The 576,716-nt window shown below is 44.5% G+C and overlaps 3 protein-coding genes and 1 long non-coding RNA gene across 4 annotated transcripts; 3 read left to right on the top strand and 1 right to left on the bottom strand.

Moving 5' to 3' along the window:
* Positions 1 to 154,997: 154,997 nt before the first annotated feature.
* Positions 154,998 to 166,225, bottom strand: LOC121288185. Its single transcript, XR_005945329.1, has 2 exons — positions 165,660 to 166,225; positions 154,998 to 159,269 (listed from the first exon to the last, which is right to left on the bottom strand). It is a non-coding gene; the product is annotated as an uncharacterized LOC121288185 (long non-coding RNA).
* A 15-nt stretch (positions 166,226 to 166,240) lies between these two features.
* On the top strand, positions 166,241 to 549,955 carry casz1 (castor zinc finger 1). Its single transcript, XM_041206599.1, has 24 exons — positions 166,241 to 166,440; positions 199,309 to 199,435; positions 298,651 to 298,706; positions 384,659 to 384,770; positions 432,805 to 433,353; positions 439,955 to 440,750; positions 448,409 to 448,450; positions 449,971 to 450,006; positions 460,948 to 461,019; positions 473,380 to 473,436; positions 478,005 to 478,095; positions 486,773 to 486,937; positions 495,060 to 495,232; positions 496,154 to 496,995; positions 501,644 to 501,776; positions 503,590 to 503,653; positions 505,171 to 505,328; positions 506,737 to 506,859; positions 508,994 to 509,311; positions 514,148 to 514,346; positions 521,408 to 521,579; positions 525,752 to 525,900; positions 527,728 to 527,935; positions 543,519 to 549,955. Exons 5-24 carry the CDS (start codon positions 432,849 to 432,851, stop codon positions 544,553 to 544,555), a joined length of 5,340 nt encoding a protein of 1,779 aa, XP_041062533.1. The 5' UTR covers positions 166,241 to 166,440; positions 199,309 to 199,435; positions 298,651 to 298,706; positions 384,659 to 384,770; positions 432,805 to 432,848; the 3' UTR covers positions 544,556 to 549,955.
* Positions 405,133 to 405,759, top strand: LOC121288477 (keratin-associated protein 4-12-like). Its single transcript, XM_041207018.1, has one exon. It carries the CDS (start codon positions 405,133 to 405,135, stop codon positions 405,757 to 405,759), a length of 627 nt encoding a protein of 208 aa, XP_041062952.1.
* On the top strand, positions 415,933 to 421,341 carry LOC121288476 (early nodulin-75-like). Its single transcript, XM_041207017.1, has 3 exons — positions 415,933 to 416,015; positions 419,025 to 420,449; positions 421,272 to 421,341. Exons 1-3 carry the CDS (start codon positions 415,933 to 415,935, stop codon positions 421,339 to 421,341), a joined length of 1,578 nt encoding a protein of 525 aa, XP_041062951.1.
* Positions 549,956 to 576,716: the final 26,761 nt, after the last annotated feature.

Here is a 576,716-nt window from a genome sequence, read left to right as displayed (position 1 = left end):
AAGGGAGAAAAAGATGACAAAATATTACGGAAATAACTGATCGTTTTTATGCCAGTTCTGTTATCATGTTGTTTGGTTGCTTGATATGTATTGATAGTTTATATAATGGGTGTTATTCTTCAAAGGAAAATGAAGGATTATTGCTTTAAAGAAATGATGACAGAGGAGATTTTTATAATTATGTTTGAATGTGCTTTCCCCTGTTTCTGACCCCAACAGTTTTGCTGGTAATCAAGATGCTGCTCTACAACATAACATATGGCAATGGGTATATGAATCGCCATTAAGAAAAGCAACATTTTTGAAGCATTTTCAAAACACAATCTTCACATCAAAGGATTTCTGAAGATCAGTAACTCACTGTCATAAGTGAGGTACTCTATTTATCCTGTGGGAGTGAACAGTCGTTGGAATCTTTGCCAGCTTTTAAATTAATAATAGAATGTTGTGCGAGCCCAACTGCTAAGTGATAACTCATACTTATACATTGTTGTTAGTTTTCACTCCTGTAAATGATCCCTCTACTAGACATTGTTCAATCCAACAGGATAAAGAATGCTCTTGACCTGACTCTGGGCTTTGGGACCTGTACTTAGGGAGAAGCCCTGAAAAACACAGGACCAGAGGGTATTGGCATCAAGACCAACACTTTTCATGTTTTTAAATAGCGAGTTCTCTAATGGGATTGCACTGATAGTTTCTTAGATTTTTCTTCAATTCAGTTGAAAGGACCTTTTAATTTCCTCTCGTTCCCCTGTGGTATGGTTTCCCGTAGCTGGCAGCTTTCCAGTCTCTCAGTTAAGTGTTCATTCTTCATGACTGAGCCTAAATGGTGAGCACTGGCAGGCTGTTGGACCATGAGAATGTTTCGGCTGAACCAGCGCTTTTCCTTACTGCTGTTTGGCAAAGTAAAAACCATTCACAATGGCAACACTTTTAACGATTTTGCGCTGTACAGGAATCAGACCAATTCTTCTCCCCTTCCCAGTTACCACACCAATGAACTTTTAGACAGGGATTTCTGGATATACCTCAGAGGGGCTGGGTTTCCTCTGCCATCCTGTCCCAAGTCGGGGAAAATTGTGGGGGTAATTGGGGGGGGCAAAGTCTACTGCCATCTCCCTCGCCCCAACCTTAATTTCCCTCTCCCTGGACTATTGCTGGTTGCTGCCTTCTCTCCTGTCAGGGTCTTGGCTCTTTCCCTTGGAACCACCTGCACCTTGGCCTGCCAGGTGAAACTTGCTTGTAGCCCCTGAGGAAGATGCGGAAATCTCTCACTTGGTAATTGCTTCTACTCCTTCCATTCTCAGCTGCGCCACTAGGTGGGATATTGTACCATGGGAATATTTCAGCTACTTCAAATCCTGAAATCAGAAGGCCAATAAAATATAGGCATCTGGATGGTTTTTGAAAGGACCATGAAGTGAATCGCTGAGAATCTGAATGAAGTGACCAGAAGAGGGGATTCTTGTGGAAAGAAAAACGTTAATAGATAGCTAGTAAGTCAGGTTTCTAAAGATCATTTGCACAGAATTTCATAATCTTATTCTTGTTGTTTTCCTGTTCATTTTTACTCTTACTGGGTTCATGTGCTGTCAACCCTTGCATAAAATCTAACGGTCTCCCCCCCACCCTGTTATGCCTTACCTTTGTCAATCAGAAGCTAGCTTCTCAACTCCTTTAATTTAAAGCTATTTTCTTGTTTGCAAGGACAGCGTAAATCGAAGCAGCCTGAACTTCACAAATTTAGCGCTGAGCGTTTCTGTCATCGTTCCAGCTTCACTACTCAATCAGTGCTGGACTCCCGTGTGGTTGGTGCTAAGGATGCTGTCCCTGGACTATCAACAGCTGGGGCTGATCCAGACTTTGAGTACTACCCAGAAACGGAAGAGGGAATGGCAGTGCTGACGCCATGATCCCAGCCACCGCTGATCTTGAGTGTGTGTGCAATGGATTGGAACCCGGCCAGAATGTCCCAGCCCCTCCCACTGGCAGAATCTTCTGGTCCCGCCGGCGTGAATGGAAATTTCAATGGCACGCCAAGAGGGAAGCCGCCGAAGTGGGGCCTGGAAGATTCCGGTCGAAGGCTCCACTCTTGCCTGTTCTTCCTCACGCAGAAATTTCCTGATCACATGTACCTCAGCCAGAGAGGTGTGAAGTAGGGTGCAGAGAATTTCCCAGGGAGAGAAAATTAGTCACTTGAGGCTCAATGGCACCTTCTAACAGCTAGTTTGAGAGACTAGTGACGGAAACCTGCCTCCCTCTCAATGTGCCCTGTGGGGGTCTACTCATCAACAACAACAGCTTGCATTTATATAGCACCTTTAACATAGTAAAACCATCCCAAGGTGCTTTGCAGAGGCGTTTATTTTTACCATTGCCTGGAGATGTTATTTGATTGTGAATTCTTTTTCAGGATAATTACATAAACACACAAGTTCTCTCAGGACAGAGTTAAGGAGGTGGGCCCATCAGTAACAATTACACTCACAAAATGTAAAAGTATGAAAAAGCAAATCAAAAAACTGGAGCAACCTGCCCACTTGCTGCTTATTGGCAAACATATTAACATTTGCTCTTTGAAATGAAGCCAGTGCAGGGAAAGATTCCACCGGAATGGATTTTCTCATCGCTGCCATAAATTCTACATCTCCTGCTCTAGACTTTGAGGAAAATTACTCCAGACTCACCGATGTGGAACCAATCGACATGAATTACAATAATGTAAGATCTGTTACATTTGTAAGATCTTTTGGGTCACCTCACCTGAACCACCCATCATGAGCTAGAAAGTAAACCTATTTTTGTAAGTTTCCTTCCAAAATTTCTCGTCCACCTCCTTCAGCAAACAAATTCTTTGATTCCTTGGGCACTAACTGGCCTCCGCTAATTCATTGCTCTGTATGTAGGAATCTAGACAGTGAGTGTTGATGGGCTATTTGATTGTGGCAGGATTGATTATCCTGAACCAATGGCCCGTACTTGTGTGAGCCTCTGAATAGGGACCCTATGCAGTTCCTAGTGTCTCTGGTGGAATGAGTGACTGATCTCCCCATTCTTTTTTAAATTCATTCATGGGGTGTGGCTGTCACTGGCTAGACCAGCATTTATTGCCCATCCCTAACTGCCTTCTCAGAGGGCATTTTTAGGAGTCAACAATATTGCTGTGGGTCTGGAGTCACATGTAGGCCAGACCAGGCAAGGTCAGCAGACTTCCTTCCCTAAAGGACATTAGTGAACCAGATGGATTTTTATGGCCTCAATTCCAGATTTTTATTGAATTCAAATTCCACCAACTGCCATGGTGGGATTCGAACCCGAGTCCCCAGAGCATTACCCTGGGTCTCTGGATTACAGGTCCAGCAACAATACCACTGCATCATTGCCTCCCCCAAGAGCAGGGACCCAGACACACCCTAACACCTATCCCAGCTGAGATTGGAAATCCGGTACTGCCCAGGGAAGTTATTCCTTTTCTAATTCATTGCAATAATACTTCCCATGGAGCAGACTATTCCTTTCTGACCTTACCCTTTCCAAATACCGTGCCCCTGGTTCAGGCCCACTCTCTGGTTAGTAACTTTGGCCAATTTTTAATCATATTCACTCCACTCCCAACCATTAGCTGCAGAAATGTTCTCCCCACTTGTCCGATCGATCTGATTTCAATACTGTCAGCATTACCAAGGTCACCATCAATCAGCCTTCTGTATTATTTGGAACCTGCATAAAAATTGTATTTGCAAATGCTGAAGATGCGTTTTTTTGTCAGGAAAATTAACAGCTAGTTGAAATGTTTAATTACAGTTTGTTAGAGTCCTGAGCTCTGTTGTAATTCATAACAGTGCTCACCATTGTCTTTGGCCCCTGCTTAATGCTATCTACCCGCTCTTCTGTAAATCCTCAGACCATCATTTAAATGTTCCCATCCTAAGGCTGCCGTTGCCTGTGATTTGTATTTGGTCAATCGGTATCACAAAGGGATGAACAAAAACTTGATCCTTGAGGTGGTTTTTAAGCAGCATCATAAAGGAGGCGAGGCAGAGGGAGACATGGAGTACTTTGGGGAAGGAACACCAGAGTGTAGGACCTGGGTGATTGAAGGCATGACTGCTAATACTGGAGAAACCTGAGAGATTTCTCTTAAAATGTAACCATAATTCTAATCGATTGGATATTAAAGTGTCAAGGTTTGAAATTAAAGGCCCCTTTTTGGTTAGCTTGCTGTTTTCCGATGGCAATGTACATGATTTACCCATCACCCTCCTTGACTCCCTGGGCTTTACTGCTCTTGGTTACTCCAGTTTCACTTTGTTCTCCTGCTGACCAATCGGATTTTCTGGGCACCTTGACAATACCTGAGGGCACTACACATCTCCATTCAACTCTAGAATCAACTCTATTCGCCACAATACTTTTGTATGTTGATTTGCTCAACCATTCCCTCAGCTCCACCTTTGATGCCTTGGTCTCCAATAAAGACCTTATTAACTCCCATCCTGCTGGTTCTTCCTGGTGTTTGCCCGCCACCCACCTCCCACCAAATTTTCTCCCTCCAGTTCAAGGGGCACAGACTTCAGCATACAACCGGTTTAGCCAACCAACACTGTATCTAGATAGACCATTTTAAGGACTTTAGACCTCATTCTCCTCTTCCAAAACTACCTACTGCTCCAGGGTCATCCTGAAGATAAGCCTAGGCTTGTTGCTTCACTCTCAACATTAACTTTAAATCCCTCTTCCTTAGTCCCACCATCCTTAGCTCCAACAATAAGTGCAAGGGGTTTATGGTCTTCCTTGGCACCAAGATTGAGACCATTTTTTCTGCCACTGCAGCATCCCCCTTCCCCTCACCACACCTTCGCTCATGGCTTTCCTAGTCGCTCTTTCTCTCTCTAGTTTCTCTTACCTCTTGCTTCATCTCCATCTCTTTTCTCCAGTATTAGCAGTCATGCCTTCAATCACCCAGGTACCACGCTCTGGTGTTCCTTCCCCAAAGTATCCCATGTCTCCCTCTGCCTCGCCTCCTTTATTATGCTGCTTAAAAACCACCTCAAGGATCAAATTTTTGTTCATTCTTCCCCAGTGCTTCTTTCTTTGGATTGATGTCCATTTTTGGATTATGCTTTTGTGAAGTGCTTTGGCGTGGTTATCTATGTTAAAGGTGCTATATAAATGCAAGTTGTTGGGAGGATACAACAATTCCACCTTGTGCATGAACGAAGCAATCCCACCACTATTTTGTACAGGTGTGCAATGTGAACGCAATGAATACTCTGAGTTATTTCCATGATTCGAACAGGTGAAATCTTTGCTATGTGCATGGTTAATGAACCCCCACACATAGGGAATTTGACACAGTTGCATTAACCAGTGGATTAACAGTAGTGCACTGAGGAAGTTTAATCAGCTTCTGTTGAAAGGATGACACTAAATGGGCGATTTTCTGACTTTGTGCCACAGGTAGAGGGCAAGCCCATTTGGAAGTGGATTTCACAAAGTCATGCACAGATTCTGATATCGCTCCTGATGGGTGAGATTCCCTGTCAGCACTGCAAAGTCGGAAATTAAATCTTAATCATATTTGGCTTAATGTGGTGATGGGTTAACAGATGGATGGAAAGCAATGGCATAAATCTCCTTCCACTTGCACAATTCTAACTGAATTGGAGAGATATAAAATGATCATGTTAGTGAGCAGTAATATAATTTTTATTGTAAAAGTATGACATTAATGGCTTCCACTTGTCTTTTTTATTGTTACTTTTCTAAACTTCAAATTTTTTTCAATAGATTGTCATTCTCCATGTGATGAAGATCTAAACTCAATTGCTAGCTCTTCTTACATTTAATATATTACACATGTACTTCTGACGGTCAGATGTGGCCATGTGCACCTCAGTCTAACTTTACTATCCAAATATTCACTGGACAGAATGAAACCTCCACCCCTCAAGGTCACTGGGCAAAACTGGGGGCCATGCAGTGAATTTATTGAAAACTACTCTTGAATGTTTGAAAATGATTTCTCCCATTGAACGCTATTACTGACCTGGCATGTTCCTCCAATCCACAAGTCAATCAGAAAATCACCATATATATATTAAAATATGGAAGGAATCAAAAGAATGGGAATCATACAAAGGTCACGTAAGGATAATTAAAAATAATTAAGAGGTAAGAGCTCGATATGTAAGTGATAGCAAGAGAGATTGTGTTATGGCATGGCTGATGGTAAATGTCGAGCTGCCCAAATCCCAGAGGGAAATTTGAAACAGCTGTCAAAATGGTTTTTGCAATTTGTATAGTACAAGGAGAGGTTCTGAAATCAGATAAGGATGTCCCTGACTACTTGTGATGATTTTATAGTAAACATTTATTAAAAGAAAATAGAGAAAGAAAAAACATAATTCCACTTAAACATAAGAATAGCTTCACACAGTAAACATTACTTTAAAACAGTTCCACAAGATCTTAACTTAATTACCTCAGAATTAACCATCCCCTTTTCTCTTTATTTCAAAACCTATAGAACTCCAGTAAAGTTTTCCCCACCGTGCCTTTTTACCTTGGGGTGTCCTCTGAGGCTGACAGCAACTGGTTCTCCTGGTCTGCCTTGTTCACACTGTCTTCTGGGAGTTCTGACCAGCTATCCTGCTGTCGTCTGGGAGATCTAAACAGCTGCCCCCTCACATAGGCTTCAGAATTTCCTTAAATGCATTTCTTCCCTTTGATCTCTCTATTGTCTCAACCAGTCTCTTTAGAAATACTTTCTTCCCAGACCTGATTAGAGTCTTCTTTACTTCAACTCTCAGGTTTTTTTAAAAAAATAAACTTACCCTATCTTTACCTTATTTACTTACACCTTTTTACAACCTGCATATATTCCCCTTTGAATTAGAACAATTCAATTCAAAACTACTAATGTTATTATTTTATGTAAAACTCTGATTGAAGTTCCCCTTGGTTCACTAACATATCAAAACTACTTCTTACTGTTGGCTTTAATCTCTTGCAGTCACTCTGGCTCTTACTCCAATTCCCATATTTACAACCCCCAACAGCCTGTCTTCCAGTACATAAGAAATATGACAGGGTCATGACAGAAGAAAAATGTTACAATTTCTTGTTTTCTTGATACCTCCCCTCTTTTGTAGAAAATTAACTGTCATAATTCATTTTCTCAACCTTTTTCCTATTAATTACTACTTATCTCTATATACTATACTATTACATTATAAGATGCATGTATTAACATGATAATATGCCCAAGGTTTCAGTAAAAATAGAGTTCATTTCAGCCCCTTTTCCCAGGTTTTACAAGTCAAATCTTCCTTACACTTGAAACCTTGATAATGCATCTGCAATTAGGTTTTCTCATCCAGCCACATATATAATTTGCAAGTTAAATGGATGTAATAATAGATTCCATCTAAAAAGTCCAGCATTCCGGTTTTGAAACTTTTCCCAAAATCTTAATGGATTATGGCCAGTGTAAACAATTGTTTCTGATGAATTGTTGGCAACATAAATTTCAAAATGTTGCAATGCCGGTACCAAACTCAGTGGGGAGAATTTTCCCCCTGTCGGGAGGTAGTGCAGGGGCGAGCAGGAATGGGCCCAAACCCCCATCGGCGCCCCCGATCGGGTGCGCGCCGCCATTTTACGGGGGCGGGCCAGTTAAGGCCTGCCCAGTGTGACGTGCACCCAGAAGCGCTGAGAACTCCTTGTGCGGGCCGGTGGGGGGGGCGGGATGGGGGTTCCCTGAGTCGGGGCCTGCAGTGTCACATGAGCTGGGAAATGTCAATGAATTTGTAAAAAAAATTTTATTCCATTTTTAAACACTTGATGAAACCTCATACTGCCCGTGATGAGGTTCCATGAACAATGCAAAGGCTGCCTGAGCTCTCCACCTGTCCCGTCCGCCTTAAGGTTGGACAGTCAGCTCAGTTTATTAGGTTAATTAGTTTTTAACAGGCCTTAATAGGCCTTTGACAGTTCAGTAGGCCTGCAGCTGATTCGGCTGCCCGCCCACCGAGCTGAAAATCTAAATGATGCGCGGTGACATCGGGACACACACCCGACATCACCCCACGTCATTTTATGCCTCCGCAAGTGGGCCCCGCCTCTGTTTGCTGAGCCAAAAATTCTGGCCAGCGTTTCCTTCTCAATGACGGAGTATTTTCATTGATGAATATTTAACTTCTTTGAAAAGTGTTCCAACAGGCTTTCCAATACCTGCATTCACCTCCTGCGACAATACAGCACCAATACCCACATCACTTGCATCAATATCCAATGTAAACTGCTTGGCATAATTTGGTGTCACTGAGACTGGTGGTGTGGTCAACACAGTTTTCAGATTTTTGAATGCATTTGGCACGCTGATGTCCAGTTGAACTTCTGATTCTTTTTTAAGAGTTCGGTTAATGGAGCAACTGGTGCTGCTAAAATTTGGAACGAGCTTCCTGTATAAACCACTCATGCCCAGAAATCGTAAAACTTCCGTTTTCATTGAAGGCGCTGGGAACTCATCAACCGTCTTTATTTTTACATCTCGTGAGGCTACCTTACCATGTCCAACAGTATGGCCTAAATATGTGACCTGTGCTTTCGCAAATTCATGCTTAGTTCACCACCAAATTAGCTTCTTGGGGATGATCGAGCAGTTCTCCCAGATGCTGTCAGTGCCCCTCCCATGTTTGACTGAATATCACCAAATCATCAATGTATACAGCACAGTAACTCAGTCCAGCAATAACCTTTTTGTTAGTCTCTGGAAGGTTGCTGGTGCATTTTTCATGTTACAACAGCTGAAACTTCATTTATCTTTTCCGATAGAGGTACCTGCCAATATCCTTTCAGCATGTCAATCTTTGTAATGAACTTTGATTGTCCCACTTTCTCCATGCAGTCTTCCAAACGTGGAATAGGGTCTGAATCCACTTTTGTCACTGCATCACCTTTCAATAATCTACGCCCAGTCTTTGTGTTCCATCCGGTTTCGGTACCATCACAATAGGTGAACTCCGATTGCTGCAACTCAACTCAATCAGGTCATTCTTGAGCATAAATTCAATTTCTTTTTGCATTTGTGATCATTTTACTGGATTCAAGCTATAAGGATGTTGCTTGATTGGAACAGAATTCCCCGCATCTACATCATGTACATCTACCTTTGTTTTTCCCAATTTATCCCCACAGATAGTTCTATGTGACTGCAGTAGCCTCTCTCAAGTCACTTCGATTCTTATCTGGAAGGTAACTCAGTATTTAATTCCAATTTTTAAGCGCTCCCTCATTGCCCAATTGAATTCGAGGAAAGTCAGTTTCGGAATCTTCCATCCCTACTTCCTTTTCCTGATTCATCACTACTAATAATTCATCTTTTTGGTTATCCTCCCTGTCAGAGTACTTCTTCAACATATTGACTTTTTCTTCTATCTGGAGTTCTTACTAAATAATTCACTTCACTTAATTTCGTTTCAATTTGGTAAGAGCCACTAAATCTGGCTTTTAATGGTTCACCTGATACTGGCAACAAAACAAATACTTTTTCCCCATCTACAAAGCTACGAGTCTTTGCCTTCCTACCTGCTTCTGTCTTCATCACCTGCTATGATATTTTTAAATGCTCTTTAGCTTATTCACATGCTCTGTTCAATCTTTCCCTGAACCTTGATGTATAGTCCAAGAGTGTAGTTTCTGAATAAGCTGTGTGGTATAACTGCTTTATTTTCAAATCTTTTTGCTGTAACTCTATCAATTTCCTTGAGCTAAACACTTCAGTTTCATTCTCCTCCATTCTCTCTTCCCGAACAATCTTATTAAAGATAGTATCAGCTAATTGCACTTCAGGTTCTTTGCCCTGTCTTCTGGACTCCTCCTGTCTCAACTTATTGAGTCTGTGATCGTGTTACTACACCGTCTGGAAACAAACCATGATGTTCTTCCTGCAGTGCTTCTGTGGATTGTTTTTCCACATGTCATAAGAAACAGTCAGCATGGATTTTAAACGTAGAGTCAATCCTTACCAGTTCCCTGAGATTCTTTGATGAGGTAACTGAATGAGTGATAAGGTACCAATCCAACCATTTAATCAATGGTGCAATTACTCTCATTCTTTCAACCTTGGTTCTATTGAAACATGACTGACGATGGCTGAATTGAAGCGAAGGATGACTTTTAATGGAAGACAATGAACAGATGAGCTTACAGACACATAGGCCAGAATTTTTCCGTCAGCGAGTTGGGGGCGGGGCCTGCTCACTGACGTGAAAATGACACGCGATGATGTTGGGAGGAACCCCCAATGTCATCCCGCCCCATTTAAGTATTCAGGAAAGTGGGGGCACAGCAAAATCAGCTGTCCGCCCACCGACCTGTCAATGGCCAATTGAGGCCATTGACAGGATAACTAAGGCAATTAAAGGCCCTGCCCATCTAACCTTAAGGCTGGCGGGCAGGCCAGGAGCCCCTGCGGGTTTCTGAACAAACATGAAACCTCATCCACCGGCGGGATGAGGCTTCATGTCAGTTTTTAAAAAGTTTAATAAAATTTTAGTCATATTTATTAACATGTCCCATCTCATGTGACATTGTCACATGAGGGGGACATGTTAATAGTTTTTTTTATTTTTCTATTTTTTAAGTTTATCCAGCTGTCAGCACGCTCCCTGAGACAGCACTTGGTCTCAGGGAGGTGTGCGCACTCTGACAGTTGGGGGAATCCCTCCCCCTCTCGCACAGGAAGCGCACAGCACTTCCTGTCAGGTAGCCCACTGGGCGGGGCCTTAATTGGCCCGCCCACTCAAAATGGCGGGGGCCCCGTTTCGGCGGCGGAGTTTGGCTGTCCACCTGCCTCTGAGTCGGTGGGGCCCGCCCATTGGGGGCTAAATTCTGCCCACAGGTATTGGAAGACAAGTTATAATTCTGCATTAGAACACATAGTAGTAGAGGCAGAAGTGATATTACATGGAGAATGAAGGAGAGGCTGATTTACTGTGTTAACTCAAGGGGTTGAATATTCCTATAAATTTTGAGCGAGAACATCCAACAGTTCACACACTGGAAACCTAAATAGTGGCATTGTTTTACACTGCATACAAATTTGATCAATTAACTTTTGAAAGCTTTCCCTTTGACAGGATAGACATTGAGAGATTATTTCCCCTGTTTGGGGAATTTAGAACAGGGGGGGGCACAGTCTCAGGATAAGGGGTCAACCATTTAGTACTGAGTTGAGGAGAAATTTCTTCACCTAAAGGGTTGTGAATCTTTGGAATTCTCTACCCCAGAGGGTTGTGGACGCTCTATCGATGAGTGTATTTAAGTCTGAGGTAGACATGGTTTTGGTCTGTCAGGGAGTCAAGGGATAGGGGGAGTGGGCGAATAAGTAGAGTTGAGGCAGATCAGCCATGCATGTATTAAGTGGCAGAACAGGCTCAAGGGGCTGAATGGTCTACTCCAGCTCCTCTTTATTATGTTCTTATCATTACCAATTTACTGGGCAGGTTCTTCCCCCCATCGAGGGGGGGGGGGGATGTGCAGGAGTGGGGGCGAGGGGGTGGGTTCCCGATCAGCGCCCCCGGTTGGAGAAACGCCACCATTTTACATTCGCGGGCCAATTAAGGTCCACCCAGCATGACGTCCGCCAGGTTCCTGTGCGGGGGGGGGGGTGGTGGGGGGCGGGATTCCCTGAGTTGGGAGTGCGCTCTTTCCCGCGCGCAGATCTCCCTGAGGCAAAGTGCTGCCTCAGGGAGATCGGCTGAGGCTTGAAATATTGAATAAAGATCAGAAAAAAACATTACTGACATGTCCCCTCAATGTGCCACTGCCACACGAGCTGGGACATGTCAATTTATTTCATTTGGACATTGAATACAAATTTTAGCACCCTCATGAAACCTCACCCCGCCCGTGGATGAGGTTTTCATGTTTGTTCTGAAGCCCGCCTGAGCTCCTGGCCTGTCCGCCAGCCTTAAGGTCGGACGGGCCTGTCCATTGGTGGATCAATTACTTTATTAATGGCTGTTGACAGCTTGGTGGGTGCATAGCCGACTCGGCTCCCCGCCCGCTGACCTGAAAATGTAAATCACGCGGGGTGACACTGGGACACTTGCCCGACGTCACCCTGCGTCATTTTACATGTCGATGAGCAGGCCCTGCCCCTCACCCACCGACCAGAAGGTGCAGCCCACTGTCTCTTCATATGCACCAGAACAGGCACCAATAGCTAACCTTACAACTGACTTGTTTTTCCTTCACACAAGTGTGTATGGTAGGACACGATCATGATGCATTTGACATTATGATGCAAGTCCAGGATTGCAAAAGAGTCAATTGATGCCCAAAGAGGGTTTTATTGAAAAGATATGTTTTCTTTGTAGAGATATGGCACTGTGTAGATCGCCACCACCTGCAAGTTCCCTTCCAAGCCAAACACCCTCCTGACTTGGAACTATATAAATAAAGAGATACTTGCATTTATATAATACCTTTCACAACATCTGGATGTCTCAAAGTGCTTTACAGCCAATAAAGCACTTTTGAAATGTAGTTGCTGTTGTAATGTGGCAGGCAATTTGCACACAGCAAGCTCCCACAAACTGCAATGCGGTGATGACCAGATAAATCTGTTCCTGTGATGCTGATTGTGGAATATATATTGGCCAGGTCACTCGGGAGAATTCCCACATTTTCCTTCGAAATGGTGCTTTTTATGTCCACAAGGGCAGACAGACTGAAAGACAGAGTCTGACTGGCCTTTACGAACATAAAGACAAAATAAGGGCAGAAATAGTCGGCCCCTTGAGCCTGCTCTGCCATTCAATAAGACCTCATCAGAAAGACAGCATCTCTGCCAGGGCCGTACTCCTTCAGAGCTGTACTGGAGTGTCAACCTTGACTTTTGTGCTCCAGTCCTGGAGTGTATTTGAGCCCATAGCCTTCTGACTCAGAGGCGAGAGTGCTATTCACTGAGACATAACCGAGCCACACATTGCCTTCTGTCGCCGGGTCTAAATCCAGGAACAGCCCTGTATACCTGCAGCGGTTCAAGAAGATAGCTCAACACCACCTTCTCAAGAGCAATTAGGGATGGGCAATAAATGCTTCCTATGCTAGCAATGCTTACATCCCACGAATGAATAAAAAAAGTTCATTTTTACCACCATTTCAACTGCATCACACTGGAATCAGCACACCTGCTGGTATTTATCACCGGCGCTCAAAAATACACTAAAAAAATTCTGAACTGATTGCCAACTGCATTTCGTCAAGGAAATACGTTGTTGACATCCATAAACTGCTTGAACTTTGCTCTTATGGTTTATGACATCCTCAGAATTGCTTGATTGAGTTACTGCTCTGTAACTCACTGCCAACTATCTGTTATTCTATATTTATCAGATTAAGCCCCAGAAGCCATGCCTTAAAGGAGCCTTGTTGCCTCCTGGAGCAGTTTCATGGATAAATGCCGAGGGCATTTACAACCACTTCTTCTCACAGCAGCAATTTCTCCTCTACGCACAATGTACTGAACAACTCCTTTTCCCAATTAGTTTTTCAGATATTGCTGTAACCCTCCTTTCCCCCAATGTGATTGCATGTGATTGTAACATGACAATGCTGTCTTGTCAGGATAATTTTTACAAATTAGCTCTGAACTTCACGTGACAGGAGCACATATAGAGAATTCAAGCCTGAAGGTTAGCATGCCTGAATCACCTGACTTCACAATGTCTTGTTTGTTTTAATGGTGTTAAATCATATGGGCAGAATCATCAAGGACAAGACCCCAGCTTTTCAGACATGACGATAGAGTTGTGGCTTCTGGAGGTTGGTAGATGCGATAAATATCTTATTTGGCACCGAAAATTGCTCTCCCCACAGGCAAACTGATGGCAATGCCCAGCAGGTGGTATCACCAGCACCATGAAATACAGGGCTGCATCTGGAAGTGATCCTGGCAGTCACTGAATGTTATGTCCATTCAGCCCCTCAAGTCTGCTCCGCCATTCAGTAAGATCATGGCTGACCTGTTTGTATTTCGAGTTGCCCCCAATAACCTTTGATTCCCTTGCCCAACAACAATCTGTCTACCTCTGCCTTAAGATATTCAGTGACCCCACCTCCACTGCCTTTTGAGGCAGAGAATTCCAAAGTTGCACAACTCTATAAGAGAAAAAAAATTCTCCTCATCTCTTCCCTAAAAGGGCGACCCCTAATTTTAAAACAGTGCCCCCTAGTTCTGGATTCACCCACAAGAGGAAACATCCTTTCCACATCCACCTTGTCAAGACCATTCAGCATCTGAAATACTTTCAATCAAGTCAAACTCCAGTGGAAACAAGCCCAGCCTGACCAACCTTTCCTCATAAGACACTAGACTCATTCCAGGTATCAATGTAGTAAACCTCCCCTGAACCACCTCCAATGCATCTACATCCTTCCTTAAATAAGGAAACCAAAACTGCACACAGTATTCGAGGTGCGGTCTCACCAATATTCTGTATAACTGAAGCATAACATCCTTACTTTTATGTTCACTTCCTCTCATAACAAAGGATAGCATTCCATTAGCCTTCTTGATTACTTGCTGGACCTGCATACTAACTTTTTGTGGCTTACGCACGAGATCACCTCGATCCCTCTGCACTTCGGAATTCTGCAGTCGTTCTCCGTTTAATTAATACTCTGCTCTTTTATTCTTCCTGCCAAAGTGAACAACTTAACATTTTCCCCACATTATACTCCATCTGCCAGATTTTTGCCCACTCACTCAACTTATCTATATCTGTCTGCAAACTTATGTTTTCATCACAACATACTTTCATACCTATCTTTGTGTTGTCTGCAAATTTAGCAAACCATGCCTTCACTCCCCTCATCGAAGCCATTGATGCAAATTATAAAAAATTGATCCCGCAGTGCAGTCCCCTACAGGACTCCACTAGTCACATCCTGCCAATCAGACAATGACCCATTTGTACATACTCTATTTCTGCCAGCCAGCCAATCTTCTATCCATGCTAATATGTTACCCCCTACACCATAAGCTTTTTTCCACAATAACCTTTGATGTGGCACATTATCAAATGCCTTCTGGAAATTCAAGTACAGTACGTCTACAGACTCCCCTTTATCCACCGTGCATGTTACTCCTTTAAAGAACTCTAATAAATTGGATTTTCCTTTCACAACTTCATGCTGACTCTTCCCAATTACCTTGTGTTTTTCTAAGTGCCCAACTATAACCTCCTTAATGATCGATTCTAACACCTTCCCCATGACAGATGTCAAGCTAACTGGCTTATAGTTTTCTGCCTCCCTCCCTTCTTGAATAGAGGGGTGATATTTGCTACTTTCCAATCAGGTGGAACCTTTCCAGAATCTATGGAATTTTGGAAAATTAACACCCTCATTAGCCACCTCTTTTAAGACCCTAGGATGAAATCCATTAGGACCTGGAGACTTGTCAGCCTTAGCTCCATCAATTTGCTCAGGACACTTCCCTAGTGATTGTAATTTCACCAAGTTCCCCACTCTCTTTCTTCTCCTGATTTACAGCTATTACTGGAATGTTTTTTGTATCTTCTATAGTGAAGACAGAAGCAAAATATTTCATCCACCATTTCCTTATTATCTACTATTAACTCCCCTTTCTCACTCTCTAGAGGGCCAACACTCACTTTACCCATTCTTTTCCTGTTTAATCACCTGCAGAAACTCTTGCTATCCATTTTTACATTTCTAGCTAGCTTCCCCTCATACTCTGGGCAGGATATCCCCCCGTCGGGAGCGAAGTTGAAGGGCAGGCGCGCTTCCGATCAGCGCCCCCAATCAGGGGTTCAGTGCCATGTTACATGGAAAGAGTGCATTCCTCTCCCTGAGGCTAAGTGCTGCCTCAGGGAGATTGGCTCCAAATGTAAAAAAGCCAGAAGTAGAATAATAAAATTTTCCTAACATGTCCCCTCATGTGACACTGTCACATGAGTTGGGACATGTCCATAATTATTACAAAAGCATGAAACCTAATCCCGCCGGTGGATAAGGTTACATGCTTTTTCTAATTCCCGCCGGGGCTCCTGGCCTGTCCGGTCGGACAGGCAAGTCCACTAATTAGCTAAATGACTCTGTCAATGACCTCAGTTGGCCATTGAAAGGTTGGCAGGCCCGCAGCTGATTTTGCTGCACCCCTGCCTACCAGAAAATTTAAATGGGGCTCGGTGACATCGGGAGTTCCACCCAACGTCATTTTATGCATCGGATAGCAGGCCTCGCACCCAACCCCCCCTCCAACCCACCCCCCCTACCCCCGATCGCCGACGGGAAAATCCTGCCTTCTAATTTCTTTCTCCTGATTAACCTTTCAGTCATTCTCTGTCGTTCTTTATATTCTGACCAATTATCTGACCTGCCATTCATCTTTGCACAGTTATATGCTTTATCTTTAAGTTTGATGTTTTCCCTAACTTCTTTAGTTAACCACGGATGGTGGGTCCTCCCTTTAGAGTTTTTCTTTACGGTAAGAACGTACTTATTTTGAATATTCTGAAAAATCCCCTTAAATGTCTGCCACAGCTTCTCTTTTGATCTATTCCCTAGCCTAGTATCCCAGTTCACTTCAGCTAGCTCAGCTTTCGTGCCCACATAGTTGCCCTTATTTAAGTTTAAAATGCTAGCCTTAGACCCACTCTTCTCCCTTTCATACTGGATGTAAAAGTAAAATTAAATCATATTGTGGCCTCTGCTACCTTTACCCTGAGGTCATTAATTAATCCTATCACATTACAAAATTCCAAATCTAATATAATCTGCTCTCTGGTTGATTGCTGCTCTAAAAAACTATCTGAAAAGCATTCTGTGAACTCATCCAGGCTACTATTGATTTTTCCAGCTTATATGTAGATTAAAGTCACCCATGGTTATTGCCCTTTATCACAAGCACCCAATATTTCCTCTTGTATACTTTGTCCTACATTTTAGTTACTGTTAGGGGGTCTGTAGACCACTCCCACTAGTGACTTATTTCCCCTACTATTCCTTATCTCCACCAAAACCGATTCTAACATTCTGATCTCCTGAATCAAGGCCATCTCTAATTATTGCACAAATGCTATCCTTGATTAACAGTGCTACCCCTCCACCTTCACCTAGCTTCCTACTCTTCTTGAAGGTCATATACCCCTCAATATTCAGGACCCAATCCTTGTCAGCCCAGTGCATGGAAAATATACCCACCTAGCCTCCTTAGAAAGACAGTTCCTCCAATTCTACAGCTCTTTCACAGGCTGCAGAAGCATAACTTTGTGATGGATAGCCCCAAAAGATGCTGGGAGAAACAAAAAAATGCATGATTAAGTGAAAATGCATAAATATACGACATGTTAGCATACTGAGCCAACAGATTAGAACGATTCCAGGTTTGACTGGTGACAATTGGTCTCAGTCAGGGCAGTGGTTTTGGGGTGAGGGGAGGGGTTTGTGGGGGGGGGGGGTGAGTTGGGGTTGGTGATGTCACAGATGGCCTCAGCAAGCCTGGTCTTGGGATGATGAATCAGCCGGCCAGTGACCGTGTACTGGGACAGTGGGGCTGTGAGGTTGTTGGTTGGGGTTGTGATCCAAAGCAATGCTGTCAACAGTGGAATCACTTGCTAGCACATATGATAAATCATTCCTGGAGTGAGCACCAGTGAACTCCAGGTATCTATAGGATTGGATCCCAGCACAAACAAACTACCATCAGGAGATGAGGAGAGAAAAGGACGATAACTAACAGGGAAAAAGAATAGACTGGCAAACAATAGCAAATATGAAAGTGCATTAATTATGAATTAAATCTAACTTCTTATGTCTCTGCCTATAGCTGTCAAAATGGTTGTGTGATTAAGCTGCTCATAGGGATGAACTTTTTCGATCATGGTTTCGTTGAAATAATTACTATCATATTCTGAAAAGTTTTTGGATAAAAGCTCAATTATTGTCAGATATTTGCTTTAAGTAACTGGACAAATCTTCCATAGTTGTGCTAATGTCTTTTTTCTCAGATTAATGGGATGTGGGTGTTGATGGCAAGGCCGGAAATCCTTAGGCCTGAATTTTACCCTTGGTGGGCAGGTGCGATCGGTGGGCCTGCAAGTGATTGGGAAATGGGCTACCATCCGCGATCGGCTCCTGACAGCCATTTCACACTGGCTGGCCGATTGTGGCCTGCCCAGCATGTAACTCAACCTCCCAGTGCTCGGGAAGGGGTAGGGGCCTGTCAGCTGCCAGGTCCAATGGAGACCCAGCGGCCAGTTCAAAAACTGCACAGGCAGCTCTTTGAAGCCTGTCAGGGAAGAACGTATCCTCTGCGTTGTGAACACTGAAGTTATGTCAGCAAGTGCGGCTGGAGACGCCAAGCAGGAGGTCAGGTCGGTTGGGGACTTGCCTCCCCCACAACAACCCCCCCACCCCCCCCAACCCCCACCTACGGTTTTCGGCTGAGTGCTTCATGTGGTCCTCCTGGAGGAGGTGGTTGCCACGAGGGACCCCCTTGTCCTTAGAGATGGTAGAAGGAGGCACTGCACCTGACAAAAAAAGTGTGGGAGCAGGGGGCAGCCCAGGTCAGCAGCCACAACATTGTGCAGCGGGTGCAGTGTTGCAAAAGTTTAACGACCTACTGCGCTCAGGAAGGGTGAGTACCGTGTTGGCACAGATCCATGTGTTGAAGTGTTAAGTTCTGGCTGTTCCCCCATGAGCTCAGGGTTGTTAGAGTCTGAGCGCCAACTCTCAATGACGCCAGAGTTGGCCAAGCGGGTGAGCCCTGGCTGCTTGGGCTAAGTGTCTTGCGGCTTGAGAGTCACGACTCAGATGTGCCCTGGGAGGTGTCACTCAGCTGGGGTTGGCCAGGCTGCAATGGGGCTGCAGGTAGAGAGCGGATTGATCAATGCTCCTCTGTCCTTTCAGGAGGACCGCCAAGGTCATCAAGGCCAACAAGATACAGAGTCAGCAAGCTGTCTGCAATGCTGCTGCCAGCGAATGGGGCACACCGAGACGTGGCACTCACAAACATAAGTTTAAGGCACATGAGCGCAAGAGGGTCTGTTTGTGTAATGTCTTGTTTACATTTTCTGGCCTGGGAATTAACAACAGGGAAGGTGATATTAATTTTTTTGGATTGTCATAATTAGATAAATTTTGTTTTTGTTGTAATGACCTGAGAACGCTTCACCTTTGTATTTATTTGGTGCAGGGTAGGCCCATATGTAATGCTGGACATGAGTAGCTCTAAACTTTATTGCACAGATACCGAGTAGAGTTTGGGTTCATTTCAGATATCCGGGTTGGGGGTGGCAGGTGGAAGCAGATCTTTGGCAGCCTAGCTGATGGAGCGTTGGATCAAGGCATCCCTGCCTCCCTGAAGGATACAGAGGTCTGCCTCCTCTGCTCCTCTTCTGACTCATTACTGGATTCATCCTCTGTGGCCTGTGGAGCTGCGTCAAGATCCTCTTCCTCCAATGGGTCCCCCCTTGATGCTGGTCTGCCTCTGTTCTTGGGTGGCAGAGAGGCGTCATAAGCCACCTTTTCAACGGATAGCCCTTGTCTCCCAGCAGCCGTCCACCCAGTCAGGCTGGAGCGCTGAAGACCCTCGGCACCTGGGAGTGTACGAGGATATAAGCATCATGGGAGCTGCCAAGGTACCGTACACAGACTCGCAAAATCTGCGTCTTGTGGTGACACACTATCTGGACATTCATCTAGTGGAAGCCCTTCCTGTTGACGAAGGTACCTGGCTGACCTGCTGGTGCCTTGATGGCCACATGTATGCAGTCGATGGCACCCTAGATGTGGGGGAACCCAGCAATCGCTGTAAAGCCTCTGGCTCACTCTGCCTGGCTGGCCTCGTCCACACAGAAATGAATAAATGTCATTACCCGCCTGAACAGAGCTACTGTCACCAGCTTGACGCCCCTACAGACAGCTGATTGGGAGACTCCACACAGATCCCCCACTGAGCCCTGGAAAGAGCCGGAGGCATAAAAGTTGAGGGTCGCTGTGACCTTCAGAGCCACTGGCATGGGGTGTCCACCCACACAGTCGGAGCTGATCTCAGGCCCAATCACCTGACAAATGGAGGTCATGGTCTCCCTGGAGAGGCAGAGCCTCCTTCGGCATTGCACCTCAGACATATTGAGGTAGCTGCATCGCTGCCTGTAAACCCTGGCAGCAGGATAGTGGTGTCTTCTGCGGCCCCTCCCACCTTGGACTACCTGCTGGCCCTGCGGCCCTTGTGCCTGGGCCTCTCCTCCCACAGGTCCCTCTCCTGGAAGCTGCACTGGGACACCCGGCCTCCTCTCCCTTCTGCCCCTCTCTTCCTCCTCAGAGGAGATGCCTCCAGCGGAGACCACAACCCCCATTACCAGGAAGGGTCCTGATACCTGGAAGGGTCCACATGGTCACAATCCTCCGGAGGCCTTGGAGACACAAATAAGCCCTGAACTGAAGCCTAGAAATGCTAAGAATGAAGCTGAGAACTGAGGTGAAGCTGTCAAGTTCAAATAAGCAACCAGCAGCAAACTATCCCCTAAGCTCCTCACTAGTCACACTGGCAATAAATCGCACGGGCAATGTAAAATCAGCTTCAGTTGGGTTTTTAATGGTCTTAAGTGCCTCTTAATTGATGGTGGGCGCAGCTCCGACACCCGTGTGTGCGCCCGCTGACCTGAAAATTGTGCATGTGCGGGATGACATTGGGATGCTCGCCCGATGTCCTCTTGCGCTATTTTACGCCCGATCGGGTTGGGCACATGCCCTCCCGCAAGGCATAAAAGTCTGTCCTTGGTTACTCTGAGAAAGTGGAGGTAGTCGGCGACCTACTTGAACTGGACCAACTTTGTCCAACCAAAGGCTTTTTCGGTGTCTTCAGATGGCCATTAAGAGTCAAGCATCTTGATGTGGGACATGAATCACGTACTGGCCAGGCTCAATAAGGACGGTAGTTGAATTAGAGGTTAATTGTTGAGGTAGATTGCTGTAGATTGGCAGATGCTTGTAAATCCCCAGCTCGTGTTGCAGGAGTAATGTCCTTTTTCACACTTCCATTTAACCAGTACGCAGACAGTGGAGGAGAGCGCACTACCGGTGGCTCACCAACACCTTCTCAAGGGCAATTAGGGATGGGCAACAAATGCTGGTCTAGCCAGCGATGCCCACATCACATGAAAAGAATATATTAAAAAAGGAAGAATGCAATATTCAGTGATTTTGCCAGAAAGAATGTTAGTTAGACAGCTCTTTGCCTGAACTTGTAGATTTAATGTTTTCATGGAAAACCTTTGGGTTTGGTCAGGCGATGATGCGGGAAGTTGGTAACAGGTTGAACACTCTGTGCCTGATCTCCCCCTGAATTCTGGATGATAGTGTTTGACAACTTGTACAAAAGTTAAATCTATACTTATATGTAAATGGAGAGACAAAGGATAGATTTGAATTCTGAGGCCTTCAATGATGTACTGCTTGTGATCTAAAAGTGTCCTATCGCCATCCTGAGATTAGTTACTTGTGCTGTGACAGTTGACAGGAATGTGCAAATAGGTGGGCAACAAAGTCCAAATGTGGGAAAAATTTCAAACTGGTGGTTATTGCAAATTATATTTTGCAAAGGAAACATGAACTGCCCAATAAAGACAGACGAGAATGTTTAGTCCCTTGATCCTGTTCCGCCAATCAGTAACATCATTACTGACCTGTGACCCAAATCTGCTGACCTGCATTTCCCCATATTTCTCAAGCTGATTCTCTGGAAACGGAAAGGTGAGCATTGAATAGGGGAAGAACCACCGACTCACATTCACATCCTGGGTTTGAAATGCTGTCAATGAATTGGCATATCCTGGGTATGATTTTGCAACGTGCAGCAAATAGTAAATATTGCTCTGAGATTTGAAAATGTCACCCTAACTCACTCATGTTGATAAACAGTTACATATTCATTGGCACTTCTATTTTTAAAAAGTGAACACTTTGCTTTTGTTAGTCCACAAGTTATTAAATGACTCTTGAAAAAGAGTGATCCTGGAGAAGACAGCATCTCCTGGGAGCGTCATATTATTGTGCTTAATGTTCTCAAGAGCCTAGAGGACTAGGTCTCCTGGTGGTGTGGAATCTTGCAATCTACATGGCGCGTGCATACCTCCATACATGCTTTGGCCTTATGCCATTTATCATAAATACGATAGGGAATTCAGGAAGAACTTCTTTGCCCAAAGAGTGGAGAGAATGTGGTACTCGCTACCACAATGAATAGTTGAGGCAAATACCATAGATCCATTTAAAGGGAAGCTGTATAAGCACATGAGGAAGAAAGGAACAGAATGTTATGCTAATAGAATTAGATGAAAAGGGGTGGGAGGAGGCTTGTGTGGAACAGGAACATGGGAATAGACCAATTCTATGTAATTCTATTGGAAAATACCACAGCTTTCATATGGTAAAGACAAACATTAATGCTGCGACTGCAATGATTGAGATTGCTCTCTGTTCTCCCATGTGTTCCCTTCACCTCCCAGGAGCAAGAGATAAAGCAACAGGAGGAGCATTCCCCCATATCAAAGTGAATCACCTATCTCACAATATTGAGAGGAATAGCAGGGTTCACAGGGTTAAGTAAAGAGCACTGTTGTTGAGGTGGGAGTCTTCAGAGAGGTCCAAGATGCTATGTGAAGGTTCAACTACTCTGAACACTCTGCAGGCTTTTCATTAGGGGCTCGGGGTCTCAGGGGATCCCTTTGAGGAAACAATACAGGGTTATATGCATGATGTGTCCTCTTCATTTAGTTGTAAGCAATGCATTGTGCAGCAAGGTCTGGATGTTTTGAAGGAGCCTGCAGCTTGAACAGGCTGGGAAATGGAATTGACGCATGTTTCTCCAACTTGGAATCTGAAGTGGAGAAAGTGTTAGCACATGTTGTAACAGACTCAGTAAATTACAGCTCACCAAAACTGAAATTTAAACCCATGTACTCATCCTGAACTCTTTTATCCCATTTCCTAAGCTGTATCCGTGACATATCAAGGAAGGCAACAACAGATTCTTAGCTGGCATATAGGTTTGTGATAACTGTGAAAGCGCAGATATAAAGACCAAGTACACTGAGGCCCTCTCTTAATCTGTCTGAACTAACATATCTTCCATTTACAGAACAATTACAATCCATATTTTGGATAAGCGATTTGTGGAATTTGAGAAGTTCATATCTTCGTTGCTCTTCAATGGAACACCTGCTTTCATTTTATAAGATTTCAGTTTACAGCATGTTTCTAATCAGTAAGATTAAAGATGAGCTTTGACTTTAATGAATATTGTTGATGAAACCTGGAAAACATGTTTCGTCTCTTTCAGGTTTCTTAATCCATTTCATTCTTGGTGTTGAAACCTTCTTCCCGTGCTTAGTGTTCAATTAAAACCTAATGTATTTTGATAGAAACTCATTTACTCTTTCACACATTCATTAAACAATCACTTATTCATGTTGGTTTACCACAGGAACTATATAAAGTATGAATTTAATTGGGATATGGCTCGAATCTTGTACGCCCATTTTGCTCATTCAATGTACTGTGTGACACTTAGTAATTTAGGATGTGAACAATGAATTGAGTAATCTAAGTATAAATGGATTTAGTTAATGACTTTAAAATATTTAGAGTGCATTTATTTCAAAATTTGTTCCTCATAATCAACTCCTTCCATAGAGATTTGCTCAACTCTGCCCATCACGTATCCTCTGGCCCATGAAATGTCCTCTTCCTCTCTCTACCACCAGTGACACTGGAGTTCGCACCCACCCTCTCCTCTCCGGGATTATCTTCTTGAGCTTATTCACCTTTGTACGTCACTCCATTCTTTCAAAACCATCCTTTCCTGACTGTTAAATGTTTTGTTAAGACCATAATGATGAATTATGCAAAATGACGAATGGCAGAAGGAGGTGATTACAAAATGATATCTTTGCGCAGGCAGTTTCTGTTATAAATGTGAAGATAAAACTGATAGAAAATTACAGCACAGCAGGAAGCCATTTGGCCCATCATTACTTGTGCCAGCTCTTTGAAAGATCAGTTGTGCTTAGTTCCACATTGCCGCTTTTTGTCCATAACCCTGTATGTTCGTCATCCTCAAGTACCTAGCCAATTCTTTTGTAAAACTATTTATAGAGTCAGTTTCCCACCACTTTTTTCAGGTTGAGTGTTCTGGGTCCCAGCAATTATCTGAGTGAAAATAAATTCTTGTTATCTCCTCTCTAGCTATTTTTCCAATGATTTTGAATCTACAACTTCTATTGATCCACTCAGCAAAGGGATTTCTTTTTACTCTATTAAAATCTTTTTTACTCTATCAAAACATCTTATCATCTTGAAAATCTCTATTAGATCACCTCTTAACCTCCTCTTCTTGAGGGAGAACAGTCCAAACTTTATCACCTCTCCCCTCTTGGAAATATAAAATTTTGAAGGGAATATGAATGCTGATGTGTGCCCTTAATCAATTAACCCATCTCTAATAAAAGCAAAATACTGTGGATGGTGGGAATCTGAAATAAAAACAGGAGATGGTAGAAAAACTCAGCGGGGTTGGCAGCACCTGTGGCAAGAGAAACAGTTAAAGTTTTGGGTCTGTATGACTCTTCTTCAGAGCTGAAGGGAGGCTGAAAGGTGATGGATTTTATACTGTTGAAGAGAGGGGGTAGAGCATGTGGAGCAAAATAGACGGTGAGGGATAGGTGGGAGCTCAGGAAAGACTTGACAAAGATGTCATGGGCACAAGACAAAGGGAGTGTTACTGGCAGTGTTAAAGACTAAAGATGGCGCTATTAGTGGCAGGAAGGAAAGATAGTAGAATGTGTTAATAGCACATAAGGGTCAGCGCACTCTGAAAGCAAAACATAAGAACAAGTTACAAATGGCCGGGGGGGGGGGCGAGGCGGGGGATGGGAACAAAACTTTAAAAAGATTAAAATGGAGGGCAGAGTTCATGGTCTGAAGTTCTGAACTCAGTGGTAAGTCCAGGAGACTGTAAAGTGCTTAATTGGAAGATGAGGTACTGTTCCTCCAATTTGCATTGGTCTTCACTGGAACATTGCAGCAGGCCAAGGATGGACATGTGGGCATGAGAGCAGGGTGGTGATTTAAAATAGCGAGCGACAGGACCCCACCTCTATACCCATTTCACCAGAAAACAATATTTGGTCATAACTCTCCATATGTAATTGCATTGAAGATTGACTAGTACTTTAAAAACCTGTAATCCCACAATCCCATTGTCATTCATTTCAATAAGAAGTAGGCATCTTGCTCATTTTTCAGGAAGAAAGAAGAATTTTGACTTTAATATTGGGGATTTCTCCTCTTCATTAAATATAACAAAATTGTGAAGCCACTGATGTGTTGCATGGTGGTATTATTATGCCCTTCCTGTTTTAAAATTTCATCAGGTGTTCTAATATTCATTCTGAGTGAATCAGCAGTATTTACTTCGCAAGCATTTACGTGTTAAGAGGTCAAAAGGAATGAATAATCAGCATAACATAGCAATTGTATTGTAATCAAAATTTCTCAGTTGAAAGTTGTCACAATTCGGGTCAAACTGATATCTCAGGTTGTTCAACCTGAGACTTTGTTCATTTTGTGTTTCTGTCTTTCTGTCCGCCTCTGTTCCTTTCCCTATCACTCTCCTCCCAAATTTCTTTGCCCGCTTGCCTATCTAACTTTCTCTACGTCTTCCTCTTGTGGCTTCCTTTTCCCTGTCTGCTTTCCTGTTCCCATCTGCCTGCCTGTATCTTTTGCCAAACCCTGATTCATTTTGATCAACAACAAAACTCACTTGGCCTGGGACAGAGGGCAACACGGGAAATTCGCTCTCCTGGAAATTCAGACATTTGGCAGTAATTTCGTTAAGTTTTAAATTACTATAGCAGAAAATCTGAGAAAATGGCAAAAGGGGTGTTACTAAAATGCCACCTGGGGATCCAAATGACCCATTTGGCCTGAAATGTGGGACTAAGGAAAACTGACCCCTAACTGAATGGGCAGGGAAAACCTGTTATCAGCTTCTAGCTTCCTTCCCCCAGAAAAGGATGTGGGCTGGAGAACATCATATAAGTATTGGACCTTCTCTGAGGTCAGTTTAAAAACAAGGTTGAGCATCTCAACTTTCAAGTTCATGTTATGAATGAGAGCCAATTCATATCATTAATGCCAGCTTTGTTAGCTGGCATAACTGAAAATGGTGCTGTTTTCATGTAATACCCTGCTAATAAAAAAGAGGGCATGTGAGACTGGTAGCACCGACTTAATACAAGCTCCTGGAGACAACAGAGTCCGGCTAGTGAATCAAAAAATAATGCTCGACTTGTAAATCTGCAACTTGCAATACCTGTGACTGAGTCTATTTTAATTTCTTGTGCTGTAACAGAGCAAATATTAGAGAAAAAAAAGCATGTTTATACATCACGCCTAGCAGAAAGGGCTCAAAGTATTTTACATACAGTTAATTGCTTTGAAGCACAGTCATCTGTTTAGTAGACAAATATCAAGGCACTTTTAATGCAGAATAGGATCTTTAAAATAGGGGTGACAGCTGTATAATCCATAGCTTGTTTTAGTTTAGGTTATTTTCCTAATTTATCTAAATTGATTCAGTTTGAATATAAATGAGACCGCCAAACGCTTACGGAATTTCATATATGAACAAGAAGTGAAATTCTATGTTTAGGCTTTGTACATTTGAATTTAGAGCTAACTTTACATTTGAACTGTAATCTTCTTTTAATCTTGCTCTTTTGGACTAACTATAGGACCTATTGAGCATGTACTGTGGAATGAATCTATGCAATCCAGACTCAAAAATAGTTAAAGCTGTGGTATTCCGCTTGCATTGATTTCCTTGTCAATTTCAGGTCAATTTCATGTATTCACAATCAACCAACCAGGGATCTCCGAGCACTCAAATTGATTTTGAAGAAAGACCACCAGTAAATAATTCACAACAATAAAATTTAACAGGAAGATGATTGGGACGAAATGATTTCAGAAAGTTCAAATAGGGGACAATGTGCCTTTTATTTGCAAAAAAAACCAAATATTGGTCTGTAAAGCGGCGAGAGAAGAAATTGGAGTTTAAGTATGTAAACGTACAGAAAAAATATTCAACTAAATAAACCGTACTGCATAAAAATGGTAAGGGAATGTGACGCGTACTCTGGGTGTAGATGCAGTTTGGATGAGACTGCTCCTTTTTCCAACTGCAAGACCCCAAAAGGGATTGAGTTTAGCCCAATTGCTGCTGGCTCTCAACACAAAATTCAACAACTTGGCAAATTTTGGTGATAAACTGGCAACATTGGCAATTGGCAGAGGCGCCATAGGTTGGTTCCTGAAGGAAATGGAAGAAATGAGGTTTACTGAGAAGTAGCACACTTCTGGGATTGGGGTAAAATGGGGCCAATGCTAAGCTAACCTGGTCAGTGCTTCACATTGACAGTGAGGGGCAGAAGTTCCTCCATTTGATAAGTTTCTTAAACAATAGCTGTTTACAAAGTCGTGGAATGTGAAGATAACACTGATGGATTATTCACTCATATTTAGTAACTTGGAGTTTGTGATAAGAGGAGTGAAGGTCAGGTAATTTCTAAACATTATTTGAACTCAAAGGCTAAAGTCGTTTTATATTCATTTCATCTGTACTTCAAATATTTGTATCTTTAAAGTTTGATTTTTAACAAAGGAAAAGGTCATCTACATTAATATTCATCTGTACATATCGTGGGTGGCTGATCATTCAAGTAAAGCAGGCATGGGAAAATGCAATAGGGGTAAGGTGCAATTAGATATTTAATATAATACCAGATAATCATCAGCATGATCCAGGGTGGGTTTTTCAATTATATGCAGAAACATAATCGGCATATGCTATAGAAAGAAATCTCCCATGGTTTTGCTCATAATGAATCAGATAATCTAAAGACAGGAGTTTTATACCGCGTGATGTACCATTTCTTATTTTCCCAAGAAAGAGCAACATTTGCTAAGGGAACAATATTTAATTGTTGCTAAGTAAAGACAAGTTTAGGTTACTCAGAATTTCTTTGTTGTTTGGCCAAGGAACCTTTACAATCTGTAAAGTGTTCGTCAGATTCAGCTCCAAATCCCTGGCACCCAGTACCTGGCTTTCCCTATCTTTTGAAGAGTGTTTTCATCTGTAACAGTCTGATGTCTGCAGTCTAACATCTGTGTGCACCAACATACTGATTTTATTGTGACTAATAGTTGCATGTGGCATTGCCTATGCTGAGTCATAGGATATGTTGTCTTATTCCATGTAAAGTACAATATGTTATTAAATTCTGTTTTTAATTACAGTGCTGTGGAAGTGCGTGCAATATTTTTGCGCTTGGGATCAATGATTATGTGCATATGTGTGCTGAAACTTTAAATCAGTCGCTTCCACTGTCACTGGATGTTCATTTTACTGTTCAGTCAATGTTATCCTATAACCTCTTTTAAAGCCTAAGTGCAGCAGAAGAGGGAAGGGAAGGTGTTACAAGGAGGTGGAGGTAGAACCTGCATGTAGCGGTGCTGAGAATTTGAGCAGCGTGTAGGCTGGTAGTGCTCAGAGCTTGGGACTTCTGGGGGTGGTAATGACAGTTTGGAAGAACTGGAATGGAGTTTGCAGGATGTGAGAAGACTGGAAGGATTGATTATGGCGTTTAGGGTCTGGGAGGAGTAGGAGAGGTGTTATCACCAGGTGATAGCACTCAGAAGGACTTTGGGGAAAGAAAGCGAGAGTGTGACATCTGGGAGCTCTAGGAAAGAGGTGCTGGGTAAGGTGATGGTAAGAGCATGGTCTTAGGTGTGGTAACCATGGAATGGTGGTGTAGATGTGTTGGGACATTGGGAAGGGAGAGTGGTAGGTGTGAGAATACAGTGGAGGGTTCCGTGAACATGAACGCAGTTGGAAGGCAGAGTGGAGATTGAAAATAGTGCAATGTTAAGTGTTTTCTGGCCACTGAGTCAGCAATAAGGAGTGGAGGAGAAGGGTATGGATGCACAACATGAGAGAAGCTAGAAATCTTCAGCAAGAAGTGCTGACAGTTGGTAAGAGACTACAGTAAGCAGGGAGGGAGATAGGTACAGGCACTCAGGGTAAGTGAGGTTGTGAGTAGTAAAAGGGGGAGAAAGTTAGTGAAGTCTCTCCGCTGCCCAGAAGTGTACCAACATGTTGCCCCAGCAGTGGTCTGAGTGTCCCTTGCCATTGCCATTCTCCCACTCTGACTGCACCGCTAGATACTGCGATGGCTCTCCCACAATTCATGGAGTCCAACCCAAACTCATGCCTTGAATCCCAAGGCCTGAGCTCCCCTGTAGAAACCGTGTTCCTGATCATTGCCAGGATCCACCTAGAGGATCCTTAAACATGCTTTCAACATAAGGTAGCAGGGAAGCCGGAAGACAGTAAGAGCTCTAATGTGGATTATACTGTGGACGAGGCTGCGGCACCAGCTGTCTTTGAGGGTCGTGAAAGGGAAGTCTCCCTTGTAAATGTACAACAGCAACGTCTACCTTTCAGGACAAGCTTGGAGGACTCAGAGTTAAATGATTAAGCTATGTTTAACCATCATAAGAACATAAGAAATAGGAACAGGAGTAGACCATTCAGCCCCTCCAGCCTGCTCCGCCATTCAATAAGATCATGGCTGATCTTCTTGTATCTCAGCTTCTACGTTCCCATCTAACCCCGATAACCTTCGATTCCCTTGCCTAACAAGAATCTATCTACCTCTGGCTTAAAAATACTCAATGACCCGGTCTCCACCACCTTTTGAGGCAGAGAATTCCAAAGTCGCACAGCCCTCTGAGAGAAAACACACACAGACACACACACACACAAAATGGTAATAGGGTGACAGTGTAATCATGCAGGAAATAAAGCACGACAGAAAAGTGTTGCCGCAAGGAATCATGCAGAAAGTGAGCGTACATGGAAAACTTCTAATACATTATAGATATACAGAATTGGCTGGGAGAAGGTATCCAGCAGTAACTGAATTGAAGGGTTTAGATGATATTATGAACCATTAGAATAACCCTTGAATATGCTATAGATGCCATCTGAAGCTAAAAGTAATTCCCACTCAATTCTCCCTCCCAAACATCTGCTTTTTAGACTGAATATATAAATAATAAGTGAGTGTGGTGCGTTTTAGTTTGGGACATTTCGCTAGTTGGTCTTTTTCTTTAAAAGAACCTACTTCACTGTCACTTTGAATTACAAGATGTTCCAGTTAATTATAACCTTGACTGCTGCTAATTCAGGTAAACAGCTCAATGTCTTGGGTGTAATTAGTTTTGGTGATTTATACGGCTAAAAACTGGAAAATCCTCATTCCAATATTGGCACACGTGACTGGATCTGTCTTGCCTCGTTTCACAAAATTCATTTTTTTTCAAGGTCCAAGTGTAAACTTGGCGCCTCTCTGAGCCCCATAACGTTACACGTTTGATTTCCAATTATTATAATTTTGGATGGAGTCAATAAGTGACCCAGATAGTGAGACTGTCTTGATGGGATGAGTTGTGGTAACGTGGAAAGAAACTCCTCACCTCATGTACATTCAATTCATCGATGGACATGATTCTCAGCAGGAGACTGGAAGAATTCAGGTTGGGACTTGGCATCAAATGCAACAAGCCCAGACCGAGGCCCTTGTGAGCCTTGGCGGGGAACTTAGCGACTTTAGCTTAAGACTCTACAGCATGAACTTGCATTTCTTTAGTTTTCTTCATGTACTTTACAAGCCGGTGGACCTGAATCATGAAATCAAAGGGATAAAGAGGTTTTGTGGGAGGTGGGAGTTGGGGAAGAAAAGACATGTGGAAAGAGAAAGGTTTTAAGGCTGTTGTGAACAAAGAACAAAGAGTTCCAGAGGGCAGGGGTATAGTGGCTGGATGAGCAGTGCTAATGGTAGGGGAGAAAGAGTGGAGAACAAGGAATAGGACAGTGTTGGAGAAACCGAAGGGTTGCGTAAGAATGAATGGTTGGAAGAGATATGGTGCGGTAAGGCTGCTAAGGGTTTTGGAGGGAGAGACCCTAACCAGGAAAGAATGGAAGAAATTGAGTCTTACTGAAGTAAACATTCTGCTAACAGAAGGTAGAGATAGGAGCAGAGGCAAGGTACTTCCAAAGAAAGCAGTTCACATGTCAGGGAGAGAGCTGAGCCTGGGGAGAGAGCTGAGCCTGGGGAGAGAGCTGAGCCTGGGGCCTGGGGAGAGAGCTGAGCCTGGGGAGAGAGCTGAGACTGGGGCCTGGGGAGAGAGCTGAGCCTGGGGAGAGAGCTGAGCCTGGGGAGAGAGCTGAGCCTGGGGAGATCACTAAAATTTTGCAACTCTAGGCTTACACGTGGCACCCAATTTGTGCAGAGCAAGCTCACACAAACAGGAATGTGATATGAGCAGATAATGTGTTTTCTTTCATGATGTTGGTTCAGCAATAACTATTGGCCAGATGGCTCTTTAGGAACTTGGAGAGGTGAAGGGAACGGATAATGGGTTTTGTGGACAAGAAACAGTGAGGATTGGGGGAAAGATGAAGCAAAGAACTGTGCATTGTTGTTAGTAGAAAGACAAGAGAAGGACGAAAGGGAAAGGGGAGCAGTCAGATGAGGTAGGGAGAGTAAAGTAGATGATTTTGATTCCTGCCGTATTGAAGTCCAGGATCTCCTTTGCATTCAACAGGAAGAAATTTTAAACCCATGTTTCTGTAATTTTCTATTGGAATACTGCATTCAATTCTTTTAATATGCCATAAAAGCATACATGTATTGGAGAGGAAGAAGATTGATCCCAAGTACAGAGGGAATGAACAATGAGGAAAGATTAAAAAGCTCAAGTTGCAAAGTCGAATGATTTATATAGCATAGATAAAATAAACTCAAACTATCACTAATCCAGGAACGCAGGACCACCTCAACCTGATCCATATCAAATATATTTTGTGTTGTCTTTCATATATAACAGCTAGGACATCATACTTATGAGCATAAATGTTTCATAAGTAATACAATGTGAAAAATATCACCAAATTAATTCATGTGCTTCGATACTAGTACAATGTGTGAGCTTGCTCTGCACAAATTGGGTGCCACGTGTAAGCCTAGAGTTGCAAATCTTTAATGATCTCCCCAGGCTCACCCCCCTCCCTGATTATGTGAACTGCTTTCTTTCAAAGCACATTGTGGCACCACAGCCACAAACATTTACTCCCTCCACCCCCCGACACACAGTAGCAGCAGTGTGTGTACCATCTACAAGATGCACTGCAGGAACTCACCAAGACTCCTTCAACAGCGCCTTCCAAACCCATGACCACGACCTTCTAGAAGGACAAGGGCAGCAGATAGATGGGAACACCACCACCTACAAGTTCCCTCCAAGCCACTCACCACTCTGAAATATATCGGCCGTTCCTTCACTGTCGCAGGGTCAAAATCCTGGAACTCCCTCCCTAACAGCACAGTGGGTGTACCTACACCACATGGACTGCAGCAGCTCAAGAAGGCAGCTCACCACCACCTTCTCAAGGGCAACTAGGGATGGGCAATAAATGCTGGCCCAGCCAGCGAAGTCCACATCCTGTGAATGAAAAACAAAACCCCAGCAGTTCTCTTCGCAGAGTGTGGGATAAGGTGCAGCTTGCAGCAGGTCACTCAATAAGACAAAAACTTCACCAGAGCATCTTCCACCATCACCCTCTGGCATAAAGCAGCAGTGCAGAGGAAACTATCCCATGGCCATCATTCAGCACCATAGAGAAAGCAGGAGACCACGTTAGATGGCCAAAATGTAGCAGAGAGAGTGCGTGCTGAGGGGCCAGAAAATTAGGAGTACTAGGCATCCCTGGTGTTGTACCCCAGAGTTCTCCCCTCAGTGTGTCTTCTTTCCAACATGGAACAGTACCAGATTGTCAAAAAAAAACCTCATCTGGTTCACTGATGCCCTTTAGGGAAGGAAATCTGCCATCCTTACCTAGTCTGGCCTGCATGTGACTCCAGACCCACAGCAATGTGGTTAACTCTTAAGTGCCCTCTGAAATAGCCTAGCAAGCCACTCAGTTACAGATGGCTAATTGTCACCGCCTGCTTAAGGGCAATTAGGGATGGGCAATAAATGTTGCCTTGCCAGGGACACTAACATCCCAAGAACAAATTTTTATAAAGCATCTGGAAAGTGTTAAGAAGATTCTTGATTTCACACCATGGCAATGGTAGAACTATAGGCACCTTGATGTGCAAAATCCAAGAAGGAGCCAAGGCAAGTTCAACTTTTTCTTGACAACCTGCTCAACGAATCCATTAGGAAAAGTTCTAAAGATCTTACAGAGAGGCAGTGGCATGTGCTGAGAGACACAACAACAATAGGAACAGGAGAAGGCCAATCAGCCCATCGAGCCTGCTCTGCCATTCAATGTGATCATGGCTGATCGAACACTTCAATGCCTTTTACCTACACTATCTCCATAATCCTTTACGTTATTGTTAATCAGAAATCTATCAATCCCTACCTTAAACATACTCAATGACGGAGCTTTCACAGCCCTCTGGGGTAGAAAATTTCAAAGATTCACAACCCTCTGAGTAAAGAAACCTCTCCTCATCTCGGTCCTAAGTGGCTTCACCCTTATTATGAAATTGTGTCTCCTGGTTCTAGGCTCCCCAACCAAGGGAAACATCTTACCTGCATCTACCCTGTCTATTCCTTTAAGTATTTTGTAGGTTTCAATGAGATCACCTCTCATCCTTTGAAACTCTAGAGAATACAGGCCCAGTTTCCCCAATCTCTCTAGTAGTGGCAGCTGCTCATTTCTCCACTTTACTCTGTACCAGCTCCTGCTGGTGTAATGTTCACCAGCAGTGATGTCTGGCTGTGAGGTCCAGAGGCCGGATTCATAGACGTAGGCGGTCAGTCTTTTGAATCTCTCTCAGCTGAGCAACTGAGTCAGCCATCAAACCACCCTGGCCTCAGCCAGGGAACAGTTAGGAATAAGGTTACATGAAGGGCCAAGGCAAAGACGTTTGTAAGTCACATGGGCAACTTTGAAGCATAGTAGCAGACAACAGCTGTATGAGTACTGTAACACCACATATACTGCAATGTCACTTCCGCACACATCAGGAGCACTATATAATTCACCAGATAAATTACATCATTTGGCTTATATCCTGCTTTGCCCCCTCTGATGTGGTGTAAAGGAAACAACTTTCATCCAAAATGATACCAAATTGATCCTGGGAAGTTTTTTGTTTTGGTTCAGCTAATCAGGTAGAGGAACTAGTGGTTCCTGTACTGTAAATATGTACCACATACATTTATGTTGCACAGCTGTAGATTGGCTAAGAAGCTATGTACACTGAGTCCATTCCATTATTGCTAAGGTTTGGGCACTGCTGGGTGCCAGCTTAGGAGCCCATGCTGTATCATTAACACTGTGGTACTCTATTTGCTTCCAGCTCTGCTGTGCAGAAATGTTTAAATATTATCCAAACTGCTGTGAGCAATTTGCTAAACTCCTTTTATTAGCTCCTGTGTTTCCGTGCTGATCGATCCTTAACCAGCATGTTTTTTTCATTTAGTATTGCAAGCATGGGAGGAAATATACACAATGGTTTATAATGTAAGATCCATTAGCACTAACTCAGTTTTCCTCACCAATAGACCCATATCTGTGTTTCAGCTTGCTAACACAGAGGGGCAAATATGGCAGATAATGATGTTTAATTGTACAATATCTATTGACTACAGGTTAATGAGCCTCGTTACTGGTTATTAGGTCTACTGAATTGTGCAGACCTACGGAAATTTGTTGACAGGTTTACAGATGTTAGTTACGAGTGGGAAAACCCGTGTGAAATTCACCCTCTAGAATTGAGAGCTAGCCAATAATCTATATACAATAGTACTGTGGACGGTACATGTTTGAAGATACTGCTGTCTGATTCGAGTAGGATCCACAGCTGTCTCTGTTTTGACGGTGAATGCAGATTATTTCTGACTGGAACTATAAATCATTATTGAAGTCCATGCGTTAACACCATGCCTAGGAATTTAACCTACCTTTTATTTTGTGTAATAATGCATTTAATGTGCCATTGCTGGTAAGATATCCTGCCAGGAAGAGGTCACATGTATATCTGCCATACACACTTCAGAAGTTACTTCCATTGTTAACGTTCTGCTTCCACTGTCAGTTTCTCATCAAAACTGGAGCAATGCTTTTTAACAGTTTATTGATGCTTTGTGATTGGGCTTTTTAATGAGCTTACCTGAATGAATTTATCACTTGCCAAAAATGTAAATAGGACTCTAACAGGACTTAAAGACGCCCTTGGTACAGGTGAGAAACTGGTTGACAAGGCAAGGGAGTCTTGCATTTGGTCCACAATGGATCAGACACAACAGAAAAGCACAAAGAACTATGCAGAAATAGAGATGGGAGGAGATATGGACCAATGCTGTTTGTTAACTTTGTGAGTTACTCCATTATACAACTCACCAAGACTGGGAAGAAATCCACCTCATTGAAAGGTAAACTTCTTCCCCAGTGACGTGCAGCGGATCCATTTATGGCACATATAACTATATAAAACAGTCTTTAGGGTAATGCACATCTGTCACACTTCAGTCAACATACTTCAAAGTGCCAGAAGAAAGACAGTTATTTCAGGCTTTTGTTTTCTCCCTGTGATGTGCAGCTGAGAATTTACAATCACCTGCCAATCTGCAAACTTCTCTCACTTAAACTTATTTTTAATTATTGTATAATTACATGTTTGACCTGATGGGGACAAGCCAAACTAGGCTCTGCTGCACTTTGGAAGCAGCATGTTCTACATGGTATCACACTTCCGTTGTTCTAGCTACGAATCATCAAATACTTAAAATGAACAACGATCCTCTAGTGTGCATTGCCGTACAAGCTTTGAACACAGAGCCCTGTCTACATATGCTACACAGACAATTGTACTGTATCAATCATTGACAAGATGTATTGTTACTTTCTGAATGATGCATGCAGCACTTTTCCCTTCTATTGATTCCTCCAGTAGCAGGGAGTGGACTAGTCCCTGAAGATCATGCTCATTGAATGCACAGTTATGTTCCCTGGGTCTGCTTTGTTTGAGGTTGTGCTTGTGCCAATGCAAAGAGTGATTCTAAACAGAATGCTGTTCAAATCTGTTGATATTTGGGGGTTTTCTGGGAGCATTGTCACCACAGGGAATGCAGAAGTTCAAGTCTAGGGTACATTACCACCTTCTCAGGGCAACCAGGGATGGGCAATTAATGCTGCCAGTGCCTGATGTCCATGTTCAAAAAAGCAACAATTTTTTTTAAAGAGATTAGTACTACAGCACTGAATTTATATTCAGACATTCAATCAAACCATTTCCAGCAGACTCTTAGTATGCAAAAATTACATCATATTGCCAGCACAGCAGATTTAAAGGGTTATTTCTTCCCCAGACACAAGCCAATTGAAAGAAATCAATTATTTTTTTTAGCGAGTTTCTATGGCAAAGGTCACCAATACAGTTAAGGATGTCTGTCCAGAGTAGAAATTGGTACATGGCTTACATGCCACTAAATAGTGTTAGCACTGTGCTAATGCTACTTAGCGGCACAAAGGTAATAGAATTTGTCCCTATGGTGAATACATTAGTTTAATGAAAGTTTGAAGTGTACATCGGGTGCAGTGAATACCCTGCCCGTCCATTGTCATTGGCGGGCAACCTGATGGCCTTTGGCATTTGGGCTTCATTTAATAAAGTGAGAAAAGCACTGAAAGGTAGCTGGAAATCTGATGGTTCATCTGCACAGCCAGGCTGGTTTAGAGACCTTAAGTGGAAGATGGGGTCAGGCTTAAGTGGAGGGGTGGTGTCAAGCAATAAGAAGGTGATTGAGGCGGATCATGGAAGGATTAGCAGCAGGAAGTTGAATACTTGTGCTCCACCTGGCCCTACGAAACTTAAAAGTTAAAACAAAAAGCTGAACATCGTTTTGTTATGGGTGATATCTGCCAGGCAGACCAAATCCACAAGGGAAACTTGGCCACGCTATCACAACGGTCTTGCAATTTGTATTTATTACGAGAAGATTTGTGCACTGAATTCAAAAGTGATGAGTCCACGAGCACCTTTAGTGACTTCAAAAATTAAATTAAAACATTTATTAGGAAAAGAAAAAAACCAATGAACACACGCAAGAGACAGTTATTCAGTCTTAACAGTTCCCAAAATTCTTAATTAAGCAGGCTCCCAACTATACACCCCATTTAGGGCAACAGTCCAAAATAGATTTGAAGTTATAAACTCAATCCAGCAAGGTCACCACACACATCCACTCGACATTGGAATTCCATAAGGTTGTAACACAACTTTATTTTCTGGAACAGCATCTCTTTCTGAAGACTGGCTAGAGCTTCTTCCAAGTTTGTCACACCGTGTCAAAAACAGAATTACCTGGAAAAACTCAGCAGGTCTGGCAGCATCGGCGGAGAAGAAAAGAGTTGACGTTTCGAGTCTTCATGACCCTTCGACAGAACTCATGAAGACTCGAAACATCAACTCTTCTTCTCTGCCGATGCTGCCAGACCTGCTGAGTTTTTCCAGGTAATTCTGTTTTTGTTTTGGATTTCCAGCATCCACAGTTTTTTTGTTTTTGTCACACCGTGTACCTTTCAAGATTTTACACAGCCACACCCCACATAACCTTCGATCTTTCTTTATATATGTTTCTCTCTCTTTACTGTGTAAAGTCCCATTGTCCTACGTATCTTCAGAAATTCACTTTTCCCATAATGTAAAAATCTTTCATGTTGTCAATATGGCCTCTTTCCTTTTGTGAAAAATAAACATAATAACCTTGCCCTATTTATCTTGTTGGTTGTAAACATCCTACCATCCCCTTCACTCATCTAAAAAATGCAAATTTCGTTCACACCTTATCTGTGGAACCCTTATCCTAGCTTATCCATCTTCATTTCAAACGATTGCTTTACACTTAACTCTTTTGATAATTTCAACCTTGCAGTGCATCTGACTCTAATTCAATTAAATCAGTTGCACAGACAGAACCATCGACACTCACACCCATTAGCCTACAATAATATGCTATGGTATAGAATAGGGACACAGTGGGAAGTGGTATTGTCATTGGACTGGTATTCTAGGAACCCAGGGTAATGCTCTGAGGACCTGAATTTGACTGCCATGGCAGATGGTGAAAGTTGATTTCAATAAGGAAAATCTAGAATTAAAGGTCTGATGATGACCATTGTTGATCGTTGTAAAAGCCCTTCTGATTCACTATATCCTTACTTGGTCTGGCTTACATGGGACTCCAAACACATAGCAATGTGATGGTTGACTCTTAAAATGCCCTCTGAACAAGGGCAATTAGAGATGGCCTAGCAAGTGATGCCCACATCCAATGAATAAGAAAAATATTATAGCTTTGTGACAATGTGACCACTCATTTGGGGATTGTATAGTGTGTGTTCCACCCAAAATTTAATCAGGGTCTTCAACATGTCATAGGATCTATATGCATCAGACTCCAATTGGCAGTTTGGCACCTAGATCGAGGCTAGTCCGAAAATCGCAATGGGTGAGCCTCAGGCAGAAACTTGCCATTAAAATTTGTTTTTCCAACATTCATCTCATTACTGTATTAAAATATGTGAGCCAAACATCACCCACTAGTCTTGATGCTTACTTCTATACAAGAAGAATTTCCAAGCAGATTGTCCCAGGTGTACGCAGTGACCTTGGTGCAAGAGACATGGGAAACCTTAGGAATAAGATGAAGTTACGCCAAAAGAACAGGAATTGGCCCACGTTCACTTTTGAGATTTACTTCGATGGAATTAGCCATTACAAAAATAGCCCCATCATTAGCATTCTTCCCTAGTCCTTTGTAAAACAAAGGCAAGACTGCAGGTTTTATATGTTTAGAAGATCAAAGTAATTCATTTTTGACACATAGTTAGCATCTAAGTGTGGCTTTGGTGTGAAATAAATAGTTTATTGCATTGTGCTTTTGATCAGCATGTGAAGTGCCTTATATCCTTCAGGGTATCTAGCACTAAGTTGTGCCCCCTCCCCGCCATTGCTGATGGTAAACTAGACTGTTTGCAACCACCATGTCCTATTTGAAATAAAAATGGAAAATGCTGGAAAAGCTCAGCAGTTCTGACAGCATCTGTGGAGAGAGAAACAGAGTTAACATTTCGAGTCCGTATGACTCTTCTTTCTCAGGTCCTATTTGACCCTGAGCTGAGCTTCAGACTTCACATCATCTCCATCACCAAGACCACCTGCTTCCATCACCATAACCCCTTGTTTCAGTTCATGAAGAGCGCAGGAGGGCATACCAGGAGCAGCACCAGGCATACCTAAAAATGAGGTGTCAACCTGGTGAAGATATAACACAAGGCTACTTGTGTGCCAAACAGCATAAGCAGCAAGTGATAGACAGGGCTAATTGATCCCACACCCAACAGATCAGATCTAAGCTCTGCAGTCCTGCCACATCCAGTCGTGAATGGTGGTGGACAATTAAACAACTCACTGGAGGAGGAGGCTCCACAAATATCCCCATCCTCAATGATGGAAGAGACCAGCACAGCTGAGCAAAAGATAAACCTGAAACATTTGCAACAATCTTCAGCCAGAAGTGCAGAGTGGATGATCCATCTCGGCCTCTTCCAGAGGTCCCCAGCATTACAGATGCCAGTCTTCAGGTAATTTGATTCACTCCATGTGATATCAAGAAATGGCTGAAGGCACTGGATACTGCAAAGGCCATGGGCCCTGGCAATATTCCAGCAATAGCACTGAAGACGTGATCCAGAACTTGCCGCGCCCCTAGCCAAGTTGTTCCAGTACAGCTACGACACTGGCATCTACCCAGCTATGTAGAAAATTGCCCAGGTATGTCCTGTACACAAAAAGCAGGACAAATCCAATTCGGGCAATTACTGCCCCATCAGTCTACTCTCGACCATCAGTAAAGTAGAAGGGATCATCAACAGTGTTATCAAGTGGCATTTGTTTAGTGATAACCTGCTCACTGATGCCCAGTTTGGGTTCTTTCAGGGCCACTCAGCTCCTGACCTCATTACAGCCTTGGTCCAAACATGGACAAAAGAGCTGAACTCCCGAGGTGAGGTGAGAGTCATTGCCCTTGATATCAAGGCAGCATTTGACCGAGTGTGGCATCAAGGAGCCCTAGAAAAACTGGAGTCAATGGGAATCAGGGAGAAAACTCTCCGCTGGTTGGAGTCATACCTGGCACAAAGGAAGATGGTTGTGGTTGTTGGAGGTCAGTCATCTCAGCTCCAGGACATCACTACAGGAGTTCCTCAGGGTAGTGTCCTCGGCCCAACCACCTTCAGCTGCTTCATCAATGACCTTCCTTCCATCATAAGGTCAGATGTGGGGGTGTTCACTGATGATTGCACAATGTTCAGCACCATTCACGACTCCTCAGATACTGAAGCAGTCCATGTCCAAATGCAGCAAGACCGGTACAATATCCAGGCTTGGGCTGACAAGTGGCAAGTAACATTCACGCCTCACAAGTGTCAGGCAATGACCTTCTCCAACAAGAGAGAATCCAGCCATCGCCCCTTGATGTTCAATGGCATTACCTTCACTGAATCCCTTACTATTAACATCCTGGGGGTTACCATTGACCAGAAACTGAACTGGAATAGCCACATAAATACTGTGGGTACAAGAGCAGGTTAGAGGCTAGGAATCATGCGATGAGTAACTCACCTCCTGACTCCCCAAAGCCTGTCCTCCATTTACAGGGCACAAGTCAAGAGTGTGATGGAATACTCCTCCCAACTTGCCTGGTTGAGTGCAGCTCCCACAACACTCAAGAAGTTTGACACCATCCAGGACAAAGCAGCCCACTTGATTGGCACCTCATCCACAAACATTCACTCCCTCCACCACCGATGCACAGTAGCAGCAGTGTGTACCGTCTACAAGATGCACTGCAGGAATTCACCCAAGGCTCCTTAGACAGCACCTTCCAAACCCATGACCACTACCTTCTAGAAGGACAAGGGCAGCAGATTGATGGGAACACCACCGCCTGCAAGGTCCCCTCCAAGTCACTCACCATCCTGACTTGGAAATATATCGCCATTCCTTCACTGTTGCTGGGTCAAAATCCTGGAACTCCCTTCCTAACAGCACTGTGGGTATACCTACACCACAGGGACTGCAGCGGTTTAAGAAGGGAGCTCACCACCCCCTTCTTAAGGGCAACTAGGGATGGGCAATAAATGCTGGCCCAGCCAGCAAAGCCAACATCCCATGAGTGAATAATTTTAAAAAACCCATTGCTGAAACCCTCATGCATGATTTTTCTACTTCCAAACATGATTATTCCAACGCTGTCCTCCTGATCTCCTATTCTCCACCCTCCATAAACTTGAACTCATCCGAAACCGTAGCCTCACACCAACTTCCAATCACCCATCACCCCTTTAGTTGCTGATCTACTTTGGTTCCCAATCCATCAATGTCTCCATTATGACATTCTCATTCTCTCGTATTCAAATCCCTCCATAGCCTCATCTCTCTGCATCACTGTAATCTCCTCCAGCCCTACAACTGATAGAATCATAGAGGCATAAAAGGGCATAGCACAGAGAGAGGCCATTCACTCCATTGTGCCTACATCAGCTCTTTGGTAGAGCTACCCAATTAGTCCCACTCCTGTGCTCTTTCCCATTAGCCCTGTAATATTTATTCCAATATTTATTCGATTCTCTTTTGAATGTTACTATTGACTCTGCTTCCACCACCTTTTCAAGCACTGCCTTCCAGATCCCAACAAATCGCTGAATAAAAATGTTCCCTCATGTCATCAACTCTCCAATAACTCTGTGTTCCTACAACTCTGGCTGTTTGTCCATCCCCACTCCCTGTACTGCATCATTGATGGTCGTGCCTTCAACTGTCTATACCCTAAGCTCTGAAATTCCCTCTCTAAATCTCTTTGCCTCTCTCTCTCTCTCCTTTAGGATGCCACTTAAAACCGACATCTTTAACAAGTATTTAGTCACGGGTCGCAATTATTTTTTATCCTTTCAAGTGTGTGCCTTGGGCTAGGCCAGCATTTATTGCCCATCTCTAATTGCCCTTGAGAAGGTGGTGGTGAGCTGCCTTCTTGAACACTATAGTTCATGTGGTGTAGGTAAAATAGGTACAGGTGTAGTGCTGTTACAAAGGGAGTTCCAGGATTTTGGCCCAGTGACAGTGAAGGAACAGTGATATATTTCCAAGTTAGGATGGTGTTTGGCTTGGAGGGAGCTTGCAGGTGGTGGTGTTCCCAGGCATTTGCTGCCCTTGTCCATCTAGGTGGTAGAGGTCACGGATTTGGAAGGTGCTGTTGAAGGAGCCTTGGTGAGTTGCTGCAGTGTATCCTGTATATGTGTGTTGGTGGTGGAAAGGGTGCCAATCAAGAAGGCTGCTTTGTCAGATGGTTTTGAGCTTCTTGAGTGTTGTTGGAGCTGCACTCATTCAGGAAAGTGGAAAGTATTCCATCACACTCCTAGCTTGTGTTTTGTAGGTGGTGGAAAGGCTTTGGGCAGTCAAGGAGGTGAGTTACTCATTGCAGAAATCCCAGCTTCTGACCTGCTCTTGTAGCCACAGTATTTATATGACTGGTCCAGTTTTGTTTCTGGTCAATGGTAACCCCCAGGATGTTGCTGGTGGAGGATTCAGTGATGGTAATACCATTGAATATCAAGGCGAGATGCTTAGATCCTTCCCCATTGGAGGTGCTTATTGCCTGCCACTTGAATGTTACTTTTCTACGCTCCTATGTTTCTACGAATGTTACTTGCCATTTATCAGACCAAGCTGGTACTATTTCATCCTTTGGCTGGGTCCCAATTTTTATCTGATAATGTTTTGTTCATTAAAAGTGCTATATAAATACAAGTTGCTGTTGTTGTATGAAGTATCATTCAGTTTATGTGAGAATTTCCACATCAAAGAATTAACCAAAAAACTGGTTTTGATAACTCAGCAGACAACTTCTGCCACATGTTAGTCGTAATGTGTATAGAGTATATGTTTATGATTTTTCTATAAATGACAAAAATTCCCCCTTAGGTCATTAAGTGCATAAGTTTGAGACAGAGCATCAATTCTTCCAGAACCTGGTTGTTGGTGTCCAGTGCTGTGTGAAAAAGGAGCAGTTTAAATTCAGTTTAGAAAGAAAATTTGACTGACCAAAATTAAGGAGGGTCATACTGAATCCATAGGCATTTTTAAAAAGGGCAATTAACCCATTATAAATCTGCTTATTTCTATGCATGACTGCTAAGATGTATCTGTGTGGGAATGTCTACTATTCAAAGAGAGGTTGTTAAAGCTGGTCAACAATTTACTGCAAATGGGGTAAGTGGTAATACCTTCAGTACACACCTCTATGAGTACATACGATAGAAAAAGGTACAGTATCTGGATCAAAGGAACAAGAAACACTTACAGGAACAGCTGTTAGACTCTTGAGGGAGAAGGAGCTTTCACGTAGGTAAACCAGGTACAAATCCATATTCTGCACTCATCAGTCACCACGTTTTCCACTATCCATCCTGAAGACGCCCACACATTCTCCAAAATTTGTTTCTGATTGCTTACAAACTGGATTCAAAGATTCTTTCTCCAGTCAATTAAAGCAGAGGCTATTAAAGAATTACCTGATCATATCAATGAAGCAATTAGGACAATTTCCTTTTTTTATTACTCAGAGCTTTGCCTGCCCTGCCCCTGAACAAAAGCCCTCAGCGTAACCCATGGGAGTAGAAGCTGCTCAAATTCTCTCATCGCTGGTGTCTCCGGGTAATCCTTCTTCAGTTTTGGGTGAATGACAAGTCACAAATGTCTACTACACATCAAAGTGCCACACGTTGTCACATCTGACACTTGGTTCTGATTGGCTCAAATGCCAAGAAAGATTATGATAGAAAAAAAGAAAAGCAACTAAAAGTCTTGTAATGTAAAAAAAAAATCGCTCTTTTCAAGAACAGTTTTGGATAGAAATAAGGAAAATTTCTAACTGCGATTAAAAAAATAAAATCAGAGACCGGCATTCAGGATTGCTATTCAGCTTTAAGAAGTCTACTCATACAATGCAAGCCAGCCCAACAGTCACACATCTGTGTTACATTGTTTAACCTGTGCCAAAGGGAAGGAGCCAGCGAGAATGTGAAATTTGGCGTGGAACCCATAAATGCCACAGAAGGGGTGTAGCATCGTCAGCAAATAGCTTGTCCCAATGTTCAGCTCCCTTGATAATGAAGTGGCCATTCCAGCCTAAATCAGGACCCAGGAAACATCTAGGCTTAGACTGAAAAATGGCAGGTAATAGTCACACCACGTAAGTGCCAAGGGATGGCCATGCCAACAAAAAACAAGTCCAGTCATCTCCAGCCTGTCCTTCAACAGCATCAGTCTCCCACCATTAACATCCTGGGGTCACCATCAACCAGAGTTCACCATTGTGGGAGCAGCATCAGTGCCAGGACTGCAACATTTCAAAAAGGCCCAATACCACCACCTCAGGACAGATAGGGATGAACAGTAAATGCCTGCTTCTCAGTGCCACCCACTTCCCAAGAACAAATAAAAGACATACATACAATTTTAATGTGGCTTACACTGACCACGAATAGTTTCTCAAACCTGCCTGATTCCTTTACGACAAATGGGCCTGTACACGTGATCTTGTGATGTGTGTTCACCACTTATGAGGCTGGCACATTTAATGGATTCCTATAAAATTGTGGTTTTTATATTATACAGAATTAACTCTGCCATCATCACCAGTCTCTGTCTCAGGCCCATTATATGAGGAACATCTATGCTCCCAATCTCTACTCCTGGTCTTAGCCCCAGGAATATCCCCATCCCTGCCCTCATTTTGGGAACTCATTTCTGCTGGATCAGTATATACTGGAATATATGAATCTCTCTGTAATATGGACAATTATTGGAATTCATTAACATTGATGAGATACTTTGGGATTTGTGAGCAACCCCTGAGTTCTATAAACAATGGTCATATTGTAATATACACACGACTTACAGGAAAAGTAAGAAATATGCATTAAGAACAAATTGCATTACATCCATTTCCCTAAACAATGTACGTGTACTGAGTAAGCCAGTCATGGAGTAAGAAAAGAGAATGCAGAATTAAGGTCAGAACGGGGCCAATTTGACAGAACTCTCCAGAAAGTAAAGGTTTTCCAATGTCCTTCACCGCCTGGTTGCTTGCCAACTCATGTTGGATTTAAACTGATGGTACTTTGACCACATTTTAAAATAATCTCAACCAAAAAAACGATGCCATTACCTGCTTTGGTGGAAATGAAGTAGTATTCCGCAATGTCAGTTAATGTATGCTAATGCCTCTCCGCTAATAGGGAGCAGAGATTCAATTCTATTCAGTGATTGAGGGGCGGAGTGCTTTCAAGTTATGAAATGCATATATATCCTCTTTACATGGAAACTTTCAGTCACACAGATATTCGTGCTTTAATGTTCTGTTTAATTAGCAGTGTGAGTGCTGCCATATAATAAAATTCAAGCCCATTAAGTTTTCATATATTACTATTAATATTTAATATGGTTTTATTATATGTAATGCAACATACATGGTGGTATTGCCTCAGGCTATCACTGAGTGTTTCACTCAAGGCCCTCTCCCAATGTGTCAGTTGTAATTCGGATCAAAATCAAGTACTATAAATATTACATGTGGGTCAGTAAGGTTTTACAGACTTTGATTTGTTGTGGTTTAACCTCTTAACTGCCACAGGGCACTTCTGAAGAACACAATGAAATGTCAGGCGACACTGTACATAGGCAGATACCACCTCTCATTAGCATACCAGCTCCGGATCTGAATTAACTTTCAGCTCATAAGCTCATCAGCAGTATTTCTGATACTGAAGGGTGCCTTCATTCACTGGAGTGGTGAAGGACCAACACTGAAGACTGTGTTGATATTTTTCCCATTTTTGCTGGAAAGGAAAATGTAAATGAAAACATGTAAAACCATCACAACTAAAATCAAAGGGAAGACTTTCCTAAATTACCTCGGCCATATGAATGACGAGATTCCTCTAGAAATATTTATATGGAGCCTTTTGCAATAAGAATGATTGCCACCACCAATGCCACACAGTGAAGAGAGATACAATCTAATATCAATCTCTCTAATAAGCCTGTTTGCAGTTAATAATTAATAAAATCAGCGAGCAGGAATCTAGCCTGCAAAGCTTTGAGAACCACTGGAAATGGCAGTGAGGTTAAGTGGAAGACTGCAGAGTGTGACTTAACCAGCAGACTGTGCTTTGTACTAATACACTACAGCACAAAGCATTTGATACCCTGATCCTCTACAAAGTGTGGTTTCAATCTCAACTGGGTTCTCAATGGGAGGATGCAGAGCTCCCAGATCAATATATGTTAGTCTCAGGGCTCCCACTCCTGATCAGCCTTTTACCAAGGTGCTCCCTTGTTAACTGTAACGTTTTAATGTGTCCTTTTCCTGGACCCTGCCAAAAACCAAATACAATTATGGAAGCATTACAATTTTAAAAGTATTTTAAGAAATAATAAATGATGTACAAGTAGGTATTATTGATAATTAATATATAATGAAGAGCCCTTTGCTCCCACATTATCATTTAACAAGAGAAGCTTTGCCTGGATAAGCTGGTGGGGGAAGTTAATTCTGCACTGAGTTAACTTTAAGTAAAACCTATTTGTTTACAAAGGAATTCCTGTTTTATTCAGGAGACCTGTTGTCTGTTTCTAGTAGAAGTTGGGTTAAAATCAGGCAGCCAAAACAATTGGCACAGGTCTGTTTTATCTTCTAATGGTTACTTTTAGAGTAACATTGGGAAGTGGTATAAGCTGTGGTGTACTGTTCCGGGTTGGGGGAAGGGTTAAGCAAAATTTGCAGCTGTGTAAAAGAGAGAGTGTGAACTTCCCCAACATGAGTGATGTTTTCTAATTTAACATGAGGTATTTTGAATAAACTATTTCTGGAAATAAAAGCGTAGCAATGGTTCTCAGTTTGAGGCAATGGTTCTCAGTTTGAGGCAATGGTTCCAGTTTGAGGCAATGGTTCTCAGTTTGAGGCAAGGCCGTGGAAGTATCAGGAACTCACTTGATTAAGCTGTATTTCCTTCTCAATGCTGTGATGGTTTAACATTTGGCTAGATGCAACAGATTTTTCCACTGGACAGCAATGTCTAGTCATATTTTTTTTTCTGAGCTGGGTCAATGCCTTTCAGATTAGAACATTGTGATCCCTTTTACTAGCACCTCAAAAACTCAAAATTGATGTCAGGAGTATTAAGCACATACAGGGTGTGGCTGGCTATTGTTTCAATACAAACACGAAAACATGATGTCCAATAAAAACAGTAAATGCCGGAAATACTCAGCAGGTCTGGCAACATTTGTGGAGAGAAGTACAGAGTTAATGGGCTGGATTTTCCTGGACCTGGAGAGACAGCATTGTAGGCTGGGGTGCTGGGAAAATAAGGAAAGCTTCATCGCATTCCCGCTACCTAGGATCCTTCCTGAGCCAGCATGGAACTGGTTGGGATTCCCGCTGCACAGAGGTGGGGAGTCAATTAGGGTGATTAAGGCTCCAGTTAGGGCAGACTTTGCGCTGATGTCAGTATTTTAAGGCCATCAGGGTGCATCCACCTCCCTGCTATAGATGGAGAATGCCAGCTCATTAGAGGCGTCGTTGCTACAGCAAGCTGAGGGGACATTGGAACAGGAGGCTCCATGCCCCAGTGACAGCGCTGCTAGCAGGGTCTGCCTGACATGCTGCCCAAATGATCCCTCCGAAGGGGATTCTCCTCCTCTCCAAGGGGCCCATTTGGTTAGCCCTCACCAGTTTTGAATTTCACGAAAGCCTCCATGTTGAGGGACACCTGGCAGTTTTCCAACCTATCTCAGCAGCACCCCCCTCTCCCGAAGGGTCTGCCAAGGCTCCTGAGCTGCTGGCTGTCTAATTGGGCTGCCAACATTAAGAGTCTGCCTGTCATCTTTAATAGGGCAACGAACGTGGAGGTAGCCAATCAGGAGGCCATCTCCAGGAAGACTGCCCTTGGGGCCACACTGCTGGCAATGCAGGCTTGGAACCCCCTTTCGCCCTGACATTGAGGCCTCCGAGCCCATGGGAAAATCCAGCCCGTTGTTTCAGGTCAGTGTCCCTTCAGGAGATCTCGTGGTTCAGTCAGTAGCACCCCTGTCTGAGCCAGATGCTCTGGGTTCATATCGCACTTCAGGGTGTGTCAGCCACAGAAGGAGCATTCATGACGCAGTTCAAACAGTTTGATAATCAGCCTGCTAATCCTTCAGACACTTCCTCACTATTACCCAAAGGGAAAAGAACCTGAGTGTGAGAATACAAAACAAATAAAACAGTGACCTTTCATCAGAACATGATGGTTTTGTTACTATGAAATCCTACAGGATGTTATATTTCATTGAAATATTTATTCTCACTAACTATACCCGGCAATGTGTACCAATTATGGAGCTGTTATCAAAATAGATTTGACTCCTGGAAAATGAGCACTGTTCTTAAGCTAAAAGAAAGAACTAAAGAGCAGAATCCACTTGAGGAAGCCAGCAATATCTGACTGGCGCGCTCTAGTTTCAAACAAATCCAAACCGTGGTTGCCATCGTAGGCTTGAGTCAAAGAGATATTAACATGACTCAGGTTCAGCACCTTTAACGCTACAGAATAAATAATAAATTAAAAAAGGGTGATGTTTCTGAGGATAGAGTGGGCCATTATAGTTAGAAAGGTGGGGCCTCTGTCACAATCTGACATGCAGTGTCGTTCACATGTGAATTGTCTCTGGGCAAAATATTGGTGTCTAAAAGGCTTGAGTCTGCCAATTTGCCACCCACCAGCAGAAAAACATTGTGTGGTTGGTTTTGGAAAATACAAATCTTTTCAAAACATCCAGATCCCACAACTGTTTTTCTTCAAAAGCAATGTTATAATTAGTTAAGCCCCGACGCAGAGAGTTGTATTTCACACACAATAGGGCATTTTTACCCTAAATTTCCAGCCAAACTTGGATACGTATTAACTTTCACTGCTAGTGAATTTCAGGCATAGGCTATCCAACTGCTCTGGCAGTGATTATGAATAATCCATAAATGAATCATGCCAGCCAGAGAGAAATATACCCAGAGAGTTTGCAGGCTTACTTGGCATGTACAACCTTGCATGGGCAAACCAAGCTCCAGAACTCAACCAATTGAAAATTGTTTTATTCTTTAAGTTAGGGGGTTGGAGGTTACAGGTGGCCTGATTTATTTCCAAACTTGTTCTGCAGGATGCAATAGAACAGTGAAAAAGTTAATGACATTTACATTTGTAAATTTAAATTAGGTGTCAAACTGGACTACAAAATAGAATCATATTTGCTGCTGTGATCTGGAATGTGCTGCCTGAAAGAATGAGGGAGGCAAATTCAACAGTAACTTTCAAAAGGAAATTGGATAAATGCTTGAAAAGGAAAAACCATCAGGTGAGCTCAGCAGGGGTGGTGGGGAAGCTGATCGGCGCCCGTGATCGGGGCTGGACAGCGATTTCACGCTGGCGGGCCAATTAAGGCTGCCCAGCGAGAGTTGTGCATGGTGGTGCTTAGCGCTAACCTGTATGGAGGGGGGAGGAGGAGGGCGAGCATGAACTTCGCTAACGCACATGGGTGCACGCTCTGTCACATGAGCAGAGACAGGTTACTAATTCAGTTTTACAATTTTTATTTTGTTTTTATTTGCTGTTGGAAACCTCATCCTGCCCGTGGACAAGGTTTCCTATAAAATGCAAAGGCCGCCTGGCCTTTTCCCCTGCCAACCAGGTTGGATGGGCAGTGAAAAATTTCATTCAATTGCCCTTTTAATGGCCTTAATAGGCCTTTGAATGGTCAGCGTGCGCTGCCAACTCCGGCACGCGCCCACCCAACCAGAGGAAAGTTATCCCCAAGGATTACTTCAACTATAAGATTTCTTCTGGGAGAAAAGAGACACTGAGGTAGATTTTCAACTGGTCACCTGGTTGTAAAGCTGGCTTTGCAGATCAGTCGGTTGTTATAGAAACCATATGAGTTTTATTTCCATTGATTTTAATTGCCCACAATGCTAGGACTTCAAGTTGAAAACTTACCCCATCTTGCAGTTACTGCTTCTCTAACACCATTTTACACAGACAGAGTCTCTATTAGGGGTGAAGTTCAACTTCAGCATGGAGCACAAATTGGTTGATAGCCAACAAGGTTGCAGAGATGAAGAGTGTCATTGCATTTTGCCTTGCAGTTCATTGCTTTTTTGCTAAATGTCTCTCCTCTCGCCTCCTCTCCAGACAATGCTGTCTGTTGTTGGGATACAGCTCCAGGGGCATTGGCAACCCATCACCTTAGCCGCTATTTTTATTATTTATTCGTTTACGGGATGTTGTTACATTTATTGCCCACCTTATTGAACCGCTGCAGTCCATGTGGTGTAGGTACACCCACAGTGCAGTTATGAAGGGAGTTCCAGGATTTTGACCCAGCGACAGTGAAGGAACGGCGATATATTTCCAAGTCAGGATGGTGAGTGACTTGGAGGGGAACTTCCAGGTGGTGATGTTCCCATCTATCTGCTGCCCTTGTCCTTCTAGGTGGTGGAGGCTGCAGGGTTTGGAAGGTGCTGTCGAAGGAGCCTTGGTGAGTAGCTGCAATGTATCTTGTAGATGGTATATAGATGGTACACCCTGCTGCCACTGTGCGTCTGTGCTTGTCCAAGTGACTATTGTTTCTGTTTGAACCTGCTTACAATGAACAGACAATCAGCCTAATCTGATTGTTCCTCATCCAACTGACCTCGTCTCAAGGATTGGCCCTTACAATCATCAGCAAAGGTGTCAAGTGAGGACATCCGATGTAAATGGACTGCATGCTGCGTGCCCATCATCTCTCGTAGATGGAAGGATGCCAACACGATTGTTCATACGATGTCTGCTTTCCAGAGAGGATCACTAATTGCTTTCCTTGTTCTGAACCCAGGAGCATTGAAACCAATTCCATCCCCCAACCCCTAGCCTGGCTGGGATTGACATCTTCAGAGTCAGACCTGGAAATGGACTTGGGACTTATTGGAGTGTGTGACTCTGTGAGAACATTGTGCTGTCCATACCCAGAGTTGTCTAATGGCTCTCCTCAGTTACAAAGCCAGAATCCAAGGTTGAAGAGCAAAAGTCAGTAATGTGACTGCAAAGAGTACACACTCTTACAATTAACTTACGATCTGAAAATTTCAATCTTATCTCAACAGGACGAACAATTTTACTGGCAGGGGTTTTAGCTCCAAGCTGAATATTGGTGAGGGGGGAGCTAGAGGAAGAAATCATTTTTTGACAGGTATGAAATATTGCAGCTTTTCAGATCTTATTGAAAAAAACCGCGGCATGCTCACACAGCTTGTCATCATCCTTATTGCTGCTGGTAATAAGAAGCAGGGCCACTGATTAACTCTGACTGAATAAGTCAAATTCTGTCTTTATTAATGGCTTTCTGAGATTCCTAGTGGTGTTCACAACCTTGACGTTCTAATTGACCCTGAGCTGAATTTCCGACCTCATATCCTCTGCCTACTTCCAAAACTTAGTCCATCTGCTTCTGAAAACCTCGTCCCTGCTTTTTGTTTTGCTTCCAGCCTTGGTTATTCCAATATTCACCTCCCCTCTTCCACCCTCCATAAACTTAGGCTCATCCAAAGTTCTGCTTCCCGTATCCTCATGCACCAAATCCCAATCACCTGTTTTGCCTGTGCTTACTGGCCTACATTGGCCCCTGGAACCGTTTCTCATTTTTAGAATTCCTCCCCGCGTCCAGACCCCTCCCTGCCCTCACTCCTCCCGCCCTGCGACCCCCCATGTTCCGCCAAATCTGGACTCTTGCGCATCCCCAGTTTCATTTGAACCACCATTGGCAGCTCAGAACCTGTCTGCTGTCACCAGAAGGGAATTTCAAGTTTTGGAGTCTTTCAGGAACAAAGCCTGCTGTTAAAATGCAGTAGGGTGAGTTAGAACACTATTATTTACACTAATAGCTTTTAAACTATTTGTGTAGGGAGCTTTCTACGAAACTGGCACAATCCTCAGGAACCTCCTCACAAACTCTGACACACTTTCCAGGGACTTCCTGTCATGACTTCTGACAGTCAGTATCAACCACCCAAAGAGAGGCTATCATGACAGACATGGGTTTGTATCAAAATACAACAGTGGAATTAATGTGCAAAGAAGTTGATAATTTTAGAAAATTGAACATGAATCTGTAAACCTCACAAACACTCTGGGCTGGACTTTGCCATGAGCCCGATGTCAGGACCCAATGAAGGCCCTGCTCTTGTCAGGAGTGAGACCAGCAGAGCCAGCTTCCAGGAGGTGACCTCCTAATTGGGTGCCTCCCCGCTAGCTGTCCTATTAAGGATGGTAGGCAAGTTACTGATGCTGCTGGCCGAATCTGAGAATCAGCGGCTCTGGAGACTTGGCAGCACTACCCCACGCCCACCCACCCCCCCAACACCCCGGAAGAGGTGGGCACTGCTGATGCAGGTCAGCAACTGCGAGGGCACCTCAACATGGAGGCCTGTCACTGGCCTGAACTCCATGGAATAAAAAAACCAGGACGTAGACCGGTAAGACGAGCTAAGGGTTGGGGAAACCCCTCTGCTGGATTGACCTTGGCTGTGACTGCGGCCTTTAATAAACAAAACCCGCTTACAGCCTCCAGCTCCAACAACACCCAGCCTCCCTGCTGCAGGCCGCCTTCACTGAGCTGCTGACTTCCAGCTGCTCCGCCAATGGCAGAGAGGCTGCAGGATCACCCCAAATTGGGGTATTAACTATGCAAATTGGCTGCCCACCTCCACGGTGCAGGAGGCCAGTTAGTTTCCCAGCTTGACCCCGGCTCCTTAGTGGCAGGAATGTGTTCGGGAGCCATCGATGCGGTTTCCCACGTTTTCCCGGCCTCCTCGACTCCAATCCCACCACTATGGGGCTGGGAAAATTGAACCCTTTGGGTGCCAGGAACCCTCCTTTTGGAAACCAAGGATCTACCCAACGGAGATTTATATTTACTCATTTCAGAACCGTAAAACTGCACAAAACTACAGTGCCAGCATTGAACTTGCAAAATATTAAAAAATATTGGATGAAAACACCAGAAAAAGAAATGAACAGGTGCCGACAGGCACAGCTGTAAACACCTGCTCCTGAGTCAAAATAAACAGATGTTCAACAAAGGCAGAACCAGGATCCTAAAGGATTTTTGCATAGCAGGCAATCTCCTCATCTCCAAAATAGATCAAATGAAACTAATTTCTAGTTTCTTTTAGGCAAACATGGTTGACATGAGTTTTTGGGCAGGGATTGTAATCAGTCTCGGTGCACTGGCACAGAATTAAATTTCAGTTCAAATTTTGCCCCTTATATTTTTTACACGTAGCTCAGGGACGTACTGTATCGCAAACATGAGCAAAGTCGGACAGAATGGCCAGTTGGAAGGTGCCTGCAAGAAAGCTGCTTAACTCGTTAAACTTAGTACACCGTGTGTCTTGTGGGCTAATTAACCTGCGGAGTGCACTGTTTCAGTGAGAAGTAAAAGGAAAGTCTATGACAAGCCTACATGTTAGGATCTGCAGATTGTAAAGGCCGTCAGACTGCTTCCTGGGCAGAGCAGTGAGCCACCAATCCCCAGAGCGTGAAGACAAACCCTGATCCAAGAGGTCTTCATGGGCACAAAAGGAGACACTGGAAGGATATTCAGGTGGTGTCAGATTTAAAGAAAAATGTCACGGTGAGAATCAGAATGAATACTTTCAGATTGTCACTTGTGTTGGTAGCTATTGCAAAACATCAGTGAAATTAACAGGAGTAAACTCCTGCAGTAAACACAATTAGGAGTGTCCCTTCCCTGAATGCTCTGATGGATGATGGTGAGGCTTTGAGATCCTCATTTCAGATCATGGTAACTGTTCCCATTAATTTTCTGGGAGAGAGACTCCAGGGATCCATTAATAAGTGAGCCAGTGGCAGTGAAATGTGACAACGCACTGCACCTGAACAGAGCAGTGCCCACCTCAGTCTCCAGAGGGACAAGTTCCTGGAAGCTCCAGAGTGAAGGATGGCTCCTAAGTTGCAGCCATCTCTTGGCTTGTACCAACCTTAGGATAATCACCGGAAAGTCTCCCGAAGTAAGCAAGTCACTGGCGGAATAAATCAGGCTAATCCTGGGAGGTGGGCCTGACTGATTGACTCTGCTTAAAATAAATGGTTTACACTCGTAACAAAGCATCAAAATGTTACCTAAATGCATCACGTTCATCTGCTAATATTGCAAACTTATATCCGAATTGGTACATGTATGTGAATCTCTTCTCCTCCCTCTTATTTTCTGTTCTCATTCTTATGTTGTCTGGACTGATTCTCATTTCACTAATTCAATCTGGTTCTCTTTGTTTAAAGCAGCAACACAGTGAATGTGTCACAAAACTCAGCCTGAAGCTACAGCTTGGCCGGGTGTACGTAGATATCATGTTAAGCCAGGGATGGATCTGCACAACAAGTAAACTGGCCCATGTGTGTTTTTTGTATTACAAATGAATAACTACTTGGTTAAATTGCCATGGTTTTATTTGTGAACTGCATGCCTTGCATTTGATGTAAATTTGATTGTGATTAATGTCAAAAAGCTGGATATGTGATACAAACCCTCCTGGGGGAGGTGGTGCTGTAGTGGTTTTGTAGTGGGTAGAAATCCAGAGACCCAGAGTAACGCTCTGGGGTCCCAGGTTCAAATCCCACTACGGAAGATGGTGAAATTTGAATTCAGTAAAAAAATCCAGAATTAAGAATCTAATGACAACCATGAAACCATCGTCAATTGTCATAAAAACCCACCTGGTTCACCAATGTCCTTTAGGGAAGAGAATCTGCCATCCTTATCTGGTCTGGCCTACATGTGACTCCAGACTCACGGCAATGTGGTTGACTCTTAAATGCCCTCCGAAATGTCCTAGCAAGCCACTCAGTTCTCAAGGGCAATTAGGGATGGGCAATAAATGCTATCCTAGCTGGTGATGCCCCCATCCCATGAACGAATAAAAAAAGTAAAAGCAATTAAAGGAGAAAAATGCTACAAATGGGCCAAATGTAACTTTATTGTTCAGTAGGGGCAATAAAGTCTGTAAAAGGCAGAAAACCATGCGTGAAACAGGCCTGGAAGATGTTCACAATCTCTCCTTGATCTCTTGTTGCTGATTGTTGTGAGTGACTGGGTCAAAATGGAGAAGGCTGCATTAAACAAGGATGGACAGGCCTCTACAGAAAATTGAACGTGGTTGAGAAGTACAGAAAGAGAAATAGTACAAAACATCAGAGGATACAAGCGGGTCAAACAGTGAGAAATGGTGAAGTGGAAAAGAACGAGTGGTGAGAGACTGCAAAAAAGTAAGAAAGTGAGGAAAAGCACACTTGTTCTGTTTAGTCTCAGTCTCTCACTGTACACTCTTTCACTTAAATCTAAGTTATTAACAATTACTATGGGAAATCTAGGGGTGGAATCCAGCTCCCACCCACTAAATTATTTGCTACAGTATTAATTTAAACTTTTGATGCTTCTGTGGTTGATGGATTGTAGCAGCTATTGTCACACGCTAATGTAATGAAAGTTATGAAAATGTATTTAAACAGTTAAAAACATGTTAACTTGTCAACATTTTTCAACATGCTCTCGGAGTGAAATTGCAGCTTTGAAGTGTCTGGGTTGAATAAATTGAGGCTTTTGCTGGTGTTCTCTTAGTTGAATTCTCCCCTCATTGCTATTGACTGTTAGAAGGGTAGTGACCCAAATTCCTAAATTATTGGGGAACTGCCCCAATCAACTCAGGCACTGACCTGCTACTTTGAACCAACATATTCCTCTGCCCATACAGACCGTTATCATTGGCCCTTTTCCAAGATTTGACACAATGTGGCAGTGCCCTATAACTGTAGCTTTTGACAAAAAGGCAAATGCAAGTTATTCCTAGCAGCTGCAATATTCTGGTAGGTATTCCCTGAAAGTACCTAAAGGGCACTGAATACCAGATAACTCCAACAAGATCATCTGAACAGTCTCTTTCCAAAGGAGAAAGGTAAATGTATTTTTTTTAAGCTTAGGCATTCTTGTAGGGAGGGAGGGTAATTTTCCAGATATATATCTACTTAGGAGGTAAAACTCTCCAGTCAGTCCTACATAATTTGGAGGAAGAACTAGGGAAAGCCACGAACACCGGGTGTGTTTCTTTGGGATTTTTGTGGCTCCCTTGTCATAGTTACAGCAGACGTGTGAGTCAGCTCATGTAGAGATCCACCCCCTTTCTGTTTAATCATTCAGTGAGGAGGCAAATCCTTCTGTGTGCTACATGTTGATATGTCCAATCTGACATTGAGTTAAGAGGGTATTAATGTTCATGGTAGCGAACTCTGTTACGATAAAAAATAATTAAAAGTCAATAAGTGATTAAGTGAGTAATTAGAGGTAAAATTGGTTAAGCGCATCACTGGGTGCAAGTAAAGGGGAAACAACAGCTATGTTTGCAGCCGGGTGTCTTTGGAGAGGGAGCACGCGGTGTCCGCTGGCACGATTGAGGCCCTTCATGGCCAGGGACTGGAGTGTATCATTGATCCCCAGAATCACATTTTAATTTAAAGTTTTGTAAGTCTCCCATTAGATCTTGCTTTTAATTGCAGTATCTCTTTAAGGGGCTATCCCCCTTCATTTGTTAATTTGCTAATTTAATCTCTTTGTTTATTTGATATACTCAAAAGAGTATAAAGGGGGAACAGGTGGTGATCTGAGAGGGAGACTTATGTCGGTGGGAATAATGCTCTATCTGGAAGAAACCAAGCCTTGGTTTCTTTATTACCAGCCAGCCATTGGAATTTAACAAACCATAGTAATTTAGGAGAATGGGATGAATGAAACTGGTCTCTAATCTGTACCCAAGATGGTAATGACAGACATTTTGAGTTTCTGTAGCTGCCTTTAAGTTCAGCATTAGAATCATAGGGGTGGCATCTTCAGGTCGTTGGCACAGGTGGGCACTGCAGTCTGGGGCCCGGGAGCGGCTGGGAAACGGTCTGCCATCTACGATCGGCACCACCCCCACCCCCCGACAGCAATTTTACGCAGCGTGGAAGGCGCGCTGAGAAGCTCAGTGCTGCCAGGATAGTTGGGGGGGGGGCGGGGGCGGGATGAGTACGAGCACAAAAGCCGACCGAAATATTGCGGGAGCGCACGATGCTGTCAGGACGCTCGGCTGATGTCATCGTGCACTGTTTTATGCCCAGCTCGGTCAGGCACGCGCCCACCCTGCGGGACATGAAATCCTGCCCATAGAATTGTAGAATAGTGCGGCAAAGAGGGAGGCTTTTTTGGCCCTTCGAGCCTGTGCTAGCTCTTTCAAACGGCAATTCCCACTCCCACATAAAAGGAGAAGGGGAAAAGCTACAGACGTTTTCAAAATTCTGAAAGGTTTTGAGAAGATAAATAGTGAAATTTTGTTCCAACTAGTTGCTTTTAACTGTAATCTTTCTCCTAGTATTTACCCAATACCCTTTTGAAGGCCCCTGTTGATCTTCAGTACCCCAACTTGAGAACCTCTCATTGTCAATCATGTATTAAAACCAAATAAAAGCAAACTACTGCGGATGCTGGAAATCTGAAACAAAAGCAGAAAATGCTGGAAAATCTCAGCAGGTCTGGCAGCATCTGTGGAGAGAGAAACAGAGTTAATATTTCGAGTCCATGAGACTCTTCTTCGGTTTATTTTTATATTTTTTTTGAAAAATATACTTTATTCATAAAATATCTGGAAGAACATTCCAAACCATTTCAAAATCACCATCCCATAAGTACAATCAGATTCAACATTTACACATGTATCACAAGGTGCATCAATACAATCAATGAATATTATAATCATTTCAACATGGTCAATGTAGACAATCAGACAATGAGATTGGAGTTATCAACATATACCATGTTGCACTCAGGTGCTTCAATACAATTATAATACAATTAGTATTCAATGCAGACATTCATTTTGAGCTGTGCAGCCTGAGGGGCTCTCAACAGTTCCCAGCCCCTCGGTGCACTGCGGCAGAAAGGTCTTAGACAGTGACCTTTCCCCATTGCGCCTTTGCAGCGGCTGCCCCAAGCTTTAGTGTGTCCCTCAGCACATAGTCCTGGACCTTGGAATGTGCCAGTCTGCAACACTCGGTTGGGGACAACTCTTTGCGCTGGAAAACCAACAAGTTTCAGGCAGACCAAAGAGCGTCTTTCACCGAGTTGATGATCCTCCAGCTGCAGTTGATATTTGTCTCGGTGTGTGTCCCTGGGAACAGCCCGTAGAGCACAGCGTCCTGTGTCACAGAACTGCTCGGGATGAACCTTGACAGAAACCACTGCATCTCTCTCCAGACCTTCTTTGCGAAGGCACAATCCACAAGGAGGTGAACAACGGTCTCTTCCCCACCACAGCCACCTCGAGGGCAACGTGTAGAGGGGGTGAGACTCCTGGCATGTAGGAAGGATCTTACAGGGAGGGCCTTTCTCACCATCAGCCAAGCTATGTCTTGGTGCTTGTTGGAAAGGTCTGACGATGAGACATTCTGCCAAATGACTTTATCAGTCTGCTCAGGGAACCATCCCACAGGATCCACCCTCTCCTTTTCCCTCAGGGCCTTTAAGACGTTACGTGCTGACCACTGCCTGATGGACTTGTGGTCAAAGGTGTTTCTCTGCATAAATTTTCCCACGAGGGACAGGTGGTATGGCACGGTCCAACTACTTGGAGCATCCGCGGCAGCGTGGCCAGACCCATCCTTCACAACACCGGGGACAGGTAGAACCTCAGCATGTAGTGACACTTGGTGTTTGTGTACCGATGGTCTACGCACACCTTGATGCAGCCGCACACAAAGGTGGCCATCAGTATGAGGGCAATGTTGGGCACGTTTTTTCCCCCTTTATCTAGAGGCTTGTACATCGCGTCCCTGCGGACACGATCCATTTTTGACCTCCAGGTAAAGCGAAAGATGGCTCGAGTGATCGCCATCGCACAGGAGTGTGGAATGGGCCTGACCTACGCCACGTACAGCAACAGCAAGAGTGTCTCACACCTGATGACCAGGTTCTTACCCGCAATGGAGAGGGAGCGTCGCCCCCACTATTAGAACCAATTGTTCAGCCTACCTCTTCATCCCTGTTACAATTTCTACACATCCATGCAGTATTCCCTCTGCATGCACCACCTCAGAGTCACACTATTTCTTTCTTAAAAATGCCAATTCTAAGTTACATCACCTTGGACAGGTCCATGGGCTTTTAGAACAAAACTGCAGCTTATTGGGAGGAGCTAACCTTGTATTGTTGATTCTCTTATTCAGACTCAGCCACATGAAGTAATGAATGAGAGAATTTAATGAATGCAAAGAATTTCGATGCCCATGCTGATTGTTCAGTTTTATGTCTGGCTTTTCTTAACTTCTTGCTGTCTGACAGAGGCAGCCTACCTACCGTTAGGGGCTTCTGAACCAACATAATGTATTAGCATAGCACAGAACCATAGAAATTACAGCAAAGTAGGCTAATCAATACAATATATCAATGTCAATGTTAGCACTTCAAATGGAGTTATCTACTCTAATCCCATTTCCCTGCCCTCTATTGTTTTATATTTGTCCTTTTCAAATATTTATCCAGTTCCCTTTAAATGATGTTATTGTCTCTACCTAAGTAATCACTTGAGATACCACAGCCCATGTTGTAATAAGTTCTGTGTGAAGAATGTTCTTCTAACTTTTCTCTCATTCTTCAATTGTTAAGCCTGTATTTATGATTTCTTGGTGCTGATTTGCCAACTAGTTGAAACAATCCTTCACTATTTATCCTCTCAAAACCTTTCAGAATTTTGAAAACCTCTGTAGCTTTTCCCCTTCACCTTTTCTGTTTCCGTGAAAAATGTTTTAATTCTTCAAAGCTCTCTTCATATATAACACTGCTCATTTCTGGTGTAACTCCAGTGAACCATGATGTTCCCTTTCCAAGGTTCTAATATTCTTCCTATAACAGATGTCACAACTGCACATGATTCTCTAACTGTGACCTAACAATATGTCTTCTACAAATTTAACATCACTTTCTGACTTTTATAGTCAGTCTATAAAACTCAATATCCCATTTGTCTTTTTCTGTATGTTGACCTTTTCTATGTGAGCTTCCGCCTTTAAAGACCTATCTATCTGTACGTTGAGACCTCTCTCTTCCTCGTCCCTGTTAGGAATCTAAAGGGTGATATTTTTCCAGCCTCTGCTCCCATTTCCCCTAGCTCAAAGGTCAGGAAAAAGGCCTGAAGACCCACTTTGCCAAGTCCCCCCACGTTTTTTGTTGCCTTCGGATTTTGGGTCTTCACTTTGCCTGAAGTAGGTGGATGCCCAAGGACCTAAAGTCAAACAATTGGGGGAGGGATGGGAGTTTTGGCATTCCCAGACCTCCCTTGCCTCTTTTGCCCACAGCTGGCCAGTAATTTTCAAGGTGTCCAAAGAAACTAGAATCTGTTTACAAGTGAAGCACTCACTCTCGCTGATCACTACTTTGAGTGACCCATGCTTTTTCAGGTGCATTTACAATTTCTCTGAGAACAGTGTACCAGGAAATGTTCCTGCTATGTTTATAATGTTGTTAAAAAAATGGGGACCAAATGAATTCTTCTCCCTTTGGGATCTTAGACCTATCAACTGTTACTCATCGGGAGCGTCCATCTCTCATTTTAAAGTGTGATCTATTTTGATTAATACCACTCTCAAAAATAAACCCATCCCAGCACCATTCAGGAAATGAGCCTGCAATTTGTGTTAGTTAATTGTAAGAGTCATTCCCACCATTGCCTCAATGTTGGCAGCTTTGTGATTCACCTCCTTCAATGTATATTGGGGAAAGATACACTGGTTTACCTTCATATCTAACAGAACGTGGTGAATAAAAATGGCACATAATCAGAATTGTATTTAAGAGGACTGAATACACATTCTTGTACAGGAAATAGGGAATAGGAAAAACTTGCATACAGAGGGGATTTGCAGAGCTGCACACACATAAACTGAACTGTAATTGCTTTTGACAGAATGAAAAGCAACATTTACTGTTCCCAAGAAACCAACAGATAAGGGCCTCCTGTTATCCTACAAAGTGAAGCTTCTCTTCCTTCCAGGATGCTCTTGTTTCTTTACATCACGCACAACCTGATCTCTTGTTTCCCTTCTGTCAGCTGAAGATGAGACTCGGCACAAAACAGTAATGATAAGGGGTGCAGGGTGGGACTGACACAGCAGAAAGGGCAGGCAGGACATCACAAATGCCTTGTTAACATACAGGTACATTCACACAGTCTGAAAAATGTACTGAAATCATCATTGCTTTATATGTGAAAATCCAATCTCATTCATTATCATCCTCCCAAGGGCACTTAGTGCTTAACCATTTGAGACTACAGCAGCAATTTGTGTTTCAAGATCAAAAATACAAGACTAAAACATTTTAGAGTACTCAAATTATATGACAAATTAATAAAATCTTCTGGCTTTTTGTAATATGGAGAGGCACAAGATGTAATTTCCCCAATGTTACCTGATGCAAGAAATGCTCTTTCACTGTTCAGTTAGTAAGATTTCTGTGTCCAATTTTCCCACGTATGTAATACTCATCACATGAACTATACCAAAAATGATCAATATTTCAATGATGACAGATTTGCAACTATAACCTGAATGAAATTCTTAGATCTGAAGTTGTTTGGGTACATATACTGCTTACTATTTGGTCATTTCCATTACCAGACTGCACTCACACTGTTTTAATTAACAATGCTGACAGCCCAATAGGCAAGAACTCATGCGATCTGACAAAACATGCTTCAGAATTTTCTTGTAAATCCAACCAGACTTCAATCCATTAATGCATCAGTGTTTAAAAGAGCTAAGATTTCACATTTTAAGATGTTACTGTATCACTCATAGGCTGCAATAGATTAAACAAGGAATATTGGGAGATTCTAATGATCATGAACTGCACAAGGTTCAGGCACAATCTTATTGAGTGGCAAACAGGCTCAATGGGCCCGTTAGCCTACTCAAGCTCCTATTTCTTATGATCTTAGTACCAAGTCCAATCATTTATTACTCTAACCGCACTTGAAATGTTATATATAATGTGTTTTACCAATGTTCTTCCCTTTTGTGTCTGCAGATAGTGATTATAACCTACTGACTAATCCAGTGCTACTTAATGGTGCTGCCTGTAGGAGGTGGTTACAGCTGATGAATGCCACTGATTTTTCTTGGGCAAAAAGTTGACATTGTAATTGGTGATGCCAGGACTAAATTGTGATCCCTGAGCAGATGCACCTTCTGCCTGGGCCATTCAAATGGGGAGACTAGATGGCATAGATCATCAAGTTGCATAGCCCTTGAGTTTGTGCAGTTCCTCAACATGTCCTGCCATTCATGTGGTAGAACCAGGGTTCATTGAGGTCAATGCTGTCAGTTAGCATCACTCCCATTTCCTGGCATTATGAATCGAATCAGGATACTCTCATGGACCTTAAAGCTGAAGTAAGCTTTACTGCTGATGGTCCCCGAAGTGCCACTCACTCTGGAGTGACTGTAGTTCTTTGAAATGGTCAAACACCACTGCCATCATAGGTCTGTTTGGTTTCTTCGTTCTAACTGAAACAGTTTACAGGGTGCTTCGCACTTTCTCAAATGACTCCAGGACTCTGTGAATTAGGAACAGTGCTTAGGAGGCAATGCTCTTTTGCACACAGTCCCTTCTTGAGGAGGAGGAACAATAATATTAAAAATGTTTAGGATCTTTAAGGATCCAGACCATGATGGACACCTGGACCCTCAAATGTGCCTCATGTGAGCTGACTGGATGGCCAGCACATCTGTTTTTACTAAATGCATTGGCTCATGAAGTCCCAGGCTAGGGATAAGGAAACTCACAATGTGACTGCCCTGTTCTCTGGTCACATTCTCTTTGACATGGTTAGGGTACCATATCAAGTTTCCCGCCCTTTTTGCAGGAGTGCGCTGGAAGGACCATGGATCTCTATCACTCTTGGTTTGATTTAATCAGACATTAACATATGAATATATGATTTAAGAGTAGGTCATTCGGCCCCTCGATCCTGCTGCGCCATTTGATAAGGTCAAGGCTGATCTGATTGTGGCCTCAGCACCACTTTCCTGCCTATCCCCCAATAACCTTTGACTCCCGGGTTAGTCAAGAACCTATCTAACTCTGCCTTAAAAATGTTCAATGACCCTGCCTCCACTGCTCTCTGTGGAAGAATCCCACAGACTCATGCACTCTGAGAGAAAAAAACTCCTCATCTCCACCTTAAATGGGAGACCCTTTATTTTTAAACTGTGTCCCCTAATTCTGCCCTTTCCCACACAGGGAAACATCCTTTCAGCATCCACCTTGTCAAGTCCCTTCAGGATCTTATATGTTTCAATAAGATCACCTCTCAATCTTCCAAACTCCAATGGATACCACCCTAACCTGTCCAATCTTTCCTCATAAGATAAGTACTTCACCTCAGGAATCAGTCGAATGAACCTCCTCTGAACTGTTTCTAATGCGATTATGACCTTTCTTAAATAAGGAGACCAAAACTGTACACAGTGCTCTAGAGTACACTAGATTTGGTCTCACCAATGCCCTGTAAAACTGTAGTAAAACTACCCTACTTTTATTTTCCATTAACCTTACAATAAACAACAACATTTCATTTGTCTGCCTAATCATTTGCTGCACCTGCATACTGACCTTTTTGTGATTCATGAACACCCAGATCCCTCTGTACCTCAGAGTTCCGCAATCTCTCCCCATTTAAATAATATGTTGCTTTTCTATTCTTCCTGCCAAAGTGGACAAGTTCACACTTTCTCATGTTATACTCTATCTGCCAAATCTTTGCCCACTCACTTAACCTATCTAAATCCCTTATCAGACTCCTTATGTCCTCTTCACAACTTATTTTCCAACCTATCTTTGTGTCATCAGCAAATTAGGCACCTATACATTCCGTCCCTTTGTCCAAGTCACTGATGTAGCTTGTAAATAGTTGAGGGCCCAGCACTGTGGCACTCTGTTTGTTACATAGCCAACCTGAAAATTACCCATTTATGCCTACTCTCTGTTTCCTGTTATCTAATTTCTGGCAGTCAATCATACAAACCCTTCCAAATCAGAGGGATCAGCCAGGAAACATAGAATGGATACAAAGTTACAGCAATATTGATACAACTCCTAGGGTATGAGTCTCCCTATCTGTTCCCCCTTGGCAAGGCAGCAATGGTCATGTAGACCAGAGCTGAGAACTGGTGTTGATGAAATCCAGGGAGAGTGTCAGTGACAGCAAAGTCCTTAGCTATGCTCAGGGAGAGCTGACCAGATGCACTGCAGGAGGTAGAGGATTGGCATGAGTATTGGCCTCTGGTAGCCACGTAACTGATGGTACATTATCAGAGCTGGTGTCACTCAATTAGTGAGAGGCCCTGCCAAAGTGGAACTTACAGCAAAACCTGTGTCCAACAGCTCAATGTTGCATTCTAAAGATACCAGGCTGCATTTTCCCAGCCCATTGGAAATGAACTGGGGGACAGGAAGGCTGGAAATATATGGCTAGGGAAGGCATGGGGAAGGGAACCCATGCCTCCCTGCCACCATGGTGTACTGCCAGTGGTAGGAAATTTGGCAGTGTGGCCAATTGAGCCTTGTGAGTGACCAATGAAGGGCCACTTCTTACCCCCATGGACATTTTTGCCTGCCTCTCAAGCGCCACCCGCTGGGAGGAGAGTGCGGCAGGTAAACCCTGGTGATCTCCCAGGGGGCTCTGGGTTGCAGAGAACCTCCCTAATGCGCGAGGGCCCCCAGGCAACAGCTCCCAATAAGATAACGCCTCCACTTTAACAAGTTTACATGAAAATGGACTTTGGACAAATGCTGTGGAGTGTTTAACTTGAATACATGAATGCAGCTATCGTAAAAGGAGGGATGTGAGTGAGTTGCAGACACGGCTCGATTTGCTTGGTGTTGCAAAATTTCATGTTTTACACAAAAACATATTTGCACTACAGACACACAGCTTGGAGTGTGACCCTACCCCCTCATTTTTCACTGACATTTGGAATGAGGTTGAGAAATGGACTGAAGCTGTATTCATTCTGAAACATAGGCACCAGCGCAAGTATATTACACTTTCACGAGTATGATGATATAAAATATTTGTGATGTATTGTGAAACTCAAGTCATTGTACTCCAGACCCACCTATTGGCCACCCAAATTGCTGAGTGTTGTTTTGTGTTTTCTCCTCACAATATTAACATTAGAGTAGATTGGGAGAAGCTACTTCTGCTAGCTGAGGAGGACCAGGAGACATAGTCAAAAAATTGGAGCCAGGTCTTTCAGGAGTGATATTGTGAAAAATGTGAACGCCTTCACACAAAGGTGGTAGAAGTTTGAAACGCTTTTCCCAATTGACAATTATTGCTAGGTCAATTGTTAATTTTAGATTGGATACTAATAAGATTTTTGTTAACCAGTTAAGGCAACAGCAGGTGTATTAGGGGAAGTGATGGCAAAGTGGTTTTGTCACTGTTCTGTAAAGATCTAGCATAATGGGTTCAAATCCCACCACAGCACAGAACTCAAATTCAATGAAAATCTGGGATTGAGAGACTAATGATAACCATGAAATGATTGTTGTAAAAACCCATCTGGTTCACCAATGCCCTTTAGGGAAGGAAATCTGCTGTGTTAACCTGCTCTGGCCTCCATGTGGCTTCAGACCCACAGCAATGTGGTTGATTCAGAAATGGCCCAGTAAACCACTCAGTTGTATTGCTGAAAAAAGAGGCCTTACCCTAAGGAAAGAGTCAATGTCTTGACCAATCAGGGTCAAGCTGCCTGGTTTAACTTTCAAACAATGCTTGGCAATTAACTGTCAGCCACCATCACTGGTACATTCTCCATGACAATGCCATTTGCCAACCAATCAGCACTCTCTTCACATATAGTATAAATTGTTGTTTTCCCCTTATATTTGTATTCTTGTGACGTGTCCTGATGAGTGCAAGACATTAAGCTTAGGCATGTCTGTTTTCAGCAATACTCAAGTTCTGTACTACCAAACAACCATTTGTATACTCAGTTGTATCAAAACACTAGAAAGCCAATAAAAAGGAACAAAATCGAATAGACCACCCTGCATCAGCTTAGGCACTGGAAACGACTACAGCAAACTCAGCCCTGTCAACCCTGCAAAGTCCTCCTTATTAATGTGTGGGGGCCTGTGCCAAAATTGGGAGAGCTGCCTCACAAACTACTCAAGGCAAGATATGCCCAGCAGAGGTGGTGGCACAGTGGTATACAGTTGGGGGGGCAGTTGGGAGTCCTCAACATCGGCTCCAGGCCCTATGAAGTCTCATGGTATCAGGTCAAACATGTAGTTGATCACCATGTAGTATCCCCCACCCTGACTCAGCTGATAAATCAGCGCTCCTCCATATTCAACACCACTTGGAGGAAGCACTGAGGGTGGCAAGGGCACAGAATGTACTCTGGGTGGGGGACTTCAATGTCCATCACCAAGAGTGGTTCGGTAGCAACACTACTGACCGAGCTGGCCAGCTCCTAAAGGACACAGCTGCTAGACTGGGAACCAACAAGATGGAAAAACATACTTGACTTCATCCTCACCAACCTACTTGCCACAGATGCATCTGTCCATGACAGTATTGGTAGGAGTGATCACCGCACAGTCATTGTGGAGACGAAGTCCCACCTTCACATTGAGGATACCCTCCATCGTGTGGTGTAGCACTACCATCGTGCTAAATGGCATAGATTTTGAACAGATCTGGCAACTGAAGACTGGGCATCCATGAGACGCTGTGGGCCATCAGCAGCAGCAGAATTGTACTCGAATAGGTAAACTCACGGCCTTGTTAATTTTTAAAAATTCATTTATGGGGTGGGCATTCCAGGCCAGCATTTATTACCCATCCCTAATTGCCCTTGTTAAGAATCAACCACATTGCTATGGGTCTGGAGTCACGTGTAGGCCAGACAGGGTGAGGACAGCAGATTTCCTTTCCTAAAGGACATTGGTGAACCAGATGGGTTTTCACAACAATCAACAATTAGACTTTTAATTCCAGATATTTATTGAATTCAGATTCCACCCTCTGCCTTGGTGCAATTCAAACCCAGGTCCCCAAAGCATTTCCCTGGGTCTCTGGATTACTAGTCCAGTGACAATACCACTACACCACTGCCTACCCTGGCATATACCCCACTCTACCATTACCACCAAACCATGGGATCAGCCCTGGTTCAATGAAGAGTGCAGGAGAGCATGACACAAGTAGCACCAGGCATACCTAAAAATGAGGTGTCCACCTGGTGAAGCTACAATACAGGACTATTTGCAAACCAAACAGCAGAAGCAGCAAGCTATTAGCAGAGCTGAGCGATACCATCAGATCTAAGCTCTGCAGTCCTGCCACATCTAGTCATGAATGGTGGTGGACAATTAAACAACTCACTGGAGGGGGAGGCTCCACAAATATCCCTTTCATCAATGATGGAGGAGACCAGTACATCAGTGCAAAAGATAAGGCTGAAGAATTTGCTACATCTTTAGCCAGATGTGCTGAGTGTATGATCGATCTTGGCCTCTTCCGGAGGTCCCCAGCATCACAGATGCCAGACTTCAGTCAATTCGATTCACTTCACTTAATATCAAGAAATGGCTGAAGGCACAGGATACTGCAAAGGCTATGGCCCTGACAATATTCCAGCAATAGTACTGAAGACTTGTGCTCCAGAAGTTGTCGCACCCCTAGCCAAGCTGTTCCAGTTGCAACACTGGTACAACAATGTGGAATATTGCTCAGGTATGTCCTGTACTCAAAAAGTAGGGCAAATCCAACTTGGCCAATTACCGCGCCATCAGTCTACTCTTGATCATCAGCAAAGTAATGGAAGGGGTCATCAACAATACTATCAAGCGGCACTTGCTTAGTAATAACCTGCTCACTAACAATCTGTTTGGGTTCCGCCAGGGCCACTCAGCTCCTGACCTCATTACAGCCTTGGTTCAAACATGGACAAGAGAGCTGAACTCCCGAGGTGAGGTGAGAGTGACTGCCCTTGACATCAAGGCAGCATTTGACTGAGTGTGGTATCAAGGAGCCCTAGAAAAACTAGAGTCAATGGGAATCAGGGGGGAAAACTCTCCGCAGGTTGGAGTCATACCTAGCACAAAGAAAGATGATTGTGGTTGTTGGAGGTCAGTCATCTCAGCTCCAGGACATCACTGCAGGAGTTCCTCAGGGTAGTGTCCTCTGCCCAACCATCTTCAGCTGCTTCATCAATGACCTTCCTTCCATCATAAGGTCAGAAGTGGGGATGTTCACTGATGATTGCACAATGTTCAGCACCATTCGCAACTCCTCAGATACTGAAGCAGTCCATGTCCAAATTCAGCAAGACCTGGACAATATCAAGGCTTGGGCTGACCAAGGGGCAAGTAACATTCACACCACACACGAATGACCATCTCCAACAAGAGAGAATCTAACCGTCGCCCCTTGATATTCAATGGCATTACCATCACTGACTCACCCACTATCAACATCCTGGGGGTTATCATTGACCAGAAACTGAACTGGACTAGCCATATAAATACTGTGGCTACAAGAGCAGGTCAGGGGCTAGGAATCCTGCAGAGAGTAACCCACCTCCTGACTGCCCAAAGCCTGTCCACCATCTACAAAGCACAAGTCAGGAGTGTGATGGAATACGCTCCACTTGCCTGGATGAGTACAGCTCCAACAGCACAGCTTGGCACCACCCAGGACAAAGCAGCCCACATGATTGGCACCACAGCCACAAACATTCACTTCCTCCACCACCGATGCACAGTAGCAGTAGTGTGTACCAGATGCACTGCAGAAACTCACCAAGGCTGCTTAGACAGCACCTTCCAAACCCATGACCACTACCATATAGAAGGACAAGGGCAGCAGATACATGGGAACACCACCACCTGGAAGTTTCCCTCCAAGCCACTCACCATCCTGACTTGGAAATATATCACCGTTCCTTCTCTGTCGTTGGGTCAAAATCCTGGAACTCCCTCCCTAACAGCACTGTGGGTGTACCTACACCACATGGACTGCAGCGGTTCAAGAAGGCAGCTCACCACCACCTTTTCCAGGGCAGCTAGGGATGGGCAATAAATGCTGGCCCAACCAGCAAAGCCCACATTCCATAAAAATGAATTTAAAGAATGGAATTAGATCAAAGATCAACCCTGACCTCATTGAATAAGAACAGACTTGAGGGGCTGAATGTCCTCCTCCTGTCCCTGTTCCTACGTTTCCTCTGTTCCTAAATGACCCCCTCACCTTTGCTTTGTGAGGACATATTTTCATCAATGAAATTCCGGTGTGCTGATGAGAAACTGCGCTGACAATAACCGGAAATGTTTTCATGCATTTTTACGGAGTGGCATGACTTAGCAGAATAAAATAGCCTTCTGTGGGCACAGATGCTCCACGACACTGAGACTGAAAGGGTCTCCAGTTCTTCTCGATACCCGGGAGAACTAAAAAGAAATCAGCTCCCATTACGTGCTGTCCTCTTGAAGCGATGCTGTGGCTTCAACTTAGTGGCTGCCAAGAGCTCTGGGCATCTTTCAGCCTGCTTGGTTCTAAGTCACTGAAGCTGAATGACGATATTTAGAAGAGGAGAAGTTTAACCATTCTATAAACACATGGTGTTATGAGATTACATCAATTTGGTTTGCTTACCATACACTGTTTATGTAGTAATATTTCACCCCTGGTGTCCAGCGATGCTCAGCTTCTTGAAGGAAAGAGCTCAGCTTTAAATCATCCATTTTCCCTGTAAACTTCTGGTGCCAAAACCAACAGTTCCTGGATACTTACAGAAGCAGAAAACATGTTCGAGCGCAGCTCAAACAGACCTTACATGGTGAGATACTGGGCATCGTGCAGCTGTGACATGTTCATTGCCTGTGCATTGGTGAGAGAGAAAATAAGGGGGGGAGGAGCACCGTGCACAGACAAAGTGCCAGCTTAACGCTTGGGGAGACTTCGCCCCCTCATCAGCCTCCATTCCTTTGACAGCCTCCCCTCCATATTACCTGCGACCTTTAAAAAGTTCCTTCTTTCATGAGGCATGGGTGTCACTGGCAAGGCCAGCATTTGTGGTCCATTCCTAATTGCCCTTGAACTTAGGCCATTTCAGAGTCAACCACATTGCTGTGGGTCTGGAGTCACACACAGGCTGGGCCAGGTAAGGACAGCAGATTCCCTTTTCCTAAAGGATATCAGTGAAGCAGATGACAATCAATGATAGCCTCGTGGTCACCATTACTGTGATTAGTTTTCAATTCCAGATTTTATGAATTGAGTTTAAATTCCACCCGCAGCCAGGGTGGGATTTGAACCCATATCCCTGGAGCACAGTGGTCCTCTGGATTACTAACCCAGTGACAATACCACTATATCACCTTCTCCTCCTGCCTGTGGAGAAGCCTGCCATGCAAATCTGTGCAAATGATGTGTAACACTGAATATTCACTCAGACCAGCATGATGCTCATAGCAATTTCAGGGTCATATACAGCAAACCCCTTCCATTGGCCAAGGTAAACTGAACCACATCACCTCTCCTAATTCTCTGTTCAGGTTTAGCAAGGGACCTGATGTACATCCATCTCTCTTGTTTGGATTCAAAATGCTGGGGCAGTCGGTCTGAGTAACCCAAATGACACAAATGATAGGATACAGTGAGGGAATGCCCAGCAAGTGGCATTGGAGGAGACAGCACAGGTGAGGGTGTTGTTTTTATTGCAACCATTTTGCCCAGGCACCCTGCTCAAATGGCCCCAAGTTTTAGGATTTAGCAGCGTCAGGTGTAACGCCAGCAGATCCATCCAACACAGGGAGGTAAAGGATCGCCTCCAATCAGCAAGAATGCAATCGATGGCTGTAAAAAACTTGAGCAGTTTTCATCCAGTTCTCAAGCAGTCTGTCCCTGATTTGGCATTAATTTGCACTAATTTAGCAACAGTAAGGAATTGCATTTATATAGCGCCTTTAATGTAGCAAAACGTCCCGAAGTGCTGCACAGGAGAGTGATCAGCCAGAAGTGAGGCAAGCACACAGCCCACAAGGCCAGCTGGCGTGATAAACAGAAACATTCCCCTCGTACCGATGTGAGGGAAGCTTTTAGAACATAAGAACATAAGAACTAGGAGCAGGAGTAGGCAATTCAGCCCCTCGAGCCTGCCTCGCCATTCAATACAATCATGACTGATCTCATTTCAGCCTCACCTCCAATTTCCCGCCCTCTCCCCATAACCTTTCAACCCGTTACTAATTAAAAATCTGTCTATCTCCTCCTTAAATTTATTCAGCGTCCCGGCATCCACTGCTCTCTGAGGTAGTGAATTCCACAGATTCACGACCCTTTGAGAAAAGTAATTTCTCCTCATCTCTGATTTAAATCTACCACCCCTTAGCCTAAAACTATGGCCTCTCATTCTAGAATGCCCCAGAAGGGGGAACATCCACTCCACATCTACTTTGTCTATCCCTTTAGCTTCTTATTTACCTCAATTGGATCTCCTCTCATCCTTTTAAACTCTAGCGAGTATAGGCCTAAACTGCTCAATCTCTCCTCATAAGACAAGCCCCACATCTCTGGAATCAATCTAGTGATCCTCCTCTGAACCGTCTCCAATGCAACTACATCCTTCCTCAAGTAAGGGGACCAAAACAGTGCACAGTACTCCAGGTGCGGTCTCACCAATGCCTTGTACAGTTTTAACAACACTTCCCTATTTTTATACTCTATTCCTTTAGCAATAAATGCCAAAATTCCATTTGCCTTCCGTATTACCTGCTGTTCTTGCATACTAGCTTTCAGATTCAGATTCATGCACGAGGACACCCAGATGCCTCTGCACTGAAGCATTCTGAAGTTTCTCTCCATTTAAATAATAAGTCGCCTTTTTATTCTTCCAACCAAAATGGATAACCTCACACTTATCCACATTAAACCCATCTGCCAAATTTTGGCCTATTCACCTAACCTGTCCATATCCATTTGTAAATTTCTTATTTCTTCATTGCAACTTACTTTCCCACCAATTTTGGTGTCTTCTGCAAATTTAGCTATAGTACCTTCTATCCCTGAATCCAAGTCATTAATATAGATTGTAAATAGTTCGGGCCCAAGGACTGAACCCTGTGGCACCCCACTAGTTACAGCTTGCCATCCAGAAAAAGACCCATTTATCCCGACTCTCTGCTTTCTGTTGCTTAGCCAATCCCCTATCCAAGTTAATATATTACCCCTAACTCCGTGTGATCTTATCTTGTCTATTAATCTTTTGTGTGGCACCTTATCAAGGACCACCAGGAAGTCCAGATATACGACATCTACAGGATCCCCATTATCCACTTTGCTTGTCACATCTTCAAAGAACTCTAGCAAATTAGTCAAACACAATTTACTCTTCTTAAAACCATGCTGACTCTGATGGATTGCATTTTCACTTTCCAAATGTCCCATTACTACTTCCTTAATAATGGATTCCAACAATGTCCCAACGACAGACGTTAAACTAACTGGTTTATAGTTTCCTACTTTCTGCTTCCCCCTCTTTTTGAATAATGGTGTTATATTAGCATTTTTCCAATCCACTGGAACCTTTCCAGAATCCAGGGAATTTTGGAATATTATAGCCAATGCATCCACTATCTCTGCTGCCACTTCATTTAAGACCCTCTGCACTACCTGTTACTATTGGGGTAGCACTCGTGTCCTCCACCGTGAAAACTGAGGCAAAATGTTGATTAAGCGTCTCCGCCATTTCTGCGTTCCCCACTATTAACGCCCCAGTCTCATCCTCCAAGGGACCAACATTCACTTTAGCTACTCTCTTTCCTTTTATATACTTGTAGAAGCTTTTGCTGTCAGTTTTTACATTTTGCACTAGTTTTCTTTCATAATTTACCTTTCATCTTTTTATTATTTTTTAGTAACTCTTTGTTGATCTTTAAAAGTTTCCCAATCTTCCAGCCTGCCACTGACCTTTGCAATTTGGTATGCCTTAGTTTTTGTCTTTATATTATCTTTAACTTCCCTGCTTAGCCATGGATACTTTATCCCCCTCTTATCATCTTTCTTCCTCTTTGGAATATATGTTTTATATATATATATGTATATATATATATATTTTATATTTGGGATATATATTTTTCTGAAGTCGAGAGTGTTTTAAGGCACATTGGTTTAAAAGAAGTTCAGAGGGAGCTAAACTCTGCATCCAGTGATACTGTAGCTAAACGGAGAGTGTTCAATGTCAATACTGAGTGGAAGAAGTTGAAGTTTTTTTTATTCCCTGACCTCCCTCATCTTCATTAATACAACATTCAGCAAAAAGAAAAAAAATTGTAATAAGCTCAGAAAAATGCATCTGAGCACTGCTGTCCGATAACGAGCACAGGAGAGTTTGAATAACTCCGAACCCGCTGTATTATGATGCTCGGGTTCTATTGCTAAAATTATGAGGTCTTCAGCTTTTGAAGGAAATTGCATTATGTTAAGTAAATCATTTTGATATCAAAGCCTAAGTAGGTCAACAAATATCTCCCTTCAGGAAATACTCCAAATGCATCTAACATTAATTTTTAAACAAAATATATAGCTGAACACTTAGATACAAATACAAATCTTTGCTGTTGACCTTGTGTTTTCAGGAGGTGAAGGCTTCCATGAGAATCTTCTCCACATTTACAGAGCACATCTAATTTGCTGATGTCACTTAAAGCATTAGGTTAAAATGGCAGATAAATGGATTTGCGTTATTATTTTCAGCATCAGTGAAATGGACTAAGAAAACCACACAGAGAGGACAAGCTCTATTGTGATTGATAGGTGTCTAAAAGCTACCAGGAACAAGGTCACTATATCCGACACTATCTATCTGACAAAAAGCGCTGTGCACTTGGAAACTTGTCTGAGGAGTGCACAGTTTCTCAATAGCTTTTCATGAAAAACCTGTACACAGGTAATGAAATAATGTTTATAAAAGGATAAATAAAAAATGGAAAAACTCAACAGGTCAGACAGCATCTGTGGTGAGAGAAACAGAGCTAACGTTTCGAGTCTGTATGACCCTTCTGCTTTTATTTCAGATTTCCAGCGTCTGCAGTATTTTGCTTTTAAAAAAGGAGATTTGGGAAACACCATAGGTTTAACAAAAAAACACTGGACTTAATTCAGGGGTGAACCTAGATTATCCCCTCCTTATTTGAGGGTAAGGCAATAGGTAAATAAGTAGGGAACTTTTGCACTGGATTTCTGACACTACAGTGCCCGGTCAACTTTCTGTCATTGTGTCTGACAAGCAGTGGTGGTATTTGCAGGAACATGGATGGACTCTTTTCAATGGGGTGGTAATGATTCTGTTATTATCACATTTTTGCCATTACTGTCTCAGCCCATAGAAACAGGGAAAGGGATAGAAGTAAATTTAAATAGTCAAGCAGAAGTATTTTAATGCATTGCAGGATTTTTCTACTCCCCAATCTTGTATTTTTGTGGGGATTTCTGGGTTCTTATTATCTTTACCATTTACATTTCTGCCACTTCACAAAGATATTGCTGGTCCCCCTCAGGAAGGCTTCAAATTCCCTTCTGCCAGGAAAGTGATGGGGAGCAATGGAGGAATGAAGGGAGGTGACTACATAGGAGATACATGGCACCTTTCTTCCAGAGCCTCTACAGCTAAGGATTAAGGTTCCTCCAATATGTGTCATCCGAGAAGCCGAATACTGGAAGACAATGAGGAGCAGAATGTCTTTCTGGCTGCAATGCATACACTTGCCCTACTGACACGGGAAATTCTCAACTCCCGTATCAGGGACCCCTGGCTGAGACTGAGGATTTTGATCCTCGATGGCTTTTGCACGAGGATAATTTGAATGAAAACCTGCAATGTGGGCAACCTTGGCTTTAACAATCCCCGCCCCTTCCCCCAACCTTGGCTTTAACAATCCCCGCCCCTTCTCCCAACCAAACAGGAAATGGTTGAGTGAGAGGTTATTATGAAAATTGTGAACCAACACCCAAACCAACGCATTCTTAGCTACCACAATATTAATAATGGTGAGTAATTTGCTTGACAGATTCCCTGATTAAGAGGTATGAGCCTGCTGAGTGTATGTAAATCAGGGTCCTATGATTCCACTATTTGATGATTTTTTAACTTTTTTATATTCATTCATGGGAAGTGGACGTCACTGCCAAGCCAGCATTTATTGCCCATCCCTAGTTGCCCCTGGAGAAGGTGGTGGTGAGCTGCATTCTTGAACCGCTGCAGTCCATGTGGTGTAGGTACACCAACAGCACTGTTAGGGAGGGAGTTCCAGGATTTTGACCCAGTGACAGTGAAGGAATGGCCGATATATTTCCAAGTCAGGATGGTGAGTGACTTGGAGGGGAACTTCCAGGTGGTGGCGTTCCCATGTGTCTGCTGCCCTTGTCCTTCTAAGTGGTAGAGGTCTCAGGTTTGGAATGTGCTGTCTAAGGATCCTTGGTGAGTTTTTGCAGTGCATCTTGTAGATGGTACACACTGCTGACACTGTGCATTGGTGGAGGAGGGAGTGAATGTTTGTGGATGTGGTGCCAATCAAACGGGCTGCTTTGTCCTGGCTGGTGTCAAGCTTCTTGAGTGTTGTTGGAGCTGCACTCATCCAGGAAAGTGGGGAGTATTCCATCACACTCCTGACTTGTGCCTTGTAGATGGTGGACAGGCTTTGGGGAGTCAGGAGGTGAGTTACTCACCACAGGATTCCCAGCCTCTGACCTGCTCTTGTGGCCACAGTATTTATATGGCTGGTCCAGTTCAGCCACCAAAAGCCATCAGACTAGTTGCTAGCAGTTCAAATGGCCAAGGTAATTAACAAGAATACCTTCTAAGTAAGAGATTCCAATAGAGAGAAGGACTCACCCAACCTGTTCCAGCTTCAAGCTCACCTGAGAATCAACCTACTAGAAATTCAACTGCAAAAAACCTCACAACCTGCTGTGAACCCTTCACTTTACAAGACTCACGCTTCGACTTTAATGCATTGAAACCATCCAAGAAACTATAGGCATGTCACATGGGAGCCAGGGATCATAAACCAGAGATTGAGGTAATTATAAGCTGTAATATTACATTACCTTCACCTGTATCTAATCTTAGTGTGTGTGAGGCATCACATTTATTTCAGGATTTGAATGTGAGAATAAATAACCTTCTTTATTGTTAAACCCACAAAAGCTTGCTGCTGGAATTATTTAATTGGGATACATAGTTTTAGGGTAAGAAATACACACCACCTATCATCACAAACGTACTGATTATGAGCAGTAAGGGAATACAAACATTCTGTCCGTGAAACTCCATTGCGAACATCTAAATAGTTTGGAACTCCTATCCGTGAGTCTCAGTAGAGATTGAAACTTGTGAGGGTGTTGTTCATCCATTGTCTCAATTTCTGCCTAGTTTTGATCAGATTATGAATTCTGGTTGGATTTCTGCAGCTTGTGCATCTATTCCAGTCACCATGTTTCTACACATGCAAAATGTAAACCAAATTCAAGGTGACTTGTAAAAACATGTGGACATTTTCTACAGAAACTCTTACAGTTGTAGAAGATGATGTTGGCATTTTCTTCACTTACAATCCACTGGAAGGAGAGGAAATTAGCTTTCTGTATTTGTTCATGGGATGTGGGCATCACCAGAGAGGCCAGCATTTATTACCCATCTCTAATTGTCCTTTAGAAGATGGTGGTGAGCCACCTCCTTGAACCGCTGCAGTCCATGTGGTGCAAATCATGTACTAGCTAGACTAAGATTGGCAGATTTTGTTCCCTAACCAGATGAACCACATGCTTTTTTTTATATCAATCCAAATAGTTTAAATCTATAAAGTTGAAAGAATCCACCTTTGTGGATGGGGTGCCAAACAAGCGGGCTGCTTTGTCCTGGATGGTGTCAAGCTTCTTGAGTGTTGTGGGAGCTGCACTCATCCAGGCAAGTGGAGAGTATTCCATCACACTCCTGACTTGTGCCTTGTAGATATAGTGGACAGGCTTTGGGGAGTCAGGAGGTGAGTCACTCGCTGCAGGATTCCTAGCCTCTGACCTGCTCTTGTAGCCACAGTATTTCTATGGATAGTCCAGTTCAGTTTCTGGTCAATGATAACCCCCATGATGTTGATAGTGGGTGAGTCAGTGATGGTAATGCCATTGAATATCAAGGGGCGACGGTTAGATTCTCTCTTGTTGGAGATGGTCATTACTTGGCATTTGTGTGGCATGAATGTTACTTGCCACTTGTCAGCCCAAGCCTGGATATTGTCCAGGTCTTGCTGCATTTGGACATGGACTGCTTCAGTATCTGAGGAGTCGTGAATAGTGCTGAACATTGTGCAACCATCAGCGAACATCCCACTTCTGACCTTATGATGGAAGGAAGGTCAGGGTCCATGTTAATCTGCAAACTGCTTGTGTGCTGGCTGTGTTAGTGAAGTAAAATTATTAGAGTGGATAGTTCTATGAGGCATTAAGCAAAAACATGGCTCATTAAAAACTACACATCATCCTGACTCGGAACTATATCGTCATTCCTCCACTATCGCTGTGTTATGACCGATGCAGTTGGTAAAGCTGAGTTATTTAAAAATCCCAGAGGGAAACTTCAAACAACTATCATAACCTATCATTTTAAGTATTATGTTTGAGATGCGACTCTAAATTCAGGAATCAGACCATCAGTTCTCGAGGTTTTACATTAAACTAAGTGAAACATCTTATTAATTTACACAGGTTAAAATATATGTACACATGGCTGCAAATTATTACTATCATAACTTTTAACAAATTCCCAAACTAATCTCCATTAAGACAACAGCAACCCATCGACTTAACCAAACAGCAGGCAAAGTATTTTCACCTGACGAGTTCAAAATGAGGTTCCTTGCAGACACAGTTGGAGGCTTACAGCTCCCTTTTAATCTTACATTGCCTCTGCTCTGTACACCCGAAAACTGCTGAAGTTATACCTACCTCCACTAATTGAATTCAAATTCTCATTGTCTCACCAGCCTCTTTGAACTTCACCTTTTAACCATGAAACCCTTTCATTGTACCAACTTGATTAGTAATATAAACATATGGCTTGGTAGCTGCTAGCTAGGTGCCAGATTTCACCACCACCCCCCCCGACCTTCTTGAATGCTCTATTCAAAAAATGCAAATGCACGCTATCTCTCTCCCATGTCAAAACTAGTACCCATCAAAGCACACAGACTAGCTGGTTTAATCCAATTAAGACACACCCACAGGCTAAACATCTATTTTAAAAGAAAAATATTTTCCAAAATATTACATACATTAATAGCTTCATGACAGGCTGGGACAAAATCCTCCCTAACAGCACTGTGGGTGTACCTACACCACGTGGACTGCAGCAGTTCAAGAAGGCAGCTCACCACCATCTTCTCAAGGGCAATTAGGGATGGGCAATAAATGCTGGCCCAGCCAACGAAGCCCACATTCCATGAATGAATTTTTAAAAATGTCTACAATTCACACACTGAGTTTAGGAGGCAATACAATTAAGCCCATAAAATGTATGACCCACTCAACAGGACACACAAAATGTCTATAAGATCATCACTGTTTGCTGTGCCTTGTTCAATGTGGGTTTAAAGGAGAGCATTGCTACAATTTGATGATGAGAATCTACATGCAATACAAAGTGGAGAGAGTTGGGGGGACAGGGGGTGGTCAGGAGCGTCAGGTAAGTGAGGAGGGGCTGTGATAGCTTGGAAACATTAAAAACTGTTGGAATTTTAACACATTGGGAATTACTGCACTTCCAACATTCACACCACATAAATAATTGACAAACGCTGCTTCTATCCCTGATTACTGTAACATTATTTTTTCTTAATCTTGCTTAGTGTGTGGTTTATAATGCATTTAATATTGAGCCTGATGGAACAATTACAAAGTTTCACCATCACCAAAATATTAGCACAGCATGCAAATAATCAATAAAAATAAAAAATACTTTCATGCATTTTATTTCAGATGCATATTGTCAATGTTAAGATTTTAGAAATCAATGACGCAAGAATATAAATTATATTCTCTCATGAAAATCAGTGCTGAATGTTTCTACCTTTGTTCTTTACTCCTGGTAATCCTTGTACCTTGTTTCTGCTGATCCTGTGACAGCAGGAAAAAAATCATTGGCATTAAATGAGGAGCCACAATGGTGACCACGACAGGATCCCCAGTGCTCATTGGGTGAGAAGGATGGCACCACCTCTCAAAAGGTCTCTGACAGTTTAAGGAGGACCCCTAGAATTACTGGACCCTAAAAAGCCAACATTTTGGCAGGAAAATGCAGAGCTTGTGCTGGGTCACCCATAACTCAGTTTAACAAAGTTTATCCGATGCCCTAGATACAAGATGTCAGCGTATAAGGCATTGTCCAGCATAGAGAACATGGCAGTGGCTTTGACCACATCAAGGGAATCCTTTACAAAGAGGTGATTTCCTTGATTTTAAGCTGGCAGTATTCACGGGCCTCAAGTTTGGTTTTTCACTTCATTGCAGATACAATACTGGGGACTTGGTTTGTACTCAGCTTATGCTCGGTGCACACACCAACTCCACTTGTGATGCCAACTCTACTTGTACTTGGTGACTGTATTTGCGATCAATACAATCAGCTGGCATGTTAATGCAGCCAGCACAAGCACTGCACAGAACTATGCGAATCCCATCCACACTGGTGGTATCTAGGCTGCAGAGCATTCAGAGCTTTGATCCAAGAACTTTTTGTCAAATTACAAAATGAAAGAACAAAGGAAGAGGTTGCATTCGTATAGCCTTTTCATATCCTCAGAATGCCCCAAAGCACTTTACAGCCAATTAATTACTTTTGAAATGCACTCATTTCTGCTGTGTGAGAAAGCACAGCAGCCAATTTGCACACGGCAAGGTCCCAAAACAACAATGAGTTAAATGATTGGTTAATTAGTTTTGGTTTTATTGGTTGAGAACTAAATGCCAGCAGGACACCAGGAGAACGCCCTTGCATTTCAAACATTAACACTGCATCTTTTACTGCCACCTATATAGGGCCTCATTTTAGCATCTCATCCAAAAAGCCACAACTCCAACAATGCAGTATTCTCTCAGCAACAGCAGCAAAAAATTGCCTTTATATAGCACCTTTAACATAGTAAAATGTGTCAAGGTGTCTCAGTGCTGCATTGAAATGTTAGCCTAATGTGCTGAAGTGTGGAATGTGGCTTCGAACCGACAATCTTTGCACACGAAGCAAGATTACCGCCACTGAATTGGGGCTGACAACATCTTTTATTTGCTAATGAACTTCTCTAACTACTTCCCATGCAATGCATCTAGGTCCTTTTGTACCCCAGTAAGTCCAGTGACTGAGTTGTCTGTCATTAACCTGATCATCTGCTCCATCTCAGCTCTCACATCACTCCTTAATAATATAACTGTTGCCATCCTTCCTGCCTCCTCTTTACTCCAACATTCTTTACTGTTCTTAAGATTATCTACACACATATTTATTGTTAGCTATTTGTATTTATGTCCTTTTGTATTAATCAAATAAATCATGCTCACCACCACCTTCTTAAGGGCAATCAGGGATGGGCAATAAATGCTGGCCCAGCCAACAACGCCCACATCCCATGAATGATTATATATGAAAACGATATCAAAGGTTGATTATTTCATGTTCCCTTAGGTTTTTGACTTATGAATCTCCAGAACTCATTTTTGAATGATTACAACGAACAAAAACATCTCTGTCAATGCCCAATGGTTCAAAATACAAGTTAACTCATCCATCAATTGATCTTAGTTAAGGATCGCAACTCTTCAGGTACTGAATGCTAGTGTTGTTGCACATTATTGTAACTGATCAGGAAAAAATATTAATTTTTTAAAAATTATACTATTTAAAATTTCTTTATTCTTTTATTTGTTACCCATGTCTAATTGCCCTTGAACTGAGTGGCTTGCTGGATTATGTCAGAGGGCATTAAGAGTCAACTGCATTGCTGTGGGGTCTGGAGTCACATGTAGGCCAGACCAGGTAAGGATAGCAGATTTCCTTCCCTAAAGGGCATTTGCGAACCAGCTGGGTTTTCACCACAATTGATGATAGTTCCATGGTCACCATTACTGAGACTAGCTTTATATTTATTAACTGAATTGAAATTCCACCGGCTGCTGCCGAGGGATTTGCACCCATGTCCTCAGAGCATTAGCCTGTGTTTCTCAATTACTAGTCCAGCCACATTACCACTATGCCACCATCTCTGCTTCATAGTGTTTCAACCTTAGAGAATATAGAAGCCCAAGGATGGCATACAATTAGGAAGAGAGAAAATAAAAGTCAGAACAAAAGGAAGGTTTTAGAACTTTACTTTTCTTACAGACTATTTACAGAATATTTTGGTGGTAATACCCAAGCATTGCAATATAAGGTATTACTGTAATAGAGTGACACCTGATGCCCCAGACACGTTATTACTGTAATATCAGGATATTTATCAGTATCACTGTGTGCAACTAAAGTCTCAAACCAATGAAATAAAAACAGAAAATTCTGGGAATACCGGGCAGGTCTTGCGGCACTTGTGGAGAGAAATAAACAGAGTCAATGTTTCAAGGCAAGGACCTGACAGCAGCACAGTCATCACAGTCTGGAAACATTAACTGTGTTTCTCTCTCCGCAGATGCTGCCAGACCTGCTGAGTAGTTCTAGCACTTTTTGTTTATATTTCAGATTTCCAGCATCCGCAGTCAGTTTGCTTTTGCCTCAAACCTGCCCAGGGAACGCAGAATTCCTTTGTCCATCGCGTTCTCAGTCTGTGTGTGGTGTTCCCGGGTGAGGTTTAGCAGTCAAAATCAGACATTTTCCAAAATGTCTTAATGTGTAACAGGCTGAAAAGATCACCAATTACTCTGTAAGACACTTCTATAAGATACTGATGGTTCCCTTCAAAACTTTCTTTCCAAATTTGTGTACAATGATGCTCAACAGTGACACACCTGATCAGTTATGAAACCGCAGCAGGAATGACGATAAGCGACTTGTGTATTGTTTACAGAGTGCAGCTCTTTTCTTACAAGACAAAGTTCCAATTCAACCTCACCTCTGCATTAATAAGTGCATCTGAGCTACTCTTAAACTTTTAAAAGTATTTCAAGTTTGTTGAGCGATTAAACTTTCAAAAAACAAAAAAGAAGCATTTGCTTTTCCACCTCACTTACTTTTCTCTTTCTCTCCTGACTTTCTGGGCATGGTTCTACAGCACCAAAACTTTGTTCAAGTGGTCGTTCTTAACAAACGAGCAAGTGTCATTCAAGCTATTCTACTTTCGTATGCATTGCAGCTGAGCTGTCTCCTGTCCTCACTCAATTTCCATGTACACAGCAAGAGCTGGCTGATGTCTTGTTCGAGCCAAGGGATGTTTAGGTTAACTGCAATGCCACCTGTACTGTCCCAGCTGCAATTGGCTAGCTCAACAAAACTCAAGATTGAATGGGGACCTGGCTGGTCTGTGGGGATCACTGCCACAGTAGTTGGCACTGCTGAATCATCAAGTCTTCATATTTTAACAAGGTGCCTGCACTGCACACTCAAAACAGGAACTAAAAAGTCACTCGGTTGTTGCTGCTTTTGAAATTTGGCATTCTTACACCTGTCCCGAAGTCTTAAAAAGTGTTTAAAAAAACTGCTGACAACCATGTTTCGAAGGGCTGGTACCATTTTAGCTTCAGATGAAAGCACCGACATGGCCATCTTGAATTAAATACATTTCTATCAAGTAAATGAATAGTAAGAGTAAACATTTGTGTTTTCAAAATAATCTGACTTTGGTCTCAGCTTCAGGGATCTTAACATCAAATTACTGCAAAACTCAATCCAAAAACCTGGGAAGATCATCAGCCGGATAGCACAAGAACATCCCAGAATTGCTGATAGGATAATGATTTTATCTACATTCTCACTTTCCACTTTCATCATTCTGAGTAGTTTACCTAAGGGAGGTATTGATTGAATTTTCCCTTTTCTAAACCATTCTCTGCCTCATACTTCTCTCTTCAATTCTCCCATTCTTCAGGTGGTCCAGAAGTACCCTTCTGCTCCTCTTCTTGCTCTTTCTCCTTCTAACACCCCATTCAATAATCAATCCCAAATCAGCATATGCCCAACCCATTTTCTTTTTTTGTTAACATCAATAAAACAACATTCTTCCTGTCTCATTGTTAACTTTTCCTCATTAATCTCCTTGTTTATCCACCTTACTTTCTCCAATCCCATAGCTCTCTAGAGGCCTCACTTTCTCTTTACTTAGTTCCCATGTTTCCAATGTCAAGCTGTTTTAAAATCCATGAACACACACTATTATTCTACCTGGGCTAGAATAGACAGTCTCTCCCATTGCACCTTCCATTGTACCTTGACATTACCAGGAAGAAAAATACTCCTTACAAATCTAGAATGGAACCCAGATACTGATCCCAATGCCAGGGTTTGGATGTTCCTCACTGGACTCTTTGATACCAGTATTACAGCACCTAACTGTGCTGACTGATTTACTCAATGGTACAATCACAGTGGGGTCTAGGAGTGATTGGAAACAGGTTTAAGCCAGGGTGACTTGCATGGACAGCCAGCAATTTCAAGCTTTATTTGGAAAAAAACGCCTCAGAAAGATTTGAAAGTGGGATATCGAGACTGAACCAACTGCTCATGAGAATTGGCTAGAATCAAAGTAGAGAAAAGTCACAATGGTTGTTTAGCATTTGCCAATATCCGAATACTTATTTTTATTCATTTATGGGATGTGGGTGTAGCTGGCGAGGCCAGAATTTATTGCCCATCCCTAATTGCCCTTGAGAAGGTGGTGGTAAGCTGCCTTCTTGAACCGCTGCAGTCCGTGTGGTGTAGGTACACCCACAGTGCTGTCACGGAGGGAGTTCCAGGATTTTGACTCAGCAACAGTGAAGGAACGGCCGATATATTTCCAAGTCAGGATGGTGACTGGCTTGGAGGGGAACTTCTAGGGTGTGATGTTCCAATGTGTCTGCTGCCCTTGTCCTTCTAGGTGGTAGAGGTCATGGGTTTGGAAGGTGCTGCCTAAAGAGCCTTGATGAGTTCCTGCAGTGCATCTTGTAGATGGTACACACTGCTGCTACTGTGCGTCGGTGGTAGAGGGAGTGAATGTTTGTGGATGGGGTGCCAATCAAGTGGGCTGCTTTGTCCTGGATGGTGTCAAGCTTCTTGAGTGTTGTGGGAGCTGCAATCATCCAGGAAATTGGAGAATATTCCATCAGACTCCTGACTGGTGGTGGACAGGCTTTGGGGAGTCTGGAGGTGAGTTACTCACTTCCTGCTCCCTAGGAAGCTGAGTATGATTCACTGTGGGTTTAAATTCCCTTACTTACTGCATAACATACTTTGTTGTTTTTCTGACTATCATATTGCTCGTGTTTTTGTTTATTAATTCTGATTGCTGTTTTGTGAAGCAAAGTACCATTTGTACAGGAAAAAATGCCTCATTTCCTGACCTTGAACATTTTCATACTCTGAGTGGCAGTGTAACAACAGAATTAGATCAGATCTCAATACACAACACACTTAAATGATACCCCAGCAACTGGGAGTTTCATATCAGAGATGACATCCAATGATCCAATTTCTCAAAGTTTGGGTGTTGAGTAGAATTGAGTTTGGTACCATGAATAAATGAGGAGGTGACCTAGCATCGGAGGTGACCTAGCATCACTCAGAGCTGTGGACCAAATAGCATCAGTGACTCGGAAGGAATTCTAGAAATAATTTTGATAATTTTAGGCAGCCTGATTAACCCTTCATGGAAAAATGTACAATACTCTGAGCTTAGCCACAGGCAAAGCTCACTTCCTGAAAATGAAGTGATTTGGTGTGGAATCATATGATGGACTCCAGTCAAATCAAACATTCTTTCTATTGAGATGTGCATAGCTTAATAATATCATCCAGAGGCAAACACTGCCTGGTAACACAGCAGCAACATGAGCTGAGAGCATTGTAACAGCAGTTAGGGATAGACCTTTCCTAATTACCCTTGAGAAGGCATTAGTGAGTCATCTTCTTGAACATCTGTGGTCCATATGGTGTAGGTACACACCGGGAAGGGAGGGAGTTCAAGGTTTTTGACCCAGCAACAATGATGCAGTGATATAGTTCCAAGTCAAGTTGATGTGTTTATTGGAGGGAACTTGCTGGTGGTAGTGTTCCCATACATCTGCTGCCTTTGTCTTTCTAGGTGGTAAGGTCATGGGTTTTGGAGGTACTGTTGAAGGAGCCTTGGTGAGTTACTGCAGTGCATCTTGTAGATGGTACATGCTGCTGCCACCATGTGCTGGTAGCAAAGGAAGTGAATGTTTAATGTGTTGGATGGGGTGCCAATCAAGTGGGCTGCTTTGTTCTGGATGGTGTGGAGTTTCTTGAGTTTTGCTGGAGCTGAACTCATCCAGGTAAGTGGGGAATTTCCTATCACACTTTAAAGCAAGAAAAGGGAACATTTGATCCCAGTGGACTGATGATGAAGGGAACACCACTTTGAGGAAGTGGAGTTGTTCTTTGCTGTATAGTGCAATTGTACCTCATGTTAGCCAATGATGAATGAAAACAGTCAAGTGGAATACAAGTCTCTATTTCATTGCAGTAAAAGTTGATTTAAAAACAAAACACCATAAAAAAATTAAAATATGTCTTCTTGCATTATAACAAGATTTCTTCCTATGCAATTTGAGAGAGCAACAAAATTGTTACCGCAAGATATGTCTTAGAATTTTAATGCCTTCTACCGCTGCACTATAAATCTTAGCATAATCAATAGGAATGCATTCTATAATGGGCCAAGGTCTATATTTTTCTACATGTGACAAGTCCCTGTAGGTGTGTATATGATCACTGACTAATTCCATTAAGCAGATAAAATTTCTAAAACCACAAGCATTTCCACCCATAGTCCATTACTTATTTTCCATCTTTTTACACTAGCCAATGCCCCAAATGATGTTTGATAGAAGCAGGAGGGCAAGCAGCTTCTGGACTCAACACTGGGCTATACAAACCATTGAAGCCCAGGTTTGATTCCCTATCTATACTGAATTTAGCTGGAGCACCAACAGAGATTCCACAGTAACTCCGGTACTCTGGGTTAAAAATGGAAAAAAAAAATCTCTGCTCTAATTTGCTGTTCAGTGACCTTTATGAGGAAGAACAGAGCCACATATGGTTATAGAACCATCTATAATTGAACAGCTTGCCAACACTGTCTAGGTTGGCACTTAGACAAGGGACTGTACATGTGGAATCATAGCTCAGCAAGATTTTGCTTCATCAAGAAATCATTTGGCCTTTATTTAATATCTCATACAATATCAGACATGCACCACTGATAGGCAACCAATATGGTTCTCTGCAACGACCACATGTTGATGGTAATGGTGGCCATGAAACTATTGGAGTCTCATAACAATTCATCTGGTTCACTAATGTTCTCTGGGGAAGGAAATCTGCTGTCCTTACCGGTCTGGCTTGCATTTAACTCCAGACCCACATCAATGTGTGTTATAGAGTTGATCTTCAGACATCTTTTCTTAGTGGAAACATTTGGTTTTATTTATAAGACAGCAGCAGCAACCACATGCATCCATCAAACTCCATAACTAAAGAACTATACCCCTTTGTAAAGGTTCCCCTCGCTGTTTACACATTGGTTTACACGGATCATATGATCATACATCACAGGATTATTCTTAAAGCTACAGTCCAACATTTCCAAAAATATAATGACTATATTTCTCCCCATTAAACTTTTCTGAAAATTTTGTATTTACAAGGATCTTTATCTCATGACATTTCAATATTAACAAAGTACATGAAACTATGAGTTCAGCTTTTCAGGTGGTTTCCTGATCCGTGTGGAACATCGTAGCTCCATGACTTCAGATTCTTTTGTAGGGAACACATTCACTGGAACCACATTAACATCAGGTACCTCATTAGGAACTTGCAGTTCAGTGTCTTCCATTCTAACAAAGACATTAGGCACGTCTGTCCTTGGTCGAACATCTTCAGCAGGAACCACTGGTTCAGTAATGCTTACAGATGGAACAATATCCCTCTTTTTCTTAAATGATCCACATGCTGATGGGTGATCCAGCCCTCCACTTCCACATCTTACGACAATAGTCCAGTCACTGAACTTACTTTACCAGGTAACCATTTCAGTCCTCCACCAAAATTTTTTACATATACTGCTTCTCCAACAGTAAATTGTAGCTCACGACTATGCAAATCATGAGTTGCTTTTTGGTTCCCTTGACTTTTCTCCACCTTCCCCTCCAAATTGAGAAGTATTAGGCTCAGTCTTGTCCGAAGACAGCACCTCATCAGTAATTCTGCAACCTCTTTCTACGTGTCTTCTTCTTTCTACCACTGAGTTTAGTCTCAGCTTCTTTTTGACTTCACTGTTGGCCAGACTTCTCTCAGATGCAATCTTAGCTTGCCTTAGTCCAGTAGCTGAGCACACACCCGACATCACCACGCATCATTTTATGTGTCAGCAATCGGGCCCCACCCCCTGCTCGCCGACAGGAAAATGCTGCCCCAGATTGTTGAATTCTTACACGTTCCTTTTTCACCCTATTGTGGTCCTTGGACTCTCCAGGCTCTTTCTGAAGTACTTTGCCTTGTTCCTTTGTCAAGCCAGGAACTCTTCCAGCTTCTTTTTGAAATCTCACTGGCCAATCAAGGTTAACTTCCCTCATCCAATTTCGACTTTGAAAGCTTGGCCTTCACCTTCTACCACCATCACTGGTAGCTGTGCCGATTGGTTTCTATAATGAACAGTTGCTCTGGTGATACCTTTAACTTGGATTTCTTCGCCTGTGTACGTTTTCAACTTGGCAGATGGTTGTTCCAATTTTAATTGTTAATCACCTTTATTTAAATATATGAAAGCGTGTTCTCCAATACAGTGAGAGAAGCGCCCATGTATACTTCTAATCTTAATGGTTTACTGGTCACTTGCACCGTAATGAATATTGGCTCTGTCTTCTCAACTTTCATGTTGAATAGTGAATAATTGTCAGAACTGGTTGTTTCTGGCTCTTCTACACTATAGACTTCATTGGTCTTCGTTTGTTGTTTGGAGGCCCGTTTAAATCTCACTTTGCACTATCTCATTATGTGTCCGCTTCCATGACAAAAATAACATTCTACTCTTTTAAATTGCCAATCGCTAGAACACTGATTGTTTCCATGTCAATGAAAATTATTTTTCGATTTAGTTGCTAAGCTGTTTCTTCTCATTTTTCAGTTAGTGTGGGGGTTGTTTCCCGCTTCACGTTTTTCATGTCACTTTCGGCTGACTGTTCCCACTGACTAGGACAATGGTGCCATTTTGTGCCCCATGAATTCATTGTGAATCCCTTACAGGGCTTTCCATTACCAGCGCTATTTCTAATGCTTTCTTAAAATCAAGATTCACTATCAGCCAGGTATCTTTGCTGAATATTGTCTTCCTGCACGCCACATGGCATGTCATTCAGCATTTCACTGAAATCACAATATTCTGTTAGTTTTTTTAATTTCACCATGTAGGTAGCAATTGTCTCACTTGGGGCTCTATTCTGTGAATTGAACCCGAACCTCTGCATTGTGGTTGAGGTCTTGGGTTGAAAATGTCCCTTACTGAGGTCTACTAATTCACTGAAAGTCTTCAAATCTGAGGCACTGGGGGGTCATCAAGCTTCAAATTAAACCATAGGCTTTGCTCCCCCAAATACTCAGGAGGATCACTCTCCTCTTTACTTCCCCTGTGATTTTGTTTGCGTGAAAGAACACAAGACGTTCTGTATACTGAGACCAATCACCTGTGGCTGGCTCAACCAAACTGTGGCATTTTGGATGAGTATATCTTCTATTATTTTTAATGAACTTAGATACTCACAATCACTGGGCGAGGTACAGCACCAAATCTGATTTATCCTCATTGCCAGTTTGTTTTAAAGTTGAACTTCAGACAACTTTTCTTAGTGGAAACATTTGGTTTTATTTATAAGACAGCAGCAGCAGCAACTACACATGTCCATCAAACTCCACGACTAAAGAAGTACCCCCCTCTTACACATTGGTTTACACAGATCATGTGATCTTACTACACAGAATTATTCTTAAAGCTACAGTCCAACATTTTCAAAACTATAATTACTACAATGTGCTTAACTCTTATCTGCCCTCTGAAATGACCCAGTAAGCCATTCAGTTGTCTCAAAGGTAATCAGCAATGGGCAATGCTGGCTCATGCCAATGTTGCCCACATTTCATAAATGAATTTAAAAAAAACAACTAGATATATTTGGAGGACACAGATATGACATATACATTGACTTTAGGCCAATCAACCCATATTAACAACCAAGTGGTGCAAGAAGCTGCATAGTTACATTTCATTTCCCTTTCCAATTGACATTTAATGCCTTTCTAATACAGTTCTACCTAATACATTTCTGTCTGAATGCAACTCTCAGTGTAGTTACCTTTCTATCAATAAAGAGCAGCAACTGATAAAGCTACTCTAAATGTGGAGTCTACACTGAACTGAAACGCTTTTCTGGAAATATTAAGTGACATCTGCTATAAAGGGACAATTTTGCTATAAAAAAATTACACAGAGTACCTTTCCTTCATATATAAAATATCTAATCAGATCCAGTGTAACTTGTTTTTTTCATATATGTCCTTTTAACTCATGTAAGAGAAACAAGAACTTTTATAGCATCTTTCAAACCTCAGAATGTCCCAAAGTCAATTTTACAGCCAGTGAAATACTTTTGAAGTGTTGTCACTGTTGCAATGTGGGTGTGCACTTTTTGGGAACTCGCACAGGTATGAAACAGATTTCTGGAGGGGGCCTCACTCCTTGGTATTTTGGGTGAGTTTGATCATCTCCCAAGTTATTGTGCCATGTTGGCACTGTGTTGGCATGTAAGGAGGATATATGTAAGTTTGTCAAAGAGAACACAATCCCCTGCTTCACCAAAGTGGGATTGGGCAAATAACGAGGCAAATAAAAGACATTAGAAGGACACTGGCTGGAATTTTCCGGTCCCCATTGGCGTCGGATATTATGGCGGGCGGGGTGAGACAATATGGCCAGAAGGCCAAAAACTGGTTTGCGATCAGCGGGCTGCATTTCCTGTCACTGCACATCAGGAACATCATTTTAATATGTTTGCATCTAATTATAAGCCCTGCTCGCTGGAATCATCCCCCACCACCCCCCTCCACCCCACACAGGATCATCTGGGCATGATGCCAAGGTGTTTCACAATTGTACATAAGTGACGTGCACTTGGCAAGTTGCACTTCACTCGGGACTTTGAAGTCTGTTTGCCTACCTTGCTTCAGGCAGCACTCACAGTCATCAGCGCCAGGCTTCACAGGCAGCACTACATCACTCTTAGAGGGGCTCACGGGCAGGTCTCTACCCACCAGACCAGCCGTAAGGTTGGGGTTGGCTTTTCAGTAGCTGCAGGGCTGGGGTTTGCTTGGGGAAGGGGGAGAAGTGGCCTTATGCAAGAGAAGAGGCTGCAGGGTGAGGGCTGTACAGGGGAAGGAAGGTATCCCAGGGTGTGTGTGTGTGGGGGGCACATGTTGATCTGTGCAAGTGGCCTCAAGGCGGTGAGGGCGAAGGAGGCAGCCTCCAGAGGAGATGAGGCCAGATGGAGATGTGAGGGGGTGTGAGAGAGAGTGAGAGGTGATGTGCCTTGAGCTGGCAGTGAGTGAGATGCCGGTGAATGTGTGATGGGCTTGTGAGTGTGTGAGTTTAGCCTTATAAGATGGTTGTCTTACCCTGGTGGCACGGCTGAGGTCATTCATCCTCTTTCTGCACTGGATGGCTGACCTCTTACGCGCAGCATTGGCACTGACCACCTCTGCCACCACGTCCCAAGCCAGAGTGGTGAGATTGATGGGTCTCCTGTGACCAGAGCAGGGGCAGAGGACATCACAGTGGGGCCTCCATGATGTCCAAAGGTGCCACAGGGATGTGTCACTGAATTGGCTTTTTCTTGGCTTTTGGGGCAGTCCTGGGCTGCAAGTATTGAGAAGCCGTTTAAATATGGTGCCCTGCATGAGAAAGTGGCAAGGTAATGGCATGGTGGGCAAATTGGAGGCTGCCTGCCAGTGGGACAGCGTGTTTCCTGGGAATGTATGATTAATGAGACTGGAATGGATGATTAATGAGGCTGGAATGGATGATTAATGAGGCTGGAATGGGACAGTACAGCGCAAAACCTACCATTGTGGCTAGCTGGTAAAATGGCTTTTTTCCCACGTGCTACTGCACTTTGTGCAAATCCGGGACGATTCTGTCCATTCTCTTCATCGTCTACCATAAACTCCATTCCTTAGCCACCAATTCTCAGATCCCACCCCAGGCCATTGCCTTAGGCTGTTCTGAAGAGCTGAGGAGTTCTTCCTGGTCTCCTGACCAATATTTACCCTTCAACCAACATCACTAAAACAGATTAGCTGGTCATTACCACATTCCTCTCTGTGGGAGCTAGTTGTGTGCAAATTGGCTGCCATTTTTCCACTTTGCAACAGTGACTACACTAATTCAAGAAGTAGTTCATCAACAGCGAAGCATTTTAAGATGTCCTGCTGTTTCTTTACTTTACAGTAAGTCTCTTGGAGATATGGAGGATTTTGGTAGAGAGAATAGAGCAAAGCTATTTCCTCTGGTTGGGAAGTTAGTGATGAGGAGTCATAATTTAAAAAGATGGGAGGAGAGTGGTGAAAGAGATCAGGTAAAACAGAAGGATTTTTTTACATAAGAAATACAGCACAGAAAAGGCCATTTGGCCCAACCTGTCCATACTAGTGTTTTTTCCCCACTCAAGCCTCCTCCACCTTTTCTTATCCAAATTGATGATAGTTTCATGGTCACCATTACTGTGACTAGTTTTCAATTTCAAGTTCCACCAGTTGCCACTGGGTGGGGGTAGTAATCCAGAGGCCCAGGCTAATTCTCTGGAGGCATGGGTTCAAATCCCCCTGCAGAAGCTGGTGGAATTTAAATTCAATTAATAAATTTGGAATTGAAAGTTAGTCAATTGGTATAAAAATGCATCTGGCTCACTAATGCCCTTTAGGGAGGAAAATCTGTTGTCCTTACCTGATCTGGCCTCAGTGTGACTTCCGTGTCCACAGCAATGCAGTTGACTCTGAGTGGGGCCTGGCAAGCCTCTCAGTTGTATCTAACCACTACAAAACCAAAAAGGAATGAAACCAGACAGGCCACTTAGCATTGACCCAAGCACCAGAAAGGACAATGGCACATCAGCCCTGTCAGACACATGGGAACACCAGCACCTCCAAGTTCCCCTCCAAGCCACACACCATTCTGATTTGGAACTACATCACCGTTCCTTCACTGTTGCTGGGTCAAAATTCTGCAAGCGCATGGACTGCAGAGGTTTAAGAAGGCAGATCACAACCACCTTCTCAAGGGCAATTAGGAATAGGTAACAAATGCTGGCCTTGCCAGCGATGCTCATATCCTGTGAAAGAATATTTTAAAAATTGAACTCGTGACCCCGGAGCATTAGACTGGACCTCTGGATTTTAGTCCAGGAGTCTGAGGTGAGGTAAATGCAAATGAGCTACTCAACAAACATTGCCACGTTATTTGACATTGCAATGCACTGAGGTGCAGATTTATACACAGTCAAGGAGAAGCCCTAAGGGTCATTTTTATTTTACAGCAAATTAATAAGAACAGGTGAGGAGCATATAGACAAGTTTTGGGTTTGTGAGGAGGAATCACAGACGACCGGCCAAGAATTCCAGATAAACACAACTTTAGAGGATATTTCAAAGCTCCCTGAGATCGGGCAGACATTATTTTACAGACATTAAAAATTAAATCCATTCTTCCAAAATCTCCCGGCTTAACTTACTTCTTTCAGATGAATTTGTTCAAAGGACCATTTTTTTATGCCTTAGAAGTTTTCTCTGCCAAAAATCTTCACTTTATAATCACAAAAATTATCTGCCGGGAGATATTGAGGCTGATAACCCTAGTTCTGGACACACAGATAACCATAACAATGTATCCTGGTAACCTTTCTGTCACAATCAATACAACCCAATCCAGCAGTGAAGCTGCCACATGTTAATGAGCTCTGAGCAGGCCGTCAGCCAGGCCAACACAATCCATTGACTTCACTTCATTTTTTTTGAACACCAAGTGAATGAATTTGAATTCCTCTGCTGGCGGACACTCCCACTACCCTTTCAACTTTTTCTTATTGAGTCGTGTGGTAGCACAGAACTTGAGCATTGTTGAGCAAAGGCATTTTGTTGAAGCTTTTTGTCTTGCACTCATCAGAACAATCGCAAGGATACCAACGCCAGGGGAACCCCCAACATTGTTCTGATGGCTACAAGATGAATAACTTGGACAAAATGCCTTTTTACTTATTTGCTGGGAATTTTGTGTGTGTCAAATTATAAAACATTAGCACTGGAGAAAGGATTCCTTTTCTAATTCTGGCACTCAGAGGGTAAATTTTCTGACTCTGTGCGCCAAGCCAGTGATCATGCCCCATGTGTGGAGATCAGAAATCTGTGTGTGCGGGACACATGGTTTAGTGGCTTGTGGTCAAAATCATGTGTCTCCATCAGGGCAAAGTTGGAAAATGACTCTCTTATTGTCAACATTGAGTGTCCCTGTGTCAGTTAGAGCACAGTGAAATGGGGGTAAAACTCCCTCCACTTAGTCCTGACATTGTTTCTGTGCCCTCACCTTAGAGGGGACATTATTGTGGCCTGTATCACACCATTGTGCTATCTATGAGTGAGACTGCCAGCTGCTTAGAAATATGGATGGTTTGTGCTGTGGGTTCGTACCCTCTAGGAACTGGACTGATGACTTGAGCCCCACCACCCTATGACACAGCCTAGTGTATCTCACCAGGCCACCATGACATAAATACATTACCCACAGGATTCTAATATGTCAACATTTAGTGATAATTATATCGGGGTGGACCTGCGCAATCCAATCAGTGGTTTCATTTAACAGGCTGACAAGACCTGACATGGGGATATTTTCACTTGCAAGTAAGAAATTCTAGAATGTACAAAATTCCAAATAACACAAAACTGTAACATGAAGCTATTTTTCATTCACACTTGCCTTCCTAATCAGGAATATATTTGTTAGAGGATTTTGGAGAACCAATAGTTTGTAGGAAATGTTGTACATTAGTGTTGCATATTATTCGTATATTAGCAGATGAATTACAGCAAGGGCAGAATTTTGCCCTTGGCGTGTGGGATCGGGGGGGTGGGATTGGACTGGGTGCCTTTTAAATCTGGCACCCGGACAACTTCCTGCCCGACCCATCACGAGATTTGACATGGACCTCGAGTCTGCACAATTAACTAGCCAAACATCATGCGATTCAGCGGGTTTATCTGCTACGCTCTGCATCAGGAGTCTCTCCGACTCCCCACCCCCGCCACAGGACTTAGTCCCGGAGCGGAAGCTGCTGCCCTTTATTTCTAACATATCAGCCAAGCTACATCTTTCTTGTGCACTGTGGTGATGCCATCCTTAAGTCACCTGTGACTCAGTGAATAGTACCCATGCCTTTGAGTGAGAAGGTCACAGGGATAAAAATCACGGTTGACGCTCTACTGCAGCACTGAGGGAGTGCTGCGCTGTAGGAGATGCCATCTTTTGGAAGAGATTTTAAACCGAGGCCCCATCTACCCTTTCAGATGGATTTAAAAGATCCCATGGGACCATTTGGAAGAAGAGCAGGAGAGTTTTCCCTGGAGTCCTGGCCAATATTTATCCCTCAATCAACATCTCAAAAACAGATTATTTGGTCATTATTACATTGCTGTTTGTGGGAGCTTGCTGTGTGCAAATTGGCTGCTGTTTTTCCGACATTACCAAAGTGACTTACACTTCAAAGGTGTTTCATGTGTGTAAGGCGCTCTGTGATGCCTCGTGGTTATGAAAGGTGCTATAGAAAAGCAAGTCTATTTTCTAATGTCTTGTGCAGCATTGTAATGCCACTGACCCCTTATGGAGACACAGAAATTCCAGCCCAGATATTCAGGTCATCATGATTCAGGCATTGCCAACTCCATATCTGAGCTATTTACTTGAACCCCAATAACACTAATTATGTTTCTCTGTTTTTCTCCCCTGTATCTTTTAATGCTTTTATTTTTGAAGTTTTTAAAGCTCTCTGTAACATTCCTTCTTAAATGCCATGATTTAATGCTGTTATCGAAACTATTATGAGTCATGTGATGTTACAATGTCACAATACATTAGCAGCCAACATGCAGACTATCATTGCCTCGTTTGTGCAATCAGTTCCTCAATTAAGTCAACTTCCTGACCACTGTGACCTCAACAAGATGAAAAACTAAACATGGTTTGGGTAGCTGTATGCATTAGGTAAAATGAGAAATGCTTAAGAATGTTTATCCCTAAGATATTACAGAGTGAGTTATTACTTTGGAGAATTTAATGTCTGTGAAGATTCAGAGGACATTGTTAAACGACTGAAACTTCACTCTAGCAATTTATGGGATCATCTGAATTCTAGAATTTCCATGACCTGAAAACATACTCCAGTTTGTTTAATATTGTGAATGCAACACACATCTAAGAGTTTATACATCAAAGACACTAAAGTGATAAACTCATTCCCAATCCAACAATAAAACTACACTTAGTAGCATCTGATGCTACTAAGTTTTAAATCAAAAATCAGATGAGTAACACCTCACTTATTTTATGCTATCCTCACCTATCCAAAGTAAGTAGTTAAATATTAAAAGCTATAATTGAATTATTGTAGTACCAAATTATGACATTATGCGAGATCAGATTGAAATATTTAACTCCCTCCCACATGTCTATTATGTTTTGGTATTTTTCATTCTTTCCATCAATTAAATGTTATAGGTAACACGGTCATCCCACCTCTTATGGAATGTATTGTAGCAATCCAAAGTTAGCTTTCCTCTTCTTATGCAATCATCCCACTGGGCTGATTTTTCAGACCCCAATGAGGTCAGGAACGGGGATGGACAGGGCCCAAAGGATACGAGACCAGCCAGCAGGCTGGTTTCCCATTACCGACACCAGTCATTTTGGCCAAGGTGAGCTCTGGGTTCGGCAAGACTGTCTTCCCCCACTGGGTGGGTGGCCAGTCAGGCTCATTAACAGCCTCGTTAAGGGCAAATAACCTCACCAGGAGAGGCGGATGATCCCAAGGATGCCTCAGGGTCAAGGTGCCCTCTCAGGACTTGTACACAGAACGAAATATACAGGGTCACCACTGCCAGACCATCATAGTGAAGGCCCCATCTTCTTGTTCGTGTGTGTGTAAAAGATCCCACATCACTATCTAGAAGAGCAGGGGAGTTCTCCCTGGTGTCCTGGCCAATATTTACCCCTCAATGAACATCACACAAACAGATTATCTGGTTATTGCCGCATTTGCTGTTTGCTCTGTGCAAATTGGCTGTCTTGTTACATTACAACAGTGACTACACTTCAAAATGTACTTCATTGGCTATACAGCACTTTGGGAGGTCAGGAGGTTGAAAGGTGCTATAGAAATGCAAGTCTTTCTTTTTTCTGACTTTTGGTTTCTTAGAAAAATATTGAACAGGTGCGCTGAAAATAACTGTATTTCACTTCCGAGATCAATCACTGGGATATTTTGTAATAAATACTTTAAAATACATCCATTAGGTGCTGAAATTTCCGAGAGATGTTTTGGATTAGTGAGCGGAAGGATTTACTATCAGCTGAAATGAACCGTTAATTGGCAGTTAAGGGCCAATCTGAACATCTTAATTTCTTTTGCACATTACTCAGGGATTTGGAATACCACTTGCTCACAGTGGAAAAAGCAATGTCCAGCCCTGTCAAGAAGTATAAGCCAGATTCAACATCAGTGGACTTTCTGGTCCTCTCATATTTTGCCAACACTCTCAGTTTTACTATTGATTTCCTGCTATTGTTTTAATGTGCACAATTAACAGAAACAGAAAGGGAGAGAGAGAGAAAAATGTCTGTCTCTCACTTCCTTTCCTTTCTATCCATTAAAACAACAGCACAAAAATCAATAAAATTGTTAATGAAATCATCATTGTTGATAATATTGTACCCCTGAGTACCAACCCATCATGTGTGGCAGTCAGTGACTATGCAACAAGCAGGTAGGTTGTGCTCCAATTATTTTACATGTGAAACCCTTTGAAGATGTGAGCATGTGAAGGGTGTTAGTTCCAAGTTTAGAATGTGCATCGTGCTGTCCAACAGGCAATCAGGTGCTCTAAGAGTGAGCAAGGGGGCGGTCTAAGCCAGCGGTCAATGTACAACCAGTTAACAGGCAACATTTTATGGGAGGCAATGCTTGAGCCATCTATGGGGCAATAGCATGATTAGGTAATCTTACTCTGGCAGCTTCCACCTTCTTCCCATCTACTCCCAGATCCTGTAGATGGTGCATACAGCATTCGATCTACTTGCTGGCTTCTACCAGGCATGTTACCCTGTGACAAGGGTGCCTTGGAGTATCAACTGGACAACCCACCTCACCCTCACTTCAGGAAGCAGCACCTCCACTTCATCAACCAACAAACCAAGGTTTCAGCTGCTGCACAACAAGACCTGGCCCTAGATGTTATACTCCTGATAGCCAGTTAGTGAAGGAAGAAACCAGGATCAGTCTTTACTTGGAATAGATTTTATTCACAGAGTGAAACTTTACAGGTATATATCTCTTGCCTTCACTATCCTCCTGTGCCATAAGTAACCATCCAATTAATACGCTCCCCCTGTATGTACTTATCCTCAATTGACACAATTAATAATAGGTGCTGTTTCCTCCCTCCACATTTACCTTGTCCTATCTAGGTTTTTACCAGACTTTTTGCCTCCTACAACTTATGGAAAAATTGAAAAGTATATTTAATATATTGCAGCATTGATTACCTTTAAGCAGCCATGTTTCTTTAAGTGTTGGCTACTGCCCTAATGGGACCATTCACTCAGGCACATAATTTTTCCATTTCCTCTCTTTGCACCCCCAACCCCGATATGAGTGTTAGGTCTTTGGAAAAAAGGAAATAGGTGAAGAAAGATTTTTTTCATGAAGATGATACTCTTTTTATTTTATCTGTACATTATTGAACAGAATGCAGGATGTGATGCATAATGATTACACTTGTGAGGAAACTCTTCGGAACTCTCAGAATTCGTACAATTCTACAGAATCTATAATGAGAAATACTTGCATTTGTACAGTCCCTTATGACATTTCAAAATGTGTCACATTTTGGAGCACAGTGACTGTTGTCGTGCAGCAACCATTTTGGACAGAGCAAGAATAAAGAGGGACAGGACCAAATTAAAATCAGTTTTTGTTGACACATTTTGTCCATGGGTGTCACAGCTCAATCCCTTAAACCTAAAGGTATTTTCCATAGTTTCCTGTTGCCTCCAATATTTTCCTTCATTGCGGAATTCTGTTAGCAGCTTACAGTGCTGTTCTCACCGGGTGTCTAATAACACAGTTGGGTTATTAAAAGAATATTTCTGCCTAGCAATTATTCAAGAATTTGACATGCTGTTACCAAAGTTGTGGAGTCATTTCTAATACTATAGCAGAAAGCTTTGTTTGCACTCTCCTACTATATGAGCTGTGGCTGTTTTTTGTAAAGTCACAGGCACATGTGACAAAGATCCTCTTCAACCCAAGAGACAGATTTCTCCCAGATTTTGACATGCTGGAGCACCATCCTTGTGTGTGGTGTCCCGGTTGCATGACACATCAAGAATGTTGCATCAATAAACTAATTACAAATAAAATGCCATGATCCTTTTAATTGAAGTTTGCATAAAGAATTACATTTTATGGGTAATTTGCCCCCACAACTGAAGCTATTTCCAGTCAAGTAATTTACACCTCACCCATTTACCTGCCAAACAAGAGAACTTCACACAACAATATAGAACAAGGTGCTGCAAAGCATTTCAAAATATTTGGCAGGACAGTCCTACGGGTAGCCATTAATGGTGATAAATGGCCAATAGGAATGAATGCAATTATACAGCACCTCATCACAGGGTGGGATTTTACTGACGTGTCTCGGCAGGGTTGGGGCTGTAAAATGTGGTGAGCCGCTCAAAAGCCCATTGGCTTCGGTGGGATTGTAAAACTCGGCCCTCATAGTATCTTACAGCACAGGAACAGGCCAGTCAGCCCGATAACCTGATACCAGCTCTTTGAAAGAGTTACCCAATGAGCCCCATTCCCCTGCTGCTTCCCTGTAGCCCCTGCAAATTTTCTCCTTCAACAATGTATCCATTTCCTGTTTGAAAGTTACTATTGAATCTGCTTCCACCACCCTTTCAAGCATTGGAATTCCAGATTGTAACAAAATTCTCTTCACTTCCCCCATGGCTTCTTTTGGTAATTATCTTAAATCTGTGCCCTCTGGTCCCCAATCTTGCTGCCTGTGGAAACAGTTTCTCCCTATCTACTCTGTCAAAACACTGCAGGCTTTCAAACCCCTCTATCTCCCTTCAGCCTTCACTGCTCTGGGAAAACAGTCCCAGCTGCTCCAGTTTCTCCTTATAACTGGTGTAATTCCTGGTATTCTAGTCAATCTTCTTTGCATTGTTTCCAATACCTTCACAACCTTCTGAAAGGGTGGTGGGCAGAATTGGATACAATATTCCAACTGAGGCTGAATCAGTGATTAATTAACTTTTACTTCCTCACTCCTGAGAAAAGTCTCAAACCATTTTACATAAAGTATATTACTTTCGTTTGCTAGGTGGTAGTCATTTTCTCGCTTAACAATAGATGACTCACCAATTACAGCAATTTTGCAAGCATTGGTTGAGGGAGGAATGCTAGCTACAGTTCTGAGGAACTCCCTGTTTCTTTTTTAAACACTCCAATGGAAATTACCTTCGCTTGCTTTGATATTTCATTGAAGGGTGGTACCCCGACCAGTCCGGGACTTTGTCAGTACATGACTGAGCGCCAGTTTAGATTAAAGGCTCCTGTCCTGGAGTGGATTTGAACCCATAATCTCCCAACTGAGAGGTGAGAATATTACTAAGGCTAACTGCCAATCATTGACACTTCATTCACTGCCTTTCATTGTATAATTTATTGAAGGAGGAGATTGACTGTAGAATTCCAGAGGCTTTAATCCTGTCCACTCATGCTACATCACTCTGGACAGCGCTCTTGACATGGTGATATTGTAGAAGTGCTCAAGTGGACAGCATCTAATTAGCAGGAGGCTGGCAAACATTCATACCAGAACTAGTGCAGCTCAGGCACAAGCCTACACCAAACTGCTAGGAAATTTGTTTCCAAGCCCAAGGTATGTGGGGTGAACCATGACAACAAAGTGTTGGGATCCCCAACCCCCCTCAGAAACACACGGAATTGGCCCTGGACGGTCTATATTGTAATTGGGCCAGATTACCAAAATATAAATGACTCACACAGTTTCTGTGCGAGTCCAGCTAGCTTCCCTGTGTTAATAGTATGTAAATTATATTGTTAAGGTAAACACATAAAGGGCATTGATTAAGTACTTAGAGCACTTATAAAGGGAGACTGCTGGGACACTGGGTTGGTAGGTAGGGAGCAGACATATGTAATGCTGCGTTCTGTGAATAAACCCGTTATCAAGAAAAAGTAATAGTCTCTAATTTCATACTTCAACTGGCCTGGGATCGATATAACACCCTGGGCCTGGGGCCCTCCACCCCCCACACAGTGCTACTCATTGGCTCCCTTGAAGAAGCCAATACAACTCTTCCCACTGGCATACTGGCCTCAGTTATGCTGGTTTCTGTGGAGGGAGATCACACCTCTAGCCCTGGCCCTTGCTGCCATGGGGAAGGGGTGGAGGAGATTCCAATCTTTCAAAGGCCCCACAGGCTCTGGTAGCAAAGCCCAGGAGCTGCTGTATTCATGTCCTAGTCTTTGGTCATATTCTCAGTGGAGTGGTGGTGTGAGTGTATTAGGAAGGCTATGTAATTTCAGCCCTTGTAAGATGAAAGTATAAAATAAATCTCAGATACATAATTAATAGTAATAACAATTTGTTGCTGCTTTATAGTGTTCACATATATATATAAACGTATATATATAAATGTATATATATAAACTGTTGATAAAAGGCAGGGCAATGGGGAAAGAGCAGGGGAGTGGAACTAATTGGATAGCTCTTTCAAATATCTGGAATAGGCACTGTGGGCCAAAGGCCTTCGACTGTGCGTTATGCTATGCTCCCATGATTCTTCCGCCTAATATATTATGTAATTTTGCAATTCAGCATTTATTTCAATTGATGATAACAGTGGGAGGAGAATGGTGTGTAACATACTGTTCATGTCACCTCGCTGCATCATTTATGGTGGCTATGCTGATTTCAGGGACTAGCCATATAAATACTATGGCTACAAGAGCAGGTCAGAGGCTAGGAATCACGCGGGGAGTAACTCACCTCCTGACTCCCCAAAGTCTGTCCACCATCTACAAGGCACAAGTCAGGAGTGTACTAGAATACTCTCCACTTGCCTGGATGAGTGCAGCTCCCACAACACTTAAGAAGCTTGACACTGTCCAGGACAAAGCAGCTCGCTTGATTGGCACCACATCCACAAACATTCACTCCCTCCACCATCGATGCACAGTAGCAGCAGCGTGTACTGTCTACAAGATGCACTGCAGGAACTCACCAAGGCTCCTTCAATAGCCCCTTGCAAACCCACAACCACTACCATCTAGAAGGATGGCAGCAGATAGAGGGGAACACCACTACCTGGAAGATCCCCTCCAAGTCACTCAGCATCCTGACTTGGAAATATATCGCCGTTCCTTCACTGTCACTGGGTCAAAATCCTGGAACTCCCTCCCTAACAGCACTGTGGGTGTACCTACACCACATGGACTACAGCGGTTCAAGAAGGCAGCTCACCACCACCTTCTCAAGGGCAACTAGAGATGGGCAATAAATGCTGGCCCAGCCAGCGAAGCCCACATCCCATGAATGAATAAAAAAAATAAATACCAAGCTATTGGAATGGTGCAATGTCTGTGGAGGCCCTGACACTCATTTTCAGAGGTGGGCTTAGACCCTCTGCCCCTCCTCTGCTGATCTATTCTTGGGGGTGTTCCAAAAAGGCAGAAATGGACCTGGACAACAAGCACAGATACATTGTTCACGTACTCAAGGCAGCATGAATTGCCCTGGATTCCTGCTTCCATTTGCACCTGTATTGTTCATGTTGGATGCAAAAACAGAATGCTTTAAGAATCAGGAAATGGGCACAAGTCACAATCTCTTGCACTCGCTGTCTCAACAGAAGCTGGAGGAGTGAAAAGGCAAGTGACCTTAGAGCCAGTTGACCATTACTGTCCACAAGCGGTTAGGCCGTGCATCCAGCCTGCAGTTGTGGTTCACTTACACCCCGTTAGCTGGTCGGATATGCACTAACATCTGGAATGTTGGTGGAAGCTGATTCCGTAAAGAATTTTAAAAGGGTGTTGGATGTGGAAATTACAGGATTATGTCTGAAAACAGAGATGTAGGCTATTGTAAAACAACATTTGTTGCCCAAGAATAATTGCCCTTGAGAAGGTGGTGGTGAGCTGCTTTCTTGACATACTGTAGCCTGTGTGGTGTAAGGATACCCACAGAAGCTGTTAGGGAGGGAGTTCCAGGATTTTAACCCAGCGACAGTGAAGGAACAACAATATATTTCCAAGTCAGGATGGTGTGTGGCGTGGAGAGAAATTGCAGGTGTTGCTGTTCCCATGTGTCTCTGCCCTTGTCCTTCCAGGTCTGGGGTTCATAACCTATAGTTTTGGAGTCGCATGCGGCTCATTAAGGACCTTGTGTGGCTCAAGACCTTGATCGATCAAACCCATTTTGATGGTAATTAACTGGCTTGCTTAGTTTTTTAAACTTTAATTCACATTGTAATTGTGACAGCATATCATTTAATTAATAACTTTTTTGTAAAAATTTTTAAGATGTTGTTGAAATGTGCCTCTGTCTTGATTTTTATTATTATTGTCATTTGAGTAACAACATTGCGGCTCTTGAGATATTGCATTTTAAAAGAATGGCTCTCTTGTAATTAAGATTCCTGACCACTGTTCTGGGTAATATCGGTTGTGGGTTTGGAAGGTGCTGTTGAAGGAGCCCTGGCGAGTTGCTGCAGTGCATCTTGTAGATGATGCACACTGGTGCATGTCTGCCATTTCTTTATCCTATGCATGCTCATTTTCTTTAAGCATAAATGTAAAAAGAACATAGCAGCATAGGAGCATAGGATTTAGGAGTAGGCGTAGGCCATGGGGCCCTTCGAACCTGCTCCACCTTTCGATAAGATCATGGCTGATCCATTCCACTTTCCTGTCTGCCCTTCCATAACCTTTGACTGTCTTGTCTGTCAAAAATCGGTCTAACTCTGCCTTGAATAAATACAACGACCCAGCCTCCACTGCTTTCTGGGGAAGAGAATTCCATAGACTAACGACCCTCCGAGAGAAAAACTTTTCCTCATCTCTGTCTTAAAAGGGAGACCTCTTATTTTTAAACTGTGTCCCCTAATTCTGGTCTCTCCCACAAGGGGAAATATCTGCTCAGTCTCCACCTTTTCAAGTCCCCTCAGGATCCTATGGGCAGGGTTTTCTCTCGGTGTGCAGGTACGCGCCCAACACACCTGAGCGTAAAATGATGTCGGGCGAGCGTCCCTATGTCATCGCGCACTCGCACGATATTTCGGCCGGCAGGCGCACACAAGAGCCAGCAACACACCCGCCGACAATGAAGAGGCCTATTAAGACCATTAACACGGATTCTTCGCTGTCTGTCCAACTTTACGGTCGGCGAGCAGGCGAATTGGCCAAGCGGCCTTTGGATTGTTGAGGGAATCTCCTCCGAGGGTGGGATGAGGTTTCCGATATTAATTTTTAAAATGTATAAAAGGGCCGGGGCAGAATTTTTATAACCTGTATGTTAGGTGAGCGAGTCCGATGCGCAGACATTTTTTTTCGCAATTTAATATCTTTATTTGATGGGTTCAGATTCTTCAGTTCCCTGAGGCAGCTCTCTGCCTTCAGGGAGCTTTCATTGCGCGCTCCCCCACGCGCTGACTTCAGTGCTCGGCTTCCTCCCGCCTCCCACCCCCAGCAGCGCTGAGCCTTTCAGCGCACATTTCACACTGCCGGGCGTCAATTGGCCACACAGCGTGAAATCGCGGTTAGAGGCCGATTGCTGGCTGCTGGCTCTTTCCCAGCCACTCCCAGGTCTGCTCACCACACCCACCCAATGACCTCAAAATTCAGCCCGAGATGTTTCAATAAGATCACCTCTCACTCTTCTAAACTCCCATGGGTATAGGCCCAACCTGTTCAACCTTTATAAGATAGGCCCCTCATCGCAGAGGTTTGCTTTGTTTCAGGTTATTCATTGAAATCTAACTTCCATCTTTGTCCCTTGAAGGACACCATGTTTGGAATGATTTTACTAACATTTAATCAATGAGGAGCTTGACCCACTGACCAGGAATATCAGGAAATCACTGACACACGATCTGTGATTTTTCCACATATGGTGAGAACAGTGTGGACAGCATGTCCTCAATTTCAGAAAATACCCATCAGCCAGTCAAAGCTCCTAGTTAATATTGCCTCAGTAATCTCAGCTCAGCAGTAGGTGAAGGCACTGCCCATTCGAGCATAATGCCACATACAGCAGGAGGCACCAGCTTCAACTTCCGGTTCAATGTACAGGTGCATGGAGTACAAGAGGGCTGTACCACATCCCAGTAACAGGCCAGATTATCAGGAGAGAAGAGAAAGGGAAGGAAATGAGAGAAACGGTATATAATTTCAGTAGCTACATGAAAATAAAATCAAGGATGCCTTAGAAATTATAAAAACGCAACTGTGATCCAGCCAGTGTTAATGAATTCCAGTAATTCTATAAATTACAGCATTTCATTAAGTGGTAGAAAATATTTGGCAGGATTTCTGGAAATGAGTAAAGGAATTAGAGCTCAGCTGAAATGGCCCTAATGGTATTTGCTTTACTGCTGAAAAGTCACACAAAATAGCAACTTAGCTTTTATGAATTTTTTCCCTGCATTAATTGTTGTTTTAATTGTTAGTTATCCACTTATCTGGGTGGTAAGGCTTAAAGCTTGCAATTGAGACGCAAGGTCAACTGGGAATCAATGATAAAAATGCTCAAAGCAGATGATACAACCATTTAGACAATTTCAATTGTAAGAAAGGAAAAATGCTGAATCATTACTCCTTTACTCTGAGTAAGGTTATGGTGTTGGAATGTAGCCAATGTGTCCATATGTTTCTTTAGTTATGAGTGAATCAGCCTAATTCAATTCAAATCATTCCAAATAAGAAGAAAAAAAGGAAGCTTTCTTCAGCTGATCCCTCTCCCCTCACTGCCAATGTTACTAAAAAGCTGCAAATCCCAAGTGAGCCTAAGCCACTGATCTAACTTTTGTTATTACTAATTCCTAGTCAAACATCCCAAGAATTTTCTTAGTCTCCTGGAATCCCACAGACAGTCTCCACCAATTCTGTCCGCAATTAGCTTTTCATACTCCACCCCATTCAGCACCACTCACCATGTTTTGTAGTCTCCTGTTGGTTACCCAAGGTAAGGAGAGCCTGGTTTAATCCTGGGGAGATGGTAAACTCTTGGGAGATTCCATAATTGTTCACAAAACTATGAGAAAGTTTTGGAATCTTTTGCGCCATTGGCCTTTTTCTATTGGAAAGTAGAAGGGTAATTAGTCAGGAGAAGAGTCCACAGGGAGAGCCCTCACTAATAATCCTCCCAACTTGTTGTGTGGTTCCCTCTTCACCTACCTGCTTTGAGTATGAAAGTCTATCAGTGATGGAGGGTTATAGGCTACAGAAAAGCCTTCTCCATGGTTTCTCTCACCAGGATGCTGAGAATCATAAATGTGCTCCTTGTGACATCTTCCAAATGTACCTTTTATTTGCAATTACATTTTGAAGAGATGAGTTGAGAGAAATTAACTAATTTTGCATTGGAAAGGAGGTTTATTCAAACATTTTATAGGGAGGAAAGCTGAAAGGTCAATATTTAGTAATAATAAACATGATTGTAAAAGTACAAACGTTTTTTTGAATTATCTTAACTGTACTCCCAAAGGTCAGAATAGTGCCTTAAAATGTAGTGGAAACAGTTTCAATAGCAGCATTCAAATGGGAATTGGATATAAACCCGAAAAGGAAGCATTTACAGGATTACATGGAGGAGCAGGGAGAGGGGACTAAATGGATTGCAAAGAGCCAGGAAAGATACAATGGGCTGAATGGCTTCCTTCTTTATTACAAGATTCTATGATTCAAGTATTGCTGAAAAAAGAGACATGTTGAAGCTTTTCGTCTTGCACTCATCAGGACATTTGCAAGAAAGCCAATAATAAAGGGGACTATGACTCTATAACAGTTTTCCATGATTCAATGTACTAGCAAAACATTTTAACACAGCATCAATAAGGCCTCCCCACTCATCAACACCATTTGCTTTTCACTTAGGCACTTTGAAACAGCACTGAGAAACAAGAATAACACAAAAACTCCTAATAGGGGTTCATTGCATTCTTCTTGATGCTATTTAGGGACATAAAGCCTGTCTCTGATCTACCAAATACAGGGCACGGGATAAGATTTAAAAATACAACATGCTAAACCTGCTTGTTTCTTCTCTGGGCAGAAGTCCCAATTCCTGTCTACAAAACATGCAGGCTCTGGTGTGCCTATTGATATCACAAGAAATCTACATCCAAACAACCTAATAAACAGCAACCATTCCCAGACTGTGGTAAACTTTATTACACTGTCAACGAAAACCCACAAAATATATGAAACATACTCTGACTTCTCAAACACTCTGAATATACCTGTAGCACTAACTTGCTCTGTACAGAGACGCCTACAGTACATCTGCTGGCTCCTGTTACAGTGTCATAGCTACACCATTACACAACAATGGCAATCTTAATCATAAGTGAAAATATTATTCTTGTCTCCGCCTCCTGGAAGATTTATAATTCACCAGGAGGTCACCAAGAATAAGACAAAGAAACACACCCTGATCGCTAACATCGCCAAGGAAACCAATTCCTTTCATGTTACTGCACTAATACAGCGTTTATATAAAATAAAAATAAGTTTTTGACCACCTCTTGTGAGCTAACCTACGGGCAGTTGCAATCACATGACCATTTGAAATGTTTGCATTCCTTCTGATGTCCAACGCTCTGCCATTAGCAGCCGAGATTTCAGCTGCCTGGGCCCTAAGCCCAGGAATTCCCTTCTTAAACCTCCCCCCGCCTCTGTCGTTAATCCTTGAAGATGCTCCAAACCTCTTTGACCAAGCTTTTGGTCAATTCCTATGTGCTCAATGTCAGATTTTGCTGGATAATGCTCTTGGTGAAACAGTTTGGGACAATTTCCTGCATTAAAGGTGCTATATAAATGCAAGATACTGTTGTTTGGTTGTAGTATTACTTTGTGATGATTTGGCCAGAGTTCTTTTTGAGGAGCAGCTTTCTTTTAAAGTTTGTGGGAAGGACCTGAGAAAAATCTCAACTGTCATCGGTTGCTACTTTATGGGTGGGAACTTGCTCGTTGACTTTGAATGCTGTGATTGAGCTATGTGATGTAAACCCTCGTCTGTTATTGGTCTATGAAAGCTCTACTCATCAGTTATTGATAGTCAAATGACAGCGTGATAACATGCAGTGATTTCCACAGATTTTTCTTGGACTACAAAAAGGAAATTTACATATGTGAACGGATCACAAGCAGAAAATAAAGCCTGCACTTATATAGCACCTTACCACATATTTGGATTGTCCTAAAGTGCTTCACAATCAATAAATTAGTTTTGAATCTGGCTGAAAAGAGAGACATGTTAATGAAGCTTTCGCCTTGCACGCATCAGGATAAATGCAAGAATGCCAAATTTCAATCACAATTTTACTACAGGAGAAAAGGCTGCTGATTGGTTGGCAAGTCGACTTTGATTGACCAAGATGTTGCCATGGAGAAAGCAACAGGGAACAAAGTTGCCTTCTCCATGGCAACACCTCAGCCAGTCAGTGTCGACTTGCCAACCAATCAGCACCCTTTTCTCCTGCAGTATAAGTTGTTGTGATTGTTTGAAATTTGGCATTCTTGCATTTGTCCAGATGGGTGTAAGGTGAAAGCTTCACTAACATGTCTCTCTTTTCAGCAAGATTCAAGTTCCATCAAGCCACAATTACTTTTGAGGTGTAATCACTTTTGGGAGTTATATTTTTTATATCATATTCATAAAATTGATAGAGATATTTAGTAAAATCAGATAAGCAGTAGGATAGCAGGAAGTAAATAAATAAGTTTAGTAAAATATCAACACATTAATTGTATTCTTTTTACTGATGAAGAACCACAGGAAATATGCTATTACTTAAATAGCATTTCACCTTTTTAACACTTTAAAAATAATTTTGCAATATGATTTAACTTGTTAATAATCAATGAGTAACTTATTGCCTGGTGCATTCCTGGATTTACATCACTTGTACACATCCATAATGTTCCTGAATTAAAGACCTTTCATACTCAGGAAGTATTCACACGAGTACCAGTAAAATAACTCCTATATCCTAACCGAATAAAACAAACAAAAAGAAAAGATTATACCCAGGCTCATTCATTGCTCAGGCTAGAAGCTGTGTCTTATATGGCAATGATTGACTGAACCAAAGAAACCCAAGGGAGGCTAACAAAACCCTTTAGCAGCTATTCCCCTTAGCATGAGGGCCCAGAAAGATTCCTGCATTCTGGCGTACTCTCGCCATAACTCCAATGGTGGTCTTCTACAACAGCCAGAAATTAGGTCAGGGCATGGATCCCCAACTATTGTCCCCATTGTTGTAAAGCAATGGGCAGGGACTCTGAACATCGGACTTCCTGCACCCTCATCTTCAATGTTACCTAACATGTGGTCAATGAAAGTATGTCTTTTCAGATCAGGTGTAACAGTCCATTAGGGTGTTGGTGAGGGGTTCAGGCTGGAGCCAAGGCCTTGAAAGGCAAAGGCAACCCAATTTTCTTTAAGCTTTGAATCCACTTTCTTTGCCAGGGATGCCACTGGAGGCAGCATAAAGTTTTCAGTGTGGTAATCCTTCCACCCAGACTGGTACCTTCTATCAGACTTTCTTGTCTTCCCAGTCTGGTGGGTGCCTTAGATTCACCTTTAGAAATTGTGTGGTGTCTGCCATTGACAATTGAAATCTGAGAACTTCCAAAGTCTACTGGTGTCATCAGCAAAGGCTCCAACTGGGCATATCTAGGCATTTACTGCTAAGATGCGCCAAACTATGGAGTCCGAGGGGCGATATCCATAAGTTTACAAGATCCAGCAAACACCTACCCCGGCATCCCCGATCTAATTAAGAATGGAAAAATCGTTCTTTCCACATTGATCTGAAGAGATGACACAAACCGACATCAAAAATCTTTTCTTTCATTGGCAGAAAACCAACTGCTCACTTCATTCAACAGGAACTCTTCTGTTTGATAGTTAGAAGGTGTTCATTAGCAAAACGAAAATTTCACTATGCAGAACTGTGGACAAGACTGCCCTATAGATCCCACCAAACAACTTTTACAGATAGCATGTTCCTCTTTATGAGTAAATACATTAAAAATATTTAACTAATGGGATTAAAAGGATAGTGACTGTATGGATATGAAATTCGCTGAGGGTCAGAAAGTGAGGAGGAGTGGTAAGCAGGTATTTTTCAGACTGGGGGGGTGTTCCCCAGGAATGGGTATTAGGAACATTGCGCTTTTGATATATATCAACGACCTGGGCTTGGGTATGCAGGCTATAGTATCAAAGTTTGAAAATTACATAAATCTCAGAAATACAGTAAACTGTGAGTAGGATACTAAACAGACTTCAGGAGGATCAGCTGTTGAAATGGGCAGACACATGGCGATGAAATTTAATGCAGAGATGTGCAAAGTGGGACATTTTGGCTAGAAGAATGAGGAAAGGCAAATAAACTGAATGGTACAATTTTGAAGGGCGCACTGGAACAGGGAGGCACAAGGCAGCAGGGTAAGTTGAGAAGGCTGTTAAAATGCATATTGGACCCTTGCTTTATTTATAAAGGGGTAGAGATTGCAAAGGCAGAGAAGTGATGCTAAGCCCCTATAAAACACAAGTTAGGCATCAGCTGGAGCATTGTGTCCAATTCTGGGCACCACACATGATTAAGGATGTCAAGGCCTTAGAGAGGGTGTGGAGGAGATTTACGAAGGATGAGGGACTTCAGTCGCATAGAGAGACTGAAGAAGCAGAGAAGGTTAAGTGGAGATAAAAACAAAAAAACTGCGGATGCTGGAAATCCAAAACAAAAACAGAATTACCTGGAAAAACTCAGCAGGTCCGGCAGCATCGGCGGAGAAGAAAAGAGTTGACGTTTCGAGTCCTCATGACCCTTCGACAGAACTTGAGTTCGAGTCCAAGAAAGAGTTGAAATATAAGCTGGTTTAAGGTGTGTGTGTGGGGGGCGGAGAGATAGAGAGAGAGAGAGGTGGAGGGGGGTGGTGTGGTTGTAGGGACAAACAAGCAGTGATAGAAGCAGATCATCAAAAGATGTCAACGACAATAGTACAATAGAACACATAGGTGTTAAAGTTAAAGTTGGTGATATTATCTAAACGAATGTGCTAATTAAGAATGGATGGTAGGGCACTCAAGGTATAGCTCTAGTGGGGTTTTTTTTTAAATAATGGAAATAGGTGGGAAAAGGAAAATCTTTATAATTTATTGGAAAAAAAAAGGAAGGGGGAAACAGAAAGGGGGTGGGGATGGGGGAGGGAGCTCACGACCTAAAGTTGTTGAATTCAATATTCAGTCCGGAAGGCTGTTAAGTGCCTAGTCGGAAGATGAGGTGTTGTTCCTCCAGTTTGCGTTGGGCTTCACTGGAACAATGCAGCAAGCCAAGGACAGACATGTGGGCAAGAGAGCAGGTTGGAGTGTTAAAATGGCAAGCGACAGGGAGGTTTGGGTCATTCTTGCGGACAGACCGCAGGTGTTCTGCAAAGCGGTCGCCCAGTTTACGTTTGGTCTCTCCAATGTAGAGGAGACCACAATGGGAGCAACGAATGCAGTAGACTAAGTTGGGGGAAATGCAAGTGAAATGCTGCTTCACTTGAAAGGAGTGTTTGGGTCCTTGGACGGTGAGGAGAGAGGAAGTGAAGGGGCAGGTGTTGCATCTTTTGCGTGGGCATGGGGTGGTGCCATAGGAGGGGGTTGAGGAGTAGGGGGTGATGGAGGAGTGGACCAGGGTGTCCTGGAGGGAGCGATCCCTACGGAATGCCGATAAGGGGGGTGAAGGGAAGATGTGTTTGGTGGTGGCATCATGCTGGAGTTGGCGGAAATGGTGGAGGATGATCCTTTGAATGCGGAGGCTGGTGGGGTGATAAGTGAGGACAAGGGGGACCCTATCATGTTTCTGGGAGGGAGGAGAAGGCGTGAGGGCGGATGCGCGGGAGATGGGCCGGACACGGTTGAGGGCCCTGTCAACGACCGTGGGTGGAAAACCTCGGTTAAGGAAGAAGGAGGACATGTCAGAGGAACTGTTTTTGAATGTAGCATCATCGGAACAGATGCGATGGAGGCGAAGGAACTGAGAGAATGGGATGGAGTCCTTACAGGAAGCGGGGTGTGAGGAGCTGTAGTCGAGATAGCTGTGGGAGTCGGTGGGTTTGTAATGGATATTGGTGGACAGTCTATCACCAGAGATTGAGACAGAGAGGTCAAGGAAGGGAAGGGAAGTGTCAGAGATGGACCACGTGAAAATGATGGAGGGTTGGAGATTGGAAGCAAAATTAATAAATTTTTCCAAGTCCCGACGAGAGCATGAAGCGGCACCGAAGTAATCATCGATGTACCGGAGAAAGAGTTGTGGAAGGGGGCCGGAGTAGGACTGTAACAAGGAATGTTCCACATACCCCATAAAGAGACAGGCATAGCTGGGGCCCATGCGGGTACCCATAGCCACACCTTTTATTTGGAGGAAGTGAGAGGAGTTGAAGGAGAAATTATTCAGCGTGAGAACAAGTTCAGCCAGACGGAGGAGAGTAGTGGTGGATGGGGATTGTTCGGGCCTCTGTTCGAGGAAGAAGCTAAGGGCCCTCAGACCATCCTGGTGGGGGATGGAGGTGTAGAGGGATTGGACGTCCATGGTGAAGAGGAAGTGGTTGGGGCCAGGGAACTGGAAATTGTTGATGTGACGTAAGGTGTCAGAGGAATCACGGATGTAGGTGGGAAGGGACTGGACAAGGGGAGAGAGAAGGGAGTCAAGATAACGAGAAATGAGTTCTGTGGGGCAGGAGCAAGCTGAGACGATCGGTCTACCGGTCTCGAACTCAAGTTCTGTCGAAGGGTCATGAGCACTCGAAACGTCAACTCTTTTCTTCTCCGCCGATGCTGCCAGACCTGCTGAGTTTTTCCAGGTAATTCTGTTTTTGTTTAAGGTTAAGTGGAGATTTGATAGAGGTGTTCAAAATTATAAATTCAGAAACGATATGAAGCTTGCAATGGCTTTCCTTCTACAGCTTTTCCAAAAATTAGTCATAGTTGTCCCCCAGCCACACTGTTCTTGTGTTACTACTGGCTAGAATAAACAGAGCACAAAGTTTCACTGTCTGGGTATAGGACAAGTATTGCTGGCCAACAATGTTCTCTAGTGGGTTTATAATCATATAATAGTATAGTACAGATGGATGCCATTCAGTCCATCTTACCTGTGCTGGTCCTTTAAAAGAGCTATCCAATTGTTGAAGATACATGTGTGAGATTGACTAAATTAACTTACCACTTATTCACCTATGAATTATTGAGCCATCCTCACTCATATAATTTAACCGTATTGGATGTTTTATCAGACATTATCCTCTATTATATAACGAATATTAAACAGATTTGCTTTCTGGTGCAGATTTAGATATGTGGAAGAACAGTTTGTTGCACATGGTTTCTTAATGTTCATTTTGAAGGCAGCATTTCAAACAAAATGTACAATGACAAAATGACTAAATCAAAAAACCATACAGTACACAGGTATCAATTAATACCTTTTGTTATCGTAGATCGCTCATCACAGAAGATGCAGAGTCCATCAAAGAAATTTGAGCTAGACTTAACAAGTGTCATGGCATTGTGAACTCACTCAAAAAAATATGGAGCAGCCAAAACATCTCAATTACAACAGAAATCCACCTTCGGAAAACCCTTTCTATGAAGAAAGGTTGGACAGGTTGGGCCCATACCCATTGGAGTTTAGAAGAATGAGAGGTGATCTTATTGAAACATATAAGACCCTGAGTGGATTTGACAGGGTAGGTACCGGGAGCATGTTTCCACTTGTGGAAGAGACTAGAACTAGGGGACACAGTTTAAGAATAAGTTGTCTACCATTTAAGATGGAAATGAGAAGAATTTTTTTTCTCTCAAAGTGTGGCTAATCTGTGGAATTCTCTTCCTCAGAAAGCAGTATGGGGCTGGATCTCTGAATTTATTCAAGGCCGAGTTAGATGGACTTTTGACAGACATGGGAGCCAAGGATTATGGGGGCAGGTGGAAAAGTGGAGTTGAGACCACAACCCAATCCGCCATGATCTTATTGAAGGGCAGAGCAAGTTTGAAGGGGTGAGTAGCCTTCTTCTGCTCCTAGTTCCTATGCTCTGATGTTCCCTTGCGTGGCCGGTAACAATGTACGGGCTGAGAAAGCTGAACCATCAAGGAGGGTGCCAAGGCTCGAGTAAGAGCATTTGAAATGAAAGGGCTCAGATGGATATTACGTGTGTCATGGATGGAGAAGCAGACAAATGAGTGGGTGCTCGAGAAAGCTGGTGTTAAGAGGAACTTGTTTGAGGCAGTGATATCAAGGGACCGGATATATTTATGGACTCGGGATGTGAACAGGAGGAGAGAGCTTGGAAAAAGAGGTAATGCAAGGCTAAAACACCCGGAAAACATGCACAAGGAAGGCCCAAGGACATGGACTGACCTCTCTATGGCACAGGCAGTGAGGGCAGCGGAGAATAGAAATTGGAGAAAGATTACTCATAATGTGGCCAACCCTTAGAAAATGGACAAATGAAAGACAAGACAAAACAATACCAAGATCAGCAGATTTTGAACTAGATTTTTTCACCATTTCCCTACCTTTTGTTCTGGCCGCCATGAACACAAAGGCTTATGGCGTACTGCGTCAGCAGGTGGCATTTCTTGATTGTCAAAAAAACCTCTCCATGTTTTTTAGAAGATGGTTATCATCCACCTGCCTTCCTGCCTCAATATGTTCTTCAGCACCCAGAAGCGAAGGCCTTGAGTGCGAAATTTCCCAGGGCCATTATCATTCCTTATAGATCACTCACCAACTGCAGGTTACCTGACAAAATAAGCCTTTTTTTCTAACATCACATCATGAAGTAGTGAAAATACTTGGCTGATGTCAGTGTACACCTTCCTCAGTCAATAGAAAATGCAAATAGTGCAAGAGAACAAGAAGGGGAGTGAGAAGGATGTTTTTTTCCGGAACAAGTTGGTATGATGCAGAATGCACTCCCTGAAAGAGCGGCAGAAGCATATTTAATAGTAACATTCGAAAGGGATTTGAATAAATATTTGAAAAGGCAAAGTTGCAGGACAATGGTGAAAGTGCAGGCAGGTGAGATGGCTTGGATAACACTGTCAAAGAGTTGGCACGGACACAATGGGCCGAGTATCCCCCTTCTGTTCTGTATTATTCTTTCAGAGAGAAATTGGGTCAGTTTTTCACTTGACTTCTAGCAAATATCTCATTCTTCTGAAAACAATCCAAGGTCACATTGTATAGAAAGTGTCAGAACAGGGTGACCCAAACAGAGCTACACTTCCAGTTCTGTTGATTCAGATAACCCGATTCCACTGCTGTTTTGGATAGGGGAAATATCCGCACACTAATATTACTTTTGTCCCCTGTGCTATGAAGGAAAGAACTTGCATTTATATCGTGCCTTTTGTGGTTTCAGGAAATCCTAGAGTGCTTCACAGTCAATGGGATACTTTTGAAGTGTAGTGACTGTTGTAGTGTAGAGAAATGTTTGCTACATGGTAAATAGGCACCGATGCTTGAAGGCAAAACTCATCATGTCAGAGTGTTATCTGCCATTACTTTAAAACCAAGATGATTAAAAGATATAGAACAAGGGATGCCCATGGTAGGTCCATTATTTTCTATTATGGTCTGTTGAATGTCATGGGCTGTACCCAAAATATTTAATCTTTGTTAATACACTAATGGCTACTGGATAAAAAATTCGAAAAGGATATCTATGTACTTTCTCCTCGTCCCTGAAGAATATCAAACAGAATTTCCTATGATATCCTTCTTATATTCCAGGCCATATTGTTCAACTTTGACCAGTATTATTTTAAGACATTGATGTCTGAGGTCCCAGAAGGACACGTGCCATAATATTCTGAGTGCTTGATAGTCTACATTTATAGTTATCCTTTTAACATTCAATCCCATTAGTGGGACGAAAATTTCATTAAAAAATCTAAAACATCAAAAAAAACCACTTAAATAAAACCAGAGCACTGTCTATCCTCACTGATTTGTGGCAAAATGGTTCAGATAAAAAGATGTGATGAAGGGGAAAGAAAGACTTGCATTTATATAGCACCTTTCATGACCACAGAATGCCCCAAGCTTCTTTACAGCCAATAAAGTACTTTTGGAGTGTAGTCACCGCTGTAATGTGAGAAACACAGCAGCCAATTTGCACACAGCAAGATCCCATAAACAGCAATGTGATAACAACCAGATATTCTGTTTCTGTGAGGTTGATTGGACAGTGGAGGTAAATATTGACCAGGACGCCCGGGATAACTCCCTTGCCCTTCTTCAAAATAATGCCATGGGGTTTTCTTTACATCCAGCATATAGGGGGGCTTTGGTTTAACATCTCATCCAAAAGCACAGTACCCCTTCAGTACTGCATTGGAGGATCAGCTTTGATTTTTGATCTCAGGACTCTGAAGTTGACCTGAACCTTCTGATTCAAAGGCAAAGCACTACCCACGAAGTACAACTGATCATACTTGACAAATTAAATATTCAGTCTAAGCCGATACTAGGCTCCAGCTACGGAAAAAAAGTGAGGGTGCATTTTTAACCTTTCTCTAGATGCTGAAAGGCCTCCTACTAAGTATAACACTTGGTTTAAGTGGGGGGGAGGGAGACAACATTGTGTAGGGCAGAATTTTTTAAAAAATATGCCCACAGGTGAGACAGTCCTGCTGAATGTGGTCCGGCTTTCTGCAGTGTAAAGCACCGCTCTTCAAACTGAAGCTTATCTGCCCAGTTGGACCACTTTACAATGTGAAACCTGGATCGCCCTTGGGTTTTGCAGGACCCTGCGGAAACCACGTTAAGCCTCTGCTGACAGGAGTAATTACAGCCCGTGTCGGCAGGGGGAGCTTCGAGAATGACAATGACGGAGCAACTTGAATCTGAATCTTATTCTAATGTTCACACTGAGCTTGTATCAAGTACAACTGATCACAAAATATGTTGCCAATATCGCCGGCTAACAAGAAAATTTAAATTGACAAATACCTAAACAATAGGTGATCTACAGACGTGCTGTGCGTTAATATTTCCTGTGAATCACACGATTTAAGAAAAAAACTTTTGGAAGATTTTAACATATTTACAGATGGAATCTAATTAAAGTATTGTATTGCTCTCGAATAGTATACATGCAACTGCATTGAAATGATAAAACTGATTATATTAAGTGTAATCTAAACGGTTTCAAAAGCTTTGATCTATATTTAGTTAAATACACCAAGGTTTTAAGGTGACCTTTTTTGTCGTTTAAACACGATTTGCAAGTTAATTTGGCTTCTTCGGGTTGCCTGTTGTGTAAATCAAACAAACTAGGTGTGGTTGCAAAACGCTTTGGATTCGGTACGTATAGAAGCCGGAATAAAGCTCCTTAAATTCACAGCCCCTGATTCTTGGTGTGAAATATCTGGATATAGGTAGCCTATATATAAAAAAAAACTTTTATTCTGCAGACAGACGCTCTTTGATTCAGGTTTTCACGAAGTCTGCTACTCAGGGTCAGAATTTTACTCAGATTACTCTCCTTACAATCCTAGTAGGACAGATTGACGCCCCGGTTAATGAACATCAATATTGTTTAATGACAAGGGATGGAAGGGTTCAATGGAACGCCAGACAGTTCCAATCCATGCTGTCACTGTCACTGCCCTCACCATTAGATAAAGAGGGGCGAAATGAAAAATAGCTGGGGGAAAAAATTATAACAAGGCACAGTAAGTAAAAGGGTAAACGACCATAATCACATTTCTGCTGCTTTTCTGTTGTTTTAATATCTCTAGCCAAAGGCTTCAGAGCGCCGAAATAACAAGGAATTCATTCTAATTTGTGATAATTGTCATGAAGGCACTCTGATGTCTTTACTCCGAGGGTTGAGAGAATAATAAAATGCCGATGCCATTAACATCTCGCTGAGTTAAAATCAAACTAATTTGTCACATACTTTCTCAGAATAATAATTATTGTTTGGTTATTGGGGGCGGGGGAGGGGGAGGGGGGTAAGATCTGGAGAGATACCCAGAGTCTATTTACATTACAAAGTGATTCCAGTCACCGAGGCCAGGCTCTGCCAGGAAAATGATTTGATTCATCAGGAATTCACCTTGCCATTTACAAGATGTTGGGACAGACGGGCGTAAGATGCGCTGCTGAGAAAACATAGGATTTCACTTGAGAAATGCGAAAAGACAGCAACTTTCTAAAGGCCACCGTCCGCTCTATCAGGCAGAAAACAGCTGAAAGCGTAATTATCCTCCCCCCCCCAACACACACACACACACACACACACACCACCCCCCCCCCCCACCCCGCCCCCAACCACCTCCCCACACCCACTCCCCTCCCCTCCCCGCCTCCAATCCTGGTTCCCTCCCCGCAGCCAAAACAATACATGAGGCAAGCCTTGTGTTAAGTCAAACTTCATGTTAGGTGTGGATAGATTAACGCTGATGCTCATTAGTCCCTATACACACAAGACTGTCTCGAAAAGAGTTACACACAAGACTGTCTAAAATATGAACGAAAAGTAATTCAGGGCATGCTGTAATTATATGGGGACTGTGACTGTTGAACGTTGGCTAATGTATTTGAAATAACATTATTGTCTAAGCGTCGTGTCCCATGAAAGCGCCGCACATGAAAAGGCAGATTTGTTTTCCAGAAACAGGAAAAAAAACCTAATTGGAAATCCAGTGCACAAATGGTTACCATAGCAATTAAAGGGTTAAGTTTGTCCAAGTGAGCCTCGCAATGTTTGGCTGCCAGTTGTCTACTACTTTCAAGAATTATTTCTCCTCCCAGGAGTCTAATAAATGCAATCAATATGAGTATTGCACACAAGGCCTTGGAATATTATATTAATGTGCTGTGCAGTGACATTTCTTTAGCCAGAATTATGAACAAATTATAGGGAAAAGACCGAATTGGTATTTATCAGTTCTGCTTTTTTAATAAACGAATTCATAAACTTGATTTAATATTACCAAGCGGAATCAGTTGGAATTGATACATTTTAACACTAACGTGTTGAGTGTAAGTTCAGCAACAATAGGATTAGCTGGAGAGAGATCATTCAGGTTAATGTTTGGTAAATGAAAGGCTACAGAGTAATTAAAGGGTATTGGGCAGTTAGTCTTTCTTATTGTAGACACTGGTTTTGTTGTCATTTTTTGATGATTTCTGGCCTTTCCTCAAATATCTTCGCTGCTGCTCAATGTGCGAAAAAAAACAGGAAACAAAAAAAAGAATCGATTTTTCGACCTGCACTTGAACTCTCCTGAAACTGAATTTTCAATAGGTACAACGACCTTATTTTTCCCTGTGAAACTCCTCGAATGCTGGAAGAACAGAGATATTGATATTACCAGAACCATCTCTAAATAGCATTCGGGGCCACAGTTTGCACATCAAAGTTAAACTCCGGGAGTGGATGCGAGGCTGGATTGTAAAGTTAGAACCTGCAGATCCTGAAATCTATCTCCGAATGTCTGCAAAAAGCTGTAAAGTGGAATCCATCCTTTTATCCTCCATCTATTTAAACAGAAGTGTCATTGGGCTGTATTTAGCTGTGCTATTGATCCGGAAAGAATGGACAGCGCACATTGTGGGGCTGATCGGTGTACCCCTGACTAATGGAAGAAATAATCAGATCTGCCTTTGAATTAATCACGAAATTAACAAATGACTACACGAATAATTTGATAAACCAATCCCTTGGCTGCCCATATTTTGTTTTTAAGCCCTAAATACTGCAGCTGGTGTCTTCAAGAGACCGCCCCCCCACCCCCATGAGATGGAACTGTCACAAATACCCATTACCTTTCAAATCAATCAACATTAAATGAAAAGTACACGGATGTTACCAAGTCACTAGCTAGTCGGCAGAGCCTTTCAAATGTTAAGTTTATGTTTTAATCAAAGAGTACCTTCAACTAACACTTAATTCTGCTGGATTACAATTAATAAGGGTGATAGTGTTACAGTGCTGTACAGTCACTTCATGTTTCACTTACAGGCGCCGTTTTGGTATATTAAATAGATTATTGCTATGAAAAGCATTATTCATTTTTTTTCCAGTGGATTTGGGATAGCACTAGTCCCCTCAGCGAGTAAAATGAATTTGGGATTTTAAAAATAATTCGGGCGTATCGCCCGGGGGTGAAGGATCCAGGTTGAAAGTAGGCGGCTGGACAGAGGCTGATTTATGCAGCAATTTAGCACTCACAGCACCTGACACTTCAAACAAAGAAAGTCAGCCCCCTCCTCTCTAACTTTATAGCAGTAGAAAATGTCCCCCCCCCCCCACCCCCCCCACGCCTCCTCTTCCTCCTCCTCTTCCCCCTCCCCCTCAACCCAACCCTCCCCTCAGTGACCGGATTCCCAATTTAAAATCAGGAATCTCATAAACGCCAACTCGCTGATGTGAAATAGGAGGCAACTTGCAAACAGTACACAAACCCGCCAGAGCAGCTGGCTGCCTCGTTGTTAAACGAAACCTGCAAATAACTAAAAGCTGGAATCCGCGCCCTGAGAATTGCAGGTGAAACTTTTCTAAAAATAGGACAAAAAAGGGAGGGGGGGTGGTTGGGGGACATCTTTCAGTTTGACTGAATTTAATCATTTGACCCCCTTGACCAGGTAGATTTGATCACAGCCCCAAATGATTGTATAATTAAGAATATTACAGATGACCTGATCAAGGTCATTTACCCAATCCCCAGCAGATACATAGTTATATATATTTCCAAAAGACGCAGCCGAAATGTTCTGTCCGTCAACTTGGAAAGAAATGTTCGCAATTTAGAAATCTTACGTGTTTAGGTCACCAGATTGAAGTTTTACTATGTGTTGTCAGATGCTTCGGACGATGAAATGAGTTGTCTAATTTTAAACACAGATGTATGCCTCAGAAAGATTCCCTCTTGCCAACAAAGTGACTGGCTGCAAAATGTGTTTTTTTTTGCGCGAGAGGTGGGGTATTATTTATTTACAGTTGATGAGGAATTTGCTTGGGAGAGAAGTGTCTGATCAGCGTGTATCCGAGCCTCGAATTGTCCATTTCAAAAGGGGAGGTTCATCTGACATGGACATTTGCCCAGGCACCACCTGTCGAGTCATCTGTCAAAAGTTGAAAACGGAGCTTAGCAGCACGAATATGTGGCCTTTCAACACAAAAAGACTGGGCCCCAAAGCTGTGAATAAATTCCAGATAGGACCAAAAAAAAAATGGGATTCAAATCCGACTCGATGCCAAAATACCTCTCGCCACTTTGCGACCACCACACTCCAGGGGTGTTCGCGTCCGAACGCTCGTTTAATTGTGAATTTTGTCCTTTTATGGATTTTTTTTCTCTCTCCGGAGCCTGCTTTTAAAGAGGCAGCCACCAGCTTACACCATAGGAAGCTGGGAGAGAAAATATTGTTCCCTTTTCGCCTAACTAAACTTCTACACCAGGTTAAAGAGATGACAACATGAGGGGATAGGAGTTTTACAAAGTCAGGATTTGAAAGTTTTCCATAGAAGAGGAACATTTGTGTGTCATGTAAGTGTGTGTTTAGAGCAACTGTCCTGAATCTCATTGAGTAGGCGTTTGGCATTTTAAAAGGCATCTTGAGGAAGCGTGCCGGCTGATATCTTTATGGGACATTGCAGAAAGGCTCAGAAATGACGAAGTGGCTCTTTAAAAGTATTTAATAAACAGGCGTTTCTGAGCCCAGCTTTCCCTCTCTCTGGACGTCAGCATATTGAAGTTCAGAAAGAATCCCAAGCTGAAAGTTTATAAATAAGCCTTCTATCAAGTTCTGCAACAGGTGTGACCTACCCCCCCGTCCGAAAACTGCAGGGTTTAAACCAGCTTCAGATGAATATCTCCACACTTGACACATGCAGTGAGCATATTAACATTTGCCAGTTACACAGAAGTTTAAGAGGGTGATGGTCTATCAGTGCCAGATTCCAGATGACAGATATTGCTGCTTCGCCTAGGTACTGACTATGGTGGTGAATTGCTGCAGAAGGATTATTGTTAACTCATTTTTAAATAGTTTCTTTTTTCAATAATTAAGGCTAATGTCTTTGGTGCCACCATTTATTATGTTGATTCAGCTTTTCCCGTGCAATAGCAAACAGAAGGATAGGAACATTAACTTGAAACGAGGGAGCTGGAGGAACGCTCCCTGTAACAATGGCAATAATTATGGAAAGTTTTCTGTCCCCATGAAATTAAGACTAGCGTTTTCAATAACAGAAAAATGTTTCTGTTTAGATGGGAACTGGTTCCTCCTTCGCTGTACAGGCGTGTGTATTATCTCACATTCCTTTTAAGGCCATAACAGAGTTGAGTTGATCTTGTCAGAGTTAGAATATCTTAAGTGTTCTCCATCTCAATACTGCAAGGTGAACATCGCTTCAGCCTTTTCAATGTAAACTGTATGAGACTTTCACACATGTCATTCTAAACAAGTGGTGTTAAGACGCAGTTAGAGGAAATACTGACTCTCACCCTATAGTTCAACCAGGCTGACCAGGAATCTCTTTCTTTTTGCACAGACTGGAATCAGTGTGATCAGGACTCATTTTCTTGTCATTTCACCTGCTTATCAAATAACAGTTGCTGTTGCTGCTGAATTGCTCAGTCAACCTACTGCTTATCACAACATATCAAACAAAATCTATATGGTCGTGGGCTTGAGTTTATCATCAGGAGCCAATCCCAGTATCATAGGATTGTAGCTGTCAGTCTGGTGGTAATAGGAAGCAAAGAATCCCAGTTTCAAAATGAGGAATGGTTTGTGAAGTGTGTGAGAGGGTTCTTGCTACTAAACAGATTTCCTACAAAATGTGAAGCACTCATTTGTAAAAGGGTGAATAATGGAAATGAGTCACCTTGGTGTATATTCCTGATCCTCCTTGGAAAGTCACCAGAGTGACCAATGCACAGAGAAGCTCCAAGAAAACCATAGAAATGTACAGTACCAGAGGAGGTCGCCTGAACCATCAGGCCTGTGATTGGGATACACAAGCATTTAGAGAATCTGACTGAAATCGCCACCATTTGGAAAAAAGAGAAGACTTGGTTGAGTGCTTTTGGGATCAGAGATACAGTGAGAATGGATGTTATGTTGAATGAATTTCCCCAGTGTCCTGGCTTTTGAACACATTTGGTTGAAGGATCGCATTTCAAATTATCCAATTATTAATTGTAAGAGCTTTGCAAATTCATCTAAATTATAACACTATATAATACTCATAACATGAAAATGCTGCATGCAGAGTGTTTCAACAATGTTTTTATGAAAATGAGGGTTTATGTACGGATATCAGTGAGATGGTATGGTTGCTTCTCATTGTCTATCCTTGTGTACTTCCATCCAAGGTGAGATAGCTAGCCTACTTAGCGCTGCACATTTGGGGGTTGTACTCTGCTCCCAGATCCTGGCTTGCAAATCACATTATTTCATGGATACCTGGGAAAGTCTCTATAGGACTGTGGACCCCAGTTGGAGGATCATTGCCAAAGTCCACAGCATGTGTTCTACTGATCCCACAGTCATGTCAGAGTTCAGCCTGGATTAAAAATTGTAACTATGTGATCCATGTGATGTCAGTGAACATAAAAATGTGAATCTTAAACTTAAAACAAAGCTAATTACATTGGTATGAGGGGCAAACTGGTTAAGGTTGATTGGGTAACTAGACTAAAAGGTATGATGGTCAATGAGCTGTGGGAAACATTTCAAGAAACAATTCAAAATTTTTGACACAAATACATTCTATTGCAAATGAGCAAGAAAGATCCATCCTTGGCTCACTCAGGAGGTTAAGGATAGTATTAGAAACCAGCAAATGGCCATCAAAGAGATTATCAAAAGGGAAAAAATAGAATATGACAGTAAACTAACCAAAAATATAAAAGCAGATCCTAAAAGCTTTTATAAGTACATAAAGAGGAAGAAAGTAGCTAAAGTAAACGTTGGTTCATTAGAAGCCAAGACAGAAGAAATTATCTTGGGGAATGAGGAAATGGCACAGGCATTTGTGGGAAGAATTATCCCCCTGTCGGAGGGGGAGTGCAGGAGTGGACGCAGGCAGGCGTGCCTCAGATCGGCGCCCCTGATTGAGGGCCAATTAGGGGCTGCCCAGCATGACATCATCCAGGAAGTGCTATGCACTCCCTGTGCAGGTGGGTGGGGGATTCCCTCAGCTGGGAGTGTGTTCTTTCGCACACGCACACGGAAGAGCGCACTCATCTCCCTGAGGCTAAGTGCTGCCTCAGAGAGATCAGCTCCGCATTTAAAAATGGTAAAGGAACAAAAACAAAATTTCCCTGACATGTCCCCTCATGTGACACTGTCACATGCTTGGGACATGTCCATCACTTTAACTCTAACTTTTATTAAATTTTTAAAAACCCTCATGAAATGTCATCCCGCCAACCTTAAAGTTGGATGGGCCATTATGGTCCATCAATTATGTCAATTACTTTTTAAATGACCTCAATAGGCCATTGACAGGTCGGCGGGCGCACAGCTGATTTGGCAGCACCCCTGCCAACCTGAAAATTGAAATGACGTGGGGTGACGTTGGGAGTTCCACCCGATGTCATCCCACATCATTTTACGTGTCGGCGAGCAGGCCCCCCCCCCACCCCCCCGCTCACCGACCTAAAGATCCTCGCCTGTGTCTGTCTTCACAGTAGGAGACACAAGTTGCATACCAGAAATAGAGGATAGAGAGAACCAGAGTTAACGCTTTGAGTCCGTATGACTCTTCTTCAGCTCTGAAGAAGAGTCACACAAACTCGAAACATTAACTCTGTCTTTCTCTCCACAGATGCTGTCTGACCTGCTGAATTTTTCCAGCATTTTTTGTTTTTATTTCAGATTTCCTGCATCCATGGTATTTTGCTTTAATCAGAAGTAGAGGGTAACCTATGGGCTAAAAAGAGTGGAAAAATTAAGGTAATTAATATCAGAAGCGAAGAAGTATTGGAAAAGCTTAAGGAAGTAAAATCGGACAAATCCCCAAGACCTGATGGCCTGCTCCCTTTGGTACTAAAAGAGATAGCTGCCAGCTACAGTTTTCCAAAATTCCTTCGTTTTTGGAATGGTCCCATAAAATTGGAAATTGGCAAATATAACACCACATTTCAAGAAAGTAGGAAGTAAGAATACAGAGGCTATTTGCCAAACATCAGTTGTTGGGAAAATGCTGGAATCTATTTTTAGGAAGTCTTAACAATGCACTTAAAAAAGCATAGTATGTTTCAAACAAGTCAACGTGGTTTTACTAAAGGGAAATCCTGTTTGACAAATTCATTAGAGTTTTTTAAGGGTGTAACTAGTAGGGTAGATAGAGGGGAACCAATCAATGTAGTATACCCGGATTTCCAAAAGATATTCAATAAGGTGCCACACAAAAGGTTAATGGACAAGGTAAGAGCTCATGGAGCAGGGGGCAATATATTAGCATCGTTAATGGGCAGGAGGCAAAGAATGGGCATTTTCAAGTTGGCAGGCTGTGACTAGTGGAGTGCCGCAAGGGTCAGAGCTGGGCCTTCAGCTATTTATAAGCTATATTAATGACTTGGATGAAGAGACAAAGAGTAATGTATCTAAGTTTCCTGATAATACCAAACTAGGTGGAAAAGTAAGCTGTGGGGAGGACACAGAGAGGCTGCAAAGGCATATGGACAGGTTAAATGAGTGGGCAGCACCTCCTGGTGATGGCAGACAGAGTATAATATAGGGAAATGTGAAGTTATTCACTTTGGTCGGTAGAATAGAAAAGAAGAATATTTTTTAAAAGGTGAGGAACTTGTAAATGTTGATGATCAAAGAGCCTTGGCTATGCTTGTACAAGGAACACAGAAAGTTAGCTTGTAGGAGCAGCAAGCAATTAGGAAGGCAAATGGCATGTTGGCCTTTATTGCAAGGGGACTAGAGTACAGGAATGAAGAAATCTTGCTACAATTAGACAGGACTGGTGAAATCCCATCTGGAATACTATGTGCAGTTTCGGTCTCCAAATTTAAGGTAGGACATACTTGAATGGAGGTGGTACAGCGAAAGTTCTCTGCATTGGTTCCTGGGGTGAAGGGGTTGTCCTGTGATGAGAGGCTGAGTAAATTGGATCTATGCTGTCTTGAGTTTAGAAGAATGAGAGACAATCTCATTGAAACGTACAAGATTCTGAAGGGGTTTGATAGGGTGGACGCTGAGAGATTGTTTCCGCTAGTCGGGGAATCTAAAACACAGGGGCACAGTCTCAGGATAAGGGGCCGTTCATTTAGGACTGAGATGAGAGAAATTTCCTCACTGAAAGTGTTGTGAATCTTAGGAATTCTCTACCCCTTGTGGGTGCTCCAGGATACATTTAAGCTTGGGAAAGACAGGAGGGATCTGGGGAGTGGGCAGGGAAATGGAGTTGAAGCCCAAGACCAGCTACGATTGTATTGAATGGCGGAGCAGGCTCAATGGGCTGTATCCGGCTCCTTGTTCTTGTGAGATAATTGATCTCACTGGCTATATGAGGCAAGGTCATAAATGCATTTAAAAAGAACACATTTAGGGTGTAAACACATAGCAACACGATCATTCTCCCCTCGGTGTGGCCTGGGAGGTGCAGGCACAGGATTGTACCTCCCATTAGCAAAAAGATGACTTGCCGTTCTTGCAACCGCAAGAGATGCCATGTGGAGGGGAAGTGAGTGGGGAGTGGAAAATCAGAAGGCCACTCGCTCTGCCTGATGACTCACTTCCTGAGAGGAAGCCACTTGCCTGTCCTCTCATTCATGGCATGAAGGTGAAAGAAACAAATCATTTAGAAAAGAATAGTAGCTCCCCCGCCAACCCCCATGTAATTCTAAGGTACACACATGCTGGATTTCAACCGAGCATCTTGAGCTGTAAATTACTATTCAATATCCACTGTATATCTTTTTGCCAAGAATACAGAGCTAATGTTCTCACAGCCTATCTGCTATGTGCTGTAGATTGTCTTTTTCACTTCCCAGCAAAATGTAGTAATTGAATCTAATAACAGTATTTTACAAATCTTTTCATTGCAGGTAAAAGGACACCAATGACTTTTCTGGAGTATGCACATTCTAATATTTCAGTATCAATTTCTATTCAGTCAATTTCCTGAAAAGTGAGTAAAATTGATGGTAAGGAGGTTATACAAACACATAAAGAGTACACACAGACCCTTTGACATGTAGCTATGTACAGTATGTGTAAAAAAGCTCCCTGCATCAGTACAGCACATAGAGAAGCAGATAGAAAATTTACTCGTGAAAGCCAGTATTTGTAAAATGTAGACAGGTGAAACAAAAGAGATGTTGCTTCTCAGCGATTACTCAGCTTTTCTATTCAACAGTGTCAAAGGCTAATAAATATTTCAAACTAATGTGTATCAATGCAGCTTCTGTCCTATTTGGTGTCTGTTCTCTCAGCTTTCAGGCAAGGACAGGTGCAGAGGATGAAAAGGGATTTCATTTCTAACCAGCTTTTTGTGACACTAAGAAAATCTGAGACCATAAAACCCCAATCCCTAGACTTTTGGACAATAATCAATTGCAGCTCAGGCACTGGCAGCAACATGACAATCATATTTTCATATATAAACCAAGGTTGAGCAAAGTAAACTGGCATCATTCATGATATATTCTCCCAATGGCAAAAAAACAAATACAATAAAATTATACCCCAGCGTTATTTAATTAAAAAGTGTGAACGATGAAGCAGAAACGAGTCCTGGTCCCAGTTCCACACACTCACGCTTACACACACAAATGCAATCTGTCTCCCAGGATCACTTTAAGGTCCCTTTGTGCAGATGACCGTTATTTTTCTATATTTCTTTTTTCATATTGTTGCAAAGACAGCGCACAGATTAACTGCCATTCTAATGCTACCATAATGTAATACCGTACAAAGCTTATTAATCGTGAAGAAATAGCCCTGCTGAATCAACAGTATGCTTTTAATACACTCAATGTCATTGGCAATGGGGTGGGTTGATTTAAAAATGTAAAGAACTGTTTAAGGAGGCAGTGCTGAATTCTTGTTTAAGGATTCTACCGAAATAAAGAGTTTGACCTGGGAAACTGCAGTGTGAGAGATTTCTTGTGCTTTCTAAGTTTAATCCCTGTTTCAAACTGCAGTTCTGGCCCTTGTGTGTGCTAAATCAGATGACATATTGATTTAATCCTTTCATCAGTTCATATTATTGTGACATTCAGAGAGGCACTCTGCCGACTATCTTCCGAATTCTGTTTTATTATTTGACATATCTTTTTCAAAGTTACAGTAATAGAGCACATGAGAATGGAGAAAAAGATATTAATTGGCCAGTAGCTGCGGTACACATATTTTATATGGATTACTCAGCACTGCTTTCATGGAATGTTTGAGATAAGGGGGCATTTTGCTAAGTGCAATTTCCTGATATGCAAGGAATTTGTATCTCCAAGTCTCCATAGAACAAGAACCTGTGAAGAGAGTACAATGGGACTGGCAACACAAAAACAATACAGGATTGACTAGTGCGGTGCGTTACAAGGTCAAGCAGATGAGGAAGGCCATTCAGTCCAGCGCATCTCATCCATCCAGAATCTACAATCCCCTCATCGTAGTAATATTTTGTTCCACGGCTTGTGCCTCAATGTGCACAGATTGGAGAATCTTCAGACAATGATCCAATTCCATGTTGAAAGACTCGATGGAACCTGCCTCCACCACGCTCTCAGGCAGTTCATTCCAAACCCTAACCACTCGCTAAAACCATTCTATCATTCTAACAACCTCCCCCGACATTCACTTATGTCTCTCTATGTGTGAAGAATGAGCTCCTGTTGTCAAACCTGGAGTTAGGTTTTCACCAATGTGAGCAGTACCCTTTATTCACCTCCTTTAGGAATCAAAGAGTCCAAAGTTTTTCCTTGCAACTCTGTCCTTTCCCCTCCTTAAGGTTTTGAGCTCATCCAGTGCTTCTTTCAGAACTGAAGTGGACACCCCCAAGGAAGGAAAGGAAAACCAAATCTCTGAGGTAACTTATACTGCTAGATAATAAAGTTAGTCTTAACCATAATATGTACATGGCACACAATGTAAATGATTTTGTCTATGATTTACTTCAGTTAAGGAGAATTTGATGTGAAGTGTGCTTCACGTTGATACTCACTAGTGAAGTTCACAGGACAGACAGAGCCTGAATTCCACACCTTCCACTGTCCAGCTTAGTTGATCAAAATCCTCGTTTGGTTTGATTAAAATGTTCTAAGAAGCAACTCACTGATTCTGCTGAAAGACACCAGTCTCATTAATGTTAATAGCCCCTTGAAATCACTGCTTTGTGATTGTAAAATACCTAATCCCCATTGGAAAGAGATATTAACTACATTATCCACAAAAGAGTCCATAAAGTGAAAGTGGCAAACTGCTAATGAAAAATATTGTAATATTGTAATATTACAGTGCCTCTCAAGTGAGGGAGCTCTCTCTCAGTCATCTCAAATATCCATTACCTTTCTACATCAACCCGGCAACCATAATGAGGGCTCACTGATGTGAGAATGAAGTTGGTTTTAAAAAATATATATTTAATGCAAAATAAATATAAAGAAGGGAGGCACAAAGGAGGTAATTCAAATTATAAAACCACTTAAACTACACTGAGATTAGAAACTTGCAACTCTATGTCAACAGCCTGGAATTCTTTATTAGTGTTGAGTTGGGTGAAATCTGGTACTTTTGGTAAAGTTGCCAGAAGTTTTGTTCTTAATTTCTTGATTAAATTTTGTTAATATGATACTTATTCCTTGATTATTAATATTTTTGATTCAATGGACCCATTGGTGCAGTGCATTACTGGTTCAATGTGCATGAGACAAAAGTGTCAGACATGCAAGCTTCCATTCTGCTAAGTAGGTCACTTCAGCCAGGGCTTTGTTAGGAATTACTCAGCTGACAGGAGTGAAAGAAATACTTGAGTTTATATAGTGCCTTTCACAACCACTGGACTCCTCAAAGCACTTTACATCCAATGAAATAATTTTGAATTGTAGTCACTGTTGTAAAGTGGAAAACCTGGCAGTCAATCTGCGCGCAGCAAGCTCACATAAACAGCAATGTGATAATGACCAGATCATCGTTTTTGTGATTTTGTTCGAGGCATAAATACCGGCCAGGAGACCGGGAAGAACTCCCTGGCTCTTCTTCCAAATAATGCCGTGGGAGCTTTTACAATCCAACCAAGGATGCAGATGGGGCTTTGGTTTAACTTCTCATCTGAAAAACAGCACCTCTGACAATGCATTTGTCCCTCCACACTGCACTGGAGTGTCAGCCTTGACCTTGGGCTCACATCCTAGAGTGGTACTTGGAACTGGAAGCTTGTGACTCAGAGCCAAGAGTGTTACCAACTGAGCCACAGCTGACACAATGAAGAAAATGAGTGTGATTAGATAACTTGTAATCCTCTCACACACTTGATTCTAAGAGATCATAGGCATTTTGAGTGTGTATAGAAATGTGGTTACAGACAGCATTTATATGAAGAAAATGCAAAGTAGTAATCTCAAGAGGGTCCCAAGACAATGAAAGCTGATCTCAGCCACTGCAATGTTGGTGCATTCCTACAATTAAACCTAGAACCCCTTGGTTAAGGTAGAGGAAGATCATCCAGGGTTCCTGCTCTTGACTGCTATTCAATGACTCCTGCTGGATAATGCGTATAAATGAATGTTGGATGAAGATGGATCAAGCTGAGCTGCCAAAATACCCTGTCTAGGCTAGCACATGAAGGATGGCTCGCTAGACTAAATTGCTGGCAAAACTCACAAGACTCAGAGGAGGGGAGTAGAGAATTAAAAATAAAATGGCATTTACATTTGATATTTAGTTCTAGTTAAAGCTGCATTGTTCCATAAAGAATAATATTTGATTTAAAAATGCAGCATTAAAACAGTGCTGTCACCAAATCAGTAATTCTCACATGTGCTACTCACAGTCCACAGTACAGATGTCAGAACCTGAAGAAAGGTCATCGACCTGAAATTTTAACTTTGTTCCTCACTCCACAGATGCTGCCAGAGCTGCTGAGTAATTTCAGCGTTTCCTATTTTTAGTACAGATTTCACATCTAGATGTCCCAATTTACACTTTAAAACATCTTGACAAGGGGGCCAGTTTCTCTCGAAAACACAATCATAAACTTGTTCTTTACAAGTCTATAGCCATATTCCACAGTCAAACCCTTTCCCAGTAATATCTACTTTTTTGTACTGTTCATTTCATCATTAGGTTTGCTTCATCTATATAACCACTTGACATTAGGATTTCCAATTAATGTGTAATTCTGCAATGGTTAATAACTGTCTTTAATACTTTCCAGTAGCCATTTTTCTGATAAAACAAATACAAAGATTTGCTTTCAGCAACTAGACAGTTTCTGGCAACAGATTATTGCCTTCATTCATAGACTCCTACCAAGAAAAATCAGAGTTGGATGGGAACACTTCACCGCATCTGAATTAGTGCCAGCTCTCTGAGTGTCTTTCTCATCCTCTTTGGCAAACAGTTTACATTGGTGGTATTGGAGTGAATCAGATAGGGACTTCATTCCTAACTAATGTGCCGATGTTAACCTTGCCCCATCATTCTTATACCTGGGGTGGAAACACATTTGTCTAATCGCCTGCCAGAGTATTCGTTGCACATGAATCCCTATTGCAGGTGTTTAAATTCCTCTGGTAGTGGACGGGTTACTTTTCAGGATAAAATTCCTTTGTGTGGTCTCTTAATGCTTGGTTATCTGAAATGGGTGAATCACTGTGTTAAAATCGTGCACCAAGGAATTTTCCGTGAATGTGTTAAGTAGCATGTCACCAGAAAAAATGCAACCACACTAAAATCCTTGATCTCAGTTGGCTATATTTGAACTACTTTAACATCAAGATCAGAGAGAGAGTCAATCTGGGCCCCTGTTACTTCCTGAGTCAAAAAAAAAGTGTCTCTCTGGAGTCAGAGCAAGGTTACAAGGAGTAAGAAAATAAAAATTATGTTTTAAAAAGCGGAAAAGCTCTCCTCTCTGTCGTAGCAGTGCAGTAGAAGGAGAAGTTATTAGCCCAGTTACACTTTATCCAAGCAATCCTGCTGTTTCTGTTGTACTTAGCACATCAAACATTTCATTGTAAATCTAAAAGTTTATTCTTTAATAACCTATAGTCAACAAAACTTTCAAGACTATAATTTAATATTCTAAGTTTGTTCAAAACTTGCCCATTAAAATTATTCAATTGAATCAGAGCCTTGCAATTCATGGTCAGCCACCTGCTGTGTACCCAATTTGTCTAAATTATCAGATCTCAGCACTAATCATTTTATATTATTCATTTGCAACATAGGGAAAAATATTAAAATTCGTGTCTTTCATGAACCTGCCAACTGCCATTTGCAGCTTTGGAGAAATCATTAGCAAATCCTTTTTTACCACATGATGACTAATTCCATCCAAAATACACCAATTTTCTTCAGATTCCTTATTCTCAGTACACAAACCTCTCACAGTGCAAATGCCAAGAAATGCCTTCACCTCCATCTTCTTTGATGTGGCAATAGTTTATTTTTCAGTCCTTTTGGAGACAGGTTCTTCATGGCTCTCCTCAGTCCATCCAGCAGCCATCATCTCATTGCCTTTGATGGATTCATCTGTACCCCTTTACCTGTTGACATTCTTGGCCTCAATATTTCCTCTGATTTAAATGGAACTCTCACAGCTGCTAAAGCAGCTCTAAGGACTTTAGTTTCTTTTCAGACCAAACACTTCCCCTACAAGATCACTTACCTCTCTACCTAGCACAAATCCAACCAAGACTTGAATACTGCTCGCAGATCAAGACAGACTCTTGATGCACCCACAGCGAAAACTTGGTTTATAAAGTACAAAACACTTGTATTGATGTAGTGCTTTTCGTGACTACTGGCCATCGCTAAGTGCTTAACAGCCAATAAAGTGTAGTCACTGCTGTAATGTAGGAAATGAGCAGCCAACCTGTGCACAGCAAGCTCCCATAAACGCGATGTGATAATAACCAGATAATCTGTTTGTATGATGTTGATTGAAGGCTAAATATTAGCCAGGACACTGGGTTTAACTCCCTTGCTCTTTGAAATCATGCCATGGAACCTTTTACATCCACCCAAACTGGCAGATGAGGCCTTGGTTTAACATCTCATCCAAAAGACAGCACCTCCAACAGTGCAGCAGCCCCTCAGCACTGGACTGGAATAGGTGATCATTTTTGCCTCTAGCTCATTTGCCCACTCACTCACTCTCTCCTTCTCCCACTAGTATCTTTCCTGAGACGGGCTTTGTTCCTCTGGACTCATTTCTCCTGCTCTTCCTAAACTTGAAATACACCATCCTTTAATGGACCAGTTAATTAGACAGGTTGTATAATGGGGGCCAGTCCACTGCTGCCTGTTCTCTATCCGACCATGACAGTTACAACCCACCTCATTCTTCCACAGGATCTCAAAACTGTGCAACTCTGTCATTGACTCTGTCAACATGGCATCATCACACCACTGCTACATTTATCTTAACCTTCTCTCCTACTCTTTACAGCCCTGAGAGGGTTCAGTACTTCAAATCTTTGCTCTTCACTCACGTTTCTTAGTAGAGAAGATATCACTGAACATTACTGACTGGGGCAAGAATTGATTACGGCTAATTATTAAAACAAAGGGGTTTTCTCTGTTTTAATGACAGTGTGCTCTGCAACTAAAATAAGTTAAGCAACGTTTCTATATTCTCACAGGTTTTAACTAGAGGCCAGTGCAGTGAACAATTATCGGATGACAAAAATGATTCTCCAGTGAAGTTGGCAGATGTTAGCAAATACATGGCCAACAACCACCCATTGGAAACGTATTTTTATTGCATAGATGAATCTGTAAACATGAATTTGTGCCAACAACAAGATGTTTGACAAGTGTTTCTGGGAGTGGAAAGGTTGAGTAGAAAGGCCCTATGTTCTTTGGAGTTTAGAAGGACCAGAGGCAATCTCATTGAAACATATCAGATCCCGAGAGGGCTTGACAGGGTAGATGCTTAGAGGTGTTTTCCCTCTGGCTCAAGAGTCTAGAACTAGAGGTATATTCTCAGGATAAGGGTAGACCATTTAGGACTAAGGTGAGGAAAAATTTCTTCACTAAGAGGATTGTGAATCTTTGTAATTCCGAGAGGGCTGTGTATGCTGTCATTGAGTAAATTCAAGACTGAGATGCTTGGGCAGCAAGGGAGTTGGGGATCATGCAGGAAAGTGGATTTTATGTAGAAGATCAGCCTTGTTCCTACTGAATGGTGGGGTAGGCTCAAGATGCTGAATGGTGGGGTAGGCTCGAGAGGCTGAATGGTGGGGTAGGCTCGAGAGGCTGAATGGTGGGGTAGGCTCGAGAGGCTGAATGGTGGGGTAGGCTCGAGAGGCTGAATGGTGGGGTAGGCTCGAGAGGCTGAATGGTGGGGTAGGCTTAAGATGCTGAATGGTGGGGTAGGCTCGAGAGGCTGAATGGTGGGGTAGGCTCGAGAGGCTGAATGGTGGGGTAGGCTCGAGAGGCTGAATGGTGGGGTAGGCTCGAGAGGCTGAATGGTGGGGTAGGCTCGAGAGGCTGAATGGTGGGGTAGGCTTAAGATGCTGAATGGTGGGGTAGGCTCGAGAGGCTGAATGGTGGGGTAGGCTTAAGATGCTGAATGGTGAGGTAGGCTCAAGAGGCTGAATGGCTTAATCCTGCTCCTATGAATCACAAAAGGCTAGTGTGCAGGTACAGCAGGTAATGAGGAAAACTAATAAAATGTTTTCACTTATTGTGAGGGGAATTGATTACAAAAGTAGGGAGGTTATGCTTCAGTTGTACAGGGCATTGGTGAGAGCACATCTGGAATATTGCATACAGTACTGATCTCCTTATTTGAAGAAAGATGTAAATGCATTAGAAGCAGTTCAGAGAAGGTTTACTAGACTAATACCAGGGCAGATTGTCTTATGAGGAAAGGCAGGACAGGTTAGACTTGTACCCACTGGAGTTTAGAAGCGTAAGAGGCAATTTGATTGAAACCTTTAAGATCCTGAGGGGTCTTGACAGGGTGAGTGTGGAGGGGATGTTTCCTCTTGTGGGAGAATCTAGAACTAGGGGTCACTGTTTAAAAATAAGGGGTGGCCCATTTAAGACAGAGATTAGGAGATATTTTTCTCTCAGAGGATAATGAGCCTTTGGAACATCCTTTCTCAAAAGCTGATGGAAGCAGCGTCATTGAATATTTTTAAGGCAGGGGCAGATAGATTCATGATTATCAACGGGGTGAAAGGTTATCAGGGGTAGGCAGGAACGTGGGGTTGAGGTTACAATCAGATCAGCCACGATCTTATTGAATGATGGAGCAGGCTCGAGGGGCTGAGTGGCCTTCTCCTGTTCCTCATTCGTATATCGGTGTGTTTGTATTTCTTATGTTCATGAGTTAAGTAGAAGGAGTTTGCAGTCAGTGCTTCTTCTTTAATGAGGCAGCATCACTAATAAAGCAGGACTGTATCAAACCTCTCATTTGATTTCATTCATGTCTAAGGTCAGTATTAAGGCTGGGGTTAGATCAACACATTGTTATTTTAATATTTTTCTAAGGTTAAAACTTAGTTTTATGACTGAGGTATAACTGTTAGGGTCCTCCATGGGTTCCACAACAGCTTCCATTGCAGCATAAGGTGTTCCATGATAAATACTACACTTCTATGCAAGAGCACAGCAACACAAAGTGTAAGCTATACTACAGATGGGAAAACGTGTTCATGAAAACCTATGTATTTCAAGCAACCATGTGTAGACGCAAAAATGAAGCTGTATTCATTCTGTATCAAAAATCTTTAATAGTTAACGCATTTATAAGGTAGCTGATAAAAATTAGAATGACATTTGAATAGTAAAATAAAAATTATTAACAGGTACAAACAAATTATGCTTTCTTTTAATTTGGTTGAAAGTCTTCAAGGTCACAACACACAAGGTTATCTCACATAACTTTTACTTTGCTTGATGCTAAATGCATTGGCATCTACATTCCTCACTTTTGAAGTGCTTCTTTTTATAGCTCTTAAAAGATGTCAAATATTGCCTGTTTGTAACCTTTTAAAGACACAGTTCTCATTATCTGGAGACCATTTTTGGGCACATGTGGTGACATAAAAGGCGAGTTTCCTTAATCTTTCCCAACCTCTTGCCTGGCAGTTGGTAAACTGCGATGTGTACTCTGCCAGCATTGGATTCTGCTGGAGTGGAATGTCCTTTCCTGACATACTCCCAGGCTCTCTGCTGATTTGTGGCTATTGATGCCGAGCATCAATGGAACATAAATTAGCACGGACATTTTTTCTTGTTAAAAATTAAATGCGAGATGAAGAAGAATTAACACTGACCTCCTGGAGAGAACAGCGGGTGTTGGGGGGTGGGGGGGTAGGGAGGAGGTGTTTTGGTACAAAAGATAATACTGGACCCTCAATATGCTGTAAGGAGGGTAAAATAAAACATGATTCTTTTTCAAATTTGGAGTATCTGAAAGCTCCACACAGTTTGGAGTCTATCTGGCACCGAACTCATGAGAGAGACTGATCAGATTTATGATGCCGTTGTTTTGTCTGAGGTTCTGCCTCTTCATCTGTCATTGTGCGAAAACCCGCCCTTTAATATTTATATTTATTCTGATTTAATCATTTCTATTCCACGTTTAATATTCAGAACGCTGTCAATCCTTGAGCCTTTTAATTCTCACTGGGTTTGAATTATTCAGAAAAAGATAGGTTTACCAGCAGTGGTAGTTTCTGTCTGAACTGTAACCAAATAAATCCCTCAAATTAGGAGACAGAGGTTGGATGTTTTGTTCTGTTAGTAAAATTAAGGAAAAACCTGTTTACTGATCAGTAATTATAAAGCTGCCATAGTTTATTCAAAGACCTTTCCTTGAACATATGGAACAAAATATATCCCAGAGGCTCTGACTTTTCAACTGACTATCTGTTTCATTAGATTATAACCCTTTTCTTTTAATCCCATCAGTCTGTTCCATCTGGGAGCTATCATAAGAACATAAGAAATAGGAGCAAGAGTAGGCCATTCAGCCCTTTGAGCCTGCTCTGCCATTCCATAATACCATGGCTGATGCACTATCTCAATTCCACCTTGTGTGCTATACTCATATCCCTTAATTCCTTTAATGAGAACACAAGAGAGTTTGGTAAAAGGTCATTGATCTGAAACATTAACTCCACAGATCCCGTTCAGTATTTCCTGTAGTTTCTGTTCTATTTAAGAGTCAACCACATTGCTGTGGATCTGGAGTCATATATAAGACAGCCAACATTAGAGAACCAAGAATCCAATAATGGTCACCCTTACTGATAACTAGCTTTTTATTTCAGATTTATTTAATTAATTGAAATTAGATTTCCCCAAGTGCCATGTTGGGATTTGAACCCATGTCTCTAGATCATTAGTCCGGGCCTCTCATACTAAGGTGCCCTCTTGTGTAACTGTGTTACATTAAAGTCTGATTGGATGAAAAAGTGCAGGGCAAAAACTGAGTAGATGGCATTGAACAAGCTGGGTGAGGTAACATTTATTACCCATCTCTAACTGCCCCTTGAGAAGGTGATGGTGAGCTGCCTTTTTGTAGCATGCAGCTCATGCAGTGTTAGGTACACCCACAGTGCTATTAGGGAAGGAGTTTCAGGATTTGGGCTCAGTAATGATGGAAGAACAGTCAAAAGAGCCTTGGCAAGTTGCTGTAGTGCATCTTGTAGCTGTTACACATGGTGCATTGGTGGTGGAGGGTGTGGGCAGATAGAAACAGAATGCAGTGCTAAATCGCTGAATAGTCAGATTACACACCTGTGGCCATTGTAGGCTCAGTTGGTAGCTCTCTCACCTCTGAGTCAGAATATTTTGAGCTCAAGTCCCACTCCAGAGACTTAAGCTTAAAAAGCTAGGCTGACACTCCAGTGTAGTACTGAGAGAGTGCAGAGCTGAAAGCTGCTGTCTCTTGGATGAGATGTTAAACTGTGGCCCTGTCTGTCCTATGAGGTGCTTGTAGAAGGTCCCATGGCATTATTTTGAAGAAGATCAAGGGGGCAATCCCTGGTGTCCTGGGCAATATTTATCCCTCAATCAACATCACCAAAATAGATTATCTGGTCATTATCACATTACTGTTTGTGGGAGCTTGCTGTGCGCAAATTGGTGGCTGTATTTCCTGCATTACAACAGTGACCATGAGCCTATGACACATGGGAAACATTCACAACAGGAAATGGTGTAGTTAAGATACGTCAAGATAGTGTCTGAGGATTGGGTTGCAAGCAAAGATCAGGAAAACTCAGAAAAGCATGAAGGAAAGCAAACAAATGGTTAACTTCAATACAAAATACTAAATGGAATAGAAATAAATAATCCTGAGCACTAGTTTAAGATAAACCATGAATGCTAACTGATAAAAATCTATGAAGGATGTTAAGAAACTTTTCATCACACAATCGGTAATTATTATTTGTAATATTTTAGATGGGGTAGTGGAAATCAAAATATCAGAAACATTCAAGGGCAGGTGGATGCAGTGGTGAGGCTCATTCCGTAGGTTGTTATGGAAGTATGAGTTAGATGGGTTGAATGGCCTCTCTCTTCTGTACCTGACCAGATTGATAGGATATAATCTTTTCATGCTGTGTGAGAATCCCAGTGAAAAGAAATTAGGCTAGTTTGAAGCCAAGTCCCATTGGAGTCAATTTTAGTATCGGGTGTTGAATTGTTGAATGATGGGCAGGGTTGGGGTAGTGGGAGGACATTTGTTTGGGAAAAGGTTCAGAGGCCTGAACCGTTTTGGTCATTGGTCCTCATTATTTGATGACAAGCGAGCTGCCCATGAACCTTTGAACATTGAGTGAATCCAAACTGTTCGAGACATCTTTCCAGCAGGGATCACTGCTGAGGTTTTCCCTCGCTGGTTTGGGGAAAAACCAAAAGATCAGTTGTGGTGTTCCCACCATTACCCCAGCTGCCTCAGCACAGGCCAGATAGCAGGATACTAAAACAGAAAATGCTGGAAAATCTCGGCAGGTCTAGCACCATCTGCGTAGAGAGAAACAGAGTTAACGTTTCAAGTCTGTATGACCCTTCTTCAGAGCAGAAGAGAATCGGAAATGTGATGTAATTTATACTGTTAAAGGGGGCGGAGCAGGTGGAGCTGGATAGAAGGCCAGTGATAGGTGGGGACAAAAGAGGGATTGACAAAGATGTCATGAACTAAAGGACAAAGGGAGTGTTAATGGTGGTGGTTAGTGCTAAAAGAGGTGCTGATAGTGGCATAAAGGTAAAAAAGCAGAATGTAATATTAGCAGAACAAGAGTAGCATTTTGTGAAGGAACAACATGGAACAAGTAACAGATGGCTCTTTAGGGGATGGGGTGGAGCTAAGGGGCACAAAATGCTACCCTTGTTCTGCTATTATCACATTCTGCTTTCTTACCTTTATGCTACTATCAGCACCTTTTTTAACACTAATCGCTACCATTAACACTCCCTTTGTCCTTTAGTTCATGACATCTTTGTCAATCCCTCCTTTGTCCCCACCTATCACTGGCCTTCTATCCAGCTCCACCTGCTCCGCCCCCTTTAACAGTATAAATTACATCACATTTCCGATTCTCTTCTGTTCTGAAGAAGAGTCATACGGACTCGGAATGTTAACTCTGTTTCTCTTTCCACAGATGCTGCCAGACCTGCTGAGTTTTTCCAGCATTTTCTGTTTTTGTTTTAGGTTTCCAGCATCAGCAGCATTTTGCAGATATTGGGAGATCCCTCCTGTTTGATCAGCTCTTGGAAGCATTGTATTCAACCTATGCTATGTCTGACCTGACAGTAATTCACCCTGACATTAGATGCAAAAGTTAAATAATGTTCCAACTGATATCACTGATACCTTTCACCTTGATGAAAACAAAATAATAGGCTTCTGTTGACTTTTGTTTATACGGAAATAAAATTCAAAGTTTTATGCAAAATTATGCATTTTCTGAACAACAACAAAGTCAGCCATTTTTAAACTTTTTTTATCTACAATAGTCTATGTCTGTGGTCCACAATAATTAGGTAATATATTCAAAAACAAACTCTCAGTAACCCAATCCTCAAGAATCAAGTTGGTGGTTCCCTGTGTAATGGTAAAAAGTAAGAATATCTCTCGAACTAAAGGGTGGAATAAACAAGACCAAAGATACGGTTGTTAAAGATAAGTCACAACAATGATCTAACATCTAAGTTAATCCAAACAAACATTAGTAAGGATGGTGATGTCCTGTGGTGCAGTGGGTTGTGTCCCTGCCTCTGAACCAGAAGCTCCTGGTTCATGTCCCACTCCAGGATTTGGTGACCATTGAAGGTGAGTTCATAACACAGCCAGACAGGTTGATTATCAACTTGTGAACCCTTCCAACACATGCCAATGGCAGGTGGCAAGAGCAGGAGAGATCCCTGGTCACCCATGAGATGGGAAGAAAATTGAAGCCTCTGTCACTGTTATCCATAGCTCCAGGCATGTAAAATTGCATGTTGCCATAGCGACTCGAACTCCTTGGCGGGAGATGGCCGTCTGCACGGCCAGTGAGGACCAGATGGGTGCCAACGGCATGGGATACAATCCCCCTTCTGGCTAGGATGGATTCGGAACCCACCTCCTTGTCCAACCTGTGGGTCAGACCTGCCTTCAGCCAGAGAACTGAAGATGAAAAGGGATGGTGAACCATATAAGGGTTATTTAACATGACAATCGAAAGGTAGATTATTGATTAGCATAAAACAGATCCAAAACATTTTCAACTATGTACAAGGAAGAGCTTTTAATGGATATCGTGACAAAAATATAGGGAATTGGGAAATGGCAGGTAGTTAAATTAATACTTCACATCAATGTCCACAAATGAAAACTGTGAACATGTTTGAAGTCCAGTGAATCTTTAACACATGGAGAAATCTTAGGACTCTCAGCAACAAGCAAAAGTAAACAGGGATTTGGAGTAAATATCAGTCCGGGATATCGTTTTGATATTCCAACAGAAATAGACTGGAGAGTTACAGACTACCTTGCCTTACTTTGGTCATAGAGGAGATGCTAAGGAGGATTTTATGGGATATTTTCAATGTTCATCTAAAAAGCAGAATCCATAATGGGTAAACAATATAGGGCGGTATTTTCCCATGTTCCCACTGGCAGGATCAATGGCGGGTGGGGGGATGGGGGAGAATTCGGTGGGAGGTCCAAAAATCGGTGTCACTCCAGTGTGAACTTACAGTGGGATCTTCCAATGCCGCCCGCCATAGGGGATAAGAAATCCTGCTGGAGACCATGTGACCATCCCGCTAATGGGATGCAAATGAAGGCCTGACCAGAATCGCCCTCCCCACCCCCCCAAGCCCGATTCTCTGTTACGCCAGTGGGAAAACACCTCGGCCCAGAACAGTCAGGACTTATCTTTAGGGCCTTGCTCAGCTCATGGGCATCCAAGAAGAAGATGATGGAGGCTAACTGCTTCAGGACCCTGGAGGAACACGTGCATCACACGGTGGGTGGAGCCTCATCCACACGGCTTCTCCGCAAAGCAGCTTTCAGAAGGCAGGAGGTATCCACACAGCAACTTCGACGTCACTGAGGCTTCGGACTTCCAGGGATTTCGGCAGTGACTCCAGCATTCTTCCAGGGACTTTGGTATGGGAAGGAATGAGTGGGCGGTGGAGGAGATGGTGGGGGAAATGTCAACACCTGAAGGTGGGGGGATATCCAGGTGAGTGTGCTCACAGGGAGGGGTTGGTCAAGTCAATATCGATGGTTCCGGGGGAAAGGACATGGGTGACTGGGGGAGAGGAAATGTTGGGGGAGTTCATGAAGAATGTCACAACTACCATGGTGGCCAAATCAAAAGTGGGCAGAGCCTTGTGTTGGACGGGCACAGGTGCAGCATGTGAGTGGGATCAGTGTGTGGGCGGAGGTGCAGCTCAGCTCAGATGGACGACTGAAAGAGACCCCCAGCAGGCAGCACTGAAAATGCTCTGGACAGTGAGATGAGTGTGATGGATGAAGGCTACACATGCATGGCAGAGTGCTCACACAAGGCTCCGAAAGGCCCTGCCACACACACTTTTCCCTCTAGAATCACTTGTGGTCTGGCTGTGTGCAGCTGAACTCCTAGTTGTCGGTGGGGGAGGAAGGGGCTAGGCCTTGTGAAGCCTATATAATGACGTCAAATGAAAGCAGTAAACATTATGCAGTGGGAAAGTGAATATATTTGCAGATTAATCAGTGACAGTAGTGTGTTCACCTACACAACCACTTGTGATCAAAATGTTGGGATTTATCTTGGCCTAACAATTCTGCTAGGTGCTGCCCTGACATCCGCAGCAGGGGTGGAGACAGTCTGTGGAGTTGTTTGCCTGTTACCTTTGATGACTTGGGCGGATGTCCTCTGGAGAGCTGAGGCCTTGAGGGCCCTGGCTTCCTTTGGCTGTTCTGTGGGCCAGCTGCTCCCTCTGTGGAATGACCACTGTGCCTCCTTCACCCTTCAACAGACATATTTGACCCTAATTGCCCCAGAGAAGGTGGTGGTGAGCCGTCCTCATGAAGCATGACACAGTTACACTGTTGTTAGGGAATTCCAGGATTGTAACCTAGTGACAGTGAAGGATCGGCAAAATAATTCCAAGTCAGGATGGTGTATTTGACTTGGAGGGGATCTTACAGGTGATGGTGTTCCCTTGCACCTACTGCTCTTGTTCTTCTAGGTGATAGAATTTGTGGGTTTGGAAGGTGCTGTCGAAGGAACCTTGGCAAATTGCTTTAGTGCATCTTGTAGATGGTACACCGCAGCCACTGTGCACTGGTGGTGGAGGGAGTGAATGTTTAAGGTTTATTGATTAATTATAATTTAGTTGGGTTTTCAGAAGGTACTGGATAAGGTTCAATGTGAGGCTTTTATAGAAGATTAATAGTCATGGGAACAATGGAAAATGAATTAACTGGGTTGAAAATTGGAATGGTAATAGAAAACAGAACATAATTACAAATGGAGAAACTTCCCTCGAGTATAATTACTGAAGCAAGTCTGGATTCTTTGATGTTTGCAATACTCAAAACAGATATGGAGGAAGGTACTTTGTCCAATATTAGATACTTGGTCCAATATTACATAATATTACATTTACTACTGATATCGATCTTTCTGACCAAATGACTAGTTTCTTGAGAGAATGAGGACATTGGAATGGATAAGGTGATAGAATTCCAAATGGAATTTTATATAGATAAATATTAGATATCACAGGGTAGGACAGGAAAATTGCATTCATCATAGATTGGGTCTCCATAGCACAACCTGGAAAAAGAAAAAGGTTTGTCCATTGTCCTTATTGACCATTTATTGAAATTATCCAGTATCAATGAGCTATCGACAACTCTAGTTAAGTACCTAGACCTACTTCAAGAATATTCAATCATAAATTGAATCATTTTATTCTAACTTTGTCTGTAGCGTTGGTTTAAAAGAGGCTTGTTCATTGTTCTTTCAGGCACTTGGACATCAAATGGGAAGTTTATAGGTTGGAGTGGAAATATTTAAAATATTGGAATTGAAATTTTGGAAACCTACCTTCAAAGAAGTGATTCATAATTATTGGCAAGTAAACTAACTGGAGTCATGTTAAAAATGTTCCCATCTAGTAAAAATAGCAAGGCTTTACCTTCTTGAAGGTTTTACTTTCGGTTAGTCGCATTAGCTGGAAGCTGGAAAGGTGACAATGGAAACTTCATGTGAGTATTTTGAAGAAATATCACTGTAAGGAACAAACGGATACAGGGACAGCCATTTAGACCTTTGGGGTTATTCCTCAATCACCTTTTCTCATTCTATGTTCTCTTACATTCTTACTTTCCAAGTTGACCTTGTAATTAATAATGTTAAACCACTTGTGATTCTTTTTTGGAATTAACCTTTCAATAGGAAAGTTTCAATGCATATGGCAGCAAAAATAATTTTACTTGATAAAGGTGAAGGAAGAGGCGAGTGCTCTGAGAGTAATGCCTAATTAAACACATGAGGCAGATATTTGAAGCGATGGAAATTTTGTTTCCCAGTTATTACCACATGCAATGCTGCAATCTCGGCACTGAGGGTACTTCAAGCAATGTTTATATGTCACTTTGCAGGTTCCAGGATAGGTTTAGCAACAGCAGCAATTGTATTTTACCAGTAGTGGACAAAAAACATTCATTAAGCAAACCAGGAGGAAACAGGTCCAATTAAATTGCATATTCCAATCTTTTAAACAGTGAATAACCTCATGACTTTAAGTCACAGTTGGAACAGCCATTAATACTGTGGACAGACTAACATAGCGGCCAATGTGATTTTCACTTTGTACCTGTTCACTTTCCAATCCTCACATGAGGAACCAAATTGTCATTTTGATTAAACAATGCCACTGATTGGAGTAAATTGTAGAATCAAGTCCCGAAACCTGCCCCCGTCGAATTATTTACAGTGTGTGCCTCCCTGTGGTGTTCTTTTGTGTTTTATCCCATGAGATTGTTGTGCCTCTCACAGAATGTTTACACATTCTTGATTGTGAGTTTGTGGTTACCCTGTGGTAGCTGTGTCACTGGAAGAAGGAGTCATATCCAACTGTACAACTGGACCATGGCAGCAACGTTAAGGGGCAGGGAGGGTGATGGGGCAAGGACAATCCCGGCAATGGGGAAATCAATATCTTACGCTGGAGCACCGGTGCTTGGAATACTTTAAGCCACCACCTCAGAAACAGCCAGTGTGTGTGCTGGGGGAGCCTGGCATGTGGCTAATGGGAGGTTTTTTTCTTAGAACCCTCCTTCTCTTCAAGTGCTTCCATACAACCAGTGGAGTTCTGGTATATGCTGGGATTTCAGCAGAGAGATGCTGAGATGAATTCAGGCACTGACTCCAGCAGGAGAGAGGCTCCATTGAATCAGTAAGGAATGGTTGTATAGAGTCCACCACCATGTTCCTTCAATGCTGGTTGCAAACTGCTGTGTGTGAAAACTAGGATTAGAATATCAAATGTGTACAAATACAATGCCATTCTGCCACAATCTGCTTTACCATATCTTTGTTGTTTATGAATTTGGTGACAATTCTTCCATTTTACCCATTGCCTCCAGCAGGTGACCTTGCTAAGTCTAAACTCTACCTGGACAAATGATGTTTGGTTGATAGCCAGATTAGATGCAAGCAAGTCAAGCTTGAATATCAGAGAGTTCCCATTTTATCAGCATTCGTCACAAAGCTTAGAAGCCAATTTCCAGAGGGGTTACAGTGTCACAGGGCCTTTGGCATCTCACAGTATTGTCAAAACTTCAGCTTATCATTGGGAGTTTACAAACCACTGTGTTGTGCAGTTACCATCGGGGAGCACTGAATGGAAATGCACCACCCAGGGACGAGGAGGTGGAAACTTCTGTTATGTTCAGCCTTTTATAAACCTCAGAGTCAATCAGGATCCCCTAGAAAATATTATATTTATTCAAAGGATGTTGTTTGAAAGAATTTTTAAAACATCTTTTCACAGTCTAGTGGGCAGGAAATACTGGAGCAGTCAGTATACCCGCTTTAGTCTTGAACCAGCATTCACACACATTTAGTTAAACAAATAGAAGTCTTGAAAATCTGGGGCTGATTCAGTGCAACAACCAACAGACGTTCACCCGTTCAGCATATCCTTCTCTTCCAATCTCCCTCATGTGTTTTTCTATTATGGTTCTTTATCTAGTCTCCTCATTTGAGCAGAGAACGCAGATTTGCAGACAGCATTGCTACGTCATATCTGTTTGGGTAGGTACTCCTGGTTGCTATCAACCACCAGGGTGTTTCCATCAAATACAATAAAGAAAAGAATCACAAATTAAGATGGTTGACTCAGAACTTGATTTCTTGTGAGGAAACCTGAAATAGGAGTCAAACCTGAGTCAAAGTGATCAGGCTGAAACTAAAGTACTAAATATTTCCAGGGCTAAACCAGGATTTGTCAGGAACCCATAACATCTGGGACAAAAGGTGGAAATTGAAAAGAATGAATAAAGTCTAGGGAACTAAAAACCAATTGTGGTAGGGGTGGGTCCAAAAGCCAAATGAACTCACCAGGAACATTAGCCATTGGGGTTGGGGTGAGGGGGTCAATGGCTATAAGTTTATAAGATCATAAGATGTAGGAGCAGAAGTAGGTCATTCAGCCCATTGAGTCTGCTCTGTCATTCAATGAGATCATGGCTGATCTGATCATCCTCAACTCCACTTTCCTGCCTTTTCCCCATAACCCTTGATTCCCTTACTGATTAAAAATCTGTCTATCTCAGCCTTGAATATACTTAATGACCCAGCCTCTACAGCCCTCTGTGGTAAAGTATTCCACAGATTCACCACCCTCTGAGAGAAGAAATTCCTCCTCATCTCTGTCTTAAACGGGTGACCCTTACTCTGAGATTATGCCCTCTGGTCCTCCACTCTCCCACAAGGGGAAACAACCTCTCAGCATTTACCCTGTCAAGCCCCCTAAGAATCTTATCTGTTTCAATAAGGTCGCCTCTCATTCTTCTAAATTCCAATGAGTACAGGCCCAACCTACTCAACCTCTCCTCATAAAAAATCCCTCCATACCTGGGATCAACCTACTGATTCTTCTCTGGGCTACCTCCAATGCCAATATATCTTTCCTTAGATAAGGGGACCAAAACTGTTCACAGTATTCAGTATGTGGTCTATAGCTTTAGCAAGACTTCCCTATTTTTATACTCCATTCTCTTTGAAATAAGGGCCAACTTGTTGAACTTGTATGCTAGCTTTTTGGGATTCATGCATGAGGACCCCCAAATCCCTCTGTGCTGCAGCTTTCTGCAGTCTTTCTCCATTTAAGTATATTCAGCTCCTCTATTCTTCCTGCCAAAGTGCATAACCTCACAGTTTCCCACATTATATTCCACCTGCCAAGTTTTTGCTCACTCAATCAACCTGTCTCTATCCCTCTGTAGACTCTTTATGTCATCCTCACCACTTGCCTTCCCACCTATTTTTGTGTCATCCGCAAACTTGATGATAATATATTCACTTCCCTCATACAATGTATATTGTAAATAACTGTGGCCCCAGCACTGATCCCTGTGGTACTCCACTAGTTACAGGTTGCCATCCTGAAAATGCCCCACTTATCCCAACTTGCTATCTTTTATTAATTAGTCAATCCTCTATCTACGCTAATATACTACCCCCAACACCATGGGCTCTTATCTCTTTAAGTAGCCTTATGTGCGGTACCTTATCGAATGCCTTTTGGAAATCCAAATATATTATGAGCGGGATTTTTAGCACCCGTCCACAGCTGGGACCTTCCAGTCCCACCGCAAGTCAATGGACTTCTGGCTGGGGCACCGCCTCACCCCACATCGGGTCCCACCCGCAACAGGGCCACAAAATCCCGGCCAACATCTACTGGTTCCCCTTTATCTATCTTGCTAGTTACTTCCTCAAAGAATTCTAATAACTTTGTCAGGCATGATTTCCCCTTCATGAAGCCATGCTGACTCTGCTTGATTAGATTGTGCATTTCTAAATGCTCTGCTATTACATCCTTTATAATAGACTCTAACATTTTCCCAATGATGGATGTTAAGCTAACTGGCCTACAGTAACCTGCTTTTTTGTCTCCCTCTCTTTTTCAATAAGGGTGTTACATTGGCAGTTTTCCAATATTCTGGGACTTTTCTGGAATCTAAGGATTCTTGGACGATTACTGCCAGAGCATCCATTATCTCTGTAACTACTTCCTTTAATATCCTAGGATGCAACCCATCAGGTCCTGGTCAGTTCATCTCAGCATTTGGACCCACCCCTACTACAATTGGTTTTTAGTTCCCTAGACTTTATTCATTGTTATCAATTTCCTTTTGCCCCAGATGTTATGGTTTCCTGACAAATCTTGAAATGTTTAGAACTTTAGTTTCAGTCTGATCACTTTGTCTCAGATTTGACTCTTACTTCAGGCTTCCTCACAAGAAATCAAGTTCTGAGCCAACCATTTTAATTTGTGTTAATTTGTCTTAATTTCTCTCTCCACAGACGCTGTCAGACCTGCTGAGTTTTTCCAGCACTTTCTGTTTCTAGTTCAGATTGCCAGCATCCACAGTATTTTGCTTTATCTTAATTTGTGATTCTTTTCTTTACTACAGTTGACGGAAACACCTGGTGGTTGATAGCAATCAGGAATAATTATCGAAACAGATATGATGTGGCAATGCTGTTTGTAACTCTGTGTTCTCCTTTCAAATCAGGAAACTAGGTGAAGAAATATAATAGAAAAACACACGAGGGAGACGGGAAGAGAAGGATATGCTGTAAGGGTGAGATGAAGTAGGATAGGAGGAGGCTTGTGTGAGCATAAATACGCCAGCACAGACCTGTCAGGTCAACTGGCTTGCTTCCATGCTGTGAATTCTATGTAATTCTAAGTGGCCACTCTGTGACAGTTTCACATTGAGCGAGTCAATAGAACAGGAAGTGCAGCCCAGAATCAGCCTGGTGGGGGCCTAAGGCGTTAAAGATGGGAACAAAGTTCAACAACCTGTTTCTGGGAGATGTGCGGTTAAAAAGTGCCAGACCGGGTAGTTTTCACCCAGTGACCCTTGCTGGAGGTATCCTGTGGAGGTCATGTGAAATGGCTCTGATTTTTATTAGGCCTGTGTCGTTGGGCTGTGATATGAGTCAAGTGGAAACTGATCCAATCTTCAGCAATGTCATCCGTCCAGCACATTGTTATTTATATGTGCATTTGAAGAATACTAAAATAACAAGCATCAACTTTGTAATCAAAATGTGACATGAGTTTCTTCTATAATGTTGCTAATGAGAGGCTGAGGTAAAGCTAGTTATTTTGAAGTAACATTGTCAGAGTCTTGACTCATTTAAAATAATTATAAGTTTAAGACCCTTTTTTTCATTATGTTCAAGCAATGTTCAAAGAAATGTTTGTGTTTTTTTTTTCATCACTGTTGCAAGTCCAACCCTGTTACGCTAGTATTATCTTTTTTTTCTGCAAAATTTCAGATGATGAAAAGGCAGACTTGGAATTCATAAATGTTGCAGGAAAGGAGGCTTAATAGAATCCAGGAGCAACGTATCTGGATTCAAACCACCTCTTCAAGGCATCCAGCTTTATCCATCGGCCCCACAAAAAGAACATTTCGAATAAAGAGAACCCTTCCAAAACTAAACGTGCTGTACTATAATCCTGGCCTCAGACACAAAGTCATATGAAAACATCAGAAAGGAGGGTGAAGAGGGAAAATGCCACTTTCTCAGCCCCAGCTAGGAGGTTTATGGGTACACAAGATGAAATGTAGTTTAAAGTTAGCCTTTGATAGCGGATACCAGTCAAATGTCAGTTGATGCAGAGACTGAGAGGGACACTCACAGGAATGTATGGCAGACATCTGTTGCCAACGCTGTATCCTTGTTGACAGACAGGGGCAATTTTGATCAGTTGTGTGAAGTTTCGGAAAAGGGAGGGACCTCAAGCAATTAAACCAATTAGAAAGAGACCTGAATTTTAAGGCTGCTGTTCAATCAAATATTTGCTTGGATCAGTCATGGGGGTGGGGGACTGGCAATAGCCCATCCTACCCTGCTGTAGCTGCCCTGTCTGCAGCCCAGTCAAACAATGGCGTTAAAAGTGGCCAATTGTGCCCCCGATTGGCATTAAGTGGCTCACAGCCTGAGAAGGATAGGCACACAAAAAGTACCCTAAAATAATCAACTTAGCCAAATCAAAAGAATCTGTTGTGCACTCGTTTCTGGAATTAAAGTTCCAACAAACACCCAGAATAACAGGAACTTAAGAGGAGAAAAGTTCCAGTTTACTATCCTGCTGCCCCAGAACTAAAGAACTTTAACTGACACAAGTGCCACTGGCAAGAGTTACGATTTATTACTACTTGATCCAGATTTAATCTTGAGGTTGCAGGACCTCCACAATTTTGAAATTTAGCTGTAAGTGGTTTCCATAAAGAACGCAAACAAACTCTGCTCCCAACTCTGTTTAAAGGGACAATTTTATCATGTAAAGTGTCTTAGAAAACATTTTTGCCAAGTTTGAAATGTGTAGAAAATTGTCAATAGTACTGTTTTTAACATCGTAGGTACAATATCTGGCACACATTCATAAATTTACAAATTTTAATTAAAGAACAAGCTTAACAAAAGTTGCTAATGTTTGCGTGGAAGATGATATTCTGCTTCCAAGAGCCACTCACTTCGTTTTTAAATGGAAGCCTGATTTTTATGAGTTATCCATTTCTTTTCTTGAAATTGGACAGCAGTGATTTTTATTGAGCTTGAGGTCCAGCATGTGAATTTCAACATTCTGACCCTGTTTTCAAATGTCTCCATGCCCTCTCGCTATTCCATCTTAGCGATCTCCTCCTTGCATATGCCTTCCAATCCAATAAGACTGGACTTTTCCTCATTCCCTCTATTACACCATTCATGGTCACTTATTCAGTCACCACACTCCTACGTTCTGGCATTGTCTACCCAGCTTTCTCCATCTCACCACCTACTTTCAAAATCCTCCTCAAAAGCCTTAGTTCTCCATCTGAGTACCTCCTTTTCCTCATGCTTGGTGTTCACTGTATTTTTTCGCTCTTATTGTGAAGCCTTCAGGGATGAGAAACAGCATTCGACGCACTGTATATATGGACATTGGTGCTGTTCTCAAATCATTGCATGTTTAATACTGGAGGTGCTAATCATCAATACGTCTTCTGCAGTTGCCTGGAATGCCAAAATAGTTAACTTTCATTGGTACATCAAATGTGGTAATGTTAGAGGCTCCAGATCTAGTCCAACGTGGTCAGATATCTTGGGCCTGAATTTCACGCTTGGCATGTGTGTGCCAAGTCAGCAGGAACGGAAACCGATGTGGAATTTGTTCCTGGCCACAGTCACGTTTCAAACGTGGTTTCACGCTGGATGGCCAGTTAAGGTCTGCCCAGCGTGAAACGTGTTTTCTCAATGGTCAGGGAGGGCCAGGCAGATGCGGGGGTTGGGGCGGGGGTGGGGGTGGGGGTGGGGGCCGGAGCCTGTCGGACACCGGGTCCAATGGCGACCAGCGGGCGCTTTAAAACCGGCAAAGGCAGCTCCCTGAAGGCTGCCGGGGAAAATCTTTCGAGTCTGTCCAGAAAACCATTGGTGAGCACCAAGACGTAGTAATTATAAACGTAAGCTTAAGGCACCATGAGCACAAGAGGGACTGGTCACGGGTGATCTTCTGTTCTGCCATGTTTTGTTAATATGTTTACTAATGTGACCATTAACACTATATATGGTAATGTCATTCGATGTGAGTGCCAAGGCCAACACGATATAAATTCCTCTTTTGTCTTAATGGCCTGAATATGCCTCACTTGTTTCATTGGTGCACCAGTATCTCAAGCTGAATGTGAGTGACTCTAAACTTCATTGCACAGGCACTGAGGGGACTTTGGGTTCAAATGAAAGGGTCATTTCAGACATCCGAGATGGAGGCGGCAGCCCTGGCATGAGGTGGAAGCTGATCTTTGGCAGCCCAGCTGAAGGAGCGTTGGATCAAGGCTTCCCTGGTGTCCCTGCCTCCCTGAAGCTTACAGAGGTTTGGCTCCATGCCCTAAACATTCTCCTCACCATGCTCCTCTCCTGATTCATTACTGGATTCATCCTCTATGGCCTGTGGAGCTGCCTCAGGATCCTCTTTGTCCAGTGGGACCCCCTTGCCAGAGCCAGATTGTGGAGAGCGCAGCCTGCAACCACAATCAGTGACACCCTCTCTGGGGGGTATTGTAGTGCTCCTCCTGAACAGTCCAGGCATCGAAAGCGCATCTTCAGTAGACCTATGGTCCTCCCTATCGCCGCCCTTGTGGAGGTGTGACTCCTATTATAACGCTGCTCGGCCTCTGTTCTTGGGTGACGGAGTGGCATCATGAGCCACTTTTTCAACGGATAGTCCTTTTCACCCAGCAGCCATTCATCCAGTCGGACTGGAGCACTGAACAGCCTCGGCACCCGGGAGTGTCGGAGGATTTAAGGGCCATGGGGCTGCCAGGTACCTTGCACAGACTTGCAGAATCTGCGTCTTGTGGTCACAAACTATCTGGATGTTCATCGAGTGGAAGCCCTTCCTGTTGATGAAGGCACCCGGCTGAGCCGGTGGAGCCTTGATGACTACGTGTGTGCAGTCGATTGCACCCCGGACAAGGGGGAACGCAGAAATCACTGCAAAGCCTCTGGCTCGCTCAGCCAGGCTGGTCTTGTCTGTATGGTAAAGAATAAAGGTCATTACCCACCTGAACAGAGCTTCTGTCACCAGCTTGATGCAACTACAGACAGCTGATTGGGACACTCCACACAGATCCCCCACTGACCCCTGGAAAGAGCCGGAAGCATCGAAGTTGAGGGTCACTGTGACCTTCAGAGCCACTGGCATGGGGTGTCCACCCACACAGTCGGAGCTGATCTCAGGTCCAATCACCTGACAAATGGAGGTTACGCTCTCCGTGGAGAGGCGAAGCCTCCTCCGGCATTGTACCTCAGACATATTGAGGTAGCTGCATCGCTGCCTGTAAACCCTGGCAGCAGGATAGTGACATCTTCTGCAGCCCCTTCCGCCTTGGACTACCTGCTGGCCCTGCGCCCCTTGTGCCTGGGCCTCTCCTCCCACAGGTCCCTCCCCTGGAAGCTGCATTGGAACACCCCGGTTTCCTCTCCCTTCTGCCCCTCTCTTCCTCCTCAGAGGAGGTGCCTCCAGTGGAGACCACAACCCCCATTGTGGTCACAACCACAACCAGGGTAAGGGAAGGCTGTCTGATACCTGGAAGAGTCCACACGGTCAAAATCCTCTGGGGGCCTTGGGGACACAAATGAGTCCTGAACTGAAGCCTAGAAATGCTAAGAATGAAGCTGAGAACTGAAATGAAGCTGTCCAATTCAAAAACACAACCAGCAGCAAACTATCTCCTAAACTCCTTGCTACTCACACTGGCAATGCTGCCGAGCCTTTTTATCCCCACCTTGGGTGAGGTTTCGTTAAAAGTGGGCTGCCCTTCTGCATGTGTGACAAGCGCAAAATTACACGGGCAGCATAGAATTGGGATCAATTGCCTTTTTAATGGTTTGAATTGGCCCTTGAATTGTTGGTGGGTGCAGCCTCTGACATGCATGCACGTGTACCTGCCGACCTGAGGATTGCTTACATGCAGAATGATGTTGGGCTATTTCGCATCTGTCCAGATTGACCGTGCGCCCGCCTATGAGACGTGACATTCTGGCCTTAGTGAAAGCTTCCTCCGACAGAGCTCCCCCCACCCCGAGATCCCAGTTTCATATGCATTACATATGAACAATATTGCATATGAACAATGGAGAGTCAAGCAGGTGTGCCTCCAAAACGAAGAGATAAAAACAAAAAACTGCGGATGCTGGAAATCCAAAACAAAAACAGAAACAGAAATACCTGGAAAAACTCAGCAGGTCTGGCAGCATCGGCGGAGAAGAGCAGAGTTGACATTACAACACCTCTTTGTTCTTTTGTCTGTGACATCTTTTGGTTATCTCCTCCTATCACTGCTTGCTTCTCCCAACAACCCGCCCCTTCTCCCCCCACCACCTCCCCCCCGCCCCCCCACCCCACACCCAAATCGGCTTATATTTCACCCCTTTCCTATTTTTACTTAGTTCTGTTGAAGGGTCATGAGGACTCAAAATGTCAACTGTGCTCTTCTCCGCCGATGCTGCCAGACCTGCTGAGTTTTTCCAGGTATTTCTGTTTCTGTTGTGCCTCCAAAACTTCCTGAGCTGCTCTCTCCTGTTAACCCTGCTCCAAACCCTGCATTCATACAAATGCAGTGTATGGTTGAACAGAGGGAAGGAGGCTTCCAAATGGATTTTAATTTCTTCCCGGTTAGCTCTGCGCACAATGTTGACTCCCTTTAGAGCTCCACTGCAAGTCATAATGGGTGTGAAATCCATATAATTGAGGTGAAGTGAGTGACTGTATGAAACTGAGTGAGATTTCCTTAATTGGCATTTAACATCTACTTAACAGTAGAAACCTAACCTGCATTTGAAACTGGCAGTATGCATGTAAAGAGTGGGAATGGCAGGGAGTAATCTTCTGAAATGTGCAAGTAAAGACTGCATTGACTTGAACCTAAAAAAAATTACGTAACTTCAGCTCTCAGTCTGTGCACACCGTAATTTTGAGCTATAAGTGTAAATAGACCTTTAGCAAACTAGGTCTTCTGAATCCCTTTTAGGTCATAATTCCAATTGAAAACATTACTGTCGACTGGTCCCAGCAGATGGCATAATTGTGATTCAGTGCAAAGATTAATTAAAAAGTGCAGCTTCTAAATAATCTCTCCAATACCTACTTGTCTTTCTTTGAACAATAATGCAAATAGTACAACACTAATAAAAGTGATTTTGCAGGAACATTATTTTTACCAAACAGTGCACAAAAGCATTCAAACTAAGACTAAGCAATTAAATTATTACAAAACAATGGTCTCACAGCAATGACGCTTTGGTCGTTATTCCATTGTTATATGAGGAAAAAGATGTCCTTGTTTATAATCTTCACTCCTTTGCCCCTGCATTCACAGGAACAGGAGGAGGCCATTTAGCTCCTCGAGCCTGTTCCTCCATTCAATAAAATTATGGCTGAGCTGTGACCATAACTCCTTATGCCTCATATCTTGTAATACCTTTGCTTCATAAAAATCTAATAACTCCTTTGCTTCATATCGTGTAATACCTTTGTTTCATAAAAATCTATCAATCTCGGTTTTAAAATTGACAATTGCTAATTTAGCACTTGGGTGTACCTACACCACAGGGACTAGAAGTGGCCCACCTTCTCAGGGGTAATTAGGGATGGGCAACAAATGCTGGCCTCACCAGCAATGCCCACATCCCAAGAACAAACAAGACAAAATGACCTGGTATCAATTGCAGTTTGGGGAAGAGGGTTCCAAACTTCCAACGCACCTCACGTGTAGAAGTGTTTCCTAATTTCACTCCTGAAAGATCTGGTTTTAAGTTTTAGACTATGCCCCCGAATTCTAGACTCTCCAAACACCAGACAAACCTCTACCTTTTTTTCATTTCCCACTTCACTGCTTAACCCTCTGTTTCATTCAGGAGAGCAGCAATCCTGGTTCAAACTACCACTGCTGCTGTGCTTCTGCCGGACACGTTTTAGTTTCTCCTCCCAAGGCACAGCACTGGTCCAGTGCTCCAATCCATGGTGCAACCTAGAACTGGCAAACTCATGCCGATAAAATTGAATAGGAATTGAAGCTGGAATTGTAACTTGGGAGCCTCTGGTTGGGAATCCAACACTTCCACAAGAATTGCATCAAGCGAGACTGTTTTGTCCTTGTTTGTTACCATAGTGTTTTGGGATCATGTTGGAAAAAATCATGGTTGTGAACCTTTGACTTATTAAAGAAGATGGATGTATTGGTGAAAGCCAAGTTTGCACATTAAAGCTGCTTAAAGGAGTTAAAGCATTGTCTTTTTGCAAAGAACTGGGTTCAAATCCTCCCAAAACAGGAGGGATAAAATGATTTTTTACTCTCTCCATTGATTGAACAATCCTCATAAATTTAGGCAGGTGGTACCTGAGCTCACTGAAGAAAATTACTCTTACAAGTCCCATTTAACTCCTGTCAGCCGACATAAGAGCCTCTTTATCTATGAACATTAGTCAAATAGGATAGAGTTTAATAGCAGAATGTGTCTTATAACAAGCACTGCTACTAGTCACTTCAATTACTTATATGTGACTCATTAACTGAAGGAACAAGTAGTCTGAATCATCATGGTTTATTATTTCACTGGCCATTGTTATCAGTTAGTTTTATGTCTTATCAAGGTGATCCTTTTATAAATGAGCCACATCTCATGCATTTCAATTTCTGTTTTGTTTTAGACCCACTTTTCTTGTTTCTGATCAGAATTTGGGCTTCTTTAAAGACCACAACATTATTTCTCATTCATTTGCATAATGCATAAGCACACAAAAACATACCTAATTCTGTAAGACTTTAAAGGTACTGCTTTATCTTTTATATCATTGGTGTCACATTTGTCGGGGGCCACTTCTCAAAGATGTTTAAATGTGTTGTACCAAATAGACCCTGATGGAGAGCCCCTCCTTTTAATTAATGTCTTTATGTGAAGTGACCTTCACTTTCTCCAGAGGTTGGCTGCCATATTAGTATGCTTGCGGTCTAGGACAGAATTGAGAGACTGGGGGTAAAAACAACTCTAGAACACTACAGCAATGCTTTTCAGCTCCCAACATTGAAGCGGGGAGTTTAGTGCTCACTGAGACATCACTAAACTAATCTTGCAGGATTTCCTAAAACCAGCTTCATGGTTAACTCCTGGTCTGAATTGGCCAGCAGGTGGGATCTTGGTATTTGCTAGGAAGGTGTGGGCACTGGGATATAACATGCAGCAGCGATTCTGAAAGGACTGAGCTCTGGGCAGCAAACTGCTTGATAACATAGAGCATCGTCAGTCACTCTCCTTCCACAGGATATATATGGCAAAGGGAGTTTTGCACGTTTGGATCCCTGGGACACCCTTGCCACAGGTGAGGTCTTCACTCTGCTGGGCAGGAGGCAATAAGTCAGAGTAAATTCTACAGTAAAGGCTAAAGAGAATGGGATCTAATGCCCTGAGTACGTGTAAAAAAAAGATACTGCATTGAAAGTGCATTAGACACAGGCTTATGTCGTAAGCTGTCAATGCATCCAACATTCCTTCACTTCTCTTCATTGGAATAAGACAGAAATACAAAAAAAATCCACAAGGGGAATACAAGGGTTGAATACACAAGATTTATTTCATGGGATGGGGAAGTTCAGAATTTTTGGGGTATTTGCTTTAGTGCTCTGTACATTATTTTGGACCCTATATTTGCATTATTTTTAATCTAAAAATTTAGTAACGCTTATTGCAGACTGATCTCTATTGCCATTAAGGATGAATTTCTTTCTTCAATTTTTACATTTTCTTTTACCCAGTTGTAGCAAATAACTTGTTACTGGAGAAAAAAATGTTTAGTTTAACTTAATTCTTCAAAAAAAAATCCTCTGAAGCAAAAAACTAGATTCAAACGGATCCTGTACAAAATTGGCTGTAATCCTTCTGTTCTCATGCAGGTCAGGGGTTAGAATGAGGGAGCACCCAGCCGAAAGGGATAATGATCGCTGTGCCCTGATGGTGACACCAAGGGTATCTAGACGCCCTCTCCACCACAAAAGATATGCCAGAAAGTAGGCAGGGCTTTCTAGCTACTTTAGTAAAAGATGTGATAGCAGTGTTGCAGAGACAGCTCATGATTCAGCACAAGGAGACACTTCAATCCCTGGAGCTTCTCACTAACTCCCAACAGCCAACTATTTTCCTTACACCTGTCACTGGGAATGCACCTAGGAGCAGCACAAGGGTAAGGCATAGAATACCCAAAACACGCCTATCACCAAGGGAAGCATTGTGCTATATACACTAATCACTTTTAGGGAATTACATTTGGTTGCATTTTATTTGCGACTGTGTTGAGAGCTTCTCTTGACAGATTAGAACAGGATATTGGTGGATCAGAGGATTGGAATCCTTGGTAGTTGAGTTAAGCCAATGTTGGTGATATGGAGAGGACTGATACATGGGCTGGATATGCTTAGTCGAAGGTCTCATGAATGGGAATCTACCATGTTGCTGCACCAATGTTTCAGAAGCAATATTTTCTGGTTGTCTGGCAGTATCTTGATCTGCTCCTGGGATGTGTGTGGTCCTTCTCAATCTCCTCCTTGTCCATCTACTCCATCGTTGAGCCTCTCTGGGTGACAGTGGTGTGTAGTGTGTAGCAGATTATGAGCGTCTCTGAGAGTCCAGAGGAGCTGCCATGGAAAATGCCTCTCATTCAGCCCAAGCTTCTGATGCTATGTCAAGATATTTATGGAGTATTAAATGCTCAGGTAAGTCCTGTATCTTTGTTCTGATGCCAGCTGTCTCCATCTTAATGCCGTCATGGGGCACCTGAAGAGGGTAAGTTTATCCCCCATCCTGTTGGCTGCCTTCTTCAGTATCCCAGATAAAGATGAAACACATGATGCTTTGTTGATCACCACAGACCACCTAAATGTTGATAAAGTTATACCTATTGGCAGTCGATGTAGGCAATAGTATAGTGTGCAGGAATGGCCATGGGCACCATCAATAACTTGGGGGCATCCTACATTGTAACCAAAATTGTTGGATCCTCTCATACAGCAGTAGAGTTTTCAGGGAAAGATAATAATGTTGCTTCTGTCAGTGATCTCCTTAATGCCACTTAACTAGTGCCGATTGGTCAGCGTTGCTGGGGTCCCTTAGAGTAGCTTGGAATGAGTTTACAACATATAAGTTCAGGATTATGGTGACCTTGACTGCTGCTGGCAGTGCCATCCCTGTAATGGAGGTTGTCATCAGGTTAGACCCAAGCAAGATGGCATCAATCCTTCACCACCACCTTCGTGAAATGGCTGCAAATACATCTCCTTCAGTCCCAGGTAGGTTGCCTTTGTCTCCATATTATATATATAATATATAGATGTGTAAGTGAGAAGGGGTGTGGCAATCCACACTGTTGCAATCAAACCTGCCTCACATCACCGCTTTCATTGTCTTCTTCCTGTAGGTCACACAAGGGGGAGAATACACTGTGAAATTCCAATATCTATAATTCTTGTTGTATTAATTATAAATCTGGCTGTCAAACTTCTGGGACAAAAATCTCCAAAATGAAACAAGCTACCAAAAGATACTGAAATATTCGGTTCTGACAAATCCAATCTGGACCCCCATTAAACACTAACGTTCCGACAATCCAGAATGTGCCTCGCCCTGCCATCTTAAATGGACAATGTGAGCACGTTGCACATTCCAGGTAGGAAAATCAGGGAATCTAGTCCCCACTAATTTGAAAATTATGTACAATTTCCTGGCTGCACAATTCACTCCATTGTCACATGTGGGGACTGAGAAATTGGCTCTGTTATTTGAAGAGTAAGTGGATAGTGTCCCTGTCTGTGAGCCAGAAGCTCCAGATTCAAGTCCCACTCCAGGACTTGATGGCCAAGGAAAGTGAGATCATTATGCGGCCAAACAGATTGATTATCAACCTGCGAATCCTTCCAACCTGTTATCAATGGCGAGCAGGAGAGATTCCTGGTCAGCTATGTGATGGAAAGAAATTGGAGTCTCTACAATCACTATCTATAGTTCCAGACTACAATACGCATGGAAAAGTGTACATTGCCACGGCATTTGGACTCTTTGGGGGAAGAGAGTGGGAGGGATGGCAGTTGGCCAGTCAGTCAGCCTGGATTGGATTGGTCCCAACAGTGCAGGATTTGATCCCTGTTCCAGCTGGGGTGGATTTGGGACATGCCTCCTTGCCCTACCCTTGGTGGAGATCGTGGCACAGTGGGTCAGACCTGTCTTTGGCAAGGGAACTCAAGGAGAAGATCTGAAGTGTGTTTTGGGTTAATTTCTATCTCTGTCTCCATGCCTCACAGTGGCAGCAGTGTGGACCATCTATAAGATGCACTGTAGGCTCCCACATTCCATGGAAGAATAACAAAATATGTAGGACTTCAGTGTACAGTCCACACCAGTTACTATCACTATTATTAGTATATATTAATATATTTAAACAATTATAGTGCCAAACAACTCACCATGCCATATAACTCTATGACAACTCATTGAAATGTTTTCAGAGCTATGAGTGTTTTTTGTTCATTCACGGGATGTGGGTTTCACTACGTGGGCCAGCATTTATTGCCCATCCCTAGTTGCCCTTGAGAAGGTGATAAGCTGCCTTCTTGAACCGCTGCAGTCTATGTGGTGTAGGTACACCCACAGTGCTGTTAGGGAGGGAATTCCAGGATTTTGACCCAGCGATAGTGAAGGAATGGCGATATATTTCCAAGTCAGGATGGTGAGTGACTTGGAGGGAAACTTGCAGGTGGTGGTGTTCCCATCTATCTGCTGCCCTTGTCCTTCTAGATGGTAGTGGTCGTGGGTTTAGAAGGTGCTGTCCAAGGAGCCTTGGTCAATTCCAGCAATGCATCCTGTAGATGGTACACACTGCTGCTACTGTGCGTCGGTGATGGAGGGAGTGAATGTTTGTAGGTGTGGTGCCAATCAGGTGGGCTGCTTGAGATGAGAATGTAGAGGAAATAGCAGAAAATTGCCCCAGTCTCCACAAAAAGATACTTTATGCAAATTGGAGGCCTTCAAATGACATAAATATACTCAACAGCTTGTCTCGAAAACATTCACTTTAGAAAGGTTGTGAAGTCTTTAGAGAGGTACAGAAAAGATTTACCACAATGGTTTCAGTAATGAGAGAATTCAGTTATGTGGATAAGTAGTTATGTGGAGCTGGGGTTATTCTCCTTAGGGAAGAGAAGATTGAGAGATTTGATAGAGGTGTTCAATATCATGAGGGGACTGGACAGAGTACATCGGGAAAAACTGTTTCTTTTGACAGAAGGATCGAGAACCACAGAACATCAAGTTAAGGTAATTGGCAAAAGAAGCAATGGCAAAATGAGGAGAAACATTTTTGCAAAGTGAGTGGTATATACTGCCCGAGAGTGTGGTGGAGGTAGGGTCAGTTGTGGCTTTCAGAAAGGAATTGGATAAACACCTGAACAGAAAATAAACAGCAGGGTTATGGGGAAAGAGTGGAGGATTGGGAATAGCTAACTTGCTCTTGCAGAGAGTCAGCATGAACACAATGGGCCAAATGACCTCCTTCCATGTTGCCATCATTCCCTGATTCTATGTTAAGAATTTAGCAGATGTTGTGAATCATTGTGTTTGCCTCAATCAATCAGAAAGCATGCTTTTATTCTGAGATTTTGACAAAGGAAGCCAGTAATCAGATTTTGACTAAGCAGAGCCAGCCAGTGATGTTGCATATGGCAATCTCTAAATTACCTCTCTAATTGCTGCACGCAATATTTGCTAAAACACCTAACCTTAATGGCATTGCAGCTATTCTTTAAAATATTTACGAGCATTTAAAGTTGGTCCTCATTTCTCAACGCCAGCTGATTTTTCAAACACGTTTTGAATCTTCTTCTAGGGGTTTGAGGCAATCTGTTGCCCACCTCGGAGTGTTGGAACTCTGAGGAATGTACTTCTTGCACCGGCTGAGGATTAAGTGCTCCTCAGGTCGCGCACCTCACAGATCAGATGCTGGGTACAGATTTCTTTGCCCAGCAACATGTAGAAGCCTCCTGTTGTATCAGTGTAACACTTCCATTTCTATTGTCAGACATAGCCGTGACCTCTCTGATCAAAGACAGCCAGTCTATTGCCAATAGTGCTGAATTACAGGCAGTTTTATGCTGCAGGCCTCCATTCACTAGGAAAGGAATCTGGTCAAACTCACTTACTTTTGACCTTCGCAGCTCGCAGATAAAAGACACTTCATCCCATTAGTCTGTCTTGGATCTTAACCCAGGTCCCCAAAGTAAAAGCAGAGTATTCTAACCCACTCAGCCTGCTAAAATCCCTAATTCTTATCATCTCTTCTCGCTGCATATAAAGCGGTGAGTCAAGTGACAGAGTAAGGCAAAAAATGTTCAGCCTTCATTCTGGTGTAACTGTCGTACCCGTCACTCTCACATCAAGCTTAAACCAGAGGATACAGATGTAAGTAATAGGATTACGAACATATATTCAATGTTATGTGTGTTATATATTTAACTCCTGTGCTGGTGCAATAAAAGTCATCATTGCACTGCTTACTTGCTCTGAACATGTACTGGAGGACCAGGTAATTTATGACCATAGCTGGCTTGCAAGTTGCACTCACTGTAATTCATTGTTTTCTGTGTTATTTTAATGCTTTTACTTATTAGTAAGGGCACGCAACTACACTCTGGGGGTTTAGACCAAGGAAGTCACCACTCAAGAGCTGGTCAGTGAGATTTTTTTAAGAGCACTCCATACATTTTGCTTTTAGCAGTGTACAGGGTTCTGAAATAATCATTTCTCTGTTAAAGGCACAGCCCCCTCACAAATATTTTCCCCAAGTGCTTGGTGCTGGACAAGCCAGATTAATGGCTTCCCCGAAGACTCGGAGAGCAGATGGGCCAAATTGATTAAGAAGGTGCCTGGGTTCAATCCCCAATCGATGCTGGATTGGCTGTGCTGTCAGGACCAACCCAGTTGGTAACAGTCTTCCCTTGCAGTCAGAAGGTTTCCACAGCTTGATGCTCCAGTGCAGGACTGAGGGAGTGCTGTTCTGTTGGAGGTGCAATCTTTTGGATGAGGTGTTAAACCCATGCTCTCAGATGGACATAAAAGATTCCATGGCACTAGTTTGAAGAGCTGAGGAGCTCTCCCTCATGACCTGATGAATAGTTATCCCTCAACCCAACATCAATTTAACAGATGATCTCATCACTATGTTATTGCTGCTGGTGGGAGCTTGCTGTGCACAAATTGGCTGCCACCTTTCCTACATTACAACAGTGACTACAATTCAAAAGTGCTTCGTTGGCTGTAAAGCGCGTTGAGAGGTTCTGAGATTGTGATAGGTGACGTGTAAATGAAATTTCTTTCTTTATAACATGGTGCTACGTTGATGACTTCCTAAATAACCTACATGTTGAGTATGTTTAAGTTTGTGCAGAGCCTCTCCCACTCCCCCATCCAAGGCAACTAATATTGCACTGGGGCAATGTTGTGCCACAAGGGTGGTAACTGAAAGGGTGCAGGTGTGATTCTGGAGTTGCCCTTCTCCTGGATGAGCTGCTGAGCCAGCTAAGAGCCTCATCTACCCTTGATATCGCTGTCCAGCCCGTTGACACTATTGGTAACCTTCAACATTATCAGCCGATGAATACCTTGCTAGCTAACCCATAGCTGGGGCTTTGAAATCAGAGCTCCTTCTGCTAAGTAGACTGCCAATTAAGGCTGGCGAGTGCCACCAACCTGGTGCTGTCTGGTTTCGAGGCACCTGCCTCCGAACCTCTGCCCAGAGTTTGAACCAGGGATTGCCTCATGAAACTGGGAAGTCAGAGTTTGGTTAGGAGAGGAGCTAATTACTAGACCCAGCCTTCGAGGCTGTGAAGGGGAAGCTGGAACAGCTGCCCAGTGACCTGAATGAGTAGTGTGAATGTCAGATAAGGACAGGGTTAGGTTTAGCTATGATGGACCCAATCTTAAATCACTGTCAGGATTCACATATAAAAAGGATGCAATGAATCACTCAAAACTGCACCCACTGAGGTGACTATGACCCTTTGCCTGTGGAACTTTGCCCAGTGAGGAATGGATGCTTTCTGAAGAAGAGAGAAAATTGTCAAGCAAAATAAAAAAGGATGGATTGTCTAAGTATAAAGTCCTTTTGCTGATCCTGATGATGAGTCTGTCACGTTCACAGCTAAGGACAAGTTAGGAAGGTGGGGTTTGTGTTCGTACAGCTGATCTCAGCTCTTCACTCCTGCATTCTGACCCTCTGTAGTAAGAAATCAAGTGAGTCATAGCCATAGTACATAAACTATGGGCTATAAACTAATCATCCCAGATTTGCACCAAGTGTGGCAACAGACGGGAAAAAGGACATTTTACAGATTTTCACGTCGCTTCCCACCTCATTAATTATGCATCCACAGGAAACACGCTGACTCGCTGCCAGGCAGCCTCTGAAACACCCACCACGCTGTTACCTCACTGTTTCCTCACACCGGGTCCCATATCTAAACTGCAGCCACACGCACAGTTTTCAATGCTTGCAGCCCAGAACTGCTCCAGTGAAGACATGGCCCCGAAAGCCAAGAAGATTTCAGTAACTAGTCACTGGACTGCCTTTTGGAGGCCCACCTTGATATCTTCTCCACCCCCACCACCCCCCACCCCACTCTGGCTGCAGGAGGTCCAGCAGTCTCACCACTCTGGCTTGGGAGACGGTGGCTGTGGTGGTCAGTGCCAACGCTGTATACAAGAGGTCAGCCATCCCGTGCAGAAAGAGGGCGAATGATCTCATCTGTGTCGCCAGGGTATGGCAACCATCTCATCACTCCAAACTCACACACTCACACACTTTCACTGGCATCGCGCTCACTGCCAGCTCAAGGGACATCACCACTGACCGTGAGCGTTGGCCGAAGCAAGGTAGGCAAATGTACCTCCAAGTCCCGAGTGAAGTGCAGCTCACCAGGTGCCAATATGCTCGGATGACCCAGCGTGAGAGAATGATTCCGGCGAGCAGGGCTTAGAATTATATACAGATGTACTAAAACATCTGGTGGCGAGAAATGTAGACTGCCATTGACGGGCAGAGCAAACAATTGCAAACTGGTTTTACGACGGCATGAAACTGATTTTTGGCCTTCCCGCCATATTGTCCCCTCACACCCACCATGACACCCGAGGCCAATGGGCACAGGAAATTCCGCCCTATATCTTTCAAACAACGGCCAACACTATTCAAACTTGAATATCTCATTAATAGAAATAATATGCATCCAAAGCACTTTTAGTTACTACTCAAGCATGAGGGGAGTGCTTAGCAAGTACGGATCAGTGAAACTTCAAGTCAAGTATTGTAGCGCAACAGTACTGAATAGCCAGGATTGTGCCATATAGTCACTGATGTGAATGCCACACATTGATTGACACTCTCATGTATGAGATGTGAGGAGTTCTGTCAATCGGGCTGTCTTTTGAAGGAGTGGATCACAGACCACCAGTTGGGAAGGGAGTTGGGGAAGGTAGACATTTACAGCAATCCATAAAAAACTGCACACCTGCCAACTCAACATGACATTGACCCCTTGGAGTTCAAAAAGTCAACCCTGACAGAAACGGTGCCAACCATTGACTAAACTGGGCTATGATGCTCATAGCGTGTGGAATTAGATTCCGGTGGAAATAAATCTCCAGTTGTTTCCACCTAGTATGAGCTGTGTTAAGTCAGGTTTTACATCGAATTAATCAGCCTCGGCTTTTAGTGTTTCAATAAAAGTAAAAAAAAAATCAACGCAAGTCTATTCACCTCCCAGCCTTTTGCAATCTGTGCCACTGTTTTCCGCTAAAAATCCCAGTCTGACCTTGTCACTTCGGCCCTGTGGAAATGCGTCTCCTATCGGCGCAGCGTAGTTGGAGGGTGGAGGTCATTCAGCTCCTTGACAATCCTCACTTGCCAAAGGAGGACTCATAGCAATGAGCAACCTTGGGATAAAAGCGAAAAGGAGGGAGAGAGAGAGAGAAACAAATAAAAGCTGCCAGTGCTGAAATATTGAGTTAAAATGGGCCAAAAAAATAGATTAAATATAAGGGGAAGGGGAGGTTAGCAGAAGTGGGGAAAAAGAAAGGACATTGCGCTCATTGGCAAATTCACACACAAAAAAAGTAACATTTTCAACTGGTAATCCCAACTCCCGGCGCGCTGCTTTCCCGACTCACTGGCTGGAAGTGGCTCAACTTCTTGTTCCATTTCAAAGGCGGCATTCTGCGCGGGAGTTCCTGACGCAATGACCACGCCCCCCCTCCCTCTCCTCCTCCTCCCTGTCTCAGTGTTCGATCTCCATGACGACGGGCAGTATCCAATGAGGGAGGGGGGAGTGGGGGGGAGGAGGTTGTTCCCGGCGCTCCGCTCCCGCGCTCCTGGAATCCAGGCCGGCTTTTGCGAGCTGCACCCGCGGAGTTGGAGAAATGGACAAAATTCAATAATACGGAAAAAAAAATCCCAACCAAGTTCAACGCGCATGCTCCAAAAAAAACCCAACCATCCTAACACACACATCGAAAAGTCACCGAAAGCTGCCCAACTGCAGGTAACGATCTCAGATCTTCCCTTATTTCACCCCCCCAACCCCCTCCTCCTCTCTCTCTCCCCCCCCCCTCATTTTTAAACACCCCCCCCCCCTCCCCAAATCAATGAATTGTTTGGGAAAGATGCCTGACAATAGCAATAGGTTTTAGAGAGGGCGAAGTGTGTCTCTCACTGTTGCTGCCAGTTTAATGTGTTCTTGCTATATTCTGTGTATCTGTCTGTGTGCGCGATCAATCAATTAGCTTTAAGTTTAAAATCATGCTGCTTTATTTTTCGACAAATAATTCTGCGGCTGGCTCTCGCATCTTTTTTTTTTAAATTTTCTCAATAACTAAAGTGGGGGTTGCAAACTTGGGGACTGCAAGGGAGGAGAGGGTAATAGTGCTCACCCCTAATTGCTGTGACTTTAATTTGATCTTGGCTTTCTGTCTATTTGTGTAATATCTATCTTGTCTGCACTGGGCACCCTTTCGATCGTTCACTCAGCTTGAGTTTAATGTCATCTACGTGGAGCTTCCCCCCCCCCCCTCTCTTCATTCCCAAATTATTAAAACCTTGTAAATGACAGGAGTGATGCGGATGAGAGCAGAGTGATGTTCCCTTTCATCCCTCCTCATGAGTTTTGTGTGATCTTGCACTGTGTAAACCTGCGATTAGCCTCTTTATTTCACACATAACCAACTCAGAGAGTTTGTATTCGATGTGTCTTCACAAGGGCTTGTGGATTAGACTGGAGACTCTTTTTGTGTGTGTGTGTGTTTGTGTGTTTATGGGGAAGGGGATGAGTTTAATTTACGATCTTGTCTTAAATATTGTAATAAGTGATACATATCTACGACAGATTTATTTTTTTATTTGTGTTTCTGGAGGGAGCTCTTAAAGAAATTGGCACTGGAAGAAGTACAATTGCTAAAACCTGACTGCGGGGGAATATTTTGCCGTGTATAAGTTTAGTGAGAGCGGTCTTGTCATTCAAGTGTGTGATGTATGTAGCGTGATCGTGGAGTCAGTTGGTTATGGAGGGTTAGGTAGAGAGAAAATAAAGGGAGCACCTATAAGATCAGCACCCCCTCCCCTCCTCCCTTTTTCCCCCTGAGTTTGGTCAGTGTAAAAGTTCATTACTATGAGGGTGTTTGTGAGTGAATCTGATCCCGTTGAAGACTACTGTATATGTTTTTGGCCGGCTTACTTCGATACAAAGTTCCGTGCGAACGAGCCGAGCGATCACAAGCCTAATTACCCTGGAGTGTAGGAGATTATTTGGTTCTTGCGCTACGAAAAGGCGAAAGAAAACAAGGTTATTTTTACAATGGCATTTTCAGAATGTGCAGCGTGATTTGTAGTTTGCGTCAGTTGGTGGGGACGGCAGAGGGGGAAATGGGGCACATTTTAGCAGAAAGCGAAAATGATCCTTTTTTGGGTTGGGGGGGGGCGGTGGGTGGGGGTTGGGTGGTGGTGGGTGGTTAACTTTCGTCCGACTATAACAGGTGCCGGAGCGGTCAATCAATCTTGGCTGGGAGCTTCCAGCGAGAGAGTGAGAGAGAGAGAGAGAGGGGGGAAAATAAGGGACTTTTAAATCTGCCCAACAAGGAGGAAATATTTGACCCGAGGCAATCCTAAAAAAAAAATCGTCCCGCTGTGTCCTCCCCCCCCACCCCTTTCACTTCTCCGCTCTTCCTTCCCCCACCTCTTTCTGCAGATCAATGAATCCATTTAAACGGAATGCCCCTTTTGTCGAAGCCAGATACCCTTGCCTGTTGTTAAAAAAAAACCCTGTTGAGCACTTTACCCAGCTTTTTAAGCAGCCAGGCAGCAAGTTGCTTTTTTAACTGGGGGAGGTGGGGGTTGGGGAGGAGGAGGAGGAGGAGAGATCGACATTAGTTTTAAAAGTTTAACCTCCATCCGCTGGAAATTGACATTGTTTAAGAGCAACTTTGTAATCAAGTTACAAGCGAACGCCGCCCTCCTCCCCTCGATGCCTTGTTTAATTTATCATTTTTAATTCTACTGATGATAATCTGCCCAGGTTTCCATGGATACATAAACTGATCGAATTTAGAACGCCAAATTTGATGAGCCTTTAAAATACATACAGCCTTAAAGGCTGTACTCTCTCCCCTGCCATCTCGCCTCATTGCTTAATGATTATGTTGTTTTTCCACCAAATATGTCATATCCATGGCGACCGTGGAGGTTTTATTGTCTTTTTCAAGCAATAGCTCACATAAGTAATTAATGACCTTTTTTTTCCCCTCTTTGAGCACAGTCAATGTCATCTTGCTGTTTTATCTTGTGTCATAATTTAAAACATTGGGCAAATATTAGCTGGATTACAAAGATATTCCAAAAGAAAACAAAATACTTTGCCAGGGAAAACTAAGTTTAAAACTAAAGCTAAATCTTATGTCCTTTCAGTGTTTTGTATTTTATTTCTTTATTGCTATTTGTATCGGGTTCATGTGCAAATACGACACAAATCTAATTTTAACCTGTTTAATTTTAATTGAAATATTCCACAATATTTCCTCCAACTGTCACAATGTAGGAAGATATTGCAACCTGTCACACAGAAGTTATAATTGTGTATAATGACTGACATATCTATTAAACAGAAATTTATTGTTAAAAGTCACTGTTCAGGATTGAGTACAGTAAGTGTGGCAAAAATAGATGTGTTTTTTTCCAACCTTTAATATTTGCTTATCAGCAATTCCAAATTGCAGTGCAGATTAGTCAGAATCACAATGTATTTTTCCAGATAATCGCAGGTACAGATAATTGGAAGTCAATAATTAAAAAGTTACATTGTCCAAGGTGCAGAAAAAAAAATCAGGGTGGAAATGGATGATTCAGGAAACCTGCAGTGTACCATAATCCTGGCCTTTCCATAATAATATTAAAGTCAACAAGAGGAGATTGTTCCACCTGGTTTAAGTTTGTGTAATTATTAATCTCAATTGTTCTGTATGTGGAATTGATATTGTGATATTATTTCCTGACCGTCACCACTCGAAATCTACTGGAGCACCATAGCGTAATGGCTAGTTAATTTAAACTCCTCACGTTGACTTACAAATGACAGGCAATTGTTGGAAAAAAGGACACTGCAGCCCGAGATGCAATCAGCTTAAAAACAAAACTGAGCTGTTGACTCTTCGGAAGGTCTTGTGCACTGTGTGCACCAACCTTATGATTTACATAGTTAAACAAAACTTGTTCATTGTTCATTCTTTCATTCTGTTTGCAATAGAGAAACGTATCTTGTACGTTGTTCCTGTAAATGAGATCTTGTGGCCTGTGAATGGTCAGACTGTAATATACAGCTAACACCACCATCAGGGGAAAAGTTAAGATTTCCCCCTGTTGCCCTTGGTCAATGTTGTTGTCTGTTTTCAAGATCTGTCCTAAATGCCTTTGAAAAAAAAAAGCATGCACTGGGAAAATGACGATTTGCCTCTTTAGAGCTAATTATCATTCTTAATAAGTATTAAAGGAATGAGACAGCATTGCTAGTATTACAGGGTAATCCTGCCATTGCTCAAGGTGAGAGTATCTTCAGGACAGAGGCTTCAACAGAGGAGGCAGACTCATGATTTCGGTAGGAGATTTTGTTTCCTGAACACAGCACAGGGTGGGGTGGATTGTTTTGATTGATTGGCAGCTGTCAGTCAATCCAGGATGATGTTGAGGAGGCAGGCAAAGCAGGGTCAAAACTTCACATCCACTTATTCAAATCCTCCTGAGCTTTCTTCTATATATCGACCCTCTCTGTGTTTCTCTCTGGGTTTTTTTTTTCTGTAGCTGTTGTCAGTTGTTTTATTTGTGTTCATGTGGATTGTTTCATATTGGAGCAGTCCAAATGATCCCAGTCTGCACTTAGTTCTCTCTATTTTTAAATGCCTTCACCTGTTTTACATTTATCTTATTCTGAAATGCTAAAAAAAACTGTTTTCAAGAGAAAGTAATTCATTCTGTGTAATATCTTAGTTAAAAAAAAAACAACTGAAGAACCTCAAACAATTGTCAACAGCCCATGTACCTATTGCAGAAACAAAGAATGATGAATTGAAAGAAATCTCTGTTTATCTCTGTTGTAAGATTAATATTACAATCCTCCAACTGACCAAGGACAGTTCAATATGTAATGTCATGCAATAGTGTCTGGTATATAGTGGATAAAGTGATTCTCTAATTACGTAGTCAAAAAAAACCTAATGTCCCAATTCACCTGCTGTGTAACTGATCAGAATGGTGCTCTAGTTATGGGATTCCTATGCTTTAAAGCAAAAAAAAAACTGAACACTAATGTGCTATTGTTTAATCTGTAAGGAGCGATGGGATTGTGCCTTATAATATTTAATGGAAAGATTATTAATAAGCAGTGGGATTATTAAGAAGCTATGATTTGAGTGCTCTCTTTGAAATAATTTGAGGAAGAATAGTGGCTAGCAGCAAACTTAGTAGGAGTGAAGTCATTCTGTGTGATAACAGCATGCTATGATGGCAAGGAGGTACTGAAAGTAGTGCACTTGAAAATAAGGCCCATGAGGTGCACAGAAATTCTAAATGCTAAGTGTGAAAACTCTGTCACATTTGTGTGCATACAACATCCAATTCAAATGACGAAAGATATAAAACTTATATTTTTACAAACCAGAGCCTCAGCACACACAGTCACATTGGAGTTCCTTTGCACCCTGTCAGATCGTCAAATCTTTCTATGCTACCTTGAGTTCTGTTTGTAAAATTTTAATGCATCTGCAATTTAATCAGATGAAAATGAATTGAAAAAAGTTTTAACAGCTTTAATCATTTATCTATGGAGTAATAGTTAGAGTGGAGATAGGGGACTTTAATAACATTAAAGTGCAATGTGCAGTCTTTTATTCCATCATAAAATTTGTTGGAACATTTCTTATAACCATGATAGAAACCAATGTCTCTAGTCATAAAGTACCTAATCTGTTTTTGCACTCATTTTTTAACTGCATAATTTAAAAAATATGTTCATTCTAGCTCAGCTATAGGGAAGCACTCAGTTTCAGTCCATTTCGAAAAATATAAAGTCAGCCCCCATTCAGGTTCACAACCCAAAGAAGCAGCAAAGGACAAAAACTGTATCAGATGGTTTTATGAGCCATTCTTTCAGTCAGTATCATGAAGACAGTATTTCCTGATTCTTTGGCTGCTGCATCATTCCAGTTTTTCTCTCCCCACTCTTCTAAAGGTGTTGACTTCAGCCAGTCTCCAGTATCTGACCCAAGTGATCACACTTCCAGTGTCACTCTTGACGGTGGAAGTTGACAAGGTGTTCAGATGCCAGGGCAATGAAAATTCGGATTCTGCCCTCACTTGACACCTGCACTATGCCTTTCCACTAAACAGCAATGAGGAGCAGGAACCCTGGCTTTGAGGCCAAAGATGCTGAAGCCAGTTATCATGACCCTGCCATGACCTCAGCTGAGAACAGCTAACTTTGTGAAGACTGGGGAGTTGAACCTGGGCCTTCCTGGTTTGTAACGCGCAGCTACTCACTGGATGAAATAGCTGAGCCACCACTGCAGCTCCCAATGTACCCTTTCCACATTGAGCTGAGTGTTCAGTATGGACTGTATCACATCACTTTCTCCATTCATTGAGGTGCTAGTTGGTGATGGTCGGTAACTCCCAAACGCAGCGAAGCTCCTGATCTTGTATGCTTTTGTGGTGACGTGTGCTTTGAACTATGTTTTACTATAAAAAGGTTCCATTGTATATGTGTAAATATTGTCACATGATTGGGAAAAGAAGTTAACAAGGTTGGCTTTTCTGGACTGTTCTAGTTTATCACTGTTCTGTGTTATATTTATTCTGGGCCTGTGGATTTCACATCATGGATATCAATTTGATAATCTTACACTTTACAAATTTCTGTAAGAAAATGATATTCTCACAGAACGATTAGTAAGAGGCCACTACACATACCATCCAATATTGCTCAAGATAGTAATTCAATCACTTGCGTAGGCATTTTCCCTCCTCAGCTTAAAAATAAATAAGAGTATTAGACATACAAATACATGCATGTGGAATCTGGATTTTATTTCAGTCACGAGAAAGGGCTACATTGCTCACTTGTGAAACAAAATACACATTCCAGTGCCGAGCATGCAATGTGCTACACCAGTGTTGACAAATTCCCTTGAGTATCCCTGTTTTTCTAGATTGCAAACACTTCAACTCCAGTTTCTGCTCTTCCTGGTATATTAATTCCGTGTTATATATCGCTCGTAAATGTATTATTTAACTATACAAAAACTTATAAATTGACTGGTAATGTGGTTGAATGAGCAGCTGCTGGCAGCCAGGTTTCTAGCAGTTACTCACAGCTCGGTTCAGCACCATGACAGTTATTAAATAAAAAAATGAAGAATACAGTTGGTTTAAAGTGCATTACATCCTATTTTCCCCAAGGACCACCCCCCTCCCTTCACTTTATTCTTCTCTCATTACATTCTGTAGGTGTTGCTTCACTCCAAAAGACAAATCATATATGGGGTTTGTCCTGACCTGACATTGCCAAGTTAACATCTAATGACATCTAAGGTGATGTGAATCACTTCAGTGTTTTAACTGAGAAGTCATTCTAACACTCTGGCTTTCCTTTCATCCATAATTCCCAACATGTCTTTGGGGTTTTCCTTATTTGTTAAAATGCATTTGCGTGACCTCTAACACTTCTGCGGCCAATTTGAGTCTTTACTGTGAACATTGAGATTGGGAATAACAGTTATTTTTTGCATTGCTTCCTCTCCTGCTAAAAGGTAGCATGTCCAGGGGGTAGTGGTGGAGAGACGGGAGTGGGGGCCAGGGTGTGGGGTGGGAGTAGGAAAAATTTGGCAAGTGGGTTATCAGGAACCAAAGGTAGAAACCAATTTAAGATGTACATTATATCTGAACCCTAGCACGCTCAAGAAGAAAATCCTGTCAACTGTCATCAAAACATTGTGTCAAGCACAAACAAAAACAAAAAGTGCCGGAAAAACTCAGCAGTTCTGGCAGCATCTGTGGAGAGAGAAACTGAGTTAACGTTTCCAGTCTGTATGACCCTTCTTCAGAGCTGAAGAGAAGGAGAGATGTGATGGATTTTACATTGTTTAAGAGGGAGTGGAGCAGGTGGAACAAAATAGAAGGTCAGGGATAGGTGGGAGCTCAGGAGGTGATTGATAAAGATGTCATGGACACAGAGCAAAGGGAGTGTTAATGGTGGTGTTAAAGAATAAAGAAGGTTTCTGATAGTGGCATAATGGTAACCAGGCCGTAAAGTGTTAAGTTTAAAAACAAGGCAGTTTACAAAATAGATAGCCTGTCACTATAAAATAATCAACAACAGTATACATTGGCTTTTTTTTTTGATTGAAGAAACAGTACTGAATGCATGTAGTGGAAATCTGTAACTCTGTCCTAAGGAACTGGAGCTAGGTAAATTGAAAACTTCAAAACTGAGATTATTAGGTTTTTGTTTGCTGAGGAAGTTAAGAGTTATGGATCCAAAGTGAATAGGTGGGGTGAAGGTACAGAACAGCCATGATCTAACCCAGTGATAGGCAACATAGGCTAATGAGTGCCCCTCCTTCATCAACGGGGCTGCAAGGCTGAAATCGGGCATGTGCGCTTACCATGACCCCTAGGGATAAGACTTTGCGGGGCCTCCTGATTGAACCATAGCGGCACTTTGATTGGACGTATAGGGAGCGCACGGCTCTCACGGTCAGTGTTATGTCCAATCAGCACACACGTCACTTCCCGTGCCCCTGCTTTGCGTGCGTATCGATTTAGTAATACCGCTAGGGAAAAAAACCACGTGGAAAGAAACCAGTGCATCTGGCGACCCTGCGCATGGATAAACCGTCCACAAAACGTCTCGCGGGCCACACTCGGAACCGTGATGGGTTGCATGCAGCCTGAGGGCCACAGTTTGCTCATCACTGATCCAACCGAATGGTGGGGCAGGCGCAATGGTCCGAATAGCTCCTGTTCTGATGCCGCATCCTAGGTTCCTACATGATTCCTCAGAGAGCTTTAATTACTTTGAAAATCTGTGTCACTCACGTTGCCTCGGTAAACCGGCTGCACTTTTCTCTTTAGATTGAAACTAGGTTGAAATGGCTCAGCATCTTGTTTCTGGGCCACGAGCAGGGAGTGCAAAAGATTTTGGATTTTGTTCCAAAGTCTTGTTCATTATCAGACCTCTGTTCACTGCAAAGAAGTTAAAGTGCTAAGTGGGAATTCCTGTTGTAGGATTCTTCCCAACATGGGAGTGGAATTTTGCTGTTGTGATTGGGGCACAAGATACTGGGCAGAAATATACCAGAGTGATCACACTTCACTGGCTTCCTGATGACAAAGACCAGTAAGAAACAGATCAGTGAAATCAGAAAGAACTCTTAGTGCACAAGGACATTTTGATACTGGTTGTAACTATGTAACTTTCTATAAAAGGCTGTCTTAATTTATAACCACCATAAAAAGGTATTAGTATCAACGGGACTTTGACATCTCAAACCCTTTCTATTCCCTCTTTTATTGTTCTCTCCTTTGCACAAATATGGTCAAATTAGTGTTGTTTTACTGCCCATCAAAGGTCCATTCTGCGCATAGTCGTATCTATTTGGAGCATTTCAGGCCTGACAAGAGAATCTTTACTGACAAACACTAATTGAGTTATCAGCAAAACAACTTTCATTCAATGGGTTTGTGACAACCCGAACAGAATTTTCAAAGCAAAATGCGTGAGGTTAGATTTATTGCACTTAGTCACTTTTGAGGTGCAGTGACCGCTCTCATGTAGGCGGATGCGGCAACCATTTTTCACAAAGCAAGATCCCACAAAACCAATGAAATGAATGACCACTGAATCAGTTTGTGGCCTAGGGAGGCTGCTGCTCCTTATGCCGTGGGACTTTTATGGTCCACCTGAATGACCAGCCTAGATAACATGATCCAAGCCTAGAGAAGAACATGAACCCACAGCTTTCTGCCTTCGAATGTGGTGACTGAGCCAAGCTGACACGATAAGCAATGGGTAGGGTGGGGGAGGGGAGGGGAGGGAGTGAGGGTGCAGTGGGGTGGGGGGGTGGGTGAGGGAAATGATGCATCTCTTTAAATAGATTGTCCCTTCCAGAGATCTTCACTCTGTGAACTGATTCTGTTCTGTTGGGCCCAGAGTCCATGTTTAGGATGGGGTTTTTGTTGACCCCACTGGGTTGACCCATAAAACACTAAATGCTGATGAAAATTCTTCGCTCAAGTGTAAAATTGAGCCAACAGAGATGAAACTTTAGACCTATTTCTAAAAATAATTTCTATTTGTTGGACAGCCTGTCAGTGACAGTTTTTGCAATAGGGTTGACAGCAGAGGCCCCATCCCCCAACACATAAGACGGCAAGTGTGTAAGTGTACTCCATTTATCTGACAATGGCTGTGATGAGACTTTAATCACTCTGGATATCACACGGTGGGATCCACCAAGAACTGCTATTGCCATTAAACCATAAATTCAACTTTTAACATAGCAGACATATCTTAACTACAACTTAATGAATCTTCTGTAACCATGCCATAAATACAGCACTAACAAAACTGAAGATAAATTTCATCTGCCCTTTAATCAACAGAAGAATAAGTAAGATATAAAAGAAAAAGATGTTCAATTTAAAGTATGGTTTCATTTCACTCAGTTTGCTGAGGGTTGTATCATTTCTTACTGATACCCTAATATTTGCATTGCTTAAGTAAAGTTGTTCTTTGTCGTAAATGATTATTTGAAACTGTTTATTCCAGTCGCTTGATGAGCTCTAATTGCATCCACATGTACTGAGGGTAAGGTCAAACCTCCTTTCACTAATATGGGCTCCTACTTACCAGGATCCTGATGCCATGCTAACGGAATCTAAAATGTGGTGCTACGTAACAATTGTTCAGCAGTTCTTGTCATCTTAAGATTGTATCACTTGAGGAAGCAACAGCCAAGTGTTCTGAAGTTTAGAGATTATGGTCGGTGAAGAGGGCAATGCCCTTTGTATTGCTAACTCTATTCAGCAAATTCGTTTTGAGCTTTCTGTACCTGAACCTTTTCTTCACTATACCGTGCAACTAATTTCACCCGCCAGTGGGAACTTCCACCAGGTTTTGATGTTGTCGAAGCTTCAGTGGGTCAATCAGACTTTTAAAAGAAAACAATTTTGTAACTTAGTAACATCACAAGTTTGAGCAATTAGTGCAAGTCGATGAAGATGAGTGGCTGTGGTTCGGACACCGATGTAAACCTTTGACTGAGCCTGTAGCTCTCTCACATGACACAATCCAAATTTCAGCTCTACAGGGCATGCAGTGCTGAATGAAGGTTAGACAGGGAAGTGACGAAGGTGAGTAAATCACCCGCTGAGTACTCCGAGCAGATAGTTTGGCAGAGGCTCTCCAGCAGTTACCTCGCTGCTTGTTTAGTTTGGGAGGGAGGAAAATACAATTACAGGTGGTGTTTCTTTTAAATGTTCCGAATCTGGTTCCCTCATATTAGCAGAAGGTCAGACACGGACGATTGGTTTATCTGCTCCAGCAGAACAATCAACATATGTGTTTTGCGAGGAACTGAATGATAGTGAGAAGGTTTGTAAATTGCTGTGGAACTGAGGCCTTCACTATCCTATTTTAATGTTCAAAATTCTAAGGCACCCACTGTTTCGGGGGCTAGATTGGGTGAATTGCAACTGTGCATTTTAGAAGAGTCATTATGAGAGAATGGAATGGGTTTAGATAGCAAATGGTTGGCTTCTCAGCTTTAGGCCACTATTCACTGAAGCTTTTCACTGGTGTAAACTCAGGGTACAAAGTGCAATGGGAGAGCATGCTACACTTCCGGGGTGAGGTGGGGGGGGTGCAGTGGTGGCGAATGTATTACCTTCAGCTGTAGGATTAAATAGTAAGTATCATTAGTTCACTGCAAAGGTACAAAAGTAGAGTCAGGCCCCACCAATAACCAATCCTGGTACAAGCACCTTCCCAGGGATTGACCTGATGAAACAGTTTGTCACTGAGATCTACTTTAGCTCTTCACAGAATCACAGACTGCAGAAGAGGCCCTTCGGCCCATCGAGTCTGCACCGACATGTGGGAAATACCTGACCTACCTACCTAATCCCATTTACCAGCACTTGGCCCATAGACTTGAATGTTATGATGTGCCAAGTGCTCATCCAGGTACTTTTTAAAGGATGTGAGGCAACCCACCTCCACCACCCTCCCAGGCAACGCATTCCAGATCCTCACCACCCTCTGGGTAAAAAAGTTTTTCCTCACATCCCCCTAAACCTCCTGCCCCTCACCTTGAACTTGTGTCCCCTTGTGACTGACCCTTCAACTAAGGGGAACAGCTGCTCCCTATCCACCCTGTCCATGCGCCTCATAATCTTGTACACCTCGATCAGGTCGCCCCTCAGTCTTCTCTGCTGTAAGGAAAACAACCCAAGTCTATCCAACCTCTCCTCATAACTTAAATGTTTCATCCCAGGCAACATCCTAGTGAATCTCCTCTGCACCCCCTCCAGTGCAATCACATACTTCCTATAATGTGGCAACCAGAACTGCACACAATACTCCAGCTGTGGCCTCACCAAGGTTCTATGCAACACCAACATGACCTCCCTACTTTTGTAAACTATGCCTCGATTGATAAAGGCAAGTGTACCATATGCCTTTTTCACCACCCCACTAACATGCCCCTCCGCCTTCAGGGATTTATGGACACACACGTCAAGGTCCCTTTGTTCCTCAGAACTTCCTAGTGTCATGCCGTTCATTGAATACTTCCTTGTCAAATTACTCCTTCCAAAGTGTATCACCTCACACTTTTCAGGGTTAAACTCCATCTGCCACTTATCTGCCCATTTGACCATCCCGTCTATATCTTCCTGTAGCCCAAGACACTCAACCTCACTGTTAACCACCCGGCCAATTTTTGTGTCATCCACAAACTTACTAATCCTACCCCCCACATAGTCATCTATGTCGTTTATATAAATGACGAATAATAGGGAACCCAGCATAGATCCCTGTGGTACAACACTGGAAACTGGCTTCCAGTCACTAAAGCAGCCTTCTATCATCACCCTCTGCCTCCTACAACTAAGCCACAGACAGTTGGCTATAGTACAGCTTGACTTTTTATTGCTCAGGTTTGCTCTACCTAGAGGGCAAAGGTTAAGGAGAGATTTAATAGAAGTGTTCAAAATCATGAAGGCTTTTGACAAAGTAACTGTTTCCAATGGCAACCAGAGGACACAAATTTAAGATAATTGGCAAAAGAACCAGAGGTGAGATGAGGAGAAACTTTTTTATCGTATGAGTTATTAGGAGCTGAAATACACAGCTTAAAGGGGTGGTGGAAGGAGTTTCAATAATAAATTTAAAAGGGAATTAGGAAAATACCTGAAGGGAAAAATGCTGTGCAATGGTGAAAGGGCAGGGAAATGGGACTAATTGGATAGTCCTTTCAAAACTCCAGCACAGAAAGGATGGACTGAATGTTGTCCTGTTCTGCTCTATCATTCAATGATTCTATAATAATAGTCATAATAGACAATTCTCAACTGTCCTGGCTGATACATATAACAGCTCTGTATCTACCAGTTTACACAGGATTCCCCAATATTAACACTGACTTTCCTTAGAAAGAAAAGTAGTAAGGTCATTGCATGGTGCTGTGTAAATCCATGTTTGTGCCGAGCCACTGTCTCACTGTACAAGCTTACCTTGTTTCATATCTTCAGCCCTTTTAGCATGAAGTGCATTTAATGGTTAGTCAGCAGGCTTAAATTCTATGCCAATCGACCTGCACAGAATTGTAAACATATTCTTAGAATTACAAATAATTGCCACGTCTTGGGTGTGTTCCTTACATAATCAGTGCCGGTATGACAGAGCTGATTGTACCTGATTTTAATGTAAATGCCAAATGGAGGGTTAGTAGTTGGTGTTCTCAGTAACCAGACTTCAGTATTAGCTGAAGCTACATGCATGAAGTTGCACCTCGACAAATGAAGCAAAGCCTAGCACGAGCTTTCTCAGGTTAGCTCATTTTATTAATGCAGTATTTGCAGTTGAAATGCCTGTAATTGGGGAGACACCACTCCTTTCTCTAGAGGTATTAACTATGGCTTAGTTGGTAGCACAATTGTTTTTGAGTCAGAAGTCTGTGGGTTTAATTCCCATCCTAGAGACTCGAGCATAAATTCCAGGCTGACCCCCCAGTGCAGCACTGGGAGAGTGCCGCACCCTCGGGAGTGCTGCCTTTTGGATGAGACGTTAAACTGAGGCCTCACCTGCCCTCTCAGGTGGGCATAAAATATTCCACAGGGCTATTTGGAAGAAGTGGAGGAAAGACTCTCCCTGATATCCTGACCAATGTTTATCCCTCAACCAGCGTCAAACAAACATTATCACTTTACTGTTTGTGAGAGTTTGCTGTGTGCAAATTGGCTGCTGTGTTTCCTACATTTCAAGCACTTTGGGACACCCTGAGATCATGAAAGATGCTATTTAAATGCAAGTCTTTACACAGAATATACAGCTCATAAGCAGGACATTCAGCTCAGCCAGTCCATTATGTCCTACTCAAGCACTTTCTGACTTTTTTCTTTTATGGACTGTGTGTTATTACAATGCACACAGCTTCTTCCTCTGTAAGAAAAGCGGTGTAGAAAACAAGGTGGTCTGGGCTACAGAATGAGCTTCAGATACGGCCAGTCAGTAGAAGACACAGCCATGTACTATCGCTTCTCAATGATAGTCCGGATAATGCGATAGGGACAGGTGGGAGTACATCCAACAAAGGCAAATGGGTCTTAGAGATAGGCAGCCCCAGGAGTCCAGCTCATAAGTTTAAGTTAAGGAGTCAAGCGACCAAGTATTTGATGTACCTGGGAATGCATCAATAAGAGCGCTTGGATAAACATGGTATGCCCAGCTAGAACTAGACTGGATTTCCTGTGCTGACAAGCAATAAGATGTGTCCCCATTAGATCTGTATTTTAATTACTCTCACATGCCAATGTACAACCCCAAAAAAGTTGCATTTATTTCCTTTCACAGCCTAAGGTTCAGCATTCTTTGAGCATCCTTAATAATATTTGAATATTAAATTTTAATTAGAAAACAGAATAATGCCTCATTTCGCATCTTTTTAATAAATGAAGTAGAGAATTTCCAATAAAATAAACGACTTAGAAAATCAATTAGTCCTGGGCTGCGTGGTCTATCGTTAACTCTGTGATGACCGAAGGAGCTCTTCTTCCTTCACGGTGAACAGCGAATCTGATGTGAGAGGACATTCTGTAATGTTGATGAGGAGGAGAACCAAATCGAGAGCATGCACATTGTATCTGCAACACAACCTCAGGAAAATGGAAAATGTTAATTCCTTTATTTATGTTGCTAAACACACTGCTGCAAGTCCTAGAGGGTTAAAGCCATGGGTCATAAATATTTGGATATCCTGTAGTGTGTATTTTATTTCTCCCTGTATATTACAAACTATTTTACTTGCTAAATTTAATTAATATTATATGCATCTGTGATTCAACTGCTTTTCTGTATCATGATTTAAACTTATTGGCAAAAGGCTTCTAAAGAAATGAGAATCTAAATTAATTTTTAACCTAGATTTATGATTAATTTATAATACTTCGCACACATCTCACTAACCCATCTAGTTTATTTTTCTTACACAGGCCGTTTATGAATCATTCCCAATATTTGCTTAAGAAAAGGTAGCTCTCTCCACCCTGACATTTGCTCACTGTATAAGTTAAGGATTTTGTTGTTCAGGGAATATTTCATATTCTTTGCCAGTTTGTGCCAATTTTGAATTATTTATCAAAGGTGGGACTCTGCAGGAGTTAATGTGCAATTCAGCTTGATAGCAACAAACCCTGCATTCTGCCAACATCCTTACATTAAAAAAAGAAATAAAAGTGATTTTCAGAGGATAGGAATTTAGTATTTTATAAAGGCGCCTGTAATTCATGAGAGTTTCACTGTCTGTGTAACACCCTCTGAGATCTCTGTGCTGCTCCAGTTCTGGCCTTGTGTGCTTCCCTGATTCATCGCTACACTATTGATGGCTGTGCCTTCAGCTGCTGAGGCCCAAAGCACCAGAATTCCCTGCCCGCACCTCTCCGCCTCTTTGGCTCCCTTTCCTCCTCTAAGATGCTCCTTTAAACCTACCCTCTTTGATCAAGCTTTTGGTCATCTATCCTACGACCTGCTTATTCCATGTCAAATTAGTTTGATAATGCTCATGTGCAGCACCTTAGGCACATTTTACTACAGTAAGTGCAAAGTGTTGTTGATGTAAAGTGGCTTTTGAAAGTATGAAGCCTTTGGGAGGTTTCATGTCTTTTGTCAATCGTTCTGTAAGATGTGGGCATCACTGGCAAGATCAGCAATTATTGTCTATCCCTAATGCCCCTTGAAAAGGCAGCGGTGTGCCTTCTCCTTGAATTGCTGCAGTCCAGAATTTTAACCCAGTGACGATGAAGTAGTAGTGATGTATGGCCCAAGTGAAGGATGTGACTTGGAGGCAAGATTGGAGGTCCTGGCCATGTCCCTTCAGGCGGTGGAGGTCACCGTTTTTGAAGGTACTTCCAAAGAAGCATTGGCAACTTGCTGGAGTGCATGTTGGAGTCATGGTGCAACGGTGGAGAGAATGGATAGTTATGCTGGTTAGATGGCGGCCTACCAAGCAGCCTGCTTTGGCTCGAATGGCCTTAAGCTTCTTAGTTGTTGTTGCAGCTGTAACCATCCAGGAAAGTGGAGAGCATTCCATCACACTCCTGACTTGTGCCTGTAGGTGGCAGAGAGACTTTGGAAAGTCAGGAGATGAGCCACTTGTCACAGAATACCCAGACTCTGACCTGCTCTAGTAACCACGGCACTTTAACGGCAATTCCTGTTGAGCTTCTGGTCAATGATGGCACTCAGGATGTTGATGGTGGGAGCCTTAGTTTCTCGCTTGTTAGGAGATGGTCATTGTCTGGCATGTATGCGAATGTTACTTTGTCACTTATTAGCCCAAGCCTGGATGTTGTGCAGATCTTGCTGCAAATGAACAGGCACTATTTCATTATATGAAGAATTGCCAATGAAGCTTAACACTGGAGAAGATCAAGAGAAAGCAAGGGAACAAATATATGACAGGTGTTTGAGCTGCACTGGATATAACATCTGCTGCTGTACAAAACCACCATGGGGAGCAGCGAGGCAGAGTTTTAAGACAGGCTATTTTGGGCTGTTCCAGGAACGTAGACCATTCAAAAAATATGTCTCAATGCAGTGCCCACACCTATCCAGATAGCTCTCACCTGAGAAAGCAGGCGACATTTGACTTGAACTCGTGGCCAAGCGATTGTTAAACTGACTGTTTGGTTGCTGAAAATTGTCTTCATAAATATAATCACATAATAAAATATGACTGCAATCTCACAAAGAAGATCCCAACTCCTCGGCCAATGTTCAAGGTAGCTCCCTTTCCCTGTGAGAGTCAAATAACGTTCACCCAACCAGCTAGACAGAGCATTTTGGGTGATGTAGAACAGAGCAGCGAGGAGCTGAACCTTCTTTAAAATCTATTCTTTAATGGGATGTGGGCTCCGCTAGCCTTTGTTGCCCAACTCTAATTGCCCTTGAACTGAGTGGCTTGTTCAGCCATTTCAGAGGGGCAATTAGGAGTCAACCACATTACCATGGGTCTGGAGTCACATGTAGGCCAGACCAGATAAGGATGGCAGATTCCCTTCCCTATAAGACATAAGTGTGGGATTTTACAACAATCAATAATAATTTCATGGTCACCATTACCAAGACTGGCTTTCACCTCCAGACTTTAATAATTGAATCTAAATTCAACTAGCTGCTGCCATGATGGGATTTGAACCCATGTCTCCAGAGCATTAGCTTGAACCACTGGATTACTAGTTGCATGACATTACCACAATACCACTCTCTCCCCCTTTGCAATGATGACCTGTTGGGTGTGTCACCTTGGCTCATTTGATAGCATTCTTACCCATGGGCCATGAGGTTGTGGGTTCATAGACCCAATCCTTGTAAGCTAGGTTGATGCTCCAGTTCTGAATTGAAGGAGTGCTGTATTGTTGCAGGTTCCATCCTTTTGTTGCAGTGGTGGTAAATTCATGTCCTGTCTATCTGCTCAGGGTGGATGCTTAAGATATAATTATTCATATAAGAAATAAAAACTTGCTGGAAATACTCAGCAAGCCAAGCGGCATTTGTGGGGAATGAGCCAGAGTAACTGTTTCGAATTGATGACCTTACATCAGAACTGGGTTCTGTATTCCTGGCATGTTCAGCTTTAATTTCGGTTTTTCAGCATCCGCAGTATCTTGCTTTTTAAAAATTATTCGAAGATGAGTAGGGAATACTTTAGTGTCTCCACACACTAACACTGCCAAACAAAAATAGATCAACTGTGAACATTGCTGCTTATGGGACTTGGCGAAGGGCTTTGGGATGTTCCAAAATGACAAATGCAAGTGTCACTATAACTAAATGTACTATATAGAGAACCCATGGCGAAAATTGTCCTTCTATTTCGACAAAAGGCCTGTTTCTTAGTCAGAAAGCTGCGAATGGAACTGAGCAAAATCGAGTTGAAAAGAATTTCACCCATTGGATATAAATGTGGCAAAGAACAGAACTAGAAGCTTAAGTATAGGATTGACATGAAATATAAAAGATGAAATTCAGGAGGAAGCTCTTCACACAGAGAGTGTGAAGCATGGACCATCACTATCACAAGGAATAGATGAGGCAAGTATGAACACATCTAAGGGGAAGCTAGACTAGTACATCAAGGAGAAAGGAATAAAAAGATATGCTCGTGGGTTAGATGAAGAAGATTGGAGGGACGCTTGTGTGGAGCACAAACACCAGCATGGAGTAGTTGGGCCAAATGGCCTGCTTCTGTGCTGTAAATTTTATGTAATTATATGAAGCTGTCTGCAGCCACAAGCAGATGCCTGATCTGGCTCACCAAAAAAGATTAACTGAACCCAGACAATGGTGACTCACAAATGTAATATATCTCTGGTGTTCATTCATAATCTTTTTTAGCGAATTATACTTTTACTCTAAATTGTGAATAGCATTTTTAGGAACAGTTGGAGTTTGCATTGACAGAATGACAGTGCAACCTGTGGCGAATATAGTTTCATTGCTGAATGTGGCTTAAAGCTACCAATTTATCCAACAGGGAGATCCTGAACTCAGATGAGTTGAGGGAAGGAAAAGAAGATTGCAAGACAATCTGGGATATTATTGGCCAAATCCTAGTGACTGCTCACTGTCTAACATAGTGAAATAGATCATCATGTTCACCTTATTGATTGGATAATAGCAAGTTATATCCATGACAAAGAGCCTACATACAAGAGGAAAACATTCAAAAAATAATAAGATACACTAAATGATCTTTGATTGGTCTGAAATACACATAATGCGGGCCAACAGGAATGTCCTGCATGATGAATCATGCCTGGTAAACGTGTACAATGAGAGTAAAGGTACAGAATATGTAACGGTGCAGCATGTTTGTCAGTGTGAGTGAAGATGCTGTGTATACGCATGTGCACAAAGGTGCTGTGTGTGTGTTTGAAGGTACTCTGTGTGTGACTGTGATGGTGCAGTGTGTGCATGTGTGTTTATGTATGATGTTGCATTGTGTGTGTGTGTGTGTGAAGATGTGGTGTGAATGTGTGTGTGTAGGTGCAGTGTTTTTGTGTGAAGGTGCAGTGTATGAATGTGTGTTGTTTTTGTGTGTGTGCGTGAGATGGTGTAGTGTAAGCTAAAGGAAATGAAAGTAAATCTTCAGCCTTCAAGTTCCCAAACTCTATCAAGAAAATGGAAAATATGTTGCATCAGGTTCTCTATTGGGGCTGCTGTGCTGCAGCCTGTATTTCCTCAGGGGAGTAACCTGTAGAGAATGGGAACACGTGTGGCTTCATTGTCCAGATGTAACACGTATACAAAATGCAGCATAAAAATGTAAGTATACTTGCACATGTATTTATGTGTGACATATATGTGCATATATACTGAAGTTATGTATACTGGGAGGGTCTGCAAAATACTTGCTACATAAATGGAACATGTACTGCACTGTATGAAAATATAGGTTCAACTTTAATTATGCAAATCAAATCCAAAACAAACATTACCACATCCCAGTCTGTTCCTGCCTAAGTCAGTGGAGACTTTGCTAGTCATTGTTATGTACCTGGTTATTTTGTGTCTGTCCTGAATGATTGTATATACTGAGGGTCTGTCAGCCGATTGCAGGTGCTGGAAGGACTCTCAGTTTGAGAATCATTTTCTCTCCCTCTGAGCTAATTGGTATTTCACTGAAGAGGATGGAGGGCAGAAGGAAGTTGATTCCTAAAGAAGATTAATTTCCAATGTTTCCTTTGCTGGAAAAGCAATGCCATGCCCAGAGGATTATCTTATTTCCTTATATTTACATGTAAGCTTTTGTATTTATTTCCTTCAAAGTTATTTCATCCTGGACAGTGCCATTCACTCATGAGGCTAAGATGACCAGGAATTCTCTCTACCATCACCGCTGTGGCTCTGTGATAAGTGGACCTGAGGCTTACCTACATAGTCCCTGGTCTCTTGTCAGTTTTCCTGCCTGTAGTGGATAAAGAGCCCCAAGGTCATGCAATAGATCACTGAGTACTCCGAGTGAGCACAGATTCAAGTCATCAACTGTGACAGGGATCCCAATCCTGGGACACACGCTAGTGGCTTGCCAAGGCGCACTCACTTTGGTTAAACCTGTTTCGATGCACCTCTGAAAGCAAAGTTTTGTATCATTAAGTGAGGTTTTGATCATAAGTTTTATTCCTAATATTACAGCAGTGATTACACTTCAGAAGTACTTAATTGACTGTAAAGCGCTTTGGGACAGCCTGAGGCCAAAAAAGGTGCTATATAAATGAATGTCCTTCTTTTTCTCTGCTGGCCCAACAATATTGAAAGCTCTGACCATTTAGTTAGGATACCAGCTGGCATGGAACAGTCAAAGTACTTCCCAAATATAACATAGGAGCTCCGAGAAACTACTTTTTTTTTATAAGTTTCCCCTAATTATTGGATTATTATAAGAATAGAGTAAGGGGTATTTGGTACAAAGACAAAAATAGCTGGAAAAACTCAGCAGGTCTGACAGCATCTTTGGATAGGAAGACAGGGTTAACGTTTCGGACCGTATGACTCTTCATCGTGAGTTCTGATGAAGAGTCATCCGGACTCGAAACGTTAACTGTGTTCCTCTCCGCAGATGCTGTCAGACCTGCTGAGTTTTTCCAGCTATTTTTGTTTTTGTTTCAGATTTCCAGCATCCGTAGTATTTTACTTTTATCCAGGGGTATTTGGTGTCTGGTATGTCTGTCCCGAGTTGCAGATAGATAATGGCACATCAAATAACACCCCTCATCCAGTGATAAACCATCAATGGACAAATACAACAAAGATTTGAAGTAATTTTCCACCATGACACCCAGCGGTCAAACTGCTCAAGGACAAGTGTCCAGTTGATGTAAACACTTGACCAATGTGAACAAAAGATTGCCAACTTTAACCCAAGTAAGCCTGCACACTAAGAAGTGAAAATATTTCAAGATAGTGTGCCCCCTTTGCTAAATTATATCTCGTGCCTTGTTAACTGGTGTGCCACACAAGGGAATGTGTAATCCCTGGTGCAGAGAAGAGCCATGAGGCTGATGCTAAGTATTAGAAGACTGAGGGCAGAATCGTCCCAGATTTGCACTAAGTGCAGGAGCTGGCGGAGGGGGGGTAAAACAATGTTTTACCTGCCAGCTGCAATGGCGGCTTTTCACCCCATATCATCCCAAACCCGCTGCATTAATTATGCATTCCCGGGATAGACACCGTTTCCATGGGGGGGATGGGCTCCAATTCGCCGGCCACGCCACCACCTCGCCTCTTCATCACGCCAGGCGGCTCATTTAAAGTCCGGCCGTGCTCAGTGCTTCCAGCCCAGGGCTGCAGCAAAGATGACATGGCCCCGAGAGGCAAGAAGACTGCAGCCCTCGAGCGCCTTTTGGATGCTGTGGAGGCTGCTGTGATGTCCTTTACCCCACCTCTGGCCACGGGAGGGGCAGCTACATTATCATTCCGGCTTGGTAGGTGTTGGCAGCAGTGGCCAGTGCCAATGTTGTACAGAAGAGGCTGGCCATCCAATGCAGATAGAGGGTGAATGATCTCACCAGTGCAGCCAGCGTATGGTAACCACCTCATCACTCTAAACTCACACACTCACAAGCCCATCACACACTCACTGGCATCTCACTCACTGCCAGCTCACATGTCCATCTGGCCTCATCTCCACTGGAGACTGCCTCCTCAGCCCTCACTATCTTGAGGCCACTTTTACAGATCAACATGTGCCCCCACACACACCCTGGGATACCCTCCTTCCCCAGTACAGCTCTCATCCTGTAGCCTCTTCCCTTGCCTGAGGCCACTTCTCCCCCTTCCCCAAACAAGCCCTGGCCCTGCAGCCGTTGAAAAGCACCTTATGGCTGGTCTGGTAGGTAGAGACCTGCCCGTGAGCCCCCCTAAGAGTGATATGGTTCTGTCTGTGAATCCTGGCGCTAATGACTTTGAGTGCTGCCTGAAGCAAGGTAGGCAAACAAACCTCGAAGTCCTGAGCAAGGTTCAGCCTGCCAAGTGCAGGGCTGGCGTTATAATGATGTTGTTGGTGTATTACAATGAGGTTCCCGATGTTCGATGGTGGGGAACACAGCCACCATTGGCGGGCAGAGCAGACGATCGCAAACTGGTCTCACTGGCCTTCTCACCATATTGTCCACTCACACCACCAAATATGCCCGACACCAGCAGAAAACCCCCACCTGAGGTATGAGGATAAACCAGTAAAAGTTGGATTGTTCCGGTTTGGCAGGGGATGAATGAAACTGGACCTTACCGGGATATATTAGAGTCTAAGCTCAAGAGAAAAGGTGGATCAATATTTCAAGTTAAACCTTGACTGCAGGACAAGGGGCAGAAGTATAAATTAGTAAAATGCAAGTTCAAGACTGATCTCAGGAAGCACTTCCTTGCTGCAAAAAGTGATCAATACCTAGAATGGGTCTTTTGAATAGGATAATGGATGCCTAAACTCTGGAGTCGTTTAAAGGCAATGAGATGTAGTGTAGAGGGTTTTATAGAACAATGAGATGGTTGGATCAACAACAGTATCCTCCCCCACCAACCACCACCCCACTCCCTCCGCCGACCCCACACACCCACTCCATCCATCCGTGCATAATTGAAGGGAAGTAAGTGCTTACGTTTACTCAATGTTTACTTCCATATCAGCTATTCATTATCTTCCTTCACTGCATCCACGAAGATCACAAGACCATTGTCCTTTCACACTCGGCATAGGTCACATGATGGGTGTCCTTTATCTCTTTGTCCATCGTGTGCTCACTTTGTGTTCATTCCATCATTCTCCAGCAGGGAGTGAATGAAGTGTTGTAGGTGCAGTTCAGTTGGACTTACCCACTAGACTGTACACCAACTCATGAGAAAATGTACGTACTAATACAGTTCTTGACTTTTATTTTAGCTTTTTAAGGTCCACTGTGTCTCAATTTCTCCAATTTGCTGTAATTCTATTTCAGAAATTCAATCTAACCTAGCCACTCACGGTTATCTATGTTCAGTGTTAAAAGTGGCTCCTATTGGTGAAATCCTGGATGTCACGGCAACTTTCAATGTTGGGCTCCAGGCAAGGAGCCATCCATTAACTCCAGAACTGGCTGTATTTTTAAAAGGAAAATCTTTTATTTCTGCACGCGATTCTGCTTATATTAAAGTTGAGTTTAAATTCCAGCTGCTTTGTTATTTTTCAAAATATTTAATTGTAGTTTTTTTTTCAAGCTGTCAGACAGTAATTATTATCTTTAGATTTTTCCATTTCCTCATGGAATTGGGTCCCTTCTTTTGGTACTTCAGCAATGTAGACAGATCCAAATCCCAATAAATCCATCAGCCCCATTTAACCATCATTCAGAGTAGCCTGGCTCTTGTGGAGGAGTTGGAAAGGGTCTCCTCTCCTTCATTTTAAAATGTTTCCTAGTTCAAATGTATGATAATAGTGCATTATACAAACAAATTAAAACTGAAAATCAAAAAAGGACACCCAGAAAACCATTCTGGTGTCATTATGTTGTCAGACTAGATTGACAGTGCTGAGTGCATTGAGTCAAGAGAAATGGCTCATAAAACCAAACAAAAAACTTTTTCTAAATTATTACTTTTAGGTAGCAGAAACCAAACTTTGTAAAACATTGCAACATTTATTTATTGGGTTACTTGTTTATCTATATTTGTTTTTGGGATGTGGCTGACACTGGTATGGCTCTATTTATTGCTCATACTGACTTGCCCTGGGAGCACTATGTGAATCATGTGGTTAGCCACTGGGTCAAACAGGGTAGAGGGCAGGTTCCCTTCCCCTGAAGGGCACAAGTGACCCAGTTGGTGTTTTATGATAATCCGCCTGCTTTCATGGCTATTTTCTCTGATGCTAGCCTTCACACCAGCAGATTTTTCATAACTTCAATTTCCCATCTTACTATAATGTGGTTCAATCTCACAGCCACCGGAATGGTATCGACAGCCATAACCATTTGTCTTCCATTAGTTGTTACCCAGTCCCGATGTGCCTACACAAGTCGCACACGCAAACCAGTTAAAAGCAATTATGCTTGACTATTGCCAGCCTCAGTCAGGTAGCAGGAAGTCTTGATTGGCCACTGACAGGAAGTTGCGATGGCCCAAAATTCATAGGAACAGGAGGAGGCCATTCAGCTTCTCTGGCTTGTCCGTCATTTAATGTGGTTATGGCTGATCTGTGACGCAACTCCATATAAATTCCCATTTAGCGAAATGTCTGTTTTTCTCTATAATTAACACCCAGTTAATAAAATCTGTAATGTGCTCTGTGAGAATTTGACTTAATTAGTGGGTGGTTCCTGTTGGAGAAAGTCAGACATTTGCTTGTTTTTCATTTAAAAGGGGGTTTTTCAGCCCCCCTGGGACATATTCATCATAGACAATAATTTTACGGTTTTGTAAAAGAAAAACATTCTGACTTCTTACACATAACTAGGATCCCATGGTAAACAGTTCATTAGGTGAGGATTTGAGGTGCATCCCTATATGTAATGGGCTGTAAAATGGTGATGTGGCATGGACAATGTCATTGAAACCCAACCAGAAGCTGAGAGTGAAAGAATGAATTCAAACACCCTGAAGGGGTGGCACTCATGTCACTTTTTGCCAGGGATGTGTGTGTGTGTGTGTGTGTGTGTGTATGAGATGGATTTTTAAAGATCCCTTTACTGTCCAGTTTTCAACTACAAAGTGAGTGAGCAGTCACCTGTAAAGCAAGCCTATCCTTTTCAATCTGAATGAGTGACCATCCTATGCAGGAATAGCACAGAAACAGAAAGCATCATCTGTTCATCCACAGTGCACCAAAACCTCTTCTTCATCAACATTAACTATGCAGCAGTCCCCACTGTGACACTCCGTGATATATATTACAACCTCTAACACAACACGTAATTTATGAAGCACTAAGACAAACTGTGTAAAACATTCCCTTTATAACTGCCCTTTCTTATAGATCCTTTTTGTATCAGCATTATACAGAGACTCTACTGTAGAGATAATTATAGAGACAATAAATATATATAATACAAATATTGACTGCAGTTTAGAATTACGGTAGTAAATTGTGGAACTGTGGATCACACGAGTTATTAAAGGGGTGTTATATCAGGATGTAATATGCATTATTGCACATTCTAGGTCAGTTATGTACCCTGAGAGGCAATGATTTAGCAGCTGGAGCTGAAACACTGCAGTCAATATTTGTTTTATTTTACAGTTGGAGTAAATTTATTTTATACATTTTATGAGCATTAATTTAAAATCCTTGTCCTTCAGATGCACGTATGGCCTCGGCCTAGCCTATCTCTGCAATTTCCTTAAGGTTTAGCTTCCTTCCTCTACCTAATGGCCCTCGAATTCTGTCCTTTTACCAAATGTTTGGGGGCCTTTACTCCACCAGAGGTGGCAGATCTTCCAGTTGCCTTTGCTGTACTCAGTGGACCATTGCTGATAAAGCTCTGTTCCTCCCCACTTCTCTGCTCATCTTTGAAAATGCATTGAAAATCCATCTGTAGTCTCTGGTCACCTCTTCCGGCACGGTTTCCACTCTTCTATCTATTTCTGTAGTGATATTCCTCACAACATTCCTACTTTGATGCCACGATGTAAATGTGTGTTTTTGTTCCAAGCAAGGGAAATGTTATCATTCATTTTAGCTACATGATGTCATTAGGAGAGGCCTCACACTCTGTGATGTCATTGGAAGAAAGCTTGCACTGTATGATATTATTTGGAGGGGACCTCACTGTATAATGGCACTGAGATAGATCCAGCACTCTGGGATAGATCCAGCGCTCTAAGATAGATCCAGCGCTCTGGGATAGACCCAGCGCTCTGAGATAGATCCAGCGCTGGGATAGACCCAGTGCTCTGAGATAGATCCAGCGCTCTGGGATAGACCCAGCGCTCTGGGATAGACCCAGCGCTCTGGGATAGACCCAGCACTCTGGGATAGATCCAACGCCCTGAAATAGATCCAGCGCTCTGGGATAGATCCAGCGCTCTGGGATAGTCCCAGCGCTCTGGGACAGGTCCAACGCCCTGGGATAGACCCAGCGCTCTGGGATTGATCCAGCACTCTGGGATGTCACTGGGCCATGTGAAAACAGCTTTGTAAGCCAATGACAAATCCATTGATGTCAATCTATGACCAAGGAAAATCGATAAATATTTGAACAAACAAGTTATTATTAGGGATGTGAGGAAATGTGGATAGGTCTTTCAGCAAATCAACATAGGCTGAATGGGCTTCTTCTGTGATAAAAAAAAAGTTTGCGATTCTATGAAAATGAGTTTGAGTGTTCTTCTGTGAGTGAAGCTGTCCTTAGCCCCTTATGTACAAGATAAAATGCAAGAAGCCAATAGCAAACTAAATATTAGTTTCAATATTGTCACAATATATGAACAAATATACACACCGAGTGACATACATAAGGAGATATACACATGTAAGGAAAGATATACATACGTACAATTGTATTTTAAAGTTTGAGAACTGCTGATTACTTAATCCTCCATTGTAAGTGGATGAAATTGTGATCTCCAAAAGAGTGAAGTTAAAGAGAATCCTAATACTGCTGTGGATGAATGTTTAATAAGGAGGTTGTGAGGACTAACAAACAAGATGGCGGCCTGTTCAGGCTTCTGTAATTTTAGCTACCTGTAGATATTTTCAAATGATTGCCAGCCCAAACAAGCTGTTTGTTTTCCAAAAATTCTTGTGGCTAAAGCAGGTTATGCAATTCAGAGTATTTTTGTCGAAACTTGGCTAGTTTTACCAGTGCATTGTTTGCAAGGCAGGACGATTATGACTTTTCACACTCATTTGATGCCAAGCTGATAACAAAAAACCAACTTATGCAGCCAGTTCCAGAGTTCACCAGATCCGATGTTTGTACATTTTTAAATGGATGAAGAACATTTCACAATATCAGCACAGTGTCCGCACCACAGTAAAGACGCAGGGCTAATCACAATGCAATGGATACTGTGGAAACATACGCCTTACAGGTATAGCCTTATTGGACCTCAGACAGTCAGCCCTCTAGCACCATAGTGTTGGTTGCATTCAGTAGGACTGCCAAGGCCTCAATAAGCCAGGTTAACCCTTTCCAGCTCAGTCCCACTGAACATAGCAATCAGTAGGCCAAGAGTGGCACTTCATTCTGAGATAAACAAAAATCCAATGAATGTTCAGACCAAAGCCACTATGAAGGAAAGACACATTTCATCCAGGATCTCAGACTGAATTCCAGAAATTTTCCATTGTAAATATTTCAATGCACCAATATCTTGCTGAGTGTTGATTTCACTGTAATGATGCACAAATGGGAAGCTACTCCAAGTGTTAACAGCTGTTGTCCCCTTGCTATCTGGGCTTCAGTAGGTGACCTGACAGATCCCTCAAGTTGCAAATAGCCTAAACTATTCCAGGATGATCTCAGGTGTTGCACTAAAACCTTCAGCGATCACATGGGCAATGGATACTGTGGAAACATACTCCTTACAGGTATAGCCTCAGACAGTCAGCCCTCTAGCACCAGTATTAACCTGGCCTGACAAGTCAAATGCTACCAACAGCTAGTAAACTGACATCTGGACTACTGGAACTCCAGGACGCAACAGATCTCTGAGATTTTTTTGTTTGCTGCACTCCAAGTTTATTACAAACATGCACATGGAAGAATTCAAAAAGCATCATCAAGGATCTAATCTGGCTCATCATTACCCACCACATAACCACACAATCTCTTGGGAGAGGCAAAAAAAACAAAATAACCTGTGGCTCATTCAGAGAAACGGTAGGATTCTTTGCCAATTCCCTGAGCTGGCTGAGTACACTCCAGGACACTGCAGTCAGCCGTGACTCATCGCAGTCTCACAACTTAACTCCTAGAGCTTTAACTGTCCTTCTGTCATGGGTACTTGTCAAGAGCTCTTTTAAAAAGGGCGGTAGCGACTGCATATCCACCCCGTGTTTCGGCAGTCTGATCCAGAGGGCATTGACGCTCCAGCAAAGGAAATAATTCCTGACATGTAACCTATGAATGATACAGATGTGCCCTCAAGTCTTGCCATCCACAGCTATTTCAAATCGTGATCACAAGCATATGGATCTCTATGGATCTGAAGTCCCTGTTGGATTCAAATCCCAGATGACCCAAATAAATAGATTCTGCTTTGCAATTCTCCATTATTCTGACAATGTTGGCAGAGTGGGGGAGGGGGTGTCGGAGTGTGGTGGGGGGAGTCCCCTATTTGGCTTTGGACTTCATGTGGGACATGATCTACCTTTACCAGCTCTGTCTGGTCTTGGCTAAAGTGTCTAGCAAAGCAAGATTACAGTAAAGTCTAATATTTCCATCCACGTCCCTTGTTAATTTCAAACCCCAGTTTTAGAAACAAAAATGTGGACCAACAATCTATATTCAAGTTCGATATATAGCCTTAGAATACCAGGAAATAAATGACTGTAATAAGATGTAAATAACTTGTAAATAAGCACTCAGGACAAAATAAGCACTAAAATTCAAAGGGGACCAATGTACTTTAATTTGTATGTATTTTTCAATGCAATCTAGAAACAGTGTAGAAAAACAGGTACCATTTGCAAATTGTTGATTGAGAGAGAAATATGTAAAAATGCACAGAGTCTGCAGATTTCCTAATCCTGAGACAAAGCAGAACATGCCATGCTCATTGCAATATTGGTGATTAAGTAAAGTAATAATAAATGGCCTAATCAATTAGTATGTTGAGGTGTACTTAAAGATCGTGAGCTGCATAGTTTTATAAAAAGAGGAAACATAATATTAAATCAGCATGATATGTCATGGCATGAAAATGTTTTGCATTACATTTTTTGAGCATGACTTCATGTAGGCACTAAAACAAACACACCCATTCCACAGGTAGTTAATAAGGTATAAACAACAGAAAAACACAAAACAGGAGGAATTTCGCTTGCTGCTTATGGCACTTTCAGTTTGAACAGGAAATGGACTTGATTCAAATAAAGAGAAAGAAACACTTTATGGTCTTTGACCAACGTTCACTTCAGTGATTATAAAATACAGTTGGTTTGAGGTGGAATTGCATGATTAAAGTTCAATGGGGCTGTTTGTCCAGAAACTGCCAGTAATTTTTTGTGTGGGATAAAGTTTGTCGTGCTAATTGCCAGAGACAATAACCATATGAATCACATTAAAAAAGGGTGTGTCTCCATAATGAGGTGCCATTGCCATGACAACCTCTACCTTTCTCATTATGTAGAAGTTAAACCAATACTTTTGTGACTGCTTATTAAATATTTTACAATCCATGTTGCAAGCCATATTAATTAAAGAACTGGTTTATGCAACATTTTTTCCCCTCATTTTAGCTGTCTTGGTAACATTTTATGATCTCAAAGTCAACAATTCTGTGACTTGTTGATAGGGGCTAAGTAAAACAAAGCTATTTCCTCATATGATGGACTTTGACTCACAAATAAGGCGAATACCTCACAAACTGCTCAGAGTGCATTCTTTACAGTCCTCTTTCTTGTTCTAAAGAAAATAGAAAATTCCTTTGAACTAATGTGCAGCAGCTTGATTTGGGAGATAAAAGGAATGGGATATCATCAGAACAAAGTTGATCTGATCTCTTGTCTGGTGCAATAGTCATCCCATCTTATAAAATTCCAGTTTTTATCGAACTTGAACAATTGTAGAGTGTTTTCAGGACTGAGATTGCTAACTCAATCCCTCACTCCCTCACCCATCATTGACTCCGAGCTAACAACGAAAACCTTTGCTTTCTATACTAAACTCTGTTTACAATAAAGTTTGAGCTTCAGCTGCTTTTGTTATGTACTTTGTAAAAAATATTATTTTGAAGCTGCAGAATGTAATCTTTTGAACTTGTTTTCCGTTTTCACTCATCCCTTGGAAGGATTTCTTGCTGTCGCACATTGACAAAGCAGGAGGATCTAGCCTATGGCAGTACCACCGGTGCCAACCTGAGATTACTGAAAAAAAATCACCTTGGCTTTTGGTGGAATGAGTCAGATTCCTCCATTGTACGCTATTTCAGTTAGTGCCTCTCTTCCAAACTGTTCAATAAAACCAAGCAATTGCACATGGTCAGCAATCCTGGGACTCGCCTTTCTCTAAGCCCACAGGCCAATCCAGTGCGTTTAACACTCTGCTCAAGCGCATCGTTCAATTCCTAAATGACAACACTTCAGCAGCATCTGTCCAGGCGATGGAAAGACTGGGTTTCTGAGAACCTAGGGATAATACTGGATATTGCTGGGCTGACGGTGTGAACCGGGCGCAGGGTATGGTCCCTGTAACAGAATGGCCGAATATCGGGTGTACCTTGGGCCTAGTTTCAGTCAGGCAGGCACCAGCTTGCACGTCTCCTCGCAGCTTGCCAGCAAAGTGGATGGAAATTGCAGCTTTCCTTTGGTACATCCTGAGGGGAGTGGGTGGTGATCAAGAAGGATTTGGATAGAAATCAACAGGATGCCTCTATTTGCACTGGGTCCCTATTTGTACATGCAACCTGTTATTGGTTTAGGTCCAAGACACTCACATTTCAGCCATTATCATTGTGGTACAGTGTGTGAGGGCACACATCACTTGCCCACACTGGATGCTTAGGTGCCTGTTTGAAGCCTGCAAAATGCGGGGTGGCATCAACTCATTCCTGTGCCCTGGCATTCTTTTTATCAGCTAGTCTCTGTATTTGTGCCTGACACGATTGTGTACAAATGGGAAGTTGCTGTTTGCGGAGCTCAGTCAGTTTAAACAGCACGATGATCTTTTAGATATATTCCATTTTCCCACAGAGGGCACAGAGACCTTGTTGTCTCCCACTTCAAACCACCTGCCGTTTTTGTTTGATGACCCTATTGTGCCGAGGAGGAATTTCAAAGTGTTACTTTCTTGAAAAGTTTGTCTACAGTCATTCTTCTCAAGTTGGTCCCCGAAAATATTTAAATTCTGAGCACGTTTGTATGGAACTACTTTGCCCACAGTTTTAAGTGATGTTAACCTGTTTATTAGTGGGTTAGTATTCGTACTAAAACGTCGAACAAATTAAACGAGTGGAATGTATTAAGCATTCATACAGTAACACCACACTTAAGCAGAGTACTTTGCACATTTACATTCTTGTAGTGTTTAATATGTATTATTTTCTATGACATATAAATATCTAGTGTCTAACCCATCATTTAACTACTCCGCATATTACCCAATATTACATTAAATTCCTGTATAAATTTATTTTTTTTTTACAAGTTGGGAAAAGCCCATTAATGTGCAAAGCTGTACTTGGGTTTGTCAGAGAGAGCGGGCTTTGTGGCTGAAGGTTTTTTTTTCTCATTTCGTACATTCTTGTGCTCTTATTCTAATTGCAACATCTTAATAAAATAATGGAATTAAAGGTATATCAGTGGGCGTTTGTGGCTGCCTCAGACTCCAGAGAGTCTGTGCAGATTTAACCAAACTGAAGAATTGTGCACCGGGTGTGGCTATTATTATGGATTACACTGTTCTTTATGCAAATAGTTAGAATGTGGAGGCCAATAATCCTCAGCCACTGATTCCTTTTTACACCAATAACCTAGTTAAAAAACATATTTGTGTTGGACATGCCTGCAGAGTAGTGTCTGCCCATGTGAGGGATTCATGTACTGTGTCTTAAAAGTGGTTCCTGAGCAATGGCCCAATGTGGAAAGAAACTTTGCTAATGGCTGCACGATTACTGCTTTGAATGCTCCATGTTCTGAGAATGCCCACTGTGTCAACACTGAGACTGATTTGAGCTCAATCCTTACAGTCAGTTTTTAGAAGCCCATTCTTGCCCAGAATTTTAGGCAGTTTCTTTGACTGATGTTTGGTCTGATTTAGAAAGGAGCTTGACCCCAGCCTGGATAGTGCAGGTGGGATTGGACCATGAGGGAGTGAAGGGATTTGGTAATGAGTGGAAGATGTGGGTGATTACAGCACATTTGGACTTTTGGGTCATCTCTTAAACTTTTTCTTTTATGGTAAAATCATTTTTTTTGTTGGGGTGAGGGCTGGATTGCGGAGACAACAAATCCTATAACCATAACCAGTATTTGTCAGTCCTAGTTGGTCCAACAGCTCAATTATTTGCTTAGCTTGGGCCTCTTGATAGAAATACTAACGAGGCATATTTTGAATAATTAATGGGTTTGAAATTTCAGGTTTCCTGTCAAAATAGTTTCCCTCTTTGATATCCCACAATCTCAGCCCACCAGCAGATGATTCAAGCTGTGTGGCTCTTTGTGGGATGGGGTATGGTGACAATATGAGCAGTTTGAATCTATCGTTATATAGGAAACACCAGTAATGAATAATTTCAGCTGATATCAGAATGATTCTGGATGGGAATCAGCTGTCAGATTCCAAGCATTTGAATTTGCTTCTAATGCAAATATTGGAGCGAAGTGATTCTGGCAAACACCAGGCAGACATAACTGCTGTCATCCATCACCATCAATTTGATAACATTACAGAGATCTAACTTACCCAACCTTTTCAGTTCTTTATATTTTTACCAATAAATTACAGATCTCAGCAAATTATCTATCAAATTCAAAGCAAAGATTGGAGTAATCTCTTGATATGCAAAAGTCCCTCTGGTTTGACACAACATCCAACTCTGGCTTCACAAATGTTTTATTTTACAATTTCCTAGCTTGTCTTGTACATCCATTACACGCAACAGTCAAAATCCACAAATCCTGTCTTATAGTTGGAGTTGGCGGAGCACATTGAGGAATAATAGGATGCCCTAGGAATTGTAGCAGAAGTGCCTCTACCTCCCAAATTGCATAGCAATGGCCAGTGCCTTGGCCAATGTGGCTGCAGCATAGCCAATCAGGACCAGGAACACCCTAACCCATGATGCTCCTCCCAGGCGACCCCACCGGTTGACACTCTCCATGCTCAGTCATTTTCATCAGCCGAATAGAATTTCAAAATACCACAATTAAGAAGTAATATTATAAAAACATTTTCCCCACAGATGGAGAAATATTTATCTGTTTGTAATCTGTCGTGGATGTAACATGGACACCAACATTGGTTAGTGCAGAGCGACCACCAATAATTTAAGACCTTTATGAGGCCTGGTTAGAACTGGTGAAGACCAGGTAAGACTTCATAGATTACAATAGATGATTTATTGAAGCTGTGTTTAAATCGTAAAGACAGTACTGAGGGATATTATTAATGGCATAGAACTAATCAATAGCCTGCTGTAATAGAAGAATGAAAACAATAATTGGTCTTAACTTTGCATAATACAAGCAGTATTTTTAAATACAGAAAATTGCTTTGCAAACACATTGCGCTTAATAGCTTTTCTGTGCATTATAAAATTAGAAGAATTGAGAGTTTGATTTTTGCACAGAGAATAATATCAAAGGTACAAATTATTTCATATCTGGTCAGGTAGAATGTTATTGGCATCATTTTCATTGGAAACTCTGCATTGGGCTGCACCAGACAATTCTCTCCAATCAGTTCCTTTGCTAAGTCTCTGGTCTCAGCCCTTAAAAAGCAAAACAAAATAAAGCTTTAACGTTCCCATCTTAAACCAATAGGAGAAGGAGTGTGTGCAGCAGCGAACAGCGCTGTCAGCATTCCCATTAACATCACCGCTTTGGCAAATTTGAAACAAAGGGGGTCACAAGGTGGATCAGGTCTGCCAACGTATGTAGGCATGGAAAAAACACCCCCCCCCCACTTCCGAACTCACTTCTATCAGGCCTTGAATGTACTGGCTGAGGTGAGGACCAGACACAATCTAATCGAGTGATGGAGCGGGCTCGATGGGTTGAATGGCCTAGTCCTGCTGTACTGTGAAGACAGATATTGTAGAGGAAGAATTTTCGGGTTGGCGAGTGGGGTCGAGGCCCATTCGCTGATGCGTAAAATGACGCGCGGTGATGTCGGGCGTGTGTCCCAATGTCACCGCGCGTCATTTAGATTTTCCAATTTGGCGGGCGCACAGCTGAATCAGCTGTGCGATTGTGCCCTCTGGTCTGAGACTCTCCTACAAGGGGAAACAACCTCTCAGCATTATCACTTTCCTGTCGTACCATCGATCCCATTTTTTTCAGCAAAAAAACCTAAACCCTCTCATTGTAACCAGCAAAGCTGCTTCTTTCTGTTTTATAATTTTGGTGCAATTTTTTTTGTAGAAAATAGGGAGAAGCGTCCCCAGCTTCGACATGACGAGCTGCAGGCATAGGAAGAGGCAAATGCCAGATAAAAAACTCCAGTCCACATGCCTTAACAACACCCTCAGAAGAGCACCCTCTATTGCACCAATATGATATTGGCATTCCTCACATCAGACATCTTGACAGTTTCCCCAGTGAAAGGGACTCACTCTCTCAGACTTCCTCAGCCTGTTTCTGGAACTACCAAACATTTTATATCCCAAAAGTCTGGGCTGGAACTTTTCTTTTTAACCTTGTTTTGATCATTTCCTCTGCTTTTACCTCTACCTCTTTTGAAGGCAGTTACAATGGATATGATTCCACAGCAGCCTGGGAACACCTGGCCCATATGGGCCTACTTCATGTAGATAATGTGAACTGGCTATTCAACTGCTGTGGAATCACGGCAGAGCCAAATCTTGTCCTCACCCAATGTCACCCAAGCACTACTCTCCAGCAGGGCATAACTTGATAACTGTCGGATACAAGATCCTTGGCTGATTTCCCACACCCCTGTAAGGATGTTACAGGAACCACTAAGTCAAAAATGTCAGAAATCGAAACAACTTTCGTCCTGCTTTGTGTGGCAAGCAACATGGTAACTTTTATCAGGAAGTTGACTTTGATAGATTGTCCAATGAGCTTCCCCAATTTATTTTGTAAATACAAAACCTCATTTCTGGACCAACTACATTAGTGTGTATGCTGTAAAGTATATTTATTAATACCACTTTTGAAGGGTGCAGGGAGTGGAATACATTTTTGTTTTTCAATGATTTGTATTTGCATAATTTATTTAGGTGTGGGGCCTGGGACTAATTTCCTACTTCAGTCAGTCTCCAGAACTGGCTCCTCCAGATCTTGCAAAGTAATAATTTATAGCAAATAATTTGCCACAGGCTCATCGAGGATTCTGATCGTGTTGACTCATAGGTGTTAGAAATATAAATACTTTAATATTTTAAAATTTCCACTTCAGGAATAAACTGAAGAAAAGAGTAAAGTGGGTCACTGCAATAAGGGGTTAGTGTGAGACCTGGTTCCTGACACCGATGCAGTTTTATTTACATTCATGTCAAACTTAAAAGTGCCAAAGGAAAAAAAAAATCCAAGTTAGAAACTGAAACTAGCTATGTAACGAGTTATTTAAAAAATTGCTGTACCTGACCATAATTTTTAACTTTAATCTCTACTAATGGGATTTTCAAAATGGCTGCTAAACCTTCTGTGGATTTGTATGTCACTTTGCATGAAGCCACAGGAAATATTACTGCGCCCTATATGTTTGGTGAAAATGAAACTTCTAAAGTAATAAGGTGAAAACGGTTTTCCTCTTTTGTTGTAGATTATAGATCAATGCTCACTGATCACAATCAGGAAGTACTCCTGAGCTTTATGGTTTCTGCAGTTACAGGGTAAACTCCAGTCAGCAGCTTGCAATTGAGCATCTTCTAATGTATCCCTTCCTTAAGTGCACATCCAACATAATAGTCCTATAAAATGTATGGAGAAACATCAGTCTTACAACAGAGCATTGAAATGCAAACACCAGAGCAGATTTTAGTTTTAAAAAATGCTCTTTTAATCCTTACAAAGTTAAAGAGTTAGTAGCCCTTTGATAATCTAATCAAAAAACATGTAGAAAAATGTTTTACTCACTTACCTTGTCACAAGGCTGCTCAGGATATATTTAATGAAATATTATGACAGCTGTGTACCAAATAGAACAGCCACTATCCTTAATTACAGGTCTTCAAAGAGGAGTTTGTAGCAATCCAAATGTATTTGTAAAGAAACCACATAAAGCTTCGTTACAATTATAATTCCTTGAATGTTTTTAAACAAGTGTCATATCGCTTTAATTTTCTTTGACAGTTTCAAATTACAATTATGGTATGCCAATAAAGAGGGATTCTGTCAATGAGGGTACAGTTGTCATAACATGTCGAAGCCACAGAAAAAAATTGTAAAAAGCTTTCTTCTGTAAAACACTCATTGTTTCCACCTAAAGTGTGTTTGGTTTAGAGTGTTTAGAATACAGCTGTTCTGTCCTTAAGACATGACAAGAGGGCTCAGTGACAAGGGGTTAATGGGCTACTTGTCCTTCACAAAGCCTGGGCCTAATCTTATACCATTCAGTGTTAGAACCTACTGCCAGCATTGTCACCTCTTTTGTCTATAGTACACCATACATGTTCAAAGGGAGTTCTGTACTGTGTTTATACTGTAGCTTAAATTGCCTGGCTTAATTAATGTCACTCACACTTTCATTTGTAACCATTCAGACCATTCCCAAATTGCCTGAAGGACTGTAAAGCTGTCAGGACCCAATAGCAGTTCTTCTACTTGTTTGTTGCTCTGGTCAATTCCTGTTAAGTGAATTATTTATTTGCCAGTACATTTTATTCACTTGCTAAGGATTCTCGTTTACACAGTTATGTGGTTGTGTTTTCAACAAAAATTGTCCTTTTAAGAAATGCTTACACTGTCCCTTTCTACAGTATGTCACCCTATTTAAAGGGAATTTTTGATATTCTAATAATAAGCAAAGATAATATTTCATATTCACCTATGCACAGGTGAAGTATTGCACTCTCTTCTGAAACTGATTGTGAACCGGATTCTGTGGAGTAGGCATATCATCCTAGTCGAATTGTTAGTGATGGCGACAGGGTTCTTACTGCTTTCCCTCTGCTTCATCATATTCTAATAATTGTAACATGGCAGAATGTAGTAAAAATTTCTTTAATAGACCTCCCAGGACTTTGTATGCTCTATACTACAGAGCAGAATGGTACTGGACAGAACTATGGCTGTAAGCCTAGCCGGAATAAGCTCTGAATGAAGTCTTTCCTGAACAAGGAATTCCCGACCAAATGTTTTCAATTAACATGGAATTAATGTAACAATTGATAGTTTTTTGGTTTCAATTTATTGTCAATGAAAGAAATGCTTGCTAACAGCATGGAATGAAGTGTAAAGAGCTGATTTCCTACCCAGATGTTCCAGTACTGTTTAGTCTTTATTTGGATAGTAGATTTACATAATTGCTGTAATTTCATTAAAAGTGACCCATGCTGCACCTATTTATTCATTTGCATAAAATAAAGCCTGAGAGTACTGTACACATGCCTATACCCCTTGGCGACCTGCCACATACCCCAGCCACACTGCACTCATGAATGACACTACCTGCTCATTATATGTGCACAGTCATTTGTACAGCTGAATCCAATAAATACATAACTCGTTTGCTAAAAACAACTGTGCTTGGATCAGAATTTCTGCAGACAATTTATAAACGATAAAGTTAAAAAGGGCCAAATTGAAATATTTGCACCTTGGCTTAATTAATCACACCGATGAAACAAATGTAAATTCAAGCTCCATTACTATACAATATTAATGTTTCACAAGAGGCTATTAGTGAAATGCTGGACTGAACATAGTCACAGTGATGAGCAGCAAAAAATGGGAGTGATTGAGAGATACTCTCTGCTTGAATCAGGACTGTCTATTAATACCTGAATCATGGAATACTATACAGTGAAAGAAGGGCCTAGATGGAGTAGACAGAGATACACTGTTTCCCCTAAGGGAGAGGTCAATTACCAGGGGGGCGTGGATTTAAGGTGATTGCTAGAAGGATTAGAGGGGACGTGAGGAAAAACCTTTTCACCCAGAGGGTGGTGGGCATCTGGAATTCACTGCCTGAATTGGTGGTGGAGGCAGAAACACTCAGCTCATTGAAAAGGTACCTGGATCAGCACCTGAAGTGCTGTAACCTGTAAGGACACGGACCAGGTGTTGGAAGGTGGGATTAGAATGGGCGGCTAGTTTTTTTGTCAGTTGGTGCAGAGATGATGGGCTGAATGGCCTCTTTCTGTGCCGTAATGTGTGATTTCTATGGTTCTAAGGTTTGTTGCATTGGAATTCTATACAACAAGTGGAATGAAAAGAGGATTGGTTGAACTTTGTAATTGGGATTGAATGTGAATTGTAAATTATTGGATTATTGCGCAGTGTCCAGGAATTCCTCCTGGTTTTCTTTTGTTAATTTGCTCATGGGATGTGGGCATTGCTGGCTGGGCCAGTATTTATTGCCCATCCATAATTGCCCTTGTTCAGAGGGCATTTTGAGTCAACCACATTGCTGTGGGTCTGGAGTCACATATAGGCCAGACCAGGTAAGGATGGCAGATTTCCTTCCCTGAAGGGCATTAGAGAACCAGATGGGTTTTTATGACAATCAGCAATGGTTTTGTAGTTGTCATCATTCCAGATCTTTATTGAGTTAAAATTCCACCATCTGCTGTGGTGGGATTCGAACCCAGGTCCCCAGAGCATTACCCTGGGTCTCTGGATTACTAGTCTGGTGATAATATCACCACCCCCCCATTGTTGGAATTCTATTCAATAAGAGTGAATGCTTGGTCCGTTGAAATCTATTTATGTGGATTTCAAAATTCTTGTCTTTGCTCACAAAACCCTCAAGGACATTGCCATACACTGTCTCAGACACAGTCCTCATCCTGATGTCCCAGTTCATATCCTCCATTCATCTAGCTCTGCATTACCTCCAATTGACCATTGGTGACAGAATCCAGCCTTCTCACTACAGCATTCAGCAACCACCCTCCCCAAGAAAGAAGCAAAATACTGCGGATGCTGGAAATCTGAAAAAGAAAACCCAGGAAACGCTGGAAAAACTCAGCAGGAGGTCTGGCAGCATCTGTGGAGAGAGAAACAGAGTTAACGTTTCAAGTCCGCGCGACTCTTCTTCGGGGCTAAAGATTAGAAATATGATGGATTTTATACTGTTTAAGAGGGACTGGAGCAGGTGGAATGAGACAGAAGATCAGGCATAGGTGACAGTTAAGGAGGAGATCTCTCCTTAGCTGTCACCTTCTGTCTCGTTCCACTTGGTGCGAAAACGGGAGGGAAATTCCATCGAACGACCCCCACGACATGATCCTGCCTCTGTGGAATTCTCCAGGAGTTGGCATGACAGGGGTTACTGGGGGTAGCCAATTAAGCCCCATAAGAGTTAGTTGAGTGCATAGTCCTGACCCCGTCTGGATTTTCTGGCTGGTGTTTGGGGTACTCATTGAGCCAGTGAAACGGTGGCACTTGCTCCATCTAATGGGGGAAGGCACTGCACTGATAAACAGCCACAACCTCAGAAATGCCCATTACTATGGGGGATGGGGTGGGGGGGAGACATTTCCCCTCCTGCCCAACAGTCCGAACCCATTCAGCTCTTCTTATGTCCCCCATTTGTGGATGGCGATCAAGGATGGTGCCTCCCATCAAACTTCAGCAGCTCCCACCCCTGATGGTGGGGCTGCTGATCTTTCGGTGCTAGAAGGTCTCCTGTTGGCCCTCCAGACCCCATAGCCCACCAACCCACCCTGAAGCGGACGGAGCTCCTGAAGGTGGCCGCCTCCTCCAAACTCTCCTCCAGCAGCCGGCATTTCCGGGTTCCTGACCCACATTTCATCCCGACAGTGCGATCGGGACCCCGGAAGGGGAATTCTGCCTGTTGGGCCACAGGGTAATCCCCGTTTTCTCAATCTCTACCACACTTTCAAAAGAAAACCTATTTTTCCACTGTCTTTAAGGATGGGTGATCTCATGATGTGTTGTAGCTGTGGCTTAAATAATAAAATTGATTTGTTTTAAGTGTCTGTAGCATTGTAATAGACTAGAAATCATATTCATGAATTCAAGTAAAGAAGATTGTACATTCAGAATCCATCCTGATTGAAAAATTAAAGTATTTTTAGAGGATTAAATGACCCCTTCTACCAGCAATTTACCTTGAGGTACTGGGAAAAACAACGCCGAATGTACATTTATTTTGAGCTGTTGTGACATTGTGAAATAGTTAGGTTTTCAGCTAAGCTGGTTTCAAAGAGAACTTACTTCAGAACACAGTTTTACCTTGACAGTCAGTGTAGTGGCAACCGTGTTCGACATAACAAAAAGTGCCAGGAATGTCTGAGCAGCGCATGGGGTGGTTTATGCAAAACAGAAACGCCCATGGAAACACCTCAACATTTGTTTAAAATAATCAACAGGGAACTGTCAGCATCATTGTGTTGCTTTAAGTCATGTTGTGTGTTGGAAACGCTGTTGTTCAGCTAAAAGCTGGCATTCTGGCTAATCTTGTACCAATCCGGTGAAAAGACACCAAAGATGAGTATGACTTTGTTTGCCAGCTTTCCCATTTTCCCATTGCGGTACTCACCTGGCCTGTCCGGGGAAAGGCGCACTCCATGACCTGCATCACCTACGTCTCTCCGAGGAGAAGCGCAGGAAATGTTGAATGACAGATAATAGATAAATAGACAACCACCCAGATGACTAGATGATGGAAATACCTGGAAAAACTCAGCAGGTCTGGCAGCGTCGGCAGAGAAGAGTGAGTCAAAACGTCAACTGTACTCTCCTCCGCCGATGCTGCCAGACCTGCTGAGTTTTTCCAGGTATTTCTGCTTCTGTTTTTGGATTTCCAGCATCCGCAGTTTTTTGTTTTTATGACTAGATGATGCATTGTTTTCAGCGCTGAGGTGAAGAGTTTCACTCCTGTGAAGATCTCCACCTAAGAGAAGTCAAGAACCAATGGCATTAATCTTAACAGCAGGAGGCAGAGTCAAAGACTGAGCAAGCTTGGTCCTTGCCTGTGTGAGAATCTAGCTAGGCATGAAGCTATCTCGTGCCAGCTTCCTTAGTTGGACTCATATGTTTTTCTAACCATGACCACTTGTAAAATTTAATTTTTAACCCCTGGTTTTGCATATTATTCCTCCTTTCCTGCATGATTCCCTGACAATCAAACTGCCCAGCAAAGGTGCTCCCAGGCAAGTACTGTGATTCCTGGTTAGGAAGTATAGAAGTAGGACCACGATAACTCCGGTTTCGATTTCTTGCAGTAGAGCTGACTGACCTCCATTTGTAACCTTCAGTGCAAACCAGATGAGGTCGAGGATTCATATTGAGTTTTGAAAATGACCCCTGGTCCTCCAGTATAAGGGAATCATAGGATGAGTACATTTGGAGACTATTCGGCCCATTGTGTCTGTGCTGGCTTTCTGTGTCAGAGCTACTCAACTACTGGGTTACCTCCCCCATCGCTCCTTGAATTGTCAGTGTGGAGCTTCGAACAGTGCGTTTGTTTAAAAGAAAATGTCCATTGAATTCATGATGACCTTTGAATCCCTCATCTTCAACTCCTAGAAATATTCTTAATTTTTGTCAGTACATTTTTTTTAACTCTTTTTTTAAATTAAATAACTAACTGTTCCTGGCTTTCAAAGGACTGCAACAGTTGCCTTTTAGTACAAAATGGAAGTAATTATCCTGATGTAATCAGGAGAGACGAAGAGAAACATGGTCCGAATTGGAAATTAAAAAGAGATGTTGGAAATGTGGAGTAAGCTCTTTATTAGAAATGCTCTGATAAAGCAGCTACATCTAAAATACTAACCTATCCTTTCCCTTTTCAGATGTTGACAGATCTGTTGCACATTTCCAGCATTTTCTGCTTTTATTTCCAATAATCAGAAGTTGCAGTAGCTGACAATTATGACAATTACTGAAATTATACCAGTCCATCCTTAAGAAAGAACTTGCATTTATGTGGCACCTTTCATATTCCTCAGACAATGCCTAAAGTCACAGCTAACGAACAGAGTAGTCACTTTTGTTCTGTGGACAAATGAAACGCCAATTTGCCCACTGCAAGTTCCTCAAGCATCAGAGAGCAAAATGACCAGTTGTTGACCAGGGCTAAATATTGACCAGGGCACCAAAGGAAATCCCTGCTCTGTTTCAAATCATTCCATGTATTCTCTCACACCCACCTGAGCAGCAAGGTGGGCCCTCAGCTTAAGAAACCAAATGTAAGACAACTTCCTGACAGTGCAGCACTCTCTAGGCACTGCAGTGAGGTGCCAAACCAAGTTATTAGGAGGAAATTCTGTCATCAATATTCCTTTGAAAGATTTACTTGCCCAAAATTAATTTTCAAATCGCTTTTGTATCTTAAGCCTTTTTGATAAATTTTAGTGATCACTGATGATCTCATCAGAGGGTCTTTGTTTTTAAAATAACATCTTAAGCTTATACTTAAGCCTAAGCTCTCTTGTCCTGCTTCTTAACACATCTAAAGGTATTGATCAAAGTTTAGTTTCTCTATCTTCTACCTTGGGTTCCCAATGTAAGGTCCCCATTGCAAGCAAATGACTGGAAATGTCCTGATCAATGCAGATTCATCCAGACCCCAGTCAGTAATGTCACAGTCTACCATTTTCTTATGGAAATATAAATATATAAGTGCACACTATCATTAACTGGGGCTTTGGTGGTTGTGCGATTTCAGTTGCACACAGCCTTCTGATCAGTTTTGGTAACTCCATCCTCCTCCGATGGTGACATCAATCAGTTTAATTTTTCATCATCCCAGAATGAGCAATTTGAAAAGCTGTCAAATGTTGGAAGTCTAACTTCAGGAGGTAAAAGTAGGAAGTGAAAAAAAGACCTTAGAAAATGCCAGGAGCAGTAAAAAGGTAATCAAGAAAGTACTTTCTGGGAACAGTGAGTTACTGTTTCTATGCATTTAAGTTTGTTATAATGGGAGTATACTCGAATAAATTACCCAACACAAGCTTTCCATAAAAAGGGTAGACTGTGACATTACTGGATGGGGTCTGGATGAATCCACATTGAACTATTGATGAGATGTGGGCATCACTGGCTAGGCCAGCATTTTTTGCCCATCCCTAGTTGCCCTTGAGAAGGTGGTGGTGAGCTGCCTTCTTGAACCGCTGCAGTCCATGTGGTGTAGGTACAGCCACAGTGCTGTTAGGGAGGAAGTTCCAGGATTTTGACCCAGCGACAGTGAAAGAACGGCGATATATTTCCAAGTCAGGGATGGTGAGTGGCTTGGAGGGGAACTTCCAGGTGGTGGTGTTCCCAGATGACAGGAAGTATTCCCTTTTACAACAGGATACCAGAGGGTGTTCAAGGCTGTTACACTGGACTAGACCTTATTACGGGGAGGATTGATGTTCTAGGCTGATGAATTCAAATGGCCAAAAGGACCTTCATCTGGAGTCATCTTGTGATGTTATAATTCTGTAGACATGGTTTAAATTCATCACTGCTGCAAATAAGCTAAAATATTATAGTACATTAATAAAATATCTAGGCATACAATGTATATAACAAAGGCTTAACAAGAAAAGATACCTTAATTTTGATGGAACAATGTATAACTTTGTGTAATTTATATTTATATTTGTGTGTTAAGAAAGATGGAACATGGTTTCAGTTTCATTTAGTTTTTTTGTGAGCTTGGTGTCTGGAAGTCTGAAGGGCCTCCAAGTAAAAAGGTCAGGTCTTCTGGATTTGTTTGTTTACATTCATTTTTAATGAGGTTTTACAACCCTTGAAGTGAAGAGATGGGTTACAATGGGGTCAGTAATTTAGTGATTTTGGGAAAAAGCACAAAATAGAAAAACTGTACTGTTGCCCAGCAACTGGGGTCCAGTGACACACAGAGAAAAATAGAAAAGAAGTTCAGAGTGTGTATGTCAGAGAGTGAAGACAGGATAAGAAATACTGCAAGGCTGCTGGGGGATTGAGGTTAGGGGACTCGTGTGTTTGCTCTGCAGGTGAAGTAATGGTGAGTTTAGTGTGTGGTTTTGGTTGTCTCAGGGAGAGATACCAGTTGGGGAAAAAACATCTAGTGAATGCTCACAAAATCCCGCTGGAAGAAAACCATTTGCAACTGGGCCAGCCCAAGCAGTGGTGTTGAGATAGCGGTAAATCTTCACTGGGCTTTTATGACTGTCAGGGTATCGCTGGGATAAAAGGACCAGTGTGAGTTTGAATCATTTTCTGGTGTTTGTATCGAGACTTTTCCATCCTTTTTGTCTGGTGTGATATAGTTCATTTTTCCTTGTTTAATGAACGTTTTGACTTTTTGTGTCATCGGTAAACTCCTGTGAATTTGCTCAGTAACTTTCCTCCCACAGTTTCTAAAAAAAAAACAAAGTTAGGATCTACCAAGCCAGGTTTCACCCTGGGATCTGACTTGGGATCAGCTGGGATCGTAACAATTTGCATAATAATGTTAGTGAGCTTAGAATATCGCAAAGCGCTTTACAGCCAATGAATTACTTTCGAAGTGAGGTCACTGTTGTATTGGTGAGCAGGCAGCCCATTTGTGCACAGGAAGAACAATGAGGTCAATTACAAGTTATCATAGCTTGATGGTATAAAAACAGAAAATACTGGGAAAACCCAGCAGGTCTGACAGCACCTGTTGAGAGCGAAACAGGGTTAACGTTTCGAGTCCGTGTGACTCTTCTTCAGACTTACAGCTCGAAACGTTAGCCAGATGTTCCGTGCCAGCTGGTGTTGTGGTGGTGTGAGTCGGACAATGTGGCGAGAAAGCCAAAAATTGGTTTCAGGACGTCGTGAAACCAGTTTGCGATTGTCCGCTCAGCCCACCGATGCCGGCCGCCCTCCCTGTCTTTGGGTGTCGGGAACCTCATTGTAATACATCAGCACGTCATTATAACACCAGCCCGCCGGACTCACTCCCCCACCCCCCTCCCCCCCCCCACTCCCCGGCTGGATTGTCGGCCCACGTTGGCGAGACGACTTGTTTCACAACAGCACTTACAAGGCCTGTACCTGGTGAGTTGCATTTCACTCAGGACTTCGAGGTTTGTTTGCCTACCTTGCTGCAGGCAGCGCTCACAGTCATCAGCGCCAGGCTTCACAAACAGCACCACATCACTCTTAGGGGGGCTCGTGGGCAGGTCTCCACCTACCAGACTAGCCGTAAGGTGCTTTTCAGTGGCTGCAGGGCCAGTGTTTGCTTGGGGAAGGGGGAGAAGTGGCCTCAGGCAAGGGAAGAGGCTGCAGGGTGAAAGCTGTACTGGGGAAGGAGGGTATCCCAGGGTGTGTGTGAGGGCACATGTTGATCTGTATAAGTGGCCTCAAAATGGTGAGGGCTGAGGGGGCAGTCTCCAGAGGAGATGAGGCCAGATGGAGATGTGAGGGTGTGTGTGAGAGAGTGAGAGGTGATGCCCCTTGAGCTGGCAGTGAGCGAGATGCCAGTGAGTGTGTGATGGGCTTGTGAGTGTGTGAGTTTAGAGTGATGAGGTGGTTACCATACCCTGGCTGCACTGGTGAGATCATTCACCCTCTATCTGCATTGGATGGCCAACCTCTTCTGTACAACATTGGCACTGATCACCACTGCCATCACCTACCAAGCCGGAATGATAATGTAGCTGCCCCTCCCGTGGCCAGGGGTGGGGTAAAGGACATCACAGCAGCCTCCACAGCATCCAAAAGGCGCTCGAGGGCTGCAGTCTTCTTGACTCCCGGGGCCATGTCATCTTTGCTGCAGCCCTGGGCTGGAAGCACTGAGCACGGCCGGACTTTAAATGTGGTGCCTGGCGTGATGAAGAGGCGAGGTGGTGGCGTGGCCGGCGAATTGGAGCCCATCCCCCCCATGGAAACGGTGTCTATCCCGGGAATGCATAATTAATGCAGCGGGTTTGGGATGATATGGAGTGAAAAGCCACCATTGCGGCCGGCAGGTAAAACGTTGTTTTACCCCCCTCCGCCCACTCCTGCACGTAGTGCAAATCTGGGACGATTCCACCGTTAACTCCGTTTCTCTCTCTACAGACGTTCCCACACCTGCTGAGGTTTTCCAGCATTTTCTGTTTTTATTTCAGATTTCCAGCATCCGCAGTATTTTGCTTTTATTGGAGTTTGAAGGCGTTGGTTGAGGGATGAAAGTCGGCCAGGATACTGAGGGAGTGCCTTACTATAATTTCAAAATGTGCCATGGGATCTCCCATGCCCACCTAAGTAGGCAGATCAGGTTTTGGTTTAATATCTCACCATCTACTGCATCTTTGGCAGAACAGCCACAGGGGCCAGTTTTTTGACATTTGCCAGAGTTTACTTAGGTTCGATGGCACCATCAGAATCCACCCCGATGAGTTCAGCTCCTGGAGTTGGGCTTAGACTCAGAACCAGCTGACACAGAGGCAGAAACATCACCACTTGAGCGAAGCAACACTTGACATTTCTCTTGATTGACATCCAGTTATTAAGGAGTTAAACAGCAGCACACCTAGCTGAGCTACTCCACGTTTCAGCTGGATTACAGCAAGCAATCAGCAAATGTAACTGCATCACATTCAACCCAAGTCCATGAGAGAACTGGTTATTTAAATACGAGTTTATGAGATTGACCTGAAATTGTCAAGTGCCTTCTGGAGAAATGGATACATTTCAGCTTAAACACTTTGAGAATTGCTGCAATATTTTGCTTTCCCCCCCCTCCACCACCACCACCACAACCCCCTCAACCCTAGCAGCTCGGTAAAAACCAATGCCGTTCTGGTTTTTTTATTGTTCATGTTGAGTTATCAAGTATTTCATCGTGTGTGATCAAAATGCTGGTTTGAAATCAAATAACCAGCTGGACAGCATCAAGATGGTTGTGGATTGCCAATCTTTCAATATTCCTCTTTATGAAGTTTTATAATGGTTATCCCTAGACTTGACTGTCCCAAAGCACGCCTGGTTAATAATGGTTACCTCTAGACATGCCTTCAGTTGCCTAGATTCCTAACCCTGGAATAGCTTCCCTAACCCTTTCCACCTCTCAACCTCGCGTTCCTCTTTTTAAGATACTCATTAAAACCTACCTCTTTGACCAAGCTTTTGGCCATCTGACCTGATATCTTCTTTTGTGGCTAACACTCCTGTGAAGCACCTTTACAGGAAAGACATCACATGTCATGACATTAAAGGTACTAGATAAATATAAGTTGTGGTTGATGTACAGTTCTCCCACAGTGGATTTATTGTGCCATTGAAAGGTCAATCCATTCTGAATGTTTCACAGCTTCTCAACACTCGAAGGGTTAACAAATATAGCTGGGGGTGGGGTGGGAGAGGGTGGGGGCTGAATTAGTAATTGCAGCAACTGGTCACCTTGGACAGAGCTAGAACAGAAACGTTTGTTTTACCCTGCGCAGAGAGAGAGCACAGATTCCAGGCAGGCGTCTGCTTCTACACTTCACTAAATGTTGCCCTGCTTTAACCTTTGCCCTTTAACCCGTATCATTCATTCTGTTTTGTGCCTTTATGGGTTTTTTTTTTAACCAAATGAAATGATCTATTTTGTTTCATGTCATTAGTTCCATCTGTTCAGAAAACAACCTTGTGCATTTTTAACATTAAAGCTGCTGCATACGCCAGAGCGTTCACAGTACAGGGTAGATGGGATCCTTGCAGCCCATGCCTCAGGTCTGAACAGCTGTCAAAATATTCTTTTTTTCCTTCGTTTTTTTAAATACAGGTTTTGTACATTTCCCCTTCTGTTATTTCTGATGCCAGATTGTATGCATTGAGCTGGGTCTGAGCAGGTTTAGAGCTAATTAAAGATTTGACAGCCGCAGCATTTGAGATTAGGTCTAATTCCATGATGGTTTCTCATTTCTCATACTCACCAGCTCAACAAATTGGCACTGGCTTCATCAGGGACATGTGGGGTGATGTTCTCCAGGGTGGGGAGAGGGTTAAGGGATTCTCCCTCAGTCTGTGGGGTGGATACTCATGCCACACCCCCCCCCACCCCGCCCCCACTCTGAGTGCCGGGGAGTCAGGAGGGAGGGGAAGAGAGCGGGAGAGGCAAAGGGTGAAGGATTCCATAATTCAGGAGAGACAAATATTAAATGGACCATAAGTATTGAAACTTTAAGATAGAGAAAATCGCTGGTCAGAACTTTACAAACTGCAATAAAGTTCAGCCTTCTTATAGAAACAGTACAGTTTAGTACCAACTGACATCTTAAAGATCCAAGTTATCCCAAATTCATTTTCACAATGCAGCCAACTGTTTAAAAGTAGACCAAAGTTCTTAAATCAGGTTAAATATGCTATAAAGTAGATATTACAAATGTATTAATAAAAGGCAACTTCCAAACTCTCATTGGTCATAGATGAAAATTGTCTTAAACCACATGAAAGAAATTCAGTAGGTTCCTTTCACTCCTCTAAAGAGTTCCCTTTGTCTTTTCTTCCCCACACTGTACTGCCTCATCAGAATATCAATTTCTTAAAATAACCCCAGTAGAAGAGACAAATTTGAGAAATCCGACTACCTTTTTGAACAAGTTAAATAGGATTGGATAAACGCAACGATTTTTCGTAGGTTGACGAGTGAACGTTAACTTGTGTTTTGTTCCGGACCCTGTTGCTTTGTGTAAAGTGTATTTTTTTTAATATATAAACGTGAGAAAATTGGTGAGTGGTCTTGGAAGTTGGGAATTTGTGAGAATTGGATGAAAATTTAAATTGCGTATTTAGCTCAGAATTGCGTGCTGTCTGTCTGGCCATCTGTCTGTGCCAAATACACACTGACTGGAGAGTTCTAATTAAAAAGACAATGTCTGACTGGGGTGGGCTGGTATTAATTCATTTGTTCTTCCTTTAATTTAAAGAGGCATTTTGCCTTTTCCATTGCAGTACAGCACATTGGAAACCTAATCTGCCTGGTGCTGCCCCAGCTCTCTTGAAAAGCTGCATCTGTTGATTTACAACATTAAAACCAAACGGATTTGTCCTGAATTAAAACAAAGTCTTGAAATGATGCAGTTGTATTCAGCCTGATCTCGAAGAAAATTCATGGATCACTCAAGATCCAAATAAAAGAAATAAAATTAAAGGTATTCTCCTTCTGCAGGTAGTTTACCTGTACAGGTGATCTCTCTGTGCCGGTGATCTCTCTGTACAGGTGATCTCCCTGTTCAGGTGATCTCTCTGTGCAGGTGATCTCTCTGTGCAGTTGATCTCCCTGTGCAGTTGATCTCCCTGTGCAGGTGATCTCTCTGTGCAGTTGACCTCTCTGTGCAGGTAATCTCTCTGTGGAGGTGATCTCTCTGTGCAGTTGATCTCTCTGTACAGGTGATCTCCCTGTGCAGGTGATCTCTATGTACAGGTGATCTCCCTGTGCAGGTGATCTCTATGTACAGGTGATCTCCCTGTGCAGGTGATCTCCCTGTGCAGGTGATCTCCATGTGCAGGTGATCTCTCTGTGCAGTTGACCTCTCTGTGCAGGTGATTTCTCTGTACAGGTGATCTCTCTGTGCAGTTGATCTCTCTGTGCAGTTGATCTCTCTGTACAGGTGATCTCTCTGTGCAGGTGATTTCTCTGTACAGGTGATCTCTCTGTGCAGTTGATCTCTCTGTACAGGTGATCTCCCTTTGCAGGTGATCTCCCTGTGCGGGTGATCTCTCTGTGTAGTTGAACTCCCTGTGCAGGTGATCTCTCTGTACAGGTGATCTCTATGTACAGGTGATCTCTCTGTGCAGTTGATCTCCCTGTGCAGGTGATCTCTCTGTGCAGTTGACCTCTCTGTGCAGGTAATCTCTCTGTAGAGGTGATCTCTCTGTGCAGGTGATCTCTCTGTACAGATGATCTCTCTGTGCAGTTGATCTCCCTGTACAGGTGATTTCTCTGTGCAGGTGATCTCTCTGTGCAGTTGATCTCTCTGTACAGGTGATCTCTCTGTGCAGGTGATTTCTCTGTGCAGGTGATCTCTCTGTGCAGTTGATCTCTCTGTGCAGTTGATCTCTCTGTACAGGTGATTTCTCTGTGCAGGTGATCTCTCTGTGCAGTTGATCTCTCTGTACAGGTGATTTCTCTGTGCAGGTGATCTCTCTATGCAGTTGATCTCTCTGTGCAGGTGATCTCTCTGTGCAGGTGTTCTCTCTGTGCAGTTGATCTCTCTGTACAGGTGATCTCTCTGTGCAGTTGATCTCTCTGTGCAGTTGATCTCTCTGTACAGGTGATCTCTCTGTGAAGGGGATCTCTCTGTGCAGTTGATCTCTCTGTACAGGTGATCTCTCTGTGCAGTTGACCTCTCTGTACAGTTGATCTCCCTGTGCAGGTGATCTCCCTGTGCAGGTGATCTCTCTGTGCAGTTGACCTCTCTGTAAGGTAATCTCTCTGTAGAGGTGATCTCTCTGTGCAGTTGATCTCTCTGTACAGGTGATCTCTCTGTGCAGTTGACCCTTCTGTGCAGGTGATTTCTCTGTACAGGTGATCTCTCTGTGCAGGTGATCTCTCTGTGCAGTTGATCTCTCTGTGCAGTTGATCTCTCTGTACAGGTGATTTCTCTGTGCAGGTGATCTCTCTGTGCAGTTGATCTCTCTGTACAGGTGATTTCTCTGTGCAGGTGATCTCTCTATGCAGTTGATCTCTCTGTGCAGGTGATCTCTCTGTGCAGGTGTTCTCTCGGTGCAGTTGATCTCTCTGTACAGGTGATTTCTCTGTGCAGGTGATCTCTCTGTGCAGTTGATCTCTCTGTGCAGTTGATCTCTCTGTGCAGGTGATCTCTCTGTGAAGGGGATCTCTCTGTGCAGTTGATCTCTCTGTACAGGTGATCTCTCTGTGCAGTTGACCTCTCTGTACAGTTGATCTCCCTGTGCAGGTGATCTCCCTGTGCAGGTGATCTCTCTATGCAGTTGACCTCTCTGTGAAGGTAATCTCTCTGTAGAGGTGATCTCTCTGTGCAGTTGATCTCTCTGTACAGGTGATCTCTCTGTGCAGTTGACCCTTCTGTGCAGGTGATTTCTCTGTACAGGTGATCTCTCTGTGCAGGTGATCTCTCTGTGCAGTTGATCTCTCTGTACAGGTGATCTCCCTGTGCAGGTGATCTCTATGTACAGGTGATCTCTCTGTGCAGTTGATCTCCCTGTGCAGGTGATCTCCCTGTGCAGGTGATCTCTCTGTGCAGTTGACCTCTCTGTGCAGGTGATTTCTCTGTACAGGTGATCTCTCTGTGCAGTCGATCTCTCTGTGCAGTTGATCTCTCTGTACAGGTGATCTCTCTGTGCAGTTGATCTCTCTGTACAGGTGATCTCTCTGTGCAGTTGATCTCCCTGTGCAGGTGATCTCTCTGTGCAGTTGATCTCCCTGTACAGGTGATTTCTCTGTGCAGGTGATCTCTCTGTGCAGTTGATCTCTCTGTACAGGTGATCTCTCTATGCGGGTGATTTCTCTGTACAGGTGATCTCTCTGTGCAGTTGATCTCTCTGTACAGGTGATCTCCCTTTGCAGGTGATCTCCCTGTGCAGGTGATCTCTTTGTGCAGTTGATCTCCCTGTGCAGGTGATCTCTATGCACAGGTGATCTCTCTGTGCAGTTGATCTCCCTGTGCAGGTGATCTCCCTGTGCAGGTGATCTCTCTGTGCAGTTGACCTCTCTGTGCAGTTGACCTCTCTGTGCAGGTAATCTCTCTGTAGAGGTGATCTCTCTATGCAGTTGATCTCTCTGTACAGGTGATCTCTCTGTGCAGTTGACCCCTCTGAGCAGGTGATCTCTCTGTGCAGGTGATCTCTCTGTGCAGGTGATCTCTCTGTACAGGTGATCTCTCTGTGCAGGTGATCTCTCTGTGCAGTTGATCTCTCTGTACAGGTGATCTCTCTGTGCTGGTGATTTCTCTGTACAGGTGATCTCTCTGTGCAGTTGATCTCTCTGTGCAGTTGATCTCTCTGTACAGGTGATTTCTCTGTGCAGGTGATCTCTCTGTGCAGTTGATCTCTCTGTACAGGTAATTTCTCTGTGCAGGTGATCTCTCTATGCAGTTGATCTCTCTGTACAGGTGATCTCTCTGTGAAGGGGATCTCTCTGTGCAGTTGATCTCTCTGTACAGGTGATCTCTCTGTGCAGTTGACCTCTCTGTGCAGGTGATTTCTCTGTACAGGTGATTTCTCTGTGCAGGTGATCTCTCTGTGCAGTTGATCTCTCTGTGCAGTTGATCTCTCTGTACAGGTGATCTCTCTGTGCAGTTGATCTCCCTGTGCAGGTGATCTCTCTGTGCAGTTGATCCCTATGTACAGGTGATCTCTCTGTGCAGTTGATCTCCCTGTGCAGGTGATCTCCCTGTGCAGGTGATCTCTCTGTGCAGTTGACCTCTCTGTGCAGGTAATCTCTCTGTAGAGGTGATCTCTCTGTGCAGTTGATCTCTCTGTACAGGTGATCTCTCTGTGCAGTTGACCCCTCTGAGCAGGTGATTTCTCTGTGCAGGTGATCTCTCTGTGCAGGTGATCTCTCTGTGCAGGTGATCTCTCTGTACAGGTGATCTCTCTGTGCAGGTGATCTCTCTGTGCAGTTGATCTCTCTGTACAGGTGATCTCTCTGTGCAGGTGATTTCTCTGTACAGGTGATCTCTCTGTGCAGTTGATCTCTCTGTGCAGTTGATTTCTCTGTACAGGTGATTTCTCTGTGCAGGTGATCTCTCTGTGCAGTTGATCTCTCTGTACAGGTGATTTCTCTGTGCAGGTGATCTCTCTATGCAGTTGATCTCTCTGTGCAGTTGATCTCTCTGTGCAGTTGATCTCTCTGTACAGGTGATCTCTCTGTGAAGGGGATCTCTCTGTGCAGTTGATCTCTCTGTACAGGTGATCTCTCTGTGCAGTTGACCTCTCTGTGCAGGTGATTTCTCTGTACAGGTGATTTCTCTGTGCAGGTGATCTCTCTGTGCAGTTGATCTCTCTGTGCAGTTGATCTTTCTGTACAGGTGATCTCTCTGTGCAGTTGACCTCTCTGTGCAGGTGATTTCTCTGTACAGGTGATTTCTCTGTGCAGGTGATCTCTCTGTGCAGTTGATCTCTGTGCAGGTGATCTCTCTGTGCAGTTGATCTCTGTGCAGGTGATCTCTCTGTGCAGTTGACCTCTCTGTGCAGTTGATCTCTCTGTGCAGGTGATCTCTCTGTAGAGGTGATCTCTCTGTGCAGTTGATCTCTCTGTACAGGTGATCTCTCTGTGCAGTTGATCTCTCTGTGCAGTTGATCTCTCTGTACAGGTGATCTCCCTGTACAGGTGATCTCCCTGTGCAGGTGATATCTCTGTGCAGTTGATCTCCCTGTACAGGTGATCTCCCTGTGCAGGTGATCTCCCTGTGCAGGTGATCTCCCTGTGCAGGTGATCTCTCTGTGCAGTTGACCTCTTTGTGCAGGTAATTTCTCTGAAGAGGTGATCTCTTTGTGCAGATGATCTCTCTGTACAGGTGATCTCTCTGTCCAGGGGTTCAGGTGTCGATTTCCTCTAAAGACAAATCAAATCCAGACTAAAATTGTAACATGGGAAGTAAAAATACAGTAGATCTGCCCATCTAATTTTTGAATGGCCAGATTACCTGAGGCAATTTATAATGAAAGAGACTGCCCATAGTGAGCCTATCTACAGAGAGGGTTCCAGTACAGGTAGACCATCTACAGAGGGGCTTCCTGTACAGAAAGTCTAACACCAAGCCTATCAAGTCCAGAAAGATGGACCTTAATAGAGGTGAGCAGCTCTTTAATTAGTGCATCTCCATTATGTTTCCTGACTGTTGAATTCAGCAAGACCCAGGGAATCAGATATTTTCACACATGATATCATTTTCCCTTGATCCTGCCGACATGCTCGATGAATTTCTCAGTGCAAAACTCTCCACTGTAGCCTCAAAACTACCTGGGGAGCCAGTCCCTAAGGTGGTGCTTGCTCGGGTAAGATTGACTGACGCTAGATCTCCTGTATTGCCAGCAGCAGCAGCTCAGAGGGCTGGGTATGTGCATCTGCTTGACCTCCCCTGCCATACTTCAGAAAAGCATCAGAAAAGAGGGAATCTCTTCAAGTATCTTTCCAAGCTGCCATTCCAGTAGTGTTAAGAATGAAGCCTTTTGCAATGATGATGCACCTTTAAGAGGTGCTGGCTGACTCCAGTGACGTCCATCATTGGGCGAGCTGTTGATGAAGAGGGCACGCAGTGCTGGCAGATCACCTACTACATGTTAAACAGGCATGTGGTCCATTTAGTCTTGTCCCCGGGACCATGTGAATAGGTGTCCCATTAGAATGCACCAAACATTTTGATGTTTCCTGAACTCATCCATCCATCGAACATGAAGTTAAATGATCATTTTGGAGAGATGGTTCTCTCTACAGAAATGGTCTGTCTTTATATGTGGACTCCTTGGTACAGGTGCTCCCTAAGTGCAGGTAGTTCCTGTGTAGGTGCATTCACTGTAAAAGATGCTCTATGTGTAAACTGCGTCTTCATGTGCAGATAGTCTCCCTGTGAAGGTGGGCTCTACGGAGGTAATCTTTCTGTAGGTAGTCTCCTGAGAATAGTGTTGTCTCAGTAGATAGTCTCACTATGCAAATAATGTTTCTATCCAGGTGTTTGCTCTGTACTAATGGTTTCCTCTCTGCAGGTGATCTTTTTTATACAGGTGGTCTCCTTGTACAGGTGATCTATTTGTACAGGCGACATCTTTGTACAGTTATTTTCTGTGCAGATGCTGCCTCTGTACAGGTGATCCTTTTGTGCAGGTGGTGTCTCTGTGAAGTGTGACCCCTCTGTATCTGGATAGATTGTGCTTTGTTTCGGGGCAGGATTCCTTTCTAACGGTGTGACATTACTAAAAATGCAGATCCTTGTTTAACATTCTAAGTACACAGCTCTCCTGTACGAAACCTAGAAAAATGGTTTCATTTTGCTAAAGTAGGGTTAGAGAATTAGATGGAAGCAATGAAATATCTCAATCTGCATATTTCTGGAAAAACATTCGGGGATCTGATACCAGTTTTGAGGTCAGTGCTGAATAGTGGGCAGTTAAGTCTCAGTCTAGTTGGACACACTAAGCACATTGACAATCAGTTCATATGTGTTAATAGATGGTAAAACCATGATATGTGGAAAAACAGGTGTACACTTATGTAAGATTTCCTCGTGTGTATGGATGTTTGGGTGGTGGGTGTGTTTGGGTGGGTCTGTGGGTGTATGTGGGTGGGTGCGTGTGTGCACAGGGATTTTTGTGTGGGTAGGTGTGGGTGTGGCTGTGTGTGTAGGCGTGGGTGTTTGGGGCTGTGAGTGGGTGTACAGAAGTGTGTGGGTGTGTGTATAGGCGTGGGTGTTTGGGGTTATGGACGGGTGTGCAGGGGCGTGTGTGTGTGTGTGTGTGTGTGTGTGTGTGTGTGTGTGTGTGTGCGTGTGTGTGTGTAGGTGTGTGTGTTTGGGGCTGTCTGAGGATGTGTAGGGATGTGTGTGGGTGGGCGTGTGTGTAGGTGTGGGTGTTTGGGGCTGTCTGTGGGTGCGCAGGGTATGTGTGGGTGTTTGGGCAGGTGTGTGGGTGTGATGTGTGGCTAGAAAGACCCTTAAGTTTTTGAAACAGGCAACTTGATCTATAAGATTGATGATAAACTGTAACAGAAGTTTTTGTAGCAATGAGTCAGATAAATGTCATTGGATGTAAAATGAGATTGTAACTGGCACAACGTATGTTGCGACAGCTTCCTGCTTTCCTTGGGTTAAGAAATCTACAAAAACACTCATTAATTTCCTTTCCCTGTTGGAAATTGACTGATATTTTACATATGTTAAGGATTATGGCTTTTATTACCACACGCGATGCATGCTATAACTCATGGCTTTGTCACACATCAAATATGACATCAACCTCACAGGATGTGACTGTGAACATGCACTTTATTTTACCGTGTGTCGAGTTTGAGGTACCATTAACCGTACCTCTGAATTTAGGATCATGGATGTCTTTGTAAGGGTGAACTGTATTTCTACATTAACTAGACAGCTGACTCCATTCAGTGCAGTGTCAATACTGAATGAAACAATGCTGGTGTTTGGCCCTGAAAAATATAGTTTGCTGAATTATATTTTCAATAAAAATTGAACGAAACTATGAGGAATCAGCTTAGACAGCTAAACTGGTTAAAATAGGAGCCCCCTAGCATAAAGATATCAATTGATTAACAATAAAAGAGTCTTGTTCTTCCTATCACAGCGATTTGAATGCTTTCTGAATTACTCCAGTCAGATTATCTGTTTGACATTATCACTCCAAAGCCTTTGGACAAAAATCAATTTGAACACTTTTTATAAAAAAAGGAATGTTTCTGCTAAGCCATTCAGAGCAGGAAGATCCCAAGGTTGACCCTGTGTTAGGGATAAAGCTGATGGCTTCAGCTTCCTAAGATCAGTCAGGACTTGCATTCCCAATGAGTGATCCAGCTTTAGTTTATACACGTGGACATCAAGGTGAAGACAGGTTTAGACTCAGTTTTCATGACCCCCCCCGACCAACCACCCTATATCTGTTAATCATGAAGAATGGTCGATTGGGCAAGAGACAAGGGAGCTGTGCCACCTATGGAAGTCTATGCCAACACCCATCACCACCTTCTCTATAGAGGTAAGGGAGGTAACAACTACCTTCTTCGTTTGCTCGCTGCTGTGCCTAGTGGTACATGAAGCAGATAAAGCGCATGCTTGTGTCTGTTTCCATGGCTAGTTCTTCCTAGAACAGGGCACTGGCCTACAGCTAGCAGAGGGTATAGTTTTGGCTGCCTCTTCACATAAAGCGAAAGCAGGAGACTCTCTCATTCTTACTGTCTACCATAGATGTGTTTGAAGGATTTACAGGTTGATAATCAACCTAATCATGAACCCAGCATCCGTGGCTATCTAGTCCCTGGAGTGGGACTTGAACCCAGGGCCTGGTTCAGAGGCAGAGATGCTGACACTGTGCCACAAAGCCGCCACATAACAACAACAATAACTTAAATTGATATAGAACCTCTAATGTTGCAGAACATCCCAAGGCACTTCACAGGAACATTATCAAACAAACTCTGACACTGAGGCGCGTAAGGAGATATTAGGATAGGTGACCAAAAGCTTGGTCACAGAGGTAGTTTTAATAAGGCATTCCTTAAAGTAAGAAAGCAAGTTAGTGAGGAGTAGGGAGGAGATTCAACAACTTGGGCCTAGACAGCTGAAAACAATGGTGCGGTGAAGGATATTGGGCATGTGGTAAGAGGCCAGAATTGGAGGAATACAGAGATCTCACAGGGTTGTAGGTCTGTAGAAATAAAAATGAAACTTGAGGCAGTAATCCAACAATTTCCCTAAGTTCTGAATATGAAGGAGAGTTCCTGAATCCAAAGACTGTGCTTCCGAGAGTGAAAAATACATTTTTTTTTCACTTTGCTGGTGAGATAATGTTTGGAATATGGGGGATCCCATTGTCCACCTGCATTGACTACAGAAAGGCAGCTTCACTGCCAGCCAGTGCATAACGGCAGCTTCACTGCCAGCCAGTGCAGAAATGCAGCTTCACTGCCAGCCAGTGCAGAGAGGCAGCTTCACTGCCAGCCAGTGCAGAGAGGCAGCTTCACTGCCAGCCAGTGCAGAAAATCAGCTTCACTGCCAGCCAGTGCAGAAAATCAGCTTCACTGCCAGCCAGTGCAGAAAAGCAGCTTCACTGCCAGCCAGTGCAGAAGGGAGCTTCACTGACAGCCAGTGCAGAGGGGAGCTTCACAGCTAGCCAGTGCAGAAAAGCAGCTCCATTGCCTGCCAGTGCAGAAAGGCATCATCACTGCCAGCCAGTGCAGAATGGCAGCTTCACTGCCAGCCAGTGTGGAAAAGGACCTTCACTGCCAGCCAGTGTAGAAAAGCAGCTTCGCTGCCAGCCAGTGCAGAAAAGCAGCTTCAGTGCCAGCCAGTGCAGAAGGTAGCTTCACTGACAGCCAGTGCAGAAAAGCAGCTTCACTGCCAGCCAGGGTAGTAGGGAGCTTCACTGCCTGTCAGTGCAGAAATGCAGCTTCACTGCCAGCCAGTGCAGAAGGGAGCTTCACTGCCTGCCAGTGCAGAAAAGCAGCTTCACTGCCAGCCAGTGCAGAATGGAACTTCACTGCCTGCCAGTGCAGAAAAGCAGCTTAGTGCAGAAAAGCAGCTTCATTGCCTGCCAGTGCAGAAAAGCAGCTTCACTGCCAGCCAGTGCAGAAAAGCAGCTACACTGCCAGCCAGTGCAGAAAGCAGCTTCACTGCCAGCCAGTGCAGAAAGGCAGCTTCACTGCCAGCCAGGGTAGTAGGGAGCTACACTGCCAACCAGTGCAGAAAGGCAGCTTCACTGCCAGGCAGTGAAGAAAGGCAGCTCCACTGCCAGCCAGTGCAGAAAGGCAGCTTCACTGCCAGCCAGTGGAGAAGACAGCTTCACCGCCAGCCAGTGCAAAGGCAGCTTTACTGCCAGCCAGTGCAGAAAGGCAGCTTCATTGCCAGCAAGTGCAGAAAGACAGCTTCACTGCCAGCCAGTGCAGAAAAGCAGCTTCACTGCCAGCCAGTGTGGAAAAGCATCTTCACTGCCAGCCAGTGTAGAAAAGCAGCTTCACTGACAGCCGTGCAGAAGGTAGCTTCACTGACAGCCAGTGCAGAAAAGCAGCTTCACTGCCAGCCAGGGTAGTAGGGAGCTTCACTGCCTGTCAATGCAGAAATGCAGCTTCACTGCCAGCCAGTGCAGAAGGGAACTTCACTGCTTGCCAGTGCAGAAAAGCAGCTTAGTGCAGAAAAGCAGCTCCATTGCCTGCCAGTGCAGAAAAGCAGCTTCACTGCCAGCTAGTGCAGAAAAGTAGCTACACTGCCAGCCAGTGCAGAAAGGCAGCTTAACTGCCAGCCAGTGAAGGAAGGCAGCTCCACTGCCAGCCAGTGCAGAAAGCAGCTTCACTGCCAGCCAGTGCAGAAAGGCAGCTTCACTGCCAGCCAATGGAGAAGGCAGCTTCACTGCCAGCCAGTGGAGAAGGCAGCTTCACTGCCAGCCAGTGGAGAAGACAGCTTCACCACCAGCCAGTGCAAAGGCAGCTTTACTGCCAGCCAGTGCAGAAAGGCAGCTTCATTGCCAGCAAGTGCAGAAAGGCAGCTTCACTGCCAGCCAGTGCAGAAAAGCAGCTTCACTGCCAGCCAGTGTGGAAAAGCATCTTCACTGCCAGCCAGTGTAGAAAAGCAGCTTCACTGACAGCCGTGCAGAAGGTAGCTTCACTGACAGCCAGTGCAGAAAAGCAGCTTCACTGCCAGCCAGGGTAGTAGGGAGCTTCACTGCCTGTCAGTGCAGAAATGCAGCTTCACTGCCAGCCAGTGCAGAAGGGAACTTCACTGCTTGCCAGTGCAGAAAAGCAGCTTAGTGCAGAAAAGCAGCTCCATTGCCTGCCAGTGCAGAAAAGCAGCTTCACTGCCAGCTAGTGCAGAAAAGTAGCTACACTGCCAGCCAGTGCAGAAAGGCAGCTTAACTGCCAGCCAGTGAAGGAAGGCAGCTCCACTGCCAGCCAGTGCAGAAAGCAGCTTCACTGCCAGCCAGTGCAGAAAGGCAGCTTCACTGCCAGCCAATGGAGAAGGCAGCTTCACTGCCAGCCAGTGGAGAAGGCAGCTTCACTGCCAGCCAGTGGAGAAGACAGCTTCACCACCAGCCAGTGCAAAGGCAGCTTTACTGCCAGCCAGTGCAGAAAGGCAGCTTCATTGCCAGCAAGTGCAGAAAGGCAGCTTCACTGCCAGCCAGTGCAGAAAAGCAGCTTCACTGCCAGCCAATGTAGAAAGGCAGCTTCACTGCCAGCCAGTGCAGAAATGCAGCTTCACTGCCAGCCAGTGCAGAAAAGCAGCTTCACTGCCAGCCTGTGCAGAAGGCAGCTTCACTGCCAGCCTGTGCAGAAGGCAGCTTCACTGCCAGCCAGTGCAGAAAAGCAGCTTCACTGCCAGCCTGTGCAGAAGGCAGCTCCACTGCCAGCCAGTGCAGAAAGGCAGCTTCACTGCCAGCCAGTGCAGAAGAGAGCTTTACTGCCTGCCAGTGCAGAAAAGCAGCTTAGTGCTGAAAAGCAGCTCCATTGCCTGCCAGTGCAGAAAAGCAGCTTCACTGCTAGCCAGTGCAGAAAAGCAGTTACACTGCCAGCCAGTGCAGAAAAGCAGCTACACTGCCAGCCAGTGCAGAAAAGCAGCTACACTGCCAGCCAGTGCAGAAAGGCAGCTATACTGCCATCCAGTGCAGAAAGGCAGCTCCACTGCCAGCCAGTGCAGAAAGGCAGCTTCACTGCCATCCAGTGCAGAAAGGCAGCTTCACTGCCAGCCAGTGCAGAATGCAGCTTCACTGCCAGCCAGTGCAGAAGGCAGCTCCACTGCCAGCCAGTGCAGAAAGGCAGCTTCACTGCCAGCCAGTGCAGAAGAGAGCTTTACTGCCTGCCAGTGCAGAAAAGCAGCTTAGTGCTGAAAAGCAGCTCCATTGCCTGCCAGTGCAGAAAAGCAGCTTCACTGCTAGCCAGTGCAGAAAAGCAGTTACACTGCCAGCCAGTGCAGAAAAGCAGCTACACTGCCAGCCAGTGCAGAAAAGCAGCTACACTGCCAGCCAGTGCAGAAAGGCAGCTATACTGCCATCCAGTGCAGAAAGGCAGCTCCACTGCCAGCCAGTGCAGAAAGGCAGCTTCACTGCCATCCAGTGCAGAAAGGCAGCTTCACTGCCAGCCAGTGCAGAAGGCAGCTTCACTGCCAGCCAGTGCAGAAGGCAGCTTCACTGCCTGCCAGTGCAGAAAGGCAGCTTCACTGCCAGCCAATGCAGAAAGGCAGCTTCACTGCCAGCCAGTGCAGAAAGGCAGCTTCACTGCCAGCCAGTGCAGAAAGGCAGCTTCACTGCCAGCCAATGCAGAAAGGCGGCTTCACTGCCAGCCAGTGCAGAAAGGCAGCTTCACTGCCAACCAGTGCTGAGATGCAGCTTCACTGCCAGCCAATGCTGAGATGCAGCTTCACTGCCAGCCAATGCAGAAAGGCAGCTTCACTGCCAGACAGTGCTGAGATGCAGCTTCACTGCCAGCCAATGCAGAAAGGCAGCTTCACTGCTAGCCAGTGCTGAGATGCAGCTTCACTGCCAGCCAATGCAGAAAGGCAGCTTCACTGCTAGCCAGTGCTGAGATGCAGCTTCACTGCCTGCCAGTGAAGAAAAGCAGCTTCACTGCCAACCAGTGCTGAGATGCAGCTTCACTGCCAGCCAATGCTGAGATGCAGCTTCACTGCCAGCCAATGCAGAAAGGCAGCTTCACTGCCAGCCAATGCAGAAAGGCAGCTTCACTGCTAGCCAGTGCTGAGATGCAGCTTCACTGCCAGCCAATGCAGAAAGGCAGCTTCACTGCTAGCCAGTGCTGAGATGCAGCTTCACTGCCTGCCAGTGAAGAAAAGCAGCTCAATTGCCTGCCATGCAGAAAGGCAGCTTCACTGCCATCCAGTGCAGCTGTGTCGGGACCTCGAGACCAGGATCATTCCTGCTAGTTTTCCTGTCAGATGCCCACTTGAAAACCTTCACATCGTACCCCATGTTTCATGATTTGTTAGCTGATGTGCAGCTTAACTCCACACCAAACCCCTGCACCTGCTCCTCCAACACAGTGCCTAACCCTCACACAAAACAGACCCTCCCAACACAGACCCCAACTCCCTCCCAACACAGCTGCTTACCCCCAACCTAACACAGGCCCTCCCATCAGAGACCCTCCCAACACAGCCACAACACCGACCAAGCACCACCTCACAACACAGTCCCCAACCCCCAGGCCCACACCCCCACTCCCCCAACCGAACAGAGCCTCAACCTCTACCTCCCAAAACAGACCCTACCAGCACACCTCCAACCCCACCCAAACCCCACCTCCCAACACAGCCCCTAACCCCCATCTCCCAACACAGCCCCCAAACCCCACCTCCCAACACAGCCCCAAACCCCCATCTCCCAACACAGCCCCCAAACCCCACCTCCCAACACAGCCCCTAACCCCCATCTCCCAACACAGCCCCCAAACCCCACCTCCCAACACAGCCCCAAACCTCACCTCCCAACACAGCCCCTAAACCCCACCTCCCAACACAGCCCCCAAACCCCACCTCCCAACACAGCCCCTAACCCCACCTCCCAACACAGCCCCAAACCCCACCTCCCAACACAGCCCCAAACCTCACCTCCCAACACAGCCCCTAAACCCCACCTCCCAACAGCCCCAAACCCCACCTCCTAACAGAGCCCCAAACCCCACCTCCCAACACAGCCCCAAACCCCACCTCCCAACACAGCCCCAAACCCCACCTCCCAACACAGCCCCAAACCCCACCTCCCAACACAGCCCCAAACCCCACCTCCCAACAGCCCCAAACCCCACCTCCTAACAGAGCCCCAAACCCCACCTCCCAACACAGCCCCAAACCTCACCTCCCAACACAGCCCCAAACCTCACCTCCCAACACAGCCCCAAACCTCACCTCCCAACACAGCCCCTAAACCCCACCTCCCAACACAGCCCCTAACCCCACCTCCCAACACAGCCCCCAAGCCCCACCTGACAACACAGACCGAAAACCCCACCTCCCAACATAGCCCCCAAAACCCACCTCCCAACACAGCCCCTAAACCCCACCAACTAACACAGCCCCAAACCCCACCTCCCAACACAGCCCCAAACCCCACCTCCCAACATAGCCCCTAAACCCCACCAATTAACACAGCCCCCAAACCCCACCTCCCAACAGCCCCAAACCCCACCTCCCTACACAGCCCCAAACCCCACCTCCCTACACAGCCCCCAAACCCCACCTCCCAACACAGCCCCAAACCCCACCTCCCAACAGCCCCAAACCCCACCTCCCTACACAGCCCCAAACCCCACCTCCCTACACAGCCCCCAAACCCCACCTGACAACACAGACCGAAAACCCCACCTCCCAACATAGCCCCCAAAACCCACCTCCCAACACAGCCCCTAAACCCCACCAACTAACACAGCCCCAAACCCCACCTCCCAACACAGCCCCAAACCCCACCTCCCAACATAGCCCCTAAACCCCACCAATTAACACAGCCCCAAACCCCACCTGACAACACAGCCCCAAACCCCACCTCCCTACACAGCCCCAAACCCCACCTCCCTACACAGCCCCCAAACCCCACCTCCCAACACAGCCCCCAAACCCCACCTGACAACACAGACCCCAAGCCCCACCAACTAACACAGCCCCAAACCCCACCTCCCCACACAGCCCCCAAACCCCACCTCCCAACACAGCCCCCAAACCCCATCAACCAACACTTCCACCAAACCCCACCTCCCAACACAGCCCCCAAACCTGACCTCCCAACACAGCCCCAAACCCCACCTCCCAACACAGCCCCAAACCCACCTCCCAACATAGCCCCCAAACCCCACCTCCCAACATAGCCCCCAAACCCCACCTCCCAACACAGCCCCAAACCCCACCTCCCAACATAGCCCCCAAACCCCACCTCCCAACACAGCCCCAAATCCCCACCAACCAACACAGCCCCCAAACCCCATCAACCAACACAGTCCCCAAATCCCACCTCCCAACACAGCCCCCAAACCCCATCAACTAACACAGCCCCAAACCTCCACCTCCCAACACAGCCCCAAAACCCCACCTCCAAAAACAGCCTCAAACCTCACCTCCCAACACAGCCCCAAACCCCACCTCCCAACACAGCTCCCACACCCCACCTCCCAACACAGCCCCCAAACCCCACCTCCCAACATAGCCCCCAAACCCCACCTCCCAACAGAGCCCCAAACCCCACCTCCCAACACAGCCCCAAACCTCACCTCCCAACACAGCCCCAAACCTCACCTCCCAACACAGACCCCAAACCCGACCTGACAACACAGACCCAAAACCCCACCTCCAAACACAGCCCCAAACCACACCTCCAAACACAGCCCCAAACTCCACCTCCCAACACAGCCCCCAAACCCCACCTCCCAACACAGCCCCTAAACCCCACCAACTAACGCAGCCCCAAACCCCACCTCCCAACACAGCCCCAAACCCCACCTCCCAACACAGCCCCAAAACCCTACCTCCCAACACAGCCCCAAACCCCACCTCCCAACACAGCCCCCAAACCCCACCTCCCAACACAGCCCCCAAACCCCACCTCCCAACACAGCCCCCAAACCCCACCTCCCAACACAGCCCCCAAACTCCATCAACCAACACATCCCCCAAACTCCATCAACCAACACAGCCCCCAAAGCCCACCTCCCAACACAGCCCCTAACCCCCATCTCCCAACACAGCCCCCAAACCCCACCTCCCAACAGCCCCAAACCCCACCTCCCTACACAGCCCCAAACCCCACCTCCCTACACAGCCCCCAAACCCCACCTCCCAACACAGCCCCCAAACCCCACCTGACAACACAGACCGAAAACCCCACCTCCCAACATAGCCCCCAAAACCCACCTCCCAACACAGCCCCTAAACCCCACCAACTAACACAGCCCCAAACCCCACCTCCCAACACAGCCCCAAACCCCACCTCCCAACACAGCCCCAAACCCCACCTCCCAACACAGCCCCTAAACCCCACCAATTAACACAACCCCAAACCCCACCTGACAACACAGCCCCAAAACCCTACCTCCAAACACAGCCCCAAACCCCATCAACCAACACAGCCCCCAAACTCCATCAACCAACACATCCCCCAAACTCCATCAACCAACACAGCCCCCAAGCCCCACCAACTAACACAACCCCAAACCCCACCTCCCCACACAGCCCCCAAACCCCACCTCCCAACACAGCCCCCAAACCCCATCAACCAACACTTCCACCAAACCCCACCTCCCAACACAGCCCCCAAACCTGACCTCCCAACACAGCCCCAAACCCCACCTCCCAACACAGCCCCAAACCCACCTCCCAACATAGCCCCCAAACCCCACCTCCCAACACAGCCCCAAACCCCACCTCCCAACATAGCCCCCAAACCCCACCTCCCAACACAGCCCCAAATCCCCACCAACCAACACAGCCCCCAAACCCCATCAACCAACACAGTCCCCAAATCCCACCTCCCAACACAGCCCCCAAACCCCATCAACTAACACAGCCCCAAACCTCCACCTCCCAACACAGCCCCAAAACCCCACCTCCAAAAACAGCCTCAAACCTCACCTCCCAACACAGCCCCAAACCCCACCTCCAACACAGCTCCCACACCCCACCTCCCAACACAGCCCCCAAACCCCATCAACTAACACAGCCCCAAACCTCCACCTCCCACACAGCCCCCAAACCCCACCTCCCAACACAGCCCACAAACCCCACCTCCCAACACAGCCCCCAAACCCCACCTCCCAACACAGCCCCCAAACCCCACCTCCCAACACAGCCCCCAAACCCCACCTCCCAACACAGCCCCCAAACCCCACCTCCCAACACAGCCCCCAAACCCCACCTCCCAACACAGCCCCCAAACCCCACCTCCCAACACAGCCCCTAACCCCCATCTCCCAACACAGCCCCCAAACCCCACCTCCCAACAGCCCCAAACCCCACCTCCGTACACAGCCCCAAACCCCACCTCCCAACACAGCCCCCAAACCCCACCTGACAACACAGACCGAAAACCCCACCTCCCAACATAGCCCCAAACCCCACCTCCCAACACAGCCCCAAAACCCCACCTCCAAAAACAGCCTCAAACCTCACCTCCCAACACAGCCCCAAACCCCACCTCCCAACACAGCTCCCACACCCCACCTCCCAACACAGCCCCCAAACCCCATCAACTAACACAGCCCCAAACCTCCACCTCCCAACACAGCCCCCAAACCCCACCTCCCAACACAGCCCCCAAACCCCACCTCCCAACACAGCCCCCAAACCCCACCTCCCAACACAGCCCCCAAACCCCACCTCCCAACACAGCCCCTAACCCCCATCTCCCAACACAGCCCCCAAACCCCACCTCCCAACAGCCCCAAACCCCACCTCCGTACACAGCCCCAAACCCCACCTCCCAACACAGCCCCCAAACCCCACCTGACAACACAGACCGAAAACCCCACCTCCCAACATAGCCCCAAACCCCACCTCCCAACACAGCCCCAAACCCCACCTCCCAACACAGCCCCAAACCCCAACTCCCAACACAGCCCCCAAATCCCACCAACCAACAAAGACCCCAAATCCCACCTCCCAACACAGCCCCCAAAGCCCACCAACTGACACAGCCCCAAACTCCACCTCCCAACACAGTCCAAACCCCACCTTCCGACACAGCCCCCAAACCCCACCTCCCAACACAGCCCCCAAGCCCCACCAACTAACACAGCCCCAAACCCCACCTCCCCACACAGCCCCCAAACCCCACCTCCCAACACAGCCCCCAAACCCCATCAACCAACACATCCACCAAACCCCACCTCCCAACACAGCCCCCAAACCTGACCTCCCAACACAGCCCCAAACCCCACCTCCCAACACAGCCCCAAACCCCACCTCCCAACATAGCCCCCAAACCCCACCTCCCAACACAGCCCCAAACCCCACCTCCCAACACAGCCCCAAACCCCACCTCCCAACACAGCCCCAAAACCCCACCAACCAACACAGCCCCCAAACCCCATCAACCAACACAATCCCCAAATCCCACCTCCCAACACAGCCCCCAAACCCCATCAACTAACACAGCCCCAAACCTCCACCTCCCAACACAGCCCCAAAACCCCACCTCCAAAAACAGACCCAAATCTCATCTCCCAACACAGCCCCAAACCCCACCTCCCAACACAGCCCCCAAACCCCACCTCCCAACACAGCCCCAAACCCCACCTCCCAACACAGCCCCCAAACCCCACCTCCCAACACAGCCCCCAAACCCCACCTCCCAACACAGCCCCAAAACCCCACCTCCCAACACAGCCCCCAAACCCCATCTCCCAACACAGCCCCCAAACCCCACCTCCCAACAGCCCCAAACCCCACCTCCCAACACAGCCCCAAACCCCACCTCCCAACACAGCCCCAAACCCCACCTCCCAACACAGCCCCAAACCCCACCTCCCAACACAGCCCCAAACCCCACCAACCAACACAGCCCCCAAACCCCATCAGCTAACACAGCCCCAAACCTCCACCTCCCAACACAGCCCCCAAACCCCACCTCCCAACACAGCCCCCAAACCCCACCTCCCAACACAGCCCCCAAACCCCACCTCCCAACACAGCCCCCAAACCCCACCTCCCAACACAGCCCCCAAACCCCACCTCCCAACACAGCCCCCAAAGCCCACCTCCCAACACAGCCCCTAACCCCCATCTCCCAACACAGCCCCCAAACCCCACCTCCCAACAGCCCCAAACCCCACCTCCCTACACAGCCCCAAACCCCACCACCCAACACAGCCCCCAAACCCCACCTGACAACACAGACCGAAAACCCCACCTCCCAACATAGCCCCAAACCCCACCTCCCAACACAGCCCCAAACCCCACCTCCCAACACAGCCCCCAAATCCCACCTCCCAACACAGCCCCCAAACCCCACCTCCCAACACAGCCCCCAAACCCCATCAACCAACACATCGCCCAAGCCCCACCAACTAACACAGCCCCAAACCCCACCTCCCAACACAGCCCCCAAACCCCACCTCCCAACATAGCCCCCAAACCCCACCTCCCAACATAGCCTCCAAACCCCACCTCCCAGCACAGCCCCTAAACCCCACCAACTAACATAGCCCCAAACCCCACCTCCCAACACAGCCCCAAAACCCACATCCCAACATAGCCCCCAAACCTGACCTCCCAACACAGCCCCTAAACCCCACCAACTAACACAGCCCCAGACACCACCTCCCAACATAGTCCCAAAACCCCATCAACCAACACAGCCCCAAACCCCATCAACCAACACAGCCCCCAAACCCCACCTCCCAACACAGCCCCCAAACCCCATCAACTAACACAGCCCCAAACCCCACCTCCCAACACAGCCCCAAACCCCACCTCCCAACACATCCCCCAAACTTCATCAACCAACACTTCCCCCAAACTCCATCAACCAACACAGCCCCCAAGCCCCACCAACTAACACAGCCCCAAACCCCACCTCCTAACACAGCCCCCAAACCTGACCTCCCAACACAGCCCCAAACCCCACCTCCCAACATAGCCCCCAAACCCCACCTCCCAACACAGCCCCAAACCCCACCTCCCAACACAGCCCCAAAACCCCACCTCCCAACACAGCCCCAAATCCCCACCTCCCAACACAGCCCCAAAACCCCACCTCCCAACACAGCCCCCAAACCCCATCAACCAACACAGTCCCCAAATCCCACCTCCCAACACAGCCCCAAACCTCACCTCCCAACACAGCCCCAAAACCCCACCTCCAAACACAGCCCCAAACCTCACCTCCCAACACAGCCCCAAACCCCACCTCCCAACACAGCTCCCACACCCCACCTCCCAACACAGCCCCCAAACCCCATCAACTAACACAGCCCCAAACCTCCACCTCCCAACACAGCTCCCAAACCTCCACCTCCCTACACAGCCCCCAAACCCACCTCCCAACACAGCCCCCAAACCCCACCTCCCAACACAGCCCCCAAACCCCACCTCCCAACACAGCCCCCAAACCCCACCTCCCAACACAGCCCCCAAACCCCACCACCCAACACAGCCCCCAAACCCCACCTCCCAACACAGCCCCCAAACCCCACCACCCAACACAGCCCCCAAACCCCACCTCCCAACACAGCCCCTAACCCCCATCTCCCAACACAGCCCCCAAACCCCACCTCCCAACAGCCCCAAACCCCACCTCCCTACACAGCCCCAAACCCCACCTCCCAACACAGCCCCCAAACCCCACCTCCCAACACAGCCCCCAAACCCCACCACCCAACACAGCCCCAAACCCCACCTCCCAACACAGCCCCTAACCCCCATCTCCCAACACAGCCCCCAAACCCCACCTCCCAACAGCCCCAAACCCCACCTCCCTACACAGCCCCAAACCCCACCTCCCAACACAGCCCCTAAACCCCACCAACTAACATAGCCCCAAACCCCACCTCCCAACACAGCCCCAAACCCCAACTCCCAACATAGCCCCAAACCCCACCTCCCAACACAGCCCCTAAACCCCACCAACTAACACAGCCCTAAACCCCACCTCCCAACATAGCCCCCAAAACCCACCTCCCAACACAGCCCCTAAACCCCACCAACTAACACAGCCCCAAACCCCACCTCCCAAAACAGCCCCAAACCCCACCTCCCAACACAGCCCCAAACCCCACCTCCCAACACAGCCCCCAAACCCCAACTCCCAACACAGCCCCCAAACCCCACCTCCCAACACAGCCCCAAACCCCACCTCCCAACACAGCCCCAAACCCCATCAACCAACATAGCCCCCAAACTCCATCAACCAACACATCCCCCAAACTCCATCAACCAACACAGCCCCCAAGCCCCACCAACTAACACAGCCCCAAACTCCACCTCCCAACACAGCCCCTAAACCCCACCAACTAATACAGCCCCAAACCCCACCTCCCAACACAGCCCCAAACCCCACCTCCCAACACAGCCCCAAACCCCACCTCCCAACATAGCCCCAAAACCCCATCAACCAATACAGCCCCCAAACCCCATCAACCAACACAACCCCCAAATCCCACCTCCCAACATAGCCCCCAAACCCCACCTCCCAACACAGCCCCTAAACCCCACCAACTAACACAGCCCCAAATCCCACCTCCCAACACAGCCCCAAACTCCACCTCCCAACACAGCCCCAAACCCCACCTCCCAACATAGCCCCCAAACCCCACCTCCCAACACAGCCCCTAAACCCCACCAACTAACACAGCCCCAAACCCCACCTCCCAACACAGCCCCAAACCCCATCTCCCAACACAGCCCCAAACCCCACCTCCCAACACAGCCCCAAACCCCACCTCCCAACAAAGCCCCCAAACCCCACCTGACAACACAGCCCCCAAACCCCACCTCCAAACACAGCCCCAAACCCCACCTCCCAACAAAGCCCCCAAACCCCACTAACTAACACAGCCCCAAAACCCCACCTCCAAACACAGCCCCAAACCCCATCAACCAACATAGCCCTCAAACTCCATCAACCAACACATCCCCCAAACTCCATCAACCAACACAGCCCCCAAGCCCCACCAACTAACACAGCCCCAAACTCCACCTCCCAACACAGCCCCTAAACCCCACCAACTAATACAGCCCCAAACCCCACCTCCCAACACAGCCCCAAACCCCACCTCCCAACATAGCCCCAAAACCCCATCAACCAACACAGCCCCCAAACCCCATCAACCAACACAGCCCCCAAACTCCATCAACCAACACATCCCCCAAACTCCATCAACCAACACAGTCCCCAAGCCCCACCAACTAACACAGCCCCAAACCCCACCTCCCCACACAGCCCCCAAACCCCACCTCCCAACACAGCCCCCAAACCCCATCTCCCAACACAGCCCCAAAACCCCACCTCCCAACACAGCCCCTAACCCCCATCTCCCAACACAGCCCCCAAACCCCACCTCCCAACAGCCCCAAACCCCACCTCCCTACACAGCCCCAAACCCCACCTCCCAACATAGCCCCCAAACCCCACCTCCCAACACAGCCCCAAAACCCCACCTCCCAACACAGCCCCTAAACCCCACCAACTAACACAGCCCCAAAACCCCACCTCCCAACACAGCCCCCAAACCCCATCTCCCAACACAGCCCCCACTTGAAGGAAAAAATACTTCCCATTTAATCAATCAAAAGTTAAAAATGGTCACCCCACGTATGAGGCATTTAAGTGGTGTGCCATTAATATGGAGCTTAATGTTCTCCTGAATACTTCAGCAATTCATTGTCAATGCCCAGAAAGGAAAGAATATGCCCAACAGGGAAAGATAGAGGGTGGGAATGAGGATCAGGCGGATGGGGGTGATGGAAGTGAGGAGTTGGGGATGAGGGTGGGAGTCGGGAATTAGAGTGGGAGTGAGGGTGACGGCTGTGTGAATGAGGATGAGTGGTTGAGGATATGGGTGAGGTGGCGCGTGTGGGGATGAGGTTGAGGTATTGGAGATGACGGTGAGGGGTTGGGGATGGGGGTGGAGATGAGGGTGGAAGATTGTGCGTGGGGTTGGGTGAGGATAAAGCGCAAAGGCAACTCGGCTTGGGAGCAGCTCATAATTTTGAAATGAAAGCAGAAAATGACTCAAAATTGAGAGAGATCCTTGAAGGCATGGAGCTCCCAGGACAGCTGTTCCGTTCAATAATAGAGCTACAACTAAGTGACAACAAGCATCTCTGACCTAATGTACCTCCGCCGTGCCAAAATCACAGCTCTCACTTTAAAATCTGGTAATTCTGGGTGCAAAGAATCTACAAATCGCTGGCAGTGTAAAGCATTTCCTTCTGAAAGCACGATAGAGAGGCATCCAACTCTTAGGCTTTGCTTGTGAAAATGATATCCAATAGGCTGACTGGATGACTTGCCGGCTGTATTAAATTTTGCAGACATTTTAGCAGCAATATGCAAGATAGTTATATCGTCCCCAGGGGCTGCTGAATTTTTTTATACCCTTCACGCAAGGTCACGCTTCCCCCCTACTCTCCCAGCCTCGCAAAGGACCATCATTTTCAAGAGTTACTTTAGTGAAGTCTTAGGCTGCGTAATGTGTTTGATCTCCCCAGTAGCTGTGTGTCGTTTGGGTTTTGGAGCTGAAATAGCATTACAAGACAGGAAAAAGAATCCATCTGGTGCATGAATAATTTAGACGGCTGAACTGAGTGTTCCTGTTGCTGTTGTTTTCCCTCCTTTTCAACCCCCCCCCCGACTCCCTCCACCGCCGCCCCCCCCCCCCCCCCCCCCCCCCCCCCCTCAACTAACCAACATCCCTCCAGAGGATTGTTTTGCCAGCTTTGAGGTAAGTCATTACAAATGTATTTGAGCCATTTTGGGAGGTAAATGTTCACCAAAATTATTTCCTTTCTCTCAAGGCCGCAGCTCTGCCCATTCACAGCCCTGCTCCGCCAACAAAACCCTTTTTATTCCCCCCTCGCTCGAAACTTTCTTCTGCCCGGTGTCCACCCTTCAGACAAAAAAATAAAGCACCTACACCTTCCCCCAAACAGCAGCATTTCTACAACTGAACTTCCACACTTATTTCTGAATGTTTTGAGGCTGGCAATAATGTTCACGCTTCACTAAAATGCAACAATTTTTTTTTTTGCCTCTTCCACATAATTTCTAAAAAAATAAAGAACTCCCAAAGCATATTTGAAAATGCACTAATCGTTTCATCCAACCTTGGATTGGAGTTCTCTATTTTTGTCTAATTTGGAAACCAGAGATCCTTTTCGCTTTTAGTGTTTTGTTTTGTGAAAAAGGCTAGATTGAGCGTCTATTAGGAGTGTCCAACAATATTGTTGGAGAACCATTAATGTCATTTACACCGAGTGACACAGATGTCTTATCTGATTAAAAAATATTTTGATTCTGATTACAATTCAGTAATCACGGGGTTAAATTAGCAGGAGAGTGCGGGATGGGTTGTTTTTTATATATATATATGTATGTATATATATATATATATATATATATCCGCCGATTTATCTTGGTTTGATGAACGAACTAACTAAAAGGATTTTAAAAAAAAATAAAATGTAACTGGGAGCCTGTTGCTAAAAGGAGGAAAGACCAGAGAAGCTCACGACAGGTCTATGCAGCGAGTGAAGGTGGAGAGCGAAGAGTTTGGGAACAACTTTCTCGGGTGTAAAGACACTATTGTGTTTGCTCAAATGAAGGGGGCAGACAGTTGGTCAGTTGGTGTTCTTCCCTGCACTGGCTTGTATCCCTATTGACTTGGGGAAGGCGATGCCTGTGTGAGAGGAGAGTCTGCAAACTGTTATATAGGGCTCCGAAAGGGACAACAGAGTTTTGCAACCGTTCTTTATTTTCTTCCTCCAATTTATTGTAGTTTATCCAGAGACCCTTAGCGAGCTAGAATAAAACAACCCTTGAGTCACAACCTTTCCCACTCCCAGAGCCCCGGTCTAATCAACCCCTATAATTTATGCAGAAATATGATTTATATTTAATTTCACTACACTTGCATTGTTAATTTGAGATGTAATTAACACGTTGGCATGGCAACAAATTTCGTGATGCCGTAAATTACCACCGCCTTTTCATCAAAATTCAGTTACTTTGCTCCCTGTGTGCAACGTTCTGATGCAATTAGGTTGCCGTGGCAACCCAAAGTGTTCAATTTCTTTTGTATAATTGCAATGAGGCAGAAGTTTTTATATCAGAAGTCATGTTCTTGTACAAAGAACAGACATGCTTGCATCTATACAGGAATTTGGAATCTGTTACATACAAAAACACTGGGCTGAGACTTGTGCTGAGACAGACTCCCCCTTTTTCTCCACTACCCCCCCACCCCCCCACTTTACTTTACAAAAGATTTGTGTGCCTTCTGTGTAATAATAATCCATCAGAGACAAAGCTGGTTTGGCATAAAGCAGTCACAAAAGAGTGAGGTTTGTTTGTTTGTTTGTTTAATTATTTATTTATCTTGGATATAAATTACTTTGGGTTCGTCATCTTTCTAGTCTCTGTCTCTCTCCCTTTCTCTCACTCATTTTCATACTGCTGATGGACGAGTTACCAAGGAACACAAAATTTTAATTAGTGTATTTTAATCATTCAGGCTTTTCTAGCTAATCCACATACCCAAGAGAATTCCCAAGATGCAGCAGAGAGCTGGTTTACCATTTATTGTTGAGTCTATTATAATTACTGTTAGCAGGTGGGGGCTGGGGAGATATTTGGTGTGTGTGTGTGTGTGTGTGTGTGTGTGTGTGTGTGCTTTTTTTTCAAATGTTTCTTCTTGCCTGAGAAAAAAAAATTGAGAAAGGTCTCACCGCTTTTAATTCTTCTAATGATGGCTATTCCTTGTTTTGAAAAATATTCGAAAAGGAAATTTCAGGCTCTCCGTGACAATACATTTCCTTTTAAGCTGACCTCACACAAGCCCTCAGAAATGGTGGCTCTTTTATTTTAAAAATGTGGACTTGTAAGGAAGTACAAGTTAAAACCCACTTCAAAACGATTAAAACTTTCGTCTATGAGCCTAGTCTATGATTCCGGGATCGGTTACCGTCACTTCCATGCGCTTTTACATAGGTGAATAAATAGGAACAAAAACAGAATTATAATACCGAACTCAGTGAGAACAAAGCTGCTGAATGAAGCTTGTGTCCAATTGACCAAACATATGTGGGGGGTGCGGGTGGAGGGTAAAAGTGTGTCAGATGAGCAGTCACTGTTCAGGCTTTGACTAAAATGACTGCTGTAGCCCCTAAAGACTTTTAAACGTTCACAGGGTCTGAATCAAACTCTGTTGCTGGTTTATCAATTGCCCATTTTTGCTACTTTCTGCCTTTTCCTCATGTTTTTCAACCTGACACCAGAGTGTTTTAGGGACTCGCTTTGGAGGCCCAAGTAAAGCAAGCTAAAAGGGCAACTGAATTGTTTGATGGCATTTTGGCTCTGTACATGGAGTGCTCTGGTCTTCCCTTACACTAGATTTATATGTAATGGGCAATGATGCAGTGCAAATGAATCTGAACTGGACAACTGCAGATCATAAGACTGGATTGGATTCCAGCTAATTTAGGTTCAGAGCAATAACGACTTGCATTTACATAGCACCTTCCTTCTCCTCTCAGGTAGCGTTCTCAATTATTCAAGACTTGCTAAACCATGGCTTACACTGTGATTTTGCTATTGGGTAGGCTGAGGAGATAGGCCCAATGTTTACCTCAGCTGCAACAGGGATTCACCTGTTGGTGTTAGTCTGGATCTTGTGCTAACTGCTTCTCCCTGCTTCACCCCATAGCGCCTTGGAATGTCGAAGAATGTCCCAAAGTGCTTCACAGAGACATAATCAGACATGGTGAGCCACACTCACCTCTCCTGCTTTCGGTACAAGTACCTATGACATTTGCCATTACTTCTGGATGGATTTGGGGAGGGTGGTTGGTCAATTGCTTTATGTGGCCTAACACCTAAAAAGTCAAATGGCCAGCCCATCTAGCTAGATGCACAATGAGCAGTTAAGCACACAGTTTTCTGTCTGTGTGTGTGTTAGTGAGTGTGTGTGTGTTTTCTGTCTGTGTGTGTGTCTGTGTGTGTGAGAGTGTGTTTGTGTATGTGAGTGTGTGTGTATGTTTGTGTCTGTGTGTGTGTTACTGAGTGTGTGTGTGTGTGTGTGTCTGTGTGTGTCAGAGTGTGTTTGTGTATGTGAGTGTATGTGTATGTTTGTGTCTGTGTGTGTGTTACTGAGTGTGTGTGTGTGTGTGTCTGTGTGTGTCAGAGTGTGTTTGTGTATGTGAGTGTGTGTGTGTGAGAGTATGAGTGTTTGCGTGTGTAGGTTTGTGCGAGAGTTTGAGTGTGTATAGTTATGTGAGTGTGAGTGTGTGTGTGTGTGTGTGTTTGAGTGTGCATATTTGTGTGTGTGTGTGAGTGTGTTTGAGTGTGTATAGTTGTGTGAGTGTGTTTGAGTATGTATATTTGTGTGAGTGTGTGTGTGTGTGTTTGAGTGTGTATAGTTGTGTGTGTGTGTGAGTGTGTTTGAGTGTGAATATTTGTGTGTGTTTGAGTCTGTATAGTTGTGTGTGTGTGTTTGAGTGTGTATATTTGTGTGTGTGTGTTTGAATGTGTATATTTGTGTGAGTGTGTGTGTGTGTTCGAGTGTGTATATTTGTGTGTGTATGTGAGTGTGTTTGAGTGTGTATATTTGTGTGAGTGTGTGTGTGTGTCTGTCTGTGTTTGAGTGTGTATATTTGTGTGAGTGTGTGTGTGTGCGTTTGAGTGTGTATATTTGTGTGTGTATATTTGTGTGAGTGTGTGTGTGCGTTTGAGTGTGTATATTTGTGTGTGTGAGTGTGTTTGAGTGTATATTTGTGTGAGTGTGTGTGTGTGTTTGAGTGTGTATATTTGTGTGTGTGTGAGAGAGTGTGTTTGAGTGTGTATATTTGTGTGAGTGTGTGTGTTTGAGTGTGTATATTTGTGTGAGTGTGTGTTTGAGTGTATATTTGTGTGTGTGTGAGTGTGTGTGTTTGAGTGTGTATATTTGTGTGAGTGTGTGTGTGTGTTTGAGTATGTATATTTGTGTGTGTGTGAGAGAGTGTGTTTGAGTGTGTATATTTGTGTGAGTGTGTGTGTGTTTGAGTGTATATATTTGTGTGTGTGTGAGTGTGAGTGTGTTTGAGTGTGTATATTTGTGAGTGTGTGTGTGTGAGTGTGTATATTTGTGTGTGTGTGTATATTTGTATGAGTGTGTGTGTTTGAATGTGTATATTTGTGTGAGTGTGTGTGTGAGTGTGTTTGAGTGTGTATATTTGTGTGTGTGTGAGTGTGTTTGATTGTGTATATTTGTGTAAGTGTGTGTATATTTGTGTGAGTGTGTGTGTGTGTTTGAGTGTGTATATTTGTGTGTGTGTGAGAGAGTGTGTTTGAGTGTGTATATTTGTGTGAGTGTGTGTGTTTGAGTGTGTATATTTGTGTGAGTGTGTGTTTGAGTGTATATTTGTGTGTGTGTGAGTGTGTGTGTTTGAGTGTGTATATTTGTGTGAGTGTGTGTGTGTGTGTTTGAGTATGTATATTTGTGTGTGTGTGAGAGAGTGTGTTTGAGTGTGTATATTTGTGTGAGTGTGTGTGTGTTTGAGTGTATATATTTGTGTGTGTGTGAGTGTGAGTGTGTTTGAGTGTGTATATTTGTGAGTGTGTGTGTGTGAGTGTGTATATTTGTGTGTGTGTGTATATTTGTATGAGTGTGTGTGTTTGAATGTGTATATTTGTGTGAGTGTGTGTGTGAGTGTGTTTGATTGTGTATATTTGTGTAAGTGTGTGTATATTTGTGTTAGTGTGTGTGTGTGTATATTTGTGTGAGTGTGTGTGTGTGTGTTTGAGTGTGTATATTTGTGTGAGTGTGTGTGTGTGTGTGTTTGAGTGTGTATAGTTGTGTGAGTGTGTGTGTGTCTGTTCGAGTGTGTATATTTGTGTGTGTGTGTGTGTGTGTTTGAGTGTGTATAGTTGTGTGAGTGTGTGTGTGTGTGTTTGAGTGTATATATTTGTGTGAATGTGTGTGTGAGTGTGTTTGAGTGTGTATATTTGTGTGAGTGTGTGTTTGAGTGTGTATATTTGTGTGAGTGTGTGTGTGTGTTTGAGTGTGTATAGTTGGGTGAGTGTGTGTGTGTGTGTTTGAGGTGTGTATATTTGTGTGAGTGTGTGTGTGTGTGTTTGAGTGTGTATATTTGTGTGTGTGTTTGAGTGTGTATATTTGTGTGAGTGTGTGTGTGAATGTGTTTGAGTGTCTATATTTGTGTGAGTGTGTGTGTGTGTGTATTTGAGTGTGTATATTTGTGTGAGTGTGTATATTTGTGTGTGTGTGTGTGTGTGTATATTTGTGTGTGTGTGTGTGTGTGTATAGTTGTGTGTGTGTGTGTGTGTGTGTATAGTTGTGTGTGTGTGTGTTTGAGTGTGTATATTTGTGTGAGTGTGTGTGTGTGTGTTTGAGTGTGTATAGTTGTGTGAGTGTGTGTGTGTGTTTGAGTGTATATTTGTGTGAGTGTGTGTGTTTGAGTGTGTATATTTGTGTGTGAGTGTGTGTGTTTGAGTGTGTATAGTTGTGTGAGTGTGTGTGTGTATGTTTGAGTGTGTATATTTGTGTGTGTGTGAGTGTGTTTGAGTGTGTATATTTGTGTGTGTGAGTGTGTTTGAGTGTGTATAGTTGTGTGAGTGTGTGTGTGTGTTTGAGTGTGTATATTTGTGTGAATGTGTGTTTGTGAGTGTGTTTGAGTGTGTATATTTGTGTGAGTGTGTGTGTGAGTGTGTATAGTTGTATGAGTGTGTGTGTGTGTGTTTGAGTGTGTATATTTGTGTGTGTGTGTGTGTGTGTGTGTTTGAGTGTGTATATTTGTGTGTGTGTTTGAGTGTCTATATTTGTGTGAGTGTGTGTGTGTGTTTTTTTTAAATCTTGATTTCCCCCCCACCCCCGAAGTATCCAAGGGTACAGCAAAGTTAATTGACACAACCTCCATTAAGACCACACAAATCACATCATCACTGCACTGGAAGTTCCCACCAAACAATCAAGCCCTCTGAAGCCACACTGCAGTCGTGTCTATGTACCAGATTTAAAAAAGAAAATTACGTTATTTTTATATAGCAATCAAAAACACTTCGAGTGATTTTTGTGCTCACTTGTTCTTGCATTCTGGTTTGTTACAGTCAGTCTATGAGTTTTGCACAAAAATAATTTTAAAAGATATTTGATTGATCTTTTATTCATTGTTTATGCAGGATACCTATCCACTAAAGTGAGACAGGTCCAGATACGACTCATAGGGAAAGCCCAGTTTACTCAAACATTATTTTATAACTGGACACTAAAGAGCTGGTTATTATGTTTTAAAATGCCAAGGAAAGGGAGAGAGAATTCATGAAGGAATTTTTCAAAAAAAAGATCATCACAAAGACAACAGGAAGGAAATGTACAAGGAACCTAACCCCAAAAACAAAATTAAAGTGGGATCATCATTCATGAGAGCTTATAAACCACTGCCAAATGTTTACCCAGTGTCCATTCCACTTCATTGAGGTTTATATGATTTTTAACAGAGTTGCACGGAGAATTCTAGAATTTTCTAGCTGAACCTGAAGTGGCCCTCATATCAGATCCAACTTAACCTAGGCCCAAAATGTCACTTCCATCAGGCTTACTGACAACTCATTGGGTTTTTGCGTTTGAGTTTTGACATGTAACTCAAGAGTAAGAAAGATGTTTGTAAAAGGTTCCTGAAAACTAGTCTGTATGTGAGTCAACGTTATTTGTTTAGAAAGAGAAGCTGCAAAGTCTAACTGAGACATGTGTGACATTCCTGTATCATCTAGTTAAACAAACCTGAGGTCATGGGAAGAAACGTGCAGGCAAGACTTTCAATTGTCCATGGCATCCTGGCTGGGAGCCCTGCAGAGGATTGTAATGAATGCTCTGTAAGTTTGTGAGAGGGCTTGGCATGAGAAAGCGGTTGATGTGAGATAGATTGACAGGTTCCCCTTTGTGTCATGTACCACCAGTCTGGTTAATCTTGACTTGCTGAATTTCTTAACGTGTGCCTGCATCTTGTTCTGCATCTATTTCCAGATAACTTGGTGCAGCAGACGAGTTTTCAGACTGGCACCCACCCCCTGCTAGGCTCTGGTGCACTGCAGTAGTCCGGGGGATTGCCAAACACCACGGTCCTCTTCAAACTTACTTCGTGTCAACCATAGTTCAGTCGGTAGCACTCTCCCCGCTGTGTCACAAGGTTCTGGGTTCGAGCCCCACTCCTGAGCTTGAGCCCCAAAAAAAATCAAGCTGACACTCAGCGCCGTACTGGGGGAGTGCTGCACTGTCAGAGGTGCTGCCATCTTTTGGATGAGACGTTAATTGAGGCCCTGTCAGGTGGATGTAAAAGATCCAATGGCGCCACTTCGAAGAAGAGCGGGGGAGTCATCTCCAGCGTCCTGGCTAATATTAATCCCTCAGTCGACATCACAAAAACAGATGAATGAGGTCAATATCACATTGCTGTTTTTGGGATCTTGCTGTGCACAAATTGGCTGCCGTCCTTCCTACATTACAACAATGACCTGCACTTCAAAAAGAACTTCATTGGATTTAACATGCTTTGAGAAGTCCAATAGTCATTAAAAGCATTCTATAAACGCAACTATTTCTTTCCTTTCTTTCATGTAGAGCAGAATGCCCATCAGTAATACAATAGGGGCAGTGTTATTCTGCTGTTTGTCCACGGACTTTACCCATGACTCCATTGCCTATGCTAGCAATCTAGATGACCAGTCTCCCCCACCTCCCCCTCACACACTGACACCCCGCATCCTCACTGACATCGATTGTGATTGGTTTAAAGCCCCCCCATATGCAATTACTTATCCCTAAGGAGCTGCGCCACGTTTCGAGCAGCAGCCCTTTAAGAGCTGCGTGCTCTGGATTCAGCAGCCCCACCATCTTTATATCCCCTACACAAGGCTCAAGCAACCTTGAGAGATGCTTCTCGTCGTTTAAGCAAGTTGCCCCCACCAAATCCGACACCAGGTTGTGGAATCAGCCCAGTAGATATGTGCTTAAGGTTTGTGATCAGTACACCTGAAACAGGACATCTGAATGTATTCCACATCTAATGAATTACCCTTCTATTTAAAGCATGACTATGTTGGGAAATAAAACAGCCAATTTACATGTCATAAAGTTATACAAAATGCCAACGAGATAAAAGATCAGTTAGTTCATTTTTAAAAACAAAGGAAAAATACTGAAGGTCCAAAATGCAAGTTAACTGGATTTGTTGGTTATGGAGTTTGCTGGGTCAGGACCTTGGATGACCTCCCCTGATCTTCAAGTGCCGTGAGTGGCTCTTTTACAGTCACTTGAATTGGCAGAGAGAGGGCCTCATTTTACCACCTGACACCCCTGACAAAACAGCATTCCCTCAGTACTGCACTCAGCTCTTAGCCCAGATTATGTGGAGCTGGAAAGGAACTTGAACCCTTGACCCCTCGCTCGAAGGTGAGAGTGCAACCAACTGAGCTAAGCGTTGCGGCAAAGCCACACAATTGACCCCACACAAGTTAAACTGCAAGTACTTAAAAACAGACATCATGAGCGTTAATCTGATGTCAGGGGTTAGAAAGCTGCTCTGTATTGTGTTGTGGTGCCATATGAACCAGGTTATCTGGTAGCTTCCTCTCAGGAACCTATTATTGAACAATCATTTTGCTTGTGGGATTTGAATGGAACTAATACAATAATCAGCAGCCATTTCTTACCATCCCAGTTCAGTCATTGGAGCTTAAGTTACGTTAAAATGGCAGCTGGTCCAATGCTTTGATAAAGGATGGGCCACATATATACTTTCTTTACCTGAATTAGAAAAGAAATTATTTATTCGAGGGAAACAATTGACCCAGCCAGACAGTGGAAACAAGGACAGAAAGATTGGTTGGCTGGCTCTGTTAGGCAAGGAGGTTAAAGATAGGCTGAATAGCCTCTCCTGCCCTTGATATCTAAACTTTAATTCTTCAACTACTGCGCAGAACTGTACAGAAAGCTTTGACTGTAAAATAAACTTTTTTTTCTTGGTTTTAAATTAAAATCTGTAAGTTGACAAAACGGGCAATCTCAAGTACCAGCGACTGAAAGTGCTCACTCCCAGAGACAGAAGTTAACAGACCTTACAATGGATTTCAGTGTTAAATTGTTGCATTAGTACATTGCACCTTTAAGCTTGCCAACTTCTTTGAAAGCTTCTGTTTAAACTTCAGTTATACAGGGCATTGGCAAGATCACATCTGGAGTACAGTGTACAGTACTGGTCTCCTTATTTAAGGAAGAGCGTAAATGTATTGGAAGCAGTTCAGAGGTTTACTAGACTAATACCTGGAATGGGAGGATTGTTTTATGAGGAAAGGCTGGACAGGCTTGGCTTGTATCTGCTGGAGTTTAGAAGAGTAAGAGGCGACTTGATTGAAACATAAGATTCTGAGGGGTCTTGACAGGGTGGATGTGGAGAGGGTGTTTCCTCTTGTGGATGAATCTGGAACTAGGGATCACTGTTTAAAAATAAGGGGTCACTCCTTTAAGACAGGGATGAGGAAATCTTTTTTCTCTGAGGGTCCTGAGTCTTTAGAACTCTCTTCCCAAAAAGCAGTGGAAGCAGAGTCTTTGAATATTCTTAAGACAGCGTTAGATAGATTCTTGATAAGCAAGGGAGTGGTAGATTATCAGAGGTAGGCAGGAAAGTGGAGTTGAGACTACAATCAGATCAGTCATGACCTTATTGAATGGCAGAGTTGGCTCAATGGGCCGAGAGGCCCACCCCTGCTCTTAATTCATACGTTCGTATGTAAACTTAATCTTACTGTCACACAAGCTATGGATGGGGATTTGAAATAATTCCAGATGCTTGAAGCATGTTAGAAACTGGAGAGTGGGAGCTGCAATTTGAATTTGTGTATCGTTTCTCTGCTCTGGGGTTAGAGTTTGGAAATACATGCAGTAAAAGGAAACTCCTACTCCTCGGGTCACATGGGGACAGGTATTTCCACAATTGCAATTTCAAGGGATAATTTCTCAAATGTCCTTGTCCCTGGATGAGATGTGCAGCCACCTACCAATGTTTTCTATGAACACGTATATAATCTTGTAACAAGAATATATTTTGTAAAGACAAATGGAGTAAAATGGAAGGCCAGGGGCAGGTGGGAGCTCAGGAGAGGTTGTCATGGACGCAAGACGAAGGGAGTGTTAATGATGGTGTTAAAGACTAAAGAAGGTGCTGATAGCGGCATGAAGGTAAGATAGCAGAATGTGTTAGTGGCCGAACCAGGGTGATCATGCTATTAAAGCAAAACTTAGAAACAAGTGACAGGGTTGCGGTGGGGTAAAGGATAAAAAAAAGAAAAACATGAACAAATTAAATAATATAAATAAATAAATAAAATTTTCAAAGACTAAAAAAGGGGTAAAGAGGGTGCCACACCTAAAATGCTGGGTATGGTTTTGATCTCCTTATTTAAGGACGAATATGCTTGCATTGGAGGCAGTTCGGAGACGGTGCAGGAACTTAATTCCAGGCATTAAGGAGTTGTCTTATGTGGCAAGGTTAGGCTTATGCTCATTGGAGTTTAGAAGAGCGAGAGGTGATTTTATTGAAACATGTAAGATCCTGAGGGGGACTTGACAGGGTAAATGCTGAGAGGATGTTTCCCCTCCTGGGGGAATCTAGAACTAGGGACAGTTTAAGAATAAGGTGTTTCCCATTTAAGACAGAGCCGAGGAAGAATTTCTTCTTTCAGAGGGATGTTAATCTTTGGAATTCAATTGAATATATTCAAGGTTGAGTTAGACAGATTTTTGATCGATAAGGGAATCAGGAGTTATGGGAGGAAGGCAGGAAAGCGGAGTTGAGACACAACCAGATCAGCCAATGATTTTATTGAATGTTGGAACAGGCTCAAGGGGCCGAGTGGCCTACTCCTGCTCCTAGGTCGTATGTTTTTACATAGGCCGGGATTTTCCTGATTTCACGCTGACTGGCCAACGAATAGGCAGCCGACAGGAAACGCGTGCTGGGGAGCTCAGCGCTGCCGGAGTGGGGGGTGGGGGGGGGGGAGCACAAGCGTGGAAGTCCGCACATGCCTGCGAAAGTTTAAAATAAAAAAATAAAGAAATTGGAAATGTTAAACACATGTGACTCTGTCATGTGAGCAGGGACACGTTAGGGATGAGTTTGAAAAGTTAGACACTGGTCGAAACCTCCTCCCACCCGTGGATGAGGTTTTGCAAGAAATCCAAAGGCGCTTGGTCCTTTCACCCGCCGGCCAGCTGACCGGTTGGACAAGCAGCGAAAAATTTCAACCGATTAGTTCACTAAGGGCCTTAATAGGCCACTTAATGTCGACAGGCACAGCGCACAACTCCCGCGCACACCCACCGACCGAAATATCGCGATGATGTCAGGACGCTCGCCCGATGGCGTTTTGCGCTCGTTCGGGTCGGGAGCACGTTTGACCGATGAGCAAAGTGTGACCTTTCATCACGTCGGGACATCCCAAAGTGCTATACGGCCGATGAAGCACACTTAAAGCTTAGTTACTGTGGTAATGTAAGGAAACCACTTTGAGCACAGCAAGCTCCCATGGACGGCGATGCGATGATCACCGAGCAATCATTATTACCTCTGAATGAGGGATAAATATTGACAGGACACCAGGAGAATGACCACGACCTTCGGACAGCGCAGTGGGGGTTTTTCACGTTGCCCTGGGAGGGCAGATGGAGCCTCAGGCCGGAGTTTGCTTGCCCCATTGGGCCTTGGACATCATGGCGGGCGGGACAGACAGCCAAACGCCGGTTTCACGCCGGTGAGAAAGCGGAGTGGGATCATCCGATGGTGTCCGCCATGGCAGAATGCCAATCCCGCTGGAACCCACTTTGCGTCCGGCTAAGAATCGCCCCCCTCCCTCCCCACCCACCACCACCCCCCATGCCAAACGCCAGATTTTCCGTTATGCCGGCGGGAAAGCGCATTGGCCCAGGAACGGGTCTTGCCAAGTGAGACGTGCAGAAGTTGGGACTTGCCTTTGGGGCCTCGCTCAGATCGCGGATATCCGAGGGGAAGAAGATGCTGGAGCCCTACAGCGACCGGACCCTGGGGGAACACGTGCATCGCCTGCTGGGTGGATTCTCATGGACATGGCTCCTCCGTGAGGCAGCTCCCGGAAGGTGGGAGGTCTCCGTTGATGCTTTGGGTCCGCTTCGGAACATCACGGTCTTGGCCATGGGCTGCTACAGGGGATAGGCGAGGTGGGGGAGAGAGGATGATCCAGCTGTGAGTGGGAGGGGGTGGTGTACCGATGAGGGGGTGGGGTTTTGGTGGGGGTACAAAGGTATTGGGGAGGTGAGGTTGGGAGTAGGGAGTACAGGGGTTAGCGTTGGGAAGAGGTGTAACTGGGGTAGGCATTCAGAGGGGGGGAAGGAGTTTGGAGGGGGGAGAGGGGGGGTGCTTGGGGGGAGGAGGGAATCGAGGGGGAGGAAGGGGTTTGGAGGTGGGGAAGGAGTTCAGGGGGAAGAGGGAGTAAGGTGGGGATGTCCAGGTGAATGCGCAAAGGTGGGGTCGGTGAAGTCAATGACTACCTCCTGGGGAGTGAACTGAGGGTGGGCTGAGGAGGAGATGCTGAGTGTGAGAGGGGGAAGAGTGAGCCGGTAGGGTGGGAGGGTAGCAGTACAAGGGATGGTGAGGATGGTTGGTGGGGTCTTGGAGGCAAACACGGACCTTGGGGGTGGGAAGGAGGAGGTCAAGAAGGTCAATGTGGATGGGGGTGGGATTCTTAGGAAGGTTGAAAATGTGCAGGTTCACCTGGACATCCTGGAAAGAGGAGGGTTCAGGTTGGTAGGTGACGGTAGGAAGTTGGAAGGTGATGCCAGGGAAATCAACTGTGATGGGGGAAACTGGGGGAGGGGAAAGGATGGGGAAGCTCATGAAAAACTTGAGTACAACCATGTTTTCCAAATGGAAAGTGGGCAGAGCCTTGTGCTGGACGGGCACAGGTGCTGCATGGGAGTGGGATCAGTAGGTGGGTGGAGATGCAGCTCAGCTCAGATGGACGACTGAAAGAGACCCCCAGCAGGCAGCACTGAAAATACTCGGGACAGTGAGACGAGTGTGATGGATGAAGGTTCCGTGTGAGTGGGAGAGTGCTCGCACGAGGCTCTGAAAGGCCTCACCACTCACACTTCCCCCTCCAGGATCACCCGTGATCCAGCTGTGTGCAGCTGAACTGCTAGTGGGGAGCTGGATGCAGGGGGAGGACTCATGAAGCCTGTCAATAAAGCTGAAAGACAACATTACACATTATTCGGTGAAAGTGAATATATTTTCAGATTATAAAGTAACAAAACGTGTTCACTTGTACAGCCATTTGTGATCAGACTTTCTTAACTTTTCTAGGCCTACCACTTCATCTAGGTGCTGCCCTGACATCTGCAGCAGGGGTGAAGGCAGCTGTGCAGTGGTCAGCTCTGTTGCCTCTGATGATTTTGACGTGCATCCTCTGGAGAGCTGAGGCATTGAGGGCTCCGGCTTGCTCTGGCTGTCCTCCTGTGGACCAGCTGCTCTTTCTGCAGTGACAGAGGACGAGGTTGAGGGGGTCAGAGGCAACAGGGACTCGGAGGGAGAGAACAGCCTCTGAGATTCCTGAGCCAATGACCCCGGGGTGTCCAGTTGCCACTCTTCTTCCCTTCCTTTGCCCAAGGGCCCCGGCCTGACTCCTTGAGGGGAAGGAGCACCTGGAGGGACATTGAGGGCCCTGTTCCCCCTTTACTCACAGGAACTCACCCATGGCTCCTGCGATGATGTGTAGGTCTGCGTGCATCTCTGCATTCTGCTGGACCAGCGTCTCCAGTGCATTCGCCATCCTCCCCATGGAGACCTCTGTATACACACATGTGGGCACCACTTCATCAGAGAGTAGGCAGGCACACTCCACTGACTCGCGTGCCTCTCTGTTGAGGGCTTCCGGCAGCTCTGCGTGATGTTTCCCCGCCTCCTGCTGACTCTCCACGATGAGTTGGAAGGCCGAATCCAGAAGTTTGTCACCTGACTCGGACCTCACAGATGCCTCTTCCCCAGCTGATCTCCGAGTGCCGGGGAGCTGGACTGAATCGGCCTCCTCCTGCTGCGGACAAGTGTCCGTGGTCTGCTCCACCCTCAATCTGGGCCCTGATGTGAGCAGGCTTCCTCTGCCTGAAACCAGGTGGAGAGAGTGTGAGCAGGACGCATGGCACTGAGTAGAACGTTTGTGTGGTGAGCGGAGCCATGGACAGGATGAGGACACGAGCTCCAGAGGATATGAGCCTGATGGGGATGTGAGGGTGTGTGTGAGAGTTGATGGTGTTGTCCCTTGAGGTGTGAGAACCCCATGTATGTGTGATGGGTTTGTGAGTGTGTTGGTTGAGAGTGATGAGGTGGTTGACTTACCCTGGCGTAATGGATGAGAGCACTGGATGGCTGACCTCCTCTGTGCCCTGTTGGCACTCACCAGCGCTGCCCCCACCTCCCAAGCCAGATTGGTGACTCTAGTGGACCCCCTGCAGCCAGAGCTGGGATAGGGGACATCATGTTGGCCTTCCACTGCATCCATCAGGCACTCAGGGAGGTGTCACTAAATTCGGGGGCTGCCACCTTCTTGGCTTTTGGGGCCATCTGTCCCCTGGAGCAGTCCTGGCCTAGAGACATGAAGTAGGAATGCGCTCTGGTACGCTTTAAACATGGTGCCCGGAGCGAGGAAGTGCTGAGGTCATGGCGCGGTGGGCAAGTCTGATCTGGGCCAGGCCCCGTTGGTCTGGTGTAGTTCCATGAATGCATTATTAATGAATCGGGACGTGTCAGGAATGGGACAATACGGCGCGATAAAGCTGCCATTGCAACCGGTGGCTCAAACTTCCATTTTCCCGCCCACAGCCGCAATTTGTGCAAATTTGGTACGATTGCGGCCACAGTTTACCACCTCGTGTGGGAGGCGGCACCTTCACCACTGCAGCTCTCCCTCAGCCGGCAGCCATGGCTCAGTTAGTAGCACTTTTGCCCCCGAGGCACACAGTGCAAGGTTCAAAAGACATTGAGCACAAAAAATTGAGGCTGACACTCCAGTGTGGTACTGAGGGAGTATCAGGTGCTGTCTTTCAGGTGAGACATTGAACCAAGGCTCTGTCTGCCCTCTCAGTTGGATGTAAAAGATCCCGTGGCATCATTTCGGAGAAGAGCAGGGGACCTATCCCCGGTGTCCTGGCCAAAATTTATCCCACAGTCAACACGTTAAAAACAAACATTATGTGGCCATTATCTCAACACTGGTTTTGGGAGCTGGCTGTGCACAAAGTAGCTGCTGCATTTTCTACCTTACAACAGTGACTACACTTCAAAACTATTTTATTGGTTGTAAAGTGCCTTGAGATGACTGGTAGTTTTGAAAAAAACACAAAGTCTTTCTTTATTTATCAACGTTGAATTTGACTGGGTCTTGAACCCACGAGCTACTAAGAAGCCAAAGATGACACCTTAATCATTCAGCAGATAGCTCCATTCCCCTCCCCTCACCCACACATTCATATTTTTCATTATTTCTGTTTTTAAAAAGGCACAGAAAAACGCCTTGCAGGTTTAGTGATACTCTGCACCATCTGACATTTATTCTCCTCATTGGAAGGGAGCTTTACTCTCCTCCAACTTTTGTGAACTTTATACACTGAATGTTTTAAACCTGCTTTTGAAATCCTCACAAAAAGTCAAAAGAGATCTGTCTTTTTATTTTCTGGACAGCTGTTGTGTTCTTCCATGAATAAAAAGGCATTGAGCTCTGCTATTAAATTCTTTCATGTCAAATTTTCTGTTTGATCACTCATTCATGGGGCTATTTCAATCCATCTTGCACAGGGTGCTAGAAATTCTTTTTTTGGAGAGTGGCAGTTTTCAAGTTTTCCTGAAAAATTCCACAACAAGGCACGAGGGACAGGGCCAGGAACAGCAGAGAATCAGGACAAATCCCATGTAAAAATGAATTAATTAACAGGCCTTTGAAGTATGCAGAGAGGGAGCTGAGATGCAATTTTAGTGCCCCTGTGAGGTACCAGTATGTCAAGGCGAGTTTTAAAGCAGGATCATGTTGCTTCTAATAGATCTGCAGCCAGGATTCAGTGGCAGAGGCTTGGGGAAATCCAGGGACACAATGGAAAACAGTGCAGCTCCCACCTCACACAGGGTTCAGAGAATTGCCTTGAGTGGTTCTGAAACAGACTTTCTTTAAGAACTCTCTGGTGCCAGTATCTGGAGTGTTTATCTTTTCCTATACATCTGGCGAACCAGGTCATACTGTCAGCCTGTCATTGCTTCAGAGAAATGATGGAAGATTGTTGTGGTACTTGCTACCAGTTCCCCATCGTCTTGAAGGGGGGACTTGACAAGTCTGACCTGCCCCCTGCTGAGTTAAGTAGGTGTTGTAGGAACATCAGAATGTGCAGGACTGTACATGTGTTCCCAAAGTCAAAAGATATCATGTGATATAGCCCAGCTTTGCATGACTTTGGGTCAGCTAGATACATTACCGTCATCAATATTATTGGACAACAGCTTAGCAACCCTCTGTCATTCCAACAGAAGTATTACCTCATTTATTGTAAAAAGGTTAATGTTGTCTCCAAGGCAGTAGGCAGAGGGGTGTCGTTTTGTAAAGGGTTCATCTGTTAATATCCCCAGTGGTCATTCCAAAGTGTTAAACCTCTTACATCTCTCTCACTTCCAAATGTCCAGTTTCACCCCAAATTCCAGACAGCCTCCATCTCCACTGTTGCCCTGAGCAGTCAGTGCCCTACAGTTACCATCTCTGTGCAAACTGTCTAAGCATGGACTGTTCACTTACCCTCGAGGTTGTCTAAGGTTGATTCACCTTAAAAGTAAATAAAATTTCCCCATCAAGACACTTGCAACAAACCAAAGTTCCTTTACTCAGGAACTTTACTGTGGCTGATTTATGTTGAAACTGTATCAGACCAAGAATGTTTAAAGTGAATAGCAAACCTATCATACATGCACTAAATGTACACGATAAAGAAGCTGCCCATTTTTTATACAGAATATATCCCGGATTGTTTTGGTAGCTGAGAGGTTCCTCACTTATTCCTCACACTTTTTTTTAGATGTTCCGTGGCCTAATACCAGCTTTCAAATCTCAGTTCCTTTGCTGGGCTAAGGTGGGTTGTTACCCTGATTTAGGATGCTCAACTACAGGGGATGTTTGTAAACAGCGCAGTTTACCTGGTGTCTATTACAACTGGACAGGAGCTGACACTGTGACATTCATGTCATACAGGGCTAGATGTACAGAAGGTGATGTCGAATCGTACCCACGTCCCGCAGTTCCAGGCAAAAGTGAACGGTTAGGATTTACCTGTGAATATTGTGCTTACTGTAGGTGCAATCACTTTTCAATAGTTTGTGATACGCTGGAGTCATCTGTAAAACACAGTACAAAACCCATAAACCACACAACTCAAACTAAGTCATAGCTAACCGATGACATTAAACTATCGCTTAGTATGACTAGTTCATGAAAACTAGTGTTTGGCTATTCAGTCTAATCTGTTGGCCATTGGACTTGTGCTGGGGGCAATTCAATTGGAGATAAATTTCAGTCCCGAGTCTCACCAGGTTCCTGATCAGACTCTACTCTCTAAGTGTGTGTCTTCTCTAAGTGAAGCTGGAATGGCTATCGTCTGGTGATTTTCCACTGGGAAAATTAACGTTTTTTGCTTACTTGAATTTTTTTTAAAAGCCATCCTGCGGGTGGCCACACAGATTCCACTTGTGGCTCAGTACAGATCTGAGCAAGGTGGCCAGTAGTTCCAGGGACAGGTCACCTGGGAGAGGTGAGCATCTCTTCCGTCTGTGCTAAAACACGTCATGTCCTGCCTGAACCTCTGCGAGATGTCTCTGTTTCGTTAAGGGTGTTTTCACAGAAGGTTGTCACCTCAAAGCAGGGCGAGGGTGGCATTGCCCATGGCTGTGAAGGTAACCATGGTAATGAGCTTTTATGCATTTAACTCCTTCTAGGCTGGAGCTGTCAATGTTTGCAACTTGTCGTAGGTTGTGCTATCCACTGTTGCCAATGGGAGACTCTATTCCAAGTCAGTTGACTACACACTTCATCCCGTTTTGTCAGAGCATGTGGCTTCACTGGGATTGCAGGCTTCCCTTACAAGGCAGAGTATCATTCACTGCACACATGCCGCTTTGCGGGCATCGCATGTCAACTCTGCCCTAAACTGGAATCAAAAGGTATTCCACTCCCTCAGCCTCCAGCTGGTATGTGACCGTGGACAGCAAGTCATACAGGTCAGTGCCCAGTATCCTGGCAGCGGCCATGATGCCATCATTCTGCAGCTGTCCACTGTGCCAGCTGAGCTTGACCCACCACTACAGACTGGAGCGGCCATTGGGTGCCGAGGTTTATTGGCTGATAATGTTGGTGCACAGCCCATATGCACACGTGTACCGCATGCATACAATAAAAGCCGTATAGTCACACAAAATGTGATAGACCATACCATAGGCACACTGAAACGATGCTTCTGCGCCCTGGAACTCTCTGGCAGGAGCCTTGCAGTGCTTGGCAGAGGGTGTGCCAGGATTCATGGTGGTCTCCTCCTTGTTGGACAACCTCAGCATCGTGAGGGGACAACGCTTGCCACCAGCTCTCCAGTGAGCACCTGAGGAACATGAGGAGGAGGAGGAAGAGAAGAGGCAACTTATTCAGCCCCATTCTTTCCGGGCTGTGAAGAGTTATCTCGAATGAAACCAGTAATCACAATCCCAATCCCTCTTCCACCAACAGCCCCACACCTCACTTTCTCTCTCTCGCTGACCATCAGAGTCTGCTTGGCCAGAATGCCAAAATAAAAGCCACCACAGAATAACTCCAGTGTGCGGATACTGTCATCTCCAGTGGTTTCAGCCCTGCTGCTGGCCGTGACCTCACCAGTGGGCCTCCCAATAATTGACAGCACCATCTCCATGTGGGTAAGGACTGTGGCTGTGTTTGTCCCAGCCTGGTTAGCTCCTGCTACTTCCAATTGTGAACCACCTTGTTCTATAAGGGAGAGGGAAGCATGTCAGCATGTGTTAGATGGCTATCTAATTGGGTGGTGTGGCTGTCATGGTTGACTGGCTGGCAGTGTGTACAAGCTGTAAGATGTGGGTGTGAGGTTTGTAACAGTGCTGATTATGTGAGGGTACGGTGGAATTATTTGTGCAATGCATGGGTTTTGGTTGAGAGAGATTGTTGGTAGGTGAGTGATGGGGGCTGCGGTGATTTGAGCAGAAGATGGGGGCAGTTGGTGGGATACAGGCTTTGAAGATGCATTCAATGACCTTAACCACTCGTGTGAGGTCACTGAACTTCTGGCAGCACTGCATCCTGGTCCCTGGGCTTGACCCCTGGCATTGAGCTCCACAGCTATCTACTCCCACTGTTTTTTGAGCGTTTGCCTGGAAGGCTTCCTTTGCCCTTGCTGCAGATACAGGACATCTCCACCCTCCAGCTCCTCCACCTACACCTCCAATGCAGTGTCTGAAAACCTTGGAGGGCTGTGCTCTCTATGTTGCGCCATTTCTCACAGCTCCCTTGGACAGAGTCGCTTCCTGCACAACTCCCAACACCAGTTGCATCCACAAAGCCCCTTCCCTTTAAGCAGTGCAGCCTAGTTTTAAGCGGTGCTCGCAATTTATGTTTTTGGGCTCCATGCTAATGCCATGCAGCCAATGAACAGTGAGGTTAGGCCCCAGCTGCAGTAGAAGTCACAGTAATGAGCAGATGGTATGAAGGTGGCACGCTGCCTGCATTCCAATCAATGGGCATGGGTTAATCCTGCATTGTGCCCCCTGCACCCATTTTTAAGGGCTATCCAATTTAGGACCCCAGTGTTTCCAACTGGAAGCCTGAGTGACTGGGTTCATGCCAGCTTGACATGGGGTTGGTAGCCTTCTTGCCTCTGAATCAGAAGATTGCACCCAAAGGAGACATTCTGTGCATAACCTTGGCTTCGGTGCAGCACTGAGGGAGTGCTGCATTGTTGGAGGTGCTAAGATCCAGTTTGCTCGTTGCAATGGTTGAGATGAACATTAAAAACCGTATGGTGCCATTTGAAAAAAGACAACGTTGCTCCCGGAACCCAATATCATCAAAAAGCAAAGCCTTTCACTGCAGTTTGCAGAGTCTTGTCGTGGGCAAGATGGCTGCCACATATGCATACACAGAATCAACGTCATTGTATTTTGTGGTCATCTGACGCAAGTGAAGCTTGTCAAGCTGCTTCTGAGAGATCTGCAGATGCTTCACAAATGTGTTTCTTTTAACTGAATCCGACAGAAGTGACTGAGGAACAATGGGGCTGGGTGGTGACAGGACTCTCGGTGCACCTGCTTCACACTCCAGTAGTTCGTATTCCCAGTTTGCTCTCTGAAGTTTGCACTCTGCAAACCTGTCTGGAACTGGACGCAGAACAGTCTATCAGGTGCACTCCCAGTGGCAGTATCTTGATAAATTAGTGCTAGCGTGCCTCTGGTATTTGTACCAGTTAAGACCTGGTGACTAACCCAAGTTGCCAACCCTACGGCAGCTGTGAATGTATCTCTCTGGTGCCCTGGGCTCTAGGCCAGATCAGACATCAACCAAGCAACCCAGAGTTGGGAGAGTTTCCACACTTGGCTCTGAAAGTGCTCCTGACTGCAGGTTCATGACTGACTTTGTCTGTTTAATGGGGGTTATAGGTAATACATGGAACTCTGGGCAGTAAGACAGTGTGTAGAATTGATTTTTAACAGTATTGAAAAATGGCCAACACAGGTCAAACACAGGGCTCTTTAAAAAGCTATTATGCCTCTGAAATCACCCTCTGTCTCCAGACCTCCAACTGTTGCACCTGTCACAGGAGAATGGCTCGAGTTGTAAAATACAACAAAAATGGAGGCCTGAAGGGCAGACAGGGTTCAAAGAATTAGCACCAGCCTCTGTGACGTCATCCTGATTCACTGCACACTGCCCCTCATTTATCATTTAAATCAGGGGCCATTAATAATGTTCACTGTAAGCGTATGAGGAACGCGTCTTAACTCTGGAAATGCCGTAGTCAGTACTGGGCCAGCCGTTCACATAAATCCAGGCTCTACCACAGCGTTTACCACACCAGTGAATTCAATATGTAGCAAAGCACTTTCATATTTCTTTGTGATATCGTCCAAAGCTTTATGTGCTTTATCAGTGACAGAAGACATCTGCTTCTACCAGGGGGATATGTCAATCAGTCCAAGGGACCAGGAGGGGATTGATCCTTTTCCAAATTGAATTTTATGTTTTGAAATTAAAATTAAGGAGTGATTCCACCCTTTAATATTCTTGCTCAGGAATCTCACCTTTGACCCCTTAGTGGTTACTGGCAGCATTGATCCGATGACACTGATTGGTGAGGGCAAGTGTCAATCGTGCATGTGTCCAGGATGTGTCAGCTGTTTAGAGGAAGGCATTGGTTTATTTAGGATCGCTCTTTTGTTAATCTGTCCATTATCAATCTGACTGAAGCCTTTCCAACAGGAAATACACACAGCAGCGTTAATCTCAATTGTCAAATGCTGTCAGTCAGGCAGAGGAAGCACTAAGCAAGTGGCTGTTTTTGGAGGCTGGGGCTGGGAAAAGGCCACAATAAAATGGACCAAACGTGGGCGGGAACACACCTGCCTTCAGGAGGCTCAACTAGTGTAGGTGTATTCAGCCCCACAAACCATCCAGGATTACACCGCAACCTCCGTACTTTTTAGATCATTGAGGAGTTTAGCATGATTTGCAACAAGTCCTCAGCTTCAGGACAGTGAGCCTGAAATTGCGTCCTGGGATACTAATGTATGGAAGGTCATTGCGTTTGTCTGGGTTTCCTCTCTCCATAGTTACAGCGAAGACAATATACAATTAAATAAACCCTTTAACACCACTATTAAAACAGTGACATGGCGGAATGTGATTTTAGGGCCAATGTGTTTTATTAATTTGTTACTCCAGTGTTGACTTGGATTGGCCACAATCAGAGGTTACTGTGACTGATTTAAGGGGAATTTCATATTGTGAAAAGTAAAGGCCACAGGTTCCCCTTTGTGGCCCACAGCAATATTCAGCACTGACCTTTGGAGGGTCCATTGCCAGTGGAATTTTGCTGGGGTGGGCAGTCAGGTCAGGTCAGGGGACTGGGTGGTCGGGTTGGAGGGATGGGTGGTCAGGTCAGGGAGGTGGACAGTCAGGTTGGAGGGGCGGGTATTCGGGGGATGGGCTGCCAAGCCAGGGGATTGGGTAGTTGGGCTGGAAAGGGTGGGCTGTCGAGTCGGGGGGCTGGGTAGTTGGGTAGGAGGGTTTGAGTCGGGAGGTATGGGTAGTTGAGTCGGGGGGAATAGGTAGCTGGGTAGGAGGGTTGGGGGGGGGCGGTTGAGTCAGGGGTGTGGGTAGTTACGTCGGGGGGCAGTGGGTAATCGGGCTGGGAAGGTGAGCTGTTGAGTCTGGGGGCTGGGTAGTCAGATCTGGTCAGGGGGTTAGGTAGTTGGGTCGGAGACGGGGGGGTAGTCAGATCAAGTTGGGGGTGGGTAGTCAGATGGGGGTGTATGTGTATGTGGTGATGGGTTGAGTTACGCTGTTAATTACTGAGTTACACCAGAGATTAAATAGTGTAACAATTCTAGGGTAATTATCCAGGTAAGTAGTGTGTATCCAGCCCAAGTCTCCGACATTGAGATCAGAGTATGAGACATTCATGGAGGGTGTCGGGCAACACAAAACAGCCTATCGGAAGTTTATACTTCCCAGGCAATGACAAAGCAGGTGAGCACGTCAGGGTTGCTGATGGGTCTGAAAGCACAATAGTGGTCGGCAGGTCAACGTTCGCCGCTGTTGGCATCAGAAGATCTGGTCCATTAGGCCAGGTGACCAAACACTTGGTCAAAGAGGTCGGTTTTAAAGAGGAAAGCAAGGTGAAGAAGCGGAGAGGTGTAGGGAGGGAATTCCAGAGTTTGGGGGCCAAGGCAGCTGAAGGCACAGCCACCAATGGTGGAGTGACTAAAATTGGGAATGCACAAGAGGCCAGAATTAGAGGAGTGCAGATATCCCGGAAGGTTAAACAAAATAATTTCCTGCTGCTTGGACTTAACAGGATGACAGAGGTCACTGTTGGGAATGAGAAAACGTTTCTCCTCATAGTGTCAGTCTCAATCTCCGGCTTCTCCTAGTGCAATACAAACTCCCCATGCCCTGCCCAAACAATCTACCTTAACCCCAGTGTCAGAGGGTACCTCTGACTGTACCGGTGAGAGATTTCCATTTCCCACATCCGGTCTTGGAAAGGGAAATGACAAACGTGATGCTTATTCTCTTGAACGAGGAGCAACTTTACTTGGTGTGCAACCTGGGACCTGTGCAAATACTAAATTTCAAAGATGTCCTGAGAGGGAACCTTCATCTGATTTGACCCTGACTCCCCATGTTTGAATCCACTTCACCGACCCAGTCCCTAAAATAGCTCCTGGAGCACCATGAGCTCAGCTCAGGACATCGACAACCTTCACCTCAAATGAAATGTTTCATTTACCCCAAAAAAAGGATGCGCATCAGGAGAGTGGAGGTGAGGTGGGGCCCATAGAACAAATTCTCCAAGCAAAGTGGAAATGAACATGGATTCAACTTTAAAAAAAAAAGCGTTTCCTGCTTAGGTGAAAATCTATATTATGTTTTAGGGTTTGGTTGCTAGGAGATTATATGTTCGTTTGCAAATCTATATTTAATAGTTGAGTGGAAAAACAGGTTTGGTGATTAAAAATTCGCATTGTGTTTTTATTTGAAAAGTGCCTTGTTTGTTGTTTCTGCAGTTAGCTTGAAAATTCCAAGCGGCACCGGTGTGCCGGAATACTGCGTGGCCAGCCATTTTCCCGTGATCACGTTCTCCGTTCCTGTGGAATGCTGCTATCCCCCACACAGACTGCGCCACTGCACACACCCGCACATTCACCAGCCAACGTTAAACCAAATGGTGGCAGCCACTGCACAATCAAATTGGAAATAGTGCAACTGGCTTTCTTTTTAACGAAAAGAACGCTATTGAGCGTTAAAGTTTCCCTTTAAAGTTTCATTGTCGTGTGTGGCCAGTTCATTCAATGCATGGTATTTTAACATTTTTTTCGCAAGATTGCGCGATATTTAAACAAGGAACAAGGACTGTACTGTACCTTCCCGGCTACTGTGGGGGCCACACACATGCATGGCTAAGTGGGGACATTGTTGGGGACACCCCTTCCCAATAGCTACCACCCTCCCCAGAACTCTTCTAGGTTATTACAGCTGAAAAGCTAATGTTTTTGAAGAGGACAGTAAAATCTATTGGGTTCAATTAACCCTATTGGTTCAGTCAAGTTGCAACTTTGCAACCGCTTAAACCCATAGATAACAGTCACTAAAACTAAGCAGAACAATTTTTTCCCATCAAATGTTATGCCTTAATATACACCGTAACTGGGCAGAGGCTCCCTCCTGCTCCTCTCAATGTTGATCTGCGCCAACTCAGAGAGTTGAGGCTGGACACTGTCACCTTTGAACCCTCACCTCTGTCCCTTTAGTGCTACCTGGCCTGTTACAGCACCTGGCCTTGGACAACCACAGAGGCTGAGTTCACTGAGCCAATGCAAGAGTCGTCATCCCCTGGATGCAAATGCCCCTAAACCCTTTCCAGGATGTGTCATCTCTCATCCTCCTCCAGTTCCTGGCGACTGTTTTTCCTGGAATTTAATAATTCAGCTCTCGTGCTTTGCGTCCCTGTCTCTCTTTTTTTTTTCACCCTCTGTGTTGCTGATAGCTTAGAGGAAAAGGACCAGCCAGTCCCTGTTTGTACAGTTCAGTGCAGCTGTTTCAAAGGCTTTGGAAGCTGGTATTTTTTTAAACATGCTGAATAGAGTGTGATTAAACACATAAAAAGAAAAAGAGCCAGTTTCTGGTAGCTCAGTGTTTGAGCTCTGCTCTTTTTTCCATTGCTTTTGTTTATACTGTTGACAAAACTGTTTCCGTTTTCAACCCTGGTCTCGGCCTTTGCGTTATTTCCTTGTTTTGCAGAAAGTACTCATTAGTGTGTGATTTGTTTCTCTGACTAATTAAAAGAGACAATATGATCCCTTAAAAAAGAACTCCCTCACAAATTCTGTCCACCCAACATCCTCTCAACCTTCCTTCAGCTTTGCAGTGTCTGGGGATAAATATTTCTGCGCATTTTACTTTCCGCTTTCAAATTTTTTCTTGCCTGTTTTTTAGCGAGTGTTTTTAACCCCCTAGAACACGGAGCACCCTCCCCTTTTGGGGTAGCTAGTGTCACCAACAAACTCCCTCTACCCTTCTTCTGCCCCAGCAGAGATTCTGCTACCTACCAGATTCCATATTGCCCATCCTGTGGCTTCTCCAAGTTTGGTTCAGTGTTCACCATCTTCCATTAGAACTGTGCTGAGCAGGGCTGAATTGATATCACAATATTCAGGCTTGGGCTGATGTGGCAAGTAACATTCATTATAGGTGCCAGGCAATGACCATCTCCAACAAGAGAGAATTGAACCATCTCCCCTTGACATTTTATGGCTGAATCCCCCACTATCAACATTTTGGGGGTTATCATTGACCAGAAACTGAACTGGACTAGCCATATAAATACTGTGGCTACAACAGCAGGTCAGAGTCTGTGAATTCTGCCAAGTTACTCACCTCCTGACCCCCCCCTCCCCCCAACCAAAGCCTGTCCACCATCTACCAGGCACAAGTAAGGAGTGTGATGAAAGAGCAGCTCCCCATCCACCACCTTAAAGATTCACTCCCTCCACCACCAAAGCACAATGGCAGCAGTGAATATCATCTATAAGATGCACTGCAACAACTCATCAAGGCTCCTTCAACAAACACGACCACTGCCACCTTGAAGGACAAGAGCAGCAGATACAAGGGAACACCAGCTGCAAGTTCCTCTCCAAGTCACTCACCATCCTGACTTGGAAATATATCGGCCGTTCCTTCACTGTCGCTGGGTCAAAATCCTGGAACTCCCTCCCTAACAGCACTGTAGGTGTACCTACACCACATGGACTGCTGCAGTTTCAAGAAGGCAGCTCACCACCACCTTCTCAAGAGGCAATTAGTGATGGGCAATAAATGTTGGCCTAGTCAGTAATGTCCACATCCCATGGAAGAATGAAAAAAAATGCCTCTAATAAACATTCATCACTTGCACGGGATCCAAACTCAGGACCCAGAAGTGGAAGGTTGTTATGGTAACATGTTGCACCATCCACAAGTGTGCATATTGATAAAAACAAAAAAACTGCGGATGCTGGAAATCCAAAACAAAAACAGAATTGTTGGGATCTGGTTTGCACTTCCTGAAAGGGTGATGGAAGCCGATTTAAAGGTAACTCTGAAAAGGGAATTGGAAAGGAAAGTTTTTCTGGGCAATGGCAAAAGAGCAGGCGGATGGTGAGTTGCCATTTCAAAGAGCTGGCACAGACTCGATGGGCCGAAAGATCTCCTTTGGTGCCCTTTTATTCCTTTTTTAATAATGATGTGTAACGTCTCACACTGTTGTGTGAATATCGATTCCTTTACAAGCACACTGTACCAAAGACTGACTCTTTTGAAGATAAACTCCCAGCTTCTGAGAAAAAAGATTTATTTGCTCTTGGGATGTGGGCACCACTGGCTAGGCCAGCATTTTTTGCCCATCGCATTGAGGGCATTTAAGAGTCACCCACATTGCTGAGGGTCTGGAGTCACATGTATGCCAGACCAGGTAAGGATGGCAGATTTCTTTTCCTAAAGGGCATTAGTGAGCCAGATGGGTTTTTACAACAATCTTTCATGGTCATCATTAGATTTTTAATTGAAATCAAATTCTACCATGGTGGGATTTGAACCTGAGTCCCCAGAACATTGCCCTGGGTCTCTGGGTTACCAATCATAGTGACAGTACCACTACGCAACCACGTAGAACAGAACAAATTAAGCACAGGTTAGACTCCTTTTAACATGCAGATTTTTACTTGGTTCCTGACCAGTTAGGAGAGGCATATTGCATTGGACTGGAGATTTACAGTCTCTATTTCGCCTCGAGGATAGATTGTCCTCACTGCTCTGCTCCCGGTGGACTTGTGACTGAGCGTGGGGACCTCTGACTGCCTGGTGCTCTCCACTCCCTGACTGTGGAGCAGAGTTCCATCACTGCAGCGGTTTAAAGGGCCAAGCATTGACTCTTCACAGTCGTTGTACAGCTGTCTTCCCTCAGAAGCTAAATATCCCAGTAGACGGGAATGAAAGCAGGCAAAGAGCCAGCGCAACAGATTCCTGCCCATTTTCCACCCCAACTGTTGGAATGCTGGCCCCGGAAAATTAGGCAGCGTTCTGCAAAAAGTCTTCTTGCTTTCAAGTAGTTTGCAGTCAGTACACATGGTACAGATGAGCCCTCCAATAGCACAACTGCATATCGTCTGCTTTTATCTGGCCTGCCCTGTGAAAAGTACTTGAGTCACTGCTCCAACCCCCACAAAAGCTGACGGTTTCTTTTAGTGCACAGTTGGAACCGTTCTTTTTTCAGAATAACATGAAAAGGTGGCAGCTGGCTCCTGTCGACTGAAGGTGTTTTAAAATCTCTTTTGATGAGTCTTATAGGAGACTGTTGTATGTCGGTCTAATATCTGCTCTGCCAAGTCCGCATACTGAAAGACACCAATCAGTAGAGGTACCTACAACTCACGTCAATCAGATCATCTGTTTACCTGCCATTGTGAACTGTACACCACACTAGATCGCTACGATCATACTAAACAGGACTGGAGCAGGTTGTTCAGATGTGGAACTCACCCAAGAGCTGCAACATGTCCTTATGAGGTTCCTAAGCCTCTTAAATTTCCTGTTCACTAATAGAACCCAATCATTTTATGATCACTATAGAAACTAGTGCTTGAACCGTAACAGTCAATAACTCTGGTTTCTAAATCACATTGTTGCATTAGTCATGATATTTTGAGTTTAACGTAAACCTCACTGTCCTGTGACATCCTCAGGTGAATCAGGATATCTCATCGCCCCTAGATGTTGTTGCACAGTTTGAGAGTAGGGGTGACATTAATCTAAGTCTTGTAACAGAATGGAGACCAATGTTTAGCAAACATCATTAACTCGTAAACTTAGAAACCTGCTGCACCTCAAGAACTACAGGAGCTGGCCTGCTCTGTACCTCTGTGCTACGCTATCTCCATGAGGCACAGGGGTTTAGGTGGGAAAGTTTGTAACGTCTTGGTAACAAAACTTCTATTTATATAGCTAGAGCAGCATTATGGGAAGTTTAAAAATATGAAGTATTAATTAATGAAGAAGCAAAATTGTAGAGGTTCTACACGTATGAAAACTACCTACAGATGAATGATTATAGAATTTAACACAACAATGTTTGATTAGGATGACACCCCAATTTTTCACTGATATGTTATTTTCTCTAACAAACTATTGCAAAATTTACATTTTTTTTGATCCACAGTTATCCTGTCAGTGAAAATCTGTCCCAAAGAATTCAATTTCAATCTCATAGTCCTTCCTCTAACCCATTCATTTACTCAGTTTACACACATACAGTAATTCAGCGGTGACAGTGAAAACCTGGACTGGATTCCTTTCACAATATGTTAGCAATAAATGTTTCCTTTAAAGGCTGGACCCCTTTTTGTTGTGGTCACAAAAGAAGTTAAAGCAACATTTAAAGAGAAATTTAAAAAAAATGCTCCCTTGAGTAAAGTGGCCAAGAACAACTCATGCAATATGGCAAAAAAAAGCACTTTGCAAATCAAAAACATAAATTGGTCTTAACCAGAAACACATGGGCCTAAGTATTGGAAGATAAGCTTTACTGGCGGAGGGGGCGGGGGGGGGGGGGAATCCGCAGCTGAGGCAGTAAAGGATATCCACTTGTGTCAATGGGTGACTAACTTTGTAATCTTTTTAAAAGTGTTTCCAGTGCTGATCCGCTTGCAGGCAACACCAACATTTCAATAACATTCACGGTGTCTTGTAAATATTTATTTGCTTTCCTTGTCCGTTTTCTTTTCACTTTTTCCACTCCTGTTGCCTACATGGTTCCAGTTCTTTAAGTGTCGACTGGTTAATTGGCCATGGAGGGCATTACACCGGAACCCGGTCCTGTAATCATACATGGGCGTAGGTTCACCAGAGGTGACAGGATGTAGATAGGTGGAGAGGCTTGAGACATGGCTGCTGCTTTCCTTCGGACAGAGAAGGCCATGGGGGGATTGGATAGATTTCCTTTTAAATTAGAGAGGTTTTTGTTAGAATACAACTAGCCAAGGATTCCATGACAAGGCTTCAGCAATTTAAAATATCTGGTTGGTATGGGAGACGAGATCTGGAGAAACCTGAAATAAAAACAGCAAGTGCTGGAAATATTCCGCAGGTCTGGCAGCATCTTGGGAGAGAGAAACAGAGCTAACGTTTCAAGTCGAATATGGCTCTTCTCACTCACGTCCAATTCAGGGTTGAAGTCTATCCCAACAGGTAATAGGCACTAGGCAGGGTACGCCCAGAATGGGACTCCAGTCCATCACAGGGCACTCACACACACACTAAGGGACAATTTACTGTAGCTAATCCACCTATAACCAGCACATCTTTGGACAGTGGGAGCAAACTGGAGTACCCGGCAGAAACCCACACATACAGAGGGAGAACATGCAAACTCTGCTCAGACACCTGAGATCAGGACTGAACCCAGGTCCCTGGGGCTGCAGCACTTGCTACTGCTCCACCCCATATGACTTCTTCAGGAGCCATATTGCCTAAAATTTATCCCTCAACCAACATAACCGAAACAAGTTATCTGGCTATTAATCTCACTGCTGTTTGTGGAATCTTGCTGTGCATAGATTGGCTGCAGTGTTTGTATTTCAAAAATACCTCAGTAGTTGGGAAAGATGTCAGGATGTCCTGAGGTCGTTAAAGATGCATAAATGCAAAGTCTTCCTTTCTATGTTCCAAACAAATTTAATTTCCCAAAAATGCTATTATCGTGCACAAGACCCACTCTCCCATTCCATACGTAGTTCCTATTTAAAGTGACATCATCATGAGTCAGCAGGTTCTCAGGACATGTTCAATTCTGTTCTGAAAACTGCAGGGAAGTTTTCACTGTAGCAGTTGTGATACCCGCTCTAGTAAGTTACCTTTGTTGTGTAGGTGCTGCAGAGTCAAGTTATAAGTGATCGAATTTAGTTTTTTAATATAGCAAATCCACATGTGATGCAAATGATGTCACTGCATCTCTGCTACACAGATGCCTTTGGTCTGCCCGATGGTGACAGTGTCCCTTTAAGAAAGAAATTGTTTGAAGTGATCTGTGCAACACAAATTCAAAATCACTGACGGATGTGATGGAGAAATGGATATCCCACATTGAAAGAGCTTTAAAACATTGACATTTTAGTTACAAAACTGGAGGTGTAATTTTGTTAATATATATAGAAAATTCCCATGTGATCATTACTGAGGAACCTAACTACAGTAGTGGTGTGTTTTTAGAAACGAGTCACTTGTCAATATCATTTCAATTTCATGAATGTCCAATCAAGCAGCTGTCATCTTATTGTCTTTGGTGCCTCACAAGCTGGGGAGGAGCTGGGAGCATGAGGTAGGTTAAAGTGTCATTTCACCATGAGGCTAATCAAGTCCCCTCTTCATAATGAAGTTTTCACTCATGCGTATGGCAGCCTCCTCATCCTGGCAACCCAGACTCCAACCTGAAGAGGTCATGTTCAACTCAAACAGGCCGCAGGAACTCATGCCCAAGTCTAACAGGTCCCTGGGTACCAGCTCAAGGCAAATGCAAGCAATTTTCTCACCTATGGCCTGGATGTTTGTACTGCAGAGCAAGAGACGGAAGTGATTGCTTGGCAGAGTTTCAAGCTGGTGGGATAAGGTGTGTGGTATTGGAGTCCCTTTTGCTGTTGGCTGGAAAGATAGATTACCATGCAAGATTACATGTATAGATGTAACCAGCTGGAAACACTGGAGTTCATCTTTTCCTGCAATCCCAAACTTTCAAGAAATTGGTCCAACATAGACGTAGGGGAACAAAGCTTTTAGATTTCTCTTCCGCAGTGGTATTCTGAGAAAAATGACCATCCAATCTTATATGCTCATATTATTTTCATCTGTTTCCTGCTCCAATAATGGATGTCATGCTAAATATAGTACTGGCTACAAAGTTGACTCAATCCATCAGAGATACTTGATAATCTGATCTGAATTGGACAAGTATAAAACAGCACCATTAACTGTCACACTATTTATATCATCAGGCTTAAGCAGACTGTTCCACAAACTATGAGTTCCCGACTCTACAGAAACAATGCCTTGTGCAATGTCACTTTAGTCCAGAAAAGATTCTTTGACTTTGCTGGGTATCAGATGGTGCTTTCCGGTGATCAGAACATTCCAGATTGCATTCAGCTGGCTGTTAAAACTCACAAACATAGTAATAACTAACATTCTAATTCCAAGACTGACTTGATATAAGATTGACTTGCTGTGAGTATATAAGATCCTAAACGGTATTGACAAGGTGGACGTGGAAAGGATGTTACCTCTTGTGGGTGAGTCCAGAACCAGGGGGCACTGTTTTAAACTTACAGGTTGCCCATTTAGGACAGAGATGAGGAGAATTTTTTTCCCAGAGGGCTGTGCGACTTTGGAACTCTGTGCCTCAGAAGGTGGTGGAGGCGGGGTTGCTGAATGTTTTTAAGGGAGAAGTAGATAGATTCTTGTTAGGCACGGGAATCAAAGGTTATCAGGGCCAGCCGGGAATGTGGAACTCGAAACACAAACCGAACAGCCATGATCTTAATGAATGACAGAGCAGGCTCGAGGGGCTGAATGGCCTACTCCTGCTCCTGGTTCATACGTTGGTGGCAACATTCAAGGCATCAGCTTTGCCGTTGAATCTTCCTGCCATTCCAGTGTTTGAAGGCTGAATCATTGCAAAACTCTTACAGTTATTAGAAAGTAGCAGGTAGCCAGGGCATTGCCGACAGTAATGGGAGTTTACTCTGTTGCTAGGCGGGGTTAGGGGTGTCGTATGGAGGAGCTGTACATGTGCCATTGAAAGTTCTCTCCGGCAACTATGAAAGAAGCATTTTTATTGGTTCCTAGAAAACAGAACACTTTAGGGGAATAAATATGTTCAACTTACAGACAAAACTCACATAAATAAATATCTGTATTTAAAAAAAAATAATTAACAGGATGTGGGCATCACTGGTCAGGCCAGCATTTATTGCCCATCACTAATTGCCCTAGAGCTTCCTTCTTGAATACACCTGAGTGGCTTGCTAGGCCATTTCAGAGGGTGTTGCTGTGGGTCTGGAGTCACATGTAGGCCAGACTGGGTAAGAATGGCAGATTTCCTTCCCTAAAGGACATTAGTGAACCAGGTGGGTTTTTATGATAACCCAGTAGTTTCAGGGTCACAATTAGTGAGACTAGCTTTATAGTCAGGACTTATTTAATTAGTTGAATTTAAATTGCCCAGCTGCCAGTGGGATTTGAGCTCGTGACTCCAGATCATTTGTCCAGGCCAAGGGATTAGTCATCCAGTAACAATCCCACAATGTCACTGTACCCCTTCATTGTTCATTTGTTTTAAGTCATGGATTTTAAAGCAACAGCCCAAAGGTCTAAAAAACTTATTTTACGCTAATTGGCATCTTCCCTTCTTTACCAACCAGCTCTTCAATAATTCTTAATATTACCAGTATTTTTGGCTTTTGCATCAACCTATTTAAATCAGAACCTTTATTCAGAACCTCTTTCTAAACTTCACGAAGTTTATTAAAAGTTCATACTCTGTGTAGTCGTGAAACAGACTATCAGCTGTTGACGGTTTCAGACTAGATGAGCCTTTGGGTAAGTGGTATGTAGACACCATAGACTAGAGGCTCGTGTTATATTGTAAGTACCGGAAGGGTAATAAGTAGCTGTGGTACTGAGTACCTAAAGCATTGATAAAAGCAGCTTTGGAGAGAGCCCAAAGCTAGGGGTCAACCAAGGACTAGACTTAAACCCAGGTCTCCCACTCCACCATGTGACACTGTGCATTGAAGCAGTGCTGTACCAGACCACCAATCACATATATATATAGAATGGATGAAATCAAGAATCATGTCAGTATTGTGGAAAGGCAACTCAGTCTCCCATAGCCCTAAGTTCCCACTGTGTTCACAATGTCCCAGTGCTGCTTTTATGGGGCGAGACAAGAAACCATCACTGTTGTTGTACTGCTCACTGTATCTCGATTGTCAGTCCTATTATTCCTACTTAAGTGAATACCTGGTTAGTGAAGAATTATAGAAAATGCAGGTTCAAACCATTTTCTATTCAGACACTGTTTTCATTGCTGCTAACAGATGTATTGTAGCTAAATGAATACACTTTACTCGGATCACTGCCTAAATTATAGTCAGCCTCAGTAGAACTGCATTGCATGATCTATTTTCTTCCAAATTAAAATTAGTAACACCAGAAAAATCAATATTTTGAAAAATGTGTAACCAAAGATTTGACCGTGTGTTTCTAATAACTAAGTATTCATGAGGTTGGAACACAATCTTGTGGCAGAAGTGAGTGGCTGAGCCGAAATGAGCTGTGCAAGTCCAGAGCACCGCGCCAAGTCCCTGTTATCATTGCGTGCATTGGCATTTGCTTCTTGACGAGGAAGGGAGATGGATGCAGAGCTGGTGCAGGTACCACAGGCATTGTGGACTGGTTCTGGTCACGCATGGTTGAAGGTGTACCGCAATCCTGATTTAACTCTGATCTATAAGTAATTCAGCTACACCATTTAAAAGTCCACCTGCCTGTGTCAAAATGAGAAAAGGAATACATATATTTGAAAATGACTTTAAACAAGATGCCTCTCAGTACAGTCAGATGGCTGGATCTATTGCAATGTGAGAATGGAGGACAGTCACTCTGAAGAATGATGTTTCAGATTCAATCTCTCTGCTGTAATGTGTAGGAGATCCGGCGTCATTACTTTAAGAATCGTTACTGAGATCCTGATGTTCTGTCTGGTTACTACATTGGCGATCTAAGTTACTTGGAGATATAACCAAAAATGATTTACTAAACCAGTTAACCAGAAAAGCTGAGCGCACTGGTACCAACCATCACAACTTGTAGCCTCTATACGTTTTATATTATGGGTCTTTTTGAAGGATTTTTAAAGGATATATCATTTTTTAAAAATGCTGCAAGTGCTTTCCTGTATTCCTCCAGCAAAGTACAGGTTTGATCACAATTTCTATCACTGTTCCATACAATACTGCTCTTCTGGACTTATTAGAGTTTGTTCAACTTGGCTGTTGGGCTCAGGGAGCTATGGAGAATGTTGATTTGCTGAAAGAAGATATAATCTGACACTCACCATGGGCATCAGCACCTCTGAAAGGTATTCCTCACAAATCAAGCTTGAAAGTACAACATCCTAACCAATCACAAATAGGATGCTTCAGATATTTCCAGCCTGGCCACAGTTCTTAGCAAATCAGCAAATGCCCCTGCTGTCAGTGTCTTTGAAATAAAGGTGTGACTTTTATTTCCCCTTTATTCTTTCACGTGGACAGCACTGGCGAGGCCAGCATTTGTTACCCATCCCTAATTGCCCTTGAACTGAGGGCAGTTTAGAGTCAGGCACATTGTTGTCAGAGGTAGGCCAGACCAGGTAAGGATGGCAGATTTCCTTCCCTAAAGGACATTAGTGAACCAGATGGGCTTTTACAACAATTGATGATAGTTTCATGGTCACCATTACTGAGACTAGTTTACATTCCAGATTTTATTAATTGAATTCAAATTCCGCTAGCTGCGGTGACAGGATTAGAACCAATGTACCATGAGGCTGGGCCTCTGCATTACAAGTCAAGCAGCAGTACCACTCCCCCACCATCTTCCCCACCGCACAAAGTGAACTAGTTTGACAATTTATTGACAGATCAGAATAAGCAGCAGGTAAGGGTACATTCCCTTCCCATCCTTCATGATGCTAAATCTGGTATGGAAACAGAGTGGTTAGACTGCAGATCACAGTGTAGATCGGCCTACTGCCAGTCAGGCCCCAAATAAATGAACTATAGCAGGCCTAAGCTGGAGAATAAACCCCCAGGTGCACTTCCCCCCTGGGTGTAAAATAACAAATTTTAAACGAAAAGAAAATTAATAATTGAAATGTGCATTGGGTGTATGTAGTGATGCCACAACCTCTCCACCAATGGAATCCCTGCAAACTAAGCTCGGGAACCAGCAACAACAACTTGTACTTATAGCACACCTTTAATGTAATAAAATGTCCCAAAATGCTTTTCAAAGGATTGTTATTAAGCAAAATTTGACACTGAGGCTACATTAGGGCTGGCAGCCAGAGGCTTGGCTGCAGAGGTAGGGGAGAGAGGGGGGGGGTGGTACGGCCTGGGGGTTGTGGAGTGGGGGTGGTGGGGGGCGGGGGGAGGGCGGTGGGGGTGGAATTCCAGAACCTAGGGCCTTGCCAGCTGAAGGCACGGCCACCAGTGGTGGAGTGATTAAAATCGGGGCTGCTCAGGAGCGCAGAGTTAGATGAGCACAGAGTTCTCAGGGGGTTGTGGGGCTGGAGGCAGTTCCAGAGATAGGGAAGGGCCAGGGCCTTGGAGGCTTTTGCAGACCAGGGTGGGGATTTTAAAATCGAGACCCGTATGAACAGGGCCTCCAAGTCCAAAGCGAGCAGCTCACTCGGAGCTCCATCGATAAAGTGTGAGTGCACATGAAGAAAGAGGATAAGCAAACATGTCTTAGTTTAAGAGAAAGGGAAACAAAAGGACATTCTGGGTTACAGATGTGTGAACAAAGAGCATGGACAGGGTGAAGAGCACATGAATGGGAAAACCAGCATTTCCACTGTTTGATCCAAGAACACTGTGTGCCAAACCCATTAACCCATAGCCTGCTGAGTAACTGGGATGCCGGGAGCCAGCACCATAAATACTGTATCTAACACTTTAGTTGCTAAAACTCCTCGATGCTTCAACGTTTTGTTCTAGAATCCCTGCTGACGGGTCGCTACTTTGCAAAGATGCAGCTCAGGGGTGAGAGACACTGGCTTAGAAAAACACAGCGATTTTTTTTTTCTCTCTCTGGTTCAGAATTTTGAACTTTATTATAAACTTTCAAAAACTGGAAACAAATCTATTTATGTGCGAGATTTGACAGCATCCATCACACGGCAGATGTCACACTTCAAAGTGTCGAAAGTATATTTTAAAAAGGGAATAAAAGACATGCAGTTTTCTGCTGCCTTGAGACTAGAAATGCACAAACAACAGCAATTAAGGGTCATGAGGACTCGAAACGTCAACTCTTTTCTTCTCCGCCGATGCTGCCAGACCTGCTGAGTTTTTCCAGGTAATTCTGTTTTGGTTAGCAATTAATCTCTGGCTGACCACTGACCGCTTTCCTGCTTCAAGTACCCTGAGCAGTGGCCTTAAAGGGACAGTCCAGGAGCAGGTAAATGGCACAGTCATACTTCAAGCCCTAGACTACCATCAGCAACACAATGCTGACATATACAATCAGATAACAAAAAAGGGACTTGTGTTTAAATAGCAATTTATCACCTTTCAAAGCATTGCATATTGGTTGGGTCTTTTCAGGGTAGACGTGCGAAAATGTTTACCCTGTCCGGGGGATCTAGAACATGGGGTCACTATCTCGGTATAAGTGGTCAGTCATTTAGGACTGAGATGAGAAGAATTTCATTGCTCAATGGGTTGTGAATCTTTGAAACTCCTTACCCCAGAGAACTGTGGATGTTCAGTTGCTGAGCATTTTCAAAGTAGGGGTTGATAGATTATTGGGTACTAAGGGAATAAGGGATGTGACGATAGCGAGGGAAGTTGGAGTTGAAACAGAAGATCAGCATGATCTTGTTGAATGGAAGAGCAGGTTTGAGAGGCCTAATATCTATTCCATCTCCTATTATATAAATTACATTGTACAATGATTGTTGGTGAGTGTGGCACTCATCTCTTGTGCAGAAAGATCTCACGAACAGCAAGGAGCAGAATGGCCAGTTCATCTGGTTTCAGAGGTGTCATTTGATGGAGGAATGTTGTTCAGTAAGCAGGAGAATTCCTTGCCTTTACCTCCAACAATGGTCCTAGAGAATCAGCTTAAATTGGGGGGAAATGGGGGATTGAACCCACAACCTTCTGACTCAGAGATATGGGAACACTGCCAACTGAAGCAAGCCAACACAATAGTTTACTGTGTATAGTTATGCAAAATACCCTGAACAGAAGCAAATGCCTTTCAGAAAGTATTTGATAAAGTCCCTCATGAGAGACTGTTAACTAAAGTTGAAATTCACGGAATTGAAGGCAAATTCTTGACCTAGTTAGGAATTGGCTGAGTGTCAGGAGACAGAGAGTAAGGATAATGGACAGGTATTCTAATTGGCAGAATCTGACTAGTAATGTCCCACAAGGATCTGTGTTGGGGCCTCAACTATTCACTGTATTTATTCACAATTTAGATAATGGGATGGAAAGTTACATATCCAACTTTGCTGATGACACAGATTGTAAGCATTGTGAGATGGAAGCATAAAATTACAAAGAGATATGAATACTGAGTGAATGGGCAAAAGTATGGCAAATAGATTTCAACGTAGGCAAATGTGAGCTCCTCCATTTTGGACCTTAAAAAAGGATAAAGCAAGGGTAGCCTCTAAATGGTGAAAAGCTAGAAACAAAGGAGGTTCAAAGAGATTCGGAAATCCCGGTACACTGATCATTAAAATGTCATGAACAGATACAGAAAATAATCAAGGTGGCTAATGGAATGCTGGCCTTTATATCCTCAGGACTAGAACACCAGAGGAGAGAAGTCATGATCCAGCTATAAAAAGCTTTGAGCTTTTGAGCACACGTGGAATACTGCAAGTTCTGGGCACCACACTTTAGGAAAGATATACTGGCCTTGGAGGGAGTCCAGTGCGGATTTCCCAAATGATACCTGGACTCCAAGGGTTAAACTCAAGGAGAGATTACACAAACTAAGGTTGTATTCCCTGGAATTCAGAAGATTAAGGGATGAGTTGATCAAAGGGGAACAGATAGGGTAGAGAGAGAGAAACTATTTCTGCTGGTTTAGGGACTCTAGAACTGGGAACCATAGTCTAAAAATTAGAGCCAGATGTTTCAGGAGTTAAATTAGGAAACACTTCTACACACACACAGGGTGGTAGAAGTTTGGGAACTCTCCTCCACAAGTGCCAATTGATGCTAGACCAATTGTTAATTTTAAATCTGAGATTAATAGACCTTTATTATCCAAAGGTTTAGGGGATCTGGTGTGAGAATGAATGGCAAGAACAGGCTTGTGGGGCTGAATGGCCTCCCCTGTTCCTGTGTTCCTGTTGGCGGGGATACAATGAAGTAGCTAGTCAAAACTAATTTGAAACCAATGGTATTAATATATGTGCGAACGTGAGTCTTTTTTATAATGAGCCTTTTAAACAATCAAGCAGAATTTTCAGGAAACTCATTGTTGTTTCAATGTTGGGATCATTATGCTACAGAATGCCAATAATCCTGACCCACTGTCCTCAGTACAACTTAAGGTATTGTGTTGTTTGTGTGTAGTTTCAGGCATCCCATTAAAGAAAGGATGGAGATGTAGTAGTAAAGGTAGAGCATTGATTCACTAGAGTATTACCAGGGTTATTGTTAAATAGAACTTAGGGGCAGAATTTTCCAACTTTCGGGGGGTGGGGGGAAGTTTAAGAGCGGGTGCGTAGAGGCGCGCCTCCGATCGGCGCCCCCAATTGGCGGCACGCCGCCATTGGACGGGCCAATTGAGGCTAAGTGCTGCCTCAGGGAGATTGGCTGTACAATGAAAAATGTGAGAAATAGAAGAAAAAAATTCCCCTGACATGTCCCCTTATGTGACACTGTCACATGAGCTGGTGCATGTCCATCACTTTTAAATACAGTTTGATTAAGTTTTTTAAAACCTACATGAAACCTCATCCCGCCGGTGGATGAGGTTTTCATGCTTTTTCTAATGCCCGTCAGGGGATCTTGGCCTGTCCGCCGGCCTTAAGGTTGGACGGGCAGGTCCATTAATTAGTTTAATGACTCTGTCGATGGCCTCAATTGGCCATTGACAGGTCGGCGGGCGCACAGCTGATTCTGCTGAGCCCCCGCCTACCGGAAAATTGAAATGGGGCGGGGTGACGTCGGGAGTTCCGCCCAACGTCATCCCGCGTCACTTTACGCATCGGTGAGCGGGCCCAGCACCCTGCTCGCCGACTGGGTAATCCTGGCCTAGGGCTTTTTTCACAACAAAAGCAAAAAATGCTGGAAAAACTCAGCAGGTCTTACAGCGTCTCTGGAGAGAAAAACAGAGTTAACGTTTCGAGTCTTTAGTTCTGAGGAAGAGTCAGACAGACTCGAAACGCTAACTCTGTTTCTCTCTCCACAGATGCTGCCAGACCTGCTGAGTTTTTCCCAGCATTTTCTGTTTTCGTTTCAGATTTCCAGCATCCACAGTATTTTGCTTTTATCTTAGGGCTTTTTTCACTGGAGCTGAGAACGTTGAGGGGGCGACACAATAGAGTTCTTCAAGACTAGGAAGCATCATAAACAGGTAAATAGTGGCAGATAGTTTGCAGTGATCAGGGGAGCCGGTACATAGAGAGCACAAATTGAAGATGCTCACAAAAAAGAATTGAGGCGGGGGTTAGAATTTTGTGAATAGTTTGCCAATAAGCATTTTCAAAATGGAATTCGGTGTTAGCTTGCAAAAGGGTGTGGGGATTGAGGAGGAGAATTGAACTAGCTTAAATAGCTCAGATGCAGAAAGGCACTAGCACAGGCTCGATGGGTCAAATGGCCTGTTTCTGCGCACTCATTTGAAAGGATTCTGTAGGAGATTGCGTAGATCCAAACCACTCGCTGCTGAAGTGACAGGGCTTGTCACTGTGCAGTCACTCATACTGTTACAGGGCCTTTACCCTGAAGTTAGGAAAATTTCAAAAAAAAAAGATACTCAACAAAATCCTTTGAAGATGGATCTGAAAGGAAGCCCCGAGGCAGGGATCCAAGAATGACCTCAAACTGAGTTAGACGCAGACGATTCCAGTATCACTGGTATTCAAAGGAATAAAAAGGCAAAAAAAAAAAATTATAAATGAGTCAAAGGATTAGAAGAAAAGGCAAAGTAAAACTTGATGTGTCAGTGACCTTCCCAGTTGCTGTTCTCAGACATGACAAAAGTCAGCAAAAAGCCGGGGGCTGTTGATTGGGAATATTACACAGAATAACATGGGATGCACGGCACAGAAACAGGCCATTCAGCCCCAGCCAGTCCATGCCGGTGTTTGTTCTCCACTCCAGTCTCCTCCCATCTTTCCTCATCTAATTCTCTCAGTGTGACCCTCTGTTCCCTTATCCCTCAAATGCTTATCTCGCCTCCCCTTAAATCCACCTCAACGATGTCCTGTGGCAGCAAGTTCCTCATTCTCACCCCTCTCTGGGTAAAGGAGTTTCTTCTGAATTTCCTATTGGGTTTCTTGGTGACCATCTTAAATTGATGGCCCCTAGTTTCGCTTTCTCCCCACAAGTAGAAACATTATCTCTGTATCCACGCTATTAAAACCTTTCACAATTCTAAAGGTCTTGATTAGGTCATCCCTCGGCCTTTTCTTTTTAAGAGAAAAGTGATGCAGCCTGTTTATCCTTTCCAGATGGGTATCATCTCTCAGTGCTGGTGCATCATTACGGCACTGACTCCAGTGGCTCCATATCCATTTTATAATATGACGACCAGGACTGCACGCAGTGCTCGAAATAGGATTTCACTAAGGTTCAGTCCAAGTTTGGCTTGCATTTGCACTTTGTATTTTTCTATTCTACTTCTCGTTTCTAACCCTCTAGAAATAAACATGAGTGCTTGTTTTGTTTTTAATGGCCTTGTTGACCTACACCACAACTTTCAGTGATTTGTATAATTGTACTCTCAGATCCCTTTATTCGTCTAGGTGTGATCAGCTGTAATTTAAACAAAACACATTAACTGTCCCCCAAGTCGGTAATTTCCAAAACTGGGGGCGGCTGGACCTACCCCACAAGGAGTGAGGTGAAGAGAATTTCAGATCCAACACTGGAGTGGAGCCATCAGCTTCAGTGCGAGCGCAGTGTACCGCTCAATACATCCAGACCTGGTGCCTCCAGGGAAGGGAGTTCAGGTCTTCCAATTGACTTTGAGATCCTTACTCCATATATAATCCATTGAGTGGATCCCTGGGTGGGAGAGCAAAGGAGGGCGGGGCAGGGGGGGTGGTGGCGAGGGGAAGAGGTAAAGAGAAACATAAAGCCAGGTACGGTGGAGAGTAGGTGTGATTACCCTGCTTCACGATGAGGACACTGCAGTTTTACGATAGGTTTTTGATTTGGATTACAAACTGCTCCTGATCCATAAAATCGCACTATAAAGGTCTGTAAATGTTTGCGAGAGAAATGAATGCCAACAGTCAAAGAGAGAGAGAGAGACAGTTGGGAAGGAGGACAGAGAGAGAAAGCAGTGGAGGAGAGAGAAACAAAATTGGCAAAAGGGAGAATAAAACACAGGATAAAAACCGGGGCTGAGAGAGATTTTTTTTAAAACAAACTTACCAACACCAGTATCCTTCGGAAGTGAGGTTAGAAGGACACATTGACAGGGCCTGGCCTGAAAAGGTTTGAAATGGGTGAAGCAGTGGATTTATTTTCTAACAATTGCAAATGTTTCTGTGCTAAATGTTTCTGTGAGGGACACTCCATCCTGATGGAATGATTCACCATCATTATGATTGCTCACTCGTCACTCTTTGACTGACTGAAGGGGGACTCTGCAGTATTGTGAAAATAGTGATTCATTATTGTCAGGATGGAGTCAAAACAGATAATAGGATTATCTTAGCGTTTACTTATTGCAGCATATTGGTTGGTTCGCCACAAGAGACTGACGCCACTAATCAAACAGCATGTGCACATAGAGTGCTTTTTTTCCCCTCTGATCTCTCTCTTGTCAACAGTTTGAAGTATTTTAGCTCGGTTTAGCTGACAGAATCGCCCATCATATATTGTAGACCGCTTGTTAAAAGTTTATAGGGAAAATAAAAATGCCTCAGATTTCAGTGAGATTTAAATGAATTAAATAATTAAACTTCAAAATGGATGAAATAAGGCAGAGACGGGCCTAGCAGTTCTAAACTTCCCTCAGCACTTTTGTCCCCCTCGGTGTTAATCCTCTATTCCTCCTCCCCCTTGTTAGTCTTCCCACATCCGCGGTGGCCATGGTGAAAGTACCATCCACCAACCTGCACAGGGACCACCAGCAACGTCATACATCGGTCACCTTGCCAGGTAACTTGAGGAGTAACACTGTGCTCGGTCTCAGCTGCCGGACCTGGAGCCACTCGTATCCATCCCCTCACACCTCAAATTCCTGATTCAGAACAACAATTGTTCAGAACGACCACTGTTTAAAATTAAGGGGTCGCCCATTTAAGACAGAGATGAGGGGAATTTTTTTCTCTCAGAGGGTTGTGAGTCTTTGGAACTCTCTTCCTCGAAAGGCGGTGGAAGCAGAGTCTTTGAATATTTTTAAGGCAGAGCGAGGTAGAGTCTTGATTCACAAGGGGGTGAGAGGTTATCAGGGGGTCGGCAGGAAGGTGAAGTTGAGGTTGTAATCAGCTCAGCCACAATCCCATTGAATGGCAGAACAGGTTCAAGGGGCTGAGTGACCTACTTCTGCTCCTGACTCGTATGTTCATATGTAGCTTGTTTAAAGCCTGGAGCTGGTCATGGATCTGCCCTGTTGATTATGGTAAATCTGCAGCAGCAAAGGAAGGTCAAGTTGGAAAATGAAAGGGTGAATTCAACATCGTTCACTACAAAATACAAAATGAACAGCCCCTCCCCGGCCCCCCTCCCTAAACCCCCCCCCGCCCCTTGCAATACATTTTTGCTTCCCTTGCCCAAATAGCTTAACCAAGACTGGCATCTCCCCATGACATTCAATGGCATTATAGTCGCTGAATCCCCTGAATCACTGTACTATCAACATTCTGGGGGTCACCATTGACCAGAAACTGATTCTGGACCAGCCATGTAAATACTGTGACTACAAGAGCAAGTCAGAGGCTGGGAATCCTGCAGAGAGTAACTCACCTCCTGTCTCCCAAAAGCCTGTCCACCATCTACAAAGCACAAGTCAGGAGTGTACTGGAATACTCCCCACTTGCCTGGATGAGTGCAGCTCCCACAACACTCAAGCAGCTCAACGCCACCCAGGACAAAGCAGCCCGCTTGATTGGCACCACATCCACAAACATTCACTCCCTCCACCACCAACGCACAGTAGCAGCAGTGTGTGTCATCTACAAGGTGCATTGCAGGAATTCACCAAGGCTCCTTCGACAGCACCTTCCAAACCCATGATCACTACCATCTAGAAGGACAAGGGCAACATGATGGAAACACCACCACCTGGACATTTCCCTCCAAGTCACACACCATGCTGAGTTGGAAATATATTGCCGTTCCTTCACTGTAATTGGGTCAAAATCCTGGAACTCCCTCCCTAACAGCACCGTGGGGTACCTACACCACATGGACTGCAGCGGTTCAAGAAGGCAGCTCACCACCACCTTCTCAAGGGCAATTAGGGATGGGCAATAAATGCTGGCCTACCCCTAGGAGTAACAAGGGAGAGATAGGGCTTCACACTCAGCTTTCCAGCCAACCTCTGAGGCCTGCCCATTGTGAAACATTCTTAAATTGAGGTATATTCCTTTCCAAATTACAGGGTGACCAATATAAGCCTTCAAGCAGCAATTATGAAAATAAAATCAACAGAAAGGAAAACAACAAGGACTGAAATTGACCTAAGAGCTTTTACCAAAACATAATAAACCTCTGGATTCCTTGCCAAGCAATGTTATGCTTGGATATGGATTGTGTGTTCCTCAGGATTTAAGTTATAATTGTGCCTGAGTTATGGTTGGAGCAGATAATGGACCTGATTGGTTGTGGCTCTCTGCAGCCACAGATAGAAGAGGGGACACAAAGGTGGTTAAAAAAATTCCGCTTGTTTCCGGGGTCTTGACATAGCCCTGTGCCCGTGACACTGTCCAGGCCACTGCAGCCTCAACAAAGAAATGCTACAACACAACTTGGATCTTTAACAGTTCTAAAAAAAATGGGATTTCTCACCTCTCCACATCTCTCTCCTCCTTGAAGATGTTTGATTATGCTCCTGTGAAGCATTTTGGGACATTTTTACTGTGGCAAAGGTGCTATGCAAATGCACATTTGTATTATTGTTGAAGGACGATGAATTGGTTGCTTGAGGTTGAATGTTTTAGCATGCCTCAAGGCTGCTTTAGAGGTGCCGCAATCAGGCAGGCTGAGGTCAAGGGTCTACGGAACAGCGCAATGGCTTGAGCCTGGAAACAGCAGCCTGATCTGGTCAGGATACTTGGAGGTTTGGTATGTAATCTAGGCACTTCCTGGTAGATACAGGTTTCTGATGAATTCCCCTGTGGTATTCTGAACTTGGTGGCACCTAGGATTCAGAAACAGGAGGGAGGGAGACACTCAGACACAAGTTATGTCACCGTACTTGTGAACAATACCATAGGAGAAGAGTTTGAAGGGGTCAAACATAACATTGGAAAGTTGAATATAGGAAATAACCGAACATTTGGGCTGAATGTATCTGAAGATGAGGAAATCCCAAACACCCCATCCCTCACAGGAGCTTCTGAAGGTATCCAGACTAGATCTGCTTGATTTTCCAAAGTGGCAGGAAAATTATTCCCTCGAGGAATGATCTCAGAAATAGGACCAGGGCAGGAAAATCCCATCTTGGCAGATGGGAATGGCTCATGGAGGCTCAATAGCTACAACACCAGGAAATTCAAAGTTGGAATCCCAAGAATTATGTGGCTCCTTGTGAAGGGAAGAGCTCACAAGTGTTAACCGGGATAGCCTGAGAAAGAAGCAGTGCCAGACGTGAATGGAGACAGTAGGGGGTGAGGGTGAGATGGGAGAGAAGGAGGGGGAGATAGTCTCTCCCATGCTGCTTTTCCACTTCTTCATTTCACAGCATCTATGGATAGATCGACAGGATACCACAGCCCCACTATCCTGACTGAGCTGGTGGGAGCATGGTCAGTGTTGTGGAAAAATGCAGAGGAAAATAAGATGGTGGAAATAATCTTACAAATAACAATTATTTAAAGGAAAATCATTTAAAAGATCTATTGAAGCCCCAAATTATACTCAATGAAGCCATGCTAAAGTATAAAGTGATGGAAGGGGTCATCAACAGTGCTATCAAGCAGCACTTGCTTACCAATAACCTGCTCACTGATGCCCAGTTCAGGTTCCGCCAGGGCAACTTAGCTCCTGACCTCATTACAGCCTTTGTTCAAACATGGACAAAAGAGCTGAACTTCCAAGGTGAGGTGGGAGTGACTGCCCTTGACATCAAGGGTGCATTTGACTGAGTGTGGCATCAGGAGCCCTTGCAAAACTGGGGTCAGTAGGAATCTGGGGGGAAAGCTCTCCACTGGTTGGAGTCATACCTAGCACAAAGGAAGATGGTTGTGGTCAATGGAGGTCAGTCATCAAGTTTAGAAGAATGGGAGGTGACCTCATTGAAACATATAAGATCCTTAGGGGGCTTGACAGGGTAGATGCTGAGAGGTTGTTTCCCCTTGTGGGAGAGTCTAGGCAACACCTCAGACTAGTGGGCACCCATTTAAAACAGAGATGAGGAGCAACTTCTTCTCTCAGAGGGTAGTGAATCTGTGGAATTCTTTACCACAGAGGGCTGTAGAGGCTGGGTCATTAAGTATATTCAATATTAATCAGTAAGGGAATAAAGGGTTATGGGGAAAAGGCAGGAAAGTGGAGTTGATGATTATCAGATCAGCCATGATCTCATTGAATGGCGGAGCAGACTTGATGGGCCGAATGGCCTACTTCTGCTCCTACGCCTTATGGTCTTATCTCAGTTCCATGGCAGCACTGCAGGAGTTCCTCAGAGTAATGTCCTAGACCCAACCATTTTCAGCTGCTTCATCAATGAGCTACTTCCGTCATAAGGTCAGAAGTGGGGATGTTTGTAGATAATTGCACAATGTTCAGCACCATTTGCAACACCTCAAATGCTGAAGCAGTCCATGCACATATGCAGCAAGACCTGGACAATATCCAGGCTTGGGCTGACAAGTGGCAAGTAACACCTGTGTCACACAAGTGCCAGGCAATTACCATCCCAACAAGAGATAATCTGACTATCTCCCCTTGACATTCAATGGCATTACCATCGCTGAATCCTCCCCAGGGAGTTACCATTGACCAAAATCTGAACTGGACTAGCCATATAAATACAGTGGCTACAACACCAGGTCAGAGGCTAGGAATCCTGCGACGAGTAACTCACCTCCTGATTCCCCAAAGCCTGTCCACCATCTACAAGGCACAAGTCAGGAGTGCAATGGAATACTGTCCATTTGCCTGGATGAGTGCAGCTCCAATAACTCTCAAGAAGCCTTATACCATCCAGGACAAAGCAGCCCGCTTATTGGCACCCGATCCACAAACATTCACTCCCTCCACCACCAGCGCACAGTAACAGCAGTGTGTACCATCCACAAGATGCACTGCAGGGATTCACCAAGGCTCCTTAGACAGCACCTACAAAACCCATAGCTACCATCTAGAAGGACAAGGGCAGCAGACACATGGGAACACCATCACCTATAAGTTCCCCTCCAAGCCCCACACACCACCCTGACTTGGAAATATATCACTGTTCATTCACTGTCGCTGGGTCAAAATCCTGGAACTCCCTCCCTAACAGCACTGTGGGTGTACCTACACCACAGGGACTGCAGCGGTTCAAGGAAACAGCTCACCACGACCTTCTCAAGGACAATTAGGGATGGGTAATAAATGCTGACCCAGCCAGCGACGCCCTCATCCCACGAATGAATTAAAAAAACAAGGACAAACAATATACTTCACTCTGTCACCGTGGATTTAGCAGGAATTGCAAATTGGTTACTATTCTCCCAACTTGGAATTGAGCTGCGTGAAAGAGGAGGGTATGGAGGCTGGAGGTTGAACCTGGTTTCATCCCAGTCCTTTCTGAGGCTTAAAGGGATACTGTCTCTTTAAACGCAGCTCTGCTTTGCAGAGTGCAGGCTGATTAATTTCATGTGACAGAGCGTCAAAGCAATGAGGACGTCCGTTAACAGTATTTTTTGTTTTCTTTTACTTTTACCACATGTGGATGTCACAAATAAATCCTCACTTTAATTTGCATATTAATTGGACAAAAACGTCAACCATCTTTCATTAAATGAAATGATCCGCCGATTTGGAGACATAAAAATGAATAGTTACTGAAAACTGACCATACATATTAAACACAGAGGGCTCGAGTCAAGTGTTAAAGGGACAACAAGCCCTTTATTTAATCTTAATAGACTGAATTTTAAAACTATAAAGGACGTTAATAAAAAGCACAAAACAATATTTCCTCTGAAACGACCTAACCCTCAAAGCATTTAAAATTAAGCTTGTCAGAGGAGATGATAGTTGCAGTATAGAAATGTGCAGCTATGCATACAAAAAACACTGAAGCTGGAATTTTTATACTTGTTACACGCTCCGAAACACAGTGAGTTTTATTCAGAATGATGCAGAGGTTTTGCAGCCCTCTGATAGTGAAGTGTAGCCTGGTATGGTTGGCTCTTTAACATTCAATTTGCACAGCGCTCTGGGGTGAGGGAGTATGTTTGGTGATGAGCTGCCTGGTAACATGTACCAGTGACCTGGCCATTGGAATCAGGTAGTTGAAACACTTCGACTCTCCAGGAATCAGTTCGGTGGGTCCCTCACAGATGCAGACGATAGATTATTTGTGCACTCTGGCTCAAAGTGATTGCACCCTTATGCCGGGTGGAACAGGCTGCCAAGGACAGGAGGAGTCATTAAAGGTTCAATGCAGCAATGGTGATGAGAGAGCTGCCTTGCGCCAGTCCCATTAAGCAATGATCTGGCTGGTACTGCATGGCACAGATTACAGTACAGACTCACACAGGAGTACAGGTCAGATTCTAACAATGGCAATTTCCATTGGGTTTCAGGAACACTTTGGCCACAATTCTTCCTTATCTATCAGTTTCATACTGAGCGTGCTCTAAACACCTGCTGAGACTGTCCAATGCTGTAGTGACCACACTCCTGCCCCCCCGAGCCTGACATGTTCCACTCCCAATATTCCTTCAGCTCACTCATCTGTCCCCCACTAACCTCTGACCCATTGAGCTTGACCTCTGCCTCTGTGTGTCCCTGTCCTAGGCCACACTGACCCTGCCCCATGCCGCACTGACCCTGCCCCATGCCACACTGACCCTGCCCCATACCACACTGACCCTGCCCCATGCCACACTGACCCTGCCCCATACCACACTGACCACACCCTGTGCTACACTGACCCTGCCCCATGCCACACTGACCCTGCCCCATGCCACACTGACCCTGCCCCATACCACACTGACCCTGCCCCATGCCACACTGACCCTGCCCCATACCGCACTGACGCTGCCCCATGCCACACTGACCACACCCTGTGCTACACTGACCCTGCCCCATACCACACTGACCCTGCCCCATACCACACTGACCACACCCTGTGCTACACTGACCCTGCCCCATGCCACACTGACCCTGCCCCATGCCACACTGACCCTGCCCCATGCCACACTGACCCTGCCCCATACCACACTGACCACACCCTGTGCTACACTGACCCTGCCCCATGCCACACTGACCCTGCCCCATGCCACACTGACCCTGCCCCATACCACACTGACCCTGCCCCATGCCACACTGACCCTGCCCCATGCCACACTGACCACATCCTGTGCTACACTGACCCTGCCCCATACCACACTGACCCTGCCCCATACCACACTGACCCTGCCCCATACCACACTGACCACACCCTGTGCTACACTGACCCTGCCCCATGCCACACTGACCCTACCCCATGCCACACTGACCCTGCCCCATACCACACTGACCACACCCTGTGCTACACTGACCCTGCCCCATGCCGCACTGACCCTGCCCCATACCACACTGACCCTGCCCCATGCCACACTGACCCTGCCCCATACCACACTGACCACACCCTGTGCTACACTGACCCTGCCCCATGCCACACTGACCCTGCCCCATGCCACACTGACCCTGCCCCATACCACACTGACCACACCCCGTGCTACACTGACCCTGCCCCATACCACACTGACCCTGCCCCATACCACACTGACCCTGCCCCATACCACACTGACCACACCCTGTGCTACACTGACCCTGCCCCATACCACACTGACCCTGCCCCATGCCGCACTGACCCTGCCCCATGCCACACTGACCCTGCCCCATGCCACACTGACCACACCCTGTGCTACACTGACCCTGCCCCATACCACACTGACCCTGCCCCATGCCACACTGACCCTGCCCCATACCACACTGACCACACCCCGTGCTACACTGACCCTGCCCCATACCACACTGACCCTGCCCCATACCACACTGACCCTGCCCCATACCACACTGACCACACCCTGTGCTACACTGACCCTGCCCCATACCACACTGACCCTGCCCCATGCCGCACTGACCCTGCCCCATGCCACACTGACCCTGCCCCATGCCACACTGACCACACCCTGTGCTACACTGACCCTGCCCCATACCACACTGACCCTGCCCCATGCCACACTGACCCTGCCCCATGCCACACTGACCACACCCTGTGCTACACTGACCCTGCCCCATACCACACTGACCCTGCCCCATGCCACACGGACCCTGCCCCATACCACACTGACCCTGCCCCATGCCACACTGACCACACCCCGTGCTACACTGATTTCAGACTGAGTGATGTTCAAATCAGGCAAGTGACATTTAGCGGCAGCAGCAACATTCAGATGTCGTGGGTAATTCTCTGCTGAATGTTCGTCCTTATCTTTGATCTCTGACACTGGTGGGATTTCCTGTTTAAGTTGCAAACAGGACAAATTACAATCCTTTAGAAATTTTGAAAATGTTTCTTTTCTTAATTAAAATTTTATTATATATTTTGGAAAGCGGGTAAGTACAGTGCTGAACAAATATGTAATAGTGTCCACGATAAATTATACAAAAGATCATTCATAAATAAATAGATATTCACATGAACACACTCATTAATATCATTAATTTAACAGCCGGAAGCAGAACTGAACCAGGACAGGATCTTCTCAAGTCGATTTTACTGGGATTTTGCTGATTTTTCAGTATCTTATGGGATTAGGTTTGATGAGGACCGAGAGTAAACTGGTGAAGGCCTCACAGGGAGTGAATGCTAGGAGTAGGCCACCCTCCACTGCCCTGAGTTTTCTTTTATGTTTCTTTTTCCGTTTTCTCCCTCAAACTTGGTTTGACACGCCATTTGCCGAGGCGAACAGGGGGAAGTGATTTTAAGGGGGGGGGGGGGGGAACAGCTGTTCTGCAGTGCTTCCTCTTGTTTTCTGCCTTGCCTCCTGTTCCTGCCCTTTGCAGTTGTTGTTTGTGTGGCCTGCTGGCATATTTCTGTGAATTTTCTGAAACTGGTGTGATAAAGCTACGGCGCCAGCTGGGAAAGAGCAACAAAAATGCTTTGAAAACTCAGCTCCTGTGCGGAGACCCATTTATCTTGGGGGGGGGTGGGGGGGGGGGGGGGGGGGGGGGCGGAGGGGCAACCAGGAAACGGGGAGGGAGTTACGTGGTTTGTAATCCAGGTGAGGCCTTTCGGTGACATCATAAAGTAGAGCACTTTATAACTACCCCAGCTCTGGAATGGGATTCTCATCCTGAACTCCACCCCACCCCCCCACCCCAACCAACATGTTTATTTTCTTTTAAGATTGAATTAGCTGAATTAGGGTTTCTAACAGCGGGGTATACCACGCAGAGTGGGCTGGTTAACTCAGTCGGTTAAGTCTGTGGTGCAGAATGGTGACCCAATGCGTGTTTAATCCCTGTACCGACTGTGGTAATACATGGAGATCTGCCTCCCCACCTTGCCCCATGCTTGCCACCAGCTTTATAACCAATTGTCTCTCTCTCTCTCTCTCATGGAGAGACTTGCCTATGGTCCTTTGACAGCTAATTACCAGAGATCTGTGTACAATGCAGTGAGTTGCGAGATAAAAAAAAAGAGAGAATGTTGGCACCAACTGAGAGGAATATTGCTGAAGAACCCCAGCACCATGAGACTCGAGTGGTGTGTGGAATGTTTCAAGGCGGGTGGCTGGGGGTGGGGTCGATCCTTAAGGCAGGGTAGCACCTTACAGCGTAGGTTACTCCACGTACCCTTCCCCATCAGTCCAGCGGGGAAAGAGTTCAACGTCACACTCCTGATAGGAAACCCGGTCCACCCGAAGATCATATTGAAAGCCTAGCTGCGTGATGGGACTTGCCGTCCCAGTGTTTCAACTGACAGTGAGACAGTCTGAGGGCAATGCGCACACCAAGTTTCCACACCACGTTCTGCCAAGCGAGATTCCCCTTCGGCAGTGGGAAGTCAGGAAATGTTCCCTTCCACACAAATGGCAGAGGAAGTTCAGAGGTGAAACGTAGGAGCAAATCGTAATGTAATTAATTCCCTCATGACTCAGCCAGCGAAAGCACTGACCTGCACCCAACTGAGGTGGTCAAGCCAGGAAGATCCCATCATATTCCATGCCGACCATCACTGGATAGGCAGCTGGTGCTCTAGAAATGGCCGTGCGTCTTCCTTTCCCTTGCCCCACACATACATGGACCTGGGAGGGCAGAGAGCCCTTGCCTGACAGCTCTCCAGTGTCCCCTCTGCTAGAAAGGGGTGTTGTCACAGAAAGAGAGTCAGCAGGCTGCACATTCTGGAGAATTCACCAACACAGAACATCTCAGAGAGAATCCATCAGAATGGGTAGCGTTGTGGAAAAGGAGATAGTATTGTTTTGATCCACTAGGATTTGCCATTGTGGAGCACCTCTGGGAAAAGGAGATAACACAAAGCTCCACACAGCATAAAGGTGCCAGGATGTAATGCCTCCTGCAGGAGACTTCAGCACTCCCAGGTCTCAGGATCTTCTTGTAGTTTGTGATAACTGATGTGCCACTTATAATTGCGTTCATTAACAGATCGTATGCACCCAGCCCCCCTCCTACAGAGTTCAATCTATTCCACAGAAAATGCTGGAAATGCTCAGCAGGTCTGGCAGCATCTCTGAGAGAGAAACAGAGTCAATGTTTCAAGTCAAATAGAACTTCTTTATTGGACTCGAAATGCTAACTCTGTTCCTCTCTCCACAGATGCTGCCAGACCTGCTGAGCTGTTCCAGCGTTTTATTTTTAATTCAGATTTCCACCATGCACTGTATTTTGCTTTTATTTCATTCAAACCTTTTTCACTTTCATTTCAATTACTTTTTTGTTCTTGCAACATGTGCAAAAAAAAAACTTTTTTGGAATTGGCATGTTTGTGCAGTAGAACAAGCTCCTTTACAAAGATAGACAAACTCTTAACTCCAGCCTTCTGTGACAGCCTATAGATCACCCACAGAACATAGCTCCCTGTAACCATATAAATGTTCTCGACAATAACACACTCCCAAAGACAGCTCCAGAGAACGAACTTAGTGCTTGTTAAAACCATTGGAGCTCGTTTCTGTTAAATATTTTGAAGGGTTTTGATCAGCAGCCGACAAGGATGTGGAAACTGGTGACAGGAGGTTTGAATCTTCCTGTCAATTGGTACAAACTGGGTTTGAAACTCTCAAAATTCACATCTGCTCAAATTACCTAGTTTACATTTCTCAGCTGTTAACCAAGTTCAGTGTATTTTTAAACACATTTAATTAATTAACAAATAGATGCCAGCTGGCCTACACAACTGAGCTGCTATCTTTCCCATTAGTCAGTCTCTCCTCAGTTGCCTGGTAGTGTTTTGCCACATATATATTCTTTTTTTAAACAGTTACTCTATTTCACAGAGATTCAGGCAGTTATCTGATTCTGCAGAACTTTTAACTGAAAACAGATTCCACAAACATGTGGCAACCCCAGCATTCTCATCACTCCTGCTCTGATGGCACCTTCCCAAGAAACTGAAGACTTGGATTTAGCCTACAACTGCAGTTTTACGATAGCATTTTTATTTCTCTCCTGCCATTTTTCTCCACCTGTGAAGATGCTAACTCAAGCTGCAGCAGGTCCCACAGGAACCTTGGATGCCTCCCAAGTGCCAGTTCTGCATGTGGGAGCCTAAACAGTGAGTGTTGGCAGCCTATTCAAGCATGTCCTTACCCACATACACACGCAGCACACGTGTAGCACACACTCACACATGCAGCACACAGCATGTGCACACTCACAGCAGGCGGAGCACACACACACTCACATGAAGCATATACCCATGTGTAGCACATGTGCACACATACATACATGATGCACATATAGCATACGTGTAGCACTTGCACAAGCAGACACAACATATGCAGCTCACGCAGAATATGCAGACTCACACATGCATTTCAGACACAAACTTATACACACATGCCCCCTCAAATACACACACAGCACATACACACAGATACATGATGCACAAATAGCATATACTAAAGCAGAATACGCACACACACATGCAACACGCACATGTACATTTTTTATATTTATATATATTTTTTAGAACTGGATTGCTATCAAGAATGCAAACTCCCTCATTCTAGCTTGCAGATCCTCTGCTGCACCTCTAGCTCAGATCTGTGCCTCAGCACAGACAGATTGAAGCAGAGAGCTATCCTTATCTGTTTTTCCTTATTCATTCATGGGATGTGGGCTTCACTGGCTGGACCAAGGTTTATTGCCCATCCCTAGTTGCCCTTGAGAAGATGGTGGTGAGCTGCCTTCTTCAACTGCTGCAGTCCATGTGATGTAGGTACACCCACGGTGCTGTTAGGGAGGGAGCTCCAGGATTTTGACCCAGTGACAATGGAGGAATGGCAATATATTTCCAAGTCAGGATGGTGAGTGACTTGGAGGGGAACTTCCAGGTGGTGGTGTTCCCATCTATCTGCTGCCCTTGTCCTTCTAGATGGTGGTGGTCGTGGGTTTGGAAGATGCTGTCTAGGGAGCCTTGGTGAATTCCTGCAGTGCATCTTGTAGATGGTACACACACTGCTGCTACTGTGTGTCGGTGGTGGAGGGAGTGAATGTTTGTGGATGGGGTGCCAATCAAGCAGGATGCTTTGTCCTGGATGGTGTCCAGCTTCTTGAGTGTTGTTGGAGCTGCACTCACCCAGGCAAGTGGGGAGCATTCCATCACACTCCTGACTTGTGCCTTGTGGATGGTGGACAGGTTTTGGGCAGTCAGGAGGTGAGTTACTTGCTGCAGGATTCTAGCCTCTGACCTGCGCTTGTAGTCGCAGTATTTATATGGCTAGTCCAGTTTCTGGTCAATGGTAACGCCCAGGATGTTGATGGAGGGGGATTCAGCGATGGTAATGCCATTGAACATCAAGGGACGATGGTTAGATTCTCTTTTGTTGGAGATGGTCATTGCCTGACACTTGTGTGGCACGAATATTACTTGCCTCTTCTCAGCCCAAGCCTAGATATTGTCCAGGTCTTCCTGCAATGGGACATGGACTGCTTCAGTATCTGAGGAGTTGCGAATGGTGCTGAACATTCCACAATCATCAGTGAACATCCCCACTTCTGACCTTATGATAGAAGGAAGGTCATTGATGAAGCAGCTGAAGATGGTTTGACCTAGGACACAACCCTGAGGAACTCCTGCAGTGATGTCCTGGAGCTGAGATAACTGACCTTCAACAACCACAACCATCTTTCTTTGTGCTAGGTATGAATCCAACCAGTGGAGAGTTTTCCCCCTGATTCCCATTGACTCCAGTTTTGCTGGGGCTCCTTGATGCCACACTCGGTCAAATGCTGCCTTGATGTCAAGGACAGTCACGCTCACCTTACCTCTGGAGTTCAGCTCTTTTGTCCATATCTAAACCAAGGCTGTAATGAGGTCAGGAACTGTGTGGACCTGGTGGAACCCAAACTGGGCGTCAGTGAGCAGGTTATTGCTAAGCAAATGCCATTTGATAACACTGTTGAAGACCCCTCAATTAATTTATTGATGATCGAGAGTAGACTGATGGGGTAGTAATTGGCCGGATTGGATTTGTCCTGCTTTTTGCGTACAGGACATACCTGGGCAATTTTCCACATAGCTGGGTGGATGCCAGTGTTGTAGCTGTACTGGGACAACTTGGCTAGGGGCATGGCAAGTTCTGGAGCACAAGTCTTCAGTGCTATTGCCGGAATATTGTCAGAGTCCACAACCTTTTCAGTATCCAGTACCTTCAGCCATTTCTTGATATCACGTGGAGTGAATCGAATTGGCTGAAGACTGGCATCTGTGATGCTGGGGACCTCCGGAGGAGGCCGAGATGGATCATCTACTGAAGATTGTTGCAAATGCTTCAGCCTTATCTTTTGCACTGGCGCACTGGTGTCCTCCATCATTGACGATGGGGATATTTGTGGAGCCTCCTCCTCCAGTGAGTTGTTTAATTGTCCACCACCATTCAAGACTGGATGTGGCAGGACTGCAGAGCTTAGATCTGATCTGTTGGTTGTGGAATCGCTTAGCTCTGTCTATCACTTGCTGCTTATGCTGTTTGGCATGCAAGTAGTCCTGTGTTATAGCTTCACCAGGTTGACACCTCATTTTTAGGTATGCTTGGTGCTGCTCCTGACATGCTCTCCTACAGGTTTCATTGAACCAGGGCTGATCCCCTGGCTTGATGGTAATGGAAGAGTGAGGGACATGCCAGGCCATGAGGTTACAGATTGTGTTTGAGTACAATTCTGCTGCTGCTGATGGCCCACAGCACCTCATGGATGTCCAGTCTTGAGCTGCCAGATCTGTTCGAAATCTATCCCATTTGTCATAGTGCCACACAATATGATGGAGGGTATCCTCAATGTGAAGCCGGCTCTTTGTCTCCACAGCGACTGTGCAGTGGTCACTCCTACCGATACTGTCATGGACAGGTGCATCGGCGGCAGGTGAGTTGGTGAGGCTGAGGTCAAGTATGTTTTTCCCTCTTGTTGGTTCCCTCTCCACCTGCCACAGACCCAGCCTATCAGATCTGTCCTTTAGAATCAGCCAGCTCAGTCAGTGGTGGTGATACTGAGCCACTCTTGGTGATGGACATTGAAGTCCTCCAGCCAGAGTGCCCTTGGCACCCTCAGTGCTTCCTCCAAGTGGTGCTCAACATGGAGGAGCACTGATTCATCAGCTGAGGGAGGGCGGTACATGGTAATCAGCAGAAGGTTTCCTAGCCCATGTTTGACCTGATGCCATGAGACTTCATGGGGTCCAGAATCAATGTTGAGGACTCCCAGGGCAACTCCCTCCTGACTGTATATCACTGTGTCACCACCTCTGCTGGGTCTGTCCTGGTGGGACAGGACATACCCAGCGAAGGTGATGGTGGTGTCTGGGACATTACCTGTAAGGTAAAATTCCGTGAGGATGACTATGTCAGGCTGTTGCTTGACTAGTCTGTGAGACAGTCTGTTTAGTTGACTCACACACTGAGCTGTGCATTTACCCATCAACCAGTTTAGGTGAACATCTTTTATCTTATTCATCACCTGATGTCCTGGAATAAATGAGGTGTTGCACATTCTTGAAAGTGATCTCTTCATTCTGACCATCATGCGGAGTTTCAAAAGCATCACTAACTCATTTGAGTAGGGATAAAAATTATTTAACCAAATTTACTTTGAGGCTTTCACTATGAATCTTGTGCAAAAGAGAAACTATCCATTCTCAGTATTGTCCAAAAACCCTTGGTGATATGGGCTATGGTCGTATTAATTAATGTACTATATAACAGGATTGGAAAATTCACAGCAAATTGCAATAGAAGGGAAGGTTTATATCATACTGAGTGTGGTACATTCTCACATAATATCGAAGTGCAAAGGATCAGCAAAAAGCTTTTTCCAACTTTTTCAGCACGAAAGGATGTCTTGAAATATTATGAACCTATGAACAATAGCTGCCAAGCAAAGCACCTCTGATCTGCTTGGCCTGTCTCACATAAGTCCGATCCCTTGTGTGTCACAATATATTCATGTATATACTGTATAATGGCGTAGTGATAATGTCACTAAACAAGTAATCTAGAGACCCAGGCTCATGCTCTGGGGATTCAGGTTCAAATCCCACCACGGCAGCTGGTGGAATTTAAATTCAGTTAATAAATCTGGAATTGAAAACTAGTCTCAGTGATGGTGACCTTGAAACTATCATCGATTGCTGTAAAAACTAGATAGTTCACTAATGTCCTTTAGGGAAGGAAAGGAAATCTGCTGTCCTTACCTGGTCTGGCCTACATGTGACTCCAAACCCCACAGCCGTGTGGTTGACTCTGAAATGCCCTAGTAAGCCATTCAGTTCAAGGGCAATTAGGGAGGGGCAACAAATACTGGCCTCGCCAGCGACACCCACATTCCAAGAATACATTTTTTTTAAAACTTGCAGGAGGCAAAAAGCCAAGCCAATTTCATTCTTAGCAAATCAAGGAAATTCCTCTCGGACCCTGTCAGGCGATTGAAACCGGCCCTGGACATCAGTCTGAACCAGTCGACCTGCTGACGCTGACTTCTGGAGTTTTATAGTTTTAAGCTGCAGCCCATTCGATAAATGAAACGCTCAACAAACCCCCCCCCCCCCCAGCTTTTCGGATTAGTTATTTTAAACTCCCATTCATTCATCCAACCAACCAATTCACTCAGCCTTGAAATTACCAGGCGGATTTTCCGGGAAAGTGTTGGATATATTTCCAAAGCTGCAAAAGTGGGTGACTCTGACCTCCAGAAGGTTTCTGAATGTTCTGTACCTGGTCAGGCTGTAAGACAGTGCTTTGAGCTCTAAGGAAGGGTCATACAGACTCGAAACGCTAACTCTGTTTCTCCCTCCACAGATGCTGTCAGACCTGCTGAGTTTTTCCAGCATATTTTTGTTTTTGTTTCAGATTTCCAGCATCCGCAGTATTTTGCCTTTATTTAAGACAGTGCTGCTACAGTACTCTCGCTGCCTGATGAATAGTTAGGAATAGATTAGGTGGGTCATGCATGCACATATTCATAGGGTGGGATATGTGCCCTAAACAGTTGTATAAGGACATATAAGGATTGTCAGAGGTCCCAAACTGGTTCACCAGCAGTGCATGTATTGGAGCACTGATGCAGGATGTGGTCCAACAGCCAGAGACACTCGTGTGTGTGTGTGTGTGTGTTTGTTAAACGAGTAAAATTTGTTACTTCTGCAATAGTGAAACAAAATGAGTCGCCTCTCTGCCTATTGCTGCCGCTAACGACAGATGCATGAGGTTTTTAATTTGCTGCCCTCAGCACAATGCGAGAGACAGGGGGAAGAGAGAGAGAGAGAAATTGTCAGGATTTGTTTATGTAATCTGTTGCCAATCCACTGCACTTTTCAAACTTTTTTTTACACCATTTCACTGGTAATTGCCCCCGTGAAAGCAGAATTTGCAGAATCCGAACTGCAGCTAGTCCAGGCATCCCAGAGAGTATTATCACACGCACTAGAAATAACTTAGAAAGCAGCCGGACCCATATTAGGTAATGAATTTGAACCAGAAAGAAGGGAACAAGAAATTTATTGACAAGCTGGTGTGACTCCGAGGTTATAGAATACCCTCAGCTCCTTCCAGCTATTGTGGTTTTGATGCTAAACCAGGGCAGGGGTGGGGGTTGCAAGATGATACATAATGACACAATTGTTATCTCCCCCCCCCTCCCTCCCCTTCTGTCACAAGTGGAAGGAGTGGAAAATTAAAATTAAATGCTATTTGCGATAAAGAAATGTAATAGCGCGATCAGAAATATTGCTGTTTGATTTGGAGGGTGAGGCGTTATCAAACCTGCCTTACAGTTTAAAACTGCTGATAAAATGGCAAAAGGATTGAACTCTTTTTTATGGGGGGGGGAGGAAATGAGTTTGGAAATAAAGGTTCGATTCTGGGGGAGAATCTGAGCAGCTGTTGCCTTTTGACGCTTTAATTTGCTTTTTCAATCTGTTGTCACAAGACCTGATATTCCAGCAATTCTTTAAAAATATTTTGACACGTTTTCCATAAGGTGCGTATGCATATATGTGTTCACGTGTGTGTGTATACACGTATGTGTGTACATGTAAATGTATATATATATAAAGTGTGCATGTATTTGTGCGTATATGTATGTATATGTTTGCATTTGTGGTGTGTATATATATATATAAAGTGTGCATGTATTTGTGTGTATATGTATGTATATGTGTGTGTTTGTGTGTACACACGCCATTACTGAATTTAGGGTTCCGTTACAGTCTCCTACGGGAGAGATCACCGCGCATTTTTGCACCAGTTGGTAACTTTCATTTGGCCTCAGTCCATCACTTTGTGAGCTGGATTCCAGGAAGGAGAGTTAACCAGTGCCTCTTTCTCTCTCTCTCTCTCTCTGTCTGTTTCATTCTCTCTCCCTCTCTCTCTCCCCCTTTAACCACTCTCCTCCTGAGGGTTTTTGTGACCCAGTGCAGTCAGTGCTGAATATGTGGTGTAAGCGCCTTTTCTCTTTTCGCTCTGGTTGGTGGGGTGACGTTAGTGGTGGGGGTGGGATTTGGTGGGGGGTGGGGTGGGGGGGGGGCGGTGGGGATGGGGTTCGGGGCTGGGGGTGGTGGGTGGGGTAGGGTTTGCAAGGATACCAATACAGAAAGGGCCAATAGTTCAAGAGGCTCATCAGCTGTTAGAAAAATGAACATTTATTCACTAAAAATAAACTTTCTTTGTAACTTTTGACCTTCCACCATTGTTTTGACAGGAGGGGAAGGCTCGAGAGAAGCTGCTGTTACTAGATGTACCAATCTGGCTGGATTGGTAAGTTTCGGGTGTCATTTGCCTTCCAGTTACTTTTCTCTTGTCTAGTCCACCATTATATTATATTCTTCCTTAATTTGATAATTTTGAGGAATTATGAGAATTTAACGATTAATCTGTAAATAAATACCGATAGAAGCCCACTGTATCGTTCTGATGGGCCGACAGGGATGATCCATTCACTTTTCTGATTTACAGTTATTTGTCTAGTTTATTGATCACAAAATGACATTGTGTGTTTGTATCATTTCAGCATGTTTCATGATATAAAGTGCTAGTAATTAAGTTACTAACAAGTCTTAAAGCTGTCAGAGGACATAGACTGTTACAAATGCAGCCTCTCCATTAACTGCTGATGAAATGGCTCCATTTGCTACAGAACAACCATGTTCAATTAACTATATAAAATTCTTAAGGGGCCTGACAGGGGGTAAGATGCGCAGAAAACGCTTCCCTGGGCTGGAGAATCTAGAACACAGGATCTGAGAATTAGGAATCAGCCATTTAGGACTGAGACAGGGAGAAATTTCCTCACTCAGAGGGTGGTGAATCTTTTGAATTCTCTACCCCAGAGGGTTGTGGTTACCAGTCATTGACTATATTCAAGGCTGCCAGGGATAAATTTTTGGGGACTAAGGGAATTAATGGATATGGAGACATTGTGGGGAGGTGCACCTAAGGTAGAAGATCAGCCATGATCTTGTTGAATGGCAAAGGAGGCTTGTAGAACCAAATCATCCAGCGCCTATCTCTTGTGTCCTTATGTTTTTAACTGCATTTGCACTTATAACAAGTTCCATTAGAACTAAACACCACTAAGTAAACAATTAACCCAAAACATCAATAACTTGCATTCATACAGCAACTTTGACATAGTGAGACTCCACAATCCATCTCAAAGGAGCATTAGCAAACAAATATTGAGCTTGAAATATGCAACCTCTATTACCCAGAAGGACAAGGGCAGCAGATGCATGGGAACACCACCACCTGGAAGTTCCCCCCCAAGCCACTCACAATCCTGACTTGGAAATATATCGCCGTTCCTTCACTGTCGCTAGGTCAAAATCCTGGAACTCTCTCCCTAACAGCACTGTGGGTGTACCTACATCACATTGACTGCAGCAGTTCAGGAAGGCAGCTCACCACCACCTTCTCAAGGGCAATTAGGGATGGGCAATAGATGCCGGCCTAGTCAGCGACACCCAAATCCTGCGAAGGAATTTTAAAAAGTTATTTGTAAAGTAACTGTAAATCAAAAATATACATATTTAGAAGGAAGGGCACTACTAAAGTTTGCAAGCTAACCTCACTCCAAAGATTCAGCAAAGAATACGCAGAGGCTGGAAAAGAGGCTGAAGTAGCTTATTACAGCTGGTTTCTTAAACATCTTTCAGTGGTCTAACACAGTATGCCAAATTCTGTGTGAGGCCCATTGCTTTTTTTTGATATATATCAATGATTTGGATATTAGAATACAGAGTAAAATTTCAAAATTTGCCAATGATGCCAAACAGTGAGGATGACACAAATCACCTGAAATATGACATAGATAGGCAGCTGAATGGACAGACAAGTGGCAGGTGGAACTTAATATAGAGAGGCAGGAGGTGATGCATTTTGACCAAAGGGATAGGGAGAGGCAATACAGACTTAATGGCACAGTCCTAAAGAGTGTGCAGGGACAGAGGACCCTGGAGGTTCATGTACATTGATCTTTGAAGGTGGCAAGCGATATTAAGAGAGTAGTGAGCAAAGCATATGGGATCTTGGACTTCATAAATAGAGATGTTGAGTCTGAAAGCAAGGAATTTATGCTAAATCTTTATAAAGCTCTAGTGACCACACTTTAGGAAGGATGTGAGGGTCCTTGAGAGGATGCAGAGGAGATTTACCAGAATGGTTCCAAGGATGAGGGCATTTAGCCACAAGGTTTGGCTGGAGAAGCTGGGGTTGGAGATTTCATAGAGCTGTACAAGATTATGACAGGTTTAAATAAGGTAGATGAGGAAAAGCTGTTTCCATTATCTGATGGTGCAAGGACTAGGGAACACAGATTCAAGGTTTTGACAAGAGATTCAGGGACTGTGCGGAAGGATGTTTTAACACAATGTGTGGTAATAATCTTAAACTCACTGCCTATCAGGTTAGTGGTAGTGGAGACAGTCAATGATTTCAGTAGTAAACTGAAGGGGCACTGGCAGGGCTATGGGTATAGAGTGGGGGAATGGGATTGATTAGATTGCCCTACAGGGAGCTGGTGTGGATTGGATGGGTCAAATAGTCTCCTTTTGTGCTGTCATGTCTCTATGACTATATCTTCCTCTGGGTGTGAACAATTGAAGGTGAATTAGCCCATGAGGAAAATCAGGAATGGATTTATTTTCCACCAGTCTTGGCTTTGCTCACTTCCAAAATTGGTGTTAGGAGATCGGTGAAAAAGATGGTGCAGGCTTTGGAGACCTTGGTAAAGGGCGACAGTGATATGGCTGTGCAGTTTTGAACAGGTGGAGTAATATTATAACGTGTTCTCTGAACCCACATTCAGAAGAGGGAGGGGGATTAGTCAAACAGAGGAAGAACAGAATCCGCTATCACTGGGTAAAAATAATTAGTGGCTGGATTGACATTTATTAACACAGGTCACAGTAGCAGCCTCTACACAACCTGTCTTAGAAAATCCAGAGGGCCATTTGCAAGAGTGTGCAAATGCTTAAATGCGAGGTGGCATGTGTGGCTGAAATTCGGAGATCTTTGCCACCCTATGGCCTCTGTGCAGGCAAGGGGTGGAACTGAACTATAATCCCATTACTAATAATGGACAGTGTAAACAGGTTTACTGTACCTCTCTGTAAGTTATTAGAGCATCAAACATTTGGCATCTCTTACGCTACAAGAAATATTTTATTAAATAACCATTATATTCATTGCGTTTGAAATTCTTTCAGTTACAATTATGAATATATTCATTTGATAGTTGGAATCAAGTTAATTTTATTAAATTCTGATATAGTTTGCAAGAGCATCAATGAATATATGGCTATGCTGATTGTAGATTATTGAGAAAGCATGAATTTTATTTCTGATATAATAAAACTCTTCAACTGTGCAAGTGCTCAAAATAATTGTTTCGCATGAGCAAAGAGGTTGGTACCAATGGCCTTTTCTGTACACTCCTGTACTTCTGTGATACATTGGAAAGTTAAAAACACACATGTTATTTAAGCGTATTATGTAAAATTGCCTTTCTTTTAAATCTATCAAGAAACAGTTAAAGGCATCTCCATATGAAGGAGGAGCAATTGTCAGTCATGAAAAATCATTCGCTCACTGTCATTTTAAAAATTCAAACTCATAGTAACTAAAAAAACAAAATATATCTCCTGGTGTCAGTTCTGCTTTGAACCCATTCAACTCTTGTCTGCCAAACTCTTCCAAATACTGACAAATTACAGCTTCTTACACATTTCACAAGCCCATGCACTAACTGGTCTAAGGATCTTACTGCTCCCCGCTAATTCAGAGGGGGAAGGATAATTAGCTTTAGTTGGTCAGGAGTAAAAGGCAATAGAATGGATTAGAGCTGGTTAGGGTTGAAGGGAGGGGTGATGAGATGAATTTAACCAGAATTCGAGAGAAAGGTCTAATTAAATAGAAAGCAAACAGATTAACTTTGTAGGACTACAGCCTGTTTAAACTGTCAATCAAAATTTTGTTTGACTTCTGTTTAACGGATCTTATATTGTATCAAATAACAAATACACCATGGAGCAGGTTGTATGTGATGATTCAAAGTAGATTGAAACTATCCCTCATGCAAGTATTAGAGCAAGATTCGTACAACAACATTTGGGTATTGGAGTTTGAACGGGACTGCTTTGGACAAAGTATTTTAATTAAAATGTATCTGCTGTTGCACCAGCAATCAGCAACTTGAACGTGGCAATTGAAATTTGTCCATCATTCAGATGTTTTTGTGGCATTATGTGCAACACTGCTTGCAACTCAGTTCCTTAAATGTGCCCAATTCTGTACTCTGTAATGAGATGGCACAATAACAAGGGTGCCGTCATGTTAGAATGTTTACGGATGACAAATTTCTGGCTTGCAGGCAAAAAATAGGGAATGATGACTCTAGCTTCCTTCTCTCATGGCAAACTTTTAGAAATGCCAACAAATCAAATTAATATAATCTTTGGTAATATAGAGCACCTCCCTTCAATTTTAGCATCAAATGTATTCCACTCCCCTGGTCTCCATGGGATGTTCTAATGAGATAGCAGTTGAATGCTAGCTGGTTGCATTATCTATTCAAATCATTTCACTCACTGCAAGAGCTCACATAGAAGCAGAGGTGCAGCATCATTTCGTAGATACACTTTCAAGACCTTGATGTTTTCAACTTTGGATGCCAACATGTTACTTATTGTTGGAGCAGTAAATCAGCATCAGTGTTGCTTTTCTACTTGTACAACAGGTGGAGTTTTCACCAACACTCATTCTTTAATTGCTACAAATTTATAAGCAGCATTGTCTTAACTGCAGTGGAGCTGACTACAAACTGGTATCCTCCAAACAGTGCATTTTCAAACAGTTTATGCATTGTTAGTTAGGAAACTTAATGGGTGTTTACTGTGCAGTATTTGTTAATGATTACTATCACGGGGTCTGATTCTGCTCAACAATGCCTTTAGCCCTTTAAATTCTAATGGGTGTGAAGAAACATGGTGTCAATGTAACAGCTGAGATTTCAAATATTAGTGGGATAAATATAGTTAACTATTGTTAACATTCGTCAGTAAGTGGCTGGTGTTAATGACTGAGTTTTGTCGTTTCTCATGATTTTTTTATATGTTTATTCCATACTCATTTAATGCCTGCTCTTATGATTCTGCTGGACTGAAGCCTGGTTTCTGTTTGGCCGATCAGTGCCTGTCTTTCTTTATTCATTTGTCATAATGCTGTGTCTGGCAGTTCAAAGGCCCTATACGCTGGTTCCAACTCATGTTTAACTGCAGTTTAACGAATGCTGATATCATGCTTTGCTCCAATGAATTTGTCAGGTGGGTGGGACTTCTGAGTAAATGAGTTCAATTGAGTCTGAGTGAAGCCAGCAGAGATTGTATGTGAACGCTGAGGTGAGTGCAATCAGGTGTACTCAGGTACAAAGCTCAGGTGGCTAACTACCTGAACACATTTAACTGTTGAATTCTTAATGCTTCTTCTCAGCTCTCTGATTATGGCCATTTTATTGCAAGTAATATGAGAAAAATTGTTTTCCTCTAAATTACCAGCGCTGAATTTACATCCCAGAAATCTACCAAGTCACAAAGCATTGATCCATTCCCTGACATGCCTTGATTCTAATAGTTTTATACTAGGCTTGAAAAAATATTCCAGTATCTAAAGGGTGAAAGTAGATAGTGATCAAATTGTGCTCTGGTATATGAGAAATGATACATTACAGAATTCATACCAAGCTCTTCTGTCCACCATTTTAATCAGCAAAGCATTTTCATCAATAAAAAGGCACCGCCCACAGATAGCTTTAAGTTCTGTAATCAAATTCGCCAACAAGTAGATACACAGCCATACCTGGGGATTCACCTTAAAAACAATCTTCAACAAGGATTCCACATTTGGCGAATAACATCCAAAGCAAACAGGATTCTCAGATTTCTGAGGAGGAATCTTTGGTATTGCAGCAAAAATATCAGAGTTATATCTTACCAAACATTTCTACCTCCAATCCTGGAGTATGTAAGTTTGTGTGTGGGATCCTTATATGGTGAGAGATATAAATAAGATTCAAGCCATTGAAAGATGATTCTGCATGAATCAGTATGGGGAATACACCGGTGTCACATCCTGGATTAAAGATTTGGAATGGGAATCAGTTCACTAAAGGAAGGCGTAAAGTAGATGAACCATCCTCTATAAATATGGAATGGACTGGTGGGAATTGACTGAAACTGGTACCTGGTATCCTCCGGCAATGACAAAACTCGAGGTAGCCATTCACACAAGTGACAAAAACCATTTGTTTCCAAGACAATGCATCAACAATCTATCTTCCCTAGGACAATCCCACAGTGGAACAAGCTGCCAAAGGAAATAGTCACAGCCCCATCACTGGAAATCTGCTAGACCCATCTTTAGATTATTTCCATTTAGATGTTTTCATTATCAGGTCTATCATCTCAGTAGGTCATCCCTGGTTAATTAGCGCTAATCATATAAATGTTGGTGGAATATGGATATTAGTCTGTGATGCTGACACAACTAGAGTAGAAACAGAAGAAATAAGCTGTGTGTTAACTACTTCACCATGTGACTTAGGAATTTCATATAAAGGTGAGCGTGCTTTTGTTAATAACATCCCAGAAACCACTTTCACTTCTGAGGGGTTTAAATTACAGATGTCTCTTCACATTTTGAGGAATCTTAAGTAGCTTACAAATAGTTGCTTGGCTGTACAGAACTTGAATACTGTGAAAAGAGACATGTTGGCTGAAGCTTTTCATCTTGCACTCATCAGGACAGACACAAGAATATCAAATTTCTAGGGAACAACAATTTATACTGCATGAGAAAAGGATGCTGATTGGTTGGCAAGTGGATTGAGAAAGGTGGAGATTGCACCATAGAATCGCAGAACCATAGAAAAGTTACAGCACAGAAGGAGGCCATTCAGCCCATCTTGTCCATGCCAGCCCAAGGACACCCAGGTGTCCTTTCTAATCTCACCTTCCTGCACCCGGCCCATAGCCCTGCAGCTTACAGCACTTTAGGTGCAGATCCAGGTAATTTTTAAAAGAGTTTAGAGTTTCTGCCTCTACCACCAACTTGGGCAGCGAATTCCAGACACCCTCTACCCTCTGCGTAAAAAAGTTCTTCCTCATGTCCCCCCTACACCTTCTGCCACTTATCTTGAATCTATGTCCCCTGGTTCTAGAATTCTCCATCAAGGGAAACAATTTTATCCTGTTCACGCTATCTATTCCCCTCATAATTTTGTACATGAACATGGAATAGTTATTCCCCAAGCTTTAGTTTAAGTTCAAAAATAGGCAGGTTGACTCTGGTCAAGGCATTATCGTGGAGAATACACCAGGGAACAGGTGTCCCCCATGCTTTTTATTTTAATTGAGAAAGATGCAATGCTTGGACATGTTCTTTCTGCTTTCAGAGGAAAGGGCCCTCAGTATGAATACTTGTAACTTCTAGCAAGCATAGGTGAGCCACATTGCAAACCGGACTGATAATCTTAAATTGGTTGTTAGCGTAATCCTTAGCACACCTGGGATTGTTCAGTAAGAGCTGTCCAATTGTGGAATCACAACTGACGTTGGACACTATGTTCTGAGTTTTGTTAGCATGGGCTGGTTGATTACAGTCAGTACTTTGCCTGTTGTGAACAGCTGAAGGAACATGCTGGTTGATACAATCTGCCAGCCTTTGGGACAAGCAGCCTACAAACCTGGCATCACACTGGCACTGAAATTCATATACCATATTACTCATTTGTGTGGTAGGCTGAACATCTTTTGGCTTGATGGCAGCATCCTGATAGTGGAAAATACCACTTATGTTGCTACTGTATAGTAGCAGCATGAAACAGCTAGCTTAAACTGTTGGTCAAATTTTTGAGACCCCTTACCCTTCCAAGCTAATCTGAGGTAAACTGGGCAGTTTTCAGGACTGAAAGTGGCGGCCTTAGGCCCATTCATGAATCTGCATGATAAACAGTGAGCAATGACCAGATCAGGGTAGCCAATATCCTGCAGGATGGCTTTGATGTGCCTGATTTCACCATCAAGCTTGCGTGGTGAGCAAAGGGCCCTATTTATGAGGTTGTCAATTAGGTCAATCTTAGAGTGCGTGGAACTGTAGGAATCCCAACACGTTTATTGACTAGTGAAGGTAGGCTTATGGTAGACAGTTGTAGAGAACCCATTGGCAGATTTCTCAACTAGCCTGTTGAGCACAGGGAGCTCATTTGACTGCTCCATTTCCGAGGTAAATTTGAGTGCAGGGTGGAGCCCATTAAGGTGTGTAAGGAAATTCTTACATGCAGCTGCAGATTCAAATATAGCAAGCGTATCACCTACATATCGGAAATATGTGAGGGGTAGGAGGTTATTCCATTGAGTACATGTTTCTCATGGAAACCAACAAAAATGTTAGTGAGAGCTGGACGTAGAGGGGTTCCCATGGCAACACCATCTATTTGGGCATACATGGTGTTGTTAAAACTGAAGTCAACTGCGCGAGTTGCTAAGTTCATAAATTCAACGAATACAAATTCAGACAACGGTACCGTGTCCAGATCGCCATGATATAGTGACACGGTGCAAATGCCTATGTTTTCCTTGAGCAGTACATTGGTTAATAGACTAGCAATGTGGAACGAACACATGGACACAGCATTGCTGTCCATGTGCAAGTCCTATATGGTCTTCGCAAATGTGAAAGACTCCTTCACTGTGTAAATGGAAAACTCACTCAAAACTGGTTGTAGCAACTCCTTCAACCACTTGGCCAATTCATGTTGTGCAGAACCAGTCATAGAGAATATAGATGTAAAGGGACATTACTTTTTTGTGTCTTGGTGCAGCCTGTACTTAAGTGGCTGCAGTGAACCATTCAAAAGCATGCCTCTTTTTTCAGCAATCCTTAAATAGTTTAAATTAATGAATGCTAGAAGTCTAACAATGAAAGTTACCACGTGCTGTAACAAAGCCACTGACGTCCCAGAATAAGGTGGTAGATGAATTACCACGGCTTTCATGGGCTTTTGTCGATGGCTGAGGGATAAAGCTACCATCTAATTTTAAACTAATCCATCTAGAATACAAACAGGCCGAAATCCTGTAGGTCTCAGCAGCACCAGATCTCATCTCAGTTGTAATGGGTTTTTTAATTCCGCTGAGAGGGAAGGCAGGTGTTGCCTTGGAGGAGGTGGGACAGGAGGACTATTGCTATCCATCAGAACTCCTTCTCCATTCCATCTCTGTTTCCCGCTCACCAGAATGCCCATCTGTATGAAGCAGGCACTCATTGTTTGTCAAGGATTCGATCCTTGTGGAAGTGGGCTCCAGTGAGACTTACAAAGGCCACGCTGGATTATAGGGACAGATGAAGAGAAGTAGGCCATAATAATATGTCCCAAGGTGCTACGGGGCATTATCAAATGAAATATGATACCGAGTCAAATGAGATAATGCAAATGACCAAAAGCTTAGGCAAAAAGATAGGTTTAAAGGAGGAAAGTGAGATAGAGAGGCAGACAGGTTTAGGCAGGGAATGTCAGAGCTTAGGGCCAAGATAGCTGCCCTTCTGGCTGCCAATTGTGGATCAGTTAAGCCTGGAGATGCTCAAGGGCCAGAATTAGATGAGCTCAGATATCTCAGAGGGTTGTGGGGCTGGAGGGGATTACGGAGATAGGGAGAGGAGAGGCCGTGGAGAAATTTGAAATCAAGAATGAGAATTTTAATTTGGAGATGTTGCTTAACCAGGCACCAATGTAGGTCAGCGAGCACAGGGGTGATAGGGGAATGGGACCCGGTGTGAGCCAAGACATGGGCAGCAGAGTTTTGGATGGCACTAAGTTCACGGAGGATAAAATGTGGGCAGCAGATCAGGAGTAGATGTGATTTGTCAATTCTGGAGGCAACAAAAGCATGAATGAGGGTTTCAGTAGCAGATCAGCTGAGACGGTGGCGGTGACGGACAACGTTCCAGAGGCTGAAATAGGCGACCCCCGTGTATTTGTGGGCGGAAGCTCATCTTGGGAACAAATGTGACACCAAAGTTGTGAACAGTCTGGTTCAGCCTCAGACTGTTGCCAAGGAGAGGGCTGGAGTTGGTCACTAGCAAACCGAGTTGTGGTTTGGAACCATAGCTTTATTCTTCCCAACGTTTAATTAGAGGGAATTTCTGCTCATGCATGTCACATGTTAGACAAGCAGTCGAATAATTTGGAACCAGTGGCGGGATTGGGAGAGGTGGTATTGGGAGTTGTTACTGTCTGTGCAAACGGACGCTGTGTTTTTCGATGGTGTCACTGAGGGGCAGCACGTAGATGAGAAACAGGAGGGGGGATAGACCCTTGCGGAATACCAGAAGTAGCGGTGCAAGAACAGGCAGGGAAGTGATTGTAAGTGATTCTATAGCTACGATTAGATAGATGAGAATGGAACCGGATGAGAGCAGTCCTGTGCAGCTGTATGACAGTGGAGAGACACCGGTGGAGGATAGTGCGGTCAACCAGGTCAAAGAGTGTCAAACAATCTACTTATAATTCAATGTGAGTTATCATTAATACTTCATGGGTGCGGGTCTAAAGAAAGTGATTTAATACGCAATGGTGAGAGGTAACTACAATGGATTAAAAGCACTTAGCATATGAAATAGGGGGACCAGTTTTAAACTAGATTGCTTTCCCTATTCTGAGGAAATCCTGCAACATTGGATTACAGTGAAACCTGCTCTTGCACTCTTACAGGAATGACCTCTTCAGAGAGGGCCTTAAATACCTCAATTGTTTCTATTAATCTAAGTCTTGACAATCTTGCATCCTGTTGTGAGGACGTCACACCTGCAACCTTTTTGTATCAAAAGTAACGACATTACAACAGGATTCAGTGTATTTTATAGTTACAGGACTCACATGACAATGCCTTGTCATGTGTTGAGAAGGAGGTCAGGCAGTGTATCGAACAGAGATGGGCATGAGGGGAGCTGTGCCAAGGCTGGGGTGAATCTGACTGCAGTGTTGAGGATATGGGTTAGGATTGGGAGTAAAAAGCAGGCAAACTTGAGTGTGGAGCCCAGGGGTGCATCAGAGGCAGATCCAGAGCAGAGAACTGGCTTCCTAAATCAGTGTTAGCTCATAGAGCCCCACTTGCCTCTACATCAGGGTTCAGTGTGTTGGCTTGCAAACTTGCCTAGGTAATATCTGCCATTTTATTCCTAGGAGCATATCTACTTACCTCAGAATTCACAATATTTAAAGCAAGGCTATTATTAAAATCATTCCACCCAGTCCAAGCTTGGGTGGAGCATGCCATGGTGACTGTATCCCAGGGAGCTTTCCTTTTCACTGCAATGTGACTAGAGAGAAAAATTTTATGCCCTATGTTTGGTTAATAATGAGAGCAGAAAGCAAGCAGAATAACCAATCAGAAAGGAAGAAAACCAACGATAGCCAATGGATGTACAAGAAAATTGACCAACAGGCTCAATACTCAACATAAATCATAGACAAAAGGACATACAATAAAGACGCAGAATAATATAAAATAAACAGAAAGGAATATCATGCTAGTTCCTAATATGTTGTGTGCTATTCATATTAGTGTACGTATTAAAAAGGGTAAATGCTACAAGGCTGCCATTGTAACACAGAATCTGAGCGACTGAGTTGTGGATCATTAATTAACACTACAGAGTTGATTGTGTGACCCCTGCCATTAGCAAAGTGCTCCTTAAACCTTATCCTTAAGGTCTACGTTAAACCAAATATTCCTTATTACAAGTGGCAAGCTTTTCAATTCCGTTCTTCTGTAGCTGGGTGGAGTCCAAGGCTTTAACATTGTGTTTAAGGCTGCTCCGACTCTTCAGTGTGTAAATGGAAAACTGGAGCACTCCCTGTTTGGCAAAGCGTTCAGTTGCCTGCTTGGATTAGGATTAGTGTGTATATCAGGAACTCAAGCAGCTTCAACAGCCTGATAATCTAATAAACAGAAGGGGAAGAAAAAGGCCCAAAATTGGTTTACTAAGGGAGGATTTAGCATTTACACTGCAGACATGGGATTACACAGACGTTTGGGGTGGGAGCCTGTAAAAGCTGTCAAAAGCTTTATGTGGAGGAAGCAGCAGGAAGTTTAACTCATAGTGACAAGGTCAGAGCTGACCCAGAGAAAGGAAAGACCATTGTTAGAATGAGTGATTAAAGGGCTATTCCCAATTTCTGAACACATCAAACTGTTGTAGAACACATTCAAAGTTTAATCCTGTCAGTGCAGAGCATGTCAGGCAGCTTGCCGCTAAGCAGAACACTTTTCACCACAGGACAATGCCAAATGCACAATGCTGCAAATGGGAAGTAGCCTACAATACAAGTGTTGCCATATTTAGAAGTCTTGATTACAACACTCACTTTGAGGTCCATCCATTATCATTGACCTACACAGAGTTAGTTATAAATGGAGAGTGAAAATGCTGAGAAATTCTCTGATGCTTTTGAAAGGCTCAGTCACATGGTATTTTATAAATCAGGCACGGTAGACTCATCTTTCCGCATTGTGGTGCGGTAAATGGAGTTCCACATTTGCACTGATATTGTGTCTGCTGTTTTATTCCAAGAAGCATTGACTGAGGCTCGTACATGTCAGTGTGAGTCTGATGAATATTCATGAGGAAGGAAGCCTTCACTCGAGATGTCTTAGAAGGCAAAACACCATCCCTCGTGAGAGAGGGGAACTTTAGCCTGTGACCAAAATGCGAGAGCTCTTCATGAGTCCCCTGTAATTGGCCAATAGCTGGCATGTGCACAGTGGGGTGAGGTGCCAGTCTCTCTTCTTGATCTTTATAACTCCCCTAAACTCAGATGGAGCTTTCACTCTCTTGCTGCTCTCTAATGGCCTGAAAAAGAAAGAACAAATTAGAAGTGGAGTTGGCAGATTGAGGTCCAATACCAGTTTAGAACTTGCACCTGTGACCTCCACAACAGGGCGTGAGTCCACCTACTAGTGTACCAACAGGCCCATGAGGATCAGAACATTTCTGATTTAAAACGTATAAAACAAGAATTGCCAGTTTGTGTGAAATTCTGTCTCTTCCAAATCATAAGATTGCTGATTGATATTTTTGATGATGACATTATTTGACCACTGTAAGTCATATCAGTTACAGAAAACGTGTTATGCTGAATATTCTAATTTCAGAAGTCTAATCATTCTGATTGTGACAAATTAAAAATCCTATATTTCCATTTAGTTGCTGGCGTGACTGTGATTCCGATTCTCCAAAATGGTGCTGACATTTTAGCCTCTGGAAAGTTTGTTCCCTGTTTCTATCAGCAGCCACACTCTGACTCCAGGAAGAAGTTCACTTATCCCAAGCTTAGACCGAATTTCAGTGTGGCTGATGTCGATGGAGTGCTGAGTGATTAGGTGTGACTTTCACTGGATTCTCTGTTCAAAAAGGCAAAGTGAATGGAGTAGACAGAGGAAGGCAGTGACACAGAGTTTGCAGATTGTGTTTTTTGTGAGTGATTTCACTGTTAGTAAGTACCAGGCTTATTCGAACAGTTAAAGGATAGAGAGTTTCAGGGGTCACTTGAATCACAGTTGCAAAGGGTTTGTCAAAAGGTTCCCAAAGGTTGACTGCTTACCAACACTGTCTCACTGTGACCATGTGAGTTATGACAGAGTCCCAGCTCAAGTAGAAAGCTGGTCACCAACGAGGCAAAAGGAAGAGTTTGCAAGTAGAAACTGTCAAGGTCACACATGTCCATTCACATTCCACACAAGCTGAAAATCTCTGCTAACATTTTAACTCTCTTCGTAAAGATTTCCCAATGCAGATATCTTATATGCAAAAATGATCTCGGCGACAGAATACTATATGTAGTTGGATAAGGCTGATGGTTGTTGGCTAATATATTTTGAAATAAAGCTACAACCCAAATGATAAAGGTCGGTTTTTGAACTCTGAGAAGTAAGAGGTCAGCTCTACATCAAAACATTTAATTGTGTTTTTTTTAATTAACCAGCATATGTTGCACCTCCCCCCACCCACACATTTTCCGTGGACATTCCTATGGATGATTCCATTGGCTGAATGTTCACCCTTCTCCTTACATTGTCCAGTCAAATTATTGCATCATGCAGTGCAGCAGTTCATGCAGAAGAAGTGAACAATACAATTTCAGCATCTGACGCTGAATTGCCAAGCCAATGAGATAAGGATTCCATTCAGAAGTTTGAACTTGCCAGCTTGATGTATGTGTAAAATCCCTCATTAACTGTCCGAAGTCTGGAAGCAAGCTACTGGCCAAAAATCTACTTCAACGTATTCCTTGTGTACCTTTTCAAGGCATGTTTCACTCTAGGCATCAGAAGCAATTCTCTGCAAGAAGTTTAATGTGTGAAGATTCTCATGTACCGTTCTCACTGACTGGGACACAGACAGTTAATTGTCACCAAAAATAAACACCCAATTATCACTTCCAGGGCAGCTAAAGGCCATTTTCAAAATGTGTGCCCATGACATAATGATGTTTATTGTAAATATTTTAGCGAAAGATAGTGCTTTGTGGAGAAAGTCAGCAATCTAAGGCTGGAATAATTTATTAAGATCTAAGATGGAGCAATTATGTGGAAAGGACTAAAAAAAAAGAAAGGGAAAAAAATCAAACTCTCCAGGAACCGCATACATGATTGCAATGTTGATTAAATCCCACTGGATCTAATGAGTTGATTTTCTGCTGTTAATATTGCATCTGCTGATGATGAATTCGTTAGGATAATGGAACAGAGCTAAAATATAAATGAGTCGCTGTCAAGAAGCAGATTTTTGTCATTTAGGTGCTGACATTTTTGAAGGTTTGTGCCATTGGTTTGCATTTTTCCCAAATAACATTCACAATCTGGTATATATTTATTCATGTTTTTTATAAAAGGTAATGTCTGACTCACTTAGCATTATAACTTAATTTTAATTTCCAAGATTTCAGATTATGGTTAGATATTAAAGGATCAGCACAGAATTACAGATCCAGTCTACAAACACTCTACTAAATATGAGCCAGAAATGCTCAACAGTGTTCCTGTGTATAACCCATTGCTTCATCCATAAGCTATACTTCTGAAGCACTTGAAAGCCAATTGTGTGAAGGGGTTTTCCATCTACACAGCCCCAAATGTAATGCTACACTCCCTTCATAGACTTCTTTAACCAATCTCCTTCTGTCATGTATTCTAACTGCGCAAGTGCCCAGGCTCCAGGCTACACTGCTGAGAATTGTTCTGCTATCTGTGTGACTCACTGTTCAGCATTTAGGACTATCCCTTGTAGAGAGCACCAGTCTCTCCATTGAGATCTATACTGCAATCCACTGATCAGTTCATACAGCTTCATGTAACAAACCACCGGTCAACTCATTAAGCTTCATTCTCTAATGCAAAATCCATTGAATTGTTATGTATAGTGCAATGGTCAATAGAACTCCCAATCTAGACAGCTGATCAAATAATAGAGCACCATCAGTCAAAGAACTGTTGTTCTCAGACACTCATAGGTATTCTAGCTATCTGGCCAGTAAGGCCCTTTATATAAAATGTGCAGTGCTCTCAATTTATTAAATCTCAAGACGCTACTGAATTGGGCAGGCATCCTGTGGGCGTTAAGATTATAATTTGGCTGGGTTGCATGAAGACTAACTACATATAACCCAAATTCTTGACTTTCGGTTTAAAGTAAGATTTTAATGTAATTAGTTATATTATAATATGTTACTTGTTCAGTATTCCTGTTCCCTGGGGAAAATTCAACTTGCATAATTATTTCAGGTTGACCCAGCCTATCCTCAGGCTCAATGTCCTATTGGACCTGAGCTTAGCTTCCGCCCCCATATCCTCCCTATTCGAAATACTGCCTATTTCTGCCTCGGTTGCCCAGTAATTTCCCTGCCTTAACCCATCTGCTGCTGAAATGCTCACCCATTGCCTCTGTCACTTCCAGATTCAGATAATGACCTGGCTACTCTTCTATGATCCTTGCTATATAAACTTCAGTTCATTCAGAACTCTGCTGCCCATATCCCCCCTCACCAAGTCCCACTCACCCACCCTCCTTGTCTTCGCTGGCCTACACTGGCTGTCAGCACCTCCAAATTCAAATCGTCATCCTCATGTTTAAATCCCTTCTTGGCCTTGCCCCTCTCTATCTCTTTGAGGACCCTGTAAACCTAGAACAGTCACTCCCCCCCCGCCAAACAACCTCCCACTTCATCCAACCAATTTCCATCTCCCCCTATGGCTTGGGGTCCATTTTTTGTCCAATGTCTATTTATGAGTCTTTGATGTTTCCTACATACAAGGTGCTAAATAAGGGCAATTTATTGTGATTGGCCTTCGGACATTTCAACAGGACAGAAAACCATAGTAAGGATACACTGTACAACTTCAACATAGAGCAAGAGATTAATGTTCTCATATTATGGGCTAGGTCCATTAGCAGTTAGACTTCAAATTCAGTGATGGAAAAGACAAATGGGCTAAAGTAAGGAGTTTTGGTATTTACAATTTTGTAACCATTCATATGGACTCCATGTATACACCTGATACACATGTACAAAGTTCAACAGAAGTCTGGAATACATTCCCAGCACACGGACACATCAATGGGGCTAAAAGCCCTGGTGCCTTTATTTGTGCATTGTGGGGATGGAGAGGTGCTGTGCAACTATGCTTGCAAAAGCTTCTACACCAGGTCCTGTGTGTGAATATAGCAGCGAGTTGGCTTATGGTTAAGAGGCTACTGGACCCAGATGTTGAAATATTCTTATTAAAATATGAATTAAATAAGAAAAATACTTAAGAAAGTTTTTAGAAATTTATAAAGCGCCTTTCATGACCTTGGGATGCCCCAAAGAAATTTAGAGGCAATGAGTTATTTATTTTTTGAAAGTGTAGTCTCTGTTGGAATGTGGGGGCAGGTACAGCTTTATTAACTAGAGGCTGGTGCTTTCTGCAGCTTTGCTCTGAATGTAACGAGAAAATGTTGGCTATAAAGGGCCAGCATGTAGAATCGAGAGAAATATATCTCAGTTATAAAACATCCCAGAGGTTATGATAAGACATGCAGAAGCAGGGAGATTCATTCACAGCTCAAATAAAAGGATGTGGTCCTGTTTAAACTGTAATTTGTGAACTCAGCTGAAGACCCAGATGAAACAAATAAAATGCAGCCACTTTCAGTGAAACATAATAAACTTCGGAGTTTACAGAACTACTGACTTCCTCCCTACCTCTCCCCACTTTATCATCATCTTAATCACTATTGTTGTCAAGTTTCATGGCTTGGCTGACCTTTCTCTCAGCAGAGGATTATTCTGTTGCTTTTTGCCTATCCTATCCACTGGCATTTCCAGGGAAACGGTCTAGTTAAGGCTTGCCCTGGCTTTTCTTTCCCGGTGTCACTTTCTTGTCTTTTAACATGGTTTTGCTTAAAAGTTTTTTAATCAATCAAGTACAAGGCAGAAAATGGGTTTGGTCATGCTTGGATGGCGGGTCATGCGATGCTTTGCATGGCGCTGTGACAGGTCCTCAAAAGGAAAAAAGGAATATTTTTTAGGGAAAACGCTGGTTTCCATGGAGCTGTCACTTGTTACACACCAGCGGCCATTCTCAAGCTCCAGCATGGGCTGAAGTTTCAAAAGGCGACAAAAAAAAAAAAATAGTTAGGGGACAGGAGGGGAAGGCAGCTGCCTTGGCTCCTCTGATGTCACCTCTTGGTGTGACTAAGAATGGGCAGCGATTTAGATTGGAAAGAGGGCCTGCTAGGTTCCTGTCAAAATATGCATAATCGGCGGTATTTAATAAATGTTCAATTTTTCATCCTTGTTTCATCATTTGAAAAGTTTTCCACGAGAGGAACACATATCACTTGACAGAGCAGAACAGAGGAAAACTATTCACACGTTGCTTCTGGTAGTATATCCATTGTTTTGTAATGGTTAATTATCAGTTCTTAATGATTTCAGCTTGGCTCCACAGACAATAAGTTGCTGCATGGATGAATTTTCAGGGGAAGGAAAGGGAGGGTGTTTTCTCTTTTGGACAATATTTTTATGTTTTGACACCAGGATTTATTTATTTTTTCCTTTTTTTTTTGCCAAGGCGTTTGGAAAAGATTTTGAGGACACTTTCACTGAGAGGGGAGGTGAACTTGTATTGTTGCTGTGGTAGATTGTCATTCTCCCTCGATAAAGGAACTTGGATGATGAATTATATAAGTGGTCTAATCTGCGGTTGTTTTTTGGTCACAGCATGCTGAGTGAATAATAATTTTAAAACTAGGTTTTTTACAGGAAAGATTCAGCAACACATGGTTCCATGTGTGCTGTGCTCAGGTGACATCTCACTTTCTTAAGATCAAGGATGTAAGAATGTAGCTTATTCTTGACCCCACTCTCGCCCATTTCGGTGCAATAATAACTCACCCACCCCCCTCTCTCTCTCTCTCTCACTGCCCTGGCTTATAGAGAGCCCAGCCTAGGAAATCGGTGTGAAGGAGCCATGTTTCCTGAGGATTCTGAGGTATTTTCTCTGCACTATTGCCACAAAAACATGAGGCACCTGTAAGCACACTCTAGCACTGTGTGTCTGATCTCATTCTCTTCAGAAATTTGATGGAGAGCGTTCATCGCCCTTTCTCTGTGTGTAATAGGGACAGGCAGTCCCTGCATGTTTCGGGCAATATTTGCACAGAATAAAAGGCGCAATTTTATTCCCTTAACAAAATGGCCACAAAATTGCTATTGACTGGTTAGTGTTTCAAGGTGTCACAGAATTATTCCACATTCCAGATCTGGGGGAAGGCTTTGCTGTGCAAGTCGTACTTTTCACACTAGTTGGCATTAAACTTCAGCTGATTTTCCCCGCAGGAAGTTATTTGACATTCTTTGATACGATTAGGTCTCGGAGTTCTTACCAGACTTCATGTCACTTTTGACTTAATGAAGTGGAACTGAGAGGGGAATTCAGTTCATCGCATTAGTCACAAGCAGAGTCCCAGGTTGTTAGAAAACAGCAATGGTTTGGGACTGGGAAGTTACAATGAACGTCGTTATCATTCTGGTCAGTCTGTTTTTACACAAAATTAAACAAAGAACTAATTAGTGCTTCATGAATTAATAAATGCTCTGTTGCTCTGTAGGCTTTGCATTACTGGATGGAACTAGCAAATAAATAAGAAAACTGTAATAGGCAGGAAAATGAATTTTCTGTTTTCTCACTGGCTGTCCTTTCCCATGTCAGAGCTCTAAGTGCTTTTAGCTCCTTTTAATCTTCACAGGACAATATCTCTCCTTCAAGTCAAATTATCCAACTTAACCCTTTGAGGACAATGGCAGCTTTTGTGCACTTTTTTTTCAAAATGTGCAGTCAGATTTTATCACCACAAATCCCTGGAATGTGCAGCATAGCAAGTAGCTGTTTGTATAGTTGCCCCTGTCAGTGTCTTTCCAAAGGGTGGCTTTGGAGGACAAGCCTTCCTTTTAATGAGTAATATTGAGGTCCATTGAACTTGACTGTATGTTAATTAGAAATGAATAAAATAAAGTTGGGATTATTTACATTTTTTAATTTGAATGTTTCATCTCTAGTGCATAAATATGGCTGTGTTTTTACTGCCTTGTACATACTGAAGTAAAGCTGGTACTGAGGGGTTTCAGGATAAACATTTAATAATGAAATGTTGTTTGTTTATCTTGCGTTTATTGGGCAAGAATTTTTTTAGAGCATTAGAATATTAAATGCATTGAAGTAGGAGCAATATTTTTGTGCACCATCTGCTTTCAATATCTGGATCTCTTTATTAAGTTGACATTTCATGCCAGACAGGAGCAGGAAGGTGTAGACTTTCGACAGGTAAAGCACTGCTCCACAGGAACTGTCTGTCTCTGGTTATACTGCATCCACTTTCCAAAATCCCACCACAATTATCATTTTTTTAATTCATGGGTGTCGCTGGCTAGACCATCATTTATTGCCTTTGTTCAGAGGGCAACCACATTGCTGTGGGTCTGGAGTCACACGTAGGCCAGACCAGGTAAGGATGGCAGATTTCCCTAAAGGCATTAGACCAGACAGGTTTTTACAACAATCGGCAATGGTTTCATGGTCATCGTTAGACCTCTACTGAATTCAAATTCCACCATCTGCCGTGGCAGGATTCGAACCCATGTCCCCGGAGCATTAACCATGGATCTCTGGATTACTAGTCCAGCAACAACAGCATGAAGCCGTCGTCTCCCCTCTACTCAAGGCTCTGACTCCTGATCCAATGTGATCACCAGCAGCCGCCCAATCGTTTACCTGGCAGTCGGCATTTTGATGCTGTTGACTGTGGTGTGGGGGTGGTTGGGGGAGGGAGGATTATCGCAAAGGCAAACATTGTGCTCACTTAACACCTGCACAATGCTGGTCAGCGATTAGGAACGAGAGCCCAGTCTCTTTTTGCCCCCTTTATAGGAAAACCAGCTAAAATCCCCCAGCTTCCACCCAATTTGGAACCAAATGACTCAACACCGAACAGGAAACCTCAAACTTTGTGCTTTTGCTGGCTAAATGCTCCCATGTGTCTATGAGCTAGACTAGAGCTGCCCAAACTGTAGGCCATCAGCATAAAGGCCCAGTAATCTGGCCCAGGAAGTTCAGACGACTTGATCCTTTCTTCACTTATAGAACTCAACATGTCCACATCCTCCCAGCACCCAGGTGGGTGGAGCAGGAACTGGTTACAATGAGACTCTGCCCCCCATTCCGCCTCTCAGTAAGAGGGTAGCTGCCACAACACGCTCACTGAATGTCATGCACTCCTGCCATGTGTCCCCGAAACAGCCCTGGACCTCAGACATTCAGCAGCACTGAACCTCTGGGGAAGGGGCTTTAAAACTTGAAAGAGCTGTTTCTCGATGGCAATCAATCAGAGAGTCGGCCTCCATCTTCATCATCAGCAACATCCTCAAGTCCTTCTCACCCCTGGTTGACCTATTTATACTCCAGCGAAGCACTGCAGCAGAGTTCCACTCTCCCATATCAGGCAGTTGTCCCTCCAATGCTATAAGGGGAGACAGTGACGTAGTGGTAATGTCACTGGGCTAGTAATCCAGAGGCCCAGGCTAACGCTCTGGGGGCTTGAGTTCAAATCCCACCCTGGCAGCTGGATTTAAATTCGATCAATAAATCTGGAAGTGAAAGCTAGTCTCAGTGATGGTGACATGAAGCTATGGTGGGTTGTTGTAAAAACCCATCAGAAATCTACCTGGTCTGTGACTCCAGACCCACAGCTTTGTGGTTGACTCTTAGCGTCCTCTGAAATGGCCTAGCAAGATGCTCAGTTCAAGGGCGATTAGGGGTGGGCAACAAGTGCTGGCCTTGCTGGCAATATTCACATCCTGTAAAAGAATAAATAAAAAATAAGGTGCCTTACAGTGATATGCAAATAACCCCTGAGCCCATGATTTGGAATAGGCTCTGAGAGATTCTACCCCATTCCTGAATCCCCTCCATTCAGTGTTCAGGCTTAGTTCTAACTCACCTGTCTGAATTCTATGGGCCAGTGGATTAATCTTTTCAACTCATTGGTGTATTTAGTTAGGATTTATGCACCTTTTCTGTACAGATCCATCTGCATGATATGTACCAGTTCTGTCAGTTTCTGCAGCTTACAATGTAGGCAATGAACAGGCTCGTGGATTTAACCTTTATGCGGGGTCTGGAATGCTCTGTGTGCTACAGTTTGGTTCCTCATGTACCAGGCCTGGGGGGAGCCCCAAAGTTGTGCTTTTCACTCCTGTCAATTGTTGTCACTAAACAAAATAGATCTTTAAAAGCTGCCTCTTCAAATGGAGCCACAGGTTAATTTGACTCCACTTCTCTGTGGCCTAAGGACTGATAACTTTACCTGTGGATACACAAACATCAAAATTCTATTTATAAAACAGTATATTCAACCTCAGTATGTCACAGGGCTCCTGTAAACTGAGAGATTCCTCTCACTCTCAGGTGAAGCTGTGTTACAGCCTGTACAGGATGTGAAGCCTCCAGAAAGTTGAGGTCCTGGTTCAGACACATGGGAACACTACCACCTACAAGTTCCCCTCCAGGTCACTCACCACCCTGACTTGGAAATATATCGGCCGTTCTTTCATTGTCGCTGAGTCAAAATCCTGGAACTCCCTCCCTAACAGCTCTGTGGGTGTACCTACACTGCACGGACTGCAGCGGTTCAAGAAGGCAGCTCACCACCACCTTCTCAAGGGCAATTAGGGATGGATAATAAACTCTGGGCTAGCCAGTGATGCCCACATCCTAATAAAAGATGAAGAGTCATATTGGACTCAAAACGTTAACTCTGTTTCTGTCTCCACAGATGCTGTTAGACCTGCTGAGCTTTTCCAGTATTTTCTGTTTTTGTTCCTAATAGTGACTGTATTCTGCTGAACGCTGGATCTTTACCAGCTTAGTTTATAATTCCTTCGATTTCTTTACAATCTCCCTTTTCCCTCCAATACTCTATATGATTCTCCCATGAAGTGGTGAGGCCTTCCCATGTCCCTCAGCCAGAGGTGAGAGATGCTCTGCAAGCAATTCAGAGGGGCTTCTACAGAGCCTTCCCAATACCTCACCACCAATACCTTCGCTGACTTTTCTTCCCTTTCCCTCACCACATCTCAGCTGAAAATCTGAAGCAGACACCGAGGGACACATGGATGCAAAGCCCACAGTCTAAACCAACATGCAATGGTCAATATCATTCTCTAGGAGTAACATAGAACAATATGAAGACATCTGGACTGAGTCAGAGCCACTTTGAAGTATTGCAGCTCAAGGTATCTCACTCTGTGCAGCACAAGTCCCCCTTTTTGCAGACACAGATAGCCAGACTGTCAACAAAATCACAACTCCAGAGATACCTTGTGAATTGCCATTGCTTAAGCCAGATCTCCATATTAATGTTGGGAATCCCTTGGCATTCTGTATCAGGGCCATTTGAGAGGAGATTTGATAGGAGTTTTCTAAATTGCGAGGGATCTGGACAGAGGGGATAGAGCAAAATTGTTCCCACTGATGAAAGAGTCGAGAACCAGAGACAAGATGAGGAAATTCTTTCACCCAGGGAGTGGTTAGAGTCTGGAATGCACTGCCTGAGAGTGTGGTGGAGGCAGAGTCAATCGAATGGATAGGATCTGGAATGCACTGCCTGAGAGTGTGGTGGAGGCAGAGTCAATTGAGTGGATAGGATCTGGAATGCACTGCCTGAGAGTGTGGTGGAGGCAGAGTCAATCGAGTGGATAGGATCTGGAATGCACTGCCTGAGAGTGTGGTGGAGGCAGAGTCAATCGAGTGGATAGGATCTGGAATGCACTGCCTGAGAGTGTGGTGGAGGCAGAGTCAATTGAGTGGATAGGATCTGGAATGCACTGCCTGAGAGTGTGGTGGAGGCAGAGTCAATCGAGTGGATAGGATCTGGAATGCAGTGCCTGAGAGTGTGGTGGAGGCAGAGTCAATCGAGTGGATAGGATCTGGAATGCAGTGCCTGAGAGTGTGGTGGAGGCAGAGTCAATCGAGTGGATAGGATCTGGAATGCACTGCCTGACAATGTGGTGGAGGCAGAGTCAATCGAGTGGATAGGATCTCGAATGCAGTGCCTGAGAGTGTGGTGGAGGCAGAGTCAATCGAGTGAATAGGATCTGGAATGCACTGCCTGAGAGTGTGGTGGAGGCAGAGTCAATCGAGTGAATAGGATCTGGAATGCACTGCCTGACAATGTGGTGGAAGTAGATTCAATCAAAGGAATCAAAAGGGAATTGGGTAATTATCTGAAGAGAGAGGATTTGCAGGGCTATAAGGTAAAGGTGGGGCAGTATGACCAGCTGAGCAGCTCTGACAGACAGCTAACAACCAACACAATGGGCCGAGTGGCCTCCTGTGTTGCAACCATTCTATGATTCGAAGAAAGAAGGCTGAAGCCAAAAAGCAGTGATGTTTTTAAACATAGTCTCTCTCGTCTGGGAGGCTGTAGGCTGGGCAGCCTCATTGCCTGGTAACTCAGTTTCTTGTACATAGAAGTTAATAGAATTGTTGATCATTTGTCGTACATTGTCAGGTAGGAAAACCACTAACTTTGCCTGAGAGTAAACCCTGTGTAATCTTCCAGGTTTTGTTGTGTAACAACCAGTTTGTGGGATTGATACCTTTGTTACAGTTGCCCGTGTGGTGTATCTTATTCGACTCTCCATAAACTTAAGGTTATCCAAAACTCTGCAGCTTTTGTCTTAATTTGTAGTAAATCCTGTTTTCCTATCGCCCTGTGCTCAGCAACCAACACTGGCTCCTGGTCAAGCAACGTCTTGATTTTAATAATTCTCATCCTTGTTTTCAAATCCCTTCATGGCTTCTCCCCTCGCTATCTCTGTAACGGTCCGACATATCTGTGTTCCTCTAATCCTGGCCTCTTGTGCATTCCAAATTTTAATTGCTGTACCATTGGTGGCTGTGCCTCCAGTTCCCTGGGCCCCAAGCTCTGGAATTCCCTCCCTAAACCTCTCTATCTCACTTTCCGCCTTTAAGACACACCTTAAGACCTACCTCTTTGATCAAGCTTTTGGTCATCTGAACCAAAATTTCCTTATTGTGGTTCAGTGTCATACTTTGTGTTATATTGTTCCTGTGAAGCACCTTGGGATGTTTCATTGTGGTAAAGGTGCTATATAAATATAAATAGTCATTTGGTAGTACAGAACTTGAGTATTGCCGAAGGAAGAGATACTGTTAACTCTTATCGTTCACCAGGGTTCCTTACCCTTGAAATCTTGTGAAGGCTGAAATTGCAAACGGTGAACTTGCGCATGTGCAGAGACAGCACATGCACAGTGCACGCTTTCCATGTGGGAAAGACATGGGAAAGGTGAGAGTTTAACATTCTAAATTGTGGATAAGTGAAATTTTGGGGCCACAAACTGCAATTTGGTGTACATACACATTTGCACAAGTAAACAAATTCACGATACAAGGGGTTGCGAATGACTATGTCGAAGCTTTGTGTCTTGCACTCATTGGGACACTTTGCAAGAATATCAATAAAGGGGAAAACAACAATTTATACTGTACAAGAAGAGAGTGCTAATTGGTTGGCAAGTGGACTCTTTTTTCAGCTATATAAATATACATTGTATATATTTTTATACAGAGAGGCAGGCAAGTGAGAGTGTTTGATTCAGAAAAGTGAGGAATTTTGAGACAAGAATGGGATGCTAGCTGGAACACAAAGGGAAGCTGGACTAGGAGTTGAGGGATGCCTGGAACAGGAGTGGGAGTTGGTGGGTCAGGTAGGCTTTCACCAGCTAGGCAATTTCAAACCGCATCTGCTGACAGGAGCCCCAGTTAATTCAGAATAAACATAACCCATGGATTCCATGTATCTCAAATGCCTAAATTCGCCACCCTTACGTTAACAGAGTCAGGCGGTTACTTGCTGTACAACTCCCGTCCGCCACTATGTTCAGGGTATCACTTACTGAGGTAGAACGTCACCACATTAGGAGGCGTCTAAGAGACTGTGACTGTGTCGAGACTATTGTAACTTTTCATTGTTCTGGGGTTTCAATGGACTGGAACCAGCTTCGTTACAATGTGTTTCACTGCATTTGTTACAATGAGATCGTCTCCGTCTTATTGAGGTATTCAAGTAGAATCTGATACAGGGCCAGCGGTCCCCAGCAAAATAGGACAACAACAAAAAAATAAAATATTTAACGGGAAAGTTCATTGCCAGGCAACTCAGGGTTTTTGAAGTTAACCCTTTAGAAACCACAAAAGTGGAAAATGTATCAGCAACGTGTGAGCAAAAGCGGAAAATGTATTTTTTGGCCGCAGATGGAGACTGATTCGTCCTCCAGTTTCTTTTACATGCCTCTGAGGAACGCGCAGTAAATATATCTATAATGTTAAACAATGCTGGGAGGGGGTGGGAGGAGGAAGGAGGTTTAATCGTGGCATTTTGCAGGTGGGAAGGGGGAGGCTGAGTCGCCTGATGAATGAATTATGAGATTGTTGCACCGACCCTTCTGCATGAACCATTAGCATTTGCAAAGGGCAAAGTCGGAACCAATAAAATGCGATGTGTGTGCCAGCGAAGATTCACCTCGTTTTTATAAGATCAGAAACCCAGGCTTCCATCGAAACGAAGAAGCAGCCTTTTTGTTACACAGAATGACATTGAACTTAGAAACACAGAAACAGGCCATTCAGCCCAACTCCTCAATGCTGGCATTGATACTCCACACATGCTCCCTCCCAACCTCGCTTCCTCTCACCTGACCAGCATTTTCTCTGTTCCTTTCTCTCTCATGCATTTATCTATCTTCTCTTTCGGAGGAAATTCTCCCTTCAAACGAGGCCCGCGTTCAGCAGTTTCTGCTTCACGGTGGGATTCAGCTTTTCAAACTTATGTGGGAACACAAGCTTTTTTTTTTCAATGAGTTGCTGAGAAGTGTCAATACTCCAGAATTAAAGAGCCAAGATGTAGAGTACTTTCCAGCCCTTATTCCACTGTATCCTAACTGGCCACCTAATAATGAGAAAATCAATAAGAGTCAAACACCATAAGAAATGAGGCTGCTTCCTGACTTGATTTCAACTCCCCCACCCCCCCCCCCCCCACCCCGCCTCGAAGATAAACTTACATTATGTAAATTTCTTTATTTATTCTTTAATGGGACATGAGCATCACTGGACAAAGCCAGCATTTGTTGCTTATCTCTAATTGCCCTTTGAATGGGTTGCTAGGCCAATTCAGAGTCAACCACATTGCTGTGGGGTCCGGAGTCACATGTAGGCCAGACCAGGTAAGGATGGCAGATTTCCTTCCCTAAAGGACATCAGTGAACCAGATGGGGTTTTTATGACAATCAATGATAGTCGTCATGGTCACCATTACTGAGACTAACTTTTATTAGTTGAATTTAAATTCCACGAGCTGCTGTGCTGGGATTTGAACCCATGTCCCCAGAGCGTTAGCCTGGGCCTCTCGGTTACTAGTCCACTATTACCACTTAATTATTATTACCAATATTACCAATAAACCACCGTCTACCCCTAGCCAACTGACATTACCCAAAATTGACATTCTTTCAATACAGTATATGAAGTGCCTCATTACACTTGCTATTAGAGGTTATATTTACAAAGTACAATTACTTTTCACATCAAACATTCTCTGGTGCTTACAGCCTGTGAGGTTTTACATGGTTTCCAGTTGTTCAGTGCACAATGGCAGGAGGATTCTAGACAATGACCTTTCCCCATTGCACCTTTGCGGCGGCTGCCCCAAGCTTTCGTGCGTCCCTCAGCACGTAGTCCTGGACCTTGGAATGTGCCAGTCTGCAACACTCGGTTGGGGACAATTCTTTGCGCTGGAAGACCAAAAGGTTTGGGGCAGACCAAAGAGCGTCTTTCACTGAGTTGATGATCCTCCAACTGCAGTTGATGTTTGTCTTGGTGTGTGTCCCTGGGAACAGCCCGTAGAGCACAGAGTCCTCTGTCGCAGAACTGCTTGGGATGAACCTCGACAGAAACCACTGCATCTCTCTCCAGACCTTCTTCGCAAAGGCACATTCCGGAAGGAGGTAAACAATGGTCTCTTCCCCACCACAGCCACCTCGAGGGCAACATGTGGAGATGCTGATAATCCTACAATTAGTTTCACTGTCCCTCGGGTCCCAGGAACTAATTCCCATCCAGTGACCACTGTTCCAAAGTGATTGGGTATCAGGTGAGAACAGGATCAGGTCTGCTGTGTTGTCTTGTCACAATTCAACTTCCTGCCGACACACCCACCTAAACTTCCTCACGGACAAGCCAGGAGGTGACCAGTCCTGAGGGAACTCAGCACCTTCAGTAAAGGAAGAGAGAAAGACATCAAAAATGAAAACTGCCATCATTGCTACTAGTTGACTTTGGTAGCATCTACCCATGGCCCTTTGAGTCAATATGGTTTTTGACAATGGTCCCAAAATATATTGGTGGCAGATTGATGAAACTCGATGATCTAATGCTGCTTTCACATCATAAAATTTCTTCCCCTAAACTTCCACTTGTCTGCAAGGAGAGGCAGTGGCATAGTGGTATTGTCGCTGGACTGGGTATTCCAGAGACCCAGGGTAATGCTCTAGGGACCTGGGTTTGAATCCTACCACGACAGATGGTGGAATTTGAATTCAAAAAATATTTGGAGTTAAAAGTCTAACGGTGACCATGAAACCATTGCCGATTGTTGTAAAAACCCATCTGGTTCACTAATGTCCTTCAGGGAAGGAAATCTGCTGGTCTCACATGTGACTCTAAACCCACACCATTGTGGTTATCTCTTAAAAAACAAGGGCAATTAGGGTTGGGTAATAATTGCTGGCCTAGCCCGCATCCCATGAGCAAATTAAAAAAAAACTGGGTACAGGTTCAATTCTCTTTTGGAAATTTTAACAGTTAGCTGCCAATAACTAATGGTTGGGCACCAATTTCCAATGACTAATTTCTGGAAACATGAATTGAATAAACGGGTCCACAGGAAACTGAACAGGACTTATCCTTTCGCACTCTGCCATCAGTTAAATTACCCACACTGCAGGTGGAAAGTTGAGTAAATCAATGTGTAATCCCCATATGTAATCACTGTATAGTGGATAGAAGATTTACCCACCAGACTCTGTCCTCCTAAATAAGTCTCCCAGGTCTGATTGAGATTGACTTCTCCCAGTTTAGGAGCTGCAGATCTTGAGGCAACAGAATACACCCTAATTCTCAATCACAGTAAATGCAACAGAGCCAGCAAGGTACACATTATTGGTGTTTAATAATTTTGAATCAGCAGTGGTAAATGTCACGAATTTTACTAGTAACAGGTAATGGAATGGGATCATGGAGCTGATATGAAAGAGCCTGATCTCAGGAGGTAGGTTACAACAGTAAGATTAAATATTACAAGATGAGCAGAAATTCATTTCTAAAATCTCAAATTAAATTAGATTGAAACACACCTTTGCTGATGAAATTGTAAAAATCACAAATTCAATTTTAATTCTACTTTGTGCCAGCCACTATTTATACAGCTATATACGATTACAAGTTGGAGAATCAGAACAATTACATGCGGTACATTTTAGCTGTGATCTGTTTTGTATTTCACTGAATAATATATGTAAACATTGAAAGTTTTCAATAAGGGAAGAAATTTTTTGCTGTATTAAAATTACATATGAAATCGCAGTCTCAAAATTTAACATAGAGTGGTGCAGTTATGTTAAAATCATGGAATTGTACAGCACAGTAGAGGCCATTCAACCCATCGAGCCTGTGACTGCTCTCTGAAATTAATTCTACTCCCTGCTCTTCCACTGTGGCTGAGCACATGTCTCCTTTTTTAAGTAGGAATCTAATTCCCTTCTGAAAGTGACTACTGAATCTGCCTGCTCCCTCTTCCGTCTCGCAACTGATCCGACTAAATCAATAATTATAAGCTTTTGTTTAATAAGGCGTTCGTATGTACCCTGCTTTGATTTGTCCTAATTGTTATTTATTTACTGTTCTAACAATGACAACAGCCAAAAAGTGAAATATGTTTTCAATGCATTGCTGCCTTTTCTATGGAAAATAATAGCCAGTTGTGAGTTGAGCATGATGCTGCAGTGTTAAAGGACCATCAGTGACCTACAAGCCCAAAGAGTAAGGCTCCAGACCAGGGGAATAATCTTGCTGCTTTGCACTGGGTGGATGGTGGTGTAGTTTTTTTTTACATTTGTTCATGGAATGTGGGCATCACTAGCCAGACCAGTATTGCCCTAGTTCAGAGGGCATATAAGAGTCTGGAGTCACATGTTGGCCAGACCAGGTCAAGACAGTAGATTCCCTTCCCTGGTTTTTACAGCAATGGTTTCACATTCATCATTAGACTTTTAATTCCAGATTTTTATTGAATTCAAATTCCACCATCTGCTGTGGTGGGATTCAAACTTGGGTCCCCAAAGCGGTACCCTGGATCTCTGGATTACTAGTCCAGCGACAATCCCACTACACCATCACCTCCCCTGGTAATGTCACTGGACTAGTAACCAAGAGGCCCACACTAATACTCTGAGGGATGGGTTCAAATCCGATGGCAACTGGTGGAATTTGAGTTTAACTAATAAATCTGGAATAAAAAGCTAACTTTAGTAAAGGTGTCCATGAAACCATAATTTGTTGTAAAAACTCTATTTGGTTCTGCCATCCTTACCTGGTCTGGCTTCCATGTGACTGCAGATCTACAGCCCTCAGAGATGGCTTTGGCAGGCAACTCAGTTCAAGGGCAATTATGGATGGGCAGCCAATAAAACCTATTGTTCACTTATATACGTAAATATTGTGTTGACATTATAATGTGATATGGATGTAAACTGTATACTTTGCAAATTTGGCATGAACATGAAACGGTGACAGACAGAAACATACCCTCTGCTTCCTCCAACCACTCCCACACAATTGCAATGCCTTGTGTATCACAAAATATAAACTCTACACCCCACCATTACAATGTGATTTGTGAGAGGCAAAAAACAGATACAAATTTTTGGGTGGGGAATCTGGAAATTCCTCTCCCAATATTTTCCATGGTATTAAAACTTGTTAAATGCAAGGCGATAGGATATGTTGGGATGACTGAATGATGCTTTCGCTTTTCCAAAATATCTTCCTGGTAGAATTTGACTTTGGTTGTTATACAAAGTTATGCAGCCAGGTGCTGTCACTTTGTGCAAATAATGTTGAGCAAGTGGAGGGAGAGAGGCTGAACTTCAGAGGGTGTGACTTGTGCTGCACAGTCACCTGAAAGTGATAACTGGACAGCAAAGGACAGTGAACTTGTAGTCAGGTGAACCTATTACACAGATGGTACCAGGAAGCTCCCATTAATTTGCCCTGGGATAGACTTTATGATACAAGACCATCATTCATTTTTTGGGAATTACGTTTCGTTCTTTTGCACTAAGTCTCCATACAATCCCAACTGTATGTCAGAAATCAATGAAGCCGTGAGACCCAGTCACTCTCTTGCACTTACACTTATTGTTTGTCAAAGACCATCACTGTATTCCAGAAAATGCTGCAAATACTCAGCAGGTCATATAGCATCTGTGGGGGAGGAAACACGGTTAACTGTGTGATTTCTGTCTCCACTGATGTTGCCTGACCTGCTGAGTATTTCCAGCATTTCCTGTTTTTATTTTGGATTTCCAGCATCTGCAATATTTTGCTTTTGTGCTGCGTTCCATGCGTTGGATTTCAAATAACTAGCAATTAATAACTAGCAATTCAAATAACTAGCAATTAATCATCACATTGTCATCACTTTGTACATCATCGCAATTATTAACATGCTGTTAAAACATTTAAGTAACAAACCCACAGTTAATAAAATATAACCAACCGTGTTGATGGCATACTTAACAGAGCTACCTAAATTATCTTATGGAATAATTTGTAATAAATTCTAACTGTGCATTTTGAGTACACTTTTTGTTTACACAGCCAAAACCTTCACAGGTTGGACCACAAAAAGACCACTACAGCAGCTCATAACAAGCAAAATGCAGCATTTTTCAATAATCCCTCGCACTTGTTTTCAGATGCGACCAAGACTCCGAGCGATGGCACTAACGCTAAACAGTCTGTTGGTGTTTTCTGCTGTTTTTGGAAACCTCTTTAGTCAAAGCTACTTTTCTCATTCAAATTCACACCCAGAGGGAGATAGGTCCCCAAGTGACTGGGGAAAGGGGAAGTTTGGAAAAGATAAACAACACCTACTCTCTTCACACATGAATTTTCAAATCTTTGTATCAAGATGATGATCTTTTCTCAATGTTTATTTCTAATATTAGACACAGGGAGGTCCTGCTACTTTAAAGTCTCCACTTTTGGCATTGTGGAAAGTTGCTTCTTTAAGACTCGTGAGCACAGGGTTCTGTGGACTGTGGGATGAATCGCTGGGGGTCGGGGCAGGAGGGGAGGTTAACCATCAATCAAATGCATTAACATTCCAGCCATCCCAATTCAGTTTCATATAGAACAACTTTCCCTTTTATAAAAGACAGTTTAAAAAATTCCATTGCAACCGTTACATTATTCCAAACTCCGTTAGTGCTTTCTCTCTGCTGCCTCAGAATTGTCACTGCAAAGATTTAGTTTACTGTTTTTCTACATTAATTTGATGAAGATCTTAACTAATGTATTCATAACTACCAGTAAGATGAATTTACTCCTATCGTAATTTATCATCTTTGTAATACACAGATTACACAGGAATACATGATTTATTTGGATCTAGCAAGTGAGCATGCTGTTAACCCTTCATCTTCCGAAACCCTTTTGCTGAACTTATATTTGAGAGGTGTTTTGTGTTATTTTTGTAGAGTGTACTGTATCATTTTTAAATTCTATTGATCCATCCTTACCTCATGGATGTGGACAAACAATGATATGCAAAACATGTCAAACTTTTTAATATTTATAATAGCTTATTTATCAAATTATTTTCCCATTCGAAATTCACATTAAACAGGCAGCATGCTCTGGAACAAAAGACTTGGGGAAATCAAGAGTGTGTGACTAACAAAGGGTTATGTGAGAGCAAGATCATCTGACAAGTGCATTAATACCCAGGCTTTCTACAGGAAGGGGGACATCTAGCTATATTGAAAGGGCACTTATACTGACAAGGTTATCTAAATAGAGGGTAGCTGTGCTGTGAGGTGCTGAAATGGTATCTATAATGAGCAAATATCTATACTGTGGGGGTTTCTATACTGTGTAGTTGTTCAATTATGTGTAGGGTTTCTATGCATTGTTGTTTCTGTGCTGTGCGGGTATCTATACTGTGGAGGTTTCTATATTGTGCAGGTATCATAGGGTGAGGTGTCTATATAGTGGGGGTATCAATACTTTTTATTCTTTCATGGGATGTGGGCATTGCTGGCTAGGCCAGTGTTTATTGCCCTTGAGAAGCTGGTGCTGAGCTGCCTTCTTGAGCCGCTGCAGTCCATGTGGTGTAGGTACACCCACAGTGCTGTTAGGGAGGGAGTTCCAGGATTTTGATCCAGTGACAGTGAAGGAACAGCGATATATTTCCAAGTCAGGATGGTGTGTGGCTTGGAGAGGAACTTGCAGGTGGTGATGTTCTCATGTGTCTGCTGCCCTTGTCCTTCTAGATGGTAGTGGTTGCAGGTTTGGAACATACTGTTGAAGGAGTTGCTACAGTGCATCTTGTAGATGGTACACACTGCTGCTACTGTGCATCGGTGGTGGAGGGAGTGATTGTTTGTGGATGGGGTGCCAATCAAACAGGCTGCTTTGTCCTGGATGGTGTCAAGCTTCTTGAATGTTGTTGGAGCTGCACTCATCAAGGCAAGTGGGGAATATTCCATCACACTCCTGACTTGTGCCTTGTAGATGGTGAACAGGCTTTGGAGAGTCAGGAAGTGAGTTACTCTCCACAGAATTCCCAGCCTGTGACCTGCCACAGTATTTATATGGCTGGTCCAGTTCAGTTTCTGGTGGGGTGGGGTGTCTAAACTGTGGGGTATCTACACTGTGGAGCTTTCTATACTGTAAGGGTATTTAGGGTGCATCTATACTGTGGGAACATCTTTAACTAGCGTGTTTTAATAGTGCAGTATCTGTACTGTGGGGGTCTCTATCTTACCTCCTTCTTAGGCAGCCCCTCGGGATTGAGGATGACTTGTTTCCACTCCAGTTCTGAGATGGCCGATAAGTCCAATGTGCGATCTGCAGACTCTGCCCCATGTGGGGCAAGTGATGTTTGAAGGGTCATTTGGAGGTTTGTGCTCTCCCTCCAACACTTCAGCTTTGCCTCTGTGCCTTCCCTATCTAGCCTCTTGATGTATTTGGTGCCTTCCCAGATGAAGCTTCCCCATTTTGGTCGGTCACAAGCCAGGGACTCCCATGTGTCAATGGGGATGTTTGATCTCTTCAGGGACACTTTGAGGACATCCCTAAAGTGTTTCCTCCTGGGACACTCCTACTGTGACCGAGTTCCGAGTAGAACAGTTGCTTTGGGAGTCTGGTGTCAGGTGTATGAACAGGTTTTTATACTGTGGTGAAATCTATACTGTGGGGTGGCTATACTGTGAGCTTCTATATAGTGTGGGTTTCTATACTGTGGGAGCATCTATACTGTGGCGGTTGCTAAACAATGGGGTTGTCTCTGCTGTTTGGTTTCTATACTGTTTGGTTTCCTTCCATGGGGGTTTCTATACTGTGGGAGTATCTCTACTGTGAGGTTTCTATACTATAACTGTATCTATATTGTAGGGTTTCTATACTGTGCGATTATTTATATTGTGGGGGGTTCTATACTGTGGGAGTATCTATACTGTGAGGTTTCTATACTATAACTGTATCTATATTGTAGGGTTTCTATACTGTGGGATTATTTATATTGTGGGGGGTTCTATACTGTGGGAGTATCTATACTGTGAGGTTTCTATACTATAACTGTATCTATATTGTAGGATTTCTATACTGTGGGATTATTTATATTGTGTGAGATACTGTGGGAGTATCTATACCGTGAGGTTTCTATACTATAGGTGTATCTATATTGTGGGGTTTCTATACTGTGGGATTATTTATATTGTGGGGGATTCTATACTGTGGGAGTATCTATACTGTGTGGTTGCTCTACTGTGGAGTTATTTATATTGTGTGGAATTCTATTCTGTTGGTGTATCTATACTGTGAATTTTATTTACCATTGCGTTTCTATATCATGAGGCTTGCTATACTCTGGAAGTTTCTATACTGTAGCAGTATCTATGCTGTATGGGGTTTTTATACTATGTGGGAGCTTCTATATCAGAGTTTCTCTACTATGAGACTTTCTATGCTGTGGGGTATCTGTATACTGAGGGTCTACGCTGTGGTTTTTCCATACTCATGGGATTTCTATACCGTGGGAGTATATGTACTGTGGGACTTTGTGTACCACGAGGGTTTCCATACTCTTGGGTATCTATACTATGGGAGGATCTAAAATCGATGGTGTTTCTTATACCGCGGGCGTTATATTGTTGGGTATGGGGGCGGGGGTCCATAATGTGAGTGATTCTATATTAGTAAGGAAAATAATTGTTATTTTCTTATCATTTGGCTGTTTCGGATTCTTCGATTTTCTTTTCAGTTAAACAATATTCAGTCACAGAATCTAGAAGAGATTTTTTTTGTAAAAATTCTGGCACAGCTTCTGAAATAATTCTGGGACGTTGGAAAACTTGGATTTCCAACCACCCCCCCCCCCCCCCCCCCCCCACCCCATCCCAACGCTACCGCTCCTGCAACATGGAGTGAACCCGGGGGTCTGAATGAACTGGGCTCCATTCGGACGAGGAGGAGGAGGAGGAGGAGGTGGAGGGGTGGGGGGTGGGGTGTGGAGAGAAAGTTCGAGTCCAGTGACGGACTGAAGGCAGCAAAAAGACCTTTAATGAAAATGTAGCGGGGACTCGGCACCTGCTTAGCGGAGAAATCGGTGCGTTTGGCGTCGTTCTAGCGGTCAAGTGTTAACCCCACACCCTCCAGCCCTGGGTACAATAACTGTATTGTTAAATCGCTCAATATGCAGACTCTTGTCAAACTTCCTCAAAGTGCCGCAGCCAAACTTGGCAACTCCAAAAAAAATATATATATATACAAATTTCAGGGGAAGATGTGCTTCTGGACGCCACGCGCGGGACAAATTTACAAGGGGAACATGTTCAACAATGTCACCGGACACAGCAAATCCCCCGGCCCAGTCTCATCCCCCAGGTTTTATTGGATAACTTTGTATTTGAAATAAATGGGCAGACCTCTCGATACCCCCTTGTCCAGTGCACATTTCATCCAACGTTGTTTCAGTGTTGATATTGTAAGGAAAACAGGTTTTTTTCTTCTTTCTTTCTCTCTCTCTCTAAGTGAGCCAGGTCACTGTTGTGTAAAACTTATGGTGATGTAGCAATGCAGACTCAGCCCAGACCTGCATCAATCTCTCGCTACCGTCCAGTGTGAGAAGCTGCGGGATGCGCAGACCCTGAGCCATGGAGATAAAAACAAAAAAACTGCGGATGCTGGAAATCCAAAACAAAAACAAAAACGGAATTACCTGGAAAAACTCAGCAGGTCTGAGTTTTTCCAGGTAATTCTGTTTTTGTTTTTGCCCTGAGCCATTGGTTCGGCGCTGAAGTGTTTGTTTGTTTGGAGGTTTTTTTTTGGGGGGGGGGGAATTGACTTTCCCTGAGGAGCCATTCCCACCCCGCGTCAGCTCCCTTCCCACTTCAAAGGCCGCGCGGGACATTGTTTCTGGACCGTGGTCAGTGGCTCCGAAACAGCAGAAACAAGAGAAAGGCGGCGCGGGTTAAATAGCGGCGGCGGCCGCGCCTGGACCTTGTGGACTGTGGAAAGTGAAATGTCTCTTTGCAGCTTCTTGAACCTTGGCTACCAGGATTTTCACAGACTTTTGGGGCCCTGGGCTGTTCATGGAAGGTGACACTGGTTGGGTCACAGTGCCGGAACCCCTCTTAAATTACTCCCAAACCACACAACCCCCCTCCTCCCCCAACTCCCCATCCCTCCCTCCCCCTCCCTTCAAATTAAAGCAGAAGGTGCTGGAAAATCTCAGCAGGTCTGACAGCATCTGTGGGGGAAGAAACAGAGTTAACGTTTCGATTCTGTATGACTCTTCCTCTCAATCTTGGTCCCCCCTCCAAAAAAAAAAACCCACGAGAGTGTAAATAGAGTGTAAATTGGGCGCCCAAGAAGCTTATGTGTGTTGAGAGGGTGAACAGCGCTCCTCCTGTAATGGGTTACCAGATTTGCAACTTAGAAACTGTGCTGGGGGCCATGGGGGGTGGGGGGTCTGTCCAGCTTTGCAGGCTTCCTGTAGATTCCTGCTGGTGCCTCTAACCTCTTAGCCCGGCCCTGCTCCTGACAGAGGCTGCAGCTGTGTTACCCTGACACTGACATTCAATGTCTGCCAGAGGTTCCAGAATCCTGCGGGGATGAAGGACCCTCGGGGTCCGGCTCCTGGGGAGGGGGTGGGGGTTGGGGGGGGGGGTGGTGGGTGGGTGGTGGGGGACTGTGTGCTTCCCGCTGTTCGGACAGTAGCCCTGGGCATTGGGTTGGGGTGGGGTGGGGTGGGGGGGCAGCCGGCCACTGTTGTCCTGCCTGAAAGGCGAACAGAAGGGACAGAGGCCGGAATTTTCCAGCCCCTCCCGCCAGGCGAGATTTCAATGGCTCTCCGACCACCCCCCCGGGGGGGGGGGGGAGGGAATCCCGGCCAGAGATATGAAGGAAGGCGCCAAAATCATTGGAAGACGAGTAAAATGGAACTGTTCCCTGTTGGATATTTGACCCAGTGTTTGTGACACCTTTACCAGGGGCCCCTGCTCCGAATAATTGGGGAACATTTAACATCTCTGAGAACAGTGATTTTCCAATGTTTGTAAGATTACTTTTCAACTTAATCAAATTCTGCAGCTTCTGTAGGAGCCTCAGGAGGAGCTCCCAACTTTAGACATCAAGGTTGTCTTTTTGACTTCTCCCTGTCCCACTCCACCAGGGGCAGGGCTGGAGTGGGGCTGACCAGGAACCTTTGTGCTAAACAGACCCCCTCAACATCACAACATCTTCATCTGGTGGGTCAGAGGGCCACAAGCCAATGACTCTTATTACACGTTCATGTCATTCCACGCTTAATAAGACCATTTTCGTGTTAAGATCAACTTTTTCTGGACAACCTTGTGTCACCGTTAACTTTCCTGCTCTCTTTCTCTCTCTCTCTCTCTCTCTGTAAAGCTGACACACCCTCTCCCTGTTTCCCTCCTACCACCCCCCCCCCCCCCACCAAGTCCAACTCTCTCCCGGTCAGTCACAGGTCAGGACTGTCCATTCAGAGTCAGTGATGCTCTCACACCCACATTCCAATGGGTGTGCCATATCCCATCAGGGAAAACCGGTGGAATCCCAAGGGAAGCACCAATTCACACCGACTCCAACCTGCTTTCAGCGTGTATACTTTTGTGGCCCATCATCATTCAGGAAACAGAGCAATGAAACTCTTAAGACGATGTCTACCTTGAGTCATTAGGGAAGCGCGGAGGGAGAGAGAGAGAGATACGCTTGAAAAAAAAAACTTAACTCCAGTTGAGTAAATTCTGTTGACAATGTCTCGCATGAATTTCTAAATCAGACAAAATGGCATTGCCATATATGGAAGTGCCCAAGCTTTGGCACCTGTTTTTTTTTAAAGCAGTGTCTTCGTAGCCACGGATTTATTAAACAAAACATTGGAAAGTCAAGAAAGAAACAGACTTTTATTGAAGACTAAATAGAACAGTAAACATCAGCAACAAAAGCATTAATGTAATTGATTGTTGAGCAACAGGCTGAAAGCTGTGTTATCAGGTTACCGTAGCAACTGAAATTTATTGTCAGGCTGCTTAGAATGAATTGAAGCAAACATTCTTTATTTCACCGGAGTACTATTATATATTTTCAGCGGCGAAAACGGGGAGGGGGTGGTGGGGGGAGATGTGGAGAAGTGTCAATTGCTGCTTGCTCCACATTGCTCATTGCCGGCTTAGATTATTTTCAATAATGACCATTTTGCACCCACCCCCACCGCCCCCCCCCCCCAAAAAAAACCCCAAGGTGTGTTGTCTTTAATAGGAGATATCTCTCTGGCTGCGGAGAGTTTTCTCCAAGTAATAGCTAAAGAAATAACTTGCCTTTTTCTGCTAGGAGCAGAAGAGATCAAAGTGTGGAAAAATCGTTCGCCTTTTAAAAGAGAATTTTGACCATGCAGGTGTCCTTTTTATTCCCCCTCCTCTTGTTCAATATACAGAGAGAGGGAGGGAGAGAAATCCGTATAGATCTAATCTAGTTGCAGCCTGCTATTTTGAACAGTTGTATCGAAAGTCTCTCTCTCTCTCCCTCTTGCCCCCCCCCCCCCCCCAGCTGCCTGACCTACATGGCTGTCACATGTCTCAGACTAACTTGACTCGCCGTTTCATGGAAAATCTGAAGGAAAGGAAGCTCAGGGTTTTAGGTTTTATCCCTCACCGTCCTTCGGAAGGGGTGACGTAAAATGAGATGTTATTGTCAAATGTTGTTTAAATTAAGCTCCTGACAACCCAGGTTTTATTGGATTTGCACTGGTTCAGAGGCATGTGTATCATTTACAAATTTACATTTATTCCGCGGATAGGGAGCTGCCTGGCAGATTGCTGGGTAAGAGGATCAGGCGCTGAGGTGACTTTGTCTTCCCCTTTTACACTATTAACAGCTGCCTGTAAATTTTACGCTGTCCTTGCTTTTCAGCCAATTATACCAAAGAGGTTTAGAAAGCTTATTTTCTCTCTCTCTCTCTCTCTCTCTCCGTGGACCCCATTACTTTTATTTCCTTTTACTTTTGAGTGACGGCTTAACCCTTTCTGCACTCTGGCGCCAGGTTTATTTTTTGTTGTTTATTTTTATACCCCCCCCCCCCTACAATGATAGATCAGAATCATCCTCTTTCTATTGAGACACTCCATTTCTATTCTGAAGGGGCTCAGTTCTGTCGCAATACTGCAAGCAAGCCCCAGCAATGACATTTTTCTGTTTGTTAGTCTGTCGCATTGTTTCACCAACAATGTGGCTGTCTTTCCTTAACAACTGTTTTGGGTTCTGGACACTTTGTATTCATTGTATTCTGGGTTGTTCAGAGCCATTCCTTTCTCAGAATATCACTTTATGGGAAAGAAATGACAGAAAAGACCTTTTGTTTCTCAAAGATTAACCACTTAGTTTCTGGTGTCCTATTGATTCCCTGTTGTTATTGGCCTGGATGGATTGATTCTGTGGTGCCTGTGAGAGCAGCTGATAACCTGCTTGGCACCATCTTTCAACTCGCACCATTCTATTCCCTGGTATTTCAACATAAAACTGTAATGAGCATAAAACACCAGGGCCCTTGTCCAACTTTTAGCAATTCACTCGCTCTTGTCCACCGATCATTTGCACTTAGTTACAAAAACAGAATTACCTGGAAAAACTCAGCAGGTCTGGCAGCATCAAGATGCTGCCAGACCTGCTGAGTTTTTCCAGGTAATTCTGTTTTTGTTTTGGATTTCCAGCATCCGCAGTTTTTTTATTTTTATTTTTATTTTTGTTTTTATTTTTGTTTTTATATTTGCACTTGGTTAACCCGTTAAGGCCCACCGCTTTCTCTGCGGACACACTTTATCGATATGCGCATTTCCAGCTATGTTCAACCTCCATGACATAATAAAGAGATTTGCGAAGCAGTTTTTTTTTGTTGGACATTTCTTAATGGCGAAAATCGTTAAAAACGGGGTTTGCTCAACGCAAAACTCAGGCGACAATTATCCTTCCAAATGTCAGTGGAAGCCATGCACGGAAACTCTACATTTTGAAAGAGAGAGAGAGCGAGGTCCACTTCTACACTGGAGTCAAAATAAATGTTATGTTTATCAGGTGGGATGAAATGGGGCTGGAGAAGGTTTTCATGGAATTAACACTGGAGTGGGCAATTCTGTTTTTGTTTTGGATTTCCAGCGTCCGCAGTTTTTTTGTTTTTATCACTGGAGTGGGCCAGTTGGGCTTAAATGGTCTGTATCTGTGCTGTACTGTTCTATGTAATATTGTGTAAAACTAGCTGGTGTGGTGGGCTCCTGTCATTGCTGCCAAATCAGTGGAGTGCAAGTTTAACAAATTTGGCTGGATCTCCACAGTTTTCTGAACCTCAGTCGTGTCAGTCCTGGCTGGTAACCAAGCTTCTGGCCGAGGGAAGGATGACTCTGGTGATGGGGCTGTCCCACAGTTCATGCAGGTGACCTTCTAATTCTACTCTCTCATATTTGAGCCTGGAAATGCACAGAATATCATTTGCACAATATCATGTTCAGCACAGAAAACAATAAGCTTCCTCTGAAAGTTGCAGAGGGCACTCTTAGTTCAGGCTTTATTGCAGTAATCTGTTGGCTGATGGGTCCCACTACATCAGCCTAAGCACACAGCCATCACAGGTTAGTGAATTTATGAAACTGACCTGAAATTAGCAGGTCAGTCATTGCAGAGAGGAATACTGCGGTCTCCAAATGGGTGCTTTCAATATCCAGTTTGTGTCACGAGATGTAACTGAACAGACTCGGCTCACATTTAAAGGGATATGTTTACAGGGTCAACGGTCAGAATAAGAGACTTGCATTTATATAGCACCATTTACAACCACCAGTTGTCCACTAGGCATTACAGTCAGTGAAGTATTTTTGAAATGTAATTACTGATGTAATGTTAGAAATGTGACAACAATTTGTGCATGTGCACAAATAGTCCCCACAAACAGCGATATGATAATAACCAGATAATCTGTTTTTGTGTTGTTGATTGGGGGATAAATATTGGCCAGGACACCAGGGACAACTACCCTGCTCTCATAGCGCCATGGGATTTTTTTACATCCATCTGAGAGGGCAGAGGGGTCCTCAGTTTAACATCTCACCTTTGACTGTGCAGCACTCCCTCAGTACTGCACTGGAGTGTCAGCATTGAGTGTTCTGCTCAAGCCCTGGAGTGGGTTTGAACCCACAACCTTCTGCTTGAGAGGTAAGACTGAGCCACACCCACACCGATGACCAGCCTGTGGTAGGAGCCTGCCTGATTTTCATCCCAATCATTTCGATGAGGCAGGATTCGGACAGATTCTACACCAGGAGGTCACTCCACTCCTGCCAGATTCACACCCAATTAAGGCAAGGAATTTTCCCAACGTGTCAATAAAAACGTGTAGAATAGAACAGAAAAACCTTTCAATTTGCCCTTGGTCACTGAGTGATTCTGCACCAAAGCTTTAAGCAGAAAATATACAAAATAACTAAATCTACCAGCAGCTGGGTGAGTGTCATAGCCCCCGTGGAAAACGGCAATTGCCTGTCGGAAGGGGTAATACCATAAGAATGAGGCAGTTTACATAGAATGACATCAAATCTACAGGACAGAAACAGCCCATTTGGCCCAACTGGTCCATGTCGGTGTTTATGCTCTTCCTCCAACCCCTCTTCATCAACTCTATCAGCATATCCTTCTATTCCTTTTTCCCACATGGGTTTATCCAGCTTCCCCTTAAATACATCAGTGCTGTTGGTCGCAGCCACAGCCTGTAGCAGCATGTTCCACATTCTCACCACCCTCTGGGTAAAGAAGTTTCTCCTGAATCCCTTACTGGATTTATTAGTGACCATCTTCTATTTATGCCCCTAGTTATGATGTCCCCTCCCATCAATTGGAAACATTTTCTCTCCACGCAAACCCCACATAATTTTAAAAATCTCAGTTTGGGCACCCCTCAAACTTCTCTTTTCCAGAAGAACGAGACTCCACTTGTTCAACCTTTCCTGATAAGCAGTTCCTCTCAGTTCTAGTTCTTACTTGGAGGGATGGCAAAGTTATTAAAATTGTCACATTAGAAGCATTAAAGCAGGGGTCCTTGTCAAGTGAACTGAAATGAAGCCCGCATGACCCCTTTTTGTTATTGTAGAGCCACCAGGGTTAGTGAAGGTAGAGACATTAGTTGCTGCTTTCTATGTAGAAGCCTGAGGTATCATTTCTAATAGATTCATGACCTGCAGTAACAGCAGTTGAGAACCCCCTTCTGACCAGAAGGTCATCGTTTGACTTCCAGTGTTGTTCATCATGAGAGTTAATCCTCCAGCAACAGAGGTTAGAATATTCGGCAGAAGAAATGGGCAGATTTAAGCTCCTTCATCTTGTTGGGGGGAGGGTGGAGGGAGGCTCATTATCACATTGTTTGAGCTGCCTTGCCTTAAGCCCCATTCCTGATGGATGATCAGGGTAGCATGGACAGCAGTTGTGAAGTCAGGCGCCTTACTGTTCTGCGGGGAGAAGGACATCATGTGGTGGGGAGTGACCTATAGAGTAAGGCGGAAAGAGAAAACTGAGATAACTTCGAAGCAGCACCTGCTGAGACACAAGCTTCGCATAAAAACCTGAATAGGTGCTAAATGAGAGTTTTAAGATGATTCTATAGGTAAAGGTCAGTTTTTATTGGTCACACTAAATTATACAGGAAATATGAAGGCCATGTTTATAATTTAGCTTCTCCAGGCTACTTGTAAATTCGTTAAAGGGATGTTAATCAGATGGCTTTAATTTAGAATAATTTAACCAGTGACTGTTCAAACCATCATCACAAAACAAACAGTTAAAGAAGATAACAATCCATTGATATTTTATATTTGGGTATTAGCTCAAAGCATTTCAATGAGTTGTTTTTGCATTGTGTTAAAACAAAGTTAGTACTTCTAACTTCTACTAATCCAATCATTACCTTCTGCTCAAACTCCCTTCCTGATGTCTGCTGCACCTGAAATCCATCTGGTGGTGTAATCACACAGGAACCTTACTTCTCAACTCAATGCTTGGCCTAAATAGCCAAGTGGTTATGGTATTGGGTTTGGAACCCCAAGATCGAGAGTTCAAATCTCTCAATGGCAAACTATGAAACAATGTAACTTCATCTGAATAGGAACAGATGGAAATGTGTTTGTACTCGAAAGAGTTACTTCTCAACCTCCAGACCTGATGGACAACCAAAAGTGCTTATCCTCTCTTTACTGGATTCCACTCTGGCATGGAGGTGGGGACCTCATTGAGCACAGTAGCCTCAGCGGGGGGGGCATGATGGGTGGCAGAGAGAAAGGGGGGCAGGGGGGTTCTCAGCAGAGCACGCAGTGTCTTACCTGCCTGTCTATGGGAGGGCACAGCAAGAATTCAGCAGAGGTGGAAGGTAGAAAAGAGACTGTTGCTTACAGCACCTTTATTTGAAGTTATTTTCAAATTTTGAGCCAGGGCAGAACTTCTTGAGTGAGGACATCATCAGTGACTACATTCAGCAGCTGGGAAAAAAGAGTCATTCTGTACAGAAAACAGCACAATGATGTAGATTGAGGCTGTCAGATGAAGCTTTGGCACCTGGTACAGAGCAGAGTTGGAGCATGAAATATTAAACGTTGCATTTTATCAACAAGAAACAAACAATAAAGGCTCCACCTGCTCGGTATCTGTGTTTGAAATACTTTCTAACCTTGCAGATTATCAGTACACCATAGTAGCATGGCTCTGGGCCGATGGGGTATCTTTTTATTGGGAAACCTGAATGTCAGAAGAAAATGTCTAGGAAGAACAGCACCAAGCCTGGAAAGATTAGGGCAAAGGATGATGCAAATCAGGATTAGTTGATGCCAAGTTGCTTTGTAAAAAGCTAAGCACTTATAAAAGACTGAGGCTGGGGTAAGGAGACCAAGATTACTAGTGATTTTGATACAGCAAATCAGGAGGAAGCCATTTCCACTGTTTGCTGAGCCATTGACAAATGGGATGAATTTAAGATTACCAAAAGACCAAAGGGAAAAGTTATGAGAATATCGTTATGGAGAATTGTTACAACAGAAGAGCGCTGGACTTTCCCCTGCTATCCCAGCCCATGTTGGATTGGATACAGGCTCCTCCCTGTATCAGCCTTGATTTTACCTCCCCCGACCCTGTCGGGAACTCTGACCAGCCGCCCATCTGTATTGTTTTTATTCATTCAGGAGATGCCAGTGTCATTGGCAAGGCCACCCCATCCCTAATTGTCCTTGAGAAGGTGGTGTTGAGTCTTGAATACAACAGTGGTTTGATCGGCCATTTCAGAGGGAAGTTAAGAGTCAACCACATTGCTGTGAGTCTGGAGTCACATGTAGGCCAGACCGGGTAAGGATGGCAGATTTCCTTCCCTAAAGGGCATTAATGAACAAATGGGCTTTTCTGACAATTGATGGTAGTTTCATGGCCACCATTACTGAGACTTTGAATTCTAAATTTATTAATTAGATTAATTTAAATACTCCAGTTACTGTGGTGGGACTTGAACACATGCCTCTAAATCATTAGGGCCTTGAATTGCTAGTCCACTGGCATAACCACCATGCTGCCATACTCTCTTATTAAAGTCAGTAGAGGCCTGGCCTCATGTTGCAACACATCTTCCTCCTATATTTCCTCCCCTCCTCCACTTTTACCGTCACTCCTGGGATTGCCAATTAGAAGCGGTAGAAGTTTGGAACTCTCTTCCTTTGTATTAACCAAAGATTTAAGGGAGGTGAGGCAAGGGCTGGTATATGAAGTTATGTCACATGCCTCATTGAATGTCCAATCAGGCTCGAGGGGCTAAATGGCCTCCTCTGAAGGTGGTATTAGACTCAGGTTATTGGCTGTAATGTCTACAGTTGGAGGGAAAAGGACCATGTAGGTGCCTCCACTCCCCAACTTTTGGCCCCCAAACTTTCCTTTGGTGACCTCTTGGCCCAGGCTTACAACCACCACAGTTTCCTCTCATTGGAGCCTTTCTGCCTCTTTAACATCCCTTGCTGCCTCTCCTGGTGCTGCTTAAAACACTGGAAAAGAGATAGGCCATTCAGCCCCTCAAACCTGTTCAATTCAATTGAGGTGTGTGCAGTATTCCCCCTACAGCACCATTATAACCCCATCTCTCCCCCAGCCTCCAGATCTGACTGGTTTCCTCTTGGTGGTGGGAATCCCACTGGGAGCCAGCTCTCCATGGCAATGACCCTCAACCCAGGAATATGGGTTAGGACTATGGTGGGATTAGTGGGGGCGAGCAGAGATCCCATTCCACATCTGGCCTGCTGCAGGTAGAAAAAATCTATTCAGAGCATCATACTAGAAGCATTCATGGAAGTTGAATCCATAATCGATTTTTAAAGGGAAATGGCAAAATATTCAATGGATATACAAAAAAGGCAGAGGCATGGCAATGAGTGAATAACTCTCTCAGGGAACCAGAGAAAACTGAATGGGTGAATGACTTCCATCTGCACTGTATAATTCTATGGCTCTCTGAAGCTGAGGCCTTCAAAAGATTGAGTTAGAATCAGACACTGTGCTTCAAGACAGGGTTGATGTAGGCTGGAGGAGGAAGCCTGGGTAGGTTGGTAGTTTTGCATCAAAAGAGGAACCAGAGAGGAAAGTTGAGACCAGTAAGGATTATAATAGCATTTACAAACTGGAAAACAAAAGGAAAGGTCATGGCAGAGAAGTTGGAGGCTTCAAGAATATAATTTTGAGTCATTGAAACAGCTGCTTAATCACTTTTATATCTTGTCTCATGGGCTGCTTGATGCTTAACAAACATAGCGTAGCTACAACATACATAAAGATGGCTGACATTCGCCAAGGAATGATGCAATGCACTTTTAATTTTGTTAATTTTTGTTGCATTCTGCAAAATTCCTGTTGCAGGTTTCAGAGCGGGTCATTATTGACATCGTTGATGTTAAATCTTAATACAGAAACTGTCCTCTCAGGGAACAAATAGACCTGCAAAAAATGAAATAAAAAGCCATAGGAATTGCCTGACGAGCTCCATTAAAGTGTTGATGTTTCTAAGCACTGTTGTGGCATGAACAGTCCATCCACATCAGGAGTTTAATCTTTCACAACTTCACATGCACAACACGTCAGTTGTGAACAAAATTAAAATTACAACACGTTACTCCCAGGCGAGCTTCCTCCATCACTAAAATAATGACTTCTGTAAACGAGAGTATGACAGGTCAATATTAACTATTATATTTATATAACAAAATGGGGTAAAGTGCTGCCACAGTTGCTTAAAAGTTATGGGACGATCAGTAATGCACAGAAGGTCCATCCTAAAAAGGGTTAAGAGAAGTTTGTCCTCCTTAATAAAGGGAAATGGCGTTGTCTAAAAGAATTAGCAGCATCCATATCTTGAACCATACAACACAATAACGATTAGCTCTAATTACCAGCAGCTTGTGGACAGCTAAAGCTGATTAAGACACTGTTTAACAATATTCGCAGATGTATACTTAACCATACTAACCCTTCCTCCCCTCCCTCCTTCACACAACACCACGCCCCCCCCCACCCTTTAAATGGCAGGGCATTTGTCCCTCACCAATTAAGAGTAATATTTATCCAATTTAACATCGCAGGCGCAAAATGTAAGGAAGTTTCTTTGGTGGGGTTTTAAACAAATGAAGTAATGTGTAGAGGCTGTGAGGGAACAATAGCAGCAGGTGGTTTTTTTTCAGCCATCCTTCATTGTGATTGGAGGGTGCTGTGCTGTTGTTTTATCTGACTATTCCAGGGCAGGGGTGGGTGGGAACAGTTTTCACTGTTTGACCTGTAGGATATTGTCGTGGTAACAGTGTCTAGGTACTAAAATAACATGCTTACAACCTTTAGAATCATTTTCTCTTGCCCATCTCATTTGTTTGTCTTTGTTGCTATAGAGCACAGCTCCAACAGGGCTGAAAAGCTTGTAAATAAAACACCTGTACTGATTTTTAAAAAAAAAAATTTAGTTGGCATTAGATACGCTCCCTCGCAATTATTTTGTGCCTGTGACCTTGCTGTTTGCACATTACATTTGTTAGCAATTGGGCATCTGATTTTTTTTTTAAATTTAGCTGAAGTTTCTATTATTCTTTACAGATTGTACTTAATTTCATTTTATTTCATTTAATGAAAGGATAACTTTCTGCATTATTACATTACAAAAACCCATAATAATGTTATTTATAGAGAAATGCTCCAAAATAGGCTGCCCGGCAATGTGTAATTCAATTAGTCAGCTGCAGATTTTAGAACAATTTTCCATGACATATTTTGTTTGCACATAATAAACCCAAGAAATCTTTTTGGAGCAAGATGCCATCTCAGATTATGCCAGACTTCAAGTGAAAATGGAGGGGCCTTTTAACCCCTGAAATCTGCAGTCACCTTGCTTTTTTGAAGGAGACTTGTTTTTTTTCCACACATTCATACAAAAGCAGAATGCCATGGATGCTGGAAATTCACATGTTTGTAGCTTGATTTATAGATCGGTTCTGTATTATTTAATACCTCCTTGTCCCCACTGCTTTCTCTCTCTCTCTCGCTCTCTCTCTCCCTGCTTTCCCACTTGTTTAGACGTGGGCAAAAAAGGAAACAAGAATCCATGGTCATAGATTTTGACATTATAAGATAGTTAAAAGAGGGTGATGGTGAATCAACAGCTAATTTTACATTGCTCCCAATTTTTACCTCCATTGAAGTGAGTGGGAATACCAAATCAGGAGAGATGAAGACTCACTATTGCCAGTCGTCCTCTTGTGGGTGAGTCCAGAACTAGGAGACACGGTTTTAAAAATTAGGGGTTGCCCTTTTAGGTCGGAGATGAGGAGAATTTTTTTCTCTCAGAGGGTTGTGCGACTTTGGGACTCTCTGCCTCAGAAGGTGGTGGAGGCGGGGGTCACTGAATATTTTTAAGGCAGAGGGAGATGGATTCTTGTAAGGCAAGGGAATCAAAGGTTATCGGGGGTGGATGGGAATGTGGAACTCGAAACACAAACTGATCAGCCATGATCTTATTGAATGGCGGAGCAGGCTTGAGGGGCCGAATGGCCCACTGCTCCTATTTCGTATCTCCGTGTGTCCTACACTATTACTGTGTCAATAGTTGCCCCATGTATCCAGGCAAGCTGTTGCTTGGCTATGCCTCTAGGAGGCAGGCTTACCAGGCAAACTGTATCTGAGCTGAAAGAAGCCTGTAAGTCAGAAACAGGATCCAAGCAGTTGAGATTTCAGTGCTGTGATGGTATCATTATTGAAGGGGGGGGGGGTGCGTATTCATCATTGCAATGGAGTGTAGATGGGATGGTCTGGAGGCAAAGTGGACCATTTTCGTCTTGCTAATCTGTCCCCACCTCCTGCTTTGAAGGCATCACCTTCTCACTATGTTTGGGTCCCTTCCCTTAGGTAGGCGCTGCTGAGATACTGAGGGAACGTTCCTCCTCGTGGAAGAATCTAGAACGAGGGTGCACGGTTTCAACACAAGCGGTCTCCCACTTATTTTGGAGATGAGAGATGAGGAGGAATTTCTTCTCTCAGAGGGACATTAATCTTTGGAATTCTCTCCCCCAGAGAGCAGTGGAGGCTGGGTCATTGAATCTATTTAAGGCTGGGTTAGACAGATTTGTGATCCACCATCTAGGAAGCCAAGGGTTATGGTGGGGATGAGGGGGGTGGGTGCAGGAAAGTGGAATGAAGGCCACAGCTCTGAACTTACTCCTTGGCGGAGCAGGCTCGAGGGGCTGAAATGCCGACTCCTGTTCCTACTTCTTACGTTCTGCCCTCTGAAAATTCACCTGGATGCCTTTGTTTATTAGCCATGCCAAGACCTATTAACACAATGTTTCTCCGGACTAGAAGCAAGATTGATTAGATCGTGATCAGAGTGGAAATCTTAACCCTGTACGATAGTCCCCTTCCTAAGCCTGGGAGGCTGAAGTCACTGGTAACACCCCCACCATCGCCCCAGTGAGATCAGGCAGGTCGATGCAGTTGAGTATTCGCATTTGGGTAGGAGGGTTCCTAATGGTGAAACAATGGGTTGAAGGTGAGAGCTGTGTTTCAAGTTGCTTGGGGTGTGTTTGGGACACGAGGCAGAGCGCACTCTCCGTGGAAGCATGGGGTTCCATTTCACGGAAGAGGAAAGTTGTTACTGTTCCGTTCAAATCACATTCACCAATCGCAGACACGTGATGATTCCCATACCCGGAGGGTCCATGGACTTGGGGTTGAAATGAGGGAAAAACGCAAAAAAGGTAAACATTTATTTTCCTGAACCATCTGACGAGAGAGGGAAAAGTGTTCTGCAAAACATGTTTGTTTCTAGGAAACTAAAATACCATTCGTTCCCCAAAGGATTAATTATGTACACGGGTTATATATATAAAAAAATACATGGCAGTATCAGATATCTAAACTTCAAATTTCCAAACACCTCTGTCCAGGGCAACACCAGCTGCCAAATCCATGCGATTCCTGACTATGTCTTAGGGAATTGGAATTCCCAACAGGAATATCTCAAATTCATTCAATGTCTTTGATGGACAGTCGATCAGATTTCCACCAGTAGACTGACTGGATCTGAGGCTAGTCAGACCCTCGCTCTCAGCTTGACCAGTGCTCCTGATGGGCAGTTTTAGATTCCAGGTTAACCCAGTTCCCCACGAGCTTCTGACTGTCCTTACACTGAGGGCTAGAACCTGCAAGCTAGCACACTCTTAAAACCAGTAGAAAAAAAAACATTCATTTTCCTCTGACTCAAGGTACTAATTTTGCTACCTGAATTTCTGTTACCTGAGTTTAAGCTTTCCCCTGTTGTCCTGTGACAAGAAGAACATGGAAAATCCAAATTAATCCAGCAAGGAAATCCGTTATAAATAACCACAACCTTGGCTGTGCTGTAAAATTACTTAGTGGAAAGCAAAAAGGGACGAGTTTAGTCACAGATATTTGACTTCCGGGAGCAACGAATGACTGATCTGAGAGTTAGGAGGTGATGGTTCGAAGCATTTATACACTGGCAGCATCAGTGCAGGTGAAGTAAAGTGAGTTGACAACAAGACTGACAGCTTTGCCAAACCTGGACTTCTGCTGTCAAGGGTACGTCTGAAGGAAATACAGGTACAATCATTTGATAAACTATTGTTGGTTAACACAAAAGGTTGCTAATGAGGATAGGGGTTAGGTGCTTGAACTCTCCAACCTCTTGAAAGCCCTTGGCAGTGACTTTGACAAAGTTGTCTTCAGCATTTTTAGCAGCTCCACCTCCTCAAGACCCACTCAGTTTCCAACTGTTTACAGCTAATCCCCCATTTTCTTCACAGAAAGTGCAGCGTGTGTTGTTAAAATGATATATGGATGTTAATGATACCAAAAAAATGCCTGTGAAGTATTCTATTTGACAATGTACAAACAGTTCAAAAATGCTATTGTAACAATCCTCCCTATATGGAAGTACAACAGTGTGAGCATTTCTGGAGACTGGGATAGAGTGGTGCAGAACAGAAGACATTGCCCATGAACTGAGTCTTCTTATAGGGAATGTCTGTGCTTTTAAACACTTTCGTTGACGAGGTATTTTTTGCCGGTTATGAAATCTTCCTCTAGGTAAGGTCAGCACATCGGATATAATATTTGTGGGTAAATAGTCAACCTGCCGTTGTTTTGGCAATTTGGGCGTTTTTAAAGACTGTAACCAAACTTCTGTAAATAAGGAAAGTGTTTATCTGTTTCCTGGGCTTGGATCTCCTTGGGTTCCCGAAGCTCCACCATTGCTCAACTGGAAACACTTTTCTTTAGCGTTTCTGGGCACTTTGTCGGCATCAGTTCAGACAGAGAGTGAAAAATCACAACTGTCTTTCAGCAAATGCACAAGACTGTGCTGCTGACAATTTGAGAGATGTTTAAGGATGACAACGCTACCCCTTTGGCTGGTGTATGTTCAGTATCTTTTAATATTTGCACAAGTTTGCACCTTTCCTGCACTGGTTGTCAGTGCAACAGGTTATTGGTCATTATCACACTGCTGCTTGTGCAATTTTGCTTTGCAAAATTGACATTACAACAGTGACGATACTTCAAAGGTACTTCATTGGTTGTCAGGTAATTTAGGAGATCCTGAGCTCATGAAAGGCACCATATAAATGCAAGTTCCTACTTTCAGTCTTTACTGTCACAGCAAAACATCACTGTTTTGGCTCTCTGACCGTTAGGCACAGCACAGAGATTCTGAAATAAACAGCAGGGTGAGAGTGGTGGGGGGGTGGGCGGGGGGTGGGGGTGGGGGGGTGGGGGGGGGGGGGGGGGGGGGGGTGGGGGTGGGGGGGGGGGGGTGGGGGGGAGCAGAAAAGCCCACCCCCCAGAATTAAAGGAACGGTGCAAAAATGGAGCTGGGAGAAGGTCTTGAAAAATCGTGATTTTTTTTTTTCATTTGTTCACGCCAGGTGAGCGTCGCTGGCCCATCCCTAGTTGCCCCTTGAGAAGGTGGTGGTGAGCTGCCTTTTTGAACCGCTGCAGTCCCTGCAGTGTAGGTACGCCCGCAGTGCTTTTCTCTGTCGCGGTTTGACACAGCTGAGGGGCTCACTTGACCAATGCTGAGGGCAGTTAAGATTAAACCACACTGCTGTGGGTCTGGACTCATATAAAGGTCAAAACCAGGTAAAGATGGCAGATTTCCTCTCCTGAAGGACATCAGTGACCAAGATGGATTTTGAAAATAATCCAATAGTTTTTATCATCATTATTGATGAGACTTGCATTTTATTCCAAATTTATTAATTACATTTAAATTCACCAGTTGCCGTGATGGGCTTTGAACTCTTGTCTTTAGAGCATGAGTCCAGGCTTCGGGATTACTAATCCAGTAACATTACCGCTAATCTACTGTTGCCGTTGTGGTGAGAGTATAAACAAGCATTGCCCCTTTGGTGTGATTAACTTCATCACGTTATGTATTTGGAAGCAGATGGAGAGAGAACATTTTGCCTGACACAGTTTAATGAAGACAGTGCCCCTTTTAGTTCAAAACATGTACATGTTTTTCATGGTTTCTTTTTGACGGTGCTGTACGCTCCTGAAGCCTTGGATCTAAACATGATGAAAGTCTGGCTAAGAAATCTGCCGGGACCATAAAGTTCCTGGGACATCAGGGGCCCACCAAAATGGGAAGTGTCTGTCAGGACGTCCTGGTGTTAACCGGTCGCCCCTGGCGTCCCTAGGTAGTGCTGGAATTTTTCGAATCCCTTGATCCCCCTCCAGCCAGCCCCCTCCACCCCCCACTGTACCTTTAGTCACACTTCTCTCAACATGGTCCCCCCCCACTGTCAGAGCCGCAAGAGAGTTCAAACACAATTTAACACACTCGAAAGGTCAGATTTCTCAGTTTGGTGAACCCCACAGCTTTTATCACAAAAGCCACTAAATTCACATCTTTCAACTCATCCTCACTTTTGTGCCAGTAGAAAGGCTTTTTTGAGTGGTGCTGAATTCGACCAGTACTTCCCGCCGAGCTCTCCTGAGGCTCTGGTAAACGTCCATCTCCCTGGGCTCTGGCTTCCCTTTAGCTTTGACTGATGTCCCCTGCTTTGCTGCTCTCTCGTCTCTGTTTTTTTCAGTCAAAAAGACAGCATCCAAATTACACTGAACTTTTGTAAGCACTCTGCCACCAGCTGTGCAAGACTTTTGTTAATTTTGTAACTCCCTTGTTTAAATTTGCATTTTTGCATGCATATTTTACATATTGTTTCTAATCTATTGGAAAGCAGTGTAGTCTTCTGGATACTTTATACAAAAGGGAATCTTGCGAACATTTTGTTTTATTGTTATGTTGCTGGTTGTGGAATGTGAAGGCACTTTTCAGCAGTGAATTTATATCCACCGGATTCAGGCGGCCTGACTTAATTCACTTCAGAGCTTTGAGACCTGAGAGGGGAACGAAAGCATTGAGAAGGGGGAAAGGAGCTGAGAGAATGCGGGGAGGGAGAAAGAGTTACGGGGCGGAGAGAGAGAACAGAGTCGAAGAAAAGAGATGGGAGAAAGATCTGACAAAGGGAAAACAATTGAATGTGAGAGATCTGAGTGAAGCAGAGCGGACAGTGAGAAAGGCTCATGGCTTGTCTTTTCTCACACCAGCTCATTTGTGAAGTGACCAATTAAGATCCGTTTATTGGTCAAATGAGATTCTGGCAACCTGCTTAGTAACCTGGCTAAGAACAACCTGAAGCCATTCTGGGCTTGTGCCAGGCAACGGCAGGGTGAGAAAAGGCTGTTGTTTCACTTCCAGGCATGGATGGGTGGGATTGGAAAGCACTTCATCAGGAGGCCGGGACTTCCAGGAGTACCGGTGCCAGACTGACAATCCCCAGTCGAGTTTGTGACATTTTCCAACAAGCATCTTGTGAGTGGGAGCGGCCTGGCCTGGTTGAATGACCGTCCGAGCAGTGGGTCTGAAGAGCGGGATTGAAAGCCCAGACGCGCCTGTCATTAGCCCCTAGGCTTCCTCCAACAACAACAGCAACAATGCATTTATATAGCGCTTCTAACATGATAAAACATCCCAAAGTGTTTCACAGGGACATTACCAAACAAAACTTGACATCAAGCCATGAAAGGGGATATAAATTATAAAAAACAAAGTGGAAGCATCTTAAAGGAGAATGAGAGGTAGAGTGATTTAGGGAGGGAATTCCAGAGCTTAGGGCCCTGGTAGCTAAAGACACAGAGTCCAATGGTGGAACGATTAAAATCAGCAATGTTGAAGAGGCCTGAAGGAGCACAGGGATCTCGGAGGGTTGTAGGGCTGGAGGAGATTAAAGAAAATGAAATGCCTGGTATTGAGTTTCTGTTGTTACTGAGGTGTTGGGTTAAGTGGAGCAGAGAGGGTCACGAGCAGCAATTCAACTTCAGATCACATTCCAACTGAGTCCTTGCCAGAATGACATTGCCAAAAGATGTGAGATCATCCACAACTGCTCACCCTTCTTGTTAGTGGAAGTCCTAGACCCACCGCCACTGAGATTATAACATGGAGAGAAGGAAATGCAACCTTACTTCAGAGAATAAAAGGGAGAGGAGTGTATTTGTTTGAGAGGAGGGCAGGAAGAAGAGGAGAGGGTGAACAGATTTGTGCTAGTGGTGCGGAGTTCCAAGTGCTACGAGCCCCTGCTATGAAATTGAAGGTCCTGCTGCATTTTCTGTGCACTAGAAACACTGCAGGTTCCACTGAAACACTCACCCCCCCAATCCCTGGCACTATTTCAAGAAAGAGTAGAGAGTTCTCCCTGGTGTCCTGGCCAACACTTATCCCAGAACCAACACTCCTTTTAAAAAAAATATAGATTATCTAGTCATCATCACATTGCTGTTTGTGGGAGTTTGCTGAGTGCAAATTGATTGCCACATTTCTTACTTGCAACAGTGACTATACTGCAATTGGCTGTAAAACGCTTTGGGAATTTCAAGCCTTGTGAAAGGTGCTAAACAAATGCAACTCCATCCTCTATTTTATGAACTCCGGGATGGTGAAACTCTAGGTTGGACATGCAGGTTTTTGCAGGTTTCCCTATTAATGTGGCCTAGTTTTCCAGAAGTCTCCGTGTTGGTGATTGTTTTTTGTCAGTTCATGGGATGTGGGTGTCGCTTATTGCCCATCCCTAGTTGCCCATGAGAAGGTGGTAGTGAGCTGGTTTCTTGAGCTGCTGCAGTCCGTGTGGTGTTGGTACACCCACAGTGCTGTTAGGGAGGGAGTTCCAGGATGGTGACCCAGTGACAGTGAAGGAACGGCCGATATATTCCCAAGTCAGGATGGTGAATGACCTGGAGGGGAACTTGCAGGTGGTGGTGTTCCCATGTATCTGCTGCCCTTGTCCTTCTAGGTGGTAGCAGTTGTGGGTTTGGAAGGCGATTTCGAAGGAGCCTTGGTGAATTCCTGCAGTGCATCTTGTAGATGGTACACACACTGCTGCTACTTTGCGTCAGTGGTGGAGGGAGTGAATATTTGTAGATGGGGTGCCAGTCAAGCGGGGCTGCTTTGTCCTGGATGGTGTCGAGCTTTTTGAGTGTTGTTGGAGCTGCACTCATCCAGGCAAGTGGGGAGTATTCCATCACACTCCTGTGTTGGGCCTTGTAGATGGTGGACAGGCTTTGGGGAGTCAGGAGGTGGGTTACTCGCTGCAGGATTCCCAGCCTCTGACCTGCTCTTGTAGCCACAGTAGTTTTATGGCTAGTCCAGTTCAGTTTCCAGCCAATGGTGACACCAAGGATGTTGATAGAGGGGGATTCAGCGATGGTAATGCCATTAGATGTCAAGGGGCGATGGTTAGATTCTCGCTTGTTGGAGATGGTCATTGTCTGTTGAGAAAAATACTTTGCAGGACTAGGGGGAAGGCCTGGGGAGTGGGACTAGCTGATTTGCTCTTGTAGAGAGTCAGCATGGACATGACAGGCCAAATGGCCTCCTTTCCACCTGCAACCTCTCTATGAAATGCTACTTGCCACTTATCAGCCCGAGCCTGAATGTGCAAGGCCTCACTGCATGTGGGGCACTGACCTGCTTCAGTATCTGAGCAGTTGCGAATGGTGCCGAGTACTGTGCAATCATCAGCAACTTCCCACTGTCATGGCTTAAGTAAGACTGCATGCGGGGAAGATATCCTCCTGGGGTAACAATCGAGACGGGTGGGGGGTGGGGGGGAGAATATGTCTGGGGTCGGAAGCCCCCCGGGGTGAAGGACAATACTCGAATGCCTCACAACGGGCCCGACAATTCATCCTTCCGTCAGCCACAATCCCTTTCGTTCTTTTCTCTGCATTGTCAGGTCAACAACACAACCCTGACTTTTCTTTTAAATTTAACCTCACCTCACTAAACACAATTATTGGGCAAGCTGCACTAAAGGAAAAGTAGTTCAATGCTGAAAAGGCTTTTGACTTATAAAGTATTCATTGTCTCCTAGTAACAGGCTATAGTTTATCATTTCACCTGAAATTACAATGGAAACTGATACCTTATCACTAGACCACAGGGAAGGAGATACCAACTGAAAGTGCCTGGAATGTGTGTTTTTTAACAATAACAGGCCAAATCTCAAATTTCAAACAAAGCATGAATAGAAAGCTTGTTTTATTTCCAAAAGCACTGTTAGGTCTGAAATTGCTGCAATTGATAAAAATCACTTCAAGTTCAGGAGCCGCCCAATCAATGTAATAAATATAATTAACTTCAAATATTTAAAGCTGCAGAGACTCCCCAACCCTTTATCTTTGGCCAAAAAGTTTCCTGAAATGATTTTTAGAATTTATCAACAGAGTCCAGTGGATTTTGGTTGGTGTAATAGAATTAAAATAGTTTATTTTTTTTTAATTTAGGGATGTGAGTGTCACTAATAAGGCCAGCATTGATTGCCCCTTAAGAAGGTGGTGGTGAGCTGCTTTCTTGAGCCGCTGCAGTCCATGTGGAGTAGATACTCCCACAGTGCTGTTAGGGAGGGAGTTCCAGGATTTTGACCCAGCGACAGTGAAGGAACAGCGATATATTTCCAGGTCAGGGTGGTGAGTGACTTGAAGGGGAACTTCAAGGTGGTGGTGTTCCCATCTATCTGCTGCCCTTGTCCTTCTAGATGGTAGAGGTCGTGTGTTTGGAAGTTCCTGTTGAAAGAACCTTGGTGAGTTGCTGCTGTGCATCTTGTGGATGCCACACACTGCTGCTACTGTGCGTCGGTGGTGGAGGGAGTGGATATTGAAGGTGGTGGGTGGTTGGGGTGCCAATCAAAAGGGCTGCTTTGTCCTGGATGGTGTCGAGCTTCTTGAGTGTTATTGGAGCTGCACTCATCCAGGCCAGTGGAGAGTGTTCCATCACACTCCTGACTTGTGGTGGACAGGCTTTGAGGGCAATAATAATGGTCTTCCGTTAGTGAATCTGAGCCTCGGACAGTATGGAAAGTGGTACAATCAACCCTGACTTGCTGGTCATGCCCACCAGTGCAACTGACCTGCAGGCTGTGTACTCCTGAGAATGGTATAGACACCTAAAATGCTGGAACTATTCAGGTCAGCTCTGGCAGCATCTGTGGAGTCTGAATTGTTTCAGGTCATTGATCCTATATCAGAAATGGGAGTGCTCAGAGATGGAATAGTTTTTGAGCAAGGCAGGGAAAGGGGTGGACATGAGGAGAGAACAAAAGGAGAGGCTGTTTGATAGGGTGGAGGACAGGAAAGTTTAAGTGACAAAAGGACGATGGTGCAAGGCAAAGAGAGATGGTAATGGGACAGGTAAGGAAACAAAAGATGTGCCAAGAGGAAGTGCAAATGGGAAAAAGTAGGATCATCACCAACAGCTGCCACCCAAAACATTGTGGCAGAGTTAATGATCGAAAATGGCGTTCTACCATTATTGAACTCAATGCTGGGGAAGAGCATAGCTAGAGGCCATCAGTATAAGATAGTCACCAAGAAACCCAATAGGGAAACCTGAAGAAACGTCTTCACCCATAGAGTGGTGAGAATGTGGAACTCGCTACCCGAGGGAGTGTTTGAATGGAATAGTATAGATGCATTTAAGGGGAAGCTAGACAAGCATATGAGGGTGAAAATAATAGAGGGTTACAAAGGTAGGTTTAGATGAGAAAAGATGGGAGGAGATTCAGGAGGAACTGGCTGGGCCGAATGGCCTGTTTCTGTGCCCTATATCTGATGTAATCCTGGAAGACTGGAAGGCTGTAAAGTGCCTAATCGAAAGGTGAAGTGCTGGTGGGGTGAAGATAGTATTCTGCCCCATCTAGACCGAGTGAACAGGCTGAACATCCTTCCTTTGGAACATAGGGGGGCAAAGAGAAGACATGAGCTTGTCTATAAAATCATGATAAGGTGGACGTGGAGAAACCGTTTCCACCTGTGGGTGAGTCCGGAGCTGGGGTGGCATAAATATAAGGTGACCACTAGCTGATCAAGTGAAGAATTCAGGAGGAATTCCTTCACATACAGCCACTTGGAATGGTAGAAGGAGAGAGCATTTTTAAAACCTTTATTCTTTCATGGGATGTGGTCACCACTGGCAAGACCAGCATTTGTTGCCCACCCTTGATTACCCTTAAACTGAGCAGCTTGCTCAGCCATTTCACAGGAGGCATATGTAGGCCAGACCAGGTAAGATTGGCAGATTCCCTTCCCTAAAGGATTTTTATGACAATTGACAACGGTTTCATGGTCACAATTACAGAGCCAAGCATTTCATTCCAGATTTTATTAATTGAATTTAAGTTCCATCGGCTGCCCATGTTCCCAGAGCAGTAGCCTGGGACCGCTGGATTACTAGTCCAGTGACATTACCACAACGCCACCACTGCCCCATTTAAAGGGCGGCTTAAAGTATACGTGAGGATGAGGGGAATAGAGGGAAATGGGGAGGAGAGGGGTGGTTAGTGGGAAGAGGTAGAATGTGAGGAGGCACATGTGGATTATAAACACCATCACAAGTTGGGCTGAATGGCCTGTTTCTGTGCGTTAGATTTAATGGCACCCAATGTAATTCCGTACCTTAAATATGGAAAGATTAGGGAATTCAGTTACAATGTTTAAATTTATTAAAATAAATTAAGAAAACAGACTGATCCTTCACAGAGATTACACGTAGCAGGGTTTATTTTCGAGAACGTCCAATCCTTTTTGGCAAACTCTGTTGTGTTTTTACGTTGCTAATCCTTAGACCAATACATCGTTAATTGTAGCTTAATAGCATTTGAAAGCATGTGTGCCCACAACACTGACACACTGGTCGTTCCCCACTTGGGTAGCATTGCCGTTCTATGGTGGTGGTACTTCTATGACAATGTATACCCAGTGAAATCAAATCAGTCAAGAGCTCCCACAGTTCTGACATTACAATCCATTGCTGGAAATGAGAGGTTTTTTTTTTTTGCTTGCAGGCCTGAAATTCTGAACGCCACTTCCTATGAGAATCTCAATGGAAGCTTTAATTTAAAAGAAGCCCTTATTAGCCAGTTTCAATGGTGCACAATATCAGGAACAGCCTTGGATGACACAAAGCCCATGCAGCGTAAGCTTGCCTAAACTTTTCTACTGGAGAAACGTCGCTGCTAGGGTCAAGTCCGAGAGAGCAGGAAAGAGAGAGCAAAGAGTAAGGTGCATAAGTACAGTCATGGTGATTGGGCAGTGTCAACTTTAACTTTCAAAGCCTGAAGATTGTGGAAGTAAGAGGGTCTGAGAGAGATGAGGAGCTGCACAGTCCTCGGAATAAGTCAGCTTTCAGAGAGGATGCAGTTGGATGAAAGATGAAGACTGGCATATTGGATCTTAGAAAGAACAAAAACATAAGGTTCAGCAGAGCACCGACTGTAGTTTAATTGATATAGAGATTGGGGGTTGGAGCTGGTGGAGAGATCACCTGCCAAATAATAAGTTTGGATGAGACGAGAGACTGTCTCGCTATGGAATCCAACATTGATTGAGCCCAAATATCTCCTGAATGGTAAATGGGAGGGAGTCTTGCTATGACCGTGAACAGTTCTTGTCTTTTCTCTAAGGTCAGGGTTTAATGGGATGTGGGGGGCGGGGACGGGGTGGGGGATGGTGGTTGGTGGGGGGGGCGGTGGGGTTGGCAGGGGGAGGTGAAGCCGATGAGAAATTTCTAAAATCAAAGAAAGGTGACCGAAACACCATCGCATTGAGCAGTCCTCAATTGTGCCACCTCCACATTGAAAGTGTCTTGTACTGTTACTCAGCTCCTGACCACAGTCTCCCTTGGTAATTCAATGTGAACATCACTGCTGTTTAAAAATTTCATCCTGGTGACAGTTAGAATGTGACATTCTGCTCGATTGGGTCAGGAGCGGGTGGCTCTTAGAATAATTACAGCCTGTAAATTACAAATCCACCGCACAGCTGCTTGCACATGTCGCCAGCAACAGATTGTGACTCAATGTTTTTTTGTTCTTTGACTCAATTTCCAAAACAAAGAATTGAGGGAAGTCGACAGAGGTTGTCTCTCTCTCTCAGTTCCCACCTGCCAAGGGCTGTTCTGTATGTTTCGCCCCCAGTCCATCACTCTGTGCCAGTCTCTCTGAGGTGGTTATGGTTCGTTGCTCTGTGATTCAAGGTACAATGCATGCCAGATTCACCAGCGCTCTGAATTCTGCCCAAAATTTCTCAAACTTTTCTTCGGAGCGGAAAAAAAAGTGACTGGCTTAGTTGCCAATGTGACTTGGTGCGAGCCTAGTTATTTATTTGCTTACTTAGGCTGGGACGTTCAGACATTGTGCACTTTTCTTTTCTGTATATAAAGGAAGGGCAAAATTCTGTTTAATTCCTCCCACTCTCCTGCCCTTGTTGTCTGGCTTGTGCATCAGCTGCTATCCAAAGGGAGCAATGGCGGATTTGCTCTCAGGCTTTCAGTTACTCTGACCCTGCTGCTGCAACGGGTGGTGTTGTGGGAATGGGCCCCAGCGTGACTGTCTCATTGAGATCATTTCTTTCTTGGCACATTCCCCCCCCCCCCCACCCACCCCCGTGTGCAGGAAGCACCTCTCCTTCCGCCACTCTGTGCCTCCCACAGCAGCCTGGAGGGACCAGGAGTTCCGAGAAGGGGCTGGGAGAGGGGGCGGGAGCTGAACTCTCAAGTCAGCTCCGAGCACTGCGGAGAGCTCCCGAGAATCAGTGGCTCTGCACCCTGCACCTCGGTCCCGGTGTTCAGCCCATTTGAGCAATGCCTCGGGTTCCACGAAGGATTTTCACTCAAATTTGGCTGCAGCAAGTGGAAGGGGGAAACATGTTTATGGGATGTCAGCTCACCGGTGCCTGTTTTGCTGATTAATTTCGCCTGCAGTGGAAATGATTGCGACCAGAATGGAGCACGTGCAGTGGATTGTGGGTGCCTAAGAGGAGCAAACATCCACTTTCTAGAAGTTGTTCCATTTATAGAGGACAGATAAAAGGTTGTCTCCTTATATGGTCCCAGAATATGTTTTACATTTGTTAAAGGGGATGGGCAGGAGCAACCAGCATTTACACATCAAGCAGTTTATCTTAAACTGGAGGTTTACGCCTTGTGGGTTTCCTTAGCACCTTACGTTGTGGCTGCTTATTGTCTGGACACTTATTGGTTCCCTCACCCTTGACACAGAAACTGTGGCGGGTTTCACTTTGCCATTTTCACTGCAGTTTTGATGTAACTTTTAAAACTTAAGAATCGCAATAGGTTTCAATATTGAAGGTGCCCAGATGCAAAATTCAACCAGGCAAAACGTTTGAACTTTCTCTAGGTCTTTAGGATAACAAACCAATCTCCTTGTGCAGGAACACTGCAACTCCCCACTTCCCTCCACCCCGCCCTCCACCCCCCCAACAACCACCGCACCCACCCCCCCCAACCCCCCCACACCCTCACACCCCATGCTTCCCCCTTCATTTGATTCCATCCTTTGCATACCCAGCACCAACATCAGAGAGTGACTATCCCTAAAGTGCATGACTTCCTCAGGCTGGCACTGTGACATCTGCCATTCTGCAGTTATGCATGGGGCACGTCTTCCAGGCTGTCTGCCAGCTGGGCTAGTTCAGCATGGCTCTCACGGGGCTATTTTTTGCTGTGAGGGTAGTACCACAGTGCCCTGCTGGATCAGGGTCTATGCCACAGCCTTTGATGGGGGGGAGTTCAGAGATCTGATAATGAGACCCACCAGAAAGTGCGCCCCCACTGCCAGTGGGTTCTGGTGAGGCTGGCGCAGTTAAACCTGGCGGTGCTCTCACCCGCATTTAGGTTGGTACATCAGAAGAAGGTGATGGCACCTTAACTTGAGGATGAGCTTCAGCACATTCTCAGCTAGTCGGAATCCTGCACCGCTGAGGGAACAGCACTCCTTTACCGAGCTTCTTATTAGATACAAATGGGGAGCAGACCAGTCGTTGCAATGCTGCATATACCCAATTAGAGGAGCTCAGTTTGAATCTCAGTTGTCGTTCGATAGCTGCCTCATGCAGGCTGAGATTTACCAGCCTTTGCCCTGGCACAAGGAGGGAGTGTGGGTGAAAGAGGGACGGGTTACTCCCTCATCACGTTGCTCCCTCATGTTACTGGTGGGTTTGTTAGGGAAGGTAACATTGACATGCAGATGTCTGCAGTCCTCCTCCCTGTCATTGTAGAGAGGGCAGTTCACTGTTTGTATAAATGCCTTGTTCATGTGCTGGACAGGAGCAGAGCTGGGGTCAGATTGTTCACCCAATTAACTTGCAACCCGGGGGGGGCCGAAGGGAAATGGCAGAATTCCTGCTGTTGCAGACGAGATGAAACGATGACACGATTCCTTCCAAACTTCTTTCAGGCAACTCGAACTGCTTTCTTCAGTTTCTGGCTCTGCTTCTCCATTTTTCTCCGTACTCTGATCTTCATAGGAAACTCCATTCTGGGCCTCAGCGTGATGTTGGGGACACTCAAATATCTTTGCTGCCAAATGTTTTTGAATTGATGTTGGGGCGAAGGGTCCCAATGGGTCAGCTGCAACAGCCGGGGTTTTCCGCTTATGCACTTGGTCAATGATTTTAATGGTCAGGAGGAGAGGGGCTGGTGACTACAAAGCGGAAACTCCAGTCAATGTTTGTATCCCCATCCAATCCAGACCAGCAAGATCCCAGTCTCAATCCCCAGGCTGTGTTCATTTATTTATTTTCTTGTTAGGACATTGTTAGTCGTGTTACAATTGGCCTTGATTGAATAATTGGAAAATTGGTACGGGTTCATGCTTTTGATCGCTATTTAGCATCACTGCATGCACCCCCCCCCCCCCGCCCAAGGTCGCCACCCTCCCACCCCCGCCCGCCCTCCCCAACCCCACCTCACTTTACTGGCCTTGGACATCAGCCTTGGGTCACGGTGCCCAACCACTGTTAAACCTGCCAACACTCAATGTCATGTGTAATGTCCAGCTGGATACGGGTGCCACAGGATGCCAGCAACTGTACCCCAGTGAGGGCAGACACCACCTTCAGGGTAGAAGGGAAGTGGGGGAAAACTGCAGAGAGAAGTAAGTACCATATTGAAGGAAACTTTGTTACAGGTCCCAGGTGAAGGAAACGGCCTACTTTCAGAAAGCCCAACCCTTTGAAAAGGGGCAACCTCGGAGGGATGTAGGGCACCATGCCTGCCCTAACTTTGCACAATTGTGACTTTCCTGTTCCTTCTTTTACTCCCTTCTGGCAAGTTAATAACAACTACCGCCTTGCGAGACAGTATACAAACACTTTGCAAGCTTTCAAAGAAAGCAAGAGTTAGGACATCAGTTTTTGGCCAATGTCAATGTCCCCTTTAACCCAGCCCTTCCCTTAGATTACAACATTACATTGCTGATTTATCTCCCTGCTTGTCCTTAGCAAGTAGAAAATGGCGTTAATTTTTTTATTACCTGTTTGATAGTGCAGCCTTATTACTCTACCCCCTTAATGTTCCCTGTATCCTTGGTAACCAAATGAATAAACGGCCGCAAGAAAATGAGATGATTAAACAGGTCACCCTTGCAAAACAAATTCGCTTTGGTGAGCACAATTTGTGTACTTAGCCTCTGCTTTTACAGTTTACCAACAAATCTAATGTTGCAAAAGTACAAGAGGTGATTTCCAACCCCCACTCCAACCTCGACAACCCCACCTCCCCACCATTTTCGTGAATCAGAATGAAATGAGAGTCATACGTTGACACAGTTTCTTTTCCCGAGGAAGAAAGTAACTGTTTTTCTCATTTTTGACAAAACAATGTCCGGTCTAATCTTACAGCCGCTGTAAAAATGCCTTGCAGCCTTTCATAGGTGGTTGAGATTGTTCCCAATGTATTTTTGAATTCCACTGTATTATTCTTGGGGATTCCATGAGATTTTTGGATCACATCCATCAGTAACTGTATAGTATTGCACTGAATAGTATTTATGAGAATTAATAGCCTTGTTTGTAGCATTTGGTGTTTACTCAGCAATGATACTTTGAAATTCTATCAATTTCATTCGAATCAGAGGGTAACCATGAGCACTATATATGATTCCTGTAGTATTGTACTCTGGAATCCCATGGGAATGTAATACACACAGTTGGATTTTTGTAGCAAGTCAAAAGAAGGAATGTTCCCTCATTTTACTCTGCAGTTCCACCAGATTTCATTCTAATAGGAAATTGGTCTAACTGTTTGTGATGGTGTCCCTACTAGTCGTTTTCCGTTGTATAAGTTGCCTGTTCTTTCCCATTTGCCACGTTCTTTTGCTACCCTTTCCAACACAGATTTATGGGTCCTTCTCCTCTTATCACAATCATTTTCTCGCAAACACAATGAAATTCTTGAGGGAGGCAGTCTTGCTGAATAAATATTCTATGTGTGAAACCCTGCTGTGACCTTCAGGAAAACCGGTTCTTTTAACACAAAAAAAAAACAAGCCTCGAAATGGATTATATGTAAAAAAAAACACATTGAAATTGAAACTTAAATCAAACTGTTCAGTGTTTGTACAGCCTCTGCCAGTCTTTGCCTATGGTCTTGTGGGATAGGGTCACAAGGTCGTGGCTAATCTTTGGCCAAGGTGACAAGCAGTCACAATGCTTATTATCAGATTGATTAGGGGCTTTTGTCTACCATCCTCAGCTTATGAATTTTATTCAAGCATTTGGGCCCTGGCATCAAAATGCTCAGAAAGCAAGGTTTAGCTAAATTGAAATTTGAGACCCAAACTGTATGAAATGCCACAGGTTTTATGGCAATTAGTTCCAAAGAATATTTCCCAAATCTCTACATTTCCAACATGCGGATTAAAGCATGGTGTCCAATCAAGATATTTGGGGGTGTTGAACAGCCCACGAGCTGCATTGCCAGGATGTCATAGGAACACAAGTAGGAGCTGGGTTAGGCCACCCTTATCCTTGTTTTCAAAACTTTCCATTGCCTCATCCCTCCCAATCTCTGTAATCTCCAGCCCCACAACTCTCTGAGATATCTGCACTCACCTAATTCTGGCCTCTTTGTCCACCCGATTTTAACTGCTCCACTATTGATGGCTGTGCCTTCAGTTGCCTAGGCCCCAAGCTCCAGAATATCTTCCCAAACACATCCCCGCCTCCCTACCTCGCTTTCCTCCTTTAAAACCCTCCTTAAAACCTACCTCTTTAAGCAAGCCTTTGGTCATGATGAGAGGCAGAGTAAATCGGGCCTTTATCCTTTGGAGTTTAGAAGAAAGAGAGGCATTCTCGTGGAAACATAGAAGATTCTGAAGGGGCTTGATGGGGTAGATGCTGAGAGATTGTTTCCACTAGTCGGGGGTATCTAAAACACGGGGGCAACAGTCTCAGGATAAGGGCCGATCATTTAGGACTGAGATGAGGAGAAATTACCTCACTCAAAGGATTGTGAGTCTTTGGAATTCTCTACCCCAGAGGGTTGTGGATGCTCTATTGTTGGATATATTTAAGGCTGGGATACGCAGATAAACAGGGAATCAAGGGATATGGTGGGGGATGGAGGGTGGGAAAGTTGAGTTCAAGCACAAGATCATCTAGGATTTCCAACCGTCCAGGTTTGGCCTGGAGTCTCCAAGAATTAAAGGTCAATCTCCAGGAGCAACCCAGGAGAAAAATCATTGGGACATTAAAAGAAGATTTTTTTGTCATTTTATTTGAACATTTCTCTTTATACCAGATATAAAAATATTGAAAATAGGGAAAAAAGGCTGTTTGGCTGACAGTCAAGCATCACACAATCGGGTAATGAGTCTCTTTGCTTTCCAGTTGGCATAGGAAGGCAGTAATCATGAAGATGCATGTGTTGGCTGACTAATGGCTGAAGCATGGGGGCAAGTCATTTGATGAAACCTCCAGGAATTCATTTAATCACAGTTGGCAACCCTAAAGATCAGCTATGATCATATTGAATGGTGGAGCAGGCTCAACAGGCCAAATGGTCTACTCTTGCACCCATTTCTTGTGTTCATGTGTTTATCTGACTTAATATCTCCTTACATGGCTTAGTGTCATACTTTGTTTTATAATTCTTCTGTTAAGCGACTTGGGAGCCGTTGCTTTGTTACAGGCCAAACCAATGCAATATTTGTTGTTACTCAGCCCTTCAAACCTGCTCCGCTATACAGTAAGATCATGGCTGACCGTCTACCTCAACTCCACCATCCCGCACTGTCTGCACATTCCTTAATTTCTTCATACCCAAAAATCTATCAACTTCTCTCTTGAAGATACTCAGTGACTGAACATCCACAGTCCTCTGGAGTAGAGAATTTCAAAAACTCACAACCCTCTGAGGGAAGAAATTTCTCTTCGTCTCAAGTTCTCTAATGGCCGATGCCTTATTCTAACCATCACCTTAATCACCGGAGTAGGCCCACAAGCCTCATTCGACAGCTTGTCCCCTATTGCTGCCCCCGTCTGAGTCATCTGAGGGAGGACATAAATCTCTGGCTGAGGACTGCTCCCTTCACGTGCCACCTCCTGGATGGCTTGAGGATACCCTGCTGCATTGGCTCCACCATCTCAATGAATGGGTGAACTATGGGCAAGGGCATGCAAAGATTTTTAATGAGGGCATTGCACACAATGTGTAAAAAGGAATCATCTGTCACACAACCAATAGTGTAAACACTGTGACATCACAACATAGATGCCAAAGGACTCGAACCTGATACTGTCCATATGCATGACAGGATCAACATGAGCTCTCAATTCCTAAAGTGTGAATGGAGTGGGGGAAGGGGGCTGGGGGTGCACTGGGAGGAATGGAAGTGCGTTAATAAGGTTGTCTAATTCCAGAAGGAGTCCTTGACCACTACAAATAAAACTCATGACACTGTCAAATCTGGTTTTTCTCACCCGCTGACTCCCCGTTAAACTTTGCTCCTAGTTATTCAGATTCTAGTGGTCCTTTCTTTAGGTTTGAATGCAGAGTAAAGCGAGACACTCACTATCTGGTACACCAGCAGAGACAGGTGAAAATCAGCTGGTGATGGTAATTTGCCAGTGATACAAGAAGCTGTGTGAGGGGCTCTTCATTTAGTCCTTCAATTCCAGAAGCTGTGATTGAATTTCCAACGTCATTTTGGCTTAAGTGTGGTGTGCACTTAAAAAAGCTATGAGTGATAAATAAATTGCTTGTTTGTGGCTGGATTCACATGTACTAGTAGCCACTTCCCTTGTTCTTTACAGAGCTTCATTTGTGATCAGATAAGTTCTGTAAATGACATAGTTTCTGACATCATGGCAATGTGACCACAATGCACTTGAGAAACCTTTATAGAAACAACCATTCACACACCATTCTAATCTGCGGCCTGGTTAGAGTTTGTGAGTTACGTCTGGTTTGAGTTGAAGGGAATACAGTGGTCAGGTAAGTTAGAGTCGTTGTCGGCTGTCCCTCAATTGGAGGATGTGTCTACTCAGGGCCGTGAGTTTCTGTCATGGGCCTGCTTGTGACCAAACAGGCCGATTCTCGACCTGCAGATCTTTGGGTTCAGGGTGTATCATGAGGTAGTGGGATCCGGACTGCAGGAATTGCTTCCTTTTCTTTCCTTCTCTGCCACCATTCTGCCTTATCATGAAGACATTGAGACTCAAAGTGTGATGAAGCTAGATGGGCAAGTTTGAACGATTGGTAGCAAGCTCCTCCCAGTGATTAATGTCAATGCTGTGTGCTTCAAGGAGAGCCATAGGGTGTTTCTGAAGCATTTTCTTTGTTGGCAATTTGAGAGTTGGGAAAACAGGACCTGGCGGAGTGATGGTCATGGCACTAACTAGAGGCACTAACCAGGGGCTGAGGTTAGGTTACTAATTCAAGGTCAAGTGTGAATTATATTCTGGCAAGCTGTGCATTTGAATTTGATAAATTTGTTAAGACTAACTTGATTATTTTAAAAGCCAAACTGGCTCACTGGTACCTTATTTGGTGCAGCCTCTACATCATGTGGTTAGCTCTTAAAACCTTTGAAGTGGCCAGCTCACCAGTCACGTTGTGAAAACAATCACTGAAGACGACAGGATGGGCAATAAACGTGGTCTTGCCACCATCGCAAATGTCCTGAGAACAAGTGAGAAAAACGAAGCTCTCTACAAAAACTTTAAGTCGTTCATACATTAATGACCTCAAGGCCAAACTAGATGGAGGTTCTCACCCCACTGAGAGGAACTCGAGGCCACTTGAGTATTCCCAAACCATTCTTGAATGCCAGGCAGTGTCAAAATCTGCACACCCAAACAGTCATTTTGGATTTTCACGGTGTAAGTTCTCCCTTTGTCAGTAATGAAATTGCTGAGCACACCCATCAAATAACCTACTTTACTGTAGAAAAACCTGGCCTGTAACTTACAGCAATAACCAATTTTAATTAGCTGTTAAATGCAGCGCACGCTTTAACATGTCAAATAGTTTTGTGACAATGTGAGGTTTAACTGGTAACTGGTTGCCATTATACAAATAGCTGTTGTCACCTTTCTGTATTTTTCTTATTTTCAATACTGTGCACAAACCCATTCAGAGAGGGGTTGCCAAAAAGGTTGAGTGGGGGTGTTTGGTGTTTGGCTTTGTTTAAGAAACACCAATTTATTCAATCTCTATTGTTATCATTTGACATTCAGGCTAATTTCCTAACATGGTCAAAAAAAAATCCTGAGGTTGAGTAATTTCATCTACCAGATATGGGCAGGACTAAGATGAGTTAATATACCAATCAAATGATTAAAAATAGCAGAGGTCAAATTTCAAGCCTCTGATATTTCCAGAGATATAAAATGTGTGAATCCTGAGCTTCCAGTTACACATTGGAAAACCTGATTTATACACTTAAAAAAAAAGTCTTTCATATTGAAATGAGACACGGAGGATACTCTATTTGCTAAAGAGAAAAGTTCGGCACTGCTTCACGCGGTTCCCTTTAAAAACCCATTCGCCCCCAGAACCTTTTCTTTTGGAGGAGACGAAAATTAAACTGTGAAGCCCCGTGCAAAAGTGAAATGATTTATAAACGTGGGTCCAAAACCTGGAGACATACACACAGAAGAAAATAAATGATAAAATAGCAGGACAATTGGTGAAAAAAAGTTGTTCAGCGTTATTCTAAAATGACAACAAACATGAAGAACTCTGCTGGTATTTTGAATTTTGGAATGAGTTCTACCAGCGATAAAAACATAAAGCTGTGGCATTTCGCAATAAGCATTTGGTGCAGACTTTTTATTAGTCTGTGTCAGCTCTCCAGTTGCCTGACGTAATCTTCCAAAAATTAGTGCGGCATTTGAGTGGCCAGTTGCTGACTTTGACAGGTGGATCTCTCTTTTCCTAATACCATTTTAAAAGTGACTCACGCACCATGTGCTTCCAAGAGGATCTCTTTAAAGAGACAGTATCGCTTTTGTAAGTCAGTTTCAGTGCAAAAAAACTTAAGCCTCTGCAGCTTTCGCTTTTACTTACCCTTCAGCTGTCGCTCGATGTTCCGTGTATTTATCTCACTATGTTTAGTCAGATAAATTGGCAGCTGTTTGGCGAAATGAGCAACCATTTTTCTTGAGCTGCCTTGAATAAAAGATGAGTTTCTCGCTGTGCAAACTGACATTTCTAGAACTGCCATACCTGCTGCCCCAGTTGTGCCGGGCTAGTTTTTAAGTAACTTTTAATGGTAGCTTGAGATCCTCTGGTCCTTTAATGGCAAAGGGAAGAGGTGGTTTCAGATACAAACACTACAGTACATTCATACGACACTTGAAACGGTGAGAACCAAGCAAGTACACGAGATTAGGACTGAAAAATAATATTATAAACCTATTTTTATGTATGGAAGCTGTATATAATGTACCAACAGTTGAAACTGCCTCAAATTCTTATACTCTTAACATAATTGAGTCTACCTGCTTACATAGAATTCACAGCACAAGCCAGTCAATTGTCCCATCTGGTCAATCAATGCCAATATTTATGCTCCCCAGAAGGCTCTTCCCACCCTTATTCAATTCACTTTATCAACATATCCTTCTATTCCTTTCACCTCCATGTACTCATCCAGCTTCCCTTTAAATGCATCGACACTATTCGCCTCGATCACGGTCCATGATAGCGAGTTCCGCATTCTCATCACTCTTTGAGTAAAAAAAAAATCTCTGAATTCCTTATTGGATTTATTAGTGACTAGTTTACATTTGTGGCCCCTCATTTATCAATCCCCCACAAGTGGAAACATCTCAAAATTGACCTTATCAAAGCCCAATCATTAAACGGAAATAGTATAATTAATAGAAACAATGTTAAAAGTTGACATTTGTGGGAAGGTAAATGGTTATTTTCAGCTTTGCTGCAAATGTTTAATGTTATGAACACGGCCCCATGGCAAAACTGTTCATCTGTTTGCATCACACGGAAAGTTTAACTCCGGGAGTGAGTGACATTGGTACCAAGGTTTGGGTCACTTCAAAGCCACAGATTCTTGGGAAATATCTTGTCCATGGCATCCATGGTAATGGCATCTCCTGTTCTCTGAGGCCCATGGGCCCTTTCTCTCATCTTTTTTGATGATAAGGAACAAGGAACAACAAGATCAAAGGAATTAGGAAAAGGATTTGAGTCAACACATTCCCAAGTAGTGGTAAAAGCAAAAAACTGCGGATGCTGGAAATCCAAAACAAAAATAAAAATAAAAATTCTGTTGAAGAGTCATATGGACTCAAAATGTTAACTGTGTTCCACTCCGCAGATGCTGCCAGATCTGCTGAGTTTTCCCAAGTAGTAGTACTTGTTTTCCAGGCAGGCATAGTTGGTAACCTAACCGTCTGTAACCTGGACAACAACAACTTGTAATTATATGTAGGGAAAACTCCCAAAGGACCCCATGGGGACATAAGGGGAAATTAAATGGATGCCAAGCCAGTGGAGGAAGTATGAGGAGGATTGGCACAAAAGCTTGATCCAGAAGATGAGTTTTAAGGAGGGTCTTGAAGGAGAATAGAGAGGTGAAGAGCTTTGGAGAGCACGGAGACATGGTGTCTGAAAGCACATCAGCCTATGTTGGGAGAAGGGTGGGGAACAGACATATGGCTGGCATCAGAGGAACAGAGAGTTTTTGTTTATTCTTTCATAGGATGTGAGCATCGCTGGCAAGGCCAGCTTTTGTTGCCCATCCCTAATTGCTTAATTGGTGAGGTTGTAACAATTGAGAAGGCTACAAAGGTTGGGAGGGACAACACACGTGACATAGTTCCAGTAGTCAGCAGCACAATGTGTAAGATGGCAATGCCCTGGGGACAGTTTACCAGGTTACTAAGCTGAGAGCGCATAATCACATACTGGTGAGACAAGTATATCCTCAATACATCACTTAGGCATTGATTTCAACTTTTGTCACAAAACTAAATTGGATATGAGAAATTGATGCTCATATTTTAGAGTTAGCATCACGTAGAAACACTCTCTGCTGTGGTTGGAATTAAACCCAACTGCCAACATCTTCCAGCCATACTGGAGATTTGAAGGCAACCAGCTCATGCCAGTTCTATGAATAGGCATCATGGTGGGACAACAAAAGCTCTTTAAAGCCCTATGAGGAGCCAGAGGTCAATCCAATATACACAGTAACACAACATTAGGTTGCATGTGGGTAAACTGCTTCAACTGAGAGTTGCTACACCCTCTGTGAACATGGGGTATTAGTTGCTACCTTCCCCCTTTGACATTGCCCAGTTTAGCTAAAAGTAGCGAGTCTGAAGGCATTGAATTTTTCTTCATTCTTTATGATACAACCTTAACACATTTGAAATTGTGGAAAAAAATTAGAGCATAAAAGATGAACATCACCAAAACTCAGCAAGCTAATCTTTCATGTTCTACATCGAGGAACATTAGTCTCAATGGGAAAAAACCTTCAATTTAATAGTCACAACATTCCTACCAAATAAAGTGAAGAGGATTCTTTGAAGTATTTTCCAATGCTAACACAGTGGAATATACTGTTTAAATCTATAATCCATGTGAATATTGACCATTGACCAGAAACTGAACTGGACTAGCCATATAAATATTGTGGCTACAAGAGCAGGTCAGAGGCTAGGAATCCTGCAGCGAGTAACTCACCTCCTGGCTCCCCAAAGCCTGTCCACCATCTACAAAGCACAAGTCAGGAGTGTGATGGAATACTCCCCACTTGCCTGGATGAGTGCAGCTCCAACAACATTCAAGAAGCTCGACACAGTCCAGGACAAAGCAGCCCACTTGATTGGCACCCCTTCCATAAACATTCACTTCCTCCACCACCAACACACAGTAGCAGCAGTGTGTATCATCTACAAGATGCACTGCAGGAACTCACCAAGGCTCCTTAGACAGCACCTTCCAAACCTATGACCACTACCACCTAGAAGGACAAGGGCAGCAGACACATGGGAACACCACCACCTGCAAGTTCCCCTCCAAGCTACATGCCATCCTGACTTGGAAATATATCACCGTTCCTTCACTGTCGCTGGGTTAAAATCCTGGAACTCCTCCCTAACAGCACTGTGGGTGAACCTATGCCTCATGGACTGCAGCGGTTCAAGAAGACAGACCACCACCTTCTCAAGGGCAATTAGGGATGGGCAATAAATGCTGGCCCAGCCAGCGATGCCCACATCCCATGAATGAATAAAAAAAGAAATACTGTTTTATTTATTCATTCATGTGTGCTCTGCCTGAAGACAAGTCCTTGGCTCTAGTGTAACATAACAGGAGAGAATAGTTGAGTTCGAAAGGTCAAGTCTCACTTGTCTCGTATTTTAGGTCATCATCCTTGGCTCCTCTTCCTCTGTCACAATAACTGGAGGATGGAATTGTGCGAGTGAAGAATTCATTTATTAAAATTAGCGAAATGAGAGAGTATTTCGGGGATGATGCAGTGTAATGGGTTAATGTAACATCAAAGATGTAAAACTCAACCCAGCTGGGCAAAGTGCAGACACATCCCAGGTGACTTTAAAGCTTCGAGAATATGGGCTGTTCTATTTGAGATCCAAATAAGAATAAGCCTGCAGCAACTCTTCACTTACCTGAATGAGTGCAGCTTCACCAACGCTCATGAAGTTCAAGCAGAGCCTGCTTGATTGGCTTCCTATTCACCACATTCAACATTCGCTCCCTCCACCACTGGCGCACAGTGGCAGCAGTGTGTGTATCATCTAAAAGATGAGCTGCAGCAACTCACCAAGGCTCCTTCGACAGCACCTTCCAAACCTGCGACCTCTACCGCCTAAAATACATAGGCAGCAGGCGCTTGGGAACACCATCCAAGTGTCCTATACCTTGTCACTGACATCTGGATGATCTGAAATATATATTTCCCCTTCATACTAAGATCCCTTGGCCAACATCATTTATTACTGTTCTTAGCAACTCCAGCTAAGTAATTATATGGATGCTGAAATTCCATGGGAGGTGGGGGTTTGGATTTCAATTTCTCACTGTAACTCCAGCAGGAAACTGACAGAACCCCAAACAAGCACCAGAGCCCTAAACAAACCAGTTATATTGAGGTTCTTGCTGGTCTCTCTTTGGAGTTATGACACAAGACGAGGTGAACCTCTGGGACAACAGCAAGTCCAGTGCCCATTATTGTAAGGAATATCTTGAAAATCTTGAATCTTAGAATATCTTGAAAATGTCCATAGTTTATTTATCATTTATCTTAAGTCATGGTGCCCAGTTTAATCTCAGCTAGTGTGTTCCCAGGTTCTATTTTGTTGGTGGTGTTCTCATTTCCATTTATTGGTTCTCAGTGCAGCATCTCTTCTTGATACATTCACTAGTCATAGTCGAACTCTAGCCCATGTTGGCTGACACCGTCAATGAGGCAGTGTGGGCTAAGGGAATTGGGGTTACATAAATTATCTCTAATTCATCCCTGAACAAAGAGTGATCAAATGGAAATGGAAGAGTTGACTGAGTTTACATTCAGTGAGGAAGGAAACAGCATGTTTACCTTCTTTGTTGAGTGCCAGGAACGCAGTGTTTGAATGGAGACCCCTGACCCTCGTGCCTCCCTCCCTCATTTCCATTGGGATCTCCCTATACTCTTCTGCTGGAGGCCAGTTTCCAACATGGCAATTCACAGCATCATGTCATGAGTTGGCCCCATATGCTTAGCAGGCCAATCAAGACAAAGGTAATCTTTTCTAATGGCAACTGGTAAGACCAAGAAAATCTGCTGTGCCACGAATCGTCTGGAGGATTTAGGTCCTTTGTTCCTCGGCACCCAATCGATGGCAGGAGAGCTGCACATCTGCCCTCCATGATATTCTCTATAGATATAAGCACCTCTCGACTGGTGTGCACAGAGCAGGTGCGAACTCTCGACATCTCTTCGCACTTAAGAAGACCCTGATCTAAGTTTGTTTCAGCAAAAAGGCAAAATCCTGGTTAATATTGTCCGTTCATCTGGCAGATAAGAATTGACCTTAAGAGGGCTGCATTGTAATGACTTTGCCATTTTAGTTTGAATGACTGTGTGTGTATGCAATAATCCAGAGTGTGGCTTACTAAAGACCATAAATTTAGAATACAACATGATTTCAGTTTATTGCTGAAGACAGACCAAGAGGAAAAGATACTGTCTGTTTCACCTCTCCTTCGACTAAATGACCTTTCCACTTGTGTTAATAAAGGCTGGGGACGATTAATTGACCATTCATCGACTACAGCTGTTGTTGATTAAAATTTTTATGGATGACTTGCTGAAAACTAATGCTTAGCCCCTCTCGCCATAAAGATCCTCAATCTCACACATCTTCACAGATCGGTCTTTTTTTTTAAAATGCTAATAAAAATTACAGCAGACTTGTGTCCACAGCCCCAGTGCTCTGAGGGAATGAGAACTGCAAAGATAGTCAGAAGGTAAAGGAAAGGAGTGATAGGGTCACTAGGATTCAAAGTTGGCACGGTCATTCTGTGCCCTGTTCTCATGGTCTGGAATGTGCCCACCATGCACTGCCTGATGTTCACCTTCCTGGTAGTGTGCCATTGGCATGGCTTCAATCTACATTGACTTTGACAAAAGCGGATACCCAATGTCACCAGGAAGGACCCCACAGGCACCAAGTCACCTCTGATTCATCCTAACTCTGCAGGAAGAAATCGGGGAGATTATTCTGGAAAGTAATAAAATTCCACAGCAAATTGCCATTTGTCATGGAGAGCAGACCAAATACTGCAAATGACAAGATTCTTGGGAAGGGGTTAAGTAGTTGTGTGTCACTTAGGAAATGGGTGGAATGCGAGAAGTTGATGAGAATATTGCCCCCTTTCTTTTCTTCAGAGATTAGTTGCTTCTGTGATTCTCAAGGACCCCTATCCTGGATATTACCATTGGTGAGGTTAACAAACAATGTTTAACCCAGCGCAGGGTATTCCTCCAGCCACAACTTTAGCAGAGGCCTTGCCTCCACTTATAGTAAGATATGGTTAACACTGGCATTAAAACTGCAGAGAGAGGGCGGTCACCCCAACGCATTAATGACAGAAACACCTACAGTAATTCTCAGTTTCATTAACCTGACAAAAACTATGGTTGACCACAGTGAAAATCCACGTATCACATCATCAGCAACAACAGTGGGTGTGCTCCAGGGATTACCAAGCACTGTGAAAATCATATTTGTAGTGAGTACAGTTGGCTCCCTTGACACCCCAGCGTACTCAGTCGTCTGTTTTATACCTGATCCTGCATGGCTGTTGTGACCGAACTGAGAAGCAACGTCAGTGTTCAATTTGTGGAGGTGGTGCCGGACCCTTAACCAGTTTGTTTATCCAGCCAGTAAGAGACTGTAATGATAGGGAAAAAAAAATGAGTCAAATAATGGAACTAAAAGCCCCATTCTTAACTAATTAACAAACGGTCCCAGTTTCTTATTGAGTCATAGCAGGTCTGCTGGTGCCAAGAGCACAGAGTTACTTGTACTGAAGGTCTTCCTGATTTCAGTGGAAACAAGACAGCCGATGGTGTGACACCCTTGTTGAGGCAGCATCCCCATGTGATTGGGTCATGCGCTAGTGTTGCAGGTCACTATTGGAAACACCTCGGGCTATTCGAGATAAACAGACACCACAAGAGGGGTGCTAATTACTCTTTAAGGCTGGCTGAGTAGTAATGCCATTCCAGTCTAACTGGGGAAGGGGTTTTTGGTGGGGTGGGGGGGGATAAACTCCAGGGTTCAAATCCCCCCCTCTCTTGCCTAGTGCCTATATTGAGCTGTTAGCACAAACTGGCAGGGGAGTGTGTTTTAAAAGTTGTAATTGTTGTGCCACTTGAAATGCATAAGCCCAGGAGTTGTGAAGTAATATTTGTAAACTGATCCTTAATAAATCTTTTAACCCTTTGGGTATAGATTCTATATTGCTGTTTGCATCCAAGCCCTCAATAATGTAGAAATTTGTCCTGTGTAACATCATCACCATGAATATTATGAAGGAGGAAGCAAATATTCACAGGAACACTCAAGAGCCTTGTTTTATTAATGGTGGACTATCAATAAACCTAAAAGTGCTAACCTTGTCATATTTAGCAGCTTAGTGCTGGAATGCTTTCATTACTCAGAGGGTTAAAGTGCTTGAACATCCATTATTGTTTCCTGCCTACCTCCCTATCTTGGGCATTTCTATCCCTTTTATGTATTTAGCCCTCTGAGAACTAAAAAGAACCTTTCTGAACTCAGCAATTAATAACAGCAAGGAGTTGGATTTTTTTTAATTTTATTGACAGACTGGCTTCACTGAGTCTAATGCTCTGAATGAAAGCCTGTTTGTTCCCTCCTCCACAATTTCCAAGATGACACAATTTTGTACCATGTAATTTTTAAAAAAATCATGTTTGATGAGAAACACACTGCAGTGCGTTGCAGCCAGCACTGGCTTCCAAACTGGACCAGGGAGCCATGGGCATCTTTGGCCTGGATTTAATCCCTTCAGTGGAACCCTGTTGAAACTGGCAGAACGTGATTCCATCCTTGGAATTTGGGTTTACCCCATGTAAACAGGCACGCCAATTCTTACATCAGTTCTGTAGAAGTAGTTTAAAAAAACTCTAAAAATTACAATTCTGGGCGAAGTAATTTGGATTTTGAGAACGTTGATAAATGGCAACTGTATCACTACTGACCCGATACACAGTAATACCAGTGTAATTAACTGTATCAGTCTGGCCTGGATTTTGGTGTTAAAATGTCACTGTCTCTCTCACCCTCTCTCTCATCATGTTTGAATATAACCAGCCTGAGGGTTTTGACGGCAGTGCGCTTTCACCACAGTAAACGAGTGGGTTTGATTCGCTCTGGGAAAAGCAAGTTTGCTTTCTTGTTTAATGAGATGTAAATGATTTGTTTCCTGTCAGTTTCTCCCCCCCCCCCCCACCCCCCCCATCTCATCTGTCAGTTTTCTTTGGGGCCAAACTCGTACAAAACAGTTGAATACCTGGGAAGTGTTTGGTTACTGCTGAAGCTCAGTAGAAACTGAAAAAAAGAGTATTTTCTCCCCACCCAGTGTGTCATTTCTATAACCCAAGTGCTTTTACAAGCAGTTAGTTCCCAAATAAATTAAAAAGGTGTAGAAACAAATAAGTTATTGACTTTAAAGGAACGGACTGTACTCCAATTATTCTGAACAATTTATGGTAACTAGCAGATAATCCTGTTTTTCTTTTGTTCCCATCTGTGATAAACATGGTTGAATTCCTACAGTCACTCTCATAGTCAGGAGGGTGAGGCAGGGTGACCTTCAATCTTTGTCACTGTGTTGACCTGCTCAATGCTCATAAACTTGGAATTCTATCCTGAGGATCTGTTCTGGTATCCAATTAGATGCTCAACGCATAAAATTGGACACAAAGATGGTATATGTTATTCTCCCCTCAGATGTCAATCTCATTCTTTAAACATCACACAGTCTTTACTAAATGTGCGACTGACATCTAAAAAAAGAGTAGCTTTTACACAGCTGAAGTTATGTGCAGGCTGTTTAATGTGAACAACTTGAATGTTTTCTGTAATAGGAACATAGGGACAGAACAGGAGGAGGCCATTTCAACCTCTGGACCTGTTTCACCATTCAATGAGATGATGGCTGATATGTGACCTAACTTCATATAACCCACCTTTGCCCCATATCACCCGTATGGGTACAAAAAAATAGTATCAATCTCAGATTTAAAACGTACAATTGATCGCGCATCAATTGCTGTTTGTGGAAGAGAATTCCAAACTTCTACCACACTTTGTGTGTCCAAGTGTTTTCTAAATTCACTCCTGAAAAGCCTGGCTCTAATTTTTTTCACTATGTCCCATGGTCCTAGATTCCCCAACCAGCAAAATAGTTTCTCCTGATCTATCCAGTCTGTTTCCCTTAATATCTTGAAAATTTCAATCAAACCGCCCAATAATCTTCTAAATTCCAGGGAATATAACCCTAGTTTGTGTAATGTCTCCTCGTAATTTAACCCTTAGAGCCTAGGTATCTGATGAGATCCATCCATGGAACATCTGGACACATATGCCTGGATTTTCAATGTCTGCTCCCTGGTTGTCTGATGGGAGTTGCATCTGCCCAGATTTGCACTGTTGTACTTTTTCCCCTTGAGGTGGGGGCATTTTCCTCTGGTGAATGCAAGGCTGGATGTAAATTCCAGATCCTGGTCTGCTTAGATTCCAGATTGCCAGTTGAACCCACTGCTCTTGGGAAGAATCCGGTTTAAAGAAACATTCCTTCAGCTACGCTGTCCAGTCATCCATCACCTTTGAGATTCTCTGCATTAGTTGGGTGTTGTATTGGAGTAACAGTGTGAGATGTCAGTGCAGTAGAACATAGACTCCTAACTTAAGTTCCACAGGGGACTCTTCATCCATTTATTATAGTAGTTGTTTTTCATTGACTTCCTCATTGGTTATTAGAGTTGCCAACTATTATTAAATGTATTCCTGGAGATTTCATCACATGACTTTCCCCATGCTCTTGCCATGAATCAGCTAACACATCCATTCTTGTGACGCACTGCCTTCCTATGCCAATTGGAAAGCAAAAAGACTCATTACACAATCAGATGATGCTTGACAGTCAGCCAACCAGCCTTTATTCCCCAGTTTCAATATTGTTATATCCGGTAAAGAGAAATGTCCAAAGAAAATGACAAAACAAACAGCCTTTTTTTAACAGTGCCCTGGAGATTGATATTCAATTCCTGGAGATTCCAGCCCAATCCTGGAGAACTGGCAACCCTACTGTTTCTATTTTTGGAGTGGTATTTCCTAGTGAGCTGTAACCAAGACTGAAGAGTCCCCACCTACTCTCTAAGGGATATGAGGAGCCACAGTGGACACCAACCCAGAACTGGTGCTCTGGTCTTCACTCACCAGGACTATCTGGATTTGGGTGTGAACCCCAAGCCTAACTCAGACGTGGAGGTCACTACCAGTGAGCCAAGGGCCACTTTGTCCCCTATATATCAACCCAGCTGTTTATTGACAGGGCACCATGGGCTAAATTTTTTTATTCATTCATGGGATGTGGGTATTGCTGGCTAGGCCAGCATTTATTACCCATCTCTATTTGCCCTGTTCAGAAGGCATTTAAGGGTCAACCACATTGCTATGTCACACATAGGCCTAACCAGGTAAGGACAGCAGATTTCCTTCCCTAAAGGGCGTTTTTACAACAATTGGCAATGGTTTTGTGGTTTAATTCCAGATTTTTACTGAATGGTGGGATTTGAAGCCAGGTCCCCAGAGCATTACCCTGGGTCTCTGGAATACTAGCCCAGTGACAATACCACTATACCATCACCTCCCCTTCTGTATCTTAACTTTTCTATGATTTAGAGACCCTTTATCAAGTCCCCCCTTTGCCAGGTCTGTCTGAAGTGGGGCTTGAACCCTTTACCCTCTTGTTCAAAGGGGGGGGGGGGTGGTGGTGTTGTGGTTATCCCAGGTAATATTCTCTACAGTTAAAAGGCTGACAGGAGAGAACAATTGGATTTCTCAATCGCTCTTGGCAGCCCGCCGCCCAGCTCATGTCTGCTTCAACAGCGAAGAGTGATGTGTGTACAAGCTGCCTCATTAAGTACAAAGGGTAAAGAAGGTTATTCAACAGTCTTCATTCTTCTCCTGTCAGCATATGACCACGTTAAGATGTTCACACTTCAGCCACAGCGGCACAAACTGGCTGCGAATTTAGGGTCACATGGGGGAGGAGCGAGAGAGAGAGAGAGAGAGAGAGAGGGCGCAACTTCGACGGAAATCCATCTTCTTCCTCGCCAGCCCGGCCAATCCTTCAGCAGCAACTCTTCAACTTCAAAGCCAAAAAAAAGAAATAGGAACTTGCTGCTCCCGCTGGGGAAATTGGGGCGGGAAATTCAGGTTTAACGCCAATCACATAAACATCTGTTACACTTTCTAGGTGACATTGGCCGGACACTTATAAAAGTGTGCGGACCTCAGACCAGCCCAGCCTTGCCAATCCTTAGCAGGTTAAAAGGTCCCACCCCCACCCAAATCCCGCCCTATAACAAAGCGGATGGTGGGTGACCCTTTAAATAAATCCACCCTCGGAAGTTTCAATCAAGTTTCGCGCGTGTTTCCTTCGGCAACATCCCCCCCACCACCACCACCACCAAAAAAAAGCTGTGAAATAACATTTGATCAGTTTCAACAGTTGCAGACAGCGAAGAGGGGGAATATAACAAATGTTTCCTTTTGCAGTGGTTAGCGGGATATAATAAATGTATTTTGCAAACGTCACACAAGATTATCTGCTAAAGTTATTTTGGACGAATGTGCTGGATTTACTGGTTAATCTATTGTACTGACATCACTCTTAACAAGCGAAATTAAATCAGGGATAAATTCATTTCAGTCACTCTATCCGTGGAGTTATTACAAAGAACACACACACAGGATAAAGAAAAGGACATCCTAGTAATCTCAGAGAGAGAGGGAGGGGCGGGGGGGTGGTGGTGGTGGGGGAAAATGACTAGCAGAATAGATCATGCTCGGGGAAAAAGAACAAGCCATCTCCTCTCCTGGAAGTGGAAAACTGACACTCTTTGTATATGTAAATGAAGAATTTAGACTAATGGAGTTGAACCATTTCTAATTTTGTGATGGAGAGCGGATTTTGATTGAAAGTAATTAAGCGAGCTCGCTGTAAAATTAATTAAAGCCAAAGGAAGGAGAGAGAGGGAGAGGGAGGGGGTAGGGGGTTGGATTTTTATTGGATTGGATAGTGATACGGCTCTGTCAGAATTTGGGAGGGGAGGGGAGGGGCGGGGGGTGAAATTGGGGTGACCTGAATTCTGTGCCCTCTCTCCTCCCACATGGGACATTTGTGTCACTCTAATCTCTTTACAGTGCCTGGTGCGCATTTGTTAGAAATAATCAAGCAAATATGGTCAGAAATTGTCAGCTTTCAGATCTAATTTGCCTGACAGCCCCCCGTGTGTGGCGTTTTTCTTTTGCCTAAACTCTCTGTAAAACGCATCTGACAGGACTGCAGACAGCTTGTACCTTACAGTGATTTACAGCAGATAAGCCTCTCTCTCTCTCTCCGAAAGAGAGAGAGAGAGAGAAATAGCTGACTTTCTAGCATTCTAATAGAAATTCTGCTAATTTTGGATCACAGCAAAAAGGGTCCTTGAACCCAAGGGAGCAAAGGGATTTGAGAACCACTTAATTTTTTCAAGCGGTGCCAGCAACACATTTTTTTTTAAATTCCCTGAATGATTATTTTTATTTAAATGGTTTTTTTTTTAAAGGATAAATACTAAGCAGCGATCTGTAACATTGTTGGGAAAGGCGGGGTTGGGGGGGAGGTGGGAGGTGGGGGTCAGCCTGCCCGAAGTATCCGATGTGACAGTTCTGAACCCTTCAAACCTGGGGGTGGGGTGGGGGGAGTCATCGTCAATGTCAGTTCAGGCTCTCCGTAGTTTATCAACATAAAACTGCAACAAGAAAAAGGAGCGGGTTTTTTTTTTAACCCGCTTAAAAAATGTTAACTACAGCTGGAAAAGACAATTCTATACTTCTGCACAGCAAGATTCTGATGAATCTGATGAATATCTGTGATTTCTCAAACCTTTCCCAAATTATCCTTGCTTGAAGTGCTTGTAGCAATTCAGATTCTCTTTGGAATGAATCCCTATTGAACGGACTGGAAAAATATTGGTTTTGCAAATTTTCTCCTCCAGTCAATATTTTATGTTAATTGTCATCCACGCAACGATCACAGCCTTCACTCTACTGCTCCCTCCATCTCTTTCTTCCTAGAGTGTCGAAAGGCACTGACATTAGTTCCCAGTGAGGCTAACAGTGGAATGATTTGGCTGTGTTCCATACAGCCCGGTTTAAGGTTCCCTCAGATCACCTCCCCTTTGGTTAAGTGATCGAGTTCGGAGGCCTCGGATCACTCAAGTCACAGGGCACAGGATAGAAACGCCCACCCCCGTCTCTCTCCCCCCCACCTTGTCTCTCCCCCCCACCTCTCTCCCCCTCCCCCCACCCCTGTCTCTCTCTCCCCTCCCCCACCCCTGTCTCTCCCTCCCCACCCCTGTCTCTCCCTCCCCACCCCTGTCTCTCTCCCCCCCACCGTCTCTCCCTCCCCTTGTCTCTCCCTCCCACCTCTCTCCCCCCTCCCCCCACCCCTGTCTCTCCCTCCCCACCCCTGTCTCTCCCTCCCACCTTGTCTCTCCCCCCCCACCCCCATCTCTCTCCCCCCCTCCCCCCACCCCTGTCTCTCCCTCCCCACCCCTGTCTTTCCCTCCCCACCCCTGTCTCTCTCCCCCCACCCCCATCTCTCTCCCCCCACCCCCCACCCCTGTCTCTCCCTCCCCACCCCTGTCTCTCCCTCCCCACCCCTGTCTCTCTCCCCCCACCCCCATCTCTCTCCCCCCACCCCCCACCCCTGTCTCTCTCTCCCCCACCTTGTCTCTCCCCCCCACCTCTCTCCCCCCTCCCCCCACCCCTGTCTCTCCCTCCCCACCCCCATCTCTCTCCCCCCACCCCCATCTCTCTCCCCCCACCCCCATCTCTCTCCCCCCACCCCTGTCTCTCTCCCCCCAGCCTTGTCTCTCTCCCTCCCCTTGTCTCTCCCCCCCCACCTCTCTCCCCCCTCCCCCTACCCCGGCTTTCTCCCCCCTCCCCCACCCCTGTCTCTCTCCCCCCAACCGTCTCTCCCTCCCCTTGTCTCTCCCTCCCACCTCTCTCCCCCCTCCCCCCACCCCTGTCTCTCCCTCCCCACCCCTGTCTCTCCCTCCCCACCCCTGTCTCTCTCCCCCCAGCCTTGTCTCTCTCCCTCCCCTTGTCTCTCCCCCCCACCTCTCACCCCCTCCCCCCACCACAGTCTCTCTCTCCCCTCCCCCACCCCTGTCTCTCTCCCTCCCCTGTCTCTCTCCCTCCCGCCTTGTCTCTCTCCCTCCCCTTGTCTCTCCCCCCCCCCACCTCTCTCACCCCTCCCCCCACCCCTGGCTCTCTCCCCCCTCCCTCACCCCTGTCTCTCTCCCCCCTCCCCCACCCCTGTCTCTCTCCCCCCTCCCCCACCCCTGTCTCTCTCCCCCCCACCGTCTCTCCCTCCCCTTGTCTCTCCCCCCCACCTCTCTCCCCCCTCCCCCCACCCCTGTCTCTCCCTCCCCACCCCTGTCTCTCCCTCCCCACCCCTGTCTCTCTCCCCCCCACCGTCTCTCCCTCCCCTTGTCTCTCCCTCCCACCTCTCTCCCCCCTCCCCCCACCCCTGTCTCTCCCTCCCCACCCCTGTCTCTCCCTCCCCACCCCTGTCTCTCTCCCCCCACCCCCATCTCTCTCCCCCCACCCCCATCTCTCTCCCCACCACCCCTGTCTCTCTCCCCCCAGCCTTGTCTCTCTCCCTCCCCTTGTCTCTCCCCCCCCACCTCTCTCCCCCCTCCCCCTACCCCGGCTCTCTCCCCCCTCCCCCACCCCGTCTCTCTCCCCCCTCCTCCACCCCTGTCTCTCTCCCCCCCACCGTCTCTCCCTCCCCTTGTCTCTCCCCCCACCTCTCTCCCCCTCCCCCCACCCCTGTCTCTCTCCCCCCCATGTCTTTCCCTCCCCTTGTCTCTCCCCCCCACCTCTCTCCCCCCACCCCCCAGCCTCCTCCACCAACCCCCCCCCCCCCCCACCCCCACTCCAAAACCAGCAGTACACCACCCACTGGTGGAGTGAGGAGCCAGTACAGTGCGGGGAAATCATCCTGGGTCCCACTCAAGTCTTCTGGCCCAGGATGGGGAATGCTTGAAATTTGCTGTTGGAACTCCACTAAAACCAGAAAGTTGGACAACTTTTTCCTGATTCTTATTTAAAGGAACGCTTTGTGTTTTTTTGTCGCACAGCTTGTTTCTGGAAGTGATTATAAACCAAATGGCCCCTTTAATGCGCTGGAGGGTCATGAATGTAGACATTTTTACACAATGGTTGGGTTTGATTTTTTTTTGGTCCCTGTAGTCAGTATGTTACTGTTTGATTGCTGTGGTCTTTGATATCCTGATGTTTTGAAAGATGTGGGACAATGGGAGAACATTTCCTCTGTATACAGTATCATAGAGTAATTATAACCCTGTTCAAAAGGAATATATTTATGTTTTCGCCACATACAAGGAAAGCTTCCCTAATACTTTTACAGAATATGGTGTGTGTGAAAATATGAATGAAGTAACCTCATCACAGCTGAGCATTTTAAAAGGTAATGGTCCTGCTTCTTATTTGGAGAAGGGGTTAGGGGTTTTCTAGTGGTCCAGGGCTCTACACTGCTGCTCTAACATGCCCCGCCTTTGAGTGGGAGGACATGGATTTACGCTGCTGTCTCCCACATGTTAGGGTGATGCCATGAGGATGTAGTTCTGGTGAGGTTCTTGGGAAAACGAGCACTGAATTCACAGGGAAGGTTAATGGGAGAGCGAGTCAGAGGCATTTAAAATGAGGTCAGGGTTTGAAAGAGGGAAAAATTATTCTCACTGGTCAGTGAATTGGAAACAAGAGGACTTAAACTTAGTATTAGTACCAGAAACCTAGAGAGGGAGGTTTGAAGGAATTTTTCATGCAAAGGGTAATTATATGGAACAAATGGCTATTGAAGCCAATTCAATCACAATGTTTAAATGGGAGCTATGTACTTGAAGTGGAAACTGAGACCGGAACAGATGGCACTGATGTGGAACCACTGGTGCCAGAGTCAGGTTGGGTCAGAAGGGCTTGAATTCCTGAGTTGAAATGTCAGTCTTGACCATGATGCCAGGGAAGATGCAAGCTCCAAGAGTGAAAGAGTTGCACTTATTCCAAACTGCGGTGTTACCAATGAAGTCCTTTTCAAAGTGCAGCCACTCTTGTAACACAGGAAAAGCGCAGCAGCCAATTTGCGCACCACCTGATCAGAGCAATGAAATAATTTACATTTGGACATAAACATGTCTTCTCTCCAATGCCACTACATGGTAGAAAAAGTGTAAAAGCGGAAACCACTCCTGATAGGTTAAGATACCAATATCATTCTGCATCAAATCTTCAGTTCAAAAGAAGTCCAAATACCTCCTACGCTTAGAGAAAACTTTATCCCAGAGTTTGACTCTCTCCGTGCAGTTGAGTATAAAGTGCCTTTTTCTCTCTCTCCAGCCCACAGTGTGTGATCTGATTGAAGTCGACCGCTCGCTTCACACTTCCCCTGGCCCATGTGGAATGAAATAAATCACAAACTCAGCTCATTTTGGAAGTCAGTAGTGAGCAGGTAACTAAATCATACCACCCTGTTTATTATTTATCCCAGACTGACATTCTATTATGTGTAGGAATGCTGAATGTTTGCTAAAGGTTGCAATTTTAATTCTAAATTTAAATATGTAAAAGGACAATTCTAATAAGCTATTCCTCACTTAAACAGGTCAGTCTCAAATAATCCACATCAACCAATCAGTGATGATGGCTGTTTAGGCTGACCTGAAATTGGGATTAATAGTGAATAGATGATCTCAATGATGACAGTGCCAATCTATTGCTGCAGAGGTTTAACTGTAGGTGAATGACAGGTGAATATGTAACCTGCAAATTACAGCTTTAATGTGACAGTAGGTATCATGTTGGGAGAATAGGGCTTGTGCAGGGAATTAGAGGCTGGATTTTCCATCTTTTGAGTCATTTGGAGTGGAATAGTGATTGGATTGTAGGCAGCCACAAACAGAGTGTACTTACTGTAGCCAATTGTCTGCTGTTAATTCACTAACACAACTTCAGGTAGGTGTTGGGAACAAAGTACCGCGGCAAGTGGAACATTGGGCACAAAGGAATGGCGACAATTAAAGGGGAAGTGTCACAACGGGCTGCCAAAAATTTGGAAAGACTATGGGAGCCTCAAAAGACATTTGAGCCCCTTTTATTCCTAAGGCAGAAGCAGCAAGCGGTGAAGAAGAGCAGCCAAAACAGAAGGGAAAGGAAATCCACGCATGCATTGGTGAGCAACTGATGCAGCAACTTAGCACCCAGTCTGTCAGGGGATGGACACTGAAACAAAGATGTCATTCCACCAGGCTCCTAGGCTTCACACCTCAGTAAAGTGATGGAGCCAGATTTCAGTATACAGCCACCCCTTAGTGTCACTAGATGGGTCTCCCCTATGCTGGACAATACCGGGGTAAGTGGACCAAAGAGAGAGAATTGTGGATAGAATTCCAGCAGGCTGGAATTTCTTCCCATTTTTTTTCACCCACTTTGGACCACAGCAGCCAGGAATCTACACAGGCCAAGGGAACAGTTAGCACAGAGGAAGAAGGAAGAAAGACTTGCGTTTATATAGCCCCTCTCACATCCCAACCCAGTTTACAACCAAGTACTTTTGATGTGGAGACACTATTGCATTTCAGCTAGTAGGCAGCTCAGAAATACCAAAGCAAGCTGCAAGGCTGCTATTGACATAGGGAATAGCTCCAGAATATCAGGAGAGAGGTGGATTCATTCAGGATAACGTTGACTGCAATATGCAAAGAGAAGCTTTCAGAAATGTTAGTGATTCATTCAGTCTGCTGCAGTGATGTCTTCAAAGAAGCAATGTTTCCTGCAATAATCTTAATAGCGAAATAAATCATCCTAATATGTGCAAGAAGTATGTGACAATATCAATTTTCGTGATCAGATGAATGTGTGATAATGGTGGAAGCCTATTGCCATATCTATGAGTCTCCACATAGAACTGCTTGGAAATTTGATTTCATCTTTAGTATTTCTTTTGTCCAATAAGGAGTGTGCCCCTGAAGGATAGACCCATTGAATCTCAGCCAGGGGGTTTCGGTGAAATTTGACAGTGCACAAGCTTAGGAACCCACCCCTGCCGCTCACCTCCAAAGTGTGCAAGAACACTACTGGAGATTAACCAATTTACACCAATGCGGTGCTTCAGTACAGATCTCTGGTAAAGATCCCGCTGTTTGTTCAGTGGGACGCGCTACCAGTTGAGGCATTGGCTGGCACTCCATGCCATACTTAACCAATTTTCAGTTTATGAATGTATGACTTGGTACAGCTTAAGTATGACTTGGTTATCTCAAGCTAAGCTGACCTGGTTTATGTATCGGATTACCTTGGAGAGCTGAGTTGGTTTCAAACATCTAACGTTAAGCTTGTAATCCCCACCCTAAAGAGCCTGGGTGCCCTTTGCCCTCTCCTCTCCTGGCGGTTTTCCACCTGTTGTATGTCAATACATTGTGTATTCGCAAACAGAGAAGTTTTTTTCCCCCCAATAACAATGGATCTCCAGTTAATTCATTCACTCTTATAAATCAACAGATGGGACACCTTGTTTCTGACGAGTCAAAAGAATAAAGAATGACTTGCATTTTTATATAGCGCTTTTCATGACCTCCGGATGTTTCAAAGGAGTTTACAGCCAATGAAGTACTTTTAAGGTGTAGTCACTGTTGTAATGTAAGAAACATGGCAGCCAATTTTGTGCACAGCAAGATCCCACGCACCGCAATTTAATAGTAGCCAGATAATCTGTTTATTTTTTGTGATGTTGATCGAGGAATAAATATTGACCAGGACAACTCTCTGGCACTTCTTTGAAAGAGTACCAGAGGATTTTTTATATCAACCCAAGCAGCTAGATGGGTCCCTTGGTTTAACACCTCATCTGAGAGGCAGTGTAACAATCCCTCAGTACTACACTGGAATATCAGCTTTGATTTTTGTGTTGAAGCCCTCAAGCGGGACTTGAACCCAGAACCTTGTGACTCAGAGGCAAGAATGCTCCCAACTCAGCCATCGCTGACACTCTTTGGTCATCCACCAAGGAGACCAGAAAGGTTCCACATTCGATTCACAGCCTGGAATAAGTTAGCTGTTTCATCCAGCTGCTTGAGAGTTACCACAATGGATTCTAACAGCCCTAGGGTTAGGGGTTGGATATCAAACAGAGCCCTTGGGTCTAATTGCAATGCAGCAGTCCCAACTGGAAATATGTCTCCATATTGGATGTCTAGTGAGATCGGGAGTAGGGTTTTCTCCGATGTGCATCACAGCCAAATAGTTTAGCAACACTCGCTGTCCGGGTTTACACATGAAAAATGATCACTGAGGTGCAATGCCAGCACCTGAGAAAGGAGTCAGGAAACAAGCCAAAAAAAAAGCCATCCAAGAATCTGAACTCAATTGGCTGCTTAATCTGGGTCAATGGCGAACAGTGTCAGTCAGTCAGGAACCCAGCAGCCCCTTCCAAAATCATCCTGGTGGATTCTAGTCAATAATGATTATTGTCTCTGATCAGCTGTAACAAGTTCTCTTCCATCAACAGTTTGAAAAGGTCTTGCCCTGATTCAATCACATCAGTGTACTAATACCTGTCAGAATGGAGCTGGCTCGAGCGAGAGTGACTATAGCAACTGTAAATACTGCCAATATGCTGGTTACAGGAGATGGCTCCATTGACTTGTGCTGAGAAGCTTGCAGATCTTTGATAAAATGACAAATAAATGCAGATGGTAACTCAAAAGCAATAGAGCCATAGTTACAACTGGGGTTGTACAAATGTTTGAATAAAACTGTGATCATGTATGGCACAGATTGAGTTAAAGAATTGTGGGATGAAAAAATGCATAAAAGTCATCACTGTGCAGCTGAGAGAAGTAATGCAAGGGGACGGGATGGTGAAGTGAATTAATATTATTTTTTATTCATTTAATGGATGTGGGCTTCACTGTCTAGGCCAGCATTTGTTGCCCATCCCTATTGCCCTTGAGAAGGTGGTGGTGAGCTGCCTCCTTGAACCGCTGCAGTCCATGTGGTGTAGGTACACCCACCGTGCTGTTAGGGAGGGAGTTCCAGGGTTTTGACCCAGCGACAGTGAAGTAACGGCAATATATTTCCAAGTCAGGCTGGTGAGTGGCTTGGAGGGGAACTTCCAGGTGGTGGTGTTTCCATGTGTCTACTACCCTTGTTCTTCTAGGTGGTAGAAGTCACAGGATTGGAAGGTGCTGTTGAAGATGCCTTGCAGTGCATCTTGTAGACGGTACACACTGCTGCCACTGTACATCAGTTACGGGAGGCAGTAGATGTTTGGGATTGTGGATGGGGTGCCGATTAAGCAAGCTGCTTTGTCCTGCATGCTGTCAAACTATTTGAGTGTTGAGGGAGCTGCACACATCCAGGCAAGTGGGGAGTATTCCATCACACTATTGACTTGTGCCTTGTAGATGGTGAACAGACTTTGGGGAGTCAGGAGGTGAGTTACTGTCCACAGGATTCCTAGCTTCTGACCTGCTCTTGTAGCCACAGTATTGATATGGCTAGTCCAGTTCAGTTTCTGGTCTTTGGTGACTTCCAGGATGTTGAAGCAGGGGAATTTGATGATGGTAATGCCTTTAAATGTCATGGGGAAGCTATTAGACTTAATGTTGTTGGGGATGATCGTTGCCTGGCACTTGTTACCATGAATGTTATTACCTCAAGCCTGAAAACTGTCCAGGTATTGCTGCATTCAGACGCAGACTGCATCAGTATCTGAGGGGCTGTGAATGGAACAGCAGACTGAGCAATCATCAGCGACCATCCCCATTTCTTAACTTATGATGGAGAGGAGGTCATTGATGAAGAAGCTGAAGATTTTGCCCTTTCACACTTAGGACTCGGGTTAGAATACAGGCAGACAGGTGAGATAGAGCTCGGCCCCCTCACTGCTGCCTGGAAGAGTCAACATAGAAACATAGAAATAGGAGCAGGAGTAGGTTATTCAGCCCTTCGAGCCTGCTCCGCCATTCAATATGATCATGGCTGATCCTCTATCTCAACGCCACACTCCCGCTCTCTCCCCATAGGCCTTGATGCCTTTAGAGTCCAGAAATCTATCTATTTCCTTCTTAAATGTATTCATTGACTTGGCCTCCACGATCCCTGTGGTAGAGAATTCCACAGGTTCACCACTGTCTGAGTGAAGAAGTTTCTCCTCATCTCAGTCTTAAATGGTCTACCCCGTATCCTGAGACTGTGACCTCTTGTTCTAGACCCCCGCCCAGCCAGAGGAAATATCATCGCTACATCCAGTCTGTCCATCCCTGTCAGAATTTTATATGTTTCAGTGAGATCTCCTTTCATTCTTCTAAACGCCAGTGAATACAGACCTAGTTGGCCCAATGTCTCCTCATACAACAATCCTGCCATCCCAGGAATCAGTCAAGTATATCCTTTCTTAGGTAAGGAGACCAAAACTGCACACACTACTCCAGGTGTGGTCTCACCAAGGCCCTGTACAGCTGCAGTAAGACATCCTTGCTCCTGTACTCAAGTCCTCTTGCTATGAAGGCCAACATACCATTTGCCTTCTTAACTGTTTGCTGTACCTACGTGCTTGCTTTCAGTGACTGGTGTACAAGGACACCCAGGTTCCTTTGTACATCAACATTTCCCCAATCTATCACCATTCAAATAATACTCTGCCTTTCTGTTCTTCCTACTGAAGTGGATAATTTCACACTTATCTGTATTTGCCCACTCACTCTACTGTCTAAATTGCCTTGAAGCCTCTTAACATCCTCCTCATCGCTCACATTCCCACTAAGTTTTGTGTCGTCAGCAAACTTGGAAATATTACATTTTGGTTCCCTCATCCAAATCATTGATATTGTGAATAGCTGGAGCCCAAACACTGATCCCTGCGATACCCCACTAGTCACTGCCTGCCATTCCAAACGAGGCCCATTTATTCCTACTCTCTGTCTCCTGTCTGCTAACCAATTCTCAACCCATGCCAGTATATTACCCCAATCTCATGTCCTTTCATTTTAGACACTAACCTTTTATGTGGGACTTTATGAAAAGCTTTCTGAAAATCCACTGACCTCCCTTATCTATTCTGCTAGTTACATCCTCAAAAAAACTCCAGTAGGTTTGTCAAACACGATTTCCCTTTCATAAATCCATGTTGACTTTGTCTAGTGACGCTGATATTTTCTAAGTGTCCTGTTTTTGCATCCTTTATAATAGACTCTAGCATTTTCCCTGCTACTAATGTTAGGCTAACCAGTCTGTAATTCCCTGTTTTCTGCCTCCCTCCCTTTTTAAATAGTGGGGTTACATTTGCCACCCTCCAATATGTAGGAACTGTTCCAGAATCTAGAGTTTTGGAAGATGACAACTGACACATCCGATATTTCCATGGCCACCTCCTCTAGTACCCTGGGATGTAGTACCATGTATCAAGTACCATGTAAACTTATTCAGAGAGGAAATACAGGTAGTTAGTGTGGAGAAAATGGAATATCCCATCCTGGTTCCATGGTTATTGCGCAGGAGACTCACCACCAGCACAGACATTGTTGCCGAAGCCTGCCCTTGTCGCATTTATTTCACTCCTGAAAGAAAGGGCACAGCAGGATCCAATGCCTGCCGCTGTCTGTCCGAAGTGGGGAAGGAGTTTTGCTCCCCAGCATTGAGATCACACCCCCCTCTGTAAACACAAACCATCATCACCAAAACACATGCGTTTAAATTTCAAAAACTTAAATTGGATTCCATGGCCACTGCTCTCTTATCAGTTTAAGTGCATCACACACTGCACGATGAATCAGACGTAAAACTGGTCCAACAAACACCGGGCTGCAATTGGAAATTCTCAAAATGTAGATGAAACGGGGTTTCAGGTTGATGTGGCTGGGCTCTGTGTCAAGGTACAATACCTTTAGGGGTTTTTTTGCAAAAGATAAATTGGTTTTGTGCTGATTTCTGCAAACCTGTACTTGTGTCTTGGCACTAAAAGAAATGTGTTTAAATGAGATTATATAAAAGTGCATTCAGCACGTTTTTACCCAAGGTAAGTGCTGGAAAGGATCAATTTTCCAATTCTTGGTGAAAAACTTTGAAGTGCAAGGACTTTGCCAGCAGGAGATCACTTTCCATCCTCATTAGCCTGCAGCCTGTAAAGGCGAGATGGCTTCTAATTTATTATCGTTTATTTCCTGCTCCTTTTTGTTGCATCAACAATGTGACGAAGGTTATTAAAAATTAATGCTCTTAATTGGAGAAAGGACTGTTTGGCACATAGATCACTTTCTCAGATACAATTATATTTTGTTGATGCAACATCTTCCTTGATATTAGGTACCTCCGGCTAAACTGGAGAAATGGAACTTGCACACAGGGCAGGAGCCATTTTCATATTCACTGCCTGGAAATCAATGGGCTGAAACATCGGGCGTATTCTATTCTGCTGCTGGTGGTACACACCATCATTCACCACCCAGATGGTGAAGGGGAAATTATCACTCAATTGTCTGAATCACCCCATATTACAGCACTGTCTGTATCTCCCCCCACACTGTCTGTAACTCCACCCACACTGTCTGTATCTCCCCCCCCACCGCTCTGTCTGTACCTGCAACCCCCCGCACTGTCTGTATCTCTCCGCCCCGCACTGTCTGTATCTCTCCCCCCCGCACTGTCTGTATCTCCCCCCCTCCGCACTGTCTGTAACTCCCCCCTGAATTGACTGTATCTCCCCCCCCTGCACTGTCTGTATCTACCCCCTCCGCACTGTCTGTATCTCCCCCCACACTGTGACTCCCCCTGCACTGTCTGCAACTCGCCCTGCACTGTCTGCATCTCTCCCTGCACTGTTTGTATCTCCCCCCTGCACTTTCTGTATCTCCCCCAACACTGTCTATATCTCCCCCATGCGCTGTCTGTATCTTCCCCTGCATTCTTCATATCTCTCCAGATGATTATAAACAGTAGGAATGAATTATGAATTTAATATGAGAGGGAACAGTTAAAAATTCCCTTTCAACACCATTTGTGCGACTGAATTTCCCAACACAAGCTATTGCTGGCACTTTTCGATCACTCAGTGTTGTGTCCCGAGCTGAGAAGGGATTCTCACAGCTTTCCCTGAGGCGCTAAAGGAAAGAGTCACCTGAGAGCCCCTCCTGTACATTCCCTGGTCACCAGCACCATTTTGGTAAAGGCCAGGAATTAGCCCATCTGCCTGCCCTCTGCAATCGAAATAATGTGCAGTGTATGTTGAAGGGGCAAGGAGACTAAAGAAAGGTGGGGGGTGGGGGGGGGAGCGCGGGGGGTGGGTAATTTTAAACCAGATCAACATTCGCTTAAAAAAAACTGAAATTCAAGGTTCCAAAGCCAAATGCCAAGTGACATTAGTACGTGGTTGCCTTTATCAGTGATATTAGTACGCAAGCCTGTGGGGCCTCTCTTTTTGTGTGATATTAGTACGCAGGCCTTGGGCCTGCCTTTATGTGTGATATTGGTACACAGGCCTTGTGCCTGCCTTTATGTGTGATATTAGTACATAGGCCTTGGGCCTGCCTTTATGTGTGATATTGGTACACAGGCCTTGGGCCTCTCTTTATGTGTGATATTAGTACGCAGGCCTTGGGCCTGCCTTTATGTGTGATATTGATACACAGGCCTTGGGCCTCTCTTTATGTGTGATATTAGTACGCAGGCCTTGGGCCTGCCTTTATGTGTGATATTGATACACAGGCCTTGGGCCTGCCTTTATGTGTGATATTAGTACACAGGCCTTGGGCCTTTCTTTATGTGTGATGTTAGTATGCAGGCCTTGGGCCCACCTTTATGTGTGATATTAGTACGCAGGCCTGGGGCCTGCCTTTATGTGTGATGTTAGTACCCTGCAGGCCTTGGGCCTGCCTTTACATATGTGAATATTTTGCCCTGGGCTCTTGTTCTCACTCTATATATTTGCTCATTGAAAGTCAGCCCACATAGACTAAAACATGTGGAGTGAACTCATGCACTTTAGAGAATCCTAAATGGATGTAATTTTGGTGAGCCAGAAATCAATCTTCCAAATTCGAACAGCTTCAAACAGTGCAATCGTCACGTCAAAGTTTCCTTACCAAGAATTGTACCAGAAGGACTGGGACCCATTGCAGCCCAAACAAGACAATTTCTACTTTAAACACTAGACATCTTCTTCACTACTGCAGCTGTCAGGTTGGAGATTGGTCTGTTGCCAGTGGAAGCAGCAGACTGGGGGAACGATGGTGGCTCATCCTTTTCCTCTCCTGCATTTAGGAAAAATGTAGCGATTGTGTAACCTGTGGGAGTGATGGCCACAAGAAAATGAAGCAATTAAAATCTCCTACAAAACCATTATTGCTTGACTTTTAAGTTCATTAAAAGTGAAGTTCACAATGGGCTGGATCCCAGTCACTGCTGGTTCGCTTTATTTTCATGATTATGCCCCAAGACTTGTTGAGGTTCTGCTATGTTCAGGTACATCCCCAGGTCAGGTATACGCTCAGGTCAGGTACACTCTCAGGTCAGATACACCCCCAGGTCAGGTACATCCCCAGGTCAGGTACATCCCCAGGTCAGGTATACATTCAGGTCAGGTACACCCCCAGGTCAGGTACACCCCCAGGTCAGGTATACATTCAGGTCAGGTACATCCCCAGGTCAGGTATACATTCAGGTCAGGTACATCCCCAGGTCAGGTATACATTCAGGTCAGGTACATCCCCAGGTCAGGTATACATTCAGGTCAGGTACATCCCCAGGTCAGGTATACATTCAGGTCAGGTACATCCCCAGGTCAGGTATACATTCAGGTCAGGTACATCCCCAGGTCAGGTATACATTCAGGTCAGGTACATCCCCAGGTCGGGTATACATTCAGGTCCGGTACATCCCCAGGTCAGGTATACATTCAGGTCAGGTACATCCCCAGGTCAGGTACACCCCCAGGTCAGGTACCCCTCAGGTTAGCTACACCCCCAGGTCAGGTATACGCTCAGGTCAGGTACACCCCCAGGTCAGGTACACCCCCAGGTCAGGTATACATTCAGGTCAGGTACATCCCCAGGTCAGGTACACCCCCAGGTCAGGTACCCCTCAGGTTAGCTACACCCCCAGGTCAGGTATACATTCAGGTCCAGTACACCCCCAGGTCAGGTATACATTCAGGTCAGGTACATCCCCAGGTCAGGTACACCCCCAGGTCAGGTACCCCTCAGGTTAGCTACACCCCCAGGTCAGGTATACGCTCAGGTCAGGTACACCCCCAGGTCAGGTATACATTCAGGTCAGGTACATCTCCAGGTCAGGTATATGCTCAGGTCAGGTACACCCCCAGGTCAGCTACACCCCCAGGTCAGGTATACGCTCAGGTCAGGTACATCCCCAGGTCAGGTATACATTCAGGTCAGCTACACCCCCAGGTCAGGTATACATTCAGGTCAGGTACACTCCCAGCTCAGGTATACATTCAGGTCAGGTACATCCCCAGGTCAGGTACATCCCCAGGTCAGGTATACATTCAGGTCAGGTACATCCCCAGGTCAGGTACATCCCCAGGTCAGGTATACATTCAGGTCAGGTACATCCCCAGGTCAGGTATACATTCAGGTCAGGTACATCCCCAGGTCAGGTACACCACCAGGTCAGGTACCCCTCAGGTTAGCTACACCCCCAGGTCAGGTATACGCTCAGGTCAGGTACACCCCCAGGTCAGGTATACATTCAGGTCAGGTACATCCCCAGGTCAGGTATATGCTCAGGTCAGGTACACCCCCAGGTCAGCTACACCCCCAGGTCTGGTATACGCTCAGGTCAGGTACATCCCCAGGTCAGGTATACATTCAGGTCAGGTACATCCCCAGGTCAGGTATACATTCAGGTCAGGTACACCCCCAGGTCAGGTATACATTCAGGTCAGGTACACCCCCAGGTCAGGTATACATTCAGGTCAGGTACATCCCCAGGTCAGGTATACATTCAGGTCAGGTACACCCCCAGGTCAGGTATACATTCAGGTCAGGTACATCCCCAGGTCAGGTATACATTCAGGTGCGGTACGTCCCCAGGTCAGGTATAAATTCAGGTCAGCTACACCCTCAGGTCAGCTACACCCCCAGGTCAGGTACACCTTCAGGTCAGGTACATCCCCAGGTCAGGTACACCCTCAGGTCAGGTATACACTCAGGTCAGGTACACCCTCAGGTCAGGTACACCCCCAGGTCAGGTATACATTCAGGTCAGGTACACCCTCAGGTCAGGTATACACTCAGGTCAGGTACACCCTCAGGTCAGGTATACATTCAGGTCAGGTACCCCCCCAGGTCAGGTATACACTCAGGTCAGGTACACCCTCAGGTCAGGTACACCCCCAGGTCAGGTATACATTCAGGTCAGGTACACCCTCAGGTCAGGTACACCCTCAGGTCAGGTATACACTCAGGTCAGGTACACCCTCAGGTCAGGTATACATTCAGGTCAGGTACCCCCCCAGGTCAGGTATACATTCAGGTCAGGTACACCCCCAGGTCAGATACCCCTCAGGTCAGGTACCCCTCAGGTCAGGTACATCCCCAGGTCAGGTATACATTCAGGTCAGGTACACCCCCAGGTTAGGTACACCCCCAGGTCAGCTACACCCCCAGGTCAAGTACACTTTCAGGTCAGGTACGCTCTCAGTTCAGGTACACCCCCAGGTCAGTTATACACTCAGGTCAGGCACACCCTCAGGTCAGGTACACTCTCAGGTCAGGTACATCCCCAGATCAGGTACACTCTCAGGTCAGTACAGAACCAACTCAGTTCAAATATGCGACATTTCCAATCTCCATCAAACCTCTCTACTTCTCCCTTCTCCTTTAAGACTCTCTTTAAAACCCACCTCTTTAACTAACCTCTCTGCCACCTTTACATCAAGATAGGAGTAGACCATTCAGCCCTTCAAGCTTGTCTATTTAATAAATCAGATTGATTTGATCCATATCTGTCCAGCTTAATTCTGCAAACCTTAATATTCTGCAGTGGCTCTGTGTCAAATCTTTGGCTGAATGTACACCTGTGAAGCACCTCGGGATGTCTTCTCAGATTAAAGTTGCTATAGAAATGTAAGCTGCAGTTAAAAAAAGGTGAAAACGTGGAGTAATTCATCATGATGTGAATTTCAAAATACAATATAAACGATCATTAAAAATGGCAGAAAAGAAATGATTGACGGCCAGAAGCTCCCTTGCGCTTGGCCAGCAGGAAAAAACTGTGTTGGTCAAAAAAATAAAATGCAGGTGGACGGCGAAGAGTTTAAAAATTTAATTTTTCGAGAATGTGGAGCCAATTTTCCAACAGTATTTGTCACTGGATTAATTTTTAGTGACACCCGAGTTAAGTCCTTGCATGGCTAAGGAAAGGGACAGACTGTTTAACGGCACTAATCTCATTAAAGGTTGAATGCCAGTCGGTTAGGGCCAGTTGTCAAATTCTAGCCAGGAACACCGGCAGAGTGAGAGCTGTCTCTCACACTGATAGCCCCCTGGGGGGAGTGTTAACCCTCAAAGCTCCCTCGTCTAATCCCAGCTGCCACTTCTGAAGTGACATTAAAATGCAAGGAGAAAGCTCTGGCTGTTTTTGATATTAATCTCTGTTGATAGTTTCTGAGGTATTTCATTTCAAAATGATGTACTCATTAAATCATATCTTCACTGTTGGGCAGCCGTGGTAGATTGGAAAAGGGGGAGTGATGCTGGGGAAGCACAAGAGAGGTTGAACCCAGGGTCCCCGGCGGGCCACCCCTGTTAAAACCCTCACCGCCGCTTATTTCCTTGCTTGCAGGAGAGTAAACGCTTTGGCCAGATTTTGGGGTAGAGGTGCAGGAGTTATACACTCAGCCATGTCGGGCTGAGATGAAGTGAAATTCCTTCACTTAGAGGGTCATGATTTCTTTTGGAATTCTCTAGCACAGAGAGATATTGATGCTCAGTTATTGAGTATGTTCAAGACAGAGATCAATATACTTTTCGACACAAAGGAAATCTAGGGACATGAGGATAGTTCGGCAAAGTGGAGTTTAAGCAAAAGATCAGCCATGATCTTATTGAATGGCAGAGGAAGTTCAAGGGGTTGAATGACCTGCTCCCCCTCCTATATGTTCTTATTTGTATCTTGAATGAAAGCAGTGAAATGCAATATCAGATGAGTTCTACAGCGGACAGGCGATTCAATCTGCCAGATTACTGCTTGTGCTGTGAACGCAGGAGTGTACCTCAGCAAGTAGAGCTACCAACATGAACTTGGAAATATTCTCTCCAGCCCATCGTGCAGCAGAGAACGGCAGAGGCTGATTGGATGATCCCTTCAGTCCCGCGTGACCTTTAGAAACTCAGAGCACAGCAGGAGGCCATTCTGCCCATTGTGCCTGTGCTGGCTCTTTGAACAATCAGCCCCACAAACCCCACCTTTTCTGTGCAGTCCTGGATGTCGCTCATCCTCAATACCTGTCCAACCCCCTTTTAAAATTATTTATGAAATAAAGCTTCCACTGTATTGCAGATCCTGACAACTCTGAGTCAAAAAAACTCCCCTCATCTCTCCACTGGATCTTCTGCCAGTGGTTGGGAGTTTCTGACCTCTGGTTCTTGAGCCGCTGGCCAGTGGGAATAGTTTCTCTCTATTATCTTGCAAATCTCTATGAGGTTATCTTTTAGTCTTCTCTGTTCCGAGGAGAATAGTTTGAACTTTTCCAACCTCTCCTCAGGATTCATTATACTCTTCTGTGGGTCTCTTTGCAACTTTTATATCTTTAAGAGATAGTTGGGTTGGCATTGGCAAAAAGATTTTACAATGGATGGACGAAACGACCTGAAAGGTCAGCATGGGAGGTGTGGACTGCTGCAGCTGACCTGAGGGTGAAGGAAGGAGAACATCGATGAATCAGAGTCCTTACTCCTGATCACCATCCCACGTGAACATTGGATGAGGGCAGGATTGGGCTCTGATGCCTCCCAAGGTTGAATAGGCCACTCACTCTGTGGCTGGGCGCACGTAGGAAAAGCAATCACTTGGTTGAAACGGTGAAGGGTAGGGGTGTTGTGAAAATGCAGCCAGAGAGGGAGGGAGACAACTCAGGGGAATATTTACCAAGGAACAGACTTATTCATCATGCAGGAAGGGTCAGCGCAAGGAGAAGAATCAGCACAACAGCAAACAACACAACCAGCAAGTGCCACAAATTCCCTTCACGCTCCTCGGGCTACTGCATCACACACGGGCTCCAACACTGGACAGATGTGTGCTGGAGTGTGATGTTTCCCATCAAACACTCAAGTATTTCTGCCTGTTATCCTAACGTGACCCCATTGTTATGGGTAATATTTAATACATGATCTGGTTCCCCCAACCCCCCCACCAGCGTGTCCCCTGGTATCTCACTGGGTTCAGGAACACATCACATGGGCACATATTGCGGCTACATTCAAAATACCTTAAAGGGGCCACATTACATTGGGAAAAGTTGTGCTCATGGTTTGCAGGGTTTGGACCCGTGGACCCCCCTTTACCTTTAAGGTTCTGTAGAAATCGTACACAGCAGCAGCCAGCCTGAATAAAGAGCAGGTTTCCCCTCTGTAATCAATTCCATAAGTGACTCCATCCCGTCCCCGCTCAGTTACAAAGCCCAAATGCAGTGGTAGGAATCCAGTGTTCTTCAGGCTGGCTGACCAATTAGAAATCCTGACAAAAAAAAATCTTCCTGTCAATAATGTTACACACGAAATCAGCCCAAGCTACTTGCGGGCGTTTAAACTTCTGCAGGAATTATATCGATAAGCCACTAAGAGCCGGGTGTCTGACTGGCCTGGCTATTGACAAGGATTCCTTCCTTTTAGACACACTCAGCTTTCTGGTTTGAGGAGACTGCTCTCTCTCCAGGTTATTGTATCAGACTGGGTGCAGGTGGGTTCATGTTACATTCGGAAAAACAGCTTTAGTGGCAATACTGCACTCCCTCGGCAGTGCACGCAAGTGGCAGACCAAATGATTTAATCTTTGGCCGGGACTTGTTCCTACAGACCCCCTGACTCACAAGCGAAAGTGGTAATAACTGAGCCAAGCTGACATGGGTATGAGAGTGTGAGTGATCTACACTCCCAAAGTGGGAGAGGAGTTGTTCACAACTTCCAGTCAAGCACATCCGGTCACTGCCTCACTCTGACTCAAAGCGGGTATGCCATGCATTTTAAATTAAGGAAGTAATGGTTGGGAGGTGGTACTGTCGCTGGGCTAGCATCCCAGAGACCCAGGAGCATGCTCTGGGAGCCTCGGGTTGAAATTTGAAATCAATAAAAATCTGGAATTAAAAAGTCTGACGGTGACCCTGAGCCCATTGCTGATTGTCGTAAAAACCCATCTGGTTCACTAATAGTCCTTCACAGAAGGAAATCTGCCTTCCTCACCTGGTCTGGCCTACCTGTGTGTGACTCCAGACCCACAGCAATGTGGTTGACTCTTAAATGCCCTCTGAACAAGGGCAGTTAGGGATGGGCAATAAATGCTGACCCCGCCAGCGACACCCACATCCCACGAACGAATCAATGACGATGAAGCTACACACTGGGCCACCAAGTGGTCAAATCATTTACAGCCCCCTTGTTGCCAGTTCCTGCCCTGCTACTGGGGAAAAGGTGCCAATCGGATCATGAAGAGAAAATTAGCGGGTCAGTGATCATTGGTGACAGAGTGGCACAGTCTGAGGTACCCAGAGTGAACGGATAGTAAGTGGCAGGAAATGTGATGCTTGAAGGCAGAGACAAGGGAGGTGGACAAAAAAAATACACGTGACATAGGAACAGGAGTAGGTCATTCAGCCCTTAAAGCAATCCCACCAGCATTCAGGGGAGTAAGAAATCTTGACAGTGGTGGGGTGGAGGGAGAAGGGGGGAATGTAGAAGGGAGGGGAAATGGGGGAGGGAACTGGAGGTACTAGACTGAAAGCAGGTTCCAACAGGGACCTATCCCATTCAGACACAGGGCCCAGGATGCTAAAATCCCACTCTCTCTCACATACGTACATACATGCACACACCCACATACACACACACACACACACACACACACACACACATACACATATACACACACAGACACAGACACACACACCCACATACATACACACACAAATATACACCCGCGCACACATACATACACACCCATATACATACCGACATACACACACACACCCACATACACACACACACACACACACACACCCACATACATACATACACATATACACACACACACACACACACCCCCACATACATACACACTCAAACAATACACACACACACACGCACACACGCACATACATGCATGCACACACCTACATACATATATACACGCGCGCACACATACATACACACCCATATACATACAGACATACACACACACACACATGCACACACATACATACACACATATACACACCCACACACGTACACACATGTATACACATGCATTTGCGCACACAAAGACATACACACATCCACGCGCAGACACACGTTTATGCACATACACATATGTACACACATACATAGACTCGCATATACACATACACTCACATACACACCAGGCAGATCAGTGGCACAGTTTTGATAAATGACAGACAAAAAAGTGCAATGCTTTTCTAAAAAAAGTCATCCACAACAATAAAACTTACAATAAAAATAACCAGTGACAGCTGAGCTTTCTACTAAACTCCCAGTTATTTAACATTAACCAAATGCTCGGTAGTGAAAAGCAGCGTGGATTTAGACCTTTACAAGTGAGGCGGTTTGTCACCGTTATTTTCTGCAGCACTATGGTAATGTTTTGTTTTTTTTATATTAACTGTGCATCCCAAATTGCCTTTGACTGCGTGCATTGGAAATGAAACTTTATGTCCTTGTTTGAAGGACATTCAGTCCATTCCAGTTAAGTCCAGGCCATTTCCTTGTTACACAGAGTTCCTGCCCCCCTTATGAATAAATGAAGTCGCTAAAAAATTTTCCATATTTGTGTAAATTGCTTTAAAAGCATTTTATCATGTCATAAAAATGAAATTGATCTGTGCCGAGCGATTGGACAGCTGTGTGTTTTGTTAATGGCCACTTTGCTCCAGGCTTCTTATTAAAAAATTTATAAATAATGCTAAAATTGCATAAATTATTAACCAAAGTAAGCAGGTTTAAAATTTACAACAAAGCAAAATTTTGATGACTTCGCCATGGCAACCGTGGAATGTCACCCATTTCCTGGAGATTGTACTTTTGAGTTTTATGATGTTTTTTTCATTGATTTGTTTCTCTGGCACAGCTGCCGACCTCTATTGAGGGACAAACGTAATCAGCACTGACGCAAATTAGATGGTTATTCGTTTTGAAAATTGACAGAAAAACAATAAAAAAGATGAAATGCTCCCAAATCAATAGATATAATGAAATTCAAATAATCCGAGAGATGAGGTCGCCATGGTAACTGATAATGTGGAAAAGAAAACAATTTAATAAAGGACAGACATGCTTTGAAAACAGATTGGGAGGGGGGTTGTTTCACTGAAGGATCGGTGTCTGTCCCAAGGACACAGGAATAATTAGAAAGCTTTCGGGCCAGAAAGTGCAGATTCAGGTTTTAATACACAAAATTATTTCAGGGGCAGTGAATCAGAAAACCATTTATTGTGACCTTCCTGTGGGGCTTGCATCAGGGCATGTTTTAGGCTGATGGCTCGACGGGTTTGGAACTTAGGATATATTTGTGTGTTTCATATCAGGCTGCCTGGGGTTGGGGGAGAGGGGAGGTGAGGAGGTTTGCAGTGGGGGTGGTGGGTGCCAGGCGTTATTTGCAAAAGCGCTTGATTCACAAAGTGGTGGGGGGGGGCGGGTGTTGGGAGAGTGGGGGGGCTGGAGAGAGAAGTGAAACATAAAGGCCCACAGTTTGAAGTGTGCAGAGGGAGGGGGAGTGAATGCTTCACTGGTGCTGCTTTGCTAAGGTACTCAGCACTATCCCACCAGTCCACCAAGCAAGTGGGCTGGAAAATAAAATGGTGTTACTGCTAAAACAGGGGAGTGTAATTAGCTGCACAAATATCTATCAGCAGAACTCACAAACTTTCTTTTGCCTCAGCTCACCTTGATTTTTATCTTAAAAGCATAACCTTTCTCAGAAGGACGTAATTAATATGCATTGATTCATATATGTTGCAAGGGTGTCAGCTGTTGTGTTTGTCGAACAGCTCGCACACTACCTGCATAAATATCCACAAACCTGTCCCATGCTAACAAACACGCTGAAACATCCGATGGGGATTTGGGAGATTCGGGAATTCTTGTAACAGAGCCCACTGGAGTTCCTCCTGCATTTTTATCCCCCTGTGTTATAGGATCAAACGGAGTCCGATGGGGGTATTTTCACTTTGAGTGACAATTTTATTTCTCTGCACGTGTCTTAAGACAAAATTGCCTCTCTTTTTAAGAATTGACGAGAATGTGGGGTTTTTTTTTAAAAAGGTGGAACTTGCATTTATATGGCGCCTTTCATGACTCCGAGGCGCTTTAAAGCCAACTGATTACTTGTCACGTGGATAAATGTGGCAACCAATCTGCGCACAGCAAGATCCCGCAAACACTGATGACCAGTTAATTGGCCTTTGGTGGTGTTGGGTGAGAGATGATTGTTGACCAGGACAATGGGAGAACTTCCCTACCCTTCTCCATGGAATGTTGTGCTGTGGAGTTTTTTTTAATGCGCCTAAGCAGGTAGATAGTGGCCTGAAAGATGCACCTCTGCCAGTACAGCACTTGCTCAGTACTGCGCTGAAGTGCCAGTTCTAGACTATGCGCTCAGGTGCTGGGGTGGAGCTCAAACCCTTGACCTCCTCGACACGAGGGTGCTAGAAACTGAGTCGAGCCAAGACTTTAGATATTTGAGAGCAATTTCAACCTCTTAGCTCGATGTGAAATTGTGTTCATGTCACTTGCAGCATCAAACGTTCTCTACAGAGTGTGCCAGTACTCTCGCCCAGCTCGAGTGTTTCAAAGTGGCGTTCTATTATTCTTTTAAAGACGCTGATAAAAATAACTTTCTGCTGCTGATGGACACAGTTACCACCACAGCTACATTTTGCAAAGCTTTCCAGGGACATTCCCGATGAGCTGAAGGACCATCCTCCACCCTGAGATTTCTGTGGGATTTCTTCAATTATTCCAAGGTGATGGAATCAACATATGAAATGTCCCGTGAGTGAGTCGCTGAGGGGAGGGGGTTAGGGGGAGGGGGGAAGGAAATAGAATTGAAAGCCTTCGCAGTTGCTGTGTGGGGCTAAAAACGCGTTCAAAGAGCCAACGGGCTGAATGGCCTCCTTCTGTACCATAGGATCCTAAGAAGGGAAGGACTTTGTTGGCTGCAAGCACAGGAGCATTGACAGTGGCCGTGAAGGTGTTGTGTTCTTATTGATTCTGGGCAGCTCTGATAGGAAGGAAACTTGAGTGGCGGCCAGAGGGTCCTCTGGAGGATAAATCAGGGAGAAGGCAAATGCCAAAATACAAAAGCGTCTGCAAAGCCAGATCATTAGAAAAGAACGTTAAGCTGGAGAACTTCAGACAGCGAGGTTGGGGAAAGAAAAATGATCTTGGGCTGACAGTTCTGAGTGACAGTTGGAATGAGGTCAAGGAACAGCCTCCCGAGCAGATAACCAGAGCCTTCCAGTGGCTGTGTGTCAAGATCACCACTCGCTTCAGGCTGTCCAATGGAGACGAGGCTTTGCAAAAACTCCTCCTCGAAGATGCTGCAGGGCTGACAGTCAGAGCCAAGCTCAGCAAAGCAGGGCCCTGCGGCAGTGAAGGGGTTAATTCTCCGAGCAGTGAAAGACGCTTGATCCCACCGCCGCCGCCCCCCCCAAACAAAACACCTTTTCAATCAGTTTTGTTGATGACATTCTGCTAACATACGCCAATGAATACCAAGGACAGTTGACGAGGGGTAGTTACTGACAAAAATAAACCGTCCGTAAGTATTTAGCTCACAGAGCTGAAGAATGCACCAGTGCTGGTGCTGAAGGTTGCATGAATGCACCTGCCTAATGCCCCCAGGTTGAGTTAGTGTTGGATGTTAAAGCCCAAAAGCAATAACCCCCCCATGTGGTGACTACACTCACAACAGGAAGGGATCAAGGGTCCTGTGACCTTTTATCGAAATTGCCTCCATTTGAAAAATAAAGTGCTGGTCAGCAGACAGAGTGTGTGGAATGGGTTAGAGAATACAATGTGAGTAGGACACACGGGACAAAAACGAGACAGGCTAAAATCTGGGATCACCTCTTTTGAGAGGGGCAGAGAGAACTCGACCTGACTCTCGGAGGCTCGGGCACGAAACTGGGGGTGGGTTGGGGGGGGGGGGGTGCTTCAGAGTCAAACAAGCAAGTCTGCAGGAAGAAGCCAAGAGATTTAAGCTGGTGGATTCCCCTCTCACTGCCTGTGCCCTGTGCACAGTTTGAACAGTGGGAGGGAGGTGAAGGACCCCTACTGGCAAGTGGGGAAAAGGGACCTGACAAACACCTCGCTTTACAGGGATAACTCAGCACCATTTCAGCAAATAAAACTCACAGGTCAAAGCAGCTGAAACAAACTTCAGGTTTTGAGCCATACCTGCTTAAAAAAAACATTGGTTTTCTTACTGAATTTTCCGGCCTTGGTTTTGTTTTTAGCTTTTGCAAATAACAAGTTACACTTACAAGATGCCTGAGCCCTTAATCCATAAAGCACCTGTTTACAAACCAGGCGTTCAGTCTGTGCCAGTTGTGATTGGACAACATCTGTATGGACAACATCTGCATGGGCAACCTCTGCATGGACAACCTCTGCATGGACAACCTCTGCATGGACAACATCTGCATGGACAACCTCTGCATGGACAACCTCTGCATGGACAACCTCTGCATGGACAACATCTGCATGGACAACTTCTGTACGGACAACATCTGCATGGACAACCTCTGCATGGACAACTTCTGTATGGACAACTTCTGTATGGACAACATCTGCATGGACAACCTCTGCATGGACAATCTCTGCATGGACAACCTCTGCATGGACAACCTCTGCATGGACAACATCTGCATGGACAACATCTGTATGGACAACATCTGTATGGACAACATCTGCATGGACAACATCTGCATGGACAACCTCTGTATGGACAACCTCTGCATGGACAACATCTGCATGGACAACATCTGCATGGACAACCTCTGCATGGACAACATCTGCATGGACAACATCTGTATGGACAACTCCTGTGCCTCTGTTTGTGCAGCTGGCTGGAAGATTTTCCCAATGTTCAGTTGCCTATTGGACACGGTACCTGTGGGTCACAAGAGATTGGCAAGGATGCAGCAACTTGCAGGAGACTCTGCTTCCCCCATTTCCACCCCAGCAGTTGAATGAGCCTTCACAGAGGTGACAAATTTGGTCAGACGAGCTGAGATGCTGCACTCAGTCTGGAGGGGGCAGGAAAGCAGCCCAGACCCAGCCAACCAGAGTATGGCCCTTGTTCACTCAAAGTGGAGAAAAGGAGCAATTGGTGTCCTAAAGTGGTGAGGAATGGACTGGAGAAGATCCAGCCCTCCCAGAAGCAGATATCGGCACAAGATGTCTCCACCACAACATCACCTTCTGGCTCTTTAGCAGCATTTGTCCATCGTTGCTTTCAGACTCAACTGTCATGGCAGCACTGGCACTACCAGTCCCAGAGCGGGTAGCACTGGCATGACCCACTGGCACTACCAGTCCCAGAGCGGGGAGCACTGGCATGACCCACTGGCACTACCAGTCCCAGAGCAGGTAGCACTGGCATGACCCACTGGCACTATGTCCCAGAGCAGGTAGCACTGGCATGACCCATTTTTAATAGGAAGCAGATATTAAATCTCCCACTCCTCCTGCTCTATTTAAAGCCCCACACACCTGCTTATTTTTAGCAACTGACTTCCCTCCAAGCCCAGACTGATCAAGAAATCCAGCCTCATTCCCTCTTCTTCCCAGTGTTACTCCCCAGGCAGCAACTGTGTAGAAAGTCGAGGGAAACGGTTGTAGAGGTGAAACGGAGAAAGAAGAGAGAAAAGGGAGGAGAAACGAAGGATGGAAAGAGGGGCAGGACATACAGGGAGAACAGAATTGGAGGGGAGAGTATGAGAAACAGTAGAAGGAGAAAAGAGAGAAACAGTTGAGGAGAGCAAAAGAAACAAGTGCAATAGGGAAGGAAGCAAAACAGTAAAGGAAAGAGGGGAAAATAAAAGTGGAGGAACAAGACACCTTTTTCACAGACCTGCCCCTGGCAGTACCTACAGTTGCAGGACTCGAGGAGGTGGAGGACTCCAAGGTGCAGCCTGGTTTGAAAGGTTGACTTTATACAATAGGTGATAGCGAGTGACAGCCTGTTCTACATTTCATAGAATCACAGTGATACAATGCAGACGGAGGCCATTCAGCCCATTGTGCCTGTGCTGGCTTTCTCTCCTGATCTTTATTTCAATTGACCTGCTGCTGGACCTCTGGTAAATAAAGAGCGAGGACTTAGGCATGAAAGAGCAGAGGATAATAAACCAGGCATGCAGTAGTGAGGGGTAGAGCATTAGTGGGACAAGTACATGAAGTGTGTAATAGTGAAGAGCTAGGTGTTGATGAGAGGCATACCTGGTGTGTGTTAGTGAAGGGGAGGTGGTATATGAAGTGTGCACTGATGAAGCCCTATGCCTAGTGGAGAAAACCAGGACCCTTCACATCGGCTGCTGTGGGTGAAAACTGATTTCTTTCATTGGAATGACATAAATTAAATAATAGTAACGGGCCTTTGTTTTTGTTAAACTTTAATTTTGTGGTGTTGAACAGCAAAGTCTCCACTCACTGTATTTGGGCAAGGCAGAATGTAATTAAACAAATGTTGGGAACTCTAGCTCTTAAAGTCACTTTCAGATTGAGTGCTCATTCTGTTTGGATGGTGACAGAGTGTCATTCATGAGCTGCCTCCCTCTCTTGAACACTCATTTTATTCCAACAGCACATTTTCCTGATGAGAAAAGAATTGAGGAAAGATTTGCCTTTCCCTTTCATGACCTCAAGATGTCCCAAGGTGCTTTCCAGCCAATAACGTGCTCTCGCAGTATACAGCCACTGTTCCAATGATTGAAACAAGGGATGTGTGGGGCCTGGAACATGGATGTTTCACTCCTGTGATTCAAACACTGGACAATGGGCGATAGCAAGTTTGACAGCCTATTATACATCTCATTGAATCATAGTATGCTACAATACAGAATGAGGCCATTCAGCCCATTGCTGAATTACAGTGTGACAAGTATGCATTGATAATTGCCATTCTAATCTGGAATATAAGGAATTTATGATGGAAATGTAAAATACAGGACTGAACATTAGTGAAGGATAGAAGCAGAGCCTAATCTTTACATGCTTATATACTTTAATTTACAGTCATTCATTACATACATACACCTCCAAAACCAACCAGTCTGTCTGCTCCTAGATATAGGAGCAAAAGCGAATCCCAAGTTAATGCCCACCATATGTGTACAATTAAACACTCAATTAATATACAATTAACACTGTATGACTTTAAATAAGGGCTGAGTTACATTGTGTGCTCTGGTTCAATAACCCCACAGTCTCTTATCTCATTTTACCTCAAGGTTTCACAAGGTATTGAATTTGCCTGTGTAGTACCATGGGCAGTGTCAGCTGTGCCTCGGTTGGTAACACTCTCGCCTCTAATTCCAGGTTCAAGTCCCACTTCAGGGCTTGAGCACAAAAATCCAGGCTGACACTGCAGTGCCTGACTGTGGAAGTGCCTCACTGTTGGAGGCACTGCCTTTCAGATGAGATGTTAAACCGAGGTCCTATCTGCCTGCTCAGGTGGATGTAAAAGATCTAATGGTGTTGTTCTGAAGAAGAGCAGGGGACTTGCCCCTGGGGTCCACAATATTTATCCCTCAGTCAACATCACAAAAAACAGATTATCTGATCATTATCACATTGTTGTTGGAGATGGCCTTGTTTCCTACATTGCAACAGTAATAATGCTTCAAAAGTACTTCATTGGCTTTGAGCTCCACATCTGGACAGTGCGCTCTTGAACCAGGAGGCCTGAGGAGCGATAGAAACTAGGCCCTGGGCCTCATCAGTATCCTCAGGGAGAGCTGCTGGCGATGGTCATCCATCTGCAGGGGCCAAGTTTAGGGCCGGCCGTCTGTCTGGCTGGTAGAGGCCCGGAGATAAATCCTGCGGATGGGGCAGGTGGTCAAGAGTTTGCGATCGGGATGTCGGTGGAATCAGGGGAGCAACGCCTGCATCTCCAGCCTCTCCCTAGAAAGGGGGTTTTCAAAGGGAATTGAAAATTACCTTCAGTTGGCACTTGTAGTGGCTGCTGGGTGTACAAAGAACAAAGAAAAGTACAGCACAGGAACAGGCCCTTCGGCCCTCCAAGCCTGCGCCGATCATATTGCCCGTCAACTAAAACATTTTGCACTTCCGGGGTCCGTATCCCTCTATTCCCATCCTATTCATGTATTTGTCAAGCTGCCTCTTAAACACCACTATCGTAACTGCTTCCACCACCTCCTCTGGCAGCGAATTCCAGACACTCACTACCCTCTGCGTAAAAAACTTGCCCCGCACATCTCCTCTATAGTTTTCTCCTCTCACCCTAAATCTATGACCCCTAGTAATTGACTCTTCCACCCTGGGAAAAAGCTTCTGACTATCTGCTCTGTCCATGCCACTCATAATTTTGTAAACTTCTATCAAGTCGCCCCTCAATCTCCATCGCTCTAGTGAGAACAATCCAAGTTTCTCCAACCTCTCTTCATAGCTAATAACCTCCAGACCAGGCAGCATCCTGGTAAACCTCCTCTGCACCCTCTCCAATGCCTCCATATCCTTCTGGTAATGTGACCAGAATTGCACGCAATATTCCAAGTGTAGCCTAATCAAGGTTCTGTACAGCTGCAGCATGACATCCCAGCTTTTATACTCAATACCCCTGCCAATGAAGGCAAGCATGTCATATGCCTTCCTGACTACCTTATCCACCTGCGTTGCCTCCTTCAGTGACCTGTGGACCTGTACACCCAGATCCCTCTGCCCATCGATGCACTTAAGGGTTCTGCCATTTACTGTATAATTCCTGCCTGCATTAGACCTTCCAACATGCATTACCTCACATTTGTCCTGATTAAACTCCATCTGCCATTTCTCCACCCAAGTCTCCAACCGATCTATATCCCGTTGTATCCTTTGACAATCCTCTTCACTATCTGCAATTCCTCCAACCTTTGTGTCGTCTGCAAACTTACTAATTAGCCCAGTTACATTTTCCTCCAAATCATTCATGTAAACTACAAACAGCAAAGGTCCCAGCACTGATCCCTGTGGAACTCCACTAGTCACAGATCTCCATTCAGAAAAGCACCCTTCCACTATTACCCTCTGTCTTCTATGACCAAGCTAATTCTGTATCCATCTTGCCAGCTCACCTCTGATCCCGTGCGACTTTACCTTCTGTACCAGTCTGCCATGAGGGACCTTGTCAAAGGCCTTACTGAAATCCATGTATATAACATCCACTGCCCTTCCATCGTCGATCATCTTTGTCACTTCCTCGAAAAACTCGAACAAGTTAGTGAGACACGACCTCCCCTTCACAAAACCATGCTGCCTCTCACTAATACGCCCATTTGCTTCTAAGTGGTAGTAAATCCTGTCATGAAGAATCTTCTCCAATAATTTCCCTACCACTGACGTAAGACTCACCAGCCTGTAATTTCCTGGATTATCCCTACTACCCTTCTTAAACAATGGAACAACACTGGCCATTCTCCAGTCCTCTGGGATCTCACCCGTAGCCAGTGAAGATACAAAGATTTCTGTCAAGGCCCCAGCAATCTCCTCCCTTGCCTCCCTCAGTACTCTGGGGTAGATCCCATCTGGCCCTGGGGACTTATCCACCTTAATTTTCTTCAAGAAGCCTAACACCTGCTCTTTTTTGATCTCAACATGACCCAGGCTATCTACACACTCTTCCCTAGACAAATCGACCGCTAAGTCCTTCTCTTTGGTGAATACTGATGAGAAGTATTCATTTAGTATCTCTCCCATTTCTTCTGGCTCCACACACAGATTCCCATCTCTGTCCCTGAGTGGGCCTACCCTTTCCCTGGCTTTTTACCTTCTTGCTTTTTACGTATGTATAAAAGGCCTTGGGATTTTCCTTAATCCTGGTTGCCAATGACTGTTCATGACCCCTTTTAGCCCTCCTGACTCTTTGCTTAAGTTTCTTCCTACTTTCTTTATATTCTCCACGGGCTTCATCTGTTCCCAGCCTTCTAGCCCTTACGAATGCTTCCCTTTTCTTTTTGACCAATCTCACAATATCCCTCGTTATCCAAGATTCCTGAAACTTGCCATGCTTATCCTTCATCCTAGCAGGAACATGCTGGTCCTGAATTCTTATCAACTGACGTTTGAAAGCCCCCCCACATGTCAGTTGTTGATTTGCCCTCAAACATCCACCTCCAGTGTACTAGGCCTCACACCTGTCTTGCTTGTTGATCATAAATTTTGTCAAGGGATTTCTCATCAGGAAATTAATTTTTTCATTTATTCATGGGATGTGGGCTTCGCTGGCTGGGCCAGCATTTATTGCCCATCCCTAGTTGCACTTGAGAAGGTGATGGCGAGCACCTTCTTGAACCGCTGCAGTCCATGTGGTGTAGGTACACCCACAGTGCTGTTAGGGAGGGATTTCCAGGATTTTGACCCAGCGACAGTGAAGGAACAGTGATATATTTCCAAGTCAGGATGGTGAGTGACTTGGAGGGGAACTTGCAGGTGGTGGTGTTCCCATGTGTCTGTCGACCCCGATCTTTTAGATGGTAGAGGCTGCGGGTTTGGGAGGTGCTGCTGAAGGAGCCTTAGTGAGTTGCTGCAGTGTGTCTTGTATACGGTGCAGTGATTGTGAGCCTGTAGTGGAGGGAGTGAATATTAAGGTGGTGGATGGGGTGCCAATGAAGATGTCTGCTTTGCCCTGGATGTGGTGGATGTAAAAGGTTGCTCGAGTTTCCTGTGTGTTGTTGGAGCTGCACTCATCCAGTGGAGATCATTCCGACACACTCCTGACTTGTGCCTGGTAGATGGTGGACAGACTTTAAGGGGTCAGGAGGTGAGTTACTTACTGCAAAATCCCAGCCTCTGACCTGCTCTTGTAGCCACAGTATTTATATGGCTGGTCCAGTTAATTAACCCCACCAGGTGGTTGATATTGGGCAATTCAGCGATGGTAATGCAGTTGAATGTTAAGGAGAGATGGTTAGATGATCTTTTGTTGGAGATGGTCATTGCCTGGGGCTGGTGTGGTGTGAATGTTACTTGCCACTTATTAGTCTAAACCTGAATATTGTCAAAGTCTTCTTGCAATGGACATGGACTGCTTCAGGTTGGCCCCTCATTAACATATTCAAAGGGCCCTAATGCGTGTTATAGGCGTCCAGCATAAAAATAGCCCTTCAGTTTTGCCAACAGCTCTCCTCCGCTGAATGGATGTGGTCTGTGCCCCTTTTATTCCTGAAAAGTGATCACAATACAAATCTGGTTCTAGCTCCGAGAGAGCAGTAGATCTCATTAGATTGAACTTAACAATCAGTGAAAGAGTAAAAAAAATTTTAAATTAAAATGTTATCATATTGTCAAGTTTAGCTGATTCCTGAGGTATGATTTCTGGTCAATGATCAGAAATTGAAAACCTGCTTTGACTTTTCCATCCCAGTTAACTGTAAACTCCTGATAACTGGGTTTTTTTACCCCAATTACACATTTCACCATTTTATTGCCTTAATTACTTACAGTCATGTTCTACATGGCTGCTTTTCATCAAAATGCAATGTTAAGATAACAATATAACATCGTTCTTATTTTATATAAATCATCTCCCTGCAGTTAACAATATATCAGCAAGATTATTTTTTAAATCAAGCAGCTAGGTAACCCTTTGAGTACTGGGTATGCTCCCCAGCTTTTTCCATGTGGCATCTTTCAGCTGTATTCTCCCAAGTGACACCCCCAACCCCAGGACTGACCCTAGCCCCCCAATCCCCCCACCCCACACCCGCCTAGACAGAGAGGACAGACCATTCAGCTCGGAGGAAGGGCTTCTCCCTCACCATCCTACCACATTTGAGACATGCTTCCCAAAAGGATTAAACCAAGAGAGGAAAATCCAGAACAGAAAAGCTGGGCGAGGCTGGTCAACTGCAGGAGGTTTACTCATGGCTGACCAATCCCTGTAAATAGTGACCACTTTGCTCCCTCTGCTTCACTCCCCCTCTTTTCCGTGGCGGTGGGGGGGGGGGGGGGGGGGGTAGTGGAAGGGGACATATCTGGGACCCTAACCGTGGTCCATCTTGAGTCCAGGAGGCATTGCCTCCCAATACCATCCTTTCCGAGCTTGGTATCACCACCCCACAGTGCGCCCCAGTGTGAGTGGACAATCACTGGAATACAAAGCACAACCACAATGTACAAAACTCACGGGGGCACCCCTTAGGTTAGAGGGTCTTCCCTATAATGTGACTGGGGAGCTGGAGCAGTGCAGGCGGCTGCTTCTGGCTGTCACAGAGGGAAGGTCAGCCCGATAAATGTAAAGATTTGCTGCGGGGAGATCTACGCCTTGGTTTCGGGTCACCCGACTTACACCCTCCATGACTGAATCTTCAATGCAGATTTTGTCCTGCAGCTTTTTTAAGTAGATACACAGTTTGGGCAGCCAGCAGCCCTTTAATTGCTGCTGCCCAGCAATGATGTCCCAGCTTCCAGTCCCTGTGCTGGGCTCCTATGTTCTATGTACTGTGAACACCCCATAAATATTCAAATGGGCATCTTTGACTCCTTTGGAGTTCAGGGGCAGGTTTATTCCAGCCGGCGAGCGGAGGTGTAAAAAGACATGGTGATACGTCGGGCATGTGTCCTGATTTCACCCCGCGTCAATTAGATTTTCAGTTCGGTGGCTGTGCACCCGCCAAACTGTCAACGGACTACTAGGGCCATTAAAAAACTAATGGATGGACCTGCCCGTTGGGAGCACTGGCGGGCTTTGGAAAAAGCACAAAAACCTCATCCATGGGCGGGATGAGGTTTCATGTAGGTTTTTAAAATTTTAACAAGCGTTTCAGTAAAAGTGGTGGACACGCCCCAACTCATGTGACATGGCAGGGACATTTTTTTATTACCTGAAATTCAGGGAGCCGATCTCCCTGAGGCTGCACTTAGCCTCGGGGGATGAGTGTGCTCTTTCATGCGCATGCACAAAAGAGTGCACTCCTGCCTGAGGGAATCCCTCCACCCCACCACCCCCCCCACCACCGCCCTCCCCGCCCCCTCCCCACCCCACCCCCATCCCAGCCCGCATAGCACTTCTTGGCTGACATCACGCTGGGCTGGCCTTGATTGGCCCGCCCACGCAAAATGGCGATGCACCCCCGACTGGAGGCCCCACCTGCTCACACACTCCCCCCCCCTCACCCAGACAGGGGGAAAATGTTGGCCCAGGAGTGGAAAGGTTGGCTAGCTTCCCTCCCCCTGCCTCACTACGCTGCCCCACCCTAATCCCTCACCTCAAACTGCAAGGTCTTTTTAAGAAGACTTGCATCCCCAAAGCACTATGCAGCCAACGACGTGCTTTTGACATGTAGTCACTGTTGTCGTGTCGGAGACGCGGCAGCCAGTTTACGCACAGCAAGCTCCCATGAACAGGAATGTGATGATGCTCAGATAGTCTGTTTCAGTGATGTCGAATGAAGGAGAAATACTGGACAACACACTGGCAATAACTCCCCTGCTTTTCCTCATAGTGGCTCCATGGGATCTTCTACATTCTCCCTTTGGGAGCGACTGCACACTGCATTTGCTGGTTTGCTGCTTTATCCGGCTTTGCCAGCCTGAGGTCGGTCTAAGCCACTGTAACCTGTCCTTGCTCCAGCCTGGGAACAAGTGCTTAGGGAAAAAGAACAATAACCGAGCCCTCGGCAGATCATAAACTCCCGCCAAGTTAAATATTCCTGACAAGGTAGTGCCAGAGGGGGAAGGGTTTGCTCAGTCAGCTGGTTCTGGCTGTGCTGGTGGTTCACGGTAGCTCATGGAGCAGGAGTTCAGACAGGTCTATGCTCAAGCAAAGCCTGAAGTTCTTTTGCTTCCTGTTATATTCACTAAGTGGGTTATTTTAGAGCAATAAGAGGCGACCTTTCCTCAAAGGTAGTGTGTCTGAAATCAGTTTGGCTTTCATTGTCACGGTAACCTGGCATCATTTCCTGTAGTGATTGCTAGTTGTTTAATGCATCAATGTTCCTTGATAACAATATTCTTTTCCTGTTTTCAGTGTAACCAGAAGCCAGATTGATGACTGAATTGTGGGTTAGATGTTAACATGCAGGAGAGGTGATTTATAGGTTACTTAGTGTAAGTGAAGCCAAGCAAACTCAAACAAAAGGCAAATCATTTAAACAGAACTTAAAATGGACCTTTTTTTTTGCCCTTGGACCAATAAGGCTATTTGCATATCCAGCCAGGAAATCGGTGAACCATGTAATATTTATCTTCTTTTGTTTATGGCATTAATTTTGCAGGGTTTTTTTTTCAGAATTAGTCCGAGGTTGAGCATCCCATTTCTGGGGTGCACTCCTTTAGTTTCTGGGGTTTTGGGGTATTCAGTTTTTTATAATTCACAAAGCAGCAATTTTTCAGGGGAATAGACTCAAAGGGCTGAATGGCCTTCTCCTGTTCCTGTTCTCCTATTCTCCTCAAAGCCTTTGTAGGCTTTGAAGATTTACATTGGATTAAAGGTATTCTATTTCAAACAATCACAATGTTATCCCTGAGATCACAACATTTGCTCAAGGATGAAATTCCAAATTGGTTCAATGCAGGAGGGGACTTGTGGGAGTACAGTGCCCCATCAAATCTCTAAGGAACATTCAAAGTTCCCCACAGGTACAGAGAAGTATGCTGAAGTACAATGTTGCGTAGGTGGTAGTTCTTGAGCTACGAGACAGCATATAAGGAGGACCATCCAATACCTGCATGCTCAATTTTTCCCCAATTTTATTGGCTGCAACCAATTATCAATAAACCAGTAGTCTGACAGCCGTGTCAGCTTGGTCCCTGGAATCAGAGGGCGGTGAGGTTAAAGGCCTTAACAGACCTGAGTGCATAATCTAGGCGGAGACTCTGAAGTGGTACCGAGGGAGTGCCACATTGTCTCAGGTGCCACCTTTCAGATGAGTTGCCGAGCCGAGGGTGCTTTTGCTTGCCCAGGTGGATGTCAGAGATCAGAGGAGGGCAGGACTTTCTCCTGATGTCCTGACCGACCTCTCTCAACCAGCACTAACCAAAGACAGATTATTTGTTCATTTGCTGTTTGTTGGATCTCACTGTGTGGCAATCGAATGCTTAAATAACAACAGCGGCTAACTCGTTGGCTGTAGAGTGCTTTGCGATGTCTCAGGGATGTGATAAGGAGCTGTATAAATGGCTGCTCCTTTTAAAAAAAAAGCTATTGGGATGCAACACGACAACAGTTGGAACGCCAATGTATGTCATGATGGCATGGTGCCCAAAATTACCTTGATCTATGCCATGTCTTGGTAGGGTACTTCTGAGCAAGAGCAAAGAAGTTTGAGGCAAGAGTCCTCATCTGGAAATCACCTAACCACATTTGGAGATGGGATTATCTGAGGCCTGGGAGTAAATTTTCTGGCTGCTGTGTCACTCACAAGGTCAGGTGAGGAAAAAAGTGGAGGCAGAGGAAATGATTTGAGAAAGAAGGGGTTGACATGTCCGCACAGCTTTCAGCCTTCATAGGCAGGCCTCACGGCCCAAACAGATTGTCTAACCTTCAGGGATCGCACAGACTTCAATCTCCTGTCAGGAACCCGGCTGCCTAAGAAGTTTGGGCCACAATGTCGCCATTTCAGGCAAAATCTTCATGGCGCAAATGAATAAAGACAATGACCGTGTCAGAAGTGGGACTAGATATTGTTTTTACCCGTGGGTGTGTGAAGCTGAACGGCTGGAATAGTTGCAATTTGTATCTTCAGCCCAGGATTGAGCTTTTTATCTGTCATGTCTTCTCATTTCTATTGATTGAGGTCTTTTGTTTCTATGGGAACAGCCTATGGGATGGCTAATTCTTCCAGTCCTTCTCACCAATACCATTGCCCCTCACTGGGCCTGAGCGTAACTGTCTTGTAAACCCTGCAAGTCCATCCTCCCTGATGAGACCTGACACTAATAAGGCGAAACCAGTCCGTGCCTCCGACATTAGGGTCTGTGCTTCAGAAAGAGCTGCGTCCGTTGTTTTTTTTTTGTTGTTGGCCTGTACGGTGTGTAAATTAAACCTGGCAGGGGACAGAGAAAAATCTTCTCGATTTTCCCCTCTGGCACCGGGATGCGGAGTATGTGTTTAAAGTACGTCACATACTGTGCGAAGATGTTTGACACAACTGATTGTTATTAGGTGAGGGGAGGGGAAGTACACTCCAAGCCTGAGAAGTCTCAATCCAACCATCTGTGTATTGTTACAATACAGACACTCCGTCCCCTCTTCAAAGCCACCTTGGCTATTCCAACTGTGGTGTTTGCAGTGTGGAAGAGTCCTTCAGTCTGTAAACCAGGCAGCAGCTCTCTCTCTCTCTCTCTCTCTGTCTCGCTCTCGTGCAATGCTCCACACATGAAAGTTTGTATTTTAATTGTGTGTTTGTGGCATTCCATTTCAGGCAGATTCTTTTACAGATGATCAGTGATAATGCTCAGGGAGTTTCTCATTCAGAAAATTCTCTTGAGTGGTTTGGAAAAATAATAATTCCCCGCAGCGCAAAAAAAAAATATTTAATCAATAAGGTTTATGAATTTTCCCTTGTACAAATCGTTAGACACACATAGCCTGGAGAACAGATGGTGTGTTAACAGAAGTTTTCCTATTTAAGGCACATGTCTGCCAGTTTTAAGAGTTTCAGCTCAATTCTATGCTGTGAACATGACCATGTGCTGTCTGAAACTCCACAGATATTGAAATAGATTGTTTCCCCCTCTTTATTTCTGTCTCAGCCTGGGTTCAGTTGGAAGTATTGTTATCTCTGAGTCGGAAGGGGGGGGGAGTCCTGAGATTTGTGCGTAAAGATCTCGGCTGACGCGCCAGGGCAACGCTGAGAGTGTGGCTGCACAGTCAGCGCCACGGTCCTTCAGATCCATGTTAAACCGAGGGACCATCCACCTGTTCCGATAGTCCGGGTAGAGTTAGGTCCCATGTCGCCAAGCAGAGAAGATCAGTGAGTTCTCTCCACCTCCTCAAAGCCCATTGCTGAGGGAGATTTTCTCTGTGCAACAGTTAGCAAAGTTGTAAACCAATTTACTCAATCCTGGCCGACCCTGACCGCACCCCTCCCCCTCCTACTCTGGGGTCATCCAAAACTCTAGCCCCTGTCCTAACGCACACCAACTCCAAATCCCCTATCCTCCCCCCCACCTCCCCACAACCCCCGTGCTCATTGATCTATTCTGGCTCCCTGGTCAAACAAAATGTTGATTTTAAAATTCTCATCCTAGTTTTCAAATCCCTTCATGGCCTTGCCCCCTCCCTATCTCTGTGATGTCAACCCTACAAGCTCCCTGAGACCTCTCCGCTCCTCTAACTCTGGTCTCTTAAGCATCCCTGGTTTTAATTGCTCCACCATTGGTGGCCATTCCTTCGGCTACTTGACCTTTGGCATTCGCTCCCACAATCTCTCTGCCTCTCTGTCATGCTTTTTCCTCCGCTAAGACCATCCTTAAAACCTGTCTCTTTGACCAAACTTTGGCCATCCACCCTAATATCTCTTTCTGTGGCCAGGTGAACAACTTAGCTTTAGAACAATCTCGTGAGGCGCTTTAGAATATTTTTATAATATTAAGGGCACCATATAAACATTAGGTTCTTTTTGTTGGATCTTGCTTTGTGCGGACTGGGAGATGTGATTGGCTGCTCAGCGTTCAGTGTGGTTCCAAATAATGGTACCTGAAGAGCGATGGGGTGCGTGTGGGTTGGGGGGTGGTCTATCCAGCAGAGCATCAGCACTGACCCTCCCCCACCAAAGGGGGAAAGCCTCCTTCAACCTCCTTCACTTACCTGGACCGACTGGGCTCTGTGACGGAGCTGCCCCAATATCTTCCGACCTCTGTTCCCCCCCAACCCCCCACCCCTGTTCCAAACAGGGAACCTCTCCAAAAACGCGAGCAGACTGCCAACTCCACATGGGCTGGAGCCTTGGGGTGTGAACATAGGGTGTAGATTCACTCCAGCCGCCAAGGTGCTGGCCGATGGAAACAGTCCGCTGCAAATCAATGCCGGCCGTCTATGACACAGGCATGCGGCTCTGGGCCAAGAGCTGGCGTTAAACGCTAAACTGGGGGTGGGGGTGGACTGTCCACATGGGGCCTCTGCCACCCAGCACCTGGGAACATTCAGTATTGATGAGAGAGAGAGTTCAAATGTGCCTCGAGCTGCTAAAAGGCCCAAGTGTGTCACTGACACCAGGTAAGGGGGAGAGTACAGACATCAACACGCACGCAGAAAAGATGAGTTGATTCAAAAGTTACACCTGGACAAAAATTCACAGCTGTAAAATTCCAGCTGCTTCACCGAGACCGAGCCCCCTCACCGAGCCCCCTCACCGAGCCCCCTCACCGACCCCCTCACCGAGCCCCCTCACCGAGCCCCCTCACCGAGCCCCCTCACTGAGACCGAGCGCCCTCACCGAGCCCCCTCACCGAGCCCCCTCACCGAACCCCCTCACCGAGCCCCCTCACCGAGCCCCCTCACCGAGCCCCCTCACCGAGCCCCCTCACCCGAGCCCCCTCACCGACCCCCTCACCGACCCCCTCACCAACCCCCTCACCGAGCCCCTCACCGAGACCGAGCCCCCTCACCGACCCCCTCACCGACCCCCTCACCGAGCCCCTCACCGAGACCGAGCCCCCTCACCGAGCCCCCTCACCGAGCCCCCTCACCGACCCCCTCACCGAGCCCCCTCACCGAGCCCCCTCACCGAGCCCCCTCACCGAGACCGAGCCCCCTCACCGAGCCCCCTCACCGAGCCCCCTCACCGAACCCCCTCACCGAGCCCCCTCACCGAGCCCCCTCACCGAGCCCCCTCACCCGAGCCCCCTCACCGACCCCCTCACCGACCCCCTCACCAACCCCCTCACCGAGCCCCTCACCGAGACCGAGCCCCCTCACCGACCCCCTCACCGACCCCCTCACCAACCCCCTCACCGACCCCCTCACCGAGCCCCCTCACCGAGCCCCCTCACCGACCCCCTCACCAACCCCCTCACCGACCCCCTCACCGAGCCCCCTCACCGAGCCCCCTCACCGACCCCCTCACCGAGACCCCTCACCGACCCCCTCACCAACCCCCTCACCGAGCCCCCTCACCGAGCCCGACCCCCTCACCGAGCCCCCTCACCGAGACCGAGCCCCCTCACCGAGCCCCCTCACCGACCCCCTCACCGAGACCGCCCCCTCACCGAGACCGAGCCCCCTCACCGAGCCCCCTCACCGAGCCCGACCCCCTCACCGAGCCCCCTCACCGAGCCCCCTCACCGACCCCCTCACCGAGACCGAGCCCCCTCACCGAGACCGAGCCCCCTCACCGAGCCCCCTCACCGAGCCCCCTCACCGAGCCCGACCCCCTCACCGAGCCCCCTCACCGAGCCCCCTCACCGAGCTCCCTCACCGAGCCCGACCCCCTCACCGAGCCCGACCCCCTCACCGAGCCCCCTCACCGAGCCCCCTCACCGAGCCCCCTCACCGAGCCCGACCCCCTCACCGAGCCCTCTCACCGAGCCCGACCCCCTCACCGAGCCCCGTCACCGAGCCCGACCCCCTCACCGAGCCCCCTCACCGAGCCCCCTCACCGAGCCCCCTCACCGACCCCCCTCACCGAGCCCCCTCACCGAGCCCGACCCCCTCACCGACCCCCCTCACCGAGCCCGACCCCCTCACCGAGCCCCCTCACCGACCCCCCTCACCGAGCCTGGTGGTATGTTTGTTGGGGGGAGGTGCAGGGATAGTCAATTTAACCAAACTAACCGAGTCGGGTGCCCACGGGTTTTACTGGAGAGTAAAATCGAGTAACGTGCAAAAACCTCTAAAACCCCATCCGGTTCCGGACAGGCGCATTTCGCTAAAATCACCACCAGGTCTTAATTTCCAGTGAATCCCACCCTCCATTTTATAATGTGAAGGTTGAACTTCTGGACTTACTGTGACGCACGGCAACCTCTGGTATAACCACAATGTTTAGATGGTACAAGCTCTGCGAATGAGCTTGGTTTCCGGACCTGAGGGTTTCTGAGGGTCAGAGGTCAGACTCCCCAGTGTCCAGGGCTCCGCTAAGAAGTCTCAGGTGAATCCTTGACAAATCCCAGCTCTTGGCTTCTCGCTCGCCTCAGTCTGGAGCGGTTCATTGGGTGTGGGGGGGGTGGGGGGGTGGGGGCGGTGGGGAGGGTGGGGGTTGGGGGGGGCGCGGGGAAACAGGCTGGATGTTGGAAAAAAGAGTCAGAAACGCCTCGATGAGGATTAAGTAGGGAGCAGGGCTGTAAATAAAGTGGTCGGTAGTTAGGAGTTTTACCGGCGGTGCAAAGCTGCACATTGTGGGTCAATACGTGCTGCTCTAATGCAATAAGTGTGTGTAATTCCCCTGCTGTGTTTAACCTCTGAAGGACATTTTTGTAGTTTAAAAAAAAACCTCAAGCAAACAAGGTTGCTGTCTATCAGCTTCTGCAGCCAGTGCTGTGTCTCAAACCACTCCATGTGATCCAACGCCTGTTTCAGCTCCGAATTGATAAGCTTCCCCCATTAGGAAGAGGCCGAGAATCAGTTTAAGAGCTGAGAAGGGCGAGGGACACCGAGATTTCGCAAGCCGGCGCTAACAGGCCCGTGCCTGGCACTCTTGCCCGTGGAGTGCGTCTTCAACAACCCCCCCCCCACCCCCGTGACAGGATTTCTCGCAGGGACCCTTAGAGCCTGAGGTGGTGGAACCTCCCTCCTTCTCCTACTCTCCCAGCCCCCTCCCCCATTACCCACCCACCCAACCCCTGCCCCCGTCACCCACCACCCACCCCTCTCCCGCACAGCACAAGGAAGGTCAAGGGAAAGACCGAGTGATGTCCTCAAGGTCACAGGGCTGCAGAGCAAAAGCAATTAAAAATGCATTTAATCTAATAATAAAACACATCCAGCCCAGTCTCAGCTCACACACACACACACACAAAAGAGATTCTTTTTTTTATTTTTGGTCTCTTCTTCTTATTAAACCAAGAGTTAGTGGTGTTTTTAATCAGCCGTTTTACACACGGGCCTGCGGTTGGAAATTAAAATGAAAAGCGTCTAGAGTTGCCCCGGTTATAGCGCATGGGTGGGAGCCCCTCTGCTGCCAGGGTATCTGGGCAGGAGGGCAGGAGGGTGAAAGATCTTGACCGTGGGCATTCCTTCCCAACCGGCCGACGCAACAGGTCAGCAGCTTGTGATTCCTGCCCCCCCGGCTCTCCCACCCCAAACCCCCCACCCCCCACCCCCAACACCCCCCTCAGCCCCTCCGGCCTTCTGAGACAGAGAGGAGGGCTGTCCCCGGTTCAAATCGTCCAATCAGAAGGATTCAACCAGGAGGCTCCGACCCAGGCCGCACAAGGAAAGGAAGGCTTTCCATTTATATAGCGCCTTTCACAACCTGTCCCAAACTCCCCGCTGCCAATGAAGTGCTTTGTTTGAGGCGTGGTGAGTGTAGGAAATGCAGCAGCCAATTTGTGCACAGCAAGCTCCCACAAACAGCAGTGTGGTAACGACCAGATAACCTGTTGGTTTTTTGTGATGTTGATTGAGGGATAAACATTGGCCAGGAGATTGGGGAGAACTCACCACCCCCCCCCCCCCAACCCGACCCACCCACCGTTCTTCTTCGAAATGGCGCCATTGGATCTTTTACATCCACTTGAGAGAGCTGTCATCTGAAAGACAGCACTTGCAATAGTGCAGCACTCCCTCAGTACTGTCGAGTCAAGTCTGTAGAGTGGGTCTTGAACCCATAATCTTCTGACCAGGAGTGAGAATGCTACTTGCAGTGGTTGAGGTTGGAATGAATTTGTAGTTCTCTGGGTTATCAAGTCCGTCGCTGTCCCACTACAGGTGGTGTCTTAACCATGTTATGGGAGACCGTTGGGGGGGGCGGATTTTTAACCCTTTATAGCTATACTATTCAAATGTGCACACAGTCGAGACCCAAAAGCACGTTTATCAGAAATTTTTAAAGTTCTTGAGTCTTCACCAGCACATCTGTTTGTGTAAAGTAGAAAGTCAATCTGCTATTAAATGTGTCCAAACAGCAAAGCAGCTCACAATAAGAAATGAAATGCAAGCGAATAATTTGACTGAAGTTAAAAAGAAAGCAGCATGCTGAGGGACGGAGTGCCCTCAAGGGCAAAGGGCAGAGGTCAAGTGGCCCTTTATGGAAGAGTGACGAGGTGCTGGCAGAGGTGTCCAGCAGATTATCTGTCTGCTGTCCTGGATCGCTGATGGGGAATGACAGATAGGAAGACAGGAGGGACGAGTAAGATCAGAAAAGGAAGGAAAACATCCAGGTTTCAGCTCCAACATTCTCCCTGTTCACTCGTGTGCCTGTTAGGCTGTCACTTTTAAAGCCAATCAGATGTTAACAATAGAAGTAGTTCTAAATAAGAAATAAGTACAAGTTAATCATTTGACTGAAGTACAGAACTCAGTAAGCTGAGGAAACGACTTCCAAATACTTGAAGGAAAGGAAAATTGGCAGGGATAGAGGGCAAAAGCGGGGGAGTCAGACTAACTGGACACAGACTCGATAGGCTGAATGGCCTCCTTCAACACTCCTATTCTATGATTCCATGTCAGCTGCTATCATTGTGAGTCGTGTTTTGGTGGCTTTTACCCAGATACCAGTGGACAGGGAAAGCAGGGGAAAAGAATAGCAGCGAACTGAAATATTTGCTAATCTTTCAGAAATTCTGACTTAGACTGTTCCAGGGCCGGATGCCAACAAGTAGCCAATGCCCTGGCAATACCAGGCTCAGGTTGTAGTCATTCACATGGCACAGCCTCCCACTCATTTTAATAGAAGGTTGTGAAGATGAGCTGCTAATGATTTCTCCTGTTGAATTGCACTGAAGTCTCTAGAGTACATATAATAAAACCCAGCCAGTTAAACACACGTTGACTTTTAATGAGCTCCACTTTCCATCGAAGTGAACAGGAAGTCAAGGCTTGTCACTTGCCCTGTCCTGGGACTGCACTCCCTTCTTGGTGCCTGTTTCAAACATGGGAGCCCTCTTCACATGTGCATGCAAGGCGCCGATTCGACTGGCTCAAAATGATCAGTCCTCAAGGTGAGAAGCTTTTAATTAGATGATCGGATCTGTTGGTGCACAAAAGGAAGAGGAAATACTGGGAATTAATGCAAATATCTTAATCAGGGTTAGCGACACTAATATAGAGTCACATGAGTGGAGCCCAGATCCAATAATTTCCACACCAGGTAGGAGATATCTCCATCAAACACATGAGCTGAGATTATTACAGGAATACTGAGCCAAACACCTCGAATCTTAACTCCTAGCTCAGAACTTACACGGTCTGAAGCTGCTCCACCCTGTCCTGATCGAACTGTCTTTGTACCTCTTTTCAGGCTGCACTTTACTGTTGGAAAAACACCCTGGAAACTTGCTAGTTTTGTAGACTGTATACAACATCCCGCTTGTCACTTACCTCGTTTCTTCGAAGATGGTTGCCGGGGCTTCACTAACACGGTGTTTAACTCAGCCAAATCGTTTGGCAGGTGAACAGAGTTCTGAAGAAGCATAGCAATTGAGGCCATAGGCAGTTGGTGAGGCATTGAAGAACTTTAGATAATTGTCAAGGTGTTGAGAACCCTCAGGTAGATAAAGATGAGGTTGAAGGACTATGAGCAGGAGCTTAAGAATCACAGAGGTAAAGGACTAAAATTAGATAGGTTTATTTTTACTGGAGAACATACAGTAGAACTCAATCAGTACAAACATATGTAGCAGGAGTAGGCCATTTGGCCCCTCAAACCTGCTCTGCCACTCAATAAGATCATGGGGCTTCAACTCCACATTCCTGCCTACCCCAATAACCTATGAGTCTTTATCTTTTGTCTTTTCCTGTGTCTTTTGAGAGTTGTCTTTGTCTCGCAGAAGCTGCATGTACAAGGTAAGTGAGGTAAGGGGCCTGATAATACGATTGTGAGCATTCATTTCATCAACCAGTGGGGTTTGAGTTTTACCCTATGCCTTAGCTACCTTCTGAGTCACAGAAGAAAGACTCACATTTATATGGTGCTTTTCACAACATAGGAACATAGGTCTCAGGAGCAGGAGGTGATGATTTGGCCCTTTGAGCCTGCTCCACTATTCGATAAGATCGTGACTGAAATGGTTGTGTCTCAACTCCACTCTCCTGTCTGCTCCCCCATAGCTTTCGACTCCTGTGTCGCTCAAAAATTTGTCTAACTCTGCCTTGAATAAATTCGATGACCCAGCCTCCACTGCTTTCTGGGGAAGAGAATTCCACAGACTAACGACCCTCTGAGAGAAAAACTTTCTCTTCATCTCCATCTCAAACTGTGTCCCCTAGTTCTAGTCTTCCCCACAAGAGGAAACATCCTCCTGGTATCCACCCTGTCAAGTCCCCTCAGGATCTTATATGTTTCAATAAGATCACCTCTCAATTCTTCTAAAATCCAATGTGTATAGGCCTAATCTGTCCAACCTTTCCTCATGGATAAGCCCTTCATCCCAGGAATGAGTCGACTGAACCTGCTCTGAACTGCTTCTAATGCAATTGTAATCCTTTTTCAAAAAAGGAGACCAAGACTGTACACAGTACTCCAGATGTGGTAAGCCAATGAAGTATTTTTGAAGTGTCGTCACTATTGTACTGTATACGTGGCAACCATTTTGCACTCAGTCAACTCCCACAAACAACAGTGTGATAATGACCAGACAATCTGTTAACTTGCAATGTGAATTCAGGGATAAATATTGGCCAGGACATTGGGGATGACTCCCCTGCTCTTCTTTGAGGTAGGGCTAGAACCATAGATCCATAGAACACTACAGCACAGAAAACAGGCCATTCGGTCCTTCTAGTCTGTGCCGAAATATTATTCGCTAATCCCATTGACCTGCACCCAGTCCATAACCCTCCAGACCTTTCCCATCCACGTATCTATCCAAGTTATTCTTAAAACTTAAGAGTGAGCCCGCATCTACCACGTCAGATGGCAGCTCGTTCCACACTCTCACCAATCTCTGAGTGAAGAAGTGCCCCTTAATGTTCCCCCTAAACCTTTCCCCTTTCACCCTAAAGCCATGTTCTCTCGTGTTTATTTCTCCTAATCTAAGTGGAAAGAGCCTACTCACATTTATTCTGTCTACACCCCTCATAATTTTGTAAACTTCTATCAAATCTCCCCTCATCCTTCTACGCTCCAAGGAATAAAGTCCTAACCTGTTTAATCTTTCCCTGTAACGCAACTCCTTAAGACCCGGCAACATCCTAGTAAATCTTCTCTGCACTCTTTCAATTTTACTGATATCCTTCCTGTAGTTAGGCGACCAGAACTGCACATAATACTCCAAAGTTGGCCTCATCAATGTCTTATACAAACTCACCATAACATCCCAGCTCCTATACTCAATACTTTGATCAGCTATTGGCTCTTTTACAACCAACTGAGAGAGCAAGCAAGGCCTCAGTTTAACATCGCATCCAGAAATCAGGACTGCCAACAGTGCAGCATTCCTCAGTACTGCACTGGAGTGTTAGCCTTGATTTTTGTGCTGGGGTGGAGCTTGAACCCACAACCCTCTGGCTCAGAGGCAAAAGCATGCTACCGATTGAGCAGCGGCTTCCTACCCTGCTGTCATTGGTTGGTAAGATGTAACCAGTGGCAAGCCACAGGGATCACTGCTGGGCCTTAGATTTTTACAATTTATATAAATCACTTGGATGAAGGGACCAATGGTATCGTGGCTAAGTTTGCTGATGACACAAAGATAGGTAGGAAAGTAAGAAGTGAAAAGGACATAGAGAGACCACATAGATAGGTTAAGCGAGCGGGCAACGATCTGGCAAATGGAGAAGAATGTGGGAAAATGTGAAATTGTCCATTTTGGCAGGAAAAATAAAAAAAAGTTTATTATCTAAATGGTGAGAGATTGCAGAGCGCTGAGATTCAGAGGGTCCTAGACCATGAATCACAAAAGGCAGGTACAGCAGGTAACCAAGAAAGCCAATAGGAAGTTATTGTTTATTGGGAGGGGAATTGAATACAAAAGCAGGGAGGTTATGCTTCAAGCTGTACAGGGTGTTAGCGAGTCCACGTCTGGATTGCTGTGTGCGGTATTGGTCTCCTTAGTTAAGGAAGGATGTAAAAGTTGATCGGGTGTAAAATAGCGTGTGATGACGCTGGGCGAGCATCTCGACATCATCGTGCACTTGCGCAATATTTTGCTCGGCGTTTGCGTGCAACACACAGCAACGCACCCATCGACAATTAAGAGGCCTATTAAGGCCATTACGGTAGCAATTGACAATGGTTGGTTGGGGGTGGGGGGTGGGGGGGCGGGGGTGGGGGGTGGGGGGGTGGTGGTGGTGGTGGTGGGGGGGAAGCTGCATTTTTGAGGAAACCTCATCCAAGGGCAGGATGAGGTTTCCGTGATTAATTTAAAAAAAAATTAAAATACTTTGAAAATAGTTTTCGTCGTCCATATGTTGAGGTGTCCCATTCTGACAATGTGGATGCTTTTTCCCCGAATTTAAGTTCTGTTTTTAATTGATTTGAAACTCTTCGGCTCCCTGAGGCAGCTCACCCTTCTCCTGCCCCCAACCCGGCAGCGCTGAGTCTCTCAGCCCGCGCTTTGGGCTGGCTGGCCAACATGAAATTGCAGTCAACGGTCCGGTCCCCCGCCGCTCCCAGACCCACCAATCACAGCAGCCCGCCAACCTGAAAATCCTGGGCTAAGACCCTGAGGCGTCTTGACAAGGTGGATGTGGAGGGGCTGTTTCCTCTTGTGGGAGAATCTAGAACTAGGGGGTCACTGTTTAAAAATAAGGGGTCACCCATTTAAAACAGAGATGAGGAGAAATGTTTTCTCTCAGAGGATCATGGCCTCTGGACCTCTCTTCCTCAAAACATGGTGGAGGCAGAGTCTTTGAATATTTTTAAGGCAGAGGTGGATAGATGATTGATAAGCAAGGGTTGAAAGGTTATAGGGGGTAGGTGGGAGTGTGGAGTTGAGGTTATAATCAGTGCTGCTATGATCTTATTGAATGGTGGAGCAAGCTCGAAGGGCTGAGTGGCCTTACCCTGCTTCTAATTCGTAAGTACGTATCCTGTGTGTAAAGTATTAGCAACACCTCGCCAACTGTGCATTAAGGCCCAGGTGAAATGGATGCTGAAAAAGTTGTGAAGTCTTCAATTCTGGGTGGCCTCCCCTTCTACAGACAGCTGCTGTTAACGTCCCCTGCTACTTTTCTCTTGTCCTTAATAAGCCTACTCACCCAAGGGTGGGATTTGGTGTTAGCTGCCAATCTAGTGAAGTGTCCCTCAACAATTAGTGTCTGCTTCAACTAAGGATGTGAATTCAAAGAGTTGCTGATCAGGAATCTTAAAAGGTATAGACAAGGTTAAGCATAACTCCACCTTAACTAACCTTCACTAACATGTACTTGACCTCTGCTAACCTCATGAGCATACTTTAGGAGATCTACTGGTCTATATTCCATGTGCATCCATGTGTATACATCAATAATATATATGTCTTGTATATAGCACGGACTTCCTGAATGGGTTACACTTACTTCCGGTAACACTTCCCCTGTCACACTCTCCCCAACAAACTTTCTCCATAACACCCCAATTGTAAAACAAACCCCATACCCCCCACCCATTCATGTGCAAAGACATGTTTCATATCTCGAATCCTAGGCTTTATGAGCAGACAATATCCAAATTATTCGACTGGCATTTTCCTTCTTGTAATATCAGAGCAATGCCCTTCACAACTGATGAAAGCCTAGCCGCTTCCTCTGTAATCTTTTTTTGACTTTTACACCCTTTTTTTCCCCTTCAGTTTTCATTCCTTATATTAGATAACATGAATAATGCACAGTTGGTCACCATAATAGGCCTGTCAGTGCATGGAGGAGACAGACCTGGATATATGGTCCTCCTTGCTCCTGAAATAAAAGTCAGATTACCTTAGCAACCGAGTATTATCGTCTATATATTCTGTTTTTTTTCAATTTCCTGCAGAATGCCTATTAAATGAGTGTTTATGAATGTATATAAATAGGCAGGAACCAGACTGCAAATGAAAGAAAAGCTTCTTGAAGCCATTTCCTACAAAGGAAATCAGTAGTTAGAATTTGAAATACTGTGCATTGTAAACAGACATGACCTTCTCTGTTACACCCAGGTGACCTCAATCTTCCTTCTAAGGCTTCTGTGAAAATACTTCAAAATTTATGTCTTCCACTTCCTCACAATTTTTTTTCCAGATGATTTTTCCAAATGACTGTCCTGGTGACTATGACCCTCCTGCCTTAACATGACGGTCCAAGAAATTGCAACATTTAATGAATCAATTGTTTATGCAGCGCCTCTTCATTTGGAACAGATTCAGGAATAACTGAAGATAAAACTCAAATAAATATAACGCAACCCCTCACTGGAAGATTCTGATATCCCACAACCTCGGTTGTAAAATGGATTGTTCCAGCTCCTTCAGTAATAGAGAAACCATATAAAACAATCTCTTTGTACAACAAGTGGGGAAAAATTTCCATTAAGTTCCCATTAAAATACGTCATAATCTCGAACGTAATTGGAAAGCCAAAGCACAGTAAATCCACAAACATGTTTAGTCTTTATATAAAGAGAATGCTATATGGTGTAACCTATGATATAAAGGTTATTAAACCTTTGTGAATGACCTTCTAATTCATAAAGAACTTTAATAACAGTACTTTTGCATATTGAAACCATTCTGATCTTTTATGCAACATGTTTATCACAAAACTGGTTTTGTTTTTGAAGTGAAGGATGTTAGTTCTGGGAAATGGAACACAGTTTCATTCCAGGCAGTCGGTGTCAGCAGTAAGCATGGCCAGACCAGGGGTGAGGTGCAGAATAAAGTTCTGTCTAGTCTGCCTAACAACGCACCTTCAGCCGTACACCCTGGCATTGTTATTCCTTTTTATTCATTCATGGAATGTAGGTGTTGTTGGCAAGTACAGCATTTGTTGCCCATCCCTAATTGCCCTCAAAAAGATGGTGGTGAGACGCCATCTTGAACCATTGCAGTCCATCTGGCGAAGGCACACCCACAGTGCTGTTAGGAAGGGAGTTCCAGGATTTTGACCCAGCGACAGTGAAGGAAAAGCAATGTAGTTCCAAATCAGGATGGTGTGTGCATTGGAGGGGAACTTGCAGGTGGTGGTGCTCCCATATGTCCACTGCCCTAGTACTTCCAGGTGAAAGAGGTTGTGGATTTGGAAAGTACTGTCGAAGGAGCCTTGGTGAGTTGCTGCACTGTATCTTCTCACACCACTCACCCTTGTTGATTCTTGAAGTGAGATGACCAATCACTGCCAAACTGACAAACGTACTGGGGCACACGGTCACTCGAAGATGGTCAATCTTACCTTTTACATCAACCTCAGAACCAACAGGACAGAGGCAACTTTCAATCATTAGTCTGACTTCGATTTGAATGCATGCTGAAGAGCTAATGTGTTAACACAGGACGCCAAAGTTTTATTTTCTCTCCCCTAACCAAAGAGTTTCCTGTGTTGATAGTCAGCTGTTGGAATTCTATTTAAAAACATTTTAGCCTTAAGTTCATTTTTGCCATTCCTCTGATTTGGTATAGTCATCATTTCCCATCATGCACTTGCTCCAGGACTTCTCCGTCTCACTTGTCCTTGGAAAAGTCATCGTCTAAAATTTGTTTCGTTCTCTGTGATGATGTCCATGACATGACCTTCAGGCCTGACTCAACTTTTTTGCCATTCCATTCAAATAAATATCCATGGATATTCAGGTAATTAGCCATAGTCCACAAAGGACCATTGGCGTCCCTCTCCATTAGAGACAGTAGATTATGTAAGTTTGAGAGGCAGCACTCCACAACAGGCATGGGGCAAGGTGAGGAGGTGGACCTCCATAAGCCCTTACAACTGTTACAGGGATAATCTGAAGATGGTTAGGAAGGACTGTTTGTTCTGGGTTATCAATAGTTAATGTTGTTTTGCAGAACCAATACTAAGCAGTTGTATTTTCCAACAGCTGCTTTTATTTCATTTCATAATTTTAAAAAAAAACTTGTTGTCTCTGCCTATGAACTAACCTTACTCAAATGTGTTAAATGCTTGGTTAACTGCTTGTGGCTGTTTGTCAACGTGAGTGGGTGCTCACACACGTTCTGTAGCTTGGAGTTCACAGTTGTTAATTATAGCTAGATTATTTTAGCAAAAGATTATCGGTTTCAGTTTATTTTTGCTTATTCGCACGGGGAGTTCAGAACAAGACGCAAAAAAAAAAAAACAATAGCATGGCCCTGCACTGGGAGGTCCAGACTGACCCCTGTACCCAGCGGCTATTGTGAAGTCCCTGAGCAGGCTCCATTCTCACACATGCCACGTTAAGAATATTATGTTGGGTTATTGATGGAATAGCATCAGAGCAGAACTCAATTCCAATTGTGGTTTTGTGTATCAATATTTGCAGCAGAATGAAGCAGTTGGATGTTGATTTAAATGGGCTTGGAGGATGTGCACCAGCTAAGCAAAATAAAGCCTCCCCCACATCCCAGGTTATGTTGGACGGTGTTTACAAACACTAGCGTTGCATCATTTAGCACTGTCGTTTGAATATTTTAAGATGCAGGGAATGTGGATTCCAATCAAAGCAGCCATTTTGTACCACAGAAAATCGGCCAATCCAGTAGCATTGTTTAAACAAAGGGCCATTCCTTTGCTTCTTTCTCCATTTCGTTTTTTCTACTTCTCTTAGTAGCTGTGGTTTTTATCCTTCAAATCTTGTCCCACTGAAAAGCAACAGCAGCTTGCATCTACATAGCGCCTTTGACATAGTAAAACGTCCCACGGCACCATAATCAGGCAAAAAATGTACACTGAGTCAGGGAAGGAGACATTAGGACAGGTGACTAAAATCCTGGTCAAAGATGCAGGTATTAAGGTCATCATGAAGGGATGGTGGAGAGGTTTAAACAGGAAAATGGACGAGATCTGCCGTTACAAATAAAGACATTGGAGGCAAACCGCTTTTTCAGAGCTAGAAGGTGGGAACCGATAAATTATCAAATTCTAAGTCAACTTGCACCAATCTTAGCTCTCACCTAGAAAGTGGCTTAAAAGCTTCAGGAATCTGAATCTAGGTCACTTTGGGAATAAATAAAATGATTAAGTCTGCAATACTGCCAATGTAACAGGCCTTACGAACACTTACCCATTGGTGCCACACTAAATACAAATCGGTTTGCTTCTACATTACTTCATGTGGAAACATCTTTGCATGTGTGTGTGTGTGTGTGTGTGTGTGTGTGTGTGTGTGTGTGTGTGTGTGTGTGTGTGTGAAGCTCACATATACAAAAATGTCATTGCACAAACAGCCAGGGCTATTTACTCCCTATATTGCTGCTGGTCCGAAGGCTGAATGTGGCTGTCTCCACAAGGCAGGTGATGCCACAGTGTCTTTTCCACCTGAAGCAGCTGAACTGGCCAGAAAAATAAAAAGATAGCACCCAAATGCACAACATGTCATTGTTCCCTTTCCCAGCTCTTTTCCCAGCTCTGCACACATAGGGTCAAAACAGGAATTATAACAACTGTATGTGTGATAGACTTGAATATTGATGAATAGAAGTCGGTAGTCAAGTTATTAGAGCACTGCCTATATTGTACTCTCATTTGTTCAATTTTCTATGATATCAATAGATCATTTCATCCATCGTAATGATGCCCTTTAGTCAAACTCTGTATTTCCATATCTTGCAGATGTTTATTTATATCATTGTGACTTAATGATCTTGCTCTGACAGGTTTCTTTTGTGCGATTTACTTTAATCTTAATCAAAACTGCATATTGCAAAGCTCCAGTGGTAATTAATGTTGGTGTTTCCCATTCCCATTTTTACATATCCCTTTGGTAAATATAAAACTGTTGTTTGCTGTTCATTTGTTCAGCATTGTGAATATTTATAACGTTTTTTTCCCCCTCTCTTTTCTTCATCTTCTCCTGACGGCTGCTTGACTCAAAGTTGAATGAAATTTATGCACTGAAGAGACCTCAGGAAATTTCAAGATGGCTGCCAAGAGAAAAGGTGGCCTGAAGCTTAACGCTATCTGTGCCAAGCTGAGTCGGCAGGTTGTCTACGACTACGGGGCAGAGCAGGCCGAGCCAGACCATAAACTTCAAGAGAACGACAGTGCTGACGGGCTGCGCCATGGCGACCAGGAAGGGGACGCTGACTATCCCGACGGACTCCAGGACATCCAGAAGCTGGAGGAGGACAAGAAAAGGCGGGAAGCGATAGAAAAATGGGTGAATGGGGAATACACGGATGAACACGGGGACCGTGGTGAAGAAAGGGTAATAAAGGCTGGTGACGGGGAGTACGTCCCCCCTGAAGGGGTGTACATGGTGCAGCCCAAAGGTTGTAGTGATGAGGAGGACAATGATGGAGCTCAAGGATCACTCGATGGCAGTTGCATGGATGACAGAGATTCAGAGGAAGTGGGACCGAAAGAAGAAGGCTACAATTCTTCCAGTGAGGCCAGTATGAGACAAGCAAGTATTACTTCTTCAGGTGAGCCACACTTGCCCCTAATTGATAAATATACTTTCAATTCTAGCTCTTATGACTGTTTTGGAAACATTTTTTCTATGAGGGGGCATTTAGCCTTACTTGCTAGTTGAAAACAGTAAGAAAAATCCCGGTTGTACACTTAAAAAAAAACCCCACATTAAATATATCTCCTGTTGTTATTGTGAGAAGTATTACTTCTTCAGTTCTGACAGGAAATATAATCAAAACTGAGGCTAAAAGTGACAGTTCAGAATGAGATAAGCAAGATGCTTCTTTAAGAAGGATGTAAGAGTTTAAGGGATTAAAAACTGCACCCAGAATTATTTGCTCATTTTTAGTAGAACTTGTTCCGCACACAAAGCCTATTTTTCCCAAATGAATTTTGGCGTGCTTTTTTTCTACCGTTGTGGTGTTCTTGCATGTGGCGTGCATGGCCGTGTGTGCTTTCAGTAATTATATGTTAAGTGGTCCATCCCAGAGACTTACGTAAGGCCTTGTGTGTTTTGAGCTCTTTTGGATCTATCAGTGAGGTAATGATTGTGATGAAACCACAATAGCACCCTATGCACAGGTCCCCAAGCCCTGACTCTTGCTTACCCAAGTATGGTGTGTCAATACAGGGAAGGAGTGCACATTCCACCTTCGACAAATGGAAAATATTGTGATGGATCTTTCAGTAGTTTGGAATGGAGACTCGCGACATGGTGATAGGTTTCTGCATTTACTACACATTCTGCTGACCAACAAAATAAACCCAACGAGGTGTTGATACTAATAGGCATTTATGCTCCATCTTTCCCCTCAAAGATTCAGACATGAAAGCCTAATTATCAAAACTATAATTAGCCCTGCTGGTTCACATCTCCTGATGTCGGATTTCCTTCTGAATGTCAAATCTCACAACAATTAGGAATCACATCAGAACAAAAACGATGTGCAAATTGAGCGTGCGGCTCAGTGATGGACTTTCTTTGAAAGGACAAATTCTTTCTCAGCCAGCGTTTAAATAACAATAGGAGGTGCGAGTCACACAAGCCGAATTCCGATTGTTTGCCATTTGCATTGCTTCAAATATAGCCAAGGTCTGGGCTGCCTTTCATGGAGGAATTTGCAGACTTTAAGTGCAAAGATTAGGGTACTTCATTTAACGCTCTCCAGTGACACTTTCTCTTGAACTGGCTTCTGATATAGAAATATGGAATTATCTGAAACCCAGGACACTAAAGGCAGGGGATGACATCATTGGGAAGAAATATGATAAGGTCAATACATTTTTACACTATTTTTAAAGTAAGATTATCTGACACTCTGTCAGAACAAATTATTCTTGCTGAATTCAAGCCATATGAGGGCCATAAGTCTTGCATACCTCATGCTCCCTCGACCTGTATTCCTAGGCCCAGTGCACCATGAGTAGCGCTTCAGTTATTTTGGAAAACTATTTGCTCCACACATTTGGCAATGTGGGCATCTGAGGTTTTATGCAATGCCATATTTAGATGATAAACAAGACACACTCAAAAATGTAAGTAGTTTTCCTAGGCATCGCTTTCCACATTACGCCTGCAGAAGAGGAAAAAAAATGTTCTTTTCTGTTTCATTACCCCTCCCATTTTAAAATGTTCTCCTTCTGTGAAGGGTCCGAACCTGTTGACTGCAATGCCTCACACTTAATTTGAGTGGAGGAAGTTAACTTCCCAGCCTTCTCGCTCTCCGTGAGGCATCTCACTTAACAAAAGGTGCACTTAGGAATTTGGGAGGGGGTTGGGCTGTGCGGGATCATTCCGCTGATTTATTGAAACACTGGGAAAATCATGTGCAGCACGTGTCCAAATTTCCAGAGGTCACTTTTGGTGGGTGAGGCTCCCCATTGAACAAGCCAAGCTGGGGAGTCAGCCCGGGGATTGAAAGTACTTTCCTTCTACACCCCTCAACACAATGTCCAGACCTGTTGTTTGATAATTGGGATGTTCCTTGATGCATAATGCCAGTGCCAATGGTGCAAGCAGTATTTATTCCGAGTCAGCCATTGTGAGATTCCTCCCATCACCCTACCAGAACTGTGCTAAACATTTGAGACACTTTATGAAGGTTACAGGAGATGAGTTTGAACTTTGCACTCCTCTGTACAGTTGACAAAGCTTCATAAACCTTCTGGAATCAGTTCAACCATGCCAGCTAGCAATGGGTAATAAAGGCCATTGTTTATATGTGAGATTTTAACTTATAGGGAACTTGATCTGAGAACAGATTGAACATTATGAAACTTGGTGAGAATCACCATGCCCAGATCTTGTGTCCACAATTTACAGGAAAAGGACTAGCATTTAAAAATTTGGGGCCAGTAATAATTTTCTTGGTAGGCCCAATTTCATTGTGACCTCCCACCTGCAGCTCAGTTTCTAAGAGGTGGAGTCACCTGTCTTGGTACCAGAAAAGGGAACTGAGCTCTGTCCATCATCTTGGATTTCTGTACAATATCCTTGACCCAACAACTGATCTGTTTGGCTCCCCCTGTTCCAAACCAGAGCCACACAATCATAGCACTGTGAAACACTAGAAGTCTCTGAGCCGCTATCATAGCTTCCATCCTGTGCTTTTATTAGTCATTCTTACAGTCAGTTGTAAATCTACAGACCTTGTTTAGGAAGTAAGATGAGTAGTTGGGAAATTGAATTTAATCCCACTACAAACACTAGGAACATAGGAGCACTAGGAGGCCATTCAGTCCCTCCAACCTGTTCCTCCAATCAATTAGATCATGGCTGTTCTGGGTCTTAACTTCATCTACTTGCCTTGGTCACATATATGATAACTGGATCCCAAGCCAGATGGTGAAATGTGAAACTAGATGCAAATCCATTACTTGATAATAGATTTATTTACAGAATGCAGCATTACATAATTCTGCCTCCACCACCAACAGTGCCCCGGCAGTCACCCTTTTTCATGCTCTCAGTACTCAATTAAGCAATGCCATTCACCCTAATCCAACAAAAAATGAATAATCTCAGTTTTGAAATTTTTAATTGACCCAAAACCTCAAGAGCTTTTTGGGTGAGAGAGTTCCAGGCTTCCACTATCCTTTGTGTGAAGGACCTTCTACCCATTTAATGTTGCTAAGTTTCTCATGTTTAGTAATTCTATGAATGATCTAGACCAACAGCTATAATTTTACATTGAGGTGGTTAAGACAGAAAACTGCTTCAAGGGAAAGGTAGAATAGTGTTTATGTTACTAGACTAGTAGTCCAGAGGAGTGGACTAATAATCTGAAGACATGAGTTTAAATCTTACCATGGTAGCTTGAAATTTAAATTCAGTTATTCAAATAAATCTGGAATGAAAAGTTGGCTTTAGTTATGGTGACCAGGAAACTTACGGAATTGTTCTAAAAACCCATTTGGCTCACAACGATCCTTTCAGGAAGGAAGTCTGCTATCCTTACCCAGTCCGGCCTAAAAGTGACTCCAGATCCACAGCAATGTGGTTCACCCTGAACTTCCCTCTGAAGTGGCCTAGCAAGTCACTCAGTTGTATCGGAATGGGCAATAAATGCTGGCCTTGCCAGTGATGCCCACATTCTCTAGAGTTTAGGAGAATGAGAGGTGATCTCTTTGAAGCGTACAAAATTCTGACAGGGCTCGACAGGGTAGATGCAGGAAGGATGCTTCCTCTGGCTGGAGGCTGTAGAACCAGGGGGCACAGTCTCAGGTTAAGAGGTAGGCCCATTTAGGACCGAGATGAGGAGGAATTTCTTCAGCCAGAGCGTGGTGAATCTTTGGAATTTTCTACCCCAGAGTCATTGAGGTTAGCGGATTTCTAGATACCAATGACATTAAGGGATATGGGGATAGTGCGGGAAGGTGGTATTGAGGTAGCAGTTCAACCATGATCTAGTTAAATGGCGGGGCAGGCTCAGGGAACAATATGGCCCACTCCTGTTCCTATGTTTCTATCCTGTGAATTAAATTTTAAAAACTGGGGGGGTTAGGGGGCTGGGGTGGAGTGTATTGTTGCCCGGTCTCCTTTGTATGTGAGTTTGGCATTGAGCTGCGATAGGTTTTCATGGTCTGTATGTTTAATGGAGTCACAAAACCACTTGGCCTGGCTTGACAAACAACTGGAGTTACAACTTTTCCCCACGAAGTTCTCCTCGAGTGCCTAACCCTCACCATCAGAGTAGAGAGTACAGCACCTGATATTGACCGCACCTTGAGGGAACATTTAAACTCTCAAGACAGAAGCTCTTGTATCTAAATGAAAGCTAGTTTGAATGTTGTTGATGGATGTGCGAAATTTTCCAGATGACAGTATAACCGTGTTGTGAACTGCACTGATTTGAAGTTGTGAGTTAGATTCCCGGGGTTTCATTGAGAATGCTCCCTTGCCAGAATGGAGCTTTACTCACAGAGCATTGATCAGAAAACTGAAGGCTCACCCTTTAATTAAACTGTTCAAAAATACTATGATGGACTGTGACGGTTATCAGCTTTGATAACTCTTTTCTTCCCCACCTTCTTTGTTCCTCTCTACAAGCCAAAACGCTCAGGTTTTCAAAATTCCTGACATTCAAATCTTACGCAGATCTTGCAAAACAGTTTCGCCAAACATCACATTTGCCAGCAAGAGTTTGGTGAATCGGACCAGTTTACCAGTTTCCTGGTTGTTGCGTAAGGTGCTTTATTGAATCAGAATTCTCTTCCAGTTATCCCCTGACTTTCTCTTCTTAATTGCCTGTCCTGAAGGTGGCAATTCTGAATTGCAGTGACTAAGAGCTCTCTACTTCCTTCCAAGTTACTATTCCTCTTGCTAAAAGTTGGCAATAGGCACCAGTGGGCAAATCAAGGACAACAGCCTCCCTGATTGTGCCCTTGCTCAATCTTCACATGCCTTGCACTCCCTGGTGACTTGGGGCAGGAGCCCTGACCAGTTTTCCACCTCCCTCGCTTGGAGTTGCTAAAGTAAATGATTCAGCCTCTTTGCTACCACCTCCCACCCCCTAGATCAGTGTTGATTAGGTTTTGTTTTTACCATTGATTAGGAACTTACCTGGTTACTGTGGCTCAGATCTCACTTACCCACTAAAGCAAGGAAAAAATGATGCATCACTTCTTTAAGATCCCCTATCGCCTCTTTCTTAAGCAAATGAAGGGAAATTTGCTGTTACAAATTGTAACCCCTTCAACGAGTAGTAAACTCACAAAATTGCCTTCAAAGCTGGGTTGACAGCTCTCCAGAATTAGAGACTTAAGACTAATGACATAGACACTGTTTCCAGAGGGAAAGACTTGTATTTATATAACACCTTTCATGACCACTAGGCACCGTTCACAGCCAGTGAAGTACTTTTGAAGTGTGGTTACTGTGGTAATGGAGGAAACTCAGCAATCAATTTGCACACAGCAAGCTCCCACAAACAGCAATGTGATAATGACCAGATCATCTGTTTTTGTGATGTTGATTGAGGGATAAATGATGGCCAGAGTGGTCGGTCAGTTCAGTTGGCTTTGCGGCTGGTGTGTGATGCAGAGTGATGCCAGCAGCGCGGTTTCAATTCCCATACCAGCTAAGGTCATCCATAAAGGCCCTGCCTTCTCAACCTCGCCTAAGGTGTGGTGACCCTCAAGTTAAACTCACCACCAGTCGTCTCTCTCTAATGAGAGAGCAGCCTCTCTGGGACTACAGCGACTTTCACTTGTTTCAATGGCCAGGACAGTGGGATAACTCCCCTGCACGCCTTCATGTGATCTTTTACATCCAGCTGAGCAGGTTGCCAGGGAGAAAAAGATAAGGGCTTTAAACAAAATTAATTTTTTTGAACACTTTGTGTTTATGGATTACGAAAATATTGGCACTGAGGGGAGAAAGATGCGGTGACCGTGGAGGAGGTTGTGGGATGCAGGAGGACATGTGATAATCTATCCAATCAGAGTTGGCAGCCCTGGTTGTCCAGAGCAGACGGAGGAACCTTTAGCCCACATTTGGCATGTGTGGCATAAACTGGATGGTGATTCATTCCTCAGTTACAGCAGAGAGTGAAACGCCGGTCAACCAGCGCACCCTAGCTTTCCAACAGTCATCGCACGGCCATTATTGACTGAGTCAGCCCAGCTAATGTCACATTCCTAAAAAAAAATCCCCAGTGATCTTTCACACTCACGAAGCAAAACTGCAAGCGGGAAACAAAATGGATCAATTCAGTTCCGTTATTAGTCATTGCTGGGGTTTTAAAAAAAAGTATAGCATGGAAAGCCCCCAAAATGTGTCCTTATAAAAGAGGTTGGTCAATAAAAAGGCTAGACGCTGAACGGGGAAGATGACTTTGTACATATTAAGTAGAGCTATGAGCAGAGAACATTTTTGAAAACTTTGTTTAATGTACTGAGAAGCCATTGACTAGAACATTTAGCGAAATTGATTTTCCTGACATTGATGAACTCCCTTTATTTTGCCCCTGTATTAATTACTTTTTACAAATTAATTTAGCAGTCGTAAAACTTAAGAGCTGTGCAGAATGTTCCTGCAATGTTTAACTCTTCGGTTTCCCTCTCCCCTTCCCCCGTCACCAGGGGAAACTTCGACCCTTCACGACTATGCAGCAACGACCATGAATGAATTTCTGGGGATGTTTGGTTACGATGACCAGAACGTCAGGGATGAGCTGGCGAAGAAGATCAGCTTTGACAAGCTGAACGTCACTACCTCAGAGACCTACCCGACGGCCTCCCTGGGCAAGGACAGCCTGGTGAAGCGGGTCCGTATCTCCAAGTACGAGGAGTGCATTCGAAAGCTCAAGGCCGGGGAGCACCTGCCGCGGGTGCTGCCGGCCCCCAAAGCCGAGGATTCGGGCTCCCGGCCGTCCCTGGGGAAAGACGCCCTTCCGCCGAGCAGCCAGTTCCCCGGGCAGGAAGCGGCGCTCCGGCGCGAGGCGAAACCGGCAGGCCCCCCCGTCCCCTGCGGCTCCTCGGCCCAGACGCAGGGCCTCATCTCGCGGGCTTCCAAGTACGACTACTTCATCCAGAAGCTGAAGACAGGCGAGAGCATCCGTCCCCAGAACGGCAACACCTACAAGCGGCCGTCGAAGTACAACCTGGAAAATGTGAAGTACCTGCACCTCTTCAAGCCGGGCGAGGGTGACCCTGACATGGGAGGCGCCATTGCTTTCAAAACTGGAAAGGTGGGTCGCCCCTCCAAATACGACATCAAGAACATCCAGAAGCTGGCCATGGTGAAAGCCCCGACAAACACCACTGCCACCCCACTCCCCAGTACCCCGTGCACCACCCCGGTGAGCGCCGAATCTCCCACCTCTGTCGGCTTTGGCAGCGCCGAGCTCCTGAAGTCCAGTTTCTCCAAGACTGACTCCATTACAACTGGAACCGTGTCAACAGTCAAGTAAGATTTATTCTTTATCTATTTGTTCACTGGATCAGGTCAAATTCAGAGATTTATAGCTTTCGGGTGGTTCCAAGCTCTGTCGCCACTCAGATCGGCTCCGTTTTAAGTCTTACCCCAGACAGGCAGATCAGTTCCTGTTGCCTTAGTGGCCCTGAGGATGCCAAGAATGTGGAGTTTGCTGCCGCGCTGACCGGTCAAAGTGAATTACAAAGATGCATTTAAATGGAGGCTGGACACACATACGGGGCAGAAGGGAATCAGGGGCTACATTGCTGAGGTGTGATGAAGTAGATAGCCGGAGGAGGCTGCTGTGGGAGCATAAACTGAGTGGGCCCCGAGAGTTCCTGCTCTGTAAATTCGATTGACAAACACTGAATTTCTTCAAAATTCTTGCGAGGAAAGGCGCGCGACAACATTTAAACCTCGAGATGGCAATCAGAGGCAGCAGCGGGCAAATGAGTTTGGATGGCAGTCTTTTGTCTGGTACTTTAGTGGAGGTGATAAACCCAATTAAGTTAAAACATCATTAAAATAATGGGCAAAGGGGAATGTCATGTGAACACATTACTGCTCACCAGTTAACATTGCCGGTAGTGTATTTGAAGCCTCTCTGTGTCTTGAGCCCAGCTTGTCGGGTGCAACATTGCTGTAGAAAAGTGGCATAAATAGCAAGGATAGTAAATAAGGGTGCACACTAATAAATTGTAGAGCATCAGTGTGTCTGCGTCACTGTGAAAAATAATTTCAATCATATTGTATTCAAAATGAATGAGCCTATTATGTTGAAAATTGGTTTTCATCTCAAAGCACAGGGTCCATTTTATTTTGAGCTAGTAAAATGTTCTCTGATTGCATTAATAATGATTTTAACCTTTTACACACAGATGCAGACACACACATACACATACAGGCACACACAATCACACGTACACACGCCACACACACACACAAAAACACGTACCTGCGCACACACATGCACACAGAAACACCCGCACACGTGCACACACGCTCAGGCGTACATGCACACTCGCACACAGAGGCCGCTGGGATGATCACTCCAATTGGCTAAAGATGCTCCTGGTTTTATGTGCTCAGGGTCAACACTGGTTCACGCGTTTATGTAAAATTTCTCTTGATTGTTCTATTAATGGGTGACCTGTGGCACAGGGTTAAGCCCCGCTGCCTCACAGCTCCGGGGACCTGGGTTCAACCCTGAACTCAGGTGTCTGCCTGTGTGGAGTTTGCACGTATTCCCTGTGTGAGGGTTTCCTCCAATCTTGCTTCCAAAGAAGTGCTGGTTAGGTGGATTGGCTATGGTAAATTATCCCCTAGTGTGTGTGAGTGTGTGCCCTGTGATAGACTGATGTTCCATCCTGGGTGTGCCCCACCTCGCGCCCACCCCCAAACATCAAATCCAGGCAGCGACAAGCAACTTACTGATGGAAGCTCTCGCACCTTGAGGCAAGAGGCAAAACGGGACCTAATCTCTGAGTTATGCAGTCACATTCTGGATCTGCTTTAGACGAAAACAATATTTTAAAAAGGCATCCATAAGCCTGAATTAGGTTCAGAGACTGGCATCAGTGAGCTACAGAACTCAGCATTACTAACTTAGAAAGAAGAAAGACTTACATTTATGTACAAGTTCTGCTGTCCCAAAGCACTTTACAGCCATGTAGTTGACTCTTAACTGCCCTGTGAAATGGCCTAGTAAGTTGTAGCAATTAGGGATGGGCAATAAATGCTGGCATTGCCAACGATGCCCGCATCCCATGAACAGACAAAAAAAAGGACTTTTTGACATGTAGTCACTGTTGTAATGTAGGAAACAGAGCAACCAGTTTACACACAGCAAACTCCTCCCACAAACAGCAATGGGATAATGACCAGATAATCTGTTTTTTGTGATGTCGAATGAGGGATAAATATTAGCTAGAACAGGACTAACTCCCTCGCTCTTCTTCAAAATGGTGCCATGAGATATTTTTACATCAGAATATCGCAGAATCACAGTATCTTTACAGTGCAGAAGGAGGCCATTCAGCCCATCGAGTCTTCACTGGCTCTCTGAAAGAGCATTCCACCTAGTCCCACTTCCCTGCCTTATCCCCGTAGCCTTGCACATTCTCTCTTTTCAGGTAGCAATCCAATTCCCTTTAAAATACCTCGATCGAACCTGCCTCCATCACCCTCTCAGGAAATTTGTTCCAGATTCCAACCACTCTCTGGGTGAAAAATTTTTCCTCATCGCATTTACTCTTTTGGCCAATTATTTTGAATCTGTGCCCTCTAGTTCTTGATGTTCTCTTGAGTGGGAACAGTTTCTCATAATTTACCCTGTCCATATCCCTCAGGATCTTGAATACCTCTATCAAGTCTCCTCTCAGCCTTCTTTTCTCCAAGGAAAACAGTCCCAACCTCTCCAACCTACCCTCAGAGCTACAGTTCTTCATCCTGGGAATCATTCTTGTGAATCTCCTCTGTATTCTCCCCAATGCCTTCTCATCCTTCAAGTATGGCGCCCAGAACTGGACACGGTACTCCAGATGAGGCCTAACTAATGTCTTATACAAGTTCAGCATGACCTCCTTATCCTTGTACTCAATGCCCCTAATAATAAAACCTAAGATACTATATACTTTATTAACTGCTTTCTCAACATGCCCTGCCATCTTCAATGACCTATTTACATATACACCAAGGTCCCTCTGTTCCTGCAGCTCCTTTAGAGGCTCTCCCTTTATTTTATACTGTCTCACCATGTCTTTCCTGCCAAAACGAATCACCTCACATTCTCCTGAGAGGAGAGACGTGGCCAAGGTTGAACATTTCATCCAAAAAAACGGCACATCTGACAGTTCAGCACTCCCTCAGTACTGCACTCTAGTATCAGCCTTGATTTTTGTGCTCAAGAACCTGCTTTCTCAGAGGTGAGAGTGCAACCAACGGACCCATGGCTGACACCAATTTAGCAGAAAGCAACTGTGTGGCCTGAGATATAGCAGAAGATTTAGGGAGCTTTTATTCTGTTTAGGTGCTTTATGATTTACTGATTCACACTGACCATGATTGGCATCAGTTTGTTGCTCAGCTGTCAACTGAGTTCGAGAGTTTTGTTCTGTTCATTAATTCCTTCCTCTAGCCAGTAAGGCTGAGAGTGGGAGTGGGAGTTAAGATAAAGTGGGTGAAATTCCAACACCTTTCCTGCTAAGCTGTGATTTTTCCCTACCTAAGTATCTGCCTCAGTTGGGAATCTCCCCCAATCAGGCCAATTGAGGTCCTAATGCGGCAAAGGACCCCTTTAGCCGGTTGACCTGGAAGGTGCCTGCAGCTTGCACCTTGACACAACACCTCGATTGAAGCAACAAAGAGGCCATGCATGCCTGCTTCTCCGAACCCTTGCGGGGGGGCATTTAGGCCTCCCCTACCTGGGTTCCGCCCCTTTCCCAACCACAGACCATCTTGAACCCATTGCATCCGTACCTACCTCAGGGGAAGTCTTTGAGTCACTGGACTTCCCTCCGCTTGATGCCTGCCTTCCGGCTCTTTCTGTCAGGAACTGGACAGCGGCCTGTCAATGAGGCCCAGTGGTTAAAATCGGCATTGGCTGTTGCCAGCTTAGCAGCCACTCACGAGTTTGTGTGAGATAAAACTCCAATGATAGCTTTAAATCAACCAATGTTATACCATTAACAACAACACCAACAACTTACATTTACATAGGACCTCCAATAAAGCATCCCAAGGTGCTTCACAGGAGCATTATAAAACTTGAGCAACAAAAGGAGATATTAGGTCAGGTGAACAAAAGGTTGGCCAAAGAGGTAGGTTTTAAGGAGTGTCTTAAAGGAGGAAAGCAAGGTAGTGAGGGGGAGAGGAGTAGGGAGGGAATTCCAGAGCTTGGGACCCAGGCAACTGAAGGCATGGCCACCAATGGTGGAGTGACTAAAACTGGGGATGGACAAGAGGCCAGAATTAAAGGAGTGCAGATACATTGGAGGGCTATGGGGCTGGAGGAGATTACAGAGATAGGGAAGGGCGAGGCCATAGAGGAATTTGAAAACAAGGATGAGAATTTTAAAATCAAAGCATTGCATGACTGAGAGCCAATGAAGGTCAGCAAGCGCAAGGGTGATAGGTGACTTTCTGCAAGTGAAGACATGGTCAGCAGAGTTTTGATGACCTCAAGTTTACGGAGGGTAGAATGTGAGAGGGAGAATATGCCAGAGTGCAAGTTGGGACTCGAGGTAACAATAGTATGAATGAGGGTTTCAGCAACAGATGAGCTGAGACAGGCGAAGTCAGGCAATGTTCTAGAGGTGGAAGTAAGTGGCCTTAGTGACGGCACAAATATGTGGTTGACAGCACATCTCAAGGTCAAATAGGACACCAAGGTGGTAAATAGCCTGATTTACTCTCTACTTGCCTGGATGCGTGCGGCTCCAACAACACTTAAGAAGCTTGACACCATCTAGTACAAAGCAGCCCATTTGATTGGCACCCCATCCACAAACATTCACTCCCTTTGCCTCTGATGCACAGTAGCAGCAGTGTGTACCATCTACAAGATGCACTGTAGGAATTCACCAAGGCTCCTTTGACAGCAACTTCCAAACCCATGACCACTACCATCTAGAAGGACAAGGGCAGCAGATAGATGGGAACACCACCACCTGGAAGTTCCCCTCCAAGCCACTCACCATGCTGGCTTGGAAATATTTCACCGTTCCTTCACTGTCACTGGGTCAAAATCCTGGAACTCCCTCCCTAACAGCACTGTGGGTGTACCTACACCATATGGACTGCAGAGGTTCAAGAAGGCAGCTCACTACCACCTTCTCAAGGGCAATTAGGGATGGGCAATAAATGCTGGGCCCAGCCAGCGACACCCACATCCCATGAATATATAAATAAAAATGCCTCAGAGAGTTATCAGGGAGAGTGATGGAGTCAGTAGCTAGGGAACTGACTCACTAGTTTAGATGAACTGAAAACAATGGCTTCAGTTTTCCCAATAGTTAATTGGATGAAATTTCTGCTCATTCATTACTGGATGTCAGATAAGCAGTCTGATAATTTAACAACAGTGGAGGAGTCAAGAGAGGTGGTGCTGCGGTAGAGCTGTGTGTAGTCGGTGGATATCTGTATTCATAAGGCTGAATTCAGGGTCGCTCGTCATTACAGACATTTCACTGCGTAAACTGGTATGAGCGGAAGCTGAGATTTTGTACCATTTCCATACATTTGTAAATCACGGCATCTCAGAAAAGAGAGAGTTTGAACAGCAATGCAGTTAAGAACTCATTTCAAACATGGCAAGAAAACTGGTTTCTCTCATGAAACAAAATGTCAAAGTGATTATATTTGCTAGAATAATGGACATCACAATGTGATTCTTGAGTTTACAACTTTTAGAAGCGTATATACATAACTGCCTTTTCTATAGACTATCAGCTGCTGTCAGTCCTTCTGTACAGTGCTGTTCAGCACAGATGAATAAACACTGCAATACATGTGTCAGAAACCTCTGATACAAAACCTCATTCATTGGCCTACACCTGTCTGTCTACAACGATGTTTTGTGTGGTGTGTTGGCAGTTAGCTTGTACAGAAGATATGGATACAGACTGCCTGGCTCCTTCTCTAGGTTTACATGGAGCCAATACATCACGCACTCCACACGTCATGTTCCACGTATCGTGTTCCACATGTCACGTTCCACATGTCATGTTCCACATGTCACGTTCCACATGTCGCGTTCCACATGTCACGTTCCACGTATCGTGTTCCACATGTCACGTTCCACATGTCGCGTTCCACACATTGCATTCCATACGTCACATTCCACGTGTCGCTTTCCACATGTCACGTTCCACGTATCGCGTTCCACATGTCGCGTTCCACATGTCATGTTCCATGTATTGTGTTCCACATGTCACATTCCACATGTCACATTCCACACGTCGTGTTCCACACGTCACGTTCCACACGTGACGTTCCACACGTCACGTTCCACATGTCGCGTTCCACATGTCGCATTCCACATGTCAGGTTCCACACGTCGTGTTCCACATATTGTGTTCCACATTTCGCGTTCCACATGTCACGTTTCACACGTCGTGTTCCACATGTTGCGATCTACATGTCACGTTCCACGTGTCACATTCTACACATTGCGTTCCACATGTCGCGTTCCACATGTCACGTTCCACACGTTGTGTTCCACGTATTGTGTTCCACATGTCGCGTTCCACATGTCGCGTTCCACATATCACGTTCCACACGTCGCGTTCCACATGTCACATTCCACACGTCGCGTTCTACATGTCGCGTTCCACATGTCATGTTCCACACGTCACATTCTACATGTCACATTCCACATGTCACGTTCCACACGTCGCGTTCTACATGTCACGTTCCACATGTCACATTCCACATGTCACGTTCTACATGTCACGTTCCACATGTCACGTCCCACATGTCACGTTCCACACGTCGTGTTCCACGTATTCTGTTCCACATGTCGTGTTCCACACATCGTGTTCTACATGTTGCGTTCCACATGTCACGTTCCATGTATCACGTTCCACATGTTGCGTTCCACATGTCACGTTCCACACGTTTCGCGCTCCACATGTCACGTTCCACACATCGCGTTCCATACGTCACGTTCCACATGTCACGTTCCACACATCGCGTTCCACACGTCGCGTTCCACATGTCACATTCCACATGTCGCGTTCTACATGTCGCGTTCCACATGTCATGTTCCACAAGTCGCGTTCTACATGTTGCGCTCTACATGTCACGTTCCACATGTCACGTTCCACATGTCACGTTCTACATGTCGCATTCCACGTGTCACGTACCATACGTTGCATTCCACATGTCACATTCCACATGTCGCGTTCTACATGTCACGTTCCACATGTCACGTTCCACATGTCACGTTCCACACATCGTGTTCCACGTATTCTGTTCCACATGTCGTGTTGCACACATCGCGTTCCACATGTCACGTTCCATGTATCACGTTCCACACGTTACGTTCCACATGTCACGTTCCACATGTCACGTTCCACACATCGCGTTCCATACGTCACGTTCCACATGTCACGTTCCACACATCGCATTCCATACGTCACGTTCCACATGTCACGTTCCACACATGGCGTTCCATACGTCACGTTCCACATGCCACGTTCCACATGTTTCGTTCCACATGTCACATTCCACATGTCATGTTCCATGTATCACGTTCCACACATTGCATTCCATACGTCACGTTCCATATGTCACGTTCCACACATCACGTTCTACATGTCGCATTCCACATACCTTTAACCCTCATATTTCCGATGGAAGAGGTAGTGCTTTGTCCTGGTGGAGAAAGACATCTGTCTACATTTAACCTGTGCCTGTCTGTGTATTTCCAATGATCATGGGGAGACTGAGCAGGAGGAGAGTGGGACTGAGGCAATCTCAGTGCTAGTTGAAAAAAGGTTCTTTCATCTCTTAAATCAGTATTTTAATTCTTCTGTTGTTTTCCATCTTACTGAGGTCCCTGTGACTGAAAAGGTGTCATATGTTTACTGACCTTTAGCTCACATTCAGAGCAAGAGCCTTATTAATTTCATTTTAAATTTCTCCAACAGCCGCCTCCCCAAAGCTGAACCTTTATTGGATGACTCTGTTGGGTATGTACTTTACCACTTTACCTATCTCACCCGTGAGCTCCCCAGCTTTAACTGGAATTGTTTAAGGAAGTGAGTCCTGCAGAGTCTTGGCTGCTGCTCATGACCTTCTTGAACACTGGTCCATTACTGTAATTGTGTTTTATGATTGTAGCAATACAGCTAAGAAAAGTTATTGTAATGAGTTTAACTCTTCGAGCATTGATTGCCTCTTCTAGCTTTAAGAAGCATGTGTATTTTTTTTTGTTGTTCACATTTTCAATAATGTTCAAACACTTTAATATGAAAGACAAGATTTTTCAGGCACATTTTTGAAAATCTGACTACCGCATTGGCTTTGAGCAGCGCTTTCAGAATATTCGCTTGACATTCGAGGACATGATCACAGTTCATTGTTGACTATCTGTCCCTATATTGAAATAGTTATATTGATTCCTGATTTCTAGAGAGACGCTAGTATGCTGTCGCTTTCAATATAACAATCATTAATGTACATTGTGCTATGGAGAAACAGTAAAGATTTCTTGGTTTATTGCTTTCTGATCTTGCTATTGCAAGTTCATCAAGATTTACAGCATGGCAGCTCAGTGAAATACCCCTTTGCTGAAGGATGAGCAATAGTTTCCTCCAACTAAAGAGAGAAGATGTGTCTTTGGTCCCCAGCACAGGCTTCACCCCCTCACCACCGACTCCTTTCCCCTCCCTGGCCACTGTCTCAGGCTGAACCAGACAGTTCACAACCTTTGGATTTGGCCCTAGGATGAGTTTTCATCCACATATCCATGCCATCGCTAAGACCTCTTCCATGACATCGCCAGTCTCACCCACTGCTGAAACCCTCCTTCATGCGCTTGTTGCCTCTAAATTTGATGTTTCTAATACACTCCCAACCAGCTTCCTATCTTCCGCTCTCTGTGAACTTAAGCTCCATCGAAACCCTGGTAGGCTTATCATAATCTGCACCAAGTCCTCTTCACCTTTCACCCCTGTGTTCGCTGACTTACATTGGATCCCAGTTAAACAATTTTAAAATCTCATCCTTGTATCAAAAACCCTCCATGGCCTCATTCCTCCATCACCCTGTAACCCCATCCAGCCCCACAACTCTCTGAAACGTCTGAGCTCATCTACCTGACCTCTGGGGCACTCCCAAATTTAATCGCTCGACCATTGGTGGCCATGCCTTCAGCTGCCAAGTCCCTGAATTCTGTATTCTCTTCCTAACTCTCTCCACCTCTCTCTCCTCCTCCTTTTAAGACGCTTCTTTAAAAAACTATCTCTTCGCCAAAGCTTTTGGTCATCTGCCCTAATATCTCCTCATGTGGCTTTAGTGTTAAATTTTATTTGATAATGCTCCCGTGAAGTGCCTTGGGACACTTCCAACAGCTTTCCAGTCCTCCTGGGGATCCAGGAATAATAGCCGATCATGGCAAACCCGGGAAAACGTAGGAGAAATGGGAAAACAAAATATCTGCAACGTGCGTTTGTGAGAAGCTCATCTCTGTGCATTTCTTTCCCTACAGAAGGTTGCCCAGTTCGAACGTGTGTACAGTTAACCGGTAAGAATGAGATTGTGCCTGGCCTACACGAAAGGTGTGGGGGGGTGTTGGAGGGCTGGGGAGTGTTTATAAGTCCAAAGACTTTGAGTTCAGACGTTCACCCTCCTTTCTAAGTTGGGGAAACCTCTTTCAGGCCCAGTTGGCTTTATGGTGACAGGCTTGGTTCTGAGGGTAGGAATTGTGCTTATCTGGGCAGATTTGAGCATTCCATTCTTGAACTGGGAGAGTTCACATTAAAGAGAAGGAAGATCTTCTGGTTATATAGTGTCTTTCATACCCTTACAAAGCCCTGGAGCTCTTTGTGTTATTCTTTTGATGGGATGTGGTCATCACTAGCAAGGCCATCATTTGTTGTGTGTCTCTAATTGTCTGTGAACTGAGTGGCTTGTGTAGTGTAATGAGTTAACTCTGCTGCTAGCTACTGAGCGTGGGTGTAAGGAGCTATGTCATAGTGATGCCACTCACTTACATAAGATGAGTGAGAGGCACCTTAGAGAGGAAATGTGCGTTCTTCTGTGAGCATGTGTGAAAGAGCGGACTCCCGGCTGAGGGAATCCCCACCCCCCCACCCGCACAGGGAGCGCATAGTGCTTCCTCGCGGACATCACGCTGGGTGGGCCTTAATTGGCCACTCCCACACTTCCCCACGCAACGGGGGGAGAATTTTTCCCGATGACAATCAATGATAGTTTCATGGTTACCATTACTGAGACTAGCTTTCAAATCCAGATTTCTTTTATTAATTGATTTTGTATTCCTCCAGCTGCTGTGATGGGATTTGAACCCACGACCCCAGAGCATTAAGCTGGGTCTCTGGATCACTACTCCAGTGACATTATCACTACTCCACTGTCACCAATTGAGTATTTTTGAAATCCAGTCCTTGTTGTTTTGTAGACAAATTCAGCAGCCAGTTTGCACCCAGAAAGATCGGCAGACAAGATAGTGAAATGAAGAGTGACGCCTGAAGCAAGAGGCTTGGAGGATGGACGGAGATTAACCCTCGGCCTTCCTCTGAGTAACTGAGGTGCGGCACCAGCTCTGCCTCACTTTCTTGGGCATCTTGTCCAACAGGAGATGGCAGTTCTGGGCTGCGGCTCTCAGCTATGTCCCAGGAGTGGCGTGAGGGGGAGGCGGAATAGACTGCGTGGGGAGGTGAAAGGGCAGAGGTTCAGGGTGAGGGGAGCAGAACTGAAACTCCTAATGGCGTAAGGAAGAGAACTCCTGCTCCTCTGACCCTCACCGAAAGGCCGTTGATAAAAAATGTAACCATTAAAACTTTTTCCTTTGGCCAACACCCATGAATCCTGAGTGGAGTAGGCCAGACAGTAACAAAACAAGAGCATTTAACAGGCATTAAACCTCCTAATTTACACATTCATTGGACTAATGTTGTTTTTAAGGATGCCTAAAAAATAATGGGTCCTGTATATTTGGTAGTGCAACCAACCACCTGCAGATTGTGCCAAGAAATAGGCAGAACACAGACGACTTTCCATCCCAATCTGTTCTGATGGTTTTGATCAAGGAAGGAATGTTGGCCCCTATTTCTCCCCAAAATGGTGCCTTGTGCGTTTTCTTTAATACTCTGCTGAACAGGCAGTGAGGGCCTCAGTTTGATGTCTCATCCAAAGAACCACACCTTTAATAACCCAGGCCCCTCTCCATGTTCCACCCAAGGATCAGACTAGATTTAAATGCTTGGATCCTAGAGCGAGGTTTAATCTCACAACCTTCTCCTTTCAGCAGGGATGCAGTCACTGAGCTGAGCTGGCTAAATTATATCACCATTCTGACACACTATGAAGTTATAGAATCTCAGAATTGTTACAGCACAGAAGGAGGCCACTCAGCCCGTCATGGTCTCCACTGACTCGCTGAATGAATAATTCACCTGGTGCCACTCCTCCACCTTCACCCAGTAACCCTGCACATCCTTCCATTTGAGCTTGGCTCTTCCCAATCTTTGATTAGGGAAGTGGGTTGTGTTCCCATTAGGGGGAAGAGCGTCTCAATGAAGCAAATGGACGTCGTACTTATGGGAAAATGCATCTGTGCCTCGGGGTTTGGAAACTCTTCAACACGGTGATGGGTTTAGAATGAGGTGGGTGCGAGGGAGGGGGTGTCAGCTGTGACCATGGAGGTTTCACTATGGTTAACATCCGACACCAAGTCAGTGCCCGTCAAACCCAGCGCGATAGTTACCTCCCCGGCACATTCCAAGGTGGAAAGCAAATTAAAACAGGGAGAGGGAAAGTGAAAGCGAAATACTGCAGATGCCGGAAATCTGAAATAAAAACAGAGAATGCTGGGAAGACTCAGCAGGTCTGACAGCGTCTGTGGAGAGAGAAACGGAGCTAACCTGTTGCATCCAATGTGACTCTTCTTTGAAACCGGAAAGAGGTAGAAATGTGATGGGTTTTATGCTTTTGAAAAAGGGGGGGGGAGGGGCAGTTGGTGCAAAATAAGAAGGTCAGCGATAGGTTCGAGGGTTAGGGAGATTAAATAGCAAGGATGTTAGGAAACGCAAGGCAAGTGGAGTGGTAATGATAAGATTAAAGACTAGGGGCAGGATTTTTACCTTATTGGGTGGACACGGCGGGTGGGCCAATTGCTGCCCCGTGATCGGGCCCTGTCCGAGATCTCACGCTGGCCGACCAATTAACGGCCAGCCGACGTGAAAGGCGTGCTGAGAGCCTCAGCGTTGCCAGGGTAGGAGCGGCTGGAGCGCGAGCGCAGGAGTGTGCGAGTGTGTGGGGGTGTGCTCAGTTGAAACTCCCTGAAGGCACATAGCTGCCTCAGCGGGAGCTGAAGACTTTGAACTGTAGAAATAAAGATATTAAAAATAATGGAAACACGTCCCCGCTTATGTGACCCTGTCACGTGAGCAGGGCCGTGTTAAAAATTAGCTTTAAAATTTCCTTTTTTCTTTTCCAATTGCTGTCCCTTGGGAATGTTGGGAGGGGAGGGGAAGATGTGTTTGGTGATGGCATCGTGCTGGGGTTGGTGAAATTGGCGGAGGATGATCCTTTGCCTACGGAGGCTGGCAGGTTAGAAAGTGAGGACCAGGGCAACCTGACCATGACAAAAACAGAATTACCTGGAAAAACTCAGCAGGTCTGGCAGCATCGGCGGAGAAGAAAAGAGTTGACGTTTCGAGTCCTCATGACCCTTCGACAGAACTTGAGTTCGAGTCCAGGAAAGAGCTGAAATATAAGCTGGTTTAAGGTGTGTGTGTGGGGGGCGGAGAGATAGAGAGACAGAGAGGTGGAGGGGGTTGGTGTGGTTGTAGCGACAAACAAGCAGTGATAGAAGCAGAATATCAAAAGATGTCAACAACAATAGTACAATAGAACACATAGGTGTTAAAGATAAAGTTGGTGATATTATCTAAACGAATGTGCTAATTAAGAATGGATGGTAGGGCACTCAAGGTATAGCTCTAGTGGGTTTTTTTTTTTTATTTTATATAATGGAAATAGGTGGGAAAAGGAAAATCTTTATAATTTATTGGGAAAAAAAAGAGAAGGGGGAAACAGAAAGGGGGTGGGGATGGGGGAGGGGACTCACGACCTAAAGTTGTTGAATTCAATATTCAGTCCGGAAGGCTGTAAAGTCCCTAGTCGGAAGATGAGGTGTTGTTCCTCCAGTTTGCGTTGGGCTTCACTGGAACAATGCAGCAAGCCAAGGACAGACATGTGGGCAAGAGAGCAGGGTGGAGTGTTAAAATGGCAAGCGACAGGGAGGTTTGGGTCATTCTTGCGGACAGACCGCAGGTGTTCTGCAAAGCGGTCGCCCAGTTTACGTTTGGTCTCTCCAATGTAGAGGAGACCACATTGGGAGCAACGAATGCAGTAGACTAAGTTGGGGGAAATGCAAGTGAAATGCTGCTTCACTTGAAAGGAGTGTTTGGGTCCTTGGACGGTGAGGAGAGAGGAAGTGAAGGGGCAGGTGTTGCATCTTTTGCGTGGGCAAGGGGTTGTGCCATAGGAGGGGGTTGAGGAGTAGGGGGTGATGGAGGAGTGGACCAGGGTGTCCCGGAGGGAGCGATCCCTACGGAATGCCGATAAGGGGGGTGAAGGGAAGATGTGTTTGGTAGTGGCATCATGCTGGAGTTGGCGGAAATGGCGGAGGATGATCCTTTGAATGCGGAGGCTGGTGGGGTGATAAGTGAGGACAAGGGGGACCCTATCATGTTTCTGGGAGGGAGGAGAAGGAGTGAGGGCGGATGCGCGGGAGATGGGCCGGACACGGTTGAGGGCCCTGTCAACGACCGTGGGTGGAAAACCTCGGCTAAGGAAGAAGGAGGACATGTCAGAGGAACTGTTTTTGAATGTAGCATCATCGGAACAGATGCGACGGAGGCGAAGGAACTGAGAGAATGGGATGGAGTCCTTACAGGAAGTGGGGTGTGAGGAGCTGTAGTCGAGATAGCTGTGGGTGTCGGTGGGTTTGTAATGGATATTGGTGGACAGTCTATCACCAGAGATTGAGACAGAGAGGTCAAGGAAGGGAAGGGAAGTGTCAGAGATGGACCACGTGAAAATGATGGAGGGGTGGAGATTGGAAGCAAAATTAATAAATTTTTCCAAGTCCTGACGAGAGCATGAAGCAGCACCGAAATAATCATCGATGTACCGGAGAAAGAGTTGTGGAAGGGGGCCGGAATAGGACTGCAACAAGGAATGTTCCACATACCCCATAAAGAGACAGGCATAGCTGGGGCCCATGCGGGTACCCATAGCCACACCTTTTATTTGGAGGAAGTGAGAGGAGTTGAAGGAGAAATTGTTCAGCGTGAGAACAAGTTCAGCCAGACGGAGGAGAGTAGTGGTGGATGGGGATTGTTCGGGCCTCTGTTCGAGGAAGAAGCTAAGGGCCCTCAGACCATCCTGGTGGGGGATGGAGGTGTAGAGGGATTGGACGTCCATGGTGAAGAGGAAGCGGTAGGGGCCAGGGAACTGGAAATTGTTGATGTGACGTAAGGTGTCAGAGGAATCACGGATGTAGGTGGGAAGGGACTGGACAAGGGGAGAGAGAAGGGAGTCAAGATAACGAGAAATGAGTTCTGTGGGGCAGGAGCAAGCTGAGACGATCGGTCTACCGGGGCAGTTCTGTTTGTGGATTTTGGGTAGGAGATAGAAGCGGGCCGTCCGAGGTTGGGCAACTATCAGGTTGGAAGCTGTGGGAGGGAGATCCCCAGAGGAGATGAGGTCAGTGACAGTCCTGGAAACAATGGCTTGATGTTCAGTGGTGGGGTCATGGTCCAGGGAGAGGTAGGAGGAAGTGTCTGCGAGTTGACGCTCAGCCTCCGCGTGGTAGAGGTCAGTGCGCCAGACAACAACAGCACCACCCTTGTCAGCGGGTTTGATGACAATGTCAGGGTTGGACCTGAGAGAATGGAGTGCAGTAAGTTCAGAGAGAGACAGGTTAGAATGGGTGAGAGGAGCAGAGAAATTGAGACGACTAATGTCGCGCCGACAGTTCTCAATGAAAAGATCGAGAGAAGGTAAGAATCCAGAGGGAGGGGTCCAGGTGGAGGGAGAATATTGAAGATGGGTAAAAGGATCCGTTGAACTGGGAGAGGACTCCTGCCCAAAGAAGTGAGCCCGGAGACGAAGACGGCGAAAGAAGAGTTCAGTATCATGCCGAGCCCGAAATTCATTGAGGTGAGGGCGTAAGGGTATGAAACTAAGTCCTTTGCTGAGCACTGAACGTTCAGCATCGGAGAGGGGAAGGTCAGGGGGTATAGTGAATACTCGGCTGGGGTTGGGATTGGAAGATGGGGTGGGGACGGAGGGACAGGCAGGGGTGGAGGGTCCTAGATGGGTGTTGGAGTCGATGAGTTGTTGGAGCTTGCGTTCCTTAGCACTTGAGAGAAAGAGAAAAAGTTTCTTGTTGAGGCGTCGGATGAGCCGAAGGATAAAATGAAACTGGGGGCACGCGCAGCTTTGAAAAAGGGTACGGCGGTGCTGCTGGAGGGAGAGGTCGAGTGTGTTCATATGGCGGCGCATGGCACTGAGTGTGGATTTCAGAATGTGACGGGAACAGCAGTCCGAGAAACGTTTTATGTCCCGGAGATACCTGTAATCCTGGGTGGGTTCGAAACATGAGGGGTGGAATTTCAGTTGAAATCCATGTGGGGTAAGTCAGAGACGGAGACAGTCACTGAGAAAGGAGATATGGCTGTGAAAGCGGGTTTTAGTAAACTAAAACCCGCTTTCACAGCCATATCTCCTTTCTCAGTGACTGTCTCCGTCTCTGACTTACCCCACATGGATTTCAACTGAAATTCCACCCCTCATGTTTCGAACCCACCCAGGATTACAGGTATCTCCGGGACATAAAACGTTTCTCGGACTGCTGTTCCCGTCACATTCTGAAATCCACACTCAGTGCCATGCGCCGCCATATGAACACACTCGACCTCTCCCTCCAGCAGCACCGCCGTACCCTTTTTCAAAGCTGCGCGTGCCCCCAGTTTCATTTTATCCTTCGGCTCATCCGACGCCTCAACAAGAAACTTTTTCTCTTTCTCTCAAGTGCTAAGGAACGCAAGCTCCAACAACTCATCGACTCCAACACCCATCTAGGACCCTCCACCCCTGCCTGTCCCTCCGTCCCCACCCCATCTTCCAATCCCAACCCCAGCCGAGTATTCACTATACCCCCTGACCTTCCCCTCTCCGATGCTGAACGTTCAGTGCTCAGCAAAGGACTTAGTTTCATACCCTTACGCCCTCACCTCAATGAATTTCGGGCTCGGCATGATACTGAACTCTTCTTTCGCCGTCTTCGTCTCCGGGCTCACTTCTTTGGGCAGGAGTCCTCTCCCAGTTCAACGGATCCTTTTACCCATCTTCAATATTCTCCCTCCACCTGGACCCCTCCCTCTGGATTCTTACCTTCTCTCGATCTTTTCATTGAGAACTGTCGGCGCGACATTAGTCGTCTCAATTTCTCTGCTCCTCTCACCCATTCTAACCTGTCTCTCTCTGAACTTACTGCACTCCATTCTCTCAGGTCCAACCCTGACATTGTCATCAAACCCGCTGACAAGGGTGGTGCTGTTGTTGTCTGGCGCACTGACCTCTACCACGCGGAGGCTGAGCGTCAACTCGCAGACACTTCCTCCTACCTCTCCCTGGACCATGACCCCACCACTGAACATCAAGCCATTGTTTCCAGGACTGTCACTGACCTCATCTCCTCTGGGGATCTCCCTCCCACAGCTTCCAACCTGATAGTTGCCCAACCTCGGACGGCCCGCTTCTATCTCCTACCCAAAATCCACAAACAGAACTGCCCCGGTAGACCGATCGTCTCAGCTTGCTCCTGCCCCACAGAACTCATTTCTCGTTATCTTGACTCCCTTCTCTCTCCCCTTGTCCAGTCCCTTCCCACCTACATCCGTGATTCCTCTGACACCTTACGTCACATCAACAATTTCCAGTTCCCTGGCCCCTACCGCTTCCTCTTCACCATGGACGTCCAATCCCTCTACACCTCCATCCCCCACCAGGATGGTCTGAGGGCCCTTAGCTTCTTCCTCGAACAGAGGCCCGAACAATCCCCATCCACCACTACTCTCCTCCGTCTGGCTGAACTTGTTCTCACGCTGAACAATTTCTCCTTCAACTCCTCTCACTTCCTCCAAATAAAAGGTGTGGCTATGGGTACCCGCATGGGCCCCAGCTATGCCTGTCTCTTTATGGGGTATGTGGAACATTCCTTGTTGCAGTCCTATTCCGGCCCCCTTCCACAACTCTTTCTCCGGTACATCGATGATTATTTCGGTGCTGCTTCATGCTCTCGTCAGGACTTGGAAAAATTTATTAATTTTGCTTCCAATCTCCACCCCTCCATCATTTTCACGTGGTCCATCTCTGACACTTCCCTTCCCTTCCTTGACCTCTCTGTCTCAATCTCTGGTGATAGACTGTCCACCAATATCCATTACAAACCCACCGACACCCACAGCTATCTCGACTACAGCTCCTCACACCCCACTTCCTGTAAGGACTCCATCCCATTCTCTCAGTTCCTTCGCCTCCGTCGCATCTGTTCCGATGATGCTACATTCAAAAACAGTTCCTCTGACATGTCCTCCTTCTTCCTTAGCCGAGGTTTTCCACCCACGGTCGTTGACAGGGCCCTCAACCGTGTCCGGCCCATCTCCCGCGCATCCGCCCTCACTCCTTCTCCTCCCTCCCAGAAACATGATAGGGTCCCCCTTGTCCTCACTTATCACCCCACCAGCCTCCGCATTCAAAGGATCATCCTCCGCCATTTCCGCCAACTCCAGCATGATGCCACTACCAAACACATCTTCCCTTCACCCCCCTTATCGGCATTCCGTAGGGATCGCTCCCTCCGGGACACCCTGGTCCACTCCTCCATCACCCCCTACTCCTCAACCCCCTCCTATGGCACAACCCCTTGCCCACGCAAAAGATGCAACACCTGCCCCTTCACTTCCTCTCTCCTCACCGTCCAAGGACCCAAACACTCCTTTCAAGTGAAGCAGCATTTCACTTGCATTTCCCCCAACTTAGTCTACTGCATTCGTTGCTCCCAATGTGGTCTCCTCTACATTGGAGAGACCAAACGTAAACTGGGCGACCGCTTTGCAGAACACCTGCGGTCTGTCCGCAAGAATGACCCAAACCTCCCTGTCGCTTGCCATTTTAACACTCCACCCTGCTCTCTTGCCCACATGTCTGTCCTTGGCTTGCTGCATTGTTCCAGTGAAGCCCAACGCAAACTGGAGGAACAACACCTCATCTTCCGACTAGGGACTTTACAGCCTTCCGGACTGAATATTGAATTCAACAACTTTAGGTCGTGAGTCCCCTCCCCCATCCCCACCCCCTTTCTGTTTCCCCCTTCTCTTTTTTTTCCCAATAAATTATAAAGATTTTCCTTTTCCCACCTATTTCCATTATATAAAATAAAAAAAAAAACCCACTAGAGCTATACCTTGAGTGCCCTACCATCCATTCTTAATTAGCACATTCGTTTAGATAATATCACCAACTTTATCTTTAACACCTATGTGTTCTATTGTACTATTGTTGTTGACATCTTTTGATATTCTGCTTCTATCACTGCTTGTTTGTCGCTACAACCACACCAACCCCCTCCACCTCTCTGTCTCTCTATCTCTCCGCCCCCCACACACACACCTTAAACCAGCTTATATTTCAGCTCTTTCCTGGACTCGAACTCAAGTTCTGTCGAAGGGTCATGAGGACTCGAAACGTCAACTCTTTTCTTCTCCGCCGATGCTGCCAGACCTGCTGAGTTTTTCCAGGTAATTCTGTTTTTGTTTTGGATTTCCAGCATCCGCAGTTTTTTTGTTTTTATCAACCTGACCATGATCCTGGGAGGGAGGGGAAGGGGTGAGGACAGAAGTGCGGAAGATGGGTTGGACATGGTTGAGGGTCCTTGTCAACCACAGTGGTGGGGGGATCCTTGGCTAAAGAAAAGGGAAGATAAGTCAGAAGCTCTGATGTGGGAGGTAACATCGTCAAAACAGAGAGAGAAAGTGACACCATCTTTATTTTTATGAAATTAGAAAGGTTGAAACATTAAAACAACCCATTGGTCATTCAAGTAAATTTTTCTAAAATGAAGATAACAAAAACACTTTAAGGCCAGTTCCGACTCTGCAGAATGGGTAATTGTGAAGTAGTTATTTATAATAAACAAAAACAGAATTACCTGGAAAAACTCAGCAGGTCTGGCAGCATCGGCGGAGAAGTAAAGAGTTGACGTTTCGAGTCCTCATGACCCTTCGGCATCGGCGGAGAAGAAAAGAGTTGACGTTTCAAGTCCTCATGACCCTTCTGTCGAAGGCATCGGCGGAGAAGAAAAGAGTTGACGTTTTGAGTCCTCATGACCCTTCGACAGAAGGGTCATGAGGACTCGAAACGTCAACTCTTTTCTTCTCCGCCGATGCCGAAGGGTCATGAGGACTCGAAACGTCAACTCTTTTCTTCTCCGCCGATGCCGAAGGGTCATGAGGACTCGAAACGTCAACTCTTTTCTTCTCCGCCGATGCCGAAGGGTCATGAGGACTCGAAACGTCAACTCTTTTCTTCTCCGCCGATGCTGCCAGACCTGCTGAGTTTTTCCAGGTAATTCTGTTTTTGTTTTGGATTTCCAGCATCCGCAGTTTTTTGTTTTTAGTTATTTATAATATTGCCGCACTGAGGGTAGTCAGCAAACCTCAAACCAGGTCACTTTGAAACATTTTACTGGCTACTCCATCACGGAGAGCAGAATTGAAACATGTAGGTGTCAAACTGCAGAAAGACAATGTAAGATTCATATTTAATTTATGTCTTATGCCAGAATTTGCACACCCTCCTGTAATTTTACATGTGTGACACTAAAGTATCAATTGTGCAGCTGGAATGACACACACCCATTTATTCTGCATTGTGATTGGTTCATTCACCCTCCCCAAAGCAACACCAGTCATTTTATACCGATTGACACGCTTACCATCTACCTACAGAGGAATAATTTGGAGATTTGTGGGCTGAGGGCAGATGACAATGGGACTTGGTTCAGCCAAATATACAGAGACCCTAAATAGCAACTTGAAACTACGGAGTTGTGTAAAACTCACCCCGGGTCATAGTCATCTCATCTGTAAACGGTTCTGATTCAGGTGGAGAGAGAAATCAAAGGGTTAAAATCTGACATGAATTGTTTTCATAATGTTCCTGCTCAAAACCTATAATTAACATGAAGTTTCAATGCTTAGAAACTTAAGCATCCAGAACCTGTCGAGTATGAGCCTGAGACAGAAAGACAGAGCATGAAACAAGCACTGACTCTTAGATTTGTCCTGTCAGTTTATATATTTTTTTCAAATGTGAAACCTATTGTAATTTAACCTTCCATTTTCCTTTACTGTTTAAAACAAAACAGGAATGGATTATCATCAGAGAAGTCAGGGGCTGTTACTGATGATGCAAACATCTACCAAAAGTATATCGCCAGGTATGCAAATTTTATATTCTATAATAAATGTTTTCTTTTGAAGAAAACACATCCAGGCTTTTATTGTTCTGTGTTGGCTGCATTTCAAAGTCATTTAGTAATTTGCAAAAACATACCACTTGGCATATTTTGAATGGAGGCTCACACAGAATGGAAGACTAGTTGATGCAGAATGTTCGAACACTGTCCCTTTAAGAGCTGCTTTAGCAGGTACTGGGCTGGTAGGTCTCCACCTGGACACAATGTTAGAAGTCCCACTCGGAGGGATGCTGTTGCCCAGTGAAGGCTAGTCCACGGCACAAAATTGTCCTCAAACCCTCTAATCTTGAGCCAGTGACGTTGTAAAGGTTGTGGGTCAGACATGCAGATACCACGGGTGTACCAGGTATGTTGTACATTTCTCAGGCTGGGATACGGGGAGCTCAGAGCTCTATCTGACTCACCCAAGGAGAAAATAAACAATCCTAACAATTGTTCACATCCCGAGCATTTGAATAAGACTTCTGTTATCAATAGTGTTTGTATGCCAACTACACACACAAACTGGTCATCTCCACGACACGCTCATTCCAATAAGGAGCACAGCTCGAATCATTTCCAAGTGGAAGCCACAGAGGTCTAAATTTGAACAAAATCAAGATTGTTGAGCAAAGTCTCTTGAGCTTCACAAGTAGAGGATCATTTAATCTCCTGGACAATAGGATGCAAAGGGCAATGCTCCCTGCCAACTCCCCAAAGCCTGCCCACCATCTACAAGGCACAAGTCAGGAGTGTGATGAAAAACTCTCCACTTGCCTGGGTGAGTGCAGCTCCAGTAACACTCAAGAAGCTGGACACCATCCAGGACAAAGCAGCCCGCTTGATTGGCACCACATCCACAAACATTCACTCCCTCTACCACTGCCAGATCAAAATCCTGGAGCTCCCTCCCTAACAGCACTATGAGTGTACCAACACCACAGGGACTGCAGCGGTTCAAGAAGGCAGCTCACCACCACCTTCTCAAGGGCAATTAGGGATGGGTGATAAATGCTGGTCTAGCCAGCGACACCCACATCCCATGAATAAGTTAAAAAAAAACCCAACTCAGCTACCCATCAAGCACATCTCCTTATTTTTGGTTCTTTATTGTCCTAAGTCAAAATTACTTCTACGGAGCGTAACTTGGCAATTCTCCCATTTCCCCTGCTCCAAAGACCAGGAGGAAAAAAGGGGGAGAGCCTCCAATGTACTATCACTCTCCCTTGTTTACATTGCCCTGGGATTATTTGGGGTTTCCCTGAGGGGCACAGCAAGGGCAGGGGTTGGTCTTGGGCCAGGTCCATCGCTCGTAGGCATATAGGAGGAATGGTTTTCTCCAGCTACATTTTTCTGAGAATCCGCTCGCTGGGTGTCCAGGTCCAGGGGCATCCGAATGTTATGTCCTTATTGATGTCCTTCTCCTTGCTCCCCTCCTCCCCACTAGGCCCCATCCACGCCCTCATTGCCTGGAGGATCTGGGACAGGCCAAAGACAGGCCGTTAAGTTCATATTTTAATTTTTTCCACTTCAGAGGCAAGCGGGACAGATTGGCCGCTGCTGTTCAGCAGAGTGCAGGCCACCCTGATGTGAGTCCAGTCCCGCAGGCCCTATTTCCTCCTCGCCTCTACCAGTACCAGGCCCCCAGGGGAGGGCATGGCTTGAATCGAGCCCCCTGCACGTTTTGCAGGTGCATCATTTCACACACGTGAACACGTTTGTGCAGTAAAGTCAACTTGGCTCCAGGTGAAACTTCCCTCATGCCCAAGAGTCAGGCAAATATTTGTTGGATTGATTCCAAGTTAATAAAATAGAATCCACAGGCCAACCTGTTCTTCTATCTCCTGCTGAACTCAGGAAACCTACGATATTTGAATCCTTTCCCTTTCCTGCCTAGTTCACACCTGCTCTGATGGGATCATCAGATGTGTAGACTCATTGCTCTCTCGGTTATGAGCAAGATTCAAAAAACTACTGGCCATCCTCGAACTTGCAAGGACTGGATGGGCTGAATGGCCTCATTCTATGCTGTAATGACTATGACTAGTGTTTGGGTCCATCCTGGACAGTCCCGTGCTAATATTTGATGGTGTGAGAAAAGGTTGAGCAGGTTGTACAAGAACATAAGAAATAGGAGAAACAGGAGTAGACAATTCAGCCCCTCGAGCCTGTTCTGCCATTCAATAAGATCTTGGCTGATCTGCTTGTGTTTTGATTTCCACATTCCTATCTACCCCTGATAACCTTTGATTCCCTTGCCTAACAAAAATCCATCTACCTCTGCCCTAAAAATATTCAGCGACCCCCATTTCCACCACCTTCTGAGGCAGAGAGTCCCAAAGTCGCACAGCCCTTTCTCCTCATCTCTGTCTTAAATTTAATTTTAAAACCGTGCCCCCGGGTTCTGGTCTCACCCACAAGAGGAAACATCCTTTTGACACCCACCTTGTCAAGGCCATTCAGGATCTTATACATTTCAATCCAATCAATCCATCTCTTCTAAACTCCAGTGGAAACAAGCCCAGTCTGACCAACCTTTCCTCATAAGACAACCCACTCATTCCAGGTATCAATGTAGTAAACCTCCCCTGAACCACCTCCAATGCATTTACATCCTTTCTTAAACAAGGAGACCAAAACTGCACACAGTATTCGAGGTGCAGTCTCACCAATGTCCTGTGTAACTGAAGCATAACATTCTCACTTTTACTTTAATTATTGAAACAGATCAGATCCTGAGGGGGTTTGACAGAGTGGATGCTGCAAGGATGTTTCCCCTTGTGGGAAATCTAGAACTGGGGGGGCACTGTTTAAAAACTAGGGGTCTCCCGCTTAAGACTGAGATAAGGAGAAATGTTTTCTCTCAGAGGGTCATTAGCCTGTGAAATTCTCTTTCTCAGACTGGGGCTGGGTCATTGATTATATTCAAGGCCAAATTAAATGTTTGATAGACAAGGGACTCAAGGGTAATGGGGGAGCAGACTGGAGGGTGGAGTTGAGGCCACAATCAGATCAACCATGATTTTACTGGATGGCAGAACAAGCTCGATGGGCTGAATGGCCTACTCCTGCTCCTAAGTCTTGAGTGAAGAGAGGGGTGCCATGTTCATCCTAGGCCCGTGCTGGCCTTCTACTTTTAGATCAAAGTACCAGCCATTGGGAAAGTCTTGGAGTTACAACTAAGGGATTGTAATAATTGAGTCAGGACTAGCGTTAGTATTGTGATGGGAGCCAATGCTAATGATGCCACCTTGGCTCCTTGTGGTGATTTTCCATTGACATTACTGTCAGAGCTGGACTTGTACACTCACTATTGTTAGGGTAAGATGCCATTGTCGAGGTCAGGATGTCAATATTGATCTTGCTGCTGGGAACCATGACACTTCAACACAGCCTGATTCCAGAAGAATGCAAAAAAGATGCAAGTTGCAGCTGGATGGAGTAGAGTAATGCAACTACAAAATAACACAGGGAGAGCAGAGCTATTACAGCGGTGAGCTAATCCCTCCCTTAACTGTATGCAGGGACAGCAAGTGATTGGGAAGGCATACGGAATGTTGGTGTTTATCTCAAGGGGAATGGAATATAAATGTAGGGAAGGTTTACTGCAGCTGTACAGACCATTGGTGAGACCACATCTGGAATACTGTGTACAGTTTGTTCTCCTTCTTTGAAAAAGGACATAATCGCATTAGAGGTGATTCAGGGAAGGTTCACTTGACTCATTCCTGGGATGAGGGGCTTATCTTATGAAGAAATGTTAAACATGTTGGGTCTATGCCCATTGGAGTTTAGACAAATGAGAGGTGGATTTATTGAAATATATAAGATCCTGAGGGGACTTGACAGGGTGGATACCAGGAGGATGTTTTCTTTTGTTGGGGAGACTAGAACTAGGGGACACAGTTTAAGGCGGAGATGGGGAGAAAATCTTTCTCTCAGAGCATGATTAATCTGTGGAATTCTCTTCCCCAGAAAGCAGTGGAGGCTGGATCATTGAATTTATTCAAGGCAGAGTTAGACAGATTTTTGACAGAAAAGGCAGCCAAGGGTTAGACAGGAAAGTGGAGCTGAGACCACAAACAGATCAGCCATGACCCTATTGAATGATAGAGCAGGCTCAATAGGCTGAATGGCCTATTCCTGCTCCTAAGTCCAATATTCCAAGTTTCTTATGTTACAAAGTCACAGCAAAGATGAGAACACATACCTACAAAATGCAGGTGTTAAAATATCTTCCGCAATTTAGCAAACTCAAAAAATGGACATAAGGGCCTAGATAGAGTGGACAGGAAGGACCCATAGCCCTTGGCAAAGTAATTGGCAGAAGGAATTAGAAGGGAGCTGAGGAGAATTTATTTCACCCAGAGGGTGGTGGGAGTCTGGACTTACTGCCTGGAAGGGTTGTAGAGGCAGAAACCCTAGTCACCTTTCAAACACGCTTGGGTTTGCAATTTGAGGTGCTCTCACCTACAAGACAAAGGACGAAGAACTAGAGCGTGGGATTAGGCCTGGATGGTTCTTCTTCAGTTGAAACAGGAGATGGGGCAGGCCCTGTGGCCCCAGGAGCCTGTGCTCCGGCATTCAATAAGATCATGGCAGATCTCCTTTCTCAACTCCATTTCCCGCCCTATTCCCAGATCCCTTGAATCCCTCAGTGTGCGAACAGGAGTTGAGACTAGTTTTGTAACGTTTTTCTATTGCTACAGAGGAAGAATAGGAAAGGGTTGTTTTTTTTTTCTGGACAACAGCTGTGACTGTGTAACCTGCTGAAACGTCACACTTCCATATCCGATTAGCTGCTTGTACTTATTTCGGGGTGAGGACCTTTAGCGAAAGAAATACATTCTTGATGCAAGTTTAACTAAATATTTGCAGCAAACAGAAACAGTAGCCTGCAAAAAAAATCCAGGAGCTGATTCCATTTGTGACAGAGATTTAATTAAGGAATTTTAACGAGGCCTCCGTTGCATCTGCCAAGCCCTCTGTTTTGATATTTGCTCTACATAATGCATAAAATTTGTCTAAACATCTCTGCGCTGATGGTCGTACCAGCACAAGATAAGCTGCGATACTGTTTCAATTTCCTTATTTAAAGCACTCAGACAAAGGAAACGCTGCTGTGTGGATCTGATGCTGTGGGACAGCTAGACACCAGCCCTTGAAAAATTGCCCCTAATTTGATGAGGTGTCTAGATTTCAAGAAGGGGGTAAAGACCCCCCCCCCCCCACCACCACCCATATCTTATGACTTCATATTTTGACCGATACGCTTATCTCCATCTTTATTCAAATGATTTTACGCCCCCTCTGAACTGGAGGTTTTTTTTTAATAGACATCAAAATGCCGGTATTATAGTCATTTGAGATCTGTAGCAATCACTGTGTCATTACATCATTAATATTTAATTGTCAGCGAATATAATCAGCCAATTAGACTGATGCGGTGGAGATGAAACTGTCCAGAGGCCAATGCCATCATAAAATGAGGACTGCATTTCACGTGTGGATTTTTTTTTTAGTCTTTAAAATGGTTTAATGTGCCCAAAATGCTGAAGCTTTGGTATTCAATTAGCTAAATGAACTCTGCCGTGTGATCACTAAAAAGCAACCACGGGATAATCTCCATTTTAAAAAAAAAATCTCTTAGTTAGCTTTTTCCTGTGGATTTTACTGCTTTGGCAGATGGTGCTTTTGGCAGCAGCAATCCAAATGTTTATTTGTATGTTTTTCATTATAATTGAGGGGGTTTCGACAGTCATCATTGTCAATATATAATGAGTCTAAGAGTGCACTGAGAGTGCATTTCCACTCTCGGCTATCGCATAACATTCTGGCATGAGACTGCAAGGAAAGCTTCAATTTGATGGCAAAAATATCTAGTGTGGGGGATAAACAAGCATATGCTTTGCTAAAGTCAGTTTAAAATATTCATTACATCAAGGTTAGAGGGCCCGGCATTGGTAATGAATGCCACAGTAGCTCTGAGCAACTTTTATTGTAACTTTAAGCATGCCAGTTTAAATTTAACTTTTTGCAGTTACTGGCTGATTAAGTACACTCTCTGCTGGAAGAATCCGTTGATGTTTAGGGAAAAGGGAAAAGTTTGGAACACTGATAAGCAGTTTGAGTTTAAGGATGCAGTTATCAGGGATGGCAAAGCACCACTGCAGACTCCGAATGTGAGAGTCGCCAAAAGTCGAGTGTCTCGAGTGTTTTGGACTTGAAGCACCAAGGAGGCAGAAGCGGTGGGGGTGGGTGGGCGGGGTGGGGTGAGGGGTGGGGACAGACGTTCTGTTGACGAGTTGGGAACAAGAGGGGGTGGGGGGGGGGCGCGTGATTTGAAAATCGCCTTCCCGGAGAATGCCCCTGGATCTCAACAGCTCCCGGGCATTCTGGAATTTTCAAAGTGAGGGCTGGGGGTCTCAGGAAAAGGTGCAGGGTGTCAGGAACCCACTCACCTCCAATTCCCAGCCTGTTAAGCTCCTCGAGGAGCTTGATAACTGGCTGGGGTGGACGAGAAGGTGATTTTCAATTTTAAAATCAGCGAACCAGAACAGTCTGGTGCACGTTAGCACACAGGCATCTGTTCAAGGCAGGCAGCGGTGAAAATCCCTTTTACATAAAAGGTGAAAAATTTGAGAAGCTGGGGATTCTTGGTACTGGATCAAGCACAGTACCTTTCATTTGGCTACTTTTGTGCTTGATGAGGCTGCTGGTCCTCTGAGGAGCTGCCTGCTCTCTTAGGCAAGGCAGCAACATTCCCCATCATGGCTGCCGCCTGTTTTTACCAATCACGCTTTGCAGGCAGCTCCCACTTCCTGGTAATGCTTGGTGCCACTAATCTGGTCTAGTCCAATTATGGCATTCACTTTTAAATTTGCATTCACATGTAAATTTATATTTACATATTCACTGCCTCGAATTGAAAATCAAGCCCAAGAAATTAGCTTCAGTGGTTCCTTCTATTGCCCAGTTCTTATTTGAAGGTGTTTGACCAGGCTGTCTCAATCAGGCAGCTCCTCTCACTTAAAATGACCCCCTGAGAGGCATTAGTGCTTGAGGAGCATTGCTGATGTCTTTGAGCTGGTACCAGGGTTTCGCTATCACTCCCTAAAGGAAAGTGTTCCCCAACAGTGTTCTGGGATTTCCACATGAGATGGATGCTTTAAAACCTCCCAGTTTCGGCTCGAGTCCACCACCCTCTCTTCCGGATCCTGAGACAGTGGTAGAGTGGCAGTGACACTCTGCTGAATTGCACAGACCAATTCTGAAGAAGAGTCATGTTGGACTCGAAGCATTAACTCTGTTTCCCTCTCCAGCCCTGCTAAGTTTTCCCAGCACTTTCTGTTTCTATTTCAGATTTCCAGCATCCTCAGTATTTTGCTTCTGTTCCTCAGGCGGAATCTTCCTCTCAGCTGGGGAGTAAAAATATCTTCATATACACAGTCTGGACAATAAACTTACAGTTTCCGACTCACCATTTTTAAAAATCTTTCTCCCTATCTTCAAGAATTATTTCACCTCATTTTAAATTCCCGTTTATTGTACAAGTAAATATTAACTGCAATCTTTAAATATGGGCGGGAAGGGTTACTCCTGTTTAAAGCTGGTGTCGACAGTGGCCCTCTATAATTAAGAGTTATTGTGTCCCTGACACACGGGCTCTCTGATTGCCTGTCATTGAGGGACCGTGAGCAGCAAGATCCACAAACAGTTCCTGAAGTATCTCTCTCATTGGGCTTTGGAAAATGAGCGCCACCGGCAAGACTGCATTTACCAAGCGGGTTGGCGCCAAATAAGTCAGCTGTAGCGGTAACAGATTTCTTTCCCTGAAGTCGGTCAGTAAACCAGGTCTGGCTTAGCCACAGCCCATCTTTCCTAGACTAGCCCACAGATTGTTAAATTCATTTTATTGCAAGTTTCCAAGGTGGGATTCGAACCCACGATCTTCAGACTTGTTAGTCCGGGACCATAACGAGCACAATGGTGTCTCCCATTTCAAGGAGCACTCAAAGACAATCTTTTGTCTCTTTGTATAGACGGCATCCTGCCTTTCCTATTCGACTGGCTCCACTGGTGTTACATCTCTCCTTGCAAACAGGGAAATGTGTAGAGAGCAAATTACTCTTGAGTGTTGTCCAAAAGTTAAAGTGCAGCGAGTGAAGCTTGACAGAGCAGCGTCAACAGATTTACTGATGGCCCACTTCAGTCTGGGTGCACAGGGACCACTACCAATAACAGCTGGCATTGAAGTTATGAAAACTGTCAGCTATATTGTTAAAAATATATATACTCCGTTCTTTAACAAATAGTTTCCCAGATACACCCATAAACATTAATTTCCTGTTTTTACTTATCCCTTCAAACTACAAGTTCCAGATATGACAGTTTAATGGACGATGCAATAATTTTTCCTTGTTTAAGACTTTATTGAGAAAACCAGATCAGTGATGGAAGGAGGGGGAAGGGCAGGAAGCAAATAGCTTTTTTTTGGATTAAAAAAAAAAATGGCAAATGCATCTCAGTCTTGGAAGGATTACCGGTTATGCAAAATAAGCATTGTCAAAAAAAAAAGCAAAATACAATAACAACATTTAGCAAAAGGATTTAGGATTTAATTATGAAAATAAAGAGTTCTAAGGCAAAATATAATCCACTCTGTATGGATGTTTAAAGCTGAAAGGTGCATTGAAATGTTTGAAAGAAAGTGTTGGTAACTCCTACTCGCCAATGCCAACTCTCAGGCTCCAGTGGATTGTACATCTTGTTACAACTTGCTGTTTTTATTTCACGTTTTCAAAGGTATCTCTTTAATTCAATGCTGTTGTTGTAAATGAACTAAATAAGTGAGCTGATTTTTGCATATTTGGTGTGCCATCTTATCACAGAGAACCACTGTGAATAGGAAAAGGGGTTGGAAGCCAATTATTTGGGAAAAAGAAGTGTTGGGACCAAGCCAGAGGAGTTACTGAGCCGGTTGGAGGGGAGGCAAGGGAAACAATTTTCTCTGCTCATTTGTGGTGAAATCCTAAATCCCTTCTTTGTGTGCACTTGTAGTTCACACACACAGTTGTCCTGACATGTCCAGTGAGCGGTCTCCTGAGCCATCAGTGGGTCAATTATCTAGTGTGGTGTCCTGTCCCATTCATTCATCTTCAGCAGCTCTCTGCCCAAAGACAGGTCCTTTTATCGTTTTCTCTCATGGGATGTGGGTGTCGCTGGCAAGGCCAGCATTTGTTGCCCGTCCCTCATTCCTCTTGAACTGAGTGGCCTTGCTGGGCCATTTTCAGAGGGCAGGGTAAAAGTTAACCACATTGCTGTGGGTCTGGAGTCACATGTAGGCCAGACCAGGTAAGGGTGGCAGATTTCCTTCCCTAAAGGACATTAGTGAACCAGTTGGGTTTTTACAACAATCGATGATAGTTGTCATGGTCACCATTACTGAGACTAGCTTTCAATCGATTAATCGAATACATATTCCACCAGTTGGCATGGTGGGATTTCAGTCTATGTCCCCGGAGCATTTGGTGTAATAGTCCAGTGACATTCCCACTATGCTACTGTCTCCCCACAGTGCCCCTCCCATTCATGACGTTCCACTATGCACTCTAGTGAAGGCTAGCGAGCCCTCCAGCCATGGAGAAGTCCCATTTCCTGTCAATACATGGAGTTCCAGTAGATGGAATTTCTTCCCATCCCTTTCCAGTTTACAGGAATTCTGATCCAAGTATTACAATATTATGTCTTTCATTATTCATAACTCTAGTCATCACACACTAACAGTTATCAACCTATTGGCTCATAAAAGACCCTCTTGGGAAAGTTTTTCTTAAATATTAGAATGTTTTGATTTCATTTAATCAAAAATTAAGCCCCATTTAGGGAAATTTATATTGCAGTTATTTCATTACACTCCCTTGTCAATGAGGCAAGTATAGCAGTGCATTCGGGATCATAGTCTGCAGTAACTCCATGGACACTGTAAAGCCTGCTGTCCCCATAATTCCTTTCACAGGACTAGAATTTGTTAAAAATAGAGTTGGGGAGTTTGTAAACTAAGCTCACTTGCTATGGGCAATCTAGTATTGTGCTCGCAGTATCAGCATTTCTGATACAGGTTACAGTTCACTGGGGGAATCTGAGTTGTGGTAACATACATGTTGTAGTCTGGAGCTATGGATAGTGATGGTAGAGGCTCCAATGTTCCTTCCATCACATGGCTGACCAGGGATCTCTCCCACTCTTACCACCTGCCATTGGTGTGTGTTGGATGGATTTGCAGGTTGATAATCAGCCTGTTTGGCTGCGTTATGAACACACCTTCCTTGGCCATCAAGTCCTTGAGTGGGACTCAAACCCAGAGTTTCTGGCTCAGAGGTAGGAACACTAGCCACTGTGCCACAAGACCTTCATTACCATTGTAAACCAAGGCGAACAAGGGGTTTGCTTCATTGAAATTGTATCTCTCTAACCCAAAATAACTAAAATCCTTGTCCCATCTTGTTGTCATTTTTTGCGATAATTGTGCCCAATAATTGAATTAGTAATTTCAAGTTCAAAAGACGTATGTTTCTTTACAAACTAGTCAGAACGCTGTGTAGCATGAATTCTAGCTACATGGCATCACTGTAATTACCACCCAGAATGCACTGTATGCATTGGTATTCATTAGGTGCATGTCACATGCTGTATCCCTCAGGACAGTGATATCTGATGGGGAACATTAGAAAGGCGATTGTGTTGGCGAATAAGCTTCTCTAATTGGCTGTCTTTTTAATGGACCCGAGCTCTCCTCTGAGCTAATCCTAGCAGCCGAATCAGACAGGTTGAAGTACAATTACAGCGAAGGTTTGATATGCAGTGTGTAAAATTACGAATAACTATTTTCCATCTGCCACTTATGAATTATGAATTATGAGGACAGTTTTGTGCTACAGACTCATGTCCATGGGAGGCTGGATTGGAAAGTGGATAAACTGATTCCACTTTAGAACTATTACTGACATAAAGGAGAGGAAACTGAGCCTGAATTTATACCCAGGTCACTGGGAGGAAGGACAATATTCTAACAAACTGCATCTCTCAGTCTCTTCTGTTTGCAACCCAGCTTCTCTCTCTCTCTCTCACACACACACACACACACACACACACACACATACACACACGCGCACACACACACACACACACGCGCACACACACACATATGCACACACCCTCTCACACATACACACTGGTGCACACAATATTTGGCAACCCTACCACAATCCCATTCCTCAGCAATCTCAACTCCCAGCCCTATTTTTTAAACAGACATGTTCCAAACATCAATGTGATCCTTAAATCAATCCCAGCAGATAGAGAGGATGAATGAATGCTAAATATTAACGTGTTTGGAAGGTAATTTTCATTTTGGGGTCCAAACCTCCTCCCTTGTCATAGTTTTAGGAATTCCATGTATAAACCATGCAAATATTAATACACCCTCTGGATAACCCCTCCTAGTGTTAATAAACCCCTCCAAGTATTAATTCCTCCCCCTCCCAGGTACCCCTCCAAGTATTAACACATCCTCAGTGACACCCCCCCTCTGAATATAGAAAATACTATTATTACTGAAAATGGTTTATTGCACTATACCGTAACAGAAAATAAAGAGCTGTGCAGGTTTAGAAAAGTGCAAATCTGACAACCACAGGGAACCCCCCCCCCTCCTCCCACCTGATCCCTTTGTGGAAACCTCTCATCCGGGAGGCCGGGGGTGGGGTGGGGGTTGGGGGGGTGGTTGGGGGGGGCACCATTACTAAAATCTATGCCTCACTGTGCGAATCATCCCAACAGTGACATTTGCGGCTTTTTCTGCTCTTTCCTGAGCTTTTACAGGCCGCTAATGAGTTACTAAGAATTGCCAGGATTTCACAGTACCCTCTACACCCCCCCCCCCCCACCACCCAGTGGGGTATTAAGGTCCCGCCGAACTGAACGGAGATTTAAATGGCTCGCTTCATCCACAGGGGTTGGGTGGGGGGGGAAGACACGCCACGGTGGGGGCCATAAAACCCTGGCCAATGTCTCTAATGTTGTGTCCTGTCTGGAATCCGGCGTTGAGAGTCCCCCTGATCTCCTTCCGTTGACTATTTAACGTTGCAGTGTTCCCTTTTCGTTCACCTCGCTTTGAAATCTTGTCGGGAACATTTGCTGTAACAGTAAAGGTAAAGAGCAGACCAATGTCCCTCCCACCCCTGCACCCACCCCCGCACCCACCCCTAGCTCTTGTTTTCTTTTTGAAACTGTCCCCTCCTGAGCACTTGATGTTTTAAAGTTATTTATATTTTATTGCAGTAATCTACCTGCTGATGGCCTACACCCCAAATCACCCCATCTACTCAGAGAATGCTGGTTGGTTAATTTTTATTTTTTGGAAATGACCTGAAGTTGTGAAGGTGATGGGTGGAAGGGGATGTTACAGCTGTTGGCACTGCTGCTGTAATCATTTTACCTATATTCCTGCTGCTGCTGCTGTGCTATATCAGCTCAAGGACTCACCTTGAGTGTGGCTGTCACTGAACTGATGAAATCCTCCAATCGAGATGAACAAGTAGATTTGTTGGAACGTGGACACTGCAGCTTTCTGAATTAAACTATTAGAATGATGTGCTTCTGTAGCGAGCCCTTATAACTGACACCAACAACATCCTTACTCTCTTACCACCAACTGATAGGCCACCCCCTTTGGTTGCTATGACTTTATTTTTTAAGGAGATGAGGAGTCCAAACGCACCTTCATCTGGCCCCCCCACCCCAACTCTCCCCCATTCTTTTACTTTTGATCCAACGAAGGGTTGCCAACCCTCCAGGGCTGCCTGGCGCTCTTCCCCCCCATTCAAGATTAAACTCCAGCTCACCACCAGGTGTAATCCCCGTAGGACAAACCCAGGAGTGAACGCTTCCGGTTATTAATTGTAAAAATATTGGAGACAGAAGGAAAAGGGTTGTCTGACTGTCAAGAAGCGGCCAATTAGATATCGAAAATGATCTGTTTGATTTCTGATTGGTAGGTTAGTGTGCTGGACCGCCAATGGCAGTACAGTGGAGGTGGGGCAGATGGGTGGGTGACCCTTGTGATAACCTCCAGGGTTGGCAGCCCTAGGCCCAAGGGAAGTGACCTCTCCATGCACTACCGTCCTCCCTTTCGATTTTTTCATCAAGTCTCCGTACATTCCACCATGTAAATACAGAAGTCTGATAACCAAGGTGCACAGCCACAGTGATGGTAGGCTTGCTGTGTTTAGCTTGTCCTACATGGAGTGATCCATAGTTCCAAAGGCCGACAATGCCATCAGTTCCCTGCATGACAGACCAGTCAGAAAGTGCCATGTCTATTGGCAGCTAACCTCTAAACTGGGAGCACTTTTCTTTTTAGTCAGCTTGAAACCTCTATTTGTCACTAAGTAGCCCATCAACAGGCTTTGCATATGCAGGGCCCAATTTGAGAGAGATTTGACTGTGTTACTGTTGCCTCCATCTGCACCTTGTTGTTTTGCTACCTGGAACACAAAAAACACAAATCTAGGGCCTGTTGCTATGTTTCTAGCTTAGGAACAGGACTCATCATAAACTCAAACTCATTACAATTATTATAATTCTACAGATAACTATCAACAAGTAGAAATACATTTTAGAGAGCTGGTCTTCCTATGAATAATGTATACTATCTGACCCTCCCCAGAATAAAATTCAAACGCTGTTTTAAAAACTATCAGCTAAAATGGGGGTGGCTTTAACATGAAAACCAAATCCCATTCAAGCTTCTGTCTTTTGATCTGCTTATCAATACTAAAAGGCATGAAGTGAACAGCGGTACCTTCGTAACAGCGCAATTGGTAGGCAGCTGAGGTAGAAGATCCCCAAGGACCATCCTTCCCAACCTGTTGGCTGATCAATGGACAGCTCTCAGCTGCATTCATTCTCACTCTCGGAGTTTGTAGAGTAACAACAGCACAGTCACACGATACTTGTTGATGGCGAGTTTTGCCATTTGATTTTTGTATTTAAGAGTGTGTTGTGACCAGGGGAAAAAGAGAAAAAACATTAAACTAAGTGTAGTGTAGCTTGGAAAGACAAACGTTAAAAAATATCCCAAATCAGTTGAAATGAATTTATAGCGTCTATATATTAATGCCACACCGAACTTGCCTCATGGAAGAAGTCAGCTACATAATGAGAATATTTTTTTAATTATTCATTCACAGGATGTGGGCTTCGCTGGCTGGGCCAGTGTTTATTGCCCATCCCTAGGTGGTTGTTTTACATACCTGGGGTTTAAACCCTGAGGCTGGCACATATACTCAATGAGGTTTGGAAATTCTTGGTTCGAGGACCAACTATAAAGTGCGTTTCAATCTAGAGAAGCCTCTATCGGTGACTCACCCTGTAGCAGGGAGGCTGTTTGAACATTGATGAAGAATTCCAGTTTGATTCCTCCTCCCAGATGCTGACAGGAGTTAGGAAATGGGGAAACATGTTATTCACCATCCTGCATCTTTTAATCATTGTCTTGGTTATACTGTCTCCTGTTTTGTTACGTTATTTAACACCCACTGTAGCACACACACACTGAGTGGCTCCCAATGAGAGTGCATGTGTACTTAGACTGATCCCTTAGCAAGGGCTATGTAGCTAATCCCTGAGTTTCTTATCAGTCTAGTTCACCTGTCACTGGGAGGGCAAGTAAAGGAGAGACTTTTGACATGACAAATAACAATTGTGAGCCCCTATTGGAGACAATTACAAACTAATTGGATTAGGAATCCCAGTGGTAACCATGACCCTCACTTTGTCTGAACTTACACTGCTGCTATATGGAGTTAGGAGCCCATTGGCTATGACAACTCTTGTCAAATTGTCTCAGCTTTGCTTGTTTTCATTCTGAATGGACTCCAGCCAACATTTGACCCAGAAACACTTGGGTACAGGGTGAAACCATTCCTGCAGTTCAACTGTAGCTGGAGAGACAACTATAGCCCAGAGCAACACAGGGTCTTCACATGAAGGAGAGACTGTCAAAGGGTTCAATTTGGAAAGAAACTAGCCTTTGTAACACATCCATTTTGCTCTTCCACTGCTGTAACCTGAAACAAACTCATGCACACACTTGGTCAAACATACTGCTGTATGGAGCACGATGATTTCTATTCAGTCAGCTGTTAAGTAGGGGCCCTGTGTTAAATTTTTATTCTTTCATGGGATGTGGGTGTCGATGACATAGCCGGCATTTGCTGCCCATCCCTAATTGCCCTTCAACTGAGTGGCTCGCTGGGCTATTTCAGAGGGCAGTTAAGAGTGAACCAGATTGCTGTGGGTCTGGAGTCACATATAAGCCAGACCAGGTAAGGATGGCAGATTTCCTTCCCTAAAGGACATTAGTGATCCAGATGGATTTTTAATGACATTACATGATAGTTGTCATGGCCACCATTACTGAGATTAGCTTTATATTCCAGATTTATTAATTTTTAAAATTCATTCATTTATTGGATGTGGGTGTCACTGGCTAGACCAACATTTATTGCCCATCCCTAATTGCCCTTGAGAAGGTGGTGGTGCTGCCTTCTTGAACCGCTGCAGTCCATGTGGTGTAGGTACACCCACGGTGCGGTTAAGGGGGGAGTTCCAGGAATTTGACCCAGCGACAGTGAAGGAATGGCCAATATATTTCCAAGTCAGGGTGATGAGTGGCTTGGAGGGGAACTTGCAGGTGGCGGTGTTTCCTTGTGTCTGCCCTTGTCCTTCCAGATGCTAGCAGTCGTGTGTTTAGAAAGGGGCTGTCTATTTAATGTCTATCTATTTAATTGAGTTTAAATTCCACCAGCTGCTGTGGTGGGATTTGAACCCATGACCCCAAAACGTTAGCCTGGGCCTCTGGATTAATAGTCTGGTGGCATTACCACTCTGCCACTGTCTCCCCGACATGGTAAATATATCAGGACTATTTCAATATTCCAAGCAAAATTGCCAGTGTGTTCTTTCCAAATGCTTTTAACAGTTTTTCTGGAAATGGTAATACTAATGTTCCTGCTCCATTTATAATGTTATGAACACACCAGAAATATAGAAAATCTCCCCCCCCACCCCCACCACATCCCTGATGGTGTTTAGAATGGGGGTGTTAAGGGAACTGTGTCCTAATCGCTGTTTAATACTTCTAGCTTCCCCTGAAAAAATAAGGCTTGTTAGATTTAATACAGGCCAATCACATCATTTCCCTGCTCCCCAATAAGAACATAAGAAATCAAAACAGGAGAAGACATTTGACTTGAACCTGCTCCACTATTCAGTAAGATCACAGCTGATCTTCTACATCAATTCCACTTTCTTATCCTATCCCCATAACCCTTCATTCCCAAAAATCTATCAATCTCTGTCTTGAATATACTCAACAACTGAGTCTCCACAGCCCTCTAGGCTAGAGAATTCCAAAGATTCACAACTAAGAAATTTCTCCTCATTTCAGTCCTAAGTGGACAACCCCTTATCCTGAAACTTCTCCTCCCACCCCCCGATAATTCGAGACTCTTCTGCCAGGGGAAATGTGGAAATAATTTCAATATACTGAAATGCAGCTCAACAAACACAGCAATTTCTAAGTACCAAAGCTCTGTGGAATTGGCAGGGGCAAGGCGAGGTCATAGGCCCATGTCTGTTCCTGCCTCATTACAGCCATGTGCACAGCTTTCCACTGTGCTACAACAGCTGGTCATGTTGGTCCTAGTGCAAGGCCTGGTATCAGGCGTATAGAGAAATGTCTGGTATTAATCGATTATTAGCTAGAAAGTGTGTTAACTCAGGGTGTCCGAGAATACCAGTTTATATCACAGTTAGGCTACGTGTTAAAACAAAAAGGGGTAGCTGAAGACAAAGAGCCGGATATCTCACTGAATCGCTCCTGCTTTTTCCCTCATTTGCAGGTTTTCTGGCAGTCAGCAATGTGGACACATTCACTGCGCCTATCAATACAGAGAGCATTACCATTGTCTGGACCCTGAGTGCAACTATCAGGTACAGTCACCATTCCCAGGACACAAGTTTAACAACATCGGATGACCTCTGTGTTTTATATCCATACCGCAATATATAAAAACAGGTTCTTTATATGTTTGCCTTCGATTCTGGTACTCTGTATTGAAAATACAGTTAAGAGTGAAATGTGAATGAGTTTGACCGATTGAATATGAAGTTAACAACACCGGAAAAACAGACAAAACTGGAAACACTCAGCAGCAAGAGTGGAGAGAGAAACAGAGTTAGCGTTTCAGGTCAATGACCTTTTGTCTGAATTGGGAAAGGTTAGAAATGTAATAAGTTCTAACAAGATAGAAGAGACAGATCGAAATCCTGTCAGAGAAGAGCAGAACTTCTTCAAGGTGGGCATTCCTGGAAGAGAGTGACAGTGAATTTGACACTTGGTACAAAAGCAAAATACTGAGGATACTGCAAGTCTGAGATGTTCAGTACCTCCAGAATGTTCTGTTTTTATTTCAGATTTCCAGCATCTGCAGTATTTTACTTTTGTTCTATTGCTTGAATGAGGAATTAACCTTGAGTTGAAGAGTTCTGCATGGAACAGTGGAATTCTCTCGGGTTTCCAGTTAAGAGGAGTTAGCAGAGAGAGGGCACAGTTCTTCTGGTAGGGTACATGTGGGTTAAGTGAGCCACAATACAAATTAAGTCATTTAATAGTTGTTTGGTAGTGCGGAACTTGAGTATTGCTGAAAAAAGAGATGTAGAAACTTTTTGTCTTGTACTCATCAGGACACTTCACAAGAGGACCAATAAAAGGGGAAAATAACAATTTACACTGTATGTGAAAAGAGTGCTGATTGGTCAGCAAGTGGACTCTGATTGGTAGAGGCATTGCCATTGAGAATGTACCAGTGATGGTGACTGACAGTTAACTGTCAAGCATTGTTTGAAATTTAAACCAGGCAGCTTGACCCTGCTTGGTCAAGGCATTGCCCTGAAGAATGAGTCAGCAAATGGCTGTCACTTATTTTGTTAGCTGAAGCAGGCGCGATGTGTGTACATGTTCTTTCTGTCTGCAAAGAACAGGGTCCTGAGTATTAATACACGTGGCTTCCAGTACACACAAATGTGCCACACTGTGAGCCCGACTGACAATCTTAAATTGGTTGTTGGCGTAATCTTAGCACACTGAGAATTATTTAGCAAATGTCCATTTGCGGAATCATATCTAATGTTGGACACTGTTTTGAGTTTTGCAAGCATGGGCTTGTTGGGTACAGTCTGTACCCTGCCCGTTGCAAACAGCAACTGGGACATACTGTTTGATACACGTTTGACATGTCTCTTTTTTTCAGCAAAAGTCATTTAACTTAAACACATTCACGACCGCACTGCTGGTGGATGTTAAAGTGTTAAGTTAGCAATGAAACTGTCAAAACCCAGTTTGGACCTAACTTGCCCGGCAAGGGTGAGATCAGAGTTGGATGGAACTCTTGGTAGATGGATTGGAAAATGGGATGGAGTGTAAACTGGGACATGGTACGCTGTCAACCACGTTCTCACCGAGTGAGTTCGGTTAATATCAGCAATTATCCTTCCTTTATTCAGATTGTTAAGGCAGATCGGTGTCGTGAAGTGAAACAGCCCCTCATGTGGAAAACCGCCCACAAAAATATACTTGGGTGTATTATGAAATGGCAACTGCTTAATGATTCATAATTAGTTTAAGCTAAAGGTCACTGGGAAGTTTTTGATTTCTGGTTCATAGCAGGAGCACACGCCACAAAATGGTACGACTCCTGTTCGGATGAATGAACGTGTGAATGATTGGAAGATCATAAATTGGGGAGCGCTGAACAGAAATTCTTGCCATGAACATTGGTATTTTTCTGGGAATGGGACATTCTTGCTGTTCTAAGGGGTACTGACCCTTTCATTTTAAAAGTCCCATAAACACATTAAGCGTCCACAAGCTAAAATCACCACTCCTAACCTGTAAAATTGGGAAAACATTATGGGGTTGTCATTGGGGCCAAGACGGGGCCAATCAGAAAAACCAGACTGTTACATTTTGACCCTAGAATATTAATTTTCTTTGTCAAAAATGAACGCAATTTATTTTGAATTTTTAAAAAATTATATTTTAACATGCACACAACTGTTGGGTAATTTGTTTCTGAAGACCCTGGGCAGAGTTTTCTGCTTATCGGGTGGGTGGGCCTGACCCAATCTCTGGCGGGCGGGGAGCTGATCCCCGCCGGAGAAGCGGGCCCTGCCGCTGTTTTACATGGGTGGGCCAATTAAGGCGTGACATCCACCGGGAAGCGCTATGCACTCCCTGTACGTGGGGGCGGGGGGGGATTCCCCAAAAGCGAGAGTGTGCTCTTTCACGCATGTGCACAAAAGAGCACACATCACCCTGAGGCTAAGTGCAGCCTCAGGGAGATCACTGACAGTTGTATAAACATTAAAAATAGAAAAAAAAATCCTTAACATGTCCCCCTCATGTGACAATGTCACACGAGATGGGACACGTTAATAAATTTCACTAAAACTTTATTCAACTTTTTAAATCCCTACATGAAGCCTCATCCCGCTGGTGGATGAGGTTTCATGTTTTTTCTATTGCCCACAGGGGCTCCTGGCCTGCCCACCAGCTTTAAGGTTGGACGGGCAGTTCCTTTAATTGTTTTAATGATCCCGTCAGTGGCTTCAATTGGCCATTGACAGGTCCGCGGGCCCACAGCTGATTTCGCTGTCCACCCGCCTTCCTGAAAATTTAAATGGGGCGGGATGACACTGGGGGGAACCCCGCGTTATTTTACGTGTCGGTGAGCGGGCCCCGCCCCCTGCTCACCGACGGCAAAATTCAGCCCAATGTATTTTGAAAGCAAGAAATTGTTACTTTTAAATTTAGGAGAAAATAGTCTGAATCCAGATGTCCCATTTTTAGTGCTGTTATCTATGTGGAACCATCTAAAATATTCAAATATAAATTTATGTTAAAAGGATTTGAACTGAAAATAGTAAAACATGGAGGCATAAAAGATGGTAATACAAAATAGTAAAACATGGAGCCTGTAACATATTAAACGTGCACTTCCTGAGCAACAAAATCTTACTTCCTGTTGCCATGTCTTTGCCACCGCTTTGTGATAACGTTTTCCATTATTAGTCCAATTTTATAATGGCCTCTGTCTGTAAATACATCCTCCCACCCCAGGGGTGATGCTGCAACATCTCACTCACCTCCGAGCTCTTCAGCCTGTATTTCAGAGAAACACCAACGCTCCAGCTAACTTTACGTCTGCCCAATGGATAAATTGCCATTTATTTCTACATCAAATCCTGTGAAACATCATGAGCAGGATTTGGAGGCCCCACCTGGGTGGAGATGGGTGGACACCAAAATTGGTGCTGTTGGCTGGCACACTGCCAATTCCCTGGCTCCGTCCACCCTTTGGCCATTTTGACACAATTAAAGGCCTCTCATGGGGATTTTCCAGTCGGCCTCCAGCTTCCTGGAGGTGGTGGGTGGGGGGGGGGGGGGTTGGGGGGGGACAGTTCAGCTGCCTGGAGGTGGTCTTCCAAGCAGCAGGATCCAGTACTCCAGGTAGGCCTAGAAGCCCTCCCTGCTCGCCTGAGTACAGCAGCAGCCACAGGCCCACCCTGTAGAAGGGATGACCCCCCCCCCCCCCCATAACTTCCCACCCACCTCCAGCTGCAAAGGCCAGTTTTAACTTAGAGCAGGCAAAACCCAAGGAGTTAAAAAATGGGGAGAGAGAGATGCCCGTTGGGCGGCTGATCTGCTATCGCTGACACCCAAAGGCAGAACGACCCGCTAGGATTTCTCCAGCTCCTCAAGGGCTTCCTGCAGCTCCCCGGTCCCCGTGAGTATTTCACGGAGGTTGGGTGGTAGGAGTTGAGCCAGGGCAATGCTCAGAAGGGAAAAAAAAACAGTGCTCCTATTTTCCAGATTTTACAGTTTCTTTCTTTCCGGGTGCCCCCCCGGCCCTTTCTGAATGTCTGTGGTGGAATGATCATTGCCAGGGGTCCATTGGCGGGAGGGGGTATCCCAGGGATCCGAGTCTTTCCACAATGCCTGGTGCACTAGCGTCGTTTGAACAGGTTGGCCTGAGCAGCAGTTGGATGGGCTCAGGGCTCAGTTTCACTGGCCCCTGTGCTGTATTTACAATTCCATTTAACTCATTTTTCCACCCAGCGCTTAACATGTGCAAGAACAAAATAAATTAATCAATCTCTGAAAAAAAAAGTGCAAACCAGATTTACCTCCTGTAATATCTTGCAGCTTTTATTTATTGTTGATAATAGTACTGTGATTTCTATCACATGGGGGCTTTTTCTTTCCATTAAAAATCATTGCGTTAGTGCCAGCTGGCTATGATCCTTGTTTACTGCTGCCAGCGTCAGTCTCACCATCTGTTGCCATTTTAGTGAAGCATCGTCCCTCACCTTGCAGAATGAATTAAAAAAAATAAAATTAAATATTGACTAAATTCTGGGGCTGAGATAAATCTGAACGCAGGACAAAATTATTGGGAATGTTCGAAATCAGAGCCTCCTCACTCTTTCTCTTTCTCTCATTCTCCTCATCATGCATTCTTTCAGTCCCTCTCATTTTCTCCCTCTCTTGCTCTTGTTTTCTCATTCTCTCTCTCCCCTCCTCTCTCTGTCTCTTTCTTTCTCTAGTATTCTCTCGTTCTGTCTCATACTATCTTTCTCTCTCATTCTCTCTCTATCTCTCCCATTCTTTCTCTCATTCTGTCTGTTCCTCTCTCTCTCCCATTCTTTGTGTCTCAATCTCTCTGTCCCTATCGTTCTGTCTCTCTCTTCCATTCCTTCTCTCTCATGCTCTTTATCCTTCTCTCATTCGTTCTCTCTTTCACTCATTCTCTCTCTCATTCGTTCTCTCTTTCACTCATTCTCTCTCTCATTCGTTCTCTCTCGCCCACGCTCTCTGTGACTTCTGTTGAATTTTCTCCTCTGATGTTCTCACTCTGTCATCTTCCATTGTACTTCTGAAATCTGCTGCAATTCTTGCAGCAAGTCAAGACTGAGCCCGAATTAAATGATGTCGGTAAGACAGCAATTCTCCTTGAACGTGCTGCAATAAACCGAGATTTAATACTGCTCTGTATTCAGTCAGGTATTAAAATGGGAGACATTGGTGTCTCTCGCTTTGGTATTTACCCAACGTTATTTATAGTGATTGAAGCATATATACTTAGGGTACAATTCCTGGCCTGTGTTGAGTTGGTTGATCTCAGTTCTGGGTTAAAGACAGAAAGGATCTTGCTCCTCGATTCTGATGTTAGAGCAGAATCAAGCAAGGTCGAGGTACCCTCGGTCACAGTCGAATGAATCGCCTCCAGGAGGAGAGGGGAGAAAATCTGGCCATAAAGATCAAACTGGGAAGAAGTATTTGGTCCAGAACGTCCTTTGAAATTATGTCTTGAACTGGATCCTTATTCACTATTCATACCATCCCTGGTGCAAAACCTCACAGCATCATTGAAGGAGAACAAAAAAACAGGCTTCAAGCAATAAACTAGGGTGCGCGGGTTTGGGTGGGGTGGCGATGGATATCTGAGAGGCTGTGTCAAAATGCCCTGACAGTAAAGAGCTGAAATTGGCAACAAAATCTGTTTGATCCATAGTATTAAATAATCTGAAATCAAGAGGTTAATAGCTTTGTTAAAGTGGCAGTCAAAATAACTTCATTCAAAGGCCTCAACATTCCTTCAATATTGCACACTGTGATTTTAACCTACAGACAGTTCTTGTACCATTAGTAACAATTTGGATTTATTCTTCTTGTGTAAGACATTTTGCAGCTTTGCAAGTCTAAATCAACAGCCAAGTCACAGCATTGTGTGCGTGTGCATGTGTGTGTGTGTTTGTGCATGTGTGTGTGTGTGCATGTTTGTGCATGTGTCTGCGTGTGTGTATGCTTGTGTGCGTGCGTGTATATGCATGCATGTGTGTGACATGTGTGGATGCATGTGCATATGCATGCGTGTGTGCATATGCTTGAGTGTCCGTGCATGTGCATGCATGTGCGCATGTGTGTGTGTGTGCATGTGCATGCGTGTTTGCGTGTATGTGTGCATGCATGTGCGCATGTGTGTATGCGTGTGGGTTGAGGTGGATTGTCTTGATTCCTGTGGCAAATTTTCACAGACATTCCGATTTATACACCTGCCCTTCCATATAGCTTGAATAAAGAGTTAGGTGACTTCTGTGAAATGAATAGCTTTCAAAGAGGGAGAGAGCAGGATAAACAATGGGCAGCACTTCAGAAACCACTTCTGGAATAATGAAGATGTGACTGACGAGTGGAATAAAACTGCAGTCCCATTGTCCCTACTCTTGCATTCAACTAGTCCCATGGGTGAGACTGAATCAGTGTAAACTAGTCAAAAATATTAAACCTTACCCTGCAGATTTATAAACACACAAATGATGCTGGATTAGCTAAAGACCCCATTATTTAATTCAATATTTTTTCTTTATATATACACACACTCACCACTCCATCTGAAATCCATGCGCTCTCCTGGGACTTAACAGAGAAATCATTCGCTCTGATTCCTGACCTCAGTCCCAGCTCCAGAGCATCTGATATTGGGCCCCTCCCAGGGCAAGAGGGAAGGTGAGAGGCAGATCTCTGTCTGCGGTTGGCCTGATGCACCTTTCACCTTCACAGTAGCGTTGGCAGAGGCCTGGGAACCATGTGCTCGAGGAGGAATAGAACACGGGCAAGAGGGAGCTCATTATTTAGAAGGCGAGGCTTAAAGAAAAACACTTTCTTCCTACAAAGTAAAATCAAGTGAGTCAGCAGAAGAAATGCCACAACTGACACTTAAGGCTTGAAATGGACTTTAAATTATGAAAACATTAAAAGCAGTTAAGCTTTTACAAGCAAACTGTTATGACATAAGGGATACACTTTGACAACTGTAAAGTGTTACCTAATAGCTGGCACACAGATATTCTATCCCCTATCTGTGGTATAAAGAGGGACTATAAAGGGAGTTCAGTGTTTCTGCTGGGGGTTTCTGTGTTTCAAACTGCCGCTCTCTAAGGTCTTGGCTGTCTATAATTTACTCGATATTTTCACTTGGTGTTAACACCCAAGGTCGGATTTCCCTCCCCCCACCCCCCCCCCACCTTTACTGTTGCCCCAGACAGACCTTGGCCTGCAAGTTCCCCTTCAAGTCACTCACCATCCTGACTTGGAAATATATCGGCCGTTCCTTCACTGTCGCTGGGTCAAAATCCTGGAACTCCCTCCCTAACAGCGCCGTGGGTGTACCTACACCGCATGGACTGCAGCGGTTCAAGATGGCGGCTCACCAGCACCTTCTCAAGGGTAATTAGGGACGGGCAGTAAATGCTGGCCCAGCCAGCGATACCCACATCCTGTGAAAGAATTAAAAAAATGCTGCGCCAGGACACAGTTGGAGTGAACAACTTCTAGGTATCTCGCGCACTATTGATCCCTGAGTAGAGGGAATTAAATCCTGAAAAATGTCAGAATTAATAGTATCACCTCAAACGATGCAGAAAAATGAGGAATCAAATGGAAAGTGAGCGAGTGACGAGGAGACACGCCTCTCCCTGGATTCTAGGAGTCCACCCCATCCCTGACAGTGAAATTTATCGTAAAGAATTTGCAAACAGGTATTTAAAATAGCTTTCATGGAGCCAGCAATCTGCTGAGAATGTTTTTTAATGCATTAAGTTAAGATCAGAAAGGGCGGTGGAAGCAGATTCAATAATTCGCTTTCAAAAGCAAATTGGGCAAGTACTTGAACTGGAAAAATTTGCAGGGCTCTGGGGAACGAGGGGTGAAATGGGACTAATCTTTTAAAGAGCTGGCACAGGCACGATGGGCCGAATGCCCTCTTCCTGTGCTGGAAGATGAAGATAAACCGGTGATTCTACGATAATTCCCTTCTTTTACCCAAGGCAGGGAGTCAATCGCTCCCCTCACTTGGAGCAAGAAATGACTGAAGAGAGAATGAGGGTTGACACAATGCGTAACGAACTGAATCTTAAATATGAATTTGACCCGATGGGTCAGCAACAGAATAATCGAGCAGAGGGAAGGCCAATGGTCTGTCATTCTCATGGAAAGAGAGAGGAAGAATCACAGAATTTAATTCCCAAGTCATGGAACATTATTCCCAAATTACAACATGCTACCCCCGGAATTGTCCCCATGTCCCGGAAATATCTCAGAAAACAGAATTAGACTAATTACTCATTGGCCATAAACCACTGGCTCTAACTGAATGAACTGTAGATTGTGACTCCCATGTAGTAGTGCTGGGGTTTGACTTATTCGGTCACCATAAAACTGTGGCTCCTCCCTTATAAGTTACAATTTCAACAGTTGGTGCAATAATCAATGCCAGCAGTGCTCAGATGGCAGCTGCAAGGCACAATACGTGGCATCGATCTGTCTGTGACCTGGAATGGCCTGGGTAGATTAAAAAGGGGTCTGGTGGACATCAGGATCAGTGGGAGGCCATTCAGCCCCTCCGCAATTCAGTTCGATCACAGCTGACCTGCATCTCAGCTCCATTCTGCTGCCCTCGCTTCCTATCGCTTGATTCCCTCGCCACTTATGAGTGACCTTTATCTAACAAGAATCTGTTATCCTGACTCCTTTTTGTTTTCCCGACAGAGATTTACCAGTAAACAGGATGTGATTCGACACTACAACATGCACAAGAAGAGGGATAACTCCCTGCAACATGGTTTCATGAGGTTCAGCCCCTTGGATGACTGCAGTGTCTACTACCATGGCTGCCACCTCAATGGGAAGAGCACACACTATCACTGCATGCAGGTAACTCCCTCCCGCCCGGGGGCTATCTAGTTTCTCCTGCTTCACGTTGAATGCAGTAACAATATGCTGAGTTACTGCTAGTCAGTAATTTGCTACTGGGGTAGCGTTTGTGTGGGCCCCAGTAGAACCAAACACAGCAGATGAGGTGGTAGCATGGATGTAATGTCACTGGGCTAGTAGTCCAGAGGCCCAGGTCAACATGGTTTCGAATTTCACCACGGCATTCCGCTGGAATTTAAATTCGATTAATGGATCCGAAAGCTAGTCTCAATAATGGCGACCATGAAGCTATCACCAACTGTCATAAAAACTCATCTGGTTCAGGGAGAGAAATCTACTCCTACCCTACATGTGACTCCAGCCCAACACGGTTGACTCTTAATTGGCCAAGCATGCCACTCAGTGCAAGGGCGATTAGAGAGGAGCAATGCCCACATCCCATAAAAGAGTAAATAAAGGGAAACAGGGACCACCAGTAGAATCAGCCCCCACAGGGAGCACCAGTGAAATCAGCCCCAACCAGAACCAACCTTTTCACAGGAGGAGGGTAGAAAGGACAGAGGATTGGAAGAAAAGGTAGAAAATAAATCTGTCTGTTGTGTGGTTTTAAATCTTGGTTATTAACTAGCCAATGAGCGCATTTGTCCCTTTAACCAGCTTCTGAATTCGAGGGTGTTAAATTTTCCTTTGATTTCCGACGGCAATGAAATACCACGGATTACTTTTTAAAAAAATATATTTACAATGTTCCCTGTACTGTTACGAGCAGTAATCCAAGGGAGATGAGGAGACAAAACTGTCTGACCTGTTAGAAGCCAGAACAATGCTGCAAAGACCAAACAGCTTGACCCAGTTCGCAGGTCACCGAGTGTTAAACCCTCAGGCGTTAGGCCACTTTCTGACAGTCCTGGTGATGCCTGCGTTGTTAGGTAAGGAGGAAGAAGCTAGGAGCAGGAGGCTGACGGTAATTAAGACACAGAAGCAACAGCGCAGGCAGCAGCTGCTGGGAATGTGAAGCCAGTGAAAACCCCTGGAAGTCTCATCGCTCACCAGGTCTGGTCGAGCAGACAAAGTTTAGGAGGGAGGTTCAAAGGATATATCCCTCCTCTCAAATGAATGAAGAACAAAGCTTTATAACAAACGGGATTTCTTTTTTTTTTGAAAAAAGAAAGCTGAAATCTCACTCATGCCGCAGCCTGCTATAATTCCAGCAAGGCTGCATCTCTTGCGAGTTTTTCAATCTTTCACACTCGCGACACATCCGCACTCGTTTAATTCCCAGCATGCGATATCCTCTATGAACTCTGCAGAGACTCCCTGAGCTCAATCTGCTGCAGGAAATGCTTCTCCTGCTTCCAGCAGTAACGTTGTCATTCAGAAGCCGTTCCTGCTTGTTTGTGATATTATTTGAGGCTAATTTTAGCGCAGGGCCGGGGAACGTGCGGTTAAAATAATACGTGTAAGGGGGAGACTTTGGCCCAAAATAAATCCTCCTGTTCTTTCCCTCAACAGCAAAAGTCAACTTCAGAGGATGGGGATTTGGAATAAGGGACTGATATCACCATGAATGAACAAATAGGATTTTTAGGTGGGGGGGGGGGGAGCTTTTAGTTCAATGCTTACAAAACACTTGCGTCAATCATTGAATTTGGTGATTGACATTTGTTAAACCTGTGATAGAAGCATTACAGAATTACAGAATTGTTACAGTGCAGAAGGAGGCCACTTGGCCCATCATTTCTGCACCGGCTCTCCGAATGAGCATTATGAGTCAGTGTCGTTCTCCTGCTGTTTCCCTGTTTCTATTTAGTTAACCGTTTCATGCCCTCCTGAATGCCTTAAAGGATTATCAGTTCCTTCAAGAAGAAAGTGATAATTTTATATCGCAATTTTTACTGTCTGCAATGTTCAATGCTGTCCTGTCAGTGCTGCTTCCCTATAAACACAACGCTGGTTCCCACTCCTTCCTCTCTCCAACCCCACACCTCAAAAATGGCTATCTCAACAAAGACAGAGTACAAAAACAAGGAAGTCGGTGTTAAACCTGTATTAGGTTCAGCCTCAACTGAAGTATTGTACCCAGTTCTGGGCACTCCACTTTAGGAAGGATGGGAAACTATTGGAGAGGGTGAGGGAAAGGTTACGAGAATGGTTCCAGGGACGAGGAACGTCAGCGACGTAGATATATTGGAGAAGCTGGGGCTGTTTTCCTTGGAGAAGAGAAGGTTGAGAGGAGATTCGATAGAGGTGTTCAACATCACAAGGGTCTGGGCAGAGTAGACGGGGAGAAGCTGTTCCCATTGGTGGAAGGACGGAGAGCCGGAGAGCACAGATTTAAGGTGATTGTCAAAAGAAGCAATGGCGCCATGAGGAGAAACGTTTTCATGCAGCGAGTGGTTAGGATGTGGAATGCGCTGCCTGAGAGTGCGCTAGAGGCAAGATCAGCTGAGGTTTCAAAAGGGAACTGGATCATTATCTGAAAAGAAATGATATGCAGGGCTGTGGGGAAAATGCAGGGGAGTGGCACTAGGTGAATTGCTAATTCAGAGGTCCAGCAGCGACACAATGGGCCGAATGGCATTCTTCAGTGCTATAACCATTCTCTCATTCTATTATCCTATAGAACAAAAAGGGAGGGATGACCATTAATGTGTTCTCTTTTGGTGATGTTGGTTAAGGGATGAATGTTAGCCAAGGCATCAAATAAACTGCCAACTCTTCTCTGGAGACTGTCACAGGCTGGTTAACTTTTACCTGAACAAGCAGGTGGGAGCTCATTTGAAAATCCTATTGTAAAGACACCACCTTTGGACGAAGCAGGAATCCCACAGTAACGCACAAGCCTCAGCCGAGGGTAGGTCTCCAAACCTCATTTGGGCCAATTTTAACTCTGTCCACCCAGCTGCAGTGGCACTAACATTGGAGTGCTGCAATTCCTGCGCCACCCTTCCTGCCCTATTCTTTCCCAGTGAAGCCACGAAGCCAGTCCAGGGGCAGGACCTTCCCCTGGCCCGACAGGAGCAGCCAGCAGGCCGGGGAGTGGCTGTGAGATGGACCTCCACCCGCAATCGGGCTCTGACCGCAAATTCATGCTGGGTGGCCAGTCAACAGCCCATGGATGAGGTTGCGTATAAAAAATGCAAGGGCCACCTGGGGCTTTTCGCTAGCCTGCAAACCAAGCGGGCCGCGAAAAATACAAATTAATCCCTTGTTTAAGGGCCTTGATAGGCCTCGGAATTGTCGGTGGGCGCGCTGCTCCCTCCCCTGTGTGTGCCCCCCACCCCCCACCCCCACCGACTGAAAGATCGCGAGAGTGCGCAATGACATCAGGACACTCGCCCCACATCACCGCGCACTATTTCACACCCGCTCGGGGCAGGCGGGCTTCAACGTTCTGCTTCAGGTGTCCATCTGAAGCTGACTGCTCGCAATGAGCAACCCGTCCCTCTCCTGCGGCGCATGTAGGATCCCAATCGCGATCCTGAGGGCTGGGTTGGCAAAGCGTGCGCCTTGCCTACTCGACCTGTCGTACCAGGTGACCTCACCAGAGCATCTTAAAGGAATGGCTATAGAAACATAGAAACCAGGAGCAGGAATAGGCCATTCAGCCCTTTGAGCCTGCTCCACCATTCATTATGATCATGGCTGATCCTCCAACTCAATAGCCCTCTCCCACTTTCTCCCCATACCCTTTGATCCCTTTCACCCCAAGAGCTGTAGAATTTATGGAATGTTGTCTCAAATCACGCCCCCCCACCCCCCCACAGTAAGTAACTATTTTTGTGGGTGAGGTTGGGAGTGGAAGGAGTGCATCAAGATGCTTGGACCTCCCACTGGCCAGAACATACGCTGGGCAGGCGCTATCTATCAGGAATTAAAATCATCCCCATTGTCTAAACCCCAACAACTTGCGTTTATGTAGCACCTTTAATACAGCAAAATGTCGCACCACAGTGTCATCAAACAAAACTTGACACCTACACATAAGGAGATATTTGGACAGATGAACCTTTGGCACTTTCGAGGAGTGAGAAGATAGCGAGTCAGGGAGGTTTAGAGAGGCCATTTTAGAGCTTAGGGTCAAGGCTGTTGGAGGCGCTACCCTCTAAAGAGTAGCCTCCAAGCTGAGATGCTGACAGCAAGATAGCTGCCGTTATTAAGAAGTTACCAGCTTCCAGACAGAAAATCCACAAGAGCGGAGAAGTTGACTTTAATGGAATTACAATTGAGTTTTCCAACAAGAACTGAAATCAATGAAATCTTTACGTTTCTACCCAAAGTAATTAAACCAGAAATTTCTATCACAAAATAATTTATTGGAATGAAGTTGTGCAAATATAAACAGACAGGGTCAAAATGCACTCATCCGAAATTCCTCTCTCTATCCTTTGGACAGAGACATTAACTCTTTGAAGAGATTGTGCCTTCAGCTGCCTTAGCCCTAAGTTCTGGAATTCCTTCCCTACACCTCTCCAATATTCCTTCCCCCTTGAAATCTTTCCGGAAAACCCTACTGTGTGACCAAGCTTTTGATCAGCTGCCCTTCCTGGTCTCAGTGTCAGTTTTTATTTTGTCTATAAAATGCCTTGGAAAGATTTCCCACATTAAGGTGCTATATAAATGCAAGATCTTGTTGGGTGCTGGAAACCTGAAATATAAACAGAAAACGCTGGAAATGCTCACAGGTCTGGCAGCGCCTGTGTGAGAGAGAGAGAGACAGAGTCAACATTTCACATTGATGGCAGACCCTTGGGTCCTGATCAATGTCATGGACCTGAAAATATTCTTATTCCAATGTGTTCCATGTGGGGGATAAAATGGCTTCCGCCTGAATCCTTCACTCACAAGGGAATGACATTAGAGGTCACATGACTCAGGTCACATGACTACGGCAAGCTGCAGTACACGACATGGGAGCAGATCACACTCCCATCGTAGAAATCAATGGGATGAAAATGGGGTGGGTTCCACATGGAAGGGTTTCCGCATGGAGGTGGGGGGGGGGGTTTAATATCCTGGGTGGGTGGGTAGGTGGGTGGGACAGGGTGTCCCCCGATGCACACAGGGTACCCCCTCCTCCCACGCCCCAAATCGAGGTAACCCCCTTTCTTCTCTCCCTTTCACCAAGCTTGGTGAAAAGAGGGCCCGTCCATTCTGGTCCACCTTTTGCCAGCCAGTGGCAGAGGCAGACTTAGACCTTCAAGTGCCCAATGTGGACAGTTAAGGGCCCCAACTGGCCTATGGGCAGGTGGTCTAGCGGGCGCCTTACCAGCCCCCTGTACTATGGGGGCCGGAGATGGGTGGGAAGGCGATGGGCTGGTCACCCTCCCACTGAAATCACACCCGCAAGGGGGGGGTGTGTAAAACCCAGTTTATAATTTTTGCAGATATTAGAGCTGAGAAGTGACATTAGCTTAACATGGTTGTACTAATAACGCCCCAAAACATCTAGTGATGTCAGAACTCCTGAATGCTACTGTAAAAACTAAAATTAAAGTTTTAGACACCAAGCCCCCCTGTCCCATGGTTAGGTTTAAATGAGGATGTTCTACTTGGTGCAAACCTAAGACATCTCTATCTTGTCTCTGTTGCTGCCTGTTTTCCATTGTTACAATCTTTAGATTTTTACACAGGCAGCATTTACTGAAGAAAGGGACATAAAATAGAGGCAACAGTAGGTCACAAACTTCAGTCAACAGAAGTCCTGAGAGATATTCTGCAGGAATTCACCAAGGCTCCTTAGACAGCACCTTCCAAATCCATGACTGCTACCATGTAGAAGGACAAGGGCAGCAGACACATGGGAACACCACCACCTGGAAGTTCCCCTCCAAGCCACTCACTATCCTGACTTGGAAATATATCACCGTTCCTTCACTGTCGCTGGGTCAAAATCCTGGAACTCCCTCCCTAACAGCACTGTGGGTGTGCCTACACCACATGGACTGCAGCGATTCAAGAAGGCAGCTCACCACCACCTTCTCAAGGGGCAAGTAGGGATGGGTAATAAATGCTGGCCCAGCCAGCGAAGCCCACATCCCATAAATGAATACAAAAAAAATAAGGAGAGAGCAGTTAGATCACTGAGAGACACGGAGAGAACAGTTAGATCACTGAGAGACACGGAGAGATCAGTTAGATCACTGAGAGACACTGAGAGAACAGTTAGATCACTGAGAGACACAGAGAGAGCAGTTAGATCACTGAGAGACACAGAGAGAACAGTTAGATCACTGAGAGACACAGAGAGAGCAGTTAGATAACTGAGAGACACTGAGAGAACAGTTAGATCACAGAGACATGGAGAGAACAGTTAGATCACTGAGAGACATGGAGAGAACAGTTAGATCACTGAGAGACATGAAGAGAACAGTTAGATCACTGAGAGACATGGAGAGAACAGTTAGATCACTGAGAGACACAGAGAGAGCAGTTAGATCACTGAGAGACACTGAGAGAACAGTTAGATCACTGAGAGACATGGAGAGAACAGTTAGATCACTGAGAGACATGAAGAGAACAGTTAGATCACTGAGAGACACAGAGAGAACAGTTAGATCACTGAGAGACACGGAGAGAACAGTTAGATCACTGAGAGACACGGAGAGAACAGTTAGATCACTGAGAGACATGGAGAGCAATTAAATCTCAGCGCTGTTCCCGGACAATCCTCACACAGAAATGAAGGGGGCCGTCCTTTTATAAATAAAATTTCCTAATTTGAAAATAAAGTAGAGCAGTGAACGATGACAAGACCACTGAAAAAATCTAGAAGGAAACATTCTGAGTGCTGCAGGTTCCTTTAAAAATGAAATACTTTGATGAGTCTTTCATCTTTTTCTCTTAGAAACTGAAGGTAACTCTGTTTTTTGTAAGATAATGCAACTTTGGATATTTACATCAAGTGCTCATCTCTACTCATCTTCAAAGAAAATCCAGATCAAGGGGTTTTACTGTTAAAGGAACAATCCAGGCCTGAACTTCTCACTAAATCCTCATAGATCTGGTGCCAGAACATTTAGATGGTAACATTTCTGATTGGTAGTGAAAGTTCAAGTGAGATCTCACAGGAAAATACTCGGCCCCAACCTTTTCCTCATGAACGGACCACTCCATGGCCTCATCATCCAAAGCCTCATGTTTATTGTCCACATCTCTGCTGGCAATAGCCAGCGCTATCTCTCCACCACCCATCTCTCTACATGACTGGTGCTGTCAGACACACAACCTCAGATGAGCTGTAACCTCCTCCAGCTGGGCATTGGGAAGATCAAAGACTTTGGTCTCCCACTAATCCTTCAACCCCACTCCCCGTCAGGCTGAAGCAGGCTGTTGTCAAGCTCAGCCTCCTGTTTAACCCTGAGCTGTGGGGCCAACCTTCAGAAAAGCATTTACTTCCATCTCCATGCCATCAGCCACCTCCATCCTACTTGTTTCTAAAACACCACTTGTGTCTTTTGTTATCTCTAGTCTCGACTGTTCCAGTTGTCTCCACAATGGCCTCCTCATCTTTATTCTGTGTAAACTGCAGCTCGTTCAAAAACCTGCTATGTATCTGAACCCATTCCATGGTCCGTGCAAACATTACTCCTGTTCCCATTGACCTATATGTTAAATGGATCCCAAGCCAGATTGTAAAGGGTGGAACAAGACACTAATATTTTTCTTGATAATAGGTTTATTCACAGAACGCAGCATTACGTATGTCTGCTTCCTGCTAACCAACCCAGTGTCCCAGCAGTCTCCCTCTATGAGTGTTCTAAGTGTTAATTAACTAATGCCTTTCATCTGTGTATCGTAACAATATAGCTAACATATTATTAATACTACATTCCCCATGACTCACATTGAAAATTCTTATCTTCTTATTTAAGTTTCTCTTTGGCCTCTCCCCTCCCTATCCTCCTCCAGCTCTATAACTCCACCTCCCTCTCAAACTCTCCATCCCTCTGACTCTGTCACTTGCACAGCCTCCCTCCTGCAACTCCACCATTGGCAGCTATGCATTCAGCTGCCTGAGTCCCATTCCCTCCCTGAACTTCTCTTCATGAACCTCTTTCTGCACCCTGACAATCTCCTTAAAAGCTCTCTCAACAGGCTTTACTGCTTCTCTCCCTTCCAGGTGGGTTGCACTAAGGTTTACACCAGTACTTCCGATGTGATGACCCATGAAAACTTCCACAAGAAGAATGCCCAGCTAATCAATGATGGCTTTCAGCGATTCCGTGCAACTGAGGATTGTGGGACCCTTGGGTGTCAGTTCTACGGACAGAAAACCACACACTTCCACTGCAGGTAACAACTTCACATTCTGAACCCATTTACCACTGCATTAACATTAGAGCAAGACATCTTTAACAGTGCACCTTCAGTATGTGCACAAGATCCATATCCTAGTCTGTAAGTAAAAGTGATAACTGGGAAAGAGTTATTCAACCTCAGCAGGCTTCTAGTTTAGGGCATGTATACTCCAGTTGGAATGAATGACCTGCCCTTGGATCCTACACAGCTCTCTATGTAAGTGTCTTAGGATATGAAAGGTGTAATTTAAACACAAGCTGTTGTATACAAAGGTTGGAGGAAGGGAAACAAATGCCTGGGCATGAGCTCTCTCATGGAGCATGCTCAGTTTGTATGCTTGGGTTACTTGTGTCGTTGATGCTCGAGTGTTCTGGGTTCAAGTCCCACTCCAGGACTTAAGCACAAAAATCAAGGTTGACACTCCGGTGCAGTACTGAGGGAGTGCTACACTGGCGGAACTGCCATCTTTCGCATGAGACGTCAAACTGTCTGTTCCATTATGTGGACTTAAAAAGATTCCATGGCACTAGTTTGAAGAAGAGCAGGGGAGTTAGCCCAAGCGTCCTGGCCAATATTTATCCCTTAATCAACATCACACAAAAAAAAACCCGATTATTTGGGCATTATCACTTTGCTGTTAGTGGGAGCTTACTGTGCACAAATTGGCTGCTGCGTTTCCTACAACAGTGACTGCACCTCAAAAGTCCTCAAAAGCGCTTTGAGACATCCGGCGGTTGTGAAAGGCACTATACAAATGCAAGTCTTTCTTTTCCTCTCCGCCTGTTGATTTGGGTTGTTCGCAGGATTCCCACGTGCTCTGTTATCCATGCTTGGTGATGAGTAAATTAAGTTGAGGGGCAGAAGAGGAATCGGAATTCGGGAAAACTTTGCTCATTAATCTCTCCATTTTCCCAGGCGTCCCGGTTGCACTTTCACCTTCAAAAACAAGTGCGACATCGAGAAGCACAAGAGCTACCACATCAAGGATGACGCCTACGCCAAGGACGGCTTCAAGAAGTTCTACAAGTACGAGGAGTGCAAGTACGAGGGCTGCGTCTACAGTAAGGCCACCAACCACTTCCACTGTATCCGCGTGGGCTGTGGCTTCACCTTCACCTCCACCAGCCAGATGACCTCGCACAAGCGTAAACACGAGCGGCGTCACATCCGCAACGCAGGAGGCCTTGGGTTAGCTTCCCAGCTGCTGGGCCGGAAAGAGAATGAGCAAGACGACTCCAGCAATGATGACCTCATTGACTACTCCGCCATTAGCAGCAAGAACTCAAGTCTGAGCGCCTCTCCGACCAGCCAGCAGTCTTCGGCGCCCATGCTCCTTCCAACTCCCACCACCGAGATCTCCTCGACCCAGGCTGTCAAGCCGACAAGCAGCGTCATCCCGGCAACCAAGATGTCAACCATACTTCCCCAGACACTCGCCAGCTCCATACCAGTCGCCTTGGCTCTCTCCAATGCCGGCCTCTCTGGCACAGGCCCCTTCTTCCCCATCATTCCCAACAGGGTCTCTGTGGCTCTTCCGGTGACGGCAGCCAGCCTGATTTCTACCATTTCCTCCAACGTCTCTGCCCTGTCGACAGAATCGCCTCCGCAAGCTGCTCCAGGGTCCGGCAACTCGACGCCTTTGTCCCCGGCAGCCACCTCGATCATGGAGAAGATCACAGCCAGCAAGGGACTCATCTCGCCAATGATGGCTCGCCTCGCAGCTGCTGCTCTCAAGCCGTCCAACCCAGCAGATTTAGGTAAGCCACTGCGGAATTAATAATCCTGCTACTTAGTGCTCATCGTAATAAGGGATGAGGAACAGATCATCTTCAACTTTATACTGACAGTGCTTTAGAACTTATCAGCCGATGAGAACTCTCTTCCCTCTTCCCTACTCCTTCCCAAGGAAACTAACCCCGATGTATTTCGGGTCAGCATTGTGCTTCGACCACCGCCCTCCCTCACCACCACCCCCCCCCCCCCACCCCCCCCAACCTCTCTAGAAACTGAGTCCAACTGGCCGGTTAACGCTCAAGAGAGGGATCAACAGGAGAGATCTTGAAACCAAAACGCTCTGAAGAAGAGTCATACGGACTCGAAACGCTAACTTTTTTTTTCTCTCCACGGATGCTGAATTTTTCCAGAACTTTCCATTTTTGTTTCAGATTTCCAGCATCTGCAGTATTTTGCTTTTGTTTGTTTGTATAGGAGAGAGCTTGAGTTCTTTTCTTGGAGCTGAGTTTGAATTTGAACATAAAGATCCTTTAAAACTATCACTGAACCTCAATCCTCCCCCCAGCCCCAAGTAATGTTCGGTATGTTAATTGTGCATTGCTGAGGATTCAAAGTAATTGGCAAAAGGAGTAAAAGTGACGAGAGGAAATTTCTTTTCGCCCAGAGGGTGGTCGGAGCCTGGAACAAACTTCCTGAGAGGGTGTTGGAGGCAGGTTCGATCGAGGTACTCAGAAGGGAATTGGGTTGCTGTCTGAAAAGAGAGAATGTGCAGGGTTACGGGGATAAGGCAGGGGAGTGGGACCAGGCGGAATGCTATTTCAGAGAGCCAGTGCAGACCTGATGGGCCGCACTGTAAAGATTCACTATCCTTTCAATTCCTTTTTGAAGTAAAGGCTTTATTATTTCGTTCGCAACGGGGACGATCATTTCGTTGAAGTGTTTCTTCCCCTGTAAAAGTTCAGACATCAGGTCAAGTGAGTATGAGTTTCTCCGTCTTTAGATTTTGAGTCCAATTCTAGGGTTTCTTTTGATTACTGTTTATAGAGCAAGTCTGTATGTTATTGAAATGTGATAACACTTCGAAACCTAATTAACAGCTCAGCTCCCAGAGGGTGGAATAGATCCAGGTGTGAATGGAAGTCTGTGCAACTTTCTATGCCTTCCGGCTATTTTCCAAAAAAAGGGAAAAATCAGTTCAGCCGTGATCTTGTTGAACGGCGGAGCAGGCTCGAGGGGCTGAATGGCCTGGTCCTGTTTCCAAGTTCCAATGTAAAAACCCACAGAGATGTTTAAGGACAATTGCGTTATACAAAAGTAACCCCCCCCTGGGTAAGCTGAGAGTTTTGAATAAGTGCCCGCAGCCTTCTCCAATCTGCGATTGTTTAACCGTTCAGCACTTTGTGCACTGCGTCAGTTAAATGGGCAGTAACAGGAGGCTGTCACTTACAGCTAAACGCTCCTGTTTATGTGACCCAGGCGACCTCATCAGGAACGCCCAGGTTAATAGCCATCAATGTTCCTAAGGGCAAAGAAAAGGAAGGCGGTTTTATAAATAAACGTTCCCATTGAAGCATTTTGAACCGTGGTAAGATAGTCGATGATGTTAATTTTATATTAATTGGGGGTCATTTATATTCAGCAGGTGGGTGTTAAATTGGGAACCCACCTTGCTCAAATACACATGGGGCAGACTGAAAGGGGGTTTTATTGGAGGTGCAACGTGTGCAATGTGTGTCTCTCTAAATAAAATCTGGTAAGCAATGCCCCTGCTAATGTTTGCTTTTTAAAACAAAAACAGAATTACCTGGAAAACTCAGCAGGTCTGGCAGCATCGGCGGAGAAGAAAAAAGTTGACGTTTCGAGTCCTCATGACCCTTCGACAGAACTTCAAGTTCTGTCGAAGGGTCATGAGGACTCGAAACGTCAACTTTTTTCTTCTCCGCCGATGCTGCCAGACCTGCTGAGTTTTTCCAGGTAATTCTGTTTTTGTTTTGGATTCCCAGCATCCGCAGTTTTTTTGTTTTTATCTCAATATTTGCTTTTTGTTGTGCTTAGACTATTCATTGAAGTGCACGGTACCTTTAAATATTTTGTGTAGTACTGTAAAGGGAGCCACTAGTGCGCCACCAGTGCAGTAACTTGCAGATTGCTGTGTGGCTACATGCCCAAAGGGAACATATGAACGTACGAGTTAGGAGCAGGAGTAGGCCACTCGGCCCTTCGAGCCTGTTCCGCCATTCAATAAGGCCAGGGCCGATATGATTGTAACCTCAACCCCACATTCCTGCCCACCCTGATAACCCCTCACCCCCTTGTTAATCAAGAATCTATCTCGCTCGGCCTTAAAAATATTCAATGGCTCTGCTTCCACCGCCTTTCGAGGAAGAGAGTTCCAAAGACTCACTGTCCTCCGAGAGAAAACAATTCTCCTCATCTCCGTCTTAAACGGGCGACCCCTTATCTTTAAACGGTGACCCCCCTAGTTCTAGATTCTTTGCTTGTAAGTGAATGATAACAAAGCTTTGGTGTTCCACCCTTCACCACCGGCCAATCCGAGGTTTGACAGGTTGTGGGCCTAACTTTAACCCAACCCACCCTGTGTGAAGCCCAGGGGTTCAGGTGGAATGCCAGGTTTATACACTGTCCAATTGTACTCTGTTGACTTAAAAGTAGCGTTGCGCCTAATCTCATCAGTTCCCTGATGGGGTGGGGGTGGGTGAGGCTAAAGTCGCCGATATGTCAGACTGATGCTTTCAACGACAACGACTTATATTTATAAAACGTCATTAATAAAGTGTCCCTGGGTGCCTCACAGGAATGGTATGGAGCAAAGTCAGACATTGAGACACATAAGGTGACCACAAGCTTAGTCAAGGAGGTTTTAAAAATGTCTTAAAAGATGAAAGCCAGGTGGCAAGTTGGAGAGGCTTAGGGAGGGAATTCCAGTGCTTAGATCCCAGGCATGCGGAAGGCACGGCCGCCAATGGTGGAGCGAGTAAAATCGGGAATGCTCAACAGGCCAGAATTCCAGAATTAGCGGAGCACAGATATATTGGAGGGTTGTGGGGTTGGAGGAAGTTACAGAGATAGGGAGGGGAGAAGCCACGGAGGGCTCTGAAAGCAAGGATGAGAATTTTAAAATCACGGTGTTGTTTGGCCAGGAACCGATGTAGGTCAGCGAGCGCAAGGATGAGACTTGGTGCAAGTTAGGACGCGGACAGCAGATTCCAGGACAATTTCATGTAGAATGTGGTGGGCAGGCCAGGAGTGCAGTTAGTTTCTGTTTTACTGAGCAGCCTGAATTTGGTGGTACAGCATAGTTGCCATGGTATCAGTTCTGGGTGTATTGCAGGGTAGTCATGGTGAAACCCTGCAGGGTAACAGACGCCCACCTTAAATGTATCAGTCTGCATAGGAATGAAACTGTACATACCGTTGCAGTATGCAGGCGGGAATGTGGGGTTGAGGTTACATTCATATTGGCCATTGCTTTATTGGAGTGTCCTTTTTTTCTCTTTTATCTGTACATTTTGCTCAGAGTCTGTCAAATCGACAACTAATTCCTACTTTGCGCTAGTTAGTTTACTTAACAAAAAGGAGGGACGGATTTTATTATGTGGGTAATGTTTAGGTATTAAGAGAGAACACTAAAAAGGATGAGCATTGACCCTGGTCTTCAGATTAGGCTGTGAGATACAGCTTAACCAAAACTCAACTCCTCTCTGTGAAATTTCTCCCCTTGCTATTTCAACAGAGGTGTCGGTAATGTAGTGCTCAGGGGAATTCCAGCTGAAAGAATTAAACGATTAGTATCCTCACTATCCCGCGGTGTACATTCACGGCCTTCAAGACCAGCAGAATTACCAGTCAGAAAGTTTGGAACTTTCTCAAGGGATTTAATTTCCTGCGACTTTTGTCAAGAAATAAAACACACTAAAGGTTTGGGGGGTGGGGTGGGGGGGGAGTGGCCGGAGTGGTGGTAGAGAAGGTCACTGAAAATGTTACGTTCTCTTTCACTTCACCATCCATCTTGAGAAATAGGGCAGTAGTTTTTAGAAAGTATTTTTCTTTTGCCTGAGGGCAAATTAATATTTCAGTCACTTGGGTATTTGTGAAGAAGCTGGGTGCAGGCAATCCTGTCAGCTGATTTATTCTCTTGGCACACGGCTATCTAAATACCTTTCTCAGAAATTTGATTTGTGGGGGCGGGGATGGTGGGGGGCGGGGGGGGTGGTTGGGGAGGGTCAGCCTGTTTGAACTGATCTGATTGGCTGTCAAGTTTGATCTGGCACAGACGGGAGATGTTCCTTGGGCATGCTCCATGAAAGACTGCAGCGTTTCCATAGAGACGTAGGCTTCCTGAAAGGAGACGAGAGTTGTCGACCACTCTGAATCTGCCAGGGTTCCTCAACATTAACATGATATTTAATGGATAGTTAAGAGGCAGGACCACAAATTGGTTATGACAACTGCAGCTGATAAAATGAAGCTTTTTTGCCTCGTTCTCCTTTTTCCCCTCAACCAATGTCTCAACGTTCTGAAAGTCCCAATGGCTTGACATAATTTGGCAATAATTATCACTCCACTTGTTCCATCGCTGAACGAAAGTCAGAACTGATCTCATCACCGGGGACCAACAATAACTTGTTGTCTTGCACTTTTGTGTTGCAGGAAGTGAGCAACAAACACAGACAAGCCAGTTCAATCTGGTTCCAGTGAAGCAAGAGCCAAGCGACACTGTCAAGACCCAATCCCAGGACTCAGTGCAGGACCAGAGCCTTGATCTCAGCTTGAAGGAGCATGGGTAAGTAACTGGCCGGAGTGTGCGGGCTGTGCCAGTCTTGCTGGATAAGTAACTGGCCAGAGTGTGTGGGCTGTGCCAGTCTTGAACCGAATGAGTTACTTCAGCCTGAAGCAGAGTGGGTACATAAAACCAGGCACTGGGGAGAGGCCACAAGCTCTGTAAATGGGTCGTGACGTGCTCGTAGCCGCTAAACCTAATGCTGTGGTCCATTCCTCACGTATGAAAACAAACAAACAGTGTAACCAACTGCCTGCCCTCCAGATCATAGGCCACTCCCCCAACTCCATACCCCCATTCAACTCAACTGCCACAGAACTTGTCCAGTTGTTTTTAGTTGAGGTCCAAGCATCGACGTCTTTCCCTGTTGCAAATGGGAGATGGTGGTTTAGTGGTGATGTCAAGTGGACTAGTAATCCAGAGGCCCAGGCTGATGTTTTGGGGATTTGGGTTCAAATCCCACCATGGCAGCTGGTGGAATTTAAGCTCAATTGATAATTCTGGAATTGAAAGCTAGTCTCAGTAATGGTGACCATGGAAGTATCATTGATTGTTGTAAAAACTCACCTGATTCACTAAGGGAAGGAAATCTGCCAGCCTTACCTGGTCTGGCCTACATGTGACTCCAGACCCACAGCGATGTGCTTCACTCTGAACCGTCCTCTGAAATGGCCCAGCAAAGCCACACAGTTCAAAAGCAATTAGTTCTGAAGAAGAGTCATACAGACTCAAAACATTAACTCTGTTTGTCCCTCCACAGATGCTGCCAGACCTGCTGAGTATTTCCAGCATTTTTGTGTTTTTATTCCCCAGAACATTAGCCTGATCTTCGAGAATACTATTCCAGTGACATTACCACAATGTCATCAATCTGCCATTTATTAGAGTTGCCTTGGAGGCACGTGATATCGAGGGGAGAGGGCCCCTTGAATATTTTGTGATAAAGGAAAAGGCCATTTGGTTAAATCAGTTAATCCCTTTCTCATTGAGACCAGCTGATTATCGCGAATCGATCAGCTGGGCAGGGAGATATCTATAGATCATCTTAAAGGAGTAATCATTTTGTTTTATTAATGATGCTGAGTATCCTGTCAAGGATTCCATATGTCACCTGCAATTCATGGTGGCCGCTAGTCCCGATACTTGTTGGATTTTTTTTCCTGTTCATTCATGGGATGAGGGCATCGCTGGCAAGGATCTGTTGCCCATTCCCAATTATCGTTTACAACATGACCTTACTGGATGGCAGGGTGACTTAAACATGGCAGCTCCTCCCTGGATATGTGTCGACACGATTCCGCTGCTTAGGCCCTTTAGTGAAGAATGAATAAACAGTTTGGGTCGGGTTGAGCAGACTATACTGAGACCTGGAGTTGGCGTCTCGAACTTTAACGCTGGGATAACCATTCTGGGCCCTCGTTGCACCCATCCAGTTGCAATAGCCATGGAGAAATGGAAGTAATGACTTTAGTGTTGCTGAAAAAAAAGAGACATGTCGAAGCTTTTTATCTTGCACTCATCAGGACACTTCACAAGTGTTAGGGGGAAAACAACAATTTATACTGTATGGGACGAGAGTGCTGATTGGTTGGGAAGTGGCGTTGCCATGGAGAGTGCACCACTGATGGTGACTGACAATTAACTGCCAAGGATTGTTTGAAATTTAAACGAGGAAGCTTGACCCTGATTGGTCTAGGCATTGCCCGTGCGAGTGTCCTGATGAGTGCAAGACAAAAAGCTCCAACATGTCTCTTTTCTCAGCAATACTCAAGCTCCGTACTACCAAACAACTAAAGGCTTTTTCATTTCCCTGCAGTACTGAGTCCAATGGGCATATGGAATCGGGACAGACATCCCTGTTATCCTCATTTCTCAATAAGGTAAGAGTTACCCATCACCATTTACACCCCAGGGGACAAATGAATAGGATTCTGCTTCTTTTCAGTTATTCTGGCGCCAGTTTCTGAGTCTGGAGTGTCAAAGCATTCACATTTTAAAACAATCGATCTTGTGCAGCACATTTCAAGCCACATATAAATTAATGTAATTAAATGGAGTGCAATATGCTGAGTGGAATATGTTACTGTAACGTGCTGTGGAGTGGGTTATAGTGGCACATCTAACAGCTGCAGAACATGGTAAAGAGCTACATTTCAGCCGCTTGTCAGGAGTGGAGGGGGTGTGGACATATTTTTTGTTTAAGCTTTTTTTTTAGTGAAATCAGCTCAAATCCTTTTGCCACATGACACACTGCATATTCTAACACACTCCTGGGCGGTCTCCAACATTCCAGCCTCCATAAACCCTGCTGTTGTGTTGTTCCTCTTTTTTAAAAAATTCATTCGTGGGAATGGGATTTGGGTGTCACTGCCTAGGCCAACATTCATTGCCCACCCATCATCCCTAATTGCCCTTGTTCAGAGGGCACTAAAGAGTCAACCACATTGCACATGTAGACCAGAACAGGTAAGGACAGCAGATTTCCTCTTTCCCTAAAGGGCATTAGACCAGATGGGTTTTTTACAACAATCAGCAATGGTTTCATGGTTATCATTATGGTTTTTAATTCCAGATTTTTTATTGAATTCAAATTTCACCATCTGCTATGGCGGGATTCAAACCCGGGTCCCCAGAGCATTACCCTGGGTCCCTGGATTACTAGTCCAGCGACAATCCCACTATGCCACCATCTCCCCTATACTGACCTATATTGCCTCCTGGTCAAACAACATCTTGATTTTAAAATTCTCATCCTTGTTTTCAAATCCCCCCATAGCCTCGCCCCTCCCTATCTCTGTAATTTCCTCCAGCCCCACAACCCTCCGAGATATCTGCAATCCTCCAATTCTGGCCTCTTGAGCACCCCTGATTTTTATTTTTCCACCAATTGACGGCCGTGTCTCCAGCTGCCTGGGGCCCTGAGCTCTGGAATTCCCTCCCGAAACCTCTCCGCCCCTCTTTTCTATCCTTTCAGATGCTCCTTAAAACCTACCCTGTGTGACTAAGCTTTTGGCCACCTGCTCAAGTGTCACCTTACATGGCTCGGCGTCTCATTTTACTTTATGACTCTCCTGTGAAACACCATGGGAATTTTTATTTCGCCAAAGGCGCCATATAAATGCAAGTCATTGCTCTGGGCTTAGTCCCAACCACTGAAAGTTGTGCCCAAGGCAAGAAGGTCAGTGCCAGGCGCACCTCACCAGGTTAGCTGGCTCAGCTGAAGGAAGGGGCTACCTTAACCAAGCTATGGGGATGCCACAGGCTAAAATCTTAGGGTGTTCACTCTTGGTGAGGGAGGGGGCAGAGGGGCTCCAGCCCAAGTGCTTTTTATACACAGTCACATTTTGGAATTTGATGCTTGCTGATTTATTATAAGCTCCTGTGTTTCTGTCGCTAGATGTCCCAAAGCAGCAGTGGACTGAGCAGCTTGCTGAACTTGAAGACAGAACCAGACTGTGGACAGTCCGATACAGAACAGGCCTCCTACATGAATAAAGCTTTGACCCCACAGCGGCAGGAGAAACGAACTGAGTTCTGGGAAAAATACCTCCGCAGGTATGACCGAGGAACAGGTTCACTTTTAACTTTTCCAGCTTCAGCGGCTCAGTGGGTCGAGTTAGACCTGGTCCAGAGGCCCACAGGCAAACAAAACCCCAGGTACTGAGGCCCACAAGCTAACAAAACCCCAGCTTTGACTTCTGGTCTGTGTTAAGTTAGTCCTTCTCAGCTTGGATGCCACAATGGGTGTTATAACTAAATGTGTATGAATGCAGGACATAAAAAACAATTGAGATTCTAGATCCCCTAATCTGTCCCCTGATTGCTATCCAGCGGCAGTTAGAAAGGATATGCCTGTGTGCGCGTGTGCATGTATGTATGTATGTATGTATGAGTGTGTGTGCATATGTGTGTGTGTGTGTGTGTGCGTGTGCATGTATGTATGTATGTATGAGTGCGTGTGCATGTGTGTGTGTGTGTGTGTGTGTGTGCGTGTGTGTATGTATGTATGTATGAGTGTGTGTGTGTGTGTGTGCATGTATGTATGTATGAGTGCATGTGTGTGTGTGTGTGTGTGTGTATGTCTGTGTGCGTACGTCTGTATGCATCTGTATCTGTATGCATCTGTGCATCTATGTCTGTGTGTGTAACTACATCTATGTCTGTATGTGTGTGTATATATCTGTACATCTATGTCTTTGTGTGTGTGTGTGTGTGTATATCTGTACATCTATGTCTTTGTGTGCCTGCATATGTTTGTGTTGTGCGTGAGTGTGTGTGTGTATATCTGTACATCTATGTCTTTGTGTGCCTGCATATGTTTGTGTTGTGCGTGAGTGTGTGTGTGTATATCTGTGTGCATACAATAGCATGCGTGCCTGAGCATCAGTGTCTTTGTTTCTGTGTGCCTCTGTGTGTGTGCATATGTGAGTATGTGTGCATATATCCGTGTGTGTAATCCCACCTTGTTGCTCCCATGTTACAGATAGAGCACAGGGACGACTAGGTCCGATTTGGAGACTAAGGTCTTGCACCCCTGGCATACGTGAATGATATTCAACCTAAAATTGTGTCGGCTTTTTTTGACAGCCAGCTAAAGCACACATTAAGCCCTTTCCATATGCGAATGAAGGAGCTAAGATGGTTTCAGGAGGCTTCTCTACAGTGGGACATATTGTAATGTTCAACCACCACTGCAGCCAGGAATATTAGAAAGAGATTGTCCCAGGCTGTTAGCAACAGTATCCAGGCAGATTTGTCCCATTTGGGAATCTCCAGGACATTTTGGAGTCAAAGCTTTAGGAGGGCGGAGGAGGAAGTGTAATAATTACGTTTTGCAGTGCAGAATTATGAAAGATTCTCGAGCTGCTCCACTGCGCCAGCAATGGATACACAGTTCCTGCTGGCAGTGAATATGGGGCCTGTTTTTCCAGTTTCCTGACAATTTCCTATCTCTCTTTCTTAGATTTACCACGGAAGATTACTGTGAGACCCAGTGTGATTTCCTGCACAAAACCCATTTCCATTGTGTGGTGGAAGATTGTGGTGCCCTCTTCAGTACTTTGGATGGAGCCATCAAGCATGCCAAGTAAGAGTGGCCAAACCATCACCGTCTGGCCTTCAATCGCCATCAGTGCCAATGGTCATAGAAAATATAATTCTCATAAACCTTCATTGTTGCAAAGTGGGGAGCCACTGGTCCACTGCACAAAGTGGGTGTTGACATGAGACTTGCTGAAAATTGACATGTAACCAGGGAGCTGCCTCAAACACCCCCCCTCCCCCCCGCAATAAAGTCAGTCAGCACAACCTGGTAATAAATCCCAGGGAGGAGAGGGGTGGGAGGTAACACAAACAGAATAAGCTCTAGGGCACTAGGCCTCTGGCTAGGCACACTCAAAGGGCATGAGGCCGGTCTCAGGCCTGCTCCCCGGTATTAGAAGCTGGCAGGCATTGGACAAGATTAGGCAGGGGGCACCTCCAACTGAAATTCACCCCAACACCCATCGTTTGTGAGGGAAAGTGAGGTACCGGGGGGGAGGGGGAGGTGGTGACAGGCTCAATTACTCCTCCAGTGTGTGTGTTTTTTGCACAGATTTTAACAGGGTGGTTCTTGGTATTTGTGAGGTAAATAAAACCTACTGCGGCTCCACTAATTTAACATGGCTTCACCTTTCACCATCTGCAGAGCAGTGAATGAGGGGCAGAAACAGAACCCAAGCCTCCTTCATATTATCTGACCCTCTAAAGGTTGCGCCTGGTGCTTTTCTCTTTGACTATTCTTTTTATTAACTGATCATATTATTGTGTATCCTGCTCCTTATCAGTAAGGTGAAGTGTGTTGCACTGCACTCTACCTGAGGCCCCAGCCCCTTTAAATTGATGCTGTTTATATTTATGAAGTGCCATATAACCTTGTTTTGACCCAGGCATGATTCTAATTTAGATCAGTTTATTATTTAAATAATTTATGCAGATTAAAAAAAAACGCAGAGGTTATTCAAGGTCCAATTACTTTGATGACATCACATCAAGAGCCAGCAATTTGAAGCAATCTGTGGGATTCACAGTCAGAGTAAAGCGGGGCCAATGGATTTACGACCCATAGGTAGATACCCCCATGGTGAGGTGGAGGGGAGGGGGGGTTGGGCAGGGTGGGGTGCAGAGGGGGTGTCAACAGGTCTTGTTTGCAGGGGTAAAGGCAGAGGGCCCAAAAGAAACATGACTTGGATTCAGTAAATGTGACTCAGGCTTGATTTAGAGAGAGAAAAAAAATCTGAACTCAACCAGTTGCTTTTGTAAGGAATTCAAATGAATCTGAATCCTGTGCTCCTGACGGAGGGTGAAGCCTCTGTTTGTCCAGGACTGTGATGCTGTCCAGGGTTGAAATCCCCAAATTACCTGGGGTGATATCACAGGGCGAACGTGCAGCATTTCTCCAATTTTGCCGATTCTGTTTGAAACAGGTTAATGCTCGGCTAGAACATAAGACTGGTGATCGTTATAACGCCAAGCTTCAGGAAGGGTGTGAGGGAGCTTGAGAGGGCACTGAGATTTACCAGGTGGGTTCCAGGGGTGAGAGATTTTAGCTACGAGGTTAGGACGGAGATTATGGGGTTGTTCCCCTTGGAGTGAAGGAGATTGAGGGAAGATTTGATCGGGCAAAGAAAGCTGACAATACAAGGACTTGGGGGACACAGATTTAAGGGTTTGGCCAAGAGATGCTCGGGGGGGGGGGGGGGGGGGGGGAGGGGGGGATGCCGAGCTATAACTTTTTTATGCGGCGAGTGGTAAGGACCTGGAACTTGATGCCTATGAGGCTGGTGGAAGGGGAGATGGTCAATGATTCCAAAAGGAAATTACGGTTTGAGGGAAATAAACTCGCAATGGAGGTAGAGCGGGGAGATGGGAATAACTCGATGGGCTGAATGGCCTGCTTCTGTGCTGTAATGGCTCCAAGAATCCATGACTAACACATCAAACCTCTATCCCCTGACATCATCCACAGCAACTAGCAGGCGGCAAGTTTGAAAAATGGTCTTACATGTTTAAAACAATGCGGCAAATGTATTCTCGGTGTTCCGGGTGCCTGTTTCAATCTGTTACCTGTCGGGAGTTGAACCTGTTCTACCCCACCCTGCCTGTTAGGACTTGTGTTACCTAAAGGGCGCTGTCTCTCTTATCCCACGGTGTGACTGACCGCATCTTTCTGCTTTCCATAGTTTCCATTTTCGGGCCGATGGTGGGGTGGTGAAAGTGAAGTCGGAGCCCTCCCTCCCAACCCCGATTCCCGTGGAGATCCGAGCTCCCAGTGCCTCAACCTTTCCTTCCATCGCCATGGTCACTGCTGCTGCCATGCAGGTCCCCGCAGCGAACCCTGCCATTGTCACCTCCACCCCGACGCTGCTCGCCTGGAAACAGCTGGCGGCTTCCATCCCACAGATCCCCGTGTCCACGCTGGTGACATCTTCCCTGGCGACCACATCCCTGGAGAATGCCAAGCCCCAGGTCAAACCAGGCTTCCTCCAGTTTCAAGAGAAGTGAGTACAGAGCAATTAATATGTCAACGTGAAGAGACCTGACTGGCTGCGCGCTAAGTGAGACAGGGAAACACAGCCAGCAGGGGCATTCAACGTGCTTTGAAAAACGTATATGTGCTGTTCAAGTCTAAGTCGGAATCCTACAGGGAAAGTTTGATCTAGGATCGCTTTGAGAAGTACGTTTGATCATTCTGCAGTTTCCCCCCACCCCCCCCCCCCCCCCCCCCCCCCCCCCCCCCCCCCCCCCCCCCCCAAGTCCTGGTGCTTTTCCCCAAATCTGCAGTGTTCTGTTGACTTGCTGCACTCGTAACTCAGTGCGTCCACCGCTCAGCACGAAGGTTTTTGCACCACACCGTCACTCTCCGTAGCTCAAACCAAAACTACAGGCTACAATGAGCCTAAACTTCGTCACCTCCCCCGATACGCTACTGGGAGTAACAGCCCTGGCGATGGTGTTCGGCTTAAAGCGAGAACTAAACATTTCAAGTGTGAGGGTGAGGAAACGTTATTTCTTTGGTGAGGGAATCCAACAGTGTCCGTGGCCCAAAGGAGAACTCCCCTCGCTCTGTGGCTAGGCTGTGACATGTTCAAAGTGACAATTCCCTCACGTGGAATATTGTTTAAGGACAAAAAATTCCCCCTTAAATGACAGCAGGTTATTTCCCTCTCCACCTTCAGTAACGACATCTTCATTCTTTTCCTCTAACTCTCATTGTAACTCAGTAGCAGGTGACAACCACTGTCAGACACACAATACTCTCCTTCCTCAAAGCTACCCTCTCACCTACTCTAAACAATTCCTGACAACCTGGTGTCAAATTTCTTCACTTGTTTTTGGTGAATGCTTCACAATTAAATATTGGGAAGACTGTGAAACCATTGTTTTCGTTCCCATTTCAAATTCTATTCGCTAGCTTTGGATCCATCCCTCTCTCTGGCAACTCTCTGAGTCTGTTTGCAATCTTGGTGCCTATTTCCAGCTCTGTTAAATCGTCCATCACTAGCCCTGTCTCAGCTCATCTGCTGTTGAAATGTTCATTCGCACCTTTGTTGTCTCTAGCTGCATTTATTCCAATACTCTCCTGGCTGGTCTCCACATTCTGACCACCATAAACTTGAGGTCATCCAAGACTCTGCCGGCCTGTATTTTAACCTATCTCTCCTCACCCTTGTGCTCGCTGAACTACACTGGCTCCTGGTCAAGCAACGCCTTCACTTTAAAATTCTCATCCTTGTTTTCAGATCGTTCTGTGGAACCCCCTCCCTAGCTCTGTAACCTCCACCAGCCCCTACAACCCTCCCTATCTCTGTACCCTACCCCAGCCGCCTACACCCCTCCCTAGCTCTGTAACCTCCTCCAGCCCCACTATAGCTGTGCTTCTCCAATTCTGGCCTCGTTGACTATCCCCAGTTTTAATCACTCCACCATTGTGGCGGCTGGTGGCTTCAGTTACCTAGACCCCCAAGCTCAGGAATTCCCTCCCAACTCCTCTCCATCGCTTTACCTCACTCTCCCCCTTTAAGACACTCCCTAAAACCTACCTCTTTGACCAAGCTATTGGCTGTCTACCCTAATGTCACCTTTTGGGGCTCGGTGCCACGTTTTGTTTGCTAATGCTCCTGCGGTGCTCCTTTGGACATGTTAAAGGTGCTGTACAAATATAAGCTGTTGTTGTCTTTGGTGCAGAGATGACCTGGACATCACAGCAGAGCCCAATCCTGACCTCACACTTTCCCGACAGGATTAGGGAACGAGGACCAAACCCTGGGCTGATTTACTTCAGGATTTCAAAATGGGAATGACGCCATAAAACCTTGACATCACAGAAATAAGCTCCTTCGGGTATTTGAACGAAAGAGTGCCCTGTCAGTTCTATGTTACAAATGATAGATAGTGGTGGGTGAACTTAAAGCAGTAATCCAAGCTCAGGAGTTTGTAAAATGAGAATCTCTGCTTTGTGACACCATCTAAACCCTTTGACTGAACTAGACGTGTAATCTATTTTCAGGTGTCTGTTATTGTCTGTATAACCTATACCAGTTAGCCATTATATCACGGTAGTTACGTGATTGATATCATGAACTTTGTTACATCATGAAAGTTTATATTATACATTCATCACTGTCATTTCACAAGGATCTGAGGCAGCTGTGAATGTCAGGATGTCACTTTGAATTTACAGCTGCCATTAAATACATCAAAACTGTATGTATTATGATATATAAAATGCATTACCAGGAGGAATTTAAAGGCAATAATTGTATCTTGGGGCTTCAGAGTTGCTGTATAAATGGAAGCCCGGTCTTGTGGTTTAAGATGTTGTCCATTGAGAGGTTGTTTCCCTCAGCTGGGAATCTAGAACCAGGGGTCACAGGCTGACCATAAGGAATCGATAATTTAGGACTGAGGTGAGGAGACATTTCTTCACTCAGAAGGTTGCGAATCTTTGGGATTCTCTATCCCAGAGAGCTGTGGATGCTCTGTCATTGAGTACAGTCAACACTGAGCTCGATAAGATTTTTTGTTGCTAAGGGAATGAAGAGATTTGGGGATAGTCCGGGAAGGTGGAGTTGAAGCAGAAGATCAGCCATGATCATGTTGAATAGTGAAGCAGGCTTGATGGGCCCAATGGCCTGGTCCAGCTCCTGTTTCTCAATGTTTATGTTCTTTATGCCATTCCATTATAAATCTCAACCTGGGTGTTTGCAGCGGTGCAGTCGTTAATCAGATTAAAGGCTGCAAATCGCAACTAGAGCTGCTGAATAAAGACCAAACCTTCTGGATGAGGTAAAGCATGGAGTCAAATCTGAAAAGAGGCCCCAAATCCAAAGCTTTGTTCATGACAAACTCCAGATGCACACATCTAGAACTATAGTCAACATGTATGAATATAATCCCAACATATAGAATTATACTCACATGTGTAGAACTATACTCACACACATGTAGAACAATACTCACACACATGTAGAACTATACTCACACACATGTAGAACTATACTCACATGTGTAGAACTATATTCACAAACATGTAGAACTATATTCACATGTGTAGAACTATACTCACAAACATGTAGAACTATACTCACACACATGTAGAACTATACTCACACACGTAGAACTATACTCACACACGTAGAACTATACTCATACATGTAGAACTATACTCACACACATGTAGAACTATACTCACACACATGTAGAACTATACTCACACACATGTAGAACTATACTCACACATGTAGAACTACATTCACATGCAGAACTATAATCACACACATGTAGAACTATACTCACAAACATCTATAACTATACTCACAAACATCTAGAACTATACACACATGCAGAGTTATACTCACATGTAGAACTATACTCACACATGTAGAATTATACTCACACACATGTAGAACTATACTCACACATGTAGAACTATACTCAGGCATGTAAAACTATACTCACACATGTAGAACTATACTCACACACATGTAGAACTATACTCACACATGTAGAACTAAATTCACATGCAGAACTATAATCACACTCATGTAGAACTATACTTGCAAACATGTAGAACTATACTCACACACATCTAGAACTATACACACATGTAGAGTTATACTAACATGTAGAACTATACTCACATGTAGAACTATACTCATACATGTAGAACTATACTCACACACATGTAGAACTGTACTCACACATGTAAAACTATACTCACACGTAGAACTATACTCACACATGTAGAACTAAATTCACATGCAGAACTATAATCACACTCATGTAGAACTATACTCACAAACATGTAGAACTATACTCACGCACATCTAGAACTATACTCAAACACATCTAGAACTATACTCACGCATATCTAGAACTATACTCATGCATATCTAGAACTATACTCTCACACACACACCTTGAACTATATTTGCACACATAGAAATATATTCGCACACATCTAGAACTATACTCACACAAGTAGAACTACACACACATGTAGAACTACACTCACACATGTAGAACTACACTCACACATGTAGAACTATACTCAAACATGTAGAGCTATACTCACAAACATGTAGAGCTATACTCACAAACATGTAGAACTATACTCACAAATGTATAGAACTATACTCACAAACATCTAGATCTATACTCACACACATCTAGAACGATGCTCACACACACATCTAGAGCTATGCTCTCACACACACATCTAGAACTATACCCACAAACACGTAGAAGTATACTCATGCACATCTAAAACTATACTCATGCACATCTAGAACTATACTCACAAACATGTAGAACTATAGTCACACACGTGGAAATATATTCGCACCCAAAACAGAACTATACTCACACACAAGTAGAGCTATACTCACACACATCTAGAATTATACTTACATACATGTAGAACTATAGTCACACACATAGAAATATATTCACACACATCTAGAACTATATTCACACATAAGTAGAGCTCCATTCGCACATGTAGAACTATACTCACACATGTAGAACTATACTCACACAGATCTAAAACTATACTCACACACATGTGAAACTATACTCACAAACATGTAGACCCACACTCACACACATGACTGATCTCTCAAGCACATGTGTGATTTCAGAACATTTTGCTCTGGTTCAGATGTTTGCTTCCAGATTGGCTGAAGGGTGGGGGATCCAAGATAAGATTCTGGCATTCAGCTGGCTCACATTCTGCTGGTCCAGACACCACCACTGGTTCATGTGTGGCTCTATTGTCCTTTAGTTCCTGTTTCAGAGTTTCTGGTTTCAGCTCTAACCGTTTTTACTCTCTTTAGCGATCCCTGTCTAGCGACTGATTGTAAATACGCCAACAAGTTCCACTTCCACTGTCTGTTTGGAAATTGCAAGTATGTCTGTAAAACATCTGGGAAGGCTGAATCCCATTGTCTAGATCACATCAATCCCAACAACAACCTCGTCAACGTGCGTGACCAGTTCTCCTATTACTCTCTGCAGTGCCTCTGTCCGAACCAGGTAAGCAGGCATTAAAATAAACCTCTTGACAGCCAATTGTGCAGGATTTACCCTGATGATATTCACCATCAAGATGGGCTCAAAGCTACTTTGAATTGAGACCTCCTCACGCGGTCTCCACAGGCAGAATTGGAATACTGAATGTGCCAAAATATTCCAGACAAAACATTTTGACACTCCCAATTCTAGGTGACTCTATAAAGCATTCTAACCTCTGGACAAAACTTATATGCTGCTCGCTCTTTTGATTGAATTCCCTTTTCCTTCATTTGTTCACGTGATGTAGGTGTCACTAGCAAGGCCAGCATTCATTGCCCATCCCCAATTGCCCGTGAGAAGGTTGTGGTGAGCCGCTGCAGTCCATGTGGTGTAGGTACACCCACATTGCTGTTAGAAAGGGAATTCCAGGACTTTGACCCGGTGGCAGTGAAGGAACGGTGATATATTTCCTAGTCCGGATGGTGGAGGGGAACTTCCAGGTGGTCGTGTTCCCGTGCGTCTGCTGCCCTTGTCCTTCTAGATGGTAGTGGTCGCGGGCTTGGTGCTGTCTAAGGAGCCTTGGTGAATTCCTGTAGTGCATCTTGTAGATGGTACACACTGCTGCCATTGTGCATCGATGGTGGAGGGAGTGAATGTTTGTGGATGGGGCGCCAATCAAGCGGGCTGCTTTGTCCTGGATAGTGTCGAGCTTCTTGAGTGTTGTAGGAGCTGCACTCATCCAGGCAAGTGGAGAGTATTCCATCGCACTCCTGACTTGTCAATGGTACTTGCTTGGAAACCAGCTGATCTCCCAGCTCTTTATACTACGCTAGAGCAATATCAGGCAGACATTGTGAGCCCTTCCTGTTGTCCCAGAACCATGCTAGATGTATACTTGTTGGAGACAGTGCGACATCACAAGAGCCCCAATTCCTCATAATGCACACAAATCCAGCAAAGCACCACATTTCATGCTCCCAAAAAGCAGCTCTCAATTTCTGTGCATTTGTCATTATGATTAACACAGATTCATTGGAGTCTTTCCAGGTTGAATCTGTTACCCACAGAAATTCCCATCAGCTGCTGTTGGGAACCCTCCAGGAGTCTCCAGGAATTGAAGGTCAATCTCCCGGACACTGCTGTGTAACCCTGGAGAAAAATCATTGGGGCATTAAAAAAAATTGGTTTTTTTGTCAGTTTATTGAACATTTCTCTTTATCAGATGTAAAAATATTGAAAATGGGGGAAAAAAGACTGCTTAGCTGATACACAAGTATCACTGATTTGGGTCTTTTTGCTTTCCAATTGGCATTGGAAGGCAGTGCATCACAAGGGTGGATTTGTTGGCTAACTAATAGCTGGAGTAGGAGGGCAAATCATGTGATCAAGCCTCCAGGAATACATTTAATCACAGTTGGCAACCCTAATTCACGCCTAAAATCACTGTTTTGTGGGCGGAGCTTCAGTAAACCCAGGGAAACTCAGAAAGAACTCAACAGTGCCACCATTGCAGTCAAGCAATAGCCCATGACAAGCTAAGGCAGTGGCTGCTTAAGGTACTGCAACTCAGAGCTACATTAAGTTTGGAAGTTGTCAAAACAAACTGAATAGCTGCCAGCAGTTCCAGGTAGCATTAAAAATCCTGCTTAAAGCCAAAAGATGACCACGAAATTTCCAGCACTCAATTGGAAGGCAGTGGACGTTCTATCTGAGTTTACTTTGACCCGACAACACATAGACCTGTGTTTACTAGGCCTCAATATTTCTGAGCCGGACAAACGAGCACTAAAATTAAAATGGATTTAGGCAGTGAAGGCCTCCCTCTACTGAACACGACACAGATGTGTCCGACGACCATCTTAAGCATCTAGATAACATTTGGTCTACACTCGAAGATCAGTACAATTGAAGCTCAATTTCCAAATACACCACCTTGAATTCACGTCTTGTAGACAACAACTGACAGAGACCATTGATCAGTTCATGAGTAGATGTAGTGACAAGGGGAATGATTGCAACTTGAGGCAGCACAGCTCGCTAACAGAATAATCAAGCTCCTGATAGCATCTACCCCAGTAGAAGCATTCCAAAAAGACCTCTTGGACCAACCCAAAGGTTAGAGCGCGGAAGCATTACTACAAAGCGAATGCAAGTACGAAGCCAAAGAGTCTGCAGGTTGGGTGTAAGTTATCCACCATTGTCATGACAGGCAGGACAGGTAAGCCTAGCAAGTTAGAAGATGTCAGTGCAATGCGCACTCCACAAGTCAAAAATAATCTGTGTTGTTGCCTCAGTTTAATTTCCTTTCACCCTATGTATCTAACTTTGCCCAAAAAGTTTCATCTCCTTTGGAACATCTGAAGAAAGGAGTACCGCTTGTTTGGCAGGAGGGTCACCAAAACATTTTTAATGACCTTACGATGTAATTAACCAAAGGACTATCAACACTTCAGTTCACAACCCAGCCGAGGAGGCTACACTTGAGGTTGATGCATCCCAAAAAGGACTTGGAATGTGCCTTCTCCAGAAAGGGAACCCTATTGCTTTTGCCTCCAAGAGTTTAGCCACTGCCCAGGCTAATTATTCAAATGTAGAACGTGAAACCTTGGCACTGCTGTTCAGCATTCAGCGGTTCCACACTTATTATTTGGAAAGAAGTTGGTTGTGGAAACTGTCCATAAACCACTTGAGATGATCTGACACAAATTCCTAACTTGTGCACTGCCAGGATTACAGTGCCTACTGGTCAAAGTACAAGGCTATGATTGTGACGTACACCACAAGCCAGGTAATTCCATAGTCACATCCAACACACTAAGCCCTCTACCTAACCCATCAAAAACTGGAGGCTTCTCCCTAGATCTGCAGGTAGATCTTGTGGACATTGAAGTGGAAGATGTTCTGCCTGTTGACCTTATGCATTTTGGCCAATTAAATGCCAAGTACTACAACATGAAACATCCAATAATCCTGTACTACATAAACAACGGAAGACAGTGACTGTCAAATGGCCGGAGTCCTTCCAGAATGTTCCAGAGGCCATGAGACCATTTTAGTCCTAAAGAGATTAACTCAAAGTATCTCAAGGAGTCATCTTTAAGAGAAAGCAACTCATCATCCCAGGGTCCATGTGACCTGATATCCTCCAATAATTGCATCGGGCACACATGGGAACTGATAGAACCAACAGGTTGGCCAGAGAAACGGTATTTTAACCAGGAATCCACTAAGACATCGAAAACGCTGTGAGGAGATGCGAGGCATGCCAAAGCTTCATGCCTAGCAACCAGAGAGAAACGCTATTCCCTCATGAGATACCCCACATCCATGGACCAGACTTGCAGCTGACTGCTTCAGCATCCACAGAGATGATTTGTTGACTGTAACTGTCACAAGGCTGTGCCCCTTTATTTCTGAAAATATGATTTTTCTACTTTCAACTGACTGGAAGTTTTGCAAACTGAGACAGAGCAAACGGTTTCAAAACGCAAGGCCACATTCCAAATTGAAGGTGAGAAACCAACAAATCACCCTCAGAGGAATATGAAGAGAGAAACATTTCCTGTGATCCACACGCCCTTCGAAACTCATAGCTGTCTAAGGAAGAGATTAAAAATGCAAAGTACTGGATATTGAAACAATGGCAGCCACAGACAGACCCACCTAAAACCTCTTGGAAATACACAATGGGTGAAGTATTTCAAGGCAAGGCTGCCAACCACTAGAGAGAGATTGCAAGTGATACAGGGGGTAACCAGAAAGCCTTCAGCAGAGGAAGCAAGCTCACTCTCTCCCCCTCGCTCTTTGGGAATAAGCATGTTGCCCAGTTCAAGAAGCCAACTCTACCAGAAACCTAGCAGCAAACCTAAAACCTTGTAATGATTACAACATCTTCTTCGTCTGACCCCATCCAAGAAACCAGCTAGCCTAAATCAACTGCAATATTTAAATCTACACTTCAAGGATAATCAAAGGACACTTAACTGTATATTCTTTTCCCATTCTTTTTAAATTTGGACTCTAACTCTGCCAACAATTAAACAGCCGACTAAGGTCCTTAATTAATTAATTGATTTGACTTTTCCGCTGCCCATCCAAGTGTTCTGTCAGCGGGCAGGCAAAAAGGCCAAGCGGCCTTTGCATTTTTGGCGAAACCTCATCCACGGGCAGGATGAGGTTTCGACCAGTGATTTAAAAAAAAAACGTTTAGAACTCATATTTAACACGTGTCAGCGCGGAGGCTCCTGGCGCATGTCTCACACCGCCTGGCCGTTAATTGGCCAAACAGTGTGAACTCGATGTTGGGGCCCGATCGCGGGTGGAGGGTGGCTTTGCGACTGCTCCCGGGCCCGGTCGAGGGCAAAATTCTGCCCATCAAGTTCGATCTTCAGTCTTTGGGGCACCACTGGAGGTTATTTCCGATGGATCACGAAACACTGGACGACCCTTTAAGGCAAGGTACGAAAGGTGGAGAGTCGTACATATCACTACTTCACTGCATTACTCCAGATCCAATGGAGTGGCAGAACATATGGTCCAAACTGTAAAATCCTTAATCATGAATTGCCATCAAGGGGGACACAATCTACACATGGCCATGTTGTATCTTAGAGTGACAGCGCTCAGTGCGACTATTCCCTCAGCTGCAGGATTGCTATTTGCCAGACACACTTCCTCAGTCATCACCTGTGGATATTCTCAGGGGTACGCGATGCATTACTGGAAAAGCAGGGAAAGGTGAAAGATGTCCACGGCTGGCATGCGGGTAACAAATTACCCCAACCTGAACATCGGACAGAACCTTCGAGTACAATATCCAACAGATGGCCCCTGGAATCTAGCTTAAACCGTCAGCATATAGCCAGAACCTGTACAAATACAAACAGCAAATGGCTTGACAGGGTAACGATACAGATGCCAAATCAGAACAGTACCAAACAATAAATCGTTTGATTCTTTAAAGGTAAACCTTTAGTTTAGAAAAAAGGGGGATGTTGTGATATGATGTATCTTAAAGGGGGCGTATCTTAAACTGCTGTCAATCACTACCACCTTAACAGAATGTTTTTTTAAATTCATTTATGGGATGTGGGCATCACTGGTTAGGCCAGCATTTATTACCCATCCCTAATTTCCCTTGGGAAGGTGGTGGTGAGCTGCCTTCTTGAACCGCTGCAGTCCATGTGGTGTAGGTACACCCACAGTGCTGTTAGGGAGGGAGTTCCAGGATTTTAACCCAGCGACAGTGAAGGAACGGCGATATATTTCCAAGTCAGGATGATGAGTGGTTTGGAGGGGAATTTCCAGGTGGTGGTGTTCCCATGAGTCTGTTGCCCTTGTCCTTCTAGATGGTAGAGGTCGTGAGTTTGGAATGTGATGTGTTAGCTCCCTGACTTGTAGTCAGTTTACAGAAGCAGATGGTAGGAGTCAAACACGTATACTTAACCTCCTAGTTAACATTATTTGTTTATAGTCTTATTTTCAAATAAAGAACCCACATTATCATTTTACCATTCCTTGCGCGTGATTGATACGTTTATGTCAAAGAAAAGAGCATAACAGCTACCAGTGATTAAAGAGAGTTTAAAGGGCACAGCTCAAAAAGCCGTTCAAAAATCAGCGAGCATCTCTATGATCCCTGACCAGGTTAACTGTGTTCCCTGAAGGGATAAGGATCCTTACAGGGGTGTCCCACATTCACTCCCAGTTTGGGCTGGATTCACAGGTGTCAACTCCAGCAGCGCCTCACGTTACAAATAGATTTTGAGTGCGAGCGGAGCAGATTGTAAGGCTGCTGCAGATGAAGGTTTGAAAACCTTGGGCAGTGTAATTGTTGCAATCAGACATAATAGCTGATGTATCTGAATGTTACAGTTGGTGATCAAAGAATAGTCAGGGGATAATTTACAACAAAAACCAAACAAAGTTCCCCAGCCTCCAGTGAAAGCTTTGTTCTTGGCTTGAAGATATTCAAATCCTTATTCAAATTGATGGCAATGAGTCCATCGGAAGTCACGGAAACTAACACAATTTGTAAATTTCAAATGAGGCCTTTGGAGATAAAAGCAGCTAACCATAAATTATAGGTTCAGGAGGTCATTCAGTTTGATCATAGCTGATCTATAGCTTAACTCCGTTTGCCTGTCTTTTGATGCTTTTTCTCAACAGTCCATCTTGAAAATTCCAGTTGACCCCCCCCCCACCCCCCACCGACCTGCCAAGCTGGAGAGTTCCAGCCTTCCGCTACCTTTTAGCGTGTGTTAAAATGCTCCCTGACTGCACTCCTGAAAGGCTCAGCTCAGATTTTAAGATTGTGTCCCCTTGTCCTGAACCCTCCCACCAGAGAAAATGGTTTCTCTTTATCTGCCTTTTAGAATCCTTTTGATTATCTCGGTTAGATAACCCATCAATATTTTAAACCTAAGGGAGCTTTGTTTTAAAAATCCTTTCGTGAGATGTGAGGCCAGCATTCTGTTGCCCATCCCTAATTGCCCTTGAACTGAGCAGTTTACTGGGCCATTTCTGAAGGCAGTAGTTAAGAGTCGACCACATTGCTGTGGGTCTGGAGTCACATGTAGGCCAGGCCTGTTAAGGACGGCAGACTTTCTTCCCTAAAGGACACCAGTGAACCAGATGGGTTTTTACAACAATCAGTGATAATTTCAAGAGCTTTATATTCCAGATTTATTCATTGAATTTCAATCCCACCAGTCGCCGAGGTGGGATTTGAACCCGTGTCCCTAGCGCATTAGCCTGGGTCTCTGGATTAGTAGCCAGTGACATTACCACCGCACCGCCATATCCCCTAGAGAGCGCAAGATTATGCAGTCCGCCATTATAATTTAACCCTTCAAGACCTGCTTTCATTCTGGTGAATCTGTGGAAAAGTGGGGTTGACATACAAGATCAGCCATGATCTTAATAAATGGTCGAGCAGGGTTCGAGAGGCCAAATGGCCCACTCCTCCTCCTCCTCCTCCAATTTTATATGTTCTTGGCAGCGGAGTCTAATTAATGCACTGGCACATTACAATAATATCCAAAGTGTGCTCTAATTTTTAATAACCTTTTATTCCATTGCAGCAATGTGAGTTCCGGATGAGGGGGCACTATCATTGTTTACGACCGTTCTGTAACTTTGTGACTAACATCACCACGAAACTCCCCTGGCACATCAAGAAACATGAGAAGGCAGAGAGAAGAGCTGCCAACGGGTTCAAGTACTTCACCAAACGAGAAGAATGTAGCAGACTAGGTAAAAAAGTAGAAAATTAAGATGAATAGTATTGGCAAAAGGATTTCTTCAACAACCAACAAATTGCATCCATATGCACCGTTAACGTATTAAAATATTAAAATATTGAAGCTTCTTCACAGGACTGCCGTGAAGCAACATTTGACACTGAGCCACATTAAGGGATATTAGGACAGGTGACAGAAAGCTTGGTCAAAGAGGGCGGTTTTAAGGAACGTCTTAAAAGGAGGACAGAGAGAGGCAAAGAGGTTTAGAGAAGGTGCTCCAGAGCTTAAAGGCCCAGACAGCTGAAAACACAGCCACCCAATGGTGGAGCGAAGGAAATCTGGAAGGTGCAAGAGGCTAGAATTGAAGTGCCGCACCGATCCCAGAGGGATGTAAGAACGGAGGAGGTTACAGCGATGAGGGTGAGGCCATGGAGTGATTAGAAAACAAGGATAAGAGTTTTAAAATCAAGGCTTTGCTGAATGGGGAACCAATGTGGGTCAGCAAGCACGGGGATGATGGCGAAATTTAGGAAATGGGCAGCATTTTGTTGTTTGAAGACTAAAGGAAACCATTTGCTGCCTAAGTGTAGACGTCTTCTTTATAAGTATGTTTAGCATTCTGTTACAAAGAGCACCGAGAGGAATTTTTTGCCCAAAATACATTTTAGCAACTGACCCAGGAACCACAAACATGCTCCTTTTACAACACTAACTCAAGCACTGCCTGATGCACACCACAACTGACTGGGGATGTGGTCAATTATAAAGTGTTGCTAGATGGAATTGTAAAACATTTCTCAGGATTTTCCCATCGGGAACATTCTTCCAGTCTATACTAAGCCACAGGGCATTCCTGATGTTAAAGGACGTCGGAATCCCAAGTTGGACAATTTGCTTCCACTTTGTTCATGTGCTAAAATGTGTTTGTTTTGGTTTTTATGCCCGTGGACTGGCTGGCAATCTTCAACCCTTCAACTGAAGAACAAGCAGCCCAGCTATATCCCTAAGTCCTGAAGGAGCTTGTGGCCTAGGCCCCAGGCTGCTCAAACTGTTTCCCTGACGACTGAAGGAGCCTCTGGCCTGAGATTAGGCTCTTCCTCCAGGTCCAGAGTATTGCCAATTCTGATTGGATGTATTCCTGGAGGTATAACGCCAACCTCCCTGCCCAATCAAACACCCTTCTTCCAATCGCGAATATTTTGTGTAACTAATAAGCTTAAAGAAAATGAAAGGCAAACACACGGGCCTGGATTTCCATAGAATCGGGATGACTTGGGAGCCCTTTAAAGAAGGCGGGCAGGTCCCGATCCCGGGATTCCTAACCCCCATTCCCGGGCTGTCTGATTTTCGGGAGGGCCTTTTGAAGAGTGTGGACTGGTTCCTGCAGAAAGCCCTGGCCGGCTCTATTGTGGAGATAGGCATGTCCCCCTACTTCTCAGCAATTCTCATGGAGTCAGGCCAGGTTTTTAAGAGTCATGGTTCACAGCCCCTCAGAGGAGTTGTGAACCCTTGTCTGAATGAGGGGACCTTTTAAAAGGTCCTCTTTCAAAAGGTCTTCCTCATGCCCCCAACCCACCCCCCCATGGCCCCTCATGCCCACTAAGCTATTGCACTTTCATGCCCACTGACCCACAATACACTGTCTAGAACCAATGAACCCTATAGTGACAGTAGGATGTGTAAAAATAAATCTTCAAAAAATGTTATTCATTCATAATTTTCTCCTATGTTGAAAAAAAAGTCATTTCACTACCAGCTAATAAAAGTATCAATCATCCAGACCCTTTAAAGCATCAGTAACCAATAAGCCTTGATACTGCTTAGTGTAAACAAACATTGGAAATCGACAGTAGAGATAGAGAGCCTGAGCTGTCAACCAAACAATGTTTTCTCTGTGACACAGCTGTTTTAGCAAGCATAATGGACGCCTGAGTTCTCAGCTAAGCCTCATTATGTATGCTTGGCTGACAGCCCAGACATCCATGAAAGCACTAAATGACTTTTGTTTCCACATAGGAGGAATTAATGAATGAATTACTTTTTTTTTAAAGCTATTTACACATCCCACTGTCACTGCAGGGCGCATTGACTCTAGTAGGTCAGTGCCATAGCTTGACATGGTGGGGGGGTGGGGGGGGTAGCCATAGAAGGTGGGTGGAGGTGCAGAGCTTGGTGTGGCGGCATGAGGCATCGTGGGGGCAAGGCTGGGGGCATGGGGAGTGTTTGGAGGGTGACGGGGTGTGAGGGCTGAGGGCTGGAGACCCCTCCTGTTTTTAATTGGATTGGGACAAAGCCCCACAGCACCGAGGGTGGGCCTTTTAAACAGCATCGCCTCCACACCCGGCAGCCCCTGCCGCTGACTCCAAACATCTTCCCGGGTCGGCTGGCCCAACCCAGCCCCCAGCCCCCAGCCCCCAGCCCCCACCCCCACCCAGCCCCACCCCCACCACCCGGCAATGAAGATCCTGCCTTTCTCCGGGCGTCTTCTCCTGAGACGGGTGGGAATTTTCCCAGCTCTCCCTGCCTGCCTCCAGTTTGGAAATCCAGGCCGTTATACTTTTTTTAATGCCCCTTAAGAATTCCTTTTCCTCTGGGTTTTTCTCATGGCAGTGCCTGGGAGATTGGCGTGTCATTCCTGAAGACACCCTGGGTAGTCCCGAAGGAGTCTGTAAACTGGGTGCGGGGAGAGAAACAGAGGAAATGGGTGGTAGGGGAGAGGTAAAATTATACTCGTTTATTTTTTTTAAGCCGGGAGAGGGATACAAAGACAGAAATATCCTTACAGCTAATTTTCCAATCCTGAGGAACTTACTACCAATAAAGAGGATAATGTCTGCTGTGCTGTAGCTCAGAGCTGTAACCAGCTAAGCTCGATTAAATCACAAGCTCTTTCCATTCCAGCCCCAATCCCTTATATCAAGGATGGGGAGCCTACAGCCCCTGGGCCAGATCCGGCCTGTTGCTCAGTTTCATCCCAGTCTGCAGCAAGATTTCTAAAAATATAGACCTACGACAGTAGCGCCTTCAAAATAGCATTTACCATCATCGTAAAGAATTTGCTTTGGACAATAGTGTCAGCTAAATTGCTAGAATAATATTTAACAATATAATATCCAAACTCAGCCATCGCCTTAAAACAGCGGGTGAGTTGAACGTTTCTGTATCTCTCTTAAAAAAAGACTAAATGCAGTTGGTTTTTATGTGTGTGTGTGTGTGTGTGTGTGTGTGTGGCCCACAACTGATTTTGTCTGTGTGACTGGCCCGTGATAAGAAAAAGGTTTCCCACCTTTATTCCCCTGCTTTATATGATTCTTGGTTGTAGTATCTGTACGAACATGTGTTAAATTCAGTACCTTATTAATTAAACTCGAGGCTGAATACAAACCTGACAGCTGATTCACCGCAACTTTCTCCAAACTGGCTTTGACAGCAACATAGAAAACAAAGCTCACTTATCTGATAAGGTCAACTTGGAGCAAAAAAGAAATTTGTCAAAGTGCAAGGGGAGAGAGTGACAAATACAATTCTTGCCAATTATAAAAGTTTTGGTTTGCGGAAGAGGATGTGAATTTATCTTCTGCAATTGATCCTGTGGCAACCAAGATTTCTCTTGCCATTATAAGATGTACAGCTCAGTGATAAGTAGGTCACTTCTGGGTATCGGTTAGTAGAGGCCTCACATTCTGCAGCTACTGTTATTTACTTAACTCTGTGGGTTTAATGTAATGGGGAACATCAAACAAAGCAATGTGATGACACATCATTGTTTCATAGGCTGGTTTCCATGGTAACAGGCGAGTCAGTACCTGCCCATCCTGATATAAAAACAAAAAAACTGCGGATGCTGGAAATCCAAAACAAAAGCAGAATTACCTGGAAAAACTCAGCAGGTCTGGCAGCATCGGCGGAGAAGAAAAGAGTTGACGTTTCGAGTCCTCATGACCCTTCGGTCTGGCAGCATTGGCGGAGAAGAAAAGAGTTGACGTTTCGAGTCCTCATGACCCTTCTGTCGAAGAGTCATGAGGACTCGAAACGTCAACTCTTTTCTTCTCGCCGATGCTGCCAGACCTGCTGAGTTTTTCCAGGTAATTCCTGCCCATCCTGACACTGTTTCCACTCCTGAGATATTATCTAACAAGTCTCGCATTATTTATATTTTTCCCTTTTTTTTCCTGCTGTCTACAGGCTGTAAGTACAATCAGGTAAACAGCCATTTTCACTGCATTCGCGAGGGCTGTCATTTCTCCTTCCTGCTAAAGCACCAGATGACATCACATTCCCGCAAACACATGAGGAGAATGCTGGGTAAAAACTTTGACAAGATTTCCAATCAGGTAACTTTTTCGATTTAACCAAATAAATCAGAACCAGGCTCATTTATTTCACAAAGCAGCCCTGCTCGATGGGCACCCCATCCACTACCTCAAACATTCACTCCCTCCACCCCCCGACGCACAGTGGCAGCAGCGTGTGTACCGTCTACAAGATGCACTGCAGCAACTCACCAAGCCTCCTTGAACAGCACCTCCCAAACCTGCAACCTCTACCACCTAGAAGGACAAGGGCAGCAGATACATGGGAACACCACCACCTACAAGTCCCCCTCCAAGCCACACACAATCCTCACTTGGAACTATGTCACTGTTCCTTTGCTATCACTGGGTCAAAATCCTGGAACCCCCTCCCTAACAGCACTGTGGGTGTACTTGCAGCACATGGACTGCAGCGGTTCAAGAAGGCAGCTCACCACCACCTTCTCAAGGGCAATTAGTGATGGGCAACAAATGCTGGCCTAGCTAGCGATGCCTGCATCGCACGAGCAATTAAAAAATATAGATAGATTCTCTCCCCTCACCTTCACACGAAGTATTCTCAATTCTGAAGCTGATAATTCAAAACCTATTGTGTGAATTTGGTGCTCTTCAAGGTTAACGCAGTATCATGTATTGTCAGGCTCTGGGTCTACGGTGCAGATAGACCCAGTGTAAAGCCGCCTTCACCCTGTGCCAACAACACATCTCTTTGCCCCACCCGAGACAAGTGTTTCCAGCTGGAGCTTGATGCTATCTAACATGGCGTTGGAAATATTTAAAAATATCTCACTTGACCAGCTGTTTTCAGTCCAATGACACAAGGATCAAAAGCTCTCACTTTAAAGAAGAGCTAAACTCGAAGGAGTTTAAATGAGGACTGTGAGCCTGTGCGGTAGGTTCTTGGGGACCATGACAAATGTTCACCTTAGGAGGTCACCACATGTGTCCTGAACAGCTCCTGGCCTTGGTGTGCCCATCTGGAATGGACCTGAAGGATATACTGGCATGATGCCCTTTGCTCCCTACTCATGTGCCATTTTGCTACCTGAACCCACCTCCCTGACCCTATTCCACCCCCTGAACGAATGACTATTGTAACTTGCCACGCACCAGAACCTCAGCTGGCACTGGATAGGCAGCTTGCAGATCTTCGAGATGCAGTCCTTGCATTGCCATGGTTTCTGCCACATCCTCCACGGCAGTGGCATGGTTCATTTCATACCGGTATGGTATGTAGCACCAGGTGGGTACCTGTGCTTCAATATCAGGACCAAATGCTGAGGCTATAGGGCTCCAACAATGAGGTTGTTGTGGAGATCTTTGGGAGGTCATGCTCAGTTATGGGCATCACACCAAAAAATCGTAGGGGATTCTGAAATTTGCCACCTCAAGGAGAAGACACTGAAAAGGAGACCTCAATGGCATCAAAAATATTAAATATTAATACATTGAGGAACCCAGATAATTACTTCAAACCGACTCAAGAAAATATGATCAGGGAATATAATTTTCAGTTTGTGAGAAATAGTTTCAAAATAGATATTGGGGAAAATGACTTTGCTAACGGAAACGATGGTGAAGGAACCTTACCAAAGGCGGTGTCATCCATCGTTAATGTGTCTTTGATTACGATGAGGCAGGATTGTAGAGGCATCGAGCTGCTATAATGGGAGAGTTGGAGTACTGAGGTGGTGATTTTTGATGGGCTGAATGGCCATGGACAGGAGTTTCCTCGGAGGAGATGAGCCGGATTGGCACTGCGTATCGACCAGCTCTGGGGAAGCTTCCCCAGCCCCCATGTCATTGTTCAGGTTGACTCCTCTTTTGACTCCAGTTTGTTCCTTGCAGGGTCCCCAGAATGAAGACACTATGGGAAGCATGGCCCCTGCCACCGGCTCCTCAGCCATGAGCTCAACACCCAATATGCTGGACACAGAAACAGACGAGTACATGGACTACCCAGCGGGTACAAGTCCCGCAGGCCTCTCTTCTGAGTCATCAGTGCCAGACCGAAGCTGTACAAGTACACCCGTAGGAAATGAAAGCAGTACAGCTGGTGAGGTTTCTAACTAGTCATGTCCCTCTGTAATGGAATATTGAAGCAGACAGGCACCCTTTGCACATCCAGAGATCTTTTAATTAGTATATAAGCAGGTTCCTAGAACGACAGTACAACCTTGAAGGTGGGAATTCAGATAAATAAGACGGGTACGTCTGAAATAAAAACAGAAAACACTCATCAGGTCAGGCAGCATTTGGAAAGAGAGAAAAACAGAGAGACAACAGGCAAGATTTTGAATCCGTGCAAGTGGATGGGTTATCAGTGAGTTACAATCTCGCTCAAGGTTTCAGGTCGATGACCTTCCCTCGGGACTGAAAGGAGTTAGAAACCTAACAGGTTTTGAGCGTTCAGTGGCAAAGAAAGTGGGGTGGGGACTGGGGGGGCAGAATAAAAGGGAAGGGCTATGAGCGGGTGGAAGACTGGAGAGATTAAATGAACAACAAAACCATTAGCAGCAATGGTGTCCAAAAAGAAAATGGGATCATTGCTTATGATCGGAAATGAATGAATTTGATGCTGATTCCGGAAGGTTGTGAGGTGTCTCTGGATGACTAGGTAAACATTCAGGAGCCAGGCTCTGGTCATTGCTGGGTTTGTTCTGGATGGAACTGGTTGACCATCACCTGAAGTCCAAGACCTCTGGAGTGTTGAGATTCTCCTTACACCAGAAGCCAGTCAGTAAGCTGAGGTCTCCTCCTACAACACGGAACACCGATGTTGACATCTGGATGTTCTGGAATGAGGTGAATGGGTGTGTTTTGGTCATGGACATGTTTCCTTTTGGGAAGCTGTTAGTGACAATGATTCTGCTCAGTATCTTAGCATCCAACCAGAGAGAGAGAGAGAGAGAGAGAGAAACCTACTGGTAAATGGATGTTATGAAGGAAAGGTCTGTGTATTTTAATACATGATGTTCACAAAAGAAATATGACAGGTAGCAGGTACACACAAACCACTTCAGCTGTATAACTTGCATTGTTCTCACTGTTACTAGTTTAAGTTGACAGTTTTTACTGCTTCTCCATTTTCATCTATTTTCACTGTGGTGCCTGGCTGTGATTTCATTTCAGTTTTGTTTTTGTTTCTTTCCTTCTGCTTTTCTGAATATTCCTTTAGGCTGTCCGGTTGCTACAGCTGCTGATGCTACCCACAATGCACCATCTCCATCCTTCCCACCAGCCCTGCTCAGATCTCCCCCTCCTTCACTGCCATTCCTCCTCCCTCCATCCTGTCTCTCATACTCTCTACTCAGCGCGACTCTTGGAACCGCCAGGAATGTTGTCATACCAACCAGCACGCCCGGTCTCAGTCCGATCATTGCTGCTCCCACTCCGATTAAAAGTGATGTCCCAATAGTACAGGATGCTGCAGGTACTCTAAACTGAGGTTTAATCACTTAATCGAAAGGACTGCAGGGGCCTGTTTGATGTTCATGGTAAAATGTAACAGAAATGTCTTATTAATCATTGCTTTCAGGCTACCAAACAACCAATGAGTGGCCTCTCCCTATGTGGGAAAAAAAAATCCATGGAGTAGTTTAAAGGGTCTTTGATTGTGAAAGGGTCTATAAGTGCTAATGTTGGTGTGTCTCAGTCCTGTCTGTTGCAGACAGTAACCCCTAGTTATAACACAGCCACAAAGGAAGTGGCATACGCTCTCGGGACATATTGAGAAAGGCGAGCATCAGTTTACTGAGGGAAATCTGTTCAACATTTTGAAAGGTCTATGGCTAAACTTTCAGAGCTGTAAACATAGCAGGGACTGGGTTTTACCCACGTGCAGTTATGGCCAGATCTGTCGGTGTGTATAAAATACCAAACCTATCAACTGATTATGTGCAAACATGTATCAGAATCTTAATCATTATCCGTTGGGTCCAGTCTTCGGAAAGTTATTCCAGTCACAGTAACCTGACTTTATAGGAGCTTCTAACACAGGAAAGCATTCCGCTGTACTTCATAGAGTAGGAGATTGTGGCTTAGTGGTGACGTTGCTGAGCTGGTAATCCAGAGACCCAGGCTAAAGCTCTGGGGATGTGGGTTCAAACCCTGCCATGGTAGCTGGTGAGTTTTGAATTCAATTAATAAATCTGGAATTGAAAGCTACTTACAATGAAACTGTCATCAATTGTGGTAATAATCCATCTGGTTCACTAAGGAAATCTGCCTTTCTTACCTGGTCTGGCCTACACGTGATTCCAGACCCACAGCAATGTGGTTGACTCTGAAATGGCCTAGCAAGTGACTCAGTTCAAGAGCAATTAGGGATGGGCAACAAATGCTGGCCTTGCCAAATCCCATGAAAGAATAGCAAAAAAAAGGGAAGGGAATAATTACCAATTCAGATTGTCACATGGGGGTTTGAAGAGGGAGACTGAAAACCTGGTGGGAAGCTATTTTGAGAGGGAGGTGGAGAGGATTAGAGAGGGAATTCTGGACAGGACGACTGAATTAAAGCTCTTCCATTGGAAGTGGTAGCAGAGGATGGGTTTGCCAAGGCTGATTGGCCATTTTACATCATCTCTCAAAGTCAAGATCTGTCTGATCTTTTCCATCAACAGCTCAGGTTTCTTGTTTTACTCACCCAGGAGAGAGAGAAAAACTTTAAAAAGCTCAAGTGTCCTCCATGAATCTCTCGTATCATCGCCACCCTCAGCATAAAAACACAACATCTGAACTGACTCATTAAAATGGATTTGAAATTCATGGGTGCTGTGAGTCAGTCACATTTTGGCGTAGGCCTAGATGTCTTCCAATGAGGTAAAAAAACTTGCTGGTCAAGGGGTGTTCCCAGAGTCCAATTTTGACAAAAATGAAGAGGCCAGAAATCCCGCACACCACCACCACCCCCCAACTTCCTTTGGCCCAGTGCAAGCTATGCTTATATGATTCAGGTGAAACCTGTGTACCAGGATAAGGTCCAAGTAAGGAGTGGAGCCACAATGCCAGCTCTTTATGCCCATTGGCAAAACAGTCGCGGTAATTTAGATCACTGGTTCAAAAACTCCCCCCTGATTGACAGCAACAACTTATATTTATATAGCACCTTTAATGTAGTAAAATGCCTCAAGGCGCCTCACAGGAGCGTTCGCAAATAAAATTTAACACTAAGCCAGATAAGGGGATATTAGGGTAGATGACCAAAAGGTTGGTCAAGGAGGTCAATTTAAAAGGGCGGCAAAAAGGAGGAAAGGGCGGTAAAGAAACAGAAAGGTTCAGAGAGGAAATTCCAGAGCCTAGAGTTTTGGCAGCTGAAGGCACAGCTGCCAGTGGTGGAGCGATTAAAATCGGGGATGCACAAGAGGCCAAAATTGGAGGAGTACAGATATCTCAGAGGGCTGTGGGGTTGGAGTAGATTACAGAGATAGGGAGGGCTGAGGGTGGGAGAGATTTGAAAATGAGGAGGAGAATTTTAAAATTGAGACATTGCTGAACTGGGAGGCACTGTAGGTGGGAGAGCAGAGGGGCTGATGGATGAACAGGACTTGTTGCGAGTTAGGATACGGGCAGCAGAGTTTTGAAATGCAAGTTCCTGGCAGAACTGAAATTCCCATGAAGCATTGTAAATGGTGCAGGCACCTGCTCATTCTACACAAGTGACCTCATCCTGAGGTCAGGCTCTGGGAAATGGGGTCAATTCTTCATGGAAAGAGCGATGAATATCTGGAGTGGTTTTCCAGGTATGGTAAAGGAGGCAAAGCCTCTGAATTCAGCGAAGAGGTAGTCAGTGCTAACAACAATGCAACTTTGATGGTGTGAATCCATCCTACTTCTGTTCCTGTACTCTGCGTGCAACTTCCTGTGGAAAGATGAGCCGAATGGGGAAAATGGGCTCTGTCATCTTTGCTTAACTTTATGATCATAGTGAAATGTTAGGCACAGTTAGACAAAGGCCATCGTTTCTCATTCCATCATTGAGGAGGCCCTTAATTAGAAGGGAATGATAATTGAAACCTTTCATTGCAATCTAAAGTATGTGGGTTACCTCAAACAATGATGTGAAGAGTACAGACTCGTCCGCAGCAACTGAACACAACTCGACAGCAACAACACAACTCCACAAAAGGCAAACTTATGATAGTAACCCAGAGCGCCCATCTGATACCCAATGCAATATCATATAAAAGCAAAATACTGCGGATGCTGGAAATCTGAAACAAAAACGGAGAAAATGCTGGAAAAACTCAGCAGGTCTGGCAGCATCTGTGAGAGAGAGAGAAGCAGAGTTAACGTTTCGAGTCCGTATGACTCTTCATCAGATGAAGAGTCATCCGGACTCGAAACGTTAACTGTGTTCCTCTCCATAGATGCTGTCAGACCTGCTGAGTCTTTCCAGGTATTTTTGTTTTTTCAGATTCCCAGCATCCGCAGTATTTTGCTTTTATCAGTGTGTTTATGGATAACTGATACTGAGGGGCTTTGCCCCGTTTTTTTTCTATTGGATGTCTTTGTCCAGTGTTTTTTTGTTGTTTCTAAGGCTGCAGGAGGCATGGTTTGTGAGGCTTCTTCACCCAGTCTGGTGAAATGTGCTGAGCTGTTAGCAAAAGGTACACACTTGATACCAACCGAATATCTCAGGTAGGTCTCCTGACCTTGGTTAATGAAGTTGCAGAGCAGCCACAGTTGGTCTAAGTACCCCTGAGTGAGGGGGCAGAAGAGTTGGCCTGGGTTTCCACTCCAATTGATACATCTAGTGATTACCCTCCCACATCCCAATGGAAAGTTGAGTGAGAACAGGATCAGAATTGACTATTATGATGCATGACTGTATACCTAACTGGACCGACAAAATTACTGTACAGAAGGTCAGCATTGACTTGATGGGCTGAATGGGTCTCTGTGCTGTAATGACTCTATGACCATATCTTACTGCAATTACACAGGACATTGGAGAGGCCACAGCTGGAGTACTGCAAGTTTGGTCTCTTTACCTCTGAGAAAGTGCAATGTCATTTCATTGGACTGGCTCCTTGAACAATGGGATTGTCCTATGAGGAGAGATTGAGGAGCCTAGGCCTATATTCCCTCGAGTTTAGAAGAATAAGAGGTGATCCAATTGCAACATATACAATTTGTAAGGGGCTTGACAGTGGGTAGATGCTGAGAAAATGCTTCCCCTGGTTGGGCAATCTAGAACATGGGAGGGGGGGGGGTGGGGGGTGGGGGGCGGTGGTCACAGCCTCAGAATAAGGGGTTAGCTATTTAGGACTAAGATGAGGAGAAATTTCCTCACTCATAGGGTTGTGAATCTTCAAAATTCTCTACCCCAGAGAGTCGTGGATGTTCCATTATTGAAGACGCTCAAGCCAGAGGTCAATAGCTTTTTTGGTCCTAAGGGAATTAAAGGGATAGTCCAGGATGGTGGAGTTGAAGCAGAAGATCAGCCATGATTGTACTGAATAGCAGAGCAGGTGTGAGGGCCCAAATGTTCTTATCCTGCCAACACTTATTGTCTAGGCTTCTACATGAAGCATGACTACTGAATCTAGCTGGCATAGACCAGTTGTGCCAAATGGCCAGTTTTTATGCTGTATAGTCTAGATAAGGTACCAGTGTCCTACATCTGTAACAACATAGCACCATCAGGCGAGGAGGAAAGGGACAGAGGACAATGTTAGAATACGGTGGAAAAAGCAAATAGCAGCAGCACAGAATGAGTTCTGGTGTGCTGGTGTGTATTTACTGAAAGTGCATATCAACACCCCTCAACATTACAACAGAAACAAGCACACCCAAACCCCTAGTGTGATCAGTGAAACCTCTGTGGTGTTCGTGATAAAAATATCAAAATGAGCTGCCTACACAGTATAACAATAATGGTTGAATACAGAAAGTATTGAAACCTTTTGCAAATGTTATGCAAATGTGAGAGTGAGCTATTATTATTTGTGTTTATGGCAGAGGGAGGGAAAGCACACAAGCTTTGCTATATCATTTCATAAATGATTAAAATTTCCTGAAAACATCACCGTAACAACTGCCCTTTGGCAATAGCTGCAACCTGAAGTGTTCACTAGCACAATCAATTACTCCCTTAACCCAGTTGAATATTTCACTGCATCAAGACAACAGATATGGGAGCTCTTACTGGAACAGTTAGACCTCCAAGTCTTCCTTCACTTTGGAAGTCTCGCGGTTACTTTATGCCATTCTTGAAGACAGAATTTGCATTTGTATTTTGTCCAGTCACTTTTTTCAGGATATCACAAAGTGCTTTACTCCAGCACTTAAAATAAATGAGCTCTTTTTGACATACATTCATTCCTGTTATTTGGGTGAATGCCATTTTGCAAATAGCAAGTGAGATGGATCACCAAATAATCTCCACCGTTTTTTCCCTTGGGATTTGGGCACCAGTTGGCACTGAGATGGCATTTTATTACCAATGCCTTGAGAAGGTGTTGGTGGAACCTTCTTTTTGAAGCATTGTGATAAAGCTGCTCCCATATCTCTGGGATTTTGACCCAGTGGTGATGAAGGAACAGTCGATGTATACCCACATTGGGATGGTGTGTGTGTAACTCGGTGATGTTCCCATGCGGCTGCTTCCATTGTCCTAGGTGGTGGAGTTTGCATGTTTGGAAGGTGCTGTTGAAGGAGCCCTGGCGAGTTGCCATTACACATCCTGTGACTGGTACACATGGAGGTTCTTATTTTCAGATGAAGAGAACAGACAGGAGCTCAGTTTATGAATGGAATGGCACCTCTGACAGTGCAGCACTCTCACAATATTGCAGTGAATTGTCAGTCTGGCTCTTGTGCTCAGGTCCTCACAATATCACAGTGCAGAAGGAGGCCATTTGGCCCATCAAGTCTGCACTGGCTCTCTGAAAGAGCATTTTACCTAGTCCCACTCTCCTGCCTTATCCCCGTAACCTTGCACATTCCCTCTTTTCAGGTAGCAATCCAATTCCCTTTTGAAATCCTCGATCGAACCTGCCTCCATCTCCCTTTCAGGAAGTTTGTTCCAGACTCCAACCACCCTCTGGGTGAAAAAAGGTTTCCTCACATCACATTTACTCCTTTTGCCAATTATTTTGAATCTGTGCCCTCTAGTTCTTGATGTTCTCTTGAGTGGGAACAGTTTGCCCTGTCAAAAGCTCTCAGGATCTTGAATACCTCTATCAAGTCTCCTCTCAGCCTTCTTTTCTCCAAGGAAAAACAATTCAATCCTCTCCAATCTATCCTCAGAGCTACAGTTCTTTATCCCGGGAATCATTCTTGTGAATCTCCTCTGTACTGTCTCCAACGCCTTCGCATCCTTCCTCAAGTGTGGCACCCAGAACTGGACGCAGTACTCCAGATGAGGCCTAACTAGTGTCTTATACAAGTTCAACATGACCTCCTTACCGTTCTGGGCTTTGGGACCATAGAGTCCGATGGGATTCAATGTGCGCATTGAATCATTTTAAATTGTGTGCTTTAAGCCATTTGTATCGAGAGGAGTTTTAACTCCCGGACGCAATGCAGTTTGAACAGCAGTAGATTTTAACAGTGCCGTTAATGTGCCCTTGGTCCACTTGCCAAATGTCTGGGAGGTTTTGCAAAGTCACAGGGCTGTCCGCGGGGCCGATGGGAAGGTTAGAGATGAGTATTCCAGGGATAACATGTTCGGACAAGAAGGGGGGTATCGCAGGCAGGTGAGACTCTCACCACCCCCCCCCCCCCCAACCCCACTGTGAGTTCTGGAGGAGGCACTCCTACTCCCCCAGCCCCACAAGAGAAAATGTTCAACTCGCTTTAGGTGGCCTCTTTGGTCATGTGGCCTATTGTCCAGGCGCGGAGGAAGGAGCCACATTTATTTGCTGCTCAAGATAAGGTCAAGTTCCTATCATTGTAATAGGACCCTAATTTGCATAAACGTAGGAGGCTCCTCCCTGATTCAGGCCAATGCTTTATTCGCTTGAAAAGTCAAACAGTCCATCTTTGCAGAAGGGGATTTTAGCAATTTCCCTCAATCCACATTAACTGCACTCACCTGAAAGCTACTGACTAGAGCAGTTAAAATTCACACATTATCTACAGTAGATATTTAACTTCTCTCTTGTTAGGTTTTCATAGAATTGTAACACCACCGAAGGAGACCATTCAGCCCAACCTGCCTGTGCCGGCCCTTTGGAAGAAGGATGCATTTGGTACTGCTCCTCCTCTCCCCACCCCACAGCTCCGCAAATATTTTCTTCCCTGTGATCAAGTCTCCATTCTGAGCAGCATTGTGAGGGGTTTAGAGGGGAGGGGCGCAGACGATCCATTGTGTTGTTCAAAACCATGAGAGCTCTAGACAGAGTAGGGAGAAATCGTTCCCATTGGTGGAAGGATCGAAAACCAGAGAGCACAGATTTAATGTAATTGGCAAAAGGAGCAATGGTGACATGAGGGAAAGCATTTTCACGTAGCGAGTGGTTGGGAACTGGACTGTGCTGCCTGAGAATGTGGTGGAGGCAGGTTCGATCAAGGCTTTCAGGAGGGAGTTGTGTTATTAGCTGAAAAAGGAAGAATGTTTAGGGTTACAGCGGGAAGGCAAAGATGAATTGCTCATTTGGAGAGCCAGCACAGACACAATAGGCCGAACGGCCTCCTGTGCGTTATCCTTTCCATGATTCTATAATTGTCCTTTCAGTCAGCAACCTTGGTCTGAATCTAGCCCAGAATGATGAGAGGCATGAGAGTTCCCTCTTTATGTCTGCTGTGTGGTTCATTCCTGAAATGAATAGCTGCCTCATAGGCATGGATCCAAATCTATAAACGGACATTAAGACTGGAAATGTTACACAGAAAGGCCATGTAAAGACTGGCTGCTGTAAGAAGGAGCTAACGTTGGGATTAATGCATTGAGCAAGTTTAATTTTTCTTGAAAAGCAGATGAAATGCCCTGCTTTTCATGACAATTTATGACCTGCTAACAGAATTGTAGAAAAGTAGCCCACAGCTCCCAGCTTACGCCATCACCATAACAAAATTAAATATATCACAAAATATTGTTAAATTCAGATTCAGTGTTAGAGGAAAATCATATTTATTATTTATTGAATGTACTTGAAGCTAGGTTCTAAACTTATATAAAGTAACTGAAAGAAATCCTACAGAAATAAAATTAAAACCAAGTCAACTATTCTAATAAATTTGTAAAATGTACGCACTAACTAAAAGTGAATTTGACTTGTATTTTGGTGTTTTTGGAAGTTGCAAAACAGATCAAAGACCCTGAGTTTCGAACTAATCGCAAACCAACATCTTTCATAAAGTCCTAACTTTCACAATCCATTTGTTTCAAAACTTCAATTGATTTAAGATGTGAAGTTGTGCTACGAAAGTGCTTGTACAACCTAAATATCGGTTTTCACCATCAGTTTATGCAGTGATGTGCCAAGTGGTGTACGATGGTGGTGTAGGCAGACGTTGTAGCTCACCCTCAGTCTACATGGGCTAGTGTGCACAGCAGCTGTTTTTGGAACTCAAACTCTTGCCATTTTAGGGATTTTATTTGAACCAGTTGAATTCCTTCCACCGTCTGTCACGGCTGTGCGAATACCTTGAAATCTTCCCTTTCATTAAGATAACTAAACCCAGGTCATTTTTGGATCAGTTATGAAATTCTACATGCTACAAGTTTATCAGAGTTTTAGTAAGTAATGGGCTTTATATTCTCTCTTTGCTGAGCTGATTAATGGATTAATATTAATAATTAGAATAGGTACTTTCAGATCAATATTAAACATGTCCAGGTAATATTTACTTTCTAACAACATGCCACCTTTATTTATTATTACTTTCTTACTAGAATTGACAAATCTTGGCCCCATTACTGGGGTAGCGGGCTGGAACAAGAGTTTTACTCCTCATCGGATTTGTGATTCGTGTAGCTAGGAATGACGCAGTGCTGACACTGGGTGACAGAAGTGGAAATTGATTCCCATGTCTGCTCAGCCTTACCTGACAAATTGTGTCCCCCTCTTCCTAAAAATGACCACTAACACTCAGTGGTGCTCTTTGCTCCAGGGACTTAAAATCTAATCTGACCCTTCAGGACCTGCCCACCGCTCTGTTAGATGCAAAAGACCCCATGACGCCACTCAAAGCAGAGCGAGCGAGTCCTCTTAGTCTTAGTCAATATTTATCATTAAACCATCACTGCCAAAGCAGATGACCTAATCGTTTTCCCATGGCATTTTGTGAGATCCTCCTGTGCGCAAATTGGTTTTACTGCATCACAACAGTGACGACACATCAAAACGTACTTCATTGGCTACCAAGCCAATGGATGCTATAAAAATGCGGGCTTTTCTTTCCGAATTTCAGGGCCAGGGTCCTCCTGATCCCCCACCATAACTTAACTGGAAGCTGAGAAGCCTCGGAGAAATGTTGTCCACCGTAATTTCTGCCATTTCTCCAGGAGTTCTGCCGATCTCCAACTGGGAATTCCGGTGAATTCCACCAGAACCACTGCAGGGGACACACCAGATGTTTCCTGGGAAGATGATTCTTTGAGATAACAGGAGGAGGGGGGGGGGGGTGGGAGCAGGATCAGTCCCTTCCAAATGGGCATTGGATAAATATTTGAAAAGCGAATATCTGCAGGGCTCTGAGGAAAGAGCAGGGGGCGCGGGACTAATTGAATAGCCTTAGCAAAGAGCCGGAGCAGACACGATGGGCCGAATGGCCTCCTATAATGATTTTATATGATCATCAAGATCTCTTTGCATCGGAATTGAGAAATGAGGGAAATAAACAGTCAGATGGCTGCACTGGCTGAGTGTTTGAAATTAAAGGAAAAGGCTTCAGCTCCCGAAATGCAGCAGTCTTAGTTTTCGGCCGAGGCTGAGAATTAAAGTCGCTGCAACATCCAGTGGATTAGAGGGAACGTGTGGCCTGGAACAACCAACAAAACAGGGAAGCAGCTTTCATAGCGGCTGCTTCACTAAAGCCGTCTTTGCCTCACAATCTTCGCTGAAAGTTAGCGCGAAGCTTTGTTTGTTTATGTCTGGTGCTCACTATTCATTCTTGACGACAGCTGGTGTTGACATGTGTAACATTAGGGACATCAGTCCTCCTCAGGTAACAATGAGGGCGTGTTGTCAACATTTCCAGCACCTCTGGGGCTTCAGTGCATTCTCATTCCTTCTCCCTTTTTTTTTAAACAATACTTGTTGAAGCTAACAGCTGGCTCCATTAACTAAATAAACACTCAAACTTCCCCATTGCGCCTGAATTCATGCTACCGTGTTTATTAGTTGTTCTATGAACCGTGGCATTGAAAAAGACAATTGCCGTGACAGTTTTCAGGGCTTCTTTTAGAACTATGTAGAATTGTACAGTGTAAAATGAGGCTATTTGGCCGATCTTGCCTGTGTCAGCTCTTTGAAAGAGCTGTCTAATTTGTTCCACTCTCTCCCCTTCTCTTTCCCTATAGCCCTCCAAATTTCTCCCTTTCAAATATATATCCATTCCCCTTTTGACAATTGCTTCCACTGCCCTCTTAGGCTATGGATTCCAGATCATAAATGTTTCTCCAATTTACTTTAGTAGAGATTTATAAAGTGGTGAGTAAAGTGTAAAGGGTCTAATAACTTAGACAGCAGTGTATAAGCACGTGGCTAATTGTTTTTTCTCCCAATCGTATTTTTATTCCCTCCTATCGCTTCTCTCTGTTCTCCAGCAATATTGGTATAGCTGATGGTACTGGACAAACAATGCAGAAGTTGCAAAGTCATAAAAATAAAAACAGAAAATGCTGGAAATACTCAGCAGGTTTCGCAACATCTGTGCAGAGCGAAACAGAGTTAATGCTTCAGTGCAGTGACCTTTCATCAAATATAAATCATGTTCTATCACAAGAATTATGAAATTAAATTCAATTTTTAAAAAAAAAATCTAATAACTGAAGGGCTGGTTTCAGAAATAAATGATCATGAAAGAAATTGTGTTCTCTTAGCACCTTTAAGGCTCCAGCAAGTCCCAAAGTGCTTTATAGCCAATGAAGTATTTTGAGGTGTAGTCACTGTTGTGGGGATGAAAGCTGCAGAATTGCCCTAATGTCAAGGAAGAGACTCTACCTCTCCTGTCAGGTCTCCAGGTATCTCTGCTCTGTACGGACTGGTCAATTCTTAATGGTCTCTGAATTGACTTAGCATGTCACAGAGATGTAAAAGGAATTTCATTTACATAGCGCTTTTACAGCCAATGAAGTATTTCTGTTGGAATGTAAGAAATACAGCAGCCAATTTCCCCACAACAACAGCATTCAGATAAATGACGAGATAGGCGCTTTTACTGATGTTGTTTTGGGGGGGGTGGGGATAAGTGTTGTGTTCAGGACACTGGGGAGAATGTTCCTCTGCTTTTCCATTTACCTGGAAAGGGAGATGAGGCTGTATCTGCTCACAGGCAGATGTAAAACATTTCCTATCAGGACAACTAATGGGAGCAGTAGCAGTGGTTTTGGCTGCTCCCTGTGATTCACCAGGACAACAGACAGCGGGAAGCATTGTCCTTTCAAGCAGCTTCACCTCTTTAGATGTCTGGTTGAGCAAAGTGCCTGGCATGTGGGGTGGTGTCAGCGTGTGGGGTGGTGCCTGGTGTGTGGGGTGGTCTTAGCGTGTGGGGTGGTGCCAGCGTGTGGGGTGGTGCCTGGTGTGTGGGGTAGTCTTAGCGTGTGGGGTGGTGTCTGGTGTGTGGGGTGGTGCCAGCGTGTGGGGTGGTGTCTGGTGTGTGGGGTGGTGACAGTATGTGGGATGGTGTCTGGTGTGTGGGTTGGTGTCTGGTGTGTGGGGTGGTGTCTGGTGTGTGGGATGGTGTCTGGTGTGTGGGGTAGTGTCAGTGGATGGTGTCTGGTGTGAGGGGTGGTGTCTGGTGTGTGGGGTGGTGTCTGTGTGTGGGGTGGTGTCTGTGTGTGGGGTGGTGCCTGGTGTGAGGGGTGGTGTCTGGTGTGTGGGGTGGTGTCTGTGTGTGGGGTGGTGTCAGCGTGAGGGGTGGTGTCTGGTGTGAGGGGTGGTGTCTGGTGTGTGGGGTGGTGTCTGTGTGTGGGGTGGTGTCTGGTGTGAGGGGTGGTGTCTGTGTGTGGGGTGGTGTCTGGTGTGTGGGGTGGTGTCAGTGTGTGGGGTGGTGTCTGGTGTGTGGGGTGGTGTCAGTGTGTGGGGTGGTGTCTGGTGTGAGGGGTGGTGTCTGTGTGTGGGGTGGTGTCTGGTGTGTGGGGTGGTGTCAGTGTGTGGGGTGGTGTCTGGTGTGTGGGGTGGTGTCAGTGTGTGGGGTGGTGTCTGGTGTGAGGGGTGGTGTCTGTGTGTGGGGTGGTGTCTGGTGTGTGGGGTGGTGTCAGTGTGTGGGGTGGTGTCTGGTGTGAGGGGTGGTGTCTGTGTGTGGGGTGGTGTCTGGTGTGTGGGGTGGTGTCTGTGTGTGGGGTGGTGTCTGGTGTGTGGGGTGGTGTCTGTGTGTGGGGTGGTGTCTGGTGTGTGGGGTGGTGTCAGTGTGTGGGGTGGTGTCTGGTGTGTGGGGTGGTGTCTGGTGTGAGGGGTGGTGTCTGGTGTGTGGGGTGGTGCCTGGTGTGTGGGGTGGTGTCAGCGTGTGGGGTGGTGTCTGGTGTGTGGGGTGGTGTCAGTGTGTGGGGTGGTGTCTGTGTGTGGGGTGGTGTCAGCGTGTGGGGTGGTGTCTGGTGTGTGGGGTGGTGTCTGGTGTGAGGGGTGGTGTCTGTGTGTGGGGTGGTGTCAGCGTGTGGGGTGGTGTCTGGTGTGAGGGGTGGTGTCTGTGTGTGGGGTGGTGTCGGTGTGAGGGGTGGTGTCTGTGTGTGGGGTGGTGTCTGTGTGTGGGGTGGTGTCTGGTGTGTGGGGTGGTGTCTGTGTGTGTGGTGGTGTCAGCGTGTGGGGTGGTGTCGGCGTGTGGGGTGGTGTCGGCGTGTGGGGTGGTGTCGGTGTGTGGGGTGGTGTCGGCGTGTGGGGTGGTGTCGGTGTGTGGGGTGGTGTCAGTGTGTGGGGTGGTGTCTGGTGTGAGGGGTGGTGTCTGGTGTGTGGGGTGGTGTCTGTGTGTGGGGTGGTGTCGGTGTGTGGGGTGGTGTCTGGTGTGTGGGGTGGTGTCGGTGTGTGGGGTGGTGTCGGTGTGTGGGGTGGTGTCGGTGTGTGGGGTGGTGTCAGCGTGAAGGGTGGTGGCTGGTGTGAGGGGTGGTGCCTGGTGTGTGGGGTGGTGTCGGTGTGTGGGGTGGTGTCGGTGTGTGGGGTGGTGTCAGCGTGAGGGGCGGTGCCTGGTGTGAGGGGTGGTGCCTGGTGTGTGGGGTGGTGTCAGTGTATGGGGTGGTGTCGGTGTGTGGGGTGGTGTCAGTGTGTGGTGTGGTGTCAGTGTGTGGGGTGGTGTCGGTGTGTGGGGTGGTGTCAGTGTGTGGGGTGGTGTCAGTGTATGGGGTGGTGTCGGTGTGAGGGGTGGTGTTGGTGTGAGGGGTGGTGTCGGTGTGTGGGGTGGTGTCAGTGTATGGGGTGGTGTCGGTGTGTGGGGTGGTGTCGGTGTATGGGGTGGTGCCAGTGTGTTGGAGTGTATCTCATCAGTAAGAAGCTTCATCTGTCGGCTTTGAAACAAAATTCCTTGTGGCGTGTGTTTTGGTTTTGAAATATTTATGAAAATTGTAGGGAAATTTTCATTCGTTTGCATTGAAATTGTGTATTAATGTCAACAGCAAAAACAATAATTAGGAGGGGCATTGGGATTGTACTGGGTTTTCCATCTACATCAATGTACAATAGTTATCGAATTTAGATATTTATTTCGAGTTGCTTTTTAAGGTTATTCAGATGTAGGGGGCATTGTAACCCAGCTGGGTCTTGTTCTGAGCCGACAGCACTGGACACGGAACCTTGGCAGGTTAGTTCACTCAACACAACCCTCGCCTCCACACCGCAGGTTCACTGGGCACCTACCCTTCTCTCTTCTGTGCTTGTTGAATGCATTTTCTGGGACAAGTCTGAGCGATCAGTGATGCCCAAGTGAATGACCGTATTCCCAAAAGAGTAGTCTGCTAAACAGGAGGCTGCTAATGGGAAAAAGATTTGTGTCAGTTGTGACGATGTCAGGATATTGTATTATGGGCTCTCGCTAAGACAGGACATGATTCATAACAACAGATAAATGTCAAGAATGAAGAAACCAGCACGTAGACAGCATCTTTTATTGGCCTCCCAAAGTGCTTCCAAAGATAGGCCTGGCTCATTGTCTCATCCTCTCTTTTTCCCAGTAACGATAACTCTTTACTTACACCTGTCGCCTTACCAAGTAGACAATTGCAACATCATTGACAGACGCATAATCCAGTCGGCTGGACAGTGAGAATATATAGGGTTAGCGTGAAGACCAGCATAGATAAGTTGGGCTGAATGGCCTATTTCTGTGCTGTTCAATTCTATATTCAATCCAGTATAATTTGGGCCATTTTTTTCAATGTCGTCAACTCATTGTGTAGTGTCCCTACTGATGTTTCTGGGAGAAAGAGACGTTTGCATTACTAACTTTAGTGTACTCATCATACCCTCCAATGTGCCCGACCCCAGTTAAAACCAGACTGTGGGAGTGTGACCACTTGATGTTTTTTGTTTCTTTGTTTCCAGGGAACACGATTTCACTTCCAACCGCTTCTGGTGCAAAGAAAAGGTTCTGGATCATCGAAGACATGTCCCCCTTTGGAAAGCGACGAAAGACAGCCTCTTCCCGGAAGATGCTGGACGAAGGAATGATGCTCGAGGGCTTCAAACGCTACGACCTCTACGAAGACTGCAAAGATGCTTCTTGCCAGTTCTCACTGAAGGTCACCCACTACCACTGCACCCGGGAGAATTGCGGTTATAAGTTCTGCGGGCGTACCCACATGTACAAGCACGCCCAGCACCACGACCGGGTGGACAACCTGGTTCTCGATGACTTCAAGCGTTTTAAGTCCTCCCTGCGGTGCTACTTTGCGGACTGTCAGTTTTCTGGAAACAGCACTCACTTCCACTGTCTCCGCTGTGGCTTCCGCTGCACTGACAGCACCAAGGTGACTGCCCATCGAAAGCACCACGGCAAGCAAGATGTGATCAGCGCTGCCGGGTTCTGCCAGTTCAGCTCGAGTGTGGACTGCGAGGTCCCTGACTGTAAATACAAGCTGAAATGCTCCCATTTCCACTGCATCTACCCTGACTGTAAACACACCGTGGTGGGGATGTCTCAGATGGACTCTCACAAGCGCAAGCACGAGAAACTGGAGCGTGGCGAGATGACCTCCGTCTCACCCCCCCGGGAAGTCATGCACAGCACAAGCGCCACGACGGAGTATGATTCCCAAGGATCCTCCCTCAACCTGGACGGGTCCCTAAACCTCAGCACCAACGTGGATGGTTCGCTGTTCTTCCTCAGAAACGCTGCTGGGATCGGATTGAACGATTCATTGGATCTGAGCGCAAAGCCCCACGAGGCCATCTCTGTCTCTGGGATGGCTCAGGAGGAGGTCGCTGCAATGTCTGGCGATGCTGAAGACGATAACGATATGACGCAGGATGAAGAGCTGAATGAAGACGATGACGATCTCAACACGGACTCTGACAGCACCCATGGCACGATGCCCGAGAACGTGGACATAAGTGAAAAAGATGACGCAACAGGGCTGTAGCTGTGGACAGCCGCCTCCTCCCCCCACCCCCTTTCCCATATAAAGAATCTGTTCTCTATATACTTGTTTAAATTATCTGGGATGACAATTTTCCTTAATAAAAAAAGTGTAGTAGAATTAACCACAAAAACTCCACAGGCGCTATCGTGTTTAAGGGGCCTGAGTGTAAGGTAGCCTTGGTGCTCCAGACAGACCCAGCTCTGCAATAGAGAGTTTCTCAGCTTCCTCTATCCACAGCGATGCTTCCAGACCAGTTGATGATGACGGGACTGTGCCCTAAACAAATACAAGAATCACGAATATAGATGAACAAAACGATTGGCTTCAGATGGTATGCGAAGAGGAGATAGCAGCAGTAGGAAGAGTTTGTTCCCTGAAAGATGTTTACAACCCGACCAACATAATTAAACCCTTTTAATATGCAGGAAAAACTAAAATCTATAATCCGACGTTTCTGGAGTTGGGACATCATGTAATATTTGGGTGTTACCTTTGCTACCGAAAACTCCTTGGTTGCGTGTGTGCATGTCTGCTAGATTTTATTGTTTTCATTTTTGGAATTTTTAAAAAAACACCAGTATATGATACGGAGAATCCTAAGCAGTTTTGAGCTGTAGTGTACATTATGGTATGGCAGAGTGTGCAAGCGAGAACTTACAAAGGCAGTTTTAAGTCGCCACTTTCTGTAGTCAGCCCCACTATCACTTCTAGAACCAAACCGTGGGAGATGAGAAGACTTTAAAGATAAAGACGTGTAAAATGGATTTCCTATTGGTAAATCTCAAAGCGTTTTAGATGAGTGCAGATTGACAAATGTTTATCGTATGAAGTTTCATTTCTGCTCTTCCATTAATTTATTTTGTTTTGAAGATTTTACTCTTGTTTTCTCTCTCTCTCTCTCTCTCTCTCTCCCAAGAACTTTCTCACTCTGGAGTTGGGTCGTATCATCCCAAAATCACTCGCTACTGCCATCAGGCTTCTTCCATTCCATTCTTTTTTTGTTGCTCTTTAAGCTGTTCCACAATGATCTTTCTTTTACAATTGTGAAGAAGCAACGTGGCTTCTAAAAAGTTTCTCCACTTCTCTTTTTGTTTTCTAGATAGACTGAGAACATTTCAAGTAAGATTATTTTTTTTATATTTAAAGCAGAAATCAATATGGCTATTTTGGATACTTTGGGGCCCAACATTGGTGACATTGGTTGCAAATCATTTGCCATCACATTGAATCTAACTCTTCACCCTTTTGAGGCTTAAAGCTGTGGTATCTGTTTAAAGGTGTGCATTTGAGTTTCTGCTTAACGAGTTTCTGATCAAAGATTGACTTTTCTCTCTGTGTTTAAGATTATTTTAAAAGCAGAGCCTTTGTATCTTTAAAATTGAATATAGTATATTACAAATTGATAGCAATTACAGGAAACGAATGACAAGTCATATTGTTGCGTAATTCATATTTGCTCATGGACTGCAGCGGCACCACCACCTTCTCAAGGGCAGTTAGGGATGGGCAATAAATGCTGGCCCAGCCAGCGAGGCTCACAATCCCGGGAACGAATGAGAACATTTTTTTCAATGCAAAGCAAGGGAAAAGCGAGCTTGATAGTCTTTTCTGTCTGCCAGTTTCACTGGAGAAATGTAGTTACCCTGTTCCATCCAAATTAGCAACCAAGTTAATGGGATACCGTGTTCAAAGATGTTTGGCTTACACTAGATGCTTTTGTCCTGGAATCATACAACACAGGACAAGCCCATTTAGTCTTTCGTGCCTGTCTTTGGCTATCCAATTAGTCCCCCTCCCCCCACCCTCTCCCTAAAGCCCCAGCAATTTTTACCCTTGAATTGAAGCCAGTCTGCGGAGGGTCATATCCATGCGTCTACTCTCTTGCTTCTCCGATGCAGATGGGGAACCAGTCTCTGTATTTTCTGGGGTTCACTTCCAATCAGGAGCCTGAGAGACTGTAAATAAGCGTGAACCGTTACCTGCATTTTATATGACTAAAAGCAGCTCCCCGATCTTGCTGTCACACTTGTGTGGGTGGGTCTACCACACTGACAGAAGAAAGAAGCTCGTTTCTATAATAGCATTCAGCCGATTCAGGAGAACATCCTTGTCTGCAGTTGGCTGCTCCTAAATTCTGTAACCATACCTTTGAAAGTTCCTTGCTGCCCCTTCACCAGCCTCTTGATTTCTCCGGATGCTTGCTCTGCTAATTGTATAGATTTGCAGTCCAGACACAGCACACACTTCAGCAGCAGATTAATGACACCTATTTCCACCTTTACTGAAAGCTAAGGCATTAATTGCTCAGCTAAAGGGGTCAGTTTAACACCTCATTAGTCACTAACTAGTGGAGTTTAGCCAGTGTAAATGTCTATAAAATTCTGTTATTGTAAATATACCAACTCCTTTCCAAATAAATTAGTTTTAGTGTTTAGTCCTAAGTATAGGCTCTGGACAAGATCAATTCTAAACTTGCAATGTCTTCAATCTTTTCAAGTACAGCTACAATTGGCCATATTGTTCAGAAACAATGCAGCATTGGGGAAGCATTGTTTATTCAGAGCATCCTGATGTACTTTGACTCAATAAATTTCAGTTTGGTAAAGTCACTTGGAGTAAAAAGGGGATATTGTATAGATTAGCACCCTAAACTTAAGGGAATACTGCAGCCTTGAGCCTCAAAAGTGTATCAAGTTATTGGTGTTAACAAACTCCTGCAGTTAGGAAAGAATTGTCTGGCCACTCAGTGCAAAGGCATCATGTCACTTGTACAGTTAACACAGTAGTCTGGTGTTAGTTACTAGAGAGGAGAGGGGCTAACCGCACACACTGCTCAGGAAACTGCAGACCCAGAGATCCCCAAGTATCTCGGCTCCTGCCCTTCCTTGTCTTATTTCCCTTGGTTGAGGGATCTATAACCAGGGGGAACAGATTTATGTTAGGAAGTAAGAGGGATTCAAGGGTAAATGATCTTACCCAGAGGGCAGTGGGGGCTGGAGCTCACTGCCTGAAAAAGTGGTAGAGGAGAAGCCCTTATAACATTTTAAAAAGTACTTGGACATGCACTTGACGTGTCATAGCTTGCACACAATAGATCAAGAGCCAGAAAGTTGAAGTAGGCTGGATGGCTCCATGTCAGCCAGTGTGGACATGATGGGCCAAATGGTCTCCTTCCATGCTGTACATTTCCCTGATCTACAAGCTGCCCTTCAACACCATCCAAAGACGTTGGGACAGTTTCCACATGGACACTAACAGCTCCCAGCCCTGCCTGTGTGAAGTCCAGCCACGGATTAGCCACAATTTTCTCCAGTTGAACACGGGCAAGACCAAAAGGATATGGGGAGCGAGCGGGAAGGCGGAGTTGAAGCCAAGGATCAGCCATGGGCCAAATGGTCTACTCCTGCTCTTATTCCTTATGTTCTGGTCAAAGGCATTTCCCCCAATTGCAGACTCTGTTCTCTCAGCTCCAAGTCCATCCTCTCTTGTGGCCAGTGTTGAATGACACTGTTCATGGCCTTGGGCCCTATTCAATCCCAAGCTGAACGTCTGACCCAATCTCCATTTCGCCCCCTGCCTCAGCCCAGCTGCTGCTGAGACACTTTCATTGCCTTTGTCGTCTCTGGATTCCATTATTCCAATGCTGCCGAGGCCTGTCTCCAACCTTCCACAAACTTTAACTCATGCAAAACCTTGATGCCTGGATTGTAACCTGCCTCGTGTCCCACTCACCATTCAGCTTGACCACTGTTGACTCTCCATCGCCTCCTGACAAGTGCTACTTAAAATTCTGACCCCCCACCACCCCTCCCCACCATCCCCAGCCCCCACCTAGTGTTTAAATCACTTCCTCCCAAACATTTTCCCGGAGTGATCCCACTTTAATGCCTCAGATTTTGTGTGATCCCAGAGTGAAAATTTGGGCAGGAACGAGAGCTCTTGAGTGTGGGGGTGGCAGGGCTGGTGTAGGCTTTAGTTGTTGAGCAGGGGTGTGGAGGGACTGGAGTGTTAGGGGAGGTGATGAAAAGGCAGGTTAAAAAAAGACACCTACCTATTCACAGGCTTTTTTATGCAGCAGTAACCGGGCCACAGAGAGCAGTCCATGAAGCCACGCCCAGAAACAAACCAAAAAAAACAAAGGCAAGGATTTGAAGGGACCTCATAGCTGTCAGAAATCAGTCTGAGCTCCGTAGCTGCAGCGGAACTCACAACCCAAAATCTCATCTCGCGACCCCACTGGGGAGTCATGACCCACAGGTTTGGGAAGCCCTGCTTCAAATCGCTTCATGAACTTGGTAACCTCCACACCTGCAGCCCATCCCAGGACACTCCAGTCCACTGACTCTGGCCTTGTGTGTAGTCCCCACCCCACCCCCCCCACCCCACCCTTCACTTTCAGCTTTGGTGGCTCTGCCTTCAGTCACCAAAGTACTGAACTCCCCCAATTCCCAGCCATCACCCTGGCACATTGCCTAGCCCAAACGTCGATGGCAAACTGGAGGAAGACGTCACACAGGAATCCTGCATAAAAGCAGAGTCGGCAAAGTAGAAATTTTTTGAAAGGCAAGGTAGTCAAAACAGGCCAGTTACAAACTGGTCCATTCAGGGTTGGAGATGCAATGTGAAGTATTCTCGTGTTGGAACAGTCAAATTTGAATGGTCTTTGACTGAACCATCACAGTGACTAAATATATAACATCACTGTGTGAATCGTTATAGAGAGTAAGTTTTTAAATTGAGAGTAAAAGTTAAAAAATCACCACAAATAGCAAAAGTTGTGTTGGAGACTGTGACATCAATTGAGGATGATCAAGGTAATAAGTGTTTTTCCTGCAAAACCTATTTACAGAACAATTGCAATCGTGCACAGAAATAAAATATTGCAGATGTTGGAAATCTGAAATGAAAATGGAACATGCTGCAGATACTCAGGAGGCCAGACAGTGTCTGTGCAGAGAGAAATAATACCACCTTTCACCCTATCGCAGACCCTTTTTGTTCCTACCCCCACTCCTCTTACCCTGCCTCTGTACTTGCTCTTACCCCACTCCTCTTACCCTGCCTCTGTACTTGCTCTTACCCCACTCCTCTTACCCTGCCTCTGTACTTGTTCTTACCCCACTCCGCTTACCCTGCCTCTGTACTTGCTCTTACCCCACTCTTCTTACCCTGCCTCTGTACTTGCTCTTACCCCACTCCTCTTACCCTGCCTCTGTACTTGCTCTTACTCCACTCCTCTTACCCTGTCTCTGTACTTGCTCTTACCCCACTCCTCTTACCCTGCCTCTGTACTTGCTCTTACTCCACTCCTCTTACCCTGCCTCTGTACTTGCTCTTACCCCACTCCTCTTACCCTGCCTCTGTACTTGCTCTTACTCCACTGCTCTTACCCTGCCTCTGTACTTGCTCTTACTCCACTGCTCTTACCCTGCCTCTGTACTTGCTCTTACTCCACTGCTCTTACCCTGCCTCTGTACTTGCTCTTACTCCACTGCTCTTACCCTGCCTCTGTACTTGCTCTTACTCCACTCTTCTTACCCTGCCTCTGTACTTGCTCTTACTCCACTGCTCTTACCCTGCCTCTGTACTTGCTCTTACCCCACTCCTCTTACCCTGCCTCTGTACTTGCTCTTACTCTACTCCTCTTACCCTGCCTCTGTACTTGCTTAAAACCGGTCCCATCTCTAACTTCTTCCAGTATTGGTGAAGGATCATCGACCTGAATTATTAACTCTGTTTCTTTCTCTACAGAAGCCGTCAGACCTGCTGAGTATTTCCAGCGTTTTCTGTTTCTTTAAAAGCAATCTTATGACAGGCGAGTTCCCATTCTGATTTTGACCTTCTGGAGATTCTGTCTCTCACCCTCAAATATTTAAGAAGTAATACTTATAAGTAACAGCAAAGTTTTTTTAAAATGGAAAGTTCAGTAGACAAAGCTGGCAGATATTTTTCACAGTGTCCCTGTTCTGCCATAGCTACACTTTGTGCAAATACTTGGGGTTTTGTAGAAGCAATTCATGTCTCTTAAAAGGGCAATGTCTAACATTATGGTACATGTTTCTACACCTCATTGGATGAAGCATTACAGACGAGTGTTGAAAATAATGGGTGTGCTAACCTGCTCTTTTTGTCTTTTGTAACATATATATAAGTTTGCACTAATTTAGTTTTACATTAAAAATGACAGTTGTGGACCCTACCAGTTAATGGAAAATGAGAATGCGGACTAATTTGCCAAGTCTTAAAGCAGCAGTAGCCCCCCCCCTTCTAAGTTGATAATGGGGCAAACGTTCCCTACTCTCTCAATTTCTATGTTTATTTAATGGTGAAAAATTTGCTTTAAAAATGTTAGCAAGATACCGTTGTAGTGAACTATTTAAGGGCTACAGCACACACAAAGTTAGTCAGTGTCAAGTATAAAATCCTTCAAAGTGCATCATGAAAAGGGACTACTATGGCTTTAAGAATGAATTAACCTTTCCCTGGGCCCAACTGTAACTCTAGCATTAACCCTTTGAGGACAGCAGTCTATTCTTTTCAACATCAAACCCTGAAGCAAAGCCAGATTACAAAACTCCATTCTAGTCACAGTGTATTAGATAGACATACCCTGTGCGTGTGTGTGTGTGTGTGTGAGTGTGTGTGTCCTAAGCTTCTCACTCTTATCGTGCTTTGTAAGAACTGGCATTATTGTCCATTATTTTGTTTCGCACAAACATCACATTGACAGGATATGATATGTATTTAAAGTTGCTGCTGGATAGCCCTTGCCCCCTTCCAAAACAAGCCCACCAGTTCTCAAAGGGTTAAAGGCTCATGAATAATAAAATCATATGTCATATTTGAAGGAATTCTTTTTTAAAAAAAAAATTGATTCTGGAATAGCCCGTAGTTTTCTTTTGTGTGCAATTCCTTTAGCGTTGACAGTGTAACACAGCTCTTGAACAGTAAGGCATAGACTGTTAGCACTGACAGAGTGTGGTTCAGGTTTAACTTGAATTTTGTAGAACGTGAATTAACTTAGGTCTATGAATATTAATTGCTAGTTAATTTAATACCGTTATCCCTCAGTTTTATTTTGTGTGTTCTTTATATTTTGCTGCCTATCAGATAGTGGTTTCTATTTAAACGTCAGACACGAGGCAAGCAATATTAATTCTGTTTATTTTTTATTTTCTGGTTCCATATGTACTTTGAAAAGGAAAAAAAAAGACCTGTAAATTGCTTAGAGCTGGGAAGCAGGTTATGCACTTGGATTAACTTGGCATGTATGATTTTATTTTAACACACAGAAAGCATGTTGAAGTCCAAAGCTGTTAAGTTTATTTCTCCTTTTCCTCTCCTGTGTTGTTTTGAAAAAACGGGTAACACATCTGTAGATGTTTGCCAGACGGCATTGTGTAGATAGTCTACCAGAACACAAAGAGAAAAGAAAATAATAATTATGTACAACCAGACAGAAACAACCTCCAAATCTTTGAAATAGTCAAGCTGCTGAAGCAAATGATCATTTTACTGTTAATTTAACTAAAACTGGATTGATCTCTTGGAGATGAAAAAAAAAGGAAAGATTACAATGTAGCAAAAAGAGAATTCTAGCCTTTGTAATATATATATTGCACACTAGGATAAGAAGCCATCTCTAGATCATATGGATTTTGTGTAATTTTTTTTCTCTGTGGGGAGAACTTGATCCACTTACAATGTACATGGCTCTATACATGGAGACAACAACTTTTTTTATATGGTTTGGAAAAAATGTTCTCCAATACTTGAATATGACCCCTCGGCACCTATGTTATTGATAACTGAATATTTTTCCACTTGAATCTAGTGCTGTTAGAAATTTAATATATGTGTTTTATTTATTTGATTGGTTTTGCATGACTGATGCAAGGGTTTGAGATTTTCACTCAATAAAAACTGGAAAAAAAAAATAGCAACCGTTGTCCCTGTTTGTTCAACTTGCTTTCTATGATTGCCTTTAACATTGAAGGATGACTTTGCACAGAGTAGGAACATAAGGTTTAAAGAGAGCAGAAGAATTGGATGCCTTGCCAAAGGTGGATGACTCTTGGTGAGAGAGATGGGTTCAAAAGAGAGCCCTAAAGGAGGTGAAGAGATTTAGGGAGAGTGCGGGGTCTGGGCAGCTGAAAGCACCCAATGGTGGGACAAAAGGAGGGGGATGTGCAAAAAGATGGTGGTTAGAAGAATGTAGGAAGTTAAGGAGATTTGGGTGTGGCCACGTACTCAATAATAAGGATTTTTAAATTTTGGCCAATATACAGGAGGCCCCAAGATCAGTTGAGATGAAGATGGTGCCTAAGCCAAATAGAATTCATCCATCTACAGTTACAAATATCCTCCTATTCTAATTGATTCTTAAATGGGCCCAGGCTCCTGGTATTAACCACTCCCCATAGTGATCCACGCAAGGTCTTCACTGCTGTCTGTGTCAATTCTAAATTCTCCATTTGGAATCCAAGCCCCCTGCTGTGTTGTCCCAGTCCATTCAGAGTCCTGTTGTGGGTAAATTCTCTCTATCCTGAAAATAACTATATACATTTGTAAGTGTTTCTCTCTGAGGGTTTTTTTTTCAAAACCAGAGAGTACTGACTCATCAAGGAGATTGAGGTTTATAGGAGGGTTGTCTGATTTTTATTCTGGGAGCTGGGTAAAATGAGGAGCTTATTGAGGGGGTCAAGAGATGATGAGATTCCATGATAGAGTAATCATAGACATACCCCGAATGGTGTTGGTTCAATGGGCTGAATGGACTTTCCTCACTCGGACGTTATGCTCTTACTTGTAGCAGAATCTCTTGGCCTCTCATCAATGATATGTGCCAGCTGAGGAACAGCAAAGTCTATTACAAACGTGACTGACAAATTCCCACCAGGATGGGAGATTGCAATAAAAATCACGTTACTTGGTCAATCTCTTGCTATGGAACTACTAATAAAATTTAGTGAACTCCTAAACTTTCCACCATGAAGCTACATTGTAGGTCCTATTAATAAAAGCGTGTCGGGAGGACACAACAGTTGTTTGTAGAGGAGGGGAATTTTATTGCAATTGATGGCTCTCTCCACACCCCATCCCCAGTTACTGTCCTTTCAACTTCTCTGCTAGTCTGTTCAACTCTGGTGTATGGTCTGTGTGAAGGGGCATTTCCATGTGAACTCATTGCGTCACATGATTTAACAACGGGTGGCAGCTTTATCAGCACAGCCAAGTTCTAAGACTTCGACAAAATGTCCGTTTGTTATGTGGGAGCTTTGACGGTGAGCGTCAGTGGGAATCTCAACTGAGGACAGCGTTAAGAGCTGAGCCAGACCTGTCTACACCATTCATCCAGTTGGCAGAAGTTGTTGTACTGACCATAAGGAGCAGAAACACTAAGTGATTTCCCCTCTCACGGAAAACATTGGGATCATGCTGAGCAGTAAGTCAGAATGCATTGGTACTTTGACTTGGGGGGGAGGTGGGGTGGGGTGCTCTTGCTTTTTAAGAATGTTACTCAGTGGCTAAATTTGCTGAGCCAGCCTCAGAGTGTGTCAATATATTGTTAAGCAGCATTAAACTGAGGAGGACAGGAAAAAATGGATATTTTACAAACAGCACATAGGGAATGTGGTGGCCATTGTAACATATGAGTTTTCAGGAGGTATTGGATAAGGTGCCACATAAGATATCTGTGCTGAAAACCCAGACACGTGGAATTAAAGGAAGGGAGCTGGGATGATTGAGAGACCTGAAAATAGAAAGCAGGGCAAGATTTCTTTTGAAATTGGTGAGGTGTAGGGTAATGGTTTGGCCCAGGAATATGGTCTGGCTACCCCCAAACACTTCTTCAAATTATAGAGACATGGACAGAAGATGAATAATATCAAAGCTTGCTGATGATACTAAATCAGGGTGCATGACCAACTGGAGCAGACAGAAGAGGTGGAGGGCAGCGCCAGATTGTGGAGGCAGTAGATGATAAATGCAGAGAAGTGTGAAGTGATCAGAACACAGGAAAGAAGCTATATCCAAACCGTAAGATTTCTAGTAAGAGTGAAGGGACAGTTAAAGTTGGGAATGCCAAAGAAAGTGGGAGCACAGACAGAAAATCCCGCAAGCAACGGGATTCTAGGTTCTGGGTGAGTCTGGGATGTTGAATCTTGTTGATTTACTTAAACACAGTTGGAGTTTTATACACCGTGTTGGCACTCAAATACAGGAAAGGTATTGGAGCCCATAGAAATAGCACAGCAGAAATTAATCAGAATTATACAAGGACTCATGGTTATTAAGGAAGGCTTGAAAAATTGAACAAAAGCAAAATACTGCGGGTGTTGGAAATCTGAAATGAAAGCAGAAAATGCTGGAAATATTTGGCAGGTCCAGTAACATTTGTGGAGAGAGAAACAGAGTTAATGTTTCAGGTCGCTGACCTTTCATCAGAACCTGATGTGTGATTGAGGTATGGAAATATTTACCACAACTGGCTATTGAGTTAGAAACTGGACCTGTTGCATATTTTATATCTTAGAGCCATGCAGAGATGACACACCAGTTTCTATGAGTGTAGGAACTTTATTTACAAGAGTTTTATTTTTAAAATGTCTGCTCCATGGTTCTAGCTGTTTGCTTCCAGCAAGTTCTACAGTTGGTTTACTTTTCTTGAAGTCCATGCTCAGGTTCAACTAATCAAGCATGGTGAGCATCAATAGTAAACAGACTCACATAATCGAACACGGAACAATTGAACACGACAGTAACATCATGTAAAAGGGGAGGGCAGGGAAATATTGTAGAGAGCTGCCATTGAACTACACTGACATGATGGGCTGAATAGTCTCTGCTTGTCATTTCCGTGATTCACAGAAGACAAGGATACAAGGTTTTATGAATGGCAATAGATTTAAGAAGTCCACATACTCTCTCTAATACTCAGCTGGAATGTATACAGTGTGTGTGGCATATTAGAAAACCCTGCATTCACCTTTGTGTTTCTTTCCAGTCATAAGCATGGTTAGGTACTCACTTTTAAAACTCAGTGTAAGCACTGTAAAAAAAAAAATAGCTTTAACTGATGAACAAGGCCGGGTGCTGACATCAGAAACCTTTTCAAATACTCATTTTTAGTGAAGCGGTTCCAGGTTTTCGGATGTAAGCAGAAATTTTCATTGTATATGTGGAGGATGGTACTGAGCGCCCGGTAATATGAAGTACACAAGATGATGTTGGTGTGAGGCAAGACATTCTCAACCCCCGTGTCTTTCATTCCCAGGCCTTTAGTGCATACTCTGTATTACACACTCTGTATTACACATACTCTGCATTACACACTGTTTTTGGTGCTAATGTTTCCTCCTCTGATGACCCACATGCTGGGAAAACCTGTGTTTTCTTTTTGTGTGACGTTCCCTTAAAGGCCCACGAAGACTGGGGAGTATCCTGAAAGATGGTTATTTGGTTTCCTGATTATGACGCCATTAAGTTTCAAGAGATACCCGGATGACTTGTTACAAGATCCAGACTTGCATCATCAGTTAGCAGGGGCTGGGAACTACAATTGCCAGTTTGTCTTGCCGTTTTGGTGCAGGTGTGGACATGTGTAATCTGGCATTTTGTAGTTCTCTGGGCCGAGGATGGGCTCAATGCACCAGTGCAGAAAGAAAATGGTGCACAAACTCCGATCATGTGACCAGAAGCAGAGCACCATAATCTAGATGAGCACCAAGGAGGAAACTAGTCCCAAAAGGCGAGGGAAAAGGAGAGGGGGAACAGGGAGAGGTCCCAAAGGGAGGGGGGGGGGGGGAACAGGGAGAGGTCCCAAAGGGAGGGGGGGGGGGAACAGGGAGAGGTCCCAAAGGGAGGGGGGGGACAGGGAGAGGTCCCAAAGGGAGGGGGTTGGGGACAGGGAGAGGTCCCAAAGGGAGGGGGGAACAAGGAGAGGACCCAAAGGGAGAGAGGTCAAGGAGAGGTCCCAAAGGGAGGGGGGGTGAACAGAGAGAGGTCCCAAAGGGAGGGGGGGGGAACAGGGAGAAGTCACAGTTAAGAAGAAAGAGGAGCAGAGGAAGAGGTTCCAAGCAGAAAAAGGGCTGCATTTGGCAGACTTTAAGTGATGAGGGCTGAGGAGAAGAGGCTTGTGAGAAGCCCTGAGGGTCTAAGAAGGCAGCAGAAAGTTGGTGATTCTGTACTGCAGGCTGTTGGGATGAAGGTGCCCTTCTGGAGCAGCAGTATTCTGCTCAGCACAGCTGGAGAGCTGAAGTTGTGTTTATGAGTTGATGCTGGAGTGCTTCCTCAGGAATCCAGTGAAACAGAGTCTCAGGAGACAAGATTGAAATCCTGCAAGTTGAGACGTTATTGATGCCATCCAAGCTGGAGCAACTTTGAGAGAATTCCAAGGTAAAGATTGGAACCCCTCGTGAGAATGACAGAGTTTCAACAAGATTGGTTGATTCTCAGTGTTTACTGCCATCTGGGTGGGTTGGTGAGAAATCTGTGGAAGCTGTCTTGGTTGCATCTGCCATCTAGCGTGGTGTTTTTGACTACAGTTTGCCTGTTAATTCACATGTACCTCACATTAACCCTGCATATTTGAATATGATAGATATTATAAATTGTTTTATCTTTCTGCCCTTATATAGTAAAGTTTATTTTTTGCTTGTTCAAAACCCATGGAATTATGTGGCTTTATTCTCTTAACAAGTAGCTTGAATCTCAAACATTGTCTACTTTAAACAAAATATTATTGGTTCCTAACTGGATCTTACCAAAAGCTTTGGGGTCTGGTCCATGATCATAACAGACCTGAAATTGCTGTGGGGATGAACAGTTAAGATACAAAGGGTAAATGGAAAGCTAATTGCAGTGGAGTTGCATTTCAGCCTTTATTTCTGTTTGACAGCTCAAAACACACTGAGAATTCAGGAGAGAGGGATCGAGCAAAGTTCTCTACAAATGGAAAGTCTTCTGTTTGGCAGTTTTCAAACAGATCCTGGTGTCAAAGCAGGTCTCTGCTCTATTCTCAGAGACTGCATTAGTGTGTTCGTTAATCAATTGGGAAGAGCAGAGTGCTGAAGACAGGAAGGGCTAGGGGCTGTGGACTGGATAAGACCCATTGTTGCTATTTTTTAGTGTTGCCAGAACCCACCAGACCATTTAAAGGGATTTGAGAAGGGAATTTCTGGGGACTCTGTGTGATCAGGACATGTGAGTTCATACATGTGTACCTTTCTGTGGTAACCATGTCTGAGGACTACCGATGGAATATGGCTATTGATAAGTGTGACTAAAGGGTTGAAAGGATTAAGTGAGAAGTGAGAGATCCTAGATAGCGGAGGTTGAGTTGGAATGACTATGAGGTTGCATATGGTGCAGGAAGTAATGTGGGTGCTTCTAACTACTTGACGCATATCTTTATTGTGCCAGCTTTTTAAAGTGAAACTTACATTTTTATTTGAAATAACCTTTGCCTGTTTAATTAATGTTTGAATTAATTGATTTTAGTTGTAAAAGTTTTACAAAGTGAAATCCTGTTCATCCTTTCTTTTAAAATGTATCAGTCTCCACAGGATCAAAACACCTCCCTCCTTCCCTTCCCTGAAGCCATTGACACTTCTCAACAGAGATGACAGAATCGGAGGCAGGGTCCCTGGCTGATATCACCCACGCCACAGCCAACAACGTCCTGAGATCAGGCACTTCAGAACCAACCGGAGCTGAAAGCTGGGACCTCTGGTCCAGGCGATTTATTACGACAGAAGTTTCACTATTGTCTAATGAGCCATGAGGGAAGCTATGATGCTGTGGTTTTCAAAAATTTTCCAATCATTTTTAATTTCTCAGGAATCGAGGATTGAGGGAAACAAGTGTGTGTCTAATCCTTAAACTGGCATTCGTGTGGCTTTATGGCTGATCGTGGAGCCTTTGGATGGGCAGATAAGTTTTAATTTTAATAAATGGACTAAATTATACCTGGCCACATAAACCACTGTAATAAAATCTAACCTGCTGGTCCCCTTAGATAACGCTATCAACAATGCAAATACTAAAAGTGATGGAGTCCAGAAGGTGGCATGACCACTGCACAAGAATAGCACACAAACTTGGGAAATAACTAATGTAGCTGCAGCCTGGGTAACCGACCAAACTTTCTTTTTATAATGTTGAAAGACACGGGGCTGAGTCGCCCAAGAGAATACATGAAAATCTCTCTCAGTACAGGAATAAGAAAATAAACAAACAGAAATCCGGATAAGGCAGGGGAGTGGAGCTAGGTGGAATGCTCTTTCAGAGAGCCAGTTCACACTCGATGGGCCAAATGGCCTCCTTCTGCACAGCAAAGATTCTGCGATATCCCAAGATAGGAACCTGGGCAACCTACCCGTCCAGTGATAAACTGGCCAGTTATTTGAGGTCGGATGTTTTGATAATAAATTCAATACAATTTAGAAAACATGATTGAGAAGCTATGGCGGTAACCAATTGAAAAGACTGAAGGGAAGGGTCTAGCTATTGCAATTGCTCATTTACTTTAAATGTATTGAGGCATGGTTCAAAATATAAAACAACATTCGTGGGCAAATTGGTCAGAGGTTGCCCTGGTTAATCAGGACATGACCTCTGACATCTGAATGGCCTCTCTCCGTCAGAATTGACCATTTGGTGCCATAACATATACAAGGTTGTACTGACCAGACCAAGACAGTCTAACCTCAAGTAACTGGACCTTATATTGTCAGTATATCACCATCTGACACTCCGACAGTTCTCTCTGCAAGATTCATTGTTTTTAGAAAAAGAGTGGAAAATAAGGAGCATTTAAAACTATTCACCAAAATGATGTTTAATAGCTGATGGCACCGTCAATCAAGCTCTGCAGTGTCAAAAGTTCTGCTCATATTCAAAAGTGATTTAGCCACAGTTCTTGTGGTTAATGACATCAACACAGCTGCCCAGCTAAGTTAATCACATAGCTAATCACCAGCAGTGATCACCCTGTATACAATATAGTGTGTGTATGTGTGTGTGTGGTGACCTAACAGTGTTGCAGTTTGCCTATAAACCTCTAGTAATTACACCAAATATCCACACGGTATCCTTCTACAAGTATAACGTGTTTGCCTATTGAGATAGTGGACCGCTGTCAGCAACGGCAAGAAACCCTGGAACTCTCCAGAAAATGATCATTTAAAACACAAATGATACCAGGGCTGACCCGGTGGGTCTTTAAGATGATGATAGGGAAGATGTAGGGAAAATGTTTTCACTTGTAGGGAAGGCCAAAGCAACAGGTCATAGACGTAAGATAGTCGCTAATAAATCCAATAGGTAATACAGAAGAAACCTCTTTACTTAAAGAGCTGTGAGAATGTGAACCTCACTACCAACAGGGAGTAGATGAAGCAAAGAGATGCATTTAAAGGGAAGCTGGATAAGCAAATCAGTGAGAAAAGAATAGGATATGCTGATAGGCTGAGAAGAAACAGGGTGGGAGGCTTGTGTGAAGCATAAATGCCCCCATCATAGACCAGTTTGGCTGAATGGCCTGTTCTTGTGCTGTAAACGCTGTATATCTCCACGTCCTCCGTTCCCCCTTCACGGATTCTCTAACATCTAGCGCACGTGCTCCTTGGCTTCTGTCAATGCCTCCCTGTGACTGGCGGTGAGGAAACACACTGACTTATCTCTCCTGGTGCCTTCACAGCCCCCGAGTCTGCCTCTCTGTTGGGCCAGTTGAGATTGTGACCTGCCTATGTGGGAAACAATGGGCTCAAGCCTACTATCCAAGCACGGAATTCCACACTAGAGGTTACAATGCAGAAGGGGTGGGATAAAGGCCAAAACTTAACTTGGGAGTTCAAAAATCATTTGTGACTTATTTGTGTTTTAACCATTCAGCTTATGACATCACTGGGAACGGCGAAGATTAGTGACTGACTTCCAGGTACACATTCAATTGGAGCGATAAGTAGGACTGTGTGTGATGGTGTTTGCAATTCGGTTTAATGGACAAATGCCCCCAACAGATGAAAACAGTAGGTTTGGTCTAATTACTACTCCTGAAATAATTCCCTATCTCATTGTTAATGCCCTGTAAAATTGATCAGAAAGCAGAGCACCGATCTGTATCAGGGAATTTAGGAGGGGATTTCATGGAGTAAAAGGTCAATTTCAGGACAAGGCTGTTCATGCTGCTGCCAATTAAAGGGCTGCGGTGTGTGAGGTCAGGTGGGAGCAGCACTGCATTCCTGGGAATGCTGCTAGTATAGGCGACCCTTGGAATAAAGAGTCAAATGCTTCAGAAAATAAGGAGAGGAGAAAGGAATGTAAAAGAAAAATTAAAAGTGGAAGGGCAACATTTTCAAATCTTACATGGTTTGAGAGATTGGCTACACAATTAGAGCAACAAGTGGCTGCAATGAATTCTGTAGCAGCGAGGATTATTTGAAATGTGTGCATTTTGCAAACCCTAAAACAGCAAATGTACCAAAACAGAAAGTGCTGGAAATATTGCAGTCACGAGCATCTGTCGAGAGAGAAACAGAGTTAACAATTCAGGTCAATGAATGTACCAAACAACTCAGTAATGGTCCATCCCTCCCCAACCTTTTTCTTATGTAATATAACCATAAAAACACAACTACTTTAAAAACTCTTTAAAAAAGTGTCAAGGGCTTCCCTTCAATTTCCTCCATGTCCTGAAGATTATGCCATTTGCTCAGTAAGACTTTATGAGCAATAGACTTTTCTCAATACCTTACCCATAAGTGACCATCCTTCACAAACATGGCAAGCAAGAGACAGTGAAACATTTAACAATACAAGACATCGCCGTCCAGCCTACTTCTGTCTCTACCCAGTATCTATGCACTCGCATTTGCAGCAAGAGTGAAACTCCTGACTGATTTGTTTTCTCTCCTCTTCAACAGATCAGGTATCGGAGCCAATGGCAGCATTAGTAAAGAAAGACAGACTTGCATTAATATAGCACTTTTCATGACCACTGGATGTGGTGGATGTCTCAAAGCCTTTACAACCATTGAAGTACTTTTGACATATAGTCACCGTTGAAACGTAAGAAAAACAGCAGCCAATTTGTACACAGCAAGCTCCCACAAACAGCAATGTGATAATGATCAGATATTCTGGTTTTGTGATGTTGATTGAGGGGTAAATATTGACCAGGGCGCCAGGGGTAACTTCCCTGCTCTCCTTTGAAATAGTGGCATGGGATCTTTTGCTTCTTCTCCCCCACCCCTCCTGAGAGGTCAGATGAGGCCTCAGTTTAGCATCTCATTCAGAAGATGGTACCTCTGACAGTGTAGCACTCACTGCGCTGGAGTATCAGCCTTGATTTTTGTGTTCAAAACCTGGAGTGGGACTTGAACTCACAACCTTCTGTCTCAGAGGTGGGAGTGCTACCAACTCAGTCATTGACACACAACGTTGGCCAACTCAGCACAGAGCAAAGGTCAAACCTGGTATTTACTAAGTTACGCAGCTCATACGAACAACTTGGAGACAGACTCATCAACAAAGTCACTCAGGCAGACCCAGCCCCCACCCACTCCTCATACTCCATTATCAAAACAAGGACAGACTGGCAGGCATCAGGTCAGGGAGGAGTTTGCCTATCAGCTGCGGAACTGGACACACAGAAAGCAGCGAGATCAGTCCTTGGATTTTCCTGCTACCGGGAACATATTTCACCATAAAGGCTCCTCTTTCTATTTAAAGGACAGAAAAGCTGCAGCGGGTTGAAGCTGTCTCTATGTGTCTCATTTGTCTCTATGACAGTACACTGGTGGGAATTCTTCAGAAAAGCGTTCAAAGCCCTCAGTAAACGGGATGTAAATGTAGATCCTGGTCAGTTTGTGTTTGCTGTCCAGGTGCAGAGAATGCTACACTGTCAGAGGTCACTGTGTGGATCAGCAGGGCAGGTTGTTATATTGGGTAGAGCTAGGGGTTGAGTTGTGGGGCTGCTTGCCACACAGAAAAATGCCTAACTGAACTTGTATTTTAGGGCCAAACACCAAGAAGTGCACTAGGTTAAGTAGCTAAGTGGAGAAATCCCATGAGCTATTTGTGAATTTATTCTACTTTAATCACAGCGCTACTTGTGCACTAAATTAGGTGCAATATAAAGACCCAACAGCATAGTATAGACAGAGAGTTTTATGTATTGCATTACATTTGATGTGAGTTTAAAAAGTTAAACCTGTTTTATAAATGCCACTATTAAACCCCCTCAGAGCAGAAAATACCAGGAAGTCAATGGTTTTTAAACAAATAAAAGGTATTCTGACATTTTTTCCTAAAACTATCTGCAAGAGACTCGTTCAAAGCTTTCAGTCCAGCTGTGGAGTTTTGGTCATAAGTTTATCTAATTTGTAAATGTGAAGTGTATTAGTATCTGTCCCTCAGGCAGAGCACCAAACATCAAACAATCGGCACATTGATGATAAACTGCATTGGAATGGTCAATTTCTGTCATTCCATTCACCTCATATTGAAAACAATCTCACTCTTCATTTCAAAAAGTGAATATATTATTTCCACATCACTGTGCCTTTTGCAACAATGTCCCTTGTAACCACTGGCCTACTAATATGGTTAAAATTTCATTTTTGATTAATTTCTTTTTTAATCCCTTTGCCAACAGAATACCCACAGAAGGTTAGTAATAATCACCCTTCCCACTTTCTGAGTATAAAGGACTATTCCTTTATACCATCATTTTGGATGAATTATACCACTGCGATTCCTAAAACCCTCTGAGCCTCGTAGAGATTGATACGAAGCAGTGTTTAAAAGGTTTCCTTTTGCTAATTACTTCACTAAATTTGTAAAATAACCATGTCAAAGGTTTCATTGAACATGTGTTTCCTCTAGTCTTTATTAACACCATGTAACACAGGTTATTAACACAGATACAGATCCCATTGTAAAGAAGTTCCAATCTGAATTGCGACTGTTTTTTAAAATCAATCTCCTACTGTAGGCTGCTGGATGGAGCAGACCATGTTCCTGCAGTTCCATCTCGTGGAAGACATCAACCTGGAGATCAATCACGCAGAACAAGGCACCGATCCCACTGACTAGTGCAGAGCAACATTGGGAAGAGTCTTCATCAGGTCCTCATTATTCTGACCGTCAACTTGAAACAGGGGGGCATGGAAACAAGATGGCAATAGTGAAAATCTATTAGATGGTATAAAGGAATAGTCCTGAATGATTTCAGAAGTTGGGAAGGGTAATTAATACTAACGTTTCTGTAGTTATTCTGTTTCAAGGTTGAGCCAATGCATCTTGGAGATGGTTCACACCAGCCTGTCAGCATTCATCCTCACCAATCTAAAGCCTGCATTGGGACTTTATATCACAGAAACTACTAGTTAGGAATTCGGTGCTTTCAGCACAGAGACCAGATTGCAAGAGAGTGCTTGCCACTTCAAATTCCAACGTCACCAGCCTACACCAATCAGACAGGTACACAGACATTCACTGACTAAGAATGGGATTGGAGGTTATAGGCATAAGTAGGTACAGGTGGCAAAATGCCTCTGAAATTCTTTGGTTCAAATGCTGTTGGAAACTGAAAATATCAGATTTATGGAATGTATCTGCCAGGGTTAACCAGACTGTAACATTTGATTGACCACTCACAATTACACATTCTCAATCCTAATGACCTCTTCTTTAGTTCTCCGTTTGCCAATACTTTTTCATCTATTGATCTGCTTAACAGTTGCTTCATGTCCACCTTTGATATCCTTGTTCTCAGCACAACCTTCATTCCCTTTCCTATTCCAGTTGATCCTTCTGCTATGAGCTCATCTTTTGCTCCCTCAAGTCCATGATGAGACACTTTAGTGTACCTGGCATATAACTGATTTAGCAAATTCATCACCACATCAGACTGGACTACATTCTCCATCCTTCATAAACATTAGCTCATCCAAAAACTCTGCTGCCTGTATCTGAACCCATGCCAATTCCTGCTCACTCATCACCGCTCTTCTTGCTGACTACATTAGCTCCCATTCTCCAATATCTCAAATGTAAAACTTCACGTTTCAGAGAGCATGAGATGTGGACACCTCCAGCAAGGCCAGCATTGGTTGTTCATCCCTAATTGCCCGAGATGGTGATGAGCCACTCTTCTGAACCTCTGCAGTCCACCTAACGGAGGTACATCCAGAGTGTCTTTCAGAAGGGAGTCCCAGGAATTTGACCTAGTGACAATGAATAAACAGTGGTATAGTTCAAAGTCAGGGTGGTTGTGTTCCCTGGGTTCTGTTTCCTTGCTCTTCTAGGTAGTGAAGGTTGTGGGTTTGGAAAGTACAATTGAAGGAGGCTTGGCAAGTTGTTGCAGGGTATCTTATGTATGGTACATGGCGTTGCCACATGGTGGTGGATGGGGTGCTGATCAAGCGGGCTGCTTTATGCTGAATTGTGTCACGCTTCTTGAGTGTTGTGGGAGCTGCATACCATCACACTCCTGACATGTGCCTTGTAGATGGTGGACAGGCTTTGGGGAACCAGGAAGTGAGTTACCTGCTGCAGAATTCCCAGCATCTGACCTGCTCTTTAGTCACAGTGTTTATATGGCTGTTCCAGTTAAGTTTCTGGTCAATGGTATGTTGATGGTGGGGAATTCAGCGACGGTAATGCCATTGAATATCATGCGGAGATGATAAAGGAGGTTGGAAGTTCCGTCACCAATGGTGATGCAACGAGAAGGGGAATGTTGAGTCAGAAAAATAGAGTAATTGTGAAGGTATATAGGGTTGGAGGAGATTGACGAGGTTAGGGATGGGAATAGCCATTAAGGTGTTTCTGGCAGGGGACAGAATACGTGCAGCAGAGTGTTGGACAAGTTAGAGTTCAGGAAGGGTGAAGTAAGTAAGAAGTGTTAGAGAAGTTTGGTCGTTATCATTTATAAGAAAGGTCTTTTAAGAAATAAACAGAAAATAGCAGTTGATGCTAGGTCACAGCTGCTTTATCATCTTTCATTGAACGAGAAAACAGCAGCATTGTTTCTCATCACACAACGTGAGCCCCGCTGCTGCCATGTGTCCCATATGGACTAGCAGGCGACCGATAACCAGTGTCTCCTCCCTTCCGAGGCTACCTTTAGCATGATACAATACCACAAAGCATGTTTTATCGAGTGTTGATGATTTTGATGCAAAACAACAAAAGCATGCAATATTTTTTATAATCATGGGGAATATTTTAGTTTTAAGTCTGTGGCAGGTCCAGGTGCTTTAGCTAAACCCTAACTTTGCCAGCCTATTGTAAAAGTGATGGATAAAAATGACTAGGATGCTCTGCTCTGCTGGGTAAACTAAGTTCACATTTTTTGCTTGCACACTACCCCACCCACCCTCCCTCATCTGTCAGAAAACACCAATTTTGGAATTTGTACAAGTTAAGCTGAATTGGCTTATGGACGTCAAACACCTGTAAGAGTACCAAGATGCACCAGCTCCAGCTGTCTTCCAGTCTTACAGCAGCACTCCCTGACCAACATTGGCCGCATCCACCTGACTACAAACAATAAACTGCCAGTTGTGTTTTGCGGTAACATTCATTGAGTTTCATAGTTTAATAAAAGTTTTACATAAGGGCCTCTGGCAAAAACAGGATATTTTTTTCATTGCATTTTTTTGGTTGACCTACATAAACTGGATTTGAAAGAATTCAAACAAGTTCCTTCTTGTTAATGCACATTTCTAAAAAGTGAGCTCCTCCTTTCAGAAAGTGCTAAAGCAGCCAAAGATCTCGCAAGTGTCACTTATTAGGAGTGGGAGTCACTCACTTTGGTTTGGGGACTTAATCCAAATTGACATTTGCGTTCTTAAAATTACCTCAGCTCCCTGTGTTCAAACCTGTCTGTAATTCATGTCACCCTCACTAATGGTAAATGTCACTCCTAACATTTCCTAGAGACTGACAGCTCTGTACCACTAACAAAGAGACCTGGATTAAAGCACTTCGTCTGAAAGATTTTACCACTTAAAAAAATTTTGCCAGAAACAAACATGATCAGTCGCTATAAGCAGCAGATACCCTTCTGGTTAATCTATACAGCATAAATATAGCCCATTTAAGCAGAGTGCCCTTTAAAATTGTAACATTATTTATGTATAAACTTCTGTCCAAATGATTTCTTCTAAATATTGAATACTAAATAATGTATACAGAAGCTCTGCATAACTCAAAGAATAGTTTTCATTTTTCAAAATTCATTGGTAAGGGCGAGGTTGGCAATGAAAAGTTTTGGCCTGGTGCCAGAAAATGGGGCTGTAAGTTTATCCCGGTTGCTGATCACTTCCTGATGATTAGCTAAAGCTCCAGAGTTCAGGAACAATCCCAATTCGGGGCTAGAGGATCAGGTGGAATTTCACCTCAGGCCACACAGTCAGATCCCGTGAATCAGGAGGTTGTAGATTCAAGTCCCATCCCAGAGACTTAAGCACAAAGATGAAAAGCTGATATTCCAGTGCAATACTGAGGGAGTGCTGCATTGTCAGAGGTGCCATCTTTCAGATAAGCTGTTAAATTAAGGCTCCATCTACTCTCTCAGGTGGATGTAAATGATCCCATGGCACTACTTTGAAGAGGAGCAGGGGCGATATCCTGGTCAATATTTATCCCTCATCAACGTCACAAAGCCAGGTTATCTGGTGATTATCACATTAATGTTAGTGGGAGCTTGCAGTGCGCAAATTGGCTGCCACGTTTCCTACATTGCAACAGTCACTACACTTCAAAAATACTTTAGAATACCCTTTGGTTGTGAAAAGCACTATATAAATGCAAGTCTTTTTTCTGTCTCGAAGGCTGACCACAAAGCAACTTTAGGAGAAGCCATGAAGATCTTGGCAGTCACTTGCCTCCAATCTGTCTGATCCAAGAGGAAATAAGGTTTAACTAGGTGGCAAGAAATAATAAACCTAATTACATTTTCATATGGATATAAATGTGGCCATGAGAGCTCAATATGCTCCAAGATACAAAGGTTTAGGCTTTTGTCAGTGTATTGTTATTACATTTTCTTATTGACCATTTCCTTCCCCAATCTAAACCTTCCGTTCTCAGCGGGCCTTTGACTCGGGAGAGTCAACAACTGAACCATTAGAGTTAGACTGGAGCACCCTTATGGTTCGTTCTTATCGAACCTGGAACCAGACGGTTCTCACAAAAAAAAATCACATCACCCTTTACCCCTTTAAAAGAAAATGATTCTGATCAAGTTACTGTTTATCTGGGTCTTTACTATGTTTAAATATTTTACTTCAGGGCAGCTGTAAAAGTCTAGCCCATTGCAGGAGCAGTGGGAGAACACCACAATCCAGTCTGCACTCAACTATTCTACAGCAACTTCACCAGGGAGGGAGGAATGACCTGAAGGAGAGTTATCTTGAGCCAGTCCCTTCCCCATGCAGGTTGACCAGGGAATTGGCGTGTGACCAGGACAGAAAAGAGATTTTACATAATACATTGCTTAGAAACACACACACAATCATGGACTGAAAAAGCCTGTTCCTCGACATTGGCACCTCAAAACTATTCAAATAATCAAAACAAATGGAGCAAAAAGATAGAGAGCAACAGCATACAAAGATTTTGTTCTTAAAGTGCATACTGTCACTGCTTATTGGAGGCATTTCTAAGAACTCAATTTGCATCAGATCAGGGTAACAGATAAATTAATCGGGGTTATTGAAGAGAAATAGTTCTACAATGTAAGGAAAATATGGCATGAAACTTACCTTCTACCACTAGATGTCACTACTTCATTCAATACAAGTATTTTCAGTGTTAAGGGATAGTGTCAGTCTTTTCCAAATTAATTTAATGGTTAAAGGCTGTGCCTTTCACACCCTCATCATTAGCAAAACAGTATATTGTCTAGTTTTGTTAATGCTAAAGACTTACTAACAAGAATGAATCATTTATGTTCCCTCATCTGATTAATGCATTAATGTGGCATGGCAGAGGAGGGAATTTCATCCGAAACAATCAATCGCTGAAAATAATGTCTTAAATTTTTTTAATAGATTTGAACTCTGGTCATATTCACATCAAAGTGAGTGAATTGAAATAGATTCCAAGTAGAAAGTGCGAAGCGGTCTTTAATAAGCATCACACATCATAAGGATATGCTAACAGAGTGATTATGTTAGCCCAGAGAAGCAGACCAATGATCCAGAGACATGAGTTCAAATTTCAAGATGGCAGCTGGAGTATTTAAATTCTGTTAATCAAATAAATCTGGAATAAGAAGCTACTATACCCTCAAGGCAGCATTCATCCAATTATGGCATCCAGGGGCCCCAGGAAAATGGGAGTCAGAGGGAATATCGTCCAGTGACGGGACTGATACATGAGACAAACAAAAACAGCTGTGGTCAATGTTCCCTCTGAACTGCACAGCAGCACAACAAGCCCAAATTTCCCACATCCTGTAAAGTTACCACCTGTGCGTGGTCACATAAAAAAATTTGAAGGGCTGCACAAAAAAAAGGTTTGTTGGTTGTGGCTGTTGAAGGCTTTTCAACACAGCCCCAGGACCTCGCTGTAAAAGTGCGACATTTCAGCCCAGCCACCTTCAGCGGCTTTTCCTCTGTCAAAAGTTCAGGTGAAGGCTACTCATTGTCAATTTCCACACTGCTCAACTTCATTCATAACTCTGCTGACAATGATGTGGCTCATACCAGATAACAGCAGGCAAGTCAATTTAAAAATAATATGGGGAAGTGCCAGTTTAGGGCCATTTCAAACAAGAGAAAGCACCTCCGACAATACAGCACTTCCCCAGCACTGCACTGATGATGTGCTCAGATCTTGGAGTGGGTCTCAACCCATGAATCATTAAATGATAATCATGATAGTTAAACAGCCAGTATTTGCAAAATCTGTTCTTAAACTACACACACAGCAATTACAATTACTGAGCCAATGGCCAAATCACACAGCCGCATTCATTTAGATCACAATTCAAGTGGAGTTGGCTTGTTCAGAGGTAATGAAGCAGTAAAGCCCAGGGGATTTGGCTGTAAATATTTCTTCCAGTTTAAAACTTTGCACCATTAGGCAAAAGCAACAACAGGAACAAATTCAATAGTCAACAGCTTCAGTTAGCAAATCCCAGGTCAGGAAGTGTTTGTGACAGGGAGCATGCATTAAACACACATGGTAAAAGGCTGTGCACTAGGAGTCACTTCAGCAAATACTACAGTGGAAAAGACTTGATCATTAACTGTAGGATACACTGTGGTAGCTATAAAGCAGCCAAGGTGCTCTCAAAGTGATCACAGTTAAATAAATGAATCAGTCTGCATGCAGTTTACTCAAAAAGCAAGCTTCTTCAAAAAAAAATCTGGAAACCTTTTTTTGACTGCAACAAAGAATTGGAATTAATTGAGACAGCTCCCCAACATTGTTGCTGGAAATCCAGAGACACATCCTTGTTCTTCAAAGTGTTCTGGAATTTTTCATCCCAGGTTGGTTGAAGTTTTAGTTTTCGCTAATTCTGGGTCAACTCAGACACTCCTCTACCTGAAAGGCAGTTCTCATAAACAAAGCACAGAGGGCTAATTAATGACTAATTACACTTAAATGTAAATAAATTGAGATTGATAGTCACTCATTGCCAATTGACTATTACTTTATATACCCAGCCTTGACATCTTGATAAAGTTTCTGAATAGATATAAATGTGGACTCTAAACACACAAATAAAAATCCGGTATCAAATATAAACTAAAAGCTAAGATATCCCTTTTTCAATAGTAATATATTTCTACTGATTTAAAGTGAAGAACATTAATTATTTCAGCCATCTGGCTGATTTAGAATTAAGAGTAAATATATACTGCGTAATGAAACCAGAATTGCACTCAACTAAGATATTTATATGTGTTCAGTGTACCTTGTCCTTCATCAACTTCTTTCAGTTGTCCTTTGTCACATTTTAGCCTTTAAAACAATTTTACTGAACACAGCTACACTGAGGGAGATTACTGTCTGTGGAATTTAACAAGGGCATCCCAAAACTTGCACTTCCATGACTAGACGGATGTAACCAATGGATCAGGAAAATTATTGCCCACTTACTGGAGGAGAGAACATCAAGAAATCATTATGGTGGAGCTCTGCTTGATATATTTTCTTGATGGGCTATCCGATAGCAGTTAAAATAGGAGGAGAAAAACTAATGACAGAAATTGTAAATCGGCTCCCTTTATAAATAATTTTGGATGATATGGAATTCAGATAAGTAAACTTCCCATAAATAATTCAGAAAAATGTTCTGGATGAAATCAGAGTTATGAACAGGAATTTATCCCAAATTGGCCACAAAAAATCTATTAATGAGGTTCCTCCTGCAGATCCACTGTCCCCTTGAACACTTTACTTCTGCTTGCTATCTTTTCTAAACTGTCTCTTTTGACTCGTATCTGGATTCTACTCTCCCAAATTTCCTCCTTTACCCCCTCCCACTTTACAAACCTCATCAAAACCCATCTCTTTGACCATGACTTTGGTTCCCCCTAACCCCATCTTTGCCTTCCTATTTATTTCCCTACTGTGAAGCCTCTTGGAATGTCTCTTGCAATACAGGCGCTATCTATTGAGAAGTTATTAAGAAACAGGAATTAGAGATGATTTCACCACTTTATTTTTTGCAAAAAAGGCATCTAACTGCAAAAAAAATGTCTAGGTATTGCAAATAAATACAAAATTATTGTATTATTTTCCTGTTTTTGAAATACTTTATAGACCTAGCATGACATTTAGTGAGCAACCAACCTAAAGAGAAATGAATACAACAGGTGTAGACTATTTCTATTTATTTTTATTGTGATGTGATCAATACATTCAGGTACAATCAGCTACATTGCGCAATACCCAAACATCAGAGGCAATGTCAGGATCAAACACTCCGCATGTAATCAAAACCATTCCACACTCTCCACTTGCCCAATACACATCAGGTGTCATGTCTGAACTGCCAAAGTTGCAACACTAAAACCTACAACTGCAGTCTTAACACCATGGGCAAGAAAAAGTTAAAATGGTATAGAATTGTCAGATAACCGGCATAAATACAACGTGAAGGTTTGTCTAAAATGTCAATAGACCAAGTGATTAACAATGGTCAAAACAGCAGCAAAAACAAAAAAAGGAAAATCTCAAGAGCATTGACATTGATTTTTAATCCCAGATAAATTTATGGAAAGAGGTTGTAAAATCTGGTTTGCCAGCAAGTGGACATTTTCACAACAAAACAGCCACAAACTCAACTAAGTTGAGCATGAAATGTTTCTAAGGTAATGTGGACAATTTGATTTTGAACGTCAGCTTATTGCAGTCAATGGCAAAACTACTAGATCACTATCAACAATGCTACGAAGCATAAATGTAAGGAAGTCACATCAGTACTAGAAAATCCAAGGATGTTCTGTCCAATGGCAATAGTGTGCTCATTTCAAATTAGTGCAAGTATGAGTTTTGATGCCATTTTAGACAGCCTGCGAGCTGTATCTCAAACATAGGCTAAGGGTTTAACTGTTAGGTTATGTGAATAGTAAGAAAGATGACCCCTGATTACACAACCCACGCAGCAGATAGCCTATGTGGCTATATTTATTGCATTGCTCCAGCACGTCAATTAGGAAATATCAATGTTACTTTTACAACCAAAAGTGGGAGATTGCCTTACCAGACATGAAACTATAAGAGCATTTTCTTACAGCTACTTTTTGAAATAAAACCACCTTGCTGAGAAAGTCCTTGAAAACAATTCACACACCCACACGGTACAGGATATTCAGTTGATCCACCGACCCCATCTTTTCACCGAGATGCCCATCGTACTTTTTTCTGTTTTGTATGGAATCAATAAACATTTACTATCATGAAAACTGCATAGCAACTATGGAAGTTCTTGCCTGGTCCATATGTGCCACTTTAGTTTTCTTTGGCATGGTTGTTCCATTGATGAATCATCTTGGTTATGTTACACACCTCTGGAACTGCGTTCTGGGATACTTTGGTCATTCACTTGCCCTTGTCATGGATATCTCCAAACGTTTTGATACATTCTGATGCCATGAACTTCTAAACATTCTTAACATTAAATGGATGTTCCATCAAAGTTATGTTCATGGCTATCTAGTTCCCACTCAAAATTGTTCTACATGTGCTAAAAGTGATTCTCTCTTTTCAACTCACTGATTTCACCAAACACATACTGCTCCTCATCAATTTTCTTCAGATCTGCGGGAGCCCTTGACAATAGCTCCATTAGATTTCTGCTAAGTTCAACAAATGACTACTTTCTTTCAGATTGATCCACATAGTTCTCCTTTGATTCACTCTCCTCTGATCTTAAATGGAACTCTGGGATCTTGTCCATTGCTAAAACTAACACCACAAAACTGTTTTTCTTACTGTATTTCTCAATAACAACTCTCTATTAACCCCTTCATCCAAGACTAGAATGCTGCCCTACATCTGGGGAGGATCTTCTATTCTTCCTTCAGACTCCTAGACACGGTGCAAGAAAAAACTAATCTTCTGACCTTTGATCCTTCACTGACCTGTAGCCTCCAATCGAAGTCTTTCTATGCTGACCATTCCTATCAATATTAAAATGGTCACTGTATCTCTAAAGGTTGTTCCTTCTAAGCTGCAAATAACCACCACACATATTCTTTCTCTAGCCTGTCTCTTCATTCTGATTTATTACTCACTTCCTCTTTTACTCGAATCATTTTTCTCGCAGGAACACCTTACTTCCTTCAGTTTGCTCTTCCTCCTACATTGTAGGTTTAGAAAACCTGTAGCAGTTAGATTGAACTGAATGTACTACTGTTCCAGTTACCTAATCTCCCCATTATCTGTAAACCTGGTCAAACACCACAGATGGCGACCATTTGACAAATTGTGTCCATGCTGACTCAGTTAAGACTGACTAAACTTCACTCAAGTTTCTTAACAATACAAAATTGGTGAGAAAGCCATTGGAATACTGAAATAGTTTGCTAGATACTATTGCCACTTTATGAGAGATTGCTCCAATTAAATGATTTCATTTACCTTCTGCACCAAACATGGGCAGGCAAATAGAATTATAGCAGCTGTAATGCTCGAACATGGATCTGGTTGCTGACAACATTCTTTCCCCTGATATGAATAGACATGAATGGGGGAACACTAATTAAGCTGCACAAAGGGGTAGTTTGGTCACTGTTAGGGCTCAAATTCATTAACCACCACACTTTGCTATGAAGTTCAGTTTTAAGCTAGCTCCAGAAACTAGGTTGGCAGCAAAATCATTGTAGAAAAGACAAGCTATTATGCAAACTACAAAAGATCCCCTAACATCAAAAGATTCAAATAGAATTAATACTTAAATTCTACTGCAACAGCACTGAAACTTCGTCAAATTGGGAAAATTTCCATATTGCATCTTTTTATGACTTTAGCGAGATGTAGCATTGTGAATTAAAGATTTACTTTGGATAATACATATCTTTGAAAGTTCCCAGAACTCTGCATCAAGAGAGTAGCCAAGCAACTATCTCATTTGACGTCAACTGTGTTCCTCTTCACCGATGCTGCCAGACCTGCTGAGTTTTTCCAGGTAATTTTGTTTTTGTTTTAGATTTCCAGCATCCGCAGTTCTTTGTTTTTATCTCATTTGAGCTGTATCTCAGTAAGTTATTTGCCCACGGTGACTTTTATTGTTAATACAGTTGGTTATGCCCAGAAATAATAGTGGTCATTTTTTGAGGTGTTAGTGTATGCAAGTTTGCAGATTGAAGGCAGCAAACAAATCTCTTGTTTCTAATCAGGGTACATCTTGTTAGGAAGGCTGTAAGGTCTCGATTTTCTCTGCTACCACCCAACCTGCCATTTCTCATTGAGTCAACATGCTGGTCCAAAATGTATCCACAGGTGTAGTCAAGTGCACGCAAATTAAATTTTAATGAGGGAAAAGCCTTTACCACATTACCCACCACTTGCCCAAATTGTGCACTGTAAAGCCACATTATCCAATAATTTAAGATTGATGGAGGGAGCCTTGATAGCTACCACCTTCTTGCTACTGTAGTAGGCCCCCAAGAGCTGTGTGGCAAGTCCTTGGGTCCTAGAATGAACAGCACATTTCATATATATATATATATATATATATATAGATGAGTCTATCCAGAAGAATGGCAGGAGCACCTGCAGGCAGGGCACAGTCCTACCACACTGAACATGCATCCCCACTAGAAAATCCAGGCCTTCTTGGCACACATTTAATACTTTTGACATCAAAGGTCTCTTTCGGCATAAAGACACTACAATTGCTGCTCATCCCAAGTTCAAGGTTCAATAATTCATAAGCTGCTGCACAATAGCAGATTTAAAGGGTGTCGGTTAGCTCTCTCTCACATAACCCTATTCATGTCACACATCGGTGCACCTTTATATTCCTAGTCTGCTCTACCATTTTCCTGAACAGAGGTGTGTTGGAGGAAAGTGTCAAATAAAGAAAGAAAATCTTGCAGTTATACAGAAACTTTCAAGGTCCCAGCATGCTTTATGGCCAATGAAATATTTTTAAAGTGTAATCGCTGTTGTAACATAAGGAATATGGCAGCCCATTTCCACACAAGACCACAACAGCAATAAGATAATAACCAGATAATCTTTTCTTAGTGATATTTGCTGAGCCATCAGCCAGGACATCAGGAGAACTCTCTGCTCTTCTTCAAATAGTGCCATGGGATCTTTTACTTCCACGATTTGATTTAACAGGGCCTGGGTTTAATGCTCTATTCTAAAGGTGGCATCTACAACAGTGCAGCACTCCCCAAGTACTGCTGTAGTGCCAGTCTAAATCATGTGCTCAAGTCTCTGGTTTGTTACTTGAACCCACGACCATCTGAACAGAGATGAGAAAGCTAGTGAACTCAAGGCTGACTTACATACATCAGTGTGTGGTTCCAATAAAAAGAGACAAGCAAAGTATCAGGAAATTGTAAGGAATTTGGGCTTGACTTTTTTGGAAGAGAAGAGACAACAGAGTGGCTGAATTGAAAGTTTCACAATCATAAGAACGTTTTACAAAGTCCATCTAGGAAATTGCTCACTATGGTGCAGGATTATGGTATCAGGGGACAGGAATTAAAAATAAGTTTAGGAGTAAGAAAGTAAGTCAGATTTCTTTTTCATTTATAAACATGATAGAATTTTTATTTAGAAGTTAGAATTCCTGAGGGCAAACATGAATGGGTTTTTATGGCAAGGAAGGAGTGATGGAACTGTGGAGAAGGCAGGGTCAAAATCAATGAAAAAGATACGCATCTGTTGGGCCTAAAAGGTTTAGAAGAAGGAGGGTGGGAGGAGGCTCATGTGGAGCATGGATTGAGTGGCACTTTTCTGTGCTGTAAATACTATGTAACAGCCTCGTTCCATTCTCAAAAAATCCAGCTAAGGATCTTGATATATCTGGCATTGTAGTTTAATAAAATCAAATGGAGTATGGTTAAAATTTCAATCCATACGCTTTTGTCAGGTTCTTTGGGCCTCCAAGGAAATCATTTAAAGTGGTGAAACATATGTCCCAAATTAATTCCTACAAGTCACGTACTGTCCAAATTACTGCCAGCAATCTGCAATTTTGCACAGAAAGTTGGCGGGATTGGTTTCCGAGTGAATTTGAATGGTACTAAATCACCAGCCCATCTAAATCACTTGCCCTAATGGTGTCACTTTATGTGCTTCAGCAAAGCAACGATGGAGCCGAGCAGACGGTTACACTTCTGGACCAGTCATTAACCACGTTTTATGCAGCACCTTGATCTGAAAGTTTATTTTTAAATGTTCATCATGGTCTATTGACACCAAATTAAATACCATCTCTGAGCCTGTGTTAGATACGTAAACACATAGGAATTCCTTCTATCAGAAAGGTCAGGGAATGTTTTCATCATAAAATTTACTTGTGAAGTAACTTCAATACAAGTGCAAAACTGTATAATCTAAATGTTTGATGAAAATAATTACCACAGAAATAATTACTCAGCAATCACAGACCTCCAGGCAAAATATGCGGTTCACAATGTTTGAAAATAAACACTTTTTTGCTTGA

This window comes from Carcharodon carcharias, chromosome 15, assembly GCF_017639515.1.
Source record: "Carcharodon carcharias isolate sCarCar2 chromosome 15, sCarCar2.pri, whole genome shotgun sequence".
Classification (NCBI taxonomy): domain Eukaryota; kingdom Metazoa; phylum Chordata; class Chondrichthyes; order Lamniformes; family Lamnidae; genus Carcharodon; species Carcharodon carcharias.
The sequence above is the reverse complement of the archived record's forward strand: the minus strand, read 5'-3'. Positions and strand labels throughout refer to the sequence as shown.

Bases quoted from the DNA above. Each gene is read 5' to 3' on its own strand.
- LOC121288477 (XM_041207018.1), top strand. From the start codon at position 405,133: ATGGACAACATCTGCATGGGCAACCTCTGCATGGACAACCTCTGCATG.
- casz1 (XM_041206599.1), top strand. From the start codon at position 432,849: ATGGCTGCCAAGAGAAAAGGTGGCCTGAAGCTTAACGCTATCTGTGCC. The intron at 433,354-439,954 runs GTGAGCCACACT...ACGACTATGCAG, and splicing joins AGCAAGTATTACTTCTTCAG to CAACGACCATGAATGAATTT. The intron at 486,938-495,059 runs GTAACTCCCTCC...TCTCCCTTCCAG, and splicing joins CACACTATCACTGCATGCAG to GTGGGTTGCACTAAGGTTTA.
- LOC121288476 (XM_041207017.1), top strand. From the start codon at position 415,933: ATGCAACACGACAACAGTTGGAACGCCAATGTATGTCATGATGGCATG. The intron at 416,016-419,024 runs GTAGGGTACTTC...AAAAATTCACAG, and splicing joins TTGATCTATGCCATGTCTTG to CTGTAAAATTCCAGCTGCTT. The intron at 420,450-421,271 runs GTATGTTTGTTG...TTCCCCCATTAG, and splicing joins CCCCCTCACCGAGCCTGGTG to GAAGAGGCCGAGAATCAGTT.